General features: G+C 39.5%; 9 protein-coding genes and 1 long non-coding RNA gene across 12 annotated transcripts in view; 5 read left to right on the plus strand and 5 right to left on the minus strand.

The window, feature by feature from the left end:
• The first annotated feature begins 26,518 nt into the window (after window positions 1-26,518).
• Window positions 26,519-26,877, plus strand: LOC135702890 (uncharacterized). Its single transcript, XR_010517723.1, has 3 exons — window positions 26,519-26,575; window positions 26,631-26,682; window positions 26,752-26,877. It is a non-coding gene; the product is annotated as an uncharacterized LOC135702890 (long non-coding RNA).
• Window positions 26,878-31,450: 4,573 nt separating this feature from the next.
• Window positions 31,451-33,594, plus strand: LOC135702891 (traB domain-containing protein-like). Of its 2 annotated transcripts, XM_065223946.1 has the most exons (4): window positions 31,451-31,540; window positions 31,751-31,926; window positions 31,988-32,484; window positions 32,552-33,594. In XM_065223946.1, the coding sequence occupies exons 2-4, from the start codon at window positions 31,821-31,823 to the stop codon at window positions 33,482-33,484; spliced, it is 1,536 nt and encodes a 511-aa protein (XP_065080018.1). In that variant the 5' UTR covers window positions 31,451-31,540; window positions 31,751-31,820; the 3' UTR covers window positions 33,485-33,594. The 2 variants fall into 2 exon arrangements, with proteins under 2 accessions (XP_065080018.1, XP_065080019.1); XM_065223947.1 differs by lacking the exon at window positions 31,451-31,540 and having other exon boundaries at window positions 31,749-31,926.
• An 8,075-nt stretch (window positions 33,595-41,669) lies between these two features.
• On the minus strand, window positions 41,670-315,301 carry LOC135702945 (metastasis-associated protein MTA1-like). Of its 2 annotated transcripts, none has more exons than XM_065224002.1 (13): window positions 313,746-315,301; window positions 223,160-223,321; window positions 153,263-153,370; window positions 57,914-58,128; window positions 57,471-57,791; window positions 57,212-57,400; window positions 56,819-57,094; window positions 56,373-56,752; window positions 56,043-56,305; window positions 55,457-55,975; window positions 55,262-55,389; window positions 55,085-55,200; window positions 41,670-43,003 (listed from the first exon to the last, which is right to left on the minus strand). In XM_065224002.1, the coding sequence occupies exons 1-13, from the start codon at window positions 313,771-313,773 to the stop codon at window positions 42,577-42,579; spliced, it is 3,132 nt and encodes a 1,043-aa protein (XP_065080074.1). In that variant the 5' UTR covers window positions 313,774-315,301; the 3' UTR covers window positions 41,670-42,576. The 2 variants fall into 2 exon arrangements, with proteins under 2 accessions (XP_065080074.1, XP_065080073.1); XM_065224001.1 differs by having other exon boundaries at window positions 56,373-56,755.
• Window positions 315,302-346,195: 30,894 nt separating this feature from the next.
• On the minus strand, window positions 346,196-453,319 carry LOC135702943 (protein hairless-like). The gene is made up of 4 exons (XM_065224000.1): window positions 451,798-453,319; window positions 359,095-359,241; window positions 356,571-359,033; window positions 346,196-347,022 (listed from the first exon to the last, which is right to left on the minus strand). Exons 1-4 carry the CDS (start codon window positions 452,393-452,395, stop codon window positions 346,994-346,996), a joined length of 3,237 nt encoding a protein of 1,078 aa, XP_065080072.1. The 5' UTR covers window positions 452,396-453,319; the 3' UTR covers window positions 346,196-346,993.
• Window positions 453,320-477,639: 24,320 nt separating this feature from the next.
• On the minus strand, window positions 477,640-491,148 carry LOC135702941 (titin-like). The gene is made up of 5 exons (XM_065223997.1): window positions 490,891-491,148; window positions 488,533-490,738; window positions 478,912-480,380; window positions 478,603-478,845; window positions 477,640-478,534 (listed from the first exon to the last, which is right to left on the minus strand). The coding sequence occupies exons 1-5, from the start codon at window positions 490,901-490,903 to the stop codon at window positions 478,167-478,169; spliced, it is 4,299 nt and encodes a 1,432-aa protein (XP_065080069.1). The 5' UTR covers window positions 490,904-491,148; the 3' UTR covers window positions 477,640-478,166.
• A 12,280-nt stretch (window positions 491,149-503,428) lies between these two features.
• LOC135702892 (succinate--CoA ligase [GDP-forming] subunit beta, mitochondrial-like) lies at window positions 503,429-505,165 on the plus strand. The gene is made up of 4 exons (XM_065223948.1): window positions 503,429-503,632; window positions 503,717-503,852; window positions 503,926-504,025; window positions 504,126-505,165. The coding sequence occupies exons 1-4, from the start codon at window positions 503,453-503,455 to the stop codon at window positions 505,090-505,092; spliced, it is 1,383 nt and encodes a 460-aa protein (XP_065080020.1). The 5' UTR covers window positions 503,429-503,452; the 3' UTR covers window positions 505,093-505,165.
• Window positions 505,166-518,424: 13,259 nt separating this feature from the next.
• Window positions 518,425-520,439, minus strand: LOC135702934 (keratin, type II cytoskeletal 1-like). The gene is made up of 3 exons (XM_065223988.1): window positions 520,284-520,439; window positions 519,676-520,088; window positions 518,425-519,268 (listed from the first exon to the last, which is right to left on the minus strand). The coding sequence occupies exons 2-3, from the start codon at window positions 520,079-520,081 to the stop codon at window positions 519,135-519,137; spliced, it is 540 nt and encodes a 179-aa protein (XP_065080060.1). The 5' UTR covers window positions 520,082-520,088; window positions 520,284-520,439; the 3' UTR covers window positions 518,425-519,134.
• Window positions 520,440-532,710: 12,271 nt separating this feature from the next.
• LOC135702893 (synaptic vesicle glycoprotein 2B-like) lies at window positions 532,711-535,047 on the plus strand. The gene is made up of 6 exons (XM_065223949.1): window positions 532,711-532,901; window positions 533,024-533,083; window positions 533,147-533,308; window positions 533,434-533,596; window positions 533,663-534,649; window positions 534,708-535,047. The coding sequence occupies exons 1-6, from the start codon at window positions 532,874-532,876 to the stop codon at window positions 534,919-534,921; spliced, it is 1,614 nt and encodes a 537-aa protein (XP_065080021.1). The 5' UTR covers window positions 532,711-532,873; the 3' UTR covers window positions 534,922-535,047.
• Window positions 535,048-545,590: 10,543 nt separating this feature from the next.
• Window positions 545,591-548,917, plus strand: LOC135702894 (probable ATP-dependent RNA helicase DDX43). Its single transcript, XM_065223950.1, has 4 exons — window positions 545,591-545,797; window positions 545,864-546,085; window positions 546,442-547,499; window positions 547,559-548,917. Exons 2-4 carry the CDS (start codon window positions 545,872-545,874, stop codon window positions 548,444-548,446), a joined length of 2,160 nt encoding a protein of 719 aa, XP_065080022.1. The 5' UTR covers window positions 545,591-545,797; window positions 545,864-545,871; the 3' UTR covers window positions 548,447-548,917.
• Window positions 548,918-564,863: 15,946 nt separating this feature from the next.
• The window catches only part of LOC135702940 (titin-like), a 17,850-nt gene continuing 5,997 nt past the window's right edge, over window positions 564,864-576,716 (minus strand). The window contains exon 4 of the mRNA XM_065223996.1: window positions 564,864-566,562. Within this exon, the coding sequence (XP_065080068.1) occupies window positions 564,970-566,562 (1,593 nt within the window). The 3' untranslated portion in view covers window positions 564,864-564,969. The remainder of the gene's footprint in view (window positions 566,563-576,716) is intronic.

Raw genomic sequence — 576,716 nt, forward strand, 5'->3', positions numbered from 1 at the left:
AACGTGGGAAGAAGTGCGTCCTGCTGATGTTTGATGGTGGTCGTTCGTATAAGCTGAGGGCTGACATGTTGACATAAGTGGCGGGCTGACCTTCGTAGCAGTCACATGTTTGCTGGAACAACGGAAGTCATCAGGAAGTGAATGCTCTAACAAATTTGAATACTTGCCTTGAGAAGCAAGTTGGAGAACCTCTTCAACAGAACCAGATACAGGACCACGACGGCTAAGATGAGCGCAGGCGGCAAGAGGCAGGACCGATCCGGTCTGAGAAGAGGTCTCCAAGTTGCTATATGCAGTGCGTCGTGGTGGTCCACTTCTTATTCGGTCATGGTGTTCGAATCCGTGATGCTGCGTCCCGATGGCGAGCTTGGAGAGTGATTGTCTGTCGGCGTTTGATGGGGCTTCCAAAAATTTCCGGACGACTTTCTGTCCTTGAATTCCCGGAAGAGAATTCCCTTAGGCCACGTCGAAGTTGAGAGGGCTTTAGCTTTGAGGTCAGGGTTTAGGCCAATTTTGAATGAAATGAACGTTAGGGTGTTAACATTCTTCCCTTTGGCAACTAGTCGAACGACATCAACATCATCCGTGCCCATCCGCTTTATTGCCAATTGGCGAACTTGGTCGACTGTTACATCACGTGCAAGACGCGATATGTAGAGCCAGAATTTTTCATAGGAAGCTGATGTGGTGAGCTTTCCAAGCGATGGTGACAACGAGCCTCCGGTTCCACACATCAAGTCCTTCGCATGTTGATTGGTGTTTTGGAACAGGCGACGACTTCTGATGGATTTTGTAGCTGACGGACGTGTTGTTGGAGTGAGTGTACTCGAGTTAATTAGGGCGGTAAAGTTAGAACGGATTTCATTTTTCAATTCCGACAGTATACTCGATTTCATATTCTCAACTATCTCGCTGTGAGCGGTGAGAACATGTTCCTGGCCAGCTTCGTAAGCACCCCGAACTGAGCTTCGGAAGCGCACGTCATCCATCAACTTAGAGCACGATTTGCACATCCAGTACAGCTGCTTAATTTTGGGCAATTCATCCGAGATAGCCGTGGGAATGCCGCTACACTTGAGATGGAACACAGCTTTGCAAAATCCGTTGCAAGTAATGGGAGCTTCCACCACTTCGATGGCACAGGCATGGCAGACAGCACTCATTTCAGGCTTGTGTGACGAAGAATGTATGCGACTATTCGGTTGTCCAGAATCTTTTAAACGGGAGTGCGTTGTGTAATGCGCCTTACGGTAGGCAAGGAGACAGGTGTATCACTTTTCTGTCAGATGGCGCCAGTAAAGGGAAGACGAGCGGGAAGGTAGGTAGGTATGTTTTGTTTAACCACCAGCAGCAACACAACACCACAGCAAAGATAAAACACGAAATAGACGCGATAAAAAGCACTAGAACACAAATCCGATTTGCTTAGTACACGCTTTGAATGATAATCTACTATACGGAACTAATTAGACGAATTTTAGAACACAAAAACAACGTAAATTGAGTGTTGAATCACAGTCGGCTGAGAACGATACTTGTAGACAAACGCAGAGTTGCCAGTGTTTCGTGTGTTTTTTATAGATGTATCGTGTAGAAAATCTTGAAGAATTAAAAACCTCATGAAGAAAATAGATAGTTCGCTTGATGTGCTTCGAAAAAGCGACCCTGTAAAAAAAAAATCATGCCTTATTATCTGATAATGTCGATAATACAGGAATGAAACTAACAGGAGATTACCCAACTAACAATTTTAGCTGCAGATTAGCATATACAGCTGAAAATTGGCTTATACAGCTAATTTTTGCCTGCATAAGCTAGTCGGCAGCTAAAATTGTTTGTTGGGTAGCTACTCTTGCCCAGTGAATTTTGGTAGCCCTCACCTTAAATTACTACAGAATTGCTAGAGCTTCATTGTAGTTCTCATATTTTGTGTAAGGAAACTTTCAGGAAGGTTCAGTGACTTTCTAGTAAATTCTGCGAACTATAAGGAAATGTAATGAATTTTAGGAAAGTTCTGCAAACTTTAAAGAAGTTCCTCCGAAGAAGCAGAGAAATTCAACAACTTTCAGAGACGTTCATTGAACTTCAGGGAAGCTCTACAAACTTCATGAAAATTCTTCAAACTGGAAAGATGTGCTTCGATCTTCAGAGGAGAAGTTCTATAAACTTCAGGAAAATTCTGCGAACTTCAGGGACGTTTTGTGAGCTTCAGGGGAGTTCAATGTCTTCCTGGTAAGTTCAACAAATTTCAAGAGAGTTCTGTGAACTATAGCAACACTATATGAATTTCAATGATGCTCTGTAAAAAGTTCTTTAAACGTGAGGAAAATTTTTCAAACTTTAGGATGGTCTGTGAACCACAGGGAACATTTCATAACATTAGGAAAGTACTGTGAACTTTAAGTAATATCTGAGAATTTCAGGAAAACATGGCAAACTCAGAGATGTTCAAAGAACATCAGGAACGTTTGAAGAATTTCATCGACGTTCAACGAAATCAAGGAAAAACTTATGAACAGGTATTTGAATTTGAATGTGACTTCTATAAGCTGTCTCATTGGTGGAACAACTCCCACTCCATGTCTTAGAAAACAGATATAATAGAGAGAATTTTACGCTTCACTTTTAAAATGTGATCGAGGGCATGAGCTAATCAATCAATGTTTTTCAATAGAACTTTTGACTGCTTTAATTCCCTTTTGAATCATGTTAAGCTGAATTTGTTTCGATCCGTAACAGTTTTGTATCGTCAATAGTCCGTATACGCTTTTGTAAACGGCTAAGTAAACTTCAAAACACTTTTTCTCAAAAAACCCTAGATGAAATATTTTAAACCCTTCAAAGATTTTATTTTAATGATCAATACTAACATCCTGTGAATAAAAAACGGAAGTTGCAAAAAAAGTGCCTTCAGATATAGCGTGCGGCTGGAACATCTTGTGGTTTCGGCTTATTCAAGATGCTGCTAACTTTTTCTGAATCTGGTTTCACACCACTTGCTGTAAGTGTGCCCAAAGTACTTGACGCTATCCTGGCATAGCTTGATTTGTCCGGATTCAGATTTATGTTTTCCCGCATTCTTTCCAGAAATACGCGTAGATTTTTGTTATGGTCCAACAATGCATCACCAATGGTGTCACCACACCCAAAAATCATGAAATCATCTATCAACGCTCGTACATTTTGCAATCCCTGTATTACCATAGAGGTAACTCTAAGACCAGAAGGTCCCGAAGAAACGAGCTCATCTTTTTGGCTCAGCTCTGGTACTATCTTCGGTCCTAAGCTAATCGTTGGGCCCCTCGAAACATAAGAAAATCCACGAGCCCCTCATGTTATCTGTCAAACTTTCATAGCGAATCAAAACAAACATAGTGTAGTACTAGAATTTCAACTACGTTAATCAATTTGCTTGGGACCAATAGGCTAGTCAAGTAGTGAGCCAATTTCAAATCGATAGATTCGTATTGATTGTTGGTTCAATTAATAATGACTGGTATTGAGGATTCAAGGTATAAAGACAAGGTAGACAAATCAATGTGAATATAATGTTAGGTGCGAAGCATACTCTCAAAATTATTATTATTCGGAAATAGATTATATTTTAATCCTTTTTGGATTTATTTCATATACATAGCGCTTAGATTTAAAAGTAATCTATAGAAGATTGAATTTCTATGCTGGGTTATCATAGTTTTTTAGTAAACACTTCACGCGTAAAAAATCAGTTGCTAATTCGTTGTCGTAAACATTCGGAACAAGGAAAAAATATAAGCTTTAGACGAAGAAACCCAAGAATGAGATCGAGTTGGAAAAAAATGGAGGAATATCGAGTCACTCATCAACTGCTGGACCGTTGGAGAGAACGCATTCCTGTATTCCGTGGTTCATTCTAGTCGAGTCGAACGTGTCATGCGTCACTTCCTGTTCTGGACGTTCAGTGACACGCAGCCGGGGGGCTACCAAGTAATTTCTACGTACTAAAACCATAGAGGTAACTCTAAGACTAGAAGGTCCCGAAGAAACGAGCTCAACTTTTTGGCTCAGCTCTGGTACTATCTTCGGTCCCAAGCTAATCGGTTCACCCCTCGAAACATAGGAAAATCCTGTAACCCCTCATTTTATCTGTCAAACTTTCATGGCAAATCAAAAAAAAACATAGTGTAGTACTAGCATTTTGACTAGAATGGGTACGTTAATCGATTTGCTTGGGACCAATAGGCTAGTCAAGTAGTGAGCCAATTTAAAATCGTTAGTTTCCACCGGTTGCTAAAACGTCCACTTCGGACACACACAATTTTGACTAAGAGCCTGTGCGAGCTCAGCAGATCCAATCACATATCAACATTCTCCCAGGAACGGGAAATATTCTGGATCTATTCTGGATGAATTATTTTTATCTAGATCAAAAAATCCTATGGTTTTGACAGTCCGGATCACTGCACATTTAAAGGGTGATACGGTCAAAATTTAGTCAAGGGAAAACGCGTGTAAATCGGTGAAATCGTTTATTTAAAAAATCAAATTAAATTTCTTTTTCAAGTTCAATTAGTATAAAATTCAGGAAAAATATTCAGTTAGGCTTCCGCTTTTCCAAATCCGAATTGCCGGGCCTTACGCTTGACCCCTGCCATCAGATTTTGTACAGCCACCTTGTCCACCTTCTTCGCCGCAGAAAGCCAGTTTGCCTTGAACTGCTGCTCGCCCTTAGCAGTTTTTTTGGTCTTCTTTAGGTTCCGCTTGACAATAGCCCAGTATTTCTCAATTGGGCGGAGCTCTGGCGTGTTGGGAGGGTTCTTGTCCTTGGGAACCACCTGCACGTTGTTGGCGGCGTACCACTCCATGGCCTTTTTACGGTAATGGCAAGATGCCAAATCCGGCCAAAACAGTACGGAACAACCAACAATCAATACGAAACTAACGATTTTAAATTGGCTCACCACTTTAGTAGCCTATTGGTCCCAAGCAAACGATTAACGTACCCTATTTTAGTCGAAATTCTAGTACTGCGCAATGTTTGTTTTGATTCGCTATGAAACTTTGACAGATAAAATGAGGGGTTATTGGTTTTTCCTATGTTTCGAGGGGTGATTCGACAAGCTTGGGACCGAAGATAGTACCAGAGGTGAGCCAAAAAGTTGAGCACGTTTCTTCGGGACCTACTTGTCTTAGAGTTACCTCTATGGAACAACCGTGTTTCTTCAGGAAAGGCAGCAGACGTTTATTCAAAAACTCTTTCACGTAAATTTCTTGGTTGACAGTCCCGGAAGCTATGAAAATGCTGCTTTTCAAGCCACAGGTACAGATGGCTTGCCAAACCAGATATTTCTTTGCGAACTTTGACAGTTTCATGTGCTTGAAAACATCTGCTACCTTTCCCCTTCCTTTTGCCGTATAAAACTCCTGTCCCGGAAGCTGCTTGTAGTCGGCTTTGACGTAGGTTTCGTCGTCCATTACCACGCAGTCAAACTTCGTCAGCATCGTCGTGTACAGCCTCCAGGATCGCGCTTTGGCCGTCGTATTTTGTTTATCATCGCGATTTGGAGTCACTAACTTCTTGTAAGTCGATAGTCCGGCTCGTTTTTTGGCTCGATGCACGGTTGTAGACGATACACCCAGCTTATTTGCGGCATCTCGGAGAGAGAGGTTAGGGTTTCGCTTGAAACTACCGGCAACTCTCTTTGTCGTCTCAGCGGCTTCCGGTTTTCGATTTCCCCCGATCCAGACTTCCTGGCTGTCGACAAACGTTCCCCAAACACTTTAATTACATTTGTAACGGTTGATTTGGCAACTTTTAGCGATTTTGCCAACTTTGCGTGCGAGTAGCTCGGATTTTCGCGATGCGCGAGCAAAATTTTGATACGCTGCTCTTCTTGCTTGGACGGCATTTTGACAACTGAAGAGTGAATTCCAAAATCAAAATAGGAGCAACATTCTACACACACACACCTTCAAAATGAGGGGTGTTCAGGTTTTTTAAATGCAAAATTGAAAGAAATACGTCAAGTTGATATTGACCAAATTTTGACCGTGTCACCCTTTAATCGGCCGTTTACGATTTTCGGGCATAAGTCAGAATTAAGTGTCATGTCGGTTTGTCGGTGTCAAACCGACATGAATGATCATACAAATTACGAAGAAATTTCTGATCAAAGCACAAAACTGACACCTGCCGCCATGTTCGCGGCAAATCTTTATCCTAGCCACGAACACGCGTACAAAATGTATGAGTTGGTTCGTGTCTAATCTATTTCGGACACATTATTTTTATCTAGGCAAAACATTTCTACGGTTTTGACAGATGAGTTCGCTGCACATTTGAATCGGCCGTTATGGATTCTCGATCAAGAGTAAAGTTTAAGTTTCATGTCGGTTTGTCGGTGATTTAGCGTAGCTTTTAATCTATTTAGATTTAAATATCTTTCGAGTGTACTGAAGGTATGATTATTCTATAACAGTTTAATTGAGATTAGCTGAATGTTCGGTGGGTTTTGTGATTTACAGTTCGAAACTGTAAAAGCAATAACCGTACAAGGAAACCGTGAATAAGTGTGTTAACAAATAATGATTTTAGTTTGATAAATCGCTCCAACATTTTTGTTTTCAATTTTAGGGAAATCTCGGGAATATTGGAAAAACTCCTGAATTTTAATGGACCTTGTATATCCTTAGAGGGTCCAGTCCAGGCTCCAGCCGTACAAGATGTGTTCGTTAGTAGGCCCGGATTTGGCTGAGTTACTCGGTGTTGATCCATGCTTTCCATCAGTTGGATGTCTACTTCACACCAAAACGGCTCGATACATATCAACGTTTTCTGAAGCCTAGAGAAATTCATGCTCAGAGTACTGGACCTGGCAAACCGCTGTCAGTTTGCTAACAACAATCAATGCAACTGAGCTCAATCTTAGTAAATAAACACATTCTCATGAGTATCGTGAACTGAAGATATAGCCATAAAAGGAATACACAAGCTTTTACAATAGATGGTGCATCAAAAGAAGCAAAATCAGAATAATTAACCCATTCGATGATTAACAGAAATTTTTCTTTTCGTCTGTTTCCTCTCGAAAAAACGACCCCATGCGAGGAAGGATGGAAAATGCGCTTTCTTCATCAAGCCAAAGTTTGCCATTTCCATCGCCCTCCCTCTTCCGGACTGAAGCAAGAATGCCGCCGAGAATCCTGTCGAAAAATGTAACCTCGTGGCTTCACCTTTGCAAGGGAAGCGTGGTGCGGATAACATAACCTCCCCTCACCATCAGCTCGAGCGCAGTCTTTTAAATTTTATATTCATTATGAAAAGTGACAGATAACGGAAGCTCGCGAAAAAAGAGCACCTTCTCCACTGACAAGCGCCGCTCGTGGCGTACACGGCCAATCAGATCAACCCAAATTTGAGTTCAGTTTACTCATAATCGCAAAAAGTGCAGGAACTCAGCGATGAGTAAATTTGCCCCATATTTTCCTGTGGAAAACCTCAAAAATCTGCCGGAAAATGAGGAAAATTGACGAAAGCTTAACCCAGTCTAGGAATAGTACTGATAAACTGAGAGAATCCAATCTTTACTTTTCTCATATTCGCGATTTTTTCCTGGGAAAACCTGGACAAACAGGAGGCAAATTCACTAATTGCTGAGTTCCTGCACGTTTTTGCGATTTATGAGTAAACTGAACTCAAATTTGGGTTGATCTGGTTGGCCGTGTAGCGTCCAATGTGCAAAGGAATGCGAACAATCAGAACGACACACTTCAGCTTCGCACTGCGCGGTTGGTCGGGGTTGCACAATCAAGCTCACAGGATCTTCGTTCAACATATGTATAGGTTGGTTGGTACCCTACACGTGTGCCATGCGATGAGCCCCGGAGCAGCAGGGTGGGAAAAAGCAAAAAAGAGAAAGATTTCATAATCACTTGGATTATGTGTTAATTTAGGAAAGTTTGCCACTTATATGGAAAAGTTGACGCGGAAATTTCGTCTTCTTATCGTCGCCCTCGCTGGAGGAATTTCCAGATGAGGAGAGTTCCTCGAAAAAGGCAAAGGAAGCGCAGTGAATTAGCGCGCTAACTAGGTGAGGAAGACACATTTAATAAAAGGAATCCTACACTGCCACTGTTTCCATTATTACCGCCGTTGCCATCAGAAAGATGAAGATAGCAACGTCGTCGTCGTTGGCGGATGATCCGCCACTCAGCAGATAAAGGAAAAGGATAAATGTAATGGGCAGGTCATCAAATAAAGGTGTAATTATCATATTATTTTAACGAGAGTTCTTGGTTTCTTCCTATTGCAGATTCGTTGGCTTACGGTGATCAAGGTTAATTGATCTTGACATTTATTCACTGAAGTAGTGCTCGGTGTAATCATATCAATTAGGTGTTTTATACTGCTTATGATAGTACTCACCAGACTTCGATCGTATGGGACTTAATATTTATAGGCTGGTGGAAAATCGGCTTTAGAATGTACACTGTCAATGACAGTAGCTTAGGCTGTGTTCCATTTGGTGAATTTTCACTTAAATTTGACAGATGGAAAATTTTCAAATAAACCTGCAAACAATTTTACATATTGAAGCAATCAAAACAATATATTGTTCCATCCGCAAAAACATCATCTTTCCTATAGCTGAACCTGAATCTTTCCTATAGCTGAAGGAATATAGCCGAGCGGAAACCCTTTCTTCTCTGGCATAAGTAGAATCTCTCTGGTAAGTAGAATTAGATATTTAAGTGCTAAATAATTGAAATAGCATTGAAATAAAATAAAAATCGTAGAACAAACATGATAAAACCGACGAAATTCCTGCATGCTTCAATCGATGGTTGCAAATCAAATCCGAATACAATCCTACCGTATTAAACCAATAACCAGCAACGGATGCCTGTATTGGAATACATTTTACAAGGGGCCCTTTTCTATTTTTATTTGATTTGGTTGGTCACGTCTCCATATCAACATTAATCGATGTGGTATGGCTGTTAACATAACCATGTCCATAACCTCATCATGTTTGTTCAATTTTATTTGAAAACTAGTAATTTTTATTTTAGGATCAACACATATCACAATAGGGTTTTAGGTTTTGTATAAGATTCATTCATTTTAATAGCATATTTACACGAAGTAGCACTGTAATTTAACAAATTTCCATAAAAATAAAGAAATTTCCAAGGGCTGTCACTAGCTGATCACCGTCGGATAGTGCTTATTCCTGTCACCAGGCGCGCATTAGTTTAAGTTGGATTCGAATTTGACGAATATTTTTTTAGGAAAACAGACTATTTTGGGAAACGGCATTCGTTATGGTTTCTTCCTGAATTGAAATTTTGTTATACAGGGAAATCAGCTTCAATAAAACAATAATTAACTCTTCGACTACCACACCTAAATCACACTTTTCACTATTTTTGTAATATCTTCGGTAAATTTTCATGTATTTTTGATGTTGTTATCTTGTTGGAAAGGGTATTAATTTTCCTTTTTGATGGTTTGATTGAGCATAGCACACAATGACGAGTTTGATAGTTAATCAATCTTTTGGTTTTTCAGTTTTTGTCGAGTCGGTAGACATGTGACCTATCCAACGGTAATAAAACATTTGAAAGCGGATAAATAGCGACTAAGATATATCATTTTGAAAAAATTGTCGACTCCATTTTCAGTGTGGTGCCCGAAGAGTTAAGAATTATTTAGAACATACCTTCATCCTTTTCATTTCTGGCATCATCATGCACATGCTGAATCATTTCTTCAGTTTCCTCGATCATTTTATCACAATCAAAAATACTTCCTTCCGTTTCCATATTCCTAAATAAATCCATATTTTCAATTAACCCGAGTGAGAAGCTCTGCAGTTCACTGCCTGTGCAAGCATTAAAAGTCTTCCATACACTTCCGGAACCAAGTTGTAAACAATTGACAAAATAACACACCACAAAAATTCCCAAAACGGCATTACTGCTAAAACCTTCCGGTTTCAACAAAAGCCTAATCTTTTACATCACACCATTGAGAAAAAGAAACTCTGATTCATAATGAACACAACCCCAAACACCCAACAGATACAAATAGAAGAGAACAAACATCAATCCTCATTGTCGGTTAACTGCCTCTCTTCTAAATGCACCGCAAATACTCGACAGTTTCCAAAACAGGTTCATTCAGATTCGAAACAACACCAATCCTTTGCGTTGGTAAAACGTTTCTCTTCTGAACTCACCGCAACTGTTTTGTCTCACAGAGGATCACCAAGCCTGCTACCTGATCTCTAAGCCTCTGTGTGGGACAAAACGTATACATAAACCACATAAACTTTAAACCCACGACACATATTAACACGCCGGAGTTATCTCCAGCTTCGCTAATACATGCGTACATAACATAAATTTTCCCAAAACAATCATTCCCACAACGTTTCAAAAATGCCTAGGTTTTTCCCTAGCTCCACCGAAACATTTAATAAATAAAAAAAAGCAACCCAACTCTATCATGACACTCAGAGAGAACTCACTCTCTGTACATTACAACACTCACACTGATACACCCACCCACTCTAAGAAACGTCAAACAGTGAAGGTAAACATTGTGTAGTGCGGGAAGATAGTGAAAATTCTGGTAATTTCCCAATTAAACTGCCGGAAAATGACTTCTGGTAGTGAAACACCGATCGGAAGGTAGATGAGCACTAGTAAGTAGTAATGTTTTATATGTTTACTGTGGTTTAGGACATATATGGAGGAAAAATGGCTGGATGATGGAGGCGACGAAACATGGAACCGGAAATGGACCGGATTTCCACAGGGCGACCTAAAGTTGAAGACCACCCAATGCCGACCGGAGGATGCTTCTTGGAATAATCGGACAGGAAAGTTGACTTCTAATTAAGGTAAATGTTTGGACATGGACTAATTCTCTCTTTTTGTTTTTAGGAACAGTCGGACAAGACGAAAGAGGAAAAAATATAAGAAGAGGATGCCAAAACAAAAAAGGAACCAAATTAATTCGTTGTAAATTTATGTATTATAGAACGAAAATTATATTCTTAATTTTAAGTACTAACCTAGCATTAAGAACTATTGTGAACTACAAACTAACATTATTTACAAATTCTGAAAATTATCCAAATTAGCATATTTACACATTATTTACAAAACTTTTTAAGGTTTATCCTCTTCATCCCTCCCACTTTATGGGCAGTACATTTGATTCTTTTAAGCTGGAATCCGTTCGTGAAATGTTGCTACTGCTCGATTAACTCGGATTTGCTCAACATCGTCTGAAAGACTTCTGAGTCTTATTCTTCGGTCAGCATCTGATACTCCCCGGTATCAGACTCACGATCTACCTTTCCATTCATGGTACTGCTCGTCAACGCCTAGTTGGCTCGGAGTTCTTTGTATTGAGATCATCGTCCGGGAAAACTTCCCGGGCTCTCTCTGAATTCTGGTCGAGGGGATCACCGCAAGCAACGAACGTTTCTTTCTAACGGTTCTATCTTGAAAGAACCAGTAAACTCTCTTCAGCACATCTTGTAAAGCTCATCTTGGACTGCCGTAACAGACCAAGGATGTCCCTAGTAAGTCCCCCCTATTCTGCGAGTCACGTGACTCTCTCTCACCGGTGAGGTGACAATTGTCACCTCACCGGTGAGAGAGAGTCACGTGACTCGCAGAATAGGGGGGAGTAAAAGGTTTTGTAGGGCAAAGCTTTACAAGGAAAGCATGTATTTTTTAACCGTGAAGTCTCTCAACGGTATAATTCCCCCTTATTCTGCGAGTCACGTGACTCTCTCTCACCGGTGAGGTGACAATTGTCACCTCGTGTGAGGTGACTCTCCATGCAAATCAAATGGAGAGTCACCTCACACGAGGTGACTATTGTCACCTCACCGGTGAGAGAGAGTCACGTGACTCGCAGAATAGGGGGGATTGTTACTCTTAGGTGCCACCTAAGAGCTTCATAGCTGGAGAAACTTCACCACATTCAAATAAACTTTCCATTGCAACCTAGCTTTCGCTGGTGCATGGTTACTGTCCCGGTGACTAGACAGCTACATAGCTAGAACATCGTACAATTTATGGAGAGCTTGGCTTGGTAAGCTTCTTCAGAAACTTACAATGGAAAATGCCAAGTCTTTTTCCATCCAAACCCTCCAAATCGTAGCAATGACTGCCCACTACCCTTTTGACGACTTCCTTTTTAATTCTCCGATCTTGGAGCAAATATGATCATACTCGTGATCAATGGTATATGGAGAGTAATAATCTTTAGCATCTCTCAAGAACAAGTTCCTCAACAAACGGTACTTCGTCTCCACGTCATTTTCAGTTTCATCAATTCTTCCTCGTATCCTAAGCTCATAATCTATCTCCTCATTGGTCAAATGATCCGTATGAGGAAATTTAGAAGCGATGACAACAACAACAAAATTATGTAATCAAACAAATTGTAATAAAAATTATAAAAAAGAGAAACAATAAATAACTTTATGGAAGCTATCTAAATTATATTCTAATTCTTTTATACACAATTTCCCAAAAAGGCTCTACAATCAATTCAATGTTACTTCAACTCAATATTACACAACTTTCTATAAATTCACTAAACTTCAATAACACTCAAAGATTCTCCTCAAAACCAAACATTTCGGAAGAAATATTCTTAAATTCATAAATCTATCAATACGTGAACCTAAAACTATTCATAATTCAAAACCAAATTCCGAAAACCTGCAGTTGGGCGCCAATTTTTAGCCAGCCCGGGCGATCCGTCTCTAAAAACGTGTGGCTTAAGCGCCACTCCACAAGGGAGACCACACGCCCAATGTAAATTTACCCGGTTGAGACTCTCCTAAGGGCGAGTCCATTAAATTTCCTAGAAAGGATCTACGGATCAGGCAAGCCGGCTTTCAACCAAACGTCCAAAACGGGAAAACCCTATTATCCCCATGAAACCACAAACACGATAGTCACTCAGAGAGTCGGTGTGAGCTCACCCATACCTAAAAACCTCTACAAAAGAGAATTTATCATCATCGGCAGTCTCGTCACTTGCCACTAGACGTCGCCCCGATCTGGAAGTGGACTACTCTCCCGAACATTCAAACTCTCAACATGAGGACGGGACACGAAAACTACGACGGAGAACGCGAAGTGATGTCGAATACATTCAATTAATTAAAGCTAGGGAGATGGTCATTTTACGAAAACATTTATTATTACGGAACTATTCAGGCGGTATATTTAGTGCATAACGGGTGTTCCAACATTACTTATCATACGTATATTTATTTACATGTTCCAATTAATTTCAGTTTACTTGTGTGTGTTCGCTCCTATCTCCTATGTGTGTGCGATTTCTCTCTCCCTAACTAACGTGCTCATGTGCTCTACTGGTTCATGTGTGTGACGTCACTTTATCGGCAACTCAGCTCCAAACGAGTCTGCGCTCCTGGTGACAACGACGTTGGCGTTGAAAAATGTTACGTTTCAAAGGCGGGAATGCCACATCACGAGTTCCGGAAAAGCGTGTCACGGAAACTCGGCGCTACTCGCTCAGCAGTCTTAGACTGGCAAAAAATCACTCCGTAGCGCCCTCGCCGGACGCCACACTCCAAAAACAGAAAAAGGCTTGACTCACCAGATGATGTTGATTTACGTGATGGTCACAGTCGATGACCTATCGACGGGTTCGACGCACTCTTAAGGCCCACGCACATTAGATCCGGATTGGACACGTTGCGGCAAAGTGACAGCTAAATCTATTGTCTTACTGTCAAATTTACGTCAACGCAACGCAAACGGATCTAATGTGGGTGGCCCTTTAGCGATCGTCGTTGGTGATCCGATGAATGGAGGTGCTTCGCTGACAATGGCGTTTCACACGCCGATGCGATGGCGGTTACTCTGCCGTGCCGGTAGGTTGACGAACCGGCGGGTGGACCGTGTCCACGTGGAGATCCCCTGAGTCTTTAATGAGAATTTAATTCAAACAATTTAACCTTATCAAATTATATACAAATTTATACTAAATTCCTGATCGTTACAAAGTATGTTTGATTGTCGATTCCGAACCTCCGGACTTCATTTGCATCTATGAGCTTATAATGGAACTCATAATCACTATCATCATTATTGACCGAATATTCTGAATCTGATTCCGAAATCAGCGTTAGGAAATCCAAGATCTCTTCAAAATCGTCATCGCTTTCCGGTTCTGAATTACAAATCGCCATGCTTTCTCATACTGAATTTGTATTTTTACGTTTTAAAGCTTCGCGTTTTGAAGCAGCTTTTTTGCCTTCGAAAAATTCGGCATTTTTATTTCTGGTTGAAAACCATGATAAGCCGCGCCCAGGATACGCAGAAGTCACGCACAAATTGAACACAATTTTTGTATACATTAGTCAGCTGTCAGTGCTACCAAAAGTTAATTTAGTATTGAGACATTATTTTTCTTATTACTCGATATAATCATGTACACGCTATTTCAAAACTACCCAAATTTGGGTATAATCCACCCAGATCGGTCAAAACTGAACCTACCAAAAATAGGTAAACTGTGTTGGGAGTGACAAGTTGACAAATGAACAACGTCGATCGGATTCATGTTGATGTTGTTCATTTGTCAACTTGTCACTCCCAACACAGTTTACCCATTTTTGGGTAGGTTCAGTTTTGACCGATCTGGGTGGATTCTACTCTAATTTGGGTAGTTTGGAAATAGCGTGTATGCAGTAGGAATGCATTATTATGTATTATAAACCTTCGAAATTAATATTTCAGGCATAACATTTGATTACGGCACAAAAGCATTTGTAAACAAACTTTCTAAGGCCCTGTACACGCGAACCAAAGTATGCCCACGCATACCAACAACATCATCGGATAGGGGCAACTATCACCTTTCCGAAAGTGGTATTGGTTTGCGTGGGCGTACTTTGTTTCGCGTGTAAAGGGCCTTAGAAAGATTGTTTACAAATGTTTTTGTGTCGTTATCAAATGTTATGCCTGATTTATTGCAATTTTGACAAAGTTCTCATGCCACATTCATTTTTGTAATGATGTTTTATTTTGAATAATTTGAAATAATGCTAGCAACCTTGTTAATCAGCCCAACTGAAAGTAAACACACACACACCGTCTGAGACTGTGCCAGCAAAACAGGTAGACTGGTAGTGTGTTTTGACGTAGGACTACGTCTGTGATTTCTATATGGGGGTATACTTTGTGAAAGCCGAAAATGGAACATGTAACAAAATTATGAAAGATTTTGAACGTTAATAACTCAGTTGCCCCTGACACAATTTAAATAATTTTATCACCAATCGATCAGAAATATTTCTACACATCTGTTGAATTTAAGACTTTATCCTTTTTCAAAATGTCACTTCTGAAAATTGCACGAATGTGCAACTGTTGCTATGATAATAAAAATTATCATCGATTGCTTGCGAAAAGCGATTTCATCAACACAGATTTCAAAGTTGAATTCCATTCGGTCTCACCAAACAGTGTTTATTCAATCACCACGTGGTGAGTAGAGGTATTCTCCAGTACACAATCAAAGGCTGCATGCAAGCAGCAAGCTAAAGCCCACATTAGCATCCATAGAAGGAGGAAGAAGCCGCACCGCTATTGATAAGAATCAGAATTCCTATTCCTACACAAAACCGAAGACAATAAATCAAGAAGACTGGCAACTTTGCCAGAATCTAAGCGACATATACAATGGCGCTGCACTGAGGATGTAATCTTTGCTATCAAATTCGTTCCAAGCATTTACCTTTGAGCGGCAGATAACGCGATTGTACCTGTCTCATAGCGTTCGTATGAGAAAATGGAAGAGTTGCCAGTCTTCTTGATTTGTTGTCTTTGACAAAACACAAGCTGCTGCTGAAGTTAACATTTCTTATTAGAGATTTGAATAGATTTTGCTCCTTTACTTAGATCTTGAGTTATTATTAGTTAGGTAGGTTCAGATTCTACACGTTGTAGTTTCTTTTTTATACCTGTGATCTTGACATTTTTACCATGGGATGAGTACTTAAGGGGGTTAGGTTTTTTATCTTGGGGCAAGACAGCTTTTGATCATGAGTAAAATCAGAGTTAATTTTGAGTAACTCAGAGTGAATCACGTTGCTCAACATAAAATACACATAGCAACCGATACTGTCAAGCAAAGCAAAGCAACAACATTTCTTTCAGCAATGAAGCAAAGCAAAGATCTTTGAGCAATGAAAGGGCAATTGCACGTGTACGAATGAAACTACAAGCTGTCCCCTCTAAATCGATGGAACTGCCGATGACTATTACAGGGGGATTTTGTACAATCTCTAGGAGGGTTCCAGTCAATTGCAAAAGGGATTTATGACAGTCTCAGTAGAGATTCCGAACAAGCCTAGGGGGAATTTCAGACAATCCCAGATCCGTTTCCCAACTATATCAATGGTAACTTTGGAAAATCCATAGAAGGAATATGAACTATCCCAGGGAGGATTCCGGACAATCACAAGAAGAATTTCACTCAATATTGAGGGGGATTCATGATTGTCCAGGGGAATTCCAAATAATCCAGTCAATCCAAAGGTAGATTCTGGACAATCCCAGTATGAAAAAAATGGTAGGGGAATTTACGTATTCTCGTCAATCTAAGCAGCGTCTGCACTTCTAGTAGCATTTTCTCAGCGTCACGCACATATATGATGTGTCTGTTTGTTTACATTCATCTGCTGCTTGCTTCTCTATCCATTCCAATCGACAGAATTTTTCAAAACGTTTTGAAAGCGTTTTTACAACGCTCCAAACTTCTCAGGTGAATGTGACTATTGTCGGCAGTCTCTTTTTCTTCGGCAACCTTCCCATTAGAACTGCGTGTTAACCAGCTGTTCTATTATCGGCAACTCGAAATCAACCTCATTTTGTAGTGCGTATGCTTTATTTGAAGAAAGATGTAGCATTACTGGATTGCTCGATCGTTCAAATATAATCAGATTGAAGCTGAAAGGCTAAACAATCGTTTGGACACATTCAGGGAAGTGCGTTGATGGGAAAACATAGTGAAATTAACGTTTAAATTTTGGTTGCCGAAAACAGTCAATGGGTGCCGAAGCCAACATTTACCCTATGTGATGGTTCCTACATCCCTTTGACGATCGCTCATTGACATATGAAGTTTCAGAATAGAATCAACTATGAAGTTGGCCGTAACTAACCTATTTTGACCTGGGATGAACAGTTTAATAAAAGACCGCATTCAACAATGCTCCTCAACGGCACCGGTTGTGTAGTGGTAAGCGTGATTACCTCTCACCCCAGCAGGCCTGGGTTCAATCCCAGTCGGCGCCGCCGGGATGTTCTGAGGCATAACATCTCTGATCGCGCCTTCCTTCGGATGGGAAGTAAAGCCGTTGGTCCCCGGTTCATGAGTTTATGGGTCGATAGGTAGGGTCCAGGTGTGGGAGCTGCCTTCCTGGCACGTCGGTAGCATTGGTGCTCAGCACGGAAAACAAGATCGACGGAAAAAACAAACCAAAGGAAAAAAAAAACAATGCTCCTTTTGTGCTAAATATCGATCAACATGACAACACCAGACGATGAAAATTCAACCTGTTCCTGTTCAACCTTTTTCAACTCGTGTATATTGATGTCTATTTGCAGGAGTATCAGGGAAAACAACGAACGCTTCTGAAGAGAGTTGACCCTAACTCTGACATTTTCCAGCTAAATATTCTCAGAGATTTAAATCACTCTTTTTTAATGAATGCTGGTAAATTAAATGTTGCTTATCACGATACACGATAATTATTAATAATAACTATTAATGATGAGTTTCCTCATTTCAGGCATGTAGTTCAACAAAATATGAAACCTCTTTGACCGATTTTGTGAGATTGAGTATTAATTTTCATGAGCTAAATTAATCTTCTGAAAACATTTGGCCAAATTCTTACTTCCTTAGTCTTGAAATCTAATCTTTCCATCATCTAATGTTTCCTGTCCGGGCAATTTACCAGAATTATCATTTCCCGATTCCCAGGAAACTAGTTGGACTTCCCGAGAAGCAGTTCTTTTTCGTACGAAAACCATGTTGACGAATCTTTAGTATGAAGTCAGGAAAGCTTCCTGGCGAATAATCTTCCAAACGAAACCGGTAGACGCTTCTGATACAATCTGTGAAAATTCCCGGGTGAAGTTAGAAGAGACTTCCATGCAAATTTAGGCAGTCGGATGAAACTTTCAGAATAATTCAGAAAAGTTTTCCGTGGGGAGTCCGGATGAAATGAGAAATAGTTTCCACTTCCAGCGTTAGCTGATTGTAATCTAACACTGTTGGAATGAAAAGATGATGAAACTTCCGTTGAACAATGGACGAAATTTGCGGGAGAAGGTGGAAGATTTTTCCAGGGCAAGTTTAAAAAAACTTCCAGGAGATGTTGGAAGAAACAAAGTCAGACAAAACCTCTATAAGAATCGTTCCGAAGAAGCTGGTCAAAATCTTCAAGGGGAAGTTCGAAGAAACTTCCAGAAATTGTCGGAAAAATCTTCCGGGGGAAATCTTGACGAAGTTCAAGTTTTAATAAATAACTACCGAAAATATTTCAGAATTCCCGGGAAGAGTCTTCAGCTATTTTAAGATTCCCGGATAAAACACCACCACATCACCAAAAATTTCATAGACATTACACTTTAGCCATCCATCCTAGAAAGCAAAAGAGACCTAAACATCCCTTGGCTTGGACAAGAGCCATCTAACTTGGATCTTTAAATGAATGAATACTAAGTCTTGAAATCAAAACATTCTGACAGACGGGGTTTGTTTGTACATTATTTGATGAAACATATTAGACTACTGTAAGTGTCAGCCACCTCAGTCAGGAGCACTTTCGAGACTCCCTGACTCCAATGGCCTCAGGGTCGGCACGCTTACCGATTGCAATTACGCGGGCAGGGAATGATCGCACGTGACACACAGAAAAAAACTCCACAAGCACTTCACTACTCAAGAATAGACATTTATTGCACTTTCCTGAACTTTTATTCTCCCTCTTTACTACCTTATTCTCCCACTTTCTTACAATCTATCTGACCTGGTTTCTTCGTCGGGGCCCCTCGCAACACCTCCACTATGTGTCTTCGATTGTCGACCGCTTGTTCTCGGTCGACGTCCGCTTCCTCTCCACTTTCTCGTCGTGTATCTCGTTCGCGCGCTTGCTGTACGGGGTGGCGATGACGAGCACCAGGTTACTCTTCCTGGGCCTGTGAGTTGGTGACGAACTCGGCCGGCAGGCAATGACGGTGTAACCTTCCGGTACGTCTACCGGAACTTCACTGCGTACAGGTGATCTGTACTAAATACAGCGGGGTCCTAATGGTCAAATACATTTGGCATTAGGACCATTTTAACCAAAATGGTAATTATTGCGGTTTACCTGCTGTCCTTGACTCTCTCCTCACACTTTTTCACTGTTTCCACTCTTACTTGCGTCAATTTAGCTGGCTTGCTTTCTTGATAAACCTAGAGTCGGTGTATAATGAGTCACGCCAAGAGAAAAACAGTTGAACTCGCATCACGGTTTTTGAAAGATTCCCTTTCTTTTAACTTGGCAACAGAGGACTTCTACATCAACTTCAAATGACTTCTAGCGAGAAAAAAATAATAACGGCTGTAGTAAATCATTATATCAGTGATTTTGTCAAATTATCTTAACAAAAAATAGTAGAAATTCTCATTACCGATCATTACCAAACGTATCCCATGACAATTGAATGCTCTCTGCGTGTTTATTATCATTTCTTCGATTATATTTTATATTTTATTGCAATACCTTTCGTGGACCTTTCATAGCATCGTAATGTTTGTTTACTTTGCACGATAGGTAGCTGGTTTGACAGTTCGATAGGTAGACTTGGCTTCACTCTTGGCGTGACTCATTATACAACGACTCTAGATAAACCGTTTTCGCTGGTGGTCTTACGATCAGTGATTATTAATTTCAGAGTTGAGTGAGTCATTGGGTCACTGCTCCAGGCTGTCGGCCAGTGACCCGGGCCATTCGTCGTTTATCGTCAGTTTGTCGTGCCCGTTATCGTCCATTCAAAATGGCCATCTCTATCGCCACCCCCCATGGCCTCCCAACAGGCAGTTGTTTGTCCATCTGGTGGCGGGTTTTTTGCAATTCTCGGTGGGGTGGATTGTTGCGTTCTACAGTAAGCTGTCCTACCTCTGCCTACTAGGGAGTTTGACAACGGAGAAAACTGCACAACACTCACGAACATTACCTGCCATTATTTTTTTTACACTTTAACGGAACTAAACAAAAAACCACGATTATCTAAAAAATACTCGAAACAAAGACACTAGCACTTACACTACTTTGTTTATTTTTGAGTAAATATGAGTAACTCAAATTTACTCACTGCAAATATATTAACTCTGAGTACAGTTGTCTTACCCCTAGTTTTTTATAGGACTTTAGTCGAAATACGTATCTGTCATGGAAACCCAAAATGAATTAAGTGGAATTAAATGCAAGATAACCTTTTCTTTGTGCATCGTCGATTATTTGTGCCACTACCCTACCCTGTACGATTCTAGAAAACAATATACAATTGACAAATCCAAGTTTCAATCGGCCACCGTGGCGCTGCAATCGCAGCGGTGATAAGTCCGAAATAATGTGTCAAACATTTTTGAAATTTCAACCAAAAAACTATTATTTTGTATTTATTCTAGCGAGTTTCTGTGGGAGTCAAAACATGATCCGAGCAAAAAAGTAGTACTCGTAATAATGGTATATAATTCTGAATTTTATCGTGCTTTGTTTCGAAAATATCTTCCAAATAAACAAACATCATCCAGATCACCCGATTCGTCCACCGACTAAATCTATTGACACTTAAAAATTAATTTCAGTCGGTGTATTAATCAGCAGATTAAATCGTTTTTCGTATGGTGCTACACTGAGCAATCGGCCTATTTAATAGTTTTTCGTCGATTGATTTAGTCGGCCAACTTTGTCTGTTGTTTAATCGGCAGATGATTTCAAACCTTAACATGTCTTTAAGTAGCTTTTTATTTAAGAACAATGCATTACAAAATAATTTTATGCATTTTGTACAAGGTTCATCCATGCTGACAAGAAATTTGCATGAAATTACATTGAAATTAAACAATTTTGCAAACAATCAATGAAATTGTCAAGGGCTGTCACAGACTTATCATCGTCGGTTAGTGCTTATTCCTGCCACCAGGCGCGCAGGAGTTTAAGTTGGATATCTCAATAAAACAGTGTCTTGTATGCCTCCGCCATGGAAGGACGGCGAAGCAATCGGTGCGTTTTAATTCTATCCGTCTTCGTAATTATCACAAAAATCAACACAACGTAGGGATCCCGCTCGTGCGCGATCACCTTTATATATATATATATTAAGACCACGTAGTCCTACCATAGAGGTAACTCTAAGACCACTGGGTCCCGAAGAAAATCATTATTATTTTTGGCTCACTCAGTACCAGAACAACGGTCCCAAGCAGTCCCAAGCTATTTCACTCACCCCTGCATGTTCTGCATGAATCCACACACCCTTGATGTTATCTGTCAAACTTTCATAGCGAATCAAAACAAACATAGTGTAGTAATAGAATTTCAATTAGAATAGGGTACGTTAATCGTTTGCTTGGGACCAATAGCAACAATCAATACGAAACTAACGATTTTAAATTGGCTCACTACTTGACTAGCCTATTGGTCCCAAGCAAACGATTAACGTATCCCATTCTAGTCAAAATTCTAGTACTACACAATGTTTGTTTTGATTCGCTATGAAAGTTTGACAGATAAAATGAGGGGTTATTGGTTTTTCCTATGTTTCGAGGGGTGAATCGATTAGCTTAGGACCGAAGAGAGTACTAGAGCTGAGCCAAAAAGTTGAGTTCGTTATTTCGGGACCTTCTAGTCTTAAAGTTACCTCTATGCTACTACTATGTTAGATGTATGATTAGTCAAGTTTATACAACTCAATGTTTCAATTGAGGTATACTATTTACATTATAATTACAAAAGCAAACTCAAAATCATTACAACTATATGCAAATACAAAATAAAACTTGACAAATCTTTCTAGCTTATCTGAACTATTTAATAAATAGAAACCATAACATGGGTTAGGGGAACTAGGAACTGCCCCGCATAAAGTTTATTTTTAGGAATATAATTTTTGATCAATTAGAGAAAATATTTAATAATTTAATAAAAAAAAAAAAAAAAAAAGAAAAAAAAAATATTGTTATTAATGTTTCAATCTACCATCAATAGCCAAAAATGGAGGATTTCTCCCAGCGCTTCCAAAACTCACTATAATATTTCCACATAAGCCTAGAGCACAGACAAACAGACATAACACTCGCAAGTTGTTCATCGAACAAGCATTTAACGGTCAATTTAAAAGTATCGTAGTTGGTAGTATCACCACCTGTGGCGCGCATAGTCAATTCCCTTACATTTGACGTTTACACACTACTGCCATCTGTTCAGCGTACTACCCACCACAGTGTATTCAACAGATGGCGGTAATGTTTTTGCGACGATGTTTTACAGCGAGAAATATTCAATTTGTTATGTCTGTTTGTCTGTGCCTAGAGCTTCCTTTTTGAAACCTAGTAGTAGTCACATAGTCACTATGAACGGAGTTCCAATTTCCTGGTCAAACCAAGTGAAATATCAAGTACTACTTGACCAAAAATTAACTTTTAAGATCACTTTGAGGGCATTCAAGCCAAATGTAACAAATATATTAAATGTTTGTATCCTCTTATAAACAGGAAATCCAAACTTTGCCTGACGAATAAACTTCTAATATTTAAACAAGTTTTTAGACCGGCCATGCTTTACGCTGTGCCAATATGGTCTAGTTGTTGTACTGCCAGGAAAAAAAGCACTTCAAAGGATTCAGAACAAAGTTCTGAAGATGGTTTTAAAGTTGCCTCCTTGGTACAGTACTACCATAGAGGTAACTCTAAGACCACTGGGTCCCGAAGAAAATCATTATTATTTTTGGCTCACTCAGTACCAGAACAACGGTCCCAAGCAGTCCCAAGCTATTTCACTCACCCCTGCATGTTCTGCATGAATCCACACACCCCTGATGTTATCTGTCAAACTTTCATAGCGAATCAAAACAAACATAGTGTAGTAATAGAATTTCAACTAGAATAGGGTACGTTAATCGTTTGCTTGGGACCAATAGGCTACTAAAGTGGTGAGCCAATTTAAAATCGTTAGTTTCGTATTGATTGTTGGTACTACCAACAATCAATACGAAACTAACGATTTTAAATTGGCTCACTACTTGACTAGCCTATTGGTCCCAAGCAAACGATTAACGTACCCCATTCTAGTCGAAATTCTAGTATTACACAATGTTTGTTTTGATTCGCTATGAAAGATTGACAGATAAAATGAGGGGTTTGTGGCTTTTCCTATGTTTCGAGGGCTGAATCGATTAGCTTGGGACCGAAGAGAGTACCAGAGCTGAGCCAAAAAGTTGAGCACGTTTCTTCGGGACCTTCTAGTCTTAGAGTTACCTCTATGCCAATAGGCTACTAAAGTGGTGAGCCAATTTAAAATCGTTAGTTTCGTATTGATTGTTGGTCCTACGTCACCATTGCGTACAACCCCATAGGGCTGTCCCTTTTAGTTTTTTTGTCTCCTTCCACCATAGACCTTTTTGACGTTTAATCGTCTTTCTCTATCTAGCACACAGAGATGAATTGATGGTTTGTTTTCCCACTAATCTGTTTCCCTCTTGCTCGCACTCCTTGAATTTAAATGGTGCATTAGTGTGCGCCGGTTAAACGTCAAAAAGCTCTATTCTCACCGTTGTTTGACAATGATGATGACGTCATACATTTTGCATCGTTCAAGAGTGTGAGAATAAAAGAGACAACTAGCCTAGCATTGCCAGGCCAATGCACTGAGAATACCACAACAGAAAAGTGATAGTACCAACAATCAATACGAAACTAACGATTTTAAATTAGCTCACCACTTTAGTAGCCTATTGGTCCCAAGCAAACGATTAACGTACCCTATTCTTGTCGAAATTCTAGTACTACACAATGTTTGTTTTGATTCGCTATGAAAGTTTGACAGATAAAATGAGGGGTTATTGGTTTTTCCTATGTTTCGAGGGGTGAATCGATTAGCTTGGGACCGAAGAGAGTACCAGAGCTGAGCCAAAAAGTTGAGCACGTTATTTCGGGACCTTCTAGTCTTAGAGTTACCTCTATGATAGTACCATATAGTACGGCGCCGGGGGGAAACGATTGACGTTTCCGTATTTTCACGTTGCTCGTTTGCGTAGTTTTCGCGATTTTGAGCTTTCCGCGGCGGATTTTTTCGCGTTTAATTGATAGTTGGGTTATAGAACCAGCTTGTAATGCAAGTGTGTGGAAAGTGTTGGGAATCGTATTAAAATAGGCAATGAAATTAACATTGTATTTTTGAAGTGTGTTTGTGTACTGTTTCGAGAAGGTGTGCGTTGGGGACCCACAACAAAGTAACAGCATAGAGGTAACTCTAAGACTAGAAGGTCCCGAAATAACGTGCTCAACTTTTTGGCTCAACTCTGGTACTATCTTCGGTCCCAAGCTAATCGATTCACCCCTCGAAACATAGGAAAAACGAATAACCCCTCATTTTATCTGTCAAACTTTCATAGCGAATCAAAACAAACATTGCGTAGTACTAGAATTACGACTAGCATGAGGTACGTTAATCATTTGCTTGGGACCAATAGGCTAGTCAAGTAGTTAGCCAATTTAAAATCGTTAGTTTCGTATTGATTGTTGGTAACAGTGCGCTTGAATTGAGATGCGCAGTTTTTTTTTTATAATAATAATGTAAAAACTCAGATTTTTGTTAGTTGTATGACATGGTAAGTGCTTTATGATTTTGTTTATGGTATTTCCACGGTTGCTACTCTGTTATTGCCAGACCAGCTGTAATTACACAGAGAACCAATAGACGATGCTTGGGACTAGCAATCATCCTCAATGTGTAAAAACTGGTGATCTCGAATTAGCCGCGCCTGAACGCAGGTCAAGAAAGGAATGGGTAGGAATGTGTTGACGTGACACTCGCTTTGATGGAAGCCGAGGAGTCCTCTGCACGTCCACGAGGAATCACAGGGATGTTGGGTAAGAGGGTTGGGTTTGCAGCAGGGTTCGTTTTGGTAAACGATAAGCTGAATTGATGTCCTAACGATCGTATAACGCGAAGGAGCTTGGGATTGAACCCACGGTCTTCTGCTCAGTAAGCAAAAACGTTTGCTACTAGGCAAACGAGCTCCTTTTTAATCATCGAGTTGCTGTTATTACCATGTAGTCATATTAACAAATAAAACGATCGACGAATCTTGATGTGGATGGGCTTGAGATTAGACTCAGGATGTTCTGCTCAGTAAGCAAAAACGGTTGCTCTAAGGTCACCGAGCCCCTCATATCACATCATACCGTTACTCAAGTTGTTATAACTATTCAAACCCGGTACCGACGACAACGAAAGGTTTAGCAAAATACACGATAAACAAGCGATCCTACCATACATTTTAAATATGATAGGACCTGGGACCGCGTTTTTCTGCTCAGTAAGCAAGCCACTGCAACCGACGATCTTTCAAATCCGAAAACAAAAGGCTACGGAAAAGTATTTAGGCCTTGATTAAATTCCACTATCACGCGACGTTCAATGTTTCGATTTGCTCTTTACGCATTGTTCAGGCAATCATAACAAGCTATGACCGACGTGACGATTGTTTAAAGTAATATGAGTAATATGAGTATTATTGTACAAATTACAGTACATTGTAGAAGTTACCCTTATTCTGCTGCGCCATAGGTTTTTATTATTGGATCTTGAGTTGTTTTGGTAATATACTTACTTGCGGCATACTATTTTGGGCGCCCATATAGGCGTGTACTATGTAGGGTAGCTCATCTCTCGTCGTGATGGTGAGATATAGCAGACAAATTAGAGACGAAACATTAGAGAGGAAAAAAGGAGGTATTAGTATTAGTTATATCTAAACAAACAAAACAAAAGAAGAGCAGAACAATAAAAAGAGAATAAAAATAAAATAGAAAACAAAGGAAAAGAAACGCAGGCAGATTATTGAAAAAGTATAAAAACAATAGAAAGAAGCATAGATCAATTACTAGGAAAACAGAACTACTTTATAACTACACACAAAAAACAAAAATTGTTTTAATAAAAATAATGCCATTTCAAATTAAAAGTTTCGTAAATTTCGTCATTTTAACAACGAAAATATTCAAAATAAAAATTATTTTTTTGGTTTGAAAGTGTTTCTTTCAGGTTCGACTTGTAATTTTAAAAGTGCATTTTTTTAAAATGAAAGTTGTTCAACTGTCAAAAATACATTTTCTAGGAAAAGTTTTTGGCAGCACTGGACCTCGGTTTGCCGCTTAATTTGGCTTGACGTCAGAAGTGTCACGAAGAGCGAGGAAAATTTGGGAAGGACAATTTTCCTCCGTGAAAAATAATAATCGCATCAGGTAAGCGATCAAATAACAATAGTAGAGTTTAATTAGAGATTTTTATTAATTCCAGATAAAACGAAACAATATTCATCTGCGAGCGGACAAGATGGCTCGGAATGCAAGTGAGTGTTCGACGACTACTACAACAGTAGATGTTAAAGGTATATAACAATATATTTAATATTCCACAGAAACCCTCACCGAAAACGATCTAATCGACACCTTCCTTCCGCTATCCGCTGCCGTTAAATCTCCACCGGTATACAATCACGCTGCTAACAATGCTGGAGGTTGTCTTCTGTCCTCAACCCTGCATCTGTGACATCACCATGTACCTGTTACTGTAGCAGGTTTACTCAAAGCAAGAATAACTCCAAGACGCAATAACGTAAACATCAACAAGGATAACAATAACAATGTAAAAAAATATTGTTGGATCTTATTATCTTATTGAAAAATAATAATAAAGAATATTTAATACTTATCCACTAAAATAAAAACCAAAATATTTTTTTTTTAATTATTTTAATTTAAATTCAAAAGGCCCATTTAATTTTAACTATGCCACATTTTCAAGTCAAAAATAATCCTCCATTAATTTCAGGACTAATACATTTTTCATTTGACAGTTCTACAATTCATTTTGAAAGTTTGAACTTTTAAAAGTATCGAGCGGACAACTTTTGAATTGACGGTTGGTTGACTTTTATTTTGAAAGCTAACCGCTTTCTACCAAAAAGAACCAATGTAAACTTTTAAATCTACCAATGGTTTTTTTAATTTTATAAACGACTTTTCTTTGTGTGTAAAAGTGCAATGAATGAGCGTTAGTTTCGGGATCATTTTAGTGTTAGAGTTATGATCGTTTTGATCCGTAGTCAACCCTGCCAGCCTCTCCAACACTAGTTGCAGGCAGTGGTTGTTCAATCATGCGACACGGTAACTACTACTATGTTTATACAACTCAATGTTTCAATTGACGTAAACTATTTATCGTGCAATTACAAAAGCAAACCTAAAATTACAATGATATGGCAATATTATATTTCTTATATAATGTGCTTTTTAAAACAGGCGATAAACAAGAAACGGATAACGGTCATTTGAATTTTTACCGACTTTTTCAGCAATGGATCATTTTAGATGGCTGAGTTTTGAACCCACCACAGTTTTCATTTGGCGCTACTGTATACGGACGAACCAATGTAAAATACTGTGGTAGCCACAGTACGGTGCTGTCAAAACCTCAGAATCTTCAATGATCCATTCAAAAACCCAGTAAAAATAATACTGACTCCTGTAAAAAAATCTTAGTGTGTACATGTAGAAAATTTGTCATTGCACTCTAATGCTCCATAGACGGATCATTATACACGAGACAAATGCATCGTTCGGGATTTTGTCCTACGTTTTGCTTCGTTTTTTTTCCGTTAAGCGCTGTCCAAACTGAGCAGTTATAACATGTTATAACGGTTGTCAAATAATTGCAACACAGAAATCACCATCAAGATAGCGCTATAACATGTTATAAGTTTTGAACGTACTATTATAGTTCAAAATAGTGAGATACGAGCAGATACGATACATGTAGGAAATTTGTCGAATAATTTAATGTTATATTAATTTTCATTGCAATGTCATTGAAAGATAATGAAAATGCGTTTTTTGATGCACCGATATTATTTTGGTTATGTTTTGTATGATTGAAATCGACGTCCAAGTCAGTCTGCTGGATATACTGGATGATGTTGGGGACTCCGTGCTAGCGGATTTAAAGACCTAGCATATTGTGTGCCTGGGCTACACCAGTAGATCAGCAGCAAAGCAAGAATTGAGGGGAATGGATTTGTTCTGCAAAGTTCCCATCCCGGGGAGCGGCCACATGAAATTAATCTAAAATTACCGGGATGGACAACAAACTTTGGAACTTATATTCTTCTGATCCGTAAACAGTGTCAACCTTTCTCCACTGCACGAATTTGTTGCTCCCTGAATTCGGAACTCGAAAAAGTTGAAATTTGTTCTCGTGGCATCCCGGGATAATGCAACGATCCTGCAACAACAATTAGAATGTTAAGCGGTGGAGCTTGTGTTTACAAAGTCTAAAAATTTAACTATTTTCCTGATTGCAAGCAGTGATATCAACAATCAATACGAAACTAACGATTTTAAATTGGCTCACCACTTTAGTAGCCTATTGGTCCCAAGCAAACGATTAACGTACCCTATTCTAGTTGAAATTCTATTACTACACTATGTTTGTTTTGATTCGCTATGAAAGTTTGACAGATAACATCAGGGGTGTGTGGATTCATGCAGAACATGCAGGGGTGAGTGAAATAGCTTGGGACTGCTTGGGACCGTTGTTCTGGTACTGAGTGAGCCAAAAATAATAATGATTTTCTTCGGGACCCAGTGGTCTTAGAGTTACCTCTATGGTGATATCATTGTAGTCATTTGTCACTTTGAAGAAGGACACTCTTTTCCTACAATTCTACAAGCTTTTTGACCACCAAAAACGTACCAAGACAAGACAAATTTTCAATTTAAAAAGTGAACATTCTGATGTGAGTCACGTTTGACAGATGTTTACATTTTCACAAGTCCCCGGCAAGGTGACAGATAACCTTAGTTTCACGTACCCATTTGCAAATAGTAGATGTCACCACACGTCGTAAACAAAGGGATTGTCCTTCATCGCCGCAACGGCATTTCTCTATGGAAAACCAACGTTTTGTTTCACCATGAACACAACAGAAAAGAATGCCATATGAAAAGAGCTAATTTATAATTTTCGTTTGAAATGAAATAAATCCATACAAATTGAACCGAGTTTCATCTTATTATATCATCGAATGGCAATAAAAATACTTTGCTTTCTTCAGTTATTTTTTGCTCTTGAATTTGATTATCCTTCAGATTATTGCTTTGAGCATAGATGTGCAATGAAGGCTTGTCCTGGACCTCTAAAATGAAAAATGTTTACTTTCCCGGGTTTCTCTTATGGGGTAAGTAAAGTAAACTGCTGAAATTGAAAATTAGTCAAATTGCATGATATATTACATATTTAGCTAAATGCATTTAAGGCCTTAGAAAGACGCATAAAGTTCACCACTGTACTTTTTTTAAGTTAGTACCCAATAGCGTCGAAATCACCGACAGGATCCTCGCTCAATTCTTATTTGTTTGATGATAATCACATATTTTCGTTTTACAAATCATATGTTTAAACTTTTGGTTGTTCTACTCAAAGACACACTGTACATACAACTGAAAAACCAAAACAACATTTCTCGCTGGCATCACTGAACTTCCTATGTCACTTATGTTAATTTTGAAGTGCGACGCGCGTTCCGGTTTGGTTGGCGCGCGACAATGAGATGAATTTCAAGCTTAAATTTTATTTATTGTTTATCATTCCCGTATTCGCCCTATTGACAAATCCATGTTTCAATCGACCACCGTGACGCTGCAATCGCAGCGGTGATAACAACAATCAATACGAAACTAACGATTTTAAATTGGCTCACCACTTTAGTAGCCTATTGGTCCCAAGCAAACGATTAACGTACCCTATTCTAGTTGAAATTCTATTACTACACTATGTTTGTTTTGATTCGCTATGAAAGTTTGACAGATAACATCAGGGGTGTGTGGATTCATGCAGAACATGCAGGGGTGAGTGAAATAGCTTGGGACTGCTTGGGACCGTTGTTCTGGTACTGAGTGAGCCAAAAATAATAATGATTTTCTTCGGGACCTACTAGTCTTAGAGTTACCTCTATGGTGATAAGTCCGAAATAATGTGTCAAACTGAATACATTTTTGAAATTTCAACCAAAAAACTATTATTTTCTATTTATTCTAGCGAGTTTCTGTGGAAGTCAAAACATGATCCGAGCAAAAAAGTAGTACTCGTAATAATGGTATATAATGCTGAATTTTATCGTGCTTTGTTTCGAAAATATCTTCCAAATAAACAAACATCATCCAAATCACCCGAATCGTCCACCGACTAAATCTATTGTCACTTAAAAATTAATTTCAGTCGGTGTATTAATCATCAGATTAAATCGTTTTTCGTCTGGTGCTACACCGAGCAATCGGCCTATTAAATAGTTTTTCGTCGATTGATTTAGTCGGCCAACTTTGTCTGTTGTTTAATCGGCAGATGATTTCAAACCTTAACACGTTTTCAGTAATTTATAAGCCTTGAAGTTGCTTTTTATTTAAGAACAATGCATTACAAAATAGTTTTATGCATTTTGAACAAGATTCATCTATGCTGACAAGAAATTTTCATGAAATTACATTGAAATTAAATAATTTTGCAAACAATCAATGAAATTTTCAAGGCCTGTCACAGTCTTATCACCGTCGGTTAGTGCTTATTCCTGCCAGCAGGTGCGCATGAGTTTAAGTTGGATTTCTCAATTAAATTTATTTTTTCTTCGATGATTAAGTTTTTAAACTTTGTTTCGCAATAACTATAGAGTAAAGCATGAAATTTACAACAGGATAGAAAAACTCGATTTGTTTATGTTTTGTGACTTACGTCCTTTTGAAAACTCATGCTTGAATTGGTTCCCAAAATTATTTACGCCATCATAGTAACTGTACATTTTACCGGCCATTTCAAACACAGTTACAGCTTCCCGCCAGCAATGGCGCATCGCTTCAAACCCCGACGAGAACCCCGATCTGGCAACATTGATTCCACCCCTGCAGTGGGAATATCATCTACATCTGTCAGTTGATGTTGATGTTTTGGAACTGCGAGAGAGAATTTTTTCCCGAAGAGAGTGAAACGATTTGTTGCTGGCTTACTGCTGCGGAAAAGCATTTTTGTGTGTCGCGAAAGAAATTTTTATTGTATACCCTGTTTTATCGCGCATTTAAGCGTAAACTATCAGCGAACATAAGCCGCAACAACGCTGGACATCGTAGAATCTGGAAATCAGTTATCTCCATCCGCGGATTGTAAGTATTTTGAACGCAAATTCCTCGGTTTTTTGTAGTTTTTGCCTTTGCTTCTTGAATCAAGTCTAATCATTAAACTAGACTAGTAGCAAATAGATTACGTGGATTGTTTTTTTTTTACGTTCCATCTGATGAAATCTATTGTAATAAATCAAGTGAAGACGGCTAATTTTTGGAATTTTCTTCTTTTTCATATACCTACTCATTAAGTGGATTTTTGGACGAAATTTGGTTTGGGACACAAAGCGCAAGAGGAAAGGTACAATAGAAAGTGCATAAAATGTCCTCCCCGATCAGTTCTGCATCCGAATACAACAGTGCACTGGACGATACCATCAACTCGTCTCTCAGTCCGGAAAAGCTGGATTTCTCTCTGACAGAATCAGGTAAAACAAGGTGTCACGAATGGTGCTCAGAATTGTTTGATTGAAAATTACTTCTTTACAGACATCGAAAACGTGAACATTTCACAGGAGTGGAACGAACTGTTGAAGCCGACCCAGCAGCGAAAGAGTCAGGATCCTCGTCAGTCTTCCCGATTATTGCTAGACAGTTTGAAGAACAACAACCTAAACAACACGAGCAGCACTCCACAACAACACAAGAGTCCTTCCAAATCGCTGAACAATGAAACTCTAGATAGCACTCTCAGCACGATTAGTTTGGATATGAGTATGGTAGGATCCGCGGACGGAAGCTCTACGCTTTCCTTCATGTCCAGTTCTGATGAGGCTTCGGCATTGCTGAGCGATGAGGAGGTGAGTGTTGCTGCTGGAGCGACTTCTTCGAGCGTCACAGCTCCAAAGCCTTCGCTGGCTAGTGGCACCGGAGGTGGGGACGATAGTATTACGACCAAGGATTCCAAGGACACAACGCACAATGTTTCTCTGCTGCCGGTAGATGACGACCAGCAGACGGAACCAGGGCACAGTCAAAGTCAGAAGGTAAGTTTCTTCCATGGTCCCATTTTAGTCAGTTAGTCACTGTTTAACCCTTGTCAACTTTCGCTAGGACACAATCAAAATCTACAGCACCATGAAGGAATTCGATCAAAATCTTCCAGATACGGTCACATTGTTGACCACCCCTGAGGGTAGCAAGGTCTACCTGGTCGGAACGGCTCACTTCAGCGAAAATTCCTGTAACGATGTCTCCCTGGTAATGCGAAACGTCCAGCCAAACGTAGTCATGCTTGAGCTGTGCCCCTCCCGGGTCCACATTCTCAAGTACGACGAAAAAGCACTTCTCGAAGAAGCGAAGGACATCAATCTGGCCAAAATTCAAAGCATCGTCAAGTCGAACGGAACCGTCAATGGACTGTTTTACATTCTTCTGCTCAATATGAGCGCCAAAATCACGAAGAAACTCGGAATGGCTCCCGGAGGCGAATTCCGCCGTGCCGTGAACGAGGCTTCACGAATTCCAAACTGCTTGATCCAACTGGGCGATCGACAGATCAACATTACCCTGCAGCGAGCCCTGCGAGGGCTGTCGCTATGGCAAACGGTGAAGTTGATCCCAAAGCTGCTGATCATGGACGATGACATCAGCGCCGAAGAGGTGGAACAATGCAAACAGAAAGACCTTCTGGAGGAAATCATGCTGGAGATGGCGGGAGAATTTCCCGCCTTCGGCAGGGTGTTCGTCCAGGAACGTGATCTCTACCTTTGTCATTCGCTTCAGGTGGCCGCGTTGCCTCAGCAGCATCTGGATGGAAGCATCCGACCGGTCAACGTGGTTGGAGTCGTGGGTATTGGTCACGCTGCCGGAATTGTAAGACACTGGGGCAAGGTCGAAAGTTCTGCCATTGCTTCTATCGTGACCATTCCGCCGGCCAGTTTCAGCCATAAGGCCGCTAAATTTGTGCTAAAGTACGGTACACTGGGACTGTGCGCTTACGGTGTGTTCCGGTTCGTACGACCAAGGTTGAGCAAGTGGTTATGATCGGTGGTTTACTGCTTGGTGCTCGAGGATTTTTGAGAAGTTTTCAGTTTGTGAGGTTTATTTTTTAAGATTTTTGACCGAACCACTACACTACATTGATTAAAAACAAAATTGAAAGTATTTCCTGATACTGCAGCACGTCTCTTCCGAACTTCGACTGTACACAGTGATAGGTACACAATTACTATAGGATTACATCGTTGGAATTGTTCCGTTCATATAACAAAGAAGAATGCAAATCAAAATCATCATATGTTTTGAAATAACATTATTTATCGGGTAACAAAATATTAAATTGTAGGTATAATAAAATTATTCAAGTAATCGACCCATGGGTAGTTTTGGATTGTTTACTCCGAAATTTCCGAACCAAACGCCTGGATTTGTGTAGCTTTGTAACTTTCGATCGCGTACGTTCTTCGAATCTGTCCTAAAAGACCCTCTCAAAACATCTTACCCATACCAACAATTTATGACCACCACCATTTCAAAATCTAAGATGGCGACTTTCGGTTAGAGAAAAACTGGGAAATACTGTCAAATTCCCCACAATATGGGTATTTTATAATCGGGATGACGTGTAGGGACCGGAAATCGATTTCTGACACCATTTTGAAATCCAAGATGGCAACATCCGGGTAGTTAAAAACTGGAAAATACTGTCAATACCCCACAATATGGGTATTTTTGGAATTGTGATGACGTGTAGGGACCAGAAATCAATGAGTGACGTCATTTTGAAATCCAAGATGGCGACTTCCGGTTAGAGAAAAACTGGAAAATACTGTGAAATCCCCACAATATGGGTATTTTTGGAATCGGGATTACGCGTAGGAACCGGAAATCAATGTCTGAATCCATTTTTAAATCCAAGATGGCGACTTCTGGTTAGAGAAAAACAGAGAAATACTGTAAATACCCCACAATATGGGTATTTTTAGAAATGGGATGACGGGTAGGGACCAGAAATCAATGAGTGACGCCATTTTGAAATCCAATATGGTTGCTTCCGGCTAGAGAAAACAGAGAAAAATTGTCAAATACCCCTCAATATGGATATTTTTAGAATTGGTATGACGTGTAGGGACTGGAAATCAATGTCTTATGCCATTTTGATATCCAAGGTGACTTCCGGTTAGAGAAAACAGGAAAATACTGTCAATACCCCACAATATGGGTGTTTTTGGAATCGGGATGAAGTGTAGGGACCGGAAATCAATGTCTGATGCCATTTTAAATCCAAGATGGCGACTTTCGGTTAGAGAAAAACAGCGAAATTCTGTCAATACCCCACAATATGGGTATTTTCGGAATCGGGATGACGTGTAGGGACCGGAAATCGATGTCTGACGCCATTTTGAAATCCAATATGGTTGCTTCCGGCTAGAGAAAACAGAGAAAAATTGTCAAATACCCCTCAATATGGATATTTTTAGAATTGGTATGACGTGTAGGGACCGGAAATCAATGTCTTATGCCATTTTGATATCCAAGGTGACTTCCGGTTAGAGAAAACAGGAAAATACTGTCAATACCCCACAATATGGGTGTTTTTGGAATCGGGATGAAGTGTAGGGACCGGAAATCAATGTCTGATGCCATTTTAAATCCAAGATGGCGACTTTCGGTTAAAGAAAAACAGGGAAATACTGTCAATACCCCACAATATGGGTATTTTTGGAATCGGGATGCCGTGTAGGGACCGGAAATCGATGTCTGACGCCATTTTGAAATCCAATATGGTTGCTTCCGGCTAGAGAAAACAGAGAAAAATTGTCAAATACCCCTCAATATGGATATTTTTAGAATTGGTATGACGTGTAGGGACCGGAAATCAATGTCTTATGCCATTTTGATATCCAAGGTGACTTCCGGTTAGAGAAAACAGGAAAATACTGTCAATACCCCACAATATGGGTGTTTTTGGAATCGGGATGAAGTGTAGGGACCGGAAATCAATGTCTGATGCCATTTTAAATCCAAGATGACGACTTCCGGTTAGAGAAAAACAGAGAAATACTGTAAATACCCCACAATATGGGTATTTTTGGAATCGCGATGACGGGTAGGGACCGGAAATCGATGTCTGACGCCATTTTGAAATCCAAAATGGCGGCTTTCGGTTAGAGAACAACTGGGAAATACGGTAAAACCTCCACAATATGAGTATTTTTGGAATAGGGATGACGGGTAGGGTTTGGAAAGCGATGTCTGACGCCATTTTGAAATCCAAGATGGTGGCTTCCGGTTGGAGAAAAACTGGGAAATAATGTCAAATACCCCACAATATGGGTATTTTTGAAATCGGGTTGACGCGTAGGGACCGGAAATCGATGGCTGACGCCATTTTTAAATCAAAAATGGCGGACCGGAAATCAATGTCTTATGCCATTTTGATATCCAAGGTGACTTCCGGTTAGAGAAAACAGGAAAATACTGTCAATACCCCACAATATGGGTGTTTTTGGAATCGGGATGAAGTGTAGGGACCGGAAATCAATGTTTGACGCCATTTTAAATCCAAGATGGCGACTTTCGGTTAGAGAAAAACAGCGAAATTCTGTCAATACCCCACAATATGGGTATTTTCGGAATCGGGATGACGTGTAGGGACCGGAAATCGATGTCTGATGCCATTTTGAAATCCAAGATGGTGACTTCCGGTTAGAGAAAAACAGAGAAATACTGTCAATACCCCACAATATGGGTATTTTTGGAATCGCGATGACGGGTAGGGACCGGAAATCGATGTCTGACGCCATTTTGAAATCCAAGATGGTTGCTTCTGGTTAGAGAACACTGAGAAAAATTATCAAATACCCCACAATACGGATATTTCTAGAATTGGTATGACTTGTAGGGACCGGAAATCAATGTTTGATGACGTTTTGAAATCCAAGATGGTGACTTCTGGTTAGAGAAAAAAACAGGGAAATACTGGCAATACCCCACAATATGGGGATTTTTAGAATTGTGATGACGTGTAGGGACCAGAAATCAATGTCTGATGCCATTTTGAAATCCAAGATGACGACTTCCGATTAGAGAAAAATACCCATTTACAATACAATTCTTCACAAATCTAGTCTTAATTTCATCAATTCTTGGATCAATTTTGAGAATTTTCGCTTCTAGGTGGAGGTCTGAAATTCTAGTTTCGATTCGACGATCAAGGATCATCCTCAATGTTCTGTTATGAGCTATTTGGATTTTGTTCCTGTGAGTTTGAGCACATGATTCCCACACCGGAGCTGGGTTGAAGATCGCAGGTGCTATGATTTGTTTGTAGACGGCCAGTTTGTTCACCATTGAGAAGCGATATCTACGGCAAATCAGCGGATACAGACACCTAACCCAGCGAGAACACTTGCCTACGTTTTTTTTCTACATGGGACCAGAAAAAGAGCTTTTCATCAAACAAAATCCCGATATAGGTTACTTCGGCGGACCACTCAACCCTTGTGCTATCCATGATTACAGTACAAGATGGAGCCGGTTTTAGTTTGGGCGATTGCCGATGGAGGAACATAATTGTTTGAGTTTTAGTGGCATTGATTTTGATTTTCTACGTGGTAGCATAATCAGCAAAAGTGTCAAGGCATCGTTGAAGTTTGTTTGCTATTTCGGGAGGCATTCTTCCTTTGACGGTGATTGCGGTATCATCTGCGAACAGGAAAAACACGCAACCGTCTCCGAGGGGAGGAATGTCGGAAGTGTAGATGATGTATAGAAAACGACCCAGCAGACTTCCTTCGATTTACGGTCGCTACACGTCATCCCGATTTCAAAAATACCCATATTGTGGGGTACTTAACAGTATTTCCCAGTTTTTCTCCAACCGGAAGCCACTATCTTGGATTTCAAAATGGCGTCAGACATCGCTTTCTAAACCCTAGCCGTCATCCCTATTTCAAAAATACTCATATTGTGAGGGTTTTGCCGTATTTCCCAGTTGTTCTCTAACCGAAAGCCGCCATTTTGGATTTAAAAATGGCGTCAGAAATCGATTTCCGGTCCCTACGCGTCATCCCGATTCCAAAACTATCCATATTGTGGGGTATTTGACAGTATTTCCCAGTTTTTCTCCAACCGGAAGCCGGAATTTCCGGTTCCTACATGTCACGACGATTCCAAAAATACCCATCTTGTGGGGTATTTGACAGTTTGGCACTTTAAATTTTGATCATCTAAGTTTTCATTCACTTGCACATTCGGCAGCACTGCACCTCCATTTACAGCTTCTTCGCCCAACCGTTTAACCATGTTCAGCAAAAACCAAGTTCGGTTTGCAAAAACTGAACCGAATTCGTGGTTGATATTCCATACACCCGACCCCAAACTCGTTTACACGTGTGAACGGTGCTGATGGATTCGGTTGTGTTTTCGAAACCGAGGCCCGGTTTTGGTTTTAGTTTCGTTTACCGTGTAAACGAAATGAAAACTTTACACGGTGTGCACCATTCGTTCACACGTGTTGCGATTTTGAGGACCGTACCAGTTCATGTGTGTACAGGTTGGTTTTCTTGTCCACCTTGGTCTTGATCCAATGACCAACTTCACCAAAGGCAGCAACTTCCTATATCGGAAAAATATCAAGATATGATATAAACAAGGGAATCAAAATTCAAGCATACTAGCTCTACGTAGTGGGAAACATCCGAACTTCTGTCCATCAACTATTAGGTCTTGCTCCTATGAACAACTTTGCCTAAAACAGCAACTTTCTAGATGGCAAGGATTTCAAGATATCACAAAAAAACAACCTTAACTTACCAATCAGGCTAAGACCTTGTTGTCCTCTGCTGTCTCCACTCTACTCGATCCATGGCCACACTTAGCCAGCCTCGTAGTCTGCGAAGGGTCCGCAGATCGCCTTCTACTTGGTCGATCCACCTTGCCCGCTGCGCGCCTCTTCTTCTTGTTCCTGTTGGGTCGCTTTCGAGAACCATTTTCACTGGGTCGTCGTGCGGCACTCTTACGACATGCCCAGCCCACCGTAGTCGCCAATTTTTTGCAATGTGGACGATGGATGGTTTTCCCAGCAGCTGGTGCAATTCGTGGTTCATTCGCCTCCTCCACGTTCCGTCATCCATCTGCACTCCACCATATATGGTACGCAACACCTTCCGTTCTCCACGAGCATAGTAGATAGTCAACTTCGTGCGGCGGCGAATTTTATTCGACCGGAGCGTCCTCCGGAGTCCAAAGTAGGCACAATTCCCTGCCATAATGCGTCTTAGAATTCCTCTGCTGGTATCATTTTCGGTGGTCACCAGTGAGCCCAAATACACGAACTTATCGACCACTTCGATTTCGCCACCGTCAATCTGAACTCGGGGTGAGAGGTTAAAATTATCTTTCCTAGAACCTCTTCGTCTCATGTATTACGTCTCCGATGCGTTACGGCAAGCCCATTCCGCCTAGCTTCAGCCTTCAGCAGTGTTGGAAAAATCATTTTCAAAAAAAGTTCTATCACAGCTCATTGCAGAGATAAATCCCAAAGGAACTTCTCACAAAAAGTTCGCGAACGAGAGATGATAAAAAGTTCATGAAAGCGTAGAGCGAGAGAAATTTTCATTTCGTATCGCGAAAGATCTTTCGTCTCTCCATCTCACATCATTTCATACGTACTCGTGATTCGAACCAACCAAATATCCCCTCAGCTTTGTTTCTTTTTTTCCAGCGAGTAAAGGTAGGCGATGATCACGCGAGAGTGTCTGTTTGTTTTCTTCTCGTTCTCCGATATTTTTCGCATCCTTCACATTAAATACCATTTCCAGAGAACTTTGAGATTTGGGCGTAATTGCTTTTGTAAACAAACACGTCATTCAGCGATTTCTCACGAATCAAAGCACAATCTAGCGAACTATACTATACCAAATGAATCATTCATCTACCTGTCTGTGTTGTTAGTTTTTTTAGATTGAACTTTAATTCACGAGAAATCGGCGAATTAAGTGTGTGTTTACAAAAGAAATTACGCCCTAATCTCAAAGTTTTCCGGATTTATTTATAGTTTTAGTTCTCAATGCAACCAGCTAATAATAGATACTTGTAACCAGTGCTGTAAATTTTCATATCATTCGATTGAAGATGAACCACTGCAACCATTCACAGAATTGTGTAAACGAATTCTCACATGACCATAATTTGAAGAGCCCCTTTCTCATTCGAAGCTCATTGTCACTGTCAATTGATTCACTCAGTATCATTGGTATTGGCTCAGTAGTGGAGTATGGAAAAAATCCAGGAAAATGGTCCCGAACAGACAAGTCGACCCGATGTCGGATCAATGTAAGGCTAATTTAAGGTCGATGTCGACCCAATGTCGTGTTAATGTCGGGTCAATTTTGGGTTTATGTCGGGTCAATGTCGGGTCAACATCGGGTTGGGGTTTGATAGAAGTCAGGTTGGTGTCGGGTTGGCTTAGCTTTTTCGCCGGAATGTCGACCAGAGCTCCGTTTGTGTGTAGGTTACACTCAATCGAATGATATATAGCGTTTCTCAAATGAGAATGATCCATGCCTTCGTCAAATGACTAAGCAACTGATATCACCCATTCGGAGGAGGTCCCCTTTGATAGCGAATAGCTACTTTTCTAATTTTCATCAAAAATGTTCAAATGATTTTGAGAATTTACAGCACTGGTAATAGCACAGTGAAAAAGTTCACCACCACCTATATTCCCAACCATCCCCCTGCATATAATTATTGCATAAGAGCTTACAGGAACGATATTACGAACACTAGTGATGAGAGGAGCCATGCATTAACTGTATTTCGTGAAAATGAGGATACATTAGGCGCTCCTCCTTCCGCAACCCCCTATCCTGAGGAACGGTTTTAATATAAAAATTGCTAGTCACAAAATCTTACACTACCCTCCCCGTTCCTCGTTAATGTCGCGTTGACACTTGTGCTGATTCATTCATTTTTTTTGCCAGAAACCAATGCACCAATCAATCAGTTGCACAAAACTGTTCACATCATCCTGATAACGGCTACTTTAAACAACAGGCGCCAGTAGACAGCCAGGTACCAGACTTATCAGTCTTTAGAGATTGTATTGATTTACTCGGGATAGCTTTCTGTCTATAATCTTTCCCTTGTGAAATGTGCAGTGCAATTTTCAAGAACGAATGTGGTGTAAAGAGATAGAGAGAAAAAATGATCTGATATTTTTCGTATCCTCACGTTGGTGATTCGAGTTGAAAAAGTTCGCGATATCTCATTCTCTCATCCCAGAAAGTTCGCTCAGGAAATATTGGAGTGTGAAACTAGTGAGGGAAAGTTCCCAAGAGAAAACGTATCGCAAGCGAAAATGATATTTTGGTGAGAATTCCATCACTGGCCTTCAGTGTGATGTACGTTTCCGCCATCGTCTCAAAGTTCCGTGCCATGACGTCGATGTCATCGGCGAAGCCAAGAAGCTGGATGGTCTTCCTTAAGATCATGCCACTCGTGTCTATCCCAGCTCTTCTGATCGGTGTGATCTAACGCGATGTTGAATAGCTGACACGAAAGTCCATCACCTTGCCGTAACCCCCTTCGAGATTCAAAGGGACTCGAGAGTGTCCCCGATACAACGCACATCACTCGATCTATCGTTGCCTTGACCAATCGCGTCAGTTTATCCGGATATCCGTACTCGTGCATAATCTGTCATAGCTGATCTCGATCGATTGTATCGTATGCGGATTTTATATCGATGAACAAATGATGTGTGGGCACGTTGTCAAATGCCAATGGTTTGAATGTATAAATATATAAAATGGAAATGACGTTCAATCAAATAAACCTATACCCCACTTACTTGGCCAGGCTTCAGAATCGTCCAGTGGGCAGTGCGCTCTACACTCCAAGTTCCCTTTCTTTCAAATTCACCCCAAATTTGATATTTTGAGTGTTGATTAATCACAATGAAACATTGTGACAGAGCACGGACTTGAGGTTACTAGAGTATTAAATAATCTGGGTCCTATTTAGGATTATATCTGAAAAATCCAAATCTGGCCAACGCCCACCACTATTCTATTGTTTCAAATGATGTAAACAAAATAAGAGTACCTGCCCCACCTAAATTCGCGAGAAAATTCAACGCTTTTCCTGGATTTCCACCCGCAGCCGCTGAAATTCAGTGATATTTAACACACGAAAAACAAAAGGCACATCCGAAACCGGTGGATTGTTTTTCAATAGTTGCTTGTTTATTTTTGAGAGAGGGTTTCACTTTTCAATTAGAGATGGAAAAAAATCAATGATATTCCTGCTTCTCACACCAGTGTTTCCTTCCTTTCCTTCTTGCGTGCATTCCTTTGTTTCCTGCCTTTTTGTTTGTATTCTTCTAAAGTTTGTAGTGAATTGAGTTTAGCTTATTATCATTTTCTTTCTCGTGTCACGAATCATTTATTCAAGATTTTTTTTTGTTGGTTTGAATTTTTCTTCGTTCATTTTTGCATTTATTTTAAGAAGTTTACTCTTAATTAAGAGGGAGCGATGTTTGTAATTACTTTTTACAAAAAAAAATATATATTTTTAACTCACATTCCATCATCCTGCCAACAGCAGGACGTTTTCTCACACAATTTCCTCTGTCCATGGTCACAATTTGTTTTCCCCACATGCAACTAAAGTTTCTTACTGTTAGCTTTTTTTTATTCTCTCTTCCACTCTTCCTCTTCAAACAACGCTTGACGCATTGTCACTATCATCATTCTTTTGTTTTTTTCCATCCTTTTTTGTTTTTGCTACTACGGTTTTGTTGTCTCACAGAGCATCAATAGTTTACATTTTATTATTATTTTAAATAGTTTTTTGAGGCGCTATATTTCAACATCCTCGCGTCCTAAAATTAAGATAAAATCGAAAAGAAAAAACGAAAACGATTTCTTTCTTCTTCATTATTTAGAGCTTGCTTAATGTTTTGTTTCTGTGTTTTTTTTTTATTTTACGAGTTAATTGAGCAGTGCTTCCATCGTGTATGGATGTGGCGGCGGCTGTTGCTGATGTTGTTGTTGTAGTTGCTGCTGCTGCGACGGCATCGACGCCGGGTGTGGTTGTTGATTCTGTTGCAGATGTTTCGGAGGTTCGGGTCAGTCTAGGATTACAACCTGTAGATCACTGTTCGCTTTATTGCTACTACTGCTATTGATGTTTGTGCTACCGCTGTTACTGCTGGTGCTACTGCTATTGTTGCCGGCGATCAGCTGGGCCGCCAGCGGGTGAACACTGGCCATTGAAGCGGCCGCGGCCATGTTCGAGTTGAGATTAAGGTTCGCTGCGACGGCGGCAGGGTGTGGATGTTGGCCGACGGCGGTGAGCTGCGCCGTCAGCTGAGGTGAAAGCGTCGCGGATAATTGAGGAATACCGGCTGCCGCTGCTGCAGCGGCGGCTGTCGATACGGGGGTGACCGGTGGCAGCAGGGTGGCTATGATTGCCGCATACTTTGGAGCCAAGCATCGCCAGGGTTTCCGCGCCGAACGCCGCAGCTCGATGATCGGAATTTTGCGGCGGGTTTTTCTGTGGAAATAAGCATCATTAGCACAGAGTTTGATCAGGGGATGACTTTTAACATTTGATGATTTTCGTGTTTCCGAAAAAAAAAATATTCAGTCGAAGCACCTTAGTGAAATCTTAATTGTTTTTAAAAGTTAATTTTATTCAATTTAAAAAGAAAATATTTTCCCAGTTTTAACTCAAATAGAACACGAAGGGTTTGATGTTTTCGAGGAAAATAGAAATCATCTTTTTCCAACTACATGAACCAATACCCAATTGAAGCGATTTGAATGGGGAGAGTGAACATGTCAACTCCCTGTTGCTAACATTTTGTGGATAAAGGGCGGGCTCTTCATCCCATTCATTGGGGCATCTTCCTGTTGGATGGCTCGTTTTCTGACCAATTGACTGATCAAGTTGCTGGAAGGAGATTCTTAACTGTTCCAAGGAGATGAATAGGCGAATTGCCTATCAATCCATCCATTCGTTTTTGGCCCTTCATACAGCGATTTGATTAAGATTTGGGTTATCAGCTACACGGCAATGCCATGTAGTATTTTGTGACGTTCTAATGCCAGTATCTTGCAACCGACAAAATATAATCTGTATATAGGGGACGACGGGGTTTTTCTTCAATGGGGTGGAATGGGCAACGCTCATGTGGTTCGGAGTAAAATAATTAGCTAAATCTAGCTTGATATAGCAAGACAAGCAATAACAAAAAACTACAAGGGACAACCCTATGCGGTTTCAACGCAATGGTGACGTAGGACTACGTGGTCTTATATAATAAATGTTGTTTGTTAACTGCAGCAGGAACTTGTATTTTGTGCAGGAATAGGAATTTGAAAGGGTTTGTCTCTGTTTATACTCTTTACTATCAAGCATGGGAAAAATCGTTCCATTTTGCATTCTCAACTCACTCACACGCAAACAACATCAGAAACGAACAGCAGCTTGTGCGAGCCGCACTGATTTCGTTCGTATTCGCATTGCTTCTATTTTCTTCGATGAATGCAGAATTGAGCAAAACAGACAGCTGAGCGTAACATGAATGATTCTGAGTGTAGTAGTGTGGATGATTCCTCTCTTATTATTTTTTCCATGCTGAGCCTTTTACGATTGCATTCTGCTGAGTGAGCTGAATGAGAATTTTGCAGAAAGAATCACTTTTTATTTTCTAGCTTTAACCATACATTGACACATTTAAATCGCTATTAATATCGAGAAAACTGTTATACTGTAACACATAAACATAAGCGTCACGCAAATAACTTAAAACTGCTGTGGCCAATTCAACTGATTTAAATCGTTGAGCCAAAAACTATCTGACTCGGCTATTTAAATCGTTAGCATTCGAATTTTACGCATTCAATCTGGTTCTCCCTCACTAGAGAAAATTGTTCGGCTGCCTTTCAGTTTATCCTTCTTTCCTTCTACTGCTGACAGTTCTGAGTCGAGCTGCAGAGTCACTTGGTAGGAAGAATTTACACTCGTTCGGCAATCTGTTTTTAGGCGAGGATGGCTATTTTGATTCTGTGGTGCTCGCGCGAGTGAATGAATTTTCCCATGCTTGTTTACTATGACTATGATTGTCCTGAAAAGAATCTTTTGATATGAATTTTAGTTGGGTTGGGAAAGGGTCGATGATAGTATAGGCTTAAGGCCTTTGGAAGATGATGACAACGTGTAGGCAGTTGGATACGCAAATCGGACCGAACAATCCCATATTCTTCGGTTCAATGATTGGGCACTCGCAAGAGTCTCGGCCCGTCTGCTGCTGGACAGGGGTTGAACTGGTGGCTGCGACAGGTTGGAAGACCGCAGAATATCAGTGTCCACCCAGCTAAAGCTCCTCCCCTTTTTAGTTTTTCTCGTTAAACTCCTTCTTTCAACAAGTTGGTAAATCTTAGCCTTTAGCAGAAAGACGCTTAGCACTTTTTTCGTCGAATTTATGATCCTGTTTCACGTCATGGTTCTTCTCTATGCCTGTTCAGATAAATTAGTACTTTTATTTATTTTCTCCTCGAATATTCGGGCGCTCGAAAAATTGAAAATTCGATAAATATGTAATCGAATAGGTGGAAAAATCTTTACGATTAATCGTTAATCGATTAATTGTACTGTGTAATTTCATGTTTTTGGTGGTCCTTCGAAAATGCCGAACAGCAGAATTGCAACCAGCAAGCGTAACCCAAGAACCAAAAGTGGTGCGATGCTAGTTTTCATTGCTATGACGACGACTAAATTAAGGGACTTAGAAGCAGAGGAGTGAAAGTTAATTCTCTTCATCGATTTCCTCTTTTGATGACCATGGTTTCACTTACCTATTTCGCACTATTTATGCTATGTTCTTCTATCATCCAGAACAACAAACGTATCAATGAATGTGTTTGCCGTCGAGTTATTAACGAAACAGAAAGTCGATGAAGAGATTACAACTCTGGAGAGCACTTGTTGTGGTCGTTGGGCGCGTGTGGTTCTGAATATGGCGATGAATGTGCAAAATGTTACGCAATTGCATCCTCCCTATTCGCACACGCCCGAAGATCGGAGGCGAATGCTTCTTCGACTTGTTTCGTCTACTAACGACTCTCTGATGACTGTGTTGGGGAAGCAGCAATGCTACATTGACATGTTTCGTCTAGAAAACGATTATCTGATGACTGTGTTGGGGAAGCTGCCCACGTTATTGGTGGATTTGTTAATTATTTCGACACTTTTGGACAAACCTTGACATTTACTAGTTTTTCAATAGTTTGTTGTTGAAAATCAACAATCGAAAGCATTGCATGGATCCGTAGAAATATTTTTGACCGATTGGTGAAAAAATTATAGAAATTGGTCCAGGCGCAGCTGAGTTGATAACGTTCAAAATCTTTCATAATTTCGTTACATGTTCCATTTTTGGTTTTAACAAAGTGTACCCCCATATATAAATCACAGACGCAGTCCCTAAGGACTTTTAACTTGAGTATTTTCGAATCATCTACCCAACTTGAAAAGGTGTATTTTTTATTTTTTCATATTTATTCAGGGGGAACGACGCACTTCAGGATTATCCCATTTTTACCCAAATCTCTCATAAAATTTTCAACGTGCACAAAATTTCAATCCATCTTATCTATTCTTTCTATTCCCAACTTATACCTTCTGCATGCACACAAATCAAGCAAAACGTGCAGTTTCTCGCAGTTTTTAGGACGATCGTGAAGCACTCTGCTATAATCGCTGTCAGTTTTCAACGATCTCATTAATCTCTCGTTCATAATCAGCCACGGGGACAAAATATCAAGAGGAGACAGCAACGCACATCCACTTTCCGGACTCAAACCGATCGAATCCGACAGAGAAGCGCAACCGAATTGCTGAACCTACCTCCGGGAAAAGCCTCACCGGACAACGAAATCTCCTACGTCAAACAGGTGGAAAAGGAATTCATTTTTTTCTACTCGGCCCAAGTTGTACTCGTGGCTGGTCATGAGTTTGGAGAAGGAAGATTGATGGAATTTCTGTGCGCGAATTTTTCGAATCAAATTCCCGTCCAAATACAGCTAGGAATATTAACTGGAACCTAGTAATCCATCGCTACTAACCGTTCCTCCTTACTTTACAGAGAGTATTTACTTTTACACTTGTGTTTCTTCCGCTGCACCTAGATAGAAACGGGCAAGCCTGACAGTCACCATATCTGACAATGAATAATTCAAAATTATTATTTGTTAATTGATACAATCATGGAAAACACATTTGAAAATGGTCTAAAATGTTGATTTTTCATAATTCATATTTTTTTAATTCGCATTAACTTAAGAACGACTGGTCTTAGGAAAAAATTTCATGTAAACAAGCTTGTCAGAAATTATGCGTAAATCTAAATAAATTATTGTTGAACGTTTAAAATATGTGCAATTTCATTATATTTTAAAAATCAATAAAAATTTACAAAATAGAGAATTTTACACTTTTCATCAAATTTTAGAACATTACTTCAGCTTTTTTACAAAAGAAATATAAAAATTTAAGGGGGGTGTTTTTAGAAACTCAACATTTTATGATTTTTACTATGAATCTAAATAGTTTTCTTTTTTTTCAATGTTTTATTTTTTCAAAGAATATTTAATTACCTACAGCTTCTTTTCAGTTAACATTTTGATCAAATCAATCATTTTCATGTAATGATTTTTTTGAAAAAAATATAATTAATTTTATGAACACGCCTCGGATTACGACTTTTTATAAAGTTACTCTGGAGAAGCAAATCATATATAAATGAAAAATGCAACCATTGGTAGCAGCAAACCAATAAGTATTTTTCATTCAAATCGGAAACAAACATGTCCATTCGTTTTGGGCTGGAAATGCTCTAATATTTCACGGAAAGCGTAGTTATCATTGTATGGACCACCCACAACCGTTTGCAAAATTTGCAAAAAAAACTACAGGTCGTATGTACAGTTTTTACGCTTCTGTCAAATTTGTTACATACGAAGATTGATACCCCCCTTGAAGTTAGATATCATATGTAACATTGAGCTAAATTTTGATTGGTTGGCACATACATAATAGTTTTTTTGATGAGAAAATGAAACAGAGCGAGTCCAAATATTACCTTTAGGAAAAGTAAGCAGAGTAGTTTCTGGTAGCATTAAAACGTCAATTCGTTTACGTTTATTACATACGACCAATTCAAAACGCACTCCAGACTTATCCCCTTCACGTTCAGACCCGTATCCCTCTGAATTTTTTTAACACCGCTCACATCCATTCTATACCCTGATCCATTCCAATCTATTTGTTTCTATCCCTTCTTTATTTTCGTCAAGACGACACACTCAAAAAAATCCCATACATTATGTTTTCCCCGAAAATCCCAAGTAATTATTAGAGTGAAAAAATGCATCCCAATGAGTGTCTTTCCCCCTGGGTTGGACATAAACCATCCACCGTTAATTTGAAAAGCCAAACTTAATTCAAGAAGTGGTGGAAAGAAGGAGTCTTCTACTCCTTCTGGATTCCGCAGATCTGACTATACCCAGGATTTTCCACCCCTCCCGGGGACATCCAAAACCCCCGCTGCCCCAATTTTAAGAACAGAAGCCTATTCTTGAGTTGGGTTGTTCTCATTTGATAACATTATGGACGGTATCCTCAAATACCTTGATATTTCTGATCCTCTGAAAACCATTGTTCCGGCAATGCTTTCTACTGTGAAGATCCTCTTGAAGCAAATGACAGTGAAGTTGTCCCTCCTTGCAGCTATCATTTCCTTCGATGGATAATTTTCCAAACGTGGTCAGGGATTGGATCACTGTTCCACAGTGGAATTGTCGAAGTTTGATGCTTGAATTACCGTATGCGTGATATTGTTTGCACCATCGTCCAAATAAGGTTCCCGTTTCACCTGTGCATACAATGCCTTGGTTTTCTTTGCATGCACGTAACCTATAGCTCATACCGTAGTAGGCTGTGTATAAAAGAAAATGATTTACTTAGTTTGACAGTTGCACCATGACGAAGTGGCAGCGTATTCGTGATTTGTTCCACGCGCAAATGTCGCAAAAAGACATTTCAATCGCCGTGGGAGTGTTCCGGTGGACCGTCAAAAGGGTTTTAGTCCGAGAAAAAGAAAGGACAACTATCCGCGAAGGTGGCCACAGGTCGGGTTCCGAGGGTTATCGCTGCTATCAAAAGCAAGATTCGGGTTAATCCAGTGCGTTTAATAAGGAAAATGGCAAAGGAACACGGGATCAGTGATTTTATAGCACGGAAGATCGTAAAGGAAGAAAGCGGGGCGAAGTCGAGGGCCCGGAAAAAAAACTCACGTGATTACCAACCGCATCCGGGAGCTACGAGTCGAACGATGCAAGAAAATCTTGAACTTTCTTAAGCGAAAAAATCCGGTAATCCTGCATTTTTACCGTCGATCCCGTATCAAATTCCAGAACCGACCGGTATATTAGTTCTCTTCCGGTAAAAAAAGGTGGCCGACGAGCACAAGAACAAGTGTCTGACCAAGCATCCTGCTAGTGTTATGGTGTTTGGATTGGTGGTTTCCGATGGCAAAAAAAAAATGGACCCGGTGTTCATTCCAGATTGCGACAAGGTCAACACAGAGGTCTACATCGGGATTTTAAGTAAGTATGTTCTTCCGTGGATCAAAGAACAGTACGGTCCGAAGCCAAATGTTGTATTTCAACAAGATGGGGCTCCGTGCCACACCTCGAACCGCACTCAGAAGTGGTTGCAGGAACATCTTCCGTTCTGGGCGAAGGATATGTGGCCGCCATCCAGCCCCGATCTTAATTCGCTGGATTACTCAATATGGCACGTCATGAAGGCCAAGGCCTGTTCTGAACGCCACCCGAGTACAGCAAGCCTCAGACAAACATTGACCCGTATCTGGAGAGAAATTGATCCAGACTACATTATTAGAACCTACCGTGCATTCCGGAAGCATGTGGAGGCCTTAATTGCAGCAAGTGGAAACTCGATCGATGATTAACATAGTTTAAGACTCTGAGAAACATTCCCCTTTAAATAAATAAAAAAAAAAACTCGAAAACAAAATTTTTAAGAATTTTTTAAATTTTGACATTGCTCAATGGTGCAAACATTATCACGCATACGGTAGATTGTTCACAATAATGATTGTGATGCATTTGCTCTTTGTGAAACATGGCTCTCTCCAGATATCAATGTTCCATTTCATGATTTTAACATTATTCGACTGGATCGTGGGGCTTTACGAGGAGGAGGGGTACTTTTGGGGATCAAAAAGGGTCATTCCTTCTATAGAGTGAATATTCCAGGCATTGAAGTTGTCGCATGTCAGGCTATTATTAACGGTAAGAGCCTTTGTATTGCATCTGTTTATATTCCTCCTAGAGCCGTTGTTAATCGAAAACAACTTTCAGATATATGTTCGGTGCTTCCTGCTCCGCGGTTGATTATGGGATATTTTAGTTCCCACGGTACAGGCTGGGGGAAGCTGTATGATCACAACCGTTCTACTTTGATATATGACCTCTGCGACAGCTTCAATATGACAATTCTTAACAATGGAGAAGTAGCACGTTTGGCTGGCCCATCCTCGAATGGAAGTAGATTAGACCTCACCCTTTGCTCTAATTCATTATCGTTGGATTGCACGTGGAATTTGATCCAAGATCCCCACGGTAGTGATCACTTGCCGATCAAAATTTCGATTGCCAGTGGGTCCAATCCGTCGGAATCCGTTAACGTCGCGTATGATCTTACCCGTAATATCGATTGGGCAAAGTTCAAGACTGTGATAGCTGAAGCAGTAACGTCGGTAGAAGGGCTTCCACCGTTGGAGGAATATAACTTCCTCTCCAATCTGATATTGGACAGTGCGCCTCAAGCTCAAACTCGGCCGGTTCCAGGAACGTCTTTCTGTAGGAAACCTCCTACTCCTTGGTGGGACCAGCAATGCACTGAGGTTTATCGTAAAAAGTCCGACGCGTTTAAACTATTCCGGAAACGTGGACCACCCGAGCATTTCGAAGCATACTCGGCTCTTGAACGCGAACTCAACTTGTTTGGTCAGTTCCTGCAGCTCAATATTGTTCCGGATGATTGGAGGCGGGTGAGAGTTATAGCCATCAAAAAGCCTGGCAAACCCGCGTCAGATCATTACTCGTACCGACCCATCGCGATGTTATCGTGCATTTGAAAATTGTTGGAGAAAATGATCCTTTTTCGTTTGGACAAATGGGTTGAGACGAACCACCTACTTTCAGATACTCAGTTTGGTTTCAGTAGGGGTAAGGGGACGAACGACTGTCTCGCGTTGCTTTCCGCACTGAAATTCAGTTGGCTTTTACTAAAAAAGAGCAAATGACTTCTGTGTTCTTGGGTATCAAGGGGGCTTTTGATTCAGTATCGGTACCTTTTCGGTAACTTTTTGTACAATTTGCTGTCAGAGAAACATATGAGCTTTTCTTATGGAAACTCTACAGCTTCACGATTTAGTTACATGGGTCTCCCCCAGGGCTCATGTTTTGTATAATTTCTACGTAGCTTTGGTTGTGCGGGGCTGTGCTGCCGTTATACGCATAAGAGTCCCATGGTGCATAAGGATTGCATAGAACATGGGTCAGTTATGCGTATAACGGCAGCACAGCCCCGCACAACCAAAGCTTCAACTTTTGGGTAAGCCGATCACTCATTCCATGTCTTTCAAATATCTTGTGGTCTAATTCGATTCTAAATGCACCTGGAGATTCCACATTGAGTATCTGAAGCGGAAATCCAAACAAAGGATCAATTTTCTCCGTACAATTACCGGAATGTGGTGGGGAGCCCATCCGCAAGATCTTCTAGCGTTGTACCGGGCAACGATTTTATCTGTTTTAGAGTACGGTAGTTTGTGTTTCCAGTCGGCGGTTATAACTCACATCATCAAACTGGAACGTATCCAGTATCGCTGTCTTAGTATTGCGTTAGGATGCATGTACTCGACTCATACGATGAGTCTCAAAGCGTCTCGAAGTTGCCACTCTCGGATCGATTTTCGGAATTGTCCCTCAGGCTCCTCACCCGGTGTGAAGTTATGAACCCACTGGTAATCGAAAACTTTGAGAAGCTTCTTGAGGTAAACCCTCAAACTCGTTTTATGTCATTGTACTTCGTGTACATAATACAGGATGTCAGCCCTTCACAACATAATCCTCATCGTGTATGCTTCTATGATTTCGGTAATTCAGTTAGTTTTGATGTATCTATGACGCAAGAGATTCGCGGAATCCCAGATGGCCAAGCTGATTCCGCAAGATCGAACTTCACAGATGGATCACTAATAGAGGCGTCCGCTGGTTTTGGTACTTATAACGAATTTCATAGCGCCTCTCGAATGCTTCATGCTCCTTGTTCCAAATATGTTGCTGAGCTGGGCGGCAATACATACGCTAGAAACTATCGCCTCATTTGCACCAGATCATTATTTTATTTTTACGGATAGTCTCAGCTCTGTCGAGGCTATTCGCTCTATGAGACCGGTAAAGCACTCCTCGTATTTTCTCATGAAAATACGAGAGCTTCTAAGTGCTTTATCTTTAAGATCTTTTGTCATCACCTTTGCATTCGGCCCATGTCATTGCTCGATTCCGGGCAATGAGAAAGCGGACTCACTTGTATCAATTCAAACCTCCTTCTATCTCTCCCCATCCATGAAACTGTAAATCTCCACTAACCTCGAGTCGACCGCGAGTACTCGGTTCAATTCGTTTAACTTTAGATTTTAACTTTGGATTTAAGACATTTACAATGGCTCTGTAAAGTTTATTCGATTAAGCCTTTACAAATAAATTAATTTACACAAAAAAAAAGTTTTATGGCTAGCTGATAGGAGGCCCTAGTTTTAATTAAAGAGCACTAAATTGTGTGTACAATCCGAAATTATAACTATGTGCGCACCGTAAAGGGGGCGCACATATGAAAAATCATTAAGTAATCGGATCTAAATTTACCATGACAGAGCTGCAAAATTCCCTTGGAATTCTCCTATGTAGTTCTCCTCACAAATGCCTAGAATTCTCATCAAAATCAGTTTGAAATGCTAATCAGAACTCTTTTGGAATTCTCCGCCTAATTCCTTTTGAAGTTCTCCTGAGAATTCTTCTCACATTTCCGGAGTGATTCGTGATTAGGACGTAATTACTTTTGTAAACAAAGACGACAACCGCCGAGTAAAAGTTCAATCTTCCAAACAAATTATACTAAATGACAGAGGTATCATTCCTCTACACATTGAATTGTTAGTTTACGAGATTGAAACTTTATTCGCAAGAACCGGGCGATTGATGAGTTTGTTTACAAAAGCAAATACGCCCAAATCTTGAATAACTCCGAATTTAAGTATTGTCCGATGATTCTCAAGGAATCCAAACGTTTTCTATGCTCTCAGAGATTTCATAAAATACTCATCAAAATTCCTTTGAAATTCTCCTCAAAACTACCGTAAAATGATGCTCTGAGTTCTCTTGAAAATTTGCTTATAAATAGCTTCTTATGAATTAATCACAGAACTTCCTGTCAATTTTCATTCAAATTTTCTTTCAATAATATTCTGGGTTGGGTTGCCATGGAATTATACTCATAGCTAGGAGAAGGAGAGGCCTACTGAACAGGTTGAGGATAGTGAATATTCCCGGTCCGGTCTAGGAATTTTTCGGGATGGAAAATTTCTTGACTTCCCTGGGCATAGAGCATGATTGTACTTGCCACACAATTTTACTAATGCAGTTGCGTCCCGTAACCTCACTTTTTACCTGTGAGCCAACTTTCAAAACCAGATTTAATGCCATATTCATACTCGAATCGGTTGAAAAATACACTATTCTAGTTAACTCTTTATCTATCCATTGCAAGCAATATTTTGATAATTGTTTTTTTTTTGAGAGTTAGTGGACAGGTAGATTGAGGTTAAGGAAACGGCACTGTACTAATGTAAAAATGGTACCAGGCACCGAAAGCTCTCAATTTATAACTGTGGAAGTGCATCTAGAACACTAAGTTGAGACCACACAATAAGCTAAAATGCGATAAGTTCTTCTTCTTCTTCGCATTTCAAGCTTATTGCATATCGCATATTAGCTTATTGCGTGCTCTCAACTTAGTGTTCTAGATGCACTTCCACAGTTATTAATTGAGAGCTTTCGATGCCTGTACCATTTTTACATTGGTATAATTGTGTGGCAAGTCCAATCATACTTCTATACCCAGGGAAGTCGAGAAATTTTTCAACCTGAAAAATTCCTAGACCGGACCGGGAATCGAACCCAGCCACCTCCAGCATGGTCTTGCTTTGTAGCTGCGCCTTTACCGACAGAGCTAAGAGAGGCCCCAAATGTGATAAGTAATTAGCTTGAAATGCGAAGAAAAAGAAAGAAGGCGATATTGAACCTACAATCAATTAATTTGTTTCAAACAATTGAAGGTTTGGGACTGGAGTGCGGGATGCTCATTATGCCCCTCTTACCACTACTTTTGAATTCTCCTCAAGTTTCACCTGGACTCTGGAGATCCTCAGAACTACATTGAAAGAAACCCTTCGATTTACCTTGCAGTTCATCTCAATTCTTCCCAAAACTCCCTTGAAGTTATCCTACGAATTACCGTGAAATTCACTAGAGTTTCTTGAAAATTATCATCAAATTCATTTATCAAATCCTTGATAAATTTGATCAGGTCCTCAATCTTGATTATTTTCAAATATGGAATCTTAGAAAATCTCCAATGTTCGACATATTAAATATTTTCTTCGTTCCAGGTTCCTTAAAGTTTCTCCAAGTTTTTTATTATAAGTCCAAAATTTTGTAAAATAGTTTAATTTAAAAACCTGTAATAAATTTCCATGTTCCAAAAACAAAAAATACCAGGCCAAGCTTCAGAATTTTTCAAAATGTATTGAGTTGTTGAAGATTAATCCGCTCCGCAATTATTTATTTCAATGCTACCCATAAACGCATAACAGTCTCAATTCAATTGGAAATCAACCAAAGATGTGACTTGTATGTACATAATAAGTAAAAGATACACCTGATTGCCCACATAGAATGTTCTGAAACACTTTGAACGAACCGCCTAAACTGGGCTTTAAAGCCTGGTTGAGAAGATTTACTTCAGTTTTCAACTACCTGTCTAAGCTAATCAAAGATTCTCTGATAAGCAGGAAATTTGTTTGGCTTTAAATGATCAAACATTTTCCCCTAAGGTAAGAAGTCCAAGATGAAGTTTAAGATGAAGTCCAAAAGAAACATATTATAAATTATTAGCTTCAGCGGGGAACCATCCTTTAGAACCGATCAAATGGTCCAAAAGCCGTATTTAGGAGGAATAATTTTTATGCGCCAAAACCATCAGTTTCAGGTTAATAGATTCTTCGGAAAAAAATTCCATTTGTTTCAGACAATCTTTTGATGTGAGAGACAATAGGCTGGTCCTTACGATTAATGAGTTCAAAATACACCCAAGCATACGGTTTCTGGACCACAGTGCAAAGGTCAAATAGTTTCGTATCTTTAATCCCGGAAACATTGGTCTGGGATTCAACGTAATTACCGACCCGTGACATCTTACCTGCTAGGTTCGGTCGATCGGTAGTACACATCATCGGGAGCGTCCATCCAACTTATGACTTGCTTCCGCCCGGAACCGGTCCGTGCCATTTGTGCAATTTTTGGTTTACCATTCATCTGAAAAACAACGGAATTAAAATTCAATATTCGATGATTCCAATCAAAAACAAAAACTTACATGATGCCTCGGGAGAGGTTGTCCAGCTGCCTGCGCTGCGGCCATCATGGCTGCGTACTGCTCGGGAGTAGGCCGATGAGACGGCATAGGATCCTTGTTGGGTCGTTTCGTTGGAGGTGCAACCGGACCTGCAGAGAAAATTACGATTTTAGCCAACAGAAATAATCAGAATCCTTTACACGAATCGCTTATTACCATCGATTCCATTGGCATCCTCGTAGTTCCGTCGCTTCAAGGAAACAGGTGGGGTGGGGGTAATGGGACTGCTCGCCACCATCCCTGGACCGGTGCTGGCTGCATTCGGTGTAGTACGTCCGGCCGTCACTCCTGCCGTGCTCCCTAGCGTGGGAATTCCCGGTGGAACTGCCACCGATCCTCCTCCTACAATTGCATTCACAGTAACTCCGGGCAGGTTATTGGCAGCCGCTACGGCCGCCGCTGCCGCAGCATTCAGTGGTTTCGGTTCAGCCTCGACTTTGTTTGGTATCCGATCGTAAATTAAACTACCATCGGGTGCCTTCGGTGGCTTCGGGAATGCAACCACTTCCGGTTTTGGCATTTTGTCCTTGGGGGTCAGTATGAGCCAATCTCCCACGGTGGGCCCGGGATTGCCGAGACGGTTCGCTATATGGGTTACGCTGCCACGGTCTCGCTTCTTGTAGATCAGCAACCGTTGCATGTCCGCTATACTCTTGCCCACCTCGGCGACGGTGACTGTGACACGGAGAAACGCATTTAGGATAAGACTATTAGAAACTATTGGGTTAGGAAGGTAACTCACATTCCTGTTTCACGGCAGCAGTGTTGATCGAGTACGAGGGTTGACGAGCGGCTTTCTTCGAGCGAACGATTTGCCTACAAAGCCGCCTCGATAACCGCGTGGTCCAATTAGTGTACAGGTAGAATGCCGTTCGCGTCTTCATGATCGGCCGGGGCGATCCAGATCGGATCTGAATTCCATGTGCCTGGGCGTAGTGCCGCGCCAGTTGTGCTTTCAGTTTGAACTCCTTACCACAATTGACGATGGAACATTTGAAGGACGGACTACAAACCGAGGGAGAAATTTGTTTCAAATATTGAACACCCACAGAACAGTAGACTTCCCACTTACCTATGCGGTCGATGATTACTCAGTCCGCCGCTGTCTAAACTTCCGATCGGTCCACTACTAGCCACAATGGTCAGATCATCATCGATATCACTTCCGGCACTGCCGGTCCCGGTTGCTGGGCCGCTGATTACTCGTTGTGGTGTTTTTTTCAGTGACACGATACCGGGCGATCCTATTCCTGCTGTTGGTGCTGCCACTGCTACTGCTACTACTACTGCTCCCCCTCCTCCTTCGCCTCCTCCTGCTGTCGTCGTCGTGTCGACGATATCACCACTATCCGCTAATCGCGATGCTACTTTAAGGCCTCCGTAACGCTTCCAATAGTTCCAACAGATCTGACACAAACGGCAGCTCATGTGCGATGGACCCCACGAGTACCACTGCTAGAGAAGATGGGATTAATTACAATTAATTATCCGGACAACCAGCATCTACGAGAACCCTACCTGTTGTGACGCTAACGTCGAGCAGGACTCACACGGTTTTCCACTGCTGATGGTTAGCACCTCCACGCCACTGCTTCCGTTCGAATTTCCGTTCAGAATGTTTTTGTTGTTGTTCGTGATCAGCGCCGGGCTGGGCTTGGTGTAGTTGGGAATGTAGACCTGCTTCAACTTCGACTCGGCCTCGACGGCTTTCACCCGCTTCTGCTGAACGTATCGGTCCGTCGTTTTCCACATGTAGTAGTACTCCACTATGCTTTTGAGCGTTTTCCATGGAAGCTGCATGGTAAAAACAAAAGCAACCCAGTTAGTACAACATTTCCCCATTTAATACGTAGGGTACAGAAGGGAGCAGACACCGTTAATCGGAACCCTTCCTTGATAGGTACTACTCACAAAGTCGTTCCGAATGTCGTTGAAGTCTTTGCCGTACTTTTCTAGGGCGTCCTCGAAGAGGTTCGCTTCGGAAGCACTCCACTCCTCCATCTCGTCTCGACATAGCACCGGCCCACTGGAGGGCACTAATGAACACATGGCATCCTCTATCGAGTAGTTGTGCTTGTGCAGGGTATCCATCGCATGAAACTGAAAAGGACCGAAAATGAACCCTGAAGTTTCGATTCAAAATCCCTATATAGACAGTAATCAATCCTACCAAGGTAATATCACGACTAGCGGCCGCAGCCGACATGTGCAGGGACGGTTGTTTCACTGAGCTGGTACAATCCAGTGCCCGGGCAAAGGTACCAACAGACCGGGACACCACCAGGAACTGATCGATCTTCTTATCGTTGAGCGTATGCCGCGGCGTCCACACTATCGTTTCCATTTCTTCAAGATTTCGCTCGTACTTCTCACCGTCCTTCAGCATCGCTTGCACCTCCGTTTGGTATCGACTTCCGACACGGATTTCACCCTTGTCCGCCAGCAGGGTCTTCTGCGTCGGGTCGAATACTAGGCAGTAGAAGAAGGTGTCCTAAAATAGCAAAGCAAATTTAGACCAAACGGTGTCCCACAAACGAGAAAAGGTGTGATCCTTCGAAGGCGATCGTCGATTGTCGCGGCCTGTTTGGAAATCGATCCTTTACTACTACTCACGTCTTTGTTCAGATAGCTGAGCAGCGATTCCTCCTCGTTGAGCAGCGTCACCGAGCACTTGCCTCGGATCTGGGTAGCCGGCAGGGTTTCTACTTGGCGGGACAGGAACAACTCGCGGTGCTTCATCTGGTGCCGTTGCTTTGGATTCAGCTGCTCGCCTCGGTCGATTCCGCTGCCGGTGCTGTTGGGACTATTCCGTTCCTCTTCGAGGGCAACTGTGGACAAAGGGAGAGGAGCAAAAGAAAGCAAACATGAGTAAAGTGTGGCTGTTGAAGTTTGGAGGCGGTATGATTCAACTTTTGTGACAAGTTTTTACTTTTAATCTTTTACTCTCCGATATTAACCGTGTGCGATACAAAAATTAACTGAGCTCATTCACGAATGGGCTGCTTTATTTATACTCATTCACCAGTCCGACAAACGTATAATGGGCGGAGCGTTGCGCGCTATTCTACGTTTTCTTCTTGTAGGTTTCCTTTGTTGGTGTGCGTCGCTTCTACTGCTGCCGCTGCTTCTGTTGGTGTGCGTCGTTTGGTTTCATTTGGCAGTCTTTCCGGAGCGAACGGTTCGGTCGCGAACAGATCTTGTGAATGCCCGTGAAATCTTTATCTGATTGTTTGCTATAAAGAAGCTAGTAGGGAGCCGCGCTACTTCGTCGTATCATGGCGCCTATTTTCGTTCTATGTGCTAAAACTATAATAGCAAAGCGTTTACACTCACGTTTTTTCAAAAACATCTTTGCTTACAAGATTAATTACGATTGACACTGAAACATTTGCGATAACCCGTAAAATGAGCGATTTTAGGGGTATATGACGAAAAAAGCTGAGATGCGACGGACTATCGCAGAGTCCTATCTAACTAATGTCTGAAATTTATAGATCTATAAGCCCCTAAATCTTGAGATTCCTGTTTTTGAAACTGCGATTTTTTTAAGTTTATCTCAAGGTGAAATTGCGAAGTGTGATATGAATGAGGACTCTTTAAACAAACCTTTGCTTCTAACAATTTTACGGATTTCCAGTTTGTTTAAATATTCCGCAAATTGTCGACGATTAAGGATCTTATTTAGCGGAATTTTGATTACGACATGATTTCAAAATCATATGATTAAAAGATTTCATAAACAACGCTGGTTTAATAACTTTTATTATTAAAAAGACTGACTGCTGAAGTTCATAGAAACTCCCTAAAGTTCGTAGAACTTCCCAGAAGCGTTAAGGTCTTTCCTGAAGGATTCATTGAAGTTTATATTGCCTGAATTTCATGGGACTTCCCCGAAGTTCGAATGACTTTTTTTTAAGATCTTAGGACTTCCCTGAAGTTCGGAGTTTTTTGAAATTCATAGAAATTTCTTAAATATCGTAGAAGTACCACGAAGTTCGTAGAAATTCTCAGAAGTTCGTAAAACTTCCTTCAAGTTCGAAGAACTTTCTTGAAGATCTGAGGACTTCCCTGAAGTTTGAAGGACTTAACTGAATATATGAGGACCCTACATTTAGAAGAGCTTCCCTGAAGTTCATAAGGCTTTAAATATCGAAGGGTTTTCCAAAAGTTTGTGGGTTTTTCATTAATTTCTTGGAAATTACCTGAAGTTTGGAGAGCTCCCATGAATTTCGTAGGATGGTTGGTTGGTTGGTTGTCTTTATTAAGGAGATTTTCGGCCAGACGCTGGTTCATCTCTGAGGCAATTTCGTAGGACTACCTGTAGTTCAATCGACAACATTTTTTAGCTTGGAGAACTATGTTAAGTTCAAAGGACTTCCCAAGAGTATTGAAGACTTCTCTGAAGCTCAGAAAAATCCATAAGTGTCATAGGATTATACTTAAGTTTTAAGCAATGCCTAAATGTCGTAGAAGTTATATTAAATCTGTAGAAAATTCTGTAAAATTCGTAGTTATTCCCCAAAGATTAAAGGACTTCCCTGAAGTTCGTAAGACTTCTCTGAAATTTGTAGAACTTCTCTGAAGGTTCGGAGAGATTTTCTGACCGTCGTAGGTCATCACAGTAGTTCACGTGGGGCATGCGGGGCACGATATTCAATAAGTCCAGCTAGTTCATCTGTTTCGCTGACGACGTGAACATTGTCGGAAGAACGTTTAAGGCCGTGGCGAAGCAGTACACCAGGCTGAAACGTGAAGCAGAGAAGGTTGGATTAAAGGTGAATACGTCGAAGACAAAGTATCTGTTAGCTGGAGGAGCCGAGCGTGATGGGGCTCGCATAGGCAGAAGCGTGACAATCGACGGAGATGAGTTCGGGGTGGTGGATGAATTTGTGTACCTCGGATCATTGGTGACGTCGGATAACAACTGCAGCAGAGAAATTCGTCGGCGTATTATAGCCAGAAGTCGTGCTTACTACGGACTTCACAAGACCCTGAGGTCGGGTAAACTTCACCTCCGTACTAAATGTACCATTTACAAGACGCTCATAAGACCGGTAGTTCTCCACGGGCACGAGACGTGGACAATGCTCGAGGAGGACCTGCAAGCACTGGGTGTTTTCGAACGACGAGTGCTTAGGACCATCTTTGGCGGGGTATGTGAGAACGGTGTATGGAGGCGAAGGATGAACCACGAGCTGGCGCAACTCTATGGCGAACCCTGTATCCAGAAAGTTGCGAAAGCTGGACGGGTACGATGGGCGGGACACGTTTTAGGAATGCCCGACAACAATCCCGCAAAAATGGCGTTTGCCTCGCTTCCCGCCGGTACAAGACGAAGAGGAGCACAGCGAGCAAGGTGGTTAGACCAAGTGGAGCAGGATCTTGGAAGTGTGGGACAGTCAAGGAATTGGAGACAAGCCGTCACGGACCAATCTTGAGGGATGTCGGACCAGGATAAGTAATTATGTAAACTATTTGGTAGTTTGGCATAAGACATTTGTTTCCGAATAGCCATTTGGCATAAACTATATAGCAAATCCAATAAAACTGATCCTAGAGCACCGCAAATTTTTTTTCAAGACATAAGGAACTGTGATATAAGAATGAATTTGAGGTCGTGACATAAACATGGATCCGGATGGCTATGGGCATCAGACAATCAGCGATCTTATTCATACGAAATTACTCGACATTTCTGTAAACAAATCAGCATCAGCTGAGGATTGCAAAATGGCTGAACCTTTACCAGAAACCTTGAATGGAACCAGCTCACTTTAACTGCACATTTAGCAATACAGTTGTATTCGTGCAACCTGGTCATAGCAGTGAGTATGTCTTGGTACGGGAAAAATGTAACCATTTCAGGAGACGATGGTGATGACGTCATTACAAACATTATTCTTTTGTACAGTCGCTAAGAAATATCTTTCTTATATCACAGCTCCAAGTGTTTTCGAAAAACCGCGGAGGTCTAGGATCAGTTTCATAGCTTGACCACTTTTACGGATGTTCCGAATGTTCTGGAGGACGGGTCTATGTTTATGTCACAACCCTAAATTCATTCTGTCGTCGCCAGCTAATCCAAACACTTAAAGCAACCAACGGTATAAACAGAACGCTTACTACAACTACCATGACAAACTCTCACTGCAACATAGCTCGATCGGAGTGGTAGACGGATAATGATATATTGCTTGCCTGCTTTGTTTCAATATACATGGTTGAGGACATAGCTTGATCGTAATCGAGAAAAGACATAACAAAAAAATCTCATTAACACACGTGTATCACTTCCGGCTTTACTTCGTGAAGCAGCTTGCCAACAATTTGGTACTAAAGGGTGTCCCACATCAAATTGCATCACCGAAAAAACGCTGTAGAAAATTACCTAGTTGACCGATCCTTTTCAAACTTTCAGACAATAAAATACAACCCATTAGTAAGCTTTTGGCATATTTATTTCATTCAACTTCAATACCATAACCGTACGCTCGCACCTTACGCTTAACTACACTCATTACTTACTTACTTACTTAAGGGTCCTGTGCACCACCAGCGGTGCAAAGGGCCAACGTGAAAGACTTCCATCCTGGGCGGCTGCTCGCTTTTGCCTTGACCTGGGCCCAGGTCAGATTTCTATCGACTTGCTTAATTTCCTTATTGAGGCTCCGCCGCCATGAGCCCCTGTGTCTGCCTCTGCTGCGATGGCCTGCTGGATTCCAATCCAGCGCTTGCTTGCAGATTTCGTTTCCGCCCCGTCGAAGTGTATGGCCGACCCACCTCCACTTTCGCTCTCGAATTTCTGTTGCTATCGGCTTCTGATGACATCGACGATGGAGCTCGGCATTCGAGATCCAGTTGTGAGGCCACCAGGTACGAATTATATACCGCAGGCATCGGTTGATGAAGACCTGCAGCTTTTGAGTGTTCTCCGCTGATACACACCACGTCTCGTTGGCGTATAACAACACAGATTTCACGTTCGAGTTGAAAATTCGGATTTTGGTGCGTTGACTTATCTGGTTGGATCTCCATACGTTTCGTAAACTCGCAAAGGCAGCCCTAGCCTTCTTGATTCGTGCACCTATGTCGCTCTTGGTCCCGCCGTCCGACGCTATTTGGCTGCCAAGATATTGGAAACTTTCGACCTTCTCCACTGCTTGCCCCGCTACCGTAAAGTTGGAAGGGTTGCCCGTGTTGATATCCAACGATTTGGTCTTGTTAACGTTGATGGTGAGACCCGCCGCAGAGGAGCGTTCGGCTAGGTCATTGAGCTTACTCTGCATATCAGAGCGCCGTAGTAGAGCAACATCATCAGTCAAATCGAAGTCGTTGAGATGCTCCATGGTGATAGGCTGCCAAAGCAGCCCACGGTTCGGTACACGGTCAATTGCACCTACCATGATCTCGTCGATTACGATGAGAAACAGTAGCGGTGATAGTATACATCCTTGTCTCACACCAGTGACTACCCGGATAGGGTCGGACAAGGCTCCGTTATGCAGAACTCTGCACGTGAAAGCCTCATACTGCGCTTCGATGAGGTTGACGATTTTATCCGGGACTCCCTTGCGTCTCAGGGCGCCCCACAGATTCTCGTGATTGAGACGGTCGAAAGCTTTTTCGTAGTCAATGAATACCAAATAAAGGGACTCTTGGAATTCATTGACCTGCTCCAGGATGATGCGGAGCGTGACAATATGGTCCCCACAAGATCTTCCGGCACGGAATCCTGCCTGCTGCCGTCGGAGAGTCGCGTCGATCTTCTCCTGTATCCGATTCAGGATAACTTTGCACAGAACTTTGAGAACAATACACAGTAACATGATGCCTCGCCAATTGTCGCACACAGTCAGATCCTCCTTCTTTAGGACCTTCACTAAGATGCCCTGCATCCAGTCAGCCGGAAAAGTCGCGGTGTCCCAGATATTACAGAATAGTTGATGCAACATTTGTGCGGATAGCATGGGGTCAGCTTTGAGCATCTCTGCTGATATGCGATCGACCCCTGGAGCCTTGTTGGATTTCATGCTTCGGATAGCTGCTTCAATCTCCTGCAGTGATGGGGCCTCGGAATTGACGCGAGTGATGCGCCGCACCCTAGGCGGATCATGCCGAGATGTTGATGGCTGGTTGGCCGCCGAAACTTGAAGAAGTTGTTCGAAGTGCTCAAACCAGCGTTTCAACTGGTCAGTGGGGTCGGTAAGCAATTGTCCAGTCGTGTCCTTCACTGACTACACTCATTAGGTTCTGTACAACATCTGGCTGCCGCTTCTTCTGTACGAAAACCCACTTTTCGTTAATGTCTTCCTCAGATTTGACCTCCTTGGGATGCTTCCGTAGAGCCTGCTTCATAATAGCCCAGTATTTTTCGATGGGTCTTAGTTCCGGTGTGTTGGGGGGGGGGGGGGGTATGAAAGTGACCCCGTTGGCTTCGTACCAGTCCAGGATTACATTTGAATAGTGACACGGAGCTAGATCCGGCCAGAAAATCGTAGGGCCCTCATGTTGCTTCAACAGAGGAAGCAGACGCTTCTGTAGACACTCCTTGAGGTAGATTTCCCCGTTTACAGTCTCGGTAGTCACGAACGGCGAATTCCGTTTGCCACATGAGCAGATCGCTTGCCAAATCATGTATTTCTTGGCAAACTTTGAAAGTTTCTGCTTCCTTACTTCCTCCGGAACATCAAACTTGTACTGGGCGATGAAGAACGGTAGCCCCGGAACCTGCCGGAGCTCCGCCTTGACGTAAGTCTCATCATCCATGATGAAACAATGAGGCTTCGTCAGTATCTGGGTGTACAGTTTCCCCACCGTATTTTGCCGTTCGTCACGATGCCTTCTGCACTTTGTACGTATGCACTCCCTCCCGGTCCTCTGGCTCTCTGAACGAAAAACATTGGGATTCCGCTTAAACGCTTTCACGACACGCTTGTGATCCTGATCACTGAACATCCATTCTGACCGCATTTCTCCGTCCGTTCTATGCTCAGAGTTTCGTAGTAACGTTTAATCACACGATTCACCGTTGACTGCACGATTCCGAGTTGTTTTCCGATGTCCCGATGAGAGAGTTGAGGATCAATTCGCGACGTTGCTTTTCGGGTGACGCCATTTTTTTCAACTTTCGAAAAACTGACAGCGATAAAAATACAGTGTAAACAATACACTCTAAACTACTTCTACCTAATTTCAGAATTAACTTGGAATTCTGTTCTGAAATATCATAAAAATTGAGCTCTGTGATGAACCTTCGCACTGGGGTTGACATTATCACCAGAACACTCTTAGAGCTCTGTTTCTTGTTGAATTCTCAGCATAATTCTATTGAAATTCTTCTTAAAATTCATCTGTCATTTTCTTCGAGATCCCCATGAAAATCTCTTCAGAATGACGTAGGAATTTTCCTTAAAGTTTTCTTTTCACAACTCCTTTTGAAATCTTCCAAAATTACCTAAGAATTCAATTTAGAGCTTTTTAGAGCATCCTTCTCCACAGAAATCTCTCCAAATTCATCTAACAATTTCTGAGGACTTCATGTCAGAATAATTCTGGAATTCTACTCAGAACTTCTCCTTCGAAAATTATGTGGAAATTTGACGTTGACTACTTTTAAATTTGACTTAAATTTTCAGGGTTTGTCCGCAAGATTCTATAGGTTGTTCTTTTATTTGTTATAACCTTTCAAATGCTGAGACTAGGATGCATTTGAAAGCTTTGACAATTATGACTCCAGTATGATTTTTTTTTTCAAATCTGTGATCTTGAAAATTTTTCAAAATCGTTAATTATTTTTTCTCCAAAAATTTCTCACGAAAATTTTGAAGAAAAGTTCTAGTTTCAGACTTTACACAAAAGTCAAAGCCCCAGAATCTTGTGAATCTTAGTAAATCACTTTTTTTATCCTTCAGTAATATTCTTCAAGTATTGGTCTATTGAATGTGGGTATTAAATTTCATGAACCATGTTTAGTTTCACGTTGAACGAGTTCCAATGTCAGTAGATTTTACATATTTTTTTTTTCGTGTTTAACTTTGTACATAAGCCCGAGTACTGAAAGGTTAATATTTATGTTAGTATAGACGACGAAGTGAAGACACATTTTCTTTATCCGATATCCCTAACAATTTCTTCTAATTCTCATTGGTATCAAGTTCATTTTTTTCTGAAACATTATTTTAATTAAATATTATATTCTTCACAATTCTGTCACCCAGATAGTATTTGGCCTAGTGACTTTAATCTCTGTTACTCAATAAATTCTAGGGTTTTGAAATCATAAGATCTATCAAAGCTTAAAAAGTAAGTTTTCAATGTATCTCGAAAGATAAATGATTTGTTTGGAATACATTAAGTGACTCATAGGGTTCAATTTTTACTTTCAGCTTTAAAAAAACATTCTGTAATTTTGCTTTTATTTTATTTTTTCACAAATAGGGGGAAAAGGGGCATAGTGAACAGGTGAGGCATAGTGAGCATCCCGCAGTTTGACTCTGGATCTCCAGCTGCATGATACAAATCAACCTACTACCAGGTTCAATATCATTATGATATTGATCCTACCACCAACCAATTTGTTCCGAACGGCCGGAAGTCCAAGCTGGTGCCCGGGATGCTCACTATGCCCCACATGTAGGGGCATGAAGTAGTTCGCCTTCTCGTGGTGTGCCCTGAAACGTTAATTATCGAACCCAAGGGGGAGATATTGCGGCTAAACGAACTACCGCAGAGTAAGGACGCTGGAACCCCATCCAGCTCGTCCCAGGAGGTTGAGAAGCCCTGCACAAACCCTCGTTGTGCAAAGGCAGGAGTGACACCGGGTTCTTAGAGTGCTTAGCACACGCAGCTGGTAAGCGGTCACATCTGTCCTGTGTGGGCCCTGGACAGTTGGCTGGCTATCACGTCTGCTCTAGAACTCAGGCGAACAACTAACAGCGAAAAACAAGAGGAAGGCCCTGCACAGCTGCTCACTGTGCAGTAGCGAGTGTCACGTCTGACACAACACCTAGTGATGCGCCATAGCGCAACCGGCCCCCTCCCATGACGTAATGCTTTCGGGCGGTTCCGGGGAGGGCAAGGGCCTAGAGCACAGGGTAAGGTTTAGTGGGTCGGGAGAGCTACTTTTCCCATCCCCACACCCTGAGTTATCTTCTCAGGTGTCTGAGAGCAGATTCCCCCCACAAAAAAAAAAAAAAAAAAAAAAAAACCGCACCTGTTCATTATGCCCCTATTACCTCTAACTACCGAAATGCGTTCAATATCGTTTTTTGTTGAATATTAAAAACCGGGAATTTTTTAAGATTTGAACCGGGGAAAAAACCGGGAATTTTAAAATGAAAATTCACTGGCCACCCTGCAGTTAAATTGCCGTTACACATTTTTCGGAGGCTTCGTAGTCGGCCTAATGTTTTTCACCCACCCTATTCCGAGTCTTAAAACATATCTAATATGCCATTTTGAAAAATAAGGCGCGAGTCAAAATGGCTCAGGTAAAAATGGGAATCCTAAAACAAATCTGACATGTTGCTTATAACGAACAATTATGCAAAGCTTCATGGAGTTTTGAGAGGTAAAATCTGACACAGGATTTTTTTTTCCGCTAGTGGGCTCAGTTATAAAAAGCAATAAAAACGCGAACTCCTCGTGAAATGCAAAATTCACGCCTTCCGGTAAGTCGAATCAATTTACAGTCTGCGAAACAAGGGATCTCTTTACCCTTTTTCGTCAATCTGAATCTTTTAAAGTTTATGCGATATTGAACGATGCTTAAATTGTCGGCATTGAATTCATTCTTTACTTGATTCTCAAACGATCGAATTGAGACCTTCTAATGTTTATTTTCTCCATACAACCTTGACCCACCCTATACTTATTCAAATCAATCTTAATATCCTTGAGACGATAAAATTCAGCTTGATTGATGATGCTTTCTTGGACGAATGGCATATGGGCGATACAGAAGAGAGGGGTGTGAATGGTTCGTCCGTTGAATTATGTAACCGTAGTTCCATCTTATCTCCCATACAAAAAGTTTCCACAAAATATCTGAAACCAAGTGTCGTTCCAGTTACCTACTGAGACGCATTCCAATCGCCTTTCAAAGACCCATCCACAGACCCGGCACCGCGGCATGTCTCAATCCAACTTTGTCAATTTCAAGCTCAACGCATGGTCCCAAAAGGGAGTTCGAAGGCACGAGCACGCAGCAGCTATTGTTTTCAATATTTCACCGCGAAATTTGCCCACTCTATGGTTGGTGACGATGCGGTCACCACCTTTTTCCATCTGCAAGAAGCACTCCAAAAAAAAACACCCCTCAATAGGAAGAGGAAAAGAGTCACACCACCGAGAAAGGACATCCGTGTACCATCCGCATGTACATACCTAGCACATTCTCCGCACAGCAACAGCGCACATCAGATCCGTTCCGTTCAGAAAACCGGCGACCAACCAGCAGAGTGAAAGCGCCACCCGCCGTAACGACGAGCGCACGGTGAAATCTACCTAGCAGGGAAAAGTTGGCGGAAAAAAGAGGAGCAGAAGCTGGGAAAGGGTCGGGCAAAACTATATAGCAATAAGGCTCAGGCGGAAAATGGATCTCGAGCTTGTTGTCCGTTCTATGCCCCGTCGCCAAGTTGGGATGTTTTCGGATAGGAATTGTATGTGAGGAGGGAAAGGGGGGGAGTGGTGAAGGGGAAGGGTTTTCTATCATTTGGGGTTTATTATAAAATGAGAATTCCCGGTATCTGCCTTCGAACGACAGGCCGGGGAAGGGTTTCTGGGTAGCAAAACTAGCCTGATCCTGGTTGTTCTGTGGGTTGGGGGGTGGGGAGGAAGCGGAGGGGGTGGAGCGAGGTGGTGCAAGTAACGAACGAACGCAGATGATGATGGAGGCGCATGATACTTTTGTGGGGGAAGGGGCGAATGCTGTGTGACCATTTTGTGGGTGGTTTTGGGTGATGGAGTTTTTTTTTCGGAAAAAGGAACCATGACGCGGAAATTGAACGGAGAAATACATGCACATCTACCAACCGATCCCCGTATTCTCGTCCGTACTTGCGAACGGACACACATACACGTTTACGCTGGGGAAATGGATGAACGATAGGACCTACAGCGAGAGCTGCTCGTCGGTAATTTAGAGTTTGGTTATAAAACGCCGAAAAAGTTTGAGAGGGCAAAAAAAGAAAAAAGGAAAGTTCTACCCACTGACGATGGCGACCGGCATAGGAGAGTGTGATCCTGGGAAGGTTTTTTCTCTGTTTTGCGAGATTTCAGAGGGTGGCGCGAAATTCATTTATTTGCTAGTTGATGCATCCATTTCGTTCTCTTTGCCATTTTTTTTGTGCGTGATAGCTTCTCATCGCAGGTACACTGCTGATGTTGCGTTCTAGTGTCCGGCCAAATTTATGTTCCCATCATCAGCTTCACCATTGCAATGGGTCTGGTAAATATCTGAATGCCCAAAAGATAGCTTTTATGTTCCACTTCCATTACCTTTAACCGGATGGATAGGAGCTGTTCATTGGGGTGCTCCGTTTAAAAAAAAAGTGATAAATTTATTATAGGCCACCATCTATAGTTCGATTTAATACCCCAAAGCATGAGTCTATGCAAAAAATGGTAAAGATTGATGAAGGTTTAGAGGTCGCGCCAATGGATTGAAGTTTGTGTGGAGATTTCGGTGAATTACTATGGTAAACTTTGGTTATAGTTATCCAAACGATGAAAAAGATGATAGGGTACATGTCCCTAACCTCGGTCTAATATGAAGCCTTCAATTACAATTTATTTAATATCTTGTTTAATAATTGATGTTCAAACGATATTTCTCTGGCAAAACGCAAGTTAAGACCGTAAAACTCACTATTTTAACAAAAGAAAAAAAAACTATCCAGGTACGTGGATTTAATGTCGGTCTACTGTATTCAAATTTTAATGCAACTTCGTCCTATCGAAGATGAACCTCCATCTACAAAGGTCTGGCATGTGAAATCGCGCTTCTATTTCACTCCCTATCATGCATACGTAACCACATTGCAGGACTGGTAGCAATCAATGCTGTTAAAAATAGTGATTTTACTGACCATGTTGATGAAATAAGTGACCAAATAGTGACTTATAGTTATAAAAATAGTGACTAAAAAGTGACATAAGAGAAGAAAAGTAGTCGTTATGATGGCACACCAAATAAATGTTTGATGTTTTAGACTTATTCAATTAGTATCTCATATACACTTATGCACGAAATGAACCTTTAAAGTGAAAGATTCAATAGAAATTGTATGGCCAAACCCACGGTATTAGTCAGGGTGTCTACTAACTGCAAAAATCTGGAAAACCGGAAATCCTTAGCAAATTTTATTTTTTCTTAAAATACCTGGAAGTCTCAGAGAATTTAATAGTATTCTTACTAAGGATATTCTATAGAAAATAATGAATTTTTAAATACAAGCATTCTCGGTATTTTCATTCACACTTTGAACTTTATAGATGCACAGTGGATTAATCATCAGTAACAAATAAATTAAAAAAAAAACAAAACAGAGACTTGAAATGCTTTTTTTTTTGAACATGTATAATTCCTAGAAATTTGAACTAGTTCTGGACTTAAAAGCTATTATACTTCAAGAAATTTTCAAGAATCTGGTGTCAATTTCCTTGCACAGTTTTAAAGACTCATGGCAATTTTTGTAATTTCTAAGGACCTCATTCCAAGGGAGTTCGGGGAAAAAATCTTGGAGAAAAATATCAAGTGTAATCTGCTTCCGATGTAGTTCTGAGGAATTTTAGATTTAAATTGAAATCTGATAGTTTTGAGTAGAATTTAAGGAACCCTGAATTGAATTAAAAGAAAATTTAAAGAAAACTCTTACGAATCTCTGAGGAGCACAACTTCTGAGATCTTCAGAGGAAAATTCCAAGGGCATTATGAGCATAATTTCATAAAGTTTGTGGGAGGAAACGAATCCGAAGCATAAGTCCTTGGAAATTTTATGAAAATACTAAAAGGAGGATTACAATTAAATCTGAGAATAACTCCAGGACATCTTCAAAGGAATTCGGAAAATGAATTCAGAAGAGTTTGCCAAACAAATTATGAGAAGAATTCTAAGGAATTTGTGAGAAGAAATGCCAATGAATTCTTAGAAGACTTTCAATGTGAGGAGACTTTCAAATTGAAAAAGAAATCTGAAATGAATTCAACGAATATTCGGAGAATCTTTCCAAAGGGTTTCTTATTGTGGAGAATTTCAAGGTAATTCCAAGGAAAACTAAAAGAAAATTGAATTCGGAGGATAGCTTCACCAAAATTTTGAGGAACGTTTCAATGGTAATCTCCGTTGAATATGGAATGGACTATTCTGAGGCTTTCAGAACTACTAGAAAGTTCCCAATTCTTCCCTGAAGCTAATGAAACTGCCTTGAAGTTCTTTTGTAGTTTGAGAAACTAACCTGAGCCTCACAATACTTCTCATCAAATTCTTAAGCTTCCCTGAACTTTTTAGGACTTCCTAAAGTTTCCTAAATTTTTCTAATGATCATGGATCTGCTGTAAAGGTTTAACAATTCGTTAAAGTTCTCTAAACTTCTTTAAAATTTATGTGACTTCTCTAATGTTAACGGAACTGAACTGTCACATTGAATCAACATTGAACCGTCCTAAAAATGTTTAAGCTTCAGTGAACTTCTGAACTTAGGCGAAGACTTCAATTAACTTTTTAACATCTCTGAAGTTATCTGAAAATCTGGGAACTGCTTTAAATTTCCCACAAATTTTCAGAAACTAATGAAACTGAACTCCCCTCGAAATTCTTCAAATTTTCGGAGCGTACTTCACTTCTTTCAAATGTTCTCGCATTTTGCTAATGTTCATAAAAAATCTTAAAGTTCGCGGATCTCCCGTTAAGCTCCATAGATTTCTATGAAGTACTCGAAATGTTTCTGAAGACCACTGCCCTTCTGAGAAGTTTTCGTAGTTTTTTTTTCTAAATTTCTGGAACTTTTGTGCTCCCGCAACTTTCATGGAATTCGAACGAAATAATTAATATAGTCCTATTATTTTCACTGAACTTCTCAAGATTGATTTGAAGTTCATGAAACTTCCATTAAATTATCAACACTAATTTAAATTTATTCAATGGTCTAGAATTTCCAGGTGTTATTAAAACTGCCTAAACGATTACTGAATTTCTTTAAAGTTCTCTAATCTGATGATATATGTAATATCCAGTGGCGTCTCGTGACCTCACTTTTTACCTGTTCAACAACTTTGAAATCGTAATTTAGAGTCATTACTACATTCAAATCGATTCCAAAATGCATAGGGTCACCTAGTTTCACTTATTTGTATCGATTTAAAGCAACAACTTTTTATTTCATTACGTTTTGAGAGTTGTTGAACAGGTAGATTGAGGTTAGGGCGACGCCACTGGTAATATCCTTAAAATATTTTCACGGATGTTCATATAATTTTTATCACGTCCTAGAAATTCTCTCGGAGCTTTGCTGAAGTATCCGGAATTTCTTTAAGATTTCTACAATTTCCTTGAAATTATTTAAACTGCCCTTTGATTCTCTGATCTGTCTAGATGTTCTCGAAGCTTCCCTTCTTCTTCTTCTTCTTCGCGTTTCGAGCTTATTGCATATCGCATATTAGCTTATTGCGTGCTCTCAACTTAGTGTTCTAGATGCACTTCCACAGTTATAAATTGAGAGCTTTCGATGCCTGTACAATTTTTGCATCGGTATAAAAAAAAAAATAAAAAAAAAATAAAGCCATGGGAACTGCTCTTATAGACTGTTCCAGAAAGTATAAGCACACCTTATTTTAACGGTCACTTTGAATATAATGAAATATTTCAACATGTTTTGGCTGCGTCCTTTTGTTTGCTCATTTCTGAATGACATAGCATCAAAAAAGTGCTCAGTTTTGTGTTTGTGTTTCCTGTGAAACCACGGGCCCGCAAACTCTACGATTCGTTATTGTGTCGAAATTCTGGGTGTATAATAATGGACGACGAAACGTACGTGAAACTAGATTACAAAACGCTTCCCGGACCACAATTCTATACTGTAAGCGAAGGCAAGGACATCCTAGAAACGGAGAAGGCAATTTTTACCGAAAAATTCGGTAAGAAGGTTATGGTTTGGCAGGCAATATGCGAGTGTGGTTAAACATCTAGTCCGTACATCACAACGGAGACGATGAACACTCAGAAATACGTTAAGGAATGTCTCCAGAAGCGATTGTTGCGTTGATCAGGCAGCACGAAGGTCAAGTAGTATTTTGGCCTGATTTGGCGTCATGTCATTACGCAAAGGACACTTTAGAATGGTACAAAATGTATGTTTCGTGCTGAAAGACATGAATCCGCCGAACTGCCCGGAGGCACGGCCAATCGAGACTTTTTGGGCTTTAACCAAAGCAAAGCTTCGAAAATTAATAAAACCAGCGGACGACATCCAAAAATTCAAAAAAGATTGGCCAAAAGTGGTCCAAATGGTGGGAAGTACCACTGTGCAGAAGCTAATGGGTCATGTTCGACGAAAAGTTAGGAGTCTTGGCTATGATTAAATATGTTGATTAAACGAGAGTAAGATATCATTTGAAATACAAATATGATTTGCCAAATAAAATTATTAAAACTTAAAAAAACATGACTTTTTTGTTGTTTTGAAAGTGTGCTTATACTTTCTGGAACAGTCTATAAGATCAGAAATTGCCCAAACATTTCTAGATCTAGCTTTTGTGAGGTGCTTGGAACTTGTTAAAAATTTGCCCAATACCCCTCAAGTTTTCTATATTTATCAAGTTTGCTTAACACCTATGATGTGCTCTGAAATTCTAGGAACATCATAAAAGTTCCTGAAATTTTTCGCAAGTTCAAAGAACCGATTTGAGGATCTTAAAGCTTCCAGTAAGTTCCCCATATTTTCAGTGTGTTAACTTTCCTTATGTTCCCGCAGTTTGTTTATGGAGCTTCACTGAAACCCTCAGCATTTCCTTTCATTCCCCAGAACTTCTTCAAAGTTCCTACAACTGTTGTGAAGTTAATGGGACTGCAATGAAGATCTCTAATCTTTCATAAAGTTAATTACGAACTTGGAACAAATCATTTATTTGTTTTCCTTAATTCAGGCACTTTGAAAATTTTAAATATCTTGAACTTGTACTTAGAATACGGAACTTCAAGACATTGAATATTTTTAGATCTTGGACTTACTCAAATTAGGTACGTTTTTTTTTAACTCTACTAAAGTGAGAAATTAAGTAAGTGCTAAACTTCAACATTCAATGGATAATTTATCCAGTAGAGTTCTGGAAAAACCTGGAACTTTATTTAGAAAAATGAGTAGACACCCTGTACATAGATAGAGAAAGACGATTAAACGCCACAAAGCAAAAAATGATCAATCTTGAAATAAATTCACGCTAAAAAATTTCGGTTGATCCATATAGCACGATGCTTTTAGAATAAAAAAAAAAACAAACAAATAGATCATCTCACTACCAGACATACAACAAACTGTCAAGTCAAGTCTAGAGCAACATAATAAATAGGCCAATATTCCAAATGTAAACAAGGATTTTAAACGTCGACTTCTCGCGGATTAAGACTCATTCAGACAAACCCACAGCATCATCTGGTAGAGTCAGTTTGCTCTATCAAATGGTGTAATAAGAGTGCTTGGACGTGTTGTAATACATGAGCAATCGACGTTTAAAGTCATTATTTACATTCGGCTCATAAGACCTTATCACATGTTGCTCTATAAGTATCCACTAGTTGCCTAGTGCAGCTCCACTAAAACCCATTCCTTACTCTTTCCTCTGCCTGGATCCTCCGGGACCACGGTGAAGTAACTACTTCGAGGGGACTGTGCTCATGCACTTCTCATAATCTCAGTTCTAGCTGACGTTGCTAGATCACTGCTCATCTCTCCATTCCAAGTGTCTTCCTTTGGATACATTTCATCGACGAAATTCTCCACGTTAAGGACAGGCATCTCCCTTCGCACTGTCTCTCACCTTGGACAGTCAAAGATTACATGCTCCGGTGTTTCATCCACGTTGCCACACTGCAAACAGAGGAGTGTCACTGCGTGTCAGAACCGATGCAGGTATTTCCTGAGGCAGCCGTGGCCAGAGAGGAACTGCGTCAGGTGGTGGTTGACTTCTCCGTGTGTAATAAGCGATGTGTCCATCTACCGTTATCCACCGTGTTCCACTCCTATTGCCACTTTGCCAAAGACTCCGCTTTCACCACTTTACGTACTCTACCGGCTTCTCTCCGACTGTAGCACTTGCTGTTCTCCGTCGGGTGATGCCGATTGGGATCATTCCGGCGATAGCGCATACTGCTTCCGATGAGATGGTTATGTAAGCACTCATGGCTCGCATGAGTCGCATGACCATGAAACGTACTGCTCAGTTTCCTTTGGGTCTGCTTCGTTTCCAGTGCTGCAAACTAGGCTGGACCTCCATTCTAGCTATTGTGTTGATGGCCTTCGAAGCATTCTCACAGACATCTTCGACGTGGCTGGTGAAGTTTAGCCGGTCATCGATCATCACTCCTAGGTATTTCAACACGCGCTTCGAGGCAAAGGCGTGCGTTGGACCAAGGATGGAGCGTTGTGTACCTCCCGCTGTAATCCTAATCTATCTCTGTCCCATGTCTGCCTCGTAGATCAGAACCAGGTTCTGGAAGTAGCACCTGAGAATCCTGTACAGGTAGTTAAGGACCCTCATTCTATGCAGCGCTTTGGCAATGGCTTTCCAGCTGCGCTGTTGAACGCATTCTTGACGTCGATCCAGTGGCGTTTCCTTAACCTCAATCTACCTGTGCACCATTGCTTGCAATGGATAGATATCGAGTAAACTAGAAAATTAAGTGTATCTTTCAACCGATTCGAGTATGAATATGACATTAAATCTGGTTTTAAAAGTTGGTGCACAGGTAAAAAGTGAGGTTACGGGAATATCGATCTCCTCCTCTTCGCTTCTGTTTGGATGCCTTCTCGGCTCTCTCGACCATTGTTCGAATTGCATCCACCGTTGATCCCCCTTTCCGGAATGCCTCTCTGCCTCTCCGACAATCCAAAACAAAAGCTGATAGGGCTGATTAGGTTGAAGCATTGTCCCTTTCAATTGACGATGTTGTTTATCTCCGTTGAATTCGAGAATTTTGGATGACAAAATCTCTTGAAGTAGCGCTAATCAGCTAGCTGCTAGCAAAAAGGCATACTAGCATATTGTAAACAGGGTATCAGCGTCTACCATCATGAGATTTCAGGAGCAACTGAAATTCTTGCTAGTTGGCGAGTACACTTGCGCTAGCAAATCTGCATAGATGTAAACACCCCATAAACGAACCGAGCCAATGGGCGAAACGAACGCTTCGTGTGTACGTAGAAATCATTCTTATCTCCAGAGTTGTGTTATGTCCTTTTCCATTTCTAACATTGCCTGTGCGTATACGGTCGGTAGGAAAGTACACCAAACAGAGAAACAAGGTACGATCGCTCAGATTGATAGATGTCCACACCTGCTCTAAGCATATCCAAGCATTATTTTCTAGTAAGCTCGCTTTAAACCTACAATTTACAGACACTAACACCTCCACTTTTTGCTTTACGGCTATTAGCGACATACCTATCGCAACGAAAAATTTCGTAATCGTCGCCGAACACTTATTTACGAAAGCTTGGTGATCTTCTGGTCCACTTTTCGGTCCACCGGTCCCGGTTTACGGACAGATTTCGATGTGTCCTCGAAGGTAACTTCTTCACCGAACTTCCAGATGGGCTGGTTGGTTGGACTGCTACTACGACACTTACTTCCTCCATTTTCGCCGTCTTCCTTACTGATAGATTGAGAATAGTACACGCATTTTGATGATTTAAAAAAAATGCACTTTTGGAAGTGTGTTTATACTTTCTAGGACACCATATAGGAGGATATTCTGTAAAGATTTCAGCATATTTTGAGCAGGGACTTTTTTGTATATGAGGGCATTTTTGAATATAATTTAGCAATCAACCAGCATTGCCATTTCAGATTAAATATTTATAAGTCAAATTGAACCTCAATTCTCATGAGTTGATTCAATTCCGTGATTATTCTGTTTAGATTTAAGCATATTTGGAGCTTCAACTTGCATATACCGGATCAGTTTCAAAAATATTTATGCCTATTTAATTTATTTTAGAAATGAATAACTTGTGGTACTTGCACAACATTTCATGTGACTACCAAAGTAACCATATAATCACAAAATAACTTTTAATGTAGTAGGATCAGAGTGAGACAATGTCACTGAGATATGGATATAGTTGGGTATTCAGATGACTATTACTTTAAAAATCTAATCCTGGTTGTATCTCTTTTTCGTTTACATGTAACACTCTTTGATATTACTAACCGCACCGAGCCTTCATTCCGGGTGGTGAGCAAACCTGAAGAAGCAGAAGATGACCATGAGCCCCTTCTCGGAACGAGTGTATTGTTGATGGACCTGGTCTAAGATTCAAGGTTGGATTCTGTGATGATGAGTATCACAAAAAAGGTCAAATAAGTAGCACGATCTTCATCGAAATGTAAGTATTATTGACAATAATCATAACAATCAACTCGTATACATTGAAATACATATATAAAACGGAAGGGACGGTCCAACAGGGCACCCGAATGAAGCGATTTGGACGGGGAGAGTGAGAATGCCATCTCCCTATTGATAACATTTCGTGGATAAAGGGCGGGCTCTTCTCACCACTCATTGGGGCATCTTCCTGTTTGGGGGCTTGTATTTTTGACCAATTGGCTGATCAAGTTGCTGGAAGGAGATTCTTATTGTTCCGTAGATGCGTATAGGCGACTTTGCCTATCGATCTACCCAATCCGCTTTGATCATGCTTGATCAATACAAACAGAGAAGAGAGCCCACTGCAGTCAGACTTAGTTTCCGTGCTACAATTGGTGGTAAACCACTATCTATATTAGACTTGTTTATCCCTAAAATGTGTCTAAATGCAGCTTACTTAAAGTAAAAATGAAAATATTAAGCAGGAAATTTACCAAACTGTCCAATGGAGGCAAGATTGTTGTGCTAAATGGCATAGTTAGAACCAATTTATGGCAAGCATAGACCAAAACAAATAAAGTTCAATAACCCAGTAATCTTTGAGATTTGATCATATGCGTGGAACAATTTTTTACTTCAAATATGATCTTCTATCGCCCCTTAAACAATTTGCACTAAGGAACCGAACACCCTGTATATCTTAATATATTTTAAAAATCACCCAGCTTTCCCTTTTTAGACTGAAATATTTAGAAGTTAAATTGAACCGTTATTTTCACGAGTTGATTCAAACGAGTTTGAGGTTATTCTGTAAAAACTTTAGAAAATTTGATGCATAGACTTTCGTGTGTCTGGGAAATTTTGAAAATAGTCAATATATTTTTTTTAAATCAATCAGATTGAAATGTATTCAATTAAGGCCGGAATAAACATCAAGTTTTTCTTTTGTCACCCTTCAAAATTTTGGAATATCACCAAGGGGGAAATAAAATAAAACTTTCAGTGTATATTTATTTTTCGCAAATTCATTTGGGTATGGATACTCGCTTTGTTAGATTTTATTATGTTGTTGTTGTTGTTGTATCACCTTGTTCTTTTAAAGAATTTTCACATAAATTGGTACTTGACCAGTACGGCATGACAGGTCCTTGAAATCGGATCAGCCGGTTTCAGTTGTTGAAAACGGATTTTATCGAACATCATTCCTAATCTTGTTTGGCAACTCACTAGGTAAGCCACCTTCAATCTGATCGATCCCTCTTGTTCGTTGCGCACATCTTCGTCTTGTCCCAGTCGGATCACTACAAAGAACCTTTTTCAGTGGTTCGTTATCCGACATTATTACGATGTGCCCAGCCCACCGTAGTCGCCAGATTTTTGCATTCGATCTACATTTCTTAACTTACAAACCTTCTGCAATGATACTTAATGATTCACTTCTTTTCTACAGTGATTCAACAATTTCCGAGCTAAATCCAATCTTTTCAAAATTGGTTTAACATTTTTAGAAGTGAGACCAAATCAGAAACGATTCAGGAAATTCCTAACTGAGGTGACACTTTTCAAAGCAGATTCAAAACTGAGTCTGAACTTTTTTGAAGTGAGTTCAAACTTTCGAATAAGTCATCAATATTTTTCTAACTGAGTCTAAACTTTTCTGTTATGTTATTCAATCCTTTTTAAAGTTGTCAAAACTTTCCTGAAGTGATTCAACATATTCCAAATCCAATCTTGAATGAATTGGTTTCGCATTTTCTGAAGTGAGGCAACATTAGCTGATTAATCCTTTTCCTAAATGAATCCAAGGTTTCCTGCATTGATTCAACTTTTTCCGAACTGAAACCAAACTAGTCAGAACGGGTTTGATATTTTCCTAAGTGAGCTCCAGATTTTTGTTAACTGCTTTGGCGTTTGGCAAGGACACAATCTTGCAATCTTTTCCGAAGTGAACCGACAATTTTTTGAGCTTAAATTTTCCAAATGGTGTCTAACCTTTTCTGAAGTGGTTTAAAACCTTCCTTAGGGAGTCCAAAATGTTCTGTTGAGTGATTGAATTTATATTGAATGTTAGTCTGAGCTTTCCTGAAGTGATTTAACTAGCTTTTAACGTAGATTCCGCTCCCTTAGATCCCTTCCTCGTTTTTGTGAGATTCACATCCTTTGAAAATTAGGCTGAAATTTTAAAGAACGGACCTTCGTGTGTTCATACCTGATGGTAGATTTTTTTTTTAATGCTAGCACAATTGTTGAGAAAGCTGGGTTTACATCCACAAAAGTACGTATTTTTATAGAAATTTGGGTTTCTTGATCAGCCACGTTGGATTTTGGCTCCGTCCTTTGAAAAACAAGCTTGGATGTTATGGAATAGATCTTTGTGAGTTCATACGTGATGGTAGATTTTTTTAAAGCTAGGTTGGATTTCGGTTCAATCTTTTGAAATTTGTGCTTGGATTTTATAGAATGGAACTTGCTGAATACCGGAAGGACGAACCTGGTTAATATTCACAAAAGAAGGTATTTTATAGAAAATTAATTTTTCTGTTTTCCGAACTGAATTTTGGCTTCTATCTTTGAAAAATATGCTTGTATTTTAAAAGAAGTTGCTGAATCCATACGTGAGGGTTGAATTTCTTCAATTTTTGAGAATACCGAGTTTAAATTCACAAAAGTACGTATTTTCATAAAAACTTTGATTTTCTGTTCTGCCCAGTTGAATTTCATCTCCCATATTTGAAAATAGACTTGAATTTTATAAAATGGACTTTGCTGAATCCATACGTGATGGTAAATTTTTTGAAGCATGCACAAGTTTTTAGATAACTGGGTTTGAATTCTCAAAAGTACGTATTTTTTATAGAAATTTGGGTTTCTTGTGCAGCCAAGTTGAATTTCGGCTTCTTCCTTTGAAAAATAGGAATGGATTTGACCGAATTACTGAATCCATCCGTATTTTCATAGAAATTTGGTTTTTCGGTTCTGCAAAATTGCATTTTGGCTCATATCTTTTAAAAATAGGCTTGTATTTTTTAGAATGGACCTTGCTGAATCCATACGTGAAGGTTGAACCGGGTTTGTAATTCGAAACGGTTTTTTTTTGTTTTCCTTTTCTGCTAAGTTGGATTTTGATACTGTCCTTTGAAAGTTATGCTTAGATTTTATAGAACTGACCTTGCTGAATTAATATGTGATGATTATTTTTTTAAGCACACCCAAAGCCAGGTTTAAATTGATAAAACTACGTATTTTTGTTAAAATTTGGTTTTTATGTTCAGCCAAGATGGATTTTGGCTTCTTTCTTTGAATATTACGCTTGGATTTTGTTGAATAGACCTGCCTGAATCCATACGTCTAGTTAGATTTTTTGAAGCACGAACAATTGTTGAGAAAACTGAGTTATATTTGGATAGGGAAGAAGTATCGAAAACAGAACGTTTTTTTTTCATAAGAACTGTTACGTTTGTGGTTTTCCGCTTGATGGTTTATCCGGAATTTATCAATACCCAAAAATCAATTGCTTTGATCCTATTCATCTACATTATTACTAATGTTCTTCCTTGAAAGGATACAAAAACTTATGCGCGAAATGTCTTGTTGATAACTCAAGTGTTACACATAATAATGTCAACATTTGTGGCATTAGTATCAAAAATCACGGCCTCAAAGAAGTATGAGGCTAAAGCGGAGGCTCAGATAAAATGTTAGCGTATAAATATACGGTTTAGATATAATGTAAAACAAATTTTAAATGTTTTATTTATTATTTTTTTTTTTTTTTTATCCCCTCTCCCTCGACTGGTGCGAGCATCGAGTGACAAAAGAAAAACTTTTGATTTGTTCCGGCCTAAATACATTTTATAGATCACTCGGCTGTCCAATTTTTATTTGAAATATTTTTAAGTCCAATAGAACCTCAATTCTCATGAGTTGATTTAAAATAAATTATTCTATAATAATTCTAGCATATTGAAGTAAGGACTTTGATGTGTGAGGGTATTTTTGAAATTAATTTGATCAATTTAATTTATTTTCAACATCACCCGGCATTGCCACTTGAGTTTGAAATATTTATATATCAAAGTGAATTTTCATCCGCATGAGCAGTTTCAAAAGTATTTGAAGTTATTCTGTAAAGATTTTGGAATATGTGGAGCATAGACTTTGATGTACCTGGGTAATTTTGAAAATAGTTGTATTGATTTAAATTATTTTAGAAATCACCCGGCTGTGCCATTTCAGATTAAAATATTTATAGGTCAAATTGAGCCTCAATTCTCTTGAGAAGTTCCAAAAGTATTTTAGGTTATTCTGTAACGATTTCATCATGTTTTATGTGTGGAATAAATTAGACTAAAATAATTTATTTTCGAAATCACCCTAATTTCACATTTCCGATGGAAATATTTATAAGCCAAATTGAACTTCAATTCTCATGAGTTGTTTTAATAGTATTTGAGGATATTCTGTGAAATTGTCAGCATATTTGAAGCATAGATTTACATGTATCGGGGTATTTTTGAAAATAGTTATGCTAATTTAACTTATTTTAGAAATCACCCAGCCTTGCCATTTCAGACTGAAATATTCATATAATTCAAATTGAATTTCAATTCTCATGAAAAGTTCCAAAACGGTTTTGGATTATTCTGTTAAGATTTCGGCATATTTGGAACCTAGACTAACATGTACCGGGGTATGTTTGAATATAATTAGACTAATGAATGAACTAATGAACTAATTTTAAAAATCACCCGGCTTGGACTTGATTTGGCAACGTTTGAGCACTGTGGAGCGAACATTTCATTTTTGAATCAGACCTATTCGAAAGACTTTAAAAATGCGACGTTTCTTAATTATAATAATTTTCAAAATCACTCAAGTACGTGCGGGGTTCACTCGCATACTTTTCGCTACAGTATGACTAAGCATATGACAACCCCCTTTAAACCACAGACTGAAAAAATAAAAAGGATAATACACTGATAACATTTTTCACTGCACATAATATTTTTCCAATAACAAAATAAATGATTTTTATCAAAATATCACATATCATAATAAATTCTATGTGAATAATCATATAGATTTCATTGGACACAAAAGGTTGATGTGATTTAGTGGTGCAATTTCCTATTATGGGATCACATGAAAGTTATGTGAAATTCACATGGATATTTTCCACTGGTTATGTGATTTATTTTATGAGTGTACTGCAAATAGCGGCGCCGGTGGTGTAGTGGTAAGCGCGATTACCTCTCACCCCAGCAGGCCTGGGTTCAATCCCAGTCAGCGCCGCCGGGATGTTCTGAGGCATAACATCTCTGATCACGCCTTCCTTCGGACCAACGGCTTCCCCGGTTCATGAGTTGATGGGTAGATAGATAGGGTTCAAGTGTGGGAGCTGCCTTCCTGGCATCGGTAGCATTGGTGCTCAGCACGGAAAACAAAACCAAGTGTACTGCAAACCAATGATGTTATATTACTAGGGCCTTTTCAATTTTAACGACGCATAACTTGCATTATAATAGCATTTAAGAGACTATCTGATAAGCAACAAGCACCCTTAAAAGCTTCTCTTCTATCCAGGGCTATTCAATCTCATTTATGGATGCACATGCTGAAACGACAACGGTGGCTACTTATTGCTCTATATTCCTGCGATGATAAAAATCATCCAGAATCCTAAAAGCGACAGCCTCATTCGTTTTGCACGCATCGTCGATACGCGGTGGCAGATTTAGAATTGAAACCATCAGTCACGCGGAACCACCAATGCTATATCGCCGCGGAGGTAGGACTCGAAAAATCCTAGGATCAGCAATGCCGGATGAAGAGGTGAACGGAACGGAAGCAGCGAGAAGATGAACAATGCATTAAATAGAGATTTATGATGGTGTACACTGACTACCTTACCCTTTCTCTAGATGGGTACCTATGACCATCTAGCGGCGTCGACGGCGGTGGCAACTAGCAACCACCATGCGGAACCGTTATAGAGAACTTCTCTCCTGTATCCACCAGAGTGCACACACCAGAAGCACATATGCGAGCGATACAGCAATACATGCAGCCATACCCACCTTCCAGTTTCCGACCCTCGCGTGGGAGGGCGGCAACGGGCAACGATCTGCAGGAGGGAGTTACATATGAACCCAACCGAACCGGAAGTTGGGTGGTCACTGATTACACATGAAGAGCAACCATTAGGAAGGCAAGCGTTGAAACAAGGAAATTCTAGCTGATTTCACAGGATAATCTCTGTTTAACATTATCTAGTTGAGTAAACAAGCTATGCATTAGGAGTGCTATTTTTTGCAGTGATAAAAAGAGAATAACTTTCATTCAATTTATTACAGATGATCGTACATCCGAGATTAGCAAACGCACAATCTCCGCACAACTACCTCGAGCATCACTTTTCAACAGATTACGGGGGAAGCGCGCGCGGGGGAAGAAGAACGGAAAAAAAAGGAAAATCACATCAACAAGGAATCCACACTGCTGCTGCACGTTTGATGTTTTGTTTTTGCTTTATTTTTCGCATTCGCATTCCTTTATATTTAAACTATACAATTTTCGAATACATCAGAATATCGATTTCTTTCCGCCGAATATCCTCTATCCGCTCTGGATGTGAACCAACCACAGCGCGAATCAACAGCGTGCAAGGGAATCGGAGAAAGTTTAGGTTAGGACCGAGGCAAATGACAAGAGCGAGGGGGAGGGGTGGGGGCAGGGGTTGTTATACTGGGAATGATTTGGTACCGAGGGGCAGCGCAATGGAATGTTGGATGGTGAAGATTTTATTTAAGGGTAAAATTGGACGTTTGTTTATGTTTTATTTGTGAAAGGTTAAACATGCAGTGAAATGCAATTCTTATGCGGTTCAGTGATACAAATAGATCACGGAATCATCGGAATAAAAAGGTTTTGAGGATTGACTGATATTAATTTTGATTTTTTTTGTAATTTCTCATGTAAGTCATCTTCTAGATACTTTTATAACTCATTAAGACGAATGTTTAATAGGGAAATGTGTTGTCTGTATCTCTTCTAATAAAAAAAAATATATACCCAAATATAGTAAAAAAATATGAATAAATTCAAATTTATTTATACGAGTTTAAAAAATAACATACCTCCAATTTTGTCATATTATTGAGAATAACATACGCTCTTTCAAATGCCATAAAAAAAAATTTTGTTCGCCCCAACCAGAGATATTAACATTTGAAAAGTGCATATGTTTAGTATAAAAACGTCAATAACTCTTGATCAGTGAAAGATATTGAAAGCTTTGTGCAGCAAAAATTTGCGCCTTCTAAATACCTCAAAGTTATTTCAAGACACCTTTGCTGAGAAATTTGAAATAAGAAAACTAGATCAAAGCAACTATTTTTTTTTTAGAGACACCCTAACTCAATTCAAGAAAATAGCTCTAAATCGGTCAATTTAAGAGATACAAAAAAGTTTTTTTTTAAACAAAATTAAACAGAAATTCGCTAAGCTATAACTTTGCCAAAGAATGTATACCATAATTTCAAAAAAAATAGTTAAATTTTTGATTTTAATGATAATAAGAACCACCCCAGAAGTCATTGTCATAAAAATGAGGGCTTTATAGTTAGGAACAACTTTGTAGAAAAAACTTTAAGTCTAAAGTTTCAATTTCAGGCTCAAAACATATCATTCCACCTAAATCTGTATTCTGGACCCACTGTGCAGTGGTTTGAGTAGCTCCGGACCAAAAGCGAAAAAAAAATGAATTTTTAAATCGACCTTCTCCGATTTGCATGAGACATTGCGTTATTGTTTGTTATGAGAAATTTTTCATATTTTCGCTAAAATTCTTATATTTTGTATCTTGTAGAATTTTCAAAATGGCGTTCTTGAAAATTTTCAGAAAATTGTAGCTCCGAGACGGAATTTCTGATCGTCATCTGAGACAAAGTCTTAGAGAAACATAATTTCTTTCTGGGAAAAATAAACAAAAACTGATAGGGGAAAAGTTGGCTTCGGCAATACCTTAACCTATTATCGTAAGGGGGGTAAACAACGTCCTTGAGAGCTCAATTTTGGCACGTGGATACATTGTGTTTCAGAGCAACTATTGGTCAAATGGAAGTGCTCTAGGACTTTGTTTACCCCCCTGACGATAATAGGTTAAGGTATTGCCGAAGCCAACTTTTTCCCTATCTATTTTAAGTTAAAATAAAAAAGAAAAAATAAAATCTTAAAATTTTCTTGCCTATTTTTCAATTTTTTATTTATAAAAAAAGCTTATGAAAAATGAATACTTCTGGTATGTTGAAACCCATGGGCACTTGAAAACTAACAAAAATCGTAGAACAAGAGCTTTTAGTAAAATGTTTGATTTAAAATTCAAAATTTTGATTTAAAATTCAAAAATTATACCACCAAAAGGTCTTGTTTTACGATTTTTGTCAATTTTTATGTTTCTATAATTTGACACATTCAAAAAGTTTGCATTTTTCAAGAGCTTTTATATAAAATAAATCACTTATGGGACAAGGACATTTTGAGATATTTATTTTTTTTTTATTTTCTCTTATTAATTGTTACTTGAAATTACTATAAACATTTGTTTTGTATGTTTTTCCCAGAAAATAAAAACTCAGACTCAGACGTCAGAAGTGCCTTTTCTGTGCTACAATTTTGCGTACAATTTCAAAGACAATTATGCAAAGTTTTCTTCAAATCGGAGAAGGTCGATTCAAAAATTCATTTTTTTTTTTATGTTCTGCCTGGAACTGCTCAAATCAGATGGATACAAATACCTTCAGAGTACCAACTTCCGCTTATATAAGGCCACGTTAAAGCTAAAAAAAATCGCAGGAAAAACCCAACATTATAATTGATTAGTTTTTTTTTTTCATCCAAAATCATAATTTAAAAAATTTACAGGGTGACAAGTGAATTTCCATTTTGAAATTCCTGGTTTTTTCCTGGTTTTCCTGGTCAATGAGTTAAACATTTCCTGGTTTTAAAAACCATGTATTTAAAAAACAATTTTTAATAAAAAAAATAAAGTGAATCCTTGTACCATTATTCTTCGCGCAATGCGGAATTTCACAAACCAAAATAGGTTTTAAGGTTCTTGTGAATGCCAGTGAAATCTTTATCTGATTGTTTGCTATAGAGAAGCTAGTAGGGAGCCGCCCTACTTCACCGTATCATGGCGCCTATTTCCGTTCTATGTGCTAAAACTATAATAGCAAAGCGTTTTCACTCATGTTTTTGCAAAAACATCTTTGCTTAGAAGATTAATTACGATTGACACTGAAACATTTGAGATAACCCGTAAAATGAGCGATTTTAGGGGTGTATGACGAAGAAAAGCTGAGATACGACGGACTAGCGCGGAGCCCTATCTAATGTCTGAAATTTATAGATCTATAAGCCCCTAAATCTTGAGATTCCTGTTTTTGAAACTGCGATTTTTTTTTTAACTTTATTATTGAGATTTTTAGCCAACGGGCTAGTTCAAGGTGAAATTGCGAAGTGTGATATGAATGAGGACTCTTTAAACAAACCTTTGCTTCTAACAATTTTACGGATTTCCAGTTTGTTTAAATATTCCGCAAATTGTCAACGATTAAGGATCTTATTTAGCGGAATTTTGATTACGACATGATTTCAAAATCATATGATTAAAAGATTTCATAAACAACGCTGGTTTAATAACTTTTATTTAGTTGAAGATGCTAATTTCAAATAACAGACTGTAGTGGTAAAAAACACTGGCAAAAAACTTTTATTATTAAAAAGACTGACTGCTGAAGTTCATAGAAACTCCCTAAAGTTCGTAGAACTTCCCTGAAGCGTTAAGGTCTTTCCTGAAGGGTTCATTGAAGTTTATATTGCCTGAATTTTATGAGACTTCCCCGAAGTTCAAAGGACTTTTTTTTTAAGATCTTAGGACTACCCTGAAGTTCGGAGTTTTTTGAAATTCATATAAATTTCTTAAATATCGTAGAAGTATCACGAAGTTCGTAAAAATTCTCAGAAGTTCGTAAAATTTCCTTCAAGTTCGAAGAACTTTCGCGAAGATTTGAGGACTTCCCTGAAGTTTGAAGGACTTAGCTGAATATATGAGGACCCTACATTTAGAAGAGCTTCCCTGAAGTTCATATGGCTTTAAATATCGAAGGGTTTTCCAAAAATTTGTGGGTCTTTCCTTAATTTCTTGGAAATTCCCTGAAGTTTGGAGAGCTCCCATGAATTTCGTAGGACTACCTGTGGTTCAATCGACTTCTCGGAAGTTCTAGGAACTTTTTTGAGCTTGGAGAACTATGTTAAGTTCAGAGGACTTCCAAAGAGTATTGAAGACTTCTCTGAAGTTCGGAAAAAATCCATAAGTGTCATAGGATTATCCTTAAGTTTTTAGCAATGCCTAAATGTCGTAGAAGTTACAATAAATCTGTAGAAAATTCTGTAAAATTCGTAGTTATTCCCAAAATATTAAAAGACTTCCTTGAAGCTCGTAAGGCTTCTCTGAAATTTGTAGAACTTCTCTGTAGGTTCGGAGAGATTTCCTGACCGTCGTAGGTCATCACAGTAGTTCAAAGGATTTTCCTTTAACTTGTAAGACTTTCCCAAATTTTGTAGAACTTGCATGAAGTTCGAAGGCCTTATCTGAAGTTTTTAGAAATAGAACTTTTTTATTGAACATGTTGAACAAGTACTTCAAAGTAGTTACGCGTCGGCACTTATTTTTATTTTTCGAACAGTTGAAGATGCTTAACGGTGCGAGTGGCATGATTCATCTAATCCACAATCCCCAAAACTTCTTCATCTGGCGTTAAAACAGTTAACGGTCCACGATTTTTATTGCAACATTTATTTCGTAATTTATCTCTCAATGTTCCGACCGGAACACAGCAGATGATAGCAGCACAGGGCTAGTTGTGGATATGTAATATGATAGTAGTGACTTCAGTGACTAAAATAACGAAAATAGTGACCAAATAGCGACTTGAAAACAATAAAAAAGTGACTAATAGTGAAATTTATTGATCGAAAAAAATGGTTCCAATATTTTGTTGACTGCGACCCACTTCAATAAATTTTATTTCATGAGCATGCTTCTTTAAAATTAAACAAATATTGTTTTTAGGATCCCGCCAAATCGATCTATAAACATTATATTTGCGAATTATTATTAAGAAGTCAAATAATAATTTTATTAATTCAATAAGCAAGTGCATTGTCCATTTCCTCACTCTGTCTCGTTGTTCTGACTTTATTTGTTGCACCAAACAATTTACTCAGTGGCGTTTCTTTAACCTCAATCTACCTGTGCACCAACTCTTAAAACATAAACAATCATGAAAATATTGCTTGCAATGGATAGATATCGAGTAAACTAGAAGATTAAGTGTATTTTTCAACCGATTCGAGTATGAATATGACATTAAATCTGGTTTTGAAAGTTGGTGCACAGGTAAAAAGTGAGGCTACGGGACGCCACTGAATTTACTACGATTATTTTAGATTCAACCGCGAATTGGTTATTAGAACGAAAAATTTAGGCACAGAGAAAAATGTTCAAAGTCTCGGAGTAGATGAATTTAGACAATTTTAAGATACTTAATTTTAAAGATATCGGATATCGAAACGTTTGTAATACCTCAAATTTTCATAACTCTGGAACCTACACAACTTCTCTAGATACCAGTCTAAAAAAAAATATCATCATTCTAAAACGAGGAAAACTTTCTAAGATGAAAAGATCGCGGACACAGAAATGCATCTAGGACTTAAAATCTTGATCACGAATTTCGGGATACATTTTAGAGATTTTGAACCAATTTTTCAAATGCTGGGACTTCAAAATTCAGGATCTTTAAGGTAATTGTGCGGCCTGGAATGATTTTCATATTTTAAATATATAGAATGTAAGTTCACAATCCTAGAAAAATTTAAATGCTTCTGAAACGTAAATAACATTTTATGATCTTGGACTAATAGAAGACTAGTGCATCATAGCAACAGAAATTTATACTTCTTTTTTGAACTGTGTATCATAAATTAAACTTAATAATTTAAAAAAGCATAAACGGATATTCCGTCTCCATTCATTTCGGCTTGAATCATCCCACGGTTTGTTAGGGCCACTGAATTTAAGAAATTCCCGGTTTTCCCGGTTTCATCTAAACAGCTAAAAAGGAATACCGGTATGATTGATTTCAGCAATTGATGTCACTGGAAAAAAAAGCTGAGGTATATTATTTTAAAACCGGAGAAACCCCACACACAAGCCAAAAATTTATTACATTCAATGTTAGTTGCATTTCCTATCATCCTCCGCAGCGAATACCGTAGAGAATGATATATTGCGCATTTCACACCAATTTGGACTAATAAGCACGTTCTCACTTATTAAAAGTGTGATAAAACTGCAAGTTTACGTCTAATCGTCTTGGTTTCTTCGGTGCACTTATTCCTTATTATGCAATAAGTGCTCCGAAGACATCAAAACGATTTAACGGAAACGTGCACTTTTATCACACTTTTTGCATTTTTTGGACAGTCCAGTTTCAGATGCAATCAGCAATAAGTTGAATGTCTACACTTTCGACTATAGCACCAAGGTTTTTATGTATGTATGACATTGTAGAAAGACGCATACACTTTCTTCGATTCTCTCCCATTTTCTTTCAACAGAAAAAAGAATGCGAAATCAAATTATCGTACTATGAGCGCTTCCCGAGCAAAGAAAAATAACAACCTGATATCAACTTGAAAACAAGTCTTGTTATTCTTGATATCCAGTTGTTATCGCATAACTTATTTAGTTTTGAGCCTGTACAAATAAAGTAATTAACAAAAAAAAACTTATTTAGTTATCAACGTCGATTAGTTTTGTTATCAGTTGATATCATGAAAGAGTATGAAATGATGCAAGGTTAGTTCAAAACTTCAAATATTACCCACATAGTGAGAAAAAAATACACTGCCAATCATATTTCAGTTATCAGCGTAAGGCTTTAATTTAATAATTTGGAATTTTGTTGAAAAAAAATGGCATGGTTCACAAGATTTGTTATCAAGATGTTTTCAATGATAACTACCCTCCCCTTGGCTAGTTTTTTAACCTGGACGTTGGTGGGCGGGCCTAATCTTATGCTTCATAGTGTAGCGTTGGAGACGGTTGGTTTAGGTCCGGCATCGTTGGCTTATGCCTTCAGAAAAGCGTCATGAGCATGCGATGAGGATTACTGAGCTTCCCCTCTCTGATGAACCATTGCATAAGAGAACCAAAGTTCTAGCCTGAAGTGATAGTATCACACTTGTTACTCCTTTATTTGAAAGCCGCGTTGTAGTACGCTTACGTATAGGCACTGACGTTGGGTGCGATACTGGCGGGTTTTGCCGCAAATCACTCTTATTTTATTTGTTTTTACGCAGATAGATTTATTTGGGTTTGCAAGGGAATTATACTATTGAAATATTTCAGAAAGTGCCCATTGGTGCTCCTTCTATTTGCGTGACAAGCTTTCATTGTTGTTTTCATTGAAGTATTACTCAGGAAACAATGTTCAACATCATTTTTGTACATGGTATTGCAACTAATCTTATATGTGCTTCATTTTGATTTGGGATAAGTGTTGAACTATGGCTCGGGATTTTCACTGTGGCGTGCTTCTATTGTGACATACCCATACGTATTTTTGTGGTGCGACATAGTGGAAGCGTGTGAGCGTAGTTGAAGCATATACCCTATGTAATTTGAAAATCAGCTAGGAAACTAACTTCAAAGTGAAGCATTTTAGTCACTTGAAGGTGTCACCTGGGACGAACTAATATATATTAAATATAGGTCAAAGTCAAAAGCAACTTAAACCACGTTAAATTTTAGATTACATTCACAAGTGCAGGTACTTAATAAAGCATGGTAGGTAGATTAGAGATTTCAATTTTTTATTAAATTAGACTAGAGATATCATAATTATCAAACGAACTTAAATAAGAAAATTTAGACAGCCTAGTAGCATTAAGTGGATTAACAGAAGAGTTAGGATGCGGAGGGTCCGCTTAGGGAGGCAACTAGCCTTTAAAGCCACTGGCAACTAGTCTTTTCATGTATTGTCTGTTTATTTTGATTATTGCTTCAAAATATCAATTTGGTATATATGTGAAAGGATGAATCAGTGGGAGATGGATTTTCGGTTTCTTTACATTTAGCATCACTATGTGTCATTTCCTCAAAACCCCCCAATAACCTGCCTCTTCAATCCCTTCCTTTTCCCATGGCGTTCAAGTGGTCCGCATAGACTATTCAGCCATTACCCGTCCTTTATCCTCGGCTTTGGATTGACTTGCGCTCCCATTGCCCCACCAAACGCTGCAAAATGAAAATGAAAATGAAAGATGTTTGCAATGATAACTAAATAAGTTATTTTTGGATATCCCAGAAGTACTCTTTTGTTATATGTTTTGTTATGTTGGCTGTTTATACAACCACAAAGATAACATGTTCAGTTATCAAATCTTGATAACCGGGTATCAGAACTTGTTATCAATTTGGTATAATCCTTGGCTCGGGTTCTTATTCGCTTTTAGTCTGTTCATGTTCCGAAGCATGGAGAGAGCAGTGGAGAAAGCACAGGTCTGCTGGGTATAACTCATCCTCCGTCCATGCGGTCTCCACTAACATCCTGCGTTGATGAATCCCACATAATTGTAAGCCAATATTACATCCCCCGGTTGGGTGCAGAATTTTTTAAATTACTTAAGTTTCATAATAAGCTTAATTTATATAATTGTTTAAAGTCCAACATTTGAAAAGCTTTAAAAATTCACAGAATTTAGAAAGTTATCTAATTACATGTAAATTATTTGCTCTTAAATATCTCATAATTTTTTTTTTAATTATTAAAGAAACTTTTAAATTATAAGAGCCGTTCACTACATATTAAGATTTCACCGAAATCTGTGAAAAATTACAGGAAATCTGTGAAAAATCACCGAACGTTCAGCTGTTGAGATTTCGGTAAAATAATCTTAGTTTGTAGGTCGTATTTTTTATAATGCAACAATAATTTGTTGGAAACTATTTAAATTCTCGGACTAAGAAAATTTATTGAAGATAACATGAGAAAACTTTCAATAGATTGAGTCTAGGCCAGTTTATCACATTCTTGAACCTTGCGAAACTTCTGACTTTTGACGCATTTAAAGATCTCAGATCTCTCCTTCATAGGAAAATCAAGACTTTTCAACATGGACAACATTTTGGGATTCCGACACTCTGAAACTTTGGCTAGATAATTATGATAGGAATACCAAATGAGTTTTAAAGAGAATTGTAGAGGAATCATCCCTATAAATGAATTCTAGGTGACTTTCAATGGAATTTTGAATAGAAATTTCTAGTACTGTTGAGAAGTTGAAGTAGGGGAAATGGATGTAATTTCAGCAATCGACTAAATTATCAATAGCGACCAATTATATCCATTAGTACCGTCCCAATGATGCGTTCATCTTGATCAAATGGATAAATAGCAGATTTTTAGCGATGGGCCCAATCTTAGATCCATAGGCCAACATTAGAGCCATTTCCCCGTATTTCGTGAGAATTATAAGCAGAACTACTGGTGAATTCTAAGATAGCTCAAGCTAAACAAAGCATTAGGTCCTGCGTAACATTGGTCGATTCGATACTTCGGTACAGAACTGTTTCTTGTCGTGTTTGTCGTATTAGAATCTAGATAATAGCTCCTTTAATCGATATGCGAGCTGAAAATAGCTGGGAATGTCTTAACATGGTCGTGAGGATGCAGAGAGAACGTCGACGAAGAGAATTGGTCAATGTTACTTAGAACCTAATGCATTGTTCAGCTTGAGTTTTGAAGACACAATTACGGGTATTACGAGTAGTATTCGAGGGAACTTAAAAGCCAATCGGAAGTAATTTAGAGGAACATTCCAAAAGAATTCGGAAGGCGATTCAATGTGAAATAACCATGTGGTAAACTTAATAATGTTAAGACTACAAATCTGAAACTACACCTATTGAGTAGCTACGGCTGATAATCTATTATATGTCGATTAATCAAAGAGAAATTATGAGGCGAGCTTAAATGAAATATGCATAATAATTCCAAGGAAATCTAATTTTCAATATAGAAATCCTTCCAGAATTTTAGGCTAGTTTGGTGATAGTTTTAAGAGAATGTCATAAAGAATTAATGATTTTTAAGAAATATCGAAATTTTAAGCATATTACCATAGAAACTCCAATTAGCATTCCAGGAGAATCTGAAGAAATTTCCAAGGGAAAGGATAGTTTCAAGAGAATTCCAAGAGGTCCTCCTCAAGAGCATTTGGAGAAGTATTTCTAGGAAATTCTGAGGAGAATTCCAATGGAATTCTTGTGAAATCCCAGAAAATTTTGGAATAACATTTTTATAAATTCTAAATGGCATACCAAGAGATTTCCAGGAATATTCCTAGCGGATTGTATATAATATAATGGAAAGATTTTAAAGATATACAGTGCTGTTTGATACAATGGCAACGCATGCCGATTTTCGTAAAAAATTGACAACATGTTGTAACTACGTTCTCCTAAGATCAATTGAGCTGAAACGTTCGCCACAGAACTACAAATATGTTCAACTGAGGACAGTTACTGATAATCACTGAGAACTAAAGGAAACACAGGCAACTTTTCTATATTGAGGATTTCTAGGAGCATCATAAACTTTGAAAAATCCAGAAACGATAGAAACTTCCGGAAATTATGAGTCTTTGAAGCTATACAAATATCAGTATCAGAAATCAGAGTTCTTCTTTAAACCGCTGAAGGGTTTAGACATTTAATGTAGTTTCAAATGTTTCAAATTCGTTGAGTCTCTGCTGCTGCAGAAATCGAAATTTGCATCATAATTTCTTTTCAAAACTTATTCGGAATACCCATTAAAATTAGATTAGGTATCCTCCTCACAATCGTCATGCAATGTCATACATAAAATTCACCTGGAACTCTTCAAATATTTACTTAGGAATTCGTCCCACAATTGTCTTGGAGTTCAGCCCACAACTACCTTGGAGATTCTCTCTAAAATAACTTTGTGTTATCCATACACTCCCTCAAAATTCTCCTAAAAAATCCGCAAGGATTCTTATAAAAAATTATCTAAATAATTCTTCCAAGAGACAGAATTCTGAAGTTCGGGTCCAGTACAATGCCCAGATTTTCCTTTCCATCATCTAAACTCCATCGACGCACCCCTCAACCCAAACTGCACGCCCGAGTCAGCTATAGCTACTAGCAGCATTCAGCAGCAGCAACCGCTGCGCTCGCTCCCTTCTGTACTGCCGCCCTCTAGTCAGTCTGCCCAACGCGGTCATGTAGTTTCCCAGTCATCAGTATACCTACCTATACCTACTGCTTGGATCAGAGCATCAGATGGCAGCATCTCGTTGTCCCGTGGACCCGATCCGAAGAGTAGGTATACCGGGCGCGCGCGAGAGAAAGTACGTACCGGTGGCGCGGCAGCAGAGCAGCGGAATTTATGCTATACTATGCTGAACGACGGATGGACGGAGCGGGCGGGAAAGAGGAAGAAGAACGGGACCGGGAAGGGTTTTGCAGCAGTAGTCGTCGTGTACACGTGCGGCACGCGGTGCATGCGGGTGGATGTGAGAGAGAGAGGGGCAAAGTGAGTGTGTGTGCGGAAGGAGGAAGCAGCATAGAGAAAATGTAGATCTTCAACGCATCAACCAGGATGTTTTGCGCGAGGTTTGGGTTCGGGTTCGAGTGGTAATGCGTAGGAAGGACGGTGGACGGGAAGAAGGGATGTATAGAAAAAGCCGAATGGGGTGGGGGTACTAGTATAGAGCACTTGTGACGTTCGTTGATGCTGCTGATGCTGGCTGCTGCGGCAACCAGAGACAATTTATTTGGATAGAATGCGCGCGTTCGCGAGAAAATTGAGTATTGGAGAGTTGATTGCAAAGAATGAACGCAGGAAAAAAAAAAACAATGATAGAGAAAATAGAATGCGCGATGCCATGCGGGGTGGGCAAAAAAGGAAATCATTTCAGAATAGAATTAAATCCGACGGACCGATTTGGTTTTGAAAAATCGATTGCAGAAAAAATATATGTAGAACCAACAGCAACACTTAACGTTCATCTTGGCACCAGATTCTGCCTCGAAAACCGACACTTAACGTTGTCCATACCAAGTACTTTGGCACCGTTCCAATAATTGCTGCAAACAAGTTTACAACAGGTCAGTTACCTAGCAGCCATCTGAGGTTCACACGCATTTGCACTCATTACAACTGATTATTGCCAGTCGTTCCCTGTCGGTCAACGCGCACTGCTGTCAGCGGAATGTTTCTGTCAATCAATGGCCTACCACACCGACATCCGACAGGCATAACAACAACAATGTCAACCGTTCATAAACAAGGGCAACATTTATCACACGAGACCCCATCCCATCATCATCATCGACGAAATGACAAAAATCGAAATCACTTTCACTTTTCCCAATTGGCAATCAAAATATAATTACAGGTACTGACCGATCGACCGGCCGACCGGGAGCGGGAGTGGCCCGAATAAAATTATCACAAAATGGACCAACTGGCCGTGGCCGTGACTCAAACCAAAGCCACCTAGAGCATGTGCTCATCTCTCATGAATGAATGATTTTCAGTCGAAAAACGGTCAATTAAAACTGGGCAATCAGGCCATTGATCGTTCGCATGAGATAGAGGTTGCGTCCAAAAGTGCGGCATGAGTGAGGTAGATTGTATGTGTTTGCGGTTGTGTACGTGTGAAATTGTGTGATTATGGTTTTCAATTTCTGTTTTCATTTTAATGTATGTTTTTTTTTTCAGGTGGTATCTTTTTTCCCCCTCGGCTGCTCATGGGGATCGATGCAAAAGTGTTTACCCAATCAATTTTTCATTCATTTTTCAATTACCCAATTTTTGCATTTGTCTATGCTTCGGGTGGATTCAATTCAATAGCTCCAATAATATATGCAGCAACGATGAACATTAAAGTTGGGATGATGTTTGCAATTCGTCGATTGAATGAAAGGTTTAAAACATTTGAAAAGATTCTTTAGTTCGCAACACCACTTCAATGCTTTCAATCAACGGTTTTAAAAAACAAAAATGTAAAGCAGGGTGTCGACTCAATGAAGAAAACCAAATTCATGATTCGTTTCGTACCTCGAGGAGAGGGCCTTGGCATGGCAATTTTCTTATCCCTAGAAGTTACTTTTCTGACTGTTTCTGGACTTTCATCAGGTTCCCCTCTATCTAGCATTTGAAACACTTGTCTTTAATCCCTTTATAAAATACAAGGTGTGTCCCAAAGGAAACAGGCATCTCCTGGTTGCGCCATCTATTGGCGAGGACTGGCGTTGGAAAGGTACATCCTGTCAAAATCATGACAGTCGGATGAATAGAAGCCAAGTTATTCCACCTCAAATTACAGTCCGTTTACAGTGTCGGTACAAAAATGTCGATCGAACAAAGAGCCAATATTAAATTTTGTCTTAAACTTGGCAAAAACTTTACCGAAACGTTTCAAATGTTGAAACAAGTTTTTGGTGATGATTGTTTATCCCGTAGCAGAGTTTACGAGTGGTATACACGCTTCAAGAATGGTCGTGAAGACTGAAACGATGACGAACATATTGGCAAGCCGAAATTCGTAATTACCGAGGAAGTCATCAAAACTGTGCGTGATTTCATTAAATATCACCCGAAATTGTCAGTGAGATTTATGGAAATGGAATTAAGTATCGCCAAATCAACAATTTATCGCATTTTGACTAAACATTTGGGCATCAGAAAGGTGTGCGTGCGATTTGTTCCGCACAAGTTGACCGACGACCAAAAATTGCTGAGAATTCAACATTCGAAAGACATCATTAAGGATGCAAGAAAGGACAAACACGGCATTATGACGGGCAACGAAACGTGGTGTTTTTAATATGATCCAGAAACCAAGCGTCAAAGTGCCAAATGGAAGCCTCCAGACGAGCCAAGTTCGAAAAAAGCCGTTTTTAGAAGTCAAAAGTGAAGACAATGTTGATTTGTTTCTACTATTCGAAGGCGGATTATTCATAAAGAGTTCGTTCCAACTGGCCGAACGGTTAATGCTGTATTCTACCTTGATGTTTTGAAGCATTTGATGCATCGTGTTCGGCGTACTCGGCCCGAATACCGCGAAGAAGAAGGTTGGCGCTTGTTACGTGTCTACTTGTTCGGAAAATTACATTTTCCGATGAAAGAAAAGCATTATAAGAACATTGAAGACATTCAAAAGGCTTGTACCACCATCCTGAACGACATCCCTATCGAGGCCATAAAACACTCGTTTGATATGCTTTTAGATCGTGCAAATCGTTGTATTGAGTTCGAAGGGGAATATTTTGAATAAAATAAAGTCTATTCGTCGAAGGAATAAGTCTTTGCTTTTTTTTAAGTCCTGTTTATTTTGGGAAACATCTTGTATATTCCTTGAGCACATGTGAGACCCAGCTCAGCAATAAAATCCTTCGGGGAAGTACGCTAGATGCGAGCGGATTCCAGTGATTGGAAATCGTTGCGGAGATTTTCACCGCCAAGTGCTCGGCAACCATCTCAACAAACTTGCTGGGAACTTCAGTAATCCTTAAAAAAAAAATTCCACAAAATACCTAACTAATTTGCGTCTCTTGACAGACAGACAGCATTCAAAGTTGATTGAAAAAGCAGCTGCGGAAAATCCACAAAACAACTTGTTGGATGGCAAACACGCGATTTTAGAAACGGTGAATCAAGTGGTGAACATTATTTAGAGAAGAATAAAAGCTAGAAGATCGTCTATTTCTACAAAAATCAACAACTTATTCCGGACAAGCAATAATTCACCCTCCCGGAACTCATCTCCTGCCATCACTACCTGTAAACTGAAAGGATAATAAAAGTACTACAATTTTCATGTAAGAAATGGAACATTCCGAATCTTACATTGTTTACCCCATGACGAGGACTGATTTTCTGTTCATTCTTATCGTTCTTCATTTTATATCCGGTACCGATCTTTATTTAAAAAAAAATCACGACTTCAAGGTCACTCGATTCACTTGATTAGTCACATCACAAATTATCAGTAGTTTATTACTGATCCACTCATTCTCTACATTCCACTACTCTCAACTTGTAACGATTCTTTCCTAGCAGCTCTAAGAAGCTCAAACTCCTCCAATATAGAAACTAAATTAAATCCAAAAATCATCACAATGCAATGCAGACGTAGCCAGGCTTTTAAGCATTTAAAGGTCTAGAATGCTGAATAATGTTACTCTAGGCACCTTAACTGCCTTGCTTGTCTACGTATCTTTGAATCATTATTGAATCACAACCGTGCAACTCCAAACCAGAGCTGGTTAAAATCAAGATAAGAAAATCAAAATCAGCTATCTTCCAGATATCACCTAACATCACAGGCACCAATATCACAAGCCATCATCACGACGAAAATCACCCGCGATTTTCGACCAATATCAGCTGTGCTTTTCGATTCCCAAAATCAACCAGCATCAATATCAACCAAGAAAATCATCGAAAATCATAGGATTAGAAGATATGTTAAATTCTAGAGTCTGGGACATTCCGAAATTCAAGTCATCATTTCGGATATAATTAAAACGGTGGATTTCAACCCAAGATGGCGGACCAAAATTGAATTTGGCGACTTCCGGACAGCGAATATGGATCTAAACCCATGCAATATGGGTATCTACGGAATGCGCTTGATGAGTAGAAGCGGAAAACCAACATCCGCCGCTATTTTTTAATTCAAGATGGCGGACCGCCATTTTATATTTTGGTCCACCATCATGGATTCTAAAATGGTGGCGGATGTCGGTTTCTTACTTTGACTGTAATACCAAGGTGTTGATTTTCCGTTTGGTGATTTTGTTACCTCAAAAATCAGCTCAGGTTAAAATCAGGCTTGATTTTCTGCTTTGCGATTTTGCTGATCTCAAGATCAGCAGTGATTTTCTACCGTTCCTGATTTTGGATTTTTTGGATAACAAAATCAAAAATCCAAACAATCAAAAATTCTTCCATCCAAACACAAGACCATTATCCTAAATTCGTATTACGTAGTTTACACGACAAAGGTTTAATGTTTGTTGGACACAACTAATTCAGCGTCGATCAAGAGACGCACCAATCTACTTGAACGTTAAATTATGTCAGAGTCAATTAGGTATAGCATCTGCTCAGAAAACACCCTAACCTACTAGGTGAGTAGGAGGTTAAATTATGTCACAACCAACAACGTCGAGCGTCTACTAAAAGATTTATATTGCTCAACTCAAGGATGTGTCAAAACCCAGTGAAAGTTTATTTTTTGCTAATCATAAAAGTAATTTCTGCTCCACTTAACAACCACAGGTTCGCAACTCTATTGAAAAAATTTAACATTTGAAATTCATAACGATCCTCAGTCTACACCGGGTAGAGTCGATTTGGGATTGTGGAAAAATAGTCAAGGAATCGACTCACGGTTATAAAATATAATTAATACATTAATTTTTAAACTAAGTGCGTACTCTTGCTCCACTTGACTCTTATTAAATTGTATGAAACTAGCGCGGTAGGTCATACTATTAATTAAAATTTTATGGTTAGAAAGGTTCCCTGAATTTGAATGGAATTCCCTGATTTTCCAGGGAGTTCCTATCCTGTCTAGACTTCGAATCAATTTACATTTTTGGACAAAGTTGTTCCCCTTAGTATACTCAATCTATATCCGAGGTTTGGTCAAATTTGAGCTATTTTTGAATTTTTTACATTTTAAATTCTCTCCCGTAAATCCAGATAATAACTAAAATCGATCAAATTTGGCAGTTGTTGTGGACCTCAATACACATCTAAAGAGCAGTGAGAAGCAGGGGATTGTGATGCACCATACACACGTGACCCACCCTAGTGTTCATGGATGTATGTATGTATGTATGTATGTAAGGTAGCCACCATCCTTTCAAGACTTGTCTTGTATGCAGCTCCACTTAATAGCAAGATCAATTTGAGCTACCGATCTGAATTCACAATATCGCTGCATGAAGGGCCAAAAACGGAAGGGCGGACCCGTAAGCAGAGACACTTACGCGAAATCCACGGGAATTTAAGAATCTCCTTCCAACGGTACGCTCCAACAAATCGAATAACACAATTCGCAATACTTATTAAGCTTCCTACTGGATTGACCCACCCTAGTGTTCATGGATACACACAAAATTTTGAGTGACTTCCATAGGTGTATGCAGGCCTCTTAATGAGGGAGGGCAAGCCAACCAATACAGGGGCGTCATATTCTTGGCGGTATTGGTGAGTGCAGTTATGGGCGACGTAAATTTTGAGCAAGATAGAATTTATCAAAAGTGGATGCTGAACTTGTTGATAAAGGGGAAAATAGTTAACACAATGAAACTGCTACCCGTTAAATTGCAGATGACCCTCAGATCTTGAACAAACATCCAGAGGATTTTACAGAGCACCTAAAGATTTTTCATATAATTTCTGAGAAACATAATATTATGAGAGAATATATGACAAATAAGATTAGGATTGCTGGACAGATGGAGATCTTCAGAGTAGTATCCGAAGTCTTGAAAAAAAAAACACCAGAAGACGGAGATCTTTGATCAATTGGCAAGTTGCTCAGAAATTATTCAAAAGACCGCCTCAGAAATTATTCAAAAGACCGCCAGGTGATTATAGAATCTCCCAAATATCCTCAAGATATTAGTTTCAGACCTCAGCTTCTTATTGTTAAACACAACTTTTACATGTGTTGCATGTTACTTTGATCCTGTTTTTCTTGTCAGTACAATATAAACAAATTGTCATTGTTTTTTGAAATTTATGTTCCATGAAACCATGGAGCTCTAGGATCAGTTTCATGGACTGACCACTTTTACGGATGTGGATGGATTCTTCTGGAGAACGATCCCATAGCCATCCAAGTCCATGTTTAAGTCACGAAAATTATTTCTTATACCACAGTTCAACGTGTTTTCGAAAGAACCACGGAGCACTAGGATCAGTTTATGGATTGACCACTATTACGGTTGTTGTGGATCTTTCGGTGTAATCGGTGTGGCCATCTGGGTTTATGTTTATGTCACGACCCCAAAATTCAACGTGTTTTTGAAAAAAAAATCAGTGGAGCTCTAGGATCAGTTTCATGGATTGAACATTTTTACGGATGTTCCGGATGTTCCAGAGGACGGTCCCAATGTCATCCGGGTCTATGGAGCTCTAGGATCAGTTTCATGGGTTGACCACTTTTATGGATATTCCGGATCTTAAATGGATCTAAATGGAAAGAAAATTTAGAGCATAAAGATACGATTGTTGCTGTGTTTTTGGATCTAAAACGCGCTTTTGAGACAATTTCTAGGCCCTTATTGTTGAGAACAATCAAGCGCTTTGGAATTTTGGGTTCTGCATACAAATGGTTTGAAAGCTATTTATCTGATAGAACACAAAGGACTGTTTTTAATGATTTTGTATCTTGTCCCGTTAACAATGACCTTGGAGTGCCTCAGGAAAGTGTATTAGGGCCCCTTTTATTTATTATGTATATTAATGACATGCGATGTTTTACGGTTTTGTGATATTAATCTTTTTGCTGACGATACTGTGTTATTCATTGCAGCTAAAGATTTAGAAGAAGCCGTTTCACGCTTGAATGAAGATTTGCGTTCTCTAAGTAGATGGTTGAAGTATAAACAATTGAAATTGAATATAAGTAAAACTAAATTCATGGTAATTTCGCGGAATCGTGTAGATGATGATGTCTCTGTTGTTATTGATGATGAGACACTTGATCGCGTTCAGGAAATTAAATATCTTGGCGTGATTATTGATGACAAACTCAAGTTCAATTCTCATATTGACAATGTCATCAAGAAAATTGCCAAGAAGTATGGAATCCTATGTCGCTTGAAAAACGATTTAACTATTGGTAGTAAAATACAGTTATACAAATCAATCATCTCCCCTCATCTAGACTTTTGCCCTTCCATTTTATTTTTGGCCAATGAAACACAAATATCGAGATTACAGCGTTTGCAGAATAAAGTAATGCGTTTGATTTTAAGATGTAATAGATTCACTTCCTCAACTTTTATGCTGGACGCTTTGCAATGGCTGTCAGTGAAGCAAAGAATTGTGTTTTTGACTAAGGTGTTGATTTTTAAAGTAGTTAACGGTTTGCTGCCTCGATATTTGTGTGATCGGATTGAAAGAGGAAGTGATTTTCATAGATATAACACTAGAAACGCGGATGAAGTAAGAACACCACATCTTTTGAATAATGCTTCACAAAATTCATTATTTTTCAAAGGTATAAATGTTTTCAATTCGATGTCTAGACACATCAAGCGTGCAACTACACTTACAGAATTCAAGAGACGCTGCATTTCACATGTAAAAGCTGTTTATTGAGCAGTTAAATTTTTATGAATGGATAAATCATGTATCTTGACAAAGTTATCTCTAACGGATTATTTTGTATGGAGACTGTCATAAAGACATTTTAGTAATTTGTGTAGCATATACAAAAAACTACATTGTTTGCCTCGATGGTGATGATGGATTTTTAGTTTTTTTTGATTTTGTAGTATTAATAGTAAAAATAGCTTTGAGTAGTCTACAATGGTTTGAGCCTCGCGCGCGGAGTGGAAATTGTGGCAAAAGCCTTGAATTAGTAAAGGGTTGGCTGGAAGTCGTTTCCTTGGATATAATCCTGGCACTGCGGAAGCTTAAACGTGTAAATCCCAGGTCACGTGTAAATGGAAGTATTTTCGAGGACTATACTTGGACTTTTGATAACTAGTTACACCTTTGAATGTTTTTGGTTGATGCCTATAGCATATTTAACAGGACATTTATATCTGTAATTGTAACCAGCTCGATTTTGTTTGCAAACCTGGTTAAAATGTTTATATTTAATTATCTTAAAGATAACTCGTCCAGCTCAAACCTTTGTAGGGGTAAGAGGTGGGACCATCATCATCATCATCTTCGGGAGGACGGTTCCATGGCCATCCGTGTTTATATTTATGTCACGCCTCTAAATTCATTCTTATATCACAGTTTAGGTGTTTTCGAAAAAACGTGAAGCTCTAGGACCAATTTCATGGATCAACCACTTTTACGAATGTTCCGGATTATTTCGAGGACGGTCACATGGTCATCCGGGTTCACGTTTTTGTCACGACCTAGGTATTTTAGCGGTGCCACAATTTTTAAAATTCATCAAGAAATGGCGAAGCTATGTCATTGCAAACTTGCCGTTACACGTTTTTCGGAGACTTCGTAGTCGGCTCGGCGTAAAGTTAAATGATGTTTGAAAAATATGATTAACTCTAGATAGAGCTGGAATTTGGGCGTAACAGCCTTTGTAAACAATGACTTCTATCGATGATTTCTAGGAACTCAAGGCACGCCTACGCAAACCAACATAACCTTTGGGTAGGGCAAGTCTTTCCCTAACCGATGGTGGGGTTGACGAGCCTTAACTTTCTAGAAATCATCGAAAGAAGTCATTGTTTACAAAAGCTGTTACGGCCTAATTCCTGCTCCATCTTGAACTGTTACTAAATAGTAACAGCCTATACCAGGCCGTAAACAAAATTACCAAATGGGTTAAATAGTTATATAACCATATACCGTGTTAGAGTGGTCCGAAAAAGCATTTTTCCTAATTTTTGTTTTTTTTAACATAAGATTTGGTGGATCAAAAGGTCAAATGAAAGATAATGAAATCTTGTTTCTAGGAAATTGATTGTGCTCTTTAATGGTAGTGTTACATTAAAAAAAACATTGATTATAAACGATTTTCATGGTCTCGGGACGAAAGGCACTATTGCATGTTATGTTTTGAAAATTTGGAATTTTTTGCTCAACAAATCAAAAATTCAGCAATTTATGTTTTCTTTTTTTTTCTTTATTCCTGATCTAATTTTTTTTTTTTTTCAAAATATTAAGTTTTTAGTTTTTGTTCATTAATTGCCGTGAGACTCCATTATTAAAAACTTATAATTAAAAAAAATATTGCTCAGTAACGCAATAATTTTCATGTTAAATTATAACATACAATAGTGCCTTTGGTCCCGAGAGACCATGACTACAGGGGTTTTCCGGGAACGTGATTGATAATTACCATTATGGTCCCTAAGAACTTATTCAACCTATGAAAGATATTGTTTTTGAATTCTTATGCATCTTCAAGTTTGATATGATTGATTTATTTTCCAATTTGATGCAGTTAGCAAGAAATACTTCTTATTAAATTTAGAAGCGCATTTAAGCCTATTAAAAATTATAACGGTGGCGTGTCAAAAATGAACACGGCAGCGCGCCGACTCAAAACCATCGGCGGCGAAGGCGTGTTCGCGGTTTACAACATCTAAAACCAATAAACACAATCATCATTCACCAAGGTAAGCAATTACGAAACTTTCTTATTTCATACCAAAATACGCCTAACTGATAAGCAAGTGATACCTCCGTCTCACCCACGCCCTACTGAGTTGCAATGAAAACGCATTCACTAGCTGTTATTTATGATAAGGAAGTGCATTTTTATGTTCTCTCACTTGCTCCATTGCATTCCTACATCGATCATAGGGTGTGTGGATGGTTCGAAAAAAAAACCGAGCGGATTGGCGTTTGACGAACTGCAGTTCCATCTGTGGTTGGAGAGTCATATTGCCTACAAGTCCTACCACTGCTGCCGTGTAATCCAAATTTAACTAGCACCACATCGTTAACCTTGCACACCGATCAGATACCACATTCAGCTCTGGATTAACAGCTTTAGGAAACTTTTCCTCGGTCTCCTTTTACCATGTATTACATTTGGATGCTTACCTGAAAAGAGAGGAGAAAAATCAAGTATTAGAACCAGAAGATTTCGATGTGAATTTTTGATTTATACTGAGAAAAAATGCAGCTCCCAGAGCCAAATTGCTTCCGCTGAATAGTTATGCTGATGTAGAAAAAAAAAATGCTTCATAAAGCTTGACGTAACGGCTTACTCAACTCATTCTACCCTTGCCCCTTGCCCAACCAGTTCCCCATTCCCCTGTTTACTACCACCGCGGTAGTGGTCAGTCGACTCTAGGAGTCATGAACTGCTACGCTGACTTAGCTGCGCTATGTCGCGTACCGTATTGAAGTACCGGTTTAATGCGCGCATATCTACTCCAATAACGCCACCGTTGTCAGTTGGATGTGTATTGTTTAGCGAGCGCGAAAAGTTCATTAACACTGGAACCCAGTGGAAAGTGTTTCGAGTGCCATTCACGTACAAATTCACTCTTTATAGGGGAAATGGCTCTAATGTTGGCATGTGGATCTAAAGATTGAGCCCATCGATAAAAATCTCCTGTTCTTTAATTTTCCTGCAAAAAATGCGTCAGCGGTACAATTCAAATGGATATTTTTGGTTGCTGGGGAATCATTGACATAAAATGATTTATGTATGACCTTGATTACACTGTGGAGTGCGATCTTTTGTGCGTACGAGTAGAACAAAGGGATAAGCTAGAAGAGCGTTATCAGTGATTGCGGTAGTTCAAGGAAAATTAAATAAAGCATTTCCGAAAACATGACGCTGCAAAGTCACTAGGCCATTCGGGTGAAGTCTTTTCGTTTTATCTATTTATATTCCACTTTTATTACTGATTTATTAAATGCTCAAATCAAATGAATGGAGTTTCCTAATCATTCACCGTTCCATTAACACAACTCTTCCCTTCCTGTGACATCTATGAAGGTATGAGTTATTAATCCCAAATGTTTTTTTTTTCTGCGTTAGCACATGGTATTTACTGCAAAACGTATTAGATGGGTCATTCCAGCTCAAGTGGGTACAGAATTTAGAAAAGTTGTGGTCGATGTCACCGATTTGAGTCAAAATTGGCCAAAACGCTTATTTTGGCATTCTGAACAAACGCCTTTTTTGATTTTGTTCTAAAGTGCCTAGATCCTTCTGGGCTACAACCCTGGATTTTCGAGATCTTTAAAAAAAATCAACTTTCAGAAGAGATAACTCCACAACCCAATAGGCTATTCGTGATTTTAGAACGTCAATTTGAAGGTTTTTTAATGTTAATTCTTATAAGTGTACCCACATTTTGTTTTTTTTTTTTTGTTATAGTAACTACAGTAAACAGACTGATTACCGGCAGGTATACATATTGTCAAAAAATGACCTATTTTCACCATGGGCGGGATTTTTTAATTCTTAATATTTTAGGCTCAAATTTTCACCACACTTAGGGAAACTCTTCTATTTGAAGTGTTTCCAAGGGCAAACGATTTGGACAAACAGTTTTTGAGTTTCACATTTTAATTGAGAGCTTTCTATTAGAGCTGGGACTTCAACTATCCAGATACCTCAGTTTTTTTTTTTTTTTTTTTTTTTAGTAAAATTACTTTCAGACAAATGAAATATCGTTGACTTTCAGACAAATGAAATATCGTATACAGAATATCATGCTTTCTAGTGCCCAATATTGAAATAAACTTAATTGAGAAAACTTTGAGATGGTTATCATGTGGATTTCGGATCAAATTCATTCTCCCTTTAACAGTTTTCTTTTTTACGACTTTAAATATTTATCAAAAGTTGGTTCTAGGTTGCCCATATGACCTGATGTGGAATGGCAGATCTGTTAATTGCCAAAAATTAATAAAATTGAAAAATAAAAATATCCGGATAATCCTAGTCCCAGCACAACTTTCTATGCCTGTACCATCCTATGGGGCTGTTCATAAACTACGTAAACATTTAAAAAAAATTGTATGGACAATTGTCTACGCAGAGGGAGCCCCCCTCTGAATCCCAAAAAACTGTCTACGTAGTAGTTCGACGGAAATCGAACTCAGTTGCCTCCAGCATGGACTTGCTTTGTAGCTGCGCCTTTGCCGACTGAGCTAAAGGAGTATCGGTTACTAACCTTTGAAAAAAAAAATAAAAAAAATAACAATGTATCATCTTCAGTTATTTATGTATAGCATAAATTCTGAGTAATTAGTTAACATAATAAAACACCCTTACATTATGAGATTCTTGAAAATTAACCTTTGCGGACTGACATATTTTGCTGCCCTAAATGTTGTAGTTAATTTGGCTCTAGTTTTCTCAATTTTTTACCGATTCAAACCAAGCACCCTGCACATAATCGAGAAATTACCAGAGTTTCATAAGTCACACTTGTTGGTCTCGTCGCGGTTCTGTATTTACGCGGATATTCCTTAGTGCCTGTCCAATGGTGAGACATTTTCATGATATTTTTTTTTTCTAATACGACGAAAGGTGCTAGGTTCATAGCACCTTTCGTTGTCAAATCATAACCGAATCGTATATATGTGACTTTGTGGATCATGCGCGACTTATTAATATGTATACCGGAAATTATAGGTTTTCCAAATCGTCTAGGACATCAGTTGATTTGTTCCACTAGATCAACCAAGACCAGGCATGGAAAATCATTTGCATTCATTTCGTACATTCATTTACATTCATTTGCCTCTAACTTTTTTCAACAACAGCATTCCGCAAAATGATGTATACAGCTTTTGTAGGTTTTATTATTAGCTACAAGTTTTGCTCATAACTCAAATCTGTACCTCTTATGCATCACGAACTAGAGCTGGCAGAACTTGTTACTGTTTTCAGTGAATGTAAAATACATTCACTGAAAAACAGTAGTGGCTTCTGTTTGCTCTGCTTTGTCATGCATAAGAAATACGGATTTGACTTGTTAACAAAAGTTGTAGTTAATAACAAAACCTACAAAAGCTCTATACATCATTTTGCGGAATGCTGTTGAAAAAAAATTGTAGAGGCAAATGAATGTAAATGAATGCACGAAATGAATGCAAATGATTTTCCATGCCTGACCAAGACTGTAATAATGTCTGTAGTATCGGAAAAATGTCCAATCAGATTCAAGGTGTCTATGTGGATATGCATAATCTATTTCCGAGTAATCCAGATGTTCAAGGTTCTTCAAATCGTCCTGGAGTTCAGATAATTTGATCTACTTGATCAACCGAGATTGGGACAATGTCTTTAGTATCGAAATATTTCCAGACAGATGCACAGTGTCTATATGGATAAAGATGATGATCTAGGTTCTCCACATCGTCCTGCAGTTCAGATGATTTGTTTTACTAGATCAACAAAGACTGGGATAATATCTGTAGTATCGAAAAATCGATTTGGAAATCCTAGAACATTCGGCATACACGGAAATAGGTTGGCATGATCCACATAGACACTGCAAATTGGTTTGGACATATTCCGATACTACAGATATTGCATTAGTCTTGGGTGATCAAGTAGAAAAAAAATCTTATCTCCATAATGATTTCAGAACCTATACCATCTTGTATACGTAGCAATAGGTCGGGCACGTTCCTCATAGACACTTTGAATCTGTTTGGACATATTTCGATACTACAGACATTATTTCAGTCTTGGTTGATATAGTAGAACAAACCAACTGACCTCCAGGACGATTAGGAGAACCTAGAATATCCGTATATACATGGCAATTACTCGCATATATGTATACGATTCGTTTATGATTTGACAACAAAAAATGCTATGTTCATATTGGAAATAAAAAAAATATGAAAATTTATCACATTGGAAATCCGGTATGACTTATGGAATAGTAATCCGGGACGGAAAGGTGACAATGAATTCCACAATTTTTGTGACAGCACATCAGTTCCTTCGCGATTTTCGCGATGTCATTTAATGTTTCCGCGATTTTCGCGACTTAAAGTTCAAATCCGCGACAAATCCGCGAAAATCACGAGATCCACGAAATTCGCGAAATCCGCGCCTGTTGTAACAGCCCTGCAATTGGCATAAAATGCTTTCTTTCGATATGTATATTTTTCTTCTTCTTGTTCGCATTTCAAGCTTATTGCTTATCGCATATTAGCTTATTGCGCGATGATGTCAGCTTAGTGTTCTAGATGCACTTCCACAGTTATTAATTGTGTGGCAAGTACAATCATACTATATGCCCAGGGAAGTCGAAATAGATTGTTTTAAACTGGTAAAAATAGAATAAGACATGATAAATAAAAAAAACGAGTGATCGGAATTGTTTATGAAAGATCCTAGGAATGCATAAAATCCGTGAACTTCATATTTCACAAGATTCCAGACGAGATTTTGAAATATTTGACATTTTAGCGGACTAACAAAAAATCCTAAATTTTACAACTAAGAAAGTTTTCAATACATTATAACTTGAGAGGTGTCTGATGAAGGTTCATACACCTCAGATGATTATAAGATCTCTTGCTAGATCCTGGCTTGGCTTTAGAGATCTGTCATGCACTTTGTGGGAATTTGATAGATTTTGGATTTAGTTTTAATAAATTCCAGATTATTTACCTTTTTAATTCATAAATGCTGTTGTCAATCAAACAAATTTTAAAATAATAGATTGGGTTTGGTCTTCGATTAATTTGCGATACCTCTGACAGAAATGAAAAACAGAAATAAGGAAAATTATTTTACAAAAAAAAACTGCTAGATGCGGAAAATTTTAAATTCATAGGACTAAGACAGTTTTGAGGTTATCAAGTTTAATTTAGATGTTCCGGAGTGATTTTTTTTTTAATATTATAAAACTTCTAGAAATGTGCGCACAATAGAAACCGAAATGAATTCTGACTAATTTAAGCTGTAATGATAATCGTAAGACGGATAAAAATTCTTTAGATCACCTGTGCTGGGACACAGATCTTAAACGTACACATAGGCTGAAAGTCTCCTTAATAAAATATAAAAAATTAAACGTACAACATATAGAGGGAAAGTTGGCTTCGGCAATACCTTAACCTATTATCGTCAACGTCCTTGAAAGCTCAATTTTGGCATGTGGATACATTATGTTTCAGAGCAACTATTGGCCAAATTTGAGTGCTCTAGAACTTTGTTTACCCCCTGACGATAATAGGTTAAGATATTGCTGAAGCCGACATTTCCCTTAGTAAAACTTTAGGAAATCGATAAAATCGATGGAAATGTATTTCAGATTCCGAATTTTTTCATAAATTCCATGAGTTTTCCACGTTTTCCCGAATGTTTAAACATACGTCTACCTAAGACCCTAATTTTGCGCATGTTTGTACTGGGAGTACATTGAAAAAATTTGATTAACAGTGCAGAAATTCTCTGCAGAACAACCATGACTTTCGTCCTTAGATTTTCTTGAAATTGTATTTTTTTGTTTTAATAATTCACCTAGCTGAGTTCTCTTAAAAGTTTGGTCTCTATTGTCTTGGAGTTCTTCACTTAATTCTACACAAAATTCACATGGAATTCTAGATCTAGAAATGCTTGTCCTTGTAATAGTTGTAATTTTAAAATTTTTTAAAGAGAGGAAGAATACTATTCCAGGGTGTCTACTCAATCCAAGGAATCAAATTCCCTGAGTTTTCCAGGTTTTTCCAGGTCGAATGAAAAAAATTCCAGGTGCATACAAATTATACACATTATTATTTTATCTATTTATCCATCTGGAATCCCTTTTATGTACTTATTGATTTATGTTATTTTCGATTGTTCAAACTTGGGCGTTGGTACTTATAAGTCGGCACAGCAAAAAAGTTATTGAATATTACAGCAGAACAGATGCACATAGGTTGTTTAATATTAATTTGTACAACCAATAGTGGAGGTATACAAGTAAGAAACCTGTCTATACTATTTCGATAAAACGATAGATCAAAAGTTGATAACAATATGTTTTCAAAAACAAAATATTATTTTGATAATATGTTTGAGTCCAACTCTGTTTGGAAGACCAAGACAGAATAAATCATGGTTTCACATGTCTAAAATCTCTTAAGGTCCGTTGAGACTATCTGATTTCTTGGTCTGATTTTGACCACCGCCATAATGAAAAATCTGCTCAAATTTACTTTCGACACACTTTGTCGAACACCCCTGTTTGCTGGTGTTCACAATGCTTGCACATGTCGAAAGAACTGTCAATTTAGATTTCAAAACAAAACTGTATCAGGAATCAAAAGTAAATACTTCCATCATGAATTACCGGAAAATTGCTCTAGTTTCGGCAGACGTATTTGCTTTTATTATTTTAAATAAAATGAGAAAAAGAAGGTGAACTTTGTGGAGTAGGAAATGGTTGCTCAGGAGGAACACCGGCAGGGATCTGGCTCATCTTGTCCATCAAGAGCTGCGATATGAAGATGAAAATGGATTTCAAAACTTCGCCAGGATGTCGATACCAACTTTAGACAAGCTAGTGGGAAAAGTTCTCACTAGAAATACATGATTCCTTTAGTTCTGGAATTTTTTTGTTAACAACTCAATTCTGCAAGGTCTTCAAACCTTCTGACGTCCCTGAAGTTTTGTTTCTGTTCTCTGGTAATTTTTTTTTAAAGATCAACAATCTTTCCTGACAATCTGCAAATGTCTAGGTAGTTCTACAGATTTCTTTGAAGTTCTGTGTGTTCTTCAGAAGTTCTGCAAATTTTGCTAAAAATCTACAAAGTTCCTGAATCCCTGAAGATTTAAGATCCTTAAAGATCAACAATTATCTCTGATGTTCACAAAATTTCTAATAATCTAAAAACTTCTCGAAAGTTCTGTAATTTTCTCTGCAGATTTTTATGATTCAATGAATATCTGAAAATATCTCTGAACATCTATACAATTTTCTAAAGAATCAAAAGATTATCTAGAAATTTTTGAGCTTTCCGGAAGTTTTAGGAAATATTCTGAAGTTTTTCTAATTTTTCTGAAGCTGTGCAAATATCTCTAAAGATCAGTGAACTTAACTGAAGTTCTGTAAATGTCTTTCAAAATCCAAGAACCGCAGTAAAATTCTGAAAATTTATTTAAACATCTGCTAATTTTTGAGTAGATTTACGATCTACCCTCTGAACTTTTCTGAAGTTCCTAAAATTTATTTCAAATTCTGTAAAGTTTTCTGAAGTACTGTATTTCTGCTTTAAGGATCTACGAACTGCTTTGAAGTTCAATAAATTTCACAGTAAATCTCCGAACTTTTATGAAGTTCTTAAAATTTCTTTGTGGATTATTTATCTAAAGATCGGCGAACTTTCCCGAAAATCTGTGAGTTTTGCTGAAGTTTTGCAAATTTTTCTAAAAACGTACGAACTTTCTGACGTTCTACAGACTTCTCTTAAGGTCTACGGACTTCTCTTAAGGTCTACGGACTTCTCTTAAGGTCTACGGACTTCTCTGAAGTTTTTTAGATCTATCTATTTCCGACTTCCATGGAGTTCTGCAAAATATTGTACTTTTGTACTTCGCTGCGATTTGTTTTTGGAATTGAGGTGCTTTTCTGACATTTAACGAATTTTTCTTAAGATCTCACATTTGTGTGAAACTATCTGTCAAATTCCTGCAAATATCTTTAAAGTTCTGTAAAGTTGTCTTAAGCTCCGTAGCTCTATTCCCAAGATCTACAAAAAAAAAACTTGAGGCTCAATAAATTTCTCAGTAGATCTGCAAACTTCTCTGATGTTTTGTAAATTCCTCTCGGGTTACCCTGAAGTTTTGAAAATTGAAGATTACCTAAAGTTGTCAAAATTTATCTGAAAATATTTGAGCTTCTTAGAAGTTTTAAATGTCTCTCTCAAGATCTACAAATTTTCCTGAAATCGTGTAAATATTTTTTTTAATTCGCCGAGCTTCCCTGAAGTTCTGCAATTTTTACTGAAGATCCATTAACATTTCTGAGATTCTTGTGATTTTTTCAGAAGCCCTGTATTTTTTTTTTCAAAATTCTGTTGCTTTGTTCTGAAGATCTACGAACTTTTCTGATGTTGAATAATGTTTCGAGGATCTCCAAACTTCTGTGAAATACTTTATATTTCACTGTAGATTCTTGGACTTGTCTGAAGTTATGCAAATTTCCCTGAAGATTTGCAAAATTTCGCTTATAGTAATTATTTTTACATGCTTGAAGTTTTGAAAATTTCTTTGAACATTTATCTGAAGATCTCCGACCTCTCTTGTGATTTTGTTTTTATGAATTTCTGTTAATTACTTTTAATTTGTTTGTAGTTCTGTTCTCAAGATCTACGAACTACCCTGTAGCTCAACAAATTTCTCAGTAGATCTCCGACCCTCTCTGAAGCTCAAAAAAAAAATCTATGTAGGCCTGCTGTCTGGCATGCTTATTATTATACAATACATGTTTCGTATGCTTCCTTTTGACGGTTACCAGTCTCTCTTTTTCGGCTGTTTACTTTTTACGACGATTTTGATCATCCACATACAAATCAGCGAAGAGCGAGCGTGACAAGACTCTCTGAATGAACTTGTCTCGTTCACACACGTTGTCTTAGCTGTCAGATGCTTTTTTAAGTTCAGTGTCCTTAAGAAACGTTTCGAGAAACTGAACATAAAACTTCTTTTGGATTACGAATGAAGTGATAGTTGGAAAATTCCCTGAGTGGAACCAAAATTCCCTGAATATTCCAGGTTTTCCCAGAAAAAATAAAATTCCCGGTTTTCCAGGTTTTTCCAGGTAGTAGACACCCTGTATTCTGTTTGTTACTTTGATGAACTTCTAGGTAGGAACTGAGCATACTGTAGCACTGTAACAAATTGTATTTTTTTTTGTTGAACCAATTTTTCGTTGCAATCCAAGCTGTCGAAAATATGGACTATTCTGTGACCACCTTAAAAAAAGTGACCCGCTATCAACCCTGCCAATATAAGGTACACTTAGGCCGACGTTCGGATCATTAACCCTATATGATTTCATAGATTCATATGCAATTTTATCTGCAATAATAATAAATTTAGTTCGACAAGTGAAAAAAAACAAGAATTTATGTTGTTACTGAAGATAAAACCACTTCAGAATTATTTCGTTTAAAGAGTAAAATTAACTAACGAGGAAGATAAAGAACTACGGCGTACTTCAATATACAGGGGAAATGGATGTAATGTCGGCTTAAAAGCCCCTAATTTGGGCCCATACATATATTCAGCAATCGATTAAATTTTCAAGAACGACCAAAACTATCCATTAGTACCGTCCCCCAATGACGCGTTCATCTAGATAAAATTGATAAATAGCAGATTTTTAGCGATGAGTCCAATCTTAGATCCATACGCCAACATTAGAGCCATTTCCCCTACCATTCTTGAACGCGTGTTTGATAAAGGAATTTGAAAATTCCCTGAGAATTCCAGGATTTTCCAATTAACATAAAATTCCCTGAAGATTCCAGGATTTTCCAGGTAATAGGTAGTTCCGGTTTGTATGGGCCATGAGAATAAATCTGCAACGAATAAATGACATGAGAATTCAAAAACACGTGCAATTGAAGTCATTTGGTGTGCCCAGGACAACATTGGCCACATCCACCCAATTTCCGGGTACCCCCGGGAAAGTAGCCAGTTTCTGACTAAGGTCAAAATCCAACATGCGACACCTCAAATCACTTGAGAATTAATCTAGTCATATCACATCATATGATTACTTCTGTCGGAATTTATTTATGTAAGAAGGGCCAGATCTCACTATAGGTGGATTAATTCAGGTTTTGTTAGCAAAACGGCATAAATTTACAATTAGGCTGTGGAATTTGGTAGTTTGAACGCCATTTTGGCGCCCATAGGCTATTTTCATTTTCATTTTGCAGCGTTTGGTGGGGCAATGGGAGCGCAAGTCAATCCAAAGCCGAGGATAAAGGACGGGTAATGGCTGAATAGTCTATGCGGACCACTTGAACGCCATGGGAAAAGGAAGGGATTGAAGAGGCCGGTTATTGGGGGGTTTTGAGGAAATGACACATAGTGATGCTAAATGTAAAGAAACCGAAAATCCATCTCCCATTGATTCATCCTTTCACATATATACCAAATTGATATTTTAAAGCAATAATCAAAATAAACAGACATTACATGAAAAGGCTAGTTGCCAGTTGCTTTAAAGGCTAGTTGCCTCCCTAAGCGGACCCTCCGCATCCTAACTCTTCTGTTAATTCACTTAATACTACTAGGCTGTCTAAATTTTCTTATTTAAGTTCGTTTGATGATTAAGATATCTCTAGTCTAATTTAATAAATAATTGAAATCTCTAATCTACCTACCATGCTTTACTAAGTAACTGTACTTGTGAATGTAATCTAAAATTTAACGTGTTTCAAGTTGTTTTTGACTTTGACCTATATTTAATATAGGGAAAAAGCTGGCTTCGGCAGCACCCCAACCTACCATCGCCAGGGGGTAAACAACGTCCCTGAGAGCTCAATTTTGGCATGTGGATACATTGTATTTCAGAGCAACTATTGACCAAATTTGAGTGCTCCAGGACCCTGTTCACACCCCCCCCCCCCCCGACGATAACAAGCTAAGGTATTGCCGAAGACAACCTTTCCCCTACATTAGTTCGTCCCAGGTAACACCTTCAAGTGACTAAAATGCTTCACTTTGAAGTTAGTTTCCTAGCTGATTTTTAAATTACATAGGGTATATGCTCCAACTATGCTCACACGCTTCCACTATGTCGCACCACAAAAATACGTATGGGTATGTCACAATAGAAGCACGCCACAGTGGAAATTCCGAGCCATAGTTCAAACACTTATCCCAAATCAAAATGAAGCACATATAAGATTAGTTGCAATACCATGTACAAAAATGGTGTTTAACATTGTTCTCTGAGTAATACCTCAATGAAAACAACAACGAAAGCTTGTTACGCAAGTAGAAGGAGCACTGTTGGGCACTTTCTGAAATATTTCAATAGTATGATTCCCTTGCAAACCCAATTAAATCTATCTGCGTAAAAATAAATAAAATATGAGTGATTTGCGGCAAAACCCACCAGTATCGCACCCAACGTCAGTGCCTATACGTAAGCGTACTACAACGCGGCTTTCAAATAAAGGAGTAACAAGTGTGATACTATCACTTCAGGCTAGAACTTTGGTTCTCTTATGCAATGGTTCATCAGAGAGGGGAAACTCAGTAATCCTCATCGCATGCTCATGACGCTATTCTGTCACGGCATGAGCCAACGATGCCGGACCTAAACCAACCGCCTCCAACGCTCCACTATGAAGCATAAGATTAGGCCCGCCCACCATCGTCCAGGTTAAAAAACTAGCCAAGGGGAGGGATTTTGGCGCCCATAGGCTATTTTAGTGCTTATCCAATCAATTTGGCGTTCAATGAGACGACGGGGTAAGCTTAAAGTAAAATTAAACCAATGAATTTTGTTATATATTATATCAAATTTCCGTGATAAATTAAGTGATTTATGATATTTAGAGTACTTTTCCTAGTCAAGGTTGCAAAGACTCATTTCAGCTAAAACAATGTTTTTCTAAATTATGAAATAATTAGATGCCATGATCAAATTTTGAATTGGTAGGATACAAGAAGAGGTTGCAAAGAATGTGTTTGACATATTAAACCTGTTTATTTCACTTCATGAGAGTCACAATCAGCGATTTTTCACAAACTCACTCACTCACTCACTCACTCACTCACTCACTCACTCACTCACTCAGCGATCAGCAAATCGCTGATTGTGACTCATAGAAAGCAAAATTTACAGGTTTTATGTTTCCAACGCATACTTTGTAACCTCTTCTTGTAAGTTACAAGTAAAACATGCCATCATACCATCTTTTGGTTTTATTATTCCGAAAAACATTATTTTAGCTGAAATGAGTCTTTGCAACCTTGTTCCTAGTTACATTGATTTTCACGAAATTTTCTTTTAATTTTATGATGTTTTATCACGAACCAAAAAAAACCTAATAAAGGAAGACAAAAATTGTGGCTTTATAGGTTTCTCTGTAACATCGTACAGACTTGTGTTTTCCAAATAGCAACATTTCTTCTAAAAGATAAATGATATAAAAGCTCTGAAACATTAAATTCCTTAAACACAAAATAACAAGATGCCGGCCACCACCACACACAATGTTTGTCTTTGTTGATCATTTTGTTATTTAGCCTGTTACCAAGCTAAAATTACACTAGGAAAGTTAATATGAGGGATATATTGGCGATTTAAATGCCGTTTTGAAGTTCCATTGGGGGGTTTTCTGGCTGTTTTTGGCCATTGTGGTATTTAATAACTATTTTAACGTAAAAACGCTGGCGACTAAGGCCATTTCGGCTTTGGCATAACAATTTTGGAGGGTTTAGTGGTATTTTAACGTTGGGAGGTTATTTTTAGAGGTTTTCAGTCAATTAGGTGTTTTATGTCATTTATGCATCTTTAGCAAGGAATCAAAAATATCTCCAAATGACAAAATGACAAGCGATCAACGAAACGAATGATAATGCTATGTCAGAAGTGGAAAGCAATAATGATATAATCTTCTTCCTTTTTTTTCATCACAAGCAGCCCGTGCGGCACAGCTCACTCGGGGCGGTAAATGGAAACGAGCAAATTGTTGACAATCTGCATCACGAAGCAAAACCGAAGATGATACACGTGTGTTAATGGGATTTTTTTTTTTGTTATTTCTTTTCTCGATGCAGATCAAGCTATGTCCTCATCCGAGTATATTGCAACAAAGCAGGCAAGCAATATATAATTATCCTTCTACCACTCCGATCGAGCTACATGTTACAGAGCAAGCGAGTTTGTCATGGTAGTCGTAGCAACCATTTTGTCTGTATCGTTGGTTGCTTTGTGTGTTTGGATTTGCTGGTCTTTAGACTATTTTTGGAGTTCATGTCATTTTGGTTTTCTAAGATTGGCGTTTGAAAATGGTTCGGATTGTCAAACTATTTAAAATTTGCACCTCTTCACGGAAAACAAATTTCTCTTACATTCAATGTAAGGTTGCATTTATTACATCCCCTACATAGGTTTCATACAACAAATGTAATGACAGTTCTTGCAATGGACTGCAGCGTACAAGCAAGTTTTATTAGAATGCTTATTTTTTTAATAAAACCTTCACGAGATGATTCTCTAGACGCATGCATTTGAGGATACAAACTTTGTTCGACAAATAAGCTAACATAAAAATGACAAATTAGTTTTTAAAACCTTCCGGCGACCATATTAAAGAATCTGTTCATGTTACGAAACATTGCTGATTTTGCATACTTTTCATGCAAATCTGTTATAGAATCTTGCATTTTCCAGTTGACTTTTCGTCGTTTTCAAGGCCATTTTGACTATACATTCATTTCCGTTTTTCCTAGATTTTAATTGTTTTCATTATTTTGTTCTCAATTAGGTTAGGCCGAATGCAAAAATTTCAATGCCACTATATTTTTCTATGATTTTTATTCTGAGTTTTTGAAGTAAGTTGCAGTAAATTTGGTTTCAATTTGAGGTTTCACGATCAAAAATATGGATGAAATAAAATCGCTTTAAAACAGAATTGAGTAACATTCGCTTCGCATTCGCAGAATTGAGTGTATATTTATCGCTTTATGGCCAGCCAATAGCGTGGCTCTTTTAGTGTTTTCAGTACATTTTCGCCATTATGAAGGCCTGTCTTTCTCACGGTGAAGCGATTTCTTCATTTTTCCGTATATATTCACCATAACAAGGCAATTGAAGAAAATCAATAATATTTTCTGTTCCGACAGTCTTGGAGTTTTTACAAATAAAAATTGCCCTCCAGCTCCAAACATAACCCCGAACCGATCAGGTACAGCCACAATATTTGCCCGCAACCAGTATTCTTTTCCGAAAATTTGCATATTTGCAGCGATAATCAAATTACTAATTGTCAAGGTACTGGAATCACAACCATCGTGTGCACTTCGATCCCAACAGCAGGAACGGAAATTTCCAGCCGCTGTTGTCCAGTGCCGCTGCCACTCTGTGAACTTTCGACATAGGCACGCACGTACGCACGTAATTCAGACTGCGGCGGGGATGAGGTATTAGGTTCTGCTTCTCCGTATCCTAGGGCAATGCAAAATGCATCCACTGAGATCCATGTGTCTGCATCCCGGCCGGGATGCACCGGGAGTTAGCCCCACTCCAAACGGGCGTAGAGCTAGCTTTGTTGCCAATTTGCAGGTCTTAGTTACGACAGGCTACGTTGGCGTTGGCGGTTGGTGACGGTGACGACGCATACACGCACGCACCTCTCGGTCTAGTCCCGGGATGGTGCACTCATACACTGAGCTTTACGCGCGCACTCACAATGTGCAACTGCATCAGCATCAGCAGAACCACCCGGCGGTGCAGTGTATGCAGTTTTGGAAATGTGCGCCCTCCCCAAATCGATCGATGCCGTCGTGGTCGTCGTCGTCGTCATCGTCGCAGTTGTCCGCGTGGGTTAGCAATGCTAGGGGGGAGGCGAGTAAGTTTCAACAATCCGCGCGAATAGTTTCGCGATTGGGGGAGTCTTTTGGGTAGAATCGGTTAGGCTTGGGTTGGTTTTTTTTTAGCTGCGCTCGGACGCGGTAGAGTGGGAGCGATGCATGGTGGAACCGTGCAATGCGCTTTTGTGACCGGACTCTTGCTTATTGATCCGTGGTGAAATGTGTGTAGAAGGTCGACATGTGATATGGTTTTTCTGATGTTCGATAGGTCCACGGGTATTCTGCGGTGGCGAAGCTCATATGGGGGGTAGCGGATCGAGGATTTAAAACTAGATGGGTTTACTTTCTCATTCCGGTTGCCGAGGAGATGCTCGATGGCCTCCATACGTATGTTCCCTCTACACACAGTGTGCAGCGCTGTGTTCTACTGCCGGGTTTTGGGATCTAGTATGGGTGATTTGGTGGGTGGTTGGGCGATTTTGGGGAATGGTACACACAAAACTCCACCGTGAACATGGAAAGAGCCTGCTATAAATACAGCTACAGTGAATATATTTTATACATGGTTCCGGCGAGTGTGTGTTGTACACATATATTATTCCGAGCCGTACCGTCATCGTCGTGCCAGACACACAGAGGGCATAAATACAATCTCTCTCTCTCTCTTGCTCGTTCGTTTCGTTGGAGAATGCTTCTGCCAGGATCCCTTCATTCTTCTTCCCTCGTTTCCAATTGTCGTCATACCCTGCACACGAATTTTCTTTTACCACCCACAAAATAACCACCCACGGCCATCCGATCCCAGTCCTCCGGACAACGCAAGTCTCCCCTCTTCAATTTGGTTGGAGCTTTTGTTAGCATGAAACGAGAAACAGCATCAACAGCAGCAGCAACACCATCCCATTCATACCTCTTCGATTCCATTATCATCACAGTCAAGTGAAAATACTCATACACACACCGATCTCGCCAGCACCGGATCCAAGGAAGAGCACCAAAGCAAGCGAGGTATCTCATCCCGACTGGTCCAACCACCACCAACCCGTCACCACCCCAAAACCGGTCCGGCACCCTTGCACACTGGGGAAGCTGTAGGACGCGCGATATCCCAACCACCCACCCACAATCGCGCCCACCATTCAGAGCAAGGAACAGTTTGCAACAGGATTCTTGGGTGGATATTCAGAAATAATGTAAACTTCAGCCTTTCCATCCCCATCCCTATCCCTATCCGATGGCGAACGATCTCAAATCACACGGGAGAAAGCAACGCGCCATGGAGCGTCAAAACTCTCCGAGCTCATCTCCAACGACGTCAGTCAGACAAAGTGCGGTTTCGTTCCAAAGTGTCCAACCAAAACTGCAGTCACTCTTCTCTAGTTTCAACCCCCCCCCCCCCCCCCTTCCCTCCTCACTAACACACGCATACTCCGATGCATTGCGGTGGGGCTGTATCGCTTTCATCTGATGTCGGTTTCCAAAGTCCCTTTGAAGTGGTTTACTTCCGGAAAGCTGAGTTATTGTTCTGCTGATGGTAGGTACATACATGATTAGAAGAACAGCTGAGATAATCACGAAGGTGATTGATATGAAAACCGAATCTCGTTGTTTCATGGTGAATATTGCATCTAGCTGACTGAGGAAAAGGTAAATCAGCACGCGGTCAAATGTTTAATTTGACAAAGGAGAAAATTCTTGATATTCGGATCCCTTACGCAACTCAAGGCCGACATATTCAGAACCTAATTATAAAAGCAAAAGACGAACACAAAACAAAAAACAGTTGAAGAACAAAAGTAAAACAGTAACAGAAATTACCGTTCTGATTCACACTTCGGAAACTTTATAATTATATCTATATATATAATAACTATACACCTATATGATATCAACATTAAAAATACATCATGCTTGTTCTTTCAGTCAACTCGCGGTTTTACAACCATTGTATCACCCCTGAATGGAAACATTGCTGATGAAAATATTGACGCACTTGCAACATTCTTTAAAAAAAAATAACTGTCTAAATATGACTCACATTTTCCCACAATGAAAAATTGTTTTTGTAATTTTGAGGATTTTTGGTACTAAATATGAAAGTTGTAAACAGGTGTGTAGACAAGAGGATATGATTATGTTTATGATATTAAATTGATTGATTCCAAGTATCATTGCAAGTGTTATAAAGGTTTAAAGGATTCTTCAAGACCAAATTATGGCCTACAGTACTATGATAAAACGAAAATGTATAGGGTAGAGCGCTACTTCGTCGTAATCGCCCATTTCCGTTCTATCAATCAGAAAAGATCAATAGTATCAGTGATTTCACCGTGCACAAATCAATAGTAGGTTTATTCCGATTAGGACGGAATGTAAACTCGTAGAACAAATTGTTAGAATCAAGAAGCAGTATAAGATTTCAAACAATAACTTAATTGACATTTGTGTAGGGTCTGAAACTAAAACTTTTCTTCAAAATTTGTGATTAATAACAATCTTCGGGATGCAAAATTTGTAGAAAATATAATTCAAATTTGAGATTTTGAGAAAACTGAAAATTCATTGTTTTGGGTCGTGGAGTCGTAATTGTCAAGGTTCTGAGACTTGGAAGCATTTTAAGGGTTATAAAAAATTACAGAACAATCTATAGAATCTTGCGGACAAACCCTGGAATTTTTAGAAAAATTTCAAAGTATTAACAGTGTTGATTTCAAACAAATATTGAGGAGGATTCCCAAACAATTTTCAAAGGAGCAGTTCTGAGCAGAACTCCAGAATTATTCTTACATGAGGTCCTTTGAAATTGTTAGATGAATTTGGAGGAATTTCTGTGCAGAAGTTCTTAATTAAATTCTTACGTTATTTTAGAAAATTCAAAAAAAAAGTTGTTAAAAAAATTCAACGTGATTCTGAGGAGATTTGTGTGGGGATCCTGAGGAAAATGACAGATGAATTTTAAGAAGAATTCCAAGAGAATTATGATGAGGATTCAACAAAAAACAGAGTTCTAAGAGTGTCTGGCGATAATTTCAACCTAGTGCGAAACATTCATCACAGAGCTCCAACAATTATGATTTCAAAAAAATTGCTGATAATTAGAAATATTTTTTTTAAGAAATAAATTCTTAAAAATACTCTAAGGGGTTTCTAAATAAAATTTCGAAAGATTTCTGCTGTTTTGAATAAAGTTAAAGGAAATTTTTGAAAAGAATTTCAAATTCTCAGAATAGGGTTAAAGGAATTCTAAGAAGGATTTCAATCCAACTCTTAGAAGAGGTTTTTTAGGAAATTTCAAAAGGAATTCAATGGTAATTATTACGCGGAGTGTTTTCTGGTTAATTTCAGAGAATTCCATTATAATTCAGTGTAAAATTCCAGGTTAATTCTGGAATTCATATCATGAGAATTTTGAATAACGAAAAATTAAAACCCCGGAAAAGAATAGTTCAGTTTCGGTTTTTACAAATATTTGTTTCCAAAGTCCAGCATCATCAATATTTTTTATAATGCCCATGCCACTTTAAATCTCAAATTGAAACGCCAAAAATAAATTTGGAATATTGCTGAGTGATTAAACTCCCAAAACAATAACATGGGAAACTGACGAAAATTACGCAGCAAATAGAGCATGACATTTATTTGGGCTACAAAATGGTGAGTTGACAACCTGGAAGGAGCGAAATACCTAGCCCTGTACCTCACAAGTTCCTACTTCACGGCTCCCCGAGTCATATGATAACAAAAGACTATCAGCTGAAATATGGACACAGCTGGGTGGCGTTACCTGGGCAATGTTGCCAGTCCGGTAATAGCAAAGTGAAGAGGTGCGACGCGAACACTGGCGCGGTAACCATACTACGGTGATAGAGGAAATGCTTCACCAAACCCGAGCGTCTGTTCATCATGGAGGTGCGGCTCAAAATGGCTCCTGTTATCCATGTTAGGAGCGGCTGATCACCGTCCTAGTGCCAGCGTGGGACTCTAAACAGAGCTGTGCACGATGGTCCCCCGGCGAGAAAGGGGGTTGGGGCAGGACCAACAAGCCGCCCTGGAAAAAAACATATAGTTGCAAATACCGAAGAAAGAAATACGGATCGGAACAATCGACACAGACCTACGCGACGAAATAAGAACTACGATTGGAAACGCGGAACATGGAACTGCAAATCGTTTGACCTCCCGGGCTGCGATAGGTTAATCTATGACGAACTTCAACTACGCAACTTCGAAGTCGTAGCACTGCAGGAACTTTGCTGGACGGGACAAAAGGTATGGAAGAGCGGGCATCGAGCGGCTACTTTCTACCGTAGCTGTGGCACCACCAACGAGCTGGGAACCGGCTTTGTAGTGCTGGGTAAGATGCACCAACGCGTGATTGGTTGGCAGCCGATCAACGCAAGGATGTGCAAGCTGAGGATTAAGGGCCGTTTCTTCTACTACAGCATCATCAACGTGCACTGCCCAAACGAAGGGAGACCCGACGACGAGAAAGAAGCGTTCTATGCGCAGCTGGAGCAGGTGTACGACGGCTGTTCGCAACGGGACGTCAAAATCGTCATCGGCGACATTAACGCTCAGGTAGAACGGGAGGCAATGTATAGACCAGCAATCGGGCCAAACAGCCTGCATGCCGTATCGAACGACAACGGCCAACGATGCGTGAACTTTGCAGCCTCTCGGGGTATGGTAGTTCGAAGTACCTTTTTCCCCCGCAAGGATTTCCACCCCCAGAAAACCAAATCGATCACGTTCTAATCGACGGGAAATTCTTCTCCGACATTATCAACGTCCGCACGTACCGCATTGTGAACATAGATTCGGACCACTACCTAGTTGCAGTATGTATGCGCTCAAAACTCTCGATGGTGCATAACACCCGTCGAAGTCAAACGCCGCGACCCAACATTGAGCAACTACGGGACGCCGGAGTTGCCCAGGACTACGCGCAGCAGCTGAAAGTTGCACTACCCACGGAAGAGCAGCTTGGCGCAGCTTCTCTTGAAGATGGCTGGAGGGACATCCGTTCCGCCATAGGTAGTACTGCTGCAGCGGCACTAGGTACGGCAATCCCGGACCGAAGAAATTACTGGTTTGACGGCGAATGCAAACTGTTAGTAGAGGAGAAGAATGCAGCACGGGCGAGAATGCTGCAACACCGCACGAGATTGAATGTGGAGCGATACAGACAAGCGCGGAACAGACAGTACTCGGTTTTCCGAAGGAAGAAGCGTCAGCAGGAAGACTGAGATCGCGAGGCGATGGAAAATCTGTACCGCGTAAACGACACACGGAAGTTCTACGAGAAGCTAAATACTACGTGCCGCAAGCCGAGCACCTCAACGGTGAAGCAGCATAACACGAAGGTGGCACGGCAACAGACCTTGGAGCACGCGCAGAAGACGACAGGCTACCGGCCCTTGATCTTCAAGAAGTTGAGGAGAAGATGGGCCGGTTGAAGAACAAAAAAGCAACTGGTGTAGATCAACTACCAAGTGAGGTATTAAAATACGGTGGTGAAGCACTGGCTAGAGCGCTGCACTGGGTAATTGCCAAGATTTGGGAGGAGGAGATATTACCGGAGGAGTGGCTGGAAGGTGTCGTATGCCCAATCTACAAAAAGGGCGACAAGTTGGATTGCTGCAACTACCGCGCGATCACACTGCTGAGCGCCGCCTACAAGGTACTCTCCCAAATTCTATGCCGCCGTCTGTCACCATATGCAAGAGAGTTCGTGGGGCAATACCAGGCGGGATTCATGGGTGTCCGCGCTACCATGGACCAAATTTTCGCGATTCGGCAGGTTCTGCAGAAATGCCGCGAATACAACGTCCCCACACATCATTTGTTCATCGATTTTAAATCCGCATACGACACAATCGATCGAGATCAGCTATGGCAGATTATGCACGAGTACGGATTTCCGGATAAACTGACGCGATTGGTCAAGGCGACGACGGATCGAATGATGTGCGTTGTTCGAGTATCGGGGACACTCTCGAGTCCCTTTGAATCTCGAAGGGGGTTACGGCAGGGTGATGGACTTTCGTGTCTGCTATTCAACATCGCGTTAGAAGGTGAGATCAGACGAGCTGGGATAGACACGAGTGGCACGATCTTCAGGAAGTACATCCACCTTCTTGGCTTCGCCGATAACATTGACATTATGGCACGGAACTTTGAGACGATGGCGCAAACGTACATCAGACTGAACGACAGACGGATTGGACTTGCCATCAACGCATCGAAGACAAAATACATGAGAGGAAGAGGTTCTAGGGAAGACAATGTTAGCCTCCCATCCCGAGTTCAGATTGACGGTGACGAAATCGAGGTGGTCGACGAGTTCGTGTATTTGGGTGACCGCCGAAAATGATACCAGCAGAGAAATCCAAAGACGCATTATGGCAGGGAATCGTGCCTACTTTGGACTCCGGAGGACGCTCCGGTCGAATAAAATTCGCCGCCGCACGAAGTTGACTATCTACAAGACGCTGATTAGACCGGTGGTCCTCTTCGGCCACGAGACCTGAACTATGCTCGTGGAGGACCAAAGGAGATATCAAAGTACCTTTGGTGTTTTCGAACGGAAGGTGTTGCGTACCATCTACGGTGGAGTGCAGATGGACAACAGGACAGGAACCCAACAGGAACACGAAGAAGAGGCGCGCAGCGGGCAAGGTGGATCGACACCAAGTAAAAGGCGACCTGCGGACACTTCGCAGACTACGAGGCTGGCGAAGTGAGACTATGGATCGAGTAGAGTGGAGACGACTTCTTCGGACAGAAGAGGACAACCTTAGCCTGATTGGTAAGGTAAGTTTATTTGATCATGAATCACTCTTAAAGGTTTATTCTAAAATTCTGGTGTTCCTATGATATGGTTAATATATTTTTCCCGAATCTCTCGTCGAACTACCGGGTTTTTTCCCGGTTTTCCCGGATCGCTGGCCACCCTGTTATAATTATACGTTTATTGAAAATAAATTAGGGATATTTAAGATGTTTTATCATTTTGCTTTGCTAAATTGTCGAAGCAACAAAATATTGTAAAATTTTCGAAATCGTTTGGAGTTGATTTTATTGACAACATTGAAAAGACTATTATTGTAATGTTAGATCCTTTTATAAGTGTTGGTTTAAAAAGAAATAAGTTCAAAATGCTCTGCATTTACCGAAGTAGAAATAATTAAAATTATATCTGACTCCGAATTTAAAAATCAGTCCCTGTCTGGTGAAAATAAAATTCAGATATCGAGCAAAACGTTCGTAGCTTTAAAAAATATATTCTTTGGATCACAATTTATTACCAGCTTTAGATTCCTTAAACAATTTGTAAAACCAATTTATCGCTTTTACACCCTGGTTAATTATTAATTCTGGTTTTATTTCTAACGTTGTTGAGCATGATTCCCGTCATTTTTATCAATAATTTGATTGAGATAACTTGAAACTTTTTTTCTAAGAAAATTCTTAGGAAAACTAAAACTAGGGAAATTAAAAAGATCTAGGATTGGAAAATCAGAGAATTGTAAAACTTTGCACTAACTTAATTTTAATACGACTAGAAAAAACTCAACACTTAAAGACAATTCCTAGAGTTTTGAAAGGTTCTTGGCACCCTGGATAAATTATTTATAAACATGTTGTATTTTTATACAAATGAATAAAATACCGATGACATATGCCAAAGTATGACTGAAAATTCAGTTTCGGTTAAACGATGATCGACCTAGTAATACGGTATAATGGTGTTGAGCTAATCGGCGTCTAACCTAATTCTCCATATAAAATTTTTTTACACCTAAGTAGTACATCTTTTCGATTGACCTTAAAAACCGCCCACCAGCAGCAACAGCAGCAAGAAGGAGGAATCAAAAATTGAGCTAAACTATAAGAAGCAAACCATATGCTACGAAACAGGAAACCTTCGCCAGTCTGAAAATGCAAATTTTCCGTTATAATGAAATATAAATCATGTTTTGTTTGCTTTTAATTACTATGCGCAAAGCTGCTCCTCCGCAACAGCCATCCACCGACCGGGGCGAGCCCGCGTACAGTTGGGTTTTGGTCCCTATTTGTACTATTCTGTGAAATTGCGTTCCACGTCACGACCCGGTCGGACAATGCAAGCACCGAGATCTATCTGACTGCCCTCTGCATATGGCTCTCGAACTGGTTCGACTTGTAACAATGCGGAGGTGGTGGAGAAGGGCGAGAGAGTGTGGTATATCGACGGTTCTGTCTCTCGATCTCAAGTCCGCCTTCCTCGTACTCACTGGTGGTAATGGGCTATAATGATGAGGCTGCTGGTCAAGCTACGGGGAAGATAGATGGGCTTCGGTGTATGAAGAAGTTGGTCACCTGGAACTGTTCATAACATGGCTTCGAACGACAAGATTACCGATGTGCACGCGAACTTAATTATCAGTTCGTGGCTGCTTGCGCCGGTCGATACTAGTGACGATACTAATTAAATTCCGGTAGAACTGCTGGGGGTTGGTCCCGATCTGAGATCGGTATTCTATTACACAATTTCTCTCGAAGATTTGCAAACGACTTTTGCCTGCACTCTGTGCAAGGTGACTAAACCTTCCGTAAATTTTGGAGGCACACAATCTCCAACATCTGCCCCCTAGCCCGGAGGACATTTTCTCCGTCTAGCTAGAATGAAATCATGAATTATTCAGCACACGCACAATTTCTCCAGAAAGAAGGCAGAAACGATGTCGGAAAAATGGGTGCGACATTTTCGAAACTAGCAGAAAACTAGGCACCAGGCCAGACATTGACCACACAAGCACAAATGACTTCTACGCTGCTACAATAGGCTCATCATAATATTCAATTCCAACGGACGAGAATAAAAAAAAAAAAAAAAAGGTGGCAAATTTCGTTACACCCATGGAAATCAATTTTCATTGGGGTTCTAGTTAGAGTAGATTCGTTGTTTGGGCATGTACGCTTATTCGTATTACCTGATGCCGGTAGGTTGTTGGATGCGAATGCGAACAGCTCAACTGGGTTTAATTAGATGCGATATTTGGTCCACCACGTGACCTACCTCATCGATTATGTTCCAACAGTTGCTCGCGGGATGGGTGTAATTGAATTAAAAATGTGGGTAGTATTGTTACAATACGTGTACGAGTACGATTAATTCGATATGACAATGATTCCATTAGATGGGTTGCACGACTAAGACAACTAACATTAATTTATATGAATTTTAAATCTTGTTGCGATATTGATTCTTATATTGATAATGAAAGCGAATTGATTATTAGATTATTAAAAATATGCAGAACTTGTCAGCCATACTGATACAGATTTTCAATATTTTGCAGACTTTTGATTTCTATTGTTTTGAGAAATAACAGAAAGTGAAATCGGAATTGATTGATGAGCGTTAAGTGATAGTGAAAGTGAATAAATCTCACAAGATCAATAAATTATCTTTCTTACAACCATCTTTGATTTTTCATTTCAGAAGTCTACAGTAGTCTTCTTTTAACGATAAACATTGAAATTTTCCTGATTATTGTCTTGCAAACACACTCTTTTGGAATAGTGCCTGAAATTTCGTAAAGTTCTCTTCAGCATTTAGTAGGAACGCTTCCGAGTATTTCTTTGAAAAACATTTGTGAATTCCGATGGAATTCACCTTCAATTTCCCATAAAATGAATACGTCTGAATCACGTTCAAGATTTTAAAACATCGTTGGAATTTTGTCAACAATTTACTATAAATTCACCTCAGAATTTTCTCCGATATTCTCTAAAAAATACTCGAAAGAAGTATTTTAAAATTATCACTAGAATTTGAAAGGAAATCTCATCAGAATTCTCAAAATTCTCTGAAAAATTTCTGAATCCTGCGGCAGGCACAACCCAAGCTTGATCTATGATTTTAAATCTGTATACTTGAAAATCAAGAATCTTAATCTTTTGACCATCTAAACATCCCTCGAATATTTGACATCTGGAATCATAATAACAGGGCTGGTAGCGATCACTGCTGTCAAAAATAGTGATTTTAGTGACCATGTTGAAGAAATAAGTGACAAAATAGTGACTTATAGTTGTAAAAAGAGTGACTAAAAAGTGACTTAAGGGGGTATTCCCGATCTTTTTTTTCAAAATATCAATTTTTTTTTTCACGTTTTTTTGTACTTTAGACTATATACTTTCATCCCCCCAAGCCGTTTTTCGATCAGCGAATTCGGTGTCCAGGCATAGCTGACTAATGGTAAGAACCCCCAAAATGGTTTTAACTAAAGTCAAAACTTTAAACGCGTTTTTCTCGAAACCACATTTTATTTCTCAGAAACTATAAGAGATATTGACTTGAATCTTTGCGCATTTTGTTCCTTATTAAATTCTTTGGAGCTTCTCCCACTTTTAGCCAAAAATATTAACATTTAACATTGTTTGAAGCACCTTAAAGCTGCAAAAAAGCAGGCTAAAAATCGCCTGTTTTTTCATATGGCCGCCATTTTGTTAATTTGCAAGATTTTTTGCTGCCAACGGGAGAAACTCCAGAGAATCTTATGCAGATTATTAATTTCATCACGAAATCTGTTTCAGATGAAGCCGTTCCAGAGAAAAGTCTTTGCCCGTCCAGGCGTTTGCGGCGAACAGGGGTCTGTTTGCCGCCATTTTGGGACGTCAATAATGTCTTTTTTTATGTCGAAAAAAAAAATTATTTGTAAACTTTAATGTTCAATAAACAAGAATCCCAAAGAGTTAGGCGCATTACTATTCATTTTCCTCGAAAAAAAATTAATTGAAAAACAGGCCGAAAAAAGGCAAAAGATTGGGAATACCCCCTTAAGAGAGGAAAAGTGTTATGTTTTAGACTTATTCAATAAATATCTCATAAACACTTATGTACGATATTTACCTTTAAACCGAAAGATTCAATAGAAAGTTTATGACCAAACCCAGGGTGTCTAATAACTGCAAAAACCTGGAAAACCGGGAATCCTCAGGAAACTTTATTTTTCCTTAAAATACTTGGAAGGCTCAGAGAATTTAATAATTTTATTACTAAGGATATTTTAAAGAAAATAATGAATTTTAAAATGCAAGCATTTAATTTTTCTCGTTATTTTCATTCACACTTTGAACATTATAGATAGAGTGGATTAATCCTGAGTAACAAATAAATAAATAAAAAACAAAACTAGGCTTGAATTGGTTTTTTTTTGGTTTTTGAACATGCATATTTCCTAGAAATTTTAAATTTAAACTAGTTCTGGACTCAAAAGCGATAATACTTCAAGAAATTTTCAAGAATCTGGAGTCAAATTCCATGCACAGTTTTAAAAGCTCGTGAAATTTTATTAAAATTTCGTAGGACCTCATTTCGAGGAAGTTCTGGGAAAAAAATCTTCCAGAAAAACATCAAATTCAATCTGCTTTCAAGGTAGTTCTGATGGATTTAAGATTTCTTGTTAAGCCTGATAGTTTTGAGTAGAATTTCAAGAAACCCTGAATTGAATTGAAAGCAAATTCTAATGAAAACTCTTAGTAATTTCTGAGGAGAAACTCCTTCAGAGAAAAATTCCAAGGGTCTTCTAAGAATAATTTTTATAAGAATGTGGGAGAAAACGAATCCGGGAATCTTTTTGAAAATACTAAAATGAGGATTAAAATTAAATCTGAGAATAGCTCCATAAAATCTTCAAAGGAATTCGGAAAATGAATTCAGGAGAGTTTGCCAAACAAATTATAAGAAGAAATCTAAAGAATTTGTGAGGAGAAATGCCAAGGAATTCTTAGGAGACTTTCAATGTGAGTAGAATTCCAATGGAAGAAGTGAAATTCAAAAAGAAATCTGAAATGAATGCAATGAATATTCGGAGAATCTTTCCAAAGGGTTTCTTATTGTGGTGAATTTCAAGATATTTCCGGGGAAAACGAAAAGAAAATTGAATTTGAAGCTTCATCGGAATGTAGAGGTATATTTCAATGGAAATCAGAATGGACTATTCCGAGGTCTACAGAACTACTTGAAAGTTCCCAAATTTGTCCTGAAGTTAATGAAACTGCTTTTCAGTTCTTTTTTGTTTGATAAACTAGCCTGCTGCTCATAATACTTCTCATTAAATTTTTAAACTTCTCTTAACTTGATAGGACTTCCTAAAGTTTCCTCAATTTTTTAACGATCATATATCTCTTCTAAATATTTAACAATTCGCTGAAGTTCTTCTTTAAAATTTATGTGACTTCTCTAATGTTAACGGAACTGCTCTGTGGTTCTCGGTTCTTTTCTGAAATTCTCAAAACTTCTCCAAGGTTTTTGCAATTTTCATGAAGCTTGTTGTACTGCGAAAATCTTGGAACTGCCTTAAATTTTCACTAATTTTCTGAAACTAATGGAACTGACCTCCCCCTGAAATTCTTCCAATTTTCGAAGCTTACTAAACTTCTTTCAAATGCTCCCGCATTCTGCTGAAGTTCGCGGATATCCTCTTAAGCTTTATAGATTTCTATGAAGTTCTCGAAATATTTCTGAAAATCACTGTCCTTCTGTGAAGATTTCAAAGTTTTTCTTAACTTCTGGAACTTTTGTGACCCCGCAATTTTCATGGAATGAGAGCGACATAATTAATATAGTTCAATGATTTTCTCTGAAGTTCTCAAGATTTTTCTGGAGTTCATGAAACTTCCCGTAAATTATAGGCACTAATTTGAAACTTTTTCAATAGCCTAGACTTCCCTGGTGGTATTGAAACTGCCTAAACGATTATTGAATCTCCTCAACGTTCTCTAGACTACCCTGGATTTATCAGTATTTTTTAAGAATCCGCAACTTTACTGAAATTAAATGATTCGCCTTGATGTTTCGACACTTTTCCTTAAGTATTATAATAATTATAAACACTTACTAATTTTCCCTGAACTTATCTATGCTTACCTGAAGTTATCTAAATTTGTATGATAATCCTTCAAATTTGCTGAAGTTAATGGGATTATTCTGAAGCTATCTGATCTTCCTCGAAGTACTCGGAACTTCACTGAATATCATGAAACCATCTAAAAATATCTAGATGTATTAGAAGTTCTCTGGATTTCTTTGAAGCTTGCTAAAAGTTCTCACATTTTTTTTAATTAATGGAATTTCGTTGATGTTCACTAATCAACTAAGCTAAATTTTCACATTTTTTTAAGATCGTGAAATCTCCAAGATATAACACCCTTAAAATACTCTCAAGTTTCCCGGATGTTCATATAATTATAACACGTTCCAGAAATTCTCTCGGAGCTTTGCTGAAGTTTCCGGGGATTCTCGGAGTTTCTGTTCATTAACTATGTAGACAGTTTTTCTTAATCCATTATCCATTTTACATTATAAAGTAAGTGTTAAACTTCAACATTCAATGGATTTGATTGAAAAGCTGTTTCTTTAAAACTGATTGCCATTTCTTTAAAAAAAAGAAAACATATTTTCAACGGAATATGAATATCGGCTCCGCAAAGCTACGGCAAATGAGCCTGGAAAAATAAACGCATTATATAAAAAAGCCTTCTTATTATATGCCTGATCCGTTAAAGTTCTGGAAAACTCAGGTAAAGTTATTTAGTAGATAGAGAAAGACGATTGAACGTCACAAAGCAAAGAATGATCAATCTTAAAATAAATTCACGCTAAAAAAGTTGAAAATAGTGACTTTAGTGACTTGGCCTTAAAAAAAGAGACTTCTTAGTGACTGGCTTGAAAAAAATGACCAAGTCACTAAAAAGTGACTCGTTACCAGCCCTGTAATAACCGACATCTTCAGACTCTTTGTCTTAAATTCCAGAAAATTTCTACAAAATTGATGTCTATCCAAATAATTTCCTGTAATCCCAAAATATTGAAGGTTTTTGTAGGTCCGTTATCCAGATTTATGTTTTGTGTGAGACTTCGGAATTTGTTCACTTTACACTCAGGTCATTTTTAACACGGGGGATAAAATGTAAATGTAAAAAAATCGTGGAAAAAACTACCAAAGTTTTGATTTTTCATATATGTAATAAAATATTTAAAAAAAAATGGGATTTTGATGCCATTCGTAATTATAGCATACATGATCCATATAGTTATATTTTTAAAAGTTCTGTATTTACACAAAAAAATGTGATGTTTTTTTAAAGAATGCCGGTATTACCTATGGCTTGAAACGGTTAATGTGATTCAAATCAAGTCTATAGGTTGTACCGTTATCGAGAAATCGTTACAAACGTACCGTGTGAAAAGGACTTGAGTGTACCTCTTTTTGGAATTTAAAGTTTCTAAGACAATTTCACAATTGGGCCTAAATGACCAATCCAATCACTACAGAATAAAAAAAATCTTACTGTGACATTCAAAGCTATCTAGCGCTGTATAAATATGTTTTAATATAACTATAATGGTATTTTACAACAACCTGTACTTCCCATAAAAGCATAACAGTCCCATATAGATTTTTGACAGAAATGAGTAGCTGCAACGATATTTTTTCCATTGTTCCGCGAGTGTGGTTATTCGATATAAAAGACATTAATGATAGTGAATTCGGAGTGGAATTATTGGACAATGACATGTTTTTGGTGTATAGATTTCTATATAGAGCTGGAATTAGGGCCTATCAGCTTTTGTAAACAATTACTTCTCTTGATGATTACTAGAAATTAGAGGCTCGCCCACGTCAACCAACATCCTCATCGGGTTGAGAAAGACTTCCCTTATCCGATGGTTAGGTTGGTCTTCGTGGACGTGCCTTGAATTCCTAGAAATCATCGATAGAAGGCATTGTTTACAAAAATTGTTACGCCCTAATTCCAGCTCTATCTAGTTTTAGTCTTTTGTTACTTTTTGGAAGTGGAAGTAAAGTTTTTCATGTTGCACGATCGGTCAGTGTCGGTTAGAGGAGGCAGGGTGAAAGGAGTGTTTTCGGGTTCGCTTGCATAGAAGCCATCCTGCAAGAGCTGCTTCTGATTCTCAAAGAAATATTAGAGCTATGCCCCTGCCATTCGCTGCTTATAAGCAATTTCCAAAAAGAAGTAAAACCTCCATTAGACCAATGATGATTCACTCACGTTAAGGAGAAACAAGTTGGAGTGCTGAACCTGCCATGAGATTCGAATCACCGAATTAACTTTGCAGAGCCAAGGATTCTTGTTTACTATAGAAAACATCGTAAAACTACAGTCAAAGGGTACAACACAATAAACACTTAATCTTCCGCTATCTAATAACGCAAGTAACAATTTAACAGCCTTTTGGCTTTCACTCTGATTTATTGTGGTTTTATAACGGCAATAAGCAATCTTTTTAGTTTAAATACAGCATTTAACGGTGCAACAAATGCTTGATTGTTCAGCTTTATGCTGTTTTAAAAACCCTTTAAAGTCTGACGAGAAAATCAGAGTGTGTCTGGTTTTGAAAATTAATTTAATGCAGCACTCCATCCCTTTATAAAACTGTTCAGTAAATCTATTGGTATTTGTTTTATTGATGTCACGACAAAATTCTCAATAAAGGTGTTTTATCATTTTAAAAGCAATTATGAAACCGTCCGGTTTCAAACGGGATCAAAAAGCATATATCGATGCGTTTTGGTGTCAATCAAGTGTATCACAAAACCTCCCACTGTTTACAAATAAAACTAAAAATATGGATCCACCTAGAGATAAAAAAAAAACATAATTAAATGGGACTTTAAAACGCAGAGTCACAAGGAAATGCCAAAGGATAATCAAGTAATAAGTCTAGCAATTCTGTCGACGGACGAGAAAATGAATCCAATTCCAATTCTGGAAGGGCAGCTCCGACAAAATCGGTCAACAACAACAGAGCAGCCGACTAAGAGGAGCGAAGTGAATGCGGTTTACGAAGCACTGGAAGCCGTCTAATTAACATTGATAGGAATACACAGTATATTGTCAATGGCAGCCTTCTCCAGTAATAACGTTGCGATGATAATCCGAATAGCATCAGTGCCAAACTGGGACTGCGGAAAACTGTTGATAGGAAACTCATCCGGAAGAATGGAAACTTTTTGGAAACGATTGAGCTTCCACCTGTTCTAAGTTATGTATACACACTTCCTGATTGACTGCTTCCAATGGATGATAATCGCCCTTATCGAGGATGCCACGCAACTTGTTGATCCAACGCTGTAGTGGAGGCTCGATGTAATGATCGAACAACAAAACTATCGAAAGATAAACAAATTCTGACGTTTAACTTTTTTCCAGGCTACTTTGCCACCATTAATGCCGTCATAAAACTAAACGGAAGAGGATCAAGCAAAATGGCTTCAGATCAAAACAATTCAGTCTGCAAATTATCTTCATAAATGCCGCATTAAAATGTTTTCCATTTGTTAGCGATTTCATGAAAGCAATACAGCTTTTTCACAAATGGCTTATGGAAAATTATTATTTATGCTATAGCCATATTGTTATTGTTCCATTTGCTTTTTTACAATCTTCATTTTTCAAGATGTTTTTCCTTTAAAATAACTTTATTCTCATCAATTCAACAATGAGCAGTAATAGAGATTACGAAAATCATCAAATCATTGTCAAATCAACGTTTTCCGTAGGCGGACTTATTTTTTTCGATTTTCCGAAGCACTTTTCACATTAGATTTAATCTGTCACCTAAATTTGACCACAATATGAGTTTCGATAATTTTAGTTATTCTTTCACTTTAATGATGAGGATTCATTTTTGAACAATGAATTTGGCAAGATCGGACGATATTTATGTATTCCTTTTTTATCTTAATTGATGCTTTATATTTAGTGCGCTTAGCAAGCGTCAAAGGCAAATGGCACAAGTATTGGTGCTAAATGGCTTTTATTGTACTTTTAATAAGGATTTCAAATGGTTCTCAATGCATTCGTCATATATCCTTTTTACAGCAAGTCATTCTTGAAATGTCTCGATAATGCACTCTTTAGAACCTTCTTCAGGGTGGGCCAACTAGACAGATTCTAGTCTTAATGAGGTTTTGGTGGATGTAATAAAGGCAAAGCTATCTTGACCAGGGTCTTATTAATGTTGTTTTATAGAAGCCTGATAGTACTTCATAAAACGTTAAATGTTACTTGGGAATCCTCCTCTATCAGAAAGGGATCCGCTTCCAGTGGTTTCATTGTATGGCAGTATGGCCAACGGGAGGCAGAGCTAAACAAAGAAAAAAAAGCTTCCATTGCAGCAATGGACGCAAACGTGGTCATCACTCACACACTAATCGCGAAACGGTTGCTTTTCAAAGTCGACAACGCTCTGGTTCTAACTTCTTCCTGTTGATTAAAATTAGACCCGGTAACTTATTGTTTATACTCCAGTTAATCTCAATTCAATTGTCAATTCAAATTTTAGGGAAGGGCGTTTCCCGGTGATTTCTAATTCCCGTTCCAATTTTTCCTGATTTTCCGATTTACTGGTAGCCCTGATGCACGGCCAATTAGACTAACTCAGTTATTAACTCTAATTCATCTCAACATTGTAAAAAGTGGGGTTACTCAGTGAGTGAGTAAATTTTTTTTAAACTCCTTGAATATGAGGATAATCGACCCAAATTTTAGTCAGTCTAGGAGTATACTGATAGACTGAGTGAAATATCTCTCGATTTTCCTCATATTCAAGAAGTTTTTCCTGGAGAATCGAAGAAAATTGAACTCATTCACTGAATCCGGCTGCATGTAGCCAAGGCAATTATTGACAGCCGTCTACTCTACGGTCTGGAGCTCACCGCAATGGCCAAGGACAAGCTGTTGCAAGTCCTTGCACCTTGGTTTACAACGGCTACATCCGGGTAGTTTCAGGTCTCCTGCCCCCGACGCCGGCCGACACAGCCTGCGCTGAAGTCGGGGTACTTCCTTTCCGGTTTCGAATCGACACCGCAGTCGCCATCAAAGCGGCTGCCTACTTGGCAAAAATATCGGGTAACGAATGGATCTATCTCCTCGAGGAGGGGAACAGAATCCTCCGTACAGCAGCCAATACCGACCTATTGACGGAAGGCCAAGAGCCACTGGCTGGGAGGAAAAAGTTGGCAATCGAGACCGTTAAACAGGAGGCAGAAGACAACTCGGCGGCGCTCAGAAATTCCGTCACGGAGATGCTAATCTCCGGGTACTCCAGGCATACGCACCGTTTTACGGACGGGTCCAAATCGCAAAACGGAGTTGGGATAGGCATTGCAGGAAAGATCTCGCCAACGAGCTTGAGCCTACCGCTACAATGCTCTGTCGACCGACCACTCCTAATCCTCGCTGATTCACACAGCGTAATTTCTGCTCTCCGGTCAAACATGCCCACTCATTCGTGGATTCGGGGGATCATCAGACATGCCTCCCCAACACAGTATTCGCTTGGGTTCTGGGGCATTGTGGCATCACTGGCAACTCCGACGCTGACAGACTGGCCGGAGCGGGACCATCTGGTGCCAGGTACACCCATGAAGTTCCCCTTCCGGACATCAAGCGATGGGTCGAAACTTCCATGCAGACTAGGTGGCAAGAAGAATGCTTGGAGAACCAAGGCCCGCTTCTAAGGAAAATCAAGCAGAGCACGCGCCCATGGAAGGACCTTGGGAACCTGAAGGAGCAACGAGTCATCTCCAGGCTTCGCACAGGTCACACCCGGCTCTTACAAGATTTCGGCGGAGGAGTTTTCCACAAGACTTGCATCGTCTGTAATAGTCCAGCCACCGTCGAGCACATCCTCTGCGTGTGTCCTTTCGGGGAATATCGGTAACATACTGGGCGACGAACCTTCGATCCTGGCTACCCTGATCTCCTTCCTGAAGGACGCTGGTTTGTTTTTCAATGTTTGATTCCTTCCTTTCGGCCGTCGGGCATCTCTACCGGACGGGGGCACCGCCTTCCACGGTGGAGCTCTGCCTTGTTCGTATTAGTCAATAAGTTAACTCAATGTCAATGGTCTAGTTTGTTCTTCTGTGTTTCCCAAATTTTAAATGTCGTCCAACCAAAACTCTGTAAATTCCAACTGTGTTTTTTTTCCCAAGGCAGGCCTTATACCTCTGATATTTTTCCTGCAAAGTGAAGAACTAGCCAATGGCTGAAATTCACTAAAAAAAAAGAAGAAGAAATGGATAAAGCTACTGTGAAATTCCTGAAGAATTCTTCATGAGTTTTGATAATTCAGGAATTTCCATTTAAATCAGCATGAAATTTCTTGTATAACTTTAAGCATTCATCTGAGAATTGGGAAGTGCTAAACATTTAATAAGTGAATTTTAAATCTCTTCACATGTTAAGGAAATTTGTCAAAAAATCTTTAAACTTTCCGGAGTCCAAAAAATATTGTAAAGAATTCTGGAAATCGCGGACTTCTGAAAATGTCAGTATCTCATAAATCGACATTATTGTATGCAACTGTCAAACAAGCTTCGAAACAATTCCATTGTTTATGCTAGAATATGGAACATCAAAACTGCTATACATGTCAGCCCCCGCAACTCCATTCATCTGGATACATTATGTGCGGTTCTAAATACTTGAATACCTTGAATCATTGAGCATGAGATCCAATTATTCCGATCTCAAATTTGAAACGAACTCAAGAAACAATTAAGATCCCGAAAGTTGTATAATTTATCCCGAATATTAGAGAGATATCGGGTTTAAACAAATTTTCGAGATCTCTGACTATGCATACCTTTTTTGAATTTCCAAACAGTTTTTGAATACCTCAGACGCACGAACTTCTAGCAAAACCAACCCTGTTATAAATCATATGTAATGAACATGTTTTGAGTATAACTTAGGGCATAACACATTTTATCATACTTTATGATCCTTACATCTCAGATGCATTTGCAAAAATTAAAATCTTTGGAATTTGGTAAATTTACATGGCCACGATATATTTTTTTAAATCTCGGAACGTCGAACAGAGGCAAATGATAATCTATATTCCTAAATTGTATTAAGGTTTGAAATATTGGACTAACATTTTCTGTTTAAGATTCTGGTCCTGCGTGTGACATAACTATTGCAATCAGTTATCTTTTTTTAAAGAAGAAGACTTGAGATGCAAGACTTAAACCAAACATCATGATTTAATAATTTAAAAACATTTGAAGATCCTAGACAGCGAGTAGTTTGATAATCTTTTGTGATTGATTGTTTGCAAAAATCAACAATTTTGCAATGAAGTCTGTAAATCGCCGAAACTCAAATGTTCCAGAATCTTGTGTTTAACCGAAGACAACAAATCAATAAGACTGGCAACTCTTCAATTTTCTCATACGAACGCTATGAGACAGGTACAATCGCGTCATCTGCCGCTCAAAGGTAAATGCTTCGAACGAATTTGATAGCAAAGATTACATCCTCAGAAAAAGGGTTTCTGTATTTGCTCATTTTTCTATGCGTTGCTTCCACCTTCACTCAAGCGCAGCACTATTGTATCTGTTGCTTGGATTCTGGCAAAGTTGCCAGTCTTCTTGATAGGATGTCTTCGGTTTAACCCTTAGAGTTTTATAAATGCTAAGTCCGCAATCTTCAAAATTTTCGTAAGAACCAAACCTTGAAACTGAAATACTGTTTCTTGTCCAAGAACTTTTTCCCTGGATTAAAATAGTACAAATCTAAGCCTTCAAGACAATTTTTTTTCACTTTCCTTCATGTTGGTGATATCATTATATTTTGTAATACAGTTATGTATAAGGATTGAGAAATATTTCCCTGAATTTAAAGATAATTCCCTGAGATTCCTTGATTTTCCAGGATTTTTCAAGTAGCCGACACCTTGTTCAATTCAATTAATTATTGCTTTAAAAAAAGATACAAATCTAGAATAAACTAAACTAAATACTCATTGACTAAGTCAATATCGTTCTAAAGCTCCATATTCCATAAACTTGATCCACAAACCTCCAAATATTCCTATCTCTATTCAATAAACCAACCCAAGTGATTACGGTATCATCAAACTTTCTCAGAAGAATTCTTCCTCCAAACCGTGAGAGCATCCCGGCCATCGGAAAAAAACAACTTTCTTCTCTACTGCGTATTCTTATCTCCGGATCCATCCCCGGAACGATGACGATGGGGAATAGCAGATATCCCTTCAGAACGAACACCCAACTCCCCCCTCCCCACCCCAAAACAAAGTGCTGTTCGCTCCCTCCAGAGACCAGCACCCAACTCCCAGCCACCCTTTAACCCATAGCTTCACTTGCCAAAACCCGAAAACATTCACCCACCCGGTCAGGTCCCGTACTCAACAATGAGAAAAATGAATACGAAGGAGGAAAATGGAAATTTGTGTTATTTTATTTTGCTTCCCCCTTCACGACCGGCGCGCGTAGTCACACCGGGCAGCAGGCAAGCAGCTACGATGATGGCCAGGGCGTACGCTTTCGCTTCAACACCCGCCGTTGCCCCCACGACCAAACACACCACCATCACCACCAACCCCATTGGAGAACAGAAGCGTCGCAACTGTTATCCATTTTTCCTTCATTTTGGGTAACTCATTTTTCACCACAGCAACAACCTGCTCTACTTGCTCGTTTTTCTCTGACATGGGACGGAGGATGCTAAGGGCGTTTGGATGCAGGCCGAGTGTGGACCCGAGTCGTCGCTTGGGCACCACGTGGCGAATGTGCCACCCAAACACAATTGGAAAATTTCTACACCGCGACGGCAGTTGAGTAACAAGAGATTTGCACAACTTTTTGCGGAATAGCTAATTCGCAATTTTTGTACCATTACATCAAATGCACTGTAAGGATTCCATGTGCACCAGGGTGGTTCAAAATATCGATTTTGCTCCACCAAGCTCAACCGATTCTGAATCAGGTCCTGATCATTCTCCCAACATTTGAGTTTCTTTGGATGCGAACTCATACTGCACTGGCTCTTTGAAGTTTATATGGGAATTACCATCGGAAAAGTGAACTTTTTGTTCTCCTCATCCTAGTCCTTCGCCTTCAATGATTTACGGAAAAGCTTCCTATATTTGCAATTTTATCAGCTAAAACTTCACTGAATACCACTTTTTGATTAGGCTTTCAAGTAAATTAGTTATTAATTTATTTCGGAACCGATAACTTTTTTTTCATTAATTTATTTGTACAGGCTCAATCGAATAAACTTTACAGAGCCAAGCTATCATTTTCGTTATACATTATTAATGTCTTAAATCTAAAATTATTGGATTTGAACCGATTACTAGTGGTCTTATCGAGGTTAGTGGATGGCAATTGTATGGATTGGGAGAGGAAAAAGGAGATTTGGAATATGATTTATGATTAAAAAATTAACTATTTCAAAAACATGTACTTAATCCTATCAACGTTATATCAACTCTGTAATTATACAATTATTACAGAAACAAATATACGAAAAAAAAAATACAAACACGAACACACATAAAATACAAAACCGATAACTTTCTGATATGGTTGATTTAATGCTTTCAGGGCAACACTGCATCTTGCACTTGTGACATAGTAGCCTGGATTTTTTGCTCTATTCTTCGCGCCAAGCACACCAATGTTGCCTGCTGAGCAGTTTATGGAGCATGTCAGAGAAATATTATATTCGTAATCAATTAAAGACTAAATATCCTTACATTCAATTAAACTGCGATTTTCAACATACCGTAGATCATGACAGCATAGGGCTAGAACGATATGAACAAAAAGTTCACTTTTCCCATAGTAAATCCCATACAAACTTGAAAGGGCCAGTGCAGTATGAGTTCGCATTCAAATGAACTCAAATTTTGGGGGCATTATTAGGACCCGATTTGAAATCGATTCAGCACGGTGGAGCCAAATCAATATTTGAACCACCCTAATTTGCACAGTTCAGTATATGCGTTCACCTCAAAGCGTATGTTTCAGTGGATCTATTACAGAATTACAGCCAACATTCGTGATGATTTCGCCATGAATTCATTTAATTTCATGCCATGATAAGATATGCTACACACATCAAAACGGCAATGCAGCATTTGCCGCAAAGATGATTCTGTGAAGTGATTCGAGTTTAAATAAATATAAATATATTCAAACATCGATACATTTCGTGAATCACCCCTGTGGATGGATGCAAGGACATACCGTACGTACCAAACGCTCCAAGTTTTTTAGACTTATGTCAAAGCAAACAAAGGACACAAAACGCGCAGCACCGCTACCGCACTTCTATCTGTCGACCGATATTCATACCCCTAAATGAGACGAAATTCCCTACGAGGAAATCTTTTCTACACCACAAAAGCATACCCATATTTCTGCTGGCAAGTTGCAAGTAACACCCAGCTCTTTTCCCCTAAGCTGCAATCACGCAATCTATTTCCCAACAGGACTTGGAAACGAACGCAGAATTTCACGAGTTCGTTCTATTTATCCCCGCAAATGGAAAATTCTTACTCCTACTTCGTAACACTTGTCGTTTTTTGTCATTCTTATTCGTTAATCTTTTCATGGAAACTTGAAGCTTGACTTTAGCACAAAGTTTAAATCTTTTTTTTTCATTCGCAGACGAGAAATAAGCAGCAGAAATTCAACAACACTCATTATGTTTATGATTGAACCTTGAATTTGCTGAAGATTCCATCCATAATTTTATTTTTAATTCACTTTTTTCTTAGAATTTATATACAATTAATCTCAGAAATGTGTTAATATTATGCTCATAATAGAGGAAGGTGGGGATACTTAATCTCCCCATTTGATTTTTTTCCAATATCGTAGCCAGTAATTTGTCAATTCAATCTATTTACCTGTCACATCAAAGAGTCGTTGCTAAAGGGTGTTACGATCAAAATTGGATCAAACAAGAATGCGTGTAAATGGATTAAATTTTTAATTAAAAACATCGAGCCCCAGAACAGTTCATAAACTACGTAGATACTTTAGAGGGGGAGGAGGTTGACAATTATCCACGGCCCATACAAATTAAAAAAAAATTGTATGGACAATTGTCAACGCAGAGGTAGAAGAGGGGGGGGGGAAGAATCAAGTTTATGAACAGCCCCTAATTATTTTTCATTTTTATGTTCAATTAATATAAAATACAGAAAAAAAATATTCAGCGAAGCTTCCGGACGACCAAATCCAAATTGCCGGGCCTTTTTTTTTTTTTTTAATAAAGAGATTTTTAGCCATAGGCTAGTTCATCTCTTAAATTGCCGGGTCTTTCGCTTTCAACAGTTGTTTGAGTCTTCTTCAGGTTCCGCTTGACAATGGCCCAATATTTTTTCGATTGGGTGGAGCTCTGACGTTTTGGGAGGGTTCTTGTCCTTGAAGAGCACCTGCGGCAAACCACATCATGGCCTTTTTTCCGTAATGGCAGGATGCCAAATCCGGGCCAAACAGCACGGAACAATCGTGTTGCTTCAGGAAAGGCAGCAGACGGTTTTCCAGACACTCGTTCACGTAAATTTCCTGGTTGACGGTCCCGGTTGCAATGAAAATGTTGCTTTTCAAGCCACAGGTGTACAGATAGCCTGCCAAACCCGGTTTTTTTATTAGCGAACTTCGATAGTTTCATCTACTTGATAATGTCTGCCACCTTTTCCCTTCCGGTTGCCGTATCAGGGCTGGTAGTGCTGATGCGATATCATAGTAGTGCCTTTAGTGACTAAAATTTCGGAAACAGTGACCAAATAGTGACTTGTAAATACTAAATGAATGGTAACTTAGAAATTGAAATACGGTTTGATATTGAAATAAACTTTTTATGTCATGGAACTTAAAATCAAATTTCATAAATTCCTCTTATTTAATCGAATCTCAACGGAATCTCCTGTGACGAGCATTTGAAGTAATTTTAATAATTTACTTTTGCTTACGTTGTACATGATGACTAGCAAATAGTAATTCCCATTTTTTTATGATATTGAATTCGATTCTGCGTTTGAAATTTTTAAAATTTTGATATATAAAGGTAGATAACTTTGATAATTCGCTAAGAACTTTTCACAGAATTTCTTCAGAATGATCTCAAGAACTTTTTTTAGAATAATTCCCCTTCCCCTTAGAGGCAAATAAGCTTTTACAAAAAATAATATCAGGGCTGGTAGCCACCACTGCTATCAAATATATTGATTTTAGTGACCATGTTGAAGAAATAAGTGACTAAATAGTGACTAAATAGTGACTAATAGTTGTAAAAATAGTGACAAAAAATTTGAAAAATATATCGTTTTTTATACATCATCCGAGAGAGTTTCGTTTTCTGAGCACAGCGATATTTTTTTTTTTTGAACCCACACACTTTGATCTCGATTTTTAAATCAAGATTTAAAGCAAAATAACAACTTCACTGTTCGATATAAACTGATACTGACAGCTCGATCCCATACAAAGTGAACCCGAGGGGCGCTAATAAGGTGATTTTTACAAATGTAATCGTACTTATTTAAAATAGTTCCAGTGTACCAAAATTGATGAAATTTTGGGTTTGGGTTTCATTTTTAATGGAGATTACGAATACGCATTTACCTCAATACCCTTAGAGAACCCAATTGAATTAAAAGTAAATTTTATTGAAAACTCTAAGAATTTCTAATGAACACAACTCCTGAGAACTTCAAAGGAAAATTCCAAGGGTATTCTGAGGATAATTTCATAAAGTTTGTGGGAAAAAAACAAATTCGGAGCATAAGTCCTTGGAATTTTTTTTTAAGATACTCAAAGAAGGATTACAATTAAATATGAGAATAACTCCAGAACATCTTCAAAGGAATTCGTAAAAAAAAACCAGGAGAGTTTTCCAAACAAATTATGAGAAGAAATCTAAGGAATTTGTGAGTAGAAATGCCGATGAATTCTTAGGAGACTTTCATTGTGAGTAGAATTCCAAGGGAAGGAGTGAGATTCAAAAGGAAATCTGAAATGAATTCAATGAATATTCTGATAATCTTTCCAAAGGGTGTCTTATTGTGGAGAATTTCAAGGTAATTTCGAGGAAAACTAAAAGAAAATTGAATTGTTGAACATCCCAAATTTGTCCTAAAGTAAATGAATCTGCCTTGAAGTTCTTTTGTAGTTTGCGAAACTAGCCTGATGCTCACAATACTACTCATCAAATTCTTAAACTTCCCTGAACTTTATAGGACTTCCTAAAGTTTCCTTAAATTTTCTAACGATCATGAATCTCTTCTAAAGGTTTAACAATTCGCTGAAGTTCTTTAAACTTTATGTGACTCCTCTAATGTTAACGGAACTGCTTTGAGGTTCTCTGTTCTTTTCTGAAATTCTCAAAACTGCTCTAACGTTTTTGCAGTTCTCATGAAGCTTGTTGTAGCTGCAGTTAGTAACTACGCGACCCGCTCCATTATTTAGCAGATTCCCACCATCACACTAGATTCCAAACAATAAACACTTACATCAATTAGCCGAGTCAGCTGATTGTATGTCAAGTCAGACGATAGCCAGATTGGATCACTTTCGCTGGAATCACGACGATCATCGATAGCATGATGTCACCAGCAGGAGAATCACCAGAACGCATTAGCAGCCATTAGCAGAAACATATAAACACCCGCATTGTTCCCACACTAACCAAGAACTAACTTCGTAGCATAAGTTGAATTTGTAAATTAGTCTTAATCCATCAGTGAATAAAAGAGGAGCATAGCTCCTAAATATATTTTTTGAGTTTCTCTCCGGAGAAGTTCTTAACTCTGCGCTGAATTTAATTGAACTGTCCTTAAAATGTTTAAGCTTCATAAAGATTCCTGAAGTTCGCGGATCGAAGTGTGCTCTGCTTCTGTACGGACGCGAAAAAATTCCGAGTGTCAAATTTACGGTTTTATTTTTTCTTGGCGTTTTCTAATTTTAGTGCAAGAAAGTGAAAGTGATCGGTTGGAAATGCATTCCAAAGTGTTTTCGTTTATCATAATCGATGATTCTGATTGGAAGCAGGTGCAAGAGCTTCTTTGAAAATCCGAAGGAATGTTATGAAATGTTTAGCTAGAATTAAGAGATGCAACAGTCTTTCAAGTATTGGCTTCACGTGCAAACCATCGTTCATTTGGTGAGTTCGTTCCAATTTATTTGTTTACTTGTTTCGATACCATCTATCAGTTTTCTACAATTTTGTCTTGGACATCTTTTCAAAGAGCCACGTTCACGCTGTAATTTGTCGAGCTAACGCATGTCCACAGGCCCAATGGAAAGATAGGCAGATTTTCGGAGTTTTGAATTCGTTAGATGTTGTAATGGAGATTTGTGTTGTTGGATGCGGGAGGAAATTGGAGGGCGGGTGTTTGACGCATAGAGCCTGTCAATTTCGATTTCAGAGTGCCGTAGTCTGCGGTTTTATGATTCGTGAGCACTCGCGATTCGTAGAATCGTTGATTGTGACTGCAAGTGGATTTGACGGGTTTTGTGTGTCGGACGCTTGATTTTTGGCCTCTTCTTGTGTCTAACATGTGCAGAGTATCATTATAGCGTCTAATGGTTTTGAGATTCCTGGTTGCGTGAAATATATTTGTAAGAATATTTTTTTGAGATTTTAGTAGTCACGTTTTGTTTGTAGTTTATATTTTATTTCTTTCATGTAATTATCGTAAATAATAGTTATTCAATAATAGATAGATCATCCATATATTCGTACTTTGACGCGAAGCGCTGTGGATTATGAGATGCTCGATGACCCTGGAGGGATCGATTTTGCTTACTGAGCAGAAAATCATGGATTTAACCCCAAGCTCTTCCACAGCACAATAAATTGCCACCATCATTTGTATATTTGATATTGAACATTAACCTCGGAAACATATGCATATCAAGCGAAAACGTAGTCCTGTATTGTCGCGAAGCGTTATGGTTCTGAGATGCTCGATGGCCCTGGAGGGATCGTTTTTGCTTACTGAGCAGAAAATCATGGGTTTAATCCCAAGCTCTCCGTCATGACTCTTAAAATTCATGATCACTAAATAAAATGAATATGTTCTTTCGATAGCCGGCTATCGAGAGATTAAATAAACAACAAATAAACAATACATAATTTTGGTTGCATCGCCAACTTGAGGTGAATCCTAACCGAATACCCTACCCAACCCTCCAACTCCGTAGCACTTATGAGGGTGTCGCTAAGTCGGTGGCCTCTCGTTAAGTAAGTATTACATCAACATTTCCTTCCCTATCCCTAGTTATGGTAAAGATGGGCGTGGCCGGGAATAGCGACAGTCATGCTTCTGTTACTCTTGTTTAGATTGGAACCAATGTTACTCCCCAGCATTATTCCTGAAAGTAGTCTAACTGAGAATTTTAGAAGAGACGTGAGTGTCGCTAGTATCCAATCTACGAAGTATATCATAACAACGCTAACGCTAACGATAACGCTAACGCTAACGCTAACGCATGAAGATTCCTGAAGTTCGCGGATCTCCCCTTAAGCTCCATAAATTTGTATGAAGTTCTCGAAATGTTTCTGAAGACCACTGTCCTTCTGTGAAGTTTTCGAAGTTTTTCTAAATTTCTGGAACTTTTGTACTTCCGCAATTGTCATGGAACTAGAACAATATAATTAATATAGTTTTATGATTTTCACTGAAGTTCTCATGATTTCACTTATTTAAAACTTTTTTAATAGTCTAGACTTTCCTGGTGTTATTAAAACTACCTAAACGATTACTGATTTTTTTAAAAGTTCTCTAGATATATTAGTATATTTTAGGAACCCGCACATTTAATGAAATTAATTGATTTGCCTTGACGTTTCGACAATTTTCATTAAGTATTCTAACTATTAAAAACGCTCTCTTATTTTCCTTGAACTTATCTATGTTTACCTGAAATTCTTTAAATTTGAATAATCCGGCAAATTTTCTAACATAAATATATTCAAAATTCCATGACGATTTTGGATCAATCATAGAATTTTTCGAATAACCCATAATTCCACGGAATTCCTTGTAAGTCTCTGCAAATTTGCTTAAGTTAATGAAGCTATCTGATCGTCCTCGAAGTACTCGGAACTTCGCTGAATATCGTGAAACTATCTAAATTCTAAGTTCTCTTGAATTTCTTGAAGATAATTATCGCTGCTTGCTAAAAGTTCTCGCATTTTTTTTTTTTAATTGATGGAACTTCGTTGATATTATCTAATCAACTTAGCTAAATTTTCCCATTTTTTAATGTTCTTAAAATATCCATGATATAACACCCTTAATAAACTCTCACGTTTTCCGGATGTTCATATAATTTTTATCACGTTCCAGAAGCTCTATCGGAGCTTTGCTGAAGTTTCCGGAACTTGTTTAAGGTTTCTACAATTTTCTTGAAATTATCTGAACTGCCTTTTGATTCTCTGATCTTGATGTTCATGAAGCTTTCCTAAAGCTCTCAATTCTATTGAAGATAAATTTCCCTGAAAATCTTTGGCAAACATTTCACAGATTTCGGTGAAATAATCTTAGTGTGTTGAATAAATTCACGCTAAACAATTTGAAAATAGTGACGTATTAGAAGAAAAAGTCTTAGTTGATCTTAAAAAAAAGAGACTTTTTAGTGACTGGCTTGAAAAAAGTACTTGGTCACTAAAAAGTGACTCACTACCAGCCCTGTAATATTGCATTCTTGAAATTCTTTATAGAACAATCAACAAATATCTTGGGAATAGATTATTTTCGTAGTTGGAATTGTTTAGCATCAAATATCATTCAAAGTGTTTTTTAGCGAAGTTAGCGATTTTCAGAGTTGGTTGGAAATGCTAACATGAAGCTTTAGTGTGATAATTTATTAGCTAGAGAATGATCTTTAGAAGAGAGTAGGTGGATAGTTCAGTTAGAGTACGGCAGTATGAAAATTGAATAGATGTTGAAAATGAGCGAAGGGCCATTAATGCGACAGTTTTTAAAGTTAGACGCACATCTTTTGCCTAACCCGTACGATGTACGCGGAGACTTGAAGTATGTCTCCAAGTCTACAGGCAAAAAATGTGCGTCCTTCTTTTGCTCATAAACTGACTGCGGCTGTGGAATAGTTCTAGCGACGTTTTCATCACTACCTATCGCTAACTGAGTAGCCGTCAACAATGCTGATGATGGTACAGCACGCAACAACCACCCTACTGCTTTCTCTCTGAGATGATCACGTTGGTCATGACGAGAGGAGCAACACAATAGTTGGGTAAAGAAGAATTGCATTATAATACACCATCGACTGGAAATGCTCTCGCAACGTGGGGCTTTAGGTAGTGATGAAAACGTCGCTAGAACTATTCCACAGCCGCAGTTAGTTTATGAGCAAAAGAAGGACGCACATTTTTTGCCTGTAGACTTGGAGACATACTTCAAGTCCCGCGTACATCGTACGGGTTAGGCAAAAGATGTGCGTCTAACTTTAAAAACTGTCGCATTAATGGCCCTTTGTTCATTTTCAATTTCTATTCAATTTTCATACTGCCGTACTCTAACGGAAGTATCCACCTACTCTCTTCTAAAGATCATTCTCTAGCTAATAAATTATCACACTAAAGCTTCATGTTAGCATTTCCAACCAAATCAAATATCAGAATTAAAGACATTTTATACGATAGATTAGGAGATGAAAGTAGAACGTTGATAGTTCCGTTATAGTACGGCAGTGTGAAATTTGTATATAGAAAGTAGAAAGCGAACAATTTTGAGGAAGCTACGAATAGGGTAGAGCATCTCCTTTACCAAGCCCATCCGTTAATGAGGGTTGGTGAGAGGTGTTTCCCCCTGCCACCACTGGCAAAGGGATGATCGCCGATTTTCTCATGTACCTCCGATGTGCGTAAATAGTTCTATCGACTGTTTCACACTCAAGTCGCCATCTGACGTAAACAACTACCCGATTCGTACCTTCCTCAAAATTGTCCTTTGCTCGTTTTTTACTTTGTGTATACAATTTTTACACTAACGTACTATAACGTAACTATCAACTCTATAATTGAATCTCATCGTCTATCATCTATCACTTTAAGTCTGTTATTTGACGTTAAGCATCTCCGACTATGTAAATCGTTAAGTCACGCATGAAGTAATAACACGTTATTAGTTTAAGTAGATTATTTTCGATTTTTTATTGATTCTTCTAGGAACTCCCCGAAGGCTCCTTCCATAAAGCCATTTTAAATTTATTTGAATTCTCCTTAGAATTTCCATGCAATTAACCTCAGAAATTTAATAAATTTCTGCTTAGCATAATCTTGGACTTCTCCCCTGCATTCAATTGGAAATTCAATTCGTATTCTCCTTAGAATTCTCATAGTATTTCCTCAGAATTCTCACAACAAAAATCCATCACAGAGTAACTTTGAAACTCTTCTCAGAATTCCTTTGAGATTGAACCCTCAAAATTCGATTCCATTGTAATTCTTCTCGGAATTTAGTTTGAACTCTTTAGAATTCTCTTGGAAATATCTTCAGAAATCACCCCAGAATTCTTTTAGAACTATCCGCAGAGACCATCTTTGAGGTTCACGGGATTTTCATTGAATTTTCAGCAGAGCTCTTTTAAGCAAAATTTCAGAACTAATTTTGAATTCATATTAGAATTGGTCCTAGAATCTTCATCCAATCATCATAGAATTCTTCTCATAACTCTCGTTAAAATGCACTCTCAATTGAATTGGAATTATTTCCAACATTGTTCGGAGCTGAATTTTGCGTCTCTAATAATGTAAACAATAACCAAAAGCGACGATATATAGGTAAACCTTTTAAGATTTAAGCGGAGATGAAGAAATCGGTCCTCAGAGCACTTAATTTTACATGAGACTTTCGTAGTCTGTACTTTGGTATTCTTTTCTGATATATCTTGGTGTCATCCCTAGAATCCTTTAAAATTTACTTTGAATTCTTTAAAGTTCTTAATCATCCTTGAAAGACTTTTGAAAATTTATCACAGACAAATAACTTTGTAAAGTTTCCAAGGTCTACAATTTATTTTCTGGGAAAGGAGGTATATTTTCCCCGATCATTTTTAATCGAAATTTAAGGCATTTCCCAATAGTTTTCCTGGTGTTCTAACGTTTTACGGTTCACTGAAATGTATATTTTGTAAAAACTACTGTAGACTTTCTTAGTGCCAAGTATTCAACTTAAACATTTTGTTAATATTTTTAAATTTCACTCTATTTTAGTAGTGAAAAAGGGACTTTAGTGACTATTTTTAGAGAAATAATGAGATTAGTGACTTTTTGGTATAAAAAGTGACTTTTTAGTGACTGGCTTCAAAATAGTGACCAAGTCACTAAAAAGTGACCTGCTACCAGCCCTGCATAATGGTATATTAGACAACTTTTGATTTCTGGCGTTAATTTGGTGTATCTTTCGACTACCTAGTATGAAAAAGACACTGTAATCGAGGTCTGGATCCTTGGACTAAAGCCTAGACATGTCCAGAGATATCCCACACTCTCAAATTTAGAGGAATTCTCAGAAAATCGAGTTGAACCTTGAAGCTCTCTGAGCTTGCCTTAACCTTACGTTTCAATTGAACCGTCAACAGTCGTATCTCATAATTGAATTCCTGCTGTGCCAGAATCCTGTTTGATCCTGCTGCTCGAATTTAAATACACAACCGAACGTTATCTTTAAACACGAGTTACACCTTTTCGATGTTGGCGACTACTGGCAAACACGTGGCCGTATGAATGTGTTAGTGTATTTGCTGACATCTACACTGTTCCCGTTTGCTCGGTTTTATCATTCTATTGTTTTTTTTTTTTTTTTGTTTAAATTTTACATTTATCCATCCGAGTGAGCAGCCAGGCGCACTCGTAAGTTTTAAATTAAAAATTTCCCTCTCGATTCGGTTCTGCTCGCAGCAGCAGCATCAAGTGGAAGACAGATGTGCATGCTCTCGACTAGGTTTGAATGCTAGGGTAGAAGGCTGGCGCGCGGTTGCTGGTGAATGATAAACGAGTTTTTTTTTTCGCTAAGGGTTCTTCATTTTACATTCCCCTGCTTTTAAAGAGGAAACCCGAAGGTGGAAGTGTATACCTGTTGTCCATATCCGGTATTGTACTATTTTTTGTGGATAGCACACAACCCAAGTGCTACAAACGGTCTGGATATGACAATTTTTATTCCACAAAAGCTGATTTGTGGGTAATTAAAAAAAAAACGATTAAAAAAGTTTCTATCCAGCTGAATGTATCAAAATAAACCATCATTTCAGAATACCGGTTCGCTGAAAATTTGCAGAAACAAGCACAATAGCAACGCCGCATATCCAAGATATATGCAAATCGGTATGGTCGTCCCGTCTGAAGTAGCCTTCTCTTGCTCGCTCTCTTAGTAACTACAGTCGATGACCCACCCGGTTTAATCCACGTTGTCGCTTCTTGTTTTCTTCCTCGTCCTTCCTACTTCATCTCTTCCTCAGCGATTTCATCGTATAGGCTCGATGAAGATGATCCACTTCCACGCCGGGAGAAAATCCCCAAAGCAACCAAAAAGAACCTTGACCGTCGTCTCGAGTTTGGGCAGAAGAACCTTCCGACGATTCTCGTTACTAACTCTCGTCGACTAGATGATGATGAATTTCAAGACGAAACACGACACGCCCTTGACGCATTCATTTGCCTGCCAAAGCCCGGTTTTTCTTCAAAACAACGAACCAGCCAACAACGACTCAGCGATGTTCTAATTTATAGAGGAGTCGAATGCACATATAATTATAGACATCGAAAAGTCCAACTCGAAGAAGAGTAGACACGGTAGAGCAAAAAAAAAAGAGTGGTCGCTGCAGTTACACACTACATTTGTGTATGTGTAACAGTAAGTATCAAACTGCATTGGTTGCAATTTTCAATCCACTTCTCTTGCTCTGATGATCGACGACGACGCGATGGTTAACGGCTGACGAACGAACGTCATCCGCACAGCCAGTAGGCAGCACAACAAGATCATGAGCATTCTCATGATAATAAGCTCAAAGAAGCGACTAATAGCATGATTAGCTCCTAATAACAGGTTTTGTCCCATCTTTTGTTTCAGCATCAACGGTGTATGTAAGATACCAGAAAGAATGGCGATTATGGTGGTGGAACCTACCTAGGGCAGGGTCTAGTACTGCTTGGGCGGCTTGCTCCTCGCCGACCGGTGTTTTCAGCCACATCTTTTTCAGCTTCATTGCTACGGGGGAGTCCTCTGATGTGGCCACTGTAAAAATGAGACAGGAAAAATAATAGGATTAGAAGTGTATCGACACGATTAATTTTAAGAGTATGGAAGCGAACAAGTGTAGATTCAACAAACGTTTTGTCGATTTAACAATATGTATTGTTTATATGTGGTACATTATGGCATCAGGCGGCTTGCAATGCCCTTCAGCACTCAATTTTGGTCAAAGGATGTTTGGCAAACATGATGTATCCTCATTAGACTGATGCAAAATTTAAATATACCCCCCTGACGATAATAGGTTAAGGTATTACCGAAGAAAACTTTTCCCCTATTATGATTATGCTCAATGAACTATTCAGCAGGCAACATTGGTGTTTCTGTAGCGTAGAATAGAGCACAAAAATCATGGCACAAAACTGCTGCTTGATCATGCCATAAGATCATCAATCTCTTAAACAATTAATAAATATTTAATTTGAAGTTTGTCTCGAAAACGATCTTCTGCAAAGTTGTAGCTGAGAAAATTTCCCATAAGAATATCTGTAGAACTTTTTGACAGTGCAATATGGAAAAAGGCTAGAAGGCAATGAACCCAAAGTTTGCTTTTTCCATAGTAATCTCTATATAAACTTCAAATGGTTTGTGCCAAGTCAGTTTCTAACCAAATGAGCTTAAATTTTGGTAAGTTAATCAGGACCCGATGTGAAACCGATTGAGCACTGCATTCAAATTTTGCATCAATCTAATTCTCATGCAATGAACGCACAAGGACTTTACCCCCTGACGATAGTAGGTAAAGGTATTACCCAAGCAGTCATGTGCCCTACAGTCACCCCACTATTATGGGTCAGTCAGTTCTGGTTTGGGGATACTGTAATCGTACAATATTTTTGTCATTTATCATTGTTATTGCTCAGCTCTCACCCTGATAGGCAAGCCTGTTCATCGGCACTTAAGCCGAAGCCGAACCTACTAAGCCTATCTGTTTTAAGGCTGTCCCACTAGTTTTAGATACATGAAATAGGGATAGGAGGAGCATATTGAAGGGGGACACTTATGGCCATACTAATTCAGTCGAGTATTACACTGAAGAAGTCTGCATATCGTAGACGAAATACGCGTATCTGTCAAGGATAAGCAAATAAGGTAGTGTGGAATTAAATGGAAATTACTAATCCTTATTTCTTTCTTTATATAGGTATTCCACTAAGCCACCTGCATTCATCAGGATTCATACATTGCTTAGACCATCTTCCATACTGTTTACCAATTTAACCTCGAGTAAACCACGAGTAATCTTCTAACTTTAACTTTAAGACACGATGTTAATTACAAAATAAAAGGTACGGAAATTGAGCCTTGATAAATTAACAACAACACAAAACAATTATTGCTTGATTTGAACTCCTTAACCTTCAACCTACCGAGCCTGCGAGCTGCATGTCGATGTTGGGAAACTGGACGCCTGTCCCATTCCCGAGAAGCGAGCTTTTTTACTGTATCGACACGCAATCGAGGAAAGAGTACAACGATAAAACCATTATGGCTGTCTGTCAATGGTATAACTTGATTCCTGGATGTGTTATATTATTGTTTTCCAATCAGATTATTTATTAAGGCTCAAGTGTTCAAAAGGAATCCACGGAGCCGATAAACAGTAAATTATTTCATAATAATAACAAAATTCCTGGGAGACGACTTGAGTTTTACTTCTGCTTTCTGCCATCTATGCAATTTCCTTTGAACTTCCAAACGTTTACCCTGCTCCATCGCTCGCACTTGGCCTCCTGTTTGACCTTAATCCGCTTCTTTTTGACTATCCCAAATGTGTAGAAGTAGTACGCGACGTTTCGATGCTTGAAAACAGGCGGCTCTCCGCAGTTCTTCTTCTCGACCTCCGGGGACGTCACGTCTATCTTCACTGGCTTTTCTTTCAGCACCTCAACCGCTTCCTATGTTTCTTTATAATTGTTGTCCCTTGACAATGCACGTACTGCTGTGTTCATCGTTCCGTTGTTGGTTTTCTTCTTTCTGTTGCTGTTGTACTGACTGGCTGATTACGGTCCTTTCGCTTTGGGTAGGAATTCATCCGATGACCCATTCATCTTACATAAGAAACACATGTATTTGTTTCCCTTCCGATTGAGGAAGTGCAGTGCGCCCATACACCTTTATTATGCAGCAAAGCATTAAGCATCGATTATTCTAACTTATAATTTAGGAACATTGCTTTCTCCTCCGCAATCCGGTAAGTAGCTATCATCTGTACGTAATCCGCATCCAGCACTTTCAATTGTCAATTTCACACATGGTAGGTTTCGCTCTTCCATTTGCGATGCTGAATTTGATCATCATGACCATTTGAACGGACATCTCCAGTTGTATACTTTGCAACGGCAATGAAAAAGATGTGCAGCGAAAAATACAGTTGCTGCTGTCGACAGCAAACAGCACACTGATTCCTGTATTTAGCCAAATGTTCAAGCTTCCTTTAGTATCCAATTTTACTCATTATTTCGAAATATTTAATCAAACAATCGGCATTCTCTACACCTTCACCATTTGAAAGGAGGGTTGTATTGAGACTACTAATGAATGATCCCGGAGTTTGTAAGCTTTAAAGTTATTCTAAAAAAAATTATTTTGATTGGTCTTTTTAGGAATTTAATTGCGTTAAAAAAATTAATCATACCGGTTGTCACAACACATAAACAGGGAGTTCCAATTTCAAGAAAGATGTTACAGCAGAGCAAATCAACGCCAAGTGACGAATCGATCACAACTTTACCATCTCCGAATTCAATGAAACTTTGCATAATTGTTCACTAGGGGCAAAATGGCGTCTTCGACGTTTTTTTTTTAAATAAATCCTAGCATGAAAACGGCTCATCTAATCGATATGACGGCTGATACAAAGATTTAGGAAACTGGATTGCCTTTTCAGTATAAAGAAAATACACACTGAAAAAAATTCACAAATTATGGACAAAAAATGAACAAAACTGTTAAGAGCTACAATATCAAAAGAGTACATGCAAATACGCCATTTTGGAAAATAAGGCGCGAGTAAAAATGGCCTAATTCCAGCATAGATTCAATATTATGCCCATAGAGGTAAAATCTGAAATTCGTTTATTTTTGTCTCTGCTTGGCGTGGATTTGCTCAGCAGTGTCCGGGATGTGTGATCTTGAGCTTGAAGTGATGGGGCAGTTTTGGACTCTTCGAGCTTTTTTCATGCATTGTTGCGTGTTTTTTCGGTTCATATGGCATTTCTAATGCTTTTTAGAGTGCAAACAGTCGATCGGATCGACCGCATTTATCAATGCCCTGGTGACATGAAGAGGTTGCTGGCCTAGTGCCGACCGGTCCTGCTTACTGGGCAGAAGATCGTGAGTTCAATCCCAGGCTTCTTCACCTTAAAGAGGAGCAGCCTCTTTTGTTTTTCAACACGACCACATAATTTAACAAATAGATTCCATTTGAATAGCTTCACGTCTTTCGTAATGGCTTGTTGTGGTGTAAGGAGCATGGTGGCCTAGTAGCAACCATTTTTGCCTGCTTAGCAGAAAATCGTAGACTCCTTTCTCACGGTGGCCAGTGAATTTTTATTTTGAAATTACCGGTTTTATAATATTCAGTATAAAAGGAAGTATTCATTTTTTTTTAACTTGACCAAGTGTAAATTTGCGATGAAACTATAATTCAACAAAATTGCTCGGTTTATATATTAAGAAATAACTCGTTGATCCATACGATGTTTTATCCAATAGACATCCGTATTACAGTTATCGCACAATTATGGGCCAGTTAATAATAATTATGAATCTTTCAGTCCAGTGAGTAAGTCAACTAGTGATCCTCAAATGTGGAGTGAGTACAATCATACTTGATGCCCAGGGAAGTTCACGACACGCTTGTGATCCTGATCACTAATGGAACATCCATTCTGACCGCATTTCTCCTTCTGTTCGATGCTCAGAGTTTCGTAGTAACGTTTAATCACACGACACACCGTTGACTGCACGATTCCGAGCTGTTTTCCGATGTCCCGATGAGAGAGTTGAGGATTTTCCAGGTGCTTGAGGACAATAAATTCGCGACGTTGCTTCTCGGGTGACGCCATTTTTTCCAACGTTCGAGAAACTGACAGCGATAAAAATACAGTGTAAACAATACACTTTAAACTACTTCTACCCAAATTTTCAAGAGAAAATACCCAATGGGTAATTTTCTACAGCGTATTTTTTTCGTGGTGCAATTTGATGTGGGACACCCTTTATAAAGGGTTTCCACGATGAAATTGCCACACACAAAATTGATTCGCAAAATTCGAGTTTTCATCCGATTGCCATCAAATTTTCAGGGATTGAGAAATAACTATTAAACTTCATTTTACCATTTTAATCGTATTTTATTTACAGTCCATACGCAAATGCCCACACCTTGGCCTTAACCCCGGCCATAAGATTCTGCACAACATGTGGATCAACCGTTTTTTGCATGTAAACCCATACTTTCTTCAGTTCCTCGACTGTCTTCACTACCTTAGGTCGTTTAAGAAGGTGCTGCTTCATAATCGCCCAGTACTTCTCGATGGGGCGGAGCTCCGGAGTGTTGGGAGGGTTGAACATTTTCGGCACGAAATTGAGCTTATTGTCCGCATACCACTTCAGCACGTCCTTGGAGTAGTGGCATGATGCCAAATCCGACCAGAAGATTGTTGGGACGTTGTGGGCCTTCAGGAGAGGAAGCAGCCGCTTCTGGAGGCACTCTTTTATGTACACCTGTCCGTTCATCGTGTCCTGGGTCACGAAAGGTGCACTCCGCTTCCCGCACGTGCAGATGGCTTGCCAAACCAGGAATTTCTTCGCAAATTTGGACATCTTCTGAGTGCGGACATGCTCCGGAACGCTGAACTCATCCTTGGCCGTGAAAAACAGGTTGCCGGGGATCTGTTTGAAGTCGGCCTTCACATATGTTTCGTCGTCCATGATGCAGCATTCAACTTTCGTCAGCATGTTGAGGTACAACTTCCTGGCACGGGTTTTGGCGGACTTGTTCTGCTTCTCGTCGCGATTAGGGGCCTTTTGTACCTTGAACGTTCGAAGCCCAGCCTTAGTTTTGGCCTTCTGGACAAAACTTCGGCTTAGGTGCAGCTTCTTAGCCACATCCCTAACGGAGGCGTTCGGATTTCGGTTGACGGCCCCAACTACGCGGTTGTGATTTTTGGTGTTGTACGGAATACTTTTTCCTTCACTTCTGGGCTTCCGATCGGTGGTCAACCGTTCCTCGAACCGCTTAATCACTCGCGACACCGTGGAATTCGCGATTCCCAACGTTTTAGCGATGGAACGATGCGAGAGATCCTTGTTCTCGTGATGAATGCGCAAGATTTTATCACGCACGAGCTGTTCTTTCGACTCCATTTCCGCGAGTTTTGATCACAGGACTTTAAAACTTGCAGGATGTTAATAATGCACTATGAACTAAATCCACCCAAATTTTCATTAAATTCTACCCAACGGTTAAAAAGTGAGAGCAATTTCATAGTGTGGCAATTTCATCGTGGACACCCTTTATATAGTATTACATTTCCTTAAAATTTAACAGCTGTTTATGTGTGTGTGTGTCAATTTCTACGAATACACCCTTTAACTACAAAATTCTGGTAAACATCATAAGGGGACGTTTTGACTCTTACCATGATTTCAAGAATTCTGGGATAATATCCTAATGAATTGTAAGATGAATTTCAAGGAATTTATGGAAAAAAGAAGTTCTGAATGAAATGAATTTCATAGAATAATTCCATGGGAGTTGTGAAAAGAACATTAAATAGAATCCTAGACTATTCTGAGTAGGATTTTATGGGGATCGTGGTGAGAATGCAATTTTATAAATAATAATTCCAAGAGAATTTTGGTGAGAATTCAGAGATAATTATTAACAGAATTTAAAGGGTATTCTGAGGATAATTTCCGAAGAAATAATCTCAGAAGGATTCCTGAAAAAAATTTCCTCGTCTGGTATTGTTGAATATACTAGACTAGACTAGGAAACTCTCTTCATCCTTCCCGAGGGAAGTTTTGATTAAATATTTTCAAAGGAATTGAATTCTTAGAATAATATTAAAGGCATACTGTGGAGGATTCCGAAGAGTTTTTTTTTAATTTTAGAATATTTCCAAAGGACTGGAAATCTCAGGATAATATTAAAGGAGTGTGAAATATTCCGAGAAAATGCTTAGGGGAGTTTTAAGGGAATTCCGAAAAGAATTCCAAGGTACGAGAAGAGTTCATAAGGTATTTTCTTGTGAGTTTAAGAAGAATCACATGATTATTCTGATTCGAAATTGTTTGTTGATGGGGGCGACTCCGGCGTAGTGGTTAGCATCCATACCTCTCACGCCGGAGTCACGAGTTCAAATCTCACCCCCGGACAAGTCTCGAATGACCCAAGAGTGTTAAAGTGACTATAATAAATAAAAAAAAAAAATTGTTTGTTGATTTTATATAGGTTGATATTAAACCTTTTGGAAAAGCAACATATAAGCTTATAATGTTGAAATCTGCATGGCTAACAGATCATGCACAAAAACACAGCTAGTACATTCATAAACAATAAAAACAACTTATAATTAAAGAGACCATATTTTAAACTTTTTTTTTTTATTTTTCGCGTTCTCCCGTCGAATTCCCGGGTTTTTCCCGGCTACTTTTTCAATTCCCGGATATTTTCCAGATTTCCCAGTTCGCTGGCCACCCTGTTTTCTATTATCGAAGTTTATTTATATTGCTTCCCCATTTTTAGCTAATTGCAGGGCTGGTAGCGATTAGTGATGTCAAAAATAGTGATTTTAGTGACCACGTTGAAGACATAAGTGACCAAATAATGACTTATAGTGGTAAAAATAGTGACTCCTAAGAGAAGAAAAATAGTCGTTATTATGGCACACCAAATAAATGATTGATATTTTAGACTTAATCAACTAGTATCTCATAAACACTTATGTACGATATATATACCTTTAAAGCGAAAGATTCAATAGAAAATTTATGGCCAAACCCACGGTATTAGAAACCCTCAGGAAATTTTATTCTTTCTTAAAATACCTGGAGGTCTCTGAGAAAAATTAATAATTTTCTTACTAAGGATATTTTAAAGAAAAGAACGAATTTTTAAAATACAAGCATTTAATTTTTCTCGTTGATAATCATCTCTGGACTTGCGTAATCCCATTTTCAAGTGCGAAGTTTGCTATCCTCACTTTCGCTCCAGCCAATTTATTTGATAAAAATTTATTTTTTCAGTATTTAAATTTATTCTCCTAGAATTTTATTATATAATCAAAAATGAATAAAATTCAATTTTTTTTAGAATAGAACTAAAAATGCTTGACCTGAAAACGAAGTAGGCTGTGCCGGCGAACGGTCGTGTTTATTTTTGCTGTCAAGATTTTTTCTCGTGATTCCCCGTTCTGAAGTGCTTTTAATGAAGAACAATCCCCAGTTTAGTTTTCGTGAAGTGAATTTTAGTCTGAAATGTTAGTTTCTGCTAAATTGGAACGCCTTTGGATACGGTTGTTTGTTCTCTGTTTTGTGGTGCGTTCATAGTTTTCGGCTGCATTTGCCGGATTAGCGCTGGCGCTCTGCCTCCCGGACGTTTATACGTGTGTGATTGGTAGTTTTCTCGCTTTCCGGGAAGCTTTAGAATAGAGAAAGAAAACGTGATTCAACATGTTTGCAAGCATCAGAAGAGATGTCGCAATCTGCGTTGTTTGATTTTCTCCCGGATCAGAAATTAGTGGCATCGCGAGTGATAAATTTTAATTTCAGTTTAGTTACGCGCTGCAAGGTGCGTGAAAGAGCTCGGTAAATACAATCGGTGTTGATGTTGGCTCGCTTGCAACTTTTATTGTGTTTTCCAAAGAAATTGATCGAAAGTTTACCAAAAGTGCTTCTGAACGTGTTTCGCAGTTGGGAGTGGTGAAGTTCGTAAATTCACGGTTTATGTTCAGTGAAAATTCCGTATCACAAAATTGCTCAACGAGTTCCCTTTTTTTTGCCGTTTGACGACGACGGGCATGCGAGAGAAAAATAAGCATCGGGAATGTGCTCCCGGATGTATTGATTTGGTGAGTTCGTTCCAGTTGAAGATTGTTCTTATACATATCTCGATTGCATTTTCGAGGGGACGTCCGGAGAACCTTGAGATTTAGGCGTTGTTGCTTTTGCGGGCAGACGAGTTGGTCGCCGGTAAGGTCCAGTAAGTGCTGCCAGCAGATGAATCAAAAGGTATTCGAAACAAAATTGGTAAGAAATGTCCATTCAAATCGTTTTATTACAGTTAAACAAATTTCAAAACTATATACGTGCCAGATTTGGAAATAATATTTTTTGAATCTGGAAGTGTGTTTATGATACCATTATCCATTTGATAAAGGTAGAGTGAACATGCGGGGCTTATTGTAAGTAAAAGTGACCTCGGAGTGGTCGTGAATTACCAGGCATTCTGAAATGGGTCACTGGAGCTGCAATAGAGCTAACACCTTCTAACTCCCGGACTAAACCTGCTTTAATTGAAGGGTAATAAAAAGCAGTTTTCTTCCATAATAACACTGCCGGACAGTGGGGGTTAGATTGTACACACACACACACACACACAAGCATTTAATTTTTCTCGTTATTCTCATTCACACTTTGAACTTTATCCATCCACAGTGGATTAATCTTCACCGTTAACAAATAAATTTAAAAAAAAACACAGAGGCTGGAGATGTTTTTTTTTGGTTTTGCATATTTCCTAGAAATTTTAATTTTGAGCTAGTTCTGGACTTAACTCAATAATACTTCAAGAAATTATCAAGAATCTGGAGTCAAATTCCTGAACTTCAGAGGAAAATTCTTAGGGCATTCTGGGGATGATTTCATAAAGTTTGAGGGAGAAAACGAATCCAGAGCATTAGCGCTTAGATTTTTTTTTAACATACTAAAAGGAGGATTGCAATTAAATCTGAGAATAAATCCAAAACATCTTTAAAAGAATTAGTAAAATGAATTCAAAAGAATTTACCAAACAAATAATGAAAAGAACTCTAAGGAATTTGTGAGGAAAAATGTCAATAAATTGTTAGGAGACTTTCATTGCGAGTAGAATTCCAAGGGAAGGAGTGAGATTCAAAAGGAAATCTGAAATGAATGCAATGAACACTCGGAGAATCTTTCCAAAGGGTTTCTAATTGTGGAGAATTTCAAGGTAATTCCGAGGAAAACTAAAAAAAAACAATTCTGTGGATAGCTTCATAGAGAATTTGAGTAATATTTCAATGAAAATATCCGTGGACTATTTTGAGGTCTTCAGAACCACTTGAAAGTTCTCAATTTAATGAAACTGCATTGAAGTTCTTTTGTTGTTTGAGAAACTAGCCTGATGTTCACAATACTTCTCATCAAATTCTGAACTTCTTTATATGGCTTCCTAAAGTTTCCTAAATTTTTCTAACGATCATGGATCTCATTTAAATGTTTAATAATTCGCTGAAGTTCACTAAACTTGTTTAAATTTATGTGACTTCTCTAATGTTGACGGAACTGCTCTGAGGTGCTCTGTTCTTTTCTGAACATCTCAAAACTTCTCTAAAGTTTTTGCAGTTCTCATGAAGCTTGTTGTACTGTGCTGAACATAATTGAATCGTCCTAAAAATGTTGAAACTTCAGTGAACTTCCGAACTTATTCGAAGACCTCAAATAACCTTTTAACGTTTCTGACGTTATCTGAAAATTTGGGAACTGCTTTAAATTTTCCACTAATTTTCTGAAACTTATGGAACTGACCTCCCACTGAAACTCCTCCAATTTTCGGAGCTTACTAAACCTTTTTCAAATGATCCCGTATTTTGCTAACTTCTAATCTAATCTAATCTAATCTAATCTAATCTAACACCAACACAGCCAGTTCTTGAAAGCATCCTGGAAAATGATGGATATGCCTCCATAATTTTTATTGTCTATTTGATATATGTTTCACATCAAAGATGCGTCACACATATCAAAACGGCCAGGCCTACTGTGCAGCATTTAAGGGGCAAGATGATTCAGAAAACATCGGGCCTGTTTAAATTTCAGAATCCAATAAATGGATGAAAGGTGGACATCTCGTACCCTACGTTCCGATATTGATAATTATATTGGTTGTTGGAAGCATCAAAGCTAGAAAGGTTAAGTGATGCTCGACGGTTGGGACATGAGCACTAACTCTTGTCCTAGCCTTTTATGGCTTATGGCTATAGCGCCATTACTCCCTTTCTGAAAAGAGAAGAGGGAAAGGAAAAGAAGACGGAAAAAGGGGACAAAGGGAAAAGGATTATGTGAAATATATGAGCATAAACAATATTTTATATTTGAAACATACAATATAGAAATGCATAAAGGCGCGGTGGTCACTACCCGAGTCTTGTCACTATTATAAAGTCATAAAAAATAACAAGCACTAAAATTTAATCCTTTGATTACTGGAAAATCCTGATTCCCTATTTTGAACTTGTCACGACTAGGGTTCGGTGGTAGATCTTATACCAGTAACGCACCGCAAAAAGATGATCTCCCAATCTTACTGGTTTGAAAAGAAAAAAAATTACAAAATGGAACGAACTCACCAAGTTTAGCCAATTGAACCTGAATGCTGCCTGACATGTGTTGATGTAGTCCGGTTTATGGTAGTTGCGCGGAATGTCTTACATCGATTTGAGATAAACAAATGATCTATGTAGTTGATTTTTGATCGTGGCCAATAGTCAGGTTCAACGCTGTGACTCAACGAATGATGGGACGCCTCGTGGAGGTTCTACTTGGCTTCTGAACAGCTTCTCAGCAGCAAATAATTGGGATTGAGAAACTAGAAATTGTCTCCTGGGCCTGGTTTTGGCCGGATCAGCAACCGATTATAGATAAAAAAAAAACTTCACGGAAAAAAACAAATGTCAGGTTCGATCACACGCACAGCCTACTCTGATCCCGTATTTAGCTAACTTTCATAAAAATTTCTGAAGTTTTCGGATCTCTTCTGAAGCTCCATAGATTTCTATGAAGTAATGTTTCTGAAGACCACTGTCCTTCTGTAAAGTTTCCGAAGTTTTTCTAAATTTCTGGAACTTTTGTGTCCCCGCAATTTTCATGGAATTAGAACGAAATAATTAAATTCTCTACATTTTTCTTGAGTTCATGAAGCTTGCCTTACATTATCGACACTAATTTAAAACTTCTTCAATAGTCTAGACTTTCCAAAAGTGCAAAAAACGAGTAATAAAATTTCTTAAAAGTTCTCTAGACTGCTCTGAATTTATGAGTATTTTTAAGAATCCGCTATTTTACTGAAATTAATTGATTTGCCTCGAAGTTTGGACAATTTTCCTTAAGTACCATAACCATTATAAACGCTCACCAATTTTCCCTGGACGAATTTCTCTTAATTAGTTTAATAATCCGACAAATTTTCTGATATACTTCTGACGTTTTCGGATCAATCATAAAATTCTTGGAATACCCCATAGTTCCACGGAACTCCTTGATGTTCTCTAAACAACTAAATTTAGATTTTTTTAAAGTTCTAGAAATTTCCATGATATAACACACTTAAAATACTCTCACGTTTTCCGGATGTTCATATAATTTTTATCACGTTCCAGAAACTCTCTCAGAGCTTTGCTGAAGTTTCCGGAAATTCCCTGAGTTTCTCAAAACTTCTTTAAGGTTTCTACAATTTCCTAGAAATTATTTGAACTGCTCTTTGATTCTATGATCTGTCTTAATGTTCTTGAAGCTTCCCTGAAGCTATTCTATTGAAGATCTTGGTTATGCTCCGAAATAAATGGATTTCCCGTCAACACCTTTGAATTTCCCAGAAATTCTCTGGACTTCTGTTAAGTTTCTGAAATATTACTGAAGTTTTCATATATTTTCTGAAGGTCTCTGTACTTCCCTGAAATTCTCGGAACATCTTAAGGGTTCTCGATTTTTTTCAGCACATCATGGAACTATCCTGAATTTGTCTAAATTTATGATTATAGATCTTTAAACTGCTCCAAAAGTCTAGCCTAAAGTTACGGGAACTGCTCTTAACATCTGAAATTCCCTTAAGATTTCTAGATCTAGCTTTTTTGAGGTGCTTAGAACTTCTTAAAAAAAAATTGCACAATACCCCTCAAGTTTTCTATATTACTCAGGTTCGCTTGAAACCTGTGAAGTTTATTGAAATTCTTGGAATTTCAAAAAAGGTTCCAAAAATTTTCGGATGCTAAAAGAACCGCTTTGAGGTTCTTAAAGCTCCCGGTAAGTTCCCCATATATTCAGCGTGTTAACTTCCGTTATGTTTCCACAGTTTGTTTATGGAGCTTCACTGACATTCTCAGCATTTCTTTTCATTCTTCAGAACTTCTTTAAAGTTCCTACAATTGTCGTGAAGTTAATAGGACTGCAATGAAGATCTCTAATCTTTCATAAAGTTAATAACGATCTTGGAATGAATCATATATTTTTTCCTTAATTCTGGAATTATGAAAATTTTCAATATCTTGAACTTGTACATAGAATACGAAACTTCAAGACATTGCATATTTTTAGATCTTGGACTTACTTACTTGGAAAACTCAGATAATTTTATTTAGAAAAATGAGTAGACACCCGGTAGATATAGAAAGACGGTTAAACATCACAAAGCAAAGAATGATCAATCTTGAAATAAATTCACGCTAAAAAAAAGTTGAAAATAGTGACTGATTACAAGAAAAAGTGACATTAGTGACTTGGCCTAAAAAAAGGAGACTTTTTTAGTGACTGGCTTTTTGACTTCCATCGTCAATATCTCCCTAATAACAATTGAATCATACAAATTAATATTACCAATAGATGGGGTATTATCTCATCTGTCCGTTAGTGTTCTTACTGTGCTTGTTTGAATGATCGTTCGCGACAAATCGGCGATGGAAGTCAAAGGTGACTGTTACGTTATATCGAGGTTAGTCGGCCAATCCAGCAATTCAATTGATTCAATGTTCAATTTAATTGATTCTAATTAATCACGGAGTAGCAACCACGTTTCAATTGCTTTTATTATTTTTTTTGAGTGTTATAGTTCAATTTGAAATTTACATTCATTATCATTATGAAATTTACATATCATATTTTTTTCAATTTTCAATCTGCTAAATTTAATTATCAATTTTAGTTTTTGCTTGCCATTGCTATTCTGCGGGTTTTTAAAGGATTATTTACGTTTGTTTTACATTTCTCATCGAGTTTTTTCCAAAATTGGATTCCTTAGCATCAAAATTAAGGAATGACACCGATAATGACCATGCATCAGAACCCTAGTCTTAACCACTTTAAACTAGGGAACAACGGATAGAAGATTAGGAATCACATAGATAAAGACTAACTAACTCATTTTTTCCTTGTTTCAAGATCATCCTCGGTGGACAAAGCCGAGTCTTGTCACTATCAACAAGGCATAAAAAGTAACAAGGACTAAGATGTGTTCCTTTGACTACTGAAAAATCCTGTTCCCCTAGTTTGAAGTAGTCAAGACTAGGAATCGGTGGTAGATCTTACATCCCGTAACGTACCATGAAAAGGTGATCTACCCACGTTACGGGACTGACAGTTTACAATACCGATGCCATTAACGGTGGAAGAGAATGTAAATAAGACTGTAATATACTTGTTGATCGATCCGGCACCAATTCCGGAATTCGAAAAACAACGCATCAACAGCAAACAGTAACTTTCAGCACATGATTATCGAAACAATCGAATCTCATCGTATCGTCTGATGACCCACAAAGAATGCACACGGAAGAAACCTTTCATTTGCTGTTTTGCCAGGAAACCGTTCTCTAGTAGAGCACCGAAACTTCTATCTCCCCAAAGACCCCACACTATGCAAAACCGATCAGGTCGTTCGGTGAACGGAAAGAGTCAAACACCGTCGTCGTCGTCGTCGTCGTCGTCATCGTCGTGCAGCATCGTCGAGCGATATAGCGGTGGGTACGATGATGATAACCAGCTATGGGTGTCTCGCCGACATGCACCGGCGTAAGAGGAAAATGCACACACCACAATTCGCTTTCGGCGTTTCACATCAGGTTTCCGATATGCTTATATGTTTTACCCACCACCACCACCATCACCACCCACAACACCCCACACCGTTGCTGACTACCGCAATGTTCTGCTACTCTCAATGCTTCTATATTATATATATAAACATATGCCGACGAGATGAGAATTTCCGAATTATACATGCACGACACGACGGCTCTTCTGGTGGTGCTGACGCACTATCGAAAGTTCTAGTTTGGCGGTGGGAGGATGACGGTGGCTGCAGTCTTTTCACATGCGTGAACGAGACGTTGACTCTGGGTAGGAGATAACGAAGGCCAGGCGATCGACCATGCAGGGATTGCATCCCAGGGAATATCCAGGCAGCTAGAGCGTAGCACACACACACACTCTACACACAATAAACAAAATAATTTCGAATGAAAAGGATTCCCTTTTTTTCGTTTGAAAAAGTTTCCACTCTGCACTGTGCTGCATATGTAGGCGTACATACATCAGGACTCTTGTATCTCTGCTTGGTTTACTTTGCACCTGACTAGGACCACCGACCGGGTCGTTCGGATAGTGCGTATTCGGAACAGGAGCGCGCACTTCACTACACCATCCCTTTCGCCGAATTACCAGGACCCATTGCTATCCGGTTAGAGTTGATGCACTCTCGTTGATATGCGTATGGCGATGTATGGTGCATTTTATTCAGTGCTCGAATTCTATGTAGAAACCTTGATGATCAGCGGTGTGCTTGGTCAAATGTTCTGATTCTTATTTTATTTGTTAAATGTTCGTCAGTAGGATAGTTTATTGGACTGTTAACTACTGCTCTTATTCGCCATATAAAAGATTTGATTCATCTCACACATTGTCTACGGTCCATACATTTTTTTATGTTTGTAAGAACGTCTATTTGGCCTAATGGCATTCGGCGTAATCGCTTTCAGTCGAATTACCCATCATCAATCGATAGAACTGTTTTATATATCTAGGTACCTACTTATGTTCAGTATAGAATGAAAAAATCGGTCAAAATGGGCCTGCACATCTATTGATTGCCCGGATATTTCGAATACAGAGGCGTTCAAAAAATAAAATTTTCGGATATGTTTTTTTGGGATACTTTGAACCATCAATTTGAGAAGAAACCCTGGAATTTTAAGTAAAATTTAAAAGGAATCGAAGTGTTGATTTCAAAATAAAAATACTTAGTAGGATTCCAACATAGTTTTGGAAGGAGAAGTTCTGATCAGAATTTCAAAATTATTCTGAGATGAAGTCCTAAGAAATTGTCAGATGAATTTGGAGGGATTTCTTTGGAGAAGAAAGGAAGTTCTAAATTTCTCAGGTAATTTAAGAAGATTTCAAAAAGAGTGCATGAAGAAATCTTCAAGGAAAATTCTTACGTAATTCTGAAGAAAATTGTAAGGCATGGTAAGCAAAGAATACCGATTAGCAATTTCGCAGTTTTTTCCCGGAATTTTGTAAATTGTCTGTTTACGCGATATACAATAAATTTAAGCAAAAAACCTAAATGCTATTGAACCGAAAGGATCATTTGATTAATTTGGGTCATATTGTTTTCAAAAATTGGTCATCATTAAGACAGCATGCATTGTTTTCATGGATTTTGAAATTGTTTCTGCACTTAAAATTGAAGGCTTGTCTATAGAGAATTTCCAGCCCAAAACGCAAACCGGTTGGACATGAATGCTTCCGATTTGAATGAAACATTACTCACATGTTCGCTGCTTCCACTGTTTGCATTTTTCATTAAAAAAATATTTTTTTCAAGAGTGACTTTTGAAAAAGGTTTATTAAAAAAAAAATGATAAAATGAAAACGATTGATCTGATCACAATGACATTTGATAAAAAAGTTGCAGCTAATTACATGTTGGTTGAAAAAAATACACTGAAAGAAAAAAAACTCAGTAAATTTATAGTAAAAAAAACATAAAACGTTGATTTTCTAAAACCACCCCTCTCCCCCTTCGATTTATATTTTCCTTTTTGTAAAGAAAGCTGAAGTAATGCCCTAATATTTGGTGAAAAGTTTAAGTTGATAACTTTCTTGAATAATTCTATATTTTTTAACTTTTTTTTTATTGATTTTAAAAAATAGGGGAATTTACGTATTCTCGTCAATCTAAGCAACATTTGCACTTCTATTAGCGTTTTCTCAGCGTCACGAGGGGTTCGGAGAAAATCAACATTTTATGTTTGTTTTACTCTGTTGCGAGAGTGGGAATTGTTAGAGCAGTAATCACTAACCCACGGGTGGTAAGGGGCTGTTCATAAACTACGTAGACAGTTTAGGGGGGGTTGACAATTATCCACGGCCCATACAAATTGTTGTATGGACAATTGTCTACGCAGGGGGAGGGGGGGGGGGGTTCAAGAATCCCAAAAAAACTGTCTACGTTGTTTATGAACAGCCCCTAAGCAGCTTAAACAATTCAGTGTCCGTACTATTTATCTCATCTATTCACACAGAGTTCTTCGTAAGTTTTGATTCCTAACCTTCGTATAAAGTTTAATAGCAAAATACTGTTATAGTGCTGATTGTTGATAAGTGATAAGCTATTGTCATTTTTCATCCCAGTTTCTCCCGTCATTCCGTTTTACGGTTCGCGCTTCCCGAATCAACCACTGGGTGTAGTGAGTCGAGCGTTAGGTACCGTTTGCGGTATTAAGTACGAGGGGCTGTTGCGGCGAACATTCTCTCCCCCGTGTCACCATAACTTCCGGTTGGGCGTCACCAGAACTTGCCACGTCCAGCAATCCAATTTCGTAGCAGGTCTCTTCTATGTCCCTCCAGATGTTTGCACTTCCGCTCGATGAGTCACTCCATCCTTTCCCGGAATCGTTCGAATTACTCGTCCTCGTAACCACCGATGCCTAACGTTCTCGTCAGCCACGAGCACAAGATCTTCTTCCTTGATCCAACTATTCCTGCATCCGTCGGTTACTTCTCCGCTTCTCGCACACCATTTGAGCTCAGGAGCAAAAAATGATTGGGAGTCAATGATTCATGGTCGGCAGTTTCTAGAGGAACGAATGTAAGTGGTCTGGAATTGACCATACTTTCGGTTTCTGCCAATACCGTAGTGAAAGACTCGTCATCCAGCTTGCGCACTACCGGAGGCGATCCTAATGCTGATTTAACGGCGTGAACCAACAGCCCCCATGTGAGGAGCGGCTGGAGGTTTGACCCTCCACTGTGTGTGGACGTTCGTAAAAGTGCTGCCTAGTTCGGTATTAATCTTGTTGATTTCATCCATGCCTGCTTGCTCCCACAAAATTCGAACAATTGTCGGGGTAAATTATCAGAGGGGAGCCACGTCGTGCTATGAATCTCCTTAGACTGGCAACTACCTCCAGGTGAATGGCCCTAATAGTTAGGCAGGTGAACATGCAGACCCATCGTTTCACCGCGCTTCTTCAAACTTTCACCAAATATGGGCCGAAGAGATCTACGTCCACATAGGTGAAGGAACGTACAAAGGGTTCCAAGCGTACCGCTGGTAGTGGCCCCATTTTCGGTGTAACGGGTATCGCTTTGTGTATGCGGCACCACATGCAGCGTTTCGGCTAATCGTATCTCCACTCGCAGCCAAGGCACATAAAACTTCTGACGCAGCTCGTTGACTATGGTTTCGTCATTTGCGTGACCATATTTCCGGTGATAGTGGTCCAATAACAACGCCTTAATGCGATGGTTTCTAGGTAGGATGATGGGAAACTTCGTATCGTAAGATAGAACCTGCGCTTCTGCAGCCCGACTGCCTACTCGTAACACTCCGTACTCGTCAGCGAATGGACACAGCTTCACAAGATGGCTTGATGTTCCTAATTGCATTCCACGTGTATTACTTCCTTCTCGATTCTTTTAGAGATCGTCACTTCGTCCGGAAACGCCTCACATTGCGCACTCGACCACAACGTTCTTTCTGCCTTCTGCAAATCCACACTACTAATCCCAACAGTATCCGTTGATCTACTTTTGGCTGGATGCAAACTATCAACGATATGGTGAACATATGCTGTAAGCACAACAGTCGTTCGAACTTCGAAAATTTATCAGCATCTATCAACGGTTGTCTGACTACATGGCTGCACACGAACGCCTCCCGTAATTCCTTGCCACTTTCATTTGTGTCTTCTTCTTCCATTCTGTTCAACGTTGTATAGGATGTCAGGTCCCTGAAACCAGCGACTGTCAAATCACAAGTGGGACCTTTTCCCCACTTGGTGGCCCCGTCAGCCGCATTCACCTTAGTTGAAATCCACTGCCATTCGTCAACGCTCGACAGGTTCAGTATTTCGTTGACCCGGAAGGCAAATAACTGGCGATATCGTCCAATATCCCATTTGATCCACGAACAGACGGTTGATGAGTCACTCCAAATGCAAGTTTTCCGTATATTCAACGAATGGTTTTGCTCAATAGTCCTTCGAAAGCGTCCGCAACGCTGCCATCAATTCCAGACGTGGTATGGAAAGTCCTCGAAGTGGTGCCACTTTCGTCTTCGACGACACTAAAGCGACTCTGATCTGACCGTTGTCTATTATACGGAAGTATCCAACCGCTGCAAAGGCCTGTTCGCTAGCGCCCACAAACACGTGAAGTTCAAGAGATTTGAAGCTGTCTGGTTTGTAGTTCGGAAAATAGCAACGAGGAATACGCAGTCCTCTTGAGTACCGCTATCCAATTTATCCAGCGCGTAGCGATCTCCATTGGAATCTTGTCGTTCCAATTTGTGTCCGTCCGCCATACCTCTTGAATTAGGATTTTTCTGTGGATTACAAATGATGCCACCAATCCTAAAGGGTCAAAAATACTCCTAACGAGTCGCAACATCCCCCGTTTTGTGGGAATCGTAGTCAGTTCATGCTCTGATGCGTTCATGTTCCTAATGTACTGTGAGTGCGATGGAGAACAGGCCTCTCCGAATATTGCCACATTAGAGACCATGATGGTCAACGGTAACTCGGGAGAGTCCCTGTAGGGAAACAGCAAAGCGCTGCGGTCCTGTTTTCTGATCAACATTTGTAGAAGCATCTCCTTGACGTCTGCTGCTACGGCAACTTGGCGTTCCCGGTACGGAAACATTACTGACAGTAACGGCGTCAAAAGATCCGGTCCTTTGAGCAGCATTGAGTTCAACGATACGCCTTCCACTTTCGCTGCTGCATCCCAGATTACTCTTACTTTGCCCGGTTTCTTCTCGTTGACGACCACTCCAATCAGCAAAAACCATGTTCGTCATAGGTCGAATTCTTCGAGTTCCTCCTCCGTTGCTTCGTGTTGCTTTGGATTTGAAGTCGAATATTTGTCGACGGACGCTGTCGTACAGGTCTGGATTCCGCGCCAAACGTTTTTCAAGACATTTGAAGCGTCGTTCGGCCATAGGCCTGCTGTCTGGAAACTCATAGTCATAGTCATGCTTCCAGAGCAGGCCAGTTTTGTACTTCCCGCAGCACTGGTTGATTTCGGCTCCGCTGTTGGTTCAAAATGTAGCAAACGGTTATGTCGCTTCGGGCAATCGTTGATCCCACAAACCTCTCCTTTGTAAGGCCAACGTGCATGTGACGTGAGGCATCGGGAACAGAGCTTATTTGCAGATATTTTGCGAACCTTCGCAATCATGTTATTGACGATTTGTTCGGGTCGTCCATACAACTGTTGTAAGGTTGAAATAATCTGCGGCACTGTTGACGGATTGAGTAAAAAGCTGCTAACTGCATCCTTGGCAGAACTTCGGAGGCTACGTTGCAATCGCGGAAGGTTTTCTGCATTCGAGTAACCACAAATCTCTGTCGAATGTTGATAGCTGCTTATGAAAAGCGGCCAATCTACTGGATCCCCAATGAACACTGGCAGCTCCTTGGTAACTACTAGTCTTGTACGCAAATTTCTCCCGTTGTCTACGGGAAACTTCATTTTCCAAAAGTGAGAGAGGGGGTGGATAAGGAGGACTAGGATGCTGGTTGTTCCCTGACAATGCATAAACTCTCTGATCACTGAAGGCAAGTAAAGCTATTGGTCCCCGGTCTATGAATTGATGGGTCGATAGGTAGGGTCCAGGTGTGGGAGCTGCCTCCCTGACGTCGGTTCCTGCGGGAGAGTCGGGAAGAGAGAAAAATGGAACGGTAAATGCAGCCAGACGGCTGCTGTCACGAACTGTCATTTGCAAGAATGCACAAGGCGGTATTGAAATCTTGCGTAAAGTAATTTGTGACAAACTGTCGTTTCCAACTATTTTATTCAATGGGACACCGTTTCTTTTTAATTCATTCAAAATACACACAAATCAATATTGAAAGATACCATTAGCCAAGGTTTTGTCAAAACATCTAGTGGCATAGTAAAATACCAAACAGAAAAGTACAGCTTCTCACTGCACACTGAACAATCTCAAACAATCACTACACGCTCAAACCAAAACACGCTATTTTGCTATGCCTGTTTTGATCAACGGCACAAATTTTCATGACATGTATACAATGAATTCCGTGTGTGCTATCTGCTTCTCCCTCCCAGGTCGGTACCATTGGTACTCAGTACGGAAAACAAAATCGACAGAAAACAAATCAAGGAAGGTGGGCTGCAGGGACTAGAAGAATCGAAAAACTTGTGAATGTCATATTTGAATCACCCCTAACTAAGCTGGCGACTATTTTTTGCAATTTCAAATAATGTGGCGAAACAACTACAGGATTGAATTTTAGCGAAAATGCACAAACGGAAATTTCCGCTCAACACTTGTCATTCGTGACAAGTCCGTGAATGAAACGCCTATGTTCGTACCCCGGCGCAGCACGCACACCGAAACGCAAAGGATGCACCTCTTGACGGAAATCGAAACTGTGTGATATGGTGACACATCATGCGAATATATGGGGGAAACCGTATGATGCAAGTGAGAGGCAAATAATTAATTAAAGAATAGATTCGTTGGAGCATATTAAATTCTTCCCCCCCAAAAAACTGATGTGAACCGAACGTGCTTCTAATGCAATGCCATCCTATAGGTACAGGCAGCAGCAGGTGAACGATGATGGAGATCCGGAACCGTTGCCAGATTAGAATCAGACAACATGTACTACCTGTGTAGGACCGGTGTAGGCTGTGGAAGCTCAATTTGTGGGCTTCGGAAACGAGGAATAAGAAGAAACCATCCTCTTCATTAATAGCAGAGTGAGGTTGATAATACATGGGTCCCCTTTGGTGTTTCATCTGTTAGACACGTTCATAGTTCACAGGGCTGGATGACGGCAGTATATTGACGTGGAAAATTGTTACATAAGGTACGTTTTCAGTAAATAATAGAGTTTTTTTTCTGACAAAAGAAGCAAGATTTGGTTTCTTGCTTCGTTCCAAATCAATGTCGCACCTTGCACATAAGTATCCAAAAAGACCCCGCAAATCCATTTTAATTTTCACAGCCGCAGCTGCTGCGAGCCCATTTCCTGTGCAGTGTAGTGTGGGTGGTAATAGTGACCACGTGCATGAAACAACTCCAAACCCTGATAGTGCGGAAAATATCTACATATTATAAACAAAAGTGCACCGAAAATCCTTTCTATCTAAATTAGAGTTTCCATGGAAACGAAGCACTATGCGAGCCTGAAAACTAAATGCATCCCCCGGCGCACAACTACACCAGTAGACGCGCGTACGCATACACCCACATTTATGGGAACAAGTTGCCGCTGCATAACCGTTATCCGAAATCGAGGATGACGCCGATGACGACGACGACGCAGAGGAGACACGGTGAGACGCACGGACGAAACAACCGACCAAAGGCAGAAGCAGCAATAACGAGCTTTTAACTAGGAAGCCTGCCTGCCTCCAACTAAGGTGAAATTGGAGTATGAGCGGGAGAAGCGATGATCAGGAAGGTCTTTGGTGCAACCGCGACTTGCTCTTCCGCAGCTTTCGTGCCCCGTCGTTGGCCGGACGAACGAACGGACGGTACCAGCTGACGGTCAACGTGCTTGTGAGCTGGGATCATACATGGCAGAAGAGATAGAGAAAATTTAGGGATGGTCAGTTTTTAACGGAGAGCAGGGTTTCTACCAGAAATTATAAATAGTAGTCGCGTTAATCTTAAATAAACGATATCGATGCTGAATTTTAAAGAATTTATTGATTTATTCACAAATGAAGAGAGATTAACCCGAATGTCACACATGTCAATGTTGTTCTAGTTTACGTGGCTTTTAGCTTTTAGTAGCAGATTCCGCCTATGAATTAACTCTCATGAATAAAGATATCTAATTGTTCTATACATTTTGAAGATAAACCTTTCTTGAACTTCTCCAAAATCTAAAAGAAACGCGTTATGCATCCTTTGATTCCTTAAATTTGTATGAAGTTTATTGAATTATTTCATGTTTTCAAAGTTTTTCTGAAGTTTCTTGATTGTTTTAGGAACTCTGATTAACTCTAAAGCACTCTGTAAAGTTAAAGTTCTCTAAATAAGTTTCTCTAAATTATTTGGAATTTCTACGACTTTATCTGAGGTTCCCTAATTTTAATAAATATTTTCAAAGGATTATCAACGCTTTCTTAGCTTTTTTGAAGACACCTAAATTACCCTATTATTCATTTGGCTCTCTCTAAACTTGCTCTAAGCTTCCCTGAGGTTCACTTAAACATCTCTAAAGAGTCTTACGAAAGTTCCAAAACATCTCTGAAGCTCTCCCAAACATCTCTGATGTGATCACTGAGTCCTTTTGATATTCCCTAAACTACAGTAGAGCAGCTCCACGCAAAATAACGAATCGATCTGATGCGACCTTCTCCGATTTGCATAATTGTTTGTTATGATCATGTATACACATTTGAGCTAAAATTCGGCCCTTTTAAATCTCGCAAAAAACTTCAAAATGGTGTATTCGAAAATTTTCAACCAAAATGGTAGCCTGTACCATTTTTCCCTTAGTACTGTTGTGTGGCAAGTACAAATTTACTCTATGCCAAGGGAATTCGGGAAAAATGTTCAATCCGAAAAAATCCTAGAACGGACCGGAATTCAAATCGACTGAGGCTCATTTGTTGTTGTTCTCCGTAATTTTACGGATATCTCTGAAGTTCTCCAAATTCCTCTTTAGTTCTTTGATATTCTCAGAACTTCTCAGAAGAAGTCCGAACATTTCTGAAGTTCTCTGATGCTCGCCAATTTTCACTGAACTTCTCCAAACATTTCTGTACTTCTCTGAACATCTCCGATTTTTTTTAGATTTCCGATTTTTTCTGAACATCTCCGAAGTAATCTGAAATTTAAAGTTTTCGAATTTCTTGGAAATGTACAACTTCTTCGAATTACTCTGAAGTTTTACGAATTTTTCTGAAGTTCTTCTAGTATCTCTGTCGTTTCTATAATTCTTCTAACTTCTGATGATCTCAAAACTTTTGCGTATTTCTCTTGATTTCTACTAAATTCTCTTAATAAATAAACTACGTAGACAATTTTTTTGGATTATTGACCCCCCTCCCTCCCCCTGCGTAGACAATTGTCCATACAAAAAAATTAAAATTTGTATGGGCCGTGGATAATTATCAACCCCCCCCCCCCCCCCCCCCCTAAACTGTCTACGTAGTTTATGATATCTGTGGTTCTCCGAACTTATCTGAGATTGTTTGAATTTCTATGAAGCTCTCCAAACTTATCTGAAATTCTCCGGACTTCTCCAAACTTCTCTGAGGTTCTCCGAAGATCTCTGAATTTATCTCAAGTACACCGAATTTTTCTGAACTTCTCTGAAGTTGTTCGAAATTTTTCTAATTTTGCTGTAGTTCTTCGAAATAATACGAACTCCTCTGAGGTTCTTGGAAATTCTTTAAAGTTCCCGAACTTCTCTAGAATCCGCTGATTTTCCAATTCCTCCGAAATTCTCGGAAGTCCTCTGAAATTTTCCCTGAGTAGGGTTAACTACCCCATTTTCGGCCTATTAAGCACAAACCGCACTTAGTCGTTCTTAATCTAGCGCAGTTTAGCACCAAACCGAATGTTATTATTACTCATGGCTTCCAATTTTTTTTTACCTTTCCGCACCTACCGTAAGATTTGATAAAAAGAAACCAATAGATGAGATATTGTCAAAAGTCTAACACTGCTTCTTGACGCCAAACTCGGCCTACGGATTCTAAACTCGGCCTAACGCATTGAAACGCCATTGAAACGTCAATGAAAGGCCTATCGGATGAAGATTAAAATTGATTCGGTAGGAGTGCTTCTTTTGTTTTTGGGAATTATGGGTGCAAACCTTCATATCACGCGTTCTCATTGACTTCGTTCGGTAGCTTATTAACTAAAGTATCGTACCAAACGCATAATTGATTTGTTAACTCTGAAATCATGGATTTATTTGAAGTTTTCTGCTCGATAGGCCCAAAATGAGCGATTAGGTCGAAGTAGTTCTCTACCCTACTCAAAAATTGAACTTTTTTGAAGTTCCCTGAACTTTAAATAAACTATCTTACCTTGGTAGAAAAAAATTAAAAACATTGAAAAATACTGAATCGTTGTCCCTTGAATTTCATTCAATTTTCATAAAATCCGCACAAGTACGTAAACTTAGTAAAAATTTGAAAAATTATAGCGAGCCTTGTAGAAGTCCCTTGAACTTCGTTCAAATTAAATGAACTCCGTAGAAGTTACCTGAATATCTTAGAAACCCCATGAACTTCGTAAAACTGATCTCTGGTCGTCCTAGAAGCTCCCTGAATTCCATGGAATTTTACTAAACTACGTCTCTGAACTTTTTGGATGCTTCCTTGACTTAGTAAAAAAAATCTGATCATCATAGAATATTCCTGAACACTGCAGAAATTTCCTGAAATTTATGAAAGCTCTCTGAACTTTATAGAAATCCTCTGTTGTCTGGAGATGTTCCCTGATCTTGGTAGAAAATCACTGAACTCTGTGAAAGTTCTCTGAACTTCAAAGAAGTGTACCCTGAATTTTGAAAATATTCACAAAGTTTTGTAAACAATCACATAACTTTTTAAAAGATCCCATCATTGTTTAAATGTTTACTGAACTTTGCTGAGTTTTAGATTGAACTGCGTTGAATTTTCATGAACTTCATATAAATTTCTTTGGCCGGCGCCGTTGGTGTAGTGGTAAGCGTGACTGCTTTCTAACAACCCAATGGGTCTGGGTTCAATCCCAGCCGAGGTCGGTGGGATTTTTCTGTGGCATAAAAATCTCTGGTCACGTCTAAGTAAAGTAAAGCCGTTGGTCCCGGCCCATGTGTATGTGTGTTGAATGGGTGCGATATCCTACGCAGGTGTGGAAGCTACCTTCCTGCACATTCGATTGCCGTCAATGGATGGCAATCGATGTCCATCGGTGATTGGCACTAGATTACGGAACAGAGACCGACGTTAAATAAACGAAAGAAAAAAATATATAAATTTCTTTACCTCCTTAGATGTTCCCTGAGCATCATTTAAACTTCATGATTTTCGTCAACTCTTCATATCCTGATGTTCTATAACTCGATATGTGACCATTTTTTACTACATGTCGATGGTATCTCGGTCCCTTCTAACGGTCTAGTAGGCTAATATTGTTATATAACTCGATCTCTCCTTATCTTGAAGGTCCCTTCAATAATATCGAGATATGAGGAGTTGCCTGTATGCTTCCGGATCTTCGTAGAAGCTTCCTGAATTCCGTGAAATTTTACTGAACTGCGTAGAAATTCTCTTAACTTAACTTAGTAAACAAAATTCTGAACTATATAAAATATCCCTGAACATTGTAGAAGTTCTCTAAAGTTTGTGGAAGCTCTCTGAACTTTTTAGAAATTATCTGATTCTTATAGAAGTTCCCTGATCATGGCCGAAAATCACTGAACTCTGTTGGAAGTTTTTTGAACTTCGAAGAAGTGTACCCTTAACTTTGTAGTAGTTACATGAAGTGCATAAAAGTTCCCTCAATATTTCCTCCATTTTTAAAAGATCTCTTCATTTTTCAAATGTTTCCTGAACTTTGCTGCGTTGTTGTTTGAACTTCGATGATTTTCTTGAACTGCACATAAATTTCTTTAGATGATCGCTAAACTTCGTAGAAACTCCATGAACCTTATATAAATGCTTCCGGATCTTTGTAGAAACTCCCTGAATTCCGTGGAATTTTACTGAACTGCATAGAAGTTCTCTGAAATTTGTGGATGCTTACTGAACTTCGTAAAAAAAAAATCTAAACATTCTTGAACTTTGTTAAAGTTCCCAAAAGTTTGTGGAAGCTCCCTGAACTGTGTAGAAATTCTCTGATCTCTGTAGAAGTTCTTTGAACTTTGTGGAAGTTCTCTAAACTTCGAAGAAGTGTACCCTGAACTATGTAGTAGTTCCATGAAGTGCATAGAAGATCCCTCAATATTCCTTCCATTTTTAAAAGATCCCTTCATTTTTCAAATGTTTCCATAACTTTGCTGAGTTTTTGTTTGAACTTTGATTAATTTTCTTGAACTGCACAATTATTTATTTAGATGATCGCTGAACTTCGTAGAAGTTCCATGAACTTCATATAAATGCTTCCGGATCCTTGTAGAAACTCCCTCAATTCCGTGGAATTTTACTGAACTGCGTAGAAGTTCTCTGGAATTTATGGATGCTTACTGAACTTCGTAAGAAAAATCTAAACATTTCTGAACTTTGTTAAAGTTCCCTAAAGTTTGTGGAAGCTCTCTGAACTTTGTAGAAATTATCTGATCTCTGTAGAAGTTCCTTGAACTTTGTGGAAGTTCTCTTAACTTCGAAGAAGTGTAGCCTGAGCTATGCTATAATTCCATGAAATTTATAGAAGTTCCCCGAAGTTTGTAAGGATTCAGTAAGTTTTGGAAAAATCACATATTTTTTAAAAGATTCCTTCATTTTTTAAATGTATCCTGAACTTTGCTGAGTTCTTATTCGAACTTCGTTAACTTTTAATGAACTTCAAATAAAGTTTCTTTATCTCTGTAGATGATCCCTAAACTTCGTAAAAACTCCATGAACTTCGTATATATGCTCCCGAATCTTCGATAAGATGAACTAGCCAACTGGCTTAACAATCTCAATCACAAATATTAATAAATAAATAAAATCCCGGATCTTCGCAGAAGTATCCTGAATTCCGTGGAATTTTACTGGCCTGCGTAAAAGTTCTATGAACTTTATGGATGCTTCTGAATTTCGTAAAAAATCTGAAAATCATTGAATAGTAAAAGTTCCTTAAAGAAGCTCTCTTACTTTTTTCGAAAATCTCTGATCTATGTAGAAGTTCCTGATCGTGGTAGAAAATCACTGAACTCTGTGAAAATTATCTGAACTTCGAATAAGAAGTTCTCCGAAGTCTGAAAAGATTCATTAAGTATTGTTAAAAATTCCATATTTTTTAAAAGATCTCTCCATTTTTCCAAATGTTTCTTGAACTTTACCAAGTTGTTCTTTGAACGTAATTGAATTTTCTTAAACTTCAAGAAAAATCTTCATCACCGTAGATGTTCCCTGAACTTCGTATGAATGCTCCTATATCTTCGTAGGAGCTCTCTGAATTCCGTGGAATTTTAGTTAACTTTGTAGAATTTCTTTGAATTTCGTAGAAGTTTCCTGAACTTTTTGAATGATCCCTAAACTGCGAACAGGAACCCGAATTTTCCTAAAAAAAATTACTAAACTTTGCGGATGTCCACCAAACTTTATATTCTAGAGAAACTTCCTGAAAGTACCTAAACTTTGTATAAGTTCATACTTTGTTAACAAATTTTGGACTACATATTATTTGCCTGAACTATTGGGAACATTACTGAACTACCTACAAGGTTTCTTGATTTATTAGATGTTCACTGAAAATCGTAGAATTGTTCAGCGAACTTCGTAGTATTTTCCTGAACTTCGTATCCCAAAACTTTATGGCAATTCTCTGAACTTTTTATAACATCCTTGGGTTTTATAGAAGTTCACTGAACATTTGAACAGTTTTCTTAATTTTGTTTTTTAAGTTCAAGTTCAAAAAAGTTCCGTGAACTTATACGAATCCCACTGAACTTATAATATAAAAAAATAGAGATACTCATAGGCATTCAGAGAAATTCGGAGAACTATAGAAAAATCCGAAGAACTAAAAACATGTTTGGAGAGTTTTAGGGAAGTTTGGCAAACTTTAGAGAAGTTTTGAGAACGTTCGAGAAGTCTGGCGAACTAACGGAAGATGAACCCATTCCTTCTTCTCTCAGAAATGTTACCCTTTCTAACCTCGACGCAACGGCGAGTACTCAGTCCACCCCTACTAGACGTAGTATTATGTTATTCTTGCTAAACAACAATAAATGAAATGTCAGCTCCGTAAAGCTAACGCGATTGAGCCTTCAAAATAAATTAATTGAAATAAAAAACGAACGATGAACCAGCCTGTGGAAAAAAAAATTCGGTAATAAAGACATGAAAAAAAAAAGTTTGGAGTACTTCATAGAGATTCAGAGAACTTCAGACTAATTCGGAAAGCTTCAGAGAAATCCGGAGAACCCCGTAGAACTTCAAAGAAATGCGGAGAGGGACAAATAAAATCGAATAATTCCAGAGGAATTCAGAGAGCTTCAGAGAATAACGGAGAATTTCAGAGAACTCTATTTAAATTTACAAAAGATCGAAGAAGTTCAGAGAACACCAGATAATTAAGATAATTTTTGGAAAACCTCAGATATATTAGGAGAATTTCAGAAAACTCCAGTGACGTTTGAAGCACATCAGCGAGTTCGGAGAAGTTCGAAGAACTGCATAAAAATTCGGAGAAATTCATTAAGCTTCAGAAAAATTCGTAGAATTTTAGAGAAACTTCAAGAACTTGACAGAACTTCAGAGTTATTTGGAGAAATTGAAAATTTCAGAAAAGTTCGTAGATTTTATAAATAACCGGAGAAGTACGGAGAACTTCAACAACCTTCGCAAAAATTTAAAAAATGGTCGGGAATTTCGAAAAAAAAATCAAAGGCGTTAAAGTACAGAAAAGCTCGGAGATGTTCGGAGAAGTTCAGAGAAATTCGGAGAAGTTCAGAGAAAAACTGTAAACCATCATAGAAGTTCGGAGAAATTTAGAGAACTCCAAAGAAGTTCGGAGAACTCCACCAATGAAGTTCGGAGAACCTCAGAGAAGTTCTGAGACTATCAGAGAACTTAACCTGCCTTGTGCATTGGAGTCATTTTTAGCCTGGAAACACTGTGTAATTTTTCCTAATGCATTAGGAAGGTTAAGGGAAATTAGGAGAACTTCAGAGATTTGCTTAGAATTACGGAGAACGTCCACAAATGTTCTGGTGCCTCCTTTAGCTCAGTCGGTAAAGACTAAGTCATAAAACAAGACCAAGTGGGAGGAAGCTGGGTTCGAAACCCGGTCCAGTTTCTGATTTTTTCAGGCTGAAATTTGTTCCTTGATTTCTTTGGACATAGAGTATGATTGTACTGTCGACACAATAATACTAATTCAAAAATTGTACAGGCTTAGAAAGCTCTCAATAACAACTGTGGAAGTGCTCAAAGAAAACTAAGTTTAGGGCAGGCGTAAAATCCCAGCGGGAAGAAAAGAGGATCAAACAATTCAAAAATTGAAAAATTTTCAGAGACCGTGAAAGTTTCAGAAACTTGGAAGAGTACGGAGAATTTGGAATTTTTTTTAGGGATTTTGGTTCAGGGAACTTCGTAGTAATTTGTAGAAGTTAAGGAAGCTTTGAAGCATTTCAGGGTACTTGGGAGAGTTCAACGAACATAAATAACCAAGGGCGTAGACAGGCCCTCAACTGGATATATTTCAAACGAAGGGAAATCTAGTTCCGGGAGTCAATCATTTGTTTTACCAAGGGTTATAACCATATCTCAGAAAACAAAAAAATGTGAAATCTTATACTGAAAAATGTATCATGTAATCATAAAAAAATCAAAGTGCCGGAAATCTTTAAAAAAAAACTAATATCCTTTACAATTTGCACCATAATACTCCAGAAGTTCTTTGTAGAAGACTCTTTGATCCACTCTGAAATTATCTTAAAATGCTTAATTTGGATCACTATATTACCTGGAATTTTCAAAAGAATTCTCCTGAAATAAACTCTCCTCAGTATTCGCTAACTCGTATTCCCGTAAATTCTATTGAGTTCTGTAAAAATATTAAAGGCATAGCCTTGAAACTCTCCCAAGCTTTCCTTTAAAATTTACCTCAAAACATCGTTGTAAATTTCCTTGAAGCTTTCAGGGAACTTCGTATCAGTTCAAGTATATTCACAGAAGTTCCAAAAAAACTGGAATCCGTTCGAAAAGTTCTGAATCACTTCAAAAAATTTGAAATCTCTTCTGACTCATTTCAGAAAAGGCTAAAATCACTTCAGAAAAAACACAGAATCACCTCAGAAAAATTAAGAATCATTCCAAAAAATCGTAAGCACATGGGCAGTGGAGTTTCCTTAACCTCAATCTACCTGTGCACCAACTCTCAAAACATAAAAAAATATCTAAATATTGCTTGCAATGGATAGATATCGAGTAAACTAGAAGATTACGTGCATTTTTCAACGGACTCGAATATGTATCTTATGTTATCTTTCTTTATTAGAGAGACTTTCAGCCGGCGGTTGTTTCATCCTTCGAGTATGAATGGCATTAAATCTGGTTTTGAAAGTTGGTGCACAGGTAAAAAGTGAGGTTACGGGACGCCACTGCACGTCAATACTGAATAACTTCATAAATGGTTCGGACATGACTGGCTCACTTCAGAAAAGGCTGAAATGATTTCAAAAATAAATAGAATCTCACGAGAAAGTACACAGCCACTTAAAAATGGAAACGCTCCAGAAAGGTTTGGAATCACTCCAGAAAGTACTGAATAACTCGTAAATGTCTGGACTCAGTTCAGAAAATTTTGGAATCGCTTTGGACAGTACTGGATTACTTCAGAGAATCTTTTCAGAAAACAATAGAATCTCTTTGGAAAGTACAGAATTACTTCAGAAAAATTAGAAATTACTTCAGAGAGGTTTGGAATCACTCCAGAAAGTACTGAATAACTCAGAAATGTCGGGACGCTCTTCATATCAGAATAGTCAGGAATTACTTTGAAAAATTCTGAATCACTTCAGAAAAATTTAAAATTACTTCAGAAGGGTTTGGAATTACTCCAGAAAGTACTGAATAACTCAGAAATGTAGACTCTCTTCAGAATATGCTGAAATACATCAGAATAGTCAGGAATCACTTTGGAAAGTTCTGAATCACTTCAAACGTAATTTTTACAGTGTCGCCAAAAATGCTTTACCTTAAATAATAAAACAGCCCCATTAACATACAGCTCGGAAAAATAAAAAAAAAGCCGGGTATCGCCAAAAATAATTAAGAATACACCAAAATAGCCTATGATTTGAATAAAAACGTTGAAAATTTAAATTTAATTTATCAATTTGGATAAAAATGTCGGTAACGTATTAATCATTTCAAATTCAAGCCAAAAATTAAACCACAATAGCAGGGTGGCCACTGAATGTATGAAATTAAATTTCTGGATTTTTTCATGTTTTTCCCGGTACCCAACATATTTGTCCCGGATTCATATAAATAGCTAAATAGGACAAGAAAACGAAGACCGGCATGATTTTTTTTCCATTAGTGTGATTTTTAGCCAATGGCTGGTTCGTCCCGGCATGATTCATTTCAGCAATTGATGTCACTGGAAAAATGAAAATTTTTGGGAGAATACTTTTCGAAATTCTAAATGGTAAACCACGAGGTTTCCGAAGAATATTCCCAGCGAATTATAAAGAAACTTAGGAGAGGAATTGAAACAAATTCTCGCGAGAATGATTCAGAATACGAAGAGAAATGTATAGTGAATTTCCAGAGTTTTCTGGAGGGAATTCCTAAAATATTCTGCGCAGAATTCCTGACTGTTATAAAGAAAGTAAAAGTAATTTTAAAGACATTTTGGAATAATCCTAAGGAAATTCTATAGAGATTTGCAAGGAAATAATTTAGTGCATTCAAATATTGAAAACATTTATGATTCCCGACACAGAAATTCTAGATCCAGGATTAACAAACATTTTCAAGATTTTAAGACGTCGATTGCGAGCAAATTTCAAGATTCTGGTCTTAAAAAAGTGTTCAAGATTATGAGACTAAGAATTTCAGGTAGTGTAACAGTGTATGTCAAATTAGGGAAAATCCTCTATGGATGTGCATTCAATATCCCAGAAATGGAGTAATTTTCTTGAATCTGTGGCACGAACAGTTTAAAGGTTTTAAAATAAACAATACAATTAAAAATGACAGACTTTTGTTTATCTCAGGCTTAATTTTTGATATATTGTGCTGTAGAAAAGTAAAAAATTCCGGCCTTGAAAAAATATTGAAGATTCTAAGAAAAATCATTGGATTTCTACTAACTAATCGGACTGAATTCGATTAATTATTTTAAGATGTTCGAATTCCCGGTTTTCCCGAATCAGTGGCCACCCTGAATAGCTCAGCTGTGCAATGTATTTAGACAAAGTTATGGATTAATTATTGATTGGCCGTGAAATGCAATATATGAAATACCTATTGTCACTTGAAAAAAATAATAAACAATCTGTGGATTCGACTTGTGCAACCGTAAAACCTTAACCCTAACATGCAGTTTTGTTTTAGAAAATTGATTAAACACAGGAAGTAAATACTTGGCCTATCATTAATGATCCATTCCCGTTATTTACTTGGAAATTAATTTATACTTATGAAACATTCAAGTGCAGTTGTAAATGTTGAGAAAAAAAATGAACATCCCTAGATCCCGCGACTTGAAAAAGTTTCCCGAGGACGTAAATGCGCGTGTACCTCCCAAAACAGGAACCATGTGCACGCGGCGCTCGTGATACATTTTCCAGCCATGCTTGTAGAAACTTGTGCAGAGCTCTAGCTGCACGGACCGTCCAACCGAAGTGTGTGAGAGAGAGAGAAAGATAATGTAAGCGAGACAAAAGATGTCCCATTATTTTCCACACACTTCTCCGCCCCCGATCCTCCCAACCTCCCCATCCCGACCATTCGTTGTTGTCACAGGCTACGATACGCCAATATTTATTTTATTTCTCTCGAGTATGTTCCAATCTTCCCGGTGCTGTTTTCCAATTCTTTTTGTTGTTATTGCGCCGCCACCATCACTATCACCACCACCGATGTAGCTACCTGACTAGGGACGACTGTTGTCGGGTGTCGGTAAATGGTGCGCTAGAAGCTGTTGCTGCCTGCCGTCTAAACGGGATTCTGGGAAATTCTACCGTTGCCGCCGTCGTCGTCGTCGTCGTCGTCCCGAGATATCAAGGACCAAGGACGAAAACAACGACGACTACGACAACGTGTTTGCCAAGAGAGTGGATCCTTTTTGGTTGATATGATAAGCGTTTCGTGCAGCGATGTATGCGCGTGTTTGTGTGGATGTGAGCATGGAAGAAAAGTTTCGAAAGTTTGGTGAAGGTGCCAAGAGAGACGCAAGAATTTGATCAAAGTTCAAGGACTTTTACAACAAAGTTGTTGATAGCTTTTCAAAGGCAAGTAACTGCGGTTAAATACATGGGTGTGTGTGTGTGGGATGCAAGGGAGATGAGTGATGTTGAATTCCACACGAGGAACCAATTTCGTTGAGGAAAACATGTGTGTTTGATGTTTGTGTATGGGAAGAGATTTCCAACATAATGAGATCTACGGTAATAGGGAAGATTCAAATATGACGTCCATTTTTGAAGGGGGGTCCTATAATGTGTGAAAGTATGTGTAGTGGGTATGGGAAATAGCGAGGGGGTTAAAAAAAATCGAAAAAGTTGTGGATGTCACATTTGAATCGCCCCATATCGGGTATTGTCTTGTTGGAATTTGGAAGCTCTGTACTTCGATCAACATAGCAAAGATCTTTGAAAACTTCTTAGATCCTGATTTCAGTGAACGAAACCAACACTCTATGTGCCCCTCTAAGCGCTAGCCTTAGAAGCTTTCTCAGGACTACGCTGTCTATGGACACAATATGTCGACAAACCAACGACCCAAATACGCACCTCTTCGCCAAAGGGATTGATCGGCCCTAAGCCTGTGCCCATTGGTTCTAATCGGTTTCCACAAGATTCATTCTCTCTCGCCCGACTACAATCCAACTGGACAGCCCTTTCCTAAGGTCGTTCGTCCACGAACGGGCAAACTAGTAGAATTATTTCTTTCGGGTTATGGGTCTTCGCTGTAGGTGCCTCCGGTTAACAGTAGCACACAATAATCCACATGCTCTGCCGATTTTGAGAGGCACCGATTTGACTTAGCTTACCGGACCAACAAATCCTTCTGCGCTACTAGGGTGCGTTTTTGGGAACTGTACTTCGCCAATCGCATTCAAGCGTGAGTCATCTCGTGCACGTCTCGAATCTCGTTTGGGCGAAGCGCCAGATGGCTTGATCTATGTGTTCCTTGCCAGCAGAATGCTCTTGAATACCTGCAGGAGCTCCATAGGGCTTAACACAAAATGTATGGTTGTTAGGTGAACGGTTTGTACATTGCGGATTCGATCCAAGTCTAGTGTCTTCAACGACTTGAACTTTTTACCACAATACTAACGATTGATATGTAGGTTCTCCGCCGGCAGAAGTTCTATGGTGGGGGGAAGAACTCTGCTGTTCAAGAACGCACGGTGGTATTAGGATGAATGGTTCGGATACGTCATGATGAGACATATGTATGATGATGAATGAAACAACAGGCGGTGGTTGTAGGATAGGGAACACCTTTGAACTAGTTCAGCGGTCTGCTCCTTCTCGCGGCGAGGTGTGGGATAGGCATTACCGAACTTCGAGCTCGAACCAATCCCGACTGTACGTGTCAAGTGGCAAAGCAAACCTTACTGTTACCAGGAATGCGAAATATGCGTGGACACGGTTGAAGGAGCAAACCGGAGAGAGAGAGTCCAGTTCAAAAGTCAGTTTGGGAAAGGTTGAATGAGGATGATTATTCCGCTATGAATAAATGTGATTGACCAAGAGGAAGGCAACCTATGGAGCCACCGCAGGCAGCGTCGCTAGCAACATGCAGTCAAGGATCAAGTGGCTGAATGAAGACGAGTTCTATGTACAGCGAAGAACACCGTGTCATTTTTTTTTGTGAAGAATACAATTGTGAAACTTCTTGCGAATTTTAAGAACACTCTTGACTTGAACAAAGATCAAACGTAAGATTTAAAATCCACTATTAGCACAAACCTTCCAATGCGTTAAACGAAAACTGATGCGTATAGCAGAACCGTATCACTATATATTGGATCCAGGTAACTAAAGGACCCTGAGCTGTATTGCTACCTAGTCCAAGTATCAAGCAGATAAATCTACCCAGCAATGAAGCATCTATATACTTCTTATTAATTTGAGAATTCACCACTCTAGGTAGGAATAAAGATACCGTCCTAAATCTAGGGTGCCTACTAATTTTGTTGATCCCAAATCCCAAATAAATTTACCCAGCTTATTAATTTAATTTATGTATTTATTTATTTAATTTTAATTTATTTATTTATTTTGTCAACCAACGTAGACTAGTACATATTAGAATACAGTTTTGTTTTCTTAAATTTACCGGAAGACCGCAAACTCCAAAATAATTATTCGTTTCAAAAAATCTGTGAGTTTCCTACAGTACAGTGAACAACTACATGAAAGTTCAAAAAGCTATAAAAAATATTTCAAACTTTATGAATATTCTGCAAACTTCAAAAAAGGTCAACTCACTTTTGAAAAAAAAAACTGCAAACTCCAAGCAAAGTTTAAGCCTTCAGGAAAAAATTTTGAAATTAATAAAAAAAAATCAGAGATCTACATGAAAGTTCAGTGAACTTCGAGAAATTTTCTAGGAATTTCAGAAAAATTCTGGTAACTTCAGGAAAGAAAACGAACTTCAATTAGCTTCAGGAATATTCCGAAAAGTTCTGAAATTTTTAATAAACTGCTGGAAAGTTTCGAAAAATTCAGAAAATTCTTCCTGTTTCAGGAAAATTCAGCCTATTTTAAGAAAGTTCTGAAATTTTTTGAAAAATTCTGGATGAATCAGGGAACTTTAAGAAAGTATGTAAACTTAATAACACTTCAGAAGATTGTACTAAATTATCGCAAACATATGCGAAGTCCACGAGTTTCTAAGACATTCTTCTTCTTCTTCGCATTTCAAGCTTATTGCATATCGCATATTAGCTTATTGCGTGCTCTCAACTTAGTGTTCTAGATGCACTTCCACAGTTATTAATTGAGAGCTTTCGATGCCTGTAACATTTTTGCATTGGTATAATTGTGTGGCAAGTCCAATCATACGTCTATGCCCAGGGAAGTCGAGAAATTTTCCAACCCGAAAAATTCCTAGACCGGACGGGAATTGAACCCAGTCACCTCCAGCATGGTCTTGCTTTGTAGCTGCGCCTTTACCGACTGAGCTAAAGGAGGCCCCAAATATTCTGCGAGCTTTAAAATATTGATTTCAGTGAATTCTGTGAACTTCAGAAAATTTTAACGAAATTTTGTAAAGTTTTGAAAAGTTAAGACATTTTTTAAGAACTCCAGAAAAATTCTGCAAATGTCAGGAAAGTCAGTAGATATCTGAAAAAAAAACTCAAGGAAGACCGCAAGCTCCAAAATAATTATTCCTTTCAAAAAATCTGTGCTTTTCCTACAGTACAGTGAACAACTACATGAAAGTTCAAAAAGCTATAAAAACATATTTCTAACTTTATTAATATTCTGCAAACTTCAAAAAAGGTCAACTCACTTTTGAAAAAAAAAACTGCAAACTCCAAGGAAAATCTAAGCTTTCAGGAAAAAATTGTGAAATTAATAAAAATCCGAGATCTACATGAAAGTTCAGTGAACTTCGAGAAATTTTCTAGGAATTTCAGAAAAATTCTGGTAACTTCAGGAAAGAAAGCGAACTTCAGTTAGCTTCAGGAATATTCCGAAAAGTTCTGAAATTTTTAATAAACTGCTGGAAAGTTTCGAAAAAATTAGAAAATTTGTATTAACTCGAATAGAATTCTTCTCGCTTCAGGAAAGTTCAGCCTATTCTAAGAAAATTATGCAAACTTATAAAAAATTCTGTAAATTTCTGGAAAAATCAGAGAACTTCAAGGAAGTCTGCAAACTTTATAACACTTCAGAACATTGTACTAAATTATCGCAAACATATGCGAAGTCCGCGAATTTCTGAGACATTTTGCGAACTTTAACAATATTCTGTCGATTTCAGTGAATTCTGTGAACTTCAGAAAATTTCAACAAAATTTTGTAATGTTTTGAAAAGTTCAGAAATTTTTTAAGAAGTCCAGAAAAAATCTGCGATTTTCAGGAAAGTTCAGCAAATTTTTCAAAAAGTTTTGCAAACTTCGTGAAAATTCTGCAAACTTCAGGAAAAATCTGGGAATTTCATGTAAATCTGTGAACTTCAAGTAAGTCTACGAACTTCAGGAGAGTTTTACTTAATTCAAGAAAGTCTGCAAAAATATGCGAATTTCAAAAATGTTCTGCCAAAGGCGGCGAACTCTCTGCAAGTAACAGGAAAGTCTGCAAACTTAAAAAACTCTTTAAAGTAGGCCTTGAAAAAAAAATCCTGACGATTTCAGGGACGCCTATGATCATTTTTTGACTTTTGAAATAATTTCTGAACATCCTAAGTTCATGGGTGAAAATCAGAGAGGCTTGATTTAAATGGTTGGACAGTTGAAGATGTTCAGAATAATACCTGATAAAACTGAAAACCTGAAGAAAATATTCTGAAGATTTCAGAGAAATCTGTGATCATCTGAAGATTTTTGAAATATTTTTTGATCATACTGGTATCATGGGTGAGATATGCTATTTGAATTCCTGGACAGTTGAAAATTTTCAGAAACATGATCAACCTGAAGACTTGAAAAAATATCCTGAAATAAACTTCGGGAAAAATTCTCCCAGAACTCAAAAGTTTACTCCACAACTTGAGGCAAGTTTTTCCCAGAACTGAAGGGAAGTTCTTTCCAGAATTGAAGAAAAGTTTTTCCCAGAACTTCAGGGAAATTCTTCTCAGAACTTGAGGGATGATCTTCTAAGAATATCAAGGAAATTCTTCCCATAACATCAGGAAAGCTCTTCCCAAAGCTTCAAAGAAGTTGTTCCCAGAACTTTAGGGATGTTCTTCCCAAAAATTATGAAAAGTCCTTCTCAGAACTACACAAACGGAATTTCTTCTCAGCACTTGAGGGGAGTTCTTCCCAGAACTCCAGGGAAGTTTTATCCAGAACTCCAGGGAAGTTTTATCCAGAACTTCAAAGATGTTCTTTCCAAAACTTGAGGGAAGTTCTTCTCAGAACTTAAAAAAAAGTTCACATCAGAACTTCAGAAATGCTCTTCTTAGAGCTCCAGGGAAGTTCTTTCCAGAATTGTAGAAAAGTTTTCCCCAGAGCTTCAGGGAAATTCTTCTCAGAACTTGAGGGATGATCTTCTAAGAATATCAAGGAAATTCTTCTCAAAACATCAGGAAAGCTCTTCCCAAAACTTCAAAGAAGTTCTTGCCAAAACTTTAGGGATGTTCTTCCCAAAAAATATTAAAAAATCCTTCTCAGAACTACACACAGGGAATTTCTTCTCAGCAATTGTGGGGGGTTCTTCCCAGAAATCCAGGGAAGTTTTATCCAGAACTTCAAAGATGTTCTTCCCAAAACTCGAGGGAAGTTAGGTTAGGTTTTCTTTATTAAGGAGGTTTTCAGCCTTGGGCTGGTTCGCCTCCGTCGAGGGAAGTTCTTCTCAGAACTTAAAAATGTTCACATCAGAACTTCAGAAATGCTCTTCCCAGAGCTCCAGAAGTTCTTTCCAGAATTCCAGGGAAGATCGTTCCAGAGCTTCAGTAAAGTTCGTCAAACAAGTACAGGGAAGTTTTTCCATGAACTTTAGGGACGTTCTTTCCAAAGCTTCTATAGCTTCTACAGGTCTTCCAAGAGCTTTAGGGAAGTTTCATCCAGAACATGAGATAAATTCTTTCCATATCTTCAGGGAAGTTCTTCCAAAAACTTTAGGGATGTTCTACCTAGACCTATAGGAAAGTTCAGTTTAGAATTTCAGAAATCCAGTAAAATCTACCCAAATCTACTCAAAACTTCATTGAACTTCTTCCCAGAACTTTAGGGTAATTTCTTCCCTGAATTTGAAAGGGATGTTCTCCCCAGTACTTTAGGGAAGTTCTTCCCAAAACGTCAGAAAAATCCTTTCTACAAGTTTAGGTAAGTTCTTCCTAGAATTGGAGAAGAAGTTTTCTCAGAACTTTAAAGGAATGCTTCAGAGAACTTTAAGGTAGTACTTCCAAGAACTTTAGGAAATTTGTCCTACGAATTCCTGGAACTTAAAGGAAGTTATTCCCAGAACTTAAGGGAAGCTCATCCCAGAGCTTGAGGAAATCTCTTCTTTTGAGTTCTGGGAGTAATTCCCCGAAATTTATTTCGGGATATTTTTTCATGTCTTCATGTTGTTCAGGTTTTATTCTGAAAATCTTCAACTGTCCAGGAATTCAAATAGCGTATCGCAGATATTCACCCATGATACCAGTATGATCAAAACTTATCTCAAAAACCTTCTCTGAAATATTCAGGATATTTTTTCAGGTTTATCAGGCATTATTTTGAACATCTTCAAATGTCCAACCATTTAAATCAAGCCGCTTTGATTTTCACTCATGCAATTAGGATGTTGAGATATTATTTCAGAAGACATCAGATCATCATAGGCGTTCCTGAAATCTTCAGGATTTTGTAAGGCCTACTTTAAAGATTTTTTTAAGTTTGCAGATTTTCCTGTTACTTGCAGAGAGTTCGCCGCCTACGGCAGAACATTTTTGAAATTAGCAGATTGTTCCAGACATTTGCAGACTTTCTTGAATTAATTAAAATTCTCCTGAAGTTCGTAGTCTTACTTGAAGTTCACAGATTTCCATGTAGTTCAAGGATTTCCGTTCCCAGATTTTCCTTGAAATTTGCAGAATTTTTGCGAACTTGAGAAAAGTTCTTCTCAAAACTTTATGGAAGTTCTTCTCAGAACTTCAGAATACCAAGCAGTACGAAGCTGTGGCAGGATCTTGCGCCAACTTGATTGTGACTAAAATAAGTCACATACAAGTTACTTCAATCGTTTTACACCAAGTGTGCTGCTAGGAAAACTTCTTCTTAGAACTTCAGAAAAATTATTCCCAAAATGTTAAGGATGTTCTTGAGAACATCTCAGAACTTGAGAGAAGTTCATCCCAGAACATGAGGGAAGTTCTCCCTAGAAAATTTGAGGGGAGTTCTTCCCAGAGCTTTAAAGGAATACTTCAGAGAACTTTAAGGTAGTATCTTCAAGAACTTCAAGAAATTTGTCCTACAACTGCTTACCAGAACTTTAGGGAAGTTATTCCCAGAACTTAAGGGAAGTTCTTCTCTAAACTTAAGGGAAGTTCTTCTCAGAACTTCAGAATACCAAGCAGTACGAAGCTGTGGCAGAACCTTGCACCAACTTGATTGTAACTAAAATAAGTCACATACAAGTGCTAGGGAAACTTCTTCATAGAACTTTAGAAAAGTTTCTCACAAAGCTTCAGAAAAAAATATTCCCAAAATGTTAAGGATGTTCTTTCCAGAACTTGAGAGAAGTTCATCCCAGAACATGAGGGAAGTTCTTCCTAGACCTTGAGGGGAGTCATCTCAGAACTCCATTGAACATCTTCAGGGATGAACTTTTCAGAAGTTCTGGCAAGTTTATTCACGAACTTTAGAAAACTTACTTTACGAACTTCCGAAAAGTTCTTTCCATATTTCCAGAGAAGTTCCTTCCGGAACTTTAGGAAAATTCTAATAATTTAAGGAAAAATTTACAAAATTTAACAAACATCATTGGAACAACAAGGACATAAAAAGTGTTTCCAGAAATTCAACAGAGTTCCCACAAATTCTGAAAACTTCGATGGAGTTCCCAGAATATCAACGGGCTTGTAAGAACAGCTTCTTTTCATTTACAGAACTTTTTAAAACTTGAATAAATTCTTCAAAAATTACAGAACAAAAACAAAAATTCTGCAAAAATCAGAAATTGTCTAATGAGCTTCTGAAACATACAAAAACATTTTAAGGAGTCCATTAAAATTCTGCAAGCTTTAGGAAAGTTCAGCAAGAAATGTGCTTTTGGAAACAATCAATTCTTGTACTATTCCACTTTTTTGATACAATTTAATAAATTCAAACATTCACAAGTTTTCAAGATTCCGTTCAACAAAAAATCTAAAGATGATTCTGAGTCTTCGATTGAGAACAAATTTCTAGATCCTGGTCTTAGAAAACTGTTCAAAATTATGGAGCTACAAATTTCATAAAATTGCAGCAGTAAGGTATGTGAGAAAAGTCCTCTAAAGTGCATTCAATGTCCCATTAATGGTGAAATTTTTTAAAATTTGTGGCCAAAAAATGTTTTTAAGATTCTAAAATTAGGTATCAAAAACATTTAAAATGTCAGACTCTAGGACATTGCTATCTTTTTTAAAATCTCAGACTTTTTTTGGTATCCATTACTATGCAAGAATCCAAAAAAAATCCAAACTTGAAGAAATATTCAAGATTTAGACAAATATTTGAGATATCGGACTTTTATTAACAGAATTAGATTAATACAGGTACCACCAAATATTGAAAGGTTCCAATCAAATTTCCGGATATTCTCCGGTTATTTTCGATTCCCGGTTCAATGGTCACCCTACAGCCTTGTCGACTTGACCAACTTTTCCATAAACAGTGTTCGAAAAATCAATCTCAAATCTCATTCAGTGAGAGAATTCGTTGAGAGAATAAACTCACGTGCAAATTTACAATCCAAAACTCAAGCCAAAAACTAGTTCCAAGTTAAGACTCATAAAAACCGCTAAAACGGTGCATCGAATAATGTCAAAATAAACACTAGAACAATGCAAAAAGTAACTAATTTGTGAATCATACTCATCGGTGATTATTGCGCAGTTGAATGTCTCACGCATGAGATTTGAGATTTGCCGTTAGCCCAGCCAATACAGACGGAAATGGCGGATTCGATTCGCGGGTTGAACATTTGTTTCTGGATAATTTAGCTATACAAAAATGCCTTAGAAAGCTCTGAATAAATTTCTATGGAAGTGCATAAAGAACACTAAGTTGAGGACCATAACCGAACATCCATCAGAAATAAAGAAAAACCAACTATTCTACTCGGTAATGCTAAGTGCCCAAACCTGTTTTCCTAGCCGAAACCAAAAAAAAAACAGACCGCCATTTTGCTACCACCCCAGTTAAATGAACAAGCATATCGTCAAAAAAAAAACGCAAAATCCCTTCAGCATTAGAACACGGATGCGACATAGCCTTGCACTCAGCTCGCATACCGACCCAAACCGCTAACGAGTCCCCCGAGCAATCGCTCGTGGACGCAAGTTTCGCAAACAGTAGAAATCAGCCTCCTTCCACAATCCCGAACGACAGAGTCGCAGCTCGCACTGGTCCCGAGAAATCGCCTCTGCCACTTGACAAATGGACCAATAGACTCCAACTGGCAATGGCGCGCTGTGCACAGGCATCACTTGACAAATTGGTCTTCCCTGACGACTTCACTCGACGCTCTACGCTCTACCAGCGAAGCCGGATCTTGTAATAATGAATACCGCGCCAAATGAAAAAATACACGTGTGCTTAAGCGAACTGAGGTTAGCCTCAGCTGCTCCGGTTTTCTCTTCTTCTTTTTTGACACTATCGATTTTATTCGCCACCACCTCCAATGACGACCAGAGGTGGTAGCATTGACATAGAGCTACAACTATACGCTTCGTGGTGCGCGCAAGGAGGGAAACACAAAATCTCAACTACCCGAAATCAGGGCTGATGCACATTATCCAGGATTTCGCTCAGTTGCGTAAGTGCAATTGGAATGTTGAGAAAGATTTGCGCGTAATTTTAATGACCTTCCGATCAAAACCGGAGCCGAATCCGAATCGTAATCACATAAAATAATGAAGAAGGAAACACTGCTCATCGGGCGAAGCCACCCCCGTCCGAGAGAACGAAAAAAGGAAGCATGGAAAAATTACGGCCACCACCGTAGCGAAGAGGAAGAAGAGGTTAAAGAATGTCTACACAGTATTTCATCCTTCCTCCTACACATCCGATCCTTCTTCCTGTAGACTCCTAGCCCCCCAACCCGTCACAGTCAACCCACCATAATCCCCACACTACTTAAAAAAAAAACCCTTCGCTCGTAGTGAAATCTAAGCGAGGTGCTTCCACCCTTCCACCCCACCCACACCGAGCCGAAAACTTGTATTTTAATATATTTATATTTAATACAAAAACCCCTCCGTCTCCCCCGCCACCCTCCTCAGTTTGCAAAAAACCATCCTTTCCTCGTCGTCGTCGTCCGTTTGTAGGTTGTCCTGTGCGAACGAACGAAAGAACGAAGGAGCGAACGAAATGAGCTTCTCGGTTGCAGCCATCGTCATCGCTGTTTCCGAGGTGCTCGCCTCGCTCGAATTGGGCTGGCTGCCTTTTTTTCCATCAAAGAGAAAGCTAAAACTCCCATGCCACCTCCCATCAGCAACCGTCGGTCGTCGCAACCGAATCCCATCGCACTGTGGGAGAGTATGTTGTGACGAAATGTTGTTTCCGGGGTGCTGGCTTTAAGGAGTTGAGTGAAGACGGGATGAGTGTCTTTTGGACGCAATTGAGCAATTAGACAGTGTTATTCATACCGGATCGTCAATCCTGCTAACCGATCAAACTAGATCAAAATCTTGCTCAGAGGCAATGCTCGCTGAAATCAGGCCACTAAATTAACCAAACCCAAGGCAGATTTTCGTAATTATCGGCACACTAGAACCGTGTTGGTGTTCTAATAAATCTACTCAAAACAATACAGTGGAAGAAAGGGATCTAACGATGGCCAAGGATAACCAAATTTCTATACAAAGTTTGCAGTTTTCTCTTCTTCTTATTTGGCTTTATAACGTCCCCACTGGGAGCATTTTCACAGTAGTTATTGGAGAGCTTTCTAAGCCTGTATCATTTGTGCATTACAAGACTGGTAGCGATCGCTGCTGTCAAAAATAGTGATTTTAGTGACCATGTTGAAGAAACAAGTGACCGAATAGTTTGGAACATGCACATTTCCTAGAAATTTTAAGTTTGAACTAGTTTTGGACTTTTTTTTTTCCTTTGGTTTGTTTTTTCCGTCGATCTTGTTTTCCGTGCTGAGCACCAATGCTACCGACGTTCCAGGAAGGCAGCTCCCACACCTGGACCCTACCTATCGACCCATCAACTCATGAACCGGGGACCAACGGCTTTACTTCCCATCCGAAGGAAGGCGTGATCAGAGATGTTATGCCTCAGAACATCCCGGCGGCGCCGACTGGGATTGAACCCAGGCCTGCTGGGGTGAGAGGTATTCACGCTTACCACTACACCACCGGCGCCGTTAGTTTTGGACTTGGATTGGTATTAATTTCAAGAATTTTTCAAGGATCTGGAGTCAAATTCCATGCACTGTTTTAAAGGCTCGTGGAATTTTATTCTTATTTCTAAGGAAAAATATCAAATGGGGAGGTTAGAAGTAAGGGGTGTAAGTGACTTTGATCGATTCTCTTCATCGACTTTCTCTTTCGTTAATAATTCAGCTGCAAACACATTCCTTGATTCATGTGCCATTCTGGATGCTAGATGAAAACCTCCTTTATCAAACTATGTGGCAGAAATAACGCAAATTCTGTTTGTAAAGCTGTGGCTATCAAAAGAGAAAGTCGATGGAGAGAATCGATCAAAGTCACTTACACCCCTTTCCTTCTAACCCCCTCAAATGCGATTTGCTTTCAAGGTAGTTCTAAAGTTTTCACGTGAAGCCTGATAGTTTTGAGTAGAATTTCAAGAAACCCTGAATTGAATTTGACGTAAATTTTAATGAAAACTCTTAGGAATTTCTGAGGAGCAATTCCAATGGCATTTTGAGGATAATTTCACAAAGTGTGTGGGAGAAAAGGAATCCCGAGCATAAGTCCTTGCTAATTTTTTGAAAATACTAAAAGGAGGATTGCAATTAAATCTGAGAATAACTACAGGACATCATCAAAGGAATTCGAATAATAAATTCAGGAAAGTTATCCAAACAAATTATGAGAACCAATCTATGGAATTGTTGAGGAGACTTTCAATGTGAGTATAATTCAAAAGGAAATCTGAATTGAATTCAATGAATATTCGGAGAATCTTTCCAAAGGGTTTCATATTGTGGAGAATTTCAAGGTAATTCCCAGGAAATCTAAAAGAAAATTTAATTCGGAGGATAGCTTCATCGAAATGTTGATTATTGTTGTTCAATGGAAATCTTCGTTGTACATGGAATTGACTACTCTGAGATCTTCAGAACTACTCGAAAGTTCCCATTTTTTTCCTGAAGTTAATGCAAGTTCTGCCTTGAAGTTCTTTCGTTGTTTGAGAAACTACTCTGATGCTCACAATACTTCTCATCAAATTCTTAAACTTCCCTGAACTTTATAGGACTTCCTAAAGTTTCCGAAATTTTTCTAACGATCGCTTTAACAATTCGCAGCAGTTCTCTAATCTTCCTTAAAGTTTATGTGACTTCTCTAATGTTAACGGAACTGCTCTGAGATTCTCTGTTCTTTTCTGAAGTTCTCAAAACTTCTCTAAAGTTTTTTGCAGCTCTCATGAAGCTTGATGTACTGCACTGAATTCAAGCAATCCGTCCTGAAAATGTTTAAGCTTCAGTGAACTTCTGACCTTATGCGAAGACCTCAATTAAATTTTTAACGTCTCTGAAGTTATCTGAAAATCTATCCTGAATTTTACTAAATTTACGATTATAGATATTTAAACTGCTCCAAAAGTGTGGACTAAAGTTACGGGAACTGTTCGTAAGATCTGAAATTACCCTTTAAATTACTTCTTTAAAAAAATGCACATAACCCCTCAAGTTTTCTATATTTCTCAAGTCGCACACCTGTGAAGTTCTTTGAAATTATAGGAACTTCATAAATTTACGGATGCTAAAAGAACCGCTTTGAGGTTCTTGAAGCTTCCAGTAAGTTCCCCACATGTTCAGCGTGTTAACTTCCCTTATGTTCCCGCAGTTTGTTTATGGAGCTTCACTGAAATTCTCAGCATTTCTTTTTATTACGCAGAACTTCTCCAAAGTTCCTACAATTGTTGTGAACTTAATGGGACTGCAATGAAGATCTCGAATCTTTCATAAAGTTTATTATGAACTTGAAATAAATCATTTATTTTTTTCCTTAATTCAGGCACTTTGAAAATTTTCAATATCCTGAACTTGTATATGGAATACGAAACTTCAAGACATTGAATATTTTTAGATCTTGGACTTACTCGAATTAAGTAAGTTTTTTTTAACTTTATTAAAGTAAGAAATTAAGTAAGTGTTAAACTTTAAAATTCAATGGACTTGATTGTAAAGCTGTTTCTTAAAAACTGATGGCTATGTCTTAAAAACGTTTGGGTTAATTGCTGTTGCTTTTGATTTACAAAAAAAAATGAGCATGATTGACGACCCACGGTCGCTACCCTGTTATTGCCAGATCGGCTGTAATTACACAGAGAACCAATAGACGAAGCTTGGGACTAGACTTCATTCTCAATGTGTATAAACTGGAGATCTCAAACTCCATTAATTTCAAGAAAATTGAACATGCCAAAACTTCAGTTGAGTTTAAAGATCCTAAGGGATGGTACGTAACTTCAGGCAGTTCTGAGACCTCAGTGCAGGTCCATTATTGGGAGAATAGCAGTAAATTTCGAATACTTTAGAACAGTTCCATTAAATTCAGAAAAATAGCCAAAGAACAGCATGAGAAGATAAGGAAAGCTTTGCGAATTTATAAAAAAATGTTCACAACTTCACAGAAGTTCCGAGAAGTTAAGGAAACTACAGAGAACATAGAGATGTTGAGAGAACTTACAGGATTTTTTTTATTGATTTCAAGGAAACTGTTCTAGGAACTTCAGGGATATCCAGAGAACTTTAGAAAACTCAAGAAAACATTAGAGACGTCCAGAGAATATTAGGAAAATAGCTAAAACTTTAATCTCTTTAACTTCTTTAAGAAGGTCCTGGAATTTCAAAAAAAAAAAAATATAAAACTATTATTCTGGGAACTTTATAGATGTCCAGATATTTTCAGAGAAGATAAAAGTTCCATTATTATCAAGACAGTACTTTGATCACGCCTTCCTTCGGAAGGGAAATAAAGTCGTTGATCCCCGGTTCATGAGTTGATGAGTCCATAGGTAGGGTCCAGGTGTGGGAGCTGCCTCCCTGGCATCGGTAGCATTGGTGCTCAGCACGGAAAACAAATCAAGGAAAAAAAAACAGACTAATTTTCAAACTCTGGAACCTGTTCTAAATCGTAGTCTAAGAAAATTTCTCATTATTCTCTAACGAGCAAATTTTCCTACTTGCATGTAAATTTGACATGCGTCTATGATATGAAATCTCGATCTTGAAAACAGTTGTAAGATTCTGATATAAATTTGAGATATTTGGACATTATTTTTAAATGCTGGGACTTCGAAATCCACGATGTCTAATGCAAAAAAAGAAAGCCTGGAATTTACGATACGTAAGAATGTAAGTTCACAGTCCTAGAAAAATTTCAGTGCTTCTGAAACATAGAAAATTCATGAATTTTCTAAAATGTGGGCTTGGAATTTTCTTTTGATTCCGGACTTGTAGAAAATACAATTTGATGTACTTAGAAAAATGATAAGATTTTTCTACATGATTTTTCGGTATTTGGAGCGATACTAAAGCAACTTCAAAGGCTTCAAAAAAATTCCAAATGCAGGTCTTTGAAAAAATCTCTAGAGCTTGGAAAGTTTCCAAAACCATTTTTCAAGATCTTAGGCTTTTAAAACATTCAAGATGACGAAGCAAAAAAGCCAAGATATTGGAGACAGAGTCAGGGTGTCGACTCAACGAAGAAAATAAAATTCCTTGATATTTTCCAGTAATTTCCAGTACCTACCCGGTTTTGGCAACACAACCCCATCAGCTATAATTTTCCTCATAATATATTAGTGCTTCATGTACATTTTTTCAAAAATACCACCCGGACCTCTAACCTATGAAGAGCGGTCCAGTACAACTTCAAATTAAACAAAGCGTTTCATATATTTTATAGACTGCAAAAGAAATCTCATGTTGCCAAAAACGCAAAGGATCCGCATTCTACCCAAGGGGCATCAATTCATCCAAATCTCAAAATCATCTTCATGGTGACCAGCAAATCTCGATTAGCAATTTTCTCGTTTTTCTCTCGGAATTTTGGAAATTATCGCGGTGTAGGTAGGTATTTTAATTAAGCACAAAACTGAAAGCGATGAAGCCGAAGGTTATATGGGTAATTTCAAAGACAGCAGCACCTTTGCTGGATCTTGAATTTGGATCTACGACAGGTTCGAAGTCTTCACAATTTGTGTACGAAAATTTCGTTCCAAACTTTACAGGCTTTTATTTGATTGTTCTCAAGCCTTCACAGATAAAAATTCTTAATTTTAATGGTGATGTAAACATTCATTCACATAGACTTGTATTTCATTTCACGCAACCGAGGAACTTGCTAACAATATTGTTTACAAAGATGGGCTTTTGTATACAATATTTGCTACATTGCATGAAATGTGTCAGTACTTTACATGATATATAATGTAAACGTATATGATATGTGACGCTCCATTTATGTGCATCATATTGAACAGAAATTTACACTACTTTTTCGAACTGTGTTTCCTTTAGATTAATTTCCTTTCACAGAGATCTCTCCAGAATTCTTTCTCTGGAAATCCTTTGAAATTGTTTATATAATAGTATAGAAATTCTTTGTAGAACACTCCAAAAATTCTTAAAATTCATCCTTTCTTCGAATTTTAAACTCTTTCTAAGAATTCACTGGAGCTCCCCTTTTTTTAAACTTGCATGAAATTCTCCGTAGAATTTACCTCAGACCAAAAATTGAAAAAGGGCCTATTAGCTTTTGTGAGCAAAACTTGTAATCCCCCTTCCCTGCCTTCCCACCGAGATTGTCTTCAAATTTTGCTCAGAATTATCTTGGAATGCTTAATTTTTCTGAACATAACATGGAATTCTCATTAACATTCTCTAGAAATTCCTTACGAAATGCGCTTCGCATAATTGTTTTGGAATTCTACCCTCAAAATTCGCGTTCCTTGGTATTTTTCAATATTCCTGGAATCCTCTTCACTCTTGGGAGACCTAGTAAAAACTCTCCTAGAGGTTTTCCTTAAGCTACCTAGAAAATATTCTCTGAAATACCTTGGTGTTATCTCTAGAATTGATTCTAAAATCAGCTCAAATTTGCTTTGGAAAAAAATTCTAAAATTCACTTAATTGTTCTTCAAAGTGACTGTAGTTATCCTGAAAATCTAGACCAGTTCAAGGGTCTTGAAATCTTATTGTTTTCGAAGAGAGAACGAGGTATATTTTTCCATATTTATGAATTTACATGGGATTTTCCCGGTGACTTCAAATTCCAGTTTTTCCAGTTTTCCCGTTTTACTGGTCACTCTGCATTTCACATATGAAACACTTGTTTTTAATCCCATTATATTTGTTTACCTTGAGCACATTTTGAGACCCAGCTCCATAAGGAAATTATTCCGGATAATATGCTTAATCAAAAGCTAATTCGCGGGCGGATTCCTCCGGTGGAAAAAAGTAGAAACAACGCTTTCATCTCCAAAGTTCTGCAAGTTAATTCAATCTAAATTGCAATAGCAGCAACATTACCATACTAAAACTTTACTGTGCAGCTAATTTTACGAGCTAACCAGGTTTACAATAAAAACCTAGAGTACTTACTACATCCACTGTCAAGGCAATGCTTGTCTACGTATCTTTGAATCATTATTCAATCATAAAAGTGCTACTCCAAGCAATAAAAAAAACTCCCAAGCAAGACCATTATCCTAAATGCTCATTATGTTAGTTCTCTGAGCTAATCAAGTTGTTAAGAACTCAATAAAGCACAATAACTAGAAGTATTCAGAAAAAATCATTATCTTCTCTTAAAGCTGGGCTTAGACAAGGCAAGTCAATTGATCAACTCAGTTGAATTTAAGTGACATGAGCGTGTAAACTATGTCATTTAACTGACTTGAATTGAAAAAAATTGAACCTGGCTCAACTTTTCAAGCCAATTGAATTCCACTGAGTTGATCAATGACTTGCCTTATCTAAGCCCAGCTTAACTCTTAATCAATCTTGCATTTACTCAAAGGCGCCCCAATGCGCTCAAGGAATTGATTTTTGTTGGACACAGCTGGATCGAGCAGACGCAGAATCTACTTGAAGGTTAAATTTTGTCAGACGCAATTAGATGTAACATCTTTTGAGAGACGCACATTCCCATAAGCAGCTAAATTTTGCAACAACGAACAACGTCTAGCGTCTCTATACGGAACTGAATTTTTATCTCGTTTCAACTCAGGAATGTGACAACACCAAGTGGGAGCTGAATTTATAATAGGCTCAAAATCATCGAAATACCCTTTTATTTGAGTATCTTTTGCTACACTTGCAAAACTGCAACATCAAGAGTGGAACAACCACACTTTCGCAACTCAATTTAAAATTTGAAATTGAAAACCATCCTACAAACTACAACGAGTAATTAAGTTGTGTGAAACTAGCGAAGTCAGCCATACTTATTAATATGTTTCCCTGACTTTGAATGAAATTCGCTGACAATCCCTGATTTTCCAGGTCCAAAAAGGAATTCCCTGATATTCCCTGATTTTTCCAGGTTTTTCGAGGAAGTCGACACTATAAGAGTTTATTTTTTTTCGAAACCTCAGAAAATTTGACAATGGAAAAAATGAAATCATTTTTGAAGATAATGAAATTGATACTCCATTAAATATATGTTTTTCCCGGTTGTCTAACCAAGTTTTCCCAGTTTAATTAAAACAGCTAAATATGATAAAATATTCTAAGTAAGATCACAAATTTTATCACTTGGTATAACCATTATGTAGTCAGATCAAAATACGTTATTCTCAATGAAATTTAGAAGAGAAATGTAACGAAATTCCAATGAGGATTTTTGAAATTTTCTTAAAAGAATCTTTTTGAAATTTAAGAGGAATTCCAGGAGGATGATTTGAGAATGCCATGAAAACCATAAAAAAGAAATACAATCAATGTTTTTCGATACAAAATCACATTTTTTTTAAATCATTATATTTCTCCTTTCATTTGATATTTTGATCTTTCAAGTCGACCCAGTGGTTCTTCAAAAGTTATGAATTTTTGAAAAAAGTCATTTAAAAAAAAATCGATTTTTTGGACAACCCTAACATGGAAAGGGTCTTTGATTTGTTTGAATTGGTTTTCAGCTCCTTGGTGTTGGCAGTCGCGGGCGATCAATTTTGCTCATGCTCATGCTCTAAGTTCATTTTCAGCATTTCGATGATGGAACGTCTTCAGATTTATATTATAAGGGGGCTTATTACGGATGTCACATCACGGTGAAAAGTTGTCACTTGTCGTCACGGTGAAGTGATTCCCATTTGATTTGTACGGTAATCACGGCTCTTATTCTGAGTATCACTTTCTTATCACCGTGTAGTGACACCCGTAATAAGGCCCAATGATACACCATTTGGTTTTGGCTTCGGGCAAATCCAAGTATAATGCATGATAACACTGATTCATTTAAAACCATGGTCGCATCACTTATCAAGGTGAATCCTGATCCAACGAACCCAACTTACTAACAAAATCTCCTTTTCTGTGTCTTTTGTTGGAAATTTCAGGGTTACATCTTCCTTATTGGGAGCTGAGGAGACATAGAGCTGCATCATATTGTATGTAAAATAATTATTATTTTCATTGCGGAATACCAGTTTTTTTATCCATATAAATGTATTTTCATTATTACGTATTTTAATGTTCTGATATATTTCATTTCTCCATTACATATGTTTACTATATATATAAATAAATACTGGGTTGGGAGGGAGCATCAGGGTATCATTTGACCTGAAACTGGACGATTGGAGTGGTATGACAACCGGAGTCTAGGAGGGAATAAACACTATCATTTTCTTTATCCTACCGATTCGATTGTGATGGTGTGAATTCTACTCCAACAGTTTCAGTGAGATTGACGCGCCCTTCTTAACAAACCATCCTGTAGGAAGCTTAATAAGTATTGCGAATTGCGTTATTCGATTTGTTGGATCGTATCGTTGGAAGGAGATTCTTAAATTCCCGTGGATTTCGCGTAAGTGTCTCTGCTTACGGGTCCACCCCACCGTTTTTGGCCCTTCATACAGCGATATTGTGAATTCAGATCGGTAGCTCAAATTGATCTTGCTATTAAGTGGAGCTGCATACAAGACAAGATCTTCGAAGGGATGGTGGCTACCTTACATACATACATACATACATACATACCCTAACATGGAAAGGGTCACCCTTATGACAAAATAAAAAAAAACCCGGTCTAATATTTTGCGATAAGGAACAAAACTACATTTTTTTACGAAATTCTGAGAACCACTACATCGTCTTGTTATGTAATGGCAGATTGTCGAGCAATTTTGAGACGGCCTTCTACGAGTGATTTTAAGGAAGTGAAGTGATAAATTTCTGATTTTTCTAGCTTAGCATAAATAAAATCTTATTTTCTCGAGGTTCTAGGAGAAAAAAATCAAAATATTGTCCCACGGCAATGTTCGAGTGGTGGGAAATGTCATTTTAAACTGATATGATCCATTCTGAGATGAACTCCAACGAATTTTTTACCAATATTCAAAGGATAATTTTCCAAACCGTAAATTTTAAAGAGAATTATTTAGATAACTTTAAGGGAAACCTCACGAGAATTATTAGTAAGATTTTATAGTAAGATAATTGTTCATTGAATTCTAATAATTTCCTATAGGGGATCCCAAAAATCAGATACAGAGAATTTTGATGGCTCTTAGGTGCAACATTTTCAATGAAATACCAGAGAAAATACTAAAATTAATGAAAGGGAAAGCATATCTGAAGACATTTAGGGATGATTCTAAGGTAATTTTGATTAAAAAATCCAAAGAAATTCAACGATGATATCATATTTGACATGCCCCAAAATCCGTCATGCGACACCTCAAATCACATGAGAATCCAAAAACAAGTGCAATGGTGGTTATATCAAGTGCCCAGTTCTCTTTTAATTTTTCAAAACGATTGGACAAGTAATTCTCTTGGGCGGTGGTTACATTCCATTATTCCAAACGTTTATTCGAGAGCGTGGTTCAAAGGTGTGGATGTAAGTCGGGGATTCATTCGCGTGATGTCAAGACTTCTGTCCAACCACTACTAGCTAGACGCACAGCTCAACAGAATAAACCTCGTTGACAGCAATATATGTAGGTGCAGAACCGGTTATGATGACATCGATCTCGCAGTTTGGTATTGCCCGGGTAATGACGCCTTCGGAGCACGTGTGTTGGATACCGTAGTGGCCCGAGGTAGACAACCCTTCCGTGAAGTAAGAGATGTATTGGGAACCCGTGGTCTTCCCTACATGCAGGCGATCTACGAATTCCTTTGTTTGTCTGATATTAGAGTGTGATGTGACCATCCCCTCTTTTCCAAACAAATTCCAGCCATTGTGTCCTAGTCTTATTATCCTCCTGTTTCTGTGCTACTTGCCCCTACCCAGCCAGGATTTGGTCAACCGTCCGATAGTAGTATCTGAAGGAGGCTTCAGAAACCAATTTCCTACCTAGATCCTTCCAATCGAAATTGTTACCCATTAACCTCGAACCCGCCACGAGTAATTGGTACCCAATACTAACCTAGAACTACTGCTGTTTAAAATGTAAATTCAAACATTACTAATTTTTGGCTTCGCAAAGTTTCACACACGACTGAGCCTAGTAAATAAACGAACTAGGTAAAAAAAGTGCCCCAGAATCCAATGACTGATTTAAAGAATTCCTGTTCATACACGTACATTCTGAGTTCATCTTCATATACAATAAGCCTCGCATGAACACATTCACATATCAAATGGATAGCTGAAATATATTCACACTTCCAGAATAAAAAAAAATACTTCTTTGATACTGGCACGTATTTTGTAATAAAATTATAATTTCAATTTATATGGATAAACAGAAATAATTATATGGATGATAAATAAACTTAGTTAAGTGTTCCAAAGTGTTAGATAGAACAAACGGCCTCATACCATGAAACAGGAAGGATTTGATTCTACATTCAACTCATATCACTTATCATTGCCTCAAACACTTGGGACACGTGAGATTTGATAATAATCACTTGAAACTCTTTTAAATACCACTTCTATGCTTTCAATTCACATTTTTCAAGATCAAAATTGTAATTATTTTATTTTTTGCAAGAGCGAAAACACGCAGCAAAAGAAAGCACCGATTAATTCTGGTTTATGCAGTTAAACTCAAAATTTAAAATTGAGCTTGCGAACAACACTCTAGCAATTCAATGTGAACATGCGGCCAACGCAGTTCCACATTTCTAGTATTTCACCCACATTCCTCTACATTTTACCCACTATCCACAGCATCGCCAATCGTCATCAGAGTGCGGCTGAAAGAGCGAACCCGAAAAAAAAAAACACCCACCACCCAATCCTATTTTCTCGGGTGTATACACTTTTCCTTCTCCGAGGTTGCTTTCTTCCTTTAATCTATAACCCAGCGAGTGCAATTCACCAACCCCACACCTCCACCACCACCATCTCTTTAGCCGTCCGGTCCTCCTAAGCAACCACATCTTCTTCCCATTGATCCCATACTCCCCACCCGTTCCTCCTACTAGATCAAACTGCAAAGTGCTGGAAGCTGTACCTAGCTGAAGCTAGCGAGTGAGCGTGTTGTAGCGCGCAAAAGTTTACAAACACGGGGACCCACTTCGTTCCCTTCCTGCCACTACACTGGTGTCACATCCACGCATACACACATACAGTCATCACAACCCAACCACCCACCTCTACTGGCATTCGGCATTAGTGGTGTGGAAAAAGGAATTCACCTTCCCAACCGCCGTCGTCGTCGTCGACGTAAGGTTCCGCGTTCCGGTGGCTGATGATGCCAGAAACAACAACAGCATTTGAGATTGCCCTCTGGCGGAAAATAACGTCAGTAATGAGGAACACAAAATAAACTTTCCGCCAGCCAAACCGAACGAAACGTCAGGAGTCAGGGCCATCGGGCAGATATGGATGGAAAGATAGTCGAGGAAATTGGAGGTGAGCTTTCTTCCGAAGGGTTTCCCGGGAAGAAAATTTACGATACACCTAGCACAAGTCAAATTTTGCGGAACTTTCCTGAATGGGATAATTGATTCGGGGCGTTCACACATGGAGAATAGTGCGGAATGCCACAATTTTTTTTAAACTTAATCTGGATGATTGAGAAAAGGAGGATTCTCTTTGCTGCGCAATGACTAATTGGTTCCGATTCCGGGAAGAACTTTTTTTCACTTCTATGTAAGCCGGCAGTAAAATTGGCTCTATGGAATGGTTTGAATCGGTTGTTGCTTTTCTGGGAAATGTTATTTCCATTTTAAACGAAATCATTGGAATGTATTTCAAATTTATGTTTAGCATCGGCTTCTTGAGCCTTTGCGGAATAACGAAATATTTGGAGATCAAAGCAGATTAGTCAACGCACAAAAATCCGAATTTTCAACTCCAACTTGAAATCTGTGCTGTCCTATGTCAGCGTGATGTGATGTGTAACATTCAGATTCGTGCTTGTAAGAAGTCAAAATGAGCAGCAATTTTAGAACGTAAGTGGAGCATTTGCAAACTAGGGTGGAGGTAGGTCGATTAATCACATAGAAATGTACAAACACTGGCTTTGGAACCCAGCAGGAAGTCGCAGCAGAGGTAGTCATAGGCAGTGCTTTTAATGTTCATATCATTCGATTGAAGATGAACCAATACAACCATTCAATCAATTTTGTGAAAACGAATTCTCAAATAATTTGAAGAGCCCCTTTCTCATTCGAAGCTCATTGTCACCGTCAATTGAGTCACTCACTATCATTTGATATACGACAGTGGAGACAGACAATGATTTGTCTTGCAAAATTTTTTTGAAGTTGTGGCCGAGAGATGGATGTAAAACAATACACCAGGCCGAATTCCTTCAAATAAATGGGTTTTTTGTACCGGTATTTTACCGGTAGGTACTGAATCTATCGGTACCGAAATACCGGTATGTACTCGCAAAAAGGATCCGGTACTAACCCTAACCCTAAGCACGTGCTTCCTATGTACCACTGCACAGTGGTCCAGAGCGGAAAAATACATGGAAATTGGGTTTTCCGCAAAATCTACTGGTTGTAGCGTTTTGATGTCTTCGAAAAAAATGTTGGTAATAAAAAAGCGCATCTTTTCATTGGATCAGTCATTAGGGTGATTCAGTTTTAGGGTGACTTCAAAAATCTAACTCTTCAGGGAAATTTTTGGGAACTTTTTTTACTTCTTCAAAGTTGTAGAAGATGCAAAACCAAGCAACTTTGTCCAAGACGTCAAATTTTTATCTCATCATCTACGCAGTCTACGAGCTGAAACAACTAGAAGGTTAGGGTGATTCATGAAAAAACAGTTTTTTGACCATAACCTTTTTTGCTTTGTATTTAGAGAAAACAAGTCTTTAGAACACTTTTAGAACTTTAAAAAACACATATTTTAATCACCTAATTATGACGTTTGGACTACTGAATCAAAAGATATAGTTATTTTAAGATTTGAAACAAGTATTTTTCAAACTAATATAACTTTAACGCAACCCAATTACAAATCTATTGAAAGTAATGGAAAGAAGAAATTTTGTTCTATATTTGCTGAAAAAATGGCAGAGGTATCATTTTTTTTAACTCGAGATATTTGAATTAGAAAATTGCACTGGAGGTTGATTTGTGCTATGAGCCGCAGTATAAGTGTTGGTATAAGAGTCAATTCACATAACATATAAGACCAACAATTGAAAAGGTTGCCGGCGCCGGTGGTGTAGAGGTAAGCGTGACTGCTTTCTAACACCCCGATGGGTCTGGGTTCAATCCCAGCCGAGGTCGGTGGGATTTTTGTGAGGCATAAAAATCTCTAGTCACGTCTTCCTTTGGAAGGGAAGTAAAGCCGTTGGTCCCGGCCCACGTGTGTTGAATGGGTGCGATATCCTACGCAGGTGTGGAAGCTGCCTTCCTGCACATTCGATTGCCGTCAATGGATGGCAATCGATGTCCGTCGGTGATTGGCACTAGATTGCGGAACAGAGACCGACGTTAAATAAAGGAAAGAAGAAAAAAATTGAAAACGCCTCAACTCCATTTTGTAAACAAACCTTGGGAAGCCATTTTCTCGCGAACCGAAACCTACATTCGCAAACCTTAAACACAATCGGGTAAAGGAGAATTTCCCCTACATAGAAAAAAAAATCTAAATTTTCCTGGTGATGTAAAAATCCATGCCTGCAAACATTCATGCTTACAACTTTCGTTTCACGTAAACTAGCAGCTTGCAATAAATGTTGCAAACAAAGATGGACAGTTGCATACAAAATATGGAATATTGCATGACATGTCTCATAGATTTACACTATCAATAATTTAAACTTGAATGATATCTGACGCTCCATTGATGTGCATCACAGTAACGTCGGCTAAAAGCAGCAACCAGCTCTCCTTGAACGACCTTATTCTCACAGGACCATCAGTTCAGCCTTCCATGTTGTGCGTCGTTGTCAACTCTCGTTTCCACCGATTCGTCATGAAAGCAAACGTGGAGAAAATGTTCCGACAGGCTTTGGTTCATCCGGACGATCGCCTACTACAGCAAGTTGCGTGACGCCGAAACGGATCAGAGCCACTGAAAACCTATTCCTTGAATACTGTCACCTACGGCACATCTTGTGCTCCATATCTAGTAACCAGAATCCTAAACCAGCTGGCGAACGATGAAGGGCATGACTTTCCGCTTGCTACCCCATTGTCAAGAAAGATTTTTATGTAGACGATGTTTTAACTGGAGCCGAGAGCATCGGAACTCTAGTTGAAACCAGCACACAGCTGACCGAATTACTAAAGCGAGGTGGTTTCAATCTGCGGAAGTGGAGCGCGAACCACCCCAGTATTCTGGAACATTTTCCAGAGGAACTAAAAGAGCATCAGTTGCCGCTAGAACTCAACCGACCTGCATCGATCAAGGCACTGGGCCTACTATGGTTTCCAAAGGAGGACTATTTGGATTCAAGGTCCCTGACAGCCCTGCCACACGTTACGAAGCACCTTGTACTATCGGAGATGTCGCAGTTATTTGAATCCTTGGGTCTGGTCGGTCCAGTGGTGGCCAGTGCGAAGATTTTTGTGGCAGGAGAAATCCCGCCGATCGTATACCTCGCGGGGTGCACTGTGATGGCATGGGCCGTCCTACTTGCTGAATGAAGTGGAATCGTAGCCAGCTCCGATAATTCCATTGACGTCTATCGACATTCAGCAGCAGCACCTGAGCAGCGGCAAACGGTTGTACTCCTAAGTGTCACATTTGACGATTCGCTAATCCACGATTACTCACAACTGTCGCATCTTATGAAAGTTGCTTCATACTGTCAACGTTTCGCAAAAAACTGCCGATTGCCAAGTATGGCTCGTATAGTGGGACCAATCACTCCGGTTGAATACGACAGTACTTTGAAGTCACTCATCCACGTTACACAAGCTGCATGTTTTCAACAGGAACTGCGCCACCTGCGGCACAATGATCAAGAACGGATGGCCCTGCGAAAGGCTGACTTCAAATCACCATTAACAGACCTTGATGAGTGGATCGATGACACCGGTCTTCTCCGATTGAATGGACGGCTAGCAAACTCACCTGGATCCTTCGACAGCCACCTCCCGATCATGCTACCGGCCGACCACCACCTTTCAAGATTGATCGCCAACTCCGTTCACCATCAAACACTACATGCAGGACCCACACAGCTCCTGGCAACACTCTGTCAGCGCTTCTGGCCAATACGCGGAAGATATCTAGCTCGAAGGACAGTCCACCATTGCGTGACTTGTTTTCGTTTTCATCCCCGAGCAAGCAACCAGTTCGGCAGGGACACTGCAGCGAAAGTATTCGAGCATACGGGGCTGGATTACTGTGGGCCGTTTTTCGTTCGACCATTGGCAGGTAGATGCGCGTCGGTAAAAGTCTGGGTCGCAGTGTACGTCTGTTTCATCGTAAAAGCCGTAGTCCTCGACATCGTTGCCGGGTTGTCGACGGAGTCGTGCGTCAATTCGTTGAGGCGCTTCGCGAGTCGTGTCGGGCGTGTTCGTACAATACACTGCGACAACAGCACTGCGTTCGTCGGAGCGCGTCAAGAAGTTATGGAGATGCGACAAGTTTTGGTTGATCAACTCAACGGTACTGCATGAACCGCCGAATGTTTGGAGAAGGGCATCGAGTTCCAGTTTATTCCACCACGTGTGCCGCATTTCGGCGGCCTATGCGAGGCTGTAGTAAAGGACTTCAAGCGGCATTTCTGGAAGATCATCGGAGCAGCTCCACACCACTACGACGATATGCGCACAGTTGTTTCCCAAGCTGAATGTATGCTGAACTCCAGACCGTTGACGCCTCTTTCCAACGACCCGCAGGATCTCTCCGTCCTGACACCCGGCCATTTCTTGCTAGGAGAGTCCCACTTTCATTTGCCGGAGGCAGACCTTTCTCAGGTACCGACCAATCGTCTCAACAATTTCCAGGCCACACAACGCTTCGTCCAAAATCTCTGGAAGCGTTGGTCCACGGAATACATCGGGCTTCTCCACCAACGGCCAGCTAAGTGGAGGAAGTCCCCAAACGACTTTCACGTCGGGACCATGGTCTTGGTGAAGAAAGATAACGTCCCTTCGATGCAATGGCCCCTTGGCAGAGTTGTGCCCATCTATCCAGGAAGTGACAACATCGTGCGCGTAGCGGATGTGCGCACGCAACTAGGTATTCGACGCCGTGCAATATTTGAACTATGCATCCTCCCCATTGAAGATCAGGATCCAACGAAGGCACACGATTGTGAAACCGTCACCACCAACTCTTCTTGAATGCTGCGCTTCAACAGGGGCCGGTGATGTTGCGGTCCAGAACTAATAGTATTAACATTAAAATACTAAATTACGAGAAAATTATACATACAAAATGAATTATAAATTAACTTAAATATACCCACCACCCAGAACACCACTTATACACTTCTACATCTATAAACATCCCAAATGAATTACCCTCCACCCCACTGAACACGACAAATAAATCAGTTACAGTTCTTAGGTAGGTACAAAGCAAGACAGACCAGTTTCTGTACTCTCGTCCGAAAACTATCTCGGTTCGCGCCAGTGATTGAAACCACAATTTCGCCGTTGTTCACAAGTTCGCCTTTGTCGTCGTGCCGGCCAGATTCCGGCACTCAAGCAAGAACAGTTATATTTAGCTGTGTGAAGGTTAAGTTAATGGTTAAGGAAATACTAAGACATGAGTTCAGGAGTCCTAAGAAGACGCAGATTTATAAACCACATTAGAAATATTTTAAAAGAATTGACTAGCCTCTTGATCCCCTTTCTCATTTTACAGCTGGTATAATCAATTTGACAGATCGACATCCTTCTATACCACTTGAAATCACTGAAATGGGGTCAATTTTTGATGATCGAGTTCCACCCCAAGCAACAATTCAGTAACCATTTGACATCCACTCTGATTTATCATGGTTTTATAACGGCAATAAACAAACCATTTTGAATAAATACAGCATTTCAAAGTGTAAAACATTCCTGCTTAGTAATTCAGCTTTTTACTGTTTTAAAAATAAGAAAGTCAAAAAATGTCTTGTTTTAAAAATAAATTTAAAACAGTTCTCAATTCCTCCTTAAAACTGCTCTGTAATTCAAGCATAAAGGTCATTAGCAATTGTTTATTAATGTCTTGATAAAATACTTTATAAACGTGTTCTATCATTATAAAAGCAACTATAAAACTATTAGATAAAAACCATCCCAAGTAACATTTTAAGTTTTATGAAATGCTACAAAGCAACTATAAAACAACATTCATAAAACTCTGGTCAAGGCTATATTGTCATTAATGCATCCACCAAAACCTCATTAAGACTATAATTCGTCTAGTTGGCCCACCCTGGAGAAGGTTCTGAAGGGTGTATTCTCGAAGCTCTTCAAGATTGATTTACTGCAAAAAGTTGTATGACGAACGCATTGAGAACCATTTGCAAGCTACAACAAAAGCTGTTTAGCAATAATAAAAACCCTTTCCGAGCCATTTCCCCTAGCTAAATCCACTAAGAAAGCATCAATCAAGATAGAAAAGGATTTATGAATCCGATCTTATCAAAATAATTAAAATAGGAACAGATGGTATAAAAATCTTGTTAAATATCCAACTTTATTACAATAGTTCTCATTAAGTGGCCTAGTTTTAAGTGCCTTATTAAATGTTATGTGAAATGTACGTGAAAACATCGAAAAAAATAAGTCCGCCCTCGTTAAACGTCGATTTGACTAATTATTAAAAATTGAAAAAAAAAAATGATTCGTAGGACTACGTCTTTGATTTCTATATGGGGGTACAATTTGTGAAAACCGAAAATGGAACATGTAACAAATTGAGAAAGATTTTGAACGTTAATAACTCAGCTGCCCCTGGTCTAATTTCAATAATTTTATCACCAATCGATCAGAAATATGGCTACGCATGCTTCCGAATGTTGATTTTCAACAAGAAACTATTGAAAAACTGGTAAATGTCCAGCATTGTCCAAAAGCGTCGAATTAACTAACAAATCCACCAATTACTTACATGCATATGCTGCTTCCCCAGCACAGTCGTCAGAGAGTAGTAAGTAGACGGAACAAGTCGAAGTGGCATTCGCCTCCGATCCTCAGGCGCGTGCGAATAGGGAGGATGGAATTGCGTAATATGTTGCACACTCATCGCCATATTCAGAACCAAACGCAAATTCTTCGAGATAACTACCATCCTTCGTCTGGCTCGCCGTGGCGGTGTCTGACGTATCTCCGGTCTGATTTACGAGGTGTGCAGAAGGTGTTCCTGAAAAATGAGATCCGTGATGCTGTCACCTACACTAAATACGCCAAGCGTAAGCGGCCATGGATGTCATCTGCGTTTTGAAGTGACAGAGACACACTCTGTTTGGTTTCGGAGGTTAAATCATCACCAATTTTGGCAACAAAACGGCTCTTTCGGGGCCACCAAGCTTATTACAGTAAAGAGTAGGAATAGAATTCATCTGCCTGTTTGTCCATATTCAGAACCAACGACCACACACAATGCTCATGTAATCAAACTAGAAGCAGGGGTACAAATTATTTTGATCAACCTTGATTAACTTTGAATCGCCACGGCCGGATATTTTCGATGGAAGAAGCAACAATCTAGCATCTAATTCGACGAAGACGGCAGGAAACATTTGTGAAGCCGAGTTATTTACGAAAGAGAGTGTCGATGAAGAGAATCGATCAATGTAGATAGGAGGATAGGACCTATTGAAAAGTGACGCGAGATTTGTTTTCCGTACTGAGCTAGCTCCAATGCTACCGACGCCAAAGAGGCAGCTCCCACACCTGGATCCTACCAATCGACGCATCAACTAAACCGGGGACCAACGGCTTTACTTCCCGAAGGAAGGCGTGATCAGAGATGTTATGCCTTAGAACATGCCGGTGGCGCCGACTGAGATTGGACCCAGGCCTGCTGGGATGACAGGTAATCACTGTAACCACCGGCGCCGATAACTTTCAAGGTGATATGAACGACCCGAATGAGAACGACCCAAATTTGAGTTTAGTTATCACAGAAATAAGAAATAAAGGGTGATACGGTCAAAATTTGGTCAATATCAACTTGACGTATTTCTTTCAATTTTGCATTTAAAAAACCTGAAGGTGTGTGTGTGTAGAATGTTGCTCCTATTTTGATTTTGGAATTCACTCTTCAGTTGTCAAAATGCCGTCCAAGCAAGAAGAGCAGCGTATCAAAATTTTGCTCGCGCATCGCGAAAATCCGAGCTAAGAACTAAGGCTGAGTTTAACGATGTTTGAGGCTTCCTTAAAGATCATTGAAATCAGCAGCTACGCCAGTTTCAAGTATCAAGAACACAAGACGATCTCAAGAACAACTGTACGAAATCAAATTTACTTTTTACTCTGATGACTTTTTAGGAACGGTGAAATACATTTTGATATGAAGTTATTTCCTCACCGGGTTTCCTGAACGGTTTATAAATTGCCAGTGTTTTATCAAATGCTCATAAACTATCGGACTGATTTATGAACCTACTCGAAATCCCGAGCACGAGAAGGCTGCTGAACATCTTAAGCTGGATGAGGGGGACACTCTATTTCTAGCAGACGCGAAACCAATAACTCTCGTCACTCGTTTTCTGCATCAAATACATCTCGTCGTAGAGCAGGTTGTGGATTGGTTTCCGGTTAATTTTCGTGCGAAAAACCCCGTGCTTGGAATAGGGTCTACCAAAGACAATCCCCTTCTTTCCAGCTTAAGATACTCATATCCAGAACAACATGTGAAAAGGGCATACAAGCTTTTTGTAAACAAACCTTCTTATGCCCTTTTCTCGCCACCCATATGACACCAACGCAAACCTTTAACATCACCGGGTAGGGGACACTTTCCCCTTCCCGATGATATTGCTGATTTGCGTGGGCGACCCTCGGTTGGTGAAAAAAGGGCCTACAAAGGTTTGTTTACAAAAAGCTTGTATGCCCTTTTCACATGTTGTTCTGGATATGCTATTTAAATCCAAGATTATTTGAAATTTCATGAGCGTCTAAAATATTTCAACTATTTCACCGAAACTTCGATGAACTCGTTGTAGCTTGTTTGAAGTTTCCTGAGCTGTTCTACAGTTTCTTGAATAGATGTGTTTTGCAGAGCTTACAGCTTCCTGAAGTATTCCGTACCTTCTTTTATCCCTCTCTCTCTGAACTTTTCTGAGCTGCTGAGCTTCTTAAAAGTTTTCTAAAGCACTCAGAAGGTCAAAGCACACATAGAGAAGATGAGGGAACATCTAAAAGAGTTCAAATTAAAGGGGGAAATACAAGTAAAAATTTTATAATTGGCGGGAAAGATAACTCAAAAAGTTCTCATCCACATGACTTGAAACCTGACGCATCTTAAAGGAAATAGATTTTTACTCTATGTGAACCACTGATATCATAAAAAAAATAACAATAAATAATTTTCAGGTCTGCCTAAAGTGGAGAAAAAAACAGTGAAAAATCAACTTTTTTTTCAGATAATTTTTCCTAAATTTTTAAATTGTTTTTTTTTTTTGGGTTTTAGAGGTTCACATAAAACAAAAATTTTTTCTGAATAAGGTCCAATTGATAAAAGTAAGTTTTGTCCATTTTTCAGGTCTCTAGAACGCCCGCCAATTACCAATCCCGACCGGAGGCGACCTCCTTCCGATGTGACCCCAAGGAGCCACAGAGGTCACACACCAATGAAAAAAAATCTCAAATCTAGAGGAAGATTTAAGCAATTTAATGCAAAAAACCCCAAACGTTTGCGTTGTTTCATTTGCTCACCAAAAAAAAAACCGGAAAATGTTCGAGTTTTTGACGTGTTACTTGTATTTCCCCCCTTAAGAGAATATTTAAGGAAATTGAGAAAATTTAGGAAACTTCAGGAAATGTCAAGGACCTACAGGGTACTTTAGAGAATATCATAGAATTTAACAAAACTACAATGAATTTAATAGAATACAGGTGCTGTCAAAAATAGTGATTTTAGTGACCATGTTGAAGAAAAAAGTGACCAAATAGTGACTTATAGCTGTAAAAAAAATGACAAAAAGTTACCTAAGGGAAGAATATTAGTCATTCTGATGGCATACCAAATAAATGTATAATGTTTTAGACTCATTTGATTGGAATCTCTTAAAAACTTAAATATTTACAATAGGAACCTTTAAAGCGAAAGATTCAATAGAAAGTTTATGAAAACCCAAAATTTTCAGGATTTCTCCTGAAAATACCTGGAAGTCTCAGGGAATCTTATCATTATTCAGGAAGTTTTATAATTTTCTAACTAAAGATATTCCAAAGAAAAGAATGCATTTCAAAATAAAAAGATTTAATATTCCTAGTTATTTTCATTCACACATTGAACTCTATAGAAAAATATCAAATGCAATCTGCTTTCATGGTAGTTCTAAAGAATTTTAGATTTCATGTGAAGTCTGAGATAGTTTTGAATAGAATTTCAAGAAAACCCGGAATTGAATTCAAAGTAAATTTTAATGAATATTTATAGGAATTTCTCCTCCTCTGAACTTCAGAGGAAAATTCCAGGGCATTCTGAGGATAATTACATGCAGTTTGTGAAAGACAACGAAATCGGAGCATAAGTCCTTGTATTCGGTGAAGGGGATTCTAAAAGGAGGATTACAATTAAATTTGAGAATAACTCAAGAAGATCTTCAAAGCAATTCGGAAAATAATTCCAGGAGAGATTGCCGAACAACCCTAATAAACAAATACTGTATTAACTGTATTAAACGAACTGTATCCCGGATGGGTAAACTATTCCACAAATGGTTTGGATGATACCCCGAACACGTCGTTAAGCTCTCTTTTATGGTTATTTTCATTAGGGAAAGTAAGGGTAGAAATCCAAGTAATTTGTGAGGAGAAATGAAAGTGGATTCTTAGGAGACTTTCAATGTGAGTTGAATTCCAAGGGAAGGGAGTGAGATTCAAATGGAAATCTGAAATGAATTCAATGAAAAATCTGAGATTCTTTCCATAAGATTTCTTACTGAGAAGAATTTCAAGGTAGTTCCTAGGAAAATTAAAAGAAAACTGAATTCGGAGGATAGTTTCAACGACATTTTGAGGAATATTTCAATGGAACTGCGAGAAGTATTCTAACTATATTCTTGTGATATATTTTAGAGAATTCAGGGAAGCGTTAAAAGTGAATTTCTGAAATAATTCCATGAGAGTTTCGGAAGAATACGAGCCTAAGATGAGGAGCGAATTTTCATGAGAAATCTCCGTTGAATATTTAATGGACTATTCTGAGGTCTTCAGAACAGCTTGAAAGTTCGCAAAATATTCCTGAAGTTAATGAAACTGTCTTGAAGTTCTTTTGTAGTTTGAGAAACTAGCCTCATGCTCGCAATACTTCCCATCAATGTTTTCAACTTCTCTCAACTTTTTCGGACTTCCTACAGTTTCCACAATTTTCCTAACGATCTTGAATCTTCTCTAATTTTTTAACAATTCACTGAATTTTTCGAAACTTTTTTAAAATTCATGTAATTTTGCTGCTCTGGAATATCCCTGTAATATGTTTCTTGAAGTTCTTGAAACTTTTTCTAGAGTGTTTGCAGTTCTCATGGAGCTTATTGTACTACCCTGTATTTAATTGAACTCCGTAGACTTCTGGACTTATGTGAAAACCTCAATAATTTTCTTAACATCTATAAAATTCTTTGAAAATCTGTGAACTTCTTGAAATTTCCCGCAACATTAGTTAAACTAATGGAACTGAACTCCCCTGAAATTCGCCTTGTTTCTGGAACTTTATTAAACTTATTTTAAGCATTTCATCCCGAAATGTCCAAATAAGTTCCTGAGGTTCTCGTGTCTTCCTTTAAGATCCATAAACTTTTATGAAGTTATCGAAACGTTTCTGACGAACTCTGTATTTCTGCGAAGTTTTCGAAATTATTCTGAAATTTCAGGAACTTATTGCTCCCGTAACGAAACAATTAATATAGTTCTACGATTTTCACTGAAGATTTGTTTGAAGTTCAAATTATCGAAACTAATTCATAACTTCTTCGACAGTCTAGAGTTTGCTGATGTTTTTAACACTGCCCAAAATATTTCTCAATTTCCTTAAAATTTTCTATACTGCCCTGAATATCTTAGTATTAAAAGAACCCACAATTTTACTGGAATTGATTGCATTGCCTTTAAGTTCTACAATTTTCCTTAAGTTTATAAACGCTCACGGAACTTTACCTTAAATCACTAATTTTCCCTGGAAAGTCCAGCCCTGAAGTTTTCTATGATTACCTTAGTTTCTCTAAATTGATCAAATGTTCCGGTAAATTTACTGATATACATGTATTATTCTCTGAATCTTCACAAGTTTTCAGATCAATCGTAGAATACTCGGAATATCCCATAATTTCAATGGGATTTCAATTTCCTTGCAAGTCACTGCAAATTTCTTCCAGTTAATGGGATTTTTCATAACATCTGTCTCATTTTCCTCAAAATACTCGAAACTTCACTGAATATAATGAAACAATCTTAAAATATCTAAATTTATTGGAAGATGTCTGGACTTTTTTGAAAATATCGGTGCTTGCTAAAATTTATCTTTTTTTTAATTAATGGAACTTCGTTGATGTTCTATAATCAACTTAGATCAATTTTCGAAATTTTTTAGATCTTGAAATTCCCATGATATAACACCGTTGAAATACTCTCACATTTTCCAGATGTTCATATAATTTTTATTGCGTTCCAGAAATTTTCTCTGAGCAAACTTCTTTAAGGTTTCTGCAATTTCCTTGTAATTTTTTTAACTGCCCTTTAATGCTATGACCTGTATTGATGTTCTCGGAGCTTCCCTAAAGCTCTCAATTTCAAAGAAGATTTAGGTTCAGCTTTAAAATAAATGGAATTCTCGTGAGCACCTTTAAATTTTCTGGAATTCTCTGGATTTCTGTTAAATTTCCTGAAATACTTCTGAAGTTTTCATAAATTTTCTTAAGGTCACTGTACTGAATCTCTCAGAACATCTTAAGGGTTCTCGATTTCATTTCAGCACGCCATGGAACTATCCTGAATTTGTCTTAACTAACGCTTGAAGATGCTAAAGATGCTAAAGTTTCGGGGACTTCCCCTTAAGATCTGTGGAATTCCCGGAAGATCTCTAGATCTATCTTTTCTAAGAATAATAGAACTTATTAAAAGTTTCCACAACTTTTCTAGTATGAAAATTTAAGATATTAAATTTTTTTAGTCTTGGACTTACTAAATGAAGTAAAACGTTTCTTTAAAACTGAATGTCATGTCTTAAAAACGTTTGAGTTAATTGTTGTTGTTGTTTTACAAAAAACGTATTTTTAACGCATTTATGTTTTAAAATAAATGAAATTCTCGTGAACACCTTTAAATTTTCTGGAATTTTCTGGATTTCTATGAAATTCCTGAAATATTTCTGAAGTTTTCATAAACTTTTTCAAGGTCTCTGTACTGAATCTCTCGGAACATCTTAAACAGAGCTCGGATTCTTCTCTAATGCTTCTTCTGGAACATCCCTGAATACTTAAGCAAAGTTTATCAAACATCAGCTCTCCTGGAACAGTTTGAACAAACTCCAATCAGCGAAAAAAAAAACCATGCCAAACACCAAGTATTTTGTAGCATACGTCCACCTTTAAGAGAGATATAGAAATTTTCACATAAATCAGAAACGGTAGCGTAGATTATAAAATTGTTTTTGTTTCCGCCATTAGTTTTTTCACAGAGTGTTTTATCTCTGTCATCGGATGAAATAAAAGTGCCAAGGTTTTTCTTCAAACCAATGTCAAGCGGCCAGGGTTTTTAAACACAGGGTTGTAACCGAAATCCCTATATTGGATACGCAAAATCCGCACCACCACTCAACAATATTTAAAACAGCCTTAAACTTTAATTATATCGAACCTCTAAGACTTAGAGCCCAAGTATAGCTGGCGTACTGACGAAGTCTACATGCAATGGACGCAATACAATAATGAAATTATTGTACGCTCTTCAGCCTTAAGCTACGAAAAAAATTCTGAGCAGTTTTTCAAAATCTGAGAGGAATGTGAAATTTTTTAAAGTACCTAGAATCACGAAAATTTTAATGTCCACCCAGAACAGCATCATGAAAAGTCTCAGATTTTCAAACCAGGGCTCCCGTAGCTTAGTCGAACAAAGGCGCTGCTTCAAAGCAAGGCCATGCTGGATTCAATTCCCGGTTAGATCTGGGAATTTTTCGCAAAAGTGATTTCGGGATTTTGCTACCAAAAATGATCATAGTAAATTCCGGAACCTAAGGAGCCTTCGAAGCCAACTAAACTTCAAGATCATGTATTAGGTTGCTTATTTACTTCTAAATATTATTACTCTTCACTATATCGAAACTGGCTGAACAACACATTTTTAATAGTTGGTATTACCAATTTAAAAAAAAGTGAATTAATTGTTAAACAATACAATTCTGCCCAGGAAGTATCTTTACGAATTTGAAGGCGTTCTAGATAGATCAGTCGGCACCGACTTTCATAGCTGGCTAGTCGAAACGGATCTCTCCACCGCAGTTTCCGCAGAACGAATCGTAGAAAACGTCGTTGAACAAAATCAACTCAATGTAATATGTTTAAGGAATGTTACACTAACTCTAACGACAAATCTCACATACTCCCGTTCTTCATATCCCACCCCCCGACTGTTCAATCTCAGAAATCCCTAGACAAAAAAAAATACTCACTTTGATGCTTATCAGCTAATTGCACGAGCGGTGTGGGCAGATCTCGCCGTCGATAGAAGCACATCACTTTCGCCTCCACGTTGCCGTTTTGCGTTTTGTTGAGCTCCTCGATCCGGCGGATCTGGAACGGGGTCGTCGACGATGTCTCCACGTAGACATAGTCTGCAAGAAGAGGAAGAAGAGAACAAAAAATCCAGTTAATCAGTTATATCGAAATACGCTTACGGAGCAACAACAAATCGTCCGTTTATAGTCGGCAATTTTTAATCAAATCAGCTGGATCTCGCGGGATTCTGATTTTGGTTCTCCGGAAACAGAAGAGCGAGGGGTCACACACACAGAACATTCAACAACAACAATAATAATAATAATAATAATAATAATAATAATAATGATAGCATGGCGATGGCGAAGGCGCGCGCGGTAGCCATAACTCTTCAACCTTTTACGAGCGGCTGTCGTCACAGAAGACATAAAACAAGGCTTTTATGATCTCATCTCTTTGGGATCCCACTTCGTACCTAAACGCGGAGCAACCGCCGCCACGTATACGACGAGTAAGCGGTCTGTTTTGGATTTCTATCCCGTTTTCGGAAGATATGTGTTATGCTGATTCAGTCATCTTCGACCCCTTCTCCTCCGAAAATGCAATCGAATCCAACTTCGAAAACACCTGTTCGAAAAAGAATTGGGAATTCTTCGTTTGATTTTGCATGCTATAGAAACTACACCTACATTTACAAGTGTAAATTACTTAGTGTGTAAAGTGAAAATATGTTAAGTGGTTGTCGATTTGAATGACAGCAAAACGAATGAATAGCTTAAAATCACTGATGCATCGCAATAATCCTATGCATTAGTTTCACACTCACGCCCAATATGCATTTTTCTGCATCTAAAAGCAACGATGAAAACCACAAAATCAACCACGCGTTACACGCTTCTGTTCATGACGGGTAGCTACAATTTCGCTTTTTATTTTATGCCGTGTGATATGGTTTTGAGAGGAAATCAGGTGCATAACAGTGTTGTTTTCCCAGGGGAATTGTAAAATCTGCATAAGTGCTTCTTATATAATGCTGCAGTGGAAAATAAACGATAAAATAGCCCTAGTTCAATTTAGTAGCTCATTTAGTGACAGCTATAACCGATGAAAGCCTCTTCTGCCGAGTCACACGTAGGTGGCCGCCTACCTTGAAATGTGGGATTGTAGTTTTAAATCTGTGAGTTTGGTAGTTTTGAATTTGAGTATGTAGGGAACAGCACTTTTTCGGCATAAGGATGAAAGATCTAGTCAAGCGGTGATGAAGATGATAGTTTGTGTCCATTGAAGGAAGTATTACGACAAAGGTATTTTTTTTCCTCTGTTCGGGACATAACACCACAGCGACCAGCAATTTGATCTATTGTAGTATATCCCGTGTCCTTAGTTTATTGCATGTCGTATTACTCCATCACTATTGACAAATGATGAGGTATTCGGATTTGATACAGTTGTCATTCTTGCCTTCCCCGCAAGGAATCGATTCTAATTGAAAGGTCCCGCTATTTATACCCTTCGGAGTGTTGGAACACCCTCCAAAGGCGCGCTCCTTTGTCAATCAAAATTGGATTCCTTAGCAACAAAATTAAGGTATGACACCGATAATGACCATGCATCAGAACCCTAGTCTTAACCACTTCAACCTAGGGAAAAACGAATAGAAGATTAGGAATCACATAGATGAAGACTAACGAACTCATTTTTTCTTTGTTTCAAGATCATCCTCGGTGGACTGAGCCGAGTCTTATCACTATCAACAAGGCATAAAAAGTAACAAGGACTAAGACGTGTTCCTTTGATTACGGAAAAAATCCTGTTCCCCTAGTTTGAAGTAGTCAAGACTAGGAATTGGTGGTAGATCTTACATCCCGTAACGTACCAAGAAAATGTGATCTACCTACGTTACGGGGCGACAAAGGTAATTGCTATTTGATATTTTTGTAAACAGTGACAGATAGCGGACATGAAGATCCAGGAGGTGCCGGACAAAGGCGTTATATCCTAGACAAATGGTAAGTTCCAAATCCGCTGTTGTCGTCATCGTCATATTCGCCGTCATAGGTGGAACCATTCGTATATTTAAAATTAATCATCAACCGCCGAAACTATATGAATTATCGCGTATTTCTGTTGTTCATTACAGACCAAGCGAAAACTTAACCATATTTTGTCATGAAGTTGCGTTTTTGCTTAATGAGCAGAATATCATGGGTTTAATCCCAACCTCTCCCACAACAGAATAAACCGCCATCGTTGGGTTCCAAGAGCATGAAGCGCAGTTAATAGCCAAAAGTTGAATTGTTTAAACCATGAATTTCGGAAAGGGTGTATGCGTGATCCAGCTTGGAAGACATTGTAGGCTGCTTTCGGGGACGTCGCTTCATTTGAATAGCTTTTTGTTATGTCGTTAGTAGATTGTGGTAATGTAAGGGACCCGGTGGCCATAGAGCAACCGTTTTTGCTTATTGAGCAAAAGATCTTGGGTTAAAACCCAAGCCTCGTTTCATAACTGAGTTGATCTGAGCCTCTATTGTAGAAAATCGTTAATAATAGGAATCGGCTAAACGATTCGGAATAGTAATACGTATATTAAGAGAAATGTGACGTCAACCTGATCCGGTTCGGAAGACACTGCTAACTATTTTCGGGGATTTCATTTCATTGTAATAGCTTCTTGGAACCGATAATGAACGATCGTAGGTCGTAGCTTATTGTGATGTAAGGGGCACGATGGCTTTTGAGCGACCGTTTTTGCTTACTGAGCAGAAGTCTGTGGGTTAGAACCCAAGCACCTTACACTATTGACTGTAATGAAATTCGGTTAAAAGGACGGATACGTAAAAGAAGCAATATTCGAGTTTTTGGAAAGACGTGTTGATTGGAAATCAATAGCAAATTCTTCTCAACAGCATTTGATGTCGTCGTCGGTGAGGGCGTCGCCAGGATCGAAACATAGTTACAACAAATTGAACGGAAAATTAATCGTAATTGTTTTGTGATATAAGGAGCTCGGTGGCCTAGTGGCAACCGATTTTTCTTACTGAGCAGTTAGGACATCAATTCAGCTTATCGTTTACCAAAACGAATCCTACTGCAATCCCACCCCTTTTATCCAACATCTCAGTGATTTCTCGTGGAAGTGCAGAGGTGTTCTGGGCTTTCATTAATTCGAGTATTACGTCAAAATATTCCTACCCATTCCTTTCTTGACCAGCATTCGGACGTGGCCAGCGCTGGTATTGCCTAATTTTAGCTCACCAGTATTTACACATTGAGGATGATTGCTAGTCCCAAGCAACGTCTATTGGTTCTCTGTGTAATTACAGCTGATCTACCAATAACGGAGTTGCATCTACGGGTGGTCAATCATGTTTATGCTCAATCATGCACACAGCACTACTCGGCATAAGCACGTAATTCCGTCAGATCGAACAGAAACAACAAAAATATCAATGATGTATCAATGTGAACGAATCAATCATACGTTTTGTACGATAATTTAGTTCAAAAGTACAAAACAAAGTCAAAGTCTTCAGAATTGTCCTGGATTTCCATTCAGAACTACATTGCAATCCATCAATTGAGCATGTCCCATAAGAATATTTAAACGTTTCTAACCATTTTATTCGAAATTTATTTAAATTTCCGCATATTTTCCATTACTAGAAGTTACATCACAAAAAGGATTTTGCACAATAAGAATCCCAATAGAATTCTAAAATCTGATAAATTGTTCAAAAGACTTTAAATCAACGCTAGTCTAATAACCTTTCAAGCCACCGACGCCAGGAAGGCAGCTCCCACACCTGGACCTTACCAATCGACCCATCAAACTCATGGACCGGGGACCAACGGCTTTACTTCCCTGCCTCAGAAGATCCCGACGGTGCCGACTGGGATTGAACCCAGGATTTTTGGAGTGTGAGGAAATCACGCTTACCACTTCAGTATAAATCATTAAAAGATTCCAAAAATCTAATTCTTGCAAACCAATTTTGAAGTTCTAAATGTTACGCATTTTTGGACTAAAGTAGGCCACTGCGCCATATATAATCGTCAAGATTCTCCTCGTTTGGCCAGTTATAATGAAAAATCATGGTGGCAACTGAATTTACATTTTAAAATTTCAGGTTTTTCCCGGTTTTCTTGGTGCTTGGTTTTTTTATTTTTTTATACGATAAATGAGGAGATGAAAATATTTAGTTGACAGTTCCGTTATAGTACGGTAGTGTGAACGTTGTATATAGAAAGTAGAAAGCGAGCAAAGGACAATTTTGAGGAAGGTACGAATCAGGTTGATCGTCCATCCCCTTTACCAAACTCATCCATAGCAAGTTCCTAATCCGTTTCTTGCCTCGATTTACTCACTGATACGAGAAGAAGTCCTTCGCATGGCAATTTTCTCACCCTTAGAAGTTTTTTTCTGACTGCTTCCGAACTCCACTTTAGGGCATACATTCATCCAGATTTCCTCCTTCTTGGTTACCAGCAAATCTCGATTAGCAATTTCCCGGTTTTTCCCGTTTTTCTCCAGGAATTTTGGAAGTTTTTCAGGTTTAGTGATATACATTTGAATTAAGCATAAAACTGAATGCGGTTGAGCTAAAGGTTAAATAGGTCATTTCTAAAACAGCAGCACCTTTACTGGATCTTGAATTTGGTTCTACGACACGTTTGAAGTCTTCGCTCATAACTTTATAGCCTTTTATTTGATAAATAGTTATTTTCTAAACTTGAAATTCTCTCTGAAAGCCCCTTGAAAATGTCTTTACAACAGTCCAGAAATTATCTGTAGAACACTCCAAGAACTTCTTAAAATTCTTCCTTAGATTCTCTTCGAATTTTAAACTCTTTCTAAGAATTCACTGGAGCTTCAATTTGTTTTTATTTGCTTGAAATTCTCCATAGAGTTCCCATGCAATTCACCTCAGATTCTCGACCAACAATTGAAAAGGGTATATTAACTTTTAAGACCAGTAATCCCCATTCCCTGCCAACACCATCGGGCAGAGGAAATTCTTCCGCTGAGAATTGTCTTCATATTTTGCTCGTAATTCAAATCCTCTAGAAACTTCATTCGAAATGCGTTTGGTATTCTCCTCATAATTTTCTAATAAATCTTCACACAATTATTTTGGAATTTTACCCCCAAAATTCACTTTCCTTGGTATTTTTCACAAATCCTGGAAACCTCTTCACTCTTGGGAGTTTTAGTAAATAGTCCCTTAGAGATTTTCCTAAAGCTACCTAGAAAATGTTCTCTGAAATACCTTTGTGTTATCTCTAGAATTCATTCTAAAATCTGCTCAAATTTGTTCTGGAAAAAAAATCTAAAATTCTCATAATAGTTCTTCAACTGTGACTGTATCCTGAAAATCAACTCCGGTCCAAAATGTCTTGAAATCTTATTGTTTTCATGGAGAGGATGAGGTATATTTTTCCAGATTTGTCATCTTTCTGTTTTTTCGAGGTGACTGGTCACTCTGCATTTTACATATATGAAAAACATGTTTTTAATCCGATCATATTTGTTTTGCCTTGAGCACATTTTAAGACCCAGTTCCGCAAGACAATTACTCCGGATAGTAAGCTTAACCGAAAACTATTTTGCAGGTGCAGTGGAAAATCGAAAAAAAACAGCGCTTTCACTTCCAAAATTATGTAAAGTAATTTCATCTAAATTGCAATAGTAGCAACATTGAACAATAAAGCCATTCTATGATGTCAAGGCAATGCTTGTCAACGTATATTTGGATCATCATTTAAACATAAAAGTGCTACTCATAGCAATAAAAAAAACTCTCCAACAGACCATTATCAAAGACAACAAATCAAGAAGACTGGCAGCTCTTCCATTTTTTCATACAAACGCTATGAGACAGGTACAATCGCGTCATCTGCCGCTCAAAGGTAAATTCTTTGAACGAATTTGATAGCAAAGATTACATCCTCAGGCGAAGGGTTTGTGTATTTGCTCATTTTTCTATGCGTTGCTTCCACTTTCACACAAGCGCAGCGCTACTGTATCTGTCGCTTGGATTCTGGCAAAGTTGGGAGTCTTCTTGATTTGTTGTCTTAGCCATTATCCTTAATTATCATTTAGTTAGTTCTCTGAGCTAATCAAGCTGTTCAGAACACAATAAGGAACAATAACTAGAAGTATTCCATCTTATCTTAAAGCTGTGTTTAGACAAGGCAAGTCAATTGAAACCATGCCATTAAACTGACTTGATCAACTCACTCGAATTGAAAAAAGTTGAACCAGGCTCAGCTCTTCAAGCGAATTAAATTCAAATGACTTGCTTTGTCTAAACCCAGCTTAATTTTTTACCATTCTTGAATTTAATCAAAGGCGTTCTCAGGGCTGGTAGCGATCAATGCTGTAAAAAGTAGTGATTTTAGTGACCATGTTGAAGAAATAAGTGACCAAATAGTGACTTATAGTTGTAAAAAAGTGACTAAATAGTGAACTAAGGGAAGAAAATTAGTCGTTCTGATGGCATACCAAATAAATGTTGGATGTTTTAGAGTTATTCCATAAGATTCTCACAGACACTTAAATATGTACGATAGGAACCTTTAAAGTGTTAGATTTAATAGAAAGTTTATGACTAAACCTCCAAGCTTCTTCTACCTGAAAAAACCGGGAATTCTCAGGGAATTTTATTTGTCCTGAAAATACCTGTAATAGTCTCAGGGAATCTTATCATTACTCAAGAAATTTAATAATTGTCCTACTAAGAATGCATTTTAAAATAAAACCATTTAATATTCCTAGTTATTTTCATTCACACATTGAACTTTATAGATCCAGAAATTTTATAAATTCTGAACTGAAAAGTTATAGGGAAATTTACGTATTCTCGGCAACCTAAGCAGTGACGTTTTTTCTATAGCCTTTTTCTTTAAGGAACGCACACATATGCAGTATTGGTTTGTTTACAATCTTTTGCTGCCAGCTGCTCTAACAATTTCAGTCGAAAGAATGGTCAAAAACTGTTTTGAAACGCTTTTACAAAGCTCCAATCTTCTCTAGTGAGAGCGAGTATTGTCGGCAACCAGTTTTTCTTCGGCAACCGTTCCATTTGAACTGCATGTAAATCTACTGTTCTATTATCGGCAACTCGAAATCTGCTACAATTTGTAGTGCGTGTGTTGCATTTCAAGAAAACCTTGCTAGATTGCTTTTTCTAAGTGGTAAAAATATAGTCAAATTGAAGCTGGAAGCATAAAGAATCGTTTGCATGCATTCAGCGAAGTGTTTTCGTAAGAAAATCCAGTGAAAATAGTGTTTCAATTTGCGTTGCCGAAAATAGTCTGCCATGCGGAAGCCGTCATTTCCCCTAATACTTCAAGAAATTTTCAAGAATCTGGAGTCAAATTCCTTGCACAGTTTTAAGGCTCATGGAATTTTATTATAATTTCTTATACTCCAAGCGAATTTTCATGCTTAATCTCCGTTGAATATGGAATATGGACTATTCTGAGGTCTTCAGAACTACTTGAAAGTTCCCAAAATATTCCTGAAGTTAATTAAACTGCCTTGAAGTACTTTTGTAGTTTTTCGGACTTCCTAAAGTCTCCACAATTTTCCTATCGATCATGAATATTCTCTAAAACGTTAACAAATCACTGAATTTCTCGAAACTTTTTAAAAATTTATGTAATTTCCCTGCTCTGTAATATCTCTGCTCTGAGGATATCTGTTCTTTCTTGAAGTTTTTTTTGCTTAGAACTTTATTAGCGAGGTCGATATCTTTCTCGAAGTTCTCGAAACTTTTCTGAAGTGTTTGCAGTTCTCATGAAGCTTGGTGTACTACCATGAATTTAATTGAACTGTTCTAAAAATGTCTAAGCTTGCGTGCACTTCTGGACTTCTGTGAAAACCTAAATAATTTTCTTAACATCTCTAAAGTTCAAGCAGTGCCGGTGGTGTAGTGGTAAGCGTGATTACTTCTCACCCCAGGCCTGGGTTCGATCCTAGTCGGCGCCACCGGGATGTTCTGAGGCAAATCTTCTCTGATCAAGCCTTCCTTCGGGAAGTAAAGCCGTTGGTCCCCGGTTCATGAGTTGATGGGTCGATAGGTAGGGTCCAGGTGTGGAAGCTGCCTCCCTGGCGTCGGTAGCATTGGTGCTCAATACGGAAAATAAGATCGACGGAAAACAAACCAAAGAAAAGAAAAAAAAAGAAATCTCTAAAGTTCTCTGAAAATCTGGGAACTTCTTGAATTTTCCCGCTAATTTAGTGAAACTAATAGAACTGAACTCCCCTGAAATTCCATTTGTTTTTGGAGCTCAACTAAACTTATTTAAGGGGGGTGGGGGTGAAATGTCCATAAAAGTTCCTGAAGTTCTCGGATCTTCCCTTAAGATCCATATACTTTTATAAGTTCTCGAAATGTTTCTGAAGATCTCTGTACTTCTGTGAAGTGTTCGAAGTTATTCTGAAGTTTCAAGAACTTCTTTAAGCTTCCGCAGCGAAATAATTAATATAGTTATATGATTTTCACTGAAGTTCTCAAGATTTGTCTGAAGTTCAAATTATCAAAGCTAATTCATAACTTCTTCAATAGTCTAGAGTTTCCTGATGTTTTTAAAATTGCCCAAAATATTTCTCAATGTCCTTAAACTTCTCTAGACTGCCCTGAATAGTATTTTTTTTTAAAAGAACCCACCATTTTACTGGAATTGATTTAATTGCCTTTACGTTCTACAATTTTCCTTAAGTTTTATAAAGTTTATAAAAACTCATGTAACTTTGCCTTAAAACACTAATTTTCCCTGGAAAGCCTGGACATCCCAGAAGTTTTCTATGCTTACCTTAATTTCTCTGAATTGATCAAATGTTCCGGTAATTTTTTTGATATATATTTATAATTCCCTGAAGCTTCTAAAGTTTTCGGATCAATTATAGAATTCTCGGAATATTCAATAATTCTAAGGAACTCATTGTTGCTCGCTGCAAATTTTAGTTAATGTAATTTTTCTGATGTTATCTGATCGTCCTCGAAACTTCACTGAATATAATGAAACAATCTAAACATATCTAAATTTCTTACAAGTTCTCTGGAATGCTGAAAATATCGGTGCTAGCTAAAAGTTCTCGCCTTTTTTATTAATGGAACTTCTTTGATGTTCTCTAATCAACATAGCTAAATTTTCGATTTTTTTTTTAGATCTTGAAATTTCCATGATACAACAGCCTTGAAATACTCTCACATTTTGCGGTTGTTCCTATACTTTTTATTGCGTTCCAGAAATTTTCTCTGAGCAAACCGAAGCTTCCGGAAATTCCGGTGTCTGCAATTTCCTTGAATTTTTTTAAACTTCCCTTTTATTCTCTTATCTGTCTTGATGTTCTTGGAGCTTCCCTAAAACCCTCAACTCTAATGAAGATCGCGGTTCTGCTTTAAAATAAATGGAATTCTCGTAAACACCTGTAAACTTTCCTGAAATATTTCTGAAGTTTTCATAATTTTCTAAAGGTCTCTGTACTGAATCTTTCGGAACATCTTATGGGTTCTCGATTTTATTTCAGTACATCATGGAACTATCCTGAATTTGTCTAAGCTCACGCTTATAGATTTTTAAACCAATTCAATAGTCTGTGCTTAAGTTTCGGGAACTGCCCCTTAAGATCTGGAAGATCTGCCCTGGAATTCTCCAAAGATTTCAAGATCTAGTTTTTTCTGAGATCAATAGAACTTAATTAAAGTTTTCACATTTTTACACGTACGTACTTACAGAACCGCCAAGACATGAAAAATGTTGTGATCTTAGACTTTCTAAAATGAAGTAAGTGTTCAACTTCATCATTAATTGGATTTGATAGTAAAGCTGTTTCTTTAAAACTGATTGTCATGCCTTAAAAATGTTTGCGTTAAAAACATATTTTTAACGTATTTCATTAATAGCATTCTTATTATAAACCTAATTTCATCCACCAAAGTTATGGAACAATCTGGAAAACTCAGGGAACTTTATTTAACCAAATGAGTGGACACCCTATAGATAGATAAGAACGATTAAACGTAAAAAAAAACTCTATATAAAGTCGTCAATTCGAATTGTTAAAAAAATATAACAAAATGTAGGCCTATTCAGAAGAATGATCAATCTTGAAATAAATTCACGTTTAAAGAAGTTTAAAATAGTGACTTATTTATAAGAAAAAGTGACTTTAGGTAGTGACTTGGCCTTTAAAAAAAAGGTGACTCGCTACCAGCCCTGCGGCTCTAATCGAAAGGATTGATTTTTGTTGGACACAGCTGGATCTAGCAGACGCACCAATCTACTCAAAGGTTAAATTTTGTCAGACGCAATTAGGTGTACCATCTATTAAGAGGCGTACATACCCATTAATCAGCTTAAATTTTGCAACAACTAACAGCGTCTAGCGTCTACGAAAGTGGATTTTTATCTCAACTCAACTCAGGAAAGTGACAAAACCCAGTGGGAGCTGAATTTATAATAGGCTCAAAAACATCGAAATACCCCTTTTAATTTGAGTAGCAAAAATTCAACATCAAGCATAGAACAACCACGAGTTAGAAACTCTATTACCTTTGTTACTAGCGTAACATAGGTATTAGAATCGATTTTCACACGTCTTGCCGTCTGCGCCCGATAGCCATCCACACAAGCTATCTCACCTGTATGAAACATTCACAATCGATAGAACTCGGCTCGATATGGCTCGACAGTTTGATTGCGACATCGTAGAATCAAATTGAATATGAAAAATCAACCCAGCAAGATGAAATTTGATGATGTCTGTATGTGCGACGCGTTTCATCTAGACAAGCTTTTTTCGAGATGGATCATGCGATCAATATGGTTGATATCTCGTTTGATAGGCCCCATTGCGCACTTGATCGATATTGAATTTTTTTTTTCGCGATCTGACTTCCGGTTTTGGAGATATATAGGGCAGAATGATTTTAGTTAACGATTTTTTTAAAAATCAACGGTACACTTTATCAACAGTTTTAACAGTAGAAAGACCTCATCCATATCTACTTGGGGAAAAAATTTCATACCGATCAGACTTCCGGTTCCGGAGATTTGAAGCATATAATGATTTTAGTTAACTATTTTTTTTACAAATGGACGGTACATCCCATCAACGTGAAATTTGCAGCAATGGGAAGACCTCATCCATATCTACCTGAAAAAAAAAATCATACCGATCTGACGTTTGGTGTTGGAGATTCCGCCTTATTATCTTTGTTACTAGCGTAACATAGGTATTAGAATCGATTTTCACACGTCTTGCCATCTGCGCCCGATAGCCATCCACACAAGTTATCTCACCTGTATAAAACATTCCCAGTCAGTCATAACTTTGTTTACTCAATTTTGGATATCCTACTCAAATTTGGTTTGTTTAGAAATAGCGTGCATTCTGCTTTTTTTTTGCCCATAGACATTTTTGACATTTAATTGTCTTTCTCTGTTTTCCTCTTACTCGCGCTCATTCGATTTAAAAGGTGCAATAGTGTGCGCCGATTAAACATCAAAAAGCTCTATACATCTAAAGCGGACGTTACACATGTCAATATTTCAAATTTCATTCACAAAGAGGATAGTGAACTGGCACTTTAGACCTTGGTCTATACATCACTAGAGTGATGCAAAATTTGAAATTTTCGCTCCACAATACTTAAACGATTCCAAATCGGATCCTGACTAACCTCTCAAAATTTGAACCCATTTGGTGAGAAACTGAAATCGCACAAACCATTTGAAGTTTGTATGGGAATTACTATGGTAAAACCAAGATTTTTGTTCATGTCTATCTAATAATTCACCATATCAGCCTGCTTCAAAAACTTTCAACTGTACTTGTAGGAAATTTTTCCAGCTACAACTTTGCTGAATATCACTTTTTGATTAAATGCAAGGATCGAAAGTTATCAATGGTTCAATGCGCTGATGTCTTATGATCATGCTCAATCAACTGCTCAGCAGGCAACATTACACCTTCTAGGGCGTTGAATAGGACACAAAAATCATGGCTACTATGTCACACTGCAAAATACAGTGTTGCCTACAGAGCAGCTGCTTGATCATGTCATAAGTTTACCAATCTCTTAAATAATTAATAACTATTTTCTGTCTCGTTTTACATAGAAATGATCTTCAGCAAAGTTGTAGCTGAGAAAATTTTCTATAAGGATGGTTATTGAACTGTTTCGCAGCTCAATATGGAAAAAGACTAGAAGGCAATGAACAAAAAGTTGAGATTTCCCATAGAAATTTACATGCAAACTTCAAATGGCTTGTGCGAAGTCTGTTTCTAACCAAATGAGTTGTAAATTTGGGAGGCTAATCAGGACCCAATTTGAAACCATTTAAGCACTGTGGAGCGAAAAAGTCAAATTTTGCATCAGTCTAATACATCACCCTCATTTTTAAAATTCGCTATTAGAACTGGTACATCGTGAAACAAATCTGGAAACTCCGACCGATAAGTCCCGTTGGCGCAGCTATAGTTGATGCCGTAGGCAATGGTGCCACTTTTTATCTAACTTCTCGATGGACATTTTAAATGGTCTTATCTGCGTTGATCGATTCTCTTCATCGACTTTCTCTTTGATTTACCACGACAACATACACTGTAACTGGAAAGTACCTATTAATGGATACAATTTCACCCATTTTAAAGTAAAGTAGGTTAACCAATTTAATGGGTAAAAACATACCCATTAATGGGTATCTAATACCCATAAATGAGTAATTGTTACCCATTAGTGGGTAAAAGTTACTCATTAATGGGTAATTTTTTACCCATTTAATGGGTTAACCTACTTTACTTCAAAATGGGTGAAATTGTACTCATTAATGGGTACTACAATGTTAGAGTGTAAACGAATTTCTCGCTAAGCTCAAAGGACAGTTCGACCGAAGATGATGTCATGTCATAGCATAGCCTGGCGGAGAGAATCTCGGGAACCAATTGAGCTGTCAAATAGCTATTTGACCAATTGAGCTGTCAAATCACAACCAACAACAAAAAAGAGCACATCAGCTATTGCGAACAAAACTTTCGAAATCCGTTTTGTCGTGACTTAAGGCTCGCCTACGCAAACTAACACCATCTTTGGTGAAAATTTCCTCTATCCGATGATGCCGGTAATTTGCGTTCGATTGGCGAGGAAAGAATAATCAACGGTTTGTTTATAAAACTTGATAGTACGTATTCAATTTTTGGTCTACAATATATTGAATTGGTTCCGCTTTTTGATAGATCGAAATTCTATCCGCCAGACTATATATATAGCGACTATAGTTAGGTTGCGCCTGAATCAACACACTGAATGGGAAATTCAATTGCAGTCGGGCTATTCGCGAAAGAGAAAATCGATGAAGATAATGGGGCTGATTGATTATTTAACTTTATTGGTTCGTCAAATATTGTTGTAATATAATAAGATTTTATATAATAAGATTGTGCTTAAAGTATGTAGAGCACAATAAAGCAGATTAAGTAAAATGTCATAAAGCTCTGATTTATGATTTGGACTCCAATTCAAACTAGCAATTGCTGTTTTGTTTGCAGCAATTGAGCAGTGCAGAAACTAAGACCAATAAAAAATATCCATAAGGGCTCGTACATATATCTATGGATAATATCAAAAACGAGATTATACTGGGTAACAAAGGTTCTATTCACCTGCCCGGTGGATCAATTTGGGTTTTTAAGATTTGAAATGAAAACCCATCCTCAAACTGTATCGAGTAATTGAGTTGTTTGAAACTACCGAAGTCAGTCATACTTATAAAGAAATATTTCCCTGCAGTTGAACTAAATTCTCTGAGATTCCCTGATTTGCCAGGTCCAAAAATGAATTCCCTGTTATTCCCTGAATTTCCAGTTTTTTCAGGTAATCGACACCCTAACATTTAACCCGGATTGGAGTAAGGACGAAAAATAAATTTGCACTATTGTACTAAAACAGAAGACTAACTGATGGCAATTATGCAGCAAAACGAGCAGTTCTTTATGTTGATAAGGACTTGCTCTGTTTCACCCATTTATTTGGAAACTCATTATTGTAAGCAAATCTTACATCCCCTGGTTGGGTGTGGGTAATTCATGTTATGCAAACGTACTTTTCGCAATGTCCAATATTTATCACTCTGTCTGTGAACCAGATGTATTGTGCGAAACATAACGTCGATAACATTTTGACGTCACTCTACTAAGAATTAAAAATATTCTTTTCATTGCGTTTACCTATGACGCAGTAGCTGTTAATTCCGTTTGGTCACACTGCTGATAACGCTCGAGTCGCTCGTAGGTCATATTCCTGGAACAACCTCACGCTTCGTTTACTTTCTCTTCTATCTACATACATACACACACTCTCGGACTGAAATCAAGAAAAAAAATGTCAAGATTGGTGTGAGTCATGTGCGCGCGATTCATTGAAAATCGAGTTTCCATTCAAGCCTTATTTGAAGAAACAAATCTCTTTCTTTTTTTTTTGGCTCAGTTGCTGCTACCGCTGCAGTGACGTAGGTAGAAGATTGGATCAAACAGATATGCAAATGGGAGAAAAGCAGTATCGTCGTCGTCGTCCTAAACAACAGCCGTAAATCAAAACGAGAAAGAAGACCAGCTCAAATCTTCGGATGCAAATCATCCGCCCGCCACTTGTTTGGCGTGGTGGCGAAGGACGAATCTCATCCGGAGTCCGGACTATGTTTTGAGCAAGAGTTAGGTTTCCCCCTTGCTTTTTTGCTGTAGTTAATTTCTTCCCATAAAAAAAAGTAAATATGAAGGGATTATATCTCCTTGTTGCGGTACAACAACCACCGAGCGCTCGAGTTTGCTGGAATCTCCCTATAATCAGTACGAAGCTCACTGACAGAGGGAGGAAGCGTGTGCTGAAGTCAGGATAGGAGAGTAAAAATCAATATGATAATGAACCCGTTGAGTATAAACAAACACACAAACACACGCCATCAACCAGCCAACCAACCAACCAACCAACCGCTCGAACCCTGACGTGACGTGTATGTGCAGTGCAGGAGGTTCTTCTTGTTACTGTTGTTCTTGTAGCTGCTGCTGTCGGGGATGAAGACGACTCCGACGACGACGACGGCGGTTGCGGACGGGCGGTGTGTGGATTCAGGAGCTGGGAAAAAGGTTGGGAGACACTTTTGCAGTCGCTCACGACCCTTCCTACACGGTTGTTTCCGCTCTTGTTGTTACTGACGAAAAGGTAACCGTATATCTGAAACCGGTTCTCTATCTCCGGCGTGCGAGGTGCCTATGAGTTGGTCGATTAGGTCGAAGGCACGAATGGGAATTGTCTCTGTTGACTCTTGACAGAATATGGAATTCCGGTTATTTTTGGTATGTTCTAAAGCTATTTTCGTAGAGAATTTGATATCTGATGGATGGTAGCATTTGAATGTGCTTTTGAATTTAAGTGTTGTTAAAGTAAAATTCAAAGTTCATCATTGGTTTGGTGGCCTAAAACCGATGAAAAATCAGCTCAGAAAAAGACTAGCTACTCTCTCAATAACTGGTGCAATGAGTAGCACACCAAGTATGGCACTAGATGCTCTACTTTATCAGCTTCCGTTGCATCAATTTATTCAATTAGAAGCCGAAAGGAGTGCATTAAGGATCCGACGGTCACAGCACTTCCTTGAAGGTGATCTTAGAGGACATATGAGCATCCTAAAAATGTTCAATATTGATTCTATTGTGTTACAAAATGATGAAGAAAAAATATCACTTCGATCGTCTTCACAATGTAGCAGATGCGGATCGCGATTTGTGGGACAATGGGGGACCAAACATTCGTCCAGGATCAATTGTCTTTTATACAGACGGCTCTAGATTGGATAATCGTGTAGGAGCAGGGGTACCAGGTCCAGGTATAAATATCTCAATATCTATGGACTACTGGCCTATCGTGTTCCAAACAGAAGTTCAAGCAATTCTTGAATGTTCTAAAATTTGCTTGCGTAGAAATTATAGACATTCGAATATCTGCATTACAGTGACCGGCATAAAAAAAGATCCACCGGCTCACTTGTTAGATAAATCGGTTTTCTTTCCCAAGCACTTTTTAAAAGCTATATTATTGCACGTTTTAAGCTTGTTCTAGTACCACTTGTTATAGTACGTGCAAGAGTTTCAATATACGAATCAGTTCAGGTCAACCACTAACGAAATTCAAACGCACCCCTTGTTTACGGTATGACATAAAAAAAGATCCACCTGTAGAAAAAAAATTTGCCGTGTAAATTCCGTTGACATACCCCTCACAATTCCTAATGTTGACATTTGTTTATTTACATTCATCGCAAATCTCTGCTGCAGCGCTGAGAAGTAAACGTATTGTGCGAAAGTAACGAGTTTTTGAAAGTTCAAATATGGGTGGAAAGAAAATCTCGTATCAAATTCGGAATCTAATCGTTCGTGACTTTGAGAAAAACGAATCTCAGCGCAAAATTGCCGAAAAATACTCTGTGAGTCGCGGTGCGGTTCAAAAGATAATTTTGAAGCACCAACGGGTTGGAAGCGTTGCAGATCGATCTGGAAGAGGACTTAAACGTAAATCTGATCACCGAGAGGACTCCAGAATCATCCGGGAAATCAAAAAGGATCCGTTTGTTACCATCCGCGGAGTGAAAGAAAAGTTGAACCTAACAATATCCGAACGAACAATTCGACGCCGCATTGCTGAGCACGGCTTAAAGAGTTATTTTGCTCGGAAGCGGCCGTTCATCAGCAAGGTCAATAAGGAAAAGCGTCTGAGGTTTGCAAGAACCCACATCAATAAGCCCCTGGAATTCTGGAAACGTGTTATCTGGTCAGATGAATCGAAGTTTGAGCTTTTTAACAAAAAACGACGTTTGCGAGTATGGCGGAAAAGCGATGAAGGGCTCTAGGACAAACATCTTCAAGCAACCCTGAAGCACGGTGGAGGAAATATTATGGTCTGGGGTTGTTTCTCATGGTTTGGTGTGGGAAATCTGGTCCTGATCAATGGGATCATGACAGCGGAAGGCTATATTGACATTCTTAACGAAAATTTGGAAGAGTCTTTGCTAAAAATGGAATTGGAAGACAACTACATCTTCCAGCAGGATAACGATCCCAAGCACACGGCAAAGAAAACGCTCGCATTCTTTCGAGCCTGTCGCATCAAACCCTTGGAATGGCCACCCCAGAGCCCTGACTTGAACCCAATCGAGAATCTCTGGGCAATTCTCGATAACAGAGTGGAAAAGACCGGCGTAACCAACAAGCAGACATATTTTGCTGCCCTGGAGAAGGCCTGGAATGAACTGGATCCACAGCACCTCAGAAACCTGGTCGAAAGCATGCCGAAACGACTGCAGTCCATTATCAAAGCGAAGGAAGGTCATATTAACTACTGACCAGCTGATCATAATCGATTTTGTATGATTATAACACATGAAACATAAAATGGATCTTTTTTTATGTCATACCTCAAAAAGTCATGCGAATTGAATTTGTTTTTTATTTTAAGTTTTGGAATAAAAATTACCAATATCGTTGAGTCAAAATAAACTTTTGTTATTTAGTTATCTGAGACATAAATCATATTAATTGACTTTTTGAAAAATAAATGAGTTTTACATGCATTTTTACATTCGACATCGGTGGATCTTTTTTTATGCCGGTCACTGTATGTCTGATAGCCAAGCAGCACTAAATGCTTTGAAATCAGCAACATGTAATTCTAAACTTGTATGGGAATGTGCAATGTCACTCCAAAAATTGGCCTGCCAAAACTAAGTGAACTTATGTTGGGTTCCTGGTCACTGTGGAATTCAAGGGAATGAGAAAGCCGACACACTAGCTAGGCTTGGATCATCTCAACAATTTATAGGACCAGAACCATTCTGTGGAGTTTCTGCTGGCTCTCTTAGAATGGAGTTCAAGAAATGGGAAAAAATTAAAGTGGAGATCAATTGAAACAACACTCTCATTGCTAGGCAGTCGAAACGGTTTATTAATCCGAGCATTTCAATGACTTGCAAAATTCTTTTACTATCAAAGAAAGATCTCAGTATGTAAACTGGTTTAATAACAGGGCACTGTGCATGTAAATATCACTTGAAGCTAATAGGAAAACTTCAAGATGACATGTGTCGATTATGTGGCATAGAAAAAGAAGACTCTGAACACCTACTATGCTCTTGTACAGCAATCTTCAATAAGAGGCGTATTTTTCTGGATAGGGGGCTGACAGTACCTTTTGATATTTGGAATTCAGTTCCCAGGCAAGTAGTGCAATTCAATCGAAATGTAATACCTGACAGGGAAAATTCTTTCGGTCAGTCTATGTCGGTTGCTTCATAAAATGGTGTTACGACATGCTGATAAAGCAATATTAAAACGGGGAATATATCACAATAGATCTAAGTACTGGTCGCAGTGATCAAAATACCCAACACCGAAAAAAAATCAAAGTTTATCCGAATTTTGAAAACAAAGTTCTTGGATCTTTCTGAAGATTTTGCAGAGTTTTGAAAAAATTCTCGCAGGGACATAATGTACCTGGGCAATACTTTGTTTGAACTCTGAATGATGTGATGATAATGCAGCAATTTCTGAAGAACTTAAAGCAACGCGTGTCAGAAGGTTTTGAGGGCAACATATCCAACAGATGAGTCCATCAAACTTCATTGGAAGTTCAGTTTACTCCAGAGTAAAATCAAAAGACTTCGAGGCGGGAGGTGAACTCCGCAGGCCTTACCTTACCATTCAATCTAAGGCCTGGTTGTCCTGTGCATTCCACTGAATCCATGGCTGCTTATTGCTGTCTGCGAAAGCTCCGAAAATTGCTTTTTACCGTGTCCGCTGTGCGCATCTTCCTGTAGTTCTAGTCGGGTTGTTTTCGATAACCATTATCATCGGGTTATCGTCTGATATTCTTACGACGTGCCTATCGCATTGTAGTCACCCGATATATGCGGTGTGGACGATGGGGTGGGTGGTTCCTGAGCAATTGGTGCAATTCGCGGTTCATTCGCGTTCTCCACATTCCCACTTTGGCCTCCCTTAGCTCAGTCGGTAAAGGCGCAGCTATAAAGCAAGACCATGCTGGATTTGATTTTAAGTCCGGTCTAGGAATTTTTCCGGTTGCTCAAAGAGCACTAAGTTGAGAGCCAGCGTAAAATCACAGCCAAAGAAGAAGAACATTACGACTTTCATCTGCATTCTGCAATACGAGCATGCATTAGTGCTTTGTAGGTATTTATTTATTTTTTTAATTTCTCTGCTGGTAACATTATTGACGGTCACCAGGGAGTCCAAATGTTCCAACTCTGAGGTTTCTTTCCTCTTCAATCTGCTTGGGGTCAGCCTTCAGTCGGGCGTTGCCTTCAAAACGATGTTAACCAGCAGACACGGAAGCCCATTACCTTGTCGTAACCTTCACCGATAATTTCACACAGGTCTGGTATACCTTCGGAAAGCATCCACAAGAATTCATCTCCGGGTTCGGAAGAGACGTGGACTTCCAGGGAAATATTTCGTTCCCTTTAGATAAATTTAGAATCCCCTAAACTTTTAAAAGGAGCCATGTGTGTTTGTTATTGTATTTCTATAAATTATATATTATTATATTTTTTCAATTATAATCACCAGAGTTGCGACCTATCACATTCACGATCGTCAAACAGCTGATGGTAGTAGTAACGCTTGGTACATTTCTATTAATGTGCTTGTCGAAGCACTCTCCATGACCATCCATCAAGTTGACAAAAGAAGTAAAAAGCAACTAGTGAATGTCGTCAGCGGTGGTGATTCATTATCGATCTGGTCATTCCCGACAATCACGACACTCATCTGTGCTCGTTTTAAAGCAGTTTCTGCTTTGCTTGCTTATGTGAGTGTGTTGATGAGTGAGCCCAACAACTTCCGTTTAATTTTGCCAGCTTTGTTTATAACTCACACAGTCGCACCTGCCGAGACGAACTTGGAATGCGTAGGCAATGTTTTCATTTTTTTTTTTTTGTCGTTTCGCTTTTTCTCATCATCGTACTACAGAAGTCTTCACTGTTTTCGTTGTGTTTTTCATCATCAGCAGCGAATGTAACGTTTTGCTTGTGAGCAGCGACCATTATTGATGATTGTTGTTTGCCATGGATCTACCTCTCATTGCGTGACAAAACGTTCTGTCAGCGATAGTCGGTTGATGCGTTGATGAGTTCCGAGTGAGTGTCATGATATTTGGCATCACTGATAATCACTTAATACTTTTGGGTCATTTGTGACTGGACCGGAATACGCCGGGACCGTCACCCTATTAATTATATAATTTGATTTCCATAATTTCTAGACTTTGCGTAGAAATTTTTGGTATGTAATCTAAACTTACCCTTAAAATCCTCTCACCTTTAAACCTGTGTTAGCGAGACATTTTTGTCGTTGTTGTGTTTGTAATCCGATTTCCATTCATATATCATAATTTTAATCAAAATTTGGAGAACTCAATAGCGTTTCATCTTTTTTTTTATATCAAAATTATGTTTATAGAAACAAACACGATTCAGTGGAATGGAAATGAAATGATTGATAAAATTGAAGCTTAATATAGAAACACAGAAGATTTTTTGAATTAAAATTTTCAAAGGTTGGTTTTGAAAATACACAGATTTTGAGTTGTGCCAGTATTGCACGAATGTACTTTGCTCATGTTGAAAAAGCCGTGTAATTTTACATTGACCCGATGCACAAATGAAGCGGATAACGTAATTATATTCGATCATGATTTTCCGATAGTTGATTTTGAAGTTAGTTATCGGAAAATCTTGATTTGTTGCATTGGTGTTGATATCTGTGTTAGGAAAGTTTACTTTAACGATCAGAGACGGGGATGTGTCTATGGAGTACTAGTAAAGACTTGTCGGTGCAGTAAGTGCTCCGTGGAGCACTATCTACAGGGGTGGTAGCAGGTCACTATTTTCTAGTCAGTCATCAAAAAGTCACTTTTTGACATTGAATGATGTTGAGTGTAAATAATTTGCCTTTAATAGACATATAAAATCTCAGCTTGATTTGGTAAAAAAATAACGTGTAAAGTCCTTCAAATAATAGTTGCGAACAGACCAGAACTGTCCAACTGCTGTTGAAGAAATCATTAATATTTTAATTTTTTTTTTTTTTGACTCTGTGATCTAGACATTCAAGTCTTAATCAAATTTGTTCAGACCAGATTATAAAATTTATTTTTTTTTCCCTTTGATCTCGAAATAGTCTTAGACATTTTTATGATAAGAGGTTTTAATAATCAAATCAGAACCCTGGCTTTAAAAGAATTAAAAAAAAACATAATCTCTGAAGCTCGGTAGCTTTGGTATTCGTTCAAGCATTAAAAACCATGACGCAGAATTCTTTTCTTAGTCCATTAAGTTGTATCCGAACTTGTAACCTCCTGGAATAAAAAAAATGCCATTACCACATTTTAGAAAAAAAATCTATGTCCAAGATGATACAATGTTATTCACGTTTCAGAAGCATTTACATTTATTCTAGGACGGTAAACTTACATTCTATATATTCAAATTATGAAAATTATTGCAGACTCACAATTTTCTTAATTTGTTTGTTTTAACGAACTCGAATTTGAAAAATTGGACCAAAATCTATAAAATTCAGTGGCGTCCCCTTAACCTCAATCTACCTGTGCACCAACTCTCAAAACAAAAACAATTATCAAAATATTGCTTGCAATGGATATTTATCGAGTAAACTAGAAGATTAAGTGTATTTTTTAACCGATTCGAGTATGAATATGGCATTAAATCTGGTTTTGAAAGTTGGTGCACAGGTGAAAAGTGAGGCTACGCGACGCCACTTACCTTTTTAAACATCTTTCGAAGCAAGTTAAATAAACGAGACCCAACGACCCGAGACCAGAAACCTAGTGGACTTTACGTGTATCTTCTTTAAATTCCACCTGGAAGTCTTCTAGACTTGTCCTGTAGCTCCTCTAGGTTCGTTTTGAAGGATCTCTGGAATTGGCCTTAAGATCCTGAAGTACTGGCCCCTTGTAATTTATTTTGGAGATCCTCTATTTTTTCCAAGCAACCTCTCTCTGTATTTGCCTTACTGATTATCTGGATATTAGCTTTTAGACAACCTTTGAAATGATTCTGGAGTACTTTGACTATATGTTTAGTATTACTTCTGAGTGAAGTCAACGATTTACATAGTTGAAGATGCTAATTTCAAATAACAGACTAAAGTGGTAATTTTTATACGATAGATGGAGGAGATGAAAGTCTAGAGTTGATAGTTCCGTTAGAGTACGGCAGTGTGAAAATTGCATATAGGGGGGGGACCCCTCACCATCCCTCTCCAAAGGAGAAGTTTGGTAAAGAGAGATGAAAAAACCGATTTGCACCTTCCTTAAAAAGTTGTCTGTTCACTGAGCTTTTAAATTGAAATTGGTCAGGTTTGTCATTACTCTATGGTTCCTTTGGATTTGCTGTAGAGGTCCACTAGACCTCCCCTGAACACCATTGAGCATTGCCATGGAGTTCAGTATCCATCCTAAATATTCTCTGAGAATGATTTGGAAGACCGCTGAATTTATCCTGAATGTCCTTTGGATTTGATTGGCGTTTCTCCGGTTTGGAACTACCTTTACTTTGTAGGTACGGATAGCTCATAGTTGGTCACTTCCTACTGGCTACTTTCTTGGTTATTATTAGTTAGGCACATTCCGATTCTACACGACGTAGTTTCATTTTTATACCTGTGATCTTGACATTTTTACCTAGGGAATGAGTGTCTAAGGGGGTTAGGTTTTTGATAAGTCTTTAGTGGGAATGACACTGATGAAGACTGTCCATTGTAGTCGAAATACGTATCTGTCATGGATACCAAAATTAATTAAGTGGAATTAAATGGAAGATAACCCTTTTTGCTGTTTTATTTCAAGATAATTCTGAGATGAATCCCAAGAAATGTATGGGGAGAAGAGAGAAAGTTCTGATTTGAATTCCTAGGTAATTCTTAAAATAATACCATGGAAGTTGTGAAAAGAAAATTAAGGAGAATTCCTAGGTGATTCTGAGAAGAACTTTATCGGGATCGTGAGGAAATTTTCATGAGCATTTTCAGGATAGTTCCAATAGAATTTGGGCGATAATTATTAACAGAAACTAGAGGGTATTCTAAGAATAATATAAAAAGAAATATACTCAGGAGGATTCCTGAGGAGCGTTTTCAAGTCTATTCTACAAAACTAGAATTCCAGAGGAGAGTTTGATTAAAATTATGATAATATGTTCAAAGAAATTGAATTCTCAGGATAATATTAAATGAATTCTATGGAGGATTCCGAACGCTATCCTATGTTAGATTTTAGATAATTTAATGCAGAACTCAAAACATTAATTATTTCTTTTCTGCAATTCATCTGGAAAGGGAGAATTGGTGTACTGGCTTTCCATCAGTATAATTGTAAGGTAATTGCTCCGGATTATGTGTCAAGGCATAATGTATGCTTTCTTCAGATACAAATTTGATGAAGATTGCCTTTGCCTCCGCAATGCGATTTGTGGCAATCATATCAGCAGGATTCGTATAAAACACAAAGTTTTTTGACGTAGGATTACGTCTTTCGGCAACAGATTGAGGGTGCAATTTCAAAAATCCAAAATCGACCGCGTTACGAAAAGTGGTCAGGTTTTGACCACTTGTAACTCGTCAATAACGGATGGATTTTAATTCTAAACAAGCCAATCGATTAGAAATTTTTCTACGGTTCTATTGGTCACTATTGATAATTACACAAATGTCCAACTGTTGCAATGATGATCAAAATTATCACCAATTGCCTGCAAAAACGCTTTCCCTAACACAAATTTCAAAATAGAATTTCATCGGGTCTCACCGAACGCTGCTTATTCAATCACTGTGTGTGATGGTGTCCTGTTGGTCGTCATCATCAGCAGCAGCAGTGCTTTCGGCGCGTGGCGTTGAACATGGTTCTCCAGTACATAACGAAAGGCTGCTCGCATGAGCGTCCATTCACCGAAGAAGGAAGAAGAAGCCGCACCGGTACTGATCGGATTCAGTAGCTCTTCGTGAGTCGTTGTGGGCCATCTATGCCAAGCGGGTCACCCTCGTTCCAAACAACATACAGCTCACCAGCCTCAACCGTGTTGAACTTCCTAATAGCTCAGTATTACTTAACCATCAGGACAAAACGGTCCTTTTCAAGACCACCATAATTTTTTGTTTAAAGAGTATTTTGGGGACATTTGTCAAGGTCATCAATCGGATGTCAGTTCCCATAAGTTTCAATCTAACATTCCATGTATTGTTAGCGCAACAATGGAGGTGCAATTTCAAAATCCAAATTTGGTCGCGGCATGAAAGTGGTCTGATTTGATGGATTTTAGTTCTGAATACGCCAATCGATAGGAAATTTTTCTACGAATCTGTTAAAATTAAGACTTTATCTATTTTCAAAAGATGATTAGTAATGATGATAATACACTATGTTACATTTACGAATATTCACTTCCATTCCGTTTAGTGAGCACCATTCAAGAAGCAAGTCGATATCCATCTGAAGAGCGCAACAATGGACCATGGAGGTTATCAGGCGGAAGAATTTCAGGTCATCAGCGAACATGTACTTCGGTGATCTGATGAGTCCGCACAGATCGTTAACAAACAGCACGAAAAGTAATGGTCCCAAATGACTTCCTTGGGGAACCCCGGAAGTAATTGAGAACGTTTCAGGTGAGGTTCCACCGAGGCGTACAAAAGCCCAACGCTCAGACAAGTACGATTCAATCCATTGAGTAAGCCACTGAGGGAATCCCATGCGTTTGAGTTTTTCCACTGCCAGTGCATGCGGCACTTTGTAAAGTGTCGACATAAACTGCATCGACCTGTTGTCGCTTTTCAAGGCTGTCCACAAGAGAAGAAACGTAGCACATCAGGTTGGTTGTTGTTGACTGCTTCCTGACAAATCCATGCTGACTCTCTGATATCACATGTTGAACGTTACGATACAAAGAATCATGGACAAGACGCTCAAAGACTTTAGGAAAGCAACTCAAAATCGAAATTGCACGATAATTTTCGACGTCATTAACATTACCACTTTTATGAATGGGAGTGATGGCTGCAGTTTTCCATTTGTTGGGAAATATGCCCTCGGAAAGAGATCTGTTGAAGAGTATACTCACAGGCAAAGCGATTGACTCCGCACACCGATTGATGAAGAAAGGTGACAGACGATCTGCACCTGCTCCTTTCGAAGTGTCAATAGAAACCAGCTTAGCAAAAAGATCTTGCCGAGAGAAGTTGTAGACGGTCACGTTCAAGTCGTAGTGCGGCAAATTGCTCAAGTACGATTCAGTCAAAGGTGGTCGGTTATTACTTTGCACACTTCGAAAGAACGCCGAGAACAGATTTGCAGATTCTGATGGAGATTCAGCTGCCTCACCTTGGTAACGAAGATATCGAGGCATTCCGTTGGATCGCTTACGGGTCTTCACATATTGCCAGAATTGTTGGGGGTCCTGTTTCAAACTTGCTTCAGTACGATGAATGTAGCAGCGAAAGCATTGTGCATGCAAAGAGTTATATTCGCTCTCTAAGTCACGCAGCTCAGCCTTATGCTGTTCATTCCTAGACCGAAAGTAACGCTTCCTTGCCCTGCGTAGACGATTTCGCAGCCGTTGCAGTTCATTGTTCCACCATGGTTGTTTCTTCCTGTGGGTGTCGATCCGTTGTTTTAGAGGCACAACTTCGCTGATGATTCCATAAAGCTTGTCGTAGAATATCGATACCACTTCGTCGACACTGCAACCAATTAGAAGATTCACCCATCCGACGCCGACGTCCGAAATCATTGAGCTCAAAACTGCAAAATCACATCGCTTGAAGTCAAAATCTAACGGATCAGTTGCTCGGGAAATGTCACATTCGCTTGCAGTTTCAATCACAAGCACCAATGGTTTATGATGTTCATCAACACGCAGTAGCGGTGACGGGGGCTCCACAAGCTCGAGTACATTGATATCAGTAGAGAAACCAAATCTAGTATCCTTCCATTCGCATTACCATAATGATTCAACTGATGCAGACCATTAGCGATGAACGATTCAACCACAGTGAACTCCTGCTCAGAAGACGTATTTGTAGGTAGCAAACATCGCAATTCATCATCATGGTCCCAATTCAAGAAGGGTAGATTGTAGTCACCAACAACAACAACCAAACCACGATCACCCGCTTGATCCATCAGTCTTTGAACACATGAACAATCACCGCGTGTGGTGTTGTACATTTTTCTCCAGTACACAACGAAAGGCTTCCCGTAAGCAACTAGCTATCAAGGCTGCCCTCAAGAGCCTTCGATTCACTAAAGAAGGAGGAAGAAGTCGCTCTGCTACTAATAGAATTCAGTGGCTCTTCGTGAGTTGCTGTGGGCCATCTATGGCAAGCGCGTCACCCTCGTTCCAAACAACATACAGCTCGCCAGCCTCATCCGTGTTGAACACCCTTATAGCTCAGCATTACTCAACTATCACGACAAAACGGTTCTCTTCAGGATTGTTGTTGTTTAATAGTTAGTATTAATTGAACGTTCGCTCGCCTTGCTGCCCGCCACATCACCCCCAAAGCTCTTTGATGATGTACCCAGCAAAAACAGAAACACTCCGAATTAAGGTAAGGTTCTAAAGGTTTTATGGTAAGGTCGCTAGAAAAAAGAATAAAAATCTCGAATTTGTATGATTTTTCGCGAATATCTCGCGATTTGAAAATTCACTGACCGACTGACAATATTCTCTCGATCCTGCAATCAGCGAAGCACGTAGCTATCGTCACCGAATTATGGATCCAATTGATTCGAAAAATACGCCATACATTTACTTAACCCCTCAGGTAACTTTTGTTTATCATGCAGCATTTGTTTAGATGTGTGGAAGTATTAGTTGGGGCCTCCCTCAGCTCAGTCCGTAAAGGCGCAGCTACAAAGCAAGACCATGCTGGAGGTGGCTGGGTTCAATTCCCGGTCCGGTCTAGGAATTTTTCGGGTTGGAAAATTTCTCGACTTCCCTGGGCATAGAAGTATGATTGGACTTGCCACACAATTATACCAATGCAAAAATGGTACAGGCATCGAAAGCTCTCAATTAATAACTGTGGAAGTGCATCTAGAACACTAAGTTGAGAGCACGCAATAAGCTAATATGCGATATGCAATAAGCTTGAAATGCGAAGAAGAAGAAAGAAGAAGAAGGAAGTATTAGTTTGAACGAAATGATAAGTTTTGACCTCATTATAAAAATTAACAATATCAACCGATTTGATAAATGTTGTGCTGCTTGTAAACCAGGGGAAATAGCAGCTTCAGCACTTCTATCGTCAGCGGGATAAATGGAATTCGAAAATGACTCAAGAATCCATGCGGAAATTCTGAATAGTTGATTCGGAATAAGCAACTAAACAAAGGCCCGCATTAAGGCTGTCAATTCCACTCATCCCCAAGGATGCCTGAAATAATGCCAGATGTGTCTGTAGTTGTGATAAACGTTCAATATAATCGCAAATGAATGAATTATTTACCGCTCATAAGATTTTATCTATCGCATAACGGGTGTTGCTTCTAGTCTGGGTTTGACTTCTCCTCTGGGGACATCTGGAACATTTTTGGATGTGACACTATCGCCCTGAGCACTCAATAGAACTGGTTTGATTTGTTTCATGATAGGTGCTGGTGTAAATTACAGATATGAAAAATTTCCCGGATTTTTTTTTTTAATTGTTAAATCAGAATTACAGAATATTCAGAAGTTTTGCCTTTGACATGCCGAGTTATAGAATCAAAATAACATTTCGCAAAACATCGAGATGGAAATATCGACTTATGGGGAGTACGATGAATGAAAAAATTAAGAATATTGATCTGTGGAGAGTTGATTGTTATTTAAATAACACCGAACATACAATAGCAATGTTGTGCAAACTCAATAGCTTAGCATTATTATTATTATTATTTTTATTTGAATAAAATAAAAGATGTTTGAAAAGATTTCCGACGGCTACATTTCAGAATCTGTATATCCGGTCATTAATTTCAGAGTATGTACATATTTTAAAATTTGTAATAGAATCGTACATTTTCCCCGATTGAGCGTAGTAGTCACACGTGAAGTATTGCATTAAATCACAATTCAAACAGGAATAGTTTAATGCATAAAAATATCATCAAAGATCGCTTCAACTACAGCAACCGCAAAAGCAGCAAACCTTAAAAACACACACACACACACGAAAACGCAACACCCATCGTTCAAAAATAATCATCAAAAAACATATTTATGCATTCAATTTTTTAATTTAATGAATGGACAAGTGCCGTATGCTTTATGTCCACTCAATCGCCCAGTTGTGTTGCTGTCGTTGGTTGGTTGTTATCTCCGCACGTCGCAGTGTCCGAGCATCAACCAACAGGTGCCGGCCGCATTATAAAACTTCCCAGAGCCGGCGAGGGGTCACCACACTGGACACCAATTCAAGTTGGTTTCACGATTGGTCATTTCTGGTTACCGGGTTATCAACCAGTTCACAGCCACAGCATGAGTATAGGTACCTACCTCTATACTACAAATACCATCAGCAGGCGACACGCGGTCAGTGCCATTTAATTCAATTCAACAGTAGGGGACTCTTTTTTTCCCGCTACATTGACTGAGGTATTACAAACCCCCGCTGTCCGTATTCATTCAATGCGCTGTACCCAGCCAATTCACGCGCACTGATAGAGGGATTGATCTCGCTTTGCTCCCCATTCATCCTGTTTTATGCGAGAGTGATTATTTTGTTTCAACGACATCGATCAATGACGATGATGATGATGATAACCGCAGAAAATGTTATTCATTAAATGATGACGGTCGCGACCAATGGATGAGTGTGTCGACCCAACCGTCGACCAAAGTCATTGTCGATGTTTGAGTGTGTGTGTGTGTGCGTACGTGAGTGATTAAAATTTCAGACAATTATTTGGGCTCAGGTGCGGAAGCGGTAGGCACAATACAAAATGATAAATACATCAAGGCTTCACCATGATGCGGAGCATCAGGAAACATCGATTCCACCTGTTTTATCCTCTTTTTCTTAGGGCAGGTTGGCACGGTACGGGGAACGGGGACTTGCACGGCAGCAGCGAAAAGCAGGAGAAATTGATGCTAAAAGCTTCCAGTAACGACATGGTAACTGGTTATTATGACAGGAATGCCCAGCTGTTCGAGCTGTGGCGTTTGTCAACGTGAAAGGGTAAATTGCAATTTTGAAATTGATAGCCACTCGCACGCATTGCTGGTACTGGTATAGCGTTGGAAGATTGCGATAATGATAAATGAGGTTAGTCATGCAATGAAGTTCTGGAATCCTATGTTGGACGAATGCCTGATCAAGTTATAGTTTAATCATATCTACCAAAACGCATGGCTTGGAGTCAGAAGTTGCATTGTGTTCAATTGATTATATTAGGAAAACGTGAACTTCTGAGATGCATTCTGGGAAGTTGGCGCGTACGCTAATTTGAATCATTTGAATTATGTAATCAATTTTTAATTAATCATACTTATAGTCGAACCCTTCAAAACAACTTGGGTCGACCCCTTCAAATTGGGTGGAGCATAGATGAACTTAAGAATGCCAGTGAAAGACGCGACTGGACCATCTGACACGTTGATTTGAGCAACTTATTAATGTTTCGACGAGCAACCAGCCATCATCACTGCAGAAGGTATACGCAACCAGGGGTTGAAACAGTCGACGTTTTTTACTACACTCGCTTCGTTGTCGTGCGCGACAGTCTGTTTGTATTCGAACACTCATGCTCTACCGTCGTCTCTCTCACACAACACGAGCGGTAAAATAACATTCGAACTAAAAGAAAATTATCAAAATAGCTATCATATGACATGTGTGATTTCGTTGTAATTCCTCAATTTGGTGTAAATCAAACCATTTCTGATTAGAAATATAATTACTAGGATATCATTGCTTGCTATTCTCAGAATTCACACAAGCACACCATCAGCAGCTCTTATTATGATAAAAACTAAAATACATACATTCGTGACGGTCTTCGGCGACAATGTCGTATGACAGAGCATGTCATATGACATTTTAGTTTGGTACTGTACTATGAAAGCTTGTTTTGCAAGTGTCGGAGGCAAAGGCAGTCAATTATCACAGAAAATGTGTCGACTCCCGTGACCGCTTACAAGACTGTACGCAACTAACCGTGGCATGTAATCAAACAAGACTCCCGGGGTCGATCGCATATCAGTAGAGATGCTCACAGCTGACTCCATGATATCCACACAAATGTTCAATCATGTTGAACACAGCGTCTTTCCGGCCGATTGGATGCTGGAGGTAGCCCTAAGAATGCACCTTTCAAAACTGACAGAATGAGCATGATCATGATTGACCGCCCACGGTTGCCACTCTGTCATTGCCAGATGAGCTGTAATTACTCAAGGAACCAGATGCTTGGGACTAGAATTCATGCTCAATGTGTAAAAACTGGTGATCTTAAACTAGGCAATACCAGCGCCGGCCGCGTCCTAACGCAGGTCAAGAAAGGAATGGGTAGGAATGTGTTGACGTGACACTCTCTTTGATGGAAGCCGAGGAATCCTCTACACTTCTACGATGAATCACTGAGATGTTCGTTTTGGTAAACGATAAGCTGAATTGAGGTCCTAACGATAATAAACACGAAGGAGCTTGGGATTGAACCCACGGTCTTCTGCTCAGTAAGCAAAAACGTTTGCCACTAGGCAAACGAGCTCTTTTGTAATCATCGAGTTGCTGTTATTATCATGTAGTCATATTAATAAATAAAACGGTTGATGAATCTTGAATGTGGATGGGCCTGAGATTAGACTCATTATGTTATGCTCAGTTAACAAAAACGGTCGCTCTAAGGCCACCGAGCCTCTCTTATCACATCATACCGTTACACGAACTGTTGTAACTATTCAAATCCGACACCGAGGACGACGACAAGTCGATAAACAATCGAGTTGACCATACATCTCTTTAATACGAAAGGACCAGGAACCGCGTTTTTCTGCTTACTAAGCAAGCCACTGCAACTGACGATCTTTCTAATCCAAAAACTATAAGCTACGAAAATGCACTTAGGCTGTCATTAAGTTCCACATGCACGCGACGTTCAATGTTTAGATTTGCTCTGTACGCATTGTTTAGGCTATCATAAAATTCTATGACCGACGTGACGATTGTTTAAGCTCTGGTTAAACAAGCTATTAAAATGAAATTACGTTCTCGAAAGCAGTCAATAATGTATCCCAAACTGGATTAAGTGTGCGCCTACTTCGTCTGCTTTGTAGGAAAAATATGAGATGAGATTTGCATTAACATATTGATCATCTAGATCTCCAAAACCCCATGGAATCATGAATCGATATAACATAAAAGAACCTCCTGCAAAAATGTGCCTAAATGTAGTTTTGGTATGTTATAAAAAAGCATATATCATTACAAACCAGCTTCAATTCTTCCTGGAGTTAAGATCTTGAAGTTCTATAAGTCAAACGACATTTTGTGGGGCACAAAGGTGTGTTATCAAAATATTTATCTTTCTTCAAATTGTCCAGGAGATATTTTACAAATTAATAGAAATCTTGTTGGCTTTCCACTCAGAATTTTGGAGTATTTTATGCTTCACGGAGACTCATAGTATAATTTAAAATTATTAATTGTGTATAAAACTAACATTGGATTATCGAAATAAATCATCCCGGATATCCGGTCTTGAAGTTCTGCATACTCAACAAAGTATACGATGATTCGACCTAATGATAAAATATTCGTGAAGCTCCATAATATCATTTGTTTGGTTTATTATGTTTTCTAAAATACCTGGAATTCAGATCTCATTTCTTTATTATAGCCACATTAACACTCTTGGATCATTCGTGACTTATCCTGGTGAGATTCGAACTCATGACTCTGGCGTGAAAGGTATGATTCAGATCTTTATGTTTTACCGACAAACCAAGGTATTCTACGATGTTCTGACTAATCTTACACTGGTTAGCACAAAGTGCAGAAATTAATTTTATTTTTTTTTTAATTTTTATAATAATAAAATCATGAGTTTTTTTTAGGCATGCAAGGAGTTTGAGATCGAACACTGTTTCAATTGACATAAATCTGCTTCTCTGTAACAAAATAATTCAAACACGATTCATCCAAAAGTAAATCTAAAAATTTACTCTGTAAGCGTGGTTGGAAAAATTGCCGTTTTCCTGGCGTCCCAACAGATAGTGAGTGAAAGAAATGAATTGAGTTTTTGTAATTTTGAGGGTTTCTGAAAGTTGTAAACTGATGTGTAAACAAGAGAACATAATTATGGCTATGATATAAAATCCCGAGCAGGAACGAATATCTCGATACCTTAAATTGGTATGGATGAGCCTGACATAAAAGGTAAAATAACAAAAAATAATACCAAAAAATGTTCCCACAATACCATTCCAATACCAAATTATGATAATGCAATACCAAAACAATACCACCCAGGTATTCTTGTGGTATCCAAATATCAATTTTTGGTACTTACAAAGTATTTTCCATGTAATTTTTAGGTATTATTCTTTGGTATTTTACCTCTTATGTCATGCTGGTCAATACCAAATTTTGATATCAGATCAAAATTAGGTATTCATTAGTTATTTTCTCTTGCTCGGGATTGATTGATTCCAAATTCCAAAAATCATTTCAAGTGTTATAAAGGTTTAAATGATTTTTCAAGACCAAATTATGGCATATAAGACTATGATAAAACCAAAATTTTACTTTGGATGAGTATATATGATCTTCGGTGCGATCAGGGTTTTCCCGCATTTTTCCCGTCTTTCTCCCGGCAAATCCAAATTCCCGGTTTTTCTCGATTGTAAGTAAATTTTGATTATAAAATTCCCGGTTTTCCCAGTTCAAATTTCAAAATATTCCCGGTTTTTAATAATGATTGCAATATCTTCGAGGTACTTAGAATCAATTTGAATAACTTTTTTTTAGACTCGAGTCCTCTCATGATTGTAAAGCGCCAGAACATAAAAAGTACCAGAGTCATGGATTTTTTAAGGTCGCTTATCCGAACGCTACTGGGTGCGATTGTGTCATTATACTGAATTTTAGAGGGAGAGATTATATTGAGAAATTGTTTTAATAATCTTGAACTTGATACGAAGCAAGAAATTTTTATTAAGTATCGTAATATGTACTAATATAAATCTTAAAAAAAAAAACAATTTTAATTTATATGATTCTGAGGCTTTGACACGTGTTTAGAGTCTAAGAATATGCCATTTTTTTAGAGATTTTGATGACTTACGAAAATGTATCCTAGATTTAGAAGCAAAACACAGGGTGGATTTTTTTCCAACAATATGAATTTGAGAAAAATAGTCAAAAAATATGATTTTGAAAAAATTTCTAGATCCCTGATTTAGAAAATGTTTCTTAACTTCAGAATTGGAAATCGCTGGTCTAATAATTTTTTTCATAGAATTTTGAAAATTTAAAATTCTGAGAAGAACTTGAAGAAACATTCAACGGAGCTTTGACAAGAATCCTAAATTAATTCTAGGATTAAGTCCAGACAAACTCTTAGAAGAATTCAGTGGCGTCTCGTAACCTCACTTTTTACCTGTGCAGCAACTTTCCAGATTTAATGACATATTCATACACGAATCGGTTGAAAAATAACTTAATCTTCTAGTTTACTCGATATTTCTATCTATTGCAAGCAATATTTTGATAGTTGCTTATGTTTTGAGAGTTGGATCACAGGTAGATTGAGGTTAAGGAAACGCCACTGGAAGAACTACAAGCGCGTTGTGAGGAGAACTTCAAGGAGAATTGTATACGGATTGTGAAGAGAATAGCAGGTGAATTTTAAGGAGAATTTAAGAAGAAATTGAAACAGAATTTAAGGAGTTTTTTTTTTTGATAATAACTTTAAAGGAATACTGAGGAAGATTCGCAAGACAACTTTAAGCAGGATCCGAGAAAAATACCGAAGGAATCGTGTTCTGAGGTTAATAAAGAAAAATGCTGGAAAAATTAAATTAAATTCTCAAGCACGTTTCACGAAAATTCAGCACAAGGTATTCTGGGGACAATTCCAAAGGATTTCGGGGGAGAGTTTTGCGAAAGGTTAAATAATTTCAAAGGGTTAAGATAATTAAGAGCTGAATAAACCATTTTTGTGCTGAAGCAACATATATTTACTGGATTAAGCTCAAGCTGTTATGCAACTCTTAAAGATTGTTGGAATATGTTAAGGTTTATTTATATCCCGGTTCTCCCGTCAAATTCCCTGTTTCCGGCTTCTTTTCAAATTCTCGATTTTTTTCCGGTTTTCCCGGTTTTCCCGGTTTGCTGGTCCCCCTCATTTTGAAAACCAGAAATGGTTGCATTTATTCTCATGTTCTAAAAAAACCGAGATATCAAATGAATATCCCATAATTCAACTGAACTCTTTGTAAGTCGCTGCCAATTTCCTTATGCTACGACTGGAATTGATACAGGCCTTTTGGGGTGAGAGGCAATCACGCTTACGCTTAATATCTGAATTTCTTAGAAGTTCTTGAAGATATCGGTGCTTCTCAAATTTGGTTTATTAATGGAACTACGTTGATGTTCTTTAATTAATGTGGCTAAATTTCCGAAATTTTATGAAGTTCTTGAAATTTCCATTTTTTTGCGTTGAAGAAATTCTTTTGGAGCTTTGCTGCAGTTTTCGGAAATTCGCTGAGTTTCTCGAAACTTCTTTAAGGTTTCTGCAATTTCCTGGAAATTATTTAAACTGTCCCTTGATTCTCTGATCTGTCTTGATATTCTCGGAGCTTCCCTGAAGCTCTCAATTCTATTGAAGATCTCGGTTCTGCTCTGAAATAAATGAAATGCCCGTAAACATCTTTAAACTTCCCTGAAATTCTCGAGACTTCTGTGACGTTCATGAAATATTTTTGAAGTTTTCATAAATTCTACGAAGGCCTCTGTACTTCCCTGAAATTCTCGGAACATCTCGATTTCAATTTTAGCAGATCATGTAACTATCCTGATTTTTTTTCTAAACTCACACTCAGGACTGTCATCTGATCACTCAATGCGTGCAATGTACTGATTTTCTGAAATATAGGGGAAATGGCTCTAATGTTGGCCTATGAATCTAAGATATAGCCAATCGCTAAAAATCTGCTATTTATCAATTGTATCTAGATGAACGCGTCATTGGGACGGTACTAATGGATATTTTTGGTTGCTATTGAAAATTTAGTCGATAGCTAAATTTATGTATGGGCCCAAATTAGGGACACTTAGGCCGACATTACATACATTTCCCCTACAAAGTTAAAATCAAGCAAACACAAGGTTGCGCAAGTTAACGTCGCCGGTGGTGTAGTGGTAAGCGTGATTACCTCTCACCCCAGCAGGCCTGGGTTCAATCCCAGTCGGCGCCGCCGGGATGTTCTGAGGCATAACATCTCTTATCACGCCTTCCTTCGGATGGGAAGTAAAGCCGTTGGTCCCCGGTTCATGAGTTGATGGGTCGATAGGTAGGGTCCAGGTGTGGGAGCTGCCTTCCTGGCACGTCGGTAGCATTGGTGCTCAGCACGGAAAACAAGATCGACGGAAAAAACAAACCAAAGGAAAAAAAAAAAACAAGGTTGCCGAAGTGTAAAGCAACGGAGAAGAGAAGACAGACACACAACCAGAAATAACGAAAGCTCAATGTGTAGCCATCGCTCCGACGGCTCCGACGCAAAGAGCTCCACTCAGTGTAGGGTTGCAAACGGGGAACCCAGCAAAAAAAAGACAAAATTCTTCTTCGTTATGCCCTTCTTCATCCCCTATGCATGCAGTCGTGGTAAGCAGAGTCTGCAAAGAATTCAAAGAAGACATTAGCGCATGTTGTATTATATTCGTTCCCTGCGCCGCACGGAGTGTACCGCTCATTGTGTGGATCGCTTTCTCAGAGATTAGTTGGAAAAGAGTGTGCCAAGTAAATGGGAGAACCACACACTCTTTGTCGAGTGTTGTGAGATGCAGGCACAAAGTTGCTTTGCTAACGCTCCAAGGTGCTTTCCAGCCCTGCTCACACTTATAGATCTTTAAACTGTTCCAAAAGTCTGGACTATAGTTACGGGAACTGCCCTTTAGATCTCTGAAATTCACCAAAGAGCTCTAGATCTAGCTTTTCTGAGATACTTAGAACTTCTTAAAAGTTTCCACAATATTCCTCAAGTTTTCTATATTTCTGAAGCGCTCTTGACACCGGTGAAGTTCCCTGAAATTCTAGGAACATCGTAATATCGTAGTATCAGATTTGTTCTGCATACAGAGGAACTGGGAGGGCTTATTAGAAACTTCTCACCAATAAAGTAATAATCTTCTAGTAAATGTTGCATATAATTTTATTAATATTTTATTTTATTTAATCATATTATTTTTGTTACAGTCTATTAGCATTAGCATACGATACAAGAGATTCAATATTACTTGCTCGTTTTTGCGTAAAATAATCAATAGTTATTCAAATTTATTTTTTTTATTTTTTTTTATTGGAAATTTTTTCCAATTTGGTCAGAAGTTTCGAAGCTAACGCATGTGCACAGGCCTAATAGAAAGATAGGCAGAAAAAGTGTATCATGAAGAATGGTTGCATGCAGGGTTGCTTCCACTCACTTGCTATAGATGAGTGATTTTCGGAGTTTTGAATTCGTTAGATGTTGTAATGGAGGTTTGTGTTGTTGGATGCGGGAGGAGATTGGGTGGCGGGTGTTTGACGCATAGAGCCTGTCAATTTCGCTTGCAGAGTGTCTCCGTCAGCGGTTTTATTATTCGTGAGTGTAAGTGGATTTGACGGGTTTTGTGTGTCGGACGCTTGCTTTCTGGCCTCTTCTTGTGTCTAACATGTGCAGAGTATCATTATTGCGTCTATTGGTTTTGAGATTCCTGGTTGCGTGAAATATATTTGTGAGAATATCTTTTTGAGATTTTAGTAGTCACGTTTTTTTTTGTACCTTATATTTTATTTCTTTCATGTAATTATCGTAAATAATAGTTATTAAATAATAGATAGTTTATCCATATATTCATACTTTGACGCGAAGCGCTGTGGATTATGGTATGCTCGATGACCCTGGAGGGATCGATTTTGCTTACTGAGCAGAAAATCATGGATATAACTCCAAGCGCTCCGACATGACTCTTAAAATGCATGATCACTAAACAAAATGAATATGTTCTTTCGATAGCCGGCTATCGAGAGATTAAATAAACAACAAATAAACAATACATACGTTTGGTTGCATCGCCAACTTGAGGTAAATCCTAACCGAATACCCTACCCAACCCTCCAACTCCGTAGCACTTATGAGGGTGTCGCTAAGTCGGTGGCCTCTCGTTAAGTAAGTACTACATCAAAATTTCCTTCCCTATCTCTAGTTATGGTAACGATGGGCGTGGCCGGGAATAGCGGCAGTCATGCTTCTGTTACTCTTGTTTAGATTGGAACCAATGTTTACTCCCCAGCATTATTCCTGAAAGTAGTCTAACTGAGAATTTCAGAAGAGACGTGAGTGTCGCTAGTATCCAATCTACGAAGTATATCATAACAACGCTAACGCTAACGCTTAAGTAAGTGTTAAACTTCAACATTTAATGGATTTGCTGTTTCTTGCAAACTGATTGTCATGTCTTAAAAACGTTTGCATTAATTGTTGTTATTGTTGTTTAAAAAAGCATATTTTTAACGCATTTAAAAATAGCTTTCTTATTATAGACCTGGAAATTATCCGTTAGAGTTCAGGAAAACCTGGAACCTCAGGGAATTTTATTTCGCCAAATGAGTAGACACCCTGTAGGCAGAGAAAGACGCTTAAACGTCAAAGAGCTCTATAGAAGCACAACACCTTTGAATTGTTCGAAAATTAGAACAAAATGTAGCATGTATCGATTGGACTATCAGATCCTACACACTGCAAGAAGAATGACCAATCTTGAAATAAATTCATGCTTAAAAAGTAGAAAATATCGACTGATTACAGGACAAAGTGACGTTAGTGACTTGGCTTTAAAAAAGGAGACTTTTTAGTGACTGGCTTGAAAAAAACTGACCAAGTCACTAAATGTATCGCTACCAGCCCTGTTTATGGCGACCGACTGTTTCTTAACATAATAGTCATAGGATTTTTTGCCACAAAACAATTTGTGAAAGCATTTGGTTCTGATGCACTTTTTGTATTTGCACAGACTGGAGCAATCCAAGTGCCACAACTGGCAATATCGAAGATTCTACTTGACGGAAAAGTTCAAGTATGTAGTGCAGGTGAGAGTTTCAAGCTACAATTCTCCAGAAATTTAAAACTTCTAAGTCAATAGATACCATGTAGCTAAGATTAAATTAGATAAAGGCACGGTAGAAAACAACGAGTTGCTTAGTTGAAATAAACTTTGATAACTTCCACAGTAAACCACAAGACGAACTAATCTCTCGTTAACGTTGGTTGATTTGCTCGTTCCAGTTTAACTGAAAATCAAATATTAGCCCGAAATAAAGACTTCTTATATGTTATATTTATTGAGGAGCTTTCAGGCGGGGTTAGAACTTGATTTTGTCAACATTCAGAGAAAGAAGATTTTCTCCAAAGAATTCTTGAAGTTTCTTCAGATCATCTGGGGTCTTTTCATATGCCACGTGGACAATTTTTGATGGTTTTAGACCCACCCCCTCCCGCACTAAAGCAGCCACATGGTATATGGACAACCTAGTCATCTAACGTAGTCAATTTGATGAGGTATCGATTTTTGTAATTGTAAATCTGAACTGCATTTTGCAAGATTCCTTCGAAGAACCAAAGCCATTCTTTTCCTGTTGGTCTTGTGCTATCAAATCTAATCCAACTTCGCAGTCCATAACCCGAACTAGCCCAACGGTTCACAGTTCTAGCAAATCCCATTACTATAATTACAACTGATTTATGCAACCACCTTGAAAGCCGTGAATCAAGAACGAACCCAATTTGGCAACACAGCTATCCGCACACATTCACCCGGACACGGACATATACACGAACACATTTAGAAAATCGATGTATACTTATTAGAGAGTAGTAGAGTGGGCTGCTGCCAGCTCAGATAGTGATGATGATGGCCGCTCTAGTCCCGTCCAACCGATTCCGATCCGAGCCGAGTGCTGTTGTTGTCCGCCTGCTGTCCGGAAAGATGCGTGGTTTCTCTAATGCGCCAGACCGTGGGTGTACTGCTGCTGCTGCACACCTCACTGCCTTCTCGGCATCAGAGTTGTTGGCGCGCTGTGTTGTAGGGTGGCGAAGAAGCAAGAAGGGCAGCAGCGGAGTGCGTGTATTATTTCCGGTGACTGATTTTCACCGCCATTATCTCCAACTCCTCTGCCTAGGCTTGGTGCTCTGCGATGGCTCTGATGTATTTGCTTGCCTTCCCGAGACCGATGGTGCGAGGGTAGGGGGATACGGGTCGAGAGGAAATTTTAATTTTATACCCAAGCCAGAGCCCGAATCGAGCTCTCTCGCTTCTTCCCTTCGATGCGATGGCTGGAGGTTGTTGGTTTTGTTTCCAATCACCATACACAGGAGGAGAAGATGGAAGCCATATTTGCTATGCGCGAAATTAACCCAAACTGTAGCTACGAATGGCCGAACGAATGGGGCGAGGTCACTCGAACGCGGATGGGTTAAGGTGCCTATAAATCTTAAGCACCATTAGGCAATAGTCGAATCGTTTATGCTCGGATTTGATGGTCAATGTACGCTCGCAGTCAGCTTGACTGCCTACCGCGCGGATCTAAGTCCAGACGAACATGTGAAAAGGACCAATGAGCAAAATATCGATTTCTCACGCAAACTTCCTCTACCAGATGCTGCTGTTGGTTTGCCTGAAAAAGTCATTGTTTACATTTGGCTCATTGGCCCTTTCCACATGTTCGTCTATAAATGTGCATCGCTCTGTCGCGAATAGTAATTATAAATGCTATTAAATTAGTTAATTTCCCATGGCTTGTTGGTCATCACGTCGTATAGTGCAAAACGACTGCTAGGTAGTCGATCCGGCAGAAGAAAAAAAAATGAATGGCCGCGTTATTTGGATGAAAGTTGAATAGCGTTACCCTCCTTCGCACTTCATACACGTAGATGAGCACTTTCTCTCCGAGATGATATTATGTCATGAAATTTTAATGTTTCACCGGTTCTAGTTAATGTTGCTGTGGCCGGGGCTATAGGAGTTGATTGTTCAGTGGTCAGCTCGATAGAGGCCTGTTCTATAGATGTGTTTGTGACGTTGCTGTGTTGCCGTATGGCGGCTAACGGGATTCGAGTTGAATGGATTTTACCCCCATGGATGCCGAACTTAGGGGATATGTGATGCTAGTTTCACAGATTCGGGTTTCGTTAACATACGTGTCTTATGGTAGGATCTCAAATCGGCTATCATTTCATTCCAAGCCACATTTATGGGCTGTTTTACTGTTGAAATAATCTTACGAATGATGCATCTCAACATTCCAGGAAACGAGCTCAAGGTACTTTTTTTATTATAGTCACTTAAACACATTTTAGATCTTTCGTGGCTTATGGGACTTGAACTCGTGACATTTAGCGTGAGATGCATGGATAATAATCATAACGCCGGGCCCGTCCTCAACACGCACTTAGAAGCACGCAAAACTATCAGGGTGACCAGTGAATTTCAAAATTCCCGGTTTTGCCGGATTTCCCGGTTCAATTATGAACAAAAACCCCGGTTTATAATATTCAGTAGAAACTATTCAATATTTTTTTTAAACGTGACGAAGTGCAAATTTGCGATCATATTTGTAGGTAAATGAGCATGAGCATGATTGACCTCCAACGGTTGCTACTCTGTTAATGTAAGATCAGCTGTAATTACACAGAGAACCAATAGACGATGCTTGGGACTAGCAATCATCCTCAATGTGTAAACACTGGTGATCTCAAACTAGGCAATACCAGCTCCGATCGCACTCGAACGCAGGTCAAGATAGGAGTGGATAGGAATGTGTTGACGTGACACTCATTTTGATGGAAGCCCAGGAGTCCTCTGCACTTCCACGAGGAATCACTTGGGTAAGAGGGTTGGGTTTGCAGCAGGGTTCGTTTTGGTAAACGATAAGCTTAATTGATGTCCTAACGATAATAAAACGCGAAGGAGCTTAGGATTGAACCCACGGTCGGTCTTCTGCTCAGTAAACAAAAACGTTTGCCACTAGGCACACGAGCTCCTTTTTAATCATCAAGTTGCTGTTATTACCATGTAGTCAGAATAACAAATAAAACGATTGACGAATCTTGAATGTGGATGGGCCTAAGATTAGACTCATGATGTTCTAATCAGTAAGCAAAACGGTCGCTCTAAGGCCACCGAGCCCCTCACAATTCAAAGATAATTATAAACAGAATTTAAAGGGTGTTCTGAGGATAATTTTAAAAGAAATAGACTCAGGCGAATTCCTGAGGAGAGTTTCATAGTTTAGTCCAGTCTAGTCCACACATACACGAATTCCCGAGGAGAGTTTTGATTAAATTTTTTTAAAACATTTTCGAATGAATTGAATGAGATTAGATTCAATCAAAGTGTTTTGTTACTTCATACAAAAAGTTTATAGTTTTCAAAGTTGGAGAAATGCTATACTAAAATCAACATGAAGCTTTGATGCGACAATTTATAGGCTAGAGTAAGTTCTGAACAGGATAGATTGATAGTTCCGTTAGTGTACGGCAGCGTTAAAAGAGAACAGAAGTTGAAATTGAGCGAAGGGCCATTAATGCGATAACACTAATCAAGTGTGCGCATTTGATTAGTATTGACGCATTAATGGCCCATCGCTCAATTTAAACTTCCGTTCAATTTTCATACTTGCCGTTCTCTAACGAATCGATCAATCTATAATCTAACTAATAAATTATCGCACTTAAGCTTCATGTTAACATTAGTATAGCATTCCCTTGAATTATCATGACAATATTAAAGGAATTCTATGGAGGATTCCGAGGGAATTCTTAGAGGAGTTTCAAAGGAATTGTGAAAAGAATTCTAATGTACGAGAAGAGTTTCAAGGGTATTTTCCAGTGAGTTCCGGAGAATTCCATGATTATTCTGAGGCAAATTCCAAGGTAATTATGGCAAACAAATTGTTTGTGGATTTTAAATAGGTTAATATTAAATCATTTGGAGAAGTAGTACATACATTCATAAAGTTGAAATCTTCATGGATCAGAGGTCATGACGATTTCAAAAATTTATTTTGCACAAACTGTATGCTTTCTTAAAGTATCACCTTAAGCAACGACAAAAAACTTATAATTTAAGGTTTATATCTCCCGTCGAATTCCCGATTACTTTTCTAATTCTCGGTTTTCCCGTTTCACTTGGTCTACGTTCCGCAGTCTACGTACAACTTAACCATCATTTCTTCTGGATAAAATCTGATTTCAGAACTTTACAAGAACAAACAATGCAAAATTGATGAATTTTTAGAATTAGGAACATTGAACTATAATTCCAGGAAGAAGATGGATAGAGTCAAAATGTATGATGAAAATGCAATTTTCACTCCGAGACTGAGAGAACCGTAAAACCTAACTTCAATACTGAACCAGTCATTCAATTTGTCAGTCATTTGCCCAAAAATTATCTCAAGTGAATTCAAAAGAAAATCTGAGGATATGGGAAGGAGGGAATTCCGAGAAAAAATCCAAGCGAAACGGATTATCAAAAGAGTTTCAAAAGAGTACCAAGAATCTAAAAAAATAAAGAAAATCAAGAGAATTTCAAGGAAATTTTAAGAGGAATTCCGCGGGAATACTAAGATGAGATTTAAGGAAATGATGGGAAGGATACTGTGGGAATGGAATGAACTTCACCTCAGCTTCCAAAGGAATTTCAGGGTGGCCACTGGATTTATGAAATTGAATTTCCGGTTTTTTTCCAAGGTGCCCAACATATTTTTTTCTAGTTCATACTAACAGCTAAATATGGTAAAAAAGGGGTAATTTCAGCAATTGAGCAACAACAGCTTTAAAATTCATAGCTTAGAAAAAATCATGTGAATTTAGGTGCTCTGAGAGTGACACATACGAGCGTCAATTTTGACATAAATTTGAGTCATAAAAGTCGCGAAATATAGCTCAATCAAACGTACTTTTCGTCGAGCAACGATATTTTCAGTCTCGGAACACTTAATATTACATGACATGGTTGTTTGCATCTCATCTTTTATGTTAAACATCGATTCCGTCACGTATAAAATTAGTTATTTCTAAGTGTGAATGCAACAAATTGCCAAATGTTTGAAGTCGAAAATTTGAAAGTCTCGGAAGTCAGAATTATGAAAAAAATATTATTAAATTGAACCAGTTTATCACATTCCTTTACTTTTTGAAATTCCAAACATGGCGATCTCAGAAAAAATGACTCTTGGCCCCTTGGAAAAAATGACTCTGACAAATGAGTTTTGAGGATAATGCCAAAGACATTCGACTTATAGATTGCACGTAATTTTGAAAGCATTTCAATAAAATTGTAAGGGGAACTAAAAACTAACTCCAAGAAGTTCTGAAGAGATTATTATGGGGATTATGAGTAGAGTTTCGTGGCATACTTTAGAAAACTGAAGGGATTTCAGGGAGCATTAAAAGGGAATTCAGAGGAGAATTTAAGTGAACTCTACGGCATACTTAATGGCTCTACCCATAATGTTCATCAACGGTAGAAAATTACTTAAATGTGAATCAATCAAATCAATCGAAGAGATTTCTGAGTAGAGCTTCGGAGAAAACATCGATAATAGTTTAAAAAGTATTTAATACTTTAAAGAGGTCACACCAATTCTTATTTCAAACTGTTTTGATGATAGCTTCAAAGGAATTCTTAAGAGAATTCATAAGAATGTTGAGAGAATTTAATTCAATTTGCAAAAGAGTACCAAATAATTTCTGAATAGCGTTTCAAAAGATTCTAAAGAAATTTCAAAAGCTTTTCAAAGAGAATTTCAAGAAAATTTCAAAAAATTATCTAAAGGGCATTTTGAGAAGAATTTTAACGAAATTCTGATGTTAAATTCCATGGAATTCGGAGGTACACAAAGAGAAAAATATGCCAAAGAAATTACTAAGAAAATTATAGAAATAAAGCTGTGTACATTCACGCGAGCATTATTAAGAATACACATAAATGTAGAGTGAGTTTCAAGAGATTTCTAGAAGTATTTTCTTAAGTGTTTTGCACAGAATTCCAAGACTGTTATGTAGAAAACCTATAGGAAATACCGCAAAGAGTCATATGTTATGAAGAGAAATCCTTAAAGCAATCGTGAAGAAAGTGTGGGATGATCCTAAGAGAACCCTTGAAGAGATTTTCAAAGACATCCTGAGATAAGTTCGAATGACAGACAACCCGAGCAAAGTCGGTTAACAAAATGAAAGCAAATCGATATTAAAGTTTGCAGTTCCTATCACAATGAAAACTCATTTTGATTTCAATTGTCGCGACAGAAGTTTGATATCATATTGTACTTTCATTATGCAGTCAAAACTTTTTAAATCAAAGCAACTTAACTTGAAGTTCTGCTGTTAATTTCTTGTTTAAAATTTGATTTAAGTTCATCTGTCGTTGAACGAACGATTATTGTTTATTTGTTTCGTTTAACACATTTTAGGTCATTCGTGATTAGCCCGAGGTGACATTTGAGCTCAAATCTTTCAGCGTGAGAAGCATGGATGCTAACTATTTACGACAGGCCCGTATTCAGTCAAACATTATGAATGCAAAATCAGTAATCAAATTGATTTCATTGAAAGCAGAATTAGTTTTCCGTTTGATTCAACAGTGTAAAATGTTGCTCTCATTTTTGCTGTGTTAACCGTTAAGTCAACCAAAATGAGATCAAATGGAGTATTCAAAATAAGTTACATCATAACAGCAAATTCTGATTTCAATTTGATCTCTAACTTTGCTCGGGAAGGGAACATTTCAAGATCCAGGATACGCTTAACGTCAATATAAGACTTATAGTGAACATTTTATACGATAGATGTCGAGATGAAAGAATAGAATTGATAGTTCCGTTACACAATACGGCAGTGTAAAAATTGTATATAGAAAATAGAAAGCGAGCAAAGGACAATTTTGAGGAAGGTACGAATCGTTAATTTGACGATGCCAGGAGCACAGACAGTGGTGGGTGTGACCTCCAATTTTGTGTTTTAGTCTAAGAATATCGAACAAAATTCAATACTCAGAATCATGGGATTGAAATTTTGTTCGATATGCTGAGACTAAAAAACAAAATTGGAGGTCACAAACTCGTCACTTTGATAGGCGGGACGTAAGCAAAATAAATATCCCACGCATGGAAACCAATTCTAGGTTTTGTGATCCAAAAACTTATCAAGGATCTAAAACTCACAGAATTCTAAATGTCATACTTTAAAAAGATTTGAGATTCCGTAGTCAACGAAACATCCCTCTAAGATTTACAACTTTCTAGGATTCTCATTTGAACTATTTAGAAAAATCCTGAAATGCTCCAATTCTTGTTCATTCATAAATAGAGGTCAGATAGTTTCTCAACTATCAATAGGAAACCATTTAATCGATGGCGAATAATTTTATTAATTGTGTCGTATGATGGATTTTCTTCACATCAGATTCTGGCCAGTTCTCCACCAAGTTTAACCAATATGGACTCCAACCGGGCACTCAATATGTCCCATGGACATTGACCATCCGGCCATGAATTCACATGTGATTTGATATGTAGCATCAGGTGTGGCCAATAGAATACACAATATATGATCGTCTATGATCTTGTTCTTAAATTCACATGTGGTTTGATATGCCGTATGATGGGTTTCGGCGCACGAAAGATTCTGGATATTTCGTGGAGGGTTCTCATTACATTCCCAGGTATGACCATGAGGAGGTGATCATGATGCATTTTGACTTATGTTAGCTCCTGGTAGTCACTCCGGGGGTGTACCACTTAGGACAAGTTCGGTTACAGCAAGCTACCTTACAAGTAAGTCTAAGATCTGCTTCCGTCTATTAACGTCTCTTTAAACTGTTCCCCTGGTAGAGGAGAATTAAGTTCATTCGAGATGGCGTCTAAGATCTGGGGTGTCCTTTGCTGTACACAGAAGTCGTATCCATAGCAACACGTCACCAACCTCGCAGTCTGCCACCTTGCCCGCTGCGTGCCCTTTCGACTCATTCCAATCGGTTCGTTATCGAGAACCATTTTCACCGGACTGCCGCCGTCCGTCATTCTTACCACGTGTGCAGCCCACCGTAGTCGCCCAATTTTTGTGGTGCAGGCGATGGGTGGTTCTCCCTGCAGCTGGTGCAATTTGCAATTCATTCGCCTCCTTCACGTTCTATCTTTCATCTGTACTCCACCGTAGATGGTACGCAACACTTTTCGTTCAAAAACACCAAATGCGTTGGTCCTCCACCATGTCGCCATAAATGATCTTGATTTCGAATTTTCATTAGACTGATGCAAAATTTGAAATTTATAGGTCCCTAGTGCTCAAACGGTTCCTGATTAGTCTCCCAAAATTTGAACTTATTTGGTTAGAAATTAACTTTTTGTTCAATGACTTATAGTCTTTTCCTTAGCTACAAACAAGGCAGAAACTGGTCAAATACCCTGGGGCGTCCGGAACATGTCTAAATATGGTCCTGGGTACTCGATATGGCTACCAACTTGTATTTGAATGCTCATATGATATGAGATAAGGTGTTTGGCCAAGTCAGAAACTGGTCAGATCCCCAATGGTACCCGAAACATTTCCGGGTATCCCCAATATGGTTCTAGATACTTAGTATGACAACCATTAGACTTAATTTAGAATAGCTGTCGAATGATGGGTTTGGCACGATTCAGGTAATCTTTAATCACATGACCCGTACTTACCGAAACATGTTCCGATCATATCTCCGGAACCGGTGGACCTTTCATTTGGCGGTTGTTGCGTCCTGTTTGGTTGGTTCAGTAGTTGCCGAGAAACATGAGTTAGTTTCACACTTACATATATGTAACGATCTCGTCGAACTGAGTCGATTGGTATTTGGTTTGAAAGTCGGTTTTCCAAGCGGTGTGTAGGGTTAACTACTTCATTTTCGGCCTATTAAGCACAACCCGCACTTAGTCTTTCTTAATCTAGTCTAGTTTAGCACCAAACGGAATGTTATTATTACTGATGGCTTTAAAAATTCTTTACCTTTCCGTACGTACCGTAAGATTTGATAAATAGAAACAAATTGTTGAGATATAGTTAAAAGTCTAACACTGCTTCTTGACGTCAAACTCGACCTACAGATTCTAAATTCGGCCTAATGCATTGAAACGCCAATGAATTTACTTCGGCCTATCGAATGAGAATAAAGATTGATTCGGTCGGAGCGCTTCATTTGTATTTGAGAATATTGGGTGCAAACATTCATATCACGCGTTCTTATTGACTTCGTTCGGTAGCATTTGAACTTAAGTATCGTACCAAACGCATAATTTACCTGTTGACGCCGAAGTCATGGATTTATTTGATGTTTTCTGCTTGATAGGCCCAAAATGGGCGCTTAGGCCGAAGTAGTTATCTACCCTATACCCTTCTTTATTAGAAGTGTAGAACAACAAAAAGTTCTCAAAGGAATTTATATGACACACTCTACAATAGGGCCTTGGATTGAACCTATGATCTTTAGTTCTGTGAGCAAAAACGGTCGCCATTAGGTCATCGACTTCCTCATATCACTGCACCAAAAATATCGCTCATGTTCTAACCAGTACCGACCGGCCTCTATTACGTTTTGATGCGCGCTTCCTCTGCTTTCTTCCGCCTCACCACCGTTCACACCCTGATCAAGGGTCTCGAAAAATCATGCCGCACCAGACTCTTACACAAATGCTTTTAGGTGACATAACATCACCAACCGGAACTCGTAAAATGATTGACCTTTCACACAACCCGATACAGACAAGCGTACACACTACATGGTATCTATCCCACAACAAATCTCTTTCCCCACAATTCCTCTATGAAACATTTCATCCAACTCGTAGTTTATATAATGATCTGCCAGGGCTGGTACAAGATCTTTAAAATTTGATCCGCGAAATCCGCGACTCCTCAAACGAAATCCGCGACTTCAAATACTAATCCGCGACAGATAAAAAAACTATTTTCATTGCTCGTAAATACCATTTGTATTACTACTACATGGTATTTCAAGCGTATTTCTTATAGCATATTAGTTATTTGCTTGCTCTCAACTTAGTGTTTCGAAGCGCTTCCACATTTTAATCGAGAGCTTTCTATGCCTGTGCAGTCCTATGCTCAAGAAGGTCAAAAATTTTCCATCCCGGAAAATTAATAGACCGAATCCAGCTTCCTCCAGTACAGACTTGCTTCGTAGCAGCGCCTTTACCGAGCTAAGGAAGTGTGTCTTCTTCTTCTTCTTCTTCGCATTTCAAGCTTATTGCAGATTGCATATTAGCTTATTGCGTGCTCTCAACTTAGTGTTCTAGATGCACTTTCACAGTTATTAATTGAGAGCTTTCGATGCCTGTACCATTTTTGCATTGGTATAATTGTGTGGCAAGTCCAATCATACTCCTATGCCCAGGAAAGTCGAGAAATTGTCCAATCCGAAAAATTCCTAGACCGGACCGGGAATCGAACCCAGCCACCTCCAGCATGGTCTTGCTTTGTAGCTGCGCCTTTACCGACTGAGCTAAGGGAGGAAGTGTGTACCATTTTGAAAAAAAAAAAATCAATGGATCATCTTCAGCTATTTGTGTTCTTGGTAGTATAAATTCTGACTATTTAGTGAACATGATAAAACACATTATGAGATTCCAATGAATAAACACGGAAAAGCATTTCTGAAACATTATTTGAAATAAAAATTGAGTTGAAAATCATCGTGAATCAAAAATAGGGTACATAGAACGAATTTATACGCAAAAAAAAAATATTTGAGGTTTTCATTTTTAAGAAAATTGGGAGTAGTTCAAAAGAGTTTTGATGAAATTTTTATGGTAATTCCAACCAAAACCCAAAAATATTTTTTTTGGATTCCGGGGACAGCTCTAACAACATTTTGAGGAAAATTTGTAAGGAATCAAGAGTATTCCAATAATATTCCGGTAAAATTTTTATGAAAAGGTAAAAGAGATTTCAAAGGAAATTATGAGGAGCATTTCAAAGAATTAATGGAAATTCTTAGCAGTACTAACATTAATTCCTATTGGAGCATTACAGAGTGAATTCAGAGATTGTTCTGCAGAAGATTTTCAAGCGTATTGTGGAAAAAAATTAAAAGAATTCAATTTTTCTACAATTGGACACAGAAAAAAAGGTCAAGATTCAAGGTTTGGGAAAAAATTAAATCCTGAGGTTTAGATTTTTAAAGATTTTATTCTTAGAAAATTATATGATCCTGGATTTAGAGAAATCTTCATGGTTCAGGATGTTTTATTTAAAAGTAAATATTCAGGACATGGAGGGGGGATAACGGAGCAGATTAGGGAACGTGAAAAGTTTTCAAGTTCCAAAACTAGCAACAATATTTGAAACGCCGAACTTTGAAATTTAGGGTTGTGCGAGCTTGAAATAATTCAAATGACTGAGACTTCACTCTTCTAATTCTGGGATTTTGCAACTTTGAAAAGTTTCTAGATCTCATGGTGACCAGTGGATTCTGATTGGAAATTTTCCGGTTTTTTCCCAAAGTTTACCCGTAAATTTGGAAATGTTTTCGGTTGTGCAATATACATTAAAATTAAGCATAAACCCAAAAACCGAAAGGATCACTAGGTTAAATGGGTCATTACAAAGACAGCAGCATTTTTCTTGAGACGAATTCGGACCTGTGTTCGAATTCTTCAAAATTTGTCTAGCATGAGCATGAGCATGATTGACCGCCCACGGTTGCTACTCTGTTATTGCCAGACCAGCTGTAATTACACAGAGAACCAATAGCCGATGCTTGGGACTAGCAATCATCCTCAATGTGTAAAAACTGGTGATCTCGAATTAGGCAATACCAGCGCCGGCCGCGCCTGAACGCAGGTCAAGAAAGGAATGGGTAGGAATGTGTTGACGTGACACTCGCTTTGATGGAAGCTGAGGAGTCCTCTGCACTTCCACGAGGAATCACAGGGATGTTGGGTAAGAGGGTTGGCTTAGTAGTAGGGCTCGTTTTGGTAAACGATAAGCTGAATTGATGTCCTAACGATCGTATAACGCGAAAGAGCTTGGGGTTGAACCCACGGTCTTCTGCTCAGTAAGCAAAAACGTTTGCCACTAGGCAGACGAGCGCCTTTTTAATCATTGACGAATCTTGAATGTGGATGGGCTTGAAATTAGACTCATGATGTTCTGCTCAGTAAGCAAAAACGGTTGCTCTAAGGCCACCGAGCCTCTCATATCACATTATAGCGTTACTCAAGTTTTTATAACTATTCAAACCCGGCACCGACGACAACGAAAAGTTTTACAAAATACACGATAAACAAACGATATTTTAATATTTTTAATATGAAAGGATCTGGGACCGCGTTTTTCTCCTCAGTAAGCAAGCCACTGCAACCGACGATCTTTGAAATCCTAAAACTAAACGCTACGAAAGTTCGAATTCTTCAAAATTTGTCAATAGTTTTAACTCAAACATTTCCTTTTGAATCTTTTCTGCTAAAATAAGATTGAGATTCTCTCTGAGAGTCCCTAAAAAAATTATTTATAAAAGTGTAGAAATTCTTTGCAGATTCATCCAAATTAAAAACCATGAAATTTGTCCTTAGATTTCATTCAAATTTTACAGCTTTTCTAGAAATTCGCTGAAGATTCCTGCTAAAATTGTACTCAAAATTCGCTTTAATTCTCATTTGAATTCCCAAACAATTCACTTCCAAAACAGTTGTCTTGAAATTTTGTTCAGAATTATTTTTGACTTCTCCTCTAAATTCTTCTGCAATTTTGCTAGGACGTTTCAAAATATTCTCAATATTCCTTCAAAAAAAAAAATCTAGTTAAGTCCAAGAATCATGAGAGTGTTTAAAGATCCAAGACCTTATTTTTTGCAAAAAAAAATTAAGTAAATGGGGGTTATTCCGAGAGTCGAAGTTTCTTTTCTCGCTTCACTAATGACGAATGTCACTTCGACTCTCGGAACAACCTCCAATTTTTTCCCGATTTGTCATCGAAATTCGTGGGTTTTTCCCGGTGACTTCGAATTCCTGGCTTTTCCCGGTTTTCCCGATTTCCCGGTTCACTGTTTAGAAAGTTTATGAGATCTTAGACTTAAGGATTTTTGTCTTCTTTATTATTGAGATTTTTAGCCAATTTGTTAGTTCATCTCATACTTCAGTAATGTTAAACTTCAACTTCTAATGGTTTTGATTGTATATTTGATCTCTTAAAACTGATCTCATGTCTTGAAATCGTTAAATAAAGTTGTTGTTTTACCAAAAATAACATATTTTTTACGCAAAAAATTCAGGAAAGTTAATTTAGCAAAATAAGTAGACACCCTGCATAAGAACTAGCTAAAATTTACCTTCAATTTCATTAAATAAATTAACAAGAGACGATGACGAAGGCATAACAAGCCCAAATATTTTCAAAAATATTGGTAGATAAGAGATAAATAATTAATATTGACGGCAAGATTTGTGATGGTTCTGAAACTTACTGATTTGTTCCAAGGTAACTTTGACATAAATTTATGTTAAATGTCATAATACCGAACCTGCAAAATGCGTGCCGATACTGTAACACAGCCCACCCGTCTCCATGCCATGTAGCGAGCTTGATCGTAGCATCGCCACGAATTTTGTTGATTTCAATTGCAATATTGCATTTGAATTAAATATGTAATGCATTTCCAGATTTTAATTCCAATAAAAAAGTAAGTGTAAGTATCTGTGTCATGCTGTACTGGTAATCAAACTGAAAAATATTTTGCAACTAATAATGGAAAACTGGATAAAACTTGATGAATTCTAAAAAAACGGAGGATTTCAAACATGAACTGGAATCACTGCTCTGTATATCATAAAACACGATAAATAGAAAATTGTATTCCTAAAAATTAGCATAAACAATGAATTCTAATTTTTTTGTGATAACACATCAGTCCCTTCGTGATTTTCGGGACATATTTTTATGTTTCCACGATTTTCCCAACTGAAAGTTCAAATCCGCTACAAATCCGCGGAAATCACGAAATCCGCGCCTATTGTAACAGCCCTGGATCTCTTATGGTCTTTTCTACGCTTATTCCGAGCTTTATAAGACTAATTGTATGAATATCCTGGGCTTCGTGGCGTGCGATTAGCGGCGTCCAGGCATGGACAATCATTTACATTCATTTCGTGCATTCATTTACATTCATTTGCCTCTCACTTTTTGCATGAAAAAATAAATCCCTAAAATGATGTGTAAAGCTTTTGTAGGTTTTGACATTAGCTACATAATAGATACAGATTTTAATTATTCACAAAAGTTGTAGTTAATTAAACAACCTCTAAAAGCTTCATACATCATTTTACTAAAATCAGTTTATGAAAACAGTTAGAGGCAAATGAATGTAAATGAATACACGAAATGAATGTAAATGATTTTCCATGCCTGGCGGCGTCACTCGTCGTTCAGGCGTATTATCTGTCCCACGAAATTTGTCTCCTGGTCTACTGGGTGTTTTGTTTTGTCCCTATTGTTAAGTGTTTAGTCTGTGCAGTGTGGTTAAAAACGGTAGACGATTAAAATATATAGACATAGAATTGATAATATTAATTTACAAGTTTTCGGTCCACATTTCTATTGAACGCATTATTCTAACTTACTGATTATTGCACCTTGCAAGCCTTGAAGATAATTCGTAGCATTTAGTATGTTGTTTCCTCAGTAGATGAAGATGTTCTGACATTTGTTTATAAATGCTAGCAAATATAAGTATGATTTCTGCGATAGTTTAAATGAATTTACCTGAAACGATAAAGAAAAAAAAATATTGTTAGAACATTTAAATAAAATTTACGGTATGTGTGTAAGTAAAGTAGGATGCATATTGCATATGGAAAATTTTAGAATGTTTACAACTACCAACTGCCTCCTGAAAACAATCTCAAAAATGATTCAAGTGTTATGACTAACAACTTATGAGTACGACCTTACTCATTTGAGGGTTCATCTTCACCCGAAAATACAACTCCATTTCAGCAAGCGTGCCAGAATAGCGTGGAATCCTAAAAACGGATAGGTACCCACAAACGGAACAGGTAGTCAATTCCAACCGGGACATGACACAACTCCTTCCCCTTCACCTTCACCTCAATCCAACAACAGTAAAAACCAGTCGATCAGTTTATATAGACCCATAACACTAATCCTCACTAATCTGATCACACCCCTCTTCTTCGATGTCGAGTGTGTGATGAAGCCCACAATGGGCCAATCGATTTTCCGGCCAATTTCTTTTCTAACCTGAGCTCATTTTCAGCCAATTTGAAAAAAATAAAACAAGAATCCCCACAAACAAATGTGCAGCCATAAAGGCCTAATGAACGGACAGTAAGAGCCTGAAACACCACACACAGACACATACGGAAGCACACTAAGCTTTCCTCTTATTTTTTCTCTACTTCTGACTGACGTCGCATTGATTGGTTTTGTTGATGTGCAATTAGATTTTATTGAGTGCAAATAAGCTCCGAGCCGAGGCAAGTGTCAACGATACCTCGATGAGAACAATCCATTAATGTGAAAGACTCGCGTTATGATTGGACCCTGCTGTAGGTGTTTGTGCATGTGGATTTGTATAAAATCTGATTTGCCTATATGACCTAAATGGTGCGCTGTGCATCGGCATTATTGGTTGATTGGTTTATGGAGCTTTCGCCCACGTTTCGAAACACTTGTTGGCATCCGGAAAGCAATCTTCCTTGTTCGTATCCGGCAAGCAAATTTCCAAGTATCAATTAGTACTTAGAAGCTTTTGTGGTTTTACGGAGGCATTGTGTCGGCCAATGGCCACTCTTCCACTGCCATCATTCTGGACGAAGCATGGAAGCATTTTAATAAGCCCGCACATTATCGCGTAATCTTGATTATCGATGCTGGCTGGCATTGGTCGGTTGGCTGTCTTTGTCCAATGAGTAAATGGGTGTCTACCCGGTGTGGCGAGTAACTGTATCGAGAGCGAGCTCTCCTTGCGAGTATGTCATTCAATGTGGTCAACTGTGGGGGTGCTACGGCAGATATTACGTCAGATTGTGGCATTAGGATGTATAAGTGCCGTTTTCGATGTGTCGTGAACAAGAGGCAACTAACGTAGGATGATTGGATTGATGCGATGGTAATCAGTTTTCACCAGTCATAATTAGAATGTTGTTTAGATATGTGTGAATTAGATAATCGATTTTCCAGAATATTGATAACTTGAACTTAAGTGTCTTCACTGGAAAGGTGTTTAGAGCGTACCAGGAAGAGGCCCCCGATAACTCTTTGCATAAGGTAGCAAGGATCACTGTACAGTATGACCCATAAAAAAATGCGACATTGATTACAGCTTATTTTTGGGTTTATTTTAAAACTGTTTTTACCTCTATTTTATATGCGTGTATTCGTTAGAATCTCTACTGTCAAGTGATGTAAACAAAACAGTGATTTTCGTTTTAAAAGTTTGCAAAAATGTACGCAAAAGAAATTGTTACCAGTTTGCTTCTCGCCCAAAAGTCAGTGAAAGAGATAACAAAGATCGTAGGATGCCACCGGTCCACTGTTCATCGAATTAAACGTTCTCTCCTTGCTGGACCACATCCACGGAAGCCAGGAAGTGGACGTCCGCGATCGGCACGCACTCCAGGGGTCATCAGATCGGTCAAAAGAAAAATAAAGGTGAATCCGGTAAGATCGATCCGGAAATTGGCAAAACAAGCCAATATCTCCAACACCTCGATGCAACGGTTGGCCAAAGATGACTTGAAGGCTTCGTCTAGGGCTAGAGTGAAGCGCCACCTGATAACGAACCGGATTAAGGGACTGCGGCTTGAGAGATCTAAGCGGCTTCTCTCCATCTTGAAGAAGAAAAAACCAATAATCGTGTTCTCTGACGAAAAACTTTTCAACATCGATCCGGTGTCCAACACGCGCACTGACCGGTTTATTTCGCCGAAGAAGATCGAGGAGGTTCCTGAGAACATAAAATTTAAGTTTACCACCAAGCATCCTGCAGGAGTTATGGTTTTCGGAGCAGTCGCGTCCAACGGCTTGAAAATGCCTCCGGTATTCATCAAAGAGGGTCTAAAAGTGAATACGGAGGTCTACATCGGCATTTTGAAGGACCATCTGATGCCATGGATTAAGGTCAACTTTGGAGAAGACCAATTAGTCGTTTTCCAGCAGGATGGAGCGCCCTGCCATACTTCTAACAGGACCCAAGCTTGGCTCACCGAGAACCTGAATTTTTGGTCGAAGGAGCTTTGGCCCCCCAGCAGCCCGGACTTGAATCCATTGGATTACTCAATATGGGCCTATGTTCAGGCTAAGGCCTGTGAAACCCCCCATCCCAGTGTGGATTCGCTCAAGTCATCCATTCGCAAGGCATGGAACTCGATGCCAGCGTCATATATTACGACCGTGTGTTCCAGATTTCGACCCCGCCTGGAGCAGGTGATCGAGAACCAGGGAGGACACATTGAATAAATGTATTCAAAACATGTCAAATAAACATGGGAAAGCAAAAATATATTTGTTTCAATCAGCAGTTTAGAAGGAATCACATTTAATTGGAAAAAATGTCCCATGTCGCATTTTTTTTATGGGTCATACTGTACAGTCAAGATTTTTATAGTAGTGGTAAATTAATTGCTTCACCACATGGTGCGCTAGCAACTGAATTCTCCACCCTCCCTAGGTATTGGCCATCTAAACTTCTTTTGTTGAGGATAGTAAACTGTTCACTTTATAAAACGGACCCACTCTTTCAGCCACAACTGTTTTGTTTGTCTACTTAGCTAGATACTTTCTAGCTCTATTTCTAAGCAACATAGCAAAATTTATGAACAACCCATTTGAAGTAGCACGTCAATTTTACAATATTTTAATTTACGCTTGCTCTAAAATTCAATTTTCAAATTTTTTCGTAGTTATTACAGGTGGAACGCCTGGGGTGACCTCCCTTAGCTCTGTCGGTAAAGGCGCAGCTACAAAGCAAGACAATGCTGGAGGTGGCTGGGTTCAATTCCCGGTCCGGTCTAGGAATTTTTCGGGTTGAAAAATTTCTCGACTTCCCTGGGCATAGAAGTATGATTGGACTTGCCACACAAATATAACAATGCAAAAATGGTACAGGCATCGAAAGCTCTCAATTAATAACTGTGGAAGTACATATAGAACACTAAGTTGAGAGCACGCAATAAGCTTGAAATGCGAAGAAGAAGAAGACCTGGGTGAATTCTCAATGGGTCAAGCCAAATATTTTTACGTAGGATTGCGTCTTTAGGAAGCATATTGGGGGTACAATTTCCAAAAACCAAAATTGACCGCGTTACGAAAAGACTTCAGGTTTTGACCACTTTTAACTCTGTCATTAGTGGATGGATTTTAATTCTAAAGCCAATCGATTGGAAATTTTTCTTCGAATCAATTAATTCAAAAACAGTTTAACAATTTTCAATAGGGCACTATTGAAAATTACGCAAATGTCCAACTGTTGCAATGGTGATCAAAATTATCACCGATTGTCTACGAAAAGCGCTTTCCTTAACACAGATCTCAAAATCGAATTCTATCTCGCCGAACGGTGCTTATTCAATCACCGTGTGTGGTGTCCGGTCAGCCGTCATCATCATCAGCAGTAGCAGTGCTTTCGGCGCGTGGCCTTGAATATTGTTCTCGAGTACACAACGAAAGGCTACCCGCAAGCAGCTAGCTGCAGCCCACATGAGCGTCCATTCACCAAGAAGGTGGAAGAAACTTCACCACTACTGATAGGATTCAGTAGCTCATCGTGAGTCGCTGTGGGCTATCTATCTTCTTCTTCTTCTTCTTCTTCGCATTTCAAGCTTATTGCATATCGCATATTAGCCTATTGCGTGCTCAACTTAGTGTTTTAGATGCACTTCCACAGTTATTAATTGAGAGCTTTCGATGCCTGTACCATTTCTGCATTAGTATAATTGTGTGGCAAGTACAATCATACTCTATGCCCAGGGAAGTCGAGAAATTTTCCAACCCGAAAAATTCCTAGACCGGACCGGGAATCGAACCCAGCCACCTCCAGCATGGTCTTGCTTTGTAGCTGCGCCTTTACCGACTGAGCTAAGGGAGGGTGGGCCATCTATGCCAGACGCGTCACTCTCGTTCCAAACAACATACAGCTTGCCAGCCTCATCTGTGTTGAACACCCTAATAGCTCAGCATAACTCAACCATCACGACAAAACGGTTCTTTTCAGGACCACCTTAAATTTGTTGATGGGTATTTTCTGGACATTTGTCAAGGTCATCAATCGGATGTCAGTTTCCATAAGTTCACTATAGAAATTGACGCGTGTTCGCTATAAAAAAATGCACGAATGTGAAACTGTTGCTATGATAATTAATATTATCATAGATTGCCTTCGAAAAGTGCTTTCCCTAACACAGATTTCAAAATCGAATTCCATCCCGTCTCGCCGAACGGTGTTTCCCTAATAAAAAAATACCATAAACGAATGATAACCCAAATGATTGAACTATTCCACGGTTCCGTGATGAAAAAAAAAAAAGTGGTTTCCTTAACACAGTCGCCGAACATTGATACCAAGCACGTAATCCTACGTTAAATTTACGGTCGTGTCTTGGATACAACCTCTTACTTACTTTTGTAGAAAATTTCTGAAACAGCTCAAATCCTGTCCACGAGATATATGGACAGTCCCTAAAGTGGACAGTCCATATGGTGGAAACCACCTCGACGTAGTGGTTACAACCATACTTCTCACGTCAAAGTCATGAGTTCTGATTTCATCCCCGGACAAGTCCCAAAAAAGCAAATGATATTTTCGAGATACCTACTTAGAAACATCTATTTGTATTGCCTATTTAAGTTCGACGCATCTTATGTTTGAAAAGCCTCAGAATTTCTCAGTTCGACACAGAAGCATTTGTATCTCTCGATATCGATAGCGCTATCGACAGTTTATTTATTCGTTCAGGTTCATTGTTTGCTGCGCGCATTGTCCTTACCCGCAACTTGGTCGTGGGTGGTTGCAGTTGTTGTAAAAGTTGAAGGTGAGTGGCGGTGTTGAAGTGAAAAATAGCTTCAAATTTAGCTTTTGAAATGTTGCTGGAAGAACGTCGTTAAGTGAAATTATTAATTTCGCTAATCAGGATATCGATTTGGAAAATTCCTCTTCGATCCTTCGGATTCTTATAGTAATATGCTTGGAAGTCAATTTGCAGGAACTATCTTCTGCCGCCATGGCGCCTAAACGCAAAAGAAAAGGGCAATCCTTTGATCCCCCTTCTCATGAAATTTATTTGAGCAGTCAATTTGATATGCTCACGGATAATGAGAATGATCCATCATCCAGGCAAAAATCCACCAAACTTTTCCGGCTAAATGTCAAGAAGGAAAAGGTCCCCCCTATTGTGATAACCACTTCCGATTTCCTTGCTCTTCGCACGGAACTTTTGAACATCGTTAAATTCAAGTTTTCTCTTCAAGTTGGCCGTCTGGGTGAACGCCGTGTATTGGCTGAAACCTTGGACGGATTCAAACGACTTCTCCAGTATCTTACTGAGAAGCAGCACATTTTTTTACTTACGACACCAACACTGAACGTCTGTTCAAGGTTGTCATGAAAGGACTGCCCAGTGGTGAATCTCTGGATCAGATCAAAGAGGAATTGACCAAATCACTTGGAGTTGAGCCACTCCAAGTAATCAAAATGAAAATGAAATCCCGTAGTGGGGATTCGCGTAGCGGGATTTCTAATGATTTTTATTCAGTTCACTTCAAATCTAGTGAACTAAACAAACATAAGGCTTTAGAAAAAGCTAACCTTATGCTCTATGTTCGAGTGAAGCGGAAACACTTCAGGAGGAAATTTCAAAAAATTTACCCAGTTCCGAAAGTTCCAAAAAAATGTCTACATGCCAGCTAAATGCATGGATTGTGGTGATTCATCTCGCGAAAAGGAGGAATTCAATTTTTGGAAAACCACAAATTCAATTTTTGGAAATGTAAGACTCGAAATTCTGAATGGATTTTAAATAACTAAATATTTTGAATTGGAATGCTCGATCTCTTAAAGATAATGAAGACGGCCTATTTAACATTTTGAGAATTCATAACGTGCATATCGCCGTTATAACTGAAACGTTTCTTATTATCGGTGGTGGCGTAGCCATCATTGTTCATAGACGTATCAAACGTCAAATTCTTTCTTCATTTTATTTTAATGCAAAACACCGCTCATAGAATAATGCTTAAAGCAATTCCAATAGTAATATTTTGTTTGATGATTGCAGTGCAGGGTAGCCAGTGAATTTTCATTTTGAAATATCCGGTTTTCCCGGTTCAAATCTTACAAATTTCCCGGTTGTTAATATTTTACAAAAAACGAAATTGAACACATTTTTTAAAACGTGCTGAAAGGAGTTTACTGAAAGAAAAAAAAATGATTTAAGAAGGTTCCCAAGATTCTTGGGCTTTGAAATTTGTGTAGTCTGAAACTAGAACTTAATAAAATTTGTGATTAATAACAATCTTTGTGATGCAAGATTTGGAGAAAAAATAAATAAAATGTGAGATTTAAAATTTTTTCAAGATCACATATTTGAAAAATCATACTTATGAGACGTGGAGTCAGAATTGTCACGCTCTGAGACTTAGAAACATTTTAAGGGTGATAAAAAAATTACAGAACAATCTATAGAATCTAGTGGTCAAACCCTGGAATTTTCAGTAAAATTTGAAAGAATTCAAAGTGTTGATTTCAAACAAATATAGAGAAGGATTCCCACACAGTTTTCGAAGGAGAAGTTCTGAACAGAATTCCAGAATTATTCTGACAAGAAGTCCTTAGAAATTGTTGGATGAATTTGGAGGGATTTCTGTGGAGAAGAATGCAAGTTCTAAATAAAATTCTTAAGTAGTTTTAGAGGATTTCAAAAGAAGTTGTGACAAACAAAACTTTAAGGAAAATTCCTACGTGATTCTGAAGAGATTTGTATGGGACGGAGATGAACTAGCCTACGGCTAAAAATCTCCTAAAAAAAGAAAAAAAAAAGAAAAAAGATTTGTATGAGAATCATGAGGAAAATGAAGTTACAGACAGATGAATTTAAAGAAGAGAATTATGATCAAAACTCAACAAGAAACATAGTTCTATAAGAGTGTTCTGGCAATAATTTCAACCCTAGTGCGAAAGATTCATCAGAGAATTCAAACAAAATTTATTGCAAAAAATCACTCTGTTGTAATGGTTTGTTCTGGAATTCTGGTGTAAAAATTTGTTCCTATGGTGTGATAAGTTTATTTTTCCCGGTTCTCTTGCCGAATTCCCGGGTCTTTCCCGGTTTTCCCGGTTACTTTTCAAATTCCCGGATATTTCCCTGTATTCCCGGTTTTCCCGGTTTGCTGGCCACCCTGGCAGTGGCGTCACGTAACCTGTTCAACAACTTTGAAAACGTTATTTAGGGTCATGTTTACATTCAAACCAGTTTCAAAAGGCATAGGGTCTTCTAGTTTCACTGATTTGTATCCATTGGAACCAATATTGTTTTGTTTGTTTACGTTTTGAGAGTTTTTGAACAGGTACATTGAGTTGAGTTAGGGCGACGCCACTCGATGATTGTTCTGCAGGTTATTACACTATTCAATATCCAAACAGCCCAACATGCTTTTCTTCAGCAAGAAATCCCTCAACTATTGATTTGGTCTTAACTGATTCATGTCAACTTTGAGCCGATTGGTTAACCATGCTGACTTCGGTTCTGATCGCCTTCCAGTAACTTTTGAAATATCCCAAGAAATAATTTCTAATCCTAACCACTCTATTTTCAATTACCATAGAGCTGATTGGGAGCAATATCGAAAATTTATGCAATATAGCTTGGATCCAAACATTCCTTTGCAAACCAAATATGAAATTAATTATGCTCTTGAATCTCTTACTACTTCTATATTTGAAGCAAGAGCAGCCTCAGTGCCAAAATGCATTCAATTATAATATACGACGATTTTCAGCTCTTGATCCGTCTGAAAAATGTCCGTTGAAGGCACTATCAAAGAACACGCGATCCTGCCATGAAAGTTATCTGGAGGGATTTGCAAAAACAAATGAAAACGTGCTTCTCTACCCTGATGAACAAAACTTTTGAAAATAATGTTTCAAAATTAGACCTGAGTTCCAAACCCTTTTGGAAGCTCAAACAAATTGTGAAAAAAAAACCCTCAAAAGCTAGCGCTTAAAGAATGTGGTAAAATTTTGATCACAAATTTTGAAAAAGCTCAGAAACTTGCTAAGCAATTCGAGAGTTCCCATAATTTCAGTTTGCGTTTTACTGGTCCTATTGAAAATCCGGTTCCTCCGGATTATCTGAATATTTTCTCTCGGGAAAATATTTTTGATGATTCCTGGACGAAATAAGATCTATAACTAGAAAATTACAAAATATCTAAGCTCCAGGTGATGACGGCAATTTTCTATATCCTCATAAAATACTCCAGGAGAGTACCATGTCTTTCTTGGTAAGATTTTTTAAAAGATGCAAACGTTGTTCCAATTTTGAAGCCGAATAAAAATCCAGCTGAATCTTCTACCTACTCTCCAATAAGTTTGCTTTCAGAAATAAGTAAACTTTTTGAAAAGATTATTTTGAACAGAATGATGCTTCACATCAATACGAACTCAATTTTTGCAGATGAGCAGTTTGGATTTCGTCATGGGCATTCAACTACTCATCAACTCTTAAAAGTTACCAATTTAATTCGTTAAAACAAATCTGAAGGCTGCTCAACTGAAGTTACTCTTCTAGACATAGAAAAAGCATTTGACAGTGTTTGACATGAAGGTTTGATTGCCAAATTGAATAAGACACGCTAATCCACTTGGAGCATGAATTTTGTCACAACCAACAATGTATAGCTCTACTCAAAGATGTAAATGGATTTTTACCGTTCCTCTGCGTCCCACAGGGACGACCCAAAATCATCAAAATTCAGTTCGCCACCCACAACTAAAACTACACCGAGTAATTACATTGTATGAGACTAGCGAGATGAGTAATTCTTTTCTGAGAGGATTAAGAAATATTACCCTGATTAAAAAAAAACCACGTAGTCAACACCCTGTTATGCCAATACCATTCATTTTCTGTAAATTTTAAGATATTTGCTACAATAAACATTTTTTTCATTTTTAGCCAAATGTCACCCCGACTGGCGGTACCTTGTTTCGCTTGCCTCGTTTCTAGTGCGTCCATTGACCCCCGACTGGGGGCTTTCTACAAGCAGGGGAATTCCACGTATAGATACCAACTGCCACGAAGCGATAATCGGCATCATTCATAACATTCGACACCTTGAAGTGTTCGTCCGTCACGATGACCTTGGTTCAACTAAACCCGAAATTGTCGACCAACAAAACTCACCACCACGTGACGGAACTTCCTTCCAACAAGTCTAGTAGTAAACGGAACGGAGGAAGAATTACGTATAAGAGTGCACACATGCGGTATCGATTTTTTATCTACTTGGTGAGGCACGCTGCGGGAGACGACTGGATTTCGAAGCTGGCGTTTTCTTTTGCCATTGCTCCCGTTCTATCCCATTCAACGAAACGAACAACGGTGGGACGGCGAACGAGGCGAGCAAACAGAACCAGAATTGGCGAATTCATTCGCTCGTACTTTTAGGTAGGTATATGTAGAAGGTACGTTTTGGATGTATCAACTTGTGCTAGTCGAGGAATACTACAGGGGAATAGTCCAATGTAGAAGGGAGAAAGCGTTAACTGCACGCTTCTAGTTATGCGAGTTTCTTGTTGTTATTTGCGTTTTCCCTGATCTTCTGCACGAGAACAAACGGGTGAAGTGATGTACGAGTTCCTTCGGTTGTTAGGAGTTTAGAATCAAGAAGGAGGTGGATATCAAAAATCGGTAAGAGAAACGAAACAAAAATCGGCGACCAGAAGGAAGCACCGATATACTCACACATACCAACCGCGTGCCGTTGCGGTGCCACTGCCGGGACCCAACCGAAAGTTGTTGACCTTGGGAAAAGCAATCAAGAGGAGGATGAGTTTTTTTTTTTAATGAGTCTTTTTCTCACACTAGACAGCATAGGTACCGAGAGGGTTTTTATTTGGAAGTTGATGGCTGGACCTTTCGAAATCGAATGGGAGAGGATTTTAATTTTAGGCCTACCGAATGAAGCGAAGAGCTTTAACTTAACAGTTAAATAGGTGTAGATGCCAGGCGCGGATTCGGAGATCGATTCTCGATGGCATGGTGAAGCGGAAGGAATCCGTAGGTCATCAATTGCCGAAACGATCGCATACATTGAGGCACTCTAACATGGTGATACCCTTTGCTATTGAATAGAGCGGAACTTTCTAGAAACGCAGCCAGTTGGTTTTCTTTGTGGTGAATGTATTTGCACACATATTCTACCTTCCCACCCCATACCAAGTCGAGTATCCACTGCTAGGTTGCCACAGTGTACTTGTTTCGACATCTCTCCATCGTCAGCTAATAAACTATCGAAAATCGCCTCGCTTGCCTCGGTCGAACCTAGCCTCAGCCGCCCACCCGCACCCAACCCCATATCCAAACAACTGTCCTCTTCCGTTTTTGCCTCATCCCTCTCGGCACAGCACCACCCCAAAATAGCACCCAGAGTGAAAATCGCGGCGGCTGCAGCCAGTCAAGCCATACTTCGTTCTCCTCGTGGCCGGCGCATGTGTAAAGTGGTTCTGTGTTCTGATGCGATGGTTCTATCTCGGGATGACCCCCGCGAAAGTTTTCATCTCACCTCCGCCCCACCATCTGCCAATCTACGCTCGTCTTCACCGAGAAAAAAAAATAGGCGGCTGTCCTTCGTTATTTCGTACTGCAACGCGTATTTCCGCAATTTTTTTCGCAGCTATGCTGAAAAGCACAGGAATTCGAAACTAGATGTGAAATGTTCTCTTTTTTATGAAATCGTTCAGTAAATACGGTGCACTTTCAGTGCAATTAGTCATACGCAACGACACACAGTATCAATATACATATGTATAGTATTGAATGTGATTTGCCTCTTCGCCTTATCTCCAACGTCACGCGAATGTCGTTTCGATTGGTTGCAGGCAAAAATGGCGGTTATTGATTACGCAACACCGGTTAAAATTTTAGAAGAGGGGAAGGAAGCGTTGTACTGGTGTGGGATTGTTGGCGACGTGAATGCTCGGGCCTTGATGAAGCAGTTCGAAGAATGAATATAATAAACCGGACCAATTCTGCAATTACTTGTGAAACATTATTCACTGGTAGTTCAGGTGGGTCGGCCACACACTATGAATTGGGTGGAAACGAAATGGGCAAACTAGCGCTGGAATGTAATCCGGCAGGATATAACGTTCAAAGAACTGTAACTTTTTCGGATGTTCGTGAAATTTTCTGAAATCTTGAAGTTTTTGAGATTTATTGGTAAAATTATGAGCGTAATTGGTTGAAACTGTACGAAGCTTGACCATTGTTAGCAAAGGGCTTCTTTATGGACTAACCTATTTAAAAATGGAATTTCCTGGAGTAAAAAAACAGGATACTTGAGTGAGAGTGAAATATATCTCTGGTCCAACTGATGTATTTCTTCACCACTAGGTATTTCTACTTTTTTGAGAGCTGGTGCTGGTGCAAAACATCTCAAGATGAGCAATTTCCCTAGGAATTCGCAAATCGTTTTATTTTTGTATTTTTTTATTTGGTTAAAATTTTGAGGAAACGTTCCTTATGATCGACCATGCCATGTTGCATCTTCATATCGTCATTTTGAATCCAGCCTTGTTTTTAAAAAGGGCATATAGAAAAATATCAAGCTTATCTTCAGAAAAATTTTACTCGAAAACTGTTTGCCCGATCGGTTGGGTGTCTTCGGCAATATTGCAGGTAATAGATGAGACTATTTAAAAAACATGCACTTTGAAAAAATTTACCCCACTTTTTTTTAATTTCAAATAAAGTCTTTTATTTATAATTACTTTATTTGTACAGGCTCAATCGAATAAACTTTACAGAGCCGTAAATAAAGTCTTAAAAACATTGATATGTTTTAGGGCCCTCCCCTTGGCTAGTTTTTGCACCTTGCTGTTGGTGGGCGGGCTTAATTTCATGCTTTATAGTGGAGTGTTGGAGACGATAGGTTTATGGCCGGTGTTGCTGGCTCATGCCGCGATAGAATGGCGTCATGGGCAGGCAATGGGGATTACTAAGCTTCCCCTCTCTGATAAACCACTGCATGAGAGAACCAAAGATCTAGTCTAGCAGTGATAGTATCACACTTGTTACTCCTTTGATTGAGAGCCGCGTCGTAGTACGCTTACGTATAGGCACTGACGTTGGGTGTGATACTGGCGGGTTTTGCCGCAAATCACTCTTATTTTATTTATGTTTACGCAGATAGATTTATTTGGGTTTGCAAGGGAATTATACTATTGAAATATTTCAGAAAATACCCAACGGTGCTCCTTCTATTTACTTGACAAGCTTTCATTGTTGTTTTCATTGAAGTATTACTCAGGGAACAATGAACATCATTTTTGTACATGGTATTGTAACTAATCTTATATGTGCTTCATTTTGATTTGGGATAAGTGTTTGAACTATGGCTCGGGATTTCCACTGTGGCGTGCTTCTATTGTGACATACCCATAAGTATTTTTGTGGTGCGACATAGTGGAAACGTGTGAACATAGTTGGAGCATATACTCTATATAATATAAAAAAAAGCTAGGAAACTAACTTCAAAATGAAGCATTTAGTCACATGAAGGTGTTACCTGGGTCGAACTAAGATATAATATATAGGTATAGGCCAAAATCAAAAGTACTTGAAACACGTTTAATTTTAGATTACAAGCACAAGTGCAGGTGCTTTTAATAATTTATTAAATTAGACTAATGAGCAAGAAATCAAAAATATCTCCAAAATGACAAAATGACAAGCGATCAACGAACCGAATAATAACGCTATGTCAGAAGTTCAAAGCAATAATGATATAATCTTCTTCCTTCTTTTTCATGACAAGCAGCCCGTGCGACACAACTCACTCGGGGCGGTAGAAGGAAACGAGCAAATTGTTGGCAAGCTGCTTCACGAAGTAAAGCCGAACATGATACACGTGTGTTAATGGGAATTTTTTTGTTATGTCTTTTCTCGATTCATATCAAGCTATGTCCTCATCCGAGTATATTGCAACAAAGTAGGCAAGCAATATATCATTATCCTTCTACCACTCGGATCGAGCTATGTTACAGAGCGAATTTGTCATGGTAGTCGTAGCAACCATTTTGTCTGTATCGTTGGTTGCTTTATGTGTTTGGATTCGCTGCTAATGAGATATCATAATCATCAAATGAACTTAAATAAGAAACTTCAGAAAGTCTAATGACATTAAGTAGATTAACAAAATAATTAGGATGCGGAGGGTCCGCTTAGGGAGGCAACTACCCTTTAAAATTGAATAAAACAGCAAAAAAGGTTATCTTCCATATAATTCCACTAAATTAATTTTGGTATCCATGACAGATACGTATTTCGACTACAATGTGCAGTCTTCATCAGTGTCATTTCCACTAAAGAACTTATCAAAATCTAACCCCCTTAAGTACTCATCCCCTAGGTAGAATAAATCTTCTTATTTAGTCTTGAACTTTAATAAAGAAAACGCAAGCAGACCAATAGCTCAACAGTAAAATAAGTAAAATATTTAGGGAAGAAACCAAAATTAATCAACTTGCCAACATAGGCTATCATATCATGTAGCCGGCACCGGTGGTGTAGTGGTAAGCGTGACTACTTTCTAACACCCCAATGGGTCTGGGTTCAATCCCAGCCGAGGTCGGTGGGATTTTTCTGAGGCATAAAAATCTCTGGTCACGTCTTCCTTCGGAAGGGAAGTAAAGCCGTTGGTCCCGGCCCATGTGTGTTGAATGGGTGCGATATCCTACGCAGGTGTGGAAGCTGCCTTCCTGCACATTCGATTGCCGTCAATGGATAGCAATCGATGTCCGTCGGTGATTGGCACTAGATTGCGGAACAGAGACCGACGTTAAATAAAGAAAAAAAAATAGGCTATCACATTTATTTTGGTGGCACTCTTTAAGTGATAATAAGCTGTTTTTCCTCTACGGTTGTCTCACGTGGCGTTCACAATTTGCGCGATTTTCGTATCTTACGTAATTTAGATGTTTAGCTCTAAACGGTTTTACTGACTCGAGGTCGTTCCTTAAGCGGTGTTGGTACAGGTTAAACCTTTGCCGACTGTCGGATTCAACGCGCCAACGTCTACGGAGCTTACGCAGTTAGAAGTAATACGCAATTCGGTAGAGCTTGTCAAACGCTTTTGAGCTTATGTAGTATAGAATTTGTTCGGTGCGGTCGTGAAATCTTGAAATGATTGATACGTTCTTTAAATTAACTAATTTGATACAAAGCTCAGTAGTAAATAAGTAGAATATCTAGGGAGGAAACCAAAATTAATCAACTTGCCAACATAGGCTATCACATTTATTTTGGTGGCACTCTTTAAATGATAATAAGCCTTTTTTCTCGCTTCGGTTGTCTCTCGCACGGCTTTCGGAATTCGTGCGGTCTCCGTAACTTACATAATTCAGATATTTCGTTCGAAACGGATTTACTTATTCAATCGATTTACTACGCGGATGTATCTACGCGCAAACGTCACAGCATTTTTTCCATAACTATCTTGAAACAATACACACGGAATCCAGTGTTCAAGCGGCCAACATAGGCTAGTCCTTCTGCTGTATTGTCAAAGATTTATTCAAATGGGTCAAGTCTTGAAAACTAAGCTGTCAAGCAGCTCCAGCTTGATACCCAATAAAAAAAAAAGTATGCTTTACCCTGGGCTTAAATCTGTTTTTGTCATATTCCATGATCCTAATTAAGCTGTTTCCACGTCCGAGAAACCATAAATTTCAAATGACCCGAAAACTTGTTTTTTTTTTGTTTTAAGCCTGAGGTCTTAAACAAAATAAAATCAAAAATAATACAATTAAATAAAAATGATTTTTCTTCTTACAGTTTTACCTGCTTTACTACCAGTCTTCAGAGAGCCAAAAAATTCAAATTTGTAAGAGAAAATTAGCTCTCACGAGGCTCAATCTCTCAACATGCCATGTATTTTTATGACACTCGATTTGTGATTTCCCTATCACAGATTACAAAATAGAGTACCTGACACTGCTGAACATGTGTGGTACCTCTATATATGTATTTAGATTAACATTCGAAGTCCCTCCTTTTTTACATATTCTGCACAAAAGATACTTTCTGTCCCGCCCCATACATAAAAATCGATGGGAAATTCTGTGAGGGGTGAGCTATTTTGAGTGTAGAATGTGTAAAGAAGGAGGGACTTCGGATGTTAATCTAAATGCATATATAGAGCTACCAGACATGCTTTGCACTGCACTGTCCTCTGTGAACAATTATCGGAAAAGAGATTATCTGTAGTTTCCGATAGATGCCACCGCCACCAACAGCAGTGACATCTGATGGAAAATGAATGCAGAAGCTTGACAAAATGATTAATTTTCACAAGGGTTTTTATTTTGGGGTTACGAATGTTACATTAGCTTCTCCTAAAAAAAATGGCTTATTAAGATGAAAAAAAAATTAAAAAAAAAATTGTTTTCTCTGAGACATTACTTCAGATTGGAAAAAAGCTCTCGTCGTTTTGTGCGAAATAATAAAAGGAAAACATCGACGTGAGCTTTTTGCAATCTGAAGTGGTTTCTCAGAGGAAAATTTCCAGATATGAAGTTTTATTTACTCACTAGGTCACTCTTACCTTAAAAAGCATTTTTTTTTTAGCAGAAGAAGCATATTTTTGCTTGAATGAGCTCAAGCTCTTATTCAAATTTAACTGATGGTTAAGGATTAATATCAATGTTAATTTTTAAATTCCCGTTTTTTTCTCCAGTGCTAATTTTAAACATTTCCGGTTACTCATATTCAGCAAGAAACGAAAGTTTTTAGTAAATTTGGGATTTAAGAAAATTTCCAAGATTGGTTTCAACATTATGTTATAGTAAGACTACGACATATTTTCGAGATTTGTGAATTATAAAAATCTTCGTGATCATAGATTTAAAAAAAATAAATATTTTTTCTTCAATCTGGGATTGAAAAAATATTCTAAATGTGGGATCTTGTAAAAAAAAATCAAGATATTAGACATCACCTTGAAAATGATTAAGGCTTTGAAACTTGAAAGAACTTTCAGGGATCCATTAATTTAAAGATTTTTTATAGAATTCTGCCATGAATACCTATGGACATTTGGACTAAATTCAAAAAAGAATTAAAGTGTTAAATCAAAGGAAATGTTGTTTAAAAAATCCTGTGGAAAATTCTAAGGGAGCTCTGACCAAAATTTCAAATGTATAGTCCTAAGAAATTCTGAGATGAATTCCAAGGCATTGCTGGGAAGCAGGAAGGAAGTTTTGATTTGAATTCCTAATCTAATTAATCTAAAACAATTACTTTAAAATTTCCGGTTCGCTGCATAACTGTCATTCGGATGAATGTTCTCTAAGCCTTGCGCATATTCGGCCTTATCATCCAGCACCGTTGAGACATAAAGTTCTGAGTTGAAAGTCTTATCTTTTTATGTCTTATCTATTCTGAAACAGTGATTGGATCATTTTAAATCTAAGCTCAATCTCCTCAGCCGCCGCTAGTTCGAGCTCAACTAGACATAATAGGGTGGTGGAATATTTAATCAATATTTTTCACAATAAACAAATATTTATTTGCTCTCCCTCACACCCTTCCCTCCATTACCTCTTATCCTTCCAAGTACGCTGATTTCGATATCGTATGCTGCCGACCGACACAACAGGAAAACCCCGAAATCCTCAATAATCAATGCCAGCAGTGGTGCCAGCAGGTCACCGCAACTCAAGTGGAAGTGGAAGGATAAACAACCGTCCAGCAGCAGCAGCAGCAGCACCAGAGCGTTCCAATGGCTTCTCGTTACAAATACCTACATATCAATCCTCCAAGCACCTCTATCCTGATCCTCCATGCTCGTTGCGTTGTCGTCCAACAAATCCACATGCAAATATGTATGTTTCCGCGTTTTTCTTCTTCCATGTATGTGTTTGCGTCGCGCACGTTTGCTGAACCCCAACCGAAAATTACGACGGCGAATTGGTCTATGAATGGGATGTGTATAGCTATAAAACAACACACAGCATAGTGTACACGTTAGGAACGAAAGGGAAAATTAAGCAGAAGAAGATGAAGAAGCAGAACGAGAAGTGGCAGTTGTTCCATGCATTGAACCCACGGGACATACGAAACAAAAGAGGCAGAGATGAAGAGCCGATCGAACCTGTCCACCACCGTTGAACTTGAGCAGGGTGGACAACAGCAAGGAGAGCGTGGAGGAAGAACAGAGAGGCGGACGAAATTTAATAGCCGGAATTACTGTAGACACCCTCCCGTGCTGCTTGGCTCTATAATTCGCCACTGCGTGTGTCGCTATCTTGTAAAATTCGATAAAAAAAAGTGGTGATATGGAATTTAAAACCGCGCAACCTGTCCGCACGTTTCCAATATCGACGCCAACTTGGGAAATAGTTTACACATTCATCACCGTAATCCAATTTGGGCACCTCGTGTCTTGATCATAATACAATAAAATTGACTACCCAATCTTCATGCAATTATTTTGGGCAAACTACTTTCCAACCAATTCCAGTTATATAAAGGTTATATAAACTGATATAGAATTTGCGTGTTGCTTGTGTAGGAGCTGGTAGACTTAGCAGACCGAAGCAACACATAGATTCGGACAGTGTGTCCATCAATTTGTACTTTGCTCTTGCTGTTGCTATTACGTCAAGCACCTGGGCCGTACCGGTTTGTTAGAAGAAACCTGAATCAAGCAGATAACGAAATACGCGCGTGTTGCGAGAAAGTTGTTGAACTGTTGCCGTCGTATTTAAGACTAATCGAATGCGTGCGCTGTTTTTATTAGTTCTACCATCTTTAGGTTCAATGTGGTTTAGAATTGCTCCAATGCTCCTGTTGTAGCAACCCATCTCTTATTCTTCTATGCTCACGGAAATCATCTAGGCTTTTATACGTCAGCTGTACAGAACGTACGTTGCATCAAAGTAGGAGGGATAGCTATAGAATCAAAATAGTAGCGTAGGCCAAGAGTATGTCACGGAACCATACCCATTTTAAGAGTGTAACTTTATAAGTTTTAAGCATTTCTGCGCCAATTGACGCGACCATCTCTGATTTCCATGAAACTTTGAACAGTTGATCATACAAATTTGTGCTAGAATACAAAAGTCCAAATAACTATCGACGTGGAATGTGGACAACCCCTTGCTCTCCTATAACCTTTGTCTCCCCAGGACCTACTACTTCAAGAGGAGCGCTATCCTGCGTTGCTAGTTCACTGATCGCCTCTTAACGTTCGCTACAGCTATGTCCGTATTTGTATAACAGTCTGGCTGCGTCTCCGTGTTGATGAACATTCCGCTAACAGTAGGCATCCCCCTTCGCACTGCCTCAAATCTTGGGTAGTCGAAAACTACGTGCTCCAGTATCTTTTCCAAATTTCCTCACTTCGGATTAGGTTTCCAGAGCAGCCACCCAGGCTGGACATCCGTACCTAAGTATCGACGAAACTATCCAGAAGACGTCTCTTGCTACTGTCTGATGCAGAGCTGTTTGGCATAATTCTACCAACTGCCGTGATGGCCTATACCACCTTCTCACAGTTATAGTCGACGTGGCTAACGAAGTATAGCCAATCATCGATCATCACTCCCAGGTTCTCCGACGATGCTTTCTGCCTGTTGCAGCGCTTTGCAGTTACTGACCAATAGCATCCAGTTCACAACCGTTCCAATCGCTTCCGTTGCTAGCATTTCAACTTCTTTTAGCGTCTCACCTATTACTTTTAAGACGGCGTCATCAGCAAACCCGTTTCAAAGGTAGTCAGAGACGCTCATTCTGTATAACGCTTCGGCGATGGCATCCCAGCTAGCACTACTGAATGCATTCTTGACGTTTATCGCTGCCATGGGGCAATATCGATCCCTTTTCCGTTTTTGATTCGACGACTTCTAGGCTCACTCTATATCACAGTCCGGATTGCATGCACCGTATATTTCCCATTCCGGAATCCAAACTGCATGTTCGACATGTTCTTCGGGACATGACCTTCATCTAGACACTTCTGCAGCACCACCCTGAGCATATCCGGGAACAACAATTATTAGTTAATCGACGCTTCATGAGAACGGTAGTTCCTCACGAGTTTCGTTATTAACTGAGGATTGTACGACTTGTATTTTCATAGCCAACTCACTCCGAACTACTGGATCAAGTTGATAAGGATCTCCAGCCAGGACAAAGCTAGTGTTACCAACGATGCTGGCTTCGACGCACTTCCGCACTCGCCGATGAATAGATACTTGAAGTGATTGTTACGAATCTTACTCTGGACCATACGTCCACAGATGGATAAACTGCAGATCAACACTTTAGTCTGGTATACATCCTCCCAAGTCGGCCAACGATGTTTAGCGCCGGAAAGATTCGAAAAATACTGCAGTTTTTCCGGGTTTTCGACGAGGCACTTTTCACTGGAGCGAGAGTAGAATCGGTACAGACCTTTTGGGGTCAAGAACTTCATCAGGCGTAGCGCAACTTCATCGCAAACCGAGTTGGACTGAGCCGTCACCAGAATGTGCGTTTTTGGATGGTCAGTGCAGATTTGGACGATGGCTTCGACGACTGTGGTCGTTGTACCCGTACCCGGTATGTAAGGTAAGGGCTGCGATACCCGGTTCAAAATACTCTTGACGGCCGCTTGATGCTCCGTGTTGTCAGCCATGCAGGGATTCATCCAAGATGTGATCATTTAACACTCTGTTGCATCAGGTTCGGTGCTTCACTGGGGAAGAACAGGGTGCCTGCTGTCGTACAATGGCGAGAGCCTGCAGAAAAAAACAATGACGTTGAGATGCAATGATATGGCACAGAGTTCAGCACCGGGAACCGGAGAAGTTCATACAGTTTTCGTTACAAATCCCTTAAAAAAGTTTCGTCAAAATGACTTAGCAGTTTCAGTCAGAATTCTCTTTGACTTCTCTTTGGAATGGCTTGGAATGCTCCACTGAATTATCTTGTAAATTAAAATTGAATCCTACTCAAGATTCCCTTCTATTCTACTTAGAATTACCTCGGAATTCTCCTTCCGTTTTACCTGGAGTCTAGAGATCCTCAGAACTAATTTGAACGGAATCCTCAGATCTCACTTTCCTAAAACAAACTCACCCTCTCACATTTTCTTCTGAATTCCATTGAAAATTAAACCTAGAGATCCTTGGAAATTCCTATCATCATCATAAGCGTTGAAACTTTTTCAAGACTCTCAATTTATTTTAAATCTGGGTTCCTGGATTTATTCCATGTCCATGGCATGAATATTGATTGTCATTCCAGATTATTGAAATTTAGAGCAGAGCAGCTATAATTACACGGAGAACCAATAGACGCTTGGGACTAGTAATCATCCTCAATGTGCAAAAACTGGTGATCTCAAACTAGGCAATACCAGCGCCGGCCGCGTCCGAACGCAGGTCAAGAAAGAAGTCGGTAGCAATTTGTTGACGTGACACTCGCTTTGATGGAAGCCGAAGAGTGCCCTGCACTTCCACGAGGAATCACTGGGATGTTGGGTAAGAGGTTTGGGTTTGCAGAAGGGTAAACGATAAGCTAAACTGATGTCCTAACGATCATATAAAACGAAGAAGTTTGGGATTGAACCCACGATCTTCTGCTCAGTAAGCAAAAACGTTTGCCACTAGGCACACGAGCTCCTTTTCAATCATCGAGTTGCTGTTATTACCATGTAGTGATATTAACAAATAAAACGATTGACGAATCTTGAATGTGGATGGGCCTGAGATTAGATGTCATGATGTTCTGCTCAGTAAGCAAAAATGGTCGCTCTAAGGCCACCGTGCCTCTCGTGCAAAATACACAATAAACAAGCGATTTAACCATAAATCTCGTAATATGAAAGGACCTGGGAGTGCATTTTTCTGCCAAAATTTCATCAATTCTGAAGCACTAGAACGATCTTATATAAGTGTTATTACATTAGCAAAAATCACCATTTTAGCGCCCCTCAGTTGTACTTTGTATAGAAGCGAGCTGTGGTTATTTTGCTTTAAATCTTGATTTACAAATCGAGATGGAAGTAAATTGGATCGAAACAAATATCGTTGTACTCAGAAAACGAAGCTCTTTCAGATGATGTATGGTAACCGATATATTGTTCAAGATTAAAGAACCCGGTTGGAAGTAATCATTAATGTTATATTGGCCAGTCAGACAAGACAAAATTTGTTTTTAAATTTCATAACTTATAAATTCACAAATACTGCTACTGTTTTATGTAAAATTATCGAGAAAACAAATTAAATCGACATATGTGGGTAAAAATACATGGGAAATGACAAAACGTATCGAGTAAGGGAGATACGCATTCTTGCAAAATTGAAGGGCCTTTAAAATCATCGATTTGGGAAAAAATATCGAAATACATAATATCAAGTGAGGGACAGTTGACTGTATTACAATCACAATTAGGCTCAATTTTGAATCTCAATGATCAATCTTACTGCAACGGATTTATCAAAACTTATCTGAAAACAAATAAACACTAAGTCTTCTATGTGAGGTGAAAAAAAAATGCAAAAATGAATCAAACACATCGAGTAAAGGAGGTGATACTTGCTAAATTGAAGGGACCTTGAATAGAATTGAGTTGGGGAAACCTTGAGTATGGCATGCTTAAAATACTAAATATACTATAAAATATAATACTAAAAACCGTAGATCAAACAATACATATATTAATTTAAAAAAAAACTCTAGCTTTGAAAATAAAAATCTGGCAACACGGTCGCTAACCTAACATTTTGGTGAATTTTTTGAAAATTATCAAGACCAACAATTGAAATGACCTTAACTCCATTTTGTAAACAAACCTTGTAAGGCCATTTTCTCGCGAACCAAAACCTTCATCCGCAAACCTAAACCACAATCGGGTAGAGGATTACAACGTTTGTTTACAAAATGGAGTTAAGGCCATTTCAATTGTTGGTCTTGATATAGACCCATTTCCCAATGATGAAAAAAATAATAATATGCCTTAATTGAAAAGCAATTAAATTGTTCCCATAGCTAACTGACAACTGCTTCCTGGTGGTTTTGGCATTGCGTACCACCAGCATTCCGGTGCCTAGTCCCACATCCAGGAAGCGTTCCACTGACCAGTACACCTTGCCATTCTTGTATCCCAGAGGATTCCTTAATTCTGCTGCCTAGTGCTATTTACCTTGCACTCACAGTCGTACACTCAAATACTCCAAGGCTGTGTTCCATTTGGAGAACCCTCACTCAAATTTGACAATTCTAAAATAAATTATTATGTTCGAAAATCCCTCTGATTCTCAAAAAGGTGTTTGTCAAAATTGATTCCTTGTCTGTCAGAAATTAGTCTGGTTTAGCAGGATTGATAGAAAATGTTCCATCTATCAAATCTTAGTGAAAACTCACCACATGGAAACAATCCAAATGGATCCCTGGATTCCTCGATCAAAACATCATGACTGGAATACTCCGTACCAGCACCCTGGAAGACGATAGAGGACGACACACACGCACCACGTGAACGAACGGGGAACTGAGTTTACACCGACGGAAACTTGCCAGGTTCAGCGCGTTTCCGAGCCTGTCGACCAGAAAAACATTCCTTCCGGCACTAGTCTCCCGCGTGGCAATCGCTTGCGGACTCAACACACAAAATCTGTACGTAGTTTTACAAGCGTTTGCTCACAAATAATCGGATGCGCCAATGTTAATCACCACCTAAAAACTGTTTACATCATACTAATAACCATGGCTGCACTAAGGCAAAAAAAAATATATCAAGCGTAACTATTCAAATCACCGTATCTGCTTTTGTAAACAATCACTTCCATCGACGATTTGTCTTAACTGCCAACTCACCCACGAAAACAAACACCATCATCAGGTAGGAGAATCTTTCCTCTACTAGCTAGTGTTGTTAGTTTCTGTGAGTGAGCTAGCAGTTGCCACAAATCGTCGATTGAAGTGATTGCTTACCAAATCAGATACGTCGATTTGAATAGTTACGCTTGATATATGGGTCATTCCAGCTCAAATGTATACAGAGTTGTGATCAATGTCACCGATTTCAACTAAACTTTGCCCAGGTGCTTATTTCGACATTCTAGGAAAACGCCTTTTTGGATTTTGCTCTAAAGTGCTCGAAACCCTCTGGGCTACAACCCTGCATTTTTGAGATTTTTTGAAAACTATACCTTTGAATAAGGATTACTGCGCAGCCAAACAAGTTATTTGCGTCCTTGACCCACCAATTTGAAGGTTTTCTAATGTAGAATTCAATAAATGTTCACACAATTTATTCGTGTTATTTAAACTACAGTATACAAACAAACTATCGGAAGGTAATCAAATTATCCAAAAAGCGCTATTTTTCATACCTCATGTTAGTTTTTGTTTTATTTTTCAATGCTCCATGAATTCGAGGGACATATTCTCCATCACTATATTAATCACTACCTAACGTAACATTTGAAGAACCTACATCTTGTATAAGCAAAACTTGTATGGCCCTTTTCGCGCTAACCGAAGTAGGAGGATTTGCAAAACTTAACTAATTCCAGCTGAACATTGCATTAAGTTCTAAGTAATATTGATCGATTCTTCTCTTCGTCGACTTTCTATTTCGTTAATAACTTGACCACATAACCATTTCTTGTTGTGTTTGTCGTTTTAGATGCTAGATAAAACTTCTTTCATCGATCTGCGTGCTGAAAATACTGAGGAATGCATTTACATGGCCGTGGAGATACAAAGAGAAAGTTGACGGAGAGAATCTGTCAATGTGTCTTAGAACCTAATGCAATGTTTAGCTTGAATTCTCGTTTTTATCAAAAGGCTAACTCTTTCGACTGAAGTGTAATAAAGAATATCCGTCAAACACATGCGAAATTTTTTTTTTGCGAAACAATGTCAAAATCTAGAGAAAATTCATAGTTCCCTGGGTAGCAAACTTGAATTAATCAATCAACAATTAATCAACTCTTTATTCATCAAAACAACACTATCAGAATGAACCAGGGGAAGCTCATAAGTTTTGACAGACGCACCGGCGCAACTATCGGTAATTGAGAGATGCACAACTGACAAGAGAGTGAGAGCGGGCTTTTGCGCTCTCTTTCTCCATTACTCTCTTTGTCTGCGATCAGATATCCAAGTGCACAGCGAGAAATGCACACTTTGGGCAGCCATACATCACAAAATGTTCTTCTAATTTAAACTCACACATTCAAACCGGTCTGCAAGTATGATAACGTCCAAAGCGTACCAGACTGCTGTTTCCGTGTTGCTCCCGTTTGACGCGTGACTGCTGAAAGCTTCAATTACAACCAGTGGTGCCAACCGCCATGTATTGTGGAAAATTTGTGGTATGTTTCAAGAGGTGATAAAAGGTCTGCTTGGCTCACATCAGGCATTTGGCCATTCACAAACTTGCCACCCGCCACCCAAAAGAGCTCGTTTTTAGGTGCACTATTTAACGAGTTTTGTCATGGTAGTGATATCGACATGCTTAGAAATCAATGCATAAGGGATTAGGCAGACCATCCGAACTGAATTTAACCCTTTTTGGAGCAAACCAAGGTCGAAGATATTTAATTGAACCACACTATAAAATAGTGTACTCATGGTCACTTGTGGTCTGGAGTCAAGAAGTACAGCTATAATGCAGGGCTGGTAGTGCTGATGCGATATAATAGTAGTGACTTTAGTGACTAAAATTACGGAAATAATGACCAAATAGTGACTTGCAAATACTAAATAAGTAACCATTTATATTGGTATTGAAATAAACTTTTTATGTCAAGGAACTTAAAATCAAATTTCACAAATTACTCTAATTTAATCGAATCTCACAACGGAATCTTCTGTGAAGAGCATTTGAAGTGATTTGAATAATTTACTTTTGCTTACGTTATACATGATGACAAGTAAATAGTAATTCCCATTTTTTATGATCTTGAATTTGATTCTGCGTTCGAAATCTTTAAAATTTTGATATATCTAGGTAGATAACTTTGATAATTCGCTAAGAACTTTCCACAGAATTTCTTCAGAATGATCTCAAGAATTGTTTTAGAATAATTCCGTTTCTCTTAAACTTTGAGGCAAATAAGCTTTTACAAAACTAATATTGCATTCTTGAAATTCTCCGCAGAACAATCAACAAAATTCTTGGAAATTGATTATTTTCGTAGTTGGATATGCATGCATCAAACATCAGTGGATATTTAATACGATAGATGAGGGGATGAAAGTAAAGAGTTGATAGTTCCGTTATAGTTTGAAATATGTATACAGAAAGTAGAAAGCGAACAAAGGACAATTTTTAGGAAGGTACGAATCGGGTAGAGCATCTTCTTTACCAAGCTCATCCGTAAATGAGGGATGGTGAGAGATGTTTCCCAAACACGTGATGTTTGGCAAAAGGGATGATCACCGATTTGCTCATGTACCTCCCATGTGCGGAAACAGTTCTATCGATTGTTTCACACTCAAGTCACCATCTGACGTAAGCAACTACCCGATTCGTACCTTCCTCAAAATTGTCCATTGCTCGCTTTCTACTTTGTATATACAATTTTCACACTGCCGTAGGGTAAACGCTCCTATAGTTGCGGTACGTTAGACGCGTTAGGTTCCTATACTTGTGTATTGAGTCTCCATGACTCAACTATAGGAACCTAACGCTTCTAACGTACCGCAACTATAGGAGCGTTTCCCCTGCTACAACGGAACCATCAACTCTATAATTTAATCTCCTTATCTATCGTATAAAATCTCCATTTAAAGTATGATATTTGACGTTAAGCATCTCCGACTATGTAAATCGTTAAAATCATGCATGAAGTAATAACAAATGATTATTTAAAGTAGATCATTTTCGATTTTTTATTGATTCGGAAGGCTCTTTCCATAAATCAATTTTATATTTATTGAATTCCCCTTAGAATTGTCATAAAATTCTGCTTAGAATAATCTTGGACTTCTCCCCTGCATTCAGTTGGAAATTAAATTCGTATTATCCTTCGAATTCCCATAGTATTTCCTCGGAATTCTCAAAACAAAAAACCATCACAAAATAACTTTGAAACTCTTCTCAGCATTCCTTTGAGATTGAACTTCAAAATTCGATTCCATTGAAATTCTCGGAATTTATTTCGAACTCTTTAGAAATCTTTTGAAATTTTTGAACTAATTTTGAATTCTTATTAGAATTTGACATAGAATCCTCATCCAATACTCATAGAATTCTTCTCAGAACTCTTGTTAAACGGTAATCTCCACTGATATATCTTGGTGTCATTCCTAGAATCCTATAAAATTCTCTTAAATTTACTTAGGATTTTTTAAAGCTCTTAATCATCTTAAGACTTTTGAAAATCTATCACAGACAAAAACCTTTGGAAAGTTTCCAAGGTTTACAATTTATTTTCTGGAAAAGGAGGTATATTTTCTCCGATTTTTAATCGAAATTGAAGGCATTTCCCAATAGTTTTCCTGGTGTTATAAAGTTTTTTGTTTGAAGTTTTTAAATTTTTTAACAGATATGTATATTTTGTTAAAACTACTGTAAACTTTCTTAGTGCCAAGTACTCAAATTAAACATTTGGTTCATATTTTTAAATTTTACTCTATTTTAGCAGTGAAAAAGTGACTTTAGTGACTATTTTTAGGGAAATAGTGACTTTAGTGACTTTTTGGTGGAAAAAGTGACTTTTTAGTGACTTGCTCCAAAATAGTGACCAAGTCACTAAAAAGTGACCTGCTACCAGCCCTGAAATGTAACCATAAAATCTATAAAAATCTAAACGCATTTTTTAAATTGTTTACACCTGTGTCGTGCACAGGTTGCACATGTGGACGCGACGCCACTGGACTTATTATAATAACCATCCAAAAGATTTGGTCCGAAAATGACAGGATTTGGATGTATGGTTTATGAGATTTAAACAAATGAGTGAGTAAAGGTATTTTCAGTATTTCAGTCGAAAAATCATTTCATTATACATTTGAATTGAGATTACTCCGCAGCCCGGTCATGTTCGTTCTTAACCCACCAATTTGAAGGGTTTTAAATCAGAGTTTGTTGGAAAGACTATCTAACATGAAGCTTTAGTGTGATAATGTATTGGCTAGAGAATGATCTTTAGAAGAGGGTAGGTAGATAGTTCCATTAGAGTACGGCAGAATGAAAATTGAATAGAAGTTGAAAATGAGCGAAGGGCCATTAATGCGACAGTGCAAGTCAAACGCACACTCTTTGCCTAACCCGTACGATGTATGTGGAGATTTGAAGTATGTCTTCAAATCTACAGGCAAAAAGTATGCGTCTGACTTTGCTCAAATACTGCGTGCGGCTGTGAAATAGTTCTAGCGACGTTTCGTCACTACCTAACGCCCCACGTTGCCGAGAGCATTTCCAGTCGATGGTACCAAATCATCATTCAGAACTTGATTCGATTCATTCTGCATACTAAAGCCTGAACCAACTTCACAAAGTGCCGTAAATAATAACAAGCATCAAATGGCTTTGATCTATCAAAGCAAAAAATGACATCATCCTACGATTTCATAACAGACGATAAAAAAATAGACGCTACTCGAAAGTCCACTCCCCCATCCCCGATAGATAGATAAGACCATTATGCACACAGCGGTTAGTGCAGATAACACCAACTAACTACACATATCCATAAGTAAACAAAAGAAACGGTCAGACCAGCGGAAGTAATTTAAATTAAGTCATTATCACCCCCCTCTTTGTGTGCCATGTATGCGTTTAAGCCGGAGTATGTATGCGTCCGAAATGCAATGCACTCACTGCCAGCCTCGTTTTCGTATCTATGACATAACAGCCCCAGCACTGGTTAAACGTATACATACACACACACACACCCATACACATTCTCTTCGAGAGGAAAAATTAGCACTGGAAAGAGCACACAAAGAATCCAATCAACGCACACCCGATCAAATCAAAATCAAAGCAAACAGGAACAGAAAGCGAAAATCGCAGAAATTGAAAATAAATCCCGAACTTGATACCGGTTCACCGAACGAAATATATTTAAATGGAGAAGCAATCACACAGTTAGGTGACGGAAAACAATTGCAGTGTGCAGAGGTGGGCGGGTTGAGGAAGGGGAAGGGTCAAAGCGAAAGAGACAGACAGCGGACCAGTGCAGAGTAGTAGGCAGCAGGAATAGCGCTTACTTTGCGCGAATCTATTAATAGGCCCACTCTGCTACTCGTTAGCGTGTCGCATTCTGGCGATTATTTGTCCCAAATCGGTGAAGAGATAGGCATCGACCTATGTACATACCTATCTAGCTATAAGCTACCACTAGGCGAGAGTGTCAGAGTCAATCTTCATTGTACTCGTCAGGCCGCCGCGGTGTTGTGTCATGCGTTCGCACACATCACTTGCCCCATCTGAAGTGAGCCACCGATAATATTATATGCAGACGTATTCGTTATCAATGAGGCGGAGATTCCCGCAAGGCGATAAATATGATCCAATAGTGCATTCGGACGATGATCGTATCGCCATGGACTGTGCAACGCTGGGTTTTCTAATTTCTCCGGAGTGGTGGGGCAAATAGTTGCGAGTAATGATCCATATCAAGAGATCGGGTTTCCATAAGTATGGCGACGGCACGAAGAGGTGGAAGGTAGGAGCAACTGATCTGAACAGTTATCTCGGCAGCAGCTCGGATCGTAATAGGGCAACTAACCGGACTATGAAGCTAGAGTGCAGTGCAGGGCGGCTGATGCTTTTGCTACGGTCTCTGACTTTCAGCACTATCGCTTTCTTCTACTGATCTATTATGGGTTTGGGCTGAATTTTTCGCTAGTAATGAATATTAAGAAAGAAACATATTGATGGTACTAATACAGGGTGCCGATTCAATGAAGAAAACCAAATTCCCTGATTTTCCAGTAATTTTCAAACAAATTCCAGTTGTAGTGTCTACATGGTTTTGTCAACACGATCTCATCAGCTATTACTTTCCTCATATATACTTATCCTCAGCCTATACAGGTACAAATTAGATGCATAACGTAATTTTTCGGTTGTATCAGCTATTCTGCAGCCAAAATTGTTAGTTGGGTAGTGCTTTCTGAACATTTTTTCATTTAATATCACATGGACCTCTAACCCATGCAGAGTGGTCCAGTACAATCTCCAATTGAATAAAGCGTTCGATACATTTTATAGAATGGAAATAAGACAGAAATCGCGTGTTTCTAAAAACGGGAAGACATCACATTTTTTTCTAAATTCACAAATTGTAATCGCGTTATTGATTAATAGCGAAGGAAACTGCAACCTTCTCGATATCAATCTACAAACAAGTCTTGCTTAATCGCTTGAAATTTTCAACAAGTTTGCTCGATTTACTCCATGATATGAGAAGAGATCCTTGGCATGGCGATTTTCTCACCCTTAGAAGCAGAGTTGAAAATATTCGCCAAAACTCACTATGACTCGCGAACTTTTACCTTGTAGAACTTCGTGAAATATCGTGATCTTTTTCAACCCGGCTTAGAAGTTCTTTCCTGACTGTTTCTGAACTCAACGCTAGGGGCAGAAATTCAACCAGTTCTCCTACATCTTACATATGAAACACTTGTCTTTAATCTCTTGAGCACAACTTGAGGCCCAGCTCCCCAAGAAAATTATTCCGGTTAATACGCAAACGCTACTTTGCGGCCAGATTCCTATGGTGGGGAATCGTAAAAACAGTGCATTCACCTTTCACTGAGAAGCTAATTTTCCGAGCTAATCAGATTTACAATGAAGACCTAGAATACTCAATAAAGCCACTCTATGTTGTCGAAGCAATGCTTGTCTACGTATTTTTGAATCATATTTCAATCATAAAAGTGCTACTTCAAGCATCAAAGACAAAAATCCACCAAATGAAAAACATTATTCTAAAGTAATCTGAGCTAATCAGGCTGTTAGGAACACAATAAGAACCAGGAACTAAAACTACTACTATTCAGAAAAAAATCATCCCCTTCTTTTATCATTTTACTCAAAAGCGCTCCAAAGGATCTAAGTCAGACGCAATTAGATGTAACATCTACTAAGAGACCAACACATACCAATTTGGAGGTTAAATTTTGCAACAACTAACAATGTCTAGTGTCTACGGAAATGGATTTTTATCAACCCTCAGGATCTCAGTTCAACTCAGGAATGTGTCAACACCCAGTTGAATTTATATAAGGCGCAAAATCATCAAAATACCCTTTTATTTGAGTAATTAATGCTCAACTTTCAAAAATACAACATCAAGCATTGAACAACCACAAATTCGCAACTCTATTTAAAATTTAAAATGAACAACCATCTTTAAACTACTCCGAGTAATGAAGTTGTTTGAAACTAGCAAAGTTTCTCATACTTCTGTGATTAAGAAGTATTTCCCTGAATTTGAATGAAATTCCCTGAGATTCCCTGATTTTCCAGGATTTTCCAGGTAGTCGACACCCTGTAATAAGAGGGATCTCTAAAAAGCAGTACAAACAAATCCTTCACCTTCAACTGGAATTATCTCAGCTAATTCCCGGCTGTAGAACAATTCTAGAGCAACATGTGAAAAGGGCCAATGTGCTAAATGTGAACAATGACTGTAAACATCGATTTCATCAGCGATGTCGCGATTGAGGCTCTTCTTCCAGGGGCAAAAAAAAAATTAGAATCTGCAGTCAAACGAAGTTTGCTCCATCAGTTGGTGTAATTAATTTGCGTGGATGAGTTGTAATTCGTGAGTCATTGTTTTCTTTGGTTCATTGTACATGCATAATGCTAGGAATAGTATATGTCCAGCCGAAGCTTTGAATGGTACTGCCCGACATTTAAGATCGATTCTCCTCTTGATCACTCAAGTCCTGCGACGAGCCGATTCCAGACGCCAAGGAGAAATTGATTGTGTACTATCAACATGTTCGAGGACTACGCACAAAAATCTTAGCAGTTTTCGGAGATTCCAACGCCGTTTACAGAACGAGTCGCAGCAATTTTAGCAGTCAAAAATCACGTGGTGGTGGAGTGTTGATTGCTATTGCATCCAATCTTAACAGCTACATTGATCCGACACGTGTAAATGTCTCTCTAGAACAGCTCTGGGTTAAGTTAAAACTGAATAATTGGTCTTTGGTCAATTCTTTGGTCAACCAAACGCTTAGCGTTGTCGACGCCACTACAGATACGATTTCTAGAGCAGCATCTAAATTTAAGACTCCAGCTAAGGTTGGACCCGATGGTGTTCCGTCGATTATTCTTAAAAAGAACATCACTTGTCTTTTAGATCCACTGCGCCGCATATTCCAGCTCTCTCGTTCCAGCGGCATCTTTCCGTCATGCTGGAAGACTGCGGATATGTTTCCTGTTCGTAAAAAGGGAAGCAAACGCGACGTTAACAACCACCGGGGAATCACGTCGCTGAGTGCTGTATCAGAACTTTTTGAATTGGTTGTCATAGAGTCCCTAAATGCGCATTGCAAGCAATATCTAAGTATAGATCAACACGGATTCATAACTGGGCTTTCCACAACTACGAACCTGTTGTGCGTAACGTCTTACATCACAGACAGTTTGATTGCTCGGACCCAAACGAACGTTATCTACAACAGATCTTACGGCAGCCTTCGATAAGCTGAACCACGAAATTTCGATCGCTAAGCTTGATGGAAATCTTTTGAGATGGTTTCGTTCTTACCTCTCCAAAATCAGATTGACATCTTTGCTGACTGGTGTAGTCTAAACCGACTGGTGGTCAACCCAGCTAAGTGTACAATCATTACTTTCTCAGCCAGGAAACAACCGATTATTTTCAACGTCAAACTACTAGGCACAACTATCGAATGGGTGCATTGCGTGAAAGACTTAGGCGTTTTTCTGGACTCAAAGCTGACAAACTCACACCATATATCGTATGTCGTCGACAAAGCGTCCAGAACTCTTGGCTTTGTCTTCAAGATTACTAAGAACTTCACATACATTTACTGCTTGAAATCGCTCTATTGCTCTCTCGTACGATCTACGTTGGAATACTGCTCTGCTGTCTGAAGCCCGAACTACAATAATGGTGTCGAGCGAATTGAATCTGTGCAACGACGTTTTCTTCGCTTCGCGCTCCGGAAGCTGCCTTGGAGATACCTGATTATAATCAGTCAGGCCTTATTTGTAACACACCAAGCAACGAACATCCTTTCGATGATGTATTACAGTCTCACATCTCAGTTGCTTGTGTCTCGTTATTTGATAGTTTTAGTCTACATAGGCTATTTCAAGTCAACCATATTACTACCAAAACGCTCGAATCTTGGATATTGCTGTGGTGAATGAAACAACGCTACCTGGATGCATGAACCACTTTATGTTATTATCGCCGATCATCCCGTCACTATTGAACTGTCCCAGCCAACTACATTCGAAAATTTCCCAGATGAACCTGGACTTCACTTCCACCGTGCTGATTTTGAAGGATTATAAGAAGCGCTCCGCCAAATTGACTGGCACATCCTAGAATCTGCAGCTGACATCGACAGTGCTGTGATGTGTCGATAAGTTACTTGGTTGATTATATTGCACTGCGCAGGCCTTCTCCAAAACCACCATGGAGAAATGCACACTTACAACGAATTAAATGCATACGATCTAAAGCCTTGCGAACCTACTGCCAATCTCGCTGTCCATTCCAGAAATCTTCTGAGTTGGTTTCGATCATATCTTACCGGTCGGCAACTAAAAGTTGCCATAGGAGGTTGCAGATCAGCTAGCTTCTTCGCCACATCAGGTATACCTCAGGGAAGTCACATGGGACCGTTAATTTTTATACTGTACTTCAACGACGTGCATCTGGTCATCGAAGCTCCTCGGTTATCATATGCAGATGACCTCAAAATCTTCCTACGAATCTGCTCCATTGCTGACTGTCATTTTCTTCAACGTCAACTGAATGTATTCGCTAGTTGGTGCAGGTTAAACAGAATGGTAGTGAACCTGCTTGGCTCGACAATCGAACGCGTGAATCAGGTGAAAGACTTGGGTGTGATCTTGGATTCGCAGCGTTCATTCAAGTAACACATATGTTGTCGATAAGGCGTCAAGAACTTTAGGGTTCATTTTTAGGATAGCTAAAAACTTCACTGATATCTACTGTCTAAAATCTATCTATGGTTCGCTTGTTCGATCGACGCTTGAGTATTGTTCAGCAGTTTGGAACCCAAACTACAACAACGGTGCTGAGAGAATTGAATCTGTTCAACGTCGCTTTCTTCGTTTTGCGTTGCGTAGATTGCCTTGGAATGATCCGTTTCGATTACCCAGTTACGAAAGCCGTTGTCAACTTATCGACCTAGAACTTCTCCGGACTAGAAGAGACACAAGCAGAGCCCTAACCGTGGCCGATATCCGAAATCGCCAATTCCGCTTCAGAATTCAGTACATTCGTCTGCACGCCAAATTACAGATGCTTGCGCTCTCTGAGCAGCTTTTCAATCACGCTGCAATCACCTTCCCTTTCGGCCAACCGCGGATTCTTGGAGTCAACGATCACCACTACATCTCCCACAGCTACTGGCTTCGTATGGCTGAACCATTTCGTCCTTCAACGGCGCCGGTGGTGTAGTGGTAAGCGTGATTACCTCTCACCCCAGCAGGCCTGGGTTCAATCCCAGTCGGCGCCGCCGGGATTTTCTGAGGCATAACTTCTCTGATCACGCCTTCCTTCGGAAGGGAAGTAAAGCCGTTGGTCCCCGATTCATGAGTTGATGGGTCGATAGGTGGTAGGGTCCAGGTGTGGGAGCTGCCTCCCTGGCGTCGGTAGCATTGGTGCTCAGCACGGAAAACAAACCAAAGGAAAAAAAAATTCGTCCTTCGTGTGATCACCGATAGATAGTCACTGATCCACCGCTTCCAAAACTGGTTTGCAATGACCTGGGATGTAAGCCAATTTTGTCAAAGTGCAGCTCCACTATCGTCAACCGTGCTGAGCGGTTTCACGCCATTTGAGGAACCAATAAGAAAGAGGTTCGGTGTAAGAGCAGGAGCTGAATCTACATCGATTGGTACATGGGTCAGCGGCCGAGAATCAATTACGTTTTCAATTTCGGTTAGAGAATTCTTCAGCACCTCGTCGGTAGGCCTTCGTGACGGACTGATTACCGCTAGGTTTCGCTTCACGCTACCGATGAGAAGCTCCCAGCTCCCACCCATTTGGGGTGCTAAGAATGGATTGAAGGTCCAACTTGTTTCCGCGTTGACGAACTCTTTCATCATAGTTTCTTGAATCAGTTTTACCTCTGCTTCTTTTATCTCTCGCGAAGCGCCGATGAAGTTTGTTCCTCGGTCACTATTAGATGACCCGAGGTTTGCCACGTTGAGAAATAAAGTTACGTAGAGCCATGATGCACGAATCCGAGGTAAGGGAGTGCACCACCTCGATGTGCACAGCGTGTACAGTTAAGCAGGTGGCAAGCATGCCCCAAGGTTGTTTTGCTCTCCTGCCAACGATGACCTCTATTGGCCCGAAATAATCGATCCCAGTGTGTGTGAATGGTCTTGAAAACGCCTGCAGTCGTCCAGGTGGAAGTGGCACCATGATTGGTGGATGTGGAGTTGCCCTTTCATTCTAGCATCTCTGACAGTTCCTTACTACCTTCGAATAGTACATACGAATTCGAGGGATGTAGTATTTTTGGCTCAGCTCATTGATAGTGGTTTCATGATTCCCATGGTGATATTTGTGGTGGTAATGGTAAATAGCTAGAGCTGTGGTGGAGTGGTCGCGCGGAAGAATAATAGGCTTCTTGGCCTCTTCAGTAGCATACTGGCACGCCTCTATCCTACTCCTCATCCTCATAAGTCCTTTGTCGTCAAGCCACGGTGAAACTTCGAACTTGGCAACGAGTTCACCCGAGCGTTGGGATCGGCCAGCACCCTACGCAGAAGTGCTAATTCCTCCGGGTATCTGTCAGACTGAGCTTAGGTAGAGGCACGTTTCGGCTTTGTTTATTTCATGGGACGTGAGTGACCCCGTGATGATTGATCGGTGTTCAGACTTACGACGGCAGTTATCGATAAAGCGGTGAACGAATGCTACCACTTCAATCAGTCGCGTCCAGCTTGAGAAGTCACTGACGCAGACTATTGATTCATGTGGGACGTGATGCGCAAGAACGTTGTGTCGGATTTCCTCGTTAGTTGATGGATTTCCTTCTGTAGCTAGTGGCCATTCTGAACGTGAACTCCATAGAAAATCCGGGCCTTTGAACCATCTGCCCTCCGGCGTTAGATCTGGTACCGTTTCCCATTTAGTCGCGCATCATCCGCCACGTTGATCCTGGTGGATAGCCAATGCCATTCATCCAGTTCGGTGATCTCAAGGATTTCACTCACTCGGAAGGCAACAAACGATGAGTAGCGTCGATGATCCGAGTTTAGCCAGCAGTAAACGTCACGAGAATCCGTCCAGTAGTAACGTTGTAGTAACGGTGCGACTCTTGTTTTGGCACTGACAAGCGAACATTCGATGACATCGCCTTGAACAAAGCGAAGGTATGTTGCAGCGGTCAATCCATTGTTGCTGGCGTCGACGAACGTATGTAGCTCGAGTTCATCATTTGTTCAGTGACGAAAACCTTTGTCTTCTGGCCGCAGCTGCAAATTCCCTGCCAGATGATATATTCGCGCGCGAATTTATCCGCAAAAACAAATTTGAATCTGCCAAGAACACCTCCTTGAGCCTTCGCCTTGTAAAATTTTGGTCCTGGAAGCTGTCCGAAGTCGACCTTTACATAGGTTTCATCATCCATAAGTATACACCCACCGGACTTGGTCAGCAGGTTGTAATACAGCTTTCGAGCACGGATTTTAGCTACAGTATTCTGCTTGAGTGATCGATTTGATCGCGGTATGCCTGTAAGCCATCGCGGTAGCGAATTCGCTGCACTGTACTACGGGCGACATCATACTTTTTACTCAAATCGCGATCGGCCATACCTGGGTTGCTTCTGATAGACCTCACGACCTTTCCATAGAGCTGACGGTTGTCATGCCACTCCGGCGTTTACTTTGAGGCTTCCGATTCGTCTTCAAGGTTTCCCTGTACGTTTTGAGTACGCGCCATACGGTATTTCTAGGAAACACACTTTAGTCAGCTTGGACGCGGACCACGATGGATTTTCTCTTGCATAGTAACTGTCTCCAAAACAAGAGCGTTTTATGAACTGAAAAAATACACTGTTGTTGTTATTGTCGTTGTCAAGACATATACGTCAAAAGCTTTCGAAAACGTCCACTAGGAGCGCTGTAATAAGCAAAAGAGTTTGTTCCATTACTAAGTGGGCCATGGTTTGCTAGAAAATCATGCTCAATTTTTGATGGATTTCCGATTCATACTGGAAGAAGTTATCCCGATTTGCATAGCGACGAATTGGTTGAAAATAAAATCCGTCTAATCGGCTAAATGAATCCCGAGTAACGTTTCCCAGAACCTTCATAACTCCTAACTGCAAGATTCTTGATATTTAAATAATCTCGTGCAAGCTGAAGGTTAAATTTCCTTAGGATCTTCCAAAAGATAAGTTGGATCAGCAATATTGAAAATAAACACATTGTCAATGCTAGCTCGGCCATGAAGCTATGAATGGTGTCTAAACAGCACTATAGAAAGTTCCGTCCAAACTATAGAACGTCCAATTGTTAAGGTGGCACTCTTGCCCCACCAGACGACCCTAAAGAACTTCGTTGAAATTGATGACAATCCTTCAGAGCATCCCGATGGGGGTATGTATGCTTCGTAGATTTCCTCGCCGATAACTAGTGATCTTCAATTACTATCAGATAAGCCCCAGTAATAAGATTAGACATATTTCAAACAACTACAAACAAAGTTTCATTTCCACCTACCTCCGACCCGGTACATGTTTGTTGTCATAGTGGCCGCGGGGTTGTTTTCGGCGTTTCCCTCTCAAACACCCCGTTCCACTACACTAACGCCACCGGAGACAACCACCAACAGCAGGAGCAGCAGCAGCAGCAGTACAGGTTTTGGGACGGCTGGCTTGTACCACCACCCGCTCAGCGTCTGTTTCTCGTTCTGCCTCGGTTCTTATGTTGCCTACTACTGCCAAGCGCACTCCGACTTAATTCACTTTCTAGCTCTCTCTCTCTCTCGCGCGCGCGAATCAAATTCTCAGTTTGCCTTATTTTATTTTATTTTTTTACTTTTTGCGCTATCGAATGTGATTATAAACTATACTAAGGGAAACAACTTCCTCGCAGCACAAACACCGAAAGCACGCAACATACACTTGGATACATGCATACACATACACCGAACAACTTGCCGCCCGCGCGTTGCTCTGACCGTGCGGTGGACAGAGCACAGAAGCACCAGAAGAGGATGAGCGGAGGAGCGTAGAGCGCTTCTTCGGGGGGTGCTGATTGTGGGGCTAGTGTTGTGTGCTTGTTTTGTTTTTCTTCTGCCACCCTCACTCTTTTGATGGCTATTATGACAATATTATGACATTTAATTTTCCCTCAATGAACCGAGATCAGTTGACGGATGCTTCATCACTTTTTTTCGGGCCCTCCCTCGCTAATGCGCTAATTATTATTAATTCACACTCTCACTCGCGTCGATCTCTTTTTACATGTTTTGTGTGTTGCCTCACTTTCTTCTCGTTGTTTTGCTGGCCCGCTTCGCTTCGTGGTTCTTCTGCTTTGCTTCGGCATTCGCCGTGGTCACCACTTTCTCTGCGTGGAGGCACCAACCGAGCGAATAAGATATAACTGTGCAATGTTGACCAAAACTGATAGCGGAAATCTATTGGCCAGCGACAAAGGAAAACCGGATCAACGTTCGCGCGTCTCAACCGGGGAGTACCACAACCGTCGTCGACGACGTCGTCCTTCCTGGTCACAGTGAACTCGACCCACAAAACTTGCTCCCTTTTTTTCGAATAATAGAGGGAAGGCTTTGACAAGTGCAGATGCACCCCAAACCGACCGACCAGGAGAGGAAAAACGCACAAAGCTCTTCCGCGCTTCCTTTGGTGTGTTGCCAATATTATTTCCTGCTACTTTTTTTCCCGCAGAGGTCCACCAGCTAGCTCTCAATTCCACACACCACAGTGCGCGATGCACACTGCTCTTCTTTCTTTTCTTCGCTTGCTCTTCTCTCGCACTGGTCCTCCTCGTCACGAGCCGTTTTGCTTCCAAGCGCTTTCCGACGACGTTTCTACGCTACGGAGGGGCCAACTTCAGCACAACTCGATCGGATCCTTGTTCCGCTGTGTCAGGAACAAACTTCCGGCCCGGTTTCGTACACAAATCACACGTATTTCACTCAATTACCGCGGGACACACACAGCAGGACGCGTCTCTCGTTTTTGCCAAGCTCCGCCATTTTGGCTTTTTGCGGCCGTCCGTCAGATTAGTTTGCACGGCGACCGTACCCAAGCGGCGAGGTGGCGCTAGTGAGCAAACATTTTACGAGAGATGGGCGCACGAGCGTCACGCAAACTTACGAATGACGGAGGGGAAATGTGACCCGGTACTGAAATCTGCCTCGCTTTGACAGCTTGAAAATAAACTTTTTCCAAAGGGTGTAATTCATTTCCAACATTTCAATAGATCGAAACTGCTTTGGAAACAATTACTGCAAGCATCAAATTCGAAAAAAAACCTTTTTTTTAACTAGGGAAGAGCGCTACTTCGTCGTAATCGCCCATTTCCGTTATATCGAGTAGAAATCATCAATAATATCAATGATTTCACAATGCACAAATCAATAATACGTTTGTTCCGATGCGTTACCCGCATAAACGCGAACCATAAATTGACCTTACCTAAAATGGTTAAAAATTGTTTATAATCCCTGCTAAAATTTAACTGAAATGGTTATGGAACTTTACATGAACGTTTAATGATAAAGTTTCAACCTTATGTATTATGGTTTTTTTGAACTGGACTTTACAAATAATGGGTTGTTAAGAACCATTACCATTCCAAATTCTTGTTTTCTCCATACATTTTCAGAGAGGGAACTATATAAGAACGTTTTTACTTATGATTTGAGAACATTAATGGTAATGGTTATGGTAGTCAGTAAGGTCCATTAATGGTTTTGTATTATCGCTCAACTTTACGTGGAATATATCGTGAATTGGTAATCAGTAAATTACAGGCAACCAATTCGCGATATATTCCACATAAAGTTGATCGATGTTACAAAACCATTCGTGGACCTAACTGACTACCATAACCATTACCATTAAAGTTCTCAAACCATAAGTTAAAAGGTTCTAATATAGTTCTCTTTCCGAAAATGTATGGAGAAAACAAGAATTTGGAACGGTAATGCTTCTTAACAACCCATTATTTGTAAGGTCCAGTTCCAAAAAACCATAATACATAAGGTTGAAACTTTATCATTAAACGTTCATGTAAAGTTCCATAACCATTTCAGTTAAAGTTTAGCAGGGATTATAAACAATTTTTAACCATTTTAGGTAAGGTCAATTTATGGTTCGCGTTTATGCGGGTAGTTCATTAGCTACAACATAAATCCTATTAGAGCGCATTGTATGCATATTTACGCGCATTGTTCTCAAAACAAAAGAAGCGCTCCTAGCGCATCCCCTTTTTCTCCGTTTATCCGTAGGACGAAGAAAATCTTATGGCGTTTCAATGCGTTTGGACGGAATTGAAACGCGTAGGACGAATTTAGAAGCAAGAAGCAGTGTTAGATTTTTAATGATATCTCAACATTGTTTGACTCTTTATCAAATCCAACGGTACGTATGGAAAGGTGGATAAATTTAGAAGTTATCTTTGATGAAAACATTCCATGTTTTGTTCAAACCCTTTCCAAAAAGCGTGGTAAAGTGCGGGATGTCCTTAGTAGGACGGAAATTAGATAAAAAACCCTACCAGATTTTACAACCGAAAACAAAATGAAATAGCTGGAAGGTTAAGTCTGTAATAATAATGGCCCAGGAATATAATTAGGTGTTTCATTTTTCTTCTGACAGCACTCACAACAAGAAGGCGAGCAGCCTTATATTGTATGGGCTAGTGGAAAATCGAAATGAGAATGTATGGCGAAATTAATTTTTATTTAAAAATATCAATAATGAAAATTGCATCATTATTATTATTTCTACATTTAACAATTACGGTTGTAGAAATTTTCAAAACTGGTTTATGCACCACTGACGGGGGGTGGCATCAGACGAATTTGATGATGGAAACTCGGTTTGAAACCTGGGAACGGCGGACTCCATCGATTCTATTTTGCAAGCCAATGAAAATCTGCTTGAAAATTTCCTCAAGCATCAAATTGTTTTGATATTCTTCAGTCGAATCCTGCCACAAACTCTGAGCCAGAAGTGGTCGAGCCCAAATGACGGAAATCAAGTTTGTTTATGTTCTTGTTTTGTCCAGTGTGTGTTTTATTGGTAATTAAACCCAGCTGAGTCACCTACACTGTGCTGGTTACAAAGCTTTCTTAACTAAGTCAACTGGCTTCTGCCGTTTATCTTACCATTAATAATGTGATTTTAAGGTAAATAACTATTTTTGGCTAAGACTATTTAACAATTTTTTGAACACGATACCAGAAGGCAAGACCTCGGGCAAGACCATGTGGTGGACGAGGAGGGCGACTCTATCTACGATACATAAAAGATTGTGTTTTGCTATAGCTGCGTGCACGCTGAGTAGATAGGCCTTTTTAATAGGAACTAAACGATCGATTCAACCTCTGGTGGTGAATAGGAGAACGTCAAAAAGAGTGTTGTGAGCAAAAATTTTCGCCTTGAGACATAGGAAGCGGAACACTTTTTTACTTTTCCTGATAAATTGATTCATGTGAGATGCTCCAAAACTTAATCTAAACGTTTTTGCAAAGATCCTGCTGGTGTTCAGTAATATTTTTGTTAAGAAAAATGGAAAATTAGAAAAGTGCCTAAGTGGTTATGATCTTCCGGATTTCTTGTGTGTGAATAGTTAAGGTACAAATCAGTTCAGATCTGTGGAAAATCGTACAATAAGACAATTACCGATGGAAATTGGCAAGATGTTGAATGAAAAATGCTTTAATTTGCGTTGTGAAAAATAGTTATTCTGATGTAAACAAACGGTTTGGTTGACGTTTTTTCTCAAACTCGCGTGGCGCACTCTAGGTTGGTGGTGCATTATAAAGGCGTATAGAAAGAAGATTGATGACGATTCATTCTGAAGATTTCCTGCAAAAAGATGATGCACTATGCAAGTAGATGCAAGAAAAGGAAGATTTTTATAGCATTGAGTTGCTAGTGTGAAAATTTTAGAGCATCTAGAATTGAGTTGTAACATGTTATAACTCGCCAGTCTGACAATAACTCTTAACATAGCCTTAAGCGCTGGCCAGACTGAGCAGTTATAACATGTTATAACGGTTGTCAAATAATTGCAACCCAGAAACCACCATCAAGATAGCGCTATAACATCTAATAACATCTAATAACTTTGTAGTCAGAACGTACAATTAGTTTGCGTGGGTTAAGAAGAGTTTCGTTAAATTGACGCTTGAATCTTTGATTACAAAGGCAGATACGTTCTTTTGAAAACCCATCCTTTAATGAACCCGTCACTGAAAATAAAGCATTTCATACTACACGGAGAAAAAATACCACCCAAGATTTTAGTTCTTTTTACTTAATATTGAGTTCAGCCTCTCACTTGCACTCTTTATTGTTGTCAAAAAAGGAACGAGAGTTTCGACCCAACGATATAGTTCAGCTTTTGACGAGGCTTTTGAGTAAATTGCATATTCTCAAATTTACGTGAGTTAAACTAAATTTTGGTTAGAATATACTTAAGAATAAGTTTTTTTTGCTGGTGTTAACTGGAAACTACTATATGCAATTTACTCAAATTTGGGTTATTGGACTGAACTTCGAAATTGAGGGAAAAGTACTTAATTTTGGGAAGTTTTTCATCTCCGTGAAGAGTTTCGTCAAATTGATGTTTGAATCTTTGTTTACAAAAGCAGATAAGGCTGTCAAATTCACTCTTGAGTTACCGAGGTCTATTCTGCGCCGCGAGTGAGGTGAGGTGACTCGAAAATAGAGCGATAGAGCTGTATACTTTTAATATGATCAAACCTGTTCATTTAGTTTATGTTAAAAGGCGGGATTTCTATATTTATTCTGCATTAATTACGAATAGATAATTTTAATTACCGTCAGTACTACTTCAAAACGCATTAATTACTTTAAGTACTTTTGATTGCATTTTAACTTCAATGCACCGGTTCTTTATATTGTGTGCCCCTCGGCACATTACAGAAGGGAAACCCAAGTAGGCACAGCTGAACAATGGGTATACCAGTGTTTGCAAATTCTGATGAGACCCGTATAAAGCCAAAAGGCTACTAGGGAAGTGCAAATAAATCAGTGAATCAAAAAGTGGTTCGTTTTTCCTACACTGATAAAATTTCAAATATTGTTTTTATGTGTCCCACACATGAATTTTTGCAATGTGATCAACAAATGATATCTATGGGTCGGACACATACCTAATTTGTGTACACATAAAAGCCATGTGTATCCACACATACTATTCATTTGACTCATAAATTTCATGTGTGCTTCTGGGTGGATTCTGTTTATGTGTGGTAACATGCAAATCTTGTGGAATTTTACATGGAAATTCGTCAATAAAAATGTGTGGAATTGGGTTCTTTAAGTGTATTGAGGTAAATGCAAATTCGTAATCTGCATTAAAAATGGAACCCAAACCCAAAATTTCATCAATTTTGGTACACTGGAACTATTTTAAATAAGAACGATTACATTTGCAAAAATCACCTTATTAGCGCCCCTCGGTGTCACTTTGTATCGGAGCGAGCTGTCATTTTGTCAGTTTAGTGTCAAACAGTGAAGTTATTATTTTGCTTTAAATCTTGGTTTAAAAATCGAGATGAAAGTGTGTGGGTTCGAAAAAAATATCGCTGTGCTCAGAGAACGAAGCTCTTTCAGGTGATATATAAAAACCCAATATATTTTTCAAATTTAAAGAACCCAATTCTATTAGTGTAGAAATACTCAGAGGGAAAGATGGGCGGAGAGAATGTTTTGAGCCAAATGAACTGCCAAAATCTGAGCCAATCAAACATTCCCATTATATTTTGTCCGAGGATTTCTTATCCTTATTAGATTAAATTTAAGAGTATTGCAATCGAACAGAAATTCAATCACCTTTGTGTTTCGTGTGCTTCTCAAATTCAACTAGTTTTTGGAATCAAATACAATATTCTAACTCCATTGTTTAATTGAAGAAATGTGCAAAATATTGCGATGCAATCAATTATTATTTTGCACGTAAATCGAATCAAAAATATAAAGTCATGTGAAATGCTGGCTTCTAGCAAGGGTTGCAAGATAATTTAGGTACAAATCCCTGCTGCCGAATTGTATTTTGCTTTCTCCACCTATCGCTTCCTCTAAGTATTTCTAGTTTTTCTCTAAAGCTGGGTTTAGACTAGGCAAGTCAAATGATCAACTCAGTTGAATTCAATTGGCTTGAAAAGTTGAGCCTGGTTTAACTTTTTTCAATTCAAGTGAGTTGATCAAGTCAGTTGAATGGCATGGTTTACACGTTCAATTCGCGTTCAAGTCAGTTGAATTCAACTGACTTGATCAATTGACTTGCCCTGTCTAAACCCAGCTTAAGAGGGTTTTTCTGCTCTACAAGCGATGCGTTGTGGTAGCGTTCCACACGGGCTTTCTATGTGCACTCACACTATCATAGCATGCTGTCTTAACTGCAGGAAGAAGATGCCTTCTACCGCCAGGTGCCCTAGTGTTCGCAAGTGACACGTGCAGCCACTTTCTGATCCGAAATTCCACTCCTGTGCCTAAGGCTTATACTTATACCACTCGAGTTGTATATTTCAGTGTTTTTAATTAGGGCAATTTTCTGCCGAAAAATTCAGGATCTGAATCTATCAATCGGTATTCTAGGTATTTTTTTTATATTGGTCTTATTTTTTTTATATTAGGATAATAGTCTTTTTAACATCTTTAGGTCATTCGTGACTTGCCCGGGGATAAGATTTGATCTCGTGACTTTGACGTCAGATATATGCTGCCGCTGGAAGCATAACTGTCCCATGTTACAAAACACAAAAATGAGAAAACTGCAGTTAAAGCACCGACAAACCGACATGAATGACCATACAAATTTCTGATCAAATTGAAATTTGAATTTCGCGAAAAATGTGTATCCTAGCCACGAACACGCATACAAAATGTATGAGTTGGTTGGTGTCTAAACTATTCCGGGCAAATTATTTTTATCTAGATAACAAATTTCTATGGTTTTTGACATATGGGATCGCTGCACATTTGAATCCAACGTTATGGATTCTCGATCAAGAGTTGAGCTTAAGTTTCATGTCGGTTTGTCGGTGGTTAAAGTTTGAATAGACTTTTTGCTGCTATCGTAAAAATGCACAGTTAAATTTGGTTCTACTTAGAAAAACCGACGTAATATAACTATTCCATAGAAAGTTTGTCAAAATTATGCAAAAAAAAAGAATTTGTTCCATTAACGAATCTTCTGGGGCACTTATGCCGCGAATTTCTCTGACGAGTTGAAAAATGTACGCATATCTATCCCACTGTGAACGTGTCGCAACTTTTGAAAACTTCAAATTGGTGGTTGGCAGTGCAAAGAGAAACGTTGACATACTTGATATGCAAGTAACTGACCTCTGGGTGGGTAGATCACCTTTTCGTGGTACGTTACGGGATGTAAGATCTACCTCCGATTCCTAGTCTTGACTACTTCAAACTAGGGGAACATAATTTTTCAGTAATCAAAGGAACACATCTTAGTCCTTGTTACTTTTTATGTCTTGATGATAGTGACAAGACTCGGTTTTGTCAATCTTGTTTTAACTCCTGAGTACCAATGCTACCGATGCCAGGAAGGCAGCTCCCACACCTGGACATCCATCAAGTCAGGAACCGGGGACCAACAGCTTTGCTTCCCTTTCCAAGGAAGGCGTGATCAGAGATGTTATGCCTCAGAACATCTCGGCGGCACCGACTGGGATTGAACCCAGGCCTGCTGGGGTGATAGGTAATCACGCTTATCATTACACCACCGGCGCCGCTAGAGGATGATCTTGAAACAAGGAAAAAATGAGTTAGTTAGTCTTTATCTATGTGATTCCTAATCTTCTATTCATTGTTCTTTAGGTTGAAGTGGTTAAGACTAGGGTTCTGATGCATGTTCATTATCGGTGTCATTTCTTAATTTTGTTGCTAAGGAATCCAATTTTGACTGAGAAAAGGGGCGCGCCATTGGACGGTGTTTCAACACTTCGAAGGGTATAAATAGCGGGACCTTACAATTAGAGTCGGATCCTTGCGATTCATGCCAGAATGACAACTGTATAAAATACGAATACTCCATCAATTCTCAATAGTGATGGAGTAATACCAACAATCAATACGAAACTAACGATTTTAAATTGGCTCACCACTTTAGTAGCCTATTGGTCCCAAGCAAACGATTAACGTACCCTATTCTAGTTGAAATTCTATTACTACACTATGTTTGTTTTGATTCGCTATGAAAGTTTTACTGATAACATCAGGGGTGTGTGGATTCATGCAGAACATGCAGGGGTGAGTGAAATAGCTTGAGACTGCTTGGGACCGTTGTTCTGGTACTGAGTGAGCCAAAAATAATAATGATTTTCTTCGGGACCCAGTGGTCTTAGAGTTACCTCTATGGTAATACCATAGAGGTAACTCTAAGACTAGAAGGTCCCAAAATAACGTGCTCAACTTTTTGGCTCAGCTCTGGTACTCTCTTCGGTCCCAAGCTAATGATTCACCCCTCGAAACATAGGAAAAACCAATAACCCCTCATTTTATCTGTCAAACTTTCATAGCGAATCAAAACAAACATTGCGTAGTAAAGGGTGATACGGTCAAAATTTGGTCAAGGGAAAACGCGTGTAAATCGGTGAAATCGTTTATTTAAAAAATCAAATTAAATTTCTTTTTCAAGTTCAATTAGTATAAAATTCAGGAAAAATATTCAGTTAGGCTTCCGCTTTTCCAAATCCGAATTGCCGGGCCTTACGCTTGACCCCTGCCATCAGATTTTGTACAGCCACCTTCTCCACCTTCTTCGCCGCAGAAAGCCAGTTTGCCTTGAACTGCTGCTCGCCCTTAGCAGTTTTTTTGGTCTTCTTTAGGTTCCGCTTGACAATAGCCCAGTATTTCTCAATTGGGCGGAGCTCTGGCGTGTTGGGAGGGTTCTTGTCCTTGGGAACCACCTGCACGTTGTTGGCGGCGTACCACTCCATGGCCTTTTTACCGTAATGGCAAGATGCCAAATCCGGCCAAAACAGTACGGAACAACCGGGTTTCTTCAGGAAAGGCAGCAGACGTTTATTCAAACACTCTTTCACGTAAATTTCTTGGTTGACAGTCCCGGAAGCTATGAAAATGCTGCTTTTCAAGCCACAGGTACAGATGGCTTGCCAAACCAGATATTTCTTTGCGAACTTTGACAGTTTCATGTGCTTGAAAACATCTGCTACCTTTCCCCTTCCTTTTGCCGTATAAAACTCCTGTCCAGGAAGCTGCTTGTAGTCGGCTTTGACGTAGGTTTCGTCGTCCATTACCACGCAGTCAAACTTCGTCAGCATCGTCGTGTACAGCCTCCGGGATCGCGCTTTGGCCGTCGTATTTTGTTTATCATCGCGATTTGGAGTCACTACCTTCTTGTAAGTCGATAGTCCGGCTCGTTTTTTGGCTCGATGCACGGTTGTAGACGATACACCCAGCTTATTTGCGGCATCTCGGAGAGAGAGGTTAGGGTTTCGCTTGAAACTACCGGCAACTCTCTTTGTCGTCTCAGCGGCTTCCGGTTTTCGATTTCCCCCCGATCCAGACTTCCTGGCTGTCGACAAACGTTCCCCAAACACTTTAATTACATTTGTAACGGTTGATTTGGCAACTTTTAGCGATTTTGCCAACTTTGCGTGCGAGTAGCTCGGATTTTCGCGATGCGCGAGCAAAATTTTGATACGCTGCTCTTCTTGCTTGGACGGCATTTTGACAACTGAAGAGTGAATTCCAAAATCAAAATAGGAGCGACATTCTACACACACACACCTTCAAAATGAGGGGTGTTCAGGTTTTTTAAATGCAAAATTGAAAGAAATACGTCAAGTTGATATTGACCAAATTTTGACCGTATCACCCTTTATTAGAATTTCGACTAGAATAGGGTACGTTAATCGTTTGCTTGGGACCAATAGGCTAGTCTAGTAGTGAACTAATTTAAAATCGTTAGTTTCTTATTGATTGTTGGTAATACGACATGCACTAAACTAAGGACACGGGATATACTACAATACATTAAATTACTGGTCGCAGTGGTGTTGGGTCCCGAACAGAGGAAAAAAACTGACTTCTTCCAAGCCAAGTTTAATATCTCACAGTACACGTTGAACTTATTCAAGCCTCGCCCGTACGTGGCCATTATGAGAAAAGTGTTTTTTTTTTCAAAAAGGACTTTATGTGCTAGGATGCACAAGCAACATCAACAGTGAGGACCTTACATACTGCAAACTGTTTTCCAAGAAACTACTCCAGCTGATCGAAAAGGATACGTTCTCTACTGCAGCTAACATACTCTAGCGAAGGTCTCATCGTCGAATTGAAGTGGATAGGAAGGCCTCTCTGTTGGCAGTTGTCGTACCTGTGAAGAGGAAAAATATGTTTTGTTGAAACTCCGACCAAGCAACATGCATTGGAATAATAGTAATGTAAGGTTAACCGTTGTATGCATTTCTTTGATTTTTAAAATAAATCTATTAATTTTATTCCATAGTTTTTCAATACCAAATTATCATGTATGTGACTGTCGGTCAGTTTTCACAGTTATCGAATGTGCCACTCCAGTTGATGAGATATTCATTTTTGGTGACTTCAATCTGCCAGGTGTTTCGTGGAGTCCATCTCATAGCGGATTCCTGTATCCAGATGCTGATAGTTCTACATTTCACGCAGGAGCTACTAGCCTTCTCGACAATTACAGTGCAGCAACGCTTTCTCAAATTAACCATGTAGTTAACGAAAATGATCGTAGTTTGGACCTCTGATTCGTGAGCACGTAGACAGGGCTCCATTAATTCCTCTACTCCTTGTGCACTAACTAAGCTAGTTCCACATCACCCTTCTCTAATGGTCACTGTTGAGGACAAACTCGTGCGTGATTTCGACGATTATCCTGCTACGGTTGACCACCGTAGCATCATAGATGTATTGTCTAGCATGGTATGGGAGAACATCCTTGATTCAGATGACGTTGAGGCTGCAGCGCAAACCTTTTCACATGTCTTGGCATATGTCATTGACAGACACGTCCCGAAAAGAACTCACCACAAAGTGTCTCACCCTTCCTGGCTGACGAGAGAGCTACGTCAGGTTGAAGTCAATCAAGAGAGCAGCATTGAGAAGATTTAAAAAGTATCGCACGCTTCCTCTGAAACTACATTATGTGAGGCTGAATCACATTTACCAGCGAGTCAGTCGTGAATGCTTTTCAAGTTTCCAACGAGGCATCCAGCGCTAACTTAAGCTAAATCCGAAATCCTTTTGGAACTACGTGAACGAGCAACGCAGGGAATCCGGCCTCCCATCGCCTATGGAATTCAACGGAGAAGTTGCTGCCACCGTTCAGGATATATGCCGCCAGTGTATTCACTAATGAGATATTAACTGACGACCATACATATTAACCTGGCTGCCAGGAATGTTCCAGTAAATGACCAAACGCTGGGTGCAATTGATGTTAATGCTGAGATGATTTCTACACTCATAAAATAAATCACATAACCAGTGGAAAATATCCATGGGAATTTCACATAACTTTCATGTGATCCAATAATTGAAAATTGCACCATTAAATCACAAATCGTCGCCTGCCTCGCATAACTGGTTCCAAACGTAAACAAGCCATAAAAAACCTTTCAGGGTTTGTTTACGTTTGGAACCAATTTCATTCATTTCATACAAGAATGATCAGTAGGCTAATTTGACACCACGTGCCCACAGGTAGTCAGTCAGTTTGGATGTGTGAGGCGATGTGTTTTGCAACTTCAATCCAACGTATACGGTAAGAAAAAAGTAAGTTCTTTTCCCTCATCTCGGCACTATGGTTCAAGAATCAAAAATTAGGTAAAACGGGTCAACTTTACTACCCCTGTGGAGTAAAGCCCTACAGTAAAAGTATGGACGACTGTCAAAAGTTGTTCCAATCGAACCGTCAAAATGCACCGCTTTGCTCGATTGGAACAGCTTTTGTTCAGTTTTGTAGTGACAGTCGTCCATACTTTAACTAGAGGGCTTTACTGTGGAGTGGTTAAGATAATCTAGTCAAAAGTAGGTAAAAGTGATGTGGCCGTTGGGTATTTTTTTCTTACCGTGTACGAATGAATTTTTTTACGACTACCGATAACTACCGATAAAAGTTTTGAGAACCTACCGATAATGAAAAAAATAATCTGGCCACCCTGGTTCCATCCGTATTTTTGAAAAGAAATAGGGGAATTTACGTATTCTCGTCAATCTAAGCAGCGTCTGCACTTCTACTAGCATTTTCTAAGCGTCACGCACATATATGATGTGTCTGTTTGTTTACATTCATCTGCTGCTTGCTTCTCTATCCATTCCAGTCGACAGAATTTTTCAAAACGTTTTGAAAGCGTTTTTACAACGCTCCAAACTTCTCAGGTGAGTGTGACTATTGTCGGCAGCCTCTTTTTCTTCGGCAACCTTCCCATTAGAACTGCGTGTTAACCAGCTGTTCTATTATCGGCAACTCGAAATCAACCCCATTTTGTAGTGCGTATGCTTTATTTGAAGAAAAATGTAGCATTACTGGATTGCTCGATCGTTCAAATGTAATCAGATTGAAGCTGAAAGGCTAAACAATCGTTTGGACACATTCAGGAAAGTGCGTTGATGGGAAAACATAGTGAAATTAACGTTTAAATTTAGGTTGCCGAAAACAGTCAATGGGTGCCGAAGCCAACATTTACCCTATTGCTAGCTTGTTAATTCCGCTTCATTGTCTGTTCCGCATGTCTCTCTTCAGTGGCGTATTTTCATCCTACTGGAAATTTGCGCATATGTTTCCCGTTCACAAAGGGAAAGAAACGAGCTGTGGATAACGATCGAGGAATTATATCGTTAAGTGCCGTTTCGAAGCTATTCAAGCTAGTGATTATGGAACCGTTGCTGTCTATAGTCGCTATATTCATAGTCTGGCGGATAGAATCTCGGGAACCAATTGAGCTGTCAAATAGCGTAACCAATCGAGCAAATCACGACCAACATCAGAAAAGAGCACATCAGCTATTGCGAACAAAATTTCGGAAACAGTTTTCTCGTGACTCAAGGCTCTCCTACATAAACTAACACCATCTTTAGTTGTGGAAAGTTTCCCCTATCCGATAATGCTGGAAATTTACCTTCGATTGGCGAGGTAATCAAAGTTTTGTTTATAAAAGTTGATAATATCTTGTCAATTGTTGGTCTACAATATATTGAATTGGTTCCGTTTTTTGATAGATCGAAATTCTATTCGCCAGAGAATTTTTTTCTCTACTTGGGTTCTGCTCGAGTGATTTTTTTGTTGAGGATATCAATACTTTGGTTCTACAACTAGAAGTCAAGCTAATAGAGATCTGAAGTTTGTAAAGTGTGAATCTGAACCATGAAGTCTGAGCAGTGATACTCAAATTGGCTGGTTCCACATTTCTTTTGTGGTTCGTCTTCATAAGGGCTGTACTGCAATGGCTGCTTCTGAGCCCCGGGCAGCGTGTATTTTTACAAGTGGCTTTGAAACCAAGGTGGAGCCTCAAACGAACTCGTGACTTCCCGATATTATGTGGCGGATCGCTGAACCTATCAAAAGAGAACATTACTCGGGGAATTGCAGACAGTAGAGTCGGTGTATAATGAGTCACGCCAAGAGTGAAGCCAAGTCTACCTATTGAACTGTCAAAACGGCTACCTATCGTGCAAAGTAAATAAACATTACGATGCTATGAAAGGTTCACGAAAGGTGTTGCAATAAAATATAAAATATAATCGAAGAAATGAGCATAAACACGCAGTGAGCGTTAAATTGTCATGGGATACGCTCGGTAACGATTAGTAATGAGAATTTCTACTATTTTTTGTTAAGATAATTTGACAAAATCACTGATATAATAATTTACTACAGCCGCAGTATTTTTTCTCTCGCTAGAAGTCATTTGAAGTTGTTGTAGAAGTCCTCTGTTGCCAAGTGAAAAGAATTGGAATCTTTCGAAAACCGTGATGCGAGTTCAACTGTTTTTCTCTTGGCGTGACTCATTATACACCGACTCTAGCAGACAGATGAACCAGAATGGTATATGTTGGTTCCTGTCAAGAAGTGGATCATCTACAATTGAGATTGCTACGCTGAAAAGTGGCACAGCGGCTTGTTGCAGACTTGGTGAGATCGTTGTTTTTTTATCGTTTTTTGTCAGTTTGTACTTTGTTTCCGTGAATCCATGTTTGAGGTTGATCATGTGCCCACGGTTTGAGAAGGAGTAGACTGTGCGTGTGATCGAACGTGAGGTTTATTTTTTTTTTGTGGAGTTTTTTTTTTATCTATAATCGGTTACTGATCTTGCCCAGGAGACGATGTCTAGATTGTCAGCGAGTTCATTAAGACAGAAGAAGTCCTGCGAAAGCTGCATCTCATTGTATCTAGTTCTAGTTCGTCCCACAATTAGTTCCATCATTCGTCTCAGCGTTGAGTTGCAGCGCTGAACCTGACAATGGGCACGAAAAGGCTTGCCAAAGCACATATACTTAGACAAATTAATATAAATTTAGGTGCTCTGAGAGCGATATATATAAGCCTCAATTTTGACATAAATTTGATTTTAGTCATAACAGACGCGAAATATAGCTCAATCAAACGTACTTTTCGTCGAGCAACGAAGTTTTCAGTCTCGGGGTACGTAATATTACATGACATGCTTGTTTACGTCTCATTTTTTATGTGCATCAAAAATGGACTACATAGCTCGTTCCACTTTGTAAATTTTTATCTTTTCAAACCAGTAACGTTGGGGGATCACCTTTTTGTGGTGCGTTACTGGTATAAGATCTACCACCGAACCCTAGTTGTGACAACTTCAAACTACGGAATCAGGATTTTCCAGTAATAAAAGGATCACATTTTAGTTCTTGTTACTTTTTATGACTTGATAATAGTGGCAAGACTCGGGTAGTGGCCACCGCCGTTATGCGTTTCTATATTGTATATTTCACATCAAAAATATTGTTTATGTTCATAGATTTCACATAATCCTTTTCCCTTTGCCCTTCTCCTATTCCTTTCCCTTTTCTCTTTTCAGAAAGCGAGTAATGGCACTATAGCCATAAGCCTTAAAAGGCTAGGACAAGAGTTAGTGCTCATGTCCCAACCGTCAGAAGAAAATGGAGCATCACTTAACCTTTCTAGCTTTGATGCTTCCAACGATCAACCAATCATATAATTATCAAAATCAGAACGTACGGTACGAGATGTCCACGTTTTTTTCCATTCATTGGATTCTGAATCATCTTGCCCCTAAATGCTGCACAGTAGGCCTGGCCGTTTTGATATGTGTGACACATCTTCGATGTGAAAAATGTATCAAATAGACAAGAAAAATGATGGAGGTATATCCATCATTTTCCAGGATGCTTTCAAGAACTCGCTGTGTTGGTGTTAGATTAGAGATTAGATCGAAATTCTATTTGCCAGACTATGAATATAGCGACTATAGTTTCCACCGGTATTTTAGGGTGTTTTTTAAATGAAAACAATATAATATCAAAAAGAGGGCTTGGAATTTGAAAACTGATTCGGATCATGCACTCGCAGGCTAAACTGAATCAAATATTACAAAATTGTAATCAATAATGTTTAGTTGTAATGTCATTTCTTTCATTCTACATCACCACTAGGTACGCGTTATAAATTTGAATCGTTTTTATTTCTTCCATTTTATTTGTGTTGTTATATCATACTTCTTTAATAATAATAGTAATTAATTGATACGAATAATAAAATATATTTATATGAAAAAAAAAAATACTGTACAGCTACTATTTCATAGAGAATTGTTTTTCTTTCGTCCCACATCTTGTTTTTTCTTCGATTTAAATCTATTCCAACGACAGGCATTGCAACTCTCTCTATCTCTCGAATTCGAGGGCAAACCTTTTTTTTTTTTTGTTTTCTTTAGTTGATTGATTTCGCAAGGAAAATTACAAATTTTCTCCCACAAAACCAGCACTAAACCGAACCCATTTCACCGTTTTTTTTTCTTGCTTTAATCGTTTCGTTTTTCTTTAGTATAAGTCCATTATACATATAAAATATGCTTCCTCTCTGCAGTACTGGTTCCTAAATGGAAAGATATCGATTAAAAAACTAATAATACAATAACTTAAAACTCGAAATAGAAAACCTAATGAAATCCTACAGTTTTCAACTCATGTCTTGCGGTTTTTGTTCTGTTGTTCCGTTGTAATTTGTGGGTTCACTTTCAACCACGGTATAAATTTTGTTTATAGTATAAAAACGATTTATATGTTTATCTCCTGCTTCAATTTGTTTCCCTTTTTTTTTGTTCAATAAATATACACAAGCGAGAAAATAAAATCTTCCATATCGTACAACTATATAAGATACAAAACAGAAAAAAAGTCTGCTTCCATTCTCATTGCAGTTTCCTTGCGCTTTATTCGATTCATGTCTTTTCGTTCGGATTGATGTGTGTTTGTGTGTGCGTGCAGACCAAGCAGCATGCTATTTTCAGACTGTAAATTTTTAATTCGAAAATTGGACTGTGTGCTGGTGTTTGTGTTTGAAGGTAGAAAAAAAAAACAGCAGCTATGTTTCTGTGTATCTGTGTGTGTGTGATAAGTGTAGTGTTGTCTATTGTTTTACGTATACAATGCATTAATACAGGGTTACTAGCTGATAGTTTGTTGTTTGGTTGAGGTTATGAATTCGGAAGGTAAGCAAACTGTTACCGCTGCTTTGAACGCAGACAATGCTTCGTTTCTCATGAAACAATTCACAGGCGGCGATAATAATCATAGGTAATAATAACTATATGCATACGAGTCTCTCTGTCTCTATCAATCAAACATATATACGCGTGGGTGTGTGAAGCATTCCGAATGATATATATTATAGCATACTTTATACAAAGAAATCTTTCAGTTTGTTTCATTTGTGTTTGTATAGTTGTTTACACTCTTAAAAATTTAACAGTGCTTTTTTGCGTTCTTTCTACTCAGCCATCAATGTTCCAGGAAAAGAAAATTGGGTGAAATAATTTACATTCTTCAAAATCGTATATAAACGTAATATTTGCAACATTCTAGAATTTTGGAAAGGAATCGAGTTTCCTTTTGGAAATTGGTCGTACCTGATTTAGCAGCGAAAATAAATTAAATAAATTACCACGTCATATTAACACGAAATCTACGGTTTTGTACAAATTTTGATGTTGGCCGAGAGGTATAGAAAAAAAACTATACTTGTGTATATTTTTCGTAATTCTAACTACAATGTGTGTGAGTGTGTGTGTGCTCGCTTTAGAACCTAAACGTGTGTACCTGACTTGCGGTAATACGAAATTTGTATCACCATGCTGAGGGAAGTACTCATTCAATCAAAATATATATTTTGACGAACTTTGATGCACGAATACCTTCTTTCAGTTGTTTGTATATGTTTTCAAAATAAATGCTTGTTATGAGTACATGTCTATCGGTTCAGCATTTAAAAAAGAAAAGAAAAACTTGCCTTGGAATGTATCTGTGTGCGTAAAATGTTTCGAAAAATAAGGGGTTTTGGAAAACTACATCTTTGTTACGTTATTTTTACATGAAATCTGTGGCTCTGATTAGAGTGCATATTCTTCTTCTGGCAGCACGATGTTAAGATATGTTATTGTTGGATTTTCCGGAACGATTTGCATGTGAATATAAATCATCTGATATAGCTTTTTTTGAAGAATAATACTTAAAGGAAAAAGTCGACATAACCTCAATAGACAGGGCTTTCGCATTTAATTCATAGGTAAAATCGAAGAAGAATGCTAAGATAGCACAATCGAAGAAAAAACTTTCTATTTTAGTGTCCTTTTTCACGGTCCCTTTCATCCAATGAATACCCCCCCGTATGCAAGGTGTTTTTGGGCTTATGCTGCCCCCTCGGTAGAGTTGAAATTTTGTTCTTTTTTATCAAAACAATCACACCAAAAATCAGAGATGTCCCATTTTTTATTTACTCGATTAATCTAATCGATTATCTTGCTGTCATTTTTCCACCAATGAGAGTGCAGAACATCTTCTGAAGAAGTTAATGCTTACTTGGCATGATATAAACGACGAAAAATAATTAATTTTTTTCGGATCGTTGATCGATTAATCGATTATTCGAATAAAAATCGGACGCCAATAGTCCATTCTACACTGAGGCAAATAGACCTAAGAATTTCATAAGAGTCGACTTATGAACGACAAATATGAATTTCAAAAGCGCGACATATGAAAGATTTTCGTCTAACATAGCTCTTTTACGCCTTTCGCCATTCCATTTTCTTAAGCGTTGAAAGACGAGTGGTCTCAACGTCCATGGTTCGGTTTCAGTCTGCTCCAATTTATTATTTTTTTATCAACATTATTTTTCATAAGGCAAATCAATGAAATTCATACTGATTTCTTGTGGCTAAAATTCATAAGTGTTTCTTATGGAATTCTTACGTTCTTTTGCCTGCGTGTATGTGCGCGAGTATTGATGGTCCGAAAGTGAGGATAAAAGGGGTTGAAACAGTTGACGTTTTTTACTACACTCGCTTCGTTGTCGTGCGCGACAGTCTGTTTGTATTCGAACACTCATGCTCTACCGTCGCCTCTTTCACACAACACGAGCGGTAGAATAACATTCGAGCTAAAAGAAAATGATCAAAATAGCTATCATATGACATGTGTGATTTCGTTGTAATTCCTCAATTTGGTGTAAATCAAACCATTTCTGATCAGAAATATTATTACTAGGACATCATTGCTTGCTATTTTCAGAATTCACACAAGCACACCATCAGCAGCTCTTATGATGAGAAAAACTAAAATACATACATTCGTGACGGTCTTCGGCGACAGTGTCGTATGACAGAGCCTGTCATATGACATTTTAGTTTGGTACTGTACTATGATAGCTTGTTTTGCAAGTGTCGGAGGCAAAGGCAGTCAATTATCACAGAAAATGTGTCGACTACCGTGACCTCTTACAAGACTGATAACAATAACAAACCAACATTTTTGGCTGAAGCGAAAGTGAGGATAACAAACCTCGCACTTGAAAATGGGATTACGCAAGTGTGCAAGAAGAATGTGAAACGTCATTTTGACATCCACCGTTAATGTGAAAATAAGGGCCATTCATAAATAATGTAAGAATTTAAAAGGGACCGGGGCTAATCATAAATGACGTCCGCATGGTAACTGAAAATAAACACGAGGGCTGACCGTTTGGTAAAACCATAGAGGTAACTCTAAGACTAGTAGGTCCCGAAGAAACGTGCTCAACTTTTTGGCTCAGCTCTGGTACTATCTTCGGTCCCAAGCTAATCGATTCACCTCTCGAAACATAGGAAAATCCATTAACCCCTCATTTGATCTGTCAAACTTTCATATCGAATCAAAACAAACATTGTGTAGTACTAGAATTTTGACTAGAATGGGATACGTTAATCGATTTGTTTGGGACCAATAGGCTAGTCAAGCAGTGATCCAATTTAAAATCGTTAGTTTCGTATTGATTGTTGGTAAAACTGCCACCAGTTGAAAAACTAAAGGAGAGCCAAATGCCAAAAAGTAAAATATGGGGGCACAGTGAAAATGTTAGAGCAATCTAGAGTTACTCTGAGAAACTCTTTTGCTCTCTGAGCGAATCTTTCTCTCATTGCTAGTGGATTTTTGCAAAAGATCTTATTTATTTCTTGACAACAATTCAAGTTTAAGGTTCGTTTGAAGTTTTTTGAAATCTTCAGCTGGATATTTAACCTCTTTTGTTTTGAAAGTGATTTCACTGTTGTTGATTTTAAATGTCTTGAATACTAAAATCCGAATCAAACATCGGGATACAGAATAATGTTTCCTCATCATCGGAGTCACACTCAGGTTGTAGCTCCAAGCATGCCGGAAAGCGAACAGCAAGTTTTTATTATAAAACAAACCAGAAAATGGAAGCAATCTCTGCCTTTTTCTCGGCACTTTCAATAATTTTAATTCTTATCTTGCGTAATATTTTAAAAGGGTCTACAACCAAAATATAAACAAACCAGAAAATGCATTGTAAATAATCTACCTACTTCTATTCCTATACAAGACAAACTAAGTTTATTTGTTCGAATTTCTACAGTCTACAATGATTTGTCCGAAATAGATAAGACACGAACCAACGCATAAATTTTGTACGCGTGTTCGTGGCTAGGATAAATATTTTCCGCGAACACAACGGCAGATGTCAGTTTTGTGCTTTGATCAGAAATTTCTTTGTAATTTGTATAATCATTCATGTCGGTTTGTCGGTGGTTTTAGCGTGCGAGCTAACAAATGATTCGAATAATTTCTTTGATCGGCCATTTTGAAAATTGAGTTAGGGGAAACAGCCCTATTGTTGCGGTACGTTAGCAGGTCTCCATACACGACAATAGGCTGCTAACGTACCGCAACAATAGGGCTGTTTACCCTAGTTTGATAAAGGAGGTTCTTATCTTAGCGTCCAAAACTTCAAATACAACAGGAAAAGGATTTGCAGCTGAGTTATTGACGAAAGAGAAAGTTGATGAAGAGAATCGATCAATGCAGATAGGACTGCAATGTTTACCTAGAATTGGCAGCTATCAAGCGGTGCTATGGAATGGTATCAGAAACTGATTTGTTTACGCTTTGATTATAAGCCCTTTTTAAATGTTACGCGATATATGCCTTGTTCATTTTTTTCCACTGCGGATCAGAGCAGGCTTGCTGAAACTCCTCAAACTCAGTGGAGGTTTTAAAACACTCTTGTCCTGCGAGTTTAGCCAGCCCTCACCTCAAGTGAGTGGCAGCAGGAATATGGAAGAAGTAAACAAAAACTACTCGAGAGAGAGGGAGAGTGAACTTCAGCGAGAGGATGATTTGACGTGAGGTGCGCTTTCCGAGACACCGGATGACTTTTTTGTTCGACTCAAAGAAGCTCAGAGTTCATCCAGAGTGAAAGTAAGAGCGTGTGATAGAAAACATGAACATGAATGGCAGCAAACCTCTCTCATTTTATCCCCATTCGCTCACAAGCCCTGAAGCTCAGTCGAATTGGCGTTGACGGCACCGCCGAAAAATCGTCTCTTCTAGAGTCGGTGTATAATGAGTCACGCCTAGAGAAAAACAGTTGAACTCACATCACGGTTTTCGAAAGATTCCCTTTCTTTTAACTTGGCAACAGAGGACTTCTTCATCAACTTCAAATAACTTCTAGCGAGGAAAAAAATTAACGGCTGTAGTAAATCATTATATCAGTGATTATGTCGAATTATCTTAAAGAAAAATTATAGAAATTGTCATTACTGATCATTACAAAACGTATCGCATGACAAATATAATGCTCACTGCGTGTATATGATCATTTCTTCGATTATATTTTATATTTAATTGCAATACCTTTCGTGGACCTTTCATAGCATCGTAATGCTTGTTTACTTTGCACGATAGGTAGCCGGTTTGACAGTTCAATAGAGATCTAAAATCTAACATCCATATATAAAAATGAAGAAGAAGAAGAACCAAAAGGATATCGCAATATCACAACTACTTAAAAAGGTAGCGCGCGGTCTCACGCACACTTTTTTTGCATCTGGAGAACTCTATAGGTAGACTTGGCTTCACTCTTGGCGTGACTCATTATACACCGACTCTAGTCTGTTCTAGCAAAGATTGACAGTTTGTTATGGGAATTTTCAGTGGAGTGAAAGGATAGTACCAACAATCAATACGAAACTAACGATTTTAAATTGGCTCACCACTTTAGTAGCCTATTGGTCCCAAGCAAACGATTAACGTACCCTATTCTAGTTGAAATTCTATTACTACACTATGTTTGTTTTGATTCGCTATGAAAGTTTGACAGATAACATCAGGGGTGTGTGGATTCATGCAGAACATGCAGGGGTGAGTGAAATAGCTTGGGACTGCTTGGGACCGTTGTTCTGGTACTGAGTGAGCCAAAAATAATAATGATTTTCTTCGGGACCTACTAGTCTTAGAGTTACCTCTATGATAGTACGAAGTCCGCCATCTTTCACGCACAGTCTGACGTTTGCTTATGGATTTTACCATTGGAATAAAGAGCTACAGAGTCGCCGTCAACGCCAATGATTTGGCAGTAGGAATTCTACTCCTCAGAAAAATACTACGCTCAGCTCATTTCAAACTCGCGAGCGAAGCTCCATCAAGCCTGGATCGGAGCAAATCAGAGTTACTCTTGGTTTTAGCCATCTGGTTTTGAAGGTTAGCTATTTTGGAAGATTTTCGGGATTCACTGCATTTTGGATTTGATGGAAGTCCCTGTAAGCCCTCCAGAATATTTTGCCGTTTGAGTCTTCCAGATTTAAAACTAAATCTGCCTTCGAATATCTGGAACATGATAACAATTTTGTAAACATGTTTGCTTTCACTCCATTGTTAAAGCTATGAAGTATTCTTATTAATGTTGTTAAAATATATTAGCTACCTTTTTTGACACAAGGGCGCTCGTGTCGTCCGAAAGCCGTGCTTTTGAATAAACGAAAGAGTGGAGGACCAAGCTGTTCATATAATATTTTTGATATTAGGTTTCAAGAATGTTCGACACAATCTTGGAGCCCATTATGAAGAGTGGATCCCACAATTCGAGCAGTTTAAAATAACATTTGCTACCACTCGAGCATTAGGCCGTTCGCAATGCTGAGTTTCAAAATTGTTTTAAACTACTCGTCAATTCTATAATTTGAAACTGTCAAAAATAAAACTGCAACACGATCAGCGCAACGCACAGTTCTAAAACATGTTTGTAGTCATCAAGTTCCATAAACTTTACTGTTCTCTATGAAGTTCTCCGTTTTTTATTTGTGGAGCTCTTCGAAACATCTTCAACACATCCAAAGAAAATTGAAACAGAGTTCCATTCGTGTTTCAAACTCGCTCAGAAATAAAACAGAATAGTCGAGCAGTTGCAAATCTGGTGCAAAATAGTGCTCGAATAATGAAACTGCAACTCAGCATTGCGAGAGGTGCGTTTCTGTTCTAGTTTCAAATTGAAACAGTCCGTATAAAATACAACAGCATTGCGAACGGCCTTATAAAATACAACAGCATTGCGAACGGCCTTACCATGGTCAATATTTTGATTTTTTTTCTTCTAATAGGGTTAACTACCCCATTTCCGGCCTGTTAAGCACAACCTGCACTTAGTCTTTCTTAATCTAATCTAATTTCTTAATCCAAATGGAATGTTATTATTACAAATGGCTTTCAAATTTATTTACCTTTCCGTACGTACCTAAGATTTGATAGAAAGAAACCAATCGTTGAGATATTGTCAAAAGTCTAACAGTGCGTCTTGACGCCAAACTCGGCCTACGGGTTCTAAACTCGGCCTAACGCATTGAAACGCCAATGAATTCACTTCGGCCTATCGGATGAAGATAAAAATTGATTCGGTCGGAGCGCTTCTTTTGTTTTTGGAAATAATGGGTGCAAACCTTCATATCACGCGTTCTCATTGACTTCGTTTGGTATATTATTAACTAAAATATCGTACCAAACACATAATTGCCTTGTTAACTCTGTTAACCAAAATGGGCGATTAGGCCGAAATAGTTCTCTACCCTACCTACTTCGAAAAAATAATCTTGTTTGTGCTCTCCCTAGAAAAAAATCAACCTCATTTTCTCAAAATCGATGGTAGAATGTCGTCCTTATACTATTCGACTATGTAATTAATGGATCATATTATTCGAGCAGTTCAAAATGACGTTTTCTAGCACATGATTTGAAAAAAACAACCTTCTAGAACCTCTTGAAAATAAAGTATTATTTATGCTAAGCTAGAAAAATCTGGAGTTTATTGCTTCAATACTCACTCCAATACTGCTCGACTATGTGATTAATTGAAGTGACAAAAATTATCCTATTTGTGTTCTAGAATACCATGCACCTGCACTTCAGTTTCCAGGATTATCGGAACGGTGCTTTCAAATCTGACTAAATCCTAGATAATATAGGATGAGGAACTGAAAAAGATCTTTCTATTCGCGAAACTGCATACCTTCAGGCGCAGTAAAGGTAAATTATCAACCAAATTTCTCCATTGTATACACATCCAACGCTTCCAAATCCTTCCTACCATAATCCTGCAGATTCGCAAACCACTAAAATACTTTAAAAATTTCATGCAAATTTTAGGTTTTAAAGTGTCAAACTGAGAAAGGATTTTGGAAAAAAATCAGTTTTCGATCTTGAAAATAATCAAATACTGGACTTAAGAAAAAAAATTAAAGGTTGTGTCCAAAGCACGACTGCGTTATTGACGTAGAATTACGAGATTGTTTTTGATGCTTCATTCACTAATATATTAATAACAAAATAAATGGTTTAGAAACTTAGCTTCAAAATGAACAATTCATTATTAATTTTTTTTTTAAATTGGGTGGTTATTGAATTAATAATAAATCCTAAAATGCGGATTACCTTTAGCCGCTTTCTTGTTGGCTCGACACAATCGAACGCGTTCAGCAACGGTCCGCGTCTGTTTTGCAGGTTTCCCCGAGGGGGGGCAACACATCTAAATCTCAATTCTAGATGCTCAAAAATCTCACACTAGCGAATCAATCTTCGAAAAATCATCTTCCATTTCTCGCATCTACTTGCATCGTGCTTCATCTTTTTGCAGGAAATCTTCAAAATCGACATAAATCTTCTATCTATCTACTCAGCGTGCGTGCAGCTAGCCTGCCTCCTGGTCTCTCATGCGCTTCCGATAATCGCGGAGATTATTTGCAACCATGTGTTGAGACATTCTGAAGGTTTCACTTCGAATATTGACTCTCTCCAACGTGTAGTGTAAACACTGCAGCACTTACTGTACCAATTGGAATATACATCAGAGAATGCTACAATGCATAATCACGATGGTGTTTCAATATGATGTCTGTGTTTGGGATACAATCACAAAATTAAACTTTGATTGCATTTCTTTTAGCACACGCCGGTAAGCTACACGGACTCCTCCCATCATGAGTAGTTTGCTATCGAGTAGCGACACTCTCCCTTTGCGTAGTTTGCCAATGTCAATCTTTCACAGCAATGGGCAATTAACGAGTTATTAACGAAAGATGAAGAGAATCGATCGAAATCACTTGCACCCCTGCTTCCAAGTTTGGTTACAAGATTACAACTCTGGAGAACAGTTTGTGTGATTTTTGGGGGCGTGTGGATCAACTCTTTACTGTAATAAACTTGTTGGCCCTGAAAAGGTCCGTTTTGCTGCCAAAGTTGCTGATGATTTAATCTCCAAAAACGTACAGAGTGCGTCTGTCGCTTCAAAGCGTAGACGACATCCATGGCCGCTTACGCTTGGCGTGTTCAGAGTAAGTGACAGCATCACGGATCACGTTTTCCTTCAGCACACCTTGTGTTTTTTTCGTAGATCAGACCGGAGATACGTTTGACACCGCCACGGCGAACCAGGCGACGGATGGCGGTTATCACGAAGAACCTTGCGATGACGCTTGGCGCCTTTTTTACCAAGACCTTCTACTCATTTGCCACGACAAGTCATTGTTGCTTGTTAGGTAGAATAATGGACTACCTAACCTGCCTCCACCTTCCTGTTGCTATTGCTGCTTCTGCTGCCTGCTCACCACGCCGTCCCAAGCGAAAACGGCTAGACAGCAGCGCTCTCTTATATCTTTTCAGGTTAAAGCAGAATGATGTGTTTGGGTTTGGGAAGAACGTTTATTTCATGAAAACAGTGACCACATTACCATTTTTTCAATAGTTTCTTGTTGAAAATCATCAGTCGGAAGCAGCAGAATTTCTGATCGATTGGTGATAAAATTATTGAAATTGGTTCAGGGGCAGCTGAGTTATTAATGTTCAAAATCTTTCATAATTTTGTTACATGTTCCATTTTCGGTTTTCACAAAGTGTACCCCCATATAGAAATCACAGACGTAGTACTACGTCAAAAATTAGACTTCTGACATTTCTAGATAGAGCTGGAATTAGGGCGTAACAGCCTTTGTAAACAATGACTTCTCTTGTTGATTTCTCGGAATTCAAGGCACGCCTACACAAACCAACATATTCATCGGGTAGGAGAAGTCTTCCTCTACTCGATGGTGATGTCGATTTGCCAGGCAGAGCCATGTCTTCCGAGAAATCATCGAGAGAAGTCATTGTTTACAAAAGCTGTTACGCCCTAATTCCAGCTCTATCTAGATTTATGAAAGTTTTTTGGGTATTTGAAATTCAGGAACATTATTTTTAGACATCACGTTGCACAAATTTTAAGCGTTAGTTTGCGTGAGCGAGCTACTAGTTTAGACCAATTTTCATTTCAATCCTTGTTTATAAACTCATATATGGCTATTTGACAAATTCATATTAGAAATAGGGTTTGAGGTCTTAAGTGCAAAGCCCAAGCTAATTAAATATATTGAAGGCATGTTTTAAAAATCGGACCCACACTACATCAGCTTCTGAACTAATGAGGGTCTAAGATAGTAATTCAAAACAAGCTATCTAGGCAACTTATGGCTAGGTAGTTTCTGGCAGCACTGCCAATGGAAACAAGATGGGCGCTGCTCTACTGGCTTTGGGGCTAAGATAGTTCGTTTGGCTCAAAATCAGCCAGTAACTCACTCTTCTCCTTTTTTTTTCCTTATCGGAGACATTTAACACTCGCTCCTCTTTTATATTCTATAGACGATCGGTATGAAAGTCTGATCTGACCTATATAGCGTGTTTCTGGGTACTGCGGATTCGTTCGTTTTTAGTTTACAAGCCAGTTGAAAACTGCTTGAAGATGTTCTCAAGAATTGTGTTGCTCTGATTCGCGGATGATTCCCGCCAAAAGCTCAGAGCCAGGAGTGCTCGAGCCCCCATGACTTCAACAAAATTGGGTTACACATATGTTTTGCAAAAGTTTGTTTTATTGCAATTGAAAACTCAGCTGAGTCATAAAAACTATGCTGGGTTTGATGCTTTCATCCATGAGTCTGATGTTTATTTCTAGATAAATATTTCAAAAGATCCAATCTGCATTGATCCATTCTTTTCATCGACTTTCTCTTTCGTTAATAACTCAGCTACAAAACTTTTCCCTGTTGTATTTGACGTTTTGGACGCTAGACAAGAATCCCCTTTATCAAACTATGTTCTAAAATTACCGCGAAATCTGCTTGCATAGCCCTGGCTATCGAAAGAGAAAGTCGATGAACAGAATCGATCAAAGCAGATAGGCAAAGCAGATAGGACCATTTGAAATGTTCATCGAGATTTCAAGCTGATCATTGCATTAGGTCCTAAGTAACATTGACAGATTCTCTTCGTCGACATTCTCTTTGTAACCTCACGGCAATGTAAAGACATTCCCAGGTATTTTCAGCACACAGATCGATAAAACAAGCTTTTATCAAACATCTAATACGACACACACAACAAGAAACGGTTATGTGCTCAAGTTATTAACGAAAGAAAAAGTCGACGAAGAGAATCGATAAATGTTACTTAGGACCTAATGCAATGTTCAGCTTGATTTGTTCTTAAAATTAAGATTGTTTTATGAAAAGTATGGACTATGCTTGACGATATATTGAAGAACAGTAACTACATTTGATGCTTCTGCGTGATTGGCTCTCCCATTTGACAGTTCACAGATGACTAGCACATTGAGTGAGTCCGCAGTACGTAGGGGTATACCAGAAATTACCCCACTGCAGGTCTATCACATGAGTGTCTGTAATCTAAACTCCGTAAAAGGGAAAGGGCTAATCAGTAGGGTTGGTTTTCTCCTTACAGCGAGATCAATTTGGCGTCACTCGACTAACAGAATATGAAGCTCCAAAAGTGAGCTGAAGAGAACGCCACAACGATACTGGTTTTATTGATTCGCAGATGATTTCGATCTATTTTGGATAAATCGTGACATTCAATAGAATGAGACATTTTAGCATAGTCTACATTTCAACGGAATCGACAGTAGCAGTATCGCAGATTAACTAATAACAACATAATACGGTTAGAATCTATTCTCCCCCTTATTCTGCGAGTCACGTGACTCTCTGTCACCGGTGAGGTGACAATTGTCACCTCGCCGGTGAGAGAGAGTCACGTGACTCGCAGAATAGGGGGTCTGTCAATCGAGTGAGGCAAATTGGATTCTGTTTTTTTTTTATAAATGGTCTAAGTCGTAACCGTAAACCGTAATTTTTTACACCAATTGCATGTGTATCAAAGTTATTTAATGACTGCAAATAACTCCCTTCATATTATCCGCGCCAGTGAAAATCTCCAACAAAATTTTAAGCTGATTCTTAGCTGATCAAGCCTTTTATGTCTGAATAAGCTTCTAATCAGCTTTCAATACTTGTTAGGTAGCCACTAACAGCGTAAATTTAAAATAAGATAATGTGCACAACAAAAAGTCGTTTACATGCGTACGCTTTTGTTCTCAAAGTAAGAAGGTTCACTAACATATGTAAAGAAGTTTTTATGGCATTTTTTATATTCGAAATGTCATTCAATCCTGGTTTAAATCGAAGTTACAAATATGTTTTTAGAATATTCACGCAATTTAAAACAGGATTGATTCTGGCATAAAGGACAAATTTGACAAATCGATGCCAACATTTCATTAAGGTGGAAGGGTGAAACTGCGGATGTAAACAATGACTTTAACCGCCGATTTATTGCAAACAAAAGCTAACTCCTGCAAACTAGTCATACTCACTGGTAGGGTAAACATTCCCGTACTTGATGGTGTTGTGTTGTTGTTGTTTTGCGAGCCAACATTTTTAGAATCCGTAGAATTTCTTTGGCACTTTTCTGTTTACTTTCCTAGTCACAACTTTCTTAAACAGAGCATAGAGGAAGTAGATGAATTCTCATGTGATTTGAGGCAGCGCATAATGGATTTTGATCCTGAAAAAAAAAATTAAAACTGGCTACTTCCCTAGGAGTTTCCGGAAATTGACTGGATGTAGCCAGCGTGATCCTGGCTGTTCCTATTAACTGCCATTGAACTGGTTGTTGAATTTTAATGTGATTCAATGGTTTGTGAACCATATTCAGAAACTGGCCACTTCTCCAGGGGATCGAATCATGGCCTGGTGTTGCCAATCTGAACTCGTTTTTGAATTCTAATGTGAATTGAGTTATCACATGATAAGTTTATTCGTTGGAGGTCGCAATTAGCCTCATGCCTCATATTTCCGGAACCGGTGTGCTCTATTTGGTCATAATACCTTTCATTTAGCGGCTGTTGATTGGTTTATGACACTCGGCTGTGCGGGCTCTTGCGCATACAAATGGTTCTTATAATATCTCCCTTATCGGCTCCCACCTATTCTGCACCTCTTATATCGCCTTACAATGCCAGACTAGAGTCAAGCTCAACAGGGTCTTCTTTCCCCGCTAGTGTTTCCAAGCCAGTTCCCTTGGCTGTGGTTTCGCTAGATAGTAGATAGGGACAGAGGGAATCTCGTTAATCCATTCATGCGCGTCACTAATTAGATGACGAGGCATTCGGCTACCTTAAGAGAGTCATAGTTACTCCCATGCATTTCTTCACGTTTACATTCAGAGCACTGGGCAGAAATCACAGATGGCAGATAGCAAAAAGGAAAAACAATATCGTTCATGTTTGTCTTGGTTTTTGTAAAGATTTAGATCTCAAAAGCTTCTCCCGGTGCAAAGAACGCGCAATTATGCGTCAACATAGCTGTTCGAGCGCAGTTCCAGGAGCAAATCAGTGGCAACATTTCATTGGGGTGAAACTACTTTTGTGAACAATGACTTCAACCGCCGATTTCTCGCAAATAAAAGCTCACTCCTGCCAATTAACGATTCCAGCTGGTAGAGGAAACATTCCTTTAGCTGATATGGTGTCGTTACATTTGCATGTGTGAGCTTTGATCCGCGAGAAATCGACGACTAAAGCCATTGTTTACAAAAGCAATTTCGCAACAATATTGGCACTGAAATGACGGTTTATTTCGGTTTTAAACAAGGAGAGTAGAGTTCAGTAGAATCAGCGCATGTTTCTTGATCGGAGACAATTTTGAACGCTTTTGGTTCCGAGGTTAGCTGGGAAACCATACTCAACAGTGCTGCAAATGACAGCCAGTGCCGTAACTACAGTAGAAGAGAATTCTTGGGATTACTCACTCCCTTGGTTCACCGTACACGGCCAGCCAGCTCGACTCAAGAGGTTATGAGATCAACAAGCATGCATTTGAAAAAGCGCCCGACCTCAACTGTATTTATAGCCATTCTTTAGAAACCGCTCCATTTCAATCCAGCAATAACATATCTACGACGAACTTCCTAATTAATGTGACTATCACTCAGCTAATAGTAAATATCTCCTTTAAACTCCTCGTGGCAGAAACCGTTCTTAACTGGATGCGTCGTAACGATAAATTTTGTACACATCTGTTCACTCTCTACACAAATAGAATACACCTTGTAGTTGTTGTTGGAATGTTAAATTGACGGTCACGATGCCCTAATCTCCCGCGTTTCTCTTCCATTTTTTTGTTCTCATAAGATTTGTTTGTTACCCAGTTAATTTCATAATCGTTTGCATCTTTTTACACCATTTTTTTTTTTCAGTTTCACTACACAGCTCGTACGTTTTAATATTTATCGAAAAATATTCCACAATAACATCCACCGCAGCAAAAAAAAAAGGAAAAAAATAGAAAATCTCTTCATCTCACTGTTTTAGTTCGGTTTGACTTCTGTGTAAGCAGCTATATCTCTATGTATGTTTGTGTGTTTATGTTTTGAATTGATGTCTTTTCAGTTTGTTCTTTCTGCTGTATGTGTGATAAAATCCATCTCTGGTTGTAAATGTAGGTTAGGGTTGACTTTTTTGGTTTATATTTTGTTTTGTTTTTGTTGTTGTTTTGAAAGGCACACTTGTTTTTCTTTTTGTTTCTTTTGTTTCCTTTTTCATAGTTGTTGTTTTGTTACATTTGGTTCCTAATATGCACGCTCTGTTTTACCTCTTGCTACGCTGTATATAAGTTTTGATCTGATTTTATCTGGTTTTTAAAAATTGGAATTGGCCGAAACGTTATACTTGTTGTTTATCTCTGATCTACAGATGTATAAAAAATAGCACAAAAATATCTCCTCTCTCTCTTTCTAACTTTCTATTTAATTTTGTTTTCTCTCTCTCTCTCTCTTTCTGTTTCCTAGTCTATTGATTTAGATTAAACCGTTGCACTTGTTTTTTTTAGCGAATTTGATTGGCTGTTTTTCTTTCTCTCTTGAGAATGTGTAATTTTCTGTTTTGGATAATTTGATTTCATCTCATTAAGTTTCATCATAAATGGCCTTTCAAAGAGACAGTCGCTCACTCACTCGTCCTCGCGCATTCTTCCATATATTAGATAGATTGGTACACAACACACACGACGACCTCGCTAAAAGTAATAGTTCTTTTTGTTTCAGTCTATGGATAGAAATATACACATTACCATGTCCGTTAAGCGACAATTCTTAAAACACAAAGTTTATAATATTACATTATGTAGGTAGGCGGTGAGAGAATGAGATTCTTCTACGTATCTCTTCCTGCGGAGAAAGGGGAGGAGCGATAGCTTCGGGGGAGATGGAAGGTTTCAATGAACATTACACACACCATAAACGGGATAGACACGGTTATTGGAGGAGTTTGCGGAAAATTGGGAAAAAGCGATTCGTTACTACTACACATTGAGTTATGGGATTAGTATTGGTATCAGCATAATGATAGTTTTTAGTTATGGTTCTGGTTAGCATTGCGTTTTTTTTTTGGAAAAGGAACAGTTCAGAAAGTGGTTCGAACCTCGGGCGAAACGCAGTGTTCGCCAAAAGATGGCACCACTTTTTTTTATTCTCAGAGTAGTAAATTAAAAATGGTTTTCGTTACCATTTTCCTTTTTGCTGAGAATTGACTCGCTTCTCTCAGGACGTCATAAAATACGTTCTCCAAGCACTTTCGAAAAGTGAAATAGTTTCAGTACTAAAATGTACCGAATAAAAACCATTCTTTTTTGTGTTTTAATTTTTTTCCTTTTTTGTATATATAATATTTCTGTACGTGTATATGTAGATGCGTGTATATATGTTACATGTATATAGTTTCTCCATATTTCTTTTTTTTTCAATAATTTATTACAACTTTTAGCAAAAATAGTTTTCTTCTTGTTTGTCTTCCTTATCTGCGGAAAATAGTGTAAACCTTGGGTTTTTTGTTAATTTTTTGTAGTCTGGACCCTTCTCCAAAATGTCTCTTGTTCTCTTCACTTCAAATATATATATAGGCTCTTAAAAACGATGTACATATGTATTCAATGCGGAATCACACCAACACTAAAAAGCATACAGCTAGTTCGATTTTTTGTTCACGTTCTCCGATAAATATACACAAAATAGACGGTGTTCTCTCCTGTTGCATTCTATTTTCGTTTTCTTTGTTTTAGATTTTTTTTTTCTTTTCTGATAAGGCGATTTCCAAAAGCCACAAATCACACTTACATGAACATACTGGACACGGTGACGACGATCATGCAATGACTGAGTTTTGTTTCGTTTGTTTCGTAAGGTACGCTAGGCGTAGTTTCCTGTTGCAACTTAGATCGCATCGCCTCTGAGGTAACTGATGCAGTTACTGAACCGTTTCTACTTTTCCCCCCGAAGCCTTTCACATCACTGCTCGAGCATCGACGCCTGGTTCTAGTGCTTCGACAAGTTGAGAGGAACATCTGAAAAAAATAAACGGTATTGATTAGTATAGATTAGATTGGCATCCATGGTTGAACGTAATTTAGTCACATGGGAAGAATGCTTTTACACACTGGAAAAAATTGCATAGCTGATTAGCTCGGTATTTATTATTGCTAAGTTCACAGCGAAAGGTGTGGTTGATAGCTGAGATCTCAGCAAAATTTGTTAGCTGAATGTCGGCAATGTTTTTACTGAACCCAAGCAAATCGGATGTTAACTGCGTAATCTGATGCAATGTTTCCAAACGCCCTCTTGATTTTAGTGTCTTCCGCAAAACTTTTTTTTATTTTGAATGCTACTTTTGACGATTTCTATAATTTGATCAATCCCCTAGAAGTGAGATGAAAAATGTTGGTGATCATATTTCCGCTCATAGAATAAGAAGTATGTACAATACCGCCGAAAGCTTAACAGACGCTCTGGAAAAGATGAGGAAATATACAATACTAGATTCAATAAATAGTGCTGCAAATATGAAAAAAATACAAGCTGAGGTACCAATTTTATTTAGGAACTACGCCGCAAGAGGCGCTTCAATTTTATATTACTTATGAGGGGTGCTATATAAATCTCGTGATCATGGCCAGGCCATATGGAAAATTGCCGCCTTGAGCAAAGTTGTTCAGGCGACCTAGTCCTTTCGAAACTCTCTCACTACGCGGAGCTAGTGTGCACATGAACTTTCTGAATAGGCTGTATCTCAAAATCCTGACTTCAGCTAAAGTTTTTAGGTGACCAAGTCCTTTCGGATGGTGGTCATACTAGTGCTAAGTTTGTGAGTATTTTAGAAACAGTGGTGACGTGTATTGCGTGGTATTTTTAAATTTTCCTTAACCGATGGCCTCCACCTTGGGTTCCATCGGTATTTATCGGTATTTACTACCTAATTATTTAATTTTACATTATTGCCGTTTTTGAAAGTGAAAATTTTAACGATGGTGACGACTGGGATTTGAGGGGAATTGCTTTGTTCGACGGCTTTCTCAGTCTTAAAACAGTCTTTATTTTTTTATTTAATTTTTAAAATTATCGTTGTGCTTTTTTTTTCCTCTGTTCGGGACATAAAACCACTGCGACCAGTAATTTGATCTATTGTAGTATATCCCGTGTCCTTAGTTTAGTGCATGTCGTATTACTCCATCACTATTGAGAAATGATGAAGTATTCGGTTTTGATACAGTTGTCATTCTTGCCTTTATCGCAAGGAATCGATTCTAATTGAAAGGTCCCGCTATTTATACCCTTCGGAGTGTTGAAACACCCTCCAAAGGCGCGCCCCTTTGTCAGTCAAAATTGGATTCCTTAGCAAAAAAAAACAAGACATGACACCGATAATGACCATGCATCAGAACCCTAGTCTTAACCACTTCAAACTAGGAAACAACGAATAGAAGATTAGGAATCACATAGGTGAAGACTAACTAACTCATTTTTTCCTTGTTTCAAGATCATCCTCGGTCCACGCAACCCGAGGACTTATCACTATCAACAAGGCATAAAAAGTAACAATGACTAAGATGTGTTCCTTTGATTACTGTAAAATCCTGTTCCCCTAGTTTGAAGTAGTCAAGACTAGGAATCGGTGGTAGATCTTACATCCCGTAACGTACCACGAAAAGGTGATCTACCCACGTTACGGGGCTATCGTTATCCTTAAGTGGTGATCAAAATTGTGACCAAGTAGTGTTTTTTTGTTAGACCAAAATATGGAAAATCAGCCACAACAACGACTTAACTATTGACAATAACGACAAACAATATTTTCCATTGCAAAAAAGCCACAACCTATGGCCAAAATGTCGGGCAGATTACATCGTAGTCGTTGCAGTGTTTTAAGACTGAGAAAGCCGTTAATCAAAGCAAAATTTTAGCGTTTTGAACTATGATCGGAAAATTCCGGAAGAAAACTCCGGGGAATGTTTGAATTAGCTTCTGAATGGAGCTGAAAAAAACATCCAGAGAAAGACGAAACAAGCTCTCCTGGATGAAGTTCGAGAAAAGCTGGAAATTTGTGGCGAAAATTTACATAAACTATCGGAAAAAAATCGGATGTCACTTCCAAAGGAAGCCAGAAAAGTTTCGGAAACCGGAAGTAAATTTCCAGAAGTAGCCATTTCCAGGGAAAGCCAGAAGAAGCTCGGAAAAAACCTTCCAATAGAAGTCGAACAAAAAACCTTTGGCTTATGGTCAAACTTCCAGAAGAAGACGAAAGAAATTTCTGGGAGAATTAATTGAACTTCCTGGAGAAGACGATAGAAACTTCCTGGAGACGCTGGCAGAAACTTCCTAAGGAACCAATCTGGAAGAACCAAGCGCCAGAGCGCTTACGGAACAGTCGAAAGAAACAAGGACATAAATCCGAATGAAAGAGATGCCTGGGGGATGTTCTAATGATCCAAAAAATTTTCCTGATATTCAAAAAGCATCCCTGAAGACTCCGAAATTTTCCTGAAGTTTTCGGAACATTCCTAAAATGCAGGAATGAAATATTCCATAATTCCTCGAAATTCCTTGAAAGTTCTTGTAATTTTCCTGAAATTAGGGGCTGTTTTGGATTTTTCTGGTCATCTTCGAAGCGCTTGGAACTTCCCTCATTATAATAAGAGCACCGGAATATCTCTAATTATCTTAGAAGGTCTCTGGACTTTCTTCTAGATTACAAAATCTCATAAGTGCTCTCAAAATTTTCTTAAATTTATTGTAACATGAGCATTGTAGTTCTCTGATCCTCCCGATTTTTTTTTAATTTTTAAAAGATATCAACACTGCCATTAAAAAGCATCAAATGTTCTCACAATGATCTTATGTTCATGTAACTTCCCTTACGTTTCCTAAATTTGCATGGAAATTGCTGAAGTTTTCGGAAATTGCCTGATTTCATTGAAATTAATTGATCTGTCCTGATGTTCTCTGCGCTTCACTAAAGTTCCTGAAAACCATTAAATTTCCCTGACGTTCTTTGGACTTTTCTGAAATTTCCGGTCTTTCGAATTTCAACAGAAGTTAATGAAATTGTCTTTAATTAATCGAAACTTACGCAAAAGTCTGGACTTTTCTGAAGTTTCAGAACTAGTTTAATGTGCCTGCAGCTAGTGTGATCCGCAATAAAAATCTGATAGCATCCTTGAAGTTGCGGGAAAGTTGAAAAAACTGGCGGGAGAAGATGAAAGAATTATTCGAACGAAGACTGAAGAAGCTTTCAAAGTAAGGTAGATGAAAAATTCAGGGGAAGTTGGATGAAACTACAGGTAGTTTAAAAATGAATAAAAACTTCCGGAAGTTATATAATGTTTAAAACATATTTATCGATTCCCTAGGAATTACCGGAAAGAGCCATCGACTATTTCTCGATTGATGGGTAGCCAAAAACGGTGAGAAAACATTAGTCGAAAGAGTGCATAAGGCATCTTTAAAGGTGATTGTTTAGAATTTTGAAGGCTCAAAAAATATGAGGTATTCAAAAATATACAAGTCTCTCACAAAATTTTTCTCCGAAATTCGAGCGCGGGCAGGCAATAGAAATTTTGATTATTTAAAAAAACGGTATAAGTCGGTATAAAATCTTAAAAAACGGTATTCTGAGGAACCTTATCTGTAAATCGGTATCTAGTTTGGAAATCGGTATATCTGGCAACGCTGATTGATAGTTCTCGCGCAACACGAGAAAAGGACCTATCAGTGTTGATCGATTCTCTTCACCGATTTTCTCTTTCGAGAATAATCCGACTGCAAATGAATTTCCCATTGAGTATGTTGTTTCAGGCGCAAGCTAACATCATCTTCTGTCGACCTGTGCTGCGAGCTTAGGGAGAAATTCGTTTATGTTGCCGTGGTAAACCAAAGAGAAAGTCGCTGAAGATAATCGATCAACGAGGATAGGCCCTTTAGAATGTTACGCGAGAGTTGACTTCTACACGTTGTACCCTACGAGAAGAGGAAATAATACGGGCGCGAAAACGAACCACTTTTCTGTTAAACGCGAACCAGCTCGTGATTGGCTGGTTTGTAGTGCGTAAGATAGAGATAGAGATAAAAGAGTAAGAAGCCAGTTGTCTCATCTTCCTCTTAGGTTGTGCCCGTTCGGATAGTAAGGTGATCCAAGAGACGTTTCTCAGTGGAACTGACAGCAAGAAATCTAGAGTGTGTGAGTGATCTGGTGTTAATGGTGCTGAATGTAAACATAAACAAAGCAGAAATTCATGTGAGAATAAACTGCCAGTTCTACTGTGATCTGTCAAAAGTGCTTGGTAAACAAACATGTCTAAGAAGAAGAGGAGACAACTGGCTTCTTAGTCTAGTCTAGTCTTGCACAAGACTCAAGAAGAGACAACTGGCCTCTTACTCTTTAATCTCTATCTCTATATATATATCTATCTCTTTCTCTATCTATATCTATCTCTATCTTACACACTTCAAATTGGCCAATCATGAGCTGGTTCGCGCTTGACAGAAAAGTGGTTCGTTATCGCTCCCGTATTGTCTCCTCTTCCTCTTAGAAAAAAGTCAGCTGATCGCAACTGTCTCGTGGACAGAGTATAAACCCATATGCTTAAAATGATGGCCGCCATCTTGGGTTCCATTCGCAGCGGACATTTCAGGCGTAACATTTGATAACGGCACAAAAGCATTTGTGAACAAAAGTTGTAAGGCCCCTTACACGCGAACCGAAGAACGCCCACGTATACCAACAACATCATCGGAAATTTTCCCCTTTCCGATAATTGTATTGGTTTCCAAATTCCACCAAGTGGTAGATGTTTGCTTCTTTTAAGAAGGTTACTAGTGCTGCCTTGGCCGAAGTATCATTCCCGAGCAGATCTGATGCTGGAAGTTAGGCAGAGTGACTCCCGAAGATTTTGGAACTCGGGCAGTTGCACAGGATGTGTTCGACGGTGTAGGGTACCCCACAGATGATGCAGCTTCTGCGGAACGGCAGACCACCATAGTTATAGTAGAGTTTGGTGTGCCCAGTCCGAAGCAGCGAAATCACGCATTGATCCCTCAGGTTGTCTAGTTCGCTCCATGGTTCAGTTGACCCTTTGACTTTGCGGATGAAAGCAGTTCTGTTGCGGAACCACTTGGCCTCCCATGCCGCTCGAATGGTCCGCATGATCCACCGTCTGACGTCCTGTAGGGGTACCTTGTCGGTGAGTCTGGGACCCGATGTCCCGGCTCCAGCAAAGTGATCAGCAGACTCGTTACCTGGCACTCAGCAGTGTCCGGGAATCCATGTGTACGCGGTGTCCGGTGAGGAGGCGTGGAACTGCTCTGTGGAGACTTTTAAGGTAATTCCAAGGAAAATTCAAAGACAATTGAATTTTTGATGAACAAATTCAATGGAATTGCGTGAAGTATTTTAAGTATATTCTGGTGATATTTTTTAGAGAGTTCAGAGAAGCGTTCCAAATGAATTTCTAGAATAATTCCATGAGAGATTCGGGAGAATACAAAGCGAATGCTGAGGAGAATTCCAAGTGGATTTTCATGAGAAATCTATGTTGAATATGGAATGTACAGTGCTGTTCGATATGATAGCAGCGCATGCCGATTTACATACAAAATTGACAATTTTGACATGTTGTAGCTTTGTTCTCTTAAGATCAATTGAACTGAAAGTTCGCCACAGAACTACAAATATGTTCAATTTTATGATTACAAAACATTAAATCAGCTCAACAGATTTGTGACTTTCCTTAAAGTCCTCTAAACTGCCCTGAATTTCTCTGTATGTTTATAAGAACATTACAAATTTACAGAGAATAATTGAATTGGCTTGAAGTTTCCATAATTTCCCTTAAGTTTTATAAACTTTATGAACGCTCACGGAACTTTGTCTTGAATCACTAATTTTCCCTGAATTTATCTGGACATCCCTAAGTTTGCTATGCTTTCCTGAAATTCGTTTGATTTGTTTATTGTTCCTGCAAAATTTATATATTCATAATTCCCTGACGCTTCTGAAGTTTTCAAATCAATCATAGAATTCTCGGAATATCACATAATTCCACCGCTCCTTGTAAGTCGCTGCAAATTTTCTTAAGTTGATGGGATTGTTCTGAAGTTATCTGATCGTCCTCGAAGTACTCGGAACTTGGCTGAATGTCATGAATCTATAAAAAAAATATTTGAATTGCTTAGAAATTCTCTGGAATTTCTTGAAAATTCCAGCGCTTGCCAAAATTTTAAGCATTTTATTTAATTAATGGACCTTCGTTCTTGTTATCTAATCATCTTAGCTAAATTTTCGTAATTTTTATAAGTTCTTGAAATTTTCATGATTTACCACCATTAAAATTGTTTTACATTTTCCGGATGTTCATATAACGCAATTACCATAAATTCTCTCTGAGCTATGCTGAAGTTTCCGGAAATTCCCTTTAAGGCTTGCTTGAAGATCCTTAAACTGGTCCAAAAGTCTGGACTAAAGTTACGGGAACTGCCCTTCCCAAGTAGCAATGATTGTTCTGAAGACCATGATTTCGACTTGTAGAATGCTTTAAAACCACAATAAAACATGCAATGTTGCTTGAGTTAAGAGCTCTAGACCTAAATTTTCTGAGGTACTTAGAACTTCTTAAAAGTTTCCACAATATTCCTAAAATTCTCTATATTTCTGAAATTCTCTTGGCACCGGTGAAGTTCTCTGAAGCTCTAGGAACTTCTTAAAAGTTCTAGCAGTTTTTTGGAAGTCAATAGAACCGCTTCCAATAAGGACCTCATATTTTCAGGATGTAAACTTCCCTTATATCCCCGAAGTTTGTTTATGAAGCTTCACTGAAATGCTCAACGTTTCCTTTCATTCCTCAGCACTTCTGTAAAGTTCCTACAATTGTTGTGAATTTAGTTGGACTTCACTGAATATCTCTAATCTTTCATAAAGTTGATTGAAGGCCAGAAATAAATCATTTAATGATTTTTTTCCTTAATTCTGGCCCTTCGAAAAATTTCAATATCTTGAACTTGGACAAGAAATACGAAACTTCAAGACATGGCACATTTTTAGATATTAGACTTACTAAAATTACGAAAGTGTTAAACTACAACATTTAATTGATTTGATTGTAAAGCTGTTTCTTTATAACTGATGGTCGAGTTTTAAAAACATATGCGTTAATTGCAGTTGTTGTTGTTTTACAAAAAAAAAGCATATTTTTAACATATTAAACCATAAAATAAACCTGGAAATCTCAGGGAATTTTGGAAAAAGAGAATAGAGAAAGACGATTAAACGTCAAAAAGTTTTTGTAAGGTCAAAAACTGATTTTCAGGAGATCGTTCATGGAAATAGACCAATGTGAAACTGTTGTGGTCTTAGAATTTAAATTACAAAAATACAAAATTTCTGTGTCCATTCTTGGAAAATGTCAATGTCTATCTATGAATTTCCTTAGAATCACCCCAAGATGTCTTCAGAGCTACTTTCAGGATTCTCCAGAATCATCTTATAATTCATTTTGAAATTGTTTTCAGTGTATTTTTCATAACAGCATTAGAAATTCTCTACATACCTCTTTAAGAATCCTATATTGGAAATTCTTTTAATTCACTCTATTATTATCTCAGAATTATCAATAATTCTCTCAATAATTCCTTCAAAATGTTGTACATAATTCTCGTCAATAATTACCCTTTGGAAATTAATCTATGAAATATTCCTTAGAATTTCCATTAAGGTCATCTCAGAATTGTCTTTGAAATCTAAACGGAACTATTTGGGAATTCCCTGATTTTTTTTCCAGGAAATCCATTGAAATTTAGCTTACCATTTTCAAAGGATCCTCTCAGAATTCGCTTTAATTTCTCCCCATTAATTTAGATTTTTCCTAAAATTCACGTTGAGATTCTTCTCAAAATTTTGCAACAATTCTTATTGGAATTTCCTTGCAATTTTCTTCTGAAATCCTTTGAAAACAAGGTGTGTTGATGTCACAACTAGAAATACTCAGAGGGAGAGATGGGCGGAGAAAACAAAATACAATTCGGCAGCAGGGAGTTGTCCCTAAATTATCTTGCAACCCTGAGAGCTAGCATTTCACATGACTTTTATTTTTGATTCGATTTACGTGCAAAATAATAATTGATTGCATCGCAATATTTTGCACATTTCTTGGTGCCATTAATTAACCAACTAAGACCAATTAATCAATAGAATTAGAATATTGCTTTTGATTCCAAAAACTAATTGCCTATACATATCTGCTAAATAGAAAATAGATCACTTTTTACGAGTTCCGTTTGATGGCGATAAGTTTTAGGGAAATGCAGAAACATTTACATGTTGTATGCACAAAATAATTAAATTTCGTTAAATTCGTTGCCAACAATGAGGCGCTCGGTGACTTAGTGGCGACCACTTTTGCTTACTGAGCACAGGGTGTCAACCCAGACAACCAGAATTCGTATAAAAATGTACAGATAGAAGCGTTAAATACTACAGAGTTAGTCCAAACCGCACATAAGAATGAATTTCATCGTATGATTTTAAGTTTTATCCTATATAATGCAAACTTTTGAGCTTTTTACTATGCAGGCATGTATAGTTTTTGCATCGCACAAGAATACAAATTAATATATTCGTACGACTTGTCAAACTGCACTGAACAATGTTTTTACATAGTTTCTAATAGGAAGGCACATAACCTAATAAACTCTAAGTGAGTAATCCTATAGATTTAATTGGAACACATTAGGCTAAAGTGACTTAGTGGTGCAATTTCCAATTATGGGATCACATTTCGATGGTTATCTGATTTTTTCATGAGTGTGGATTTGTTATTACAGATTAAATCGTATATGATAAGTGTTCCAGTTATGGCACTAGTGCTCTAGTTTTGTGCCCAAGGGTTCAAATCAAATTTGGTTTTATTTGCGTAGACCTACCACAAAATCTGTGTTCTAACCTTGCATCGAAATAAATTTGGTAAAGAATTTAAAAAAAATGAAAATCAAGATCGGACCAATTAGAGCACCACTAGAAGAGCCAAAAAACTGGCTCACTTCCACATGACCCTTATTTTTGTAAATCCTGATGAATGTGGGCGTCTTAGTGGAATACCTGTATAATGAGAGAGAGAAGGATTAGTAATTTCCATTTATTTCAACTACCTTATTTGCTTATCCTTCAGATACGCGTATTTCGGCTACAATGTGCAGACTTCTTCAGTGTCTTGTACTAATACTCGACAGTCGAGTATTAGTACAAGACACTGAAGAAGTCTGCACATTGTAGACGAAATACGCGTATCTGTCAAGGATAAGAAAATAAGGTAGTGGCATTAAATGGAAATTACTGATCCTTCTCTCTCTCATTATATCTTATTTTTGTAGTTATAAGCCATTTTTATAAATTATTTACAATTTGTTTGTAGACAAATAAGCTTATGCTATGAATACGGAGCTATAACATGTTGCAATAATTACCGACAGGAAAATTGTCGTCAAGAGAGTCTTATATAATATTGCGACCGTCCAGTCTGAACATAGCATTAGCATCACTATCGTCAGCCTTAAAAAACATGACACCTACCTGCTCCGAGGTCATCCTTGGCGGCTGACGCCATCGACGCCGCAGATGACACCGATGCGTCATGCTGCGGCACGCTCCACGGTCCTGTCGCCAGGCTATGGTGCGCCATTGGATGGTGCGGATGATGGGAGGAGGCTGCAAGTGCCGCTGCACTGTAGTTCAGCGCAACAGCGGCCGGCGATGGGGAAGAACTACTACCGTTGTTGTTGCTGTTGTTGGTGTTGCTGCTGCTGCTGCTGCTGATGCCGTTATTGTGACCAGTCATGGCTGCAGTAGCAGCAGCTGCGGAATGTATTCGATTGGAATCTCGTTGTTGTTGTGCGTCTCGGGAACTGCTGCTGCTGGAGTGACTACTAGGCGGAAGTTGGGGTGCGCTGGGTGGAGATACGGCCGCCGCAGCGGCAGCAGCTGCAGCTGCATGCGGCGATATACCTTGGTAGTGCATCCAGAGGGGATTTCGATACGCCGCGGCCACGGCTGCCTGGTTGTACATATGCTGATAGTACGATGTGAGCGGCGATGCCGGCAGGAAGGGAACAGCACTGGACTGCTGGGCAGCTAGTAACGATGCGGCTATCTGCGGTGGGTACATATAGAACGGATTCGGTACCGGATGGTGAGGAGTTGGAGATGCGATCACCGTACTCGGGCGTATCACTGGATTGGGCTGAGAAGTGGAGAGGGCGGGATGTGGTCCATCGACTACATCGGAAGCGGAGGACCGTTCGGCATAGTCCAGTTCTTTTTTGAAGTGAGCCGTACGAGCAATTTCCGAAGACGTCGATGAGGCATTGGAGTTGGAACGTTCACGTCTTGTGGCATCGACAGTGGTAGACGGAGAGGACGATGGTGACCCGAATTGTTGCCTTAGGGCAGCCGTTTTCTTTGGGACAGTCCGGATGCTAGGAGTGGTGGAACTAGATGAAGTGGGAGTTGTTGCTGGTACCCGGATGGGTTCTACATTGGGCGACGCCCGAGGTGACGATGAGGAATCTTTTCCATTGTTTCGAAGACTATTGCTCGGTGGGTAGCTCGCTTGGTGCGAAGGAGGTGGAGATCGGGCAAAGTTTAGCGGAGATTGCCGGGAGTAGTGTTGAGGAGAGTTTGCCGTAGCCGGATTGGCAGACGATGGAGGTGAACCACCGGAAGCCAGGTAGGCTGTTCGATACTTTGCATTTCCACTGTATGGCGAACTAGCAGAATCATTGGTATTGGGAGATGGCGAACATCGTGACACACTGGAATAGCTGCTTGGGGAAGATACTGTCGGGTGGATACTGTACGGGTGCTGTCGGTAGCGTGTGAAACTATGGCCTTGATGTTCTGGACTGGGACTAAGATCCGGTGACCGAACCATGCCGTATCCAGCACCGTATTCGGTAGCAGAATTTGGGGAAGCTGCATTCTGTGAACCATAGCTGGGAGATTTCTTCTTACCGTAGTACCTCTGACTTAGATGCGCATCGGAGGGAGATTTCGGTGACGTTATGACGTCCTTTCCGAGATACTGATAGTGCGAAGAAGGTTGAAGTTGTTGGTACGGATGATGACTAGTTGTAGTGTTTGTTTCCTGCTTGGGTCTACTACTGTTGTTGCTGCTTTCGCTAGACGAATTGTGCCCTAGTAACGAGGTTATACTGTAGCTACTGATGGGCCGAGAAACCGGCGTCGTTGGGATCGATGGTGTGCGTGATTCTACAGCTGACGCCCCGTTGGTCAGCTTACCGTTGCTATTACTACTGCTACCACTGGGATTGCTACTGCCAGTTCCATTGCTACTAACCGACGCAAGGGGCGTCGCAGTCGTCGCCGTGATCACAGTACTACTACTGCCAGGTTTCGAACGAGATCTTTTCATAGTACTGCTATCTTCAAGCGAGACCTTCTCCAGCTCTCTGAGTATTCTTTTCCGAGGTGATACGTGCTGCTGATGAGACGAACTTAGCATACTCCTCATGCCAGCAGGTGGCATCCGAGGTGCACTATTCGTACTATTTGCTACCCGTACAGTCAGCTGCTGTACTATCACCCCCAGTTCCTTGCTCCGTTTCAACATCCCTCTTCGTTTGCGAATTTTGAAATCTATCGTTCCATTTTCCACAACCCCTCCTCCCCCTCCGTTGGCCTGTTGCATCCCCTTTTCCTCATCCTCATCGCTGCCAGTCTCCGGTGATTTCCCATTGATCTCCATTGCATCGGCCTCCGTAGCATCCGGAGGCACGTCCTTATCCCTAATAATCTCATAGTCCAGTGCAACGTCGTTGGCGGCTGATTGCTCGTACGGTCGCCTCCGTTTCAATCGTAACCGCTTCCACACGTCCCGGGACAGCTTAAACCGAACACAGCTCGGCCGGTGGTAGTACAGTGACATCTCCTTGGAGATGTTCGACCTGGGGTTGGTCTGCTTCCAGCAGTGATCCCGCTGCCATGGGGAGGACTGTACCGAACTGTTATCGTCGGAAACTGAAAGTGGAAAGAAACGCAGTTTTAGGATATTCATTTGGGGGAAAACAAGGAAACTTACAGCTGAGCGAAGTGGAACTTTCATGCTTGTGGAAGTTGGCATTGGTGGAGCTAACCGTCGGTGGCCAAAAGGTTTTGCGAGGAACCGAGATCCAGCTGGTTTTTTCACCTTCGCGGGCACGTGCCAGTTCCAGGATAAATTTTCCATCTGAAAGAGAACAAACAAAGAAAAATGGCACGATTAGTTTTTTCTGTACATTTGGTTTCAAAATCAACGTTGGTGTACATGTTGCCTGGCTACGCTCAGTTGCGCATTTTTACCAAGCCAAGCGAGTCTTTCACCCATGACTCTTTTCTTTACGATGCCATGATGACTATATGGCTTGATTGTTCCCTGAACGCCACAGCAGATCGTATCGCATTTCAACTCCAATTGCATTTCTAATTTCGGTATTTCTTTGCTCAATTGTCTTAACCAACGACTGCGATTGCGATGCAAGCTATTAGATCATGAAAAATAAGATTGCACAATTGCCCCATGTGCCCATAGGTTATCAAATCAACGATAAAAATCAATACATAAGCACCATAGTCCAAGGAAAACGTAAAATTCTCACCGGAATCAAACTTTTCCCATCATCCACCTAGCGGTACCTATAACATCAACACACACAAAAAAAACTCAGTCAACGACTAACAACAAAACTATGTACAGCCAAACGACGATAAGGGTGCGGGTGGCAATGGTGGTGGTGGCACGTGTCACCGTTTTAATATGTTAATTCCGCCATAGTGTGTGCCTTCATGGGTCGTTTTCCCCCTGGCTCTTCGGTTTTCCTTCAACTGCGCATCGCTCGCTCCCCGGTGTGCATATGGTTTTACTATACCGACCTACCTAGCCATACACAACCTTTCGCCTGCGTCGGAGAGCATAACATAATACCCACAATTCAGTGATTTCCGCTCGAGTGCCCCCTTCTGGTTGGACCATTGAAAGAAAACAGAAATGAATGAAAACGAATATGTACGGACGCGGATGGATGATGGCGACGGCGACGACGACGTCGACGTCGTCGTCGTTACTTTGCGCATCGCAGCTGCTGGGGCAGAGAAGGGACACAACAGGAGGAATAGTTTTCCACTAGAGCGGGTTCCCGCTGCTGTTGGATGCCTGCCGCCGAAGAGAGACGGTGGTGAAAGGGGACGATTGTTCGTTGGAAGTTGTACAGTGAATATGGGGAACACAATAATGGGCTTCGTAGCTTACCTTTCGGTAGTGCCGCAAAGACACATGCCACGCTGGGTTTTGTTTTGTTTCATTTCCTATCGTAAATAGCCGCAAAACAATAGCCCAGAGGAAAAAAGCACAGTAAAACCAGCGCGTAATTGTGTTGTGCAGAGAGTAGTGAAGCACTACTCCATGGAGGAAAGTCGATCTGATGGTGATACGGAAGCATGAATGTTTTGCAGCAGACCCGAGTCAACCACTCGGAGGTACGTTTATGTTTACTGTTCAACTCATGGCTGCATTGGTGCACCATAAAAATTACCAGCCTATAGCTGTGAAGTTATCACCACTTAGTGTAATTAGGTCTAGTTTCATCGGTACACAAATTACGCATATCAGGACTCAAACTGATAGACATTTTTTAAGTTAAATTTTATGTTTAAAATGACAGTTTGATTACTGTAAGTTGATTATGGGACGAGATTAACAAATAAGTTTCTAGAATCGCACAAGACTACGTGGGCGTGCCTTGAATTCCTATAAATCATCGCGAGAAGTCATTGTTTACAAAAGCTGTTACGCCCTAATTCCAGCTCTATCTAGAAGTTTTTTGTTCCCTCTGTTCTGTAGATAAAACCACTACGATCAGTAATTTGGTCTATTTTAGTAGATCCGTAGTGCCCTTAGTTTAGTGCATGTCGTATTACCCCATCACTATTGAACAACGAATAGAAGATTATGAAGCACATTAAATGAAGACTAACTCATTTTTTCCTTGTTTCAAGATTATTCTCGGTCCAGGACTACTACTATTAACTGACAGAACCGAAACGGTACAAAGTGCTTGCCTTCTCGGCAACGGGACAGACGTGCTCTGCTGTATCACAGCATCGCCGCGCATTTTGCACCCTTGGGGTTCTGTCAGTTAACAAGGCATAAAAGGTAACAAGGGCTAAGATGTGTTCTTTCATTACTGAAAAATCATGTTTCTCTAGTTTGAAGTAGTCAGGACTAGAAATCGGTGGTAGATCTTAGATCCCGCAAGGCCCAAACGCAGTGTGGGCGGAATACTGCACAAAATTTCGAATATCTACATATATCTATGATCCTTTAGATATACAGCTATGTAGAATTGATTACTATGATTAAGTAAATTTTCAAAACATAAAGTCTTTGCCTTAGTGATGGTTTAATATAGTGGACGAACATGAGAACAATACAGAAAATCGTAATATATTCTGTGCACGCATACAATGCTCAATGAAAACTTAAATCGTATTATATTTCAAAATTTATGAGGAAAATGAATTCCAGTAAAATCTGTATAATCTGTATTTTAGCTAAAAATCTGTATATCTGTATATGTGACAACCCTGCTCATGAACATGCTACTCCAAGCAATACAAAATAGCAAAATTCTACATTCTCGTAGGATAGCTTATTCTCTAAACTTATTCGGCTCTTAAGCGTATAATGAGGAACTAGAACTACAAGTATTCAGAAACACCATCCTCTTCGCTTAACTCTTTACCATTCTTACATTACCACAAAGGGGGCTATTGTGCGCGATGTGTGAGGTGAGGTGACTCGCTGACACTAGTGAAATGACAATTGTCACCTCGGGTGAGGTGATTCTCCATTTGATCTGCACGGAGACTCACCTCATCCGAGGTGACAATTGTCACTTCACCATCACTTCACTGTCACCTCACCTGACACGCCGCGCAGAATAGGCCTAAAAGACGCTTCAAACCATTCAGAGGGTTAATTTTTGTTGGATCAAACAAAATACAGCGTTTACTTGGAGGATACATTTAGTGAGAATCAACGTTAAAGACGTAAATGGATTTTACCGACCCTCTGGATCCCAAGTCATCTCAGGGATGGTTCAACCCAGTAAGACTTGGATTAGTGATGATCATCTTGGCCCAGAATCACCGAAGTACCCTTTATTTAAATTCTTCTGCAATAAATTCAACCACAAGTTTGCAACTTCATTGAAGATTTGATTAATTATTTTTTTCAATTTTTTTATGCTATAACTTCATACAAAGTTACAACATTTTCCAAAATTCACACTGCATAATCATGACTGATTTTCTCAGAATTAGGTCGACCAAATTTTGAACTGAAACTGGTAGTAGAACCCTTATTCTATACCCATCCAGGAACGTTAGTGAAAATTTGATGGAAACAGTTAGAAAATATTTTATTCATTACAATAGCAATTTTCCAAAATATCTACGCAGTAATTTTAGTTCAACCGATGATAATTACAAAGGCTACTCGGAAACCAATTCTAGATAATTTGATGAAGAATTCCATTCAAAACTTTCAGCAGAATTCAGAAGAGAACTCCATGAAAATATAAGAACTCTGAGGCAGTGTTGGCAAAATCAGAAATCAATTGATATTTTTCCGCTCCCATGCGCTCGCAATATCACGCGTGATATTGGAACAAAATATCATGCTTGATATTGATTTTACAAGCTCCTTTGATATTGCGAGACTATTCACAACATGCAAAAATCAAGCTGAGAGTTGACTCGAAACAGAAAAGATTCCGTTGCACATCGTTTTCTTAGAAAGAGAAAGTATAGTTTGCTTTTTCTTTTTACTCTTCACCGATGGCAGACACGAAGTGACTGCTGCCAGCCGGTATGAAAGTTTCGGTTGCATTCGGGTGTAGAGCAAACATCATGAAACTCAATCTCACCACAGTTTGTTGAGATTTGCAGCTGGTGAGTTTTGTTAGCTTGATATTCCGAGCTGCGATATCAAAGTTTGCAAAATCAACCGCAGTTGTTTGCTTGTTGATTTTTGTCGACGAAAATGAAGCGTGATCTTGGGCGTTGGTGAGATTTGATTTTTTGATATTTTCACAACACTGCTCTGAGGTGAGCTGCATGGGAATTTCTATGGAGGTGAAGAATATTATGCAAAGAGAATCATGATTTTTTCTAGAGTTCTACAGACAATTCCTTCACTGTTATAAAGAAATTTTCAAGGTATTTTCAGAGATAACATCAATTTTATTTCAAAAGAATTCTGTAAATAACTCTATAAAGGTAAATTATATGGAAAGATATACATGAACTTGAAAGCAATCAAATATAATCCTGTCAAGCTCTGTAAAGCTTCTCTGATACTTTAATTACGGAAGGTTGGAATTTAGATTGTTATAAATAACTGAATAGTCTCAAATGTCCATGTCATTTTTTAACGTGATAATTAATATAAGAACCTTATTGTAACTAAAATCCACCACTTCATCAAGAAATAACTTTTGTTATAAATTTGAAATTTTTGTTTTAATTCTGGACATAAAAACAGTCATGCTCGTCGAAGTTTCATGGATGGAATGTAAATATTCATGATGTCGGACAGAACAACACAAAATTTGAATCTTGATAAATTTGCAAGGCTCATGGAATCTGATGAGAATTTATGAGTTCTAGGAGGAACTGTGAAAGTGAAATCTGCTTTTGAGGTAGTTCAGAGGAACTACCGATTCCAGGTTGTTACTGGCGGGTAACATAGTATTGTTTAAAATATTGATGTGGGGGTAGGGCCAATAAATTGTAGTGAAATAACGGCCGATTCAAAGTGGGGGGGCGATCGGTTTCGAAATGTGTGGATCTTGTGTAAGGGTTCTATTAGAAGCTAGGAGATAGGAGTGAAGGCTGCCTACGATCGGGGGCGAATGGAGAGAAACGCAACACCACGGTCGATGTGAAGAGGTAAGAGCAGGGGCCTGGCTGGCGGCCATGTTTTTGATGCTATCATCTGCTCTTGTCTTCCTGCTTATAATACGATTTTCCGTCCCTTTCCACCATGTATACGTCAGGCGGGCCGTATTTAAATAAGGCCCGTGATGTTGTCTACTGTCAAACGCATAGGATTGATATAGGGTTGCCAGGCCCCTGGGTAAGAGAGAGCCCGACGGTCAGTGGATTTAGGGAGTAAGTCGTAAGCCCTCGTAGAAGCGACAAAGAAAGTTTGTTGCGTGTGGGGTGAAATTTTAGGCACCCTCACCATCGGTCCAAGCCACGCCGTGTGAGAACGCTTTGTTTTCTGGAGCGATTTTGCCTAGATCCTTCAGGACTACAACGCTGTACATTCAAGATTTTAAAAAAAATTCAACTTTCAGAAGAGATTACTCCAAAACCAAATAAGCTATGCGTGATCTTAGAACGTCAATTTGAAGGTTTTTGAATGTAGATTCTTTTAAATGTACAAACATTTTTTTTTGTTATTACCGGCAGGTATCCAAATTGTCAAAAAATGGCCTATTTTTACAATGGGGCGGGATTTATTTCTTAATATTTTGGTATCAAATTTTCACCACACTTTGGAAAACTCTTGTACTAGATGTGTTGCCAAGGACAAATGATTTTGACAAATAGTTTTTGAGATATGACCAGATAAGTGAGTGATAGTTTTGTGCTTTCCTGGTGGAAAATCAATGCTATTTAATATATTTTTTTTAATTTGAGCCCAAAATGTTAAGAAATAAAAAATCCCGGACATGGTGAAAGTTTGCTATTTTGTACATTTTGATACCTGCCGGTAATCAGCCTGTTTACTATAGTTACGATAACAAAAACAAAATATGGGTGCAGCTATTAGAATCTACATTAAAAGACCTTCGAATTGACATTCTAATATCACGAATACCTTATTTGGTTTTGGAGTAATTTCTTCTCAAAGTTGATTTTTTTTCATCTCGAAAATACAGGATTGTAGTCCAGAAGTATCTATGCACTTTAGAGCAAATCAAAAAAGGGGTTTGTTCAGAATACCGTTTGGACGAGTTTGGCTCAAATCGGTGACATCAACCACAGGTAGTGTACCCACTTGAACTGGAATGACCAATGTGAGTTGCAATTCCAAGGGAAGGAGCAAAATTCAAAGGAAACTCAGATTTATATTCAATCAAAATTCTGAGAATAATTCCAAAGGATTTCTTAGGAAAATTCGTAAAACAATCTGTTTCTAAGGAAAATGTCAAGGGGATTTAGAAGAGTATTTCAAGGATATTCCGGAGATAATAATTCAAAAGAGAGTTTCTTAGGAGCAGCATTTCAATGAATTTTAGGGATTTTCGAGCAGAACTAAAAAAATATCCCGAACATAATTACACGGGAATTTCAGAAGAATATTAAGTGAATGCTGAGGTGAACTCCAAGTGAATTTTGAGAACCATTCTTTAGAGAATTGCTAGGAATAACAGCAAGAATTATTAATAATTTGATGAGCATTGCAGAGTGAATCAGAAATTTCTGTATAACTCGAGAACTAATCAAGCAAATGGAACCAAATTTGACATGTGGAGGTCATAGGGGGTAGCACCTTAGATCAGAGGGGGTGGGGGCGTACAATAAAGCATGCTTTGTTGTTAATAGAATTCACTTGAAATTATCTTTCTAATTCCTTAAGAATTCAATACTCTCGGAATTTTTTTTTTTAAGTTCTCATTAGAACTATCTGTACATTCTTCTCGGAATTTATTTAGAATATTCATTAGAATCCATTGTAATCCTCTTTATAATCGTCATGAAATTTCACACAGAACCACCTAATAATTCTACTATGAACTTAACCAATTGACTTGGCGTTGTAGTAAAAACTCTATAAAATACTTCCAAAAACTCCATTGGAATTTGTATCTTACATACCTTATTATCGCTAGAATTCATTTCCTCTAAATTCCTTTTGCATTTTCATCAAAATTATCGAATAATTTCCTTATTAGAGAGTTGTATAGATTTTTTCTCCTTTGCTTTACTTTAAATCTTTGGTTTTTATTAGTTAGGTAGGTTCCGATTCAACACATTGTTGTTTCATTTTTATACCTGTGATCTTGATTTTTTTTACCTAGGAGATGAGTACTTAAGGGGGTTAGATTTTTATAAGTTCTTTAGTGGGAATGACACTGATGAAGATTGCACATTGTAGTCGAAATACGTATCTGTCATGGATACCAAAATTAATTAAGTGGAAAATAACCCATATTTTACTGATTTATTGAATAATTTCTACAAAGTGATTGTATCCGGAAAATCTACGGTGTTATCTGACGAGTACCCCGAATACAACGTATAGTTCGTCTAATTTTACATTGCAAATGATATGCAAATTTAGACGAGTCATACGTTGTATTCGGGGTACTCGTATACAACGTATATTCGTTATACTATAAGTCAGGTAACACAGTAGTAGTTGAGAAGATTATTATTTTCCAAAGAGAGGACGAAATATATTTTTCCCAGTTCACCATCGAAATTCACGGACTTCTCCTGGTGATTTAGAATTTCCGGCTTTTTCCCGATTTCCCGGTTCACTTATCCATTACTAGAGATAGCAATCTCCTATCTAGTCGAAAGACAGAAAACGAAACTAACTCGAGTAGTTAACATTTGCTCATTCGTAAGGATACATTTCTAAAAGCGTTGGTCACCCAGCGCATGAGTAACCTACGTGAAATTGATTCACTCTCTGAATAAGATTCGTTTTCAGTGAATGTAGACTGCTTAAGCAGGCCTTTTGAATCAAATGTTACTAGCGTTGCATGGTGAGTTAATTCTGAACTAAGAGGCTAATCATGCGATAGGTATTGTTTATCCGAATACCTTCACTGAATACAGAAACCTGCTTTCCGGTCGTGCTGTCAAATTAAAACATGGAATTTGATGCAAATGGCAAACTTAGCTGGACTATCCAATATCCAATTTATAGCCGAGATGGCAAGCTAAATGGGGCCTCCTTTGGCTCAGTCGGTAAAGGCACAGCTACAAAGCAAGACCATGCTGGAGATGGCTGGGTTTGATTCCCGGTCGGGTCTAGGAATTCTACGGGTTGGAAAATTTCTCGACTTCCCTTGCCACACAATTATACGAATGCAAAAATGGTACAGGCATCGAAAGTTTTCAATTAATAACTGTGGAAGTCCATCTAGAACACTAAGTTGAGAGCACGCAATAAGCTTATATGTGATATGCAATAAGCTTGAAATGCGAAGAAGAAGAAGAAGAAGAAGAAGAATGGCAAGCTAAATACATTGAAAGGAATATTACTCTGAGTCTCTTTTACTGATTCGCATGGAGCATTTTTTTTAAATCGTAGGTTACTCATGCGTTGAATAACCAACGCGTTAAGAATAAAAAATCATACGGATGAGTAAAAGTGACTCACAACTGAGTAAAAGATAAACACTCTCTGAGTTAGTTTGGTTTTCAGTTTATCACTCGGCACCCAAACGATGACTGCAGTCAAACTTTCTAAGTTTCGCTTACTTAAGCATTTGGATTATCATTATATACCCCTCCTTTTTTCTGTATTCAGCTGATGTAGTGAATGAACAGAAAAAATACTACGATGTCCACGCTGCAGCGAACAACGCTGAATGATTATGCAGTTTCAGCTTGTGTTTTAGGGACCAACTTTCTGATGGCTGTGTTAGGTATAAGCATCTTGCGGTCGAAGAAAATGTACGAGAAATTTGAATGTTTCCATATTTCTTAATTTTTAGCTACTTAAATATTTAAAATTTATAATGTGTGACATACCATACAAATCTTATAAAACGGCCGAATCGATCGACATACAAATCATAAAGATCTATTGATTATTGGCCAAGTTATTAACATTTAAAGTCTGACCAATTTTCGTTGCATTTCCCTGGATTGGCACCCTTCCCGAAAGACGTAGTCCTACGTCAAAATCCTGCAGAGTTCCAAGGGTATCAAGATGATTTAAACATTGATTTTTTTCGAGATCCTGGACATAGAAAAATAAATTAGGATCTCGGATTTAAAAATAAATTTAAATTCTGTGCCTGCTCTTTTTTTTTTTAATTTCATGTTAGATTCAAAAAGTTCTATATTAAATTTAATATTCAGGACATGAAGAAATTTACAAGATTCTGGAACATGAGAGGTTTTCAAGAACCAAAACTAATAGAAATATTCCAAATGCTGATCAACGAAATTTATTAATTTTTACCTTAGTCCCTTTAGAAAGTCGTATTACTCAGTGTTGTTATTTGTTAATCTAGACATAGAAAAATAAATTAGGATCTCGGATTGAAAAATAAATTTAAATTCTGTGCCTCTGTTCTTTTTTTTTTTAAATTTCATGTTAGATTCAAAAAGTTCTATATTAAATTTAATATTCAGGACATGAAGAAATTTACAAGATTCTGGAACATGAGAGGTTTTCAAGAACCAAAACTAATAGAAATATTCCAAATGCTGATCAACGAAATTTATTAATTTTTACCTTAGTCCCTTTAGAAAGTCGTGTTACACAGTGTTGTTATTTGCTAATCTAGTTGTGCAAGATATGGCAAAACAAACGTTTGACGAATGCGTACATGCGTGCATTGTAGCTTGCCTTTTTTGAATGCCTTTTTTATCAGTTTTCATGATTATATTTTCGAAATTTCTGTGACAATTTTTGGTCACTTTTTTAGATGATTTTGTTCTGTCCCAAGCAGCAGCCCGTGTGCCATTTGAAAATTATGTTACATTAATTCGCACCGATTGAACGTTCCCCAATCAACTGGCTAAACTTTCCAAACACTTCGGATTCAATTCAATAAATCCGATACACTGAAAACCGCAATTACCCGTTCGATTGTGCCCGGTTCGCTTGCGTCAAAATCATAGCTCACAACAAAGACCATCAATCCAATTAAATAATATTGCCGATTAACATTGTCAAACTCGAAAGTAACCATCGCATCGCCGAGAGATATCCCACGTGCAATTATGATGTGCAAAACCTATTTCCAAACTCGATTGATTCACACCAATCGATTCAAACCTAGCGTCGTTCGATTCGTTCCGGCCACCTTTTTCCCTATAGCCTTGATATTCGGAACGACTTATCGAAAGCCTAGCAACTGTGTGTTGGGAGAGATGAAGAAAAAAAAACCTTTAAACCTCATCGATTTAAAGTAAATCATATTTTTGTTTATTGTTTGCGCGGCTTGCTTTTTCCCCACATCCCTCGTTCACGGGGCCAACGAAACCGAAACGAACCACGGGGCGAGTAGCGAGTAGGTTAGGTGGGTAGGGCAGTCCAGCAATCGAGAGGAACGAAAAAGGTTTTCAGGTGAAACTGATTGATTTGCAGTTGGTAGTAGTTGTGTAGTAGCAGTGTGGAAAGTAATGATAAAAAATAATGAACCAAGGGAAAACAGCGCGGAAAAAATATAGTGAACGAGCGAGGAAGAAAATAAGACTGAAAATTATTAAGTACACTCTAAATGTGATTACACAGATTTGGTCGGGTGGAAAGAGAAGCAGGCAAAAGGCAGCGTATAGTAGTTATTGTATAGGAAATAATAATGTAAAGTGAGACTATTCCGAGGGTGTGCTACGACTACGGGTGTTTGCCTTGATGAAATGGAATGGGAAGGGTGTGGGAGCGAGGGAAAAGAACGAATGCATATCTATGCTGTTTTTTAGATCACACTCGCTCACGCGCCAACCAGCTATTCCACCGACGACGTCCGCAGCGACTGCCTGCCAGATATGCTGCTGTGTTGTGGTGGGTTTGCACTAATGTCGTAGATTTGTGGATTGAGCAAGAAGGTGCGAGGCGGCAAAGGTACGGTAGATCTACATAGAAGAAGGGGAAGCAAGGAACGGTTCGGTCGGTCGGTTGGTCGGAGACATTATGCCAGAGCGGGATGGTGTGTGGTAATGTGTTCGGTGTTGAATGAGTGTTGTAAAAGCGTGAAGCACAGAGGGTTGTCCGGAAGTTACGTGACCTCAGGGGAAATGCATTACCGATGAGGTATTACGGCAAAACTATTCAACGTTAACGAAGAATGAACGAATTAAAACGAGCGTCATCTAGGGAGGGTCCCTTGATAATTTAGTGGTGAGAGACCTTAGTAGAGCTGCTGCCACTGCCACCGAAACAGGGACCGAAGGAAGTAGCGGTGTCATGCCATAGATAGGAAGCAGAGTCGTAGCTAGAGAATGAACGAGACTTTCTGCAGGGGCTGGTGAGGACAGAAATCTCAATTCTCAATACGTAAGAGTGCCAAAGAAAATAGTTTTTTTTTTCAAGTTATAGGATAAATGACGGCAACGACAGGCAGTGACTGTTTCCAGCAAACAAATTTTGAAAAGTTAATCTCACTGGATTTTCACGTCAAAACACTTTGCTGAATGTATTCAAACGATTCCCTGGTCTATCAGCTTAAATCTGATTAGATTTTTACGATTGAGCAAATGCATTTGACCAGATTTTTTTTTCTCAAAATGGAACGTACGCACATACAGTTCAAAAAAGTAGAAAAACATATAGTTAAGCACAAATTCTAATAACATTCGGCAAGTTTGAGAATAAAAACTGTAGTTACTGATAACCTGTTACTATAAGCTGATTATTTCAGGCTTCAATTTAAGAAAGTACAATTGTTACGAGTCCCATTCGGAATGGTAACCAAAACCAGAATATGCTCCAAAAGTTTTGACGATTCGCAATTGCTTGCAATTGCTCATTACAGCTTAAATGCTATTTATTAATCGGAATTATAAAACTATGAGATATTATAAAGATATTTTTTAATTGTAAAATGCAGGAAGATTCGCTTTCATATGGTATAACTAGCGATTAATCGCTGATTGCTCACTCATCGGAATTGCTCACTACAGCTAAAATCGCTAATTGTTACCCTCTGAAAGCAAAATTGATAGGTTTTATGTGTCACAAAGTTTGCCTCCTCTTCTTGCATTTTACATATAAAAATTATAATTATAATATCTCATGCTTTCGAAATTTCCAAAAATATAATTTAAGCTATAATGAGCATTTGTAAGCTTGGTTTCGAACAGCTACAGTGTAACTCAAAATGAAGCGTGCAGCTGTCCTTCAACTAAAAAAAAACAGCTCTAAAAGCACAAGGTATAAAGATGCGTCTCTAAATTTTTGGCTGCTAAGCTATGATTTATCAATTATTGTTTGTTGAGTTTATAAAAAGTTAGAACTATTTTAGAAAAACGGTTTTTCTTGAAAATCCTTATTTTCTTTAAATTAAATGAACCTAACTTGTAGAAATTTTGCTCTTTTTTAGTTCTATTAAAGATAATTCATATGCCACTAAATTATACTAAAATTCGTCCACCAGGTAAATAGTAGAAAATCAGGCGTTTTATTAAAATAAATCTAACTTCATACCGGCTCTTCCAATAAAGTCCAAAACTATAGCGATAAATCAATAAACATCTGTTCAACTACCAGCTGAGACCTAAAAAATATATCTATTAGGGTGGGACAAAATTCAAATTCCAGTCCCAGTATGATTTCCGGGGACCTTCTGGGTCCTAGAATAACTGTGTAAAATTTCAGGTCGGTCGGTGGAACTATATTTTAGCGCCAGCGGTTTTAATTTGACATAGGATTTTCTATGGGAAAACATACTTTTTCAAATTAAAATCTGGTGAGGTCACCCATTGTCCTCTAAAAATAAATCAAGCCAACTATATCCTAGGAAATTTTTCTTCGAACACCGCAAAACGATCCGACGCTTGTGGAAAAAGTTATTTAGCCATTACTGATTGCTAACCAAACGAACTGCTCATTATTCTTTTTTTCTAGCAGCACTGCCAGCTGCCGCCTGCTACTGTCTGCGCGAGGCAGTCACGTGGCGTGGGGGTTCACTCAGCATAGAGGAAAGCCGATTTCATGCGCAAAGAATCTTCGATTTGGAAGAAACTTTGCACAGGTTTTCGGTATAGTACAACAATTATGTTTCGCGGGGGTCATTTGGAAACAAGCGTGATTTTTCACAAGGGTGCATTTGCTTTGGCGCACAATTTATTCAAACCTTATCAGTCGATGTGCTGCTGCTCAGACTTAAATATTTCATCGGCTTCATTTTTTGGTGGTACTCCACAACTTGCAGTAGGTATTCATGTTGTTCGGGATTTTTGGTTTCCGAGTTGTTGAGGTCGGAAACAATCTTGATTCTTTCAATGAATTCAAAAAGAAAAATTCAACCAAAATCGGAGCAACCGAAAATTCCGGACCGTTATAGGTGATCCGGAGCTGAGGACCTTAACTGAACCATGGAGATATGGAATCATCGCGTTTTGTAACGACCAGCTGTTGATTAAACAACAACGATCAGATTACGAAGAGCTCCTCGAATTGGTCGTAATGTTTTTGGGTGGAGTTCCTCCAAAAGGATTAAGATTCCACAAGGCTGGTAGCCTCAGCCGTGCGAGGTGGATGGGTCGCGAAATATACATTTTGAAATCGTGGATGTGCAGCGAAAGCTACGATGATCAGTCTCTTTGGAAACATTCCTTGTAAAATTTCCTAGGATATAGTTGGCTTGATTTATTTTTAGAGGACAATGGGTGACCTCACCAGATTTTTATTTGAAAAAGTAAGTTTTCCCATAGAAAATCCTATTTAAAATTAAAACCCCTTTCGCTAAAATATAGTTCCACCGACCGACCTGAAATTTTACACTGTTATTCTAGAACCCATAAGACACCCGGAAATCATACTGGAACGAGAATTTTTTTTTCATATATCCGTGTTCCAACCTAATGTCTATTCACCATGGTTCAAAAAATTGTCCACTAGTGTGTATGCTCAATTTTGCGAAACACTGTATATCCGTCTAGTCTAGTCTAGTCAAAATGAGAAGCATGTATAAGATGGTTTAGTAGATCGATGTAGACAGTAAAGATTCATAATAATATAATATAATACTCAGTTCTAACATTCTGGGACTATAAAAATGTTCAAAATCTTTAACTAAATAAAAAATGAGGTCCCAGTCTTTGGAAAGAAACACCTTCTGATTTTTCAAAATTTTCAAAGCGGCAAAAATCCATAAACAAGTTAGGCGTCGTTTGTTCGTATTTGATAGCCACATCTCTCCTTTGATATTTTCAGGTTAAAAATTCCAGACAACGATAAATTTTAATCATTTTGGTAAATAAACACCGTCAATTCAAGATTAAGGAACTGGCTTTATTTTCAAGAATATGATGATTCGAAAATTTTAAGAAAATAATCGTATCTCAGGCGATAATTTTTCAATTCTTTGCATGTTCAGGATCCGTTAAATTTACCTACGCATAAGATCATTTAATTTATTTGAGAGCCGGATTTTTAATTTATTTATGAACCGGAATCACAAAATTGGCTCATTTCCCCCTAGCAAAAAACTATGCCAATTTTCGTGTAATTTGGAGAGGAGAAAGCAAAATCGATTCATCAGTTGGCGCGGAACAGCTCTTTTGTTAATTAGGAATTTTACCATCAGGAATATTTTTAAAAATCCTAGATTTTTTGTGTAGATTTCAAAACCTTTTCCAGGCTCTATATAGGGGAAATGGCTCTAATGTTGGCCTATGGATTTAAGTTTGAGCCCATCGCTAAAAATCTGTCATTTATCAATTTTATCTAGATGAACCCGTCATTGGGACGGTACTAATGGATATTTTGGACGCTATTAAAAATTTATCGATTGCTGAATTTATGTATAAGTCCAAATTAGGGGCATTTAGGTCGACATTACATCAATTTTCCCTATTTATTTTTTTAAATTTATTGTCCAAGATTTTGCTGTTTTCGAAATCTAATTTTTTTCACGCCTGAGATTTCTCGATCGATTTCTTTGTTGCACTTTTAAAATTCAGCTTAATGAATTTCGATCTAATAGCGTTCAACCTATTATCTGTCCCCGTGCTTCGGTCAGGGCTTCGTGGTGCCAATTTGGTCGTGGCACATTTCGAGTATGAGAGAGTAATTGCAGTTAGATCAAAAGTGCCAGGGAAAAATGCAAGTACTTTCGCAGATTACCCGAAGTTGCGATACCCAAGCAACAATTCAAGTTCTATTGAGGTTTTATAGCATTCTACAAGTCTAAATCAATGTCTTCAGAACCCTAATAAAACCAGAATTGTTACTTGGGTAGTAAAGGTATGATCATAGGCAAGCAGACATATTTTTTTTTGTATTAAAGTCACTTTGACGCTCTTGGATCATTTGTGACTTGTTCGGGAGTGGGATTTGAACTCGTGACTTTGGCGTGAGAGGTATGGATGCTAACCTCTACACCGGGGTCGTCCCCAAGCAGACATATCACTCTTAAAACGTTAATCGAAATCGCTTTTAACGGTCAATTTAAATGTTTCTTAGTTGGTAGTACCGCCACTTGTGGTTTACATAATCAATTCCCTAGCGCTTGACGTTTACAACCTACAGCCATCTGTTGAGTGTATTGCCCATCATAGTGTATACGACAGATGGCGATAGGGTTTACAAACAATGATAAATGTTCAATGAGTTGTGTCTGTTTGTCTGTGATATAACATTCAGGAAACGTTAGGATAAAATCAAAACATTGAGAAATATAACGCATCACTTTCAGAAATACTTCACTTCGCAACCAATGAACCATTCTGACGGCCATATGGGTACCCAAGTAACCATATAGTCGCAATATAGCTTGTATATTCTTACTTTGCTTGAGTATGGTTAGTTGGGGAATCTGATGAAACCGTCACTTCTTTTTTTTTCCTTGATTTGTTTCCGTCGATCTTGTTTTCCGTGCTGAGCACCAATGCTACCGACGCCAGGGAGACAGCTCCCACACCTGGACCCTACCTACCGACCCAGCAACTCATGAACCGGGAACCAACGGCTTTACTTCCCTTGCGAAGAAAGGCGTGATCAGAGATGTTATTTATTTATTTAATTAAATCTTCAACATAATGTTGTACAGATATTTTCTAGGCTAGGTGTCGAATTCTATGTCTGTAAGTAGACTTACTAATGTTAAAATCATATACATCAAACGTTTCATTAAACACACGACAGCACAACGTCCACGGTTCGTTGAATCCATAGTTGGTCCCGATGGGTAGGTTGCCACAGAAGCGTGTAACTACGTAGAACTCTTTGAGGAGCATTGATGTAGATTTGGCACACAAGAGAGTTGCAATCCACGTTACCGTTAAGCAATCCAAACACGAAGAGTAGCTGAAGTAGTTTCCTCCTTGCTGCCAACGTGTCCAGGTCAATCAGCCTGCACCGTTCTTCGTAAGGCGGCAAATTTACCGAATCATGCCTCAGAACATACTGGCGGCGCCGACTGGGATTGAACCCAGGCCTGCTTACCACTACACCACCGGCGCCGCTTACTGTCACTTCTTGAAACTGATCCCTTTCGTATTTCTTTCATTATCTTTTCGCATACGGAGCGCTTGGTGGACCAGCGACTTTGGACGTGAGCATTGTCCAAGATCACTATGGCAAATCAGTGACAGATGGTGGATATGAAACCGACCACACCAACCAGCGAGGAAGGAATCAACATCGAACCCGGAACGGAAATGAGTGCGGATTTATCTCCCTCGGAAAACAAGAAAAACCCGGAAAAGGCGGAATCATGTTAGAACCAACCAAGGACGATCTACGGAAGGAAATTGCCGGTGAAGCACGGAATGAAATACGAAGCGTTAGAGAAAAAGTCCAAGGGATTCCAAAAGAACGGTGGCAGAATATGGTGAGAGCTGCCAAATAATTTTTTACAAATTAAACATCAAAATTAAAACAACACATGCCAGGTTTTAAAAAAAAATATGTTCGAACCAGGAAGTGTGTATTGTGAGTGAAAGTAACCTCGGAATGGGCGTGACTCTCCACACATTCTGAAATGCAATCAACTAACTCCCGGACTAAAGCTGTCTACAATGATCATAAATGCGACATTATAGAGAGAGTTCTTCCATAATAACACTGGAATACACACACACAATAGCGTTCAACGTATCATCTGTAAAGATGACAGACTCGTAAAACTGATTAGGGTGCCGTGATTTCATATCTTTTCAATTTGACAAAATAGATTGAATGTGAAACGGTCATGCATGTAGTATTAGGGCGGTTCAAAAATTCGATTTTGCTCCACCCCTGCTCTCCTCAACATTCAGTTAGTATTATCCTAGGAGTTACATTTTAGTTCTGCTTAGAATTTTAGTGGACTGGCTCCATACATTCTTTGAACTTCTTATTAGAATTTCATTGGAGCACTCCTTTGAATATCGCCGGATTAACCTTGCTTGGAATATTTAAGAGGCACCATTGACTGCTTGCCTGTATAATAAAAACAAAACCCTAGGAATACACCTCGGAATTCCTTAAAAACTCTTCTTAGTATTCCCTTGAAATTTTTCTCAAAATATCGTTATCTCTTCAGAATTCTTGTGGAGATATTCTTAGAATGTTTATTAAATTCATTTCAGATTTCTGCATTTTGATGATATGCAGATATGCATTTTGCTCCTTTCCTTGGGATTCTGCTAAGTTCTCCTCACAAATCTCCTATTATTCTCATCAAAATTAGTTAGGTATTTAAGTCAGAACTCTCTTGGACTACTTCTCCGAATTATTCGCAGATTTAATTGTAACCCTCCTTAGCATAACCCCTAAGTTCCTCTTCTTTGGCTTTATTACGTCCCTACTGGGACTTTACGCCGGCCCTCAACTTAGTGTTCTTTGAGCACTTCCACAGTTTTTAATTGAGAGCTGTCTAAGCCTGTACCATTTTTGCATTAGTATAATTGTGTGGCAAATTCCCAGGGAAGTTGTGAAAAATATCAAGCCTCCAGCATGACCTTGCTTTATAGCTGCGCCTTTGCCGACTGAGCTAAGGGACACCCCCTATGTTGTATTCTTCGAAAATATGCTCCGGATTATTTTTCCATTAGGCACTTTTTTAATTTATCCTCAAAATTCCTTTGTATTTCTTCTTTGAATTGCCTTGGAATGCTCCACATAATTATCATGATATAATCTCTTACAAATTTTCTCTTAATTCTTTAGGAGTTAACCTCAGCTACTCCTATGAATTTTCATTCAAAACTACGTTAAATTCTAGTAAGGGTTTCATTGGAATTTTACTCAGAACTACCTTGGTATTCTCCTTAGGTTTCACATGGAATCTGAAGTTTTTTAGAACTACCTTGAGAGCAGATTTTTCTTACAATTCTTCCCAGAACTCCTAGGAATGAGTTCCTGAAAAAGTCATTTCAAATTTTGCAAGGTCCTTGATTTGTTTTTTCAAATCTGAATCAAATCAAAAAATCCGTCATTGATCCAACCTCTGAATTTTTAAAATTCAGATTTTCAATTTTATAAGAAATAAGTGTAGGGAAGTTCGGAAGGGAATTATAAGTAAGGGAAAAGTACGCGAGTTGCTATGAGTTTCGGTGAACATTTTTAACACTCCTGGCCACTGGTAGAGGATTCTGGGCGTGAAGTCCAGAGAACCTCTAAAACAGAGTTCTAGCGTATTTCTTTATGCGGGTCCGGAAGAATCAATGTCAGTGAACCAAATTTAATTTAGAATTCCCCTAAAATCTTGTGTTCTATTGATGTACTATAATATGTTTCCTAATCAACTGAAAAATTAATTCACAATTATTAACACATTGGGACAGTCCCACCTGCCAGTAGCAGACTCAATATTCATCTTCTCGGCGGCATTCCCCATCAGCCAAGCCAGGGGTGCGAAAAACCTGGCTACCTCCCTGCCTAGAGCGAAGAGAGCCCCAGCCCAGAGTGAAGCGAGAGGGACAGAGAGCGCGTGCTCGACTAGCAACAAACAGAAACGGTTGACGACGAGAGGGTTTCCTCCGCGTCCGGCCGCTTGCCCCTGTGGAAAGATATGTAAGGTATAAGGTGGCTCTGGCTAGAGAGCGCTCGCTCCGCGCGTTGCTGAGCTGGATAGAGGAGAGGCTATATGGATGTGATGAAGTGGGTGCACGTTCGGGTGCGGGGAAGGTTGAGGTGAGTGAAAAGTAAAATTGTTGATGTTTTCATTACCCTCGGCGCGTGCTATTTGCTCGTTGAGGCTGGCTTTAATATGTACCCAGTAATAGCAGCAGCAGCAGCAACAGAGCCGAAGCGATTTGGTTGCTGGTTTTGGACGATTTGAAGAATCGGTGAGGTCGGCAGAACTGGAGGGACAAGGGGCTGACTATACAATGAGTGCGCTGTGTGGTGATATGGAGCAGTTCCACGCCAAATGACGAATCGATTAGACTCGACCGTATTCGCTTAGGATGAAACTTTGCATAATTGTTTGCGATAGGGAATCATACACATACACAGTAAATTTTGAATAAAAATTCCAGAAAAGTAATAAAAATATAAAAATGGCTTATATACTTTTGAAATATTGAACAATATTTGAGACATTTTTCAAACCATGAAAAATTTGTGCAAAATTTTACCAAACGTTGTTGTTCTACGGTTTTTGTCAATTTTATGTCCAAGATTTTCAATATTTCAAATGTTTGCTTTTTTCAAGAGCTTTTTTTTAAATAAAAAAAATTAAATTGCGCAAGAACGTTTTTTTAGCTAGTTTGTATATTTACTAAGCTCAGTTGTGTGACACTTTGCGGCGCCAAAAATCTGTTTTGTTTGAATTTACATTTTAAACAGCAGTAGTTCTAGGTTAGTATTTGGTACCATTTACTCGTGGCGGGCTTGAGATTAATGGGTAACAATTTCGATTTCTAATGATCTAGGTAGGAAACTGGTTTCGGAAGCCTCCTTCAAATACTACTCTCGGACGGTTGACCAAATCCTGGCTGGGCAGAGGCAAGTAGCACAGAAACAGGAGGATAATAAGACTGGGACACAATGGCTGAAAAATGTGTGGAGAGGAGGGGATGGTCACATCAAACTCGTGCTCTGGAGGCGTCATTACCCGGACAATGCCAAACTGCGTAATCGATGTCATCATAACTGGTTCTGCACCTACATATATTGATGTCAACGAGGTTTATTCTGTAGAGATGTGCGTCTAGCGAGTAGTGGTTGGACATAAGTCTTGACATCACGCGAATGAAGCCCCGACTTACTTCCAGACCTTTGAACCAGGCTCTCGTAGAAACATTTGGAATAATGGAATGTAACCACCGCCCAAGAGAATTACTTGTCCAATCGTTTTGCCAACTTAAAAGAGAACTCTTAATCATCATGTGAAATTCACATTTTGATTCATTTTAGTTATTACCACTGTTTTGATTTTTTTTTTCTCAGACTAGACAGACTTTATATTTTCTACAACTTTGTCTCAGACGTTAACGTTCTACAATTTATTGAAAAATGTCAAAAACGCCAAAAAAAAAAACAAGATCCAAAATGACCGAATTTTAGCACAAATGTGAATGATTGCTTATAACAAACAATTCTCACGTAACTTTTCAAAAGGACCAATATAACATATACACAATTTTGAGAAAATCAAAGTTTAAGTTGGACAGATTATTAACAATACATTTTGCAATACTAATTTTACTTTTGTCAGTGAATAATAACGCTAAAAATTCGGTACAAACGATAAAATCACAATTTTACTTTGAATTTCATGCTACAATATAGAGTAAATCACATAGGACGTTTTAACTAGTTAAGTAGTACATCGGACGTTTTGTTCTATATGATACTAGATTTCCTTTCACAGATTTCAAAATAGAGTACCTATCCTTAGATTGGTCCGCCTTTAAAAAATGAGCACCAATCATGTTAGGCAGTCCAAATGTCCGAAGAAACAATCACGTACTCATCATTTCAAACTGTAAATTAGACAATTTTTGACCAATGATTCTCTTTAATAAATGAAAGTAAATTTGGATGGATGTTTTTGTATCAAATAAAAACGATAGATGAGCAATAGTTTGTATCGATTAACTCAATTTGTTTACATTTGCTTCTTAGGACCTTTTGAAAAGTTACACGAGAATTATGCATGTAAGTTTTATGCAAATCGGAGAAGGTCAAGTCAAACATCTTTTTATTTTTTGCTATTTGGCCTGGAACTGCTCTATGTGTAGTAATGTTGGCGCGAGCGCACCGCTTAAGGGATTGACAGCCAAGTGACTTTGTCGGGTGGATGGTGAAGAGACAGGAGGGTGAACTGGAGGAACGCGGCAAGTCTTAAGCTATTGGCATAAGCTGGTTGCGGTATGGTTGGGTGGAGTCCGGGCGCGGGCTGTCCAGGTCGCGATGGTGCGGTTTCAAGGGGGACTGAACTTAACATTGTGGCTACGACGACGACGACGACGAGGAGAAAGAGTTAGAGAGCGCTGTTCAAAGGCGTGTTATAGTAGGAAGGATTGAGAGCATGCGCGCGCCAACCTGGCCGGCTGCACTCGGAGTTGGAAGCAAAGAAGAACAACTTTTCTGCGTCTGGTAGGGTGGGAGTATTGTAATTGATGATGTGGGAATATCGGCGGATTTTTTCTCATACTGATCTCACCTCACAAGGATCCGGGCGCAGTGTTATTCAATGCAAATCCTCGATCTCTCCCATAACGGCGCTGGCTAGCTCTAGCTGTTGCACATTCCAGCGTTGGAAATTCTTTGTCTAGACAATTGTCTACATAGCGCAAAGAATTAGCTCATTGTCTTCTGCAACAGGTCCCAGCCCCGGTTGCACATTGTTCAACGCCGTGCTCTGTCACTTTGTGACGAAGCTAATGGGAATGACTCGTATTTTCACAGGCAAAACGCCGTTGTCTTTAACTAGCTGTGACAGTTACTCTGCGCCTCTCTCTCTGCATATCTAACGAGCGATTGTAATTAGGCTTCAAGCGGTAAGCTTCCGCAACCGTGAGTGAACCACGCGAATTTCGAACAGTTCCCATACCGAGGTAAAAATCTACATTTTCCTCCTCAAACATTTGCTGACATTAATTTCTTTTATTATCTCTTTCTGTATGTTTTTTGTCTGTCTCTCCGCTCTTCTACCATTTTTTATCATAAGCTCTTCAATCACCATATTTGAACATATAGTGTTTTCTTGCCCTCCTCGTTTTCTTGTGTTTTCGCTTAACTTTTTTTTTATCACCGACTGACTCTTGTTGTTTTGTTGTTGTTATTATTGACCGTGTGGTGCACCTACCTCAATCGCGTACATGTCCACTCCGCGCTGCGCGGAACCTCAGACGCAACACCAATACATCGTCGCTGGCCGTGGGTCGCGCACGGAACGGAGAGGGAACCATCATCCTCCTCCTCTTACCTCTTTCTCTTCGGACAACAAAACAAAAAAAAAACTAAACCGAACCGTGCCAAACCAACACCAGCAATAATGTTGGAACGTGCGCGCGGTCAATAAAAAGAGAGTGTAGCGCGCAATGGGTAATAGTCGTTCGTTGCCTCGGCCGTCGCCACCCGTTCTCTTCTGATTCCGTGAAGTTTTATGACGGAGAGAGGAAACAGAAAAAAAAAACGCTACCACCAAATAGGCAATAACAACCATAATCTACACCGCGTGCCCTATCAATCCCTTTCGGTTTTCGTCGGAGGGGTGTGGGGGAGGGTACCGCAATTGCCACCGTCGCCGCTGCCGCTGCTGTGTACAACTAATGTAGTGTTGTTTCTACCAGTCAGCCTAGGCCGGAGCAATAAGGTCGGACGATAGATCGACCGCCACCTATCGTCGGTAGGTGGACTACCACCACCACCCTACATGTAGTTTGGTTAGAAAGGATGAACCGACGAAGAGGAACACAGCAGACGAACGGGAGTATGTTGTTGGCTTATGTGGGCGACGCGTTCCGCGGACCAAACTTCCCATTGTATGCTAATTCGATTCCAAACAGTGCGGTATAGTTATTATCGCTCGCGCTGCTGTGGTTTTAATAGACCGCGCCGGGGGTTGGTTTGGGAATTGGGCGAAATTCTTGGAGATTCGGAGGAGAAGCACATTCGGTTCGGCCTGCGAGGTCCAATGCTGTGAATATTTGACCAGGTAGTGGAGCAAAATTGAAAAGCATACTTTTAAAGCACTACTGTTTTTGTTCATTTATGACTGAAATTTTCATGTTTCACGTTCAGCAAACGAAGAATATTACAGATTTGTCAGTAATTTTTTTACCAATATTCGGTGAAGTTACGGTGAGGACGGCCCCGGCGTTGTGTTTAACATCCATACCTCTCACGCCAAAGTCACGACCAGTGTTGCCAGATATACCGATTTATCGGTATTTATAACGACTTTCGAACGTTACACCGATATACAGATAAGGTTTGTTAGAATACCGATTTATACCGATTTTATTTAATAATCAAAATTACAGGGCTGGCAGCGGTCAATGCTATCAAAAATAGTGATTTTAGTGGCCATGTTGAAGAAATAAGTGACCAAATAGTGACTTATAGTTGTAAAAAAAGTAACTTAAAGGAGGCCTCACAGAAGACGAGCCTGATGTTTTAGACTTATTCAATTAGTATCTCATAAACACTTATGTACGATATGAAACTTTAAAGCAAAAGATTGAATAGAAAGCTTATGATCAAATCCACGGTAGTAGCCAAGGTTGTCTACCACATGGAAGAATCTGAATTCAATGAAAATTCAGATACACTGGAGTCGCTTTTTACGCGGGTGATACGTCCCGCGTAAAAAAAAACCGCGTAAAAAAAACCGCGTAAATTCCGGAATCCGCGTAAAAAAAAACCGCGTAAATTCCGAAATCCGCGTAAAAAAAAACCGAGTAAAAAAAGACCGTGTAAGAAAAAACCGCGTAAAAAGCGATATACCGCGTAAATTCTGAAATCCGCGTAAAAAAAAAACCAAAATCCGCGTAAAAAAAACCGCCTGAATTCCGGAATCCGCGTAAAAAAAAACCGCGTAAATTCCGAAATCCGCGTAAAAAAAACCGCGTAAAAAAAAAACCGTGTAAAAAAAAACCGCGTAAAAAGCGACTCCAGTGTAATCTCAGTTTCTTACTGAAGAGAACTTTAAGGAAAATTAAAAGAAAATTGAATTCGGAAGATAGTTTCATCGAAATGCTAAGGAGAACTCCAAGTGAATTTTCATAAGAAATCTTCGATGAACAGGGAATATCAGTCCTTTCTACAGGTCTTCAAAACTACTTGAAATTTGCCAATTTTTTTTTTCCAAAAACTAGCTTAAAGTTCTTTTGTATTTTGAAAACTATCCTGATACTCATAATACTTCTTATCATATTTAAAAACTTCCCTGCACTTTATCGGACTTCCCTGGGTTTCCCTAATTTTCCTAACGATCATGGATCTTCATTTAAGTTTTAACAATTCGCTGAGGTTCTCGCAACTTCTTTAATATACAGACAATATTCCAATAGTACTGATGCCACTGGATTCCTATAGTACGGTCAAACGAAGATAACTTCCTGATGTCTTTGGAGAAGTTGTTAGGCAGATAGTTGGCCACCTTTTGGGAAGAGTCAGTTTCCGGTAGGACACAAGTCTCCATCCGTAAAAGTGGTCAATTCATGAAACTGGTCCTAGAGCTCCGCGGTTTTTTCGAAACCACTCATAGACGTCTTATCACAATAAATTCAGAGAAATTTCCAGCAAATGGACGCTGTGGACCACGGGATGATCTACTAAAAGATCCGGAACATCCGCAACAGTGGTCAATTAATGAAACTGATCCTAGAGCTCCGTTGTTTGTTTTTTCAAAACCACTCATAGACGTCTTATCACAACAAATTTGGATGCTGGGGACCACGGGATGGTCGACTTATAGATCCGGAATATCCGTAAAAGTGATCAGTTAATGTAACTGATCCTAGAACTTCACGGTTTTTTGAAAACCACTCATAGACGTCTTATCACAATAAATTCGGAGTTGTGACCAGAAAATGTATATTGACTTTCCGAACACAAAATTCTTCCAAAAGGACGTCATCTATCTTGTTAATATTTTTCAGAAGACACCAGGAAGTTATCTCTTTAAATTACCCTACAAAAAGTGTTTGTCCGTCCCCAATTAGCTCTAATTACGTGTATTCGTTAATGCCGGTTCCTATTGTGCGGTGCTATAGGGATTTTGACTGTATGTGTTATTTTTCTAATGTTAACGGAACTGCTCTGAGGTTCTCTGCTCTATCAAGAAGTTATCAAAATCTTTCTAATGTTTTTGCAGTTCTCATAAAGCTTGTTATACTGCCCTGAATTTAAATGTTTAAGCTTCCGTGAACTTCTGATCTTATGTGAAGACCTTAATAATTTTCTCTGGAGTCCTGAACTTCTTAAAATTTCTCGCTTATTTTCTGGAATTAATAGAACTGAACTTTTCCCAAAATTCCCCCTATCCAGAAGTTCTCGGATCTTCCCTTAAGTTCCATAGGCTTTTATAAAGTTCTCGGAATGTTTCTCAAGATCTCTACACTTCTGGTACTTCTTTGAGCTCCTGCAATCGACACTAATTGATAACTTCATCAATTGTCTAGACTTCACTGACGTTATAAAAACTGCCCAAAAGACTTCTGAATTTTCTTATAGGCGGCCCTGAGTTTTTAATTAAAGGGCGAACACGAAATTATTGCGACACATTCAACATTTTTACCATTGGGTAAAAATCAACCAAATTTTGCACACTTTCTCATTGATGTGTATTGTGTACATGCTGTCAAACTCGAAGTCGTGTTTTTCGATTCAACGAAAATGGAGGTGAACCAACGCGAGTTGAGAGAACAAATTCTTTCCAAACACCTGGAATTTCCTGACCTGTCGCACCGGCAGTTGGGAAAAATGTTGAACATTCACCATTCAACCGTCTCCAGAGTGTTGAAGCGGTTCCAGGAGCGGTTGACGTTGGACCACGGCAAAGGAGCTGGAAGAAAACCGGGACCGGAGAACAAAAAGACGGAGGGAAAGGTGAAGCGGATGATTAAAGCAAATCCCAACGTCTCAAGCCGTGATTTGGCTAAAAAGATCGACATGCCGCAGAGCTACGTCCAGAATGCAAAGAAGAGAGCTGGACTACATACATACAAGGTACAGAACTTCCCAAACCGCGATGAGCGGCAACAATCGACGGGTAAACCTCGGGCACGGAAGCTCCACGAGAAGATGCTGACAAAATATGGCTGCTGTGTGATGGACGACGAAACGTATATAAAAGCCGATTTTAAGCAAATTCCGGGGTTGGAGTTTTTCACCGGCAAGAGCAAGTTCGATGTGGACGACAAATTTAAGAAGAAGAAAATGTCGAAGTTCGCCTCCAAATATCTCATTTGGCAGGCCATCTGCTCTTGCGGACTGAGGAGTGAGCCTTTCGTGACAAAGGGCACAGTAAATGGCGAGATCTACAAATCTGAGTGCCTCGAGAAGCGCCTTTTGCCGTTCTTGCAGCAGCACGACGAAGCTCCGCTATTTTGGCCAGATTTGGCATCATGCCACTATTCTAAAAGTGTCCTGGAGTGGTATGAGGCCAATTCTGTCCATTTTGTTCCAAAGGACATGAATCCGCCAAACTGTCCGGAGCTGCGTCCGGTGGAGCAGTACTGGGTAATAATGAAGCGGGAACTTCGGAAGAGCAAGAAGACAGTCAAAGACGAGAAGGGCATGTTAAGAAAATGGAAAAAAACTGAGAAACTGGTACCGGATGACACTGTAAAGATTTTGGTGGAAGGCATCAAGTGAAAATGCGTTCAATTTTACACTCAAGGCTCCATCGATTAACTTTTCTTTTGATTTTTGAAGTAAATATATGTATAAAACTACCCTAAAATTTTGGTTTGATTCTAAACATTATAAGAAAATTGGCATGACATTTTCGGTGTCGCAATAATTTCGTGTTCGCCCTTTATTTTTATACGAACCCGCAATTTTACTGAAATTAACTGCCTTGATTTATCCACAATTTCTATTGATTTGTTTACCGTCGATCTCCCACCCATCTCCCATACCAGGACCCTACCTATCGACCCATCAACTCATGAATCGGGGACCAACGGCTTTACTTCCCAAAGGAAGGCGTGATCAGAGATTTTATGCCTCAGAAAATCCCGGCGGTGCCTACTGGGATTGAACCCAGGCCCTTTGGGGTTTGAGGAAATTACGCTTACCACTACAATACCGGCCTTGCTTCCACAAATCCTTAAGTTTCATAAACTTTATAAGCGCTCACGGAACTTTGCCTTAAATTACTAATTTTCCCTGAACTTATCCGTGAACATTCCTGAAGTTTTCTAAATTTACTTAATGTTCCTGCAAATTTTCTGACATACCCTTGGCGCTTCTGAAGTTTTCGAATCATAAAACTCCTTGTTAGCAACTGCGAATGTCCTTAAGTCAATGGGATTGCTCTGAAGTTTTCTGATTGCTCAGAAAGTACTCAGAACTTCACCGCATATCATGAAACTATCTAAAAATATCTAAATTGTTTAGAAGTTCTCTGGAGTTTGTTGAAAATATTGGGCTCTGGCTTCCGACTTTTTCCAAAAGTTTATTCCAATCTACCTTAGAGAACATGCAGAAATGACGTAGCATGTTAGGGGGGAAGGGAGGGGAGTTTCAGAAGTTGTGACCGTCCATGTATTAGGTAGAGCAAAATACGCTACGACGGGAGAGAGGGGTCTAACATTGCTAAACAATTATGCTACTTCATATATGGATGGTCGCTTAGAAAGTTTCTTCCGTCAATTAGACTTCGACCGAATGTGTCTAAAGCATTTTCCCAAAAGTTTCTTTCGTCTTACTCTGGAAGTTTCTCCATAAGCCATTCTCCGTAGGTTTTTTTTTCCGGCTACTCCTGGAATTCCCATCCGATACCTAAATCTTTTCTAGTTTCATCTGGACGAGGCATCCGATTTGTGTTTCCGAAATTTTCTTTAAATTTTCACCAGAAATGTTTCAATATTTGCCTTGAAAGTTCCCCGGATGTTTTCCGACTTTTCTTAGAACTTTCTTCAAAGTTCCTCCGGAAGAGCTTCTTCATTCTTTACCTGGAAGTTTTTTCGGCTTCCGTCAGAAGCTAATTAAAATCTCAGGGAATTTCGTCTGACTTCTCCTGGAAAACAAATTTTCTGCTCTTAGTCCTCCAAAAGTTTGAATTTTCGCCTTCAAATGCGGCAGAAATATAAAATTAATAAAACAAATACGAATAATGAAGACAATGAAGAGAACAAACCTCCCTGATTCTCCACTACACGTTCGTAGTCTTCGCTCTAAACTTAACAGGATTTTTTTTAAATTGAGAGTTTTTCCAGTATTCTTAAAAAATAAATATGAAATTCTCTCTGGAAGTCCATTGAAAATGTCTTTATAACAGTCCAGAAATTCTGTGTAGAACACTCCAAAAAATTCTTAAAATTCGTCCTTAGATTCTCTTTGAATTGTAAACTTTTTCTTTCCCATGCAATTCACCTCATTCGAGCATCAATTGAAAAGGGTCTATTAGGTTTTCTGAGCAAAACTTGTAATCCTGCTTCCCTGCCAACACCATCGGACAGGGGAAATTGTATCGCCGTGAATTTTCGTTCAAATTTGCTCAGAATTATCTTGGAGTTCTCCTTTAAATCCTTCTGAAAATTGAATGGAATTCTCATTTAAATTATCTAGAAATTCCATTCGAAATGCGCTTAGATTTATCGTGGGAATATCTTTATGGATCTTCGCAGAATTATACTGATTTGCTGATCGCTGAGTGAGTCAGTGAGTGTGTGAAAAATCGCTGATTGTGACTGTTGTCACTTCATGAGGTGAAATAAACAGGTTTAATATGTCAAACACATTCTTTGCAACCGCTGTTTGTATCTTACCAATTTAAAATATGATCATAGCATCTAATTATTTCATAATTAAAAAAAAACATTGTTTTAGCTGAAATGAGTATTTGCAACCTTGCCTTGGTGTTACCTCTAGAATTCTAAAATCTGCTCAAATTTTATTTTTTTGAAAAAACAAATCTAAAATTCTCTTAATAGTTCATCAAAGTGACAGCATCCTGAAAATTTAATCCAGTACAAGGGTCTTGGAATCTTACTGTTTTCGAAGAGAGGACAAGGTATGTATTTTCCAAATTTCTCATCTTTCGGTTTTTTTCCCGGTGACTTCTAATTCCCAGCTTTTTCCGGTTTTAACGGTTCACTGACCACTCTGCATTTTACATATGAAACACTTGTTTTTAATCCCATTATATTTAATTGCCTTGAGTACATTTTGAGACAGAGCTCTGCAAGAGAATTATTCTGGATAGTACGCTTAAGCAAAAGCTGATTAGAGGGGGGATTCCTCCAGTGTGAAATCGTAAAAACCGCGCTTTCACCTCCAAAATTCTGTATTTGTATTCCATCTAAATTGCAATAGCAGCAACATTATAATGCTAAAACTGCACTGCAAAGCTAATTTTACGAGCTAACCAGGTTTCCAATGAAGACCTAGAATGCTCAATAAAGCCATTCTATGCTGTCAAGGAAATGCTTTTCTACGTATATTTGAATCATTATTCAATTATAAAAATGCTACTCCAAGCAATCAAACAAAATTCCTCCCAAACAAGACCACTGTCTTAAATTTTTATTTAGTTCGTTTTCTGACTGTTAAGAATACATTTTAGAATTTGTTTGAACGTGTAAAACATGCTATTCAACTGACATGATCAACTCACTCTAATTAAAAAAAAACTTGAACCAGGCTCAACTTTTCAAGCCAATTGAATTCAACTGAGTTGATCAATGACTTGTCTTGTCTAATCCCAGCTTAACTCTTTACCACTCTTGCATTTACTCAAAGGCGCTCCAATGCGCTCAAGGGATTGATTTCGACCCGCAGTTTGTAGGCTTGGTGGTACTCTGAGAGTTACAAAATTTGGTTTGGAGAAAATAAATGACTAAAGGGTGTCCACGATGAAATTGCCACACACAAAATTGATTCGCAAAATTCGAGTTTTCATCCGATTGCCATCAAATTTTCAGGGATTGAGAAATAACTATTAAACTTCATTTTCCATTTTACTCGTATTTTATTTACAGTCCATACGCAAATGCCCGCACCTTGGCCTTAACCCCGGCCATAAGATTCTGCACAACCTGTGAATCAACCGTTTTTTGCATGTAAACCCATACTTTCTTCAGTTCCTCGACTGTCTTCACTACCTTAGGTCGTTTAAGAAGGTGCTGCTTCATAATCGCCCAGTACTTCTCGATGGGGCGGAGCTCCGGAGTGTTGGGAGGGTTGAACATTTTCGGCACGAAATTGACCTTATTGTCCGCATACCACTTCAGCACGTCCTTGGAGTAGTGGCATGAGGCCAAATCCGGCCAGAAGATTGTTGGGACGTTGTGGGCCTTCAGGAGAGGAAGCAGCCGCTTCTGGAGGCACTCTTTTATGTACACCTGTCCGTTCATCGTGTCCTGGGTCACGAAAGGTGCACTCCGCTTCCCGCACGTGCAGATGGCTTGCCAAACCAGGAATTTCTTCGCAAATTTGGACATCTTCTGAGTGCGGACATGCTCCGGAACGCTGAACTTATCCTTGGCCGTGAAAAACAGGTTGCCGGGGATCTGTTTGAAGTCGGCCTTCACATATGTTTCGTCGTCCATGATGCAGCATTCAACTTTCGTCAGCATGTTGAGGTACAACTTCCTGGCACGAGTTTTGGCGGACTTGTTCTGCTTCTCGTCGCGATTAGGGGCCTTTTGTACCTTGAACGTTCGAAGCCCAGCCTTAGTTTTGGACTTCTAGACAAAACTTCGGCTTAGGTGCAGCTTCTTAGCCACATCCCTAACGGAGGCGTTCGGATTTCGGTTGAAGGCCCCAACTACGCGGTTGTGATTTTTGGTGTTGTACGGAATACTTTTTCCTTCACTTCTAGGCTTCCGATCGGTGGTCAACCGTTCCTCGAACCGCTTAATCACTCGCGACACCGTGGAATTCGCGATTCCCAACGTTTTAGCGATGGAACGATGCGAGAGATCCTTGTTCTCGTGATGAATGCGCAAGATTTTATCACGCACGAGCTGTTCTTTCGACTCCATTTCCGCGAGTTTTGATCACATGACTTTAAAACTTGCAGGATGTAAATAATGCACTATGAACTAAATCCACCTAAATTTTCATTAAATTCTACCCAACGGTTAAAAAGTTAGAGCAATTTCATAGTGTGGCAATTTCATCGTGGACACCCTTTATAAAATTTTATTTTAACACCCTCTATGGGCATATTTTTGGCCCTCAGCCCACATAAACGTCAGTCATGTGTCCTTTACTTATGTATCATGCACACCCCTAGTGTTTAAGTGGTACATAGGGCCAACGTGAAAGATTTCCATCCCGGTCGGCTGCTCGCTTTTGCCTAAACCTGGGCCCAGGTCGGAATTCCGTCGACTTCCTTAATTTCCTTGTTGAGGCTCCACCGCCATGAGCCCCTGGGTCTGCCTTTACTGCGATGTCCTGCTAGGTTCCAATCGAGCGCTTGCTTGCAGATTTAGTTTCCACCCCTTCGTAGTGTGTGACCAACCCATCTCCACTTACGTTCTCGAATTTCTGTTAATACTGGTTTCTGATTACATCGACGATGAAGATCCAGTTGGGAGGTCACAAGGCTTTTGACTGTTCTCCGCTGATACAAGCCACGTCAGCGTTGCCAGATATACCGATTTATCGGTATTTGTACCGATCTAGGAAACTATTGTGAGAAACTTTTATCTTTTTGAAAATTAAAATTTGTGAGCCTAAAGAAATTTAATGGTTTTCAGGATAGTTCCATTTGTTTCTGGAGAATTGAGATAACTTTAGGGAAGCATTAGGACATATAAATTCAAGAAAATTTCTGAACCTTTAAATGAGTTCCGAGAAACTCAGGAAATTTCCGAAAACTTCAGTTAAGATCATAAATATTTTGGAAACGTTAGGGAAGTTACATGAACATTAGAAAATTGTGACAACATTATAAGAGAAGTTCTGTGTTTTTTTTTATCGGAAGTTAGAGAACTTTAAATAAATAAAAAAATCGGGGAGATCAGAGAACTTTAATGCTGATATTCATTAATAAAAAAATAAATAAAAAAGCGCTAAAGAAGATCCAGGGACTTTTTAAAGAAGTTAAGAGATTTTCCGGTAGTTCCATAATAATCAGATAAGTTACGAGTGCTTCAAAACAGTCCCATTAACTTTAAGAAAATTGCAAGAACTTTCAAGGAATTTCGGGATATTCCGAAGGGCAATTCAGGAATGTTCCGAAAACTTCAGGAACATTGTGTTATTTTCAAGGATGTTTTATGAATATCAGGAAAATTGCTGGATCAATAGAGCATGTGAGGATTTTCAGGGAATATTGTGCAGAAATTTATTTATTTCCAGATATTTTCCCATCTTCTCCTTGAAGTATCTTTCGACTGTTCCGTAAGCCCTCTGGCGTCCGACTTTTTCCAGAAGTTTCTTCCAATCTACCTTGGGAAGTTTTTCCCAGTGTCTCATGGAAGATTCTTCCGTCTTCTCCAAGAAGTTGAATTAAGTTCTATCGGATGTATCTATCGAGTTCTCTCAGAAGTTTCTTTCGTCTTCCTCTGGAAGTTTCTCCATAAGTCACTCTCCGTAGGTTTTTTCCGACTTATTGGAAGGTTTTTCCGAGCTTCTCTTAACTTCCCCTGGAAATGGCTCCTCCGGGATTGGATTCTAATTTGCAAACTTTTCTGGATTTTAAAATTTTTACCAGAAGTTTCTCAATATTTGTCTTGGAAGATCCCCATCGGATGTTTTTAGACATTTTTTAGATCTTCCTTAAAACTTCCTCCACAAGATCTGCTTTATTCTTCCTTTGGAAGTTTTGTCAGTACCATTAATAGACTAATTCAAATATTTCCTATAAATTTCTTCCGACTTAAATGGTACATCTTTCGATTTTAGTCAAAAAAAATGAAAATTTATTAAAGTAGTGAATACCGATATATACCGATTTTTTAATCATTTGATACCGATAATTATGAAAACAATCTGGCAACGCTGCGCCACGTCTCGCTGACGTTTAACAACACAGATTTCACGTTTGAATTGAAAATTAGAATTTTGACACGTTGACTTATCTGTGACCTGTACACACAAACCGTCAAACAAATTTCAGATTAATCTAATTAATTGTAGAAATCAGATTTTGTCGATCGTTATGTTCTGGCCATATTGTACCAAAAATTTCTGGTTTATTCATAGGATAGCGAACATTTACCCAACATTTTGAGATACTGTGGAATCAAACTTTTGCCCCACCAAAAGTTGGCTAAAATCGTTTTGAGCATTCTTCAGAAAAAAATTCTAGTTATGAATGGGTCAAGCTTAGATAACTTCTAGTTGAGCTCAAATATCCCTTGGATCAACTTCAGAAGCCTTATGGGTTAACTTCAGCTATCTTATTTTTAAGCTACGAAGGGCGTTAAGGGATAAGCTTAGGTTTTGCATGATACACACTAATCCAGGCCTCCGCTCCTCAGTTTTTTTAACTACGGAATTGCTCGGCAAAAGTTTAAGAATCAGTGAAAAATTCCAAATCCATAAAATGCTTTCCGAATTTGTACAGACTTTGTTGTAACATATATTATTTGTTTTGATTTTATTGATTTCTTACATGCAACGGTTATTTGAGATTTTAACGACTTTTTCAGCTGATCACCAACTTTGTTGATCTAAATTCAGTGTGTAAATCTTAGAAGTCGTTTTATCGGCCCTGCATTTCCAGACGTTTATTGTATCAGCTGCAGACATCGTATGGATTAAGCAAACATAAAGCTTGGCTTAGATATCCAGAGGCCTTATGGATCGTCTCCAAATATTTAAAGGCTTTTTGTGTTTGCTTCAGACGTTTTGCGGAGACTTGATGGGATGCATTTACAGACCTTGTGAAAATACCGTCAAAGTCCTTATTGGTCAACTCCAAATGCATCTTGTAAAATAAAACTTTAAAATAGCTCGAAATTCCCTAGTGCTTAAGAAGAACGCTGAAAAACAAAATTTTCAACCAATGATTTTCATTTCCAATTTATTTGATTTAAGACAGCCTCGTTCATAAAACAAATGACTTCAATTTAAAGTACATACTTGAAAAAAAATCAATTTAACTTGATTTGCAATAAAATGTACCTTCGTACATAAACTTTCATTCCCCTTCGGATCCCGGTCGGATACAACTGCCGCGACCTCGAAGGTCACACAGATCTAATTGTATTAGATCATAAAACACAAACCATAAGTGAGCGGCCCTCTGGCCACATGTACCATCCAACGGAACAGTGATTGGATATATTGCCTCGAAAGATTTACCCAATCTTGGAAACGACCCATAAAACGCGACCACCATATGTGCGGCGGCAGAGGGCTCTTCTTCGTTTCCGTCAGCATCACCTCCCGCTACCACCGCTACTCTAAACTGCAGCGCATCAGCAGAGTTTGGCTCGAGCCAATCCATGGCAGCCAATGTCTTCTAGTGGCTAGGTAGGTAGGAAGTGCGGCAGCTGAGTCGTTTGGTTTGCTGATAGTGGAGCGCGCACGGATTCCATCATCATCGAGCACCAAATTTGCACCATTTCTCTCCGGGTCTTCGTGCTGCAGTAGCGGCAACACCAGTGCCCGTGCGAACAGGAATCCACCACGGTCGGAACTCCGCAGAGCGTGCATGACGGGGTGTTGTGTGGTGCGCTGCACTCGTCGAAACCGAAGAAAATTGTTTGACGTGTGCGCAGCAACAGCAACTAATCCATTGCTGCTGCTGCTGGTGGCGATGGTGGTACAACGACGACGACGACGACTACTACAACGGCGACGAGCAATGCGCGAACGTGTTTCTTTTCTTTTCTTTTTTTAAGAAACGGGACGGGGCCCCTTGGCCGAAGCCAGCGCACGGTTTCTTGTGGGGGGAGCTCTCTGGAACCGACACAGAGAGCTGATAATAAAAAAAAAAACTCCGAGTTGGTTCACCTAGCAGAGCGGGCTGAACAAAAAATCGAATTTTCTGATAGGGGAATGTGGGTACCAATGGGACATTCACGTAATAGGTTTATATATAATAGCAAAAAGCAAAAGCATGATGCCTTACTTGCTGCACCATATTATTTTCTTACAGCAACTTACAGAAAAAAGCAAAAAAGCAAGTACGGGAACAGACCTAATGACTTGAATAAGGAAATCGTACATTGGAAACGACGAAATGTTCCATAAACCTTTGAAAAACGATCAATTACTGCGGTGCTACCTATCAGATTTACTGTCTCAGCCGTGTTTGATTTTAGTTAGAGGAGCGAAGCGACTTGCTAGTGTCTATATAATAAGTTTCTAAAATGAGATTTTTAACTTCTAAACGAAACTTCTAAAATATGTTTCTTAATAAACTTCTAAAATCTAAATACTAAAATAAATATCTTGAGGATTTTTTTGGAGATATATGATCACCTGGACCTGGGCTCACTGGTGACCGCCTAAAATGATACCAGCAGAGAAATTCAAAGACGCATTATGGCAGGGACTCCGGAGGACGCTCCGGTCGAATAAAATTCACCACCGCACGAAGTTGACTGTCTACAAGACGCTGGTTAGACCGGTGGTCCTCTACGGCTACGAGACCTGGACTATGCTCGTGGAGGACCAACGCGCCCTTGGTGTTTTCGAACGGAAGGTGTTGCGTACCATCTACGGTGGAGTGCAGATGGATGACGGAACGTGGAGGAGGCGAATGAACCACGAATTGCACCAGCTGCTGGGAGAACCAACCATCGTCCACATTGCAAAAAATGGGCGACTACTTTGGGCTGCGCACGTCGTAAGAATGCCGCACGACGACCCAGTGAAAATGGTTCTAGAAAGCGACCCAACAGGAACAAGAAGAAGAGGCACGCAGCGGGCAAGGTGGATCGACCAAGTATAGAAGGCGACCTGCGGACTAAGTGTGGCCATGAATCGAGTAGAGTGGAGACGACTTCTTCGGACAGCTTGTCCTCTGCCTTAGCCTGATTTAAAAAAAAATGATCACCTGGAGGCCTTTTGAATGATTTTTGATCAACCTGGTACCTTGAGAGGATATATGGGAGATATGACTTAAATGCCCCGTAACGTGGGTAGATCACCTTTTCGTGGTACGTTACGGGATGTAAGATCTACCACCGATTCCTAGTCCTGAATACTTCAAACTAGGGGAACAGGATTTTTCAGTAATCCAAGGAACACATCTTAGTCCTTGTTACTTTTTATGCCTTGTTGATAGTGACAAGACTCGGCTTTGTCTACCGAGGATGATCTTGAAACAAGGCAAAAAAATGAGTTAGTTGTCTTCATCTATGTGATTCCTAATCTTCTCTTCGTTGTTCCCTAGTTTGAAGTGGTTAAGACTAGGGTTCTGATGCATGGTCATTATCGGTGTCATACCTTAATTTTGTTGCTGAGGAATTCAATTTTGACTGACAAAGGGGCGCGCCTTTCAACACTCCGAAGGGTATAAATAGCGGGACCTTTCAATTAGAGTCGGATCCTTGCGATAAATGCAAGAGTGGCAACTGTAAAAAAATCGAATACTTCATCATTTCTCAATAGTGATGGAGTAATACGACATGCACTAAACTAAGGACACGGGATAGACTACAATAGATCAATTTACTGGTCGCAGTAGTGTTAGGTCCCGAACAGAGGAAAAAAAAAATGACTTAAATTGTCGTGCAGTTGAACAGCTTCAGAATGCTACCTGTTCAAACTGAAGTCTTGAACAAATATTTTGAGCACGATTTGGAGATTTTCGATCAGCTGGAGGTCTTTGAAATAATTTCTGAGCAACCTACTATTTAAGACAATATCAGAGAGATGTGGTTTGAATTGATGCTCAGATGTAGATCTTTAAAATGATACATGATCAAGCTGAAAAAATACCCAGATGAGTTATTGGAGATGTATCGATGTATGATCACCTGAAGGTCTTTTGAATAATTTGATATTTTTTTTTAAGTATATTGTTGACGAACCCACTGGGCAGCCCCTCCGGCTACCAAGTGAGTCCGGGCTACGCGGTTCAAGCGTTGGGTAGCGCTCTTCACGTGCCTGCCAATTAGAGAAGTGCATCTCGAGATCATCTTCAGCCTGTCCACCCAGTCGTGCGTGATGGCCATTAGAAGGTTCGTGGCACGCAGGGGTTCACCAGCAAACGTTCTGTTCGAACAACGGAACCAACTTTGTAGGGGCGAGCAACTTACTGAACGAGCAGCTCAAGGCAATCGTCGAACATCGCGCTGTAACCTTTAAGAATGTGAGCACGAGATGGCTATTCAATCCACCCTTAGCACAACACCTAGGATGACCATGGGAGCGCATGGTTAGGTCGGTGAAGGTGGCAATAGCGGCGATCGCAGATCATCCATACCATCCCAGTGACGAGAGGTCTTGGAGACTGTTGCGCTTGAAGCTGAGTCGATAGTCAACTCGAGACCACTAACCTACATCATTTTGGATCATGCGGATCAAGAGGCCCTCACGCCGAACCACTTCTTGCTCTACGGGACACAAGGCATCAACCAACCTAGTACCTGGTACCTGGAACACGAGTATGCAACTCTGAGGGACAGCTGAAAACTTTCGCAGTACCTGGTTGATACGTTCTGGAGCCGCTGGTTACACGAATACCTGCCTACGTTAACACGACGCGCCAAATGGTTCCAGCTGGTAAAACCGTTGAAACCCGGTGACTTGGTAGTAGTGGTTGACGAAGGCAAGCGCGACGGAAGGCTACGAGGTCGGATTCTGGAGGTCATGTCAGAAAAGGAACATCTGGAGAACCGGAAGAGGATTGTTCGAGCGAACCGGAACTACACGGGTGGGAGTATCGGCGAACCCACTGGGCAGTCCCCGCCGGCTACCAAGTTAGTCACAGTTACGCCCTTTACGTTGACAGTCTAGTATCTTGTCATTGAGCCCCGTAATGTGGGTAGATCACCTTTTCGTGGCACGTTACGGGATGTAAGATCTGCCACCGATTCCTAGTCCTGACTACTTCAAACTAGGGGAACAGGATTTTTCAGTAATCCAAGGAACACATCTTAGTCCTTGTTACTTTTTATGCCTTGTTGATAGTGACAAGACTCGGCTTTGTCTACCGAGGATGATCTTGAAACAAGGCAAAAAAATGAGTTAGTTGTCTTCATCTATGTGATTCCTAATCTTCTCTTCGTTGTTCCCTAGTTTGAAGTGGTTAAGACTAGGGTTCTGATGCATGGTCATTATCGGTGTCATACCTTAATTTTGTTGCTGAGGAATTCAATTTTGACTGACAAAGGGGCGCGCCTTTCAACACTCCGAAGGGTATAAATAGCGGGACCTTTCAATTAGAGTCGGATCCTTGAGATAAATGCAAGAATGACAACTGTAAAAAAAATCAAATACTTCATCATTTCTCAATAGTGATGGAGTAATACAACATGAACTAAACTAAGGACACGGGATATACTACAATAGATCTAATTACTGGTCGCAGTGGTGTTAGGTCCCGAAGATCTTCATGCGAATTGTTGTACAGGTGAAGATCTTCAGAATGATGCCTGATCAAGCTGAAGCCTTGAACAAATATCATGAGAACTTTTTGGAGATCTATGAGAACCCCTGGCTTTGGAATAATTTCGGAACTATTTAGTTTTTGAGAGAATAACTGGTAGATGTGACTTGAATTGATGGGCAGTTGAAGACCTTCAGAATGATACCTGATCAAGCTGTAGTTTTGTACAAATATTCTGAGGAGGTTTTGGATATGGTTGTGAAATAATTTCTGAGCCACCTGGTTTTTGAGAGAATAACTAAGAAATATGATTTGAAACGTTGGGCAGTTAAAGAACTTCAGAATGATACCTGATCAAGCTGAAATAAGGATGGTCAGGATTTTAACTGATGAATTTTAAATGTCCATCAATTCAAATCACTTCTCTCAGATATTCTCTCGTAATGCCACTTTGGAAGCTCAAAGTTCTCCAAAAAATCTTCTTGATATTGCTATTTCCAAGACTTCAGGTGTATCAGCTATTATTCTGAAGACCTCCAACCATACAGCAATTCAAATCTGGATGCTCACATATTCTCACATGTTGCCAGTATTCTCATAAACTTTTCCATATAATCAATGATCTTCATAATATCCTCTGAAAATTTCATTATTATATTGAAGATTTCTGGTCCATCAGGTTTTATTCTGAACATTTTAAATTGTCCAACAAGTCAAAACCAATCTTCAGACATCTCCATAAAATCCTCTGGATATACAGTGAACCAGAATTGCTTTCACTTACTTGATATAACCAATTGTTTTTCGGAATTATAAACCTATTCGATGTTATAATTATATTTGGTAGATGTAAGTTACAAGAAGAGGTTGTAAAGTATGTGGTTGACTCATAAAACCAGTTAATTTCGATTTCAGAGAGTCACAATCAGCGATTTTATGCTTCGTGAGCGCTCACGAATCGTAAAATCCCTTATTGAGACCAGTGGCTTCACCTTAACCTCAATCTACCTGTTCAACAACTCTCAAAATGTAAACAAACAAAACAATATTGGTTTCAATGGATACAAATCAGTGAAACTAGAAGACCCTATGCCTTTTGAAACTGATTTGAATGTAAACATGACCCTAAATAACGTTTTCAAAGTTGTTGAACAGGTAAAAAGTGAGGTTACGCGACGCCACTGATTGGGACTCTCTGAAACCGAAATTGACTGGTTTTATGAGTCAACCACATATTTTACAAGCTACTCTTGTCACTTACAAGTGTCTCCCTAACTCGATATTCCCCTCAACTCGATAGAAATTCATGCTACTTGGACCACTCTCCCCATACAAATTTCCCAAATTTATGATAATTATCTACCACTCATTGTATCACGGAAACTAAGTCCGAAAGCAGTGGGCTCTCCTCACTATTTGATTTGATCAAGTTTAATAGGCTCTGATTGTCCTCAACATATCACTGTATGAAGTTCAAAAAACGGGTTGGTTGGATCAATAGGCAAAGAATCTCCTTCCAGCAGCATGATCATACAATTGGCCAAAAAACAAGCCGTCAACCAGAAGGATGCCCCAATGAGTGTGGAGAAGAGCCCGCCCTTTATGCACGAAATGTTAACAGCAGGGAGTTGACAATTGCGCTCTCCCCATCCAAATCCCTTCAATGGCAAATGGGAGGATGGTCCCTCCCAATCCTCAACTTGTAATATATAATGAATTATGAAATAATCAGAGTAAAATAATATGGACAGGTCCCACCAAATTCTGCTTCGATGGATTCTGTCTCAAGGCATTTAAGTCACCATCGTCTTCCGCCTCTTGCTCATAGATGCTTCTTCTACAGCAGCTACTATTCACAATCTTCCATGCAAACATCACTAATTGATCAATTGTCAATAAAAGGTCCATTCCAAACACAGACACTAATTTTCTATTGTAGGTATTTACTGAAAATAGTAACAAAACTCCGTGGTCCCTGCCGTATCAAATTAAGAAGAAGTGAACACGCAATCATTTGAATAAGATTTCCCTCTAGATGTTTGTTCAAGACTTCTGGTTCACCAGGTATTTTTTAAGAATATTGCTATCTGCTCAGGAATTCAAATAAAATCCGTCCGATATTTTTTCATAAGAGCTCCAATCGATCATCAATTCAAATAACATTTGTTAAATATTCACTCATAATGCCCTTTAATTTTTAAAAGATCTTCAGGTAGTCAAGGATCTCCGTGAAGTCTTCTGGTAGTTTGTTCAAGACTTGTGGGGGTGTCATCAGGTACTATTCTGAAGTTCTTAATCGGCCCGGCAACCCTAATCTCATCTGTCATATATTCTCTCATAATATCAGTGGCGTCCCGTAACCTCCCTTTTTACTTGTGCACAGGGCTGGTACTGGATATGTAATATAATAGTAGTGACTTTAGTGACTCAAATAACGTGACTTTAAAGCAATACAAAGTGACTAATAGTGACATTTATTGATCTAAGAAAATGGTTACAATATTTCGCTGACCCACATCAAGAAATTTTATAAACTCAAAATCACAACTCATCCTCAGCATTTTTCATGCTCCTTTTATGGTTTACCGATCCCTTAAATTTGTCTCAGGAAAACCGGGAAAAACTCGGAAAAAGCCCGTGAATTTCGATGACAAAACGAAAAAAAATAAGATTCTGATAAGATTAACAATTGTAAGACCCCTGGACTGGAAAATGTTTTCAGGATACAGTGACTTTAATGAACTAAATATTAGTAGAATTTTGAAAAGATGTTAGGATGAATTCTGCAGATAACAACAATGTTTTTAATAGAGAAAAATACCAATAGATCTTTTTTAAGAACTCTAAGAGAGATTTCACAGCCATTTGTGGAACTTCAGACGTTCAGAGTAGAATCTTTAGGAAGTTCTTTTGGAGAATTCATGACGATTGCGAAGCGGGTTCCAGGTTCCATTTCAAATAAATATTCAAAATAAGTTCTTAGAAGAATTGTGATGACAATTCGAAGGAAATTCTTAGTAAATTCAAGATAGTATCAAGTGAACTGTAGAGAGAGTTTCAAGGATCTCACGATAAATACCAAGGGAATCGAATTTTGAGGGAGCAATTCCAAAGGAATTCTGAGATGAGTTTTATGAGAATTCCTAGTTTTATTCCAAGAGCATCTCGAGAAGAATTTAGTCGAGCGCTTCAAGATAATTATGAGCAGAATTGTATGACAATTCTGAGGACAATTGCATGAAAATTATAAGGAATATTCAGACTAATACTAAAAAGCATGCAAGGAGCATGTAAAGAAGTTTCAGTAAGTTTTTTCGAAACGAATCTTAGAATGAATCCTTCGATTTTTTTTGATGTTCTGAAATGTTGTATGGACATTTTCAAATTAAATCATCTCAAATTAATTTTAGAGAAATTTTGAAAATAACTCTGTGATAGGAAATGATTCTAAAGGAAATTTGAGAACAATTCATAAAAATCCTGTAAAGAGTTTTGAACGAACTTGTTTCAACAAAGTTAAAACAAATCTTAAAGACTTCTTGATAAGAAATTATCGATTTTTTCAAAAAAAAATGGTATTTGTGAAATATACATTCCAATAAAGCCTATAACCGGATGCAATTGAGGTGAAGAGATCACTCGGCTAAATGGGTTATAATTTAGAAAGCAGAAATTTCCCTGGATCAAAACAACCGGGAAAATCACCAAACTTCCGGGAAAACCCCGGGAAATTACAAATTCGGATTTGCTAGTCACCATGATTATGACTAATGCAATTTTTTTTCTATCTTACCCAAAATTTAAAAATTTATTTCTTTTTAAAATCGTTTTCCACTCTACGCTTTATTCTAAAAGAACACAACATATTTTTTTTTAATTATTAATTTATGAATTTTTCATGCAATTAGTTGCTTATACGTAAATTTATTTGTAATAAATAATAATTATTTGTAATATATAATAAATTTATTTGTAATAAATAATAATTATTTGTAATCTATAATAAATTTTAAGACAATCAATTCTAAAAACCTCGGATATAGAAACTTTTGAAACACCTCATTTTTTATAGAAAAAATTTAAAGATTCCGGGATAAATTTTAGAGATTTTGGACCAATTCTTCAATGCTGAAATTTTTGGACGCATATTAAAGCTACCGAGCTTCAAAGATTTTTCAAAATTATAGTCTTTGAAAAATTGTTTAGCGCAAGTGAATTTTTCTAGACCAATTTCGAAATATCCAAGACTTGGAAAACTTCCAAGATAACGAAGTAAAGAAACCAGGATGTTGGAATCAGATCTTTTTTTATCGAAACCTCTGAAAATTTGACTATTCCGAGATCACAAGGCAAAGGAAAAACTTAGAAATTTTATAATCTGGTATGGAAAAAAATCGGAGATAACGGACCTGAATGTCTAAATCATGAAGATGAAAAAAATAAAAATATTAGTGATTCCATCAGCACCAATTGAACAGTTCTGGTCTGCTCGAAACTCTTCTTTGTCGGACTTTACACGCTGATTTTTAATGAATCTTTTTAAAACAAATTTGTTACTAAAGCAAGCTGGTGCTTGATATGATTTTTTAAAGGCATATTATTTGATCGTTTAAAAGTGACTTTAGTGACTAAATTTAAAAAAAAATGGCTCGATTATCCGGAGTGAATTTTTTTAAGCATCCGGATAATCCCAGGGGCAAAATGACTTTTTGGCGTTTAAAGTACCTATCTGTTATGCTTGCGATGACCCAAACGCACTATTCAATTGACAGTATCTCACGAAACCCTAAGCTCAATGATCTTGAAATTTGGTGACTTTTCCCAACTTTTGGAGTTGAACCTTCTGGTAATGTTCCAGGATTTTACGTGCATGTTAAGTGTCTCCTAAAAAAAGGTCGCATTCTTTTTGGACCCAAGATTGTTATTGCTATCAAATGATCATTTTTGCTTAGATACTCAATCTACTTGCATGAATGCCAAGATACATGCTCCGTGTCGCCACTACAATAAATCTAGCTGCCAATCCGGAGTAAAATTAATTTTATGAACCATTTTCAGTTTGATTGCATTTTTTTTATTATTAGTCACATTAAAACTTTTCAGGTAATATGAGATGAGCTCAAATCTCAATAATATAGTTAAAAAATCTTTTCAGGTATTACGTGATTTGTTTGAAGATGAGACATTAACTCATGACATAGTTCCTTACCACTAAACCAGACCTTCCTCCTTCGTTTTCAGTCAGAATTACTAAATTATTACTACCATGGTTCCAATCACGATACCCTTCCCACTTTTCGTAAGAGTGTAAAAAAGTAAAAAATGTACACCCAGCGGAGTAGTACAAAGCGAAAAAAACGTCAGAAGAAAATCATCAAGTCGAATGGAAGTTGGTGGGCGAAGTTGCGGCGGTGGTGGTGGTGGTGGCATGAAGCAACAGTACGGTGGTGCTGGCAGTAAGTACGGAAAAAAGAGAAGAGGAAAAAAGAACTCGCGCGAGGGCAAAACAAGTGTAGCAATAATGGAAGAAAATAATTATTTATTTAGAGCATGACTGAATAAAAAGACAACGGACTTTCGCTGGTGTACTACTAGGCGCTCGTCGTCGCGCTTCCGAAGAGGCTTGCTGCTAGCTGCTACTGGTACTTTGGATTGCAAAATACCTTATATCTGTTTATATATATAGGAACAAACAAGTCTACCAAGCCTGAATATCGTGAAGGCGCAAGCCATGCACCGTAGGAACTCAGGACGAAGTTGCATCGCTCCGACCTTGTTCTACGAATCAAAACATGTTTTACTCGGGGCCTGCTGTTGTGGCACCGTCGAGAATGGTGGCTATCTATCTTGGTTTGTTTTTTTTTTCTCTTTTCTGTACCATACAGAAAACTGATAATTGTCACGGTATGCACAAATCAGCTACCTCATTCGCTCTAGATATGCAAATATATTTGCATAGCACGAGATGCCCGGTAACAAATATTCACACTTATAGAAATCGATCGATCCGAGAATCCCGATCAACTAAGAACAACACTGCTAAGTTGGCAAATTTGCTTAGGAAGCGTTCATTAAGTACGCCACTTGAAATTCTGGAAAAATCCACCACCCCTCCGCTCTTGCGCCCCGTTTTTCCTATACCTCATAGATTGTGTGTCACAGATTTTTTAATCTCCCCTTAGAGCATGACGTACTTATTGAATCACCCCTTATTAAGCTTCTTGAGCACTAGGTATAAAAGAAAACTAAGAAGTGTATTTAGCAAGATCCTCCTTTGAAAATATCAGTCTTCATACAACTTTCAAACGCCTTCTCGAAGCTCTGTCAAACCGAGCTTCTTGGCGCTGCGTTTTGAAGACTTCTAATCATCCGTCCTATTTAGCCCATCGAAAAGACTTCCACTGAGTATGATTCTGAGGATCCATCACTACTAAGGTTAGGTTACTAAGTGGATGAGTTAAATTTTTCTCCAAAATTGGCATATCAGGTAAATTGATGACTATTTTACTCAGTTATGAGTATACTTTTTGCATTTTTGAGTCAAATTCAACTCAATTCTGAGTTACTCTCATCGACTGAGCATTGCTTGCAGATTTCAGCTCCTACCATTCGTAGTGTGTTGTCGATATACCTAACACCACTTACACTCTCGAATTTCTGCCGACCTTCTGATTACATCAACGATGGAGCGTAACATTTAACATCCAGTTGTGAAAGTCCAAGCACAAATTATATACCGGATAAAAATCCTAAAGTTCAACAGCACAGATTTCAAATAGGAATTTACTAATCTAATTAGATATCTAAATAACTCGGTCGGCACACCTAGTTCAGCTATTGTAAAGAAGGAAAAGTTGCTGGTATTGCTACTTCTACTACTACACTCAGGCTAAGGATGAGGTGTCCTGTGCAGTACGAAGAAGTCGTCTCCATTCCACTCGGTCTATAGCTGCAAGTCATCAGTCACACGCGGTCTGCGGAGGGTTCGCATGTCGCCTTCCACCTGGTCGATCCCCTTGCCCGCTGCATGCTACTTCGTCTTGTTCCAGTCAGCTCGAGTATCATAATTCATACTCATACTATTCATAACTAACGTTTGCGCCACCTCTAAATCTAAATATTGTTGTTTCATGCTCGAGAACATCTCTTTCGAAGCCATTTTGAATCAGAAAAACGAACGAATTTTAGGTTAGGCACCATAATGCTCACTCATGAAAGAAGAAACACAATACTATAACTCGGTAGTTCACATTGTCAGGTCATCTGTGTGGCTGAGCTGTGTTATTTCAATGGATTTTCCTTTGTAAACACATATTTCACCAATTTTAATTCCGGTGATGAATGAAAAGTTACATTCAGTTCAAGTCCACAATACTTAAGTATACTAGTAGCTACCTATCTACATTCCTCAAGCAACAATCAACAAATGTCCAAAAAATTCCCGAATGCAGCGTGAAACATAACTCGTATGTTCCATCTCATCTCTCTTAACTCTTTCTTGAAAATAAACAAAGAAGGCTCGTAAAACCTCAAGTTGAAAGAAACCGCTCTTATCATCAGCCACAAAGCAGCTTTTAGCTGCTTTGAAGAGTTTTGAATCTTCAATTGAAGAGTATCTTCGATATCCTGTACCTTAACCTTCATCCGCTCTATAATGATTTGGCTGCACCAATCCCAGATTACTTTTGACTTCGTGCATTGCTTGATCCGATGTTCATAAGTAAGACAAACCACATTTTCACAATAAGTTGATGCAATATGGCCAATATTGTAAAGCTTGAGCTTTTCCTTATTTGGAACAAGATCGTTTACAAAAACGAACAATTTCGCACGGTCTTGAAGAGGCAGAAATTTAAAACTTAATTTCTCCCATACGGTTACCCAATTTAATTGGAATTTGGTTTCTACATGATTATTCCTATCAATAAACAATAATCATACAAAAGCTTTGTTGTATCAAGATTCTAATTGTTCTTTATTTAGCTTCTGGATCCACAAGGCGGAGTCCTCCTTTTAAATAATCCATGCACAATTGATTCCTGTTCAGTTTAAAAATGAAGCTGTTCCAAATAAACTTCCCGCAGGCGGACTTTATCTGGCCTAGATGTCGATTTGAAGGCGGAATAATCTGCGGACATACCATAGTTTTGATAACACAAAGACATTCAGAACTATACTACGCTCAAAAATATTCAATAGAAAACATTGTGGATTTGTAGAATTGCTTTAATACTCGAAACCAACCTCCCATAGTTTGAATCCACCATAGAACTCCAACTCCTTTCAATACAAACTCCTAACATTTTGAGACTATCAGCTTCCCATATTTTTTGAGGACCAATCCTACACACTTAGAAAAATTAATGTAAATTTAGGTGCTCTGAGAGTGACATATACGAGCGTCAATTTTGACATAAAGTTTAGTCATAATAGACGCGAAATATAGCTCAATCAAACGTACTTTTCGTCGAGCAACGAACTTTTCAGTGTCAGTGTTACATGACATGTTTGTTTAAGTATCATCTTTTCTGTCAAAGATGGATTCCGTCGCGTGTAAAATTAGTTATTTCTAAGTGTGTAGCATTATTCAAAAGAAGAAATTCCAAAACAGTCTTAATAAAAACAACTATATCATCAGCATAAGCAATCACACTGATGAACTTGTCATATACAAGCACACCACGAATGATGTCTGCAATTTGTCTCAACAAGGTCTCAATGTAAAGAACAAAGAGCACCATGCTCATGGGGCATCCCTGACGAACAGAACTTTTAATTTTAATTTCTTGAGAAAGAAACCCATTAATCAAAATTCGAGAGGAAGCATCCTTGTAAATGTTTTTTAAACAATCAACAAAAGTTTGTGGGAGCCCAAATTTCCCTACAACCTTCCACAAGTAATCGTGATTTACTCTGTCATAAGCCTTGTTAAGATCTAAACTGACTAAGCATCCTTTAAACTTTTTTAGTTTCACACGACCTCGTGACCAATCTTCTCACGTCTTTCAAGTTATTCACACATGACATGTTCGAAACATACGCAGTTTGCCTAGGTCCTAGCAACTCACCAAGAAAATTCATAATTCTTCCAGCAATAAGCTTCATAAAAAGTTTGTAGTCACAATTTAGCAAACTAATGGGACGATAGTCATCGAAAGAGGATCTGCCACTGTTATTCTTGGGAATCAACGTAATAACACCTTCCGAGAAAGACTTTGGAGGAGAAATTGTTGCAGCTAAATATGAATTAAAAATATAAACTAAACACTTAGAAATACCTAATCTTACACGTGACGGAATCCAACTTTGACATAAAGGATGAGAAGTAAACAAACATGTCATGTAAAATTAAGTGCTTTGAGACTGAAATGTTTGAAAGTACGTTTGATTGAGCTGAATTACGCGTCTATTATGACTCAATTTTATGTCCAAATTGACGCTCGTATATGTCAGTCTCAGAGAATCTAAATTTACATCAATTTTTCTAAGTGTGTAAATCATCTTTACAACTATCAAAGTTATTCAAGTAAACCTCATACACAGCAAAAAATAATTTTGATATCACATCAAAGTGGATGCACTACAATCATGTCGAAAATTTCATGTAATTTTTATGACCACATAAATAAACAAATGCAGTAAAAGCAGCGTAATGTCAGTTCATGCATTGTATTAATGATAATTTTGTCCTTTTTAGCAAGTAATATTACACCATATTTTCGACATGATTGTAGTGCATCCACTTTGACGTGATATCAAAAGTTTTTTTTTGCTGTGTATGTAAGCCCATCGGGCCCAAGAGATCTTTTTTATTACAACAGAGAAGAGCAGATCTTAATTCCTCTTCCGTTATCTCCTTCATCAAATCAACACGATCGTCATCTGACAGAAACCTATTGATATAATTAGCTAATTCGGAGTGAAAAATCGCAGAAAAATGATCTGAAATGTGTTTGGGGTCTTAAACTAAAATGTAACCTTTTCGAATTTTGATGCTTCAATCACTTTGAATTCGTTTTACTTGAGCTGCAACCTGAAAAATGTTCATCAGTTCATTCTGCATACAACTGAAACCAACCAAATGGTTTCCTAGATGTTTCAACCTATTCTGCTCAATCTCCATCAAACGGGATTTGTTTATGCATCCACTCATTCATTTTCCCATAGAAATAGCTTTTCTCACTGGAGATTCGGCTATTCAGAACAAAGCTTTCGTGCACCAAAACTGTGGTGTCATTATCTCCAAGCTATTATCTCAGCAGAGCTATCTTGTCACCTACGTATCCCCGTAATGTGCAACTTAATCCTCTTAAAAACGAATTTCAGTACTTCGAGACAACGAAAAACCTTCTGGATGCGAAAGGATTAACAGTGTTGTCCATCTTATCCACCCTTCGAAGTCCTCATGGTCGATCACCTTATCCTACTCATAACCTGTGCACCACACGTCCAACCGGATCGAATAAACTCGCCACTAATCTGCTCAAAACGATCGGTTGCAGATTGAATTGCAGCTTCATCGCAACAAACACGTGATTTTTAAGGAAGTCCCCGTCGTTACCCGTTAGATTGAGGAGCGTAGAGAAGCAAACGCCGCGATAGAGCGGGCGAGAACCAGAGGAGCCAAGAATGAAGCCCGTCAACGGTATTCGGCTATAGAGCTGGAATTGAAACGCTCTTGCAGGCGGGACAAGCGAGCGTGTGTAGACTCCATGGTTGACGAAGGGGAGAAAGCCGAAACAACTGGTGATATCCGCCTCCTCTACGATATCTTACGACGCCTGAGCAAGGATGAATCCGAAGTGAAAGACGCGACTGGACAGTTACTTACCGACCCCACTGACCAGCTGAAACGTTGGTTTGAGCACTTCGAACAACTTCTTCAAGTTTCGACATCCAACCAACCATCAACACCTCGGCATGATCCACCAAGGGTACGGCGCCTCAATGAAATCCAACAAGGCTCCCGGAATCGATCACATATCAGCAGAGATGCTCAAAGCTGACCCAAATATCCGCACAAATATTGCATTCTGTAATATCTGGGAAACCACGACTTTTCCGGCCGACTGGATGCAGGGTGTTTTAGTGAAGGTTCCTAAGGCCGACAACATAGTAGAAGCGATTCGATGCGTTGGCAATAAGCGAAGCGCTTGCGTGAAAGCTCCCTCTATGAGCGTTCTAAGGGAATCGACCAAACCTGGCATAGTGAAAGCGATGCGAAGAGGTGTGCAGTGTTCAGCAAAGCGACAAAGCTATTCGCCTGCGAACGCAAGTGTACTGATTCGATTGAGGAAAAATGGACACCGATATCGACTCGGAAAATCTGATTGCTCAGATCGAATGTGTCCATATCCATTCTTGTGTAAGACCGAAACTTCTCTGGATCTTGTACGAAGATCTTCGTACAATCTGAAGAACTCCCCATCTCACCTTCTATTTCGATTGATCTGGTGAACTTGCAAACTCTCTTTCGTTGTTCATTACGAAATTAATAATGCTTGAGGAAGCGAAATATTCCTGATCGTATGAATCCATGCTGAATTGAAACAAATTTGAACAAACATTTTGCACTGCGCGCGCGACTGTAATGTTTTCAAAAACACTTTCACTATGTCATAGGTAAGGTTGCAAAGACTCATTTCAGCTAAAATAATGTTTTTCGGAATAATAAAACCAAAAGATGGTATGATGGCATGTTTAACTTGTAACTTACAAGAAGAGGTTACAAAGTATGCGTTGGAAACATAAAACCTGTAAATTTTGCTTTCTATGAGTCACAATCAGCGATTTGCTGATCGCTGAGTGAGTGAGTGAGTGAGTGAGTGAGTTTGTGAAAAATCGCTGATTGTGACTCTCATGAAGTGAAATAAACAGGTTTAATATGTCAAACACATTCTTTGCAACCTCTTCTTGTATTCTACCAATTCAAAATTTGATCATGACATCTAATTATTTCATAATTTAGAAAAACATTGTTTTAGCTGAAATGAGTCTTTGCAACCTTGGTCATAGGTTGCTTTGCTCACCGCTTCATTTCGCTTTGCCAATTGCTATCGCATCGAATCGCTTTGAATCGCTTCTTCTATGTTGTCGGCCTAAGAAGGGGACTGTGTGCGACAACTTGCGAGACATCATGCTACTGTGTGTTGTTCTCAAAGTTCTGCCGGAAGATCGTAAACGTAAACAAACAAAAACATATTGGTTCCAATGGATACAAATCAGTGAAACTAGAAGACCCTATGCCTTTTGAAACTGATTTGAATGTGAACATGACCCTAAATAACGTTTTCAAAGTTGTTGAACAGGTAAAAGGTGAGGTTACGCGACGCCACTGATTGTCACATTATCCTAGAGCAGGTCCAATTCCAAAAGTCCCTCTATTGGGTGTTCATTGACTACGAAAAAGCTTTCGACCGACTCAATCACGAAAATCAGTGGAACGCTCTGAGACACCAAAGGAGTCCCGGATAAAATCATCAACCTCATCGAAGTGCAGTACGAGGCTTTCACCTGTAGAGTCCTGCATAACGTAGCCTTGTCCGACCCTATCCGGGTAGTCGCAGGTGTGCAATATTCTATCACCGCTACTGTTCCTCATTGTAATCGACGAGATTCATGGTAGATGCAATTGACCGTGTACCGAACCGTGGGCTGCTTTGGTTCATGAACGTTGTGAGGAGCAATAATGATGAATCCGCATACGTAACGATTGAATTTACTTACAGAATAATACACGATGCTGCTGACAAATGGATTTTAGATCATGTTGATAAATACGTACCTGGAACAAAAGGAAAATGAGAAGAAAGGGAATTAGTATTATAAATAATGATTTATTAAGTTATGTGTAGGGTAAAAGAAGTATCATTAAACAATCATCGTCCTAAGTTCATGTGTGTTTCAAGCGTATGTTCTTAATTAATCGACTTACATTGTTGATGATTTTTTAGAAGACAGTGGTTTGAAACAAAACAGTGGTTTTCTGATAAATGGATGAACGATTTTGTTTGATTGAATTCAATCGATTTTTAGAATGTCGGTTTTCTGATTGTTGTTATAGTAGTGTTGAGTAAGGAGGGTCAAATGTTCGAGTGGGGAAAATATTCGTTTTGAAGGTTTTATTTATTTATTGTAATTCATCAGTAGTTGTCTTAATGAATAAATATACACAAAAAAGCAACATATAAACAGATTACAAAAATAATCACAATCTTCTTAATCGGTTGCGAAATTGGTTCGATGTTTCTCCGAATTCGAATGCTTCTTCCACAGCGGAGAATGCCCGAATTATCGCAGTAAGGATGATTGCCACAACATCCTTTGAGGAACACGGAAGTTTAATTGTGAAAGCAGTTGAGATCAGTCCACATCGCCATTTAAAAGTTTCGCTACAAATAAGGCTTGTTGCATTTTTCTTCTGTGTTCCAATGTGTCCAGGTCCAATAGCATGCATCGGTCTGCATAAGGTGGTAAATTAATTAGATCGCGCCACGGCAGGCAGCGCAAAGCCAACCTCAAAAATCTTTTCTGAACACGTTCTATTCGGATATTCCACACTAGCTCATATGGAGACCAGACTACAGATGCATTCTCAAGTATGGGCCGAACTAAAGAGCAATATAGTGCCTTCAAACAGTGAGGGTCTTTGAAATCTCGTACAATCTTCGAAATAAATCCCAGTTGACGATTCGCCTTAGAGATGATCGAAGAATAGTGAAGATTGAAGGTCAACTTTGGGTCCAAAAGAACACCAAGATCAGTCATACACACTAAGTTTTTTCTATCGAGTTCAGCTGTGCAAATCTCGGCAAAAATAAATTTCACTGAGATCTCAGGAAAAGTGACATTTGATTACTGAGCTCGGTAGAAAAAACTAAATGTGTACGTTCTACTCTGCGAAGCGTTACATTGTCAATGCAGTAGTCGTAAAGGATTGAACTCTTAGAGCGGTGAAACGTCATCACTGCACACTTTGGAACGCTGATGATGAGCTTATTGCGACGGCACCAATCCACAAACAAATCTAGCAGAGCTTCAAGACGATGACAATCCTCAATCGAGTGATAAAATCTGCCTGCAATCATTTCTAGATAGAGGTGGAATTAGGGCGTAACAACTTTTGTAAACAATCACTTCTATCGATGATTTCTCGGATCTCAAGGCACGCCCACGCAGACCAACATAACCATCGGATAGGGGAAGTCTTTCCCTACCCGATGAGGATGTTGGTTTGCGTGGGCGAGCCTTGAATTTCTAGAAATCATCGATAGAAGTCATTGTTTACAAAAGCTGTTAGGCCCTAATTCCAGCTCTATCTAGATTTCTTAAGAATGCAAGAAGTTTGAACCCGGGAGTTAGAAGGTGACAGCTCTACCGTACTGCCTTTGAGCCCATATCAGTCCCATATGGAAAAAGTAGGCATTGAGAAAATGGCAGTCGAAGTTATTAAGTGCGATTCCCATGTAAATATTTGAAAAATCATAGTAAATTTAATATTATTTATTTTAAGTCAAAATCAGTTGCATGGAAGCTTGCATGTTATGTATGAGCGAAAAATATGGCAACTCGAAAAGCAAAACTGTAACTTCACCTCTGGACGATTGAATTTAAAAATGGGACTGATATGCGATTACTTTGCTTGATGAGACAAACTGACTTGATGTTGTTTTCACATTTTTCATGATCAAAGTCCGTAGTTTTATCACATAATATGAAAGTAGATGGCAATTGATAGTAGATAGCGTTGTTATCTCAAAATTGACCAATATGCGATTATAGGCAGCGTAGCTCCAATAACCCATTCAAGAACGCGAGCATTTCGAAGCTATAGACTTCTCTGACGTTTTTGAATTGCACAAGTATTAGTGCACAACTTTGGGTAAATTCAAAGGTTTTCTTGTACTAATACTTATATACTTGTGCATTTCACAAACGTCAGAGAAGTCTATGATCACACACGAAGCTATGATAAGCCCCGCTCCAACTATACACCATTGATAATGTACTGAAACTTTCAATCAAGCTCTAGTGCAATACTTGATTGACGCGTATTTCGTAAGTTTCAAAATGATTGTCCTAATTCAGATGGATAAAACCTATAGAGGAACAAAACGACAAATGAATTAACTGAGCGTTGTAATGTGTTAGTTGTAACATAACGACACCTGATGCAAAGAAAAGGGAGTGATTTGATAACTCTCTCTTAATGCACTTTTCAACACCGCTTCAGTACTTTTAATTAAAACGTTTTAAAACCAAAATTGATTTTAAACATTTTAACAAAACAAAAACACGTCATTTTTGCAGCGCTGCCTACTTCGATGAATGCACCGGGGGTGGGACAAAAGTTCGTTTGAAACATTGCTTAGAAATATCGTTTAAAGAATTACCTGTAGATATATCAAGGTTCTGTAAAGGGCCAACCACATTAGATCCATTTGCGTTGCGTTGACATAAGTTTGACAGTTAGACGATAGATTTAGCTGTGACTTTGAAGCAACGCGTCATACCCAGAGCTAATGTGGGTGACTGTTACAGGATGTCCATATAAATTCAATTTTTCAATTCCCGGTTTTTTCCCTGTTTAAAAAAACTCTACCTTAAATAAAAAAGGCGTTCAAAAATAACCCTATAGAGATAATGATAAAATTTTGTCAGCAGAATTCCACTGCAACATGCAGGGCTGGTAGTGGGTATTTTATACAATAGTATTGACTAAAATAACGAAAAAAGGTGACCAAATAGTGATTTTAAAACAATAAAAAAGTGACCAATATTATGAAGAGCCAGTGGTGTTGAGTACTTGGCACTGATGAAGTCTGCAAGTAGTAGACGAAATACGCGTATCTGTCAAAAGATAAGCAATTATAACGGAATTAAAAGGAAATAAACCAACCCACTCAAAGCTCTTCATAAAGAGATTCCGTTAAGAGGTTCGACAAATTTAAAGGATTGACCAATATTATAAATTCCCAAACCACCATGAGCATTTCACAAGCTTTTTTTTAATAAAACATATGGTTGAAGCATCTTATAAATTTGTATTCGTAAAATCAGTATTAATTGGATAATCAATAGGTTAATTTGTAACCTCAATTTTCTTACACAGTACTCATTTTTCTGCTACGATGTTTTGGAAACCAACCGTTGAATAAGTTGAATTTAGATTCAGATTGCGAATTGGTTGAATTTCGGGATGTGAAAGATTGAACATAGAAATTTATTAGGAAATCTTGAAAATAAAAAAAAATGATGCGCAGAGAAAAATGTTTAACGTCTTGGACAAATTTGTCAATTTTAAGACGAGCAATTTTAAAGATCTCGCATAGGGTTTTTGATCTAATTTCCGTCCTACTAAGGACATCCCGCACTTTACCACGCTTTTTGTAAAGCGTTTGAACAAAACATGGAATGTTTTCATCAAAGATAACTTCTAAATTTATCCACCTTTCCATACGTACCGTTGGATTTGATAAAGAGTTAAACAATGTTGAGATATTATTAAAAATCTAACACTGCTTCTTGCTTCTAAATTCGTCGTAAGGGTTTCAATTCCGTCCAAACGCATTGAAACGCCATTAGATTTTCTTCGTCCTACGGATAAACGGTGAAAAGGGGGATGCGCTAGGAGCGCTTCTTTTGTTTTGAGAACAATGAGCGTAAATATGCATACAATGCGCTCTAATAGGATTTATGTCGTAGCTAATGAACTAACGCATCGGAACAAACGTATTATTGTTTTGTGCATGGTGAAATCATTGATATTATTGATGATTTCTGCTCGATAGAACGGAAATGGGCGATTACGACGAAGTAGCGCTCTTCCCTATAGAAAGTTCTGTTAAACTTCAAACATAGCCAAATTTTCATATCTCTAGAATCTAGACAAGTGTTCTGGATCGTATAAATAATTATCAATATTCTGGAACGACGAAATTTTTTTCGAAAAATCTCGATCTTCAAAAAAGTTGTAAGATTCTGATATACATTTTAGAGATATTGGGCATAGACAGTGGAAAAAATTTCAAAACCTGTTTTTTCGTTTTTTTTTTCGGTTGTCTAACCTAGTTTTCACAGTTTAATTGAAACAGTTAAATATGGTACAATACCCCAAGTACCATCACAAGTTTTATCGCATGATAAAACCCAAATCCTTACTTGAAGCATATTTTATTTTTTCGCTTAACTGTTGACCCTAAAAAATAGTAAGTAGTGTAAGGTAAGGTCAAAATATGTTATTTTCAATTGGAGATTGAAATTGAGAAGAGAAATGCAAGGAAATTCCAGTGACGATTTTTGAAATAATCTTAAAAGAATCTTTACATGGAATCCTGATTTGATTTAAGAATACTTAGCAAAATTTCAAGGAAAGTATTTTTTTATTTATAGTAATTTTTACACTCTCGGATCATTCGTGCTTTATCTGGGTGAGATTTGAACTCATGATTTTGGAGTGAGAGATCAGATTAGATCTTTATGTTTTACAGACTAACCTCGGTATTCAAAGATGTCCTAATCTTGGTATCTGGTTAGGGCAAAGGGCAGAAATTAATGTTTAATTTATCTCTATGTCCGGTATCGAACATTTGCATGCCAAGCATGATCGGAGTTTGCAAGGAGTTTGAGACGGCATGAATCTGCTTCTCTATCTTGAAGTAGTTTCGTAACATGATATATCTCGCTGAGCCTAGAGCTACTTCACTCGGAACACTGTAGCAAAAGAATTCAAGCAATGACACCATATGCATTCCAATGGCACCATATGAAATTCTACAAATTTAGCTATCTTAGTAGGAACAACGACAAAATCACCGCTTGATCCGGGCGCGATTGCGAGTGTCCCGGTTTTTTTCCGGATTTCCCGGTTGGATGGACACCCTGCAGGCTGTTAAGAGAAAGCTGTGCACCTTGAATTAAGGATCCTGTGTAAGGAATTTGTTTTACTCAAAATACTTTTGAGATTTTTTTTTGTTCAACTATGTGCGAACTTTTCCCCGTCTAACTCTGTACTAATTGCTTCCAAAATTAATTGTCAAAAAAGGTGGTGAAGTTTTCTTTTTTGGAACAAATGGTACGATAGTTAGTTAAAGAGATCAACAACTTATATCATAAGCAAATGAACAATACAAGTCTTAAACAGTTTATTCGACAGCTGATCAGCACAAGCCACACTAAAAAATACACCATTTATAACCCTGCTAGGTATCTTTTTTTTCCACCAAAGTCGTTTACTCATTACGTTCACTATTATTTGCTGCTGTCTTCAACTCGGTAGGCACTTGGACCTGCGGTTGGTTGGTAAATCTAGTTGCTTACATGCGCTGCCGCGTTGAGGTTGTTGAGCCTGGTAACTATGACCGCAAAGAGTATATTACTCTCCTTCCGTCCCCGTGCATCTTTTCAAAGCAAAAAAAAACTTTCCTCCTGTGCCTTTCTTTGCACCATCTTGGTCTAACTCAGCACAATTTCGCCTCGTTTTTTTCCTATAATACCTCATAATAGCGAATAATAACAATAATAGCACATACATACAGCAAACATAATCATATCATCTTCTTTACTTCACGGTTATCCCCGTCCCGGTCGTAGTCGACGTCGTGTCAGCCGCAGCGACCAGAGAGTGCCGAGTGTTATTTGCCCTCGACAGAGCCAACGAAAGAACTTGATGGCATGGCAAAGCATAACAGCAGCTTCAAATTTCCTCGCAGCGGATCACACCTTGCTTGTTGTTTAGTCGGTTCGCCACGCTCGTGCTCCCATATCTCTATGATGGCACGGTCGGTCATTACATCCATCGCATCGTGTGCCACAAATCTCCACTCTATAGCAGCGAGCGTGTGCCCTCACTCTTCACACAAACATCACCGCGATCAACGATGCGTGATGTTTAAAATTGGGCTGCTGCTCCTCCACCATGTGTTTGCAGGTAGGTAGTTATAGTCGAGTCAGAGAGTCGACGAAACAGCTAAGGAAGTTGGTAAGACTGTAAGTCTTCATCGTCATAGTAGTGCGCAACCCAAGAGGCAGCAGCAATGGATGGATCCTACACACGCCAACGATTCCATTGTTTCCCTCAGCCGTATCATCTTAATGTGGCAACTGCGTATCCATGTGCGCTGCATGTGTAATGGGGCCCATCTCTCTAAGCAGAGTCCTGTGCTACGGTATTGTTCACGTACCACCCAACAAAGAGACGGAGAAAAGCAGCCAGCTGGAAAAGTGTGTATTGTTCTTATGTACCTATTCCCTATGGCCGCGCGGTGGCACTCTCGTGCGCCAATTCTCACATATTAATGATCCCTCGCAGCGTCGCACCTCTGCTCTGGCTGCCCAACCTGATGGGTGTTGATGAGTGAGGAGAGGGTTGGCTCCGAACAATACTGGTTCGCTCCTCATTCTTCACTTATGGCGGTGGTTGTTTACGTTCTGCCCAGTCCAAATACAACACAAGGGCAACGCTCAGGTGAACCGGAGCTACATAAGTTTAGCTCATCAGAGAGCACTCACTGGAAAAGATCACCATCCGTGGCGGCTGAGGTGTTTTTTTTTTTCTATTGTAAAATTCTAATTTTTTAGCATTTGGAAGGAATGATTGTATTATTGTAGAAGAAACATTTCAATTTTATGGTTTGGACCAAAGGCCACGACAATTATGGGAGCCAGGAACGTCATAAGCGTGCAGTTCAATTTTTGGCAGTGAGAATTTTTCCCAATACAGTTGAGTTTTGATTTCATCGTGGTTAGTTTTTTCACACTCCATTTATATCACTCTCGGTTTGGCGAACAACGAAATCGACTATAACATAGTATTGTTCCACAATAAATGCAATAGGGTCGCAACTTGTTCTAGGTGTTTGTCACATTCTTCTCCTTTTACGATTGTTTAGAGTAAATAAATGCGTGTTAGACATTTGTGAATGATTACATGTGTTTGGGACTCGAACTTTTCCCCCACTGTAGGCAATTCAAGCTTCGTGATGACTTATAAAAGGTCTGGTAATGCTAAAATCATCTTTAAAAGAAACTCAATCATGCCCGAAATAAAATTAACCCTTCACTATTGAATTTTTCTTGATGTACACCCCCAAAATTGGTACAAATGTTACAATTTATAATCCCGAAACAAACTTTTGCTTAACGCATCATTTCTATAACGCCTAGCTAGACTATCAGCACGAAACAAAAATGAAAAACAAGCACGCTTAGAACGAAAGACTGGCTGTGGATTTTCTCGCCTTTGCTTTGCTCGTCACTTTCAATGAAAGTAACGTCGATCATCGAGATGAAACGAAACCTCGTTAAAGCTTTCATTCCCTTTCACCGACGCTTTATCACCACTCTTTCAATTTGTTTAACATGCGTTATGTTCCGTTTTCGATACTCATTTCAGACAAATATGTGGATGTGTTTCATGAAAGTCGAAACTATCAACAGGGTGGCCAGTGAATTTTCATTTTAAAATTCCCGGTTTTCCTGGTTCAAATCTCAGAATATTCCCGGTTTTTAATATTTAGTAAAAAATAATGATTCCAATATCACGTTTTTTTTCGAGGTACTTAGAATCAATTTGAATAACTTTTTTCAGACTCGAGTCCTCTTATGATTGTAAAGCGCCAGAATTCACAAAGCACCAGAACTATCGATTTTTTTAGGTTGCATAGCCGAACGCTATCGGGCTGAGCTTAGAGGGAGAGATAAAATTAAGAAATTGTTTAAAAAAATCATGAACTTGATTGACGGCGCAAGATTTTTTTTTAAAGTATCGTGATCTGTACAAATATAAATCTTAAAAACAAATGTAATCTTAAGAACAATTTTAATTTCTAAGACTCTGAGGTTTAGAGTCTTAGAATATGCCATTTTTTAGAAATGTGTGACTTATGAAAATCTATCCTAGATTTAAAATAAAACAGGGTTGGATTTACAGTCCCTGGAAAATTTTGTTCGCTTGAAAAAATGTTCAGGGTTCTAATAAATTGAAGAATTTTTTATAGAATTTTGAAAAGAATCCCAAACTAATTCTAGGAATAACTACTGACGAACCCTTAGAAAAATTACTTAAAGGAGAATTCCTTGTTGATTCTGCAGAGAATTGTATGCAGATTTTGAAGAGAATTAACAATATAGAATATAAACAGAATTTAAAGGGTTTTCTGATAATAATTTCAAATGAATACCGAGGAAGATTTTCAACAGAAATTTAAGCAAGATCCGAGAAAAATGCTGAAGAATTTAAATTACATTCTTAGAAAGTTTCAAAAAAATTCAGCACCGAATTCCAAGGTATTCTGAGGAGCATTCCAAAGCATTTCTGAGGAGAGTTTTTCGAAGGGTCAAATAATTCCAAAGGTTTAAGATGATTAAGAGCTGAATAAACCGTTTTTGAGCTGAAGAAACATATGTTTACTTGGTTAAGCTCAAGCTGCTATTCAACTTTCTATTTTTGCTGCAATATGTTAAGGTTTATTGGGTTTTCCCGATTCTCCCGTAAAATTTTCGGTTTTCCCGGGTATTTTCCGGTCAAAGTCAAGCGCTCCTTTACCCATCCGCTTCACCGAAACTTGAAAGATAGACCAATGAAACGACGAGAGAAAGAGAGACAATCGCTTGTCTCTCATGAAATCATGTTTGCAGACGCCGACTGAGGTTCTAGAATACTGCGAAGCTGTTCGACTTCAACAGAAAAAGAAAGCTAGGAGTCTCTTCGTCGCATTGATTTTGTCAATTGAAGCTGATATTGTCACTGAATTATCCTAATGCAAAAATGGTACAGGCATCGAAAGCACTCAATTAATAACTGTGGAAGTGCATCTAGAACACTAAGTTGAGAGCAGGCAATAAGCTAATATGCGATAAGCAATAAACTTGAAATGCGAATAAGAAGAAGAAGAAGAAAAAGAGTAAAAAATCATTACTTCAATGCTCATGCTCTCTGCATTGAGTAAAACATCATCGCATGTGACATCCAAAAGCGTCTTTGAGGCTGGCAGTACACTCTCAGATTCCAATAAAACTTTGTGGGTGTGAAGGCTTTGCCTAATTAAGCAAGTTAAGTAGAGCGTAATGCAGACCTAGGGCACGCAATGACCTTTAACTCTAAGGCAGTCATGCACCGTAATTAAATTCATTCCGTGAACTACTGCTATAAGAACGTTAATCACTAGGCTGAAAAACTTAATTTAAAAAAAAAACTATATAAAGTTCAATCTATAGATTTTGTCGAACCTCTTAACGGAATTCCCTTTATGAAGATCTTTTTGAGTGGTGTTGATTTATTTTCTTTCTATAATTGCTTATATTTTGACAGATAGACGTATTTTGTTTACTACTTGCAGACTTCATCAGTGCCAAGTACTCAACACCACTGATGATGAGTACTGGATACTGATGAAGTCTGCAAGTAGTAGATGAAATAAGCGTATCTGTCAAAAGATAAGCAATTATAACGGAATTAAAAGGAAATAAATCAACACACTCAAAAAGCTCTTCATACATAAAGTTCTTGAGTTACGCACTACAGTACAATGATTACGTTTAAAGTCAATTAAAACTTTGTCATTAAAGTTCATTAATTACATGTACAGTGCTATTAATTACATCATGTGTTTTTTCAAGGACATCAAGTACGGAAAAATAATTTTAAATACCCTCATCACCACTTTAAAACAGAACTGAAGATTTTTACAGTCTCCGTGTTTGAGGATGATTTTATTGTTGCATAACATGCGATCATAATATCTACATTTTATAGCAGGACATCGTGACTAACATTCGAAAAAGATCTAAAATATTGGTAGTACAGGGATAGCTCGATATAACATACTGTCACTTTTGACTTCTATCGCCGATTTCTCGCAAACGATCATTAAATCAAGCGAAATAATAACAAGATCGGACAGATGAAACAATCCCTCATCTATTGGTAATAGTGATTTGTATTATTGAATTGTTAATTTCGAAATATCGACAACGGAGGCCAAAAGTGACAGTTACGTTATATCGAGGTATAACTGTAATATATAATTTCCAATTTTTAAAATTCGAAATGAACTTGAAAAAATTTCCATATGAACTATTTAATTAAATTGATGCGCATAATCCATTTTTGGCATTAATTTTCTTAAAAATACAAAATTGGAATATGTTTAAAAATTTGATAAAAAAAGTAGAAGGGTCTGTGCCTAGGGGCACGAACGGAAGCTTGACGTAGGACCGCTAGTGGACGGAACAAATGTGAAGAGCATTTCGTTCTTTAAATTGATCAATTATCTATTATCTCAACTCTTTCCGTTTTTGAATTGTAGGCGTACCAAATTTGTAGTAATCTTTTTCAAATAGAAATTTAAGATTGAGAGAATCAATCAAAATCACTTGCACTGCACCCCTGATTCCAAATTTGGTTACAAGATCACAACTCTGGAGAGCATTTTGTGTAGTCGTTGGGGGTTGTGATTCTGGACAAACAAGCTCAGATAAATTCTATTCCAACTCTTTACTGATGTAAGCTTGATGGCCCTGAAAAGGGCCGTTTTATTGAAGAGGACATCCATGGCCACTTACGCTTGGCGTGTTTAGTGTAGGTGACAGCATCACGGATCTCATTTTCCAGGAACACCTTCAGTACACCTCGTAGATCAGATCGGAGATACGTTTGACACCACCACGGCGAGCCAGACGACCGATGACGGTTATCTCGAAGAACTTTGCGATGACGCTTGGCGCATTGCTGTTCACCACGCCATCCAAAGCAAAAATGAGCTAATTCAACACAGCAGCGCTCTTTTATATCTTTTCAGGTTAAAGCAGAATGATGTGCAACCAAGTTGTATAAAAGCTACAAAGACTCCTCCCATTATGAGTAGTTTGCTATCAAGTAGCGACACTGGCTTTTTTCCTTTTGCATACACGGCGAATGAGAACGACCCAAATTTGAGTTTAGTTCACTCATAATTACCAAAAGTGCAGGAACTCAGCGATGAGTAAATTTGTCTCATGTTTTCATAAAAAATCTGCCAGAAAATGAGGAAATTGACGAAAACTTTATTCAGTCTCGGAGTAGTACCAATAGACTGAGTGAATCCAATCTTTACTTTTCTCAAATTTGGAAATTTTTTCCCTGGAAAATCGTTGAAAAACCTGGGAAAACATGTGGCAAATTTACTCATCGCTGAATTCCTGTACTTTATTTCTTATACCTGAGATAACTAAACTCAAATTTGGGTCGTTCTCATTCGCCGTGATATCACCTTGAAAGATATCGGCGCCGGTGGTTAGCGTGATTACCTGTCACCACAGCAGGCCTGGGTCCAATCTCAGTCGGCGCCACCGGCATGTTCTAAGGCATAACATCTCTGATCACACCTTCCTTCGAGAAGTAAAACCGTTGGTCCCCGGTTGAGTTGATGGGTTGATATGTTGGGTCCAGGTGTGGGAGCTGCCTCCATGGCGTCGGTAGCATTGGAGCTCAGTACGGAAAACAAATCTCGCGTCACTTTTCAATAGGTCCTATCTGCATTGATCGATTCTCTTCATCGACACTCTCTTTCGTAAATAACTCGCCTTCACAAATGTTTCCTGCCGTCTTCGTCGGATTAGATGCTAGATTGTTGCTTCTTCCATCGAAAATATCCGACCGTGGCGATTCAAAGTTAATCAAGGTTGATCAAAATAATTTGTACCACTGCGTCCAGTTTGATTACATGAGCATTTTGTGTGGTCGTTGGTTCTGAATATGGACAAACAGGCAGATGAATTCTATTCCTACTCTTTACTGTAATAAGCTTGATGGCCCTGAAAAGAGCCGTTTTGCTGCCAATGTTGATGATAATTTAACCTCCGAAATTAAACAGAGTGCGTCTTCAAAACGTAGATGACATCTATGGCCGCTTACGCTTGGCGTGTTTAGTGTAGGTGACAGCTTCACGGATCTCATTTTTCAGGAACACTTTCAGCACACCTCTTAAATCAGACCAGAGATACGTCAGACACCGCCATGGCGAGCCAGACGACGGATGGTGGTTATCTTGAAGAATTTGCGTTTGGTTCTGAATATGGCGATGAGTGTGCAAAATATTACGCAATTCCATCCTCCCTATTTGCACGCGCCCGAGGATTGGAGGCGAATGCCACTTCGACTTGTTTCGTCTACTTACTACTCTCTGACGACTGTGCTGGGGAAGCAGCATATGCATGTAGGTAATTGGTGGATTTATTAGTTAATTCGACGCTTTTGGACAATTACCAGTCATTTACCAGTTTTTCAATAGTTTCTTGTTGAAAATCAACATTCGGAAGCATTGTTATCGATGCGTAGCCATATTTCTGATCGATTGGTGATAAAATTATTGAAAGTGGACCAGGGGCATCTGAGTTATTAACGTTCAAAATCTTTCTTAATTTGTTACATGTTCCATTTTCGGTTTTCACAAAGTGTACCCCCATATAGAAATCAAAGACGTAGTCCTACGTCAAAAAACTTAAAGCATTTTAACACCTAACTCTTTGCACCATATTTGAGAGCATTTCTTCAGCTTTCCTCACAAATTAAATTTAAAAAATCAAAGGGAGAGTCTTGTGATAAACGTACAATTTAACTTTTAAACACAATTTTACAGTGATTTTTTGTGTCAGTGTATATAATTTTTTTCGGATAGATCATAGGGTTAACTAACCCATTTCCGGCCTATTAAGCTAAACCCGCACGTATTCTTTCTTAATCTAGCGCAGTTTAGCACCAAACGAAATGTTATTAATTCTGATGGCTTCCAAATTTATTTACCTTTCCGTATGTACCGTAATATTTGATAAAGAGAAACCAATCGTTGAGATATTGTCAAAAGTATAACACTGCTTCTTGACGCCAAACTCGGCCTACGGATTCTAAACTCCTCCCAAAGCATTGAAAAGCCAATGAATTCACTTCGGCCTATCGGATGAAGATAAAAATTGATTCGGTCTGAGCGCTTCTTTTGTTTTTGGGAATAATGGGTGCAAACCTTCATATCACGCGTTCTCATTGACTTCGTTCCGTAGCTTATTAACTAAAGTATCGTACCAAACGCATAATTGACTGGTTAACTCTGAAATTATGGATTTATTTGAAGTTTTCTGCTCGATAGGCCCAAAATGGATGATTAGGTCGAAGTAGTTCTCGACCCCTAGTAAAAGAAAAGAGCGGACTGGCTGGTTCTGAGCCAAACGAACTATCAAAGCCAGAGCCAATCGAGCAGCGCATATCTTGATTGTATTGGCAGTGTTGCTAAAAACCATCCAGGCATAGGTTGCCAAGGCAATTTGTTTTGAATCCGCTCTTCTCTTATACTAGACCCTTTCCAGATCCTACTATTGCCTGCAACTTCTTCGCATAAGTAAATTTGATCATGTTTTCAAGTTATGATTTTTTGAAAAAAATAAAACCCATTTACTTTTAAAAAACTAGTCCGGAAAAATTATCAATTTTTATGAGAAAATGGTTTTTGCAACATTAAAATGAAAAACGGTTTTTTTTTTAGCTGCATACAACATGGAAAAATGCTCCTTTACTGCTTAGCTACAGATTTACCGTCATGCCCATGTTTCTTTTTAGTTGGAGGAGCGGAGCGACGGGCAAACATCTACACAGCAAAAAAATAATTTTGATATCACATCAAAGTGGATGCACTACAATCATGTCGAAAATTTCATGTAATTTTTATGACCACATAAATAAACAAATACAGTAAAAGCAGCGTAATGTCAGTTCATGCATTGTATTAATGATAATTTTGTCGTTTTTAGCAAGTAATATTACACCATATTTTCGACATGATTGTAGTGCATCCACTTTGACGTGATATCAAAATTATTTTTTTGCTGTGTAGGATAAGCTTTTAAACGAAGATTTTAAAGAAAATGCTTCTAAAAGAAGATTATATAATGCTTCTTATTAAGATTCTAAAATATACTTCCATAAGAAGCTACTTAAGAATATTCCAAAAGAGATGCGCATTCTAGACGCTTGCTCTGCATTTTTCAAAGGTTTATGGAGCATTGCATCTCTTTTTTCCTTGATTTATTTTTTGTCGATCGTACTGAGTACCAATGCCAACGTCGGGGAGACAGCTTCCATATCTAGACCCTACCAGTGGCGTCGCGTCCACATGTGCAATAGAGTGATGCAAAATTTGAAATTTTCGCTCCACAATATACACAATATACAATATAATACTTAAACGATTCCAAATCGGATCCTGACTGACCTCTCAAAATTTAAACCCATTTGGTGAGAAACTGAGATGGCACAAACCATTTGAAGTTTGTATAGGAATTACTATGGTAAAACCAAGATTTTTGTTCATGTCTATCTAATAATTCACCATATCGGTGTTCCTCAAAAACTTTCAATTGTACTTGTAGAAAATTTTCCCAGCTACAACTTTGCTGAAGATCACTTTTAATGCAAGGATCGAAAGTTATCAATGGTTCAATGCGCTGATGTCTTATGATCATGCTCAATCAACTGCTCAGTAGGCAACATTGGTGTTTCTGTGGCGTTGAATAGGACACAAAAATCATGGCTACTATGTCACACTGCAAAATATAGTGTTGCCTACAGAGCAGCTGCTTGATCATGTCATAAGTTTACCAATCTCTTAAATAAATAATAACTTTTTCCTGTCTCGTTTTACATAGAAACGATCTTCAGCAAAGTTGTAGCTGAGAAATTTTCTATAAGAATGGCTATCGAACTGTTTCACAGCTCAATATGGAAAAAGACTCGAAGACAATGAACAAAAAGTTGAGATTTCCCATAGTAATTTACATGTAATCTTCAAATGGCTTGTGCGAAGTCTGTTTCTAACCAAATGAGTTGTAACTTGGAGAGGCTAATCAGGACCCGATTTGAAACCATTTAAGCACTGTGGAGCGAAAAAGTCAAATTTTGCATCAGTATAATGTGCAACCTGTGCACGACACAGATGTAAATAATAAAAAAAATATTGTTTACATTTTTATAGATTTCATAGTCACATTATAGCTGTACTTCTTTACTCCAGACCACAAGTGACCATGAATACACTATTTTATAGTGTAGCTCAATTAAACCTTCGACCTTGGTTTGCTTCAAAAAGGATTAAATTCAGTTCGGATGGTCTGCCTAATCCCTAATGCATTGATTTCTAAGCATGTCGTTATCACTACCATGACAAAACTCGTTAAATAGTGCACCTAAAAGCGAGCTTTTTTGGGTGGTGGGTGGCAAGTTTGTGAATGGTCAAATGCCTGATGTAAGCCAAGCACTATCACCTCTTGAAACATACCACAAATTTTCCACAGTACATGGCAGTTTGCACCAATAGTTGTAATTGAAACTTTCAGCAGTCACGCGTCAAACGGGAGCAACAAGGAAACAGCAGTCTGGTACGCTTTGGACGTGACTTGCAGACTGGTATGAATGTGTGAGTTTAAATTAGAAGAAAATTTGTGATGTATGGGTGCCTAAAGCGTGCATTTCTCGCTGTGCACTTGCATATCTGATTGCAGGCAAAGAGAGTAATAGAGAAATAGAGCGCAAAAGCTCGCTCTCACTCTCTTGTCAGTAGTAAATCTCTCAATTAATCATATCGTCCGGCCATTTTCCACAGAAATGGCGCTGTTCCGCTGGTAGGAAGTGATAAAAATCCCCATACAGAAATTGAGAGAAGTGGGAAAAATTCGCTTTCGGTGCATATTCAGGTCAAAAAAGTGTACGACAACCTGAAGAAATTAGTCAAGGACTTTGTCGTTCAGTTTTTTTTTCCCGGAAATTACTGTTAAACAAGCTACAATTAAATAAAAATGATTTTTCCCCATACAGTTTTACCTGCTTCACTACCAGTCCCCAGAGAGCCAAAAAAATCAAACGACCTCAATCTCCCAACATGTCATGTATTTTGATGACACTCGATTTGTGATTTCCCTTTCACAGATTACAAAATAGAGTACCTGTCACTACAAAACATGTCTGGTTCCTCTATATATGCATTAAGTTTAATATTTGTAGTCCCTCCTTTTATACACATTCTATACGGGGCGCCCCATACATAAAAATCGGCGGGAAATTCTGTGAGGGGTGAGCTATTCTGTGTGCAGAATGTGTAAAAAAGGAGGGACTTCGAATATTAATCTAAATGCATATATAGAGGTACCAGACATGTTTTGCACTGCACTGTCCTCTGTGAACAATTATCGGAAAACAGATTATGAGTAGTTTACGATAGATGTCACCGCAAACAACAGCAGTGACATCTGCTGGAATATGAATGCAGAAGCTTGACAAAATGATTAATTACCGATGGTTGCGCCGGTGCGCCTGTCATAACCGTCAACACTTTTGAGCTTCTCCTGGTTCATTCTGATAGTGTTGTTCTGATCAATAAAGAGTTGATTAATTCAAGTTTGCTACCCAGGCGACTTAATGAATTTTCTCTAGATTTTGACACTGTTTTGTATCAAAAAATGTTTTTGGAAGTGTTTGACGTATATTCTTTATTACACTTCAGTCGAAAGAGTTAGCCTTGTGAGAATTAGTTAAGTTTTGAAATTCCTACTACTTCGGTTTGCGCGAAAAGGACCATACAAGTTTTGTTTACACAAGATTATAGGCCCTTCAAATGTTACGTTAGGTAGTGATTAATATAGTAATTGAGAATATGTCCCTCGAATTCATGGAGCATTGAAAAAAAAAACAAAAACTAATAGGAGAAAAGTCGGCTTCAACAATACCTTAACGCTTAACCTATTATCGTCAGGGGGTAAAAAATGTCCTAGAGCACTCAAATTTGGCCAATAGATGCTCTGAAACACAATGTATCCACATGCCAAAATTGAGCTCTCGAGTGAACCCAAGCCTTTTAGAGTGAGAGGCAGTTACGTTTACCACTACACAACCAGCGCCGCTGAGCATTGCACCGTTTTAATATTGCAATTCCATAGCTGCAATTTTTAATGGAAAATGTTATCTTGGGTAGCAACCAACATTCTGAAATCGAATTTGGCAGGGTTTATGTGCCAAGCATACATGTACTTTACAATTTTCAACATATACTGGTTTCGAAATTAAAAAAGAAAACATTTTTATAGCTAAGTGAGTCGTAACAATACTGATTACAAGGAAATTCTTAAGAATGTTGATGGAATTTCAAGGATTTTTTGGGAGTAATCCAAAGAGGAGAATTAAAAGATAAATTTGACCATATTTCCAGAGAATTTTGAGCAGACATCCAGAGAGATTCGGAAGAACATTCCTAGAGAGTTCCAAGAAAAAAAATCCGAGAGAATATAATTTTTAGAGTAGTTCTAGGGGAATTCCAAGGAAATTCTAAGATATTATCTCAAGGGCATTGCAATCAATGGGTTTTGAATACCTCCAAAATATGAGTATCAAACATCATAAATTTCAGGACCATTGCAATATATATTGAAGGTATTTGGGTCAATGGTAATCTGTTCCAGTTGTTTGGGAAAGGTTTATGAATTCCGTAACAAGAATATCCAACGCCATCAATTTCCATTTTAAGACCTGATTTAGAAACATTTTCTGGGGGTTCTGGAACATTAGACATTCGGAACCGGCTTTTAAAAACTCAAATGTCTCTAATACCAACGGTCCTGAAAAAGAGAGGTATCACGTTTGATACACTCTGCGAAAATCAATGTTTGATCGCGCACGGGCAGGACCTTTTCCTACGTTGTGTTATGAAAATAAAATTTCCGACCGATTATTTGGCCGTCCTGCCATGGCGGAGGCATACGAACTATTGCTTTTATTAATAATTTATTGATATACTGAAGAGATACATTTATTCCACTACCAGCGGCACCTGTTTGTGTAGTGTACATCAGTACGGCTGGTAGGGTAGGTACACACTTAGTGGACAGTAGCACAAACAATGTTTGAAATCAATCCTACACTTATTTAAAACTACACAGTAGGATTTGAAAATGGTCGAACATCAAACCGAAATCAAATTTTTGATTGAGATTAATATTTGAGGACGAAAATCGGTATAATTCAATATATTAAAGCCACACCGGTGGGGTAGTGGTAAGCGTGATTACCTCTCACCCCAGCAGGCCTGGGTTCAATCCCAGTCGGCGCCGCCGGGATGTTCTGAGGCATAACATCTCTGATCACGCCTTCCTTCGGAAGGGAAGTAAAGCCGTTGGTCCCCGGTTCATGAGTTAATGGGTCGATAGGTAGGGTCCAGGTGTGGGAGCTGCCTCCCTGGCGTCGGCGGTAGCATTGGTTTTCAGCACGGAATACAAGATCGACGGAAAACAAACCAAGGAAAAAAAATCAATATATTATATCTAAATTCCATAGATGTCGTCTACGAAATCGATTAATTTCGTAGAACTACGGATTCTGTAGATCTGGCACCTATGGTCCGGAATCTGTAAAATCTGTCCAATTCTTAAATAATTTTTTTTTCAGATTCTAGAAAAATTACCAACCTTCCAAAATTCTATTTCAAAATATAAATTATTTCTAGTGCGAGATTATGCAAATTTTACGGAGTTTGATTTTTTCCCTAATCCAATATAGGTCGGACTCGATTATCCGCAGTCGACCTACATCACTTCCATCGTCGATTTATAACGCACAACAACTTAATTATTTAAATCAACATTATATCACCGACAGACATGATTGTAGTACCGTCGTACTCCTTTATCCCAGTACCACAATCGTCTGTCATAAGTATTATCAATAGATTGGGGATTGTCCTGTCTGTTCGATGGTGGTGCTACTTTGTGTGATTGAATGGTCGTTTGCAAGAAATCGACGATGGAAGTGACAGTAAACAGCTGCGGGTAATCGAGTCCGACCTGTATCTTGAAAAAAAGATAAATCAGGGATCATATTAAAAGGTCTGGGATCTTGTTTTCTTTTTTTCTAAATCAAAGATCTTGAAACGTATTTTCCAAGTGCTATAATCCGATAAATTTTAAATATCACAAGCGTGTCGTAAAAGCGTTTAAGCGGAGTCCCAACACTTCGGTTAGGGATGAGCTTGAGCTTGAGCTTGAGCTTGATTGACCGCCCACGGTTGCTACTCTGCTATTGCCAGATCAGCTGTAATTACACAGAGAACCAATAGACGATGCTTGGGACTAGCAATCATCCTCAATGTGTAAAAACTGGTGATCTTAAATTAGGCAATACCAGCGCCGGCCGCGTCCGAACACTGGTCAATAAAGGAATGGGAAGGATTGTGTTGACATGACACTCGCTTTGATGGAAGCCGAGAACACCTCTGCACTTCCACGAGGAATCACTGGGATGTTTGATAAGAGGGTTGGGTTTGCAGCAGGGTTCGTTTTGGTAAACGATAAGCGGAATTGATGTCCTAACGATCATATAACGCGAAGGAGCTTGGGACTAAACCCACGGTCTTCTGCTCAGTAAGCAAAAACGTTTGCCACTAGGCAGACGAGCACCTTTTTAATCACCGAGTTGTTGTTATTACCATGTAGTCATATTAACAAATAAAACGATTGACGAATCTTGAATGTGGATGGGCCTGAGATGATGTTCTGCTCAGTAAGCAAAAACGGTTGCTCTAAGGCCACCGAGCCCCTCATATCACATAATACCGTTGCTCTAATTTTTGTATCCATTCAAACCCGGAACCAACGACAACAACGAGTTTCGCAAAATACACGATACACAAGCGATTCTACTATAAATCTCTTTGATATGTAAGGACCTGGGACCGCGTTTTTCTGCTCAGTAAGCAGGCCACTGTAACCGACGATCTTTCAAATCCGAAAACTAAAAACTACGAAAAAGTACTTAGGCCTTCATTAAGTTCCACTTTCACGCGACGTTCAATGTTTCAATCTGCTCTTTACGTATTGTTCAGGCTATAAATAGGCTCTTTTCAAAAGTTACGCGAGAAATACGCACAATCGTCGCCTACCTCGCAAAACTGGTTCCAAACGACAACAAAGGCATAAGCAACGATGGATTGTTGAACTTTGCTGGCTGGTGTAGTGCTGCTGAAAAAAGATAAGTCTATTATTTTGGTTAGTGATCGTTTGGATTTGGGTCACCCCACGTTGTGTTTAGGTTAGTATAAATAAATAATACTATTTAGTCATATAAATCACCACAGCTCATTATCTTCAGCGTTATCGGTTTTCGTTTCTGGATCTTTAGTTGCCTCTGTGATATACTTACTTGCGGCATACTATTTTGGTCAAAATTTGGTCAATATCAACTTGACGTATTTCTTTCAATTTTGCATTTAAAAAACCTGAACACCCCTCATTTTGAAGGTGTGTGTGTGTAGAATGTTGCTCCTATTTTGATTTTGGAATTCACTCTTCAGTTGTCAAAATGCCGTCCAAGCAAGAAGAGCAGCGTATCAAAATTTTGCTCGCGCATCGCGAAAATCCGAGCTACTCGCACGCAAAGTTGGCAAAATCGCTAAAAGTTGCCAAATCAACCATTACAAATGTAATTAAAGTGTTTGGGGAACGTTTGTCGACAGCCAGGAAGTCTGGATCGGGGGGAAATCGAAAACCGGAAGCCGCTGAGACGACAAAGAGAGTTGCCGGTAGTTTCAAGCGAAACCCTAACCTCTCTCTCCAAGATGCCGCAAATAAGCTGGGTGTATCGTCTACAACCGTGCATCGAGCCAAAAAACGAGCCGGACTATCGACTTACAAGAAGGTAGTGACTCCAAATGGCGATGATAAACAAAATACGACGGCCAAAGCGCGATCCCGGAGGCTATACACGACAATGCTGACGAAGTTTGACTGTGTGGTAATGGACGACGAAACCTACGTCAAAGCCGACTACAAGCAGCTTCCGGGACAGGAGTTTTATACGGCAAAAGGAAGGGGAAAGGTAACAGATGTTTTCAAGCACATGAAACTGTCAAAGTTCGCAAAGAAATATCTGGTTTGGCAAGCCATCTGTACCTGTGGCTTGAAAAGCAGCATTTTCATAGCTTCCGGGACTGTCAACCAAGAAATTTACGTGAAAGAGTGTTTGAATAAACGTCTGCTGCCTTTCCTGAAGAAACACGGTTGTTCCGTACTGTTTTGGCCGGATTTGGCATCTTGCCATTACGGTAAAAAGGCCATGGAGTGGTACGCCGCCAACAACGTGCAGGTGGTTCCCAAGGACAAGAACCCTCCCAACACGCCAGAGCTCCGCCCAATTGAGAAATACTGGGCTATTGTCAAGCGGAACCTAAAGAAGACCAAAAAAACTGCTAAGGGCGAGCAGCAGTTCAAGGCAAACTGGCTTTCTGCGGCGAAGAAGGTGGACAAGGTGGCTGTACAAAATCTGATGGCAGGGGTCAAGCGTAAGGCCCGGCAATTCGGATTTGGAAAAGCGGAAGCCTAACTGAATATTTTTCCTGAATTTTATACTAATGGAACTTGAAAAAGAAATTTAATTTGATTTTTTAAATAAACGATTTCACCGATTTACACGCGTTTTCCCTTGACCAAATTTTGACCGTATCACCCTTTACCATGTACGGTAGCTCATCTCTCATCGTGATGGTGGGACATAGTAGACAAATTAGAGAGAAAACAAGGAGGTATTAGCATAGAGGTAACTCTAAGACCACTGGGTCCCGAAGAAAATCATTATTATTTTTGGCTCACTCAGTACCAGAACAACGGTCCCAAGCAGTCCCAAGCTATTTCACTCACCCCTGCATGTTCTGCATGAATCCACACACCCCTGATGTTATCTGTCAAACTTTCATAGCGAATCAAAACAAACATAGTGTAGTAATAGAATTTCAACTAGAATAGGGTACGTTAATCGTTTGCTTGGGACCAATAGGCTACTAAAGTGGTGAGCCAATTTAAAATCGTTAGTTTCGTATTGATTGTTGGTATTAGTATTTGTTATATGTAAACAAACAAAACAAAAGAAGAGAAGAGGAAAGAAGAGCAGAAAAATAAAAAGGGGATAAAGTAGATAACAATGGAAAGAAACGTAGGCAGATTATTAGAAAAGGCATTATCCGAGACCTCAATCAAATGTCACTCCCGCCGAGATCTCAGCGAAACCATCCCCGCCGAGACCCGCACAGCCGAGCTCGGTAGAAAAAACTAAGTGTGTAGATAGATTAGTAGGAAAATAAATAAAACTACTTTATGACTCAAAGTGCAATGAATGAGCGTTAGTTTCGGGATTATTTCAGTGTTAGAGTTATGTTAGTTTTGATCCGTAATCAGCCCTGCTGACCCCTCCAACATTAGTTGCAGGCAGTGGTTGTTAGATAATGCGGCACTGTAACTACTACTATTTTAGAGGTATGATTCGTCAAGTTTATACAACTCAATGTTTCAATTGAGCCAAACTATCTATCTTACAATTACAAAAGCAAACCGAAACTTACAAATATATGCAAATGCAAAATGAAACTGACAAATCATCGTCAATCCCCTTATTACAGGGCAGGGCCTGACGATTTGAATCTAATTTAATTTTGATCAGTGAACGGGCACCATATGGTACATTTTCTCAACATGAACCTATCATTTCCAGCCTATCTGAACTATTTAATAAATGGAAGCCATAACATGGGTTACGCTCCCCCTAAGCGGGCCCTCCGCATCCTGTCTCTGTCTTATCTCAAATACAAAATGCCAATGGTATGAATGTATCTATATATATTGGTCAGGCTTTAGAATCGTCCAGTGGGCAGTGCGCTCTACACTCCAAGTTACCTTTTTTTTCAAATTTACCGCAAATTTGATATTTTACCCATTGAGTGTTGATTAGTCACAATGAAACATTGTGACAGAAGTTGAGGTTACTAGTGTATTAAATAATCTAGGTCCTATTTAGGATTATATCTGAAAAATCCAAATCTGGCCAACGCCCACCCTAAACCTAAACCTGTTCTAATCCACCTGAAATGACTAACGAATGGACTTTGACTACCCAGCCATGCAATAGTCTCATTCCGTGTCTTATGGCAACTTGATGATTCTATTGCGCTCATCTTCTTGCACCACCCAGGGGAGACTTGGTCCTGTACCCAATGCTTAACTTATCTCCTTTCCACTCAGCTACTCGCAATTTCTCGTGATATAGTGGGCGGAATATTATTATATGAGACAATTCAATGCAGACGTCTTTCCAAATTTGGCAGATCGACAGGTAATCGGTGAGTTACCGCGATAGTTGCTATTCAACAACTCGACAACGTCCCATCGTCAACGCCTGCTATGAGAATTTCCCATTGCAGACGCTAACGAAATGACGTTATCGAGCTATCGATCAACTACCCTGGTTATCGCCTGGTACCTTATAGCACGATGCTAGGAGGCGAACCGGAAGAATCGATGAGCTACCTCCCCCACAACACTTCGGTTAGGGATGTGGCCAAAAAGTTGAATCTTTCCAAGTATTTCATTCAGAGAGCCGAGGACCGGGAGGGACTGCATACGTACCAAGTGCAGAAGGCTTCAAATCGTGACGAACGGCAAAATACGGTAGGAAAGTCACGGGCTCGGAAACTATACACCCAGATGCTGACGAAGCCTCATTGTCTCATCATGGATGATGAGACTTACGTCAAGGCGGACTTCCGGCAGCTTCCGGGGCTACTGTTCTTCACCGCCCAGCATAAGTTTGATGTTCCGGAGGAAGTAAGGAAGCAGAAACTTTCAAAGTTTGACAAGAAATACATGATTTGGCAAGCGATCTGCTCATGTGGCAAACGGAGTGCGCTACCGTGACTACCGGGAGTGTAAACGGGGAGATCTACCTCAAGGAGTGTCTACAGAAGCGTCTGCTTTCTCTGTTGAAGCAAAACGAGGGCCATACGATCTTCTGGCTGGATCTAGCTTCGTGCCACTATTCAAATGTTGTCGTGGAGTGGTACGAAACCAACGCACAGGAGCTAAGGCCCATCGAAAAATACTGGGCTATTATGAAGCAGGCACTACGGAAGCATCCCAAGCAAGGACGTCAAATCTGAGGAAGCCATTAAGAAAAAGTGGGTTGTCGTAAAGAAGAAGCTGGTTCTGCCAAAAGCTTACTAATGGGTTAAATTTTATTGTCTGAAAGTTTGAAAAGGATCGGTAAACTAGGTAATTTTCTACAGCGTTTTTTTACGTGATGCAATTTGATGTGGGACACCCTATAATGCAAAAATGGTACAGGCATCGAATGCTCTCAATTAATAACTGTGAAAGTGAATCATAGAACACTAATTTGAGCACACGCAATAACCTAATATGCGATAAGCAATAAGCTTGAAATGCGAAGAAGAAGAAGATCAATGGCTGAAGCAATCATGCCGACATTGCTTTTTTACCATATGAAACCGGGAAAAAAATATTTTGGGCAACCGGGAAAAAACCGGGGATTTATTGAGTGACTTAAAACTCAAAAATCCTTAGAAACTCAGCATGTCTTCAACAAACATCTTCACAAAACATGAACTATCTTTAAAATGTCTTCACATAACTTCAAATGTCTTCAAAATGAAGACATATCTTGAAATCTGGCGTCCCTGGTCATAAGATTCAGTTTGAACGTTTGATTTCCTGGTGAAGAAGTGCGTTGGTTATGTCGTAAATTCTAACTAAAATGAGCCACTACGAAGGGGATCAGCATTTCCTCGCATCAATCACGGAAATCAAATCAGTTATATTTCTAGTACTAGTACTGCTCCAAATCGTCACGTTACATCTTCCCTCGAAGAGGTGTGCAACCAGATAACGACTTTTTACGGCCAAGATTACGTCCGTAATAGTGAATGGCTGCAATCTTCACGGCGATTCGTTCGCTGACAGCTAACCAGCCGACACCGACCAACCCAGTCTCCAGTCAGTCAGTTAGCTACAATGGTAATAAAAACGCACACGACCCATTCCGGTAATCACCGGCAACTAAATACGACCCACGCTAGCCACTCTGCTTCAATTTCACATCATTACCTCGCGCTTCGACCGACCGACCGACGGACCAGCTGCGGTCTCCGGTTCTTCTCTCGGTTCGGGGGCCGACGATGGATAGCGCGCGCAGTGGATTGGATACTATTAGTATAATGTGATAGCGGTATCTTTCTCTCCACGGACCCGCGGAGAGCACAGAAAAAGAAATACGTTGCTGCTGCAGAGCCCCAACAACGAGCGGCATCATCATCATCATCACCATTCTCTACAGCCTCCAAAATCGCTCGCGAGATTGCTCTAAATGAGTGAAAATTGTTAATCCTCCCACGTCTTATTAAGACCGACCGACCAATCCAAACTGACTCCACTCCACACTCTATGTAGTAGACGCAGCGGCAGATTGGAGGAATCGCTGCTGCCGCAAGCTTGCCACGACACGCGTTCTGGATCCCGTTTTTATTTTATTTTATTTGATAAAGTCTCGAACGCATCACCAACCCGGTTTGACTCAAGGATTAGCTGATGGTGACGCGTGCGACAATAATGGCTGACTGGTTGACCACACGACTGGACACTGAAAACGGAACTATAACCAGTTCATGTTGCCCGTTTGAGAAAGTAAAATGTGACTAATTGCAATGCAATGCAAGAATGATCCCTGCTTCAACAAATCCGTAGCGGTGTTCTAGAAAGCACTCATATGATAACCGACCAAAACATTTCCACGAAATTTTCCACTTCGCAGCTTTATTGGGCTAGCCGTACTCTGCCATCAAGATCATCGCTGCATGATTGGCTGGTTGATTGTTCATTTACCTATCTGCCTGCACACCACTTTGTCGCACTGAATCACCCAGTTCCTCGTCGGATGATGATAACGTTAATCACTTTCATTTGTTTATCAGCAACCGCCGCACAACAGCGGCGAAGTGAAAGAGGAAAAGATCCCCACAATCACTGGAGTAGCAGTAGCAATAACAAGCTCCAATTTAAAAAAAAAATCATTTTTTCTTCAATTTCCCATCGTGGCACGTTCGAAGTGAAATGTTTCTATTATAGCTTATCCCCGGCTCCGCGGTCGCCATCATCGCGTCTTCTATTGCTAAGCCAAATTCGAATCCGTCAGCCCGGTGCGCCTACCGTGGTGGTCGTCTTTTGCGTCACCTCCTCGGGGCCGGGCGGTTCAATTTCCATTATCGCCCGCCAAGTCTCGCGACTTGGGTCCCGGAAGCTACACGGCCGAATAAACCAACTCAAATTTGTGTTTCGTTCACTCAAATTCGCAAAAACGTAGACTGAGTAAAATTTTCCTCGATTTTCCTCATACTGCGATTTTGATTGGGTTTTTGCGGTTTTGAGTAAAAACCCCACACAATTTTGAGCCGATCTCATCGGTCGTGTATATGATTGTAGTAAATGCAACTGAGTTGCTTATCAATGCCGCTGACGGCGGCGAACACAACCACGCTTATCATTAGCGCGGATCTGCGCTTCGGTTCGAGTACCGGTGTTTGGGTGTGTATGGCTACTCATCGGAAAAAGAAGGCACTGGCAATTGGCTAATTTTGAATTGAATTTCAAATTTGGTTAACTTTTAGGTCACCACTTTTAGCAAGGGAACATTGATGACTCACATAATAGGTTCAATCGGTGTTGTCCAATTTGTTTTAAAGGCTGCAAAGTTTTCGATGTTGCATTTCCGTGGGGTTCATATCAAAGTTGAAAAGCCTCTGTTTGTGGCGTCAGCTTACCCAGAATATGTGAACCAACTTTTAAAAAACGAAAAAGATTCTCAAAATTGCACGAAATTGATAGACATTAGTAGATTTAGGGCCTTATTTTGGAGGTCGAAACGACAGACTTATTCATGCAAGCGTTTATACAAACAATGCTTCGTTTCGACTTCCGCAATGAGGCCCGAGGTTTACAAAGTACACACTTAGAAAAAATCAATATCAATAACCTACAAAATGTTGAATTTCACACATTTAAAATATCAATGTCATTCGCCTCAATGTCATCGCGGAAGTGAATTTGACATCGTAAAGGAACCACTGATAATTAAAGTTCTGCCGCAAATTTGTATTATATACGCCAGCTAATCGAGTACCGATCTTAAGAAAACTCATCAGTAATATTAAAACAATGCAACGGATATACAACATAGTTTATGTATTGAGATAAAAGTAAGATTTTCACCTTTTTTTTTGTGATATTCATATGGATAGTAATGTCAAAACCGTATTGCCTGATATCATGCTTACTACGAATATCAGTGTCGGAAGTGCAATTCAGTGCTAGACCAATATCTTACGTCAATTGACATTGTTGACAGCACGAAGCGCTGGTATCATCAATTTTTAAAGGGTGTCCCACATCAAATTGCATCACGGAAAAAACGCTGTAGAAAATTACCTAGTTGACCTAGATGTAACATCCTTGGGATGCTTCCATAGTGCCTGCTTCATAATAGCCCAGTATTTTTCGATGGGCCTTAGTTTCGGTGCGTTGGGGGTACGAAAGTGACCCCGTTGGCTTCGTACCACGCCAGGACAACATAGTGGCACAAAACTAGATCCGGCCAGACGATCATAAGGTCCTCGTGTCGCTTCAACAGAGGAAGCAGACGGTTCTGTAGACACTTCATGAGGTAGATCTCCCCGTTTACAGTTCCGGTAGTCACGAACGGCGCACTCCGTTTGCCACATGAGCAGATCGCTTGCCAAATCATGTTTTCTTGGCAAACTTTGACAGTTTCTGCTTCCTTACTTCCTCCGGGACATCAAACTTGTGCTGGGCGGTGAAGATCAGTAGCCCCGAAAGCTGCCGGAAGTCCGCCTTGACGTAAGTCTCATCATCTATGATGAGACAATGAGGCTTCGTCAGCATCTGGGTGTACAGTTTCCGGGCCCGTGCTCCGCCTGGTTCGTTCAGCAAACCATGAACAGAGAATCAAAATCTGCGATTTAGATAAAGATAATGTTATTCTCATTTTGGTTACACTGATGATCAGTACAAACTCAAAAATCACAACGCAAAGTTCTGGAAACGATAATGCGATTATCATTTGTGTTACAGATCACGATCATATAAAATAGCGATAATCTCCGATCATGATCATCAGCTGTTGTCACCGATAATTCCCCATATAAGGAAGGAAAAATAATTTTAAAAACCCTATAATGTAGGTATTTTCGGAACGGGGATGACGTAAAGGGATTGAAAATCGATGTCCGCCGCCATTTTGAAATCCAAGGTGGCGGTCATCAATTGCAGAAAAAACTGTTAAATACCCTGCAGCCGGTTATTTTCAGAACAGGGATGACATGCAGATGTAGAATCCGAGATGATTGCCATTGGTTTAAGAAACAAACTGTTCCCAAAATAGGGTATTTTTGGAACCGGAATGACGTGTAGATGTCGTCAATCGATGTCCACTAGTTGACTAGTTTATTGATAGTTTTCTCTTAAGCAATTGGCCACCATCTTCAATTCCAAAATGGCGGTAGACATCGATTTTCTACATCTACACGTCATTCTGGTTCCAAAATACCCGCATTGTAGGGTCTTTGATAGTTTTTCTTAAATCAATGGCCATATTGCATTCTGAAATGGTGGCAGATATCGATTTTCGACATCTACTCGTTATTCCGGTTCCAAAAATACTCATATTGTAGGGTGTTTGACAGTTTTCATGAAATCAATGGCCGTCATCTTGGTTTCCAAAATGGCAGCGGACATCAATTTCCAACATTGTACATGTTCATCCCAGTTCTAAAAATACCCATATTGTAGATCGTTTGACAGGTTGTGGATATTTATTTTCGACATCTACGTGTCATCCCGGCTCCAATACTATCCATATTGTAGGGTATTTGGCCTCCAGAACAACCAGAACGAAGGCAGTAAGTTCCAAGATTTCGAGATGTGATTGTTATCATATCAGTGCATTATCGTTTTAGTTGCTGATCATGATGTGTAAAACAAATGATAACCCATGATCTCAGATGTACACTAATCATGATTCCGTTTACTAGTGTTTATATCATCGGTAAGCATAGGAAGATAGGATTTTCTTGATTCCCTGACCATGAAACGAGCTGGGCTTCGTGTATTCAAGGTCCGGAAGGAATCGAACCGGCGTGATCAACAAAACACGGCGGCCAAATCCCGCGCAAGGAAGCTGTATCGAGAGTGGTTAACGAAACCGATGTGTGTGGTTATGGATGACGAAACCTACATCAAGGCAGACGCAAAGCAGATACCGGGGCTGGAGTTCTACGTTGCCAAATCACGGATATTCCTTGGGTTCTGTCCAATGGTGAGACATTTTCATGATTTTTTTATTTCTAATGTGAACCTAGCACTTTTCGTTGTCAAATAATAACCGAATCGTATATATGTGACTTTATGGATCATGCACGACTTATTACTATGTATACCGGAAATTAAAGGTTTTCCAAATCGTCCAGGACATCAGTTGATTTATTCTACTAGATCAACCAAGACTGCAATAATGTCTGTAGTATCAAAAAATGTCCAATCAGATTCAAAGTGTCTATGTGGATCATGCATGATCTATTTCCGAGTAATCCAGATTTTCAAGGTTCTTCAAATCGTCCTGGAGTTCAGATAATTTGATCTACTAGATCAACCGAGATTGGGACAATGTATTTACTATCGAAATATTTCCAGACATATGCATAGTGTATATGTGGATCATGCATGAACTATTGTCATGTATACCAGATGTTTTAGGTTCTCCAAATCGTTCTGAAGTTCAGATGATTTATTCTATTAGATCTACCATGACTGGGATAAAATCTGTAGTATCGAAATATATCCAAACAGATTCATAGTATCTATATGGATAATGTTCAATTATTTCCACGTATACCAGATGATCTAGGTTCTCCAAATCGTCCTGCAGTTCAGATGATTTGTTTAACTAGATCATCAAAGACTAGGATAATATCTATAGTATCGAAATATCGATTTGGAAATCCTAGAACATTTGGCATACACGGAAATAAGTTGGCATGATCCACATAGACACTGCAAATTTGTTTGGGCATATTTCGATACTACAGCTATTGAATTAGTCTTGGGTGATCTAGTAGAAAAATAATCTAATCTCCAGAATGATTTCAGAACTTATAACATCTTGTATACGTAGCAATAGGTCGGGTACAATCCACATAGACACTTTGAATCTGTTTGGACATATTTCGATACTACAGACATTATAGCTATATATATATTATATCTATATATATAATCCTAGGAGTCTTGGATTCAGCAGAACAAATCAACTGAACTCCAGAAGAATTGGAGAACCTAGAATATCCGGTATACATGGCAATTGCTCGCATATATACGATTCGTTTATGATTTGACAACGAAAAATGCTATGTTCATATTGGAAAAAAGGAAAATGTCTCACATTGGACAGACCTCAGGGAATTTCCGGGTAAATCCGATGTGACTTATGGAATTGAGATCATTTCTCGATTATTTGCAGGGTGTTTGGTTTGAACCGGTTAAAAATTGAGAGCCAAATGAACAATAAAATTGATGACAGCAAAATAATCCGGGACGGAAAGATTACAATGAATTCCACAATTTTTGTGACAGCACATCAGTCCCTTCGCGATTTTCGCGACTGAAAATGCAAATCCGCGAAAATCGCGAAATCCGCGCCTGTTGTAACAGCCCTGCATATGCCAATGCGGTAAACTGAGTAAACCGTACATCACAATGGGTACCATCAACAGTGAAATTAACCGCACCGAGTGCCCCAAGAAGCGTCTGTTGCCCTTCATGCGGTCCCACGGAGGCGAGAAATTATTTTGGCCGGACCTGGCATCATGCCATTACGCGCGATCGACGTTGGATTGGTACAGAGACAATAACGTTATTTTTGTACCAAAAACCGTCAACCCCCCAAATTCTCCAGAGATTCATCCGGTGGAAAGATTTTGGGCCATAATGAAGGCCAAAGTTCGAAAATCGTCCAAGGTGTTTAAGAACGAGCTGGAGTTGAAGAAAGAATGGATGAAAGTGACCAAAAAGGTTGGCTCCACAATTGCACAAAATGTAATGAGGGGTCTTAAGGGAAAGGTACGGGCATTCAGCGATGGAAAGGAAATTGAATAAAGTAATTATGCCGAAACATAATCCATATGTATTAGTTCATTTCCTGAAAGTTTCAAGAAAATCCGACTTAAAATAATTTTTTGGCGAACACTTTTGTCTGGTGCATTTTTTCGAGTACAGGCCTTAAGTACAATCATACTCTATGCCCAGGGAAGTCGAGAAATGTTTCAACCCGGAAAATTCCCAGACTGGACCGGGAATCGAACCCAGCCACCCCCAGCATGGTCTTGCTTTGTAACTGCGGAATTGCTATGGTAATTCGACGGGAATTTCAGGAGAATATCGAAGTAATTTTCTCATGAGTATTTTTTGGGGAATTGCTAGTATTATTAATATTAAGAAGAGCATTGCAGAGAGTGTTATGCAGAAGATTTTCAAGAGTATTGTGGAGGAAATTATAAGAGGATTCAATGTTCCCATAAAAAAAAATCAAGGCACAGAAAAAGGATCAAAATTCAAGGTTTGGGAAAAAAAATTAAATTCTGGAGCAGAGATTTTTTTATGATTTCATGCTCAGATACTTATATCCTGGATTTAGATCATTATTTAAGGTTTAGGGATAGACGGAAGATGGGATGGATGGAAGATGGGATGATGGGAGATTAAGAAGAAGATTAGGGAACGTGAGATCCAAAACTAGCAAAAACATTTGAAATACCAAACCTTGAAATTCAAGGTTGAGAACTTGAAATTAATCAAATGGTTGGGACTTGTTTCTGCTGAATAATGTTTATTTTCAATAACTGTGATAGAGAAAGATGAGTAATTTCCATTTAATTCCACTACCTTATTTGCTTATCCTTGACAGATACGCGTATTTCGTCTACAATGTGCAGACTTCTTCAGTGTCTTGTACTAATACTCGACTGAAGAAAAACATCGCATTTTACGAATATATATTAACACAGGTACATTTTCACTTAAAAGCTAGCTAAACTTAAATTTAATTTCCTGTAGGAGCAGGTACTCCGCTAGGTAGTAACTTGAAAAGCCATGTGTGTCCGTTTCCTTGATCCCTGTTGAGTGAAGTTGAATTCCGTTGTTTGTTGATCTCGAGGCTCTTTGCAACATCCAGTTTCCATGGTGTAGATACGGTTCGTAATATCGTGATGTCTTCCGTCGATAGTTGGTGATCCTCTGTGAAGATGTGTTCTGCACCCTTTGATTTGAAATCATATGTTAGGCCTTTTTCCTCTTGTTTTTTGGCCTTATTAACCTTCGCTATATGTTATTTAAATCTAGTTGCTAAAGTTCTCTTGGTTTGTCCTACGTATACTTTGTTACAATGTTTACAGCTTATTTTATATACACCTGCTTTACCTAAAACATTAACTGGGTCTTTAGTGGATCCTAACAATGATTTCAACTGGTTATGTCTACTGGTGAAAACAACATCTAATCCGAATTGTTTTAACTGTGGTCTTAGCTTACAAGTAATATCTTGATCAAATGGAACGGGCACTCATTTCAAGAGTTCAGGTAAATTTCGTATTTAAGCGAAGATGATGATGACGATTCCCTGATCACTAGAATATCGAGAAATGCGAGTTTCCCGTCTTTTTCTACCTCGTGAGTGAATTTGATATCCTTGTGTGTTGATCTCATCTAAAATTTGTGGAAAGGCTTCCCTTTTAACTACGCTGAAGATATCGTCAACGGTTTGGTAATAGTCCTTACACTTTAAGAATTGTCTCCAAGTTGGCCATGAAAAGTTCACACAGGAAGGGGGATAGGGGGTTTCCCATTGGGGCTCCTTTCGTCTGCTTGTAGAAGTTACCTAGGAAAGAGAAGTAGTTCTCTCATAGAGGTAACTCTAAGACTAGAAGGTCTCGAAATAACGTGCTCAACTTTTTGGCTCAGCTCTGGTACTCTCTTCGGTCCCAAGCTAATCGATTCACCCCTAGAAACATAGGAAAATCCACTAACCTCTCATTTTATCTGTCAAACTTTCATAGCGAATCAAAACAAACATTGCGTAGTACTAGAATTTCTACTAGAATGGGGTACGTTAATCGTTTGCTTGGGACCAATAGGCTAGTCAAGTAGTGAGCCAATTTAAAATCGTTAGTTTAGTATTGATTGTTGGTTCTCTTCCATACAAAGGCGGGTCAGCAGTTACTAACTGCTTTACTCTGGAACTGATTCGGCATACTCTGGAACTTGGTGACTATCCACTTCGCGAGTTTGTGGGTGGGGGAACCAATGCAGACACGATCTCTCGCATTTCATTTCCCGGTTTGTGTACTTTGGGGAGACCTTTGATCCTGGGTAGAATGGGATTGGATTCCCGTAAACGGTCTGCTCCATCTCCGAATATTGATTTGCACTCCTTCAGTGCTTTCTCCACGCGTTTTACTATGTTCTGTAAGGGGTCTACTCGAAGCTGCCAATACGGTCCGTTGTTAATCTTCGTTGTAATTTGATTGTCGTAATCGTCTTTGTCCATGATAACGACCGCGTTGCCCTTGTCTGCTTTCACATAGTATACTGCTTTACTTTTCAGCTCCTTTACAATCCGTATACACCATGGAAACTGGATGTTGCAGAGAGCCTCGAGATCAACAAACAGGAAATTAAATTTAAGTTTACCTATCCTGTGAGTGAAAATGTACCTGTGTTAATATATATTCGGTAAAATGGGATTTTTTCTTCAGTAAAGTATTAGTACAAGACACTGAAGAAGTCTGCACATTGTAGACGAAATACGCGTATCTGTCAAGGATAAGCAAATGAGGTAGTGGAATTAAATGGAAATTACTCATCTTCCTCTCTCTTTCTTTATACAGGTATTCCACTAAGACGCCCACATTTATCAGGATTCAATAACTGGTTACCCACTCTCCAGGCCAGAGCTGCTAAATATCACAGCCGTCATGTGACAATGAGAAAACAGGTCCTCTCACTTTCACAGGACGAAACCACCTGCCATTAGCTTTTTTGTCATTTTCTAATGATCAAGCACTCATGAGAATAATTCTTATACGGTTTTGACATCAACATTTCTAGCTGATTTAGAGTAATTTATGCATGGAACCGTATGTAATCGGTAGAGTGAATATATTATTAAGATTTCCTTCCCTTCACGGTGCAAACGAAATGAAGTGACCAGTTGTCACTCAAGGTGAAGTGATTGCCGTGTAAATCAAATGGGAGCCACTTCACCGTGAATGATAAGTTGTCTCTTCACCCCTGAAATGACATCGGTAATAAGGGCCGTTATTAGATCGCGAAATTGAGGCAGAGAGAAAAATGTTCAAAGTACCGATTTTAGACAATTTTTTCAATTTTAGGACAGCAATTTTTGAAGATCTAGGATATATATGAAGCGATGCATTTAGCAACATGAAGAATTGCAGTCTAGAATTAAATGTACATAGATCTAAGTTAGCGATGAGTATATTAACAAAAGATCCTTCTCTTCTATGTAGTCCCTATAACGAACTGGTCGTCTTTTTACTTTGTTAATTCCTCCCAAGAATATAATCTTCTGTAACACCTCAAACATAAAAAAAGAATCATAACTCTGGGATCTAGACCTCTTTTCTCGATTGCAGTTTAAGAAAAAAAACCTCATTATTATGACACGAGGAAAATATTCCCAGATGGAATGATCGCGGACATAAAACAAAATTGAACGCGTCTAGGACTTAAAATGTCGATCATGAAAAATTAGAGATTTAGGAATACATTTTAGAGTTTTTCAATTTTTTTTTCTAAGACCAGGACCTGAAATTTTTGTTTTATTACCGGGATTTTAGTATAGAAAAAATACTATACAAGTTAATGGACTTAAAAAAGGAACTCAAGAATCTGTGACATGATTTTTTTCTCGATGCTTGGACAAATACTAAAGCTACCGGGAGTCAAAGATCATTCAATTGTCTGACCTTTGAACAAATGTCGAGCGCTTGATGATGATAAAAAAATATTACTTGAAAATCAATTGATTTCTATGTGAATCACCCAAATGTAATCTCTCCCCTAAAACACGTAATATTTACCTGCAAAGTATGATGGAAAATATCTACGTGCCTATTCAGGTGAATTTTACGTTACTTTTTGTTGCAGTGTAGATTTGGACAACTTTCAAGATCTCAATGTAAAATAGCCGTAATATTAGTCTGAAACTTTTTTCGAAATCTCTGAAAATTTATGATAGGTCTAGGGTAGAGAACTACTTCGGCCTAATCGCCCATTTTGGGCCTATCGAGCAGAATACTTCAAATAAATCCATGATTTCAGAGTTAACAAGTCAAATATGCGTTTGTTACGATACTTGAGTAAATAAGCTACCGAACGAAGTCAATGAGAACGCGTGGTATGAAGGTTTGCACCCATTATTTCCAAAACAAAAGAAACGCTCCGACCGAATCAATTTTCATCTTCCTCCGATAGGCCGATGTGAATTCATTGGCGTTTCGATGGCGTTTCAATGCGTTAGGCCGAGTTTAGAATCCGTAGGCCGAGTTTGGTGTCAAGAAGCAGTGTTAGACTTTTGACAACATCTCAACAATTGGTTTCTCTTTTTCAAATCTTGCGGTACGTGCGGAAAGGTAAATAAATTTGAAAGCCATCAGTAATAATAACATCCCGTTTGGTGCTAAACTGCGCTAGATTAAAAAAGACTAAGTGCGGGTTGTGCTTAATAGGCCGGAAATGAGGTAGTTAACCCTATTACAATCAAGATAAAAAAATCAATATATTAGATTTCGTCAACAGTTAACGTTTCCATATGTTCGCATCTCTTCTTGTCAGACTTTACTCTAAGTTTTTAAAGTAAAATTCTTTACTCTCAACATAGGTCGAAAAAAAGCGACTTTAATGACTAAATTTTAAGGAATTGTGACTTTTTGAAGAAAAAAGTGATTTTTAGTGACTGACTTGAAAATAGTGACCAAGTCACTAAAAAGTGACCTGCTACTAAGCCCTGTTATATTCAACTAGATTTTTGAGGAAAATTTAACTCACTCAGTAAGTGACTCCTTTTTCTATCATTTTGAGAAAAATCCTATTCAATTTTGTACGGCGTCTAATAATGTAACAACAGCCACATCCACAAACGTACAAGTAAGCTCTTGTATAACCTCGCACTCGGCTCGTCTCTCGCTGTTCTCTCGATAGTCATTGCAAGCCAGCGCGTGTTTGGTTAATTACGGCCAAAAAGTTTGATCAATTTTCAAGATTTTACTAATGATAAATTACTATAATCTTTATACCGAACAAATCTTACATCATATCTGAAGCAAATGGTGTGAACATAATTGAAATCCCTCTATAAAAGGCCAAGTTATAAGCGTTTAAAACCTGACACTATTTCGTCACGCAATTTTTTGATTTGCACCCCCAGTATAATCGACATACTGACATATTCCTACTTAAAAAGAAAGAGGTTGTATCGAAGGCACGACCGTTGACTTGACGTAGGATTACGAAAGATTGTTTTGATGTCACAGCAAAAGTATAGTAAATATTAAATTGATTTCTTAACTCGTTATCAGTGAAAAAGTTCGATAGGTTGAAATTCGGAAGCAATTTGAGAGTTCTGTTTGTGAGGTGCTCACTCTTTAGTTAACTCTTTTATCAGTAATTTGTGGTCCTGAAAAGGACCGATGGGTTGGAAGCCAGTTTGAACAATGCTGAGGAAATTTGTCCTCGACGTTCTTGGAGATGATAGCGGTGTGGAAATGAAGTTGGATGAAGTTGTTGAGGAAAACACATCGATCACAGAGCTTGGGCCTACCGGACGGTACCTACGTACCTACGTTGGTCAATATCAACTTGACGTATTTCTTTCAATTTTGCATTTAAAAAACCTGAACACCCCTCATTTTGAAGGTGTGTGTGTGTAGAATGTTGCTCCTATTTTGATTTTGGAATTCACTCTTCAGTTGTCAAAATGCCGTCCAAGCAAGAAGAGCAGCGTATCAAAATTTTGCTCGCGCATCGCGAAAATCCGAGCTACTCGCACGCAAAGTTGGCAAAATCGCTAAAAGTTGCCAAATCAACCGTTACAAATGTAATTAAAGTGTTTGGGGAACGTTTGTCGACAGCCAGGAAGTCTGGATCGGGGGGAAATCGAAAACCGGAAGCCGCTGAGACGACAAAGAGAGTTGCCGGTAGTTTCAAGCGAAACCCTAACCTCTCTCTCCGAGATGCCGCAAATAAGCTGGGTGTATCGTCTACAACCGTGCATCGAGCCAAAAAACGAGCCGGACTATCGACTTACAAGAAGGTAGTGACTCCAAATCGCGATGATAAACAAAATACGACTGCCAAAGCGCGATCCCGGAGGCTGTACACGACGATGCTGACGAAGTTTGACTGCGTGGTAATGGACGACGAAACCTACGTCAAAGCCGACTACAAGCAGCTTCCGGGACAGGAGTTTTATACGGCAAAAGGAAGGGGAAAGGTAGCAGATGTTTTCAAGCACATGAAACTGTCAAAGTTCGCAAAGAAATATCTGGTTTGGTAAGCCATCTGTACCTGTGGCTTGAAAAGCAGCATTTTCATAGCTTCCGGGACTGTCAACCAAGAAATTTACGTGAAAGAGTGTTTGAATAAACGTCTGCTGCCTTTCCTGAAGAAACACGGTTGTTCCGTACTGTTTTGGCCGGCTTTGGCATCTTGCCATTACGGTAAAAAGGCCATGGAGTGGTACGCCGCCAACAACGTGCAGATGGTTCCCAAGGACAAGAACCCTCCCAACACGCCAGAGCTCCGCCCAATTGAGAAATACTGGGCTATTGTCAAGCGGAACCTAAAGAAGACCAAAAAAACTGCTAAGGGCGAGCAGCAGTTCAAGGCAAACTGGCTTTCTGCGGCGAAGAAGGTGGACAAGGTGGCTGTACAAAATCTGATGGCAGGGGTCAAGCGTAAGGCCCGGCAATTCGGATTTGGAAAAGCGGAAGCCTAACTGAATATTTTTCCTGAATTTTATACTAATTGAACTTGTAAAAGAAATTTAATTTGATTTTTTAAATAAACGATTTCACCGATTTACACGCGTTTTCCCTTGACCAAATTTTGACCGTATCACCCTTTACTTGACGCATTTGACCACAAACTTTTGGTTGCTGGGTACACTTTCAAAGAGCTTTGGGGGTGATGTGGCTGGCATTTAGCAGGGTTACTTCTACTCACTTGCTATAAAAAAAATGTTTTTCAGAATTATGAAATCATGAGATGGTATAGTGATAATTAGTACTTGTAAGTTACAAGATGAGGACGTGAAGTATGTGTTTGACACATAAAATCTGTCAATATTGCTTTCAATGCGTCACAATCAGCAACTTTACGACTCGTGAGTGCTCACTCTGAGTGAACGCTCACGAATCATAAGATCGCTTATTGTGACGCTCTGAAAGCAAAATTGACAGGTTTTATGAGTCAAACACATACTTTAAACTCTATTCTCGTTACTTACAAGTACAGCATATCATTATATCATCTAATGATTGCATAATTCCGAAAAATATGTTTTTATAGCAAGTGAGTGGAAGCAACCCTGGCAGCAAGGCGAGCGAATGTTCAATGACATCACACGCGGTAATTGAATGAACAGCGTTCGGCGAGACCGGATGGAATTCAATTTTGAAATCTGTGTTAGGGACAGCACTTTTCGCAGGCAATCGGTGGTCATTTTAATTATAGCAACAGTTGCACATTCCTGCATTTTCAATATTGACATTTTGAAAAATGATAAATCCTTAATTTTAACAGATTCATAGTAAAATTTCCTATCGATTTGCGTATTCTCGCGTCACTTTTCAAATAGACCAATGTAACATATCCGCGATTTTGAGAAAATCGAAGTTGAAGCTCGACAGATTATTAACGGGTGGCAACTAAAATTTTGGAATTTTTTCGAGGCCTCTATGCTCAACAACAAACGAGCTCAGAGAGAAATAAGAGTGTGTATGTGTTAGCTCTCTCTCTCCTCTTTCTGCTAGTATTTTCTGTTTTGTTTATGCTTGCTCAGTTTTGCTCAAAATGCCGTCGAAACAAGAAGTATTTCGTGAGCGCGTTGTACAGTTCTACGAACTGCACAGAAATCTCGGCAAAAAGTATACGGTACAAAATTTTAAAAGCGAAAATGTTGCGGCATCGACTGTTTACCATATCCTAAGATCCCCAACAACTGCTCGCAAGCAAGGTAGTGGAAGACCAGCCAAAATTATGGACGCAAAAGGACTTCGTTCTCTTTCTCGTGCCTTCAACAACAAGGATTCACTGAGCCAACGGGATGCCGCAAAAAAGTTCAACTGTTCTCACCAATACATCTGCAAAACATTGAAAAGAGTCGGAATAAAGTGCCGAAAGAAGACACGAGCCCCGGAATATACTGACGCACAGATTTCAACGCTGAAATCCCAATGTCGCTGGTTGATTAAAAATTATTCCGGAAAAAGTTTTGTTTTGGACGACGAAAGTTACTTCCCTCTTTCGAAGACGCAGATTCCCGGAAACGATCGATACTATTCAACTACACCTCCGAACATAAAATATAAGTTTAAACATAAGTTTGAACAGAAAGTGATGCTTTACATTGCCATTTCCGAGAAAGGCATTTCTAAGCCATGGTTCAAGCCCTCTGGTTTGGCAATCAATCAATATGTGTACCAGAACGAATGTTTGAAGAAAATTTTGATCCCGTTTCTACAAAAACATCATGCTGATGGACAATACGTGTTTTGGCCGGATAAAGCGTCATCGCATTACGCCAAAAAAACACAATCGTTCCTGAATACCCATTCGATCCTATTTGTACCCAAAAACCACAACCCGACAAATCTGCCTCAGTGTCGCCCAATCGAATAATAGCGTTGAAAATTCAGTAGAAACAGTAATAATCACAATTTTACTTTGAATTTCATGCTATAATATAGAAAAAAAAACCCTCAGAACGTTTTGACTAGTCAAGTTGTACATAGGACATGTTAAATTGGACGATTTTTCTCAATGACATAATCAATGAGTGTTGCATTGAACGTTTTGTTCTACAAGATACTAGATTCCCTTTCACAGATTTCAGAGTAGTGTACTTAACTTTAAATGAACACCAATCATGTTAGGCAGTCCAAATGACCGAAGTAACAATCATGTATAGATCATTTCAAACTGTACATTGGACAATTTTTGACCTATGATTATCTTAAATAAATGAAAGTAAATTTGGTTGGGTGGTTTTGTATCACATACAATGATAGAAGAGCGATAGTTTGTATCGCTTAACTCGATTTGTTTACATTTGTTACTTAGGACCTTTTGAAAAGCGACGCGAGTATTCAGAATTAAAATCCATCATCTCGGGACCAAAATCAGACCACTTTCATGCCGCGACCGACTTTGGATTCTGAAATTGCACTGCCAATGTTGCCTTAAAAATATATGGTATGCTAAATTTAAACATATGGGAACTGACATTCGATTGATGACCATGAAAAATGTCCTAAACATACTCTTTATCAAATTTATGGTGGTCCTGAAAAGGACCGTTTTGTCGTGATGGTTGAGTAATGCTGAGCTATTAGGGTGTTCAACGCGGATGAGGCTGGCAAGCTGTATGTTGTTTGGAACGAGGGTGACGCGCTTGGCATAGATGGCCCACAGCGACTCACGAAGATGGATCCCGATCAGTAGCGGTGAGGCTTCTTCCTCCTTCTTCGGTGAATGGACACTGATTGAATAAGCACCGTTCAGGGAGACAGAATTCGATTCGATTTTGAAATGTGTGCTAGGGAATGCGCTGTTTGCAGGTAATCGGTGATAATTTTGATTACTATTGCAAAAGTTGGACATTTGTGTAATTTTCAGTAGTGATCTAGTTGCAGATTCGTAGAAAAATTTCTAATCGATTAGCTTGTTCAGAATTAAAATCCATCCGCTATTGGCAGAGTTATATGTGGTCAAAACCTAACCATTTTTCGTAATGCAGCCAGTTTTGGTTATTTGAAATTGCACAATTGGGATTGTGGAGTGGATTGCTTAAGGGAATCAGTCGAAATTGTTGACTGTTTTTCGGGGATCAGGGTATCCACCAAACCATTGATGAATTAGTTCTATCATTTGGGTTGACGTTCGCTTATGGTGTTTTTATATATGTCCCGGTTAAATGTTCCGATTTCCCCGTATTTAGAAAATGTTCAACGCATAGAAATGATGTAATAAAATGCAACTCGACTTACCTTTGAAGAACTGCAGCCTGCCACCGGGCGCATTGGTAGCACTGATCGGCCCCGAAAGTGTCCCATTGCCGTTGACTTTTCCAACATTTCCGGCACTGAGGCTACCGTGTGCGCCATGCTTGATACCACCGACGTGGCCAGAGTTCAGAGCCGTTCCATTCGTTCCGCCGGAGTTACCCGACACGGCAGTCGACGTTTTCGATTTATCCCTTCCCGTTGCAGGCGCTCCGAAACTACTGTGCAGCTGCGGTCCATCGGCAGTCGGTGACGAAGCGGACGATGACGACGATGCCGGGGACGACTGGGGCGATACACCAACTACCCCAACCCCCGGATGATGCTGGCGTGCCGAAGGGGACAGCAGTATGGTTGCTGTGCCATTGACAGTGGTGGTGGTGCTGGTGGCAGTAGTGGCGGCAGGTTCATCGGTCATCGTGGCACATTTTGTCAGGATTTTACTGATTATCTCCTGGTGCTGTTGGTGATGGGGAGTAACGGTGCTGCTGCCACTGCTACTGCTAGAATTGCTTCCGGTGCTGGAGCTGGTTGGGTAGCTGTTTGGGATTTCCTTGCCGCTGCTTGGATTGATTACATACATGATCCCGTAGGATGAAGCAGGATCCGACCGAATCTTTCGGCGATCGTTCGATCAGACCCAGTGTATCGTCGTCGATCCGGTTGCCCGATTCACGCAAGATATGCGGTGGAGCAACAGCAAAAGCGGGACTGAGAATGTGTGTGGGATTCCAACCGTATTCTCTCCTTCTCTCTCTTTCTGGGTCTTGTTCTTTTGGATTTTTTTTTATAATACCTTTAATTTGTTGTGCTCCAGTGCGAGATCACACAACCGTGTGTGTCTTCTTTTTTTTTTTCTTGTCGTTTCTGAGTATGTGTGCGAGAGTGTCGGTCGCCTTTTTTCCTCTTTTCCGCCGCCGCCGCCGAGGAATGTCCGATTCAAGAGTCTTGCTTGTCTTATTGTTATTACTTTTTTGATATATATTTTCTGTTCGTTTGCTCTCGCTCTCAGGCCGTGTGGCGAGCGCCTTGTTGTGCGGCTTTAATTTTCACTGGAAGAGGACATTATCAATTAATTGATTATTTTGACTGCTGCTACTTGATTCCACACAGCAGTTTGTGCTGCAGCGAGTCGCAAAAGGAAACCGAAAATATTGCTGATGTCGGCAAATGCAACATAGGCATAATATGGGGTGTTTCTAAGTGGGTAATTTGACTACACAGATTCCCATTGCTTGAAGCGGTCGTGGCTGGTGTGGAAAAGTGCGAATGCGTGAGCTATCTTCCATTAATCTGCATGATGTTGGTTGATGTCGCCGAGAGGATGGTTTCACATCTGCCTGCGCTCCTGCTGCCTGTTGTGGGTGTGCGTACGTGTTCGATTGACGAATTGTTGTGTATATTTTCCAGCCTACCACCGACTCCCGGTGGTGGTGTATTTCCGTTTCACACTTCCTGCCACCTTCTACCTCCACTGCAGCTCGGTCGGATCATCCAGCAGTGAATTTCCCCCATCTATAGGGAGACTCAATCCAAGCCATACATACGAAGGGGACACAGAGAGATAGATTATAGGAGGCCTACTCCAACGTCGTCGTCGTCGTCACGTCGAGGGAAAAATCGATTCTCCCCAGCACTGCTGTGTACAAAGCCCTCTGTCACCGATACACACATACACCGACTCACCAACACCGACGTGCCCGTTCACACTCGCAATCTGTCAACTTTTCTTCGCTCTAGCTCCGTGTTGTAGCCTTTTTGTGTTTGGTTGGACTTCCCTTCGTGTTTGAATGGTTTTCACACTCGGAGTTTTTCAGAGCTTCGTCACCATTTTCTTCTTGTCAATGCAACACACTATCAAAATATGCTTAGTACTCCGTATTTCGCTCCCCCATTCAACTCTACTCCTTTAGATCACTATGAAATCATTCGAAAAATATATTATGCCCTGAGATTGATTCTGGTATATTTTCCTCTATCTCGCTTTATTCGCTTCACAGCCGTAACTATTTTTATAAAAATTAGAGAACTTCTTTCCTTACTGTTACATATCATCGAATGATAGGCAATAAGCACTTTCAAAATATTTGTCACTTCCACTTCCCCAATAAATCCTACTTTGCTGAATCACAGCAACTCGGCTCCGATCATATTTGTATTCTTTTTGGTCGGATTTCACCCGGATTGGCCGCACATGTGGAAGATTTGCACTCACAAACGGATTGGCACATACGGCTAGCGACCCCAGAAGGCTAGAAACCGCTCGGATTCCAGCGGAAAAAATCACCTGCTGATAACAGTTGCTCCAGTTTCTCTACACGGTCTTCCGTCGTCCGGCACAGGCTAGTCCGGCTGCGTCCATTACACTCCAGCCGCCATCATCAGCAGAAAATCACACCAAAAATATTCAACACACACTCCGACTCCCGTGTATCCCGCAACTCCCGGGAGGGCCACCGTCGTCATCACGCGCGGTGGCAATCAAACATTTTTCTTCCAGCAGAAAACTGAAAAATATTTCTGCCTGTTCTTGAAACCGAGCTTTGATGAATCTCCTCCCCGAACCAAAAAAAAAATCCACACTCTTCTTCCTCCGCTGGCAATATTTTCACCTTCTTCTTCTTTATTTCGCTCCGGAGCCTCCTACTTCTGTGTTTCACTCCGGGATCGGTTTTCTGCCGCAGGATTATCGAAGTCCGAACTCAATCGAACACAAATTTATCACTTTCAACCGGAACTGCACTTTATCTACACTCTGTGCACTGGAAAATCCACTAAACTACACTCATTCGAACCGAAAAATGTCTTTTTTTCCTTTCTGCCCCTCAGAGCTATGGATGGATGTTGAGCGAGCTGTGAGCCAGCTTTTCTTCTTCTCCGTCGTCGTCGCCGTCGTTGAATGTTTCATTCGCCTGCTCCTGTGCCTCTCTATCTGTGTGCTCTGTCGACACACAACACAGCAAAAGTGCCCAACAACCGCAGCAGCAGAGCACAGAGAGCCTGCAATCGCGGTTCCTCCAGTTCAGTCACCAACACGAACAACGCTTGGCGTGGGAAAAAATGAGATGACAGATGAAGCCCGCCGTTGGCCAGAGCGGGATGGCACTGGTCGGATAGGTTCATTCACACCCCACACATTTTTCGCCCGCTCTTGAATGAAGCGAGAAAAGTGCGCGGGCGAGAGAGCGACTCTTCGGCTGCCATTTTGATGGTTGCGTTTTTTTGTTATGACTTTTCCGCGGTTGTTCTGAATCGGGGCTGGTGCTTGTGCGTGACTTTTGTTTTTGTCCATTCCTCAAGAATGACAACACACGCCCGGTATTATTCAACATCGGAACAAAGGGAACATCAGCGCTATTCTTCCTCTATAGTATATTTATTAGCTCTATTATATAAACACATATTTTGTTTAGGTAATACGAAAAATAATTTATTTAATAGAATGTCTTTGGGCTTAGTTCAGTTCACCCATAAATAGGTAGTTGATTCACCCATATTTGGGTTTCTCATACAATACCTATAATATGGGTGAATTATATTGATAAAAATCAGTAGATCACTCACACAGTGAGTAAAGTGACTTTACCTAAATATAATTAATTGCACTGTACTCATATTTGGGTGATAAAACACTGTCCAATCCACATCGTTTTCGGCATTGGTTTTGTATTTCTGCTGCTACCGTTCGTATGTTGTTGCTGCTCGAAGGGTTTCTACCAAGCTTGTTAGGTGATTGGCAATCAAAAATCACCACATATAATTAAAATAATAAGTGAGTTTTGAATTACTCAGTAACTTTAATGTAATAAAAATAATAGTGGGTAATTTATGGGTAATTTCAGTAATTCCTATTGCTTGGAAAATTATTTGGTGATTTTAAAGATAATCAAGCAATGGAAATATTAACCTTATTTGACAAAATCCAGGTAATCATGACGTTTGATTATTGAAAACAATTTGAATGAAGAAAAGAGACCTATCCCAACAAACAATTGTCTATTGAAGAAACGACTTCTTGGCCATTTTATTCAACTGCATGCTTAATAGTATTATTATTATAGTATTAATAGTACTATTTTTAATAATAACTTCTGTTCAGGCTTTGTTCACACAAATCTGGAGAATTTATTCAATCAAAATATAGAACTACTTGGTTTTGTATAAGGTATCCCGCATAAATCACAACCATACGATTACCACATTAAAAATGGTTTATCTTCCTCTGAAAACCATAATGAGAAAGGTTCAGTCAACTTTAATCAAACCATACCTAGATAAAGTTTTGACCATATTGATTAAGGTTTTCGAAGACCCAACCATATGAACAATGGGTGGTTAAGAACGTTCACCATACGGAATCTCGCTTTTTCCCATACATTTTTAGCAAAACAACTATAGCCTTACCACATCAGAAAAGGTTCGAGTTGGATATGTGAAACTATTTCAATTAACTTTCGAATAAGGTAGTACGGTTTAGAACCAACCATTGTTGTTAACTTCATGATATACTATGAAATGGTATAAATTACCATACTTATTAACGTTATAATAAATACTGTCGTAGCTTATCCGGAATACAGCCGTCATGGGTTGTTCTTTAATTTTAATGTGATTTACAAGATTTCTTTTTGTGGACACCTCCCTTGCTCTTGGTAACATGTTTATTGATCTGACGCTGTTAGCCCTGAATATTTGTGTAGAAAATGCATGCGCTTTTAAGAAATATTTTATACTTTAAACTTTAAACCGAGGGTTTTAAAAATAAAATAACGAACAAAACAACACAATGTACTCACGAGCACCGTTTCAATCAAAAGCGTTTTCTTCTGTTTGTACCAATTGTAAAAACATAAAGCAACCATAATCGAAACACGAAAGCGTTGTACAAGTTGTTTACAACTTTTATTCGTAATGTTTTGTAACAGTTCAGTATAGTTGATCAACCGTAACAAAATTTAACTGAAACATACCAGAAACTGTAACAGTTGAAAGTAGTGTTTCTTTAATGTTTATTACATTCCATAAACCATAACAAAACTATTTTGTGAAAAGTTAACATAGCTAGTAAGGTGTCAGTGAAGTTTGAACTGTTCTAGAAATTGTATTTTTCTATGCGGGATGTTGAGAAGCTTTTATTCGACTTATATGAGTTGTAACAGAGTTTATACGTTTTTTTAATTATTCAGCGTTTATTAGACATCACTGCTTCCTTAAAACAGTGATGCTTTACATACGCTTGATTCTCATGTGAAGTAACGTTTAATTAGACATTATTATACATTTATTAAACGATTATTCAACTGTGGGAAAGTTAACCCGAAAATAAGAGGGATGGGGACAGGGAGAAGGGTGTGTTTCTTAATTGATTGTTTTCTTTATTTCTGACGTGGCTCGCACCACACATATATTAGAAAATGCATTAAATACTTATACATGTCGTTGCATGGGATTCGAATCATGTACCTTCCGATCACCAGCCGCTTGCCTTGTCATCTGAGCTATCCTAGAATTCATCATATGGGCAACTCAATAATCAATAAACGCTTGCTTGAAAGTAAATACCTATCAGCACTCCCAATCGCAGCTCTAGCTCCTTCAAGGCCCTGTGTATAAGCGAAGACAACAAATCAAGAAGACTGGCAACTTTGCCAGAATCCAAGCGACAGATAGAATAGCGCTGCACTTGAGTGAAGGTGGAAGCAACGCATAGAAAAATGAGCAAATACACAAGCCCTTCTTCTGAGGATGTAATCTTTGCTATCAAATTCGTTCGAAGCATTTACCTTCGAGAGGCAGATGACGCGATTGTATCTGTCTCATAGCGTTCGTATGAGAAAATGGAAGAGTTGCCAGTCTTCTTGATTTGTTGTCTTCGGTATAAGTCAACTAATAAGTAGACGCCTTGCAAAAAGTTAATGAAGATCATGTGTCAAATGAAATGTAAAAGCGGTCACACATACCTTTTATGCATTCTTATATGACCTATTTGGTTTGTCTTATGGAATGTCAGCACTTTCATTATCACGACGTTCTTATGCATAATCTAGTGTGACGAAACGTTGGATCATGCGTAAGAACACCGTGAGAACGAAAGTGTCGACTACATTCCTTCTGCCGCACCTATAGTAACACACACGGTTCCCGCGCTACTGTTCCTTACTTTCTCACTCTAATCAAAATTTCCTTGGATGAGTGAGAAAACAGCTCCCCGTCAACGCGAGCGAGAACGCGAGTTGCCAGATCATTGCACACAAAACCAACTTGAATTAATGCAAAACAAAAATACTAACGAACCTGGCGGTGAGGGGCGGAAGGTGGACTAAAATTCTATTACTGAGAACCACATTATTTTAATTATTTTCTTCGGAGAAAGTCGTCTGTCACTTCGTTTGTGGTGTAAGCATAGAGGTAACTCTAAGACCACTGGGTCCCGAAGAAAATCATTATTATTTTTGGCTCACTCAGTACCAGAACAACGGTCCCAAGCAGTCCCAAGCTATTTCACTCACCCCTGCATGTTCTGCATGAATCCACACACCCCTGATGTTATCTGTCAAACTTTCATAGCGAATCAAAACAAACATAGTGTAGTAATAGAATTTCGACTAGAATGGGATACGTTAATCGTTTGCTTGGGACCAATAGGCTAGTCAAGTAGTGAGCCAATTTAAAATCGTTAGTTTCGTATTGATTGTTGGTAGAAGCATAGAGGTAACTCTAAGACCAGTAGGTCCCGAAGAAACGTGCTCAACTTTTTGGCTCAGCTCTGGTACTATCTTCGGTCCAAAGCTAATCGATTCACCCCTCGAAACATAGGAAAAACCAATAACCCCTCATTTTATCTGTCAAACTTTCATAGCGAATCAAAACAATCATTGTGTAGTACTAGAATTTTGACTAGAATGGGATACGTTAATCGTTTGCTTGGGACCAATAGGCTAGTCAAGTAGTGAGCCAATTTAAAATCGTTAGTTTCGTATTGATTGTTGGTAGAAGCACCGACAAACCGACATGAATGACCATCGCAAAAACAATAAAATTTCTGACCAGAGCACACTGTTGAAATCTGGCTCCATGTTCGCGGGAAATATTTAGCTAAGCCTTGAACCCGCATGCAAAAGTTATAAATTGGTTCGTGTCTGATCTATTCTGGACAAATTATTTTTAACTAGATCAAAAAATCCTATGGTTTTGACAGTTCAGATCAATGCACATTTAAATCGGCCGTTTACGATTTTCGGACATAAGTCAGAATTAAGTGTCATATCGGTTTGTCGGTGTAGAAGCACACTTAATTCTGCCTTTTTCCCTTATTATGGTCATTCATGTCGGTTTGTCGGTGGTAGAAGCAACAATCAATACGAAACTAACGATTTTAAATTGGCTCACTACTTGACTAGCCTATTGGTCCCAAGCAAAAGGACTAACGTATCCCATTCTAGTATAAATTCCAGTACTACACCATGTTTGTTTTGATTCGCTATGAAAGTTTGACAGATAAAATGAGGGGTTAGTGGATTTTCCTATGTTTCGAGGGGTGAATCGATTAGCTTGGGACCGAAGATAGTACCAGAGCTGAGCCAGAAAGTTGAGATCGTTTCTTCGGGACCTTCTGGTCTTAGAGTTACCTCTATGGTAGAAGCATAGAGGTAACTCTAAAGGCTGGCACACAATAGATACGTTTTCGGGTTTTTTTAACAGATAATGCATGGGCTAACTGTCAAAAAACCCGAAAACGTATCTATTGTGCGCCGGCCTTAAGACTAGAAGGTCCCGAAATAACGTGCTCAACTTTTTGGCTCAGCTCTGGTACTCTCTTCGGTCCCAAGCTAATCGATTCACCCCTCGAAACATAGGAAAAACCAATAACCCCTCATTTTATCTGTCAAACTTTCATAGCGAATCAAAACAAACATTGCGTAGTACTAGAATTTCGACTAGAATAGGGTACGTTAATCGTTTGCTTGGGACCAATAGGCTACTAAAGTGGTGAGCAAATTTAAAATCATTAGTTTCGTATTGATTGTTGGTAGAAGGGGGTTAATATTTCCGAGGGGGGCGACACATCTAAATCTCACTTTTAGATGCCTGAAAAATCTCGCACTAGCGAATGAATATTCGAATAATCTTCTATCATTTTTCGCATCTACTTGCATCGTGTATCATATTTTTGCAGGAAATCTTCAGAATCGTCATCAATCTGCTTTCTATCTACTCAGCGTGCACGCAGCTAAACACAGCAAAACAAAATCTTTCCTACATCGCAGATAGAGTCCCCCCCTCGAATATTTCCTCAATTTAGCGTGACATAATAAATGGATCGCCCATAATATGAAAAAAGTTGCTTTTATTTGGTGGCATAGAAGGTTGAATAATGTGGCCCCTAATTTTTGTAAGATTTTATATTTTTTTAAATATCTTAATTCGATTTCCACTAATTTAATAATAAAGTTTACCTCAAGCATTAAAATACTATTTTTTTTAATTACCTAATTATTTTCCAAGCAGAAGGAATTAATGAAATTACCCATAAATCACCCAGAATTATTTATATTACATTGAAATTACTGAGTAATTCAAAATTCACTTGTGGTAATTTTTGATCACCGATCACCTTACAAATTTGATAGAAACCCGTTTACCCTACTCTACACTCAAAGATAAATTAAATCATAAAAGCTTAAAAAGTATGCAGTTTCCCGCTTCACCTTATTGAGTCCGAGCCATGATTACTTCGGCAATAGTCATGCATGATTAAAATCGAAATAATCTTTCCAGTATTAAATTTAATTATTTTTGAATACTGATGTATAATCAAAAAAGATTAAAATTCAATCAAAAATTATTAAAATAGAATCTAAAATGATTAAAATTTATTCAAAAAAAGATAATCTACAATCTAATCAACCATGATTAAACTGGGATTAATATCAGATGCTTATTTTTTAATCATTCGATATGATTAAACTGAGTTTAATGTCAAATTGATTAAATTTCAAGCAAAATGGGAATAGTTCAATTTATCAGTGTAGAGTAATTAATCATCTCAACACGATAATCATAAATCACTTAAAATTAAAAGTTTATTCTTAGCTAATTGTAAATTTTATGCGTAAAATTAAATCAATATTTATCAAATATTATTATAATTGTTCTACAATACCTTATTATATCTTCCACATTCTTCCCCTCCTCTACTTTAAAAAGACTATTTGAAGGGGTGCTAAGATGGTGATTTTAGCTACTATAATCACACTTATTTAAAATAGTTCCAATGCTCCAAAATTGATGAAAGTTTGGATTTCGATTCCATTTGTTATGTAGATTACGAATATGCAATTACCTCAATACCCCTAAAGAACCCAATTACAAATATTAATCAAATTCAACATCATCCTAAATTGCAATTTAGAAACCTTCCATAATTTCAATATACATATATTTGATGTAATCAACAACAACATGGTTTTAAATTAAACATCTTCATCAATATCATTACGGTGATGACAGCATTATCAATTACTTCAACATTGCTATCAACTTCAGAATCTCTTTCAACTTCATCACTGTAATCTGGTTCAACATTGCCATCAACTTTTACATCACCGTCAACTTCAATAACATCAGTATTGTCATCAACTAAAACAAACTCCCGAATTCAAAGCAAAACAGATTGAATTGCTATGTCAATTACTGTCAATGTTACTTTGTCTATCATTTTCAGTCGCTTTAAATCACATTTGGATGTTTAATGCTATGTTCAGGCTATAGATGATATCATGTAATATAGGCTGTCAGGGGCCTCCCTTAGCTCAGTTGGTAAAGAGTATATATTACCAAATACTCAAGTGACCAATTTATGAATACCTATATGCAATTAGGAGCGGAAAGAAGTGCTCTTACGCTTAAAAAGTCTAAATATGTCTTGTTAGATGATCCATACATCTTAGTTATAGTCGTCCCCCTCGTAGAAGAGCGCGTTTCTCTAGAATTTAAATATTGTGTGTGGCAGGATAATTTCTCAAAAAGGGATTATACCATCTGTTTTCTGTTTATGGCCGTACGACCAACAATCAATACGAAACTAACGATTTTAAATTGGCTCACCACTTTAGTAGCCTATTGGTCCCAAGCAAACGATTAACGTACCCTATTCTAGTTGAAATTCTATTACTACACTATGTTTGTTTTGATTCGCTATGAAAGTTTGACAGATAACATCAGGGGTGTGTGGATTCATGCAGAACATGCAGGGGTGAGTGAAATAGCTTGGGACTGCTTGGGACCGTTGTTCTGGTACTGAGTGAGCCAAAAATAATAATGATTTTCTTCGGGACCCAGTGGTCTTAGAGTTACCTCTATGGTACGACTGCGCCCATTGATTTAACACACAGCAGTTCTTTATCCAGGATTCGCTCCTCAAGCCGCTGCCATAAAATACTATCAAAGTTACACACCTGTGTATAATTCTTATGGGCGGGGTTTCGTCGTACTTATGAGCGGCGCGTTTCGATCGTCACCAAATGAGAATTTTTCATAAGCGTGACAATACACTGATTTCTTATGAAAAATTAAATAAGTGCGCCGAAGATATATATCTCAGTATAATAGCTATAATTTACAAAATCATTTACCTAGTTACTTGGATAACTGTGGAAAATCTAGAGCTACATACATAAAATACATGCAAAATGGAGGAACCTCGGGGAACCTGTGCAATTATCAGTCAAACCAATCGTCCTCCGTGACGCTGAAGTTGAAATCTGGATAATTTTTTGGATCGTATGGTCTCGCACCGACATGACGACGGAAGTCATGTTTCAATTCCAATAAATAATAATGTATTTTATTCAAGCTTGCAAATGTTGTAAATGTGTATGACACAAACTTTACATCCTCTTCTTGAATCTTATAAATATAAATTATCATTATAATATATAATTGTTTCATAATTTCGAAAAATAGTATATCTTGCTGAAATAGCATTTGCAAGCTTTATTTTATTACGATTTCAATACTTCCTCTATTTCATCCGAAGCGAAACAAGCTTGCAGATAAACCAAATCAATTTCGATGTGCTGATTGATTATGGTTTTCCGCAGGAAATTGTTACAATGAATTAAGTTATCATGTCTGCAATATTTATGTTGATTTCCATCAATAAAACACCCATGGTTTCCATGTTTAAAACCTGAAATACCAGAAAACATGCATGTCACAACACAACTGTCAAACACCACGGAGCGCAAAACTCGCCCTACCAGTTCACCCATCGTGAGGCGAATTCACCGAACTCCCACCCGGCGTTCATCCGTTCCACTTTCCGTCATTCGCCCGTCGATGAATTTCCCTTTTGACTTACGAAGCCGCTCTTGCCCGATGCTGGGAAAATTCCCATCGGCGTGGGAAACTAATTGCCAACGATCGCTGTTGAGCGTGGGAAAAATGAAATTCTGATGAGAATTATTTTCTAACCGACACTCGTTTTCGGTTAGCGATAATTTTATGAAAATGCTATTCATGCATTCCCTCTACCTTGTCCTTCGTTGGTTCTTTCCTTTTCCTTGTCTTGTCTGCCTGTGGATGTTTTGGGTTTTCTTCATGCGAAATAGGCATTTTCCATTGCTCTGCGCACATCCAAATCAGAATCAGACCAGAATATCCTTCCTATCCGTCTGTTGTGCTGTGTGTTCACCTCGCTCGCTCCCATGATGGCGGACGGTATGTGAACACAGAACAAATTACTCTCATAACCCCGACGCCTGTGTCACAGTCAGGAATTTTCTCATGGTGCATTCCAGAAAAGGATCCCTGCGAAATTATATTAACACTGCAAGGCGATTATGATGTTCTTGTTGTTATTGTTATTCCACAAGGATAGTGAACATGTCTGTTCCGCTTGTTCCCATTTCCCACAGTAGAAAGGATGATCCTGCTTTTCTCCCACGGTCAACTCTCTTTTCCCATCGTATAGAACATACACAAGCGGCCGTTCGATGTTGGCGATCATAAAAGCTTGTTGGTATGTATTGCGGATCAAGGCTTTCCTGCACGCAGAACCCGTCTGGATGCATGCACCACTACCAACGGTCGTCGTCGTCGCCTTCATCCGTCAGTGAGTGCGGTGCGGTGCGCAACCCAGAGGGAAAAAGACCGTTGACGATGACAACACAACACACCGACGGGACCACGCGCGGCGCGTTGTTACTACCCATGTGTGCATGTGGTGGTGTGTGCATGTATGGAAGCATATGTAGAGATAGGCGTGGTGGAGCATAATATGCTGATGATACTGTTGACGTTTGCATTGCAACTCCTCTCTTCTATGCAACTGCGCTACCGCGGTCGCTGATGTTGTTGGAAATGCGTATGATCGAAGCATTTTTTTTATGACGTTGCATTTCCTGTCTCATTTTTTTTTTGCTCCCATCAATAATTTCGGTCGTTTTGAATAAAATGATACATGTGTGGGAAAAATGAGGAAGTGCACGCAGGTTCGGGCGGGTAGCCGGAACGGAAGGAAATTAACTCGAGCTGAGGATTCTCTTTCCTTCGCTCTTTCTTTGCTTTTGTTGATTCTGGTTTCTCTGGGTAGACAATGCTCTGCATGGGTGATTTAAATTTGTATGATTGAGTACCTGTTCAATTCGATGTGTGAATAGAATTACATGTTAAGCTTTGGTGTCGAGTTGTGTGTTTAGTTTTTGTTGAATGTTTTTAATTGTCTATTAAAATGACTATAAATAAATCATTCACTGAAAAGATCTATTCATGAAAATTGAAACGAAATGCGAATCAAACAACAATAAATTGTTGTAATGGTTTACCACTATTTAGATACTTACACACAACAAACAAAAATTGTATCTATACAAATTATACAGTTTTGAATTGAAAGTTTTCCAAATTTAATACCTAGTTTAGCTTAGCTTCGTAGTTAAACTTTAAATATGAATGTGATTTTGTTGGTTTGAAAGTGTTTCTTGACTTCTGGGTCGTAATTTTAAAAGTACATTTTTTTTTTATATAAAAACTTTTTCGTTGACAAGCAAATCCAAAGGGAGGGAAAAAAATAAGCTAACATAATATTACAATGTGAGGTTTTAACCTTTAACATTTTAATAAAATTGTGCATTTGCCTATACTGCCTATAATCTCATATCAGTCCCATATGAAAAAAGTAGGCATTGAGAAAACAGCAGTTGAAGTTACGAAGTGCAATTGGGTTGTTTAACTTCGAAAAATTTACCGATTTTCATACATCATCAAATAGAACTACTTTTTCTGAGCACAACGATATTTGATCGATCCCGTAGACATTCATCACGATTTTTAAATCAAGATTTAAATTTTTGATCGTTGATACTAAATCTATTCGTTGACAGCACGGTCCCATACAAAGTCCCACCAAGGGGCGTTACGATGGTGATTTTTGCTAATGTAATCGCACTTATTTAAAATGGTTCCAGTGTACCAAAGTTGATGAATTTTTGGATTTCGGTTCCATTTTTAATGCAGATAACGAATATGTTTATATATATATCAATAAATATCAATACCCCTACCTAAACAACCCGATTCCCATGTAAATATTCAAAAACTCATGGTAAATTAATTGATATTTTTTAAGTTGAAACCAGTTACAATGATGCTTGCATGTTGTGTTATATCATCGAAGAATATGGCGATCTAAAAAGCAAAGCTTTTTAACTTGAACTCTGAACGATCGCTTTTCAGAATGGGATTGAAATGCGATTTTTTTTTTAAATTCTTGTCGGGTGTTTTCATCACTGCGACCATTTTTTCTGATCTATTGTGGTATATTCCCCCTTTATATAAAGATGCCGTAATGGTATCACTATTATTAGGAGTGCTCACCATTGCTTGACTAAAACCATTATCCCAGCAAGGCATTATACCCCGTTCACATTACAGCTTATATCACGTGATATACGCTGTCCTGCAATGAGCACTTATACATCTAGTTTTCACTGTAAATCCTATGTATGAGTGCTCATTGCAAGACAGCCCATATTACGTGATATAGACTGTAATGTGAACGGGGTATTAAACTTCGAATAAAGTGCACTGCCGTACTGTGAGTTGTTCTCCTAATGGCAAAGGGTTCTATCAGAACCTTGTCGAAGAACTTACGCCTTTTATTGAAAATTACCAAACAGTGACATAGCAAATGTTACGAGTCTTCCTTTTCTTTGCCACAGAAGCGACATACATCATCTTGAAGTTTTCCAATCAGCTTCAAGTGATAACGGCTCGGACAATTTTGTGGGATTTTGTGGGTCACAGAAATGTTTGGATTAATGAATCGCTTCGACTGCCCAGCAATTGAAGTGTTCTTCCAGTTTTCCAGCAGCCGATAAGCCACAAAAGGACTCTGGCCCTATGAACTTATGAGAAGATCCGAGTCTTGCTAGTGCATCAGCTTTTTCATTTCCGACAATCAGCGAATCCATACACATAAAGCAACGATACAGACAAAACGGTTGCTACGACTACCATGACAAACTCGCTCTGTAACATAGCTCGATCCGAGTGGTAGAAGGATAATGATATATTGCTTGCCTGCTTTATTGCATACGACATAGCTTGATATGAATCGAGAAAAGACATAACAAAAAAAAATCCCATTAACACACGTGTATCATGTTCGGCTTTTACTTCCCACAAATTTGCTCGTTTCCTTCTACCGCCCCGAGTGAGTTGTGTCGCACGGGCTGCTTGTCATGAAAAAGAAGGAAGAAGATTATATCATTATTGCTTTGCACTTCTGACATCAATGACGTTTATATAAGGTCTGGGCCAAAGGGCTTATTGGTGTTAGTGAAATGTGCAAATGGTTAGTGGTGTTCGTATTATATTGCAATGTTTATCTTTTTACACGAAACAGCTGTTGGCAGTGACGTATTTCTATCTGTTCTCAGTATGTTGGCAGGATTAAAGGAAGAATGAGAATCCATTTTTCTTTGGGATATATAGGGTAAGCCAATTGTTACACACCACCCAATTGTTGCACACTTCACATTGTTTACTATGCAGAATTTATTCATGGCCATGACGTTTACCAATCATGGTGACATGTTGATCATTGATCAATTGCTGATTGATGAAAAACGTTCTTTTGATATTCAGTGTTAGAAATAGTGTGATTAAACTTGTTTTAAATATTGCTGGCATTTGATTTCAGGTGAAACCTTAATTATTCTGCTAATGATCTTAATATGTAATATAATGTAATATGGGTTGTCTTGCGATGAGCGCTCATATATCTAGTTTTCACTGGAAATCCTATGTATGAGTGATATAAGCCATAGTATGTACGGGGTATAAGCAACAATCAATACGAAACTAACGATTTTAAATTGGCTCACCACTTTAGTAGCCTATTGGTCCCAAGCAAACGATTAACGTACCCTATTCTAGTTGAAATTCTATTACTACACTATGTTTGTTTTGATTCGCTATGAAAGTTTGACAGATAACATCAGGGGTGTGTGGATTCATGCAGAACATGCAGGGGTGAGTGAAATAGCTTGGGACTGCTTGGGACCGTTGTTCTGGTACTGAGTGAGCCAAAAATAATAATGATTTTCTTCGGGACCCAGTGGTCTTAGAGTTACCTCTATGGTTATAACATGTTATAATCCCAACAAACAATTCACAGTCACAAATAAGCATACACATTGAATTAATGCTGAATAACAGTGTACAATGCTGAATAAAACAGGATGTCGAATTATGTGCTGAAAAAAGTTCATTGTGATCGATAGATGCGCCTTTATTCCGCCGTTTGCTCTGATATGACTTATTTACTTATTAAAAGCTTTATAAACGTTGACTGTCTTCCTAATTTAGAACCAGAAGTTTGATCTAATAACAAACTGAACAAGTGTAGTTTGCACATACATTGTCGCTTTAATTCAACTGTTTTCAATTGCTTTAATAAAATGCTTTATTAGACGTCTTATAAATGTTTTTTAGCTCCATTATTAGATTTCATTGCATTGCTTTAAAATATTGCTGAATAAAGGTGAATACAGTCAGCAAAATAGCTCTTATACCACGATGCGTCCATGTTTTAATTGAATGCTTTTTAAATGCTTTATAAACGACGTATTAGATTCATTATTCCACAAACAAGTTGGAGTCACAAATAAGCATATAGATTGAATAAATGCTTTATAACAGTATACAATGCTGAATAAAACGGGTTGTCAAATTATGTGCTCAAAAAACCTCATTGAGATCGATGATGCGCCTTTATTCCGCTGATTGATCTGATTTGATTAATATACTTATTAAAAGCTATACAAACGATGACTGTCTTCCTGATTCAACACCAGATGTTTGATCTAATAACAAACTGAATAAGTGTAATTTTTACATACATTGACGCTTTAATTCGACTGTTTTAAATTGATTTAATAACATGCTTTATTATGCGTCTAATAATTGTGTTCTAGCTCCATTATTAGATTCCATTGCATTGCTTAACAATATTGTAGAATAATGGTGAATACAGTCAGCAGAATAGCTCTTATACCACTATGCGTCCATGTTTTAATTTCATGCTTTGTAAATGCTTTACAAACGGCGTATTCATTCATTATTCCACAACTTCAGGCTAACAACAAAACGAAATTGGTAGCATAGTGGTTACCGTTTCCGCTTGCCAAGTAGAAGGTCGCGAGTTCAATCCCAACCTCAACCCTTTTTTTATTTATTTTCTACGCCTAATTAATTTAAATCGTAATCATAGATCGTATCACTAATGACAACCAATTCATGGATCTATTGAAAAGAATAGCATCCTTTCCATCGAAATTAGAGAGATTGAGAGGTAGCGTTGGTCTCATGACTATGAATGAATTAATCATTCTCACATCTCCTTAAATTAGCTAGAGTTACGGCTGGGAGTGCTGATAGGTTTTCATATTCAAGCTTTTATTACTTATTTAGCTGCCCATTTGATGTATTCTAGGATAGCTCAGACGGCAAGGCAAGCGGCTGGTGATCAGAAGGTCATGGTTCGAATCCCATCCAACGATATGTGTGTATGTAATAAATTTTCTAGGATCTATGTGCCGTGCTTCGACAAAAGTAATGACACTACAAAAATACTAACGAGAGAGAACAACAACCCTGCTCGTCCCGTTCTTATTTTCGGATTAATTATCCCGTAGTTGAATAATCGTTTAATAAATATATAATAATGTTTGATTAAACATTATTTCACATGACAATCAAGCGTCTCTATACACCTTTATACCAACGCTGTTTAAGAAAGTAATGATGTCTAATAAACACTGAATAATCAAAAATTTGATCGAATAAAGCTCTGTTACAACTGTTGAAAGTCGAATAAAAGCTTCTCGACCTACCTTATTCAACACCAAATATTTCGATGTTGTGGTTGAATAAATTCTCCAGATTTGTGTGAACAAAGCCTGAACAGAAGTTATTATTAAAAATAGTACAAGTACTATTAAGCATGCAGTTGAATAAAATGGCCAAGAAGTCGTTTCTTCAATAGACGATTGTTTGTTGGGATGGTTGTCAAATAATTGCAACACAGAAACCACCATCAAGATAGCACTATAACATGTTATAACTCTATAGTCTGAACGTACTATAAGACAAGTAGGTCCCGAAGAAACGTGCTCAACTTTTTGGCTCACCTCTGGTACTATCATAGAGGTAACTCTAAGACCACTGGGTCCCGAAGAAAATCATTATTATTTTTGGCTCACTCAGTACCAGAACAACGGTCCCAAGCAGTCCCAAGCTATTTCACTCACCCCTGCATGTTCTGCATGAATCCACACACCCCTGATGTTATCTGTCAAACTTTCATAGCGAATCAAAACAAACATAGTGTAGTAATAGAATTTCAACTAGAATATGGTACGTTAATCGTTTGCTTGGGACCAATAGGCTACTAAAGTGGTGAGCCAATTTAAAATCGTTAGTTTCGTATTGATTGTTGGTATAACCGTGTACAATCATAGAGGCGAGCATAGAGACACTCGCCAGAAGGTCCCGAAGAAACGAGCTCAACTTTCTGGCTCAGCTCTGGTACTATCTTCGGTCCCAAGCTAATCGATTCACCCCTCGAAACATAGGAAAATCCACTAACCCCTCATTTTATCTGTCAAACTTTCATAGCGAATCAAAACAAACATGGTGTAGTACTGGAATTTATACTAGAATGGGATACGTTAGTCCTTTTGCTTGGGACTAATAGCAACAATCAATACGAAACTAACGATTTTAAATTGGCTCACCACTTTAGTAGCCTATTGGTCCCAAGCAAACGATTAACGTACCCTATTCTAGTTGAAATTCTATTACTACACTATGTTTGTTTTGATTCGCTATGAAAGTTTGACAGATAACATCAGGGGTGTGTGGATTCATGCAGAACATGCAGGGGTGAGTGAAATAGCTTGGGACTGCTTGGGAGTCTTGGGACCGTTGTTCTGGTACTGAGTGAGCCAAAAATAATAATGATTTTCTTCGGGACCCAGTGGTCTTAGAGTTACCTCTATGCTAATAGGCTAGTCAAGTAGTGTGCCAATTTAAAATCGTTAGTTTCGTATTGATTGTTGGTACAATGCTGAATAAAAGAGGATGTCGAATTATGTGCTGAAAAAAAGCTCATTGAGATCGATAGATGCACCTTTATTTCGCTGTTTGCCCTCATATGATTAATTTACATATTAAAAGCTTTATAAACGTTGACTGTCTTCCTGATTCAGAACCATAAGATTTATCTAATGTCAAACTGAATAATTGTTATTTGCACATACATTGACGCTTTAATTCGACTGTTTTCAATTAATTATATGATTTGAGTAGTAGCTATACTGAAGATCCGAGAGATGTCGCCCCTTCAGTGGTAGGAAAATCATTTTTGCAGTATGGAGAATATCAGAAAATCCACGATTTGTGACTAAATATGCTTTCACAGAAGGAAACAAATAAACGAGTGTTTACCTTATCACCATAGTCATGTACTCGTGCAATTTTCATGCATCTAAAACTGCCCATAAAGACGATAATGAATAAATACTGAAAATTTTCATGCATTTCCAAATGGTTTCCTAGTTCCTACCATTCCCATACATTCGAAAGTGACTGGCCCTCTGGATGTGGATGATGTCAAAGACAACAAATCATGATTAATTGATTTAATAAAATGCTTTATTAGACGTCTTATAAATGTTTTCTAGCTCCATTATTAGATTTAATTGCTTTGCTTTACAATATTGCTGCATAAAAGTGAAGGCCTTTTTAATGCACCACTAACATAGAGGTAACTCTAAGACCACTGGTTCCCGAAGAAAATCATTATTATTTTTGGCTCACTCAGTACCAGAACAACGGTCCCAAGCAGTCCCAAGCTATTTCACTCACCCCTGCATGTTCTGCATGAATCCACACACCCCTGATGTTATCTGTCAAACTTTCATAGCGAATCAAAACAAACATAGTGTAGTAATAGAATTTCAACTAGAATAGGGTACGTTAATCGTTTGCTTGGGACCAATAGGCTACTAAAGTGGTGAGCCAATTTAAAATCGTTAGTTTCGTATTGATTGTTGCCACTAACGTAGAGTGCACCACGCGAGTTCGAGAGAAAATGTCAACCAAACCGTTTGTTTACATCAGAATAAGGATTTTTCACAACTATTTTGCCAATTTCCATTGGTAATTATCTTATGTTACGATTTCGCACAGATCTGAACTGATTTGTACCTGAACTATTCACATACAAAAAATCCGGAATATCATAACCACTAAGGCACTATTCTAATTTTCAATTTTTCTCAACAAAAATATTCATGAATGCCAGCAGGATTCTTGCATAAACGATACAGAATCAAATTTTTCAGATGAATCAATTTATCAGGAATAGTGAAAAGTGTTCCGCTTCCTATGTCTCACGGCAGAAATTTCTGCTCAAAACCGAGCTCAAAACACTCCTTTTGAAGTTCTCTTATTCACCACCAGAGGCTGAATCGATCACTTAGTTTCTATTAAAAAGGCGTACAAGGTGATCCAAGAGACGTTTCTCAGTGGAACCACAGAGAACAGACGTCCAACTTCCACCAGAAACTTGTGTAAAAATAAGTGGGAACGTCGCCGTTACGAGGCGCTAGTATCTCCTGATTTCCTCTGTAAAGTTTCCACTTTCGATCAATTTGGCGCTATAATCGATAAATTTTCGGTTGAAAATTACCACTCTATGCTACCGGTACTTCGTGTCTAGTGTAAGTTGTGCAACGCCAGCGCCATCATGTTGTCAAAGAGGGTTTTTAGGTGGGGAAGTCGGCGTTGGTGGCGCTTAAGTCGAATAGGAATCTTTACACAAGTTTTTTTCAGAAATTTAGTTCGAGTCTCAACGTCTGTTCTCTGTGCTAGTGGATAGTGATTTTTTCGAATGAGATACGATTGGTCTTGTGATTAAGAACAACTTTACAAAGGAAGGCGACACATCTAAATCTCAATTATAGATGCTCAACAAGTCTAACATTAGCGAATCAATCTTCTCATAATCAATCGTCATCAATCTTCTTACTATTTTTTCCTGCATCGTAGATACAGTCGCCCCCCTCGAACTTTTCTGAAGACAGTAAACTTCTATCTAGGCGTACTGTCAAGTTAAAGCAAGCAATAAGATGTCAAATTGCACACTAGCGTCACATGGTGAATGAATTCTGAACTGAGCTGTCCATCATCCACGTCTTATTTGTCAGAACAACTTTTTCCAAGACCGCTACCTTGTATCTAGTCGGAGCCGCAAGTTAAAGCAATAAGAAGTGAAATTGTATGCTAGTATATAATATAAAGTGTAACCTTTTGTTACAAGATTTATAAGAATTTTAATTTGTGCATAATTGTGTGATGTACTGTCACGTTTTTATAAGTAATTTGGTATTGGTTAGTAGAATTTATAAAATAGTATGTATTAGATAATTGTTAATTTGTTAGTAGGGTCATAGAGGCAACCATAGAGGTAACTCCATAGAGGTAACTCTAAGACCACTGGGTCCCGAAGAAAATCATTATTATTTTTGGCTCACTCAGTACCAGAACAACGGTCCCAAGCAGTCCCAAGCTATTTCACTCACCCCTGCATGTTCTGCATGAATCCACACACCCCTGATGTTATCTGTCAAATTTTCATATATACACGCTAACACAAAAGTACCCATTAAATGAGGTATTTGTACTCATTTTTTGAATCTATTCTAAGTTGTCAAAAAATGGGTATTTACAAATAAAGAAAAACGGGTACATTTTATTCATTTGTGAAAATATATTCTAGCCTTAAAAATGTGTTAAAAATATTCATTAAGATTTTAATTATTAAAGTGACGCCATCTTCGCGTATCAGGTGGAAATTTTTCGTGTTCGGGATTTCCGTGATTTATGCAACCGTGGAAAGAACGGCACTGCCTCCCTGGCAAAAACTGGAGCCGATTGTTTGGAGGTAAATATTATAAGTGGAATAATCAAACAAATTAAGATATTCTAAAAAGTGTGTCCCATTTCAAGATAGCGGAGATCTACGAGAAGGAAACTGAAATTAACAAGCGAATGGTTCCGGATCCTCATTCGATGTTCGGCATCCGAATAGTAAACCGGAAGACTCAACACTATTATTTACCAGATAACTTCTTTTCCCGATCATGATCATTGAATATTGAATATTGCAACACGCCGGCTGATACTGGAGATGATGCCCGGTTTTGATATGTCGGCAGTGGTTCATGCAGAATTCGATCACATGATTCCGAAGTTAATAAACAATGTTAAGCGTTTTAATGATTCATATAAATTTATCTTTTTTCCAAAAGGTACTACATACTTGGTTTTATATTTAATGGCAGAATGCACCTGACGCTAAATTTTCAATAAAATGAATACTTTTTACTCATGAACGAAAAAAGCATCAAGAATAAAAAAGACCCATTTTCTGAAGTATTCGTCTAATACTCATTAATGAGTAAAGTCGGTTATACTCATTTCATGAGTTAAGCCACTTTTCTCTAAAATGGGTAAAATTTTACTCATTAATGGGTACTTTTAAGTTAGCGTGTAGCGAATCAAAACAAACATAGTGTAGTAATAGAATTTCAACTAGAATAGGGCACGTTAATCGTTTGCTTGGGACCAATAGGCTACTAAAGTGGTGAGCCAATTTAAAATCGTTAGTTTCGTATTGATTGTTGGTAACTCTAAGACCAGAAGGTCCCGAAGAAACGAGCTCAACTTTTTGGCTCAGCTCTGGTACTAAATATCTTCGGTCCCAAGCTAATCGATTCACCCCTTGAAACTTAGGAAAATCCTCGAACCCCTCATTTTATTTGTCAAACTTTCATAGCGAATCAAAACAAACATAGTGTAGTACTGGAATTTATACTAGAATGGGGTACGTTAATCGATTTGCTTCGGACCAATAGGCTAGTCAAGTAGTGAGCCAATTTGAAATCGTTAGTTTCGTATTGATTGTTGAGGCAACTCTAAGACCAGAAGGTCCCGAGGAAACGTGCTCAACTTTTTGGCTCAGCACTGGTACCTCTATGTTACCTCTATGCTGGTACTATCTTCGGTCCCAAGCTAATCGATACACCACTCGAAACATAGAAAAATCCACGAGCCCCTCATTTGATCTGTCAAACTTTCACAGCGAATCAAAACAAACATAGTGTAGTACTAGAATTTCGACTAGAATGGGATACGTTAATCGTTTGCTTAGGACCAATAGGCTAGTCAAGTAGTGAGCCAATTTAAAATCGTTAGTTTCAAATTGATTGTTGCTACAACTCAGGACCTTTTGTGTTACCGTTTTGGTAGACACCGCCATTTTGTTCGTTGACAAGAGCAACCGACTCGCACGTGATCTGGCTTAGCAGTCCCTACATACTTAGATTATTTTACTGGAGTCAGTGTTTTTTTACTATGTTTTTGAATTGCTGAAAAGTCGGTAAAAATTCAAAAGACCGTTATTCGTAAAGATTCGATAAAATCGACAAATTTTATTTTTCAAATCTGTATATTTTCGTAACACATTTTCTCAACTTTGAATGTTTTACAGATTTTTTAAATGTAACCGAACAGTTCCGCAATTCAAAACTCGGTAAAAATTACTGACTGGATAAGTGTGTACATACTTAATCTAGCTCGGTAAAATCTCCAACAACCGATTACCTCGGCATTTACTTTTGGTGATATCTCTTCAAAATATCTGTGTGTTAGCTGATATCTCAGTAAAATGTTATTTGTGATCTGAGTCTCGGCAAATCTCAGCAAAATATATTGCAGAACTGCTCGGCTGTTGGAATCTCGGCGAAAAAAATTAAATATGTAGGGCCGCTACACACTTAGTTTTTTCTACCGAGATCGGCTGTGCAAATCTCGGCAAAAAAAGTTTTGCTGAGATCTCAGCAAACATTTCATTTGTTTGCTGAGATTCAGCTAAGCATTATCCGAGACTCAGCAATCAAATGTCACTTTTGCTGAGATCTCGTGAAACTTTTTTTTTTGCCGAGATTTGCACAGCCGAGCTCGGTAGAAAAAACTAAGTGTGTAGGACTAAAAGTAAAGGAACTAGCCTTCCTCAAGCCAGACCAAAAATAATCGGCTGGAAGGAATTTGGTGGAAACTAACGATTTTAAATTGGCTCACTACTTGAATTACCTCTATGGTACGACGGTTTTTTGTTCGTTTTTTATCCAAAACAAAATAACAATCGAATTTAAACATTATTTTCAATGGGTATAATATGGGTATCGTGTTGATACTCGTGTTGATAACTGGAGAACTGAGATCTATGTCCGACGCAATTTTGAAATCCAAGATGGTGGCTTTCGGTTATTATAAAATCTGGGAAACATTATCAAATACCCTTCAATATGGGTATTTGTGGATTCGTGTTGACGTCTAGAGACCGGAAATCGATGTCCAACGCCATTTTGTAATCCAAGATGGTGGCTTCTGATTATAATAAAATATTGGAAACATTATCAAATTACCTTCAATATGGACATTTTTGGAACCGTGGTGACGTCTAGAGACCGGCCATTTGGAAACCCAAGATGGCGGCTTCCGGATATAACAAATCTGGGAATCGTTCTATATAAACATTTAAAAGGGTCCTATGTGCATTGATCGATTATTTTCCTCGACTTTCTCTTTCGTTAATAACTCAGCTGCAAAACCTTTCCCTGTTATATTTGATGCTTTGGACGCTAGATTAAAACCATTAGAACCAGTGTTGGCATATCATCAATCAAATGTTTTTTCCCCGCTCTCGTGAATTCACAAAGTCCATAAATCAAGCTGAGAGTTGACTCGTCACAAAAATGATTCCGTTGCACATCGTTTTCTTAGAAAGAGAAAGTATAGTTTGCTGTCTCTTTTTACTCATCATTGATGACAGACACGAAGTGACTGCTGCCAGCCGCTGTGGAAGTTTCGGTTGCGTTCGGGTGTGAAGCAAAAATCATGAAACTCAATCTCACCAAAGTTTGTTGAGATTTGCAGCTGGTGAGTTTTGTTAGCTTGATATTCCGAGCTGCGATATTACCTCTATGATATCATAGCTTGCAAAATCAACCGCAGTTTTTTACTTGTTGATTTTTGTCTACGAAAATCAAGCGTGATCTTGGGCATTGGTGAGATTTGATTTCATGATATGTTCCCAACACTGATTAGAAGCTCCTTTATCAAACTGTGTGGTAAAAATAGCGCGAAATTTGTTTGCATAGCATTGGTTATCAAATGAGAAAATCGATGAAGGGAATCGTTCAAAACAGATAGAATCTTTTGAAATGTACATTGAGCATTAGTGCCCAATCATTCTTTCTAACACTGCAATAATCCATTTAAGGGATACCAAATAAAACAACAAACGGCCTTCTCCATTGCATATATTTTCATCGAGATTTTCATTATATAAATAAATACTGGGTTGGGAGGGAGCATCAGGGTATCATTCAAACTGAAACTGGACGATGGTATGATTGACAGCCGGAGTCTAGGAGGGAATAAACACTATCATTTTCTTTATCCTACCGATTCGATTGTGGTGGTGTGAATTCTACTCCAACAGTTTCAGGGCGATTGACGCGCCCTTCTTAACAAACCATCTAGTAGGAAGCTTAATAAGTATTGCGAATTGTGTTATTCGATTTGTTGGAGCGTATCGGTGGATTTCGCGTAAGTGTCTCTGCTTACGGGTCCGCCCTTCCGTTTTTGGCCCTTCATACAGCGATATTGTGAATTCAGATCGGTAGCTCAAATTGATCTTGCTATTAAGTGGAGCTGCATACAAGACAAGTCTTGAAGGGATGGTGGCTACCTTATATACACTACATACATACACCAGATAAAACAACAAACAACCCATTTTAGGGCCACAATTTAAAACATTATAGAGTTAAAACTACAGATTTTTGAACAATTGAAAGAATCAAACCCAAAAACAAATGCCCCGATCAATCACGGTCCTACAGAAAGTTTCTATTCGTGCCTTTTCTCCTTTTTTTAGAGCAAAACTGGTACATTTTTACCTTAGAAACGCATCAAAAGCTTAAACAGTAAAAAGTTGATCAGAAATGTCTTTTTTTTTACCGAATATCAAGGTGGCGCGTTTTACACCATTTCCCCTAGTGAATTTTTACGGTTGATTTATACGGCATAAAACGATCACTATCTGTTGGTTGATTTATTTTTAGAATATCGATTGATTGTAGCAGGGCATTTCGGACCAATTTATAACACGCTGAAGCTACACTTACTATCCATTGTCCTTATTTTATTAGTTGTTGATGTCTTGCGTTAGTTCAATCTTTACATGTTTGCGACCCTAGATAAATAGGTCTACTAGAGCATAAAGTTACTTCTTACACGCTAACAACAGGTTTTTTTTTGCTGTCAATCCATTTGCCATTTTTCTTTTCTTCACAAAACGCGGCATTGTACGTTTAGAGTTAGTTTCTTACAGGTAAAGTATGTTGGTTAAGATTTAATCAAATAAAACGAAAAGCTTCACTCTGATCGAAGTAGTGTTCTTATTTCAAGGAAAACAAATATTTCGCGAATCGTGTTCGTTAAGATTGAATGCAATAAAATGTGTGGGAAAATATCAATTTCAACAGAATTGGTTTAAACACAAGTAATCTAAAGCTACGAACTAGAATAAAGAGCAGTCACTAATTATCCCAGGCTAGCAAAAATATACCATACTGGGACCCTAGACGAGCCAATCAGCCCCCAAGAACAATTTGAAATGTAGCTAAACCAAGAGCCGCGTGTGTCGCATTTACCTATTCTTGCGCATCGCGGAATTTCATCAACAGTTCGAACCGTTTGTTCGTTCGCACGCCCTTGAGGATCTGATTTTGCTTGTGTCGACTTTGTTCAATCACCCGGCGGGCGGCATCCGGAGTGTCCTTATCTGAGCCAGCCGCGGCGGTACCGCTATCTGTTTTCGGCTTAAACGCCGCCTGGAACTGTTTCTGCCGTTTCTCCTGCCGTTCCGCATCGGAAAGGGGTTTGTGCAGCTCCGTTGGCTTCGGGATCTTGTGTGGTCGAGCGATGCCGGATTTCGATGCCGATGAGCTGGTGGTACCGTTTCCGCTTCTATGCGGAGACTTGGGCGGGACGCTGCTGGACTTTTGAAGAGGAGGGCGATCTGTATGGGAATTATGGGAATAATTTTTTTTTTTTGGCAACAAAACAACGCCGTCGTTCAATTCTTACCACTTCTGACCAGCGATGTAGCGGCCGGGCTTTTAACGGCACTATTGGCTAGGATCTCCCTTGCACGTTGAATCTTGCGGTTGTGGAACTCTTCGATCGATTCCATTCTGTTGAATTGCTGCTGATGGATGTTCTTAAAGTTGGGCAGTTTACTGATTTTGGCTGGCTTAGCACCATCGCTGGTGACTTGTCGTGGATCCTTGTGTTCCGAGAACGAACGTTTCCTGTGACCTTGTGATGGTTCTATGCATGGATTGAAATAAATATGTTAAACGTGTGAAATGTTGGATTATTAAAACAGATACTTACTGCTGGCGCTTTCGTTTTTCTTCTTCAATCGCTCATCGAGCGTATCCACCAGTATGGTACTGTTGGCAGGACTGTGGAATGTAACATTTTTCTTGACCATTTCCGCATCACTGACCGAAAGAGACCGTTTGCGGTTGTTCTCAATCAGACGGTCCTTCGCCGACTTTTTGGAACCCATCCTCAAGGGAGTACTTGTTGCACTGCCGGGTTTGCAATCCGTAAGCTCCGGCTTCAACATAACGATAGGACTGTCGGGGATTTCAATCACCTCGTCCAGGGGAACATTAGCTTGTTCCTGATCTTCCGGCTTGTCCGGACTGCAAGTGGTCGTCTTGCTAGCTGTCGACTCTGGCGTTTTGGGAGTTGAAGGCACCAGTTCCTTCATAATGATTGGGGAAGGTGGCAATTCTACTCTAGCGACCGTAACCTGCGAGGTTTGTGGGGTTGGTGTCTTGTCGCCTAATTCAAAGTCCTCAGTGATTTCCGATTTCGGTGGTTTAGGAGTATCCGGTATCACTATAATAGATTCATTGTCACGGTCTCGTTCCAAAAAAGATTCGTCGGTTGGTTCCGGGACGTCCTCGAGCAGTTCCTCTTCTTTTTCATCGTCAATGTCGTCCATGGGAGGTACTTCGATATTGTCAAGATCATCTTCAAGTTCTGGAGTTGTGATTCGATTTTGCAGCTGCTCTTTTGCTTGCTGTTGTTGCTGCTCTTGACCATTCGTGCTTTCGATTGGTACTTCATCGATTGGATGTTCATTGGCAGCTGTGCTTACTCCAGACAATTCAAGGAACTCTACCGACTCGTACTGTTGCCCTTTGCTGTCATCAGCCACAGCTGAGGGTTGCTCAACGGGATCATCCTCTACCATCAGCACCTCGGAAAAGCTGCTACTAGTAGATAACTCTGCTGCTTGATTGGTTGACTCTGCAGCCGGAATTGGATCTGCCTGTTCTTGCACAGCTTCGTCGTTAGCCATGAGCTGCTCTGGAACACCATCGAAGGGTTCCGGATCCTCAGCAATCTGCTTTGACTCGAGCTCTGGGTCAGGCTCCGGCATGCTTTGGAGTTCTTCAGCAGGTGCCGTAGTTGTTTGCAATTCTTCCGGTGCGGATTGCTCCACCAATGGTGGATCTTCAGGTAACGGTGCAGGATCGTTTGGGACTTCCTCCGTCGGGGGACAAGGAGCCGGAGATGTCTGGGGAACGGAGGTTTCTTGAAAATTTTCCTCCAATGCAGATTCCAGTGTTTCCGGCTCCGGACGGGTGCTCTCCTCATCTTCGGCAGCATCAGGTTCCTGATTGGAATCTTCGGCTACCGGTTCGACCGGTTGAATTTCATCTTCTGGTTTAGGCTGCTCAGCGGGTACATCATCGTCCGTTGACATTGGAACGCTCTCGACGACCGGTGCTGCAGCATCCAATTCTTCTTGTGGGTGGTTGTCACCTGTTGTTTCCTGCACATTGCTGTAACAAACAAAAACATGGAATTGGTGCTCTAGCGTTCGAGTGGATCTATTATCGTGCTTGGTGGCCTCACAACTGGATCTCGAATGGTGTCGATGCCATCAGAAGATATCGGCCAGAAATTCGAACATGCAATAAAGTGGAAGTGAGTCGGCCAAACAGACCGAAAAGACGGAAATGTAATCTGCAAGGAAGCACTAGATTGGAATCCGGTAGGACATCGTTACAGGGGCAGACCCAAGGGCGGATCTTCAACAAAGGAATAAAGTACATTTGGGCATTTGCAATAACGGACGTTTGGCGGGACCCTTTCAAAAGGCGGAAACACCAAAGGCAGACCACATCAACCATCTTACATAAGGCAGAACAGAATATTAGGCATTTAGGTGAAAGTGGATCGGTTCAGAATGACTCGCAACGCTCAATTTGCGTGGGTGTGCCTTGAATTCCTATAAATCATCGAGAGAAGTCATTGTTTACAAAAGCTGTTACGCCCTAATTCCAGCTCTATCAAGATGTGTCTCACACTTGCACTTATTTTGCAGACTTGATGATCGTCAGTTGTTGCCTGATGTATCTGTGATTTCCAGTCGTTCGATTCCTTGCCGCGAGCAGTACGTCGTGATCTTTTATCAAAACGCCGGTGGAATGAATTCTGATGCTGAAGATGTAATTTTCCTGTGCAAAACGTGGCTCGATTCTCGAACGCTTTCCAGTCAAATCTTCGGTCCTGACTACGAGGTCTTTCGTAGCGATCGGAATCCTAACAACAGCCGTGGAACAATGTGGAGCAGGTTTGGAAAGCCATCAATCGGGGTGATCGCACCCTAATCCTATGCGCACTGTACATTCCACCTGATCGAGTCCGGGACAATCAACTCATCGATACTCACTGTCGGTCAGTTTTCACAGTTATCGAAAGTGCCACTCCAGTTGATGAGATATTAATTTTGGGTAACTTCAATCTGCCAGGCGTTTCGTGGAGTCCATCTCATAGTGGATTTCTATATCCAGATACTGATATCTCTACATTTCACGCAGGAGCTTTTTTTAACTTTATTTTTGATATTTTTAGCCGTAGGCTAGTTCATCTCGTCCATGAAAGGTGGGGCCTTAGAAGGAGTAGTTTTTTACAGTGTTTACTTCAACCGAAAATTGGTTCCTGGCTCGATCGTACATTTACCCAACATATTAAATACACAATATTGAAATCGGAATAAGACAGAGCTCCACACCGAGGGAACCGGGAAGGCCCCCACCAGGCAGAGATGTCTTAACAGCCGAAAGGAATTAAAAAAGACCATTTGCTATTTGGAAGCCCGTGGAATTCCCGCAGGTTCTGATACTGAAGGCATACGCATAGTGCTCGATTGAGGCTGGAGTTTTACAACCGACGCAAGTCCTGTGGAACGGCGTTCCACCGAAATTGTGCGAGATCTTGGTGTTACCGGTCCTCAAACGCGACGCTATCTTCTGATCCCGCTGGTTCAACTGTTCTGTTCATCTCCTCGTTGTCCCTTTGATCCGTCTGATGAAGAACGAGCGGTTTTGGGCCCACTTTTGGTCCCAAGCTTCCCGTACTTTGCTCACGATCCAGCGCTTGACATCGTGTAACGGTACTTCGTTGGTATAGCGTGGGGAAGATACTCCAGCCCCAGCCAGAAAGTCAGCTTCAGAGTTGCCTGGTATTACCATAGAGGTAACTCTAAGACTAGAAGGTCCCGAAATAACGTGCTCAACTTTTTGGCTCAGCTCTGGTACTCTCTTCGGTCCCAAGCTAATCGATTCACCCCTCGAAACACAGGAAAAACCAAAAACCCCTCATTTTATCTGTCAAAGTTTCATAGCGAATCAAAACAAACATAGTGTAGTACTAGAATTTCGACTAGAATGGGGTACGTTAATCGATTTGCTTGGGACCAATAGGCTAGTCAAGTAGTGAGCCAATTTAAAATCGTTAGTTTCCACCGGTTGGTATTACGCAGTGCCCTGGAACCCAGCAGAATACCGTGTTTGGTGGCGCGAACTACATCGTCGCCTGTACCCAGGGATGAGTCGGGGCTTGTATGACGCTGTGCGAATCCGTGAGGACCAGGATCGGTCGGATAGCGTTCTAGCAGCGATGAAGATGGCAGCAGCTTCCGCAGAGAAGACAGAACATTGCGGAGATAAGCTGCAGCTGGTTGGTGTGATATCGACCCCGGCCCGAGAGCGAGATCCGTCCGTGTATCGGTGAGTGTATTTTTCCCCTAACATTTCAGCTACAGTCCTTTTCATGGCCACGGAATTGTCTTCGGCTTTGAACCTGTCCTTAATCCGGCTTTCGATTTTCGGTAATGGTATTTGTCAGCATTTTGTCCTGTTCCCCTCGTCGAGGAGGAAGATCCCTTGATTTCCGGATGTCTTCGAGATGAAAGCAGCGGCTTTGGTTGCGATAGCTGCGATTATACGGAAGCGGAAAGGCAGGATCCCTGCGCCGATGCATGCAGCGTCAGCGGGCGTGAATGGCAGCAGGCCAGAGACAATCCGGACGTAGGTGTTGTAGACTGGTGCTAACGTAGCTAAAAGCTAATCCGGACGTAGCAGGTCATCTCCAACCCGTATAGAAGGCGACTGTCTTTTTTTTTTAAACTCTTTATTTAAGAGATTTTTAGCCTTAGGCTAGTTCATCTCTAAGAAGGCGACTGTCGATAATTGCACTCGCCACGTGAAAACGGATGCTGCGGTTGTTCGATCTATTTTGTCGGGAAATGGTCCGGATGAGATTCACTCGGCTGCGGCAATTTTTCTTGACTGCACTGAAATGCTGTTCAAAGTTGAGGAATCGGTCAACGAGAACTTCAAGAACTCGAACGGTCTTCTTCAGCGGTATGGACTGATCGTCGATTTTGATCGGTGGTCCGCTAATTCTGTGTCTAGAAGGGCAGACATGGCACCTGACGCTTTTAGAGGCTGATAATTCAAAACCTACTGAGTGGGCCCACCTGGCGACGGCGGTGAGACTGCCGCTTGTCTCTCATCCTTGTACGTACTGGCGTGGGTCCGGTGGTGCCGATGAGGATGTCGTCGGCGTAGACGAACACATATATGTTTTTCGGTAGTCGACGGAAGACTCCGTTCATCGCTACGAGCCACAGGGTACCAGCGATAACCGATCCTTGTGGGACACCCGCTTCCTCGGGGAAAAGCCGGGATTTGGTGTTGCCGACTGCGACTCAGAATGAGCGGTTGGACAAGAAGTTCTGGATGAAGTGAACGATGGGTCCGACCCCAGTTGATTAGTTGCTTAAGAACGAGGGGCGTCCACGTTCTCTTGAAGGCATTCGATATGTCGAGCGAGCTATACATTCGCGAGCACGCATGAGCTATTAGTCTTCTCGACAACTGACAACTACAGCGCAGCAACGCTTTCACAAATTAACCATGTAGTTAACGAAAATCATCGTAGTTTGGACCTCTGCTTCGTGAGAACACAGGACAAGGCTCCATTAATTTCCTCGGCTCCTTTTGCACTAACTAAGCTAAGTTTCACATCACCCTCATCTATAATTGTCACTGTTGAGGACAAACTCGTGCGTGATTTCGACGATTATCCTGCTACGGTTTTTTATGACTTCCGTAAAGCTGACCACCATAGCATCAAAAGTGTATTGTCTAGCATGATATGGGAGAACATCCTTGATCCAGCCAGATGACGTTGAGGCTGCAGCGCAAACCTTTTCACAAGTCTTGGCAGACGTTGAAGTCAATCAAGAGAGCAACATTGAGAAGATTTACGAAGTATCGCACGCTTCCTCTAAAACTTCATTGTGTGAAGCTGAATCACATGTACCAGCAAGTCAGTCGTGAATGGTTTTCAAGTTTCCAACAAGGCATCCAGCGCGAACTTAAGCTACACCTGAAATCCGTTTTGGAACTACGTGAACGAGCAACGCAGGGAGTCCGGCCTGCCATGGTCTATGAAATTCAACGGAGAAGTTGCTACCACCGCTCAGGAAATATGCCGCCTTTTTCGGACAAGTTTGCCAGTGTGTTCACTAATGAGAGACTGACGACCATATTACCCTGGCGGCCAGGAACGTTCCAGTAATTGATCAAACGTTGGGTGCAATTGGGTTCTTTAATTTTGAAAAATGTGTCGGTTTTTCGTATTCTTGAAGGAGAAAGCTGAAGCAACTCGACTGAAGGGTCCAATCACAGTAGTCTAGATAATAATTTGATTTCAATAAACTCAGTTTGCATTAGTCACTCGACAAGTACAGTCGTCTTTCTTTTTCCCTCCAAGAGGTTATGGGCCTTTGCTAGATTGGAGCGGTACCGTAGCAAGCGGAACAACAACATTTTTAAGATTTTTCCGTTCCTCGTTCCGTCGCGCTATTGAAGATTGAAGAAATTCATATATCGAAGCAAAATGGAACGATTGGGAATTATCAAGCTTAATGGATCCAATTATTCAATCTGGAAAACAAAAGTGGAATTCCTGCTGATCCGAGATGACCTCTGGAAATACGTAACGGAGAAACGACCAGAACTCGGTGAGCCTAGACCAGCGGATGTAGCAGCAGTTGAAGCGTGGGACAACGGAGACCAGAAGGCGCGTGCCACAATTGGCCTTTTGCTCGAGGACAACCAGTTAAATCTCATCAAAGGGACGAGGACACTACGAGAAGGCAACACTAACTTCGAAGGTGCCGCTACTCAAGAGGATCTGCGAAGTATTCTGATGGCGAGGACATCGAACGGCACATGTTCGAAATGGAGGAGTTTTTCGAGCGGCTGACGGTGGCGGGCCATGAATTGAACCAGAGTCTGCAGGTGGCCATGATACTCCGTAGCTTACCGGAATCGTTCAATACTTTAACTAAGGCGCTGGAGAGCAGAGCAGACGACGATCTCACTCTGGAATTGATTAAATCCAAGCTAGTAGACGAGGTGTCGAAACACTGTTCCGGAGCACGTGGTGAATCAGTTCTGAAAGTGGATATGAGGAAGCAAAAGATAACGTGCCATGTTTGTCAAAAGCCTTGCCATAAGCAAAAGGATTGTCGCGCAACGATGAAACAAGAAGGCAGCCAGAGCAAGTCTCGTGGTCAGGGTGAGAAGTGGAATGCTCCCAGGGTGAAAGCGGCTCGTCAAGAAACCCGGAGCGAAGCGGAGCCGGAATACTCGTTTACGGCAAGAAGCAACATGAACCTGGCAAATGCGTGGGTAATCGACTCAGGAGCAACCTCCCACATGTGTGCGAATGTGGATTCGTTTGAGGATTTGGATGGAAGCGTGCAGCAGGAAGTCATTTTGGCGGACGGCAAGAAAGCATCTGCAAAGGGAATCGGATCGTGTCATCTGACATTCGTTTCTCCCGAGGGTAGCCCTCACAGATGTATTATATGTGCCGGATTTTGAGTCGAACCTCATCTCCGTGAAGAAGCTTACCGTGAAAAGTGCTACTATAGTCTTCGATGCCAATGGGTGCCGTATTGTGAAAGGTGAGAAGCTTGTCGGTGGTGCTACATCTACTGGTGGATTGTACTATTTGACTATTGCTCGCGAAGCATTAGCGTCAAGAAAGAGCAAGCACGCGGTCCTATGCGAACACCAACGCCTGGGGGATGTCGATATTTCCTAACTGTGATCGACCCGCTATTGTGTCGTGTATTTCATGAATAACATATCAGTGGTGAGTGATAGGATCAAGGAATACGTGAGATTCGTGAAAATGCTGTTTGGTAGAACGCCTAAAGCCATCCGTTCGGATCAAGGTGGCGATTTCCTAAACGACATGTTAGATAGATTCTGCAAAGAAGAAGGAATCGAGCAGCAGTTTACCTACCGTTGCATATGCCCCCCCAACAGAACGGTGTACCGGAGCGAAAGAATCGTTCACTGGTGGAGATGGCGCGTTGCATGTTCATCGATTCACGTTTGCCGTTGAAGTACTGGGCCGAGGCTGTCAACACGGCCAAAAATTTGCAGAACCGTTTGCCAACCAAACCTTTGCAGAAGACTCCGATCGAAATGTGCGGAGTGGATCGAAGCCGGATCTAAGTCATTTAAAGATTTTTGGATCACCAGCGTACGTGTGGATTCCCCAACAGAAGAGATCCAAGCTAGAGGCGAAATCAAGAAAACCGGTGTTCGTTGGATATTCTCTGCAGCACAAGGCGTATCGCTTCATGGATCCTGAGAACGACAAGCTGACTGTGAGCCATGACGCAGTATTCCTAACGCCGGAGGAGGTTCGGGCAACCGAACCTCATAAGGGAATAAACGAACACGACGAGGACGGTGATTCCAGCGATGAGGATTTCTACGGTTACTTGGGTGTGATCTTGGATTCGCAGCTATCATTCTTAGGGTTAGGGTTCATTTTCTGGATAGCTAAAAACTTCACCGACATCTACTGTCTAAAATCTCTGTATTGTTCGATCGACGCTTGGGTATTGTTCAGCGGTTTGGAACCCAAACTACCACAACGGTGCCGAGAGAATCGAATCTGTTCAACATCGCCTGCTTCGTTATGATCCGTTTCGATTACCCAGTTACGAAATCCGTTGCCAACTTTTCGACCGATCCGGACTATAAGGGACATAGGCAGAGCCCTAACCGTAGCCAATATCTTGACAGAGGAAGGACATATTGCTAGGCTATCCATGCATTACGTGAAAATTCATTCCAACTTAAGTGGCAATTACGTAATATTTACCGTACTTTTCACGTTGACCACTGAATGGGAATGCTTTTTGGCTACATGACATTAACGTAAATGTTACGTGAAATGTAGTATGGACGAAAGCTACCTACGTTTTCACGTAGATCGGACGTTCATATTTCTTGGAGCGTGGTCCAGTGTGTCGAGAGTTCTATTCTTTTTCTTTATTTTCCTGGCAACTTTAGGGTGGGTAAGTTTTGCACATGACTGTATTTTGCTGCTAACTCAAATGCACTTTCTAATCAAAATTTTAGCATTCGGGACGGTCAGCGCTGCTGCAACGCTGTGTCCAACAGTTTTAGAAACGATGGAAGAATATAAGTTTCCTTCCAGGAACAAATGTAAGAGACGATTGAAGTTTTCCAGACCCCGTAGCATCCTACGGATACGTTCCCCAATAGCCAGAGGAATCGCACCTGTAATGAAATCGTTGACACCTTGTGGAAGGTCTACGAAGTCTGTTGCGAAAGAAAGAAAAACGCGACTCCGACGAGGACTACTGATAACACTAAGTTGGGTCTGCTTGTATTCTGACAAAATGTCAGTTTGATCGTTTGTTTTAATGGTTTTAACCTACCTCAGGTTGAGGTTCGCACTGGATCAAAAACAAATTTGTCGTTAGATTCCATGGTAGTTTAAGATACGCATTTGGAATCCGGAGCCTCCATAAAAAAAATCACGACCACCATTTTGGATTGAAATTCATCAACTTAATTATACATGTGCTACCTGTGTTGGATTCCGGAAAATACCTAATTCAAGAAGCTACATACGTATAGCGGCAGCATAGCTCTAACCAAATAATTCGCCCACCGTCTGAACATCTCCGAAAAGTTTTACGAATTTAACATAAAAGTCTCCTGAACTTCCTCTGAAACCATTTGGAACAACCCCTTACAAAACAGTAACATAAGGCGTGTCGTGCCAAAGGACATCGCTGCAGTCGTCAGAAGTCAAATAAAATCGAAAAACGGACTAAAGTCGAACCGTCGAACCAGGGACTCCAACCGAACAAGGGAATTGCCAATCCGAAATAATAAAAACGCAAAATATATCGTTTCAGCAATTGATTTTAATTCGAAAATGTTTCAACACATACATATTTCAAAGAATGTATAAAAAGTAAGTATAAATGAAAGAGTTAAGAAGAAGAAAAACAAAAATAAAATTCAGTCCCTTTTCCGGAAGGTCAAATTGAAGCTCAGTGCGCCCCACATCGCCGCGTTCAACTTTAGTCCTATACTAAACACACACGCGTATCTTAAAATCAATCAATCAAATGTTTTGGTCTCATATTGCAGCGCAGGATTGCTATAGGATAGAGGAGGCATTGTCACATGCACGCAAACGATTTCACTCACACACATCATCGTGGAAGACACCGTGTACCAACTGGAAGTAAGTATGCAACTGGCTTATTCAATAGCAAGGGGGGGAACTTACCCGACGACGGCCACTTCCGGTTGATCGTCCACTTCCATTGGGGTGGGTTGATCACCACCATCGTCACGCTTCGTTTCCACTTGGGTCTCCGTGTGCAGTTCCTCCATCATCTGCTCCACGTTTTGATCTGACTCTTTCACTGGATCAACAGCTCCCACGACTGCCAGTATTTCCTCCCGCGAAGGACACTGTTCCACTTCTGCTTTGGGGGCTTCCTTTACTGCTTGGACTGGAGTCTCCTTCGTCTCGACGCTCTCTTTGTCCAGCTCAGCAGCCTGAGTCTTCCTTTTTCCCCGACCTCCTCCGTTTACTGGACTGGATGCAGTAGCTTTAGGCTTGGCAGCTTTGGTCTCCTCTTCTTCTTCGCCGAAAAACTTCTTCGGTTTGATTTTTCTACCGGAACGGCTACTGCCGGCGTCCTCCGTAGCAATCAAGGCGGTTGTCATTCGACGAGCGACTGGCGTTTTCGATGCTTTCGGCAGTTCCTCTTCCTCATCGTGGGATGGCGCTGGCAAAGTTTTGCGATCACGTTTCGGCTTCTCCTGTAGCTCGACGGGCTTTTCTGGCTCTGGCAGCGTTTCGATCAAGACAGCCGGAAGCGTCTTACGGCTGCGTTTAGGCTTCTCTTCGTCGGCTTGCTTTTCCTCAACCGGATCACTGTCCATTTTCTCGGAAGTTTGCTCAGCGGGTTCCTCTTTTGGAAGCGTTTCTTCCTTCACGAGCTGATGGTGATGGTCATTCACTCCCCGTTTGGTAATTTGACGTTCCTCTGTGTTGGGCGATATCTTGTCCAGTTTCTTCGCCTCATCAGTAGTAATTTTAGGTTCCAGTTTAGGTTTCTTCTTCGGTGATTCATCCGCCTTTTCCGCAACTTGATGCCTCTTTACCGGAGATGCTTTCTTCGGTGGGGATTCTTTCTTTACCACAGGCGAGCTCTTAGCAACCGTTTTAATGGGGGAAGCAACTTTGGCAACGACCGGGCCGGCTTCGTCTTCTTCGAACTCTCCAAAATATTTCTTCGGCTTAATTTTCCTTCCAGAACGAGACACTGGTTCCGCGGTGTCCTCTACCAGTCGGATAACTTTAGGAGTTTTTGGAGCTTTCTCCGGCGATGCAATCAGAACTGGAGCTGCCATCGGCTTCCCTCGCTTGGAGGGAGTTTTAGCCGGAAGTTTATCTTCCATAACCGGGGACTTGGTAGCTTCCGGAGCCAGGGATTTGCCTCGTTTTGGTGTCTTCGGGGCAAGATCTGCCACTTTTACAGGTTCTACGGCTGCTGTCACGGGAGATGGTTGCTTTACCTTCTTCGGAGATGCGACCTCGGAACTTGGTGGAATAGCCAAAGGATCATCATCTTCATCCATTTTAACTGCCAGTGATTTGCCTCGTCGAGGAGTTTTCGCCAACCCTTTTGTTTCCTCCAGATCCGGTTCAGCCGCTTTTCGTGACACAGCCAGTGATCTTCCTCTTCCGGGTGTTTTAGGAGCAAGTTTTTCCTCTGGTTCCTGCTTTTTCACAACCGGCGCAAACGATTTACGCGATGCAGATTTATCCGGTACTTCCTTCTTCGGGCTTGCAACTACCACGTCTTCAAATTCCTTCAAATGCGCTGGAACCTTGATTTTACGACCGGTGCGAGAAACTCCTGGACCAGCCGGCGTCTCGTCTTCAGCCGGTTCGACCTTTTTGACTGACTTTTGCGGTGGTTCCGTCTCCGGTTTGTCCTTCTTTGGTGTATCCTGTTCCAACGGCGAACTCTTCACAGCCGACTTAAGCAACGTCTTGCGAGCGGATTTCTTCATCGTTTCCGGTTCGGGAGAATCTTCCTTGTTGCTAGCAGCAGTCATTGTCCTACGGGAGATCGTTTTCTGAGCCTTCTCCGGTTCCTCCTCTCGCGAATCTTGTTTCATGAGCGTCTTTCTGGCGGACTTCTTCGGCACTTCCACCTCAGACTCCCCATTCTTCTTCGGAGAATCTTCCACACTCTTGAGGATTGTCTTCCGAGCAGATTTCTTCACAGCTTCCGGAACTTCCTTCCGTTTCGGTGAAACATCCTCCAAACAGGAGCCGGTTTTCTTCGTATCCGGAGAGTCATCGAAATGCGCCGGACGCTTGACTTTCCGGCCGGATTTAGTCGCCCTACCAATCTCCACCGGGTTTCCGCCATCTTTCAACGGAGTCTTTCCTGGTGTTGCTCCAACCGCTCCTGAAATCAGTATTGCACCATTTTACATTCCGCAAAAAAGGAAAGAAAAAAAAAACAAAAAAAAAATATCGATTACACCTGGGCACACTCCCGGACAGGATCCAAAGCGTCCAATTTTTATCAATAATAGCCGCAAAAATTGCGTCGCTTACCTCCACGATTCATGCTGATGGTGCGAACAGAGAAAAATAAAATCCAAAATTAACCGGTAAATACCACACTAAACTGCTCACTGTTACCACTATTGTGTTTATCACGGATGGAAAAATGCACCGTTCACTACTATTCACGTTTAATTATCGGAAAAACGGTGAAAATTAGCAAAAAATTTCCCTCTTAAACGCGACGACCTTCGGTTTTTCTGTTACGGACGAACTTTTTGCTGCTGTGTTTGTTCGTTTGTTTTTCGGCTGGCTTCTGTCTCTCTCTGCGCTTTTTGAACGTTGATCGCCGCGGCCGAAGTGAGCAGTTCTCGTAATTGCCACCAGCGGCGAATGGCGGCGGTAGCGGCTGTATGAGGGGATTTTCGAGCCATAGTCAGGAGCATTACAAATTTGAATTTAATATCGGTCGTCAGCAGAGTTGCCATTACCGATAATAATATTTAATCGGTACAGTTGAAAACCGGATAACCCCACACTAATAAAATTCCACACATTTTTATTGACGAATTTCCATGTGAAATTCCACATGATTTTCATGTGACCACACATAAACAGAATCCACCCAGAGGCACACATGGCTTTTATGTATACACATATTAAGTATGTGTCCGACACAAATATATCATTTGTTGATCACATTGCAAAAATTCATCATTCATCAAAACGTATTCAGAACGAGAGTAAAATCGAATGTCACATGTGGGGCTTTCCCTACACGGTTACTCACAACACTCAAAATTGAGTGGAACAAACTAATTTAATTGGGAAGCATGGCTACTCAAAAGCGAGCTCAAAAGTGAATAGGTGCACTTTTACTAACTTTTGAGTAAACGACGTTCTCATGCAGAGTGAGTTAAAACCACTCTGTGATATTTTCTGTCGGGAAGTTTGTTTTGATAAAAATGGAAATTATCTGCTCCATATTAATTTAACTGGAGCTGAAGATGACTGAAAACTGTCTCCGCATGCAATTCCTTTCTTTCTTCTTCGCATTTCAAGCTTTTTGCCTATCGCATATTAGCTTATTGCGTGCTCTCAACTTAGTGTTCTAGATGCACTTCCACAGTTATTATTTGATCACTTTCGATGCCTGTACCATTTTTGCATTTTAATAGTGTGGCAAGTCCAATCATACTTCTATGCCCAGGGAAGTCGAGACATTTTCCAACCCGAAAAATTCCTAGACCGGACCGGGAATCAAACCCAGCAACCTCCAGCATGGTCTTGCTTTGTAGCTGCGCCTTTACCGACTGAGCTAAGGGAGGTCCCATGCAATTCCTACCGAGATTCCTACTTACCTTAATACATTTCGGCATAGCATTTGCTTCGACACGGTTGACATTTTTTTCTAAGTCCCGGATTTGGCTGACTGAGTGGCTTTTATTCAGTTTGACATTTCTCGTTTACTTAAATTTTGACAACCTTATGCAGCAGACGAAATTGAGTACGATCGACTCACCCGGTGAGTAAGTAGAAGTAAGCGCGTATGCAACTACCTCAATACCCCTATGGTAAGCTCCAACTGGTATTATCCTCGGATTAAATCCCGATCAAAACTGTCCGAGCTGCTTTAATGTCGACATCAGAGTTAATCAACACGAATAAGCAAACACTTTGCAGATCATTCAAATAGGGACGGGATTAAACGTAAATTTGAGTTGGAGCTTACCGCCACTAAAGAACCCAATTGCTGCGATGGTGATTTCTGCCCGTAAGTTTATTGCAAGCTTCTACCGAACCTCAGACAGCCATTAAAAGACTTTTCAAGCAGCACCTGTTAAGTTGTTTTTTTTAAGACTATTTATTAGCCTTATCTCACCTTAGCACAGATTCACTTGTGGAATGAAATGATTAAATCATGCAGAATCGAATCGACTTCGAGTAATAAAAAAGAAATCCAAACATAAACTAAAACAAATCTAATGCGATGGTGAAGGGGGGGGGGGGGGGGGTGCATGTTTTTATTTCAGATCGGTCCTGTTTTATCGATCTTGCATGCAATATGGAAAATCCAGTGTAAAAAATCCTACAATACAAAAACTATAAGAAATGAATGGTTAAAACGCTGTCCAGACTGGAGAGTTATAACAACAATCAATACGAAACTAACGATTTTAAATTGGCTCACCACTTTAGTAGCCTATTGGTCCCAAGCAAACGATTGACGTACCCTATTCTAGTTGAAATTCTATTACTACACTATGTTTGTTTTGATTCGCTATGAAAGTTTGACAGATAACATCAGGGGTGTGTGGATTCATGCAGAACATGCAGGGGTGAGTGAAATAGCTTGGGACTGCTTGGGACCGTTGTTCTGGTACTGAGTGAGCCAAAAATAATAATGATTTTCTTGGGGACCCAGTGGTTTTAGAGTTACCTCTATGATTATAACATGTTATAACGGTTGTCAAAAAATTGCAACACAGAAACCACCATCAAGATAGCGCTATAACATGTTATAACTCTGTAGTCTGAACGTACTATAAGACACATAACCGTCCTCTTCTAATGTAAAATGTCCATTTACCATAAGTTTCGTTGTAATTGTATTGTAAATGGTTACTAAATTGTTTTCTGTTGTATTGTTATATTAAATTTTATTGTATCTTTATACAGGTATACCTCGATATAATGTAACTGTCACTTTTGACTTCCATTGTCAATATCTCGCTTATAACAATAGATACATACAAATTAATATTACCAATAAAAGATCGTCGAATAATTATGTCACACTTTTAGGGGGGGAGGGGGTATTGGAAACTGTGACGAGCCATACAAAAAAAATAAGGTTCATACAAAAAATAGGGGAGGGGTTCAAAATGGGCCAAATGCGTGACATAATTAATGGACCTTCCCTAAATGGGGGATTATAGGTAAATATATTGCTTTGCTTGTTTGAATGATAATTTGCGGAAAATTGACGATGGAAGTCAAGATATACCTGAAGTCTTCGTTATGTACCGTTTTGTATCAGCGTGATTTTTTAAAAAGTCACTCAACGTGCTTTCTGACAGACGACATAATAAATATCGTTAATATTTTAATCTCGATTTTAATCCTGCCTAATATTTTCTAATCTTTTAGATATATCAAGCAGAGATTACAACGGTGATTACAAATTACAATATGGTGACAATATCTTCCCCCTCGGGAAAAAATGTTTGGTGAAATTTCCAAGAGATCTGGCAACCGAGATTCAGACGTTTGCCGTTTATCCTCGCACAAGTTAAAACTAGACCAACAATTGAAATAGGCGGAACAACCAATCAAACAACAATGGCTTTATACGCAAATTTCTCGAGAATTCCGCAATCTAACACCAACATATGGAAGAGAAAACTTTTTTAATTGAACGGCATTGTTAGATTGCGTCGAGGATTGAGTAAGTATTTTATGATTCTCGAGAAATTAGCATTTAAAGCCATTGGTTACGTTTAGTTGTTTCGCCTATTTAAATTATTGGTCTAGAAAATGTTTATCAGCTCGTTACTCGAAAAACGCGATACTTTCGAGTGACAAGTGAGTGACGGAGACCGCACAAAACCTAAATCCTAAATCATAACAAAACACCGTGTTCTAGTGTCGTGTCGTGTTTTTTCGTGCAAATTTAGGACCTAGTGAGTATTTTTCTCGAAAAATTCAAATAATTGCCCACAAAAGCTTGAAATTTCTGCTACACAATGACCATTTTGTAGAGCTATCAGAGATAATTATCTAGCAATTCAGTCGAATCAACGAAACCCGGCTCACGCAGTACCACTGGTTTCGTAACATTATTCCCCCTTTCGAAACCGGAGTACCTGTTTAGTGTTATATAGGGGAAGTGCACCAGTATTGGCCATAGGTTCCTATTTTGGTCCCACCTCAGAAAACCGATGGATATGATTTGTACCAACTAACTGAACGCAACTGAACATCTTAAAATAGTAAACAACGTGAAATATTGTCAAAAAGTGGCCAAAATGGGACCATGGTCAATACTGGTGCGTTTACCTTACTGTATAATCTAACATCGGTTGTTGAATCTATATTTACGTTAACAGTTAATGAAGAAATATTCATATTATGATCGAGATTATGATAAGTTGTTGAGGAACAGTCAGCAGGCATATTGTATCACTTTCACAGAATAATTGTTCACATTTGGAGTGCCGTTTGCTACACACTTAATCTAGCTCGGTAAAATCTCCAACAGCCAATTACCTCGGCATTTACTTTTGTTGATATCTCTGCAAAATATCCAAATTGGACTAATAAGCGCGTTTTCACTTATTAAAAAGTGTGATAAAACTGCTAGTTTACGTCTAATCGTCTTGGTGTCTTCGGTGCACTTATTCCTTATGATGCAAGCAGTAAGTACTCCGAAGACATCAAAACGATTTGACGGAAACGTGCACTTTTATCACACTTTTTGCATTTTTGGGACAGTCCAGTTTCAGATGCAATCAGCAATATCTTGATATCTCAGCAAATAGTTATTTGTTAGCTGAGTCTCGGCAATTGTTTTACTGAATCTCAGCAAATTAAATTGCAGAACTACTCGGCTGTTGGAATCTTGGCGAAAAAAATTAAGTGTGTAGGGACATCGTTACAAAACAACTACTTAAAAGTACTTAGTAAAAAACTGAAGAAATTCTTTCGTAGAAGGGCCGACGGTTGAAAATTTTCAGTTCAAAGCTAGGCCCTATTGCTGTTTTGCGGTTGAGGAAGGGCCAATTATTGGGTTTGTATTTATTTGGCGATATGAAAAGGATTAGCAAAGGGCCTACCATTTCTGATGACAAGCACAACGGCTTAGCAACAAGGGCCTTGTCATTGAAAGATTTACAAAAATGCTTATGACTTATGTAATTAAATTGTTATCGATTTTCATGTATTTTTGAAAACTTTTCACATATTTTGGATCTTGTGTACAGTTACTATTGTTATTGTGAAAAATATAAATGCATAAAATACTGTCTTCAATGTCATCATAGGGGAAATGTTGGCTTCTACAATACCTTAGCCTATTATCGTCAGGGGGTAAACAAAGACCTAGAGAACCTAACGCGACCTTATACGAGCAATTCAATCAAATTACCAGTGGCATCCCGTAACCTCACTTTTTATCTGTTCACATACTTTCAAAACCAGATTTAATGCCATATTCATACTCGAATCGGTTGAAAAATACACTTAATCTTCTAGTTTACTCGATATCTATCCATGGCAAGCAATATTTTGATAATTGTTTATTTTGATAATTGTTTTGTTTTGAGCTGGTGCACAGATAGATTGAGGTTAAGGAGACGCCACTGCACATTACGATTTTGTGTGGCTTCTTCTCTCCATAGGAGTTGTTCGGACTGGGAGGGAACTTTCCCTTTCGGTAGTGGACTGTATCGGCAGGGTGGTGGAGGAAGCAAGCGTCGATCGGAAATCAACTCGTAAGGGCTCTGAAAAGAGCTGGTGGGTTCGACGCTGCTCCAAACCAGGGATGTGTGCAAAATAAACTTGATCGGGACGGCTAAGCTAACAACTGTTTATTCTCTCCTCTTTCTCTCTACAAATTCTGCTTCTACTGCTGCTGATGTTTGCTGGTGCTTGGTCGGAAAAGAACTCTTGTTTTGCACGGTGATGCATGTCTCTTTTAAAGCGGCGAGCGTTGATGTGGTCGTCGCTGATTGGTGGATGTTGTAGCCTATTGATGGTCTCGTTCTTCGCTGCTTGTTGGTCGTGTTCGTATCAGTTGACTTTCGGCGGAGACGGAACATACTCCCCCGGTTGAGGTAACTCAACGATTAACAACGATTGTCTAGAATTGCGGATTGGGTGTCGGTATCAGGGTTTCACGGATGATCGGCATGGTTCGTAGGTTCTTCTTCCTGTGTAGTAGGATAATTTCTGGGTGGGTACTTTGGAAAATAGTACAATTATCCGAATGCTGCTGCTGCTACCTCGTTGTTCAATGAAACACTTGAAGAATGCCAGGAAGGCATCGGTGCTCAGATCGTATAACGCTTCCAGGCCATCAGTGTAGATCGGATGCAGGTTTGCCAATTTCTTGCAAGGGTCGTGGGTAACAACTCGCTGAATGTCTTCCGCCAAATGGACAAACTGAACCACTTGGGTGATAGTTTCGGTTGCCTGGCGTGGTTGCGGGATGATTAAGGGCTGCTTTTTCTTCAGGTCGACTGGGTCATCTGGGTTGACGATAACTGCTTTCAGTGCAGGTAGCATCTGGTCTGGAACATTTTCGGGTAGTTCGATGTTGTACCTTTCTCTCTGGAGGAACTCAGGACCACTCCACCAAGACACGATATCGGTTTGTTTCTGGATCACAGCGTTTCGGTTTCTTCCGAATGACTGTAGTTGGTTGAGCGGTTTGTTGATCCAGGCCAGCACTATCGTACTTTCGCACCATAGCACAATTTCTCGGAACTCCATATCCAGGACTGGTAATACCTTCTGTACTAACCGGGTTAGCAGGTGAGCGGCGCAAAGTAGTGTTCTCAGTCTGAGCTTGCTGGCTCGATGTCGAATAGAAAGATCCTGTGGCGGTGGCTCCTCAGGCTTTGGTATTGGAACGATATCAATGGAATCACGATAGGGCATCTTCGGTACAGGATTAGCTGAGCTTGGCTTGTCAGGTGGATCTCTTATTTGTTGTTTCTCAGATGTCGGTAACGGAGCGAGTGCACTTGGCTCCAGAACTGGTCTTGAGTGAATTCCAGCTGACATCGGGACCGGCTTGAACATCGGACAGTTTTCGGTTGGCATCAGATACCGCTTGAACACCGGATACTTTTCCATTGGCTTCGGGTACCGCATGAATACCGAACGGTTTCCGGTAGACATCGGAAACATCTTGAACACGGGCCGGTTTCCGGCAGACGTAGGGAATAGCTTTAGCACCTGATGATTTCGAGCTGGCACCGGATGGTCTCCTGTTGACATCGGTAACGGCTTGTTCACCGGATGGTTTCCAGGGGACATCAGAAACGGCTTGTTTACCTGATGAATTCCAAGGGTCATCGGGAATCGCTTGAACATCGGACGAGTTCTAGTGGACATCATGAAGGTCGTGACAACCAGACGGGTTCCAGTAGACATTTGAAACGGCTTGAACACCGGACGGGTTCCGGTGGGGAAAGGCTTGATTACCGCTTTGATTCCGGCGGACATCAGGAACGGCTTGGTGACCGGACGGGTTCCAGTGGATATCATTAATGGCTTGACCACCGGACAGGTTGCAGTGGACATCAAGAACGGTTTGACCACCGCATTGGTTCCGGCGGACATCAGGAAAGGCTTGATCGCAGGCTGGATTCCGGCAGAGATCAGGAACGGCTTGGCCACTGAATTGGTTTCGGTGGACATCGAAAACGGTTTGACCACCGGATTGGTTCCGGCGGACATCAGGAAAGGCTTGATCGCAGGCTGGATTCCGGCAGAGATCAGGAACGGCTTGGCCACTGAATTGGTTTCGGTGGACATCGAGAACGGTTTGACCACCGGATTGGTTCCGGTGGACATCAGGAAAGGCTTGATTGCAGACTGGATTCCGGTAGAGATCAGGAGCGGCTTGGCCACTGAATTGGTTTCGGTGGACATCGAGAACGGTTTGACCACCGGATTGGTTCCGGCAGACATCAGGAAGGGCTTGATCACAGGCTGGATTCCGGTGGAGATCAGGAGCGGCTTGGCCACTGAATTGGTTTCGGTGGACATCGAGAACGGTTTGACCACCGGATTGGTTCCGGCAGACATCAGGAAGGGCTTGATCACAGGCTGGATTCCGGTGGAGATCAGGAACGGCTTGGCCACCGGCTGGATTGCGGCGGGCATCTGAAATGGCTTGACCACCGAATTGGTTTCGGTGGACATCGAGAATGGCTTGACCACCGAATTGGTTTCGGCGGACATTGATAATGGCTTGACCACCGGACGGATTCCGGTAGACATCACGAAGAGCTTAACCACCGGCTGGATTGCGGCGGACATCTGGAATGGCTTGACCACCGAATTGGTTTCGGCAGACATCGAGAATGGCTTGACCACCGGACGGATTCCAGCAGACATCGGGGACGGTTGGACCACCGGATAGGTTCTGGCGGTCCTCAGCAATGGCTTGATTACTGGAAGGATTCCAGCAGACATCGGGTAAGACATCAACACCGGATGGTTTCCGACGGGGATACAATTCAAGACCGGTCTGGTTCCAGTCGAGGTTAGGATTGTTTTCGGAACTTCACCAGCTGCGACGGACTTCGGTTCGATGGCTTGAAAGTCGTCTTGGAATAGCTTCGGATTGACTTCGGTTGTTTCGGGAGGTTTAAACCGTTTTACATCCATGACTTGAGGTGAGTCCTTATTGACATGGCACTCGGTTGGTTCACTTGCCATGTTATTAGGCTTGACTTCTACGAACTTGGCTGAATTCTCGACGTAACGGTCCTCTGTCAATCCACGAGGAAGATAATTTGGCTTGCACGCAGAGTTGAGCTTAACATAGTTAGCTTCGGTTGGAACCTCATCTTCAATCGTACTTGTCAGCTTGGTTTCAGTATCGGCAGGATTACCGTACTCGGCCACATTGGTAGGTGGAGGTGAATCATCGACTAGCCGGACCTCGGTCGGTCCACAATGGGAGTTCAACGGCATAATCATGGGTTTCGCCTTCAAGAGTTCAGTTGGATTATCCACTTCAGTTGACTTCTTGATCGACTTCGTATCGGTGGATTGATTCACAATCGTCTTCACATCGATGGTTTGGATCGGGTACGACATACGCTGCGGTGGCAACTTTATCGTCATTAACGTACATGGCAGTTCCATCGCGTGTGGAATCGGAACGGGCTGTTCCGTCATTCGAGTCATTGGTTGATTTTGGACGATCCGAGCGTATGGTTTGCTTGTGGCCGGTGATGGTGTTCGGTGTTGGTGGTGCCTGATATCGGTAGTTGGAAAGGCAAGCAGCAATGTTTCCACCAGTATACAGGCCTCGGTGTAGAGATCATCGAAACGCAGGTAGTCCTCATCCTGCTCATCAAATCTCTCTGCAGAGATGGCGGTCATAATTCTGTTGTGCAACCATTGATACTCCTGGTAATACCGCTGGAGGTTCCTGGCGTGCCTGTTACACAGCACCGAATGCATGGTGATATCGGTTTCTTGCACTTCCTTCAGGATTCGCGTTACCTTCGCCTCTACTAAGCCACGAAGTACGATCAACCTTTCCACATCGGTCATCTTTGGAACGCGTAGTAAACTATCACACGCATGCGATTCACTTTTCGGAATATTGTTTTTCGCGAACGCGCTCACTCATATGATTCACTTTTTTGTATACTTCGCACACGATGCTGTCATCGGCAGCAGCGGAAGTAGTTTTGTTTGTTTGGTACTTGGCTAGCGTAGCACGTCCGTTTCTTTCGGTGGGAAATCGGCTTCGTTCCAGTTGGCAGGAACATCTATGCGTAAACTTTTACGGCGAAAGCTTCTTGGCTCGTGATCCGGTTCGGATGGACCAAATTATGTTCGGACTGGGAGGGAACTTTCCCTTTCGGTAGTGGACTGTATCGGCAGGGTGGTGGAGGAAGCAAGCGTCGATCGGAAATCAACTCGTAAGGGCTCTGAAAAGAGCTGGTGGGTTCGACGCTGCTCCAAACCAGGGATGTGTGCAAAATAAACTTGATCGGGACGGCTAAGCTAACAACTGTTTATTCTCTCCTCTTTCTCTCTACAAATTCTGCTTCTACTGCTGCTGATGTTTGCTGGTGCTTGGTCGGAAAAGAACTCTTGTTTTGCACGGTGATGCATGTCTCTTTTAAAGCGGCGAGCGTTGATGTGGTCGTCGCTGATTGGTGGATGTTGTAGCCTATTGATGGTCTCGTTCTTCGCTGCTTGTTGGTCGTGTTCGTATCAGTTGACTTTCGGCGGAGACGGAACAGGAGTAACAATCCCACAAAATTATGTCGACTGATTCCTACACAATTCAAGTTGAACATTGCATTAGGTCCTAAGTAACATTGACAGATTCTCTTCATCGATTTTCTCTTTCGTTAACAACTTGGGTATAGAACCGTTTCTTGTCATGTTTGTCATATTTTTTTTATATTTTATTTCTTTATTATCGAGATTTTCAGCCGCAGGCTGGTTCATCTCCCGTTTAATGGTGACATGGAAAGGGCGTTTGAAAGATCCAGTGAGGCCCCCCCTTGGCAATTGAATAATAAATAGTTTCAGTAGTTCATACATATTATAAAGATGTAAAACAAAATCGTAAGCCCTTAAACGTTGGCAAATGTGGGTTGCTGAGATGATAACAATATTGATGTTAGGAGAATAGTCCGTTAGGTGTTTGCAGGATGATCAGTTGTGAAATGGCAAATCTCATAGCGTGGACAGAAGATAAGTTTTTCAAATTTGTGTGTAGAGTGCGGTGTCTTTCAGGAAGCACAGCAAGGCAGATTCGTATGAGGGATCGTTACTTAGAACGTCTCGCACTCCAGCGTGGATACGATACAGACGTCGATGATCCTAATACTTGGGACAATTCACAAGTATGTGTCCTACTATCGCACCGTTTGTGCCTGTCTGGTACTGTGGAATAATCGTGGGTGACTCGAGTGTGACCCGTTCTTAGACGCGATAGGGTTCGTTGGTTTTTCCAGCGGGGCTGATCAGTCCATTTCTTGATGTCACCATTCACCTTTCGCAAAAATAGCCATCTTTCTTGTTGCCAGCTTTGGGCCCTAGCATCTTGGATGATCGCTTTAACCCATGTTTTGACGTCGTCAGCTGGCGTTTCATTGGTATACAAATTTGACTCCCGACCGACAGACGCCAGATGGTCAGCGGTTTCGTTTCCAGCTATTTCGACGTGTCCGGGTATCCAGGCAAATCGAAGGTTGCTAGTAGCCGCATTGTGTATAGCTTGGATCCACGGGTGGCGATTCTTGTAAGACTCGAGCGTCGAAAGTACACTTGCTGAGTCAGTGAGGATTGCCGTAGGACACGATGAAGCTCCAAAGGTAGCTAAAACTATGGCGACAGCTTCGGTTGTGAACACGGAACATGTATCAGGTAGGCGTTGAAAGTAGGTTATATTGGGACCGGTTACCCTAATTCCCACGTGACCCAGTGCTTTGGAGCTGTCGGTGAATATGAGTTGGTATTGGCAAGTTTGGTAGAAATGAATTGAAGGTATGCTTTGTGAAGATGAATAGAGTTTTTTCCAGCTCTGAAGTTCCTTTTTATTGTCCAGTCGATATTCAATTGAGGAGAGTTCCAATCTCTGTCTCCTACCCAGTGAGTCTCAGAAACTGGAGGGAGCTCTTGATTGGGCAAATAATGAAGGAGTTTGTTCGCCTCCATGAGGAGGAACACTCCCTCAAAGCTAACTGCTTTGGAACAGGTAGCGATGGTCATCAGATGCCTAAAGGGATAAACAGCGGTTAAGATGCAAGCAGCTTTTTCTGGAGTGGATGGGAGTAGCCCTGATACGGTCCTGATACACCGGTTGTAGATCGGTCCCAGCATCAAGTCGGCCGTACGGCATGTGATTTCGATCCCGTAGAGAAGCCTGTTTGTTACTACGGCGTTGAAGATTCGCCGCAGGAGCCGAATCCTGGACTGGCAGTTCTCGCTAACTGCTGTGAAATGTGGCTTAAAACTGAGCCGGCGATCGAGGAGAACACCGAGGACTCGACATTGCTTTTTATAGGGTATTTCCTCCCCGTCAATCGAAATGGGCCACTTCCAGGGATGGTGGTTACTCATGCAGAGGTGGGTATTGCACTCTTATTGGCGGAGAGTTGGAACCCAGCATTTTCGGCCCATTTGGCAACAGCACTTGTTGCCGTCTGAAGTTTTCTTCGGATTTTTTGGGTATTTCCCAGCAACAATCAGATGTTTGTCATATTAAAAGATAGATAATAGCTTCTTTCATCGATCTGTGTGCTGAAAATAGCTGGGAACGAGAATCTGTCAATGTTACTTAGGACCTAATGCAATGTTCAGCTTGAATTGATTTTTATTTCAGGGCGTAATCTATTTTGTTATTGGTTTCAAAACCAACAAACGAATTATTGACATTACAACCGTTTTGATGATTCAAACATATTTTTCGTTGAATTAATCGTATAATATATTTGAATCAATACCCAAAACTAGAGAGCCACTGCCAATGCAATCAAGATAGGCGCTACTCAATTAGCTCTGGTATTTGACAGTTCGATTGGCTCAATACCAGGCAGTCCGCTCCTCTCTTATACTAGATCCTTTCTACCCAAAACCTATTAGGCCCTGAGACAAAAATATATCCATTTGAATTTTAAAATAATGTCTCTGCGTGTAGTCAATGCCATTTCAAACTGCTCGAACGAAGTCGTTAATTGATCATAGTCATCCAGCGGTCGTGATTACATATTTGCATGTGCACATTTGGAACTCTGCTAGACTAGCTCAGTAGGCAAAACGTACACATCATAATCTCGTAGCACATTATCAGTAGTTATCAAATGTTGGTCAATGTTCATTTGCTGTAGCACATTAAAGATAGATAATGCCCAATAACAATTCTACAATTTGCTTCATTCATTTCATTCGTTCCAGCAGCTCAGTTAGTTCACATCGTCACCTAGCAATCACCTGTAGGTTCAAACCACACAGACAGAGAGAAATGACAGCATTAGCATTATCCAGATTATCGGCCAAGTTGCTCGCCAGGAAGCCTTTCCACAGTGTAAGTACTAACTGCTAAAAACAATCAATGTTTATGATTGTTTTGAAAAATAATAAAACAAATCCCTTGTTTGTTTCTCATTAGACTTTTAAAATATCCGCCCGCAATCTCAACCTATTGGAGTATCAAAGCAAAAAGCTTCTAGCGGAGAGCGGAGTTGCAATCCAAGCTTTCCGGGTGCTGGAGGGAAAGAAGGACGAAAATGTTTTGAAGGATTTCAGTGAGTATAATTAGTATTTCCCATCTTGTCTTACGCGAAACATCAACCGTGATCGATCATCCCTCTTTTGCAGACGTCAATGAGTATGTCGTCAAAGCACAGATTCTCGCCGGCGGCCGGGGTAAAGGTCACTTTGATAACGGTTTCAAGGGAGGCGTCCATTTCACTAAGGAGTAAGTAGAGAGGGATTGAACTACAATGCAATATTATTATGACATAGTTTAAGTCCAAATGACATCCGGATGATCGTATATTTTCTACTTCTGTTCTCAGCCGCTCACAGGTGATTCCCCTTGTCGAACAAATGGTCGGCCACAGGTTGATAACCAAGCAAACGCCCAAGGATGGTATTATGGTCAAGCAAGTGATGGTGGCAGACAGTATCAACATCGCCCGCGAAACGTACCTCTCAATTGTGATGGATCGCGAACACAATGGACCAGTGCTAATTGCGTCGCCTGCCGGTGGAATGGACATCGAAGCGGTAGCCGCGGAAACCCCGGAGAAAATCCATACCATTCCGATTTCAGTGTCGACCGGAATCACCCATGCCCAAGCGGAAGAAGTGGCTCGTTTTCTCGAATTCAAGGGACCCCTGGTGGAGCGGGCAGCCGCAGAAATCGAAAAATTGTACCAACTGTTTGTCAAGGTAGACGCAACGCAAATTGAAATCAATCCACTGGCGGAAACCGACGATGGGCGTGTGATTTCAGTTGATGCCAAACTGAACTTTGACGATAATGCTCAGTTCCGGCAGAAGGATATCTTCGCGATGGAAGTTCACGAGGATATCGATCCAAAGGAGGTAGAGGCTCACAAATATCACCTGAACTACATCGCAATGGAAGGCAATATCGGTTGCTTGGTAAATGGAGCTGGTTTGGCCATGGCCACAATGGACATCATCAAGCTGAACGGTGGCAGTCCAGCAAACTTCCTGGACGTCGGTGGTAGCGTTAAGGAGGACCAGGTGCTGAAAGCATTCCAAATTCTGACTTCCGACCCGAATGTGAAGGCCATCCTGGTGAACGTGTTCGGCGGAATCGTCAATTGTGCCACCATTGCCAACGGAATCGTGAGTGCCTCAAAAATCATGGGACTGAAGGTACCGCTGGTGGTGCGGTTGGAGGGAACCAACGTGGATGCCGCCAAGAAGATACTGAACGAGTCTGGACTGAAGATCGAATCTGCTCACGATCTGGACCAGGCGGCCAAGATGGCAGTGAAAGCGCTGGGTTGACGGTAAGTTATTAGCCTTTTTTTATAAGTTTTAACACGAGATCGTATATAGGATTGTTCGTCCAGCATATCCGATGACAAAAGAGACACCTCAATATCATTGCATTTTTAAGCAGAACAAAACATTTCGTTTAGCTGACAAAAGAAAGCCCCTGACAATTAATATGTTCTTTTTTTAGTCATCAACACTCTCGGGTCATTCGTGACTTGTCCGGTCCGGGGATGAGATTTGAGAGGCAGTGATCGGAAGAACTCAAAAACTCAAATCTCATGCGTGAGTTTGTTCGCCTATGAGTTTTGTCTTGTAAAGTTCAACTGCGCAAAAATCCAATCCGATGAGTTTTCAGGTTCAAAAATTCATTGATTCATATTTTGCCGCTATTCATTGTTATTTTTGCATGAGTGGATGGAAAACTAAGACAACATGCATAAGCATGCTATCAATTGACGTTTGAACGGCTTCTATGAGTTTTAGGTGGAGTTGTAAGTGTTAGGTGCGTGCGCAAGTCGATCGAACAATAGAAAGCTTTTAGGGAGTGGATGCCGGTGAAGTTTTTAGCTATCCTTAAGTGAGCCCTAAAGTTCTTGACGCCTTATAGACAACATATGCAATATGTTGCTTGAATGATAGCTGTGAATCCAAGATCACACCCAAGTTTTTCATCTGATTCACGCGTTCGATGTTCGAGCCAAGTAGGTCATCGCTAAATATTAGCGGTTGTTGTTTTTGTGAAAACGTAACAGCGGAGCATTTGGCTGGGTTCACCAGCATTCCGTTTAAACTGCACCAACTAGCAAATACATTCAGCTGACGTTGAAGAAAGTGACAGTAAAAGGAGTACTTTGACTATATTTTTTTTAGTATTACTTCTGCGTGAAGTCAACAATTTACATAGTTGAAGATGCTAATTTCAAATAACAGACTGAAGTGGTAATTTTTATACGATAGATGAGGAGATGAAAGTATACAATTGCTAGTTCTGTTTAGAGTATACGGCAGTGCATATAGAGAGTAGAAAGCGAGCTAGACAACTTTTAGGAAGGTACAAATCAGTTTTATCATCTCTCTTTACCAAACTCCCCCTTTGGAGAGGGGGTGAGGGTCAACGGTCCCAGGTGACTTCCCTGAGGTATACCTGATGTGACGAAGAAGCTGGCTGATCTGCAATCTCCTTTGGCAACCTTTAGTTGGAGACCGGTAAGATACGATCGACACCAACTCAGATGATTACCGCATACACCGAGCCTGCCGAGTTTAGCAATCGCAATAGCATGGTTCATCCTGTCTAATGCTGCGGGGATAGATCTGAATAAATGCATGTTTTGGGGATTCAACTGATCGTTTATGATAACCTTATCTTTAAGTTCTTGTAGATTAAAAGATAGCAAGCTGAATGATATAAAAAATGCCTGCAGTAACATCCTAGCTACTTCGTTAACGGATTACCTGGATCCTACCATGCCTTAAACCTGTGAATAAAAAAAAATGTTATTTGGTTTTTTTGTACCTGGATTTTTTCTGAAAAGTGGCTGAAAAATCAGGGAATTTAGTTTTCTTCATAGAGTCGACACTTTGTGGGATTGCGGATTTCCAGGATTATGCACTTTGAAGAATAAGGAGCATTTAGAATGAATTCTAGGGATAAGCCAAAAGTATTTCAGGGTTTTGCGACATGGGAATTTTGACAAGAACTCTAAGGTTATTTTTGGAAAGAATTCCAAGATGGTTGTGAGAAGAGCTCCTGGTGAAAATTAAGGAAAATTCTATGTAGAATTTTAGGTGGTTCATTAAAGAAGATTTTTAGGTGGTTTGAATAAAAGAATATTCCAGGAACAGTTCTAAAGTGTATTTCAACTAAGTTCTGAGCAGAATTTCAAAAGTGTTCTGATGAAGGTTCTAAGTAAATTTCAAGAAGAACTTTGATGCTATTGAATGTTGTGGATAGTTCCTAAAAATTTTTGATATAAATTCCATGGAAATTATGAGGATAATTCCAAGTGGATTTTAAAGAAAATTCCGAGATAATTCGTAGAAGAGTTAAAATCCAAAGAAAACGTAAATCCATATACTGCGGAAATCCCTTTGTTTAGTTTGGTAATGTAACTATCATATATCGTTTTGCAAATGTCGGAGGCAAAAGCAGTCGATTATCACAAAAATTGTGTCGACTACCGTGATCGCTTAGACTGATTACAACCCATCATGAGCATTTTTCATGCTCCTTTAAAATAAATCACATAATGGATCCCATAACTTTGATCTCGGTGTGGGGGCGACTCCGGCGTAGTGGTTTAAATCCATACCTCTCACGCCAAAGTCACGAGTTCAAATCTCACCCCCAGACAAGTCACGAATGACCCAAGAGCGTTAAAGTGACTATAATAAAAAAAAACTTTGATCTCGAAACATTATTATTTGTTGAATCATTTCATTAAGGTAATCAAATAATAATTTTATTAATTCAATAAGCAAGTGCATTGTCCATTTCCTCACTCTTTACTCATTTTTCTGATTCGATTAATGAAAACAAACAATTCACTAAGATGATTTTAGATTCAGATCGCGAAGGAAATGGATTCGGCACTTTTTGGCCATCAGAAGTCACTTCTATTGTTTGTGACGACATCCGTCGTAAATTGTGATGTGATGTGAATGGAACCATCATCAGTGCAACGATTACCGATGTCTGTAGATACTTTACCGGTTGTAAAGTTCTGCGTGATGGTTTGTTGCAGCAGGGTGAATCAGCCTCATTGAAGACCTTTGGAAGACAAAACGACCAGATGGCCATCTTTAATCACGTGACGAGGGACTGGCAAATCCACGAACCCTCGTCCAGTCAAAAAAACCTTTGATTCCCTTCCCTCAACCCAGTAAATAATATAATGTTTTAACATATATGATTTACAGTAATGTTCCACCACATGCTGAAAAATGTGCAGACAATCCATTCAATGATGATTTCAAAGACCCAAAAAATAGGATGCGTGGAGAAAAATCCATTGAGAATTTGTCAAATTTAAGAGAATCATGTAAATTTAGTTTAAATAGATAAAATCAGATACGATCTCACCATGTTAGTCCCTCGGGTAGTCCAAATGAATCCACAGGAAGCATCCGTGCAATGGAATATCTTGGTTCCAATAAAGGTTCCTCTTCGTTTTCGAAACCGTATGTCAGCGCCTCTCAAAGTACTCTACAACTTTATTTTTGGTACCAACTTTCTATCTCGTTTAGTTTTGCTGAAATTTTGTTCTAAACACATCATGTTGGGTCGTTAATTAACGGTTGCATAAAACACGAATTCCACCCACTATGTGTTACTGTTGACGTCGTATGCAGCGCGCACAGCACACTTGATCGCCGCATGGAGTGGCGGTCTAATACGTGAATAAAATTAACCTTTAGATATCATTAAGGAATAACGTGCAATGAATTTGGATTTGATATTTGGCAGTTTTCCACAAATCGGAAGTCACTGTCTTGGATTCCACAATGGTGTCAATATCGATTTCCTTCCTCTACACGTTCAAAAATACCCATATTGTAGGGTATTTGACAGTTTTTCACGAACCGGAAGTCACAATCTTGGATTCCAAAATGACGTCCTTGATCGATTTCCGGGCTCTACACGTCGTCCTAATTTTTCACAAACCGGAAGTCGCCATCTCGGATTCCTAAATTGCGTGAATCATAGATTTCCGGCCTCCACACGTCGTTCCCGTTCCGAAAATATGTACCTCCGGTGAACCCACTCGAAGTACACATCAAAATTAATTTTTTGGCTAAGGGGTCGTCCATTAATTATGTCACACATTTAGGGGGGAGGGGGGTTTTTGAAAACTGTGACGAGCTATATAAAAAAAATAAGGTTCATACAAAAAATGTGACAAAGGAGAGAGGGGGTGTTGAAAATGGGCCTAATTTGCGTGACATAATTAATGGACCATCCCTAAGTCCATTCCTCAGAAAACATTATTTCAAAAATCGTCGTGAAAAAACCGCGTTATTTCGAAAATCGTCGTAAAAAAACCGTGTAAAAAATGATTTGAGTGTACAAGCAAATCTGGTAAACTTAGTCAGCTACTTTTGGCTGTTGGGATTGCCCTTATTGCATATCGATGGAAGTTTTTTCAAATCTGTTATTCTGCTGTTTAGTTGTGAGTGAACGTGAAAAGCGCTTATTCAACCTGTTCTCTATTATTCAATAATCAAGAACACAGATTTATTGTTAAGCCGAGTTAAATATTGTCTGCAAATCGGTTAAGTGATTTATTGGTTTTATATTGCGGCGGATCAAATTCAACGAAATTAGTTATAAGCACACCACTTAATTATTAACTGCTGGGTAGTGTCATGGGAATTTTGAGGTGAAAATTGAACAGTATTGAAAAATATCTATAACGGAATTTTTAAACAAATTAGGTAGGGGAAATGGATGTAATGTCGGCCTAAATGCCCCTAATTTTTGCCCATACTTTTTTCCCTTGATTTTTTGTTTTCCGTCGATCTTGTTTTCCGTGCTGAGCACCAATGCTACCGACGCCAGGGAGGCAGCTCCCACACCTGGACCCTACCTATCGAACCATCAACTCATGAACCGGGGATCAACGGCTTTACTTCCCTTCCGAAGGAAGGCGTGATCAGAGATGTTATGCCTCAGAACATCCCGGCGGCGCCGACTAAGATTGAACCCAGGCCTGCTGGGGTGAGAGGCAATCACGCTTACGACTACACCACCGGCACAGCTAAATTTGGGCCCATACAGCCCATTCAGCAATCGACTAAATTTTCAATAGCGACCAAAAATATACATTAGTACCGTTCCAATGACGCGTTCATCTAGATAAAATTGATAAATCTCGATTACTTTTTCAAAGGGCCGCATTTTATCGTTGATTTGGCGTAGGTGGCAAGTTTTCCCCTGCCTGATAGTGGTATTAGTATGCGTGTGCGAGCTACCAGTTACGCCAAATTGACGATCAAATGCATTGGTTACAAAAGCTTCGAAAAAGTAATCGGGAAAAGCAGATTTTTAGCGATGGGCCCAATCTTAGATTCATATAACGAAATTTTACGGAAAATTCGGGAGAGATTTCGAAAAGGGACCTCAGAAAATAATTATGAGAATGGAAAAGAAAAAGTTCGGATGATAATTACAAGGAAATCATGACAAAAACTCCAGGGACATCTTTAAAAGAGTTCAAAAATAGGGCACCATCTGTTAGGGACCATCCATAAATGAAGTAGTATATTTCAAAGTGTCCATTCAAATCCATTTTTCCCGGTTGTTCAATAATAAACCCAACTCAAACGTCACCCATGCTTTAAACAAAAAAGGCGTTCAACAATAATCGTTTTTTTTTTTTTTTTTTTTAGCCGGCGCCGGTGGTGTAGTGGTAAGCGTGACTGCTTTCTAACACCCCAATGGCTCTGGGTTCAATCCCAACCGAGGTCGGTGGGATTTTTCTGAGGCATAAAAATCTCTGGTCACGTCTTCCTTCGGAAGGGAAGTAAAGCCGTTGGTCCCGGCCCATGTGTGTTGAATGGGTGCGATATCCTACGCAGGTGTGGAAGCTGCCTTCCTGCACATAATGTCCGTCGGTGATTGGCACTAGATTGCGGAACAGAGACCGACGTTAAATAAAAGAAATGAATAATCGTTTTTTGAGCAGAATTGCTCTACAATACGTCTACTTTGCGTTGCGTTGCGTGTGCAACGGAGTAAATCGTAGATTGCATACTGGCAACTGTCATGTATCAATTTTAACGTTCTTATTCTGATTGCTTAAGGAAACCTATTTGGGAGTGAATAGTTCTCCAATCAAAGCTCAGAACAGGAAAAGCGTGACAATTACCATTGCCGGCCACGCCCATCTTCTCCGTTACGGGGAAAGGAAGGATATCGTTGATGTAACATCTACTTAACGGGAGGCAAGCGACTCACCGACGCCCCCATAGATGCTACGGAGTTGTATAGTTTGGTAGGAGATAGGTCAGGATTCGCTTAAGCAGGTGATGCGACCATAGTAATTGTTTTTTTTCTCGATGATCATGGGAGTAAACCCACGATCTTCTACTCAGTAAGCAAAAGCGGCAGCTGCCAAGCTAGCCGAGCTCCTAAATTTAAAATCCAATCATGTTTAAAATAAAATTAAACAAACAAAAAGGAACCGTCTCACACGAATGATCTAATTTACTCCAGCCATAGGGGTAAGAGGGGCATAGTGAGCATCCCGTGCACCAGCTTGGACTTCCGGTCGTTCGGAACAAATTGGTTGGTGGTAGGATCAATATCATAATGATATTGAACCTACTACCAGTTGATTTGTTTCATGCAGCTGGAGATGCAGAGCCAAACTGCGGAATGCTCACTATGCCCCTCCTCCCCCTATGTGATAAAAACACTGATGCATTTGGGGGGCACGTGGCCAGTTCTGAGGACTACTCCAACGACGGTTGATAGTCGGGGAGATTAATTCGCACTCGCGACGATATATATCCTTCTGCACTGCCGCTATACGCATAAGATTCCCACGGTGCATAAGGATTATATAGAACATTGGACAGTTATGCGTATAACGGCAGTGCAGTTCAGTTAAACAAAAATTATCGTCTCTGAAAGCAGCCAACAATGTATTCCAACCTAGCTCACGCATACACCCTCCTTTCCGAAGGCCTCGGAAGCCAACGATGGCGGTTTATTCTGTTGTGGGTGAGCGTGGGATTAAACCCAGGATATTCTGCTCATTAAGCATAACCGATTCCACTAGGGTTATCGACCATCACAAAACCACAACACTCCACGGCTAAATATGATTAAGTTTTCACTTGTCATGTAATGAACAACAGAAATAGGCGATAATTCATATAGTTTCAGCGGTTGATGGTTAATTTTAAATATACTAACGGTACTGCCTACGGCGACTACGACAGCGATTACGATGGTGCCTACGACGACGACAACAGCGAATTTGTAACTTTCCATTTGTCTAGAATATAACACCTTTGCCAAGCACTTAAGCTTTATGTCTGCTATCTGTCACTATTTGCAAAAATATCTAATAGCAATTACCTGTGTTGTAATACTTCCTGCATTGCCATGGTGATCTGGGAGGAGGTTTGCGTCTAGTGCTTGTGCCAGGAACCGTTCACGGCCACCAGCTACCGCCCGTCCAGTCTTGAGCGTATCCAGCGAGGCATCCTTCAGCTTGCTCACAATCTTCGACACTGGCGAGAGACCAGCAGACGAGCACTTTTGCAAGCCGTAAACTCGTTGATTCACGGCAACATCGGCCACCGAATCACCACCAAATCTAGCGACGGACACATTATCAGCACTGCTCTACAATACGTCTACTTTTTAGAATAAAATATGAGATTAGATTTGTATTGACATATTGATGATCTAGATGTCCAAAATCTCATGGAATCATGGACTCGTATAAAATCAAAGCGTTTCACTGCGAAAACTAAGACTAAATCTTGTTTTGATAAGTCGAAAAAAGCATATATCAATACAAGAGACCTGAGCAGGAGAAATGTTCTTCAAATCTTCCTGGAGTTTAGATCTTGAAGCTCCATAAGCCAAATAACATTTTGTGGAATAGAAATATGTGTTACCAACATATTTATCACTTGCTGAGTGTGTCCGGCCTTGCTCGGGATTCAATATTATCTTGAGTTTTTTTTTTTCTTTTGGTTTGTTTTTTGTGCTGAGCACCAATGCTACCGACGCCAGGGAGGCTGCTCCTACACCTGGACCCTACTTATCGATCCATCAAATCATGAACCGGGGACCAACGGCTTTACTTCCCTTCCGAAGGAAGGCGTGATCAGAGATGTTATGTCTCAGAACATCCTGGCGGCGCCGACTGGGATTGAACCCAGGCCTTTTGCAGGGCTGGTAGCGAGTCACTTTTTAGTGACTTAGTCACTTTTTTCAAGCCAGTCACTAAAAAGTCTCTTTTTTTTAAGGCCAAGTCACTAAAGTCACTATTTTCAACTTTTTTAGCGTGAATTTATTTCAAGATTGATCATTCTTTGCTTTGGGCGTTTAATCGTCTTTCTTCATCTGCAGGGTGTCTATTCATTTTTCTAAATAAAATTATCTGACCTTTCCAGGTTTTTCCAGTATTTTAACGGATAAATTCCAGGTTTATAATAACACTAAATTTTTAAATGCGTTAAAAATATTCGTTTTTTTGCAGATCAAAAACAACAGCAATTTACCCAAACGTTTTTAAGACATGTCAATCAGTTTTAAAGAAAAAGCTTTACAATCAAATCCATTGAATGTTGAGGTTTATCACTTACTTAATTTCTCACTTAATAAAGTTGTAAAAAACTTACCCAATTTGATTTATTCCAAGATCTTAAATTATTCAATATCTTGAAGTTTCGTATTGCATGTACAAGTTCAAGATATTGAAAATTTTCAAAGTGCCACAATAAAGGGAAAAAAATAAATGATTTATTTCAAGTTCGTAGGAATTAATTGGTGAATTAATGAGTATTGAAAAGAAATTATGAGAATTTCAGTGAAGCTCCATAAACAAACTGCGGGAACATAAGGGAAGTTAATACGCTGAAAATATGGGGAACTTACTGGAAGCTTTAAGAACCTCAAAGCGGTTCTTTTAGCATCCGAAAATTTTCGGGAACTTTTATGAATTTCAGAGAACTTCACAGGTGTCAAGCGAACTTGAGAAATATAGAAAACATAATTGCAATTGGGTATTGTGCAATTTTTTTTAAGAAGTTCTAAGTACCTCAGAAAAGCTAGATCTAGAGATTTTTTTTTTGGGGAATTTCAGACCTTAAGAGCAGTTTCCGTAGCTTTAGTCCAGACTTTTGGAGTAATTTGAATATCTATAATCGCAAATTTAGAAAAATTCAGGACAGTTCCATGATATGCTGAAAAAAAATCGAGAACCCTTAAGATGTTCCGAGAATTTCAGGGAAGTACAGAGTCCTTCAGAGAATTTATGAAAACTTTAGAAATATTTCAGAAACTTCACAGAAGTTCAGAGAATTTCAGGGAAATTTAAAGGTTTTTATGGGAATTCCATTTATTTCCGAGCAGCAGAACCAAGATCTTCAATAGAATTGAAAGTTTTAGGGAAGCTTCGAGAACATCAAGACAGATTATAGAATCTAAGTTCAAGGAAATTGTAAAAACCTTAAAGAAGTTACGAATAACTCAGGGAATTATGAATATATATCAAACAAATTGCCGTTTATAATGGTTATAATACTTAAGGGAAATTGTCGAAACTTCAAGGCAAATAATTGAATTTCAGTAAAGTTGCGGGTTCATAAAAAAATACTGAAAATTCAGGGTAGTCTAGAGAACTTTAAGGAAATTCAATAGTCGTTTAGGCAGTTTGCTGGTGGTATGTAAAGTCTAGACCAGTGTTGGCAAAATCAGAAATCATTTGATATTTTTCCGCTCTCATGCGCTCGCAATATCACGCGTGATATTGGAACAAAATATCATGCTTGATATTTATTTTACAAGCTCCTTTGATATTGCGAGACTATTCACAACGTGCAAAAATCAAGCTGAGAGTTGACTCGACACAAAAATGATTCCATTGCACATCGTGTTTTTAGAAAGAGAAAGCATAGTTTCCTATCTCTTTTTAATCTTCACCGATGGCAGACGCGAAGGGACTGCTGCAAGCCGTTATGGAAGTTTCGGTTGTACTCGGGTGTAAAGCAAAAATCATTAAACTCAATATCACCACAGTTTGGTGAGATTTGCAGTTGGTGAGTTTTGTTAGCTTGATATTCCGAGCTGCGATATCACAGCTTGCAAAATCAACCGCAGTAGTTTGCTTGTTGATTTTTGTCTACGAAAATCAAGCGTGATCTTGAGCGTTGGTGAGATTTGATTTTTTGATATTTTCACAACACTGGTCTAGACTATTGAAGAAGTTTTAAATAAGTGTCGATAATTTTTAAGGATTTTTTATGAACATTGGGGAGGCCAGTTCCTTTAGTTTCAGAAAGTTAGTGGGAAGTTAAAGCAGTTCCCAGATTTTGAGATAACTTCAGAGACGTTAAAAAGTTAATTGAGGTCTTCGCTTACGTTCAGAAGCTCACTTTTTAGGGCGGTTCAATTAAATTCAGCGCAATACAACAAGATTCATGAGAACTGCTAAAACTTTAGAGAAGTTTTGAGAATTTCAGAAAAGAACAAAGAACCTCAGAGCAGTTCCGTTAACATTAGAGAAGTCACATAAATTTTAAAGAAGTTTAGAGAACTTCAGCTAATTGTTAATCGTTTAGAGGAGATCCATGATCATTGGAAAAAAATTAGGAAACTTTAGGAAGTCCTAAAAAGTTCAGGAAAGTTTAAGAATTTGATGAGAAGTATTGTGAGTCTCAGGCTAGTTTCTCAAACCACAAAAGAACTTCAAGCCAGTTTCATTAACTTCAGGAAAAAATTGGGAACTTTCAAGTAGTTCTGAAAACCTCAAAATAGTCCATTCCATATTCTACGGAGATTTCTATTGAAATATTCCTCAAAATTTTGGCGAAGCTATCCTCCGAATTCAATTTTCTTTTAGTTTTCCTTGGAATTTTCCACAGTAAGAAACCCTTTCGAAAGATTCTCGGAATATTCATTGAATTCATTTCAGATTTCCTTTTCAATCTCACGCCTTCCCTTGGAATTCTACTCACATTGAAAGTCTCCTAAGAATTAATTGGCATTTCTCCTTTCAAATTACTTTCTTCTCATAATTTGTTTGGCAAACTCTCCTGAATTCATTTTCCGAATTCCTGTGAAGATGTCCTGGAGTTATTCTCAGATTGAATTGTAATCCTCCTATAGTATTTAAAAAAAAATCCAAGGACTTATACTCCGGATTCGTTTTCTCCCACAAACTTCATGAAGTTATGCTCAGAATACCCTTGGAATTTTCCTCTGAAGCTCCTCAGAAATTTCCTAAGAGTTTTCATTAAAATTTACTTTTAGGTCACTTTTTAGTCACTATTTATACAACTATAAGCTACTATTTGGTCACTTATTTCATCAAAATGCTCACTAAAATCACTATTTTTAACAGCAGTCATTGCTACCATCCCTGCTTTTGGGGTGAGAGGCAATCACGATTACCACTACACCACCGGTGCCGCTCTATTAGCTTGAGTTTACGCGCCGATTTAAAAAAAGCTTGTTATATTGTACGTAGCCCCCCTCTCATCTAAGGGGCTACCCCCTATGACAATCTCCTTATACCTCCACATGTCAAATTTGGTACCATTTGCTTGATTAGTTCTCGAGTTACTCGAGATCCAGAAATTTCTGTTTCATTTGTATGGGAGCTCGAAGCATCATAAGAACCTTTCCCGGTCCAAAAAACCCCAGCATACAAATTTTCACGCCGATCGGGCCTATAAGGGTCAGACAGACAGACAGAAATTCATTTTTATATAGAGGAAATGGCTCTAATGTTGTTCTATGGATCTCAGATTGGGCCCATTTTTAAAAACCTATTATTTATAAATTTTATGTAGTTGAACGCGTCATTGGGACGGTACTAATGGATAGTTTTGGTCGCTATTGAAAATTTAGTGGATTGCTGAATTTATGAATGGGCCCAAATTAGGGGCATTTAGGCCGACATTACATCCATTTCCCCTATATGTTCTACATCTTTCGATTTAGAGTTTTAGCCCAACTTTTCACACTTTGTTCCTTAATACTGCACGTATAAAAGGTCAGACAAAGAAGCACAGAGTTTACGACTTTGTGTAACTGGTAAACTGCAGTTGGAGGCATAATTGTCCCATGTGTACATGGGACACATTATGCGTCCACTGGCAGTGTGACGCTTAAAATAGTCAAAAGTTGTTACTCTAATTCAAGTATTAAGTTAAAGAACTCGTTAGCTAAGAAAGTCCTGGAAGTCAAGCATCTTTTCGGAAAATGAGGCAAACCGCGAAGTACCTATTTCATACAAATCCCTCAGAAAAAAAATGGTTTGTCGAGCGGGATTCAACATCGAGCATTCAGACTATGGAACGCATGGTCGCTTTCTAAATGTTTTCTCTTAATAAAATTTGATTAATTATGCATCCAGATTTATTGTATACAAGTAAGTACTTAGATGTTCACACGACTATGAGAAGACATAATTTTTAAATAGAAAAATTATTTTCATTCAGATCCGGTTCCGTTGAGATCTTCTTAACCGTTCAGATTATGGTGCTTGCACGGTACACGAACATGAAGAAATGTTAGAGATGTCGAATTATTATTTACCTTAAACCACTCAGAAGATTAACTATAAAACCTAAAGCTACTTCTTTATGAAGTGTTAGATTGACACAATTAGATTCTAATTTATACTCATCATCACTACATTGACCGAACAATATATTTGACATGGATATTTGAAACAATTCAATTATTTGTGGCAATCTAAATTCCCATTTTCCGTATTTCCAGTAAGTTCCAGAGAAGCTTCACTCACAGAGCACTCCCAGAAGCTTGTCGCAGCAGTAAGAGCTGCGCAAAGAATAATCTGAACACCTTTCAACAGATTTGAAAACCCCAAACGTTAAAAGGTTTTGAATATTAGTTGCAAATCATAAGTAAGATTGGCGTTTTCAAATAACAATTAAAATATTGTATGACATACATAATTCCTTACTAGCATTATTTACAATGCAAAGTTATGACGTATTATTTATGATGCACATACCTAACAGTTTAAAAAACAAATATCGTAGGCATGTACATCGATAGAATTTTTATAGATACTGATTCCAATGGTATATCCTTTTTGGTGAAAGTCGTTAATTTCATGAACATCCAACTCGGAACTAAGCATACAGTAGCACAGCTGAACGAATTTTTCATTACAATTCAAGCAGGAAAAAAGTTTCAAAGTTACACCCGCCATCAGTAATGCAATCAAAGTGAGAAATAATGCTGGCTAAACGATGCTTCTAGAAAGAAAAATAAAATGAAAGAAGATTTGAATCAATGGGCCTGAAGATTAGTGATCCATAGGCCAACATTGAAGCTCCTTCCTTTATTTCATTCTAAGCGAGGTTTACTGGAGTGGAACCATGATCCGACAACCATGAAAGTTCAATGAACGTATCGTAACGTAACGTCTGCCCAATTATTAAAAAAGGAGATAAGTGTGGAATGAGTTGTTTATTTTTGTTCTCATCTTAAGATTAAAACTTATGATTTTTAGGCGCCCAGTTTCTCGAGTGTAGTATGAGGACTTAACCAAATGTGTCCAATGTTTTTAACCGTAGATTGTTGGGGAAAGGGGTGTCAATAGCACAATCATATACACCGTAGAATTTCCGACCAGTTTCAGCTTTAATGGTTTGCAACTTCTTAAAAGTAAAAAATGAACATTTGTATTCTACATCAATTTCTGCTGTTACCTCCTGCCTTTTCAGTATGTGTTCGACCGTTTGTTTCTTGCTTTTGGTTCATCATAGAACGCGTTAGTTAACCTTCCTTGTGTTCATTTCCTTCCTAGATCCACGTTCATGAGCTACTTTCCCGATCAACGGAATCCGACCTGTATACTAGCGGTAGTCTTAGAAATATAAATTTCTAAAAATCTATTTACATTTTTTCACCCTACTTAGAATTTCGCTCATTTCGTCCCAATCTGACTTTCTTTTGTCGCCATTTATCATCACATCCAGAGCATGGTGAAAAACACAAATAATATTTCAGGCAATTTATATTGAAGAACCTCCAATTACATAGTGATTCACAATTCCTTCGCCGTCTTCTAGCCTTTGTTACCGTTCATTTAGTTTAATGGAAGCTGTCCCCAGTAAGCGACAGGTACATACCGTTCGAATTCTGTCTGTGGTTTAATCATTATCAGGATTATGGAAAATTATAAATGCAAATCTTTTACTCCTCTTATTAGCTGTGTTTAATCGAACCTATTTGTTTGCTGTATTTAAAACTGTTCTTAACCTAAGCCTTTGAGTTTAGGCGACGGACCTTACACGAACGCACGCTAACCGCCTTATTCAACGGTTGCGCTCTAGTCGCGGTGATGCTCCTCCCGGTCGCGATCGTCATTGATGATCCGGTCGATCATGTCTCGCGCCCGATCAATGTTCGACTGGTCTCCCATTACCGAAACGTTGTTCTGACCGTTTTCGTTGCGCTGCTTGTCTGAGGGACCGATAGATAAAAAAAAAAAAACAGAAACGATTATCAGTTATGAGATCCTTTTTCGTATGCATAAGGTGAAATAACATGGCAGATAAGTGTTGGAAAAGTGTTTATTTGTTGAAACCATTTTGAAAATGCTCGCTTGGTACCTGAACCATGAAATAAAAAAAGGCGCTCTTTATGCAGGTAACGGTTCATAATGCTTTCCAACAAGAAACATGTTTCTCGATACCTATTTCACAGCATACGCTCATACACCGTTCTTTCGAATAAATTCGCCCAGGGGACGCCGCCACATACAATCCAAATTGAAAAATCCCCTTTTCGACATGCGCTTCAGCCCGGTTGAACCAATGTCCTCGTGGCAGCAATGCAATATACAAAATATAAAGACTCATAAAAGTTACCTATTTGCACCGACACTCGGCAGCGATCTTGGATTTCACGGATCTTGTTGCCACCGCGTCCAATGATGAATTTGACCTTTTCGGCATCGACCTCGAACGTTTCCGTCTTAGCCGTTGCCGGGTCAATCCTTGGTGGCCCACGTGGGGGACCGCCACCGTTGCGGAATCCACCGCTGCCGCCTCCGCCACCACCGGAACGGTAACCGCCTCCTTCACGGTTGCCATATCCACCACCACTACCACCACCTCCACTTCCTCCCGAGCGGTAGCCACCACCGCTGCCTCCGCCGCCACCACTGCCGTAACTGCTGCCTCCGCTACGGTAGTCACGACGCTCCCGATCGTACCCAGAGCTTCCGCCACCGTATCCACGGTCGGATTCGTCACGTTCTCTCCAGTCTGGCATGTTTTAGCTGTTAATAGAAACATAAAACTCAATTATTACAAGCCCCAAGCAAAAGCACATTTTTCACTACCAAAATGAAAGCCAATATGAAATCAAAGATGGTGGCCGGTAGCATCACCTCTAGAAAACTACTTCCTGAAGAAGCCGAAAATGGAAATTCAAAAATCCGTGCAAATACCATATTCATTGAGCAAATTCTTACCTTAAGTTGAGCTGAGATGTAATGCGCAACAAAATTTAAAAGTTTTTACACTTTTCACTGCGTTTTGCCACTGGAAATTGTTTGTAAACTGTTAGTTCTCGTCAACAACGAGAACTTTTTCCGTGGAGGCTTCAAAGCAAAGTGCGTTTCGGTTTTCAGAGTCGGCTTCTTCGCCGCCTTGAACGACTCGAAAGAAGTGCAGAGGAGTCGATACAACTACCAACGCATTATTTCGCCGGGTCTCACGAACACACATGCGTTGAATGTGGAAGATGTCAAAAAAGTAGCGGTGGAGTGCGTTCGCAAAATGTAGCGTTTCATGTGGCATGTGTGCACAGTGTATTGGAGCTGGTCGAGACGGTGGTCACATTAAATTTCATGCAACTCACTTCACGACTTCAAAGATATATTAATAGAATATTCCTTCAATCCGATACACCACATTATCACTTGGATTTTTTTTTTCAGTCGTGTCTTATTCCTTGTTTAGACCACAGAGTTTTAACATATGTTACATGAGTTTTTTGAAATAAATGACCCATGCCTACCTGTAAAAAATCCAATAAAAATACAACTTCACTGTAACTGTAACCACTATCTACCACGAGACTACGATACTTTTTATTATGCGGTTAAACAACTTTAATGTTATGTTCAGACTACACGGTTACAGACTTAAAATCAAAATTTGTCCTCGGTGAGTCAAGAATCCAAAGATGTCATTAAATTGTAGAAAAACAGCTGTAAAAGCCCAATTGAACGAGATACGTTTCTGAACTTTTGGTTGCTGAATCATCATATTTATCAATTATTGGTACAGTATTGGGCTTATTTCGTTGCGTTTGTTAAAAGTAAGAGATATTTGAGAAAACAACGCTTTTTTGTTGAAATACCTCAATAGGGGAAATGGATGAAATGTCGGCCTAAATGCCCCTAATTTGGGCCCACACATAAATTCAGCAATCGACTAAATTTTCAATAGCGAACAAAAATATCCTTTAGTTCCATCCCAATGTCACGTTCATCTAGATAAAATTGATAAATAGCAGATTTTTTTGCGATGGGTCCAACCTTAGATCCATAGGCCAACATTAGAGCCAATTCCCCTATCTTGAAATGCAATGAACTTAACTTTTTGAAATTTTGCTCATTTTTAGTCATAATAAAGATCATTAATACTTCATTAATTTTTCTAAAATTCGTCCCAAGGTAAAAAGTTGAAATTCTAACTTCGTACAGGTTCTTCCAATAAAGTCCAAAACTATAGCGGAAATTCAATAAATATATGTTTAACCACTATCCAAGATTAAAAAAATATCTATTTACAATGTTTCAAAAAACAAAATCCATTAGTGTGTGTAGGTACGCTCAATTTTGCGATACACTTTCACCCCTATTCTGTATTTCGATTCGAACGAAATTCTCATACAAAAAAATATTTTTTTGTATTAGAATTTCGTTCGAAACGAAATACAGAATAGGGGTGTTTATATCGAAGCGAAGTGAAATTTGAAGCAAGTGAAAAATCATGAAATGTTACTAGCGAAAAAGATTGTGAAAAAAGGTTGTGGATCATTTTTCAATTTCCTCTTTTCGCAGTTAACAATTCACGTGAAGTGAAATCGATCAGTGTACACCTCCGGTGAAGTAAACATCGATCCAAACTGACCGATACGCTCTTTATCGAAACGTCAACTTTTCGCTTAGCTGCTGTGCTTTTCACTAGCATTTTTTTCCTTTGATTTGTTTTCCGTCGATCTTATTTTCAGTGCTGAGCCACCAATGCTACCGATGCCAGGGAGGCAGCTCCCACACCTGGACCCTACCTATCGACTCATCAACTCATGAACCGAGGACAGAGATGTTATGCCTCAGAACATCCCGGCGGCACCGACTGGGAGTTATAACATGTTATAACGGTTGTCAAATAATTGCAACACAGAAACCACCATCAAGATAGCGCTATAACATGTTATAACTCTGTAGTCTGAACGTAGCACAATAGTACGTTCATGCCTTGTTCAGACTGGAGAGTTATAACATGTTATAACGGTTGTCAAATAATTGCAACACAGAAAGCACCATCAAGATAGCGCTATAACATGTTATAACTCTGTAGTCTGAACGTACTATAAGACACATCTCTCTGAAATTTCTTCTGTAAAAGATAAGAAGAATTGAAGCATGAATAAAATCATGAGAAATATTTTCACAACCCTGTCAATGGTTTTTCTTGGTTTTATATTTTGTGTGGATTTCTGAGATAATTTCCTTATCATTTTTATACAGAACGTTCCTTTTACGGTGCTTGTTTAATGAGTTTTTAATTTTAAAAGTACGTAATGTCCGAGAAAATCCAAAAACAAAAATTAACACCCTCCGAAAAACCCGAAAGTAGAATTAACTACCTACCCTGAATTTTTTAAAGTTTATTTTCGTTCATATTATAAACTCTGCCTGTGGGCCAAATTTCATAAAATTCTGAGACGCCTCAACCCAAATCTGCCCGATAATAAGACAAATCCCCATAGGTATTTTTTTTAAATTAGAAAATACTGAGAAACAAAGCCACATAATCGGCAGGACACGTACGTGTGAGAAAACTTTCGAAAATTTTTCGGAAGCCGGTGGGATTTGAACCCACAAATCCCATACATTACGCGGCGCACCTTTAATAAAAATAACCATAAACGAACGATAACGCAAATGATAGCACTATTTTATAAATAGTTTGGATGATATGCCGAACACGTGGTTCATCAAAATAACCTTATTTTTTATGAAGGTCAGGCAACGGAAATCATCTACATTCATTTAGAGCATTAATTTACATTGATTTGCCTCTAACTTTTTTTCATCAACAGAATTCCGTGGTGTAATGTATGAAGCTTTTGCAGATTTTGATATTAGCTACAACCAGGCATGGCAAATCATTTACATTCATTTGCCTCTAACTTTTTCCATCAACAGAATTCCGTTAAATGATGCATAAAACTTTTGTAGGTTTTGATATTAACTACAACTTTTGTCGATAACTCAAATCTGTACCTCTTATGCATGACGAACTAGAGCGTGCAGAACTTGTTACTATTTTTCAGTGAATGTAATTTACATTGACTGCGAAAATAGGTAAGTTCTCTACGCCCCGGTTCATCGTGCATAAGATATACAGATTTGAGTTTTTCAAAAAGGTTGTAGCTTCATACATCATTTCAAGGAATTCTGTTGATGTAAAAAGTTAGAGGCAAATGAATGTAAATGAATGCACGAAATGAATGTAAATGATTTTCCATGCCTGGCTACAACTGTTAATAACTCAAACTTGTATCTTTTATGCATGACGGTCTAGAGCGGACAGAACTTATTATTGTTTTTCAGTGAATGTAATTGATAAATTTAGATGGTTAAGCTTTTGGCGCTACTGTATATGGACGATCAGATTTAAAATACTGTGGTAGCCACAGCACAGTTCTGTCAAAACCCAAGAATTTTCATTGATCCCTTTAAATGGATCAGTGAAAATGCTGAGGTTTTGCAGAACTATGCTGTGGCTACCACAATATTTAACACTTGATCGATACAGTAGTGCCAAAAATATGCTGTGGTGGGCTCGGTGGTGGGTTCAAAACCTGATCATCTAAATTGATCAATTGACTGAAAAACAATGATGGGTTCTGTTCGCTCTGTTTCATCATGCATAAGAGATACAGATTTTAGATGTTTACAAAAGTTGTTAGATGCAAATGAATATAATGTGATGATGTGATGCCGATATTATACGATAATCGCTGTAATAAAAGGCACAGGAAGGATTGTGCATTAGGGTAGGTCAAGTTTGTATGGTTGATCACAACCCCATGTTACCCACTGCTCTTCGGATGTGTATCGAGGTTCCCAACGAGAGGTATTCTATAGCTGTCAACCCGCTACTAACCCGATAAGGGCCCTTTTACAATATAAGGCTCATATACGGCTTTCAATTTTTATATCAGCCTTATAAAGGGTGTCCACAGTTAAATTACATCACTTAGAAGTACTCGCCAAAAATATGTCCCTTAACCGATTGTCATGAAATTTTTTAATACTAATATATTAGCTTGGTTTACTCTATTTCTTCACCAAATCCAAATGCCCGAACTCTCTTCTTAATTACACCCATATGGTTGTCTCGGGTTTTGTACAACGGTTGAATCGTCATTTTCTTCTGCTTTCAACGATGATTTCAACATGTCCTGCTTCGTAGTGACAACTTAAGGATGCTTACGGAGTTCGTTGTTCATTACAGCCCATTATCTTTCGATTGACTGCAACTCCGGTGTGTTTTGGGGATTAAGATCCTTCGACACGAAATTTGCCCCATTTGTCTTGCACCACTCCAGAACGTCCTTGGAGTAGTGACCAGAGGCTAGATCCGGCCAAAAAATGGATCATTCATGTAGACTTGGTCATTTACAAAAGGCTTGCTCCGTTTTCCGCAAAATCGTGAATTTCTTGGGGAACTTCGACACTTGCTGTATCGTGAGGGACTCTGAAACATCTGTTTCATCGTCCATGATGCAGCAGTGAGATTTTGTCAACATTTGTGTGTACAGCTTACGTGCCCGCGTTCTAGCAGTCCTATTCTGTCGTGGTTTGGTGCTTTCTTGAATTTGAATAAACGTAGTCCTGCTCGTTCCTTGGCTTTGTGCACGAAACTTTTTATCGGGTGCAGTTTTTTTTTCGCGACATCCCGAACGGAATAGTTGCGTTGCGTTTGATTGCGATCGACAGTCAAACGTTCTCCGAAATGTTTTATGACATGAGAAACAGTAGATTGTTGGATTCCCAATATCTTTCCGATGGCTCGGTGTGAAAGATGTGGGTTGTTGAGGTGAGTGTGCAAAATTTCCTCGCGCACGTGCTGTTCCTTCGACTCCATTTTCAAAACTACTCGAAATTTCACAATGAAACTCACGCAGTGTAAACACCCAAAATTTCATTAAAATTAACCCAAAGGGCAAAATGCTACAGTTTTTTGAAACTGATTAAATTAAACTGTGGACACTAGACTGATGCAAAATTTGAAATTTTCGCTCCACATGGCTCAAACGGTTCCAAATTGGGCCCTGATTAGCCTCCCAAAATTTGAACTCATTTAGTGAGAAACTGACTTTGCATAAACCATTTGAAGTTTATATGGGAATTACTATGGAGAAACCATAATTTCGGTTCATATCTATCTCAAAATTCACAAGTTCACTCTACTCTAGAAAATGATAGCTGAGCTTGTTGAAAATTTTCTCAGCTACAACTTTGTTGAAGACTACTTTTCGATCAAATGTTAGGAACAAAAGTTATTATTGATTCAAGGCACTGATGTCTTATGATTATGCTCAATCAACTGTTCAGCAGGCAACATTGGTGTTTATGGCGCGTAAAATATAGAGGACAAAAATCATGGCTACTATGTCACACTGCAGAATACAGTGTTGCCCACGATACATTTGCTTAATCTTGCCATAAGATTATCAGTCTCTTAAACAATTATTAACTATTTAATTTGACGTTTGGCTGAAAAATGATTTTCTGCAAAGTTGTAGCTGATAAAAATTCCCATAAGAATAGCAATAAAATTGGTTAAAAGTACAATATGTTAAAAGGCTAGAAGACAATGAACAAAAAGTTTTGTTTTCCCATAGTAATTTCCATATAAACTATAAATGGTTTGTGCCAAGTCAGTTTCTTATCAAATGAGTTTAAACTTTCGGAGGCTAATCAGGACCCGAGTTGAAACCGTTTGAACACTGTGGAGGGAAAATTTCAAATTTTGCATCAGTCTAGTGGACACCCTTTATCAGCATTATATTGCACTTTTTGTATTAGGTTATGGTTCCTTGGGAAACCCCCGAGGGGTGCGACACATCTAAATCTCGATTTTAAATGGTCGAATAATCTCACACTAGCGAATCAATCTACGAAAAAAATTTTTTTTATCTCTTGCATCTAAACCCATCTACTCGCATCGCTATCCACTTTTTTGCAGGAAATCTTAAAAATAATAATCAATCGTGTTTCTATCTATTAAGCGCGTGTGCATCTCACAACAGCAAAGCAAAAAAAAAAATCCTGCATCTTAGATAGAGTCGCCCCCCTCGGAAACCCCCTATATTCAGTTTGAATCCAAACTGTTTTCGATTTTGAAGTTTTGGTACCTATGGGATTTGACGTTTTGGTACAGAAGCATATTCTGAATCAATGACAAAATTGACAAGCTACTTCGATATTTCATCAATATAAATGTGTCAAAATGTGTAATGGTAATGGCCCCAACAACAGTGTCAAATTTGGACGAATTTGGTTATCATTTGGATTCGCCGACGAATTTCAAATTGTGTATGGGAAAATGTATGGGAAACGAAACATAACTTTTGATAGAGCGCCTCTATCTAAGATGTAGGAAAGTGTTTGTTTTACTGTTGTGAGATGCACGGACGCTTAATAGATAGACAGAAGATTGATTCAGATTTTGAAAATTGCCTGCAAAAAGGTGGAGAGCGAAGCGAGTAGATGACTTTAGATGCAAAAGATGAAAAAGATTTTTCGTAGATTGATTCGCTAGCATGAGATATTTCGACCATCTAAAATCTACACACTTATTTTGTTCCAATTATTTCTCAGTGTGCCTGAAGTGTGCCGAGAGCGCCGGCCATTGCACTGACTTTACTTTACTTTACTTATGAATCATAGCATATTTGCAAGTATATCATATTAACAATATGATCCATTCATGTCTTTTCCAAATGTTGCAATGGCGACCCACAAAATGTTGCTTCACGCACCATCTAGCGTTGAAAAAGGTCAGCAACAATCATTCAATTACAATCGAGGGGTGCGAATATAGCACTTTTATTACAAAAGTAAGAGTTAAATTATTTTCATTAATTACATTGTGAATATTACTTTAAAATTTGTCTGACATGTCACTTGCATTTGTCTGAAATGCATTCATTTGAAATATTAAACAAATTTTCATTTGGTTTACCCCTCATGACGATCAACAAATACATTGGTAGCCTTTATGGCCACAGAGGTGCTTTCATCGCTAAAAATTCGGTTCGCCAGCTAAACGAAAGAGTGGATCATATTGTTAATATAATATATTTGATATTTGGCAGCTCGGTATTTTGAAAACTAAAATGTTTTGTTTTGCTTGTTGCAAACTAAGAGCAAGAGGATAATATCGAGAATTCACCGATCGGAACCGATACACGAAACTGGAATGATTTTTTTATGCTGATGGATGATGGAATGGCCAGTGTAGCAGCTGCAGTGGAGTGCAAAATAACAACCAAGTATCACGACAAGCAGCTCCAGTCGCATGGTATTTCTGGTAGGGACAATAGCCCGCAGTCAACTGTCCTCTGCAGGGAACCACTGGATACATTCCAGACGAGAGGAACTGTGGATGGGTTATTAGATGTGGGTAACTTCTAGAAGGAGCATTTTTTACAAATAAAAAGCGGTCTTGTTTGGAGTGTGGAATTGAATGAGTGGGGTCACAGAGAACAGACGTCCAACTTCGACCAGAAACTTGTGTAAAGATAAGTGGGAATATCGCCGTGATCCTGATCTCCTCTATAAATTTTCCACTTTCGACCAATTTGGCGCTAGTATCGATAAATTTTCTGTTGAAAATTGCCACTTATCGCTGAAAGCACTTAGTGTCTAGTGTAAATTGTACAACGCCACCGCCATCATGTTGCTAAAGAGGGTTTTTAAGTGGGGACGTCGCCGTTAGTGGCGCTTAAGTCGAATATGATTCTTTACACTTGTTTTTAGAGACATTTTGTTCGAGCCTCAACTTCTGTTCTCTGTGGTGGGGTGTTGTTGTGCATACGAAGTTGATGATTTTCAACGCAGCTGCGATTGTCCTGGTTTTGGTATACTCGGTGATCGGAAAGTGGTGTTCTGCTTCGGACAAGCATTGGGATGTACGCTAAATGTGTATCGGGAAATCAAACTCGTTTTTTAGGAATCCATGGCGGGACTAAGCGAAAATTCACGGTTGTGGTTTCTAACAATTGGATTGTATCAAGAACAATCAAATTAAGACACATGCGTACTGCGCAGGCAGAAATAGTGCAGTTTTGCCAGTTACTTACCCCTTGGTCGCACCCCTGTCTCCGCACATACCTACAGGCGTATATACACACAAAAAATAAAAATTGTTTTAGTAAAAATATCACATTTTTAAATTAAAAGTTTCCCGAATTTAGCGAGGGGGGCGACTTTATGTACGATGCAGAAAAGATTGTGTTTTGCTGTGGCTAGCTGCACGCACGCTGAGTAGATAGAAGGAAGATTTATGTCGATTTTGAAGATTTCCTGCAAAAAGATGAAGCACGATGCAAGTAGATGCGAGAAATGAAAGATGGTTTTTCGAAGATTGATTCGCTAGTGTGAGATTTTTTGAGCATCTAGAATTGAGATTTAGATGTGTCGCCCCCCTCGGAATTTCGTGATATAAACTACGAAAATATTCACCGCACATGTTGTTCTTTTAGTTTAAAAGTTGATCTTTCACATTCTACTTGCTATTTTTAAAAGAGTGATCTTTCAAAAGAAAAGTTGTTGTACTGTCAAAATAACCTCTGTATGTTTTCTTTCATCCGACAGTTTCGCGCCAAAATTAATTTTGTATGACATTTCTGTATTTGATATTGAGTTCTCCAAGCAGGATCTCACGAACACTACACTAATAATATTATTTTACACACACTAGCGTATACTGTCATGTGCACGGTAAGAATCAAACATCCATTTATGAGTAAAAGTGAACCCATTGTCAATAAAAGCGGCACTACTAATTAATTAGTAACTTATTATACCAATTAAGTAGTAACTGTTAGCTACAGTTAGCAGAAAATCATTGTTGTTAAAATAATTTACTCATTAATGAGTAAAGCCACTTTTATTAAAAATGGGTTAAGTTTTACTTATAAAAGGTTATTTGACTGTTGCCGTGCAAGCGCAGGCTTTGTTTTCGTTTTGTTGTTTATTTTTAATTTAGAATGACAGTTCTTACAGCAAACAAAAAAATTCTCACAGCTAACAAAAAAATTCATCTCACTAACACACGCAAATCGCACCAATACGAACCCGCCTGGAGAGGACTATGCTCCAAGCGGTATTACACGGAACCAAATTTTGTTCATTTAAGTTAAAAATATATATGTTATTTAATAAAAATATGAATAGTTCAAAGTAAATTAAAAACATGTTTTCAACAAAAATATGTATGTTTAAATTAAATTCAAAATCATGTTTATTTCAACAATACATAACTTGGGTAATCCATTTTTAGCGTGTCCTTTTTTCCTTCTTGTTTACATTCGGCAAACTTAACCGAAAACGGCCTGCAAGCGGCGAAACCGTAGTAGAGGGTCCGGAAACCCACTCAAGCAATGGAACACTTGCTCTACCAAACCGGTGGAACCTCACAATATTAACGTCAATCCGTCGTTTCTGATGCCGATCCCCATATCATCCTCACCCCCCACCCGACGTCGAAGGAAAAACAGATCATCCCCGAACACCAAACTTAGAAAGAGGCCGGTATGAGGACCAGCTCCAGAAACGACAAAACGACGCTAATATCTCAAACTTTCACCGGTTTTACTGAACTGGATCGGATCGGACACCGACCCCGACGGCCCCCGGATCCAAACATCCACAGACTTTCCATAATCGCAGGAATTTAGATGCCCTGTCTGCGGATTTCCATTTATTTGCTATCTATTTTATTTTGTTTTATCCCGCATTCAAATGCTAAAATAATTTCAAAATATGTTTGTTTATTTTATACATGAAAGGCATGTTTAAAATAAACATATTTATTTTGGATCGCATATAGTTTTCAAATAAATCAAAAATATTCACGTTTATTTTCAACACGGTGCGGCTTCTTCCTCTTTTTATGGATGCTCATGTGGGCTGCAGCTCACTGCTTGCACGCAGCCTTTCGTTGTTTACTGGAGAACAATGTTCAACGCCACGCGCCAAAAGCACTGCTGCTGCAGCTGATACCGACGCCGGATACCACCACACACGGCGATTGGAACTGAATTCGATCAGCGATTAAGGCCAGCCTTGGTAGCTAGCTGCTTGCGGGGAGCCTTTCGTTGTATACTGGAGAACACCACCCCACTCACCAAGCGGTGATTGAATAAATACCGTTTGGTGAGACTGGATCGAATTCAACTTTGAAATCTGTGTTAGGGAAATCACTATTCGCAGACAATCGGTGATCATTTTAATTATCATAGCAACAGTTACACATTCGCGCAATTTTCAATAGTGACATTTAAAAAATTGATAAAGTCTTAATAGATGCGTAAAAGTATATCTGATTGATTGGTGATAAAATTATTGAAATTAGTCCAGGGGCAGCTGAGTTATTAACGTTTAACGACGTTTAACATTATCACAATTTTACGTCAAAAAATGAAAATCGAAACGGTTCATAATTCCGAACATTTCAATTAATAGCAAAATTGAATTATCAAAGAAAGATCTCAGTGTCTATACTTGTTTGATAACAGGACATTGTCCATTTAAATATCACTTGATTCTGTGGCATAGAAAAGGACTCTGAACACTTGCTCTGCTCTTGTGCAGCAATCTTCAATAAAAGGCTTATTTTTTTTCTGGATAAGGGGCTGGCAGAACCCTTTGATATTTGGAATGGAACTCCCAGTCAAGTTGTACATTTCATTCGAAAATGGCTGGGAAAATGCTTTTGGTCAGTCTATGTCGGTCGCGTTACAAAATAGTGATAAGAAATACTGATAAAGCAATATAAAAACGGGGAATATATCACAATAGATCAAAGTAATGGTTGCAGTGATGAATATACCCAACACAAAAAAAGTGGTAAGCTGCAACCGGTATTATCCTCGGATTAAATTCCGATCACGAATATCAGGGTGTTTCGATGTCGACGTCGGTGTTAAATCTGTACGATCCTAAACAAACATTTGGCAGATCCTTCAATCAGAGCCAGTATTGAACATTAATCCCAGTAGGGGCATACCGCCATTAGTGTGTTCCAATGCGCAAATAAAAAAGCCTTCAGAAGAAATGCCTAACAACATATTCTGGAAATCATCCCAACCACATAGGAAATAGACGTACCATTTCTGCTTTTGCTCATACCTGGTGGACTATATTATGGCTTTTTCTTCCATAATTTTAAACTGTGCAGTTGAAGATATCTAGAAGGAAGTCTTTGGATGAGAATGGCTTTACACTCGAGTTTACACTGGAAGACATTTGCAAAGTTTCTTTGATGCACTATTTCTGATGGTACTCTGGATAAAGCTTGTAGGTTGTAGACTTTCGCTGGACGACTGTGTCTAGCTAATCAGTTAAAAAAAACATTTGACAGCTGTGCCCTATCTAGATGCAAACAGCTTATCTTTACTTGTTCATTTACTATTGCATTATTCCCAGTTATGGCATATGTGTTCTGCCCTTTGCATCATGGGTTACTCTTTACCTCAGAATGGTTTGTTATTATTCTTGCAATGCAGATTTTTCGAGCTTAAATAGGTACGATCTTTGGGTTCAAGTTTTTATCTGTGATTTCTGGATACCATATATTTTTTTTCTGTAATTCATCAAGAATCTCAGCTTTAAATTTTGCAGTTCAGAAATAAATGCCATGATTTAATGAATAATTCATTTGTTTGAATTTGAATTTGTTGAGATCTGACCAAAATGAAGCTGAGCTGATCGGTTGTCCGAGTTTCCCATTTTCATGAAAGTTTCCTACAACAGATGATCCTCGTCCAAACAAGAACACATCTTCAATGCTTTGGAACCAATTTGACGTACAATTATTCCGCAAATCAAAATCCAAAAAATATCCAATTGATTATTTGATTCTAGTTACTAAAATTTCACTGTATGTTTGTAGATTCGCACGAAGAATTGTAGAGGCTTCCCGTCACAACAAACAAGGTTATCTTGTCGTGTATCCAGGTTAATATTAAAAAAAAAATATGGTGTTTTTCCAATTCCTCTGGAATTAAGCAGCTAAAGAGCATCGTATACTATAGTGATACAAAGAATTTTTGCCAAAACAAGTCTCACTGGCGCCAAGCAGCACCTCAGCCATGTGTCATCCTCGGACCGGCGGGATTCTCATCGCGTGGGGTACCATAAACTGATCCATTCGACGAAAATACATGCAGATCCAATCAGTGGGTGGTAAGATTGTCTTGCTGCATCACTTCCCAGTAGCCAGTAGTGAATTGTTGATAAGGGGATGCTGTTGTTCCTCCTCTCTCTCTACATTTCTCTTCGCGGGTAAGGAGCTATATAGCTGCTGTTGATAAGTCGAGTGCATATCGTCGGTCTTTTTTATTTCACCCGCGTACTCGCCACCCATTAATTTACGATGTGATCCCGAGTACAAAAAGATCGCGCTTTAATATAAAGGTTGCAAGTGGCTGCTGGGACATCATTAGAGAATATCTTGTGGACGAGAAGGTGTGTCCAGAAAAGTTTTATAAATTGACAAGTTGTTCGTTGTGACCTGATTCGTAGGAATGGATAATTCCATTGAAACCATACATGGTAGGTGGTTATCCAGTGTACAATTAAATGAAGTTGGGAAGGACATGGAAGTTATTAATTTTAATCAGATTGAATGTAGAATTGTCCTTCCTTTGGATTTATATATCTATTATATTCTGCAGAACCAAAACCCGTTACTTATCCGCGTAGTGTAACGTTTGACGATGCTCTCTCAATGGCAAGTAAGTGATTTTGACTAGGTTTTCTAGATCGATATGTGCATCTTAATAATCTATGATTCCCAGAGTTTGGAAAATTCAATTACATTATGATCATCATATCTGGAACCATTCTCGCGGCTGTTTTGCTGGAAACGTTAGGAATAAGCTATGTTATCCCAGTGGCGGAATGTGACTTACTGCTCACAACCAAAGAAAAAGGAGTCCTCAGTGCAGTTTCATTTGCAGGTAGCGTCGCTTGATCCCATTCTTCTATTTTGAAAAGATTACCCTTTAGCGCTTCCCGTCAGCAAACATAGTCAGTTGTTACTGTGTGTCACAGTTATTTATTATCATTTGCAATTTCTTTGAAGGGATCATCACAAGCTCTCATCTATGGGGATTTCTCGCAGACACTCGGGGGAGAAAGAAGGTAATCGTTCCAACGTTGTTTCTAACGTTTGCTGCAACGATTATTTCTAGCTTCACCACAAGCTTCTGGATAATCGCTCTATTTAGATTCCTTGCCGGGTTTTTGTGAGTTTTTAGTTTTCGGAATACCGTTGGATGATGCACTTATTTCAAAATTCTACTGATTTTCAGCATTTCCGGTTCATCTGCCACAATCTACGCCTATTTGGGTGAGTTTCACAATAAGCGTGACGGATCGCGCGCCATTATGGGAGCATCTTTCGTGTTCGGAATCGGTTGCCTGTTGCTTCCAGGGATTGCCTTTCTGGTCATAAATCAAGAGTGGGAGTTTTACATTCCATTTGTGAACATAGTGTACCGTCCGTGGAGATTGTTCTTGGCCGTTTGTGGACTTCCGAGTCTTGTGTGTGCTTTTGCATTACTCAAAATTCCAGAAAGCCCAAAATTCACGTTCGTTCAAGGCAACACCGAGAAAGCGATCGAAACGATTCAATGGATGCATAAGCTGAACACCAGGGGGAAGGAATCAAAGCTACAGATCACTTCGATTCTAGCCGAATCGGAAGGTCAGCAAAAGAAAAGGCGATGCAGTGAAGCTGACAATACCAATGGGTTTAAGACATTGATGAAGCTCATCTGGAACCAAACGGCTCCCTTATTCATGAGCCCTTACCTGAATAAGACAGCCATCGTTTGTGTCTTGCAGTTCGGAATCTACTTGTCATCCAATGGAATGTACATGTTTTTCCCGGATATTCTGAATCGAGCAGCAGAATTGCAGGAATCAGGCGTGAATCGCACTACTTTGTGCCATGCAGTCTACGCAACACAAATCGACATTTCAATGTTGAGTCAAAATGATACGGAAATCATTCCTGAATGTAACCAAAAACTTGACATCATAGCCTATGAGCACTCATTCATCCTTGAACTATTGTATGCGTTGGGTTTCGCTGTTATTGGATTGATAATCAATGCAGTCGGCAAACTGCCCATCTTGGTATTTGTCTTTGTTTGTTGTGGTATATCTGGAGTGTTGATTATTTTTATCGACATCCCTCTGCTCGCCATGTGGCTGTATCTCGTTCTGTTGACATGTGGGTACTGCATCAGCGTGGTTAATGCCGTTACGGTGGATTTATTTCCAACAAACCTGAGGTAATTGTGTTTTATGATCTGGACTATAATTCGAACAGTAAGTGGTTCCATTTCGCAGGGCGATGGCTATTTGCATTTCTCTGATGTTTGGAAGGCTTGGGAGTGTGGTTGGCGCGAATATGGTTGGCTTGCTGCTCGATACACAGTGTGAGCTTACGTTTTGGATATCAGGCATTTCTCTGATTGGATGCGGTGTGCTTTCGTTCTTCATTCCCAACATTTACCAACGAAATGTGACGGAGCCCAGGACTAGCGTTTCATCAAGACTATGATAAGCTCGTAGGAACCTTGAACCATTTTCGAATAGACTGAGATAAATACCTGTTTCTATTGGTCTGATAATTCATTAATTAGTTGTTATTTATTGCCTTAGGAAGCCAACATTATCCGATTAGTATGCATTTTTTGATTAAACTTATGCCAAGATTGGCCTCTTTTATCTAACAAGTATATTATTTCTAATGAAAGAAACTATGTATTATTCAATGTTGTGTAAGCTATGGTCAATTTGAAACAAAGGCGATAGTTTTGAACTATTTTCATCACGAATGGATCAGTGAAAATACTGAGGTTTTGACAGAACTATGCACAGTATTTTACATTTGATCGTCCATATACAGTAGTGCCAAAAGTATGCTGTGGTAGGTTCAAAACTTGATCATCTAAATTGATCAATTCAGCTTACAAGTCAAATAGCATCAAGTGATTTTATTTCAACCTCAAATTCAACAATCGAACGTTGAGCGCATTGAACTGAAATGGCATTTTCTTCACGTAGCGTATGATTTGATATTTCATTTTGACGTAGGACTATAGAAAACTATAGACATATGGGGGTACACTTTGTGAAAACCGAAAATGGAACATGTAACAAAATTATGAAAGATTATGAACGTTAATAACTCAGCTGCCCCTGGATCAATTTCAATAATGTTATCACCAATCGATCAGAAATATTTCTACGCATCTGTTGAAATTAAGACTTTATGATTTTTCAAAATGTCTCTATTGTTGCTCTCACGAATGTGCAACTGTTGCTTTGATAGTAAAAATTATCACCGATTGCCTGCGAAAAGCGATTTCCCTAACACAGATTTCAAAGTTGAGTTCCATCCAGTCTCACCAAACGGTGTTTATTCAATCACCGCGTGGTGAGTGGGGTGGTGTTCTTCAGTACACAACGAAAGGCTGCCTGCAAGCAGTGAGCTGCAGTCCACATGAGCATCCATTGAAGGAGGAAGAAGCCGCACCGCTATTGATTGGAATCAGTAGCTCTTCATGGGTCGCTGTGGGCCATCTATGCCAAGCGCGTCACCCTCATTCCAAACAACATATAGCGCACCAGCCTCATCTGTTTTTAGCACCCTAATAGCTCAGCATTACTCAACCATCACGACAAAACGGTTCTTTTCAGGACCACCATAAATTTGTAAAAGAGTATTTTTTGGACATTTGTCAAAAAATTAGGGCGTTACAGCTTTTGTAAACAATGACTTCTTTCGATGATGTCTTGAAAGTCAAGGCTCGCCCACGCAAAGCAACATCACCATCAAGTAGGGCAAGACTTCCCCTACCCAACGGTAATGTTGGTTTGCGTGGGCGTGCCGTTTATTCCTAAAAATCATCGAGAGAAGTCATTGTTTACAAAAGCTGTTACGCCTAATTCCAGCTCTATATAGATATGTTTAAATCTAACATACCATGTACTTTAATGCAACATTGTAAGTGTGATTTCAAAAACCAAAGTCGGTCGCGGCATGAAAGTGATCTGATTTTGATCCAGAGATTATGGATTTTAATTTTTGCTACGCCAATCGATAGAAATTATTTGAATCTGTTAAAATAAGACTTTATCATTGCTCAAAATGTCACTATTGAAAATTGCACGAATATGATAATTATAATTAAAATTATCACCGATTGCCTGCGAAAAGCGATTTCCCTAACACAGATTTCAAAGTTGAATTCCAACCGGTGTTTATTTGATCACCGCGTGGTGAGTGGTGGTGTTCTCCAGTAAACAACAAGAGGCTGCCTGCAAGCAGTGAGCTGCAGTCCACATGAGCATCCATAGAAGGAGGGAGAAGCCACACAGCTATTGATCGGAATCAGTAGCTCTTCGTGAGTCGCTGTGGGCCATCTATGCTAAGCGCGTCATACTAAAGAGTATAAACAGAGAGAACCCCGCTCAAATTCCTATTCCTACACAGAACGCAAGCTCCTGCTGCAGTTAACAAAAAACATTTATTATATAAGACCACGTAGTCCTACGTCATCATTGCGTACAACCCCATAGGGCTGTCCCTTATAGTTTTTTTTTTTCAAATTTTTTCGGTAGATTCGAGGGGGACGACTCTATCTACGCTGCAGGAAAGATTGTGTTATGCTGTGGCTAGCTACTCGCACGCTGAGTAGATAGAAAGAAGATTTATGACGATTCTGAAGATTTCCTGCAAAAAGATGATGCGCGATGCAAGTAGATGCGAGAAATACACGAAGATTTTTTGAAGATTGATTCGCTAGTCTGAGATTTTTTGAGCATCTAAAATTTAGATTTAGATGTGTCGCCCCCCTCGGGTAGAACTCTTACTTTGCTGGAAGAGCATAACCATAAAATTACAATACAATAACAATAAAATACAATACATTCTGTTGATGTCAATTAACCCTATTATAAATTTATTATATTGGTCAAACGATTATATGGTCGCCACAATACGCCTTTTTAATAAAAACTAAGCGATCCATTCAACCTCTGGTGGTGAATAGGAGAACGTCAAAAAGAGTGCTGTGAGCAGACATTTTTGCCGTGAGACATAGGAAGCGGAACACGTTTTCCCTTTTCCTGATAATTTATTTTATATTTTTGTTGAGAAAAATTAATCTTTATAATAGTGCCTTAGTGGTTATGATCTTGCGGATTTCTTGTGTGTGAATAGTTGAGGTGTTGAGGTACAAATCAGTTCAGATACAAACGAAGTGACAGACGACTAACTGGCGAAGAAATCAATTAAAATAATATGGTTCGCTGTAATAGAATTTGCTTAGAAGCTTGTGCCATCAGCCACCAGATGGGCTAGTATTTCTGTTTTGATTTGAACAAAGTTGATTTTGTGTGCAATGATCTTTGACAGTGTGCAAAGAGTGTTTCATTTTGTTTATGCATTTCAGTTTGAGTAGATTGAAAGAGATAGAACCTGATAGAATCAAAACATTCTATCACATTTGGTGAAAATGCTAGTACAATCCAGTAGTAGTGTTGCCATGTGATACTCTGAAAAATTACAATAGCAGGTTCGTCGCCAACGTTTTCGAGCCGCGCTCCGTCTGTCTTGCTCTTACATCATTATTTCATACATCAGCTTGAATTACATTGATCGATATTACATTTTTTTTGCTGTGTAGTATGCTTGTTGCCCAGAGTAGAGGGAACCACATCTCGTTTTTTCTCTAAAACCCAAAATCCCATTTAGCAATCATAGTCCTTAAATTTCGAAAGAAACTTCACTGGACGTCGAGCATTAGAAAGTTCAAAGTTAGTCAGCATACTCTTATCGGTATGCAGCGTCGATGGGGACGGTTCCGGGTCATCCTGCTCCTGGCGTTCAGACGATGTTGCAGTATCCTCACAGCTATCTGCAACCTCGTGACGATCGGTAATTCGCTTCAAATGTGCTACATTCCGGCGGTAAACCTTGTCGGATTCCTTGCTTTTGATCGTTACACGAGAGCCCTTCTTGTCAACTACTACACATTCATTAGGATTGAACGTGCAATAGTTTCGTCGATAGGAATGTTTAGCTTGATTCCTTTTATTTTCGGGAACGGATACTTTAGCTCAGAGCGTACGCGAAAGACGTCTGGGGAATTGGTGCTTGGGAGTCCCAGAACAAGTACGCGCAGTTCTTTGGCCGTACTACTACCCAAGAGTGCCTGCGACCCGCCTTTGATAACGTAGAATGTTGTTACCGTACTAATGTGCCTTTCTCCATCCTCTGAAAGTTTGGTCGGAATATGATAACAAGTTTTGAACTTCTGCTTCCTGAATTCGCATTTTGTCCCAAGTAGTGTCATCTATAATATTTTTCTGGCACCCTGAATCGAATAGCATCTGGATAAGCACTCCTCCGATCTTAACCCATAGGAACTCGTCCCCATTACCGACAGCGAAGATAAAGCTGTAGAATTGACCTTCATCCTCCGAATTTTTTATTGCTCGAACCTGGTGATGATACTTCACACGTTTGCGTCTCGAGTCCGTTCCGTCGCGGTTCTCTCGTTTTGGAGCAGCACGAGGTGTGTGACAGCATTTCGCAAAGTGGCCGATTTTTCCACAGTTATCGCAGACCTTTGATCTGGATGGACATGAACGAGCCGTTTTGCTATGGCCTCTTCGACCGCATCTCGAGCATTCGTAATCCTTCCCTCTACCAGAAGGAAGGTTTGTGATTTTGTTCACCGTGTTCAACGTGGGTTGTGCTTGTGATACACTGCTGCCTGCCATCTGATTTGCCTGGTACTTGATGGTTCCATGAGAATTCACCATTTTAAAAACCTCGTCTAACACAAGCTTGTCCTTCTGAAGCAGTTTTTCTCTCAAATCCGGTGGGGCATGTTGGATAATTTTGTCAATCACCCCGATCTCTTGTGCCTCCTGCTTGGTATTTCCAAAATTGCATTTACCAGCATACTCCATTGCACGTAAAAGAAACTTATCCAATGGTTCTTCTTTGTCCTTCGGCGTCAATGACCAGAACACGAATCTTTGGTAGGCTTCATGCTGTTTCGGCGCAAACTACTCTTCCAGTTTGCCTATTGCTACCTTGAATGGGTCAACTCCAATCCTTTCCTCAACATCTACTCCAGGGATGCTGTTGAATACATCTTGAACATACGGGCCTGCCCGTGCAAGAAAAATATGCTTCAGGCGAGTTTTATTCGTTACGCCCTTGGCCCGAGCTAAGTATTCAAACTGCCTTTTGTAAGGCATCACACAGCACTCATCTCTGATCTCGTTTGGTGGGATCAGTTTGAACCTGAATGCAGGAAGATCCCATTTTTCCATTGTAGTCTCAATGAGTGCTTGGGGTACTCAGTCTCGCTGTCTCACCAAGTGTCTTTTCGATTCAACGACCTTGTTTACTCGACGTAACGATGTTCCAATTAACAAATCCACATCCACGGTCGCCACTTGTGGAATCCTCAGGGTACTTCCAGGTGAGTAATTGTTTGAATAATTTACACTTGATCTTAACAATATACGAAACGTTTATTCTCCTTCTGTTCTTAGGCCCGCTACCGCTTACACTCTCTTAACCATACACAGAAAAAAAAAAGTTGTTGAATATTACATCCAAACTTCTGCAACCAGGTTAATCCATCGGTTGTGTAACATAACGTTGTACCACAAACGAAGTGACAGACGGAGCGGCTCGAAAACTTTGGTGACTAACCTGCTATTTCAATTTTTCAGTGTACCACATGGTAACACCACTACTACTAGATTGTACCACATGGCAACACTACTACCAACAATCAATACGAAACTAACGATTTTAAATTGGCTCACCACTTTAGTAGCCTATTGGTCCCAAGCAAACGATTAACGTACCCTATTCTAGTTGAAATTCTATTACTACACTATGTTTGTTTTGATTCGCTATGAAAGTTTGACAGATAACATCAGGGGTGTGTGGATTCATGCAGAACATGCAGGGGTGAGTGAAATAGCTTGGGACTGCTTGGGACCGTTGTTCTGGTACTGAGTGAGCCAAAAATAATAATGATTTTCTTCGGGACCCAGTGGTCTTAGAGTTACCTCTATGCTACTACTGGATTGTATTAGCATTTTCACCAAATGTATTAGAATGTTTTGGTTCTATCTCTTTCACTCTACTCAAAACTGAAATGCATAAAAAAAAATGACAAAATGATACACTCTTTGCACACTGTCAAAGAATCACTGTACACAAAATCAACTTTGTTCAAATCAAAACAAAAAAACTAACCCATCTGGTGGATGATGGCACAAGCTTCCAAGAAAATTCTATTACACTGAACCACATTATTTTAATGGATTTCTTCGCCAGTTAGTCGTCTGTCACTTCGTTTGTGGTTGTACTATGTACATCGATTTTGCGAACAAAATTACATCCATTGATGTAATATTGTATCTGCTTTTTGCTCTTACATCATTATTTCATACATCAGCTTGAATTACATTGATCGATATTACATTTTTTTTGCTGTGTAGTCACTCTCTCGTTGCAGCTAGTCTGGCTTATAAGACCATAGTCATGTAGCATGCTTGTTGCCCAGAGTAGAGGGCACCACAATGTTCAATGAAAAATACTTTAATTTGCGTTGTGAAAAATCCATATTCTGATGTAAACGAACGGTTTGCGTTTTCTCTCGAACTTGTCTGGCTCCCTCTACTTTGGTGGTACATCTCTCAAAGCTCTCAAACATATAAAAACATTAAATTTTTTTGTAATGAGATCACATTTGATCGAGAAAAAAAAAAGATTTTTGTATGGTCCGTAATACCAACAATCAATACGAAACTAACGATTTTGAATTGGCTCACTACTTGACTAGCCTATTGGTCCCAAGCAAAGCGATTAACGTACCCCATTCTAGTCGAAATTCTAGTACTACACTATGTTTGTTTTGATTTGCTATGAAAGTTTGACAGATAAAATGAGGGGTTAATGGATTTAATGGGTGTTTCGAGGGGTGAATCGATTAGCTTGGGACCGAAGATAGTACCAGAGCTGAGCCAAAAAGTTGAGCTCGTTTCTTCGGGACCTTCTGGTCTTAGAGTTACCTCTATGGTAATACTTCGAATGTTTATTGCATTGCTCGAGCCCTTTAACAATATGCTTTCGAATTCCGGATGGTTGCTTTATGCGAGGCTTTATGATTGAATTCGTCATCAGCTGATGAGCATCAATATGTCTGTCATCCAAATAAAGGATGAAATTTATTTAAAAATTGGCTGTAAAACATGCAGCGCTCGGAGGACAACAGTTTAATTATAATTTTCTTGCGAATTTTAAATTAGATTTATAATTCAATTCTTAAATTTTCATACTGAATAGCCATGAACAGTCATGGATACAAAAATCATTTGTTGGTAGAGAAAACTTCTTCCACGGAAATCTTTGGTTTCCATGCTTTACCGAGGGGGACGACTCTATCTACGATGCATAAAAGATTGTGTTTTGCTGTAGCTACCTGTGCGCACGCTGAGTAGATAGAAAGAAGATTGATGACGATTCTGAAGATTTCCTGCAAAAACTTGATGAGCGATGCAAGTAGATGTGACAAATGAAAGAAGATTGTTCGAAGATTGATTCGCTAGTGTGAGATTTGTTGAGCATCTAAACTTGAGATTTAGATGTGTCGCCCCCCTCGTGCTTTACCAACATTTGTACCACCTCTGATAGCGATGGCTATGTTTCCACCTCGTTTGTCAGCCCAGATCCAAATGACGTTCGATAGAATTAATTACATCATCGTTCTGTATGATTTGCGTTATGGGGCTGAACCAATACCATATGAATTTCACTTTGGGGTGGCAATCATTCTACAGAGAGCATTACCATTACTTCTATGGCATTACGTATTTCAAATGAGGTCCATTCGTTTCTCGTATCAATTTTCATCCTGTGTTCGAGCGGAGCATGATCTGATTACAAAACAACCGATTGATGCGGTTGCTGCTATAATTCAAAAAAGTGATTTCGATGTGAATGGTGAATGGTCTGAGGTTTCATTCGAACATAGGACGATGTTTTGGTACAGTGTATGGCAGTCTGGCGGTGAATAGGGGAACCCTCAAAAGAGTGATGAGGGCGGAAATTTTCACCGTGGAGCATATAGGAAGAAGATAATATTTTCACCTTTCCTGATTTATTTACCCACGGCAGGTGCTTGCAATCGTCATCCACGTGTAATATTTTGTTTTCTGTATCGATTTTGCAGTGATCAGACTGGTGCTTTCATATATTTTTGATGAGAGAAAGATTAAGATTTATAAAATTGTCCCAGCGGTTATGATCTTCCGAATTTTTAATTTTGTATATGGTTACTTGAACTGTAAATCAGTTCAGATCTGTAGATAATTGAAAAATAAGACCACTCCCGATAGAAATTTGCAAGGGAACACTACTTGGTCACAATTTCGATCACCACAGAGGACAAAGGTAATTAAAAAATAAAAATCATCCCTTAAATATCATTAAATGAAACGAAAATAAGTAAAAATCAACCACAACACCCACTAAACTATTGACAATAACAACAGACAATATTTTCCCTTGAAAAAGGTCACAACCCATGGCAGAAACCACAGAACAGAAATGGAAGTGCAAACTAACCGTGGATTAAAAAGTGGTTCGTTTTTCTGCTTTTCTGCTCAACAAGCGATGCGTTGTGGTAGCGTTCCACACGGGCTTCTACACACTTAGATTTTTTTGCCGAGATGGGCACTACCGAGCAGCTAGGCATTTTAATTTGCTGGATCTCAGTGAAAAACTTGTCGAGATTAAGCAAAAATTATGTTTGTAAGCTGAGATCTCGGCAAAATTCCTATTTGTTAGCTGAATCTCGGCAATTTTTTCACTGAGATACAACAAAATAAAATGCCGAGCTGCTCGGTGGTGCCCATCTCGGTAAAAAAAATCTAAGTGTGTATGTGCACTCACACTATCATAGCATGCTGCCTATGTTAACTGCATGCAAAAGATGCCTTCTACCGCTACTGATGTGCTAGTGTTCGCCAATGAAGAGTGGATCCACTGATTTTTTGCACACGTCCGACGAGCATACGCGAGAAAAAATGGCTGACTAGTTTTAGACTCAGCTTAGATAACCGAGTTTTCGGCTAAAATTTCCGTCGTGAATTTGAGCGCAAGTGGAACGTTTGACGTTTAAGCGTTTGATGTTTAACACCGAGTATAACACGTTTTAGAGAATATTCGGTTCAGTTTAACGTACTGAGTTTCTCGATTTCCACGTACCGAATTCGTAAATGTCGATACTTTACCGTACTTTTCGGTTCAGCCTTCATTTGTATCCGACATATTTATACTATTTTACCAAAATTCGGGTCTGATTCGATAAATACGCCTGAAAAATGTTATTAAACCATTTACATATTCGGTTTCTCGTTGGTTCGGTAGAAAATTAGCCGAGCTCGGTATTATTTTCTAACCGTAGAGCCACTTTCTGATCCGAAGTTCCCCATCTGTACTGTGCCGAATCGTCGGACAGATTACATCGTAGTCGTTAGAGTGTTTAAAGTGGACCCTACACGATTACTTTTATTGACAATAATCGTATTGTCAATACATTCTATATTGACGTCAATATATCGAGATTGACAATATTTCTGAATTCACATCATCAAAATTATTGTCAATAATTCCCCTTCGCGTCAATATATTGATGCGTGTGGGGTTTGCTTAAAGTGGACCCTACACGACAGTTTGTATTGACAATAATCGTATTGTCAATACATTTTATATTGACGTCAATACATCGGTATTGACAATATTGCTGTATTCACATCATCAATATTATTGTCAATACTTGTAAGTATTGACAAATTTCTTACCGTGTGGGGTTCGCTTAAGACTAAGAAAGCCGTTGAACTAATCAAATATATACATAAATAATTAATAAATGGTTGAACTAGTGGTTGAACGTCGAATTGCATTCGTCTAAACCGGGCTTAAAGAACTCCAGAACTTTTGTGCAGGTGTGTGTGTGTGAGAACTTTGGTGATATTGAGAACGTGCCCCTTTTATCCCGCCGAATGCCTCGCGGTCCCGCCATCAATCCAGAATCCGCGGGGGAAAAATGAGAGCGCACACCAAACTTTCGTTGTGCGCGAAAACGCCAAGGAAAGGAACAAACTGAGCGTAATGACCAAGTAGCTATCTCATTCACGTTCACGACGTTCGTATGTCGGAGAAACTGGTCTGGCAGTGTACCTCTGTCGCCGCACTTTCCTTTTTCTCTACCACAAGCATGCTACATACGAACGGCAATGAAAAACAGAGACGACAATTTTCTACAGCCTAACCTGTCTAGATTATTACAAAGAAAAAGTTCGTACCCTTCTCTTTTGCTCGCGTGGATAATCGTTTGGTGGGTGTGTGCCAGAAAAAAAAAGCAACAACACCTTCTGTCCTCTTTTTTCGTAGAAAGTTGTCGATACTCATCAATGAGTACAGAGAGAGGTTCAGCAGATCGTGAAATATAGTTGTATTAGTAAACCAAAAACTCAACGTAAATGCAATTAGTGATAGCCGGCGCCGGTGGTGTAGCGGCAACCCTACTTTATCACCCCAATGGGTCTGGGTTCAATCCCAGCCGAGGTCGGTGGGATTTTTCTGAGGTACAAAAATCGCTGGTCACGTCTTCCTTCGAAAGGGAAGTAAAGTCGTTGGTTACGGCCCATGTGTGTTGATGAATGGATGCGATATCCTAGGCAGGTATGGAAGCTGCCTTCCTGCACATTCGATTTCCGTCTATGGATGGCAATCGATGTCCGTCGGTGATTGGCACTAGATTGCGGAACAGAGACCGACGTTAAATAAAGAGAAAAAAGTAGAAGCAATTAGTGACGTCACTAATTGCTTGTATCACACACATACCGGGGTTTCACTCACACAACTTAACCGATGGCTTCACCTCGGTAATCCAGTTCATTGGATACTCATTCCTACGAAGTTTCTGTATAGCTCTTTACTCATGTGGGAGCATCCCCTAAACTGCTGTCGGACTGTGCTTGAAACATGGCGCATTGTTTCTTACTCACTCACTCCAGGCCAAAATCCCCTTAGGAACTGTCATTTTGTGCGTGAAGCTGTGAAGTCCGCCATGTTTCGCAGACGCGAGTAAGCACTTTTTCATCCAGAGAAGGAAGCGCTTAATTTGCAGTTTGCAGTCGTCCGTCCGTCTCCACTTCCACGACGAGCCACGAGCTATTGTATTATCCGATCATTCGGAGAACAGATTTTCGTTTTTGTGTCCGCGGCGTTTGACCGATAGCAGCGCAAGTTCAGAAGCCAGCGGATTGAGAGACCCATTTTGGCTTCCGGTGAAAAGTTATTCCAGCAGTTTGTGAAGAGGAAAAAGGTGTGTAACCAAGGAAAAGCGACGATTTTTTTTTCTTGCGAAGTTCACATTTTTTTTTTCTTGCAGTTTCAAAGATGGACGAGGATTGGGATAATGAGGTGAGCGACGGAGGAGCTGCCGTCGGTCGGCAAACAAGTGCTAAACGAGGATTCGGCACTAATGGTGTCGCAAATAGCAAGGAACGAACCTCATTTGAGATATTTACGCGAAACGTTTCGAAGATCATCGGATCAGGAGGTTCGACTATTAAGAGGATCCGCTCGGAGTCTAGGGCGCAGGTTGAGATTGGTAAGTGCCGGGAAGACGGAGAGGGTGTGGGTTTTGAGCGATGACTGATGGCCTGTGTGTGTCTATTTTAACATGCCTCTGATAGAATCTTTCAGCACGGTTTTAAGTCGCAAACAGTAAATGTAGGGCAATTTAGAATCACTCGATTTGCATTACCTTGTTGGGTACAGCACATCTATTTTTGAAGAGTTGGGATCGGTTTCGGACCTGTCCTGATTTGTAGATTTCGAGTCATATTCGCATAGTTAGTGGGATCTGATAACTGCTACAAATCAAAGTCAGTCAGGCTTTTCACTTTTCCACCAATCCGGAGATCGACGCAGTCTTGTTGAATGTTTTGTGTTCTTCCCATACAGATGATTCCATTCCCGGTAACGGTCGTTCCACGGTTCATATCGAAGGATACTCGGGTGATGTAACCCGCGCCCGCGATGCTATTTTCAGCGTCCTGAATAGTTCCAGAGGAGGAGACAGAAGCGAAAGAGGAGGAGGAGGGGCAGGAGACAGAGGCGAAAGGGGTGGTGGTCGCGGTGGCAGTTGGGGTGGTGGTGCACCGTTTAACAATCGTTCCAACAATTTCGGCGAGCGTGGTGCTGGTGGTGGCGGCGGCAGAGGCGGCGGTCGCTTTGAACGCGATAATCGTGACCGTGGAGGCCGTGATTTCTACAATTCCGGTTCCAGCTATGGTGGAGGAAGCTTCGGCGGTGGCGGCGGTGGAGGAAGCTTCGGCGGTGGTGGCGGTGGCGGAAGCTTCGGCGGTGGGGGCGGTGGCAGTAGTAGTGGTAGTACCTTCACGAATAACCATGACCAACGTAGCAAAAGCCCCGAGTTGATCGACTGGGATGCACTGAACAAACAATGTGACGAAGCTAAAACCCAGAAATGGGCTAAGTGTCCGCAGCTGATCAAAAACTTCTACAACGAGCTGCCAGAAGTAACCAATATGACCCCGGACGAAGTGAACGCCTTCCGAGAGGAAAATAATAACATCGTCGTCGATCGGACGTTCAAAGATGCGGATAAGGTGACGGTTCCCATCCCGAATCCAATCACATCATTTAAACAAGCTTTCCACAATTACCCAGAGCTGTTGGAGGAAATTAAGAAGCAGGGCTTTGTTAAACCGTCACCGATCCAAGCACAAGCTTGGCCAGTCCTGCTCAAGGGTGAAGATTTGATCGGCATTGCCCAAACTGGAACCGGGAAGACATTGGCTTTCCTATTTCCAGCGTTCATCCACATCGAAGGACAACCCGTTCCGCGTGGGCAGCGTGGTGGGCCGAATGTGCTTGTAATGGCACCGACACGTGAACTGGCCCTACAGATTGAGAAGGAGGTGTTCAAGTATCAGTTCCGCGGTATCAAAGCAATTTGCTTGTATGGCGGTGGCGATCGTCGAACGCAGATCAATAAGGTAGGAGACTTAAATCATTCATTTACCAAACCATAAAATTTCCATTTTCCTGTTTGTAGGTTTCAGCCGGAGTGGATGTCATCATCGCTACACCCGGTCGGTTGAATGATCTGGTCAGCGCCAATGTCATTGATATTACTAGTATTACCTACCTGGTACTGGACGAGGCGGACCGTATGTTGGACATGGGTTTCGAACCGCAAATTCGGAAGCTTCTACTGGACATCCGTCCTGACCGGCAGACCATCATGACGAGTGCAACGTGGCCACCGGGCGTACGTCGGCTTGCCCAAAGCTACATGAACAATCCGGTCCAGGTGTATGTGGGCACGCTGGATCTCGCCGCCACGCACACGGTTACGCAGCAGATCGAGGTGATCGACGAGGACGACAAGTACATGCGGGTAATGAACTTCGTCAAGAACATGGGTCCAAATGACAAAGCCATCATCTTCTGCGGCAGGAAAACTCGGGCGGATGATTTGTCGAGCGAGTTTGTCCTATCGGGAATTAACTGTACGAGTCTTCATGGTGATCGGGAACAAGCGGATCGCGAACAGGCATTGGAAGATATCAAAAGTGGTGACGTGCGCATACTTATCGCCACCGATGTGGCCTCTCGTGGACTCGATATTGAGGACATCACGCACGTCGTGAACTATGATTTTCCCCGCAATATTGAAGAATACGTGCACCGAGTGGGTCGAACTGGCCGTGCTGGGCGGAGTGGAATTTCGTTGAGCTTCTTCACTCGGACCGACTGGGCAGTGGCATCGGAGCTTATCAAGATCTTGGAGGAGGCTGATCAGGATGTGCCGGATGATATTCGGAAGATGGCTGAAAGGTTTACGGCCAAGAAAGATCGCGACGGACGAGAGAAGAGTGCCTTTGGTCGACGGGATGGTGGACGCGGTGGTGGAGGCCGGGGCGGGGGTGGTAGATGGTAAAATTAATGCTGCTCTCCGCTGCAGCAATCTAGACGGTAACAAATTGTTGCTGTATGTGGTAATTTCGGCGGTGTATATTTTGTTCGGCGTTTCGAGTCGAATATGTTTACCTGGCAAAACTAGGACTTTTGTTTGTTCATAATACCCATTGATTTTGTTTTTAATTTGATGCACTTCATTTCATTTTTATTATTTATGATCAACATTTCGATTGATCGTATCGATTCCGTGAGAAAACGAAAAAGGGTAGGTCGAGGCATACAGAAGTCGTCGAATATACATAAGCTGCAGTGAATTTTCTCATAAGACTGTCCCATCAACATGGGAAATTGAATTGATCATTGGTTGAACCAAAAATCTAAATTTGCACAACCACGCTCTGGATAAACTTTCCGTTCGAATCTTTGCAATCAACTGATGCATTCGAAGTAACCATTGTTTATATACTAATAAAAGCTATATCGAATGTTACCATCTCTTTTTCGTAAGCGAAAATCGATGACCGCCTGGGGTTCTCCAGCCTGAGTATCTCGTAAATGTAGAATTTACTCTGCCTGGTGCCTGTTTGAATTACCAGTCGTATCGTATGCAGCTCCTTCACCGTCCAACAAGAAGTCAGCGTTCAACAACGGATCTGTTCCATTTAGCAATGTGCACAAGTAGCTCATGTCTTGCACATCTACCATCATCGTTCTTTTTGGCTGTTGACGAGCGTAAATTTGACGTAATTGTGTTGACTGAGACACACGGATCCATGATCGTTTTTTACCTACAGTGCCTGTAGATGTCGGGAACACAAACACATTTTTTTTTAAAGTTATTGAATATGATTAAATAATAAATTCGACAGTGAGCATGCATAAGGGCGAATACGCGATGATCGATTCTCTTCATCGATTTTCTCTTTGCATTGCTACAGCTAAGCGAAACAATTTTCTAGAATTTGTTCAATGCAGAGTAGTAACAGGTTGTATTGGCTATCAAAAGCAACAGCAAACGCACCGAGAAACGTTAAATCTAGCGAGTTATTAACAAAAGAGAAAATCGACGAAGAGAATCGATCATCGCGTATAGGCCCTTATGCATGCCACTGTCGATTTCATCTCATGGGCGAAAATCGTCCCAAACTACGCTACCAACATTCATTTCGAGCCACGAAATTCGAGCAATTGTTCACAAAATAAATGGTTCTGCTCTCCACTGTCGCACTCTTCTCTTTTGCTCTGCATTTTCTGCCATAGGCTCTACCCCTTAGGGGTCATGCACAAAGTATGTCACGCTGTTAGATGGGTGGGGGGGGGGGGAATGGGTTGGAAATCGTGACGATCCATACAAATATAATTTATGCTCCATGCAAAAAAGTAAAGGGTTGTGTCCTAGACACGACCGCAGTATGACGTAGAACCACACAAAATTGAAGTTTTTCATGCATTTTTGACTATTATACTTTATCTTAAAATTTTCAAGTATTTCAATGTTTCGGTTATGGTTGACTCAACACAATTTACACATTTTTCTTGACAAATATCCATGTGAAATTCCACATGATTTTCATTTGACCACACATAAACAGAATCCACTCAGAAGTACACATGAAATTTACACGCAAATGAATAGTATGTGTGGTCACGCATGGTTTTTATATGTACATATATTAAGTATGTGGCCGACACATAGATATTGATTTGTTGATCACGTTGCAACAACTCATGTGTGGGACACATAAAAACAATATTTGAAATTTTGTTAGTGTTCAATGTTGGTTCAAGTATTTTTCCTGGAATGTAATAAATTATGAAAGTTCAAATGTATGGTCCTAAACAAGCCGTTACATATTTAGGTGTAGACACTGGTAACTATTTGAATTTCCATTATATGCAATTAAGTTTCCCAGACAACCAGAAGTTGTATAACAATATACAGACAATATCGTTAATTGCTACAGTTTAAGTCAAAATCGCATATCAGAATGACATACCTCGCATTATGTTTAAGTTAAATCGTATAGAATGCAAATTTCCGATTTATATCCGATGAATCATTTTTCCGTCGTACTGTATCGCAAATGAAATCGGATTAAATCGTAAGATTTTTCAAAATGAATATGTTATTACAGATTTAATCGTATATGATGTTAGATCAACTCGTTTAAAATTTAATTAAAATATGCACGTATATGGCCTCCACTTTTGTACGTATAAGCCATTTCTTTGCATTCTATACGAATTGTTTGTTTGTATATACGTTTGTATATCACGAAAACAATTTTGAATATACGTGCATTCTGGTTGTCTGGGTTTAAAATCAACTCTTTTAATTTTATTTGTGGCCCTTCAAAGGGCCGTTTGATGTTGTGGTTCCGAAAGAACCGTTGGGTGATGTTGATATTCGTCCCTTCTAGGATGGTATGTTTAAAATTTATTTCCCGGAAAAAAGGGATCGTCAAAGTCTGTCTCGCTTTCGGGTTATTTTTTGTTGTTGGGGGGGGGGGGGGGGGGGGGGGTTAGGAGAGGTTGTTGAGGGGGGGGGGCGAGAGATTGTTGTGAAGGGCGGAGGGGGTTTACATTAATGCTTTTCCTCATTGTGGTCTCGCCGTGATTCACCTTAAGCCGCTGATTTGGTCCAGCTTACTGCAGGACCAAGCGCCACGCCGTCCGAAGCGACAATGAGCAAAAGCACTTTTTTTTTACTTAAATGATCTATATTTCTTGAATTTGTGTGGTTTACATGTATAACTTATCAAGTGACACAGATGCGTCTTTTCAACTTTAGTTCCTGTGAAATTTCAATTATTATTAATTACTTAGTCCTATCAGGCCTGTTTTAGAGAATGACCACCTTGGTGGGATTGGTTTGTTTGAAAATTTGAAAAAGGAGACTACTTATAACTACTATTTACAACTACAACTAACCTACAACTACTATATACACCTAATCTACTATATACAAATTGCTTATCAAAGCATGTTCTGATAAATTACATTTTTGTGCAAATTTAGTCTTAATTTCGTTAATTCTGGAATCTATTTTGGCAATGCCTGCCTCTTCGTGTAAATTTGTTATTCTAGTGTCAAAAGGACGATCAAGTACCATCCTCAGCACTCTATTCTGAGCGACCTGGATTTTGTTCCTGTGAGTCTGTGCACATGATTCCCACACCGGAGCTGCGTAGAGGATCGCAGGTGCTATGATTTGTTTGTAGACGGCCAGTTTGTTCACCCTTGAGAGGCGGGATCTGCGGCAAATCAGCGGAAACAGACACCTAACCAAGGTAGAACACTTGACTACAGTTTTCTCTACATGTGGACGGAAGAGGAGCTTTTCATCGAACAACATCCCGAGATAGGTTACTTCGGCGGACCACTCAACCCTTGTGCCATCCATGATTACAGTACAAGATGGAGCCGGTTTCAGTTTGGGCGATTGCCGATGGAGGAACATGATCGCTTGTGTTTTGGTGGCATTGATTTTGATTTTCCACGTGGTGGCATAATCAGCAAAGGCGTTAAGGCATCGTTGAAGTTTGTTCGTTATTTCGCGAGGCATCCTTCCTTTGACGGCTATTGCGGTATCATCTGCGAACAGGAAAAACACGCAACCGTCACCGAGGGGAAGAATGTCGGAAGTATAAATGCTGTAAAGCAAGGGGCCCAGCAGACTGCCTTGCGGGACTCCTTCTGGTATGGAAAACGTGTCTGAAAGACAACCATTCAACGATACCTTAAACGACCTTTGCTGGAGGTAGTTACGGGTGATTTTCACCAGATGTAATTGGAAGTTGAAGTTAAAAAGCTTGTACACAAGTCCGTCATGCCAAACATTATCAAACGCTTTCTCAACGTCTAACAAGGCCATGGCTGTGGACTTGGATACAGCTTTGTTACTTCGGATGTTATTCATCACCCGTACTAGCTGGTGATTGGTGGAGTGCCCCTTTCTGAACCCAAACTGTTCCGGAAGGAGAATGTTGCTTTCCTCGACAAACTTGAGCAAACGATTGAGAATGAGTTTCTCGAACAATTTGCTCAGCGCTGAAAGGAGGCTGATTGGTCTGTAGCTTGAAGACAATGTTGGATCCTTACCGGGTTTGCGGATCGGTATGATTTTTGCTACTTTCCAGATGCTTGGAAAGTAGTGCAGTTCCAAACATCTGTTGACAATAACTGTTAGAAGAGACTGCACTTTCATGCTGAGTCTCTTCAAGATCAAGTTGAATATACCGTCAAACCCGGGAGCCTTCATGTTCTTGGTGCATTTTAGCGCTGAGCAAATTTGTTGTACTGTAATCATATCCGCCGGAGGCACGACACAAGGGGAGACATATAGGTTTTGAACGCATTGCGCAACCTGATCATCGAGCGGACTTTGGATAATCGAGCCAAGCAAATGCGATGAAGCGACATGCTTGCTGATCGCATTTGCTTTCTCCTGTGGGGTAATTAAAAGCCGATCGTCATCATTTTCGACTTTGAGATGTGGAACGGGTTTGGGATGATTTTTCAGGACCTAGGCTACCTTCCAGAATGGTCTGGAGCGGTCGTCCAGATTCTGGACAACACGCCCGAAACTTTCATTTCGGAGTGAGTCCATTCTGGAAGCAATCTGCCTGTTCAGATCGGCCGTTTCACGTTTTTTGCCCAGATCTCCAGTCCTCTGAAACTGGCGTCTACGAACATTTCTCAACCGAATCAATAATTGGGTGTGGGAATCAATAGCAACAAACTTACCCCTCACAGGAACTTGTCGAACACACGCCTCGTCAGCCACGGATATGGTCTGTTGGAGTCCTTCCAACGCCCGGTCGATGTCATCTACAGTGTCGAGCAGTGGGTTTTCATCGATGTTGCTGTCCACCATTCGTCCGTACTGCACCCAGTTGACATGGTGGTAGTCTTTACGCAGGCAGCTTCTAGCCCCAAGTAACAATCTAAATGCTTGGAAGATTTATTCTTATTTTATCATTGTTTTATCATAGCATCCCTTCCAGCCTGTGGTTGTATTACGGTTTTGTGTGCTTGTCATAAAATCAGGCCGTCAAGTCGTCTATAAAACTGTTTTATGACTACTAAATTAAAACTCAGACTTCATAATTTTAACGGTAGCTGTATGGTGGTTCTGCATCACTACTTATAACTGAAGAATAAAACCAAAACAAAACATACAATTATGTTTTATGGTACACTTTTTATGACCGATATAAAACTTGAAGCAGTCTTAGACCTTCATTAAAGCTTCATTACAACTATCATCTTTATCAGAGGCCTAAGATTCATAGATAAAAAATATACTGCTACAACAAAAAATACTCTGAAATTTTTTGTCATTAAAAAAAACAAATCTATTCAGATATATGAAATGAAAACCCCTTCAGTGCTTCTGAACACGATGAAGATGAGACGATCGACAATATGAAACTCCTGGAGGAACTACAGTTATACGATCCCTACATAAGGCACAGTGCGGTGAAGGAGCTCTTAAAAATATTGAACAAGCGGCTTTCCGATACACTTTCGATCTCCACGAACCCTTCTTAAAGCAACGCCGACAGTTTCACTAAATCCGTTTGGAGATGGCCAGTATTGACATCACGGCTTTAAACCTTGTATTGAAAAAGCTTTTAGTGGATCCAACAAGCATTTCTTACATCTTGATTACAAGCGAAAATAGGAGGATCGCTTGGAATGTTGACTTTTTGACAGGTGGTAATGGTTTTTGTTTTGTTTTGATTCGCTGTACCGAATAAAACCAGCAAGCTAGTTATATAGCTTAAATATAACTTAACGCTCTCAATTTGGACTACGAAATGCTAAGATACAACCATTAGGTTTATGTTATGCTATAGAATTCCAATCTAGGAGAATATGTTATATTGAGGTATTTTTAAGGAGTAGCAAGTTATAACGAAAAAAAAATGTCGCCGTACGAACAAATTTCACACAGTATGAATAATTACGCTTTAATTGATAGGCAATAAAACACTTTCATACATCTATGTATAATTAAATAATATGTGACTGATTATTGCTCAACAGTAGTAACAGTTTTGTACTAAATAGATAATCTTTGAATGACTCTTTAATGCATGGTGCTAATGCAGACAAATTAAAAATATCCCTATATTTTAGTATTCATATGGTGCACTAAATTTATGCTCCTATTTGGTATAATAATCACCATAAATATTGCACGGCATGCTGTGAAGCATATACAGATTGGTTTAAAATTATAATAAAGTCGTCTTATTTTCAATGTACATTAATATCAGCCATTATTACCAACTGACAAGGATCATGATTTCACATCAAACATCGAAAGAATAAAACCACAATAAAATATTTCTCAATATTAACTATCATCCAAAAACCCCAACTTAAAACCTTCAAAGTTGTCAAAATGTTTTGCGTATCATGTTTTATCAACTTCTTCAGGAGCGATTTATGCGGTTGTAATATAGTTTTATGGTAGTCATTAGAAGGCTGTTAAAACTTTCTGACCTGGAGGAGGTTTTATGTTTTCATTTTTAACAATCACGTCTAGAGTGTGATAAAACTGACATAAATCCTATGCTCCTAAAGTAGTTCGCATATCAAGTTTTAATGTATGCATTAAAACTGGGCCAATTGGCCATGACATGGCTGTATTGCGGTTCTCAGGAGATTGTTAAAGCAATGTGGTCGTCAGTGAAGGTTTTTTTATTTGGTTATATCAACTGCTATAAAACTTAAATAAAACAAAAATTGTTGCTTGGGAGGAACCACGTTGATACCGACTTCAGTCACCACCGGTTGGTGGTCGGAGCTGAGATCGTTGTGCGCCTCCGGCTTGGATAGTCCGATGTTTGACAGGAAAAAGTCCAGCGTGGAGGGATTTCCCGCCGGAGAGATGAAAGTTGGTTCGTCCGGAAATTGCACAGTGTACAGACCATGTTGTGCGTGGTCGAACAATAGACATCCGTTCCGGTTCCTCTGGTAGTTCCTCCAAGCTTCATGGCGGGCGTTCAGGTCGCCCCCAACGATGAATCGGGAGTTAGTACGGGTGATGACGGTCAGGTCCTTCTTGAATTGGATTCCTAATCCGTTGCTTGCGGTACACTGGCGTGGGCAGTAAACAGCGATGAACAGGACGTTTCCAGTTGGTGATTCCACCTCCACACTAATGGCCTCGATGATAGAAGTGCGGATGTGGGGCAGAGTGCAAAACTTGATTCCCTTTCTGACGATGACCGCTACACCACCCCCCCTGGAGCTGGTGCGATCAAGCCGGATAATGTTGTGGTCAGGCAACCAGAAGCTGTCACCGGACTTTAGGTGGGTCTCGGTTAGAAGAACCACGTCGATGCTATGCTTGCGGAGGAAGTCGGCAAGCTCAATCTGTTTTGCTCTTACAGAGCAAGCATTCCAGGTAGCGATGGTTAGCGGTTTAGACACCATACTGGATGATGAACTTACTTGGATCTGTTCGGGCTTATTGCGGCACTTACGTAGAGCACCGGTCATGTTGACGAAAATTTCCATCAGTTAATCCGCTGAAAACAGATCGGGGTTGTTGTTTTGCGCTGGTGGTTGTCTCCAGAATCCAGGGGGGGATGGAGAGCGTTGGCCAGCAGAATCACCAGAAGTTGCTTGAGCGGAATGCACCGCGAATTCGCTTGCCTTTGCTGAGGAGCACGAAGAGGCGGGAAATCCTCCGTCCGAAATGCCGGGACTTTGTCCTTCTTGCGTCCTGGTTGGTTGTTAGCTGCCGCGTGTTTTCGGATGCGTTTGAAGTCCTCGCATTTGGAGCACTGTCTGTCGGAACCTTGGTGAGCACCACCACAGTTGGCGCATTTTAACGCCACAGCTTCATCCGCAGGGCAGTCGGAAGTGGCGTGGTCTTGAGCGCAATTGCCGCAGCGTGGCTTAATGTTGCAGTTGCGGGTGCCGTGTCCAAAGTTCAGACACCGTTGGCACTGAGTCACATCGCGATGGCCGCCACGGTATGGCTTCCAGCGGACGATGATGCAATTGATGAAGCGGATGGCTTTCAGCGCGTTGAGCGTCACCGTTCCCTTCTGGAAGTGTACCAGGAAAAGGCTATCCGGATACGCCTTCACATTCTCGTCTCTTCTTGTCATCCGATAGACGGCACTTGGGGCCAGCTTGTACCGGTCCCTGATTTCAGCTGCGATAAACTTCGGGTCGAAGTTTGGTAGGCCCCTGCTGACGACCTTGAATGGTTTCTCACCGGGAATGTCGTGGGTGAAGAATTCCGCCTTGGAAGTCCTCAGGTGGGCGACGACCAAGTCATACTCCGCCGAGGGGGGCGACACATCTAAATCTCAATTCTAGATGCTCAAAAAGTCTCACACTAGTGAATCGATCTTCGAAAAATCATCTTTCATTTTTCGCATCTACTTGCATTGTGCTTCATCTTTTTGCAGGAAATCTTCAAAATCGACATAAATCTTCCTTCTATCTACTCAGCGTGCGTGCAGCTAGGCACAGCAAAACACTATCTTTTCTGCATCGTAGATAGAGTCGTTCCCCTCGTACTCCGCTTTGGTACGGAGCACCACCTTGGTGCCGACTCTGCCCAACTTGTATTCGGCTTTAACGCCCAGCGTCACTAGATCCGCGATGAGCTCATTAAGATGAGCATTTTTCACTACCAACGGAGGTAGCTTCACTTTTGCCGCACTCGGACCGGCAGAATTTTCGTTGTCGATGGCGTCGCCGAAATCACCGATGTCGCTGGCGTTCGTTGCTGTGACGTCATCACGTCCACTCGCACCATCGGACTGGCCTTGGTTTTTCTTTCTCTTCTTGGATCGCTTCACCGTGACGGAGGTGGTATTCCCAACATCGGTGGGAAGAGTAGCGTACCTATTTGAAATAGGTACACTCGTGCTACACTCACCACTGTTCTTTTCCGCTTTCTCACGGAACCTGCTCCGGGAGCGCTGTCTTCCCATCACACGATGCGACCGACACTACTGACGACGCGAATAAACGTTTGGAATAAACTATCGAACAACTCGACAGAGCGAGCAAATACCGGACTGTACTGCTTGACGAACAAACAGAGAATGACTGATGAGCAAAAGCATGACAGCAGCGCTGTTTTATATCTTTTCAGGTTAAGAACCTGATAGGATTTCCCGCAGTTTTTTATGAATGGGGCGGAGCAGAAAGTTTCTTTTGTGCAGAATATGTAAAATAGGATGGACTTTGGATGTTAATATAATTGCATATATAGAGGCACTAGATATGTTTTACCGTCAGTGGTGTGTAATTCACCAACTGAATGTAATCAAACATGTCTTCAATGCAATTTTTTGTTCAAATTTGGTAAAACTTGGTTTTACTAATGATTGTGGTTTGTTTAAAATTTATTTCCCGGAAAAAAGGGATCGTCAAAGTCTGTCTCGCTTTCGGGTTATTGTTGAGGGGGGGTTAGGAGAGGTATTTGAGGGGGGGGGGGGTTTAGGAGTGGTATTTGAGGGGTGTAGGAGGGGTTGTTGAGGGGGGGGGGCGAGAGATTGTTGTGAAGGGCGGAGGGGGTTTACATTATTGCTTTTCCTCATTGTGGTCACGCCGTGATCCACCTTAAGCCGCTGATTTGGTCCTGCTTGCTGCAGGACCAAGCGCCACGCCATCCGAAGCGTTAATGAGCAGCGCTGATTTATATCTTTTTTCAAGCAGAATGATGTGCAACCAAGTGGTATTCGTTTATGATGACTGGGTTTGGGAAAAAGGCTTATTTCATGAAATCAGTGATAAAATTATCATTTGTACATTTTCAAAAGTTTAATTACAGAAAAATTGGAAAAATATTTATTTCAACAGGTTCGTAATGTAATATCCTATCGATTGGCGTATTTGGATTTTAATTTCATCTATAAATGACAAAGTTACAAGCGTTCAAAACCTAACACTCCTTCACCACACATATTTTTTGACTTGCACCCCAGTATAGTCGACAAAGACGTAGTTCTACGTCAAAAGTTGACGTGTATTGAAGTTAATCTCATACCATATTCAAAATCTCTACTTGTACTTTGGTACATTAGAAACACAGCTTTGAGGAAGAATAAGGAGAAGCCTAGGCCTCGTAGGGAGAGAAGCAAGGGTGACGCTCTGGTTGTTGAGGCGAAGGGCAAATCGTCCTACGCAGCATTCCTTCAGAAAGTGAGAGAGGATCCGGAGTTGAAACAACTAGGCGAGAACGTGGTGAAAACCAGGCGAACCCAGAAAGACGAGCTGCTATTCGAGCTGAAAAGGGACCCTACGGTTAAGAGCGCAGCTTTTAAGGAGCTCGTCGAAAAATCTCTTGGCGAGACGGCGAACGTAAGAGCCTTATCCCAGGAGTCAGTGGTCGAGTGCAGGGATCTGGACAAGATCACAACAGAAGACGAGTTGAAAAGTGCGCTGAAGGTGCAATGCAACCTGGGATACGTACCGATGGCAATTCGGTTGAGGAAGGCGTCGATACGCGGTTGGCACGCAGACGGCGTCGATACGACTTTCTTCGGACGCAGCTAACGAACTGCTGAAGACTGGCCGAATCAAGGTTGGGTGGTCAGTGTGCCCGTTGAACGCTATTCCTCGGGTATCTTAGAAAATGGAGAGATGCTACAAATGCATGGGCTTCGGTCACCAGGCGAGAAACTGCAAAGGCCCTGACAGATCTGATCTGTGCAGGAAATGCGGAGAGAAGGGGCACGTTGCAAAAGACTGTACAAATCAACCGAGGTGCATGCTCTGCAAAAAGGAGGACGGAAACGGCCATGTGACGGGAAGTTTCAGGTGACCAGAGTTCAAGAAGGTGATGGTGGGCCAGCAATAATGAAGGTAACCCAAATAAATCTCAATCATTGCAACACAGCACAGCAACTGTTGTGGCAGTCAACAACGGAAACAAAGTGCGACGTTGCAATCATTGCAGAGCCATATCGAGTCCCTTTCGATAATGGTAACTGGGTGGCGGATAGAGCAGGAATGGCGGCCATACAAGTCATGGGCAGGTATCCCATTCAACAAGTGGTGGCAAGCTCATACGAAGGTTTCGTGATCGCCAAAATCAATGGAATCTATGTATGTAGTTGCTACGCACCCCCGAGATGGACAATTGAGCAGTTCCACCAGATACTATATGGGCTCACCGGAGAGCTCATTGGACGGAGACCAGTCGTCATCGCAGGAGATTTCATTGCTTGGGCAGTGGATTGGGGGAGCATGTGTACCAACGCTAGAGGGTATAGCCTGCTGGAAGCTCTGGCAAAGTTGAACGTCAGTCTGGCCAACTTAGGAAACATCAACACGTTCCGTAAAGATGGTAGGGAATCTTTTATCGACGTCACTTTCTGCAGTACGTCGCTAATGGCAAATATGAACTGGATAGTATGCGAAGAGTACACCCATAGTGACCATCAGGCGATCTGGTACAGTATCGGCGAACGGACACCGGTGGAAATGCGGAGGACAAAAGTAACCCTGATAAAAAATAACCATAAACGAACGATAACCCAAACCATCGAACCATTCCACAAATGGTTTGGACGATACCCAGAACACGTCGTTAAGCAAATTAACCATACAATTTTTATTAGGGAAGCGAGTGGAAGTGGAAGACGAAGGCATTCAATAAGGATCTCTTCTACGAAGCTCTAAGGGTAGACAGCAGCGTCCCGGGCCTAAGCACGAACGAGCTGACCGAATCAAGCGCATGTGACACAACTATGCCGAGAAAACTGGAGCCAACGAACAGGCGGCGTCCAGCTTACTGGTGGAACGAGGAAATTAGCACCCTCCGTGCTACTCAGAGAGCAAGAACAGAAGCAGACAGAGAGGAGCGCAGGGTGGTGTTCAGAGAGGCCAGGGCTGCACTGAAACGAAAGATAAATCTGAGCAAGTCAAATAGTTTCAAGGAGCTGTGCCGCGACGCCGATGCCAACACCTGGGGCAACGCTTACCGAGTCGCGATGGCGAAGATCAGAGGTCCAACAGGATGCCTGTTGAAATGTGTCCCAACAAGCTGAAAGTCATCGTGGAGGGACTTTTCCCACAGCATGACTCAACGAACTGGTCACCTACACCATATGGCGAGGTAGATGAAGACTACGTTGAACAAGTCTCCAACGAGGAACTCATAGCAGCAGCGAGAGCGAATGAAGCTCCCGGCCCAGATGGAATTCCCAACGTGGCGTTGAAGGCGGCGATCCAGATGTTCCCGGACATGTTCAGGATGGTGCTGCAGAAATGTCTGGACGAGGGTCAGTTCCCTGATAGGTGAAAGGTACAAAAGCTTGTGCTGTTACCGAAGCCCGGAAAACCGCCGGGGGGATCCTGCATCGTATAGGCCAATATGCTTGCTGGATACTGTAGGAAAGCTCTTGGAGAGGATCATCCTCAACAGGCTGACGAAATGCACGGAGAGTGAACACGGATTGTCGGAGAGACAGTTTGGATTCCGAAAAGGGAGATCGACGGTGAATGCAATTCGGACAGTGATTGTCAGAGCCTAGAAAGCTTCCAAACAGAAGCGGAGAGGAAATCGATACTGCGCCGTGATTACAATTGATGTGAAGAATGCATTCAATAGCGCCAGCTGGGAGGCCATCGCCAAAGCGCTCCATAGAATGAGGGTTCCAGACTACCTCTGCAGGATTCTAAGTAGTTACTTCCAGAACCGGGTCCTGGTCTACGTGACAGACACGGGGCAGAAATCGCTTAGAATCACGGCGGGAGTTCCCCAAGGCTCCATTCTAGGTCCCACGCTGTGGAACGGAATGTACAATACCGTGCTGACGCTCAAGCTGCCGAAAGGAGTTGAGATCGTTGGCTTTGCGGACGATGTCGTCTTGACGGTAACCGGTGAGACGCTGGAAGAAGTGGAAATGTTGGCGGCCGAGGCGATAGATACGATTGGTAACTGGATGCAAGGAGCGAAGCTGCAGATAGCCCACCACAAAACAGAAGTGTTGTTGGTCAGTAACTGCAAAGCAGTGCAGCGGGCAGAAATCACCGTTGGAGAGCACACCATTGTTTCGAAGCGCATGCTAAAGTATCTGGGAGTGATGATCGACGACCGGCTAAGCTTTAATAGCCACATCGAATATGCTTGCGAGAAGGCGGCGAAGGTCATCAACGCAATAGCCAGAATTATGCCGAACAATTCTGGTCCAAGCAGCAGCAAGAGGCGTCTTCTGGCTAGTGTGTCCTCATCGATACTAAGGTACGGAGGTCCAGCCTGGATTGAAGCGCTGAAAACGAAGCAGAACCAAAGGAAATTGAGCAGTACGTTCCGGCTCATGGCCATGTGAGTCGTGAGTGCGTACAGAACCATTTCGATGGAGGCAGTATGCGTTATCGCCGGTATGATCCCAATCGGCATCACTTGGTGGAGGACTACGAGTGCTATATGACGAGAGAAACCAGAGGAGTACGAAAAATGGTGAGAACGGAGTCGATGGCTAAGTGGTAGCAGGAGTGGGATGCAGCAGAGAACGGTAGATGGACACACAGGCTCATACCGATTCTTTCGACCTGGGTGAACAGGAAGCATGGAGAAGTCAACTTCCACTTGACGCAGTTCCTGTCTGGTCATGGCTGCTTCAGGAAGTAGCTGCATCGGTTCGGACACACAACGTCACCCTTCTGTCCGGAGTGTGGGAATGTGGAAGAATCACCAGAGCACGTGGTCTTCGAATGTCCTAGATTTGATGATGTGCGAGAGGATATGCTCGCCCTTAGCACGGAGAATGTCGTTTAAGAAATGTGTCGAAACGAGGGTACCTTTAACGCCGTCAGCAGAGCAGTAACGCAGATCATGTCAGCGAAAATGGCGAGAAGACCAACTAGAAAGTAGTAATGTGCTCACACAAGTGCGAACTGAAAGCCGAAGCCGGAAGAACTCTCCGTCATAGTAGGCTGTATACATCACCGGGGATAACCGAGTAGAACGTGACGCTGGGAGCTAAATGGCTCACAAATTGGAGAGACGATCAGCGAACTGGAAGCGCCAATTAGCTGAGGTAAAGTGAGGTGCGTATTGCAAGGGAAAAGGGCAAGGCGTCTAAGAAGGTTTTAGTGCGGTAAGAATCCCACACACCGTGTCACCGTGACTGTGCGCCCAGTCGTCAAGCGGAGGCACGTTGGCCTTTTTGAAGGTTCCCTCCTTGTCAAAAAAAAAAAAAAAAACTCATACTTAACGTACATAACTTTCAACTAGTCTCTCAACCCCCCTCCCCCTGCTTTGATCTTGCCACCACTGCACAATTAATTCTCGAAAAATGTCATTATTGAGCTCGACAATCAATAAAATACGAATACTACTGTACAAAACAGTCCACCTCAACCAAAACTAATTGAATCATATAGACTGATAAAATCGGGTCAAAAAGCTGACAAAATCGGGGGTAGACAAAATCGGGGGCTGACAAAATCGGGTCACCACTGTATCACTATGGGGTAAATTACTCTGTGCAAATAATTTTGATCAGGTTTGATATACTACGACGGCCAATTTGAAGTGAAAACTTGAATTTAACTATTTTCAAAAGTTCCTTGTGAAGAGCATGGAAGAGGTTACATTTTCCTTCATGGTATTAATGGAATTTTGTCTGGATGATGGACCATTCTCATCGGATGATCAGAAGGGGGATCAAGAGATTGCCCTTTTCTTTTGCGTTTAGGCGCCATTGCAGAAGAAGAGAAAATTTAGTCCAAGTCGACTTTTTAGCAGATCGAAGATGAATAAGATCGGACAAGGTTGAAAATTTGTAGGCTCACGTTAAATTTCGGACACTTTTCTTGCAGTGTAGTTTTTTTTTAAATATTCCACGAACCGTTGAAACGTTTCTTTTATAAGACAGCTGCGGCTCTCCCCTTTATTTCGTGGTACAACATTTTTTAGTGTGATTAGAAGCCACCACGAGTGCAGGACTTGCCATAACGTACGGTTCCTCTTAATGGCAAGAGCAAACTATAGATACTATAGATTCCATAGATAAGCGGAGACAAAGTAGAATGTAGCCAAACAAACTGTCAGTTAGTGTAGCCAAACGAGCATGACGCCATCATGGTGTTTTTTTGCGGGGAAGTATTGTAATATTATGAGCACACAACGCTTTCCACACTCTACATTCCGATTTATTTCGCGGAAAACGAAAGAAGGAAACCGCTCTTCGATTCATTGTTGCAAAGATTTGCTTCGCACTTCATTTTGAACTTTTGCGCACGAAAGAAAACAAATTAAAACAAAAGTGCACATAGAAGAGCTCTATGATGGCATGAACATTTTTCACGGATGCCAGTAGGATTGTTTATTTTTCATGATTGCCAAAAAAACGTGTTGTGCCTCCGCTTATCTATGGAATCTATAGTATCTATAGAGCAAACTATGCAACCTTGCAATCTTTACTGTTCCGTTGTGTGAAGGGCCAAAAACGGAGGTGTGGACCTGTAAACTAATAGGTGTGGACCTGCACTTACACGATATCCACTGTATGGATAGAGAATCTCCTTCCAACGGAACGCTCTTACTACAGGGCATACATAGAATGCAGTAAACATTACGATTTCCGTCTGGTGGTTGTCGTGACCGGACCGAGATTTCCAGCCTCGGTCACGGCTACACGAATCTCGGCTGATCTGCTTCCAATACTGCTGTTTTATTGCTGCTGCTGTTGGTATCGGTCACTTCCAAAGTTAGTTACAAGAATGACTTCACCGAGCTTAAGAATGGTACGGCTACCACTTCAAACATGTTTTAATTTGATAACCAAATGCAAAAATCGAAAATTTCATACTTCTAGTGATAACTTTTAGGTGCATTATTCAAAACAGGGGAAATCGATGTCATTTCGGCCTAAATGCCCCTAATTTGGGCCCATACATAAATTAGCAATCGACTAAATTTTTAATAGCGGCCAAAAATAGTAATTAGTACCGTCCCAATGACGCGTTCATCTAGATAAAATTGATAAATAGCAAATTTTTAGCGATGGGCCCAATCTTAGATCCATATGCCAACATTAGAGCCATTTCGCCTACATAATATTTTTCTAGTAGTAAGCTTGTATTAGGTAGGTTTCAATCCCACTCATAATCATTAGTAATTATTACATCATTTGGTTTATCTGCCTTTCGAACCACTGCGTACTCCCCACTTTACTCTAATATAAACGACGGCAGGATACAGTGAGCTGGGCAGGTAACACGGATGCTGGAAAACCGATAAACGCCATAATCAGTACAGAGCCCGGATGAGTTCATTGAAATCGGGGCAGACCTGGCACACTTTTTGAAGTTGATGAGGTCGATCCTTTAGCGAATCAAGTGGAATAGAATTCTTCGTTTGGCGTAGATTTAACGGATAGTATAACCCGTCAAACCTGTGTCATCGCGTAAGTAAACAATAATTATCTGTAGGTATTTCCATTAAAAGAACAAAAAAAAAATGCTTTATTCCAAAAAGTTAAACGATACAAACTAAACAAAACACGTTTATAGCAATAGTTTGAGGCAGCCTTAGAAGCTGGCAACTCAGTGCTTCGATTTTTTCTCCCTTAGATGGGCATTCTTCCCGAAGATGGCCTGTTTCTTGAAATTGATCACACTCTCGTCCACCGTGGCCAGATCGATCCGATGCGCTTTCGACGTACCACCAGCCTGATGTTCCTTTTTCTTGCCTCCAAGAGTCTTTACCATGAAGTCAGTTGAACAATGGCCACCTCCGTTGACGTTCAGCGGAACGAAATCACTTTCGACGCTTCGCGTTGCCTTGGATTTCTTCGACTTTGCTTCGGATAGCTCCTCAACTGCGAATGTTCCCGAGCGAGTCCAGATGGGAAGCGGCAGACCCTTGGCCGGTTCCTTCACGTCCTCCGGACGAATGCGGTTTGAATTCGAATAGGTCTTATTTTTCTTAGCCAAGACGGCTTGCTGTTGTAATGCTTCCTGTCCAGCAGGCAGTACATTGGACACTTTGAAACCGATCGTCTTGGGAGTGACAGGTTCCTCTTTGAAACCATGGTTGCGTTTGAGCAGCTTGTGATCTGGAGTTAACGGTTCTTCGTGGAAACCTAGCTCCAATCGGCTGAGAGCTTTCAACTTGCGTGGGGGCGTAGACTCCGCTACCGTGACGGGGTTAGAATCATTTTGGGAGAGTTTCTGTTTTTTAACCACCTTGGTCACCGGTTCCATGAGGGACTTCTTCAGTGTGGCAAGTTCGTCGTCGTTGGTCGAAACGACGGATTTGAGAGGAGCAAAGAGTAAGTCCAGCTTTTTCTTCTTTTCTAAGGATTCGCTTAACTCATTCGCTGATGATTTGTCCTTCTTTTTCACTAGCTTGGTAGGTTTCTCAGACACAACTTCTTTGCTCTTATCTTCGTTAAACTTTTCACTTGGTGCTGGTTTGGAAGCAGAAGCACTCGTAGACTCCGGCTCGTTCGAAGAAGTTTTGCCATGCTTGGTAGGTTTATCAGGAGAAACCTCTTTATCAGCAGCACGTTTTTTCTTATCTTCCTTATGGTTTTCATCTGATGCTGGCGCTGATTCGGAAGGAGTTTGGGCTTGTTTGTCCTTCTTCGATTTGGTATCCACTTTGGTCTTTAGCGCTACCTGCACCTCCTGCGCGGCGGATGGTTGCTGATTTTTCTCCTTCAGCTGCTTACTTTTCGGCTTCCTCTTGTCCGCTTGTTCTTTCTTCAGTTCCTCGATCTGGGCACTGTACATTGCAAATGCGGAAATGTCTCGCTTTACCACCGGTTTCGGCTCTTCCTCGACGGCTGCCTTTTGCATTTTCTTCGCTTTCTTATCCTTCTTGGTCTTCTTTTCGAACTTCGCACCGATTCCTTCATTCTTTTCCCCCTCTTCCTGTTGATTCTCCTTGTTCAGCTGCTGGTGCAGTTTGGCCACTTTTTTGGCCTTTTTGCGCTCTCGCTTAGCCTCCAGGATAGCCATCTTGCGCTGCAGGGCTTTGGCCACCTGTTCTTCTTTCGTTTCGCCTAGCTCCTCGAGCAGATAGTTGACTGGCTTCTTCTTCTTCTTTTTCTTCTTCTTCTGCTGTTCCGTGGATTCATTCGCCTCGGTGGCTTCTTCTTGCTGTTCCTCTTCCCGCTGGCGGCGTTTTTCGTCCTGTGCAATAAATGTAAACGGAAATTGGGGTTAGTCAATTGAGGTTAAAAAGGCAGGCTGACATAAGGGTGGAACTGCTGGTGTCTAGAGGTAATAATGTTTATTTATTTTTTCTCAAAGATCATTTTATTACCTAACGGGTGTTCAATAAAAAATGAGATTTTTTTTCAGTCATATAGTTAATAAAAAATTATTTTTTTTTTCAACGAATTCAGTATTTTTTATTAAAAACATAATGTTTATTCTTCAAAAAAAAAACGTCAATGAATATTGGAGAAGGGGCCCTGGTCAGCCGTACGACGCAACTTAGTCGCGATGCTCTCACAAGAGCGCTGGACGGTATTGGAATCATTCTCATTTTTTATTGAACACCCGTTAAAACTTTTTCTCAGATGTCAGGTTGATCAAATAAACCGTTTTCAAGTTGTTTTTTTTTTCAAGAGTTTGGGCTCTCGGTTGGGCTCTCCATAACTACACAACACTGACAGACGATTCGAGCTATGGTGCTCACTAGGTCACTGTAGCTTTTCAGCTCGTACTGTGATTACATAATTTGTTTTCAAAACTTGACCCATGAAGTGTATTGTTTCAAGATAGGTTTGGAAAAAATGCTGTGACGTGAGTGCTTATGAACGAGACAAAAGATACATCCGCTTAGTAAACCGATTAAATCAATATTGAATTATGAATCCCGTAAGCTCCGTAGACCACGGGGGCTGTCCATAAACTACGTAGACAGTTTAGGGGGGGGGGGGGGGGTTGAGAACTATCTACGGCCCATACAAATTTTAAAAATTTTGTATGGACAATTGTCTACGCAGGGGGAGGGGGGGGGTCAAGTATCCCAAAAAACTGTCTACGTAGTTTATGAACAGGCCCACGTTAAATTCGCACTTGGATAAAATAGAATAAACGTATTAACGAGCCAAAGGATACGTCCGCGTAGTACTGCTTCGATTCAGGCTTGCTTCCACTCACTTGCTATAAAAAGTGATTTTCTGAATTTTGAATTCATTAGTTGTTATTATGATATTTTGTACTTGTTAGATACAAGAAAAAGTTTTTTTTTTCCGTCGATCTTGTTTTCCGTGCTGAGCACCAATGCTACCGACGTGCCAGGAAGGCAGCTTCCACACCTGGACCCTACCTATCGACCCATCATCTCATAAACCGGGGACCAACGGCTTTACTTCCCATCCGAAGGAAGGCGTGATCAGAGATGTTATGCCTCAGAACATCCCGGCGGCGCCGACTGGGATTGAACCCAGGCCTGTTGGGGTGAGAGGTAATCACGCTTACCACTACACCACCGGCGCCGTTAAAGAAAAAGTTGAAAGGCAAGTGTTTGACACATAAAACCTGTCAAATTCGCTTTGAGATAGTCACAATCAGCGATTTTACGACTCGCGAGCGCTCACTCTGAGTGAACGCTCACGAATCATAAAATCGCTGATTCATTATAACGTCTGATGATTTCAAAATTCAGAAAATCATTTTTTTTATAGCATGTGAGTGGAAGCAACCCTGCTTCGATTGAATCAGTTGTTTAAGTATAAAATATCTAAACTAAGTGAGTTCTGAAAACCGGGTGATTTCCGAACGCCGCACGAGACAGCAGAAAAAACAGTTTGCTCCCTAAATGAATCTAAGATCTAAGATTGGGCCCATCGCTAAAAATCTGCTATTTATCAATTTTATCTAGATGAACGTGTGTCAAAATTAAATAAGAGTTACTTGTTGCCTATCCCGCTAGTACCACACACAAACCCAAAGTTAGTGCCTTTATATAAACGTGGTGCGACATGACTATCGAATAAAATATATACAGGTGTGATACTGTTACTAGCGGCAAGGACTTTGGTTCTTAAGAGACGGAAGGCTCACTTCCGCATTGTCCCAGCTCGACGACCTCCGCTAAAGCCTGCATGATCTAACCCACGCCTACGCGTGCTAAAACGTCAACGCTCTGCCGCCCTCCGAAAGTATTGTAACTCTCGCTCGCCGTACTACAAACGACTGTTCAATTTTGCGAGTCGTAGTTATTGAAATTACAATCGTTTTCTCTATAATCGACACGTGAGACGCACGGAAGCGAACCTTCGCACGAATCCGAAAAGTTTTTGGTCGTTTGTCAACTCAAAACGGAAGGAATCCGGATTGCCTTGTTCCATGTTTCTCGGGAATGACTCGGCTAATAGTGAAAGAGAAAAATGCGACTTGTTTGCTCGTCATTTCAAGCAAGTGTTCAACGATTTCTCCGCTTCGCCAACACAAGTGCTGGATGCTGCTGTTGGGATGCCACGTGATGTGTTTAGTTTCGTTATTCCGCGCATTTCAGAAGACATGGTGATAGCCGCAACACGCAAACTGAAGCTCTCGTTCGCCTCCGGACCTGACGGCATTCCGTCATCAGTTCTAAAACGTTGTGTAACCAATATCTGCCTTCCACTTGCGAGGCTATTCAATCTCTCGGCACAGCAATGTGAGTTCCCCTGCCGCTGGAAACTTTCTTATCTGTTCCCAGTGCACAAAAAAGGAGATAAACGGAATGTCATAAATTATCGTAAAATCACCTCCCTGTGTGCCTGCTCAAAACTGTTCGAGATTATCATAAATGGTGCTCTGTTCGCACGCTGCAAAAATTATATCGATACAGAACAACACGGTTTCTACCCGAAGCGCTCCGTGTCCACGAACCTGGTGCAGTTCACTTCTAACTGTCTGTGATGCATGGATTCAGGATGGCAAGTCGATACGGCGTATATGGATCTAAAAGCTGCATTTGACACGGTGGACCATAATATCTTGCTGGCCAAGCTGGAGATACTTGGCATCTCAACTGCTGTGGATTGGTTCAGATCTTACTTGGTGAATCGCTATGTACATGTCAAGATTGGCGCGTCGGAATCGGATGTTTTCTCAAACAACTCGGGAGTCCCGCAAGGCAGTAACCTAGGACCGCTACTATTTTCGATCTTTTTAAACGATGTCGCCTTGCTGATACCATTAGGATGCCGCGTTTTCTATGCAGACGATACGAAAATCTACAAAATTATTAAAAGCCTCTCGGACTGCTGGGATCTCCAGAATATGTTAGGTATTTTTGCTGACTGGTGCTCAAGAAATTTGATGAGTCTAAGCATAGAAAAATGTAACATTATTTCATATCACCGAAAAATTGAACCAATCATGTTTGACTATGTTCTCTACGGACGCTGTCTTGCTTGTGTAGAGCACATAAAGGATCTCGGCGTTACCTTGGACTGCAGACTCACTTTCAGAATCCACTACACTGACATCATCTCCAGAGCTAATCGACAATTGGGCTTTATTTTCAAAATTGCCGACGAGTTTCGTGACCCGCTATGTCTCAGGTCACTTTACTGCTCGCTTGTGCGATCCTTATTGGAGTCAAGTTCAGTTGTTTGGTGCCCTTTCCATGCTAGCTGGATCACTAGAATTGAATCCGTTCAACGCAAGTTTGTGAGATATGCTCTTCGTTTCCTCAACTGGCGTGACCCAACGAACTTGCCACCGTACGAGGAGCGTTGCCGTCTCCTGGGAATCGAGCCATTAGAGGTGAGACGGACGGTCGCTCAAGCTATGTTCGCTGGAAAGCTGCTTACAGGTGACATTGACTGCCCAACACTGCTGTCACAGCTAAATATGTATGCCCCTGAGAGGTCTCTTCGTCAACGCGACTTTCTGTTTTTGGAACCACGGAGCCGGAATTATACACAACACGAGCCAATTCGAGCAATCAGCCGGCAATTCAACGACTTTTTTTATATGTTCGACTTCAATGTATCAGCTGACGTGTTTCGTCATGGCCTTTTCCGTACCGTTGACCGTAACTATTTAGTTTAAGTTTTATTCATTTAGACAGTATTAGAGATGAACTAGCCTAAGGCTAAAAATCTCTTAAATAAAGAATTAAAAAAAAAAAAAATTTAGACAGTATTTGTCAGTTGAATTTTTCAATAAACAATAATCCACAACTCCCGCCCATGACGGCAGATGCCGACCATAAACCCAAAGTCAAGGTGCCAAAACTAGCCATGGGAAGGGCAGTCTGTTTACTCTAGTTACTGTAACAAAAATAAAATATCAGTACACCTATAAAAATCTTCATTAAAATACCTTCAAAATGACGTGCCAAAATCAAAAATAGCTTGTTTGGTTGTAAAGTAAAGATAATTTTTACAAATCTCGATAATGCAGGGTTGTAGCCGAGACGGATCTTCAGAGCAAACCAAAATTAGCGTTTTGGCAAAGTTTGCTTCAAATCGGTGATATCGACCACAGGTGCTGGAATGACTCATATGTATACTTGCGCCACGTGGTGAGAAAATTCGGAACTAATGTCCATTAACGAAAATATCTTGACTTCCTGAACAGATCTGTCAAAATAAAATTTTCGTGATATCGACACTGAGCATTCATAAGAACCAATGTCGAAAACATAAATAATGGCTTCTTTCGTAAATGTTTCGTACGTCAAAGTCAACCCAAGTAAGCCACTAATTTTTATCGGATAGGAGGACTCTTTCTCTACACAATCATATGGTGTTGGTTTTCTTGAGTGAGTTTTCATTTTCGTGAAATTCACGCAAAAAGTAATTGTTTCCGTTTGCAGCATTGGCCCTTTCGAAAATTGACGTTGACGGTGACTCTGCAACTCTTTACTCCTGGTAAAATCCCATAAGCATCTTACAATCTATGCATGAAATCTAGCGGACTTTGTCTTATCTGTTCACAAAGTTTCACGCACAGCTTATGGTATTTTACGATAGGCGTGAAGAGTTACAGAGTGACCGAAGAGGCGAATTGTCAATACGCCTTTTTAATGCACCACCAACGTAGAGTGCGCCACGCGAGTTCGAGAAGAAACGTCAACCAAACCGTTTGTTTTCATCAGAATAAGTATTTTCCCCAACGCAAATAACAGCATTTTTCATTCAAAATCTTGCCAATTTCCATCCGTAATTGTCTTATTGTACGATTTTCCATAAATCTGAACTGATTTGCACCTTAACTATCCACACACAAGAAATCCGGAAGATCATAACCACTAAGGCATTTTTCTAATTTTTCATTTTTCTCAACAAAAATATTCCTGAACACCAGCAGGATCTTTTCCAAAACGTTACAGAATTAAATTTTTCAACTGTAGATTAAGTTTATCTCAGATGAATCAATTTAACAGGAAAAGTAAAAAAGTGTTCCGCTTCCTATGTCTCGAGGCAAAAATTTATGCTCATAACACTCTTTTTGACGTTCTCCTATTCACCACCAGAGGTTGAATCGATCGTTTAGTTTCTATTAAAAAGGCCTATAGTCACGGTAATGCGTGATGTAAACAGGTGAGGCCCAGATAATTTGTCGTCTATTTTGTTCCTCCGCTGTTTAAATACTTGACGTGTGGGCATTCTTTTTCGACTAGCTCGACAGGGGAAATTGCAAAGAATTTTTTAACTAGTATTTTCAAGTCGGTCAGAAACCAATCAAGAGCGTTGTTCTTCAGTAATATCAACAATCAATAGGAAACTAACGATTTTAAATTGGCTCACTACTTGACTAGCCTATTGGTCCCAAGCAAACGATTAACGTATCCCATTCTAGTAGGAATTCTAGTACTACACTATGTTTGTTTTGATTCGCTATGAAAGTTTGACAGATAAAATGAGGGGTTAGTGGATTTTCCTATGTTTCGAGGGGTGAATCGATTAGCTTGGGACCGAAGATAGTACCAGAGCTGAGCCAAAAAGTTGAGCACGTTTCTTCGGGACCTACTAGTCTTAAAGTTACCTCTATGCTAAAAGCGTGCTAGTGGCGTGCGAGGGGCGTACCAATTAAGTTTTCGTCAGCCTTTAAACATGGCAGCTGGTTCGAAGTCCGTTGTATTCATGGCTGATAGTGCTGTTTCCAAGCGGGAGAACAGCAGGAAGATAACTTTCAAGCTTGAATCTGGATCAAGTGATCAGCTGGTGAATACGAAGAACCTTTTCGTTTGGCCCGGAACTCCGAGACAATTTGATGTCTCTTAAGAAGTTAACGAAGGCTGGAGTTGAAACAAGTTTCAACAAGCGAGTGGCAAGGAAACCTATACGAGCTGGAATTCGATGTTAGACTGTGTGAGGTCAACATGTGCGACTCCCAGGAGATTAACCTATGGCATCGACGGCTCGGCCACCTCAGTGAAAGTGGCAGGGGACCGATGATACGAGAGGATCTTGCGCTAATGCATGTGTTCAATGAAAACAGTGCCGTGTACATTCTGGCGTGTGTGGTCCTATTGAGCCAGCGACGTGGGACGGATATCGCTACTTTGTTACATATTTTTCCTCTGTTCGGGACCTAACACTACTGCGACCAGTAAATTGATCTATTGTAGTATATCCCGTGTCCTTAGTTTAGTGCATGTCGTATTACTCCATCACTATTGAGAAATGATGAAATATTATTCGATTTTTTTTACAGTTGCCACTCTTGCATTTATCGCAAGGATCCGACTCTAATTGAAAGGTCCCGCTATTTATACCCTTCGGAGTGTTGAAACACCCTCCAAAGGTGCGCCCCTTTGTCAGTCAAAATTGGTTTCCTTTAGCAACAAAATTAAGGTATGACACCGATAACGACCATGCATCAGAACCCTAGTCTTAACCACTTCAAACTAGGGAACAACGAATAGAAGATTAGGAATCACATAGATGAAGACAACTAACTCCTTGTTTCAAGATCATCCTCGGTAGACAAAGACGAGTCTTGTCACTATCAACAAGGCATAAAAAGTAACAAGGACTAAGATGTGTTCCTTCGATTACTGAACAATCCTGTTCCCCTAGTTTGAAGTAGTCAGGACTAGGAATCGGTGGTAGATCTTACATCCCGTAACGTACCACGAAAAGGTGATCTACCCACGTTACGGGGCTTGTTACATATATTGATGACTACTCCCACTTTGCGATGGCGTTTCTCATAAAGAAGAAGTTAGAGGTGTTTGGGACATTTAAGGAATATGAAGCTTTAACAGCAGCGATGTTCGGGTGGACGATTGACCAAGCCCGCGAATACTTGGTCAATCGTCCACCCGAACAGCCTAATCTGGAGAAGCTGAAAGTATTTGGTTGCAAAGCATTTGCTTGAATTCCCGCTTAGCAACGCAACAATTTGGACCTACGTAAAATTGTGATTGCTCGTGACGTTAAGTTCAATGAAGCCAGCTTCCCATATGCAGATAATCTCATGACTCAAAACATGGAGGAACTGATAGTTCCGGTAACGTTCGAGCAAGAGCGGGAAGCAGTAATGAAAGTGATGTTTCGGAGACTTCAAATTCGGAATTCCAGATCACTGATGACGAATCGGAAGAAGAAGAATTTATGAAGCTACACACTGCGCTACCATCGCAACAAAAACGGAACGAACAGCGACCAGGAGCACCGATTCCCGGTTAAGCTTCTTGACAATCTTACCGGTTACGAAGCGAATGCTGTTGGTTCTACTTCCCTCTCAGATGTTCCTGAAAACTATAGTCAAATCGAAGGTCGTGATGATCGGGAGCTCTGGTATAAGGCGGTACAAGACGAAGTGGAATCTATGGCCAGGAATGAAGTGTGGAAGCTGACCATCAGTCCCAATGATGCCAGGCTACTGAAAACGAAATGGATATTCTGTTTGAAGGATGATGAAAATGGACTACACAATGCCCGGCTGGTGGTGAAAGGCTTCCTGCCGCGTCCCGGAATCGATTTTGAAGAAACATATGCTCCTGTGGCGAGGCTGCCTACGGTACGGTTGGTTCTAGCAGTAGCTGTGCATCAAGGATTTCATATACATCAGATGGATGTGAAGACCGCCTTTTTTCACGGAAGAACTGTACATGGTAGTACCCGGTGGAATGAAAAAAGGAAGCGAATACTGTCTGCAAGTTATGAAAATCGATACATGGACTCTAGCAATCCCCATGGTGTTGAAACGAGCGCCTCAACGGCGTATTGTTGAAGCGAGATTACTGCCTCTACGTGTCAATCAAGAAATCCGACGAGGTTTATCTGGTGCTGTACGTGCACGATCTCTTTATTGTCGGAAGGAACTTGGAAATCATTCTTAAATTGAAACGACGACTGGCATTGGAATTTGAAATGTCCGACTGCGGTGAAGCTGAGCTTTTCTTGGGAATGAGACACAAAACTGACATCTGCCGCCGTATTCGCGGAAAATATTTATCCTAGCCACGAACACGCGTACAAAAATTATGAGTTGGTTCGTGTCTAATCTAATTCGGACAAATTATTTTTATCTAGATGAAACATTTCTATGGTTTTGGCAGATGGGATCGCTGCACATTTGAATCGGCCGTTATGAATTCTCGATCGAGAGTTAAGTTTAAGTTTCATGTCGGTTTGTCGGTGCTCAAACTATCCCAGACGGTCAACGTGAACAAAATATTGAGCCGGTTCCGGATGATGAGTACGATGCTTCGAATAGATGGAAAAGGCACTTCAACTGATATGCCTTCAAGTTACAGCACGTCTTGCATTTCCAATGTTGCTTATTTCAATCCTGAACATCACGGTCTGCAGTCCACCGATGACGGCTTCCTTTATAACACCGATTTTGAACATACTGCACCGAATCGTAGCTGCCACGTTTCTGAAACTGTCAGCCCAGAACGCATTGCCTACCGCCCCATGGAAGCCCCTAAGCCTCTCAACGCAGTCGTGCGTACTGATTCCTGCCATCGTAGTCGTTCTGGCCCTGTGGTTGAGAACGGTGAAGGGGTATGCGTTTATTGAAACCAATTCCTCGCCTGATCAGCCTCCACGTTTCAGCGCAACGTCTTCTTCACCACCGACTGAACCTTGCCTTTCCGATTGCCAACCTATGTTATCCGATGGACTTGTGGTGTATTATCAAAATGTTCGTGGCTTGCGAACTAAAATTGACGACTTATTCTTGATTGCTGTTGAGTCCAACTACGATGCAATAGTTCTTACCGAGACCTGGCTAGATGATCGAATTCACTCAGCACAATTATTTGGCAGTAGGTTCTCAGTTTTTCGTAATGACCGTAACCGGATGAACAGTGCCAAATCACGCGGTAGTGGCGTCTTGATTGCGGTTTCCAAACGACTGAACTGTTCCCTCGATCCTGCTCCGGTTAGTACTTCTCTTGAGCAGTTATGGGTGAAGATTACGACGTCACACAACATGATAAGCATCGGGCGTTATGTACCTTCCTCCTGACCGTAAATCTAATTTGAGCTGCGTTGAGAACCATATCAGTTCCATTGGTGCTGTATTGTCCCGATTGAATCACAACGATCTAGCTCAGCTATTTGGCGACTATAACCAGTCTGGGCTTGTTTGGAATATTTCCGCGAATGATCATCCAACCATTGACATTCTTCGGTCGTACATGCCTGCTTCCTGCTGTGCTCTTTTGGGTGGTTTTAGCCTGCATGGTTTAATGCAAATTAATTCTGTACCAAACAGAAAATCTCGGCTGCATGATCTTATGTTGGTGAATGAAGCCGCCGCACTAGAGTGCAGTGTCGCTGAGGCATCCGAGCCTCTGATACATCTAGACGCCGATCATCCAGCGTTGGAAGCATTCATCAATCGATCAGTTCCTGTTCTCTATGAAAACATCGTTGATGTACAAAGTCTGGACTTTCGTAGAACTGACTACGTCGCATTGAATCACTCATTGGCACAGGTAGATTGGGAGTCGCTTGACTTGTGTTCGTCCATTGATGAAGCCGTTAACTATTTCGACGAAGTTGTTAGCCGATTAATAATGGATGTGTGCCTCTGAGGAGACCTGCTCCAAAACCTGCATGGTCCAATGCTCGATTACAACACTTGAAGCGTGTGAGATCGAAGGCTCTTCGAAAATACAGCCAGTCCCGAAATCCATTCACCAAGCGATTATTTTCGTTAGCAAGTAATTGCTACCGAATGTACAACCGTTTTCTATACAAGAATTACTCAAGACGTATGCAGACCAATCTCCACCGTAATCCTAAGCTATTCTGGACGTTTGTGAAGACAAAAGGAAAGAGGATGGGCTACCGGTTGAGATTCATCTAAGCGATAAAAGAGCCAACGCTTCTTTAGAGAAATGTAACCTCCTGCCTGAGCATTTCAAG

This window comes from Ochlerotatus camptorhynchus, unplaced genomic scaffold, assembly GCF_037179485.1.
Source record: "Ochlerotatus camptorhynchus isolate MF236.1 unplaced genomic scaffold, CSIRO-AGI_Acam_v1.1 ptg000203l, whole genome shotgun sequence".
Lineage (NCBI taxonomy): Eukaryota > Metazoa > Arthropoda > Insecta > Diptera > Culicidae > Ochlerotatus > Ochlerotatus camptorhynchus.

What these genes read in the sequence shown, in the direction of transcription:
- LOC135702891 (XM_065223946.1), top strand. Translation starts at nt 31,821, where the DNA reads ATGTCCTCCCCGATCAGTTCTGCATCCGAATACAACAGTGCACTGGAC. An exon ending in TTTCTCTCTGACAGAATCAG is followed by an intron (nt 31,927 to 31,987) that starts GTAAAACAAGGT and finishes ACTTCTTTACAG; the next exon opens with ACATCGAAAACGTGAACATT. An exon ending in GGCACAGTCAAAGTCAGAAG is followed by an intron (nt 32,485 to 32,551) that starts GTAAGTTTCTTC and finishes AACTTTCGCTAG; the next exon opens with GACACAATCAAAATCTACAG.
- LOC135702934 (XM_065223988.1), bottom strand. Translation starts at nt 520,081, where the DNA reads ATGCCAGACTGGAGAGAACGTGACGAATCCGACCGTGGATACGGTGGC. An exon ending in CCGAGTGTCGGTGCAAATAG is followed by an intron (nt 519,269 to 519,675) that starts GTAACTTTTATG and finishes TCGGTCCCTCAG; the next exon opens with ACAAGCAGCGCAACGAAAAC.
- LOC135702941 (XM_065223997.1), bottom strand. An exon ending in GAAAAACGAAAGCGCCAGCA is followed by an intron (nt 478,846 to 478,911) that starts GTAAGTATCTGT and finishes ATCCATGCATAG; the next exon opens with AACCATCACAAGGTCACAGG. An exon ending in TACATCGCTGGTCAGAAGTG is followed by an intron (nt 478,535 to 478,602) that starts GTAAGAATTGAA and finishes ATTCCCATACAG; the next exon opens with ATCGCCCTCCTCTTCAAAAG.
- LOC135702892 (XM_065223948.1), top strand. Translation starts at nt 503,453, where the DNA reads ATGCCCAATAACAATTCTACAATTTGCTTCATTCATTTCATTCGTTCC. An exon ending in CCAGGAAGCCTTTCCACAGT is followed by an intron (nt 503,633 to 503,716) that starts GTAAGTACTAAC and finishes GTTTCTCATTAG; the next exon opens with ACTTTTAAAATATCCGCCCG. An exon ending in GGCGTCCATTTCACTAAGGA is followed by an intron (nt 504,026 to 504,125) that starts GTAAGTAGAGAG and finishes TTCTGTTCTCAG; the next exon opens with CCGCTCACAGGTGATTCCCC.
- LOC135702893 (XM_065223949.1), top strand. Translation starts at nt 532,874, where the DNA reads ATGGATAATTCCATTGAAACCATACATG. An exon ending in AGATTCCTTGCCGGGTTTTT is followed by an intron (nt 533,597 to 533,662) that starts GTGAGTTTTTAG and finishes ACTGATTTTCAG; the next exon opens with CATTTCCGGTTCATCTGCCA. An exon ending in TTATTTCCAACAAACCTGAG is followed by an intron (nt 534,650 to 534,707) that starts GTAATTGTGTTT and finishes TCCATTTCGCAG; the next exon opens with GGCGATGGCTATTTGCATTT.
- LOC135702943 (XM_065224000.1), bottom strand. Translation starts at nt 452,395, where the DNA reads ATGTATGTAATCAATCCAAGCAGCGGCAAGGAAATCCCAAACAGCTAC. An exon ending in AAGTTCCACTTCGCTCAGCT is followed by an intron (nt 359,034 to 359,094) that starts GTAAGTTTCCTT and finishes TTCCACTTTCAG; the next exon opens with TTTCCGACGATAACAGTTCG. An exon ending in CAAGGATGACCTCGGAGCAG is followed by an intron (nt 347,023 to 356,570) that starts GTAGGTGTCATG and finishes TATTTTTTTCAG; the next exon opens with ATGTTCCTCTCAACTTGTCG.
- LOC135702945 (XM_065224001.1), bottom strand. Translation starts at nt 313,773, where the DNA reads ATGACAACAAACATGTACCGGGTCGGAG. An exon ending in AAACATGTACCGGGTCGGAG is followed by an intron (nt 223,322 to 313,745) that starts GTAGGTGGAAAT and finishes CTCTTCTTGCAG; the next exon opens with ACTATGTCTACGTGGAGACA. An exon ending in CTAGTCGTGATATTACCTTG is followed by an intron (nt 57,401 to 57,470) that starts GTAGGATTGATT and finishes GGTCCTTTTCAG; the next exon opens with TTTCATGCGATGGATACCCT.
- LOC135702894 (XM_065223950.1), top strand. Translation starts at nt 545,872, where the DNA reads ATGGACGAGGATTGGGATAATGAGGTGAGCGACGGAGGAGCTGCCGTC. An exon ending in TAGGGCGCAGGTTGAGATTG is followed by an intron (nt 546,086 to 546,441) that starts GTAAGTGCCGGG and finishes CTTCCCATACAG; the next exon opens with ATGATTCCATTCCCGGTAAC. An exon ending in GTCGAACGCAGATCAATAAG is followed by an intron (nt 547,500 to 547,558) that starts GTAGGAGACTTA and finishes TCCTGTTTGTAG; the next exon opens with GTTTCAGCCGGAGTGGATGT.